This window comes from Phalangium opilio, unplaced genomic scaffold (genome assembly GCF_054372755.1).
Source record: "Phalangium opilio isolate 3A_F unplaced genomic scaffold, DU_Popi_V2 ptg000002l_1, whole genome shotgun sequence".
NCBI lineage: Eukaryota > Metazoa > Arthropoda > Arachnida > Opiliones > Phalangiidae > Phalangium > Phalangium opilio.
Genome location: NW_028324144.1, coordinates 7037031 through 7613746, shown reverse-complemented (window position 1 = coordinate 7613746; position 576716 = coordinate 7037031). Strand labels below are relative to the sequence as shown.

The 576716-nt window shown below is 36.7% G+C and overlaps 31 protein-coding genes, 9 long non-coding RNA genes, 36 other non-coding genes and 1 pseudogene across 102 annotated transcripts; 54 read left to right on the top strand and 23 right to left on the bottom strand.

Annotated features, from left to right (window-relative positions):
• Positions 1–5249: 5249 nt before the first annotated feature.
• LOC149718571 (uncharacterized) lies at positions 5250–6582 on the bottom strand. The gene is made up of 3 exons (XR_016370244.1): positions 6481–6582; positions 6195–6413; positions 5250–6123 (listed from the first exon to the last, which is right to left on the bottom strand). It is a non-coding gene; the product is annotated as an uncharacterized LOC149718571 (long non-coding RNA).
• A 13692-nt stretch (positions 6583–20274) lies between these two features.
• On the top strand, positions 20275–25266 carry LOC149718570 (uncharacterized). Its single transcript, XM_089860946.1, has 2 exons — positions 20275–20429; positions 24985–25266. Exons 1-2 carry the CDS (start codon positions 20319–20321, stop codon positions 25264–25266), a joined length of 393 nt encoding a protein of 130 aa, XP_089717072.1. The 5' UTR covers positions 20275–20318.
• A 3344-nt stretch (positions 25267–28610) lies between these two features.
• Positions 28611–29529, top strand: LOC149718569 (uncharacterized). Its single transcript, XR_016370007.1, has 2 exons — positions 28611–28751; positions 28810–29529. It is a non-coding gene; the product is annotated as an uncharacterized LOC149718569 (long non-coding RNA).
• A 15945-nt stretch (positions 29530–45474) lies between these two features.
• Positions 45475–48008, top strand: LOC149718568 (uncharacterized). Of its 2 annotated transcripts, XM_089849562.1 has the most exons (7): positions 45475–46002; positions 46079–46302; positions 46378–46508; positions 46572–47026; positions 47092–47335; positions 47394–47641; positions 47728–47867. In XM_089849562.1, exons 1-7 carry the CDS (start codon positions 45585–45587, stop codon positions 47736–47738), a joined length of 1731 nt encoding a protein of 576 aa, XP_089705688.1. In that variant the 5' UTR covers positions 45475–45584; the 3' UTR covers positions 47739–47867. The 2 variants fall into 2 exon arrangements, with proteins under 2 accessions (XP_089705688.1, XP_089705687.1); XM_089849561.1 differs by having other exon boundaries at positions 47394–48008.
• LOC149718567 (uncharacterized) lies at positions 47799–49787 on the bottom strand. Its single transcript, XM_089849941.1, has 3 exons — positions 49485–49787; positions 48878–49398; positions 47799–48815 (listed from the first exon to the last, which is right to left on the bottom strand). Exons 1-3 carry the CDS (start codon positions 49785–49787, stop codon positions 47999–48001), a joined length of 1641 nt encoding a protein of 546 aa, XP_089706067.1. The 3' UTR covers positions 47799–47998.
• A 167-nt stretch (positions 49788–49954) lies between these two features.
• On the top strand, positions 49955–52481 carry LOC149718566 (uncharacterized). Of its 2 annotated transcripts, XM_089849559.1 has the most exons (7): positions 49955–50475; positions 50552–50775; positions 50851–50981; positions 51045–51499; positions 51565–51808; positions 51867–52114; positions 52201–52340. In XM_089849559.1, exons 1-7 carry the CDS (start codon positions 50058–50060, stop codon positions 52209–52211), a joined length of 1731 nt encoding a protein of 576 aa, XP_089705685.1. In that variant the 5' UTR covers positions 49955–50057; the 3' UTR covers positions 52212–52340. The 2 variants fall into 2 exon arrangements, with proteins under 2 accessions (XP_089705685.1, XP_089705684.1); XM_089849558.1 differs by having other exon boundaries at positions 51867–52481.
• LOC149718565 (uncharacterized) lies at positions 52272–54260 on the bottom strand. The gene is made up of 3 exons (XM_089849737.1): positions 53958–54260; positions 53351–53871; positions 52272–53288 (listed from the first exon to the last, which is right to left on the bottom strand). Exons 1-3 carry the CDS (start codon positions 54258–54260, stop codon positions 52472–52474), a joined length of 1641 nt encoding a protein of 546 aa, XP_089705863.1. The 3' UTR covers positions 52272–52471.
• A 167-nt stretch (positions 54261–54427) lies between these two features.
• Positions 54428–56954, top strand: LOC149718564 (uncharacterized). 2 transcript variants are annotated; one of them, XM_089849665.1, is made up of 7 exons: positions 54428–54948; positions 55025–55248; positions 55324–55454; positions 55518–55972; positions 56038–56281; positions 56340–56587; positions 56674–56813. In XM_089849665.1, the coding sequence occupies exons 1-7, from the start codon at positions 54531–54533 to the stop codon at positions 56682–56684; spliced, it is 1731 nt and encodes a 576-aa protein (XP_089705791.1). In that variant the 5' UTR covers positions 54428–54530; the 3' UTR covers positions 56685–56813. The 2 variants fall into 2 exon arrangements, with proteins under 2 accessions (XP_089705791.1, XP_089705734.1); XM_089849608.1 differs by having other exon boundaries at positions 56340–56954.
• LOC149718563 (uncharacterized) lies at positions 56745–58733 on the bottom strand. The gene is made up of 3 exons (XM_089849840.1): positions 58431–58733; positions 57824–58344; positions 56745–57761 (listed from the first exon to the last, which is right to left on the bottom strand). Exons 1-3 carry the CDS (start codon positions 58731–58733, stop codon positions 56945–56947), a joined length of 1641 nt encoding a protein of 546 aa, XP_089705966.1. The 3' UTR covers positions 56745–56944.
• Positions 58734–61502: 2769 nt separating this feature from the next.
• LOC149718562 (uncharacterized) lies at positions 61503–64399 on the bottom strand. 2 transcript variants are annotated; one of them, XM_089849557.1, is made up of 3 exons: positions 63852–64399; positions 63575–63775; positions 61503–63517 (listed from the first exon to the last, which is right to left on the bottom strand). In XM_089849557.1, the coding sequence occupies exons 2-3, from the start codon at positions 63623–63625 to the stop codon at positions 61583–61585; spliced, it is 1986 nt and encodes a 661-aa protein (XP_089705683.1). In that variant the 5' UTR covers positions 63626–63775; positions 63852–64399; the 3' UTR covers positions 61503–61582. The 2 variants fall into 2 exon arrangements, with proteins under 2 accessions (XP_089705683.1, XP_089705682.1); XM_089849556.1 differs by having other exon boundaries at positions 61503–63775; positions 63852–63948; positions 64051–64398.
• A 1535-nt stretch (positions 64400–65934) lies between these two features.
• On the bottom strand, positions 65935–67663 carry LOC149718561 (uncharacterized). The gene is made up of 3 exons (XR_016371754.1): positions 67323–67663; positions 66585–67225; positions 65935–66522 (listed from the first exon to the last, which is right to left on the bottom strand). It is a non-coding gene; the product is annotated as an uncharacterized LOC149718561 (long non-coding RNA).
• Positions 67664–68166: 503 nt separating this feature from the next.
• On the top strand, positions 68167–75500 carry LOC149718560 (lymphoid-specific helicase-like). Its single transcript, XM_089849555.1, has 7 exons — positions 68167–69034; positions 69757–69882; positions 70531–70941; positions 72174–72393; positions 73533–73769; positions 73843–74002; positions 75060–75500. The coding sequence occupies exons 1-7, from the start codon at positions 68361–68363 to the stop codon at positions 75308–75310; spliced, it is 2079 nt and encodes a 692-aa protein (XP_089705681.1). The 5' UTR covers positions 68167–68360; the 3' UTR covers positions 75311–75500.
• Positions 75501–76569: 1069 nt separating this feature from the next.
• Positions 76570–87954, top strand: LOC149718559 (ipis-1-like). Of its 2 annotated transcripts, none has more exons than XM_089849554.1 (6): positions 76570–77134; positions 82768–82811; positions 82883–82979; positions 83064–83591; positions 85011–85300; positions 86317–87954. In XM_089849554.1, the coding sequence occupies exons 3-6, from the start codon at positions 82925–82927 to the stop codon at positions 86641–86643; spliced, it is 1200 nt and encodes a 399-aa protein (XP_089705680.1). In that variant the 5' UTR covers positions 76570–77134; positions 82768–82811; positions 82883–82924; the 3' UTR covers positions 86644–87954. The 2 variants fall into 2 exon arrangements, with proteins under 2 accessions (XP_089705680.1, XP_089705679.1); XM_089849553.1 differs by having other exon boundaries at positions 82879–82979.
• On the bottom strand, positions 87929–121427 carry LOC149718554 (methionine synthase-like). The gene is made up of 26 exons (XM_089849476.1): positions 121089–121427; positions 120821–121026; positions 120494–120746; positions 117502–117668; positions 116321–116415; positions 114898–115060; positions 114473–114620; positions 114287–114399; positions 113264–113404; positions 113006–113191; positions 112037–112216; positions 109926–110042; positions 109615–109848; positions 107935–108033; positions 107698–107865; positions 107213–107313; positions 107074–107141; positions 100736–100856; positions 96123–96204; positions 95843–96017; positions 95609–95764; positions 94383–94710; positions 94001–94067; positions 93695–93796; positions 91557–91760; positions 87929–90432 (listed from the first exon to the last, which is right to left on the bottom strand). The coding sequence occupies exons 1-26, from the start codon at positions 121096–121098 to the stop codon at positions 90343–90345; spliced, it is 3774 nt and encodes a 1257-aa protein (XP_089705602.1). The 5' UTR covers positions 121099–121427; the 3' UTR covers positions 87929–90342.
• Positions 91997–96041, top strand: LOC149718558 (uncharacterized). The gene is made up of 3 exons (XR_016371749.1): positions 91997–93637; positions 93713–95830; positions 95903–96041. It is a non-coding gene; the product is annotated as an uncharacterized LOC149718558 (long non-coding RNA).
• LOC149718557 (uncharacterized) lies at positions 98062–99622 on the bottom strand. Of its 3 annotated transcripts, none has more exons than XR_016371744.1 (5): positions 99373–99622; positions 99049–99245; positions 98929–98967; positions 98319–98410; positions 98062–98250 (listed from the first exon to the last, which is right to left on the bottom strand). It is a non-coding gene; the product is annotated as an uncharacterized LOC149718557 (long non-coding RNA). The 3 variants fall into 3 exon arrangements; XR_016371742.1 differs by having other exon boundaries at positions 99049–99298; positions 99373–99612; XR_016371746.1 differs by having other exon boundaries at positions 98319–98437; positions 99049–99298; positions 99373–99605.
• On the top strand, positions 100952–104543 carry LOC149718556 (uncharacterized). Of its 2 annotated transcripts, none has more exons than XM_089849530.1 (5): positions 100952–101209; positions 101286–101742; positions 101815–102101; positions 102174–102346; positions 102404–104543. In XM_089849530.1, the coding sequence occupies exons 2-5, from the start codon at positions 101310–101312 to the stop codon at positions 104328–104330; spliced, it is 2820 nt and encodes a 939-aa protein (XP_089705656.1). In that variant the 5' UTR covers positions 100952–101209; positions 101286–101309; the 3' UTR covers positions 104331–104543. The 2 variants fall into 2 exon arrangements, with proteins under 2 accessions (XP_089705656.1, XP_089705663.1); XM_089849537.1 differs by lacking the exon at positions 100952–101209 and having other exon boundaries at positions 101640–101742; positions 101815–101850; positions 101927–102101.
• On the bottom strand, positions 104352–106523 carry LOC149718555 (uncharacterized). Its single transcript, XM_089849547.1, has 3 exons — positions 106144–106523; positions 105177–106075; positions 104352–105109 (listed from the first exon to the last, which is right to left on the bottom strand). The coding sequence occupies exons 1-3, from the start codon at positions 106158–106160 to the stop codon at positions 104556–104558; spliced, it is 1470 nt and encodes a 489-aa protein (XP_089705673.1). The 5' UTR covers positions 106161–106523; the 3' UTR covers positions 104352–104555.
• A 9508-nt stretch (positions 121428–130935) lies between the features above and the next one.
• LOC149718551 (uncharacterized) lies at positions 130936–141318 on the bottom strand. The gene is made up of 9 exons (XM_089849340.1): positions 141282–141318; positions 141175–141214; positions 141012–141088; positions 139941–140016; positions 139703–139867; positions 132440–132608; positions 132051–132268; positions 131677–131984; positions 130936–131622 (listed from the first exon to the last, which is right to left on the bottom strand). Exons 2-9 carry the CDS (start codon positions 141184–141186, stop codon positions 131412–131414), a joined length of 1236 nt encoding a protein of 411 aa, XP_089705466.1. The 5' UTR covers positions 141187–141214; positions 141282–141318; the 3' UTR covers positions 130936–131411.
• On the bottom strand, positions 134098–134967 carry LOC149718553 (uncharacterized). The gene is made up of 3 exons (XR_016369855.1): positions 134525–134967; positions 134417–134456; positions 134098–134330 (listed from the first exon to the last, which is right to left on the bottom strand). It is a non-coding gene; the product is annotated as an uncharacterized LOC149718553 (long non-coding RNA).
• Positions 137044–139442, bottom strand: LOC149718552 (uncharacterized). The gene is made up of 2 exons (XM_089849348.1): positions 139098–139442; positions 137044–139031 (listed from the first exon to the last, which is right to left on the bottom strand). Exons 1-2 carry the CDS (start codon positions 139260–139262, stop codon positions 138792–138794), a joined length of 405 nt encoding a protein of 134 aa, XP_089705474.1. The 5' UTR covers positions 139263–139442; the 3' UTR covers positions 137044–138791.
• A 4292-nt stretch (positions 141319–145610) lies between the features above and the next one.
• Positions 145611–149403, bottom strand: LOC149718550 (uncharacterized). 2 transcript variants are annotated; one of them, XM_089849323.1, is made up of 6 exons: positions 148557–149403; positions 148320–148484; positions 148088–148256; positions 147723–147940; positions 147042–147349; positions 145611–146983 (listed from the first exon to the last, which is right to left on the bottom strand). In XM_089849323.1, exons 1-6 carry the CDS (start codon positions 148641–148643, stop codon positions 146773–146775), a joined length of 1158 nt encoding a protein of 385 aa, XP_089705449.1. In that variant the 5' UTR covers positions 148644–149403; the 3' UTR covers positions 145611–146772. The 2 variants fall into 2 exon arrangements, with proteins under 2 accessions (XP_089705449.1, XP_089705456.1); XM_089849330.1 differs by having other exon boundaries at positions 148320–148453; positions 148557–148644.
• Positions 149404–156630: 7227 nt separating this feature from the next.
• LOC149718549 (uncharacterized) lies at positions 156631–157798 on the top strand. Its single transcript, XM_089843931.1, has 2 exons — positions 156631–157069; positions 157138–157798. Exons 1-2 carry the CDS (start codon positions 157061–157063, stop codon positions 157501–157503), a joined length of 375 nt encoding a protein of 124 aa, XP_089700057.1. The 5' UTR covers positions 156631–157060; the 3' UTR covers positions 157504–157798.
• Positions 157799–158711: 913 nt separating this feature from the next.
• On the bottom strand, positions 158712–162587 carry LOC149718548 (uncharacterized). 7 transcript variants are annotated; one of them, XR_016371635.1, is made up of 9 exons: positions 161843–162587; positions 161164–161762; positions 159817–161087; positions 159672–159722; positions 159526–159595; positions 159403–159426; positions 159242–159331; positions 159078–159176; positions 158712–158966 (listed from the first exon to the last, which is right to left on the bottom strand). It is a non-coding gene; the product is annotated as an uncharacterized LOC149718548 (long non-coding RNA). The 7 variants fall into 7 exon arrangements; XR_016371633.1 differs by having other exon boundaries at positions 159078–159331; XR_016371627.1 differs by having other exon boundaries at positions 159242–159595.
• A 1440-nt stretch (positions 162588–164027) lies between these two features.
• LOC149718547 (uncharacterized) lies at positions 164028–164882 on the bottom strand. Its single transcript, XM_089849071.1, has 3 exons — positions 164718–164882; positions 164347–164654; positions 164028–164290 (listed from the first exon to the last, which is right to left on the bottom strand). The coding sequence occupies exons 1-3, from the start codon at positions 164880–164882 to the stop codon at positions 164080–164082; spliced, it is 684 nt and encodes a 227-aa protein (XP_089705197.1). The 3' UTR covers positions 164028–164079.
• A 678-nt stretch (positions 164883–165560) lies between these two features.
• On the bottom strand, positions 165561–168276 carry LOC149718546 (uncharacterized). Of its 6 annotated transcripts, none has more exons than XM_089849164.1 (8): positions 168135–168276; positions 167969–168033; positions 167208–167306; positions 167102–167141; positions 166939–167015; positions 166071–166146; positions 165836–166000; positions 165561–165773 (listed from the first exon to the last, which is right to left on the bottom strand). In XM_089849164.1, the coding sequence occupies exons 3-8, from the start codon at positions 167243–167245 to the stop codon at positions 165561–165563; spliced, it is 609 nt and encodes a 202-aa protein (XP_089705290.1). In that variant the 5' UTR covers positions 167246–167306; positions 167969–168033; positions 168135–168276. The 6 variants fall into 6 exon arrangements, with proteins under 6 accessions (XP_089705290.1, XP_089705327.1, XP_089705213.1 ...); XM_089849201.1 differs by having other exon boundaries at positions 167208–167275; XM_089849087.1 differs by having other exon boundaries at positions 167208–168033.
• A 267-nt stretch (positions 168277–168543) lies between these two features.
• On the top strand, positions 168544–170753 carry LOC149718545 (uncharacterized). Its single transcript, XM_089849068.1, has 3 exons — positions 168544–168961; positions 169030–169928; positions 169996–170753. The coding sequence occupies exons 1-3, from the start codon at positions 168945–168947 to the stop codon at positions 170547–170549; spliced, it is 1470 nt and encodes a 489-aa protein (XP_089705194.1). The 5' UTR covers positions 168544–168944; the 3' UTR covers positions 170550–170753.
• LOC149718544 (uncharacterized) lies at positions 170562–174148 on the bottom strand. 2 transcript variants are annotated; one of them, XM_089849061.1, is made up of 5 exons: positions 173896–174148; positions 173363–173819; positions 173004–173290; positions 172759–172931; positions 170562–172701 (listed from the first exon to the last, which is right to left on the bottom strand). In XM_089849061.1, the coding sequence occupies exons 2-5, from the start codon at positions 173793–173795 to the stop codon at positions 170775–170777; spliced, it is 2820 nt and encodes a 939-aa protein (XP_089705187.1). In that variant the 5' UTR covers positions 173796–173819; positions 173896–174148; the 3' UTR covers positions 170562–170774. The 2 variants fall into 2 exon arrangements, with proteins under 2 accessions (XP_089705187.1, XP_089705191.1); XM_089849065.1 differs by lacking the exon at positions 173896–174148 and having other exon boundaries at positions 173004–173178; positions 173255–173290; positions 173363–173465.
• Positions 174149–180005: 5857 nt separating this feature from the next.
• LOC149718543 (uncharacterized) lies at positions 180006–183660 on the bottom strand. The gene is made up of 9 exons (XM_089843593.1): positions 183487–183660; positions 183382–183421; positions 183219–183295; positions 182328–182403; positions 182094–182258; positions 181863–182031; positions 181480–181697; positions 181116–181417; positions 180006–181057 (listed from the first exon to the last, which is right to left on the bottom strand). The coding sequence occupies exons 1-9, from the start codon at positions 183522–183524 to the stop codon at positions 180847–180849; spliced, it is 1296 nt and encodes a 431-aa protein (XP_089699719.1). The 5' UTR covers positions 183525–183660; the 3' UTR covers positions 180006–180846.
• Positions 183661–187712: 4052 nt separating this feature from the next.
• On the bottom strand, positions 187713–193572 carry LOC149718542 (uncharacterized). 2 transcript variants are annotated; one of them, XM_089849053.1, is made up of 10 exons: positions 193040–193572; positions 192890–192976; positions 192787–192826; positions 192615–192691; positions 191841–191913; positions 191604–191768; positions 190017–190185; positions 189684–189901; positions 189309–189628; positions 187713–189251 (listed from the first exon to the last, which is right to left on the bottom strand). In XM_089849053.1, the coding sequence occupies exons 2-10, from the start codon at positions 192940–192942 to the stop codon at positions 189050–189052; spliced, it is 1317 nt and encodes a 438-aa protein (XP_089705179.1). In that variant the 5' UTR covers positions 192943–192976; positions 193040–193572; the 3' UTR covers positions 187713–189049. The 2 variants fall into 2 exon arrangements, with proteins under 2 accessions (XP_089705179.1, XP_089705183.1); XM_089849057.1 differs by having other exon boundaries at positions 192890–193572.
• Positions 193573–204267: 10695 nt separating this feature from the next.
• LOC149718541 (uncharacterized) lies at positions 204268–204616 on the top strand. Its single transcript, XR_016378999.1, has 2 exons — positions 204268–204348; positions 204406–204616. It is a non-coding gene; the product is annotated as an uncharacterized LOC149718541 (long non-coding RNA).
• A 4211-nt stretch (positions 204617–208827) lies between these two features.
• LOC149718540 (uncharacterized) lies at positions 208828–212430 on the bottom strand. Its single transcript, XR_016371452.1, has 3 exons — positions 211790–212430; positions 211600–211713; positions 208828–211485 (listed from the first exon to the last, which is right to left on the bottom strand). It is a non-coding gene; the product is annotated as an uncharacterized LOC149718540 (long non-coding RNA).
• A 6637-nt stretch (positions 212431–219067) lies between these two features.
• LOC149718539 (uncharacterized) lies at positions 219068–230116 on the bottom strand. The gene is made up of 7 exons (XM_089849024.1): positions 229523–230116; positions 227682–227923; positions 226738–226978; positions 226490–226654; positions 225218–225377; positions 219346–219506; positions 219068–219269 (listed from the first exon to the last, which is right to left on the bottom strand). Exons 1-7 carry the CDS (start codon positions 229746–229748, stop codon positions 219118–219120), a joined length of 1347 nt encoding a protein of 448 aa, XP_089705150.1. The 5' UTR covers positions 229749–230116; the 3' UTR covers positions 219068–219117.
• A 35-nt stretch (positions 230117–230151) lies between these two features.
• On the bottom strand, positions 230152–232574 carry LOC149718538 (small integral membrane protein 8). Its single transcript, XM_089849038.1, has 2 exons — positions 232368–232574; positions 230152–230349 (listed from the first exon to the last, which is right to left on the bottom strand). Exons 1-2 carry the CDS (start codon positions 232503–232505, stop codon positions 230191–230193), a joined length of 297 nt encoding a protein of 98 aa, XP_089705164.1. The 5' UTR covers positions 232506–232574; the 3' UTR covers positions 230152–230190.
• Positions 232575–234944: 2370 nt separating this feature from the next.
• LOC149718537 (uncharacterized) lies at positions 234945–238388 on the bottom strand. The gene is made up of 4 exons (XM_089849015.1): positions 236965–238388; positions 236262–236406; positions 235510–235739; positions 234945–235447 (listed from the first exon to the last, which is right to left on the bottom strand). Exons 1-4 carry the CDS (start codon positions 237897–237899, stop codon positions 234988–234990), a joined length of 1770 nt encoding a protein of 589 aa, XP_089705141.1. The 5' UTR covers positions 237900–238388; the 3' UTR covers positions 234945–234987.
• Positions 238389–239351: 963 nt separating this feature from the next.
• On the top strand, positions 239352–245079 carry Prosalpha7 (proteasome alpha7 subunit). Its single transcript, XM_089849022.1, has 8 exons — positions 239352–239538; positions 239741–239823; positions 239965–240088; positions 240163–240264; positions 241552–241695; positions 241772–241884; positions 244767–244834; positions 244906–245079. Exons 1-8 carry the CDS (start codon positions 239518–239520, stop codon positions 245007–245009), a joined length of 759 nt encoding a protein of 252 aa, XP_089705148.1. The 5' UTR covers positions 239352–239517; the 3' UTR covers positions 245010–245079.
• A 3152-nt stretch (positions 245080–248231) lies between these two features.
• Plc21C (Phospholipase C at 21C) lies at positions 248232–492267 on the top strand. Of its 4 annotated transcripts, none has more exons than XM_089848920.1 (29): positions 248236–249074; positions 398408–398485; positions 446679–446747; positions 455892–456163; positions 476628–476712; positions 476778–476878; positions 476945–477117; positions 477965–478111; positions 478349–478506; positions 479012–479091; positions 479170–479254; positions 479337–479421; positions 480079–480437; positions 480555–480651; positions 481069–481153; positions 481269–481341; positions 481415–481621; positions 481701–481865; positions 482273–482477; positions 482547–482683; positions 482745–482961; positions 483022–483090; positions 483242–483485; positions 483958–484120; positions 484175–484251; positions 484324–484477; positions 484817–484903; positions 485337–485579; positions 486547–492267. In XM_089848920.1, the coding sequence occupies exons 1-28, from the start codon at positions 248976–248978 to the stop codon at positions 485466–485468; spliced, it is 3903 nt and encodes a 1300-aa protein (XP_089705046.1). In that variant the 5' UTR covers positions 248236–248975; the 3' UTR covers positions 485469–485579; positions 486547–492267. The 4 variants fall into 4 exon arrangements, with proteins under 4 accessions (XP_089705120.1, XP_089705046.1, XP_089704889.1 ...); XM_089848763.1 differs by having other exon boundaries at positions 248244–249074; positions 480067–480437; XM_089848839.1 differs by having other exon boundaries at positions 248273–249074; positions 480067–480425.
• Positions 340110–340216, top strand: LOC149718535 (U6 spliceosomal RNA). The gene has a single exon (XR_016381416.1). It is a non-coding gene; the product is annotated as a U6 spliceosomal RNA (small nuclear RNA).
• LOC149718534 (U6 spliceosomal RNA) lies at positions 340464–340570 on the top strand. Its single transcript, XR_016381411.1, has one exon. It is a non-coding gene; the product is annotated as a U6 spliceosomal RNA (small nuclear RNA).
• On the top strand, positions 340798–340904 carry LOC149718533 (U6 spliceosomal RNA). The gene has a single exon (XR_016381402.1). It is a non-coding gene; the product is annotated as a U6 spliceosomal RNA (small nuclear RNA).
• Positions 341127–341233, top strand: LOC149718532 (U6 spliceosomal RNA). The gene has a single exon (XR_016381347.1). It is a non-coding gene; the product is annotated as a U6 spliceosomal RNA (small nuclear RNA).
• LOC149718531 (U5 spliceosomal RNA) lies at positions 343769–343886 on the top strand. Its single transcript, XR_016381371.1, has one exon. It is a non-coding gene; the product is annotated as a U5 spliceosomal RNA (small nuclear RNA).
• On the top strand, positions 392375–392476 carry LOC149718530 (U6 spliceosomal RNA). The gene has a single exon (XR_016381417.1). It is a non-coding gene; the product is annotated as a U6 spliceosomal RNA (small nuclear RNA).
• On the top strand, positions 392722–392828 carry LOC149718529 (U6 spliceosomal RNA). Its single transcript, XR_016381404.1, has one exon. It is a non-coding gene; the product is annotated as a U6 spliceosomal RNA (small nuclear RNA).
• LOC149718528 (U6 spliceosomal RNA) lies at positions 393068–393174 on the top strand. The gene has a single exon (XR_016381415.1). It is a non-coding gene; the product is annotated as a U6 spliceosomal RNA (small nuclear RNA).
• Positions 393416–393496, top strand: LOC149718527 (U6 spliceosomal RNA; annotated as a pseudogene).
• On the top strand, positions 406989–407107 carry LOC149718526 (U5 spliceosomal RNA). Its single transcript, XR_016381374.1, has one exon. It is a non-coding gene; the product is annotated as a U5 spliceosomal RNA (small nuclear RNA).
• Positions 412037–412143, top strand: LOC149718525 (U6 spliceosomal RNA). Its single transcript, XR_016381406.1, has one exon. It is a non-coding gene; the product is annotated as a U6 spliceosomal RNA (small nuclear RNA).
• On the top strand, positions 412365–412471 carry LOC149718524 (U6 spliceosomal RNA). Its single transcript, XR_016381391.1, has one exon. It is a non-coding gene; the product is annotated as a U6 spliceosomal RNA (small nuclear RNA).
• On the top strand, positions 423112–423231 carry LOC149718523 (U5 spliceosomal RNA). Its single transcript, XR_016381375.1, has one exon. It is a non-coding gene; the product is annotated as a U5 spliceosomal RNA (small nuclear RNA).
• Positions 424152–424265, top strand: LOC149718522 (U5 spliceosomal RNA). The gene has a single exon (XR_016381368.1). It is a non-coding gene; the product is annotated as a U5 spliceosomal RNA (small nuclear RNA).
• LOC149718521 (U6 spliceosomal RNA) lies at positions 426624–426730 on the top strand. The gene has a single exon (XR_016381413.1). It is a non-coding gene; the product is annotated as a U6 spliceosomal RNA (small nuclear RNA).
• On the top strand, positions 427561–427667 carry LOC149718520 (U6 spliceosomal RNA). The gene has a single exon (XR_016381401.1). It is a non-coding gene; the product is annotated as a U6 spliceosomal RNA (small nuclear RNA).
• TRNAM-CAU (transfer RNA methionine (anticodon CAU)) lies at positions 472511–472583 on the top strand. The gene has a single exon. It is a non-coding gene; the product is annotated as a tRNA-Met (tRNA).
• Positions 472771–472843, top strand: TRNAT-CGU (transfer RNA threonine (anticodon CGU)). Its single transcript has one exon. It is a non-coding gene; the product is annotated as a tRNA-Thr (tRNA).
• TRNAM-CAU (transfer RNA methionine (anticodon CAU)) lies at positions 472912–472984 on the top strand. Its single transcript has one exon. It is a non-coding gene; the product is annotated as a tRNA-Met (tRNA).
• On the top strand, positions 473052–473124 carry TRNAM-CAU (transfer RNA methionine (anticodon CAU)). Its single transcript has one exon. It is a non-coding gene; the product is annotated as a tRNA-Met (tRNA).
• Positions 473192–473264, top strand: TRNAM-CAU (transfer RNA methionine (anticodon CAU)). Its single transcript has one exon. It is a non-coding gene; the product is annotated as a tRNA-Met (tRNA).
• On the top strand, positions 473332–473404 carry TRNAM-CAU (transfer RNA methionine (anticodon CAU)). The gene has a single exon. It is a non-coding gene; the product is annotated as a tRNA-Met (tRNA).
• Positions 473472–473544, top strand: TRNAT-CGU (transfer RNA threonine (anticodon CGU)). Its single transcript has one exon. It is a non-coding gene; the product is annotated as a tRNA-Thr (tRNA).
• TRNAM-CAU (transfer RNA methionine (anticodon CAU)) lies at positions 473613–473685 on the top strand. The gene has a single exon. It is a non-coding gene; the product is annotated as a tRNA-Met (tRNA).
• TRNAM-CAU (transfer RNA methionine (anticodon CAU)) lies at positions 473753–473825 on the top strand. Its single transcript has one exon. It is a non-coding gene; the product is annotated as a tRNA-Met (tRNA).
• TRNAM-CAU (transfer RNA methionine (anticodon CAU)) lies at positions 473894–473966 on the top strand. Its single transcript has one exon. It is a non-coding gene; the product is annotated as a tRNA-Met (tRNA).
• TRNAM-CAU (transfer RNA methionine (anticodon CAU)) lies at positions 474174–474246 on the top strand. The gene has a single exon. It is a non-coding gene; the product is annotated as a tRNA-Met (tRNA).
• TRNAM-CAU (transfer RNA methionine (anticodon CAU)) lies at positions 474454–474526 on the top strand. The gene has a single exon. It is a non-coding gene; the product is annotated as a tRNA-Met (tRNA).
• On the top strand, positions 474594–474666 carry TRNAM-CAU (transfer RNA methionine (anticodon CAU)). The gene has a single exon. It is a non-coding gene; the product is annotated as a tRNA-Met (tRNA).
• On the top strand, positions 474867–474939 carry TRNAM-CAU (transfer RNA methionine (anticodon CAU)). Its single transcript has one exon. It is a non-coding gene; the product is annotated as a tRNA-Met (tRNA).
• TRNAM-CAU (transfer RNA methionine (anticodon CAU)) lies at positions 475008–475080 on the top strand. Its single transcript has one exon. It is a non-coding gene; the product is annotated as a tRNA-Met (tRNA).
• Positions 475288–475360, top strand: TRNAM-CAU (transfer RNA methionine (anticodon CAU)). Its single transcript has one exon. It is a non-coding gene; the product is annotated as a tRNA-Met (tRNA).
• TRNAM-CAU (transfer RNA methionine (anticodon CAU)) lies at positions 475532–475604 on the top strand. The gene has a single exon. It is a non-coding gene; the product is annotated as a tRNA-Met (tRNA).
• Positions 475672–475744, top strand: TRNAM-CAU (transfer RNA methionine (anticodon CAU)). Its single transcript has one exon. It is a non-coding gene; the product is annotated as a tRNA-Met (tRNA).
• TRNAM-CAU (transfer RNA methionine (anticodon CAU)) lies at positions 475952–476024 on the top strand. The gene has a single exon. It is a non-coding gene; the product is annotated as a tRNA-Met (tRNA).
• TRNAM-CAU (transfer RNA methionine (anticodon CAU)) lies at positions 476092–476164 on the top strand. Its single transcript has one exon. It is a non-coding gene; the product is annotated as a tRNA-Met (tRNA).
• TRNAM-CAU (transfer RNA methionine (anticodon CAU)) lies at positions 476232–476304 on the top strand. The gene has a single exon. It is a non-coding gene; the product is annotated as a tRNA-Met (tRNA).
• A 23055-nt stretch (positions 492268–515322) lies between the features above and the next one.
• Positions 515323–518407, top strand: LOC149718497 (uncharacterized). The gene is made up of 5 exons (XM_089842538.1): positions 515323–515672; positions 516630–516696; positions 516768–517462; positions 517956–518176; positions 518289–518407. The coding sequence occupies exons 1-3, from the start codon at positions 515599–515601 to the stop codon at positions 516975–516977; spliced, it is 351 nt and encodes a 116-aa protein (XP_089698664.1). The 5' UTR covers positions 515323–515598; the 3' UTR covers positions 516978–517462; positions 517956–518176; positions 518289–518407.
• An 18128-nt stretch (positions 518408–536535) lies between these two features.
• LOC149718496 (glutathione S-transferase-like) lies at positions 536536–539976 on the top strand. 2 transcript variants are annotated; one of them, XM_089842150.1, is made up of 3 exons: positions 536536–536596; positions 538162–538418; positions 538879–539976. In XM_089842150.1, the coding sequence occupies exons 2-3, from the start codon at positions 538186–538188 to the stop codon at positions 539333–539335; spliced, it is 690 nt and encodes a 229-aa protein (XP_089698276.1). In that variant the 5' UTR covers positions 536536–536596; positions 538162–538185; the 3' UTR covers positions 539336–539976. The 2 variants fall into 2 exon arrangements, with proteins under 2 accessions (XP_089698276.1, XP_089698482.1); XM_089842356.1 differs by lacking the exon at positions 536536–536596 and having other exon boundaries at positions 537997–538418.
• Positions 539977–544811: 4835 nt separating this feature from the next.
• Positions 544812–554977, top strand: LOC149718495 (uncharacterized). The gene is made up of 7 exons (XM_089860945.1): positions 544812–544944; positions 545577–545668; positions 545753–545789; positions 548078–548254; positions 549564–549693; positions 553359–553567; positions 554684–554977. The coding sequence occupies exons 1-7, from the start codon at positions 544903–544905 to the stop codon at positions 554975–554977; spliced, it is 981 nt and encodes a 326-aa protein (XP_089717071.1). The 5' UTR covers positions 544812–544902.
• Positions 554978–576716: the final 21739 nt, after the last annotated feature.

Sequence of the window (576716 nt, the reverse complement as noted above, 5' to 3'; positions counted from 1 at the left end):
ATAGTTTGGGACGAAAAACTAAATAAGGTAATTAACAGTAAAGCCTTGGGTATTTAAGAAGAGAACCCTGCCCTCTCTGTGAAGCCAGTTTAGTTGTAGAGTAATTAAACAACTGTAGTATACACGTACTGTATGTGGTAAATAGGTTCATCAGGTAGAGACAGCTCTAGTGAATAGTTGATTATATAAAATAAACCTTATGGTCTTGGCCATCTTGTTGGAATGTTCCTTCTTCTCACTGATTTACATTCATTATCTTTCTCAAATTTTAAAATGAGCGTGAACAATAAACCTAAGTAGCCAAGGCTTAACGGTAATAAGAAAGTGTTCATTTTAAGTATAGCCCACCCGATCACGCATATTGCTCGAGCAGCCAGTGTGATCGAGTGTGCTATGCTTTAATAAAATGGTCCGCTTTCATTCGCTCTTGCGAGATGATGTAGAAAATGATGTGGAGGGCAACATTTTCTCTATAAGCTCCTCCTCTTTTATAAAATCAACTATTATTTCCTTCTTCGTGATAGAAGGTTTATTCCTAGAAGCAAAAGTATATGGATATAATGACAAAAAGTACACTTCGTTGAAACTAATTGCTTGCGCCGTGTAATCCGAGAACCCTCCTTTATCCCAGAATAGCGTCGACCCCTCTACGTATGATTACTTTCCCGTGCGTGGCACTGGGAACAAGCCGTGAATAGGCTCATAAAGTGGCAGATGCTAGCTCTAGCACCAAAAATTAACGTTTGGATCGCCAGCATCATGTATTACTTTCTATAAACCTATGACGTCAAGCAGCTCTTCCCTGATTGGTTAATTCGTGTAGGGACATGAGAGAAGGGTAGTTTGCATCCCAGTTTACATGCAGGAGCGTAGGAACGTTTCGAATTTAGGGGGGTACAGTCTATATGTGGATTTGGGCGCCCCCCTCCCCCCAAGAAAAGAAAAATGTCGAAAAATACATTTAACAATTAAGGTACTTTAGTTACAGTGAAATGTGAAATGGTGAATATTATGATTTTCCAGAAACTGGTGGCGTGGCCGATAGTTGTTGGTTGTGGATAGTTTTCGGCACAAGAAATTTTTATCAATCCTCTCTGGATATGTTTAGATAATCACTAAATGATTTATTCTTATTGAGTAATTTTTTCCCGTATGTCAGGGCACCAACTCTTTTAGAGAATTTTTTAATACGAAAAATAGGATTCCCTTCTCAAAAATCGGATTTTATAGGACCGGATTCATAAAAATAAAGGATTATATAGGACTCTTAAATGATAAGACCCATAGTGCGGATAATTTTATTTAGTGAGAATGTAAGATTCCTTTAAGTGTGTTATATCACATCTTGATCTAATCAAATACTCAAGGGCTCACATAGAAGACGCATTCAGATTTGCTTTTAAAAGTGACTGATGATAAAAAAACAATAAGCAAAAAGAGACTTGAAAGGGACTGAAAATTACCAAATCAAGCTATTTAAAGGGTCAGGTAGGAAAAGATAATTTCCAGAGAAAACTAATTTTCAAAATTATTTTTATAATTAAAGATAATTTAAAAGTCTGTGCTCTAATTGAGCTTAATCTGTGAACTTAGACATTTTAGAAGAAAGGTGTTAGGCAAAGTTCAATTGGAACGCAGCTCAGAATGCAAAGTAATTGATATACTTTAAAAGTTATTAAAATTCAATTATGGAAACATTGAAGGGAAAAATCTCCTGAGCGAGCGACCAAATGAGATCTAGTTAATTCTACGTTTAAAACGTCATGCAACTGGGATTATAAATAATTACTTCGAAATCCCAAAAATATAGGACTTTAAAGGACGATTTGTGAAATTGTAGGATACTTTCTAAAATATAGGATTTTATTGGAATTATAGGATCTCTGGGTGCTGAAGCGTAAGTGGCAGGCACTACAAGAAGCAGACGATTAAGATGCAAAAGACTAGGTTTCGTCCTGCATACTTTCTTGCTGCCATTGCCTTTAAAGAAAGGTTTCTCCGTGCCCGCTTTATTTTCACAATAGATCATTTCGGTATTCATCTCTGCGCAGGCAGGAACGGTCTTCAGCGCCCCAAATTTGCGAAGCTGTCTTTGATAAGCTGAATAAGCTCTCTACCTTTTTATGCCTTACCGAAGACGGTCTTGGCTTCTACGACGGAAAACGGCGCGGCGCCTAATACCGAAATGGTCTATTCGCCTCTTTTTACTTCAGTATCATTTTGGCGCTCTTTGATTATAAATTTCGCGCCCTTTCTGATCCATTTAGGCGCCCTAGTAAAATTTTAGGGGGGTACAATGTACCCTTGTACCCCCCCGTTCCTACGCCACTGTTTACATGTCTTTTACAGCCAATGGCAGGGAATTGTTAATGAAGTGTACTTTCTGTTTCTATATCTATGTACTTTTGCTAGATGTAAGAATATATGGTGTAGCTCGCACAAACTCAACAAGATAGCGATTTTATACTTATAATCACTCCGAATTACACAAAATCTCTCAGACGTTTCACCAGTAGCTAATAAAATAATGTAATCCTAATTTGAACTTTCTAATTCTTAGAAATATGATATACGTTTTTGGAGCTTAGGTTTGACATTTGCCGTATTTCAATACTTTCAAAATACATTTAACGAAACATTCTCCAGCGAAATCAACTATTTTGAACAAAAAATCCTCAGCAAATTCTGCGAAAAAAATTTCGCCTCGTTCGATACACTGTTCAACGTTTTTACCAAAAGGGTAACTATTTAAGTACTGACCTAGAGCAACCCTTGTGCGAGTTAAAGGCACTCTAAAGAGGTCGGCGGACCGTTGAATTTCTTTTTTTAAAAAACTCACCCGACCCATCCTCCCCTCTCTTGTGATTGGTTGTGATCCGCCCCGCTTCGGCGTTTCCCCAGTTCTGACCCACGAGAGTCCGAGACCCCCGCTGCGTTTGCTAGAAGGAAAGACTTTCGTTTTGCTCACCCCCTTGTGACGTCAATAACGACGTTTTCAAAAAATATTTCCAACGGTCCGCCGACTTTAAATGGCAAAGAAAAAGCTCTTCACCAGTTCAATTTCCTAGGTTTTCGCCTTTCGTTCCTCCACAGAATATGCAAGAATGAAATGAGAAGCTAAAGTGATCACCCTTGCTTACCCCGTTGCCAGTTCAGCTTATTTATCTCATAATCTAAATTATTATACAGAGAATTCCACTTTTTCTTCTTTCGTTTCACCTTTTTTTCATTTGCCTTTCTCCTAACTTACCCAAAATATATCGCAATGCACCGCTTCTACGTGCGCGATAAAAACGTTTCATGAAACATTTGCCCAATTCCTCAGGCAGCAACAAAGTTGAATTTTAATTTTATAGCCGTTATTTTTGAAGTACTCCATCACTCGTTAGAGATGTAACACCAACCTTGATCCAACGTTTGATGCACGGTGACCCAACGCCATTAGTGATATTTCTTCTGTTGAGCCTTTAAATTTTAAAAGGGAAGAGAGAGGAGGAGCTACGGAGACGTGACGTCAATATTGATAGTCTAAATTGTATGGCTTGCGCTGACGACTTCCAATATGGTCGCCAAAACCGAGATAAAAGATAGGAGGGTGTGACGCCACGTGAACGTTCGTGGTAGCAGACTATACCTGTCATGGAATTAATGTTGGAGGATCCCGGCTAAGCTGATAACCCTTTGAAAGTAGACCTGAAAAGTTGCTATGGCTGTAGCACACCATCCGTTAGGTCAAGGATCTCCCACAAAATAAGTTCATACAAAAAATGCTACATCCAATATAGAAATTATTATTATCAGTGATAGATTTAATTTTAGAAGTAGGAATGGAGAACGGTTAGTATTTACTTCAGTCCGACTCATCGCCCAGAATAGAGCCCCTCCCGCCAACACGTAACGAAAAGTTCAAATTACTTTATTGGCTCACTTAAACTACGTTTTGATGACGTTGCTGACGGCGACGGCGAAAAATACGTAATTCCTTTTTACCTCTGTCGCTATGACCCGCCTCTTCTTTCATATCCCCTTCCCAGGGAAGGGGTCCGGGACTTTGACGCGCGCCCACATTACTCTGTTCTCCATTCCTACTTCTAATATTAAATCTATCCATGTTATTATACAAGAGGGCATTATGATCTTTAGAAGGGAAAGATTCCGCTTCTTTGAATTAAAATTCTTAGTTTTAAACTCGTCTTCAACGGAATTTTTTTTCAGCTTTGGTTCCTTATTGTTTGCACGTTCAACTTACTTCGATTTAAAACAATTCTCAAGTTGATAGTTCCAAAAAGAAGGTTCTGTAGATTCCAATTGTCCATCGTCGAATTATTTCCACTGCTCTATAAAGGTAAGACATTCAATTACTTTCCGTTACATTCTTGCAAGAAATTAATTGACGAATTATTTAATTTTCGAATATTTACTCGGATAATCAAAAAATTTAATAATTTGAAATTGTCAAAAATTTCTCCATTAGTTTAAAATATATGAAATAAAAACCTCACATCATAAAACTGATTTTGATGAAATCAGTATGTTCGAATATTTCTCTCATCATTTAATCGTTAGTTTCTTATCGAGTAAAGAATTTCAAACAGTTGAACAAAATTATTGTTCTTGAATAATTGAACACCACTAGCATGCAGCATATTTCGGAGATAGCTTAAAATTCTAATTGCTGTTAAGCCTCTGTTATTAAGTACCCTTTTACTAAACAATATTGATTTTATAGTTCAATTTGAAAAATGTTAATGCCAATGGTTTGATTTTTCACAGCCTTTCAAAGTAAACTGTCGTCTTATTTTTTAACGGGCGTGCATTTTGTGGGACTCTTTCTTTTATTGGAAATTTACAAAGCTTCGCTTTCCACAAAAATGACGATAAAAGTTGAATGCAATATTGACACTTTAAATGATTTGATGAAACAGCCAAAAGTACCAATTGCAATTCATCTGGAATCATGGGAAATAGGATATTTCTTGCAGGTTTGTAATCATTTATATAACCTAAATAGCGCTTCGACATATAACAAGTTGGTAAACCGAAATTTTAACTCTCCGAGTCGAGACGAAGACTATCTACCTACATATTAAACTGAATATTCAACTAATGCTACTTATTTATGAGTATAACTGCATGTATTAAGAGCTCTATTAACAACATATAAACTTTTGTTTGACCCATCCCCCTTTTATTCAGACATCACTGGAAAAACATTTTATTTTTCAGAATGAAGGACAATACGTTCTAAAAGAATACGAAAGGAGGCTTCTTTTATTGGGCATTGAAAAAAATAAAGGTGAAGAAGCGTTTTTGAAAGCCCCTCAAGCTGTTTACCTTGCCGGCTATGAGAAATTGGAATTCTTTTGCTCCACGAAGTATAAAGCAAATGACAGACTGTATTACGGAAAAGAAAATTTCCACACAAGTTTCGCTGCTCATCGTTTATCAATGGACGCCTTGCCAATCGTTAAGAAACTGTTAAATAGAAGGTTTGTTCTTAGATAAATTTACCGATGGATCTAGAGCTTCTAATGCAGAATTATAGTTTCAACCCCAAGGTTAATAGGTTATTTAAAGAAAATAAGGTATTGGCTTACAGTATCGCATGATATGCTTAGTTGTATATCATTCATCGCGCAAGGTGTGATTATGAAAGAAAAGCCTCTTTCTATGTCATAATGTTTTGTTTGTGTCTACCACGGACACTCGAAAACAGGTCTGGCTTGAAACTGCTTAACACAAGATCACTCCCAATTCGTTTTGGAAAGATAGAAATTAGAATTTTGCGGTGCCTTCTTTGGTTTATGTGACGATTCTCAATTTTTGCAAACCGTACCTCCGCTAGTGCCAGCTCGAACAGAGAAAGAGAATTCTAGAACCATACCTCGACAATTTGACTTCACACTAATTCCGACTACAGGATCTTATATGTATAAGTTTTGCACTATAGGGAGTAAAATAATCTTTCACGAACTAGAAGCTCTAGAAAATCTGTTGGCTCCAACGATTTCAGCTCAAAAGTTCAAGTTATTTTCATAAAAGCTATCTTTGCAATTTCATGGACGTTATTCATATAGAATTAAATTTTGCCTTTCCTTTAGTTGGCACCAAAATATTTCATGCCTAAAATAATAAGGCTAAGGCTTAAATTGATATTTCATTATATATATATATATATATATAATACACTATACTATTAATTTCCAGGATTCGGGCTTTTTGGGAAACTGGCCATCGTCTCCGGGTTTTAAAATTAATAAGCAGAAAAGGATGCTCGAGGTTCATGACAGACGAACAAGTATTGACATACGATGCCCTGACAGTATTTGACTTAAAAGTAGTCTTCTTGCTCTACGCTTTCTTCTGTGCCGGCGCTATTGCTTTCTTTTCCTTTTCAATGTTGAAATTTCTAACTAAGAAAAAGGTGAATTAAAATAGAAAATAAACATTTTATAATTTCTCATGTTGACATATATTTACAGAAAAGATCCTTCGTCCTTAGAGAAAAGTTATCGAGTAGACTGGGCCGTCGCTCCTACGAATCTCGTCTAGGTCACCGATTCAGATTTGTGAAACAGTAAAATTAAACAGATTTGTCCTTCTAATCCGATGTTTATAACCACACATCGACGCAGCCTAAAACCACAATGGAAGTACTAATAATCAATGACGTATGTTGTTAGAACGAAGGGAAGAGAAAATTGTAATACCCCTAGGATAATTGGAGACCACCTAGCACCCACTGCTATTTTAAAGAACCTTCAGAGTTGTTCAAATCAACTAATTCCAATAACCACATATAAAAATCTAAATCACATCTTAAACAACTCTTGCCAGTTATTGATTGTTAAAGACTTATTCACCTAGATGTTATTTTTCGTCTAAATCACCTCTATTTTGAAGGTAAACATCATTAAAGGCTCAGTAACACGAAAAAATTTTAATTAAAAACTAATTAAATCCTTTGTTACATCCGCAATTGATCTAAAATCTAAAAGAATTAAAGTGCTGTTATTAGACGCTATTTTTCTCATTACGCTACACTCTGAGAAATTACAGTAGCCAAAAAGTAAGAACACTGTAAAATTTACAGTCATACCATGAATTAATTCATTTAACATGAATATATATGTGCTTTGACTAGTTAAACTACATTATCATGGATGGGATTGGCTTAGTTTGAGTGACGTCAGACAATTTAGGGTGGTTTGTTTTTAAAGCTAAAGCTCTTGTCATGCGGAAGGCTAATTATGCTTGTAAATTGATCAACTACCGCATTAATTTACCTCCAACAGCAGAAAAAAACCAGCATCGTCAATTTTCACAATTTCAAATGTCAGTAGTTTACTTTTAACCGTTACATTAATTTTCTTAATGGCCAAGGCTTTGCATTTTATTAACAGTTTTCAGTTTCAGATTAGGAAAAACATGGCAGGCACTTACTATAATTTCCTTTAAAAGATCAATATCACTTTCGGACATCGTGTTGAGATATTTATTGACGTATCGACGATCATTTTTAATATTCAGTTGACTCAGTTTGGTAAACCTAACCGAAAATTGTATCACTCATACCATTTTGTTAAACTGGTCGTCTACTGTTCGAACTTCCAGGTGTCTCGATTTTGATTGGCTAACGCGATGACGTTAAACGCGTATGTAATAGAAAGGTCCCTCCCGTCCCTGAATAACATGATAGAAAGGCCAATGATACACATATATATTCACGTTAATAAATAAATTCATGGTCATACGAGTTTTGCTGTAAATATAATAGTCAATTTAATGGTTTCTTAGATTATGTTAACTTGCCATTATTATTATTAAATGACTGTTATAAAAACAGTGAAACTGCAGTTATATATTTTAACGGTAACAAATAATTGCATAAAACTGTAGAACGTGGAAAAAAGATTATCGCTGTTAAAATGAATTTGAAGTCGCATTATTTTCATTTGACGGCACAAACATTAAAAAAAGTACACCGTTGAAAAAAAGTATGCAGTTTAAAAAAATGTCAAATAGCGCTTTTCTCTACGATGATACAGATCAAAATCTAATGTATAGTAGATAAAAATTAATGTATAGAAACAGGAATACATAGATTTCTTCTTCCTGGAAATTTTAAGAGGCCATAGACCCCATAACAGAAGTCCATTAAATTAGCCAATTTAATAGACTTCTGCTTATACTAATTACTGATTGAATGTAAGAGGATGGGCTTAAAAATTTGTTTAAGAGCCCGCGCCTCCCTTCTTGCGTTTCATTGGCTGTTCACATGTATAAGAACAAAAAAAAATTAAGAAAACCACAGGAAAAAATGACACCTAATCAATCAAACAACAAAATAAATCCTCTCGCAACGACGCTAAATAATTCATAGACTTATACAAAAAACTTCTGCTGTCAATATATATTGTTACGCGGGTTTTTAAGAATTAGAGAGAAATTTGTAACCATTAACAGTGAGCACAAACATTTGTGCTCCCTGCCATTAAGAACACGATTTATTTTCTGACTATCTTTCTTAAAATCAAAAATACAAGTGAAGTTGTTTACAAAATTTCGTTACAGTTGGGTTATTTTTTTGGTCTGCTGTGGGGCCCAGGTTATTTTCCTATCCAGAGGGAAAGAGTTTAGGTGTCAATTAAAAGAAAGGGGGAGGGGATACCGACCCCTGTTAAAAAAGGAACACTTAGAAAGTGAGCGTAACAATATCTAGCCATTAAGGTTAGGCGCTCATAGGTCGCGGGAATCGCGGCGCAGGTCGCTAGCTATGTCAATATCACGTTTGTAAGTTCAAATACGTGATGCATGACGTCAGGGGTGACGATTTCTACACCTCCTCCCCTTTAATTGAAGCAGAAAGACCCAGAAAATGGCCTGTTAAAGATTCCAAGTATAAAAATCTATGTTAACTGGCAAGAACAGAAGAATGGCTTAGTCCAACGTCTTCGGAATAAGTATACTTATTCCGTAGGCAATGCACCATGGAAAACCTATCCGCCAAGAGATAGAAAAAGACCATAAGTCCTTGACTCAAAAAATGTATTTTTTTAGTTGAAAAACCTACCGCATCAAAATCGGCAGGAAAATAAGTAAATTCAACCATGAAATGTCCTAGAAAATCGGGAGAGAATAATAGTTTCCGGTATTTCGGTACGTTCGGCGAGACTTGAGACTGACATCTCTGCCCCTCCCCACTCCTTGCAATAGTACGCCTCCTCAGGCACGTGTCGCCACTGAAAAGGAGTGTATTTTTACCTCTCCGAGTGACGATGACGTCACGGAGAGGTATTATACTAGACATGTCTGTGTGTCTGACGAGGGGCTGCTATCTCTCTCTAGAAGATGTACACCTGATTTCAGATTCATGAATTCCTTCATTTTCAACCCTGTGAATTCATGATTCTCTACTGAATACAGAATTCTTAGAAAGAATTCAAAGAATTCAAGAAATTTTTCAATGTTTTAGATGACTTCACGCAAGTAAAAATGAATTCACATCCGAATTTATAGATTTTTTAGTGAATTCACGGAATTCGAGTATGAATTCGAAAATGTTTAAGTGAATTCAGGGAATTTACTGAATTCATCAATGCTTTAGATGAATTCACTAAATTAAAAAGAGATCTCACTGAATTCATCTTCGATTTCGTAAATTATGAAGCGAATTCACGGAATTCATCAGTGAATTTGTTGATTTTGAAGCGAATTCACGGAATTCATCAGTGAATTCAAATGTTTTAAGAGAATTTTCTGTAAATAATTTAGCGATGGACTAGTCACGTTACGAGTCCCTGTATACCAATTACGGGTAAAAGCTTTAGAAATGAAATGTGTGTACACGGCTGTACCTTTGACTGTACTAAAAGGATTACACGTAAAAGTGAAATCCCTGCCCTTTGCAGTTGCATGAGTTTATTATGTTAGGCAGCTAACATATTATTAACTCGTGGCAGTGGTTAATTAAATGATAAGACTTTACTAGTCATCGGTGTACGTGGACTAGTCCCTTGATAAGTTATTTAAGAATACTTTTACTGTAAGGTTTAATATCAAACACATATTTTTATGAGGAAGGGCTCCTGATAGAACTTGTTTGTGAGCTTTCTACATTGCGACCGTTTGAAAAATTTTAATCTGGAGTGGTAACCATGTTAACAGAAAGGATTATTTTTTTTTGTTTTTGCTACCTGTTTTATTTATATGCTTACCAATAAATGCTATATTTTTTAAGACCCTTGAACAATATATGTTATATTTATTAAGACCCTGGAACAAGGTCCTTTTCTAATATATTGATTTTATTACAGGTCAGGTTAGGTTAGCTTAGCTTCTGTTCGGTTCGGTTACAATAGAGACTTGCTAGTAAACTTGTAATTTGACCATCGCAGTGTCAATATTTATATTGTAAAGTGTATTGATAGACTTAAGCATTAGAATAAGGGTGTTTAAAAAAACCAAAAGACAAAATCTTTAAAACGGCATTAAAAATATATCGTTAAATAGCATAAAAATTTTAAGATCATAAAAACACCACATTTTGGCTATATTCTGTTCAACAGGATTCGGTTGTATGGGACATACGGTCCAATGGGATTCGGCCCAATGGGCCAGGAGCGGTGTTTCCACCAAGTAAACTTTATTGTGTTAAGGCAATTTTAGTTCAAATTGTATTTATCACATATTTCAAAAAAAAAACCGTAGAAAAATCATGATTAAGAAACAAACTGAAAAAAGTTGGATGAAAGTGTCATATGACCAATAAGACACACAGCAAGAAGGTATAGGCATAATACTAAATTGAAAGAAAGTGCTTTTAAAATTAGTTCTATCCCTTAATACTAACCTGTTTGGTAAATGAAGACCGAGAAAAATTAAAAGTCGCGCCCAACAAGTAAGAACAACATTTAACAAGACGACCTAAGGGCTCGTAATAGTAGCCACATCGTACCGTACTTACCAGGCGTACAGAAAATTTGAGTAAATAGCCCCTCGATGCCCTAACAAAAAATCATAACCCTTAATCTCTACTTCAATAAATTTGCTCATGTTACACTTGTAATATCTGGGGTCCCAAGCTAGTACCTTCTTTTAAAACTCTTCTCGATTTATAGAAAATACACGTAACTTCTAATAATAAACACCACCTTAAAACCGTTCTAAATATAACGTCGGTATATACTTCCTTTTGATTTTTAAATATTCCCCTCGATTTCTTAGAATTTTGAAATAGAGAAGCGGGATAAAAAGCGTGAAACCCTTATTGTCGACGGGTGACAGGAATTTTAAAGGGAGTATTAAACCTCCAATTTAAATTAAGGCAATACCATAATGCTCTCTCTCGCTTTAAATATATCGAGCAAACGTAAAACACAATTCTCAATGTTTAACTTTACTAGTACAAATAAATCTAATTCTTAAACTAGCTGTTATAATTCCCTACCTTTTAAAATACACTAACGAAAAATATCACCTCACCACAATTTTCTAACATTCACTCTCCCTTCAATGACGAACGAAAAATTTTATACTATCAAAGGCATTTACCGTGGGACACTACAACGCCTCCTACAATGCCGCCAGGGCAGGCCAAACTAAGAGCCTCATAGTAGATGTACATCATACGATGTGGCTAAGAAATCGCGAATGGCTGGGCATCACCCCAAGGGTTTTCGAGACATCTGCACGTTTACAAATATTAGAAAATTAGGTCTTCCAAAAGCAGGTTCGAGTATTTATCGAGCCTTGATCTGATACTCGAAACTTCTTCGAGTCTCAGAAAATACCTTATGGAGTACTCGAGTCTAATCGAGTACTCGCACAGCACTAAATAAAACACGCGGAAACACGCGTCTCGTTAAAATATCAGGTCATTTGGATCAATAGGACCAAGGATCTGACCAAAAATCTACCTCCTTTCTAGAAATTTGCTTTAATTTTCGGTTCCTTTGATTTTTTTCAAAAGTCGCGCTTATACTTGTAAATCGAATCTTTCAACGGGCTTCTATAGCGTGAGCAGCTTGCGTCGTCGAGTGCGTGGTCGAGTGAGCTATTGTCAAATCAAAAACACTGAACAATACTTTTAATGATTTGAACTGGGCCCAGTGGTATTTAAACTCTATCGTTCAAAAAAAAATATCTCATCGAAAAGATGAATACACGAAAAAAAATAATGAATACCAAAGAATTCATTGCGGAATCGAGTGAATTCGTGAGCATTATTAAAGAATTCGAGCTCATTTTTCTGAATTCAAATGAATTCATGCTAATTGTCGCGAATACAATTGAATTCCTTGACACTGTTGGGAATACGCTGGAATTCATAAGAATTCACAGAATTATTTCGGAGAATTCAGTAAATTTGCCAAAGATTTTTTTGAATTCATAAAGTTTGATCAGGAATTTCGCTTGAATTCATGAAATTTTTTGGGAATTCACTTGAATTCAAAGAGGAATTCTTGATTCGTTGGAATTCACTTGAATACATGGAATATTTCGTGGAATTCAGAAGTTTGTTTTTGGAATTCACATGGAATTCAGCCAGTGATGTACACCGAATTCACGAGTTAGAAGCCCCTCGGTGTCTGAATAGCGCTCGGAGTAGAAAAATCGTACCGCGTTCTGAGCGTTCGTAGTTTACAGAAAGAGATATGGGCGGGGCTTCGAAAATCGGCACGGTCGCTTCATTGTTAGTCTCAATGCTCGGTTTTCAGTTCGCTAGAACCATTTTCGCTGGAAGTCGGCCTTTAAACTTCTACACAACGATACCCTAGTCCGAACCTTTTAAAGTATGAAGCTACGATACGTGGAAGCCTAGTTAGGGTCGCTAGAAAATTTGAAACCTTAAATAAGCCTTCATTTCATGATTAAATAATAATGTCATTGCGTTTCCGCCTTTATCTATGCAATGCTTAATTATCCTCAAGTGCTATATAGCTGGCTCTTTCTCTCCTTAAATATTTATAAGTTAGTTGACGAAAACGGTCGATATAAACAGGAGTTCATAATAACCCCCCTTCGGGGGGAAGTATGAAACTGGCCATAGAGATAATGGTAAAAATCGCGAACAACAAGATTCTGTCGTTGCGCATAGAAAGGATTAGCCTGTTGATGGACATAGAACCTTACAGTATATCATAGTGGTATCTATGCTCCTTGGTTTTCGTTCCAAAACTTCCGTTGGCTGGGATTTCCGTCGAAAAGAAAAATGGCGATATGGTGGACGTAGAAACACGTTGCAATTCTTATATTAAAGATACTGCGAATAAATTTGCCCAAATCGTTTTAATTTAAGCTCGGAATTCTCACTCACACATATCACAACAAAACATTATTGACGATCGTTTAAATGTTTTGTAGAAAACTAGAAACCCCGACTAAAAACCAACTTCTTAGCCAAGGCTTAATTTACACCGTTCCGACAGAAGCAGACGTGAGCCATTTTCGCTCCCAAAATGACAAGATAAAAATAGTACTAAACCGGAAGTGTGACAGTTAATGCGCGTGGGCGCTTAAAAATGGGGTAACTATTTCTTTGGGAGTTAAGCGGTGTATGAATCCGCTGAGCTTTACGGCGAAACTTTGTTGTTACGGGCTTTTTAACCAGTTTCGTACTTCGGGAAGCAGACAGTGGTATTCTGGCTAGATTTCCCCTTTTAAGTTGATTGCTATATAGCCCACTTAAATTTTTCTTGTGAATAATATAAACCTTGAGTTCATTGATTGCTATATAGCCCATTCACATTCCCCTCTGAATAATATAGGCCTAAATCTTGAGTTCATTTATATATATTAATCCCGGGTCTACAAGGGACACTTAAAAGTACATGTTTTGACATATGATTCTTGAGATTGAACGGCAACAGAATGAAATTGCATCCTAAAAACCGTTATATATTATTTCGTTAAAATCGGCATCGTCAGGCACTTCTAGATTACAAAAACATACTGGTTTGTATTTCCTTTGCATAAGCGTTGGTTAGTTTAAAGGAAAAGGACTGTCAATATAACATTATAACTTAAAAAAATGGCCTTTTTCTAAATATAAAGGAAAGTTGTTAAAAAAAATAAATCATCTCTTATTACAAAATTAGCGTTTAATTAGTCTTAATATCAAGGACTACTGAGCCGCCATTGGTTTAGTGGCGTCTGCTAAACCGAACCTACCTTACCCTTACCTCTCTCAGCCTGTAAGAATTGCGTAACCAATAGCGTACGGGTAAGATTTTCGGTGTAGCAAACGCCACTAAAACTATGGCGGCCCAGTAGTCCTCGTTTTTAAGACTAATTAAATGCTAATTACTTTGAAATAAGAGTTAATTTATTTATCATATATATATAAGCATGAGCATCGGGAATACTTGAAAACATATAACATATCATAAGCATTAAGAAAAGTAATTTTTAAAGAGAACAATTTGTGTTTGGTAATTTTCATCGTTCATTTATCTTGTGATTACAGTAAATAGCATTTGGGCTCGTTTATGTATCCCTTGGTATCCAATATACAGTTTTTAATTAAACAATGCCTGCTTTTACTAAGCTTCGAAAGCCAGGTAAATTATTCCATTGCACGAAAGAGAAATTTTGTCCCGCTCGAGAAATCACCTGATATTCAGAAACAAACGCTGTTTGTAACGAAGAGAATTAATGGACTTGAAAAATGTAACGATTCTTGTGAATGCCTGGGAGGTAAAAACATTTTAATACTCTTGAAGTCGCACTATTGATATCCTAGTTGTTGTTAGTAAGACGTTACCACTCTGTAACACACTACAAATAGAACCAAAAATGTTTCCCAGAACCATTTTTAACTGCTCCTTTTAAAGCGAACGTATTTAGATTAGTCATTGCACGTATATCTAATCTCACACACAAAATAGTATATTGTTTCTTCAGAGTGAAAATTGTGTGATTTTTAAATACACCAAACATCTGAACTCTCATGTGAATAGCAAAAAACTGTAATTAAACACAATCCTTGGCGAAACAAGGACACTTATTCAACCCCCAAAGGGTCAGCAATTATAAATTATTATATGTATTGCAATTTGAAATTAAGTTTAATCGATATGACCCATTTGGTTTTAATTGCGTAGTTCAAACATTTGTTTGGATTGGAAAATTTACAACAGAAACGGGTATAAATGCGGCGTCACGCCCCCCCCCCCACATATAGATCATGTTTGCATAAGTACGGTTGTGGTTGGTAACATTTTGACCTTAAAACGATCTTACTCCCAATCTTGATGGACTCCATTAAGCTCACTTATTGCTATGATTTTAATTTTTAAAGGAGTCAGTTTCTTTATATAAATAATACCACAAAGATATTATTTAGACGTCGCAAACATTGTTATATATGCCATTTAATTTTTTTCTGTTTTACAGGGTCATTTAAAAAATGGCAAATTTGCTTACCCGACTTGGTCTACAGAATATACTTTACCATACGATTTTTTATTTTCCTACCCAAAAGACAAGTAAGTTAAACAAAGTTGAACAAAATGTCGTTGTCGTAATATTCCAATTCGCACTTTCAAAATATTGAAAATACCTACATTTAATATTATGAAATATGTTCGTCCTCAGAGTCAATGTTATAGTTTCGGACGAAAAACTAAATAAGGTAATTAACAGTATAGCCTTGGGTATTTAAGAAGAGAAACCTCTTTGTGAAGCAAGTTTAGTTGTAGAGTAATTAAATAACTATAATATACACGTACTGTACGTGGTAAATCGGTTCTTAAAGGGAATGAGAAGCTTCGTTTGAAAAACCTCTGATTTATATAGCAAACGATAGAATTAATTTATGTGAATTCAAAAATATCAAGCTTTTAATTCTCTGATTTCTGGTTATTTGCCAATATGCATTTGAAAATGCTTCAGATGATATTATTTGAAATGCACTTTTTTGAAAGGCTAAAACGTTTCCAGCAGGCTGACGTCACAGATATATTTTTTTCGCGTGAGATGGTGCCACTCTCTCCGCTATCAGATCCAGAGTTGCGATTGGCGAGAAGCTCGAGACGCGTATAGAATTCCCGCGCTTTTTTTGCTCACGTCATAGTGATGTCATCAAACGGGTGAACAAGCTCGACAAGACAAAATTATTGATATATCGAAACTGAGTTTTCATGATTTTTCAATGGATTTTAAAAATAGAAACTTTGGTTCAATTATATAAAAAACTTGATTTTTTGAAAGTAGAGACTTGAAAGTGTAACATAATACCACTTTCGTCGTAAAATATGATATGAAATTGTAAATTCGCATTCCCTTTAAGGTGGAGACAGCCAAAGAAGCTGTAGCGTTAGTGAATTATTTCCCTCCTCGTGTGGGGAGGTTTATTCCTAGAAGCAAAAGTATATAGGTATAATGACAAAAAGTACACTTCGTTGAAACTTGCTTGCGCCGTGTAATATTAGAAGCCACCCTTTATCCCAGAATAGCGTCGACCCTCTTTACGTACGATTACTATCCCGAGCGTGACACTGGGAACAAGCCGTGAATAGGCTCATAAAGTGGCAGATGCTAGCTCTAGTACCAAAAATTAACGTTTGGATCGCCAGCATCATGTACTACTTCCTGTAAACCTATGACGTCAAGCAGCTCTTCCCTGATAGAGTAATTTCGGTTGAGAGGGGGAGTGAACTGTGTATCCCCTACGTTAGGGACAACTTTGTACTAGAGAATACTATTTGCCCCCAGAAGGGAAGGGGAGGGGAGGGGGATATCACTAAGGTAAGAGATAGAGGGTTATGACGTTGCCGTATATGGGAAAGAAATTACTCTATTGGTTAATTCGTGTAGGGACATGAGAGAAGGGTAGTTTGCATCCCAGTTTACATGTCTTTTACAGCCAAAGACAGGGAATTGTTAATGAAGTGTACTTTCTGTTTCATTATCTATGTACTTTTGCTAGAGGCATAGAATATATGGTGTAGCTCGCACAGGCTCGACAAGGTAGCGATTTTATATTTACTTTCATTCCTAAATTTACACAAAATCTCTCAGGGGTTTCACCAGTAGCTAATAAAATAAAGTAATCCTAATTTGAACTTTCCAATTCTTAGAAATATGATATACGTTTTTGGAGCTTAGGTTTGACATTTGCCGTATTACAATACTTTCAAAATACATTTAACGAAACGTTTACCAGCGAAATCAACTATCTTGAACAAAAAATCCTCAGCAAATTCTGCGAAAAAGATTTCGCCTCGTTCGATACACTGTTCAACGTTTTTACCAAAAGGGTAACTATTAATTTAAGTATTGATCTAGAGCGACCCTTTGTGCAAGTTAAATGGCAAAGAATAGCTCTTCACATGTTCAATTTCTATAGGTTTTCGCATTTCGATGCTCCACAGAATATGCAAGAATGAAATGAGAAGCTGAAACTTGTTCTTCTATAAAGTGACCACCCTTGCTTATCCTGTTGCCAGTTCAGCTTCATTATTTCATAATCTCAATTACTATATAGACAATTCCACTTTTTCTTCTTTTGTTCCACCTTTTTCCATTGCCTTTCTCCTGACTTACCCAAAATATATCGCAGTGCACCACTTCTACTTGCCGAATTTCACGAAACATTTGCCCATTTTTTTAGCTGTTATTTTTGAAGTATTCTATCACCTTAATCCAAGGTTTGATGCACGTTGACACAACGCCATTAGTTAGTGATATTTCTAAAGTTGAGCCTTTTAATTTTAAAAGGGAATAGATCAGTGGTACTGAGAGGGGATGAGATACGGGGGACGTAACGTGACTAACGTCAATATTGGTAGTCTGAATTGTATGGCCTGAGCTGACGACTTCCAATATGGTCACCAAAACCGAGATAAAAGATAGGAGGGTGTGATGTCACGAGAACGTTCGTGGTAGCAGACTATACCTGTCATGGAATTAATGTTGGAGGGTCCCGGCTAAGCTGATAACCCTTAGAAAGCAGACCCGAAAAGTTGCTGAAGCACACCATCCGTTAGGTCAAGGATCTCCCACAAAATAAGTTCATACAAAAAATGCTACATCCAATATAGAAATTATTATTATCAGTGATAGATTTAATTTTAGAAGTAGGAATGGAGAACGGTTAGTATTTACTTCAGTCCGACTCATCGCCCAGAATAGAGCCCCTCCCGCCAACACGTAACGAAAAGTTCAAATTACTTTATTGGCTCACTTAAACTACGTTTTGATGACGTTGCTGACGGCGACGGCGAAAAATACGTAATTCCTTTTTACCTCTGTCGCTATGACCCGCCTCTTCTTTCATATCCCCTTCCCAGGGAAGGGGGTCCGGGACTTTGACGCGCGCCCACATTACTCTGTTCTTCATTCCTACTTCTAATATTAAATCTCTCCCTATTATTATACAAGTGGGCATTACGAGGGGTCGGACGTTTCTCAAAATCCCGTACAGTTAATTGGAAATCTATTAAAATCTCTCTCGAAAATCTCGAAATCCCGAAATCTTACCCTTAAAATCTCAAAATCCCGAAATCTCACGTCAAAATCTGAAAATCCCAAAATCTCACGTGAAAATCTGAAAATCCCAAAATCTCACGTGAAAATCTGAAAATCCCAAAATCCCTACCTCAAAATCTGAAAATCCCGAAATCCCTACCTTTAAATCTGAAAATCCCGAAATCTTCACCTAAAATCCCGAAATCTCACATTAAAATCTAGAAATCCCGAAATCTTAACGTAAAATCCCGAAATCTCACCCTAAAATATCAAAATCTAAAAGTCCCCCACGCTTACAATACACGTTTTGCATCTATTTAAGAGGGGAAGACACGAGGGTAAAACTCAGCCTTCCGTCTCGATTTTTGGTGCCTGCGCTATATAAGAGTACTGTATTACAAATTAGACTATTTTTGTCGATTTTTCTCCGGTATTCATTACGGTAAATTAAAGCAAATTTATAGTCTAAAACCTAAACCTATATTTCAAAATCTCGAAATATCTTATGAAGACCGGAAGTTAATAGACCAATACGATTACCTACAGTGAAACAAACTTCCAGGGGCACGCCTACATACTGGATAATTTCCCTGTCGCCACAAAACAACCTAAGCTCACTGCATCTGAGAGGCTAGCCAACTCGGTCATGTCTCTAGCGGTGTCTCCTGACATGATTGAAATTATCCACTATAGAGGCGTGCCCTGGAAGTTTGTTTCTCTTCATGTAATATTCGTATTGGTCTATAGTAAATATTGATATCCCCTGCAAATACCCAAAATTTCATCAAAAATCCGAAAATCTCCTCGAAATCTGAAAATTTCCTTCAAAATCTGAAAATCTTGTTCCAAATCCCGAAATCTCCTTCAAAATCTGAAAATCCTGAACAAAATCTTGAAACCTCCTTCAAAATCTGGAAATCGCGTTCAAAATCTGAAAATCTCATTGAAAACCCCGAAATCTTAAAATCTTGGAGTAGATTTCAAGATTTCTAAATCTCAGTCTGAATCTTAAAATCTGGGTAAAATCTTAAAATCTTGGTCCAAATCTCGAAATCTCAAAATCCCGTACACTAAAATGCCGAACGTCCGACCCCTCGGGGCATTATGATCTTTAGAGGGGAAAGATTCCGCTTCTTTGAATTAAAATTCTTAGTTTTAAACTCGTCTTGAACGGAATTTTTTTTCAGCTTTGGTTCCTTATTGTTTGCACGTTCAACTTACTTCGATTTAAAACAATTCTCAAGTTGATAATTCCAAAAAGAAGGTTCTGTAGATTCCAATTGTTCATCGTCGAATCATTTCCACTGCTCTATAAAGGTAAGACATTCAATTACTTTCCGTTACATTCATGCAAGAAATTAATTGACGAATTATTTAATTTTCGAATATTTACTCGGATAACCAAGAAATTTAAAAATTTGGAATTGTCAAAAATTTCTCCATTAGTTGAAAATATATGAAATAAAAAACTCACATCATAAAACTGATTTTGATGAAATCAGTATTAGAGTTCAAATATTTCTCTCATCATTTAATCGTTAGTTTCTGATCAAGTAAAGAATCTCGAACAGTGGAACAAAATTATTGTTCTTGAATAATTGAACACCACTAGCATGCAGCGTATTTCTTAGATAGCTTAAAATTCTAATTGCGGTTAAGCCTATTTTAGCAAGTACCCTTTTACTAAACAATATTGATTTTATAGTTTAATTTGAAAGATGTTAATGCCAAAGGTTTGATTTTTCACAGCCTTTCAAAGTAAACTGGCTTCTTATTTTTTAACGGGCGTGAATTTTGTGGGACTCTTCCTTTTATTGGAAATTTACAAAGCTTCGCTTTCCACAAAAATGACGATGAAAGTTCAATGCAATATTGACACTTTAAATGATATGATGAAACAGCCGAAAGTACCAATTGCAATGGATCTGAAATCATGGGAAATAGCATATTTCTTGCAGGTTTGTAATCATTTTTGCCTAGCTTTGCGCTGATGGTTTGTGTGTGTATGTATGTTTGTGGCCGGGGTACGCCATGAACAAGTGTGGCTAGAAACCGATTAAGATAAGATCCGCTACTACGTTGGAGCGCGTAATGTGAAAAAATTGCGAAAGGAAATACATTAGAACTATGCTTATGAGTTAAAGGCAATTTTCCGACTTTGGATGGACGTAAAACAATTTTGTCTAGACCATAGTTAAGAAAAGATCCTCTTCCGGATCTTCGAAGTATTGGGAAAGAAATAAGATCGGCATCGTCAAAGTATAGACCCAACCAACAAATAAACAAGTTGGCTTGGTCTCGTCACCACAACAATTTAACAAAGTTGACTGTAATACCATCTGTCGTTGAGCGACGAAAATAAATCTCTTATTGTTCTGATTGGAATAGAGTCTGACTCTTGGGGTAAAACAGGTTCTGCACATGGCAAAATCAAGCCAATCAGGTTATCCTTTTCTCGCCTCAAAAACCCGCGAACGAGATCTGAGCCCTTATAACAATTCAAAAGATTTGTTGGTTGGGTCTATTCACCTCGTTAGATTGCGGCAACCCAGGGTTCATTTGACGGACGGCCGTATCAAAACAGATTAAAATATTTTCTCTTCACTCCGGTTTTTGGGGTTAGCGAGGGAGGATAGAGAATACGGGCAACCCGAGAGCGCTCCGAGATCGCTCCATATTTTCGTGTTACGTCACCGCTCTAGCTCGGAGGACCGAATGTAGTTGCTCCCTATGAAAGACAAAAGTTTTTTCAGAGCGGTTTTGTGACGTCATCAGGCGCTTCATTTTGGTCGCTCCGTCTCTAGAGTCGGAGCGGTTGGGATCAATCCGGGAGCAAACCGGGAGGGAGCGACTGGGCCAATGTAAGACGCGCCTCCGTCTCGGAGCAGCTCGTTTTTTCCTATGAAAGACGATTCTTTTTCGGAGTGCTCCGGGAGCGCTCGGATCACCTCAAAGAAAAACGCTATTAGAATGAGAGATTCATTTTCATACGGAAAGGACACTATGTGTGAAGGCTGGGTTGCTGCTACTTATTTATAGTTGTCCTTGAAAACTTCTCCTGACCCTTCAATGTGTATATATATAGTTTTTGTAGGTTTTTATCTACGTTGTGAAAGAATTACAGGTTTTACGATTATGATCTGTGCGTGTGTATGTTTGAGGATTGTCTGCGGAGGCTGGATAGACGAGAAAGACCTTTCTAGCTAGGTGTGATAAGACCTTAAAGTACTACAACCGTTGGGCCATCTCGAATATTTTCTTAGCGAGTTAGAAAATATGATACCAGAAGCCCTTCCCACCCCAACCACACCTAGCTAATACGTAAATGTTTTGTACGTGACATGTTATAACTTATAGCGCTTCGACATATAACAAGTTGGTAAACCGAAAGTTACCTCTCCGAGTCTAGACGAGGACTATTTATTAAACTGAATATTCAACTACTGCTACTTATGTATGAGTAACTGCATGCATTAAAATTAAAATGATGAATGATTCAAGCGTTCTTAAGAGTTCTATTGACAACTCGATTGGCCTGTAATCACGATCCTTTTCTTTACAACAATATTCTTAGTTATCCAACATGATTGCAGAAAAATAGAACGGAAAATATTGCCCGATCAGACCTAAAACTAGGGCGATCTAATTTTGGTTACAACATTTTGTAAAAACCTACCTTGAAGTACTGAGATGTATCGATTTATACCCTGGCCATCTGCAACAAGGAAGTTTTGTTCCTACCCCCCCCCCTCAGTTTTCCAACTACTTCCGTTCCCTCTCTGTTCAAGACTGATTGACCAATCCAAACGTTACCACTTCTTCCATTCCTATTTGTAACTACAGAGGTGTAAAGGGGCGGTAGAAGAAAGCTTGGAGGTTACTTTCAAAAATACGTCTACGACTCCTGCTTTTGACATGACAACAGGGATTTTCAATTGACAAAAATAGGTTTCCATCACAAATGGCTGCCTCCAACGAGTCCACCCTGGAATCATTGAATGCAGCCATTTTTTTATGGAAATGGTGGACTCTAGGAGGATATAGGGGTGAGGGAGTTTTCGACTGCCCGTTTTCCCATTGAAACGCGCTTACAGATTATCGGCCGTGGTTTCCCGACGTTTTCACTCGTCTTGGAGATTCTTAGCCACGCAACTAGTTCCGCGCACATCGTCATCCGGCGTCGTCTGTTCGTTTGTTTTAATTTTTGGTAAACGCTTAATGCGTCAAGCTGCAATTTTTTAGTGCTTTAACGGAACATTTATCATTATTTTATTTTTTATTAATAGTAGATTATGGTTCTTACATAAAACGGAAGTAAAGGGAAAGGTTTTTACTCTTTCCATACACCTAAAACTCTACCAGACAAGTGTTTAAGATGGATCAACGCCTTTGGGGGAGTCGAGTTAACGCCCGATAAAATTAAAAAATATCACGCATGTGCAGTGAACACGTAATATAGGCGGCGTTGCTTCTAAGGCCTAAGCTAGCATGAAGAACCCGCTATTTTTTGAATTGGGATTTGCGTGGTCACGTGATGCGCGTAACCAGGGTCACTAGGTGCGCGTGCACGAATCTCCCATCGGAGAGACCGAAGTCTGAGCTCAAAGAACAGGCAGTCGAAGACTCCCTAATAGGTGATATCATAAGGACATTATCTCTCTCTAAGGGCCCAAGATTCTATGTTACGGTTGAAATGTATGTCCGATTTGGTCAGCCATCCGTCTCATCTCAAGTGGTATAATAATTGTATAGCCTAAACAGAGGCCGAGCGCATTCGCTGCAGAGTAACCCGGCATTGAACATTTTTCCCTCCTTCAAAGTTTTCTCACGACAGCTCTTCGTGATTTTTACTAAGCGCGAATTTACCTCTTGTGTCTGAGAGAGCTGGGGGGTTCTGGAAATTTTCTTACTTATTTTTCCCCTCAGGCCTTCCTCTCTCGCCTCCCCGCCTGTTTTAGTTTGATTCCCAACCGCTTGGGAGCGTTATCTCAGAGCTCGCGTCTAGACCTCGAACGGCTTAGGATATCGGTCGTGGCTGATTTTGAAAATTATTTTTCTCTCCCGCGAATTTCACGAAAAATTCGGAAGGAGCCTCTATACAAAATCTACGTCACATCTAGCAGAACTAGATGTTTTTGCTAATAGATGCGCTTGGGCCCTTAGAGAGATGATGTCCTTATGGTGATATCTTTTAATTTTTACGAACTGTAGTTATTTTAACTATCTCTCAAATTCATGATCTAAACCTATTTATTTAATTGCGAGGATTTCTTTTTATCGAGGATGCCCATTTCCGCACAATTTTCGAGATACACCAATTCCGCACACTTTTTATGGGCCATTTCCGCACAGTTTTTACGTTGAAATTTAGGGCATCATTTTTTTGCCATAACCCATTTCCGCACAGTTTTTACGTTGAAATTTAGGGCATCATTTTTTTGCCATAACCCATTTCCGCACTGTTTGCAAATAAAACATTTTTATTTTCCTGTTGATTAGGTTAGGTTCGGTTTCGTTGGGGTTAGGGTAGGTTTGGTTTGGTTAGGTTAGGTTAGGTTATGCTATAATAGAGGCATGCTTTTAACCTTCTGATTTGACCATTGCAATATCACTATCGATATAGTTTAGGGTTAGGTTCGGTTAGGTTAGATAGGCCTAAGGTTCGGTTAGGTATTGGTTTGGTTAGGTTAGGGTATGCTACAATAGAGGCATGCTATTAAACTTGTGATTCAACCATTGCAATATCGCTAACGATATAGAAATGTGTATTGATAGACGTAAGCATTAAACCAAGCGTGTTTCTGTTAAAAAAATATAAGTAAAAGGAGCATTTTTTAATTCCGTTTGTAAAATATGCATTAAAAATAAATCTATCGTTAAATAGGATCGAAAATTTTATATTCGTAAAACCTCACTTTTTGGCTTTTTTGTTCCGATGGGCCAGCAGCATAAGTTTAAGGTTTTTATAATGTAATCAACAAGAAAATAAATTTTTTTTGCAAACTGTGCGGAAATGGGTTATGAAAAATTGTGCGGAAACGGGCTATAGGTTTTTAAGTTTTGAAAAATGAAACTGTGCAGAAACGGGCGACCACCCTTTTTATTTACGAAATAAGTTTTAATAACTTTATGACAAATTTTTCATTGTTGCTAAGCCATTGTTGCTTGAAAATTAAAAGCGAGGTCAAAGCTACTTTGTTTTAAACGTTCCATTTTCAAGCAAATAATTGGCCTCGAAAATTACAATTTCTATAACTCCTCTTTATTACGTTTTACTGTAATTCGATTAATTATTTTATTTGGTTCTCTAAACGACATTATAGTGCAGTCACAACCGCCTAAAAAAAGAGAGTCAAAAGACTCAAAACAAACTACTTTCCCGACTGACTAAAACAGCCTGCTGTAGTACAGATCTTACTCTACGTGAAAAAATAAACTGTTCAACATTTAAAATTTTGTTTGACCCATCCCCTTTTTGTTCAGACATCACTGGAAAAACATTTTATTTTTCAGAATGAAGGACAATACGTTCGAAAAGAATACGAAAGGAGGCTCCTTTTATTGGGCATTGAAAAAAATAAAGGTGAAATAGCAGCGTTTATGAAAGCCCCTCAAGCTGTTTACCTTGCCGGCTATGAGAAATTGGAATTCTTTTGCTCCACGAAGTATAAAGCAAATCACAGGCTGTATTACGGAAATAAAAATTTCCACACAAGTTTCGCTGCTCATCGTTTATCAAAAGACGCCTTGCCAATCGTTAAGAAACTGTTAAATAGAAGGTTTGTTCTTAGATAAATTTACCGATAGATCTAGAGCTTCTAATGCAGAATTACAGTTTCGACCCCAAGGTTATTTAAGGAAAATAAGGTATTGGCTTACAGTATCCCATCGAAATCAGCTAAAGCATAAGATGCTTAGTTGCATATCATTTACTTCGCAAGGTGATTATGAAAAAAACCTATTTCTATGTCATAATGTTTTTTTTTGTGTCTACCGCGGATACTCGAAAACAAGTCTGGATTGAAACTGCTTAAGACAAGATTCACATATCACTCCCAATTCACTTTGGATAGATAAAAATTATAGAATTATTGCAGTGTCCTCTTTGAGTCTTTGGTTTGTGTGTCGATTCTCAATTTGCTAGTGCCCGCTCGATCAGAGAAAGAGAGTTCAAGAAGCATACCTCGACAACTTGACCTCACACTAATTCCAACTAAATTATTTTCAACTAAATGATGTTATATCAGGGTTGGCAAAAACCCGGAAAAAAACTAGTTTTAGCAGGGACACGTGGAAAAAACCGGCAAAAACTAAATTCATGGTTACAAACGGGTAAACTAGCGAGTTTTAAGCGGAACGGGACATTTGGGCGCCGACATTTAGGCGCCGGTCATTTGGGCACCGCCACTTAGGCGCCGGGACAGTTAGGCGCCGCGACATATAGGCTCCGCGAAAATTTGGCGCCGCGACATTTAGGCTCCGCGACAATTTGGCACCGAGACATTTAGGCTCCGCGACAATTTGGCACCGAGACATTTAGGCGCCGAGACAATTAGGCGCCGCGACATTGCCGTAAAATTTTCTCGAAAGATTTGAGATATTTAATAAAGGAACATGACAAGTACTTTAGGCTTATATTCTTTTTATTCAACTTACATCAGAGTTCAACCATGTTGTTGTTTATCTTCATTGACTTCCCAAAATAATATGCCTTTTCCAAATTATTGTTTATCTTCTTTATATGCCTTTTCCAAATTATTGTTTATCTTCTTTATATGCCTTTTCCAAATTATTGTTTATCTTCTTTATATGCCTTTTCCAAGATATTGTTGTTTATCATCCTTGACTTCCCAGAATAATATGCCTTTTCCAAAATATTGTTGTTTATCTTCATTGATTTCGCAAAATAATATGCCTTTTCCAAAATATTGTTGTTTATCTTCTTTGACTTCCCAGAATAATATGCCTTTTCCTAAATATTGTTGTTTATCTTCTTTGACTTCCCAAAATAGTTTGCCTTTTCCTAAATATTAATTGTTGTTTACCTTCATTGACTTCCCAAAATAATATGCCTTTTCCAAATTATTGTTTATCTTCTTTGACTTCCCAAAATAATATGCCTTTTCCAAAATATTGTTGTTTATCTTCATTGACTTCCCAAAATAATATGCCTTTTCCAAAATATTGTTGTTTATCTTCATTGACTTCCCAGAATAATATGCCTTTTCCAAGATATTGTTGTTTACCTTCATTGACTTCCCAAAATAATATGCCTTTTCCAAAATATTGTTGTTTATCTTCATTGACTTCCCAAAATAATATGCCTTTTCCAAATTATTGTTTATCTTCTTTGACTTCCCAGAATAATATGCCTTTTCCAAAATATTGTGGTTTATCTTCATTGATTTCGCAAAATAATATGCCTTTTTCAAAATATTGTTGTTTATCTTCATTGACTTCCCAAAATAATATGCCATTTCCAAAATATTGTTGTTTATCATCATTGACTTCCCAAAAAAATATGCCTTTTCCAAATTATTGTTTATCTTCTTTGACTTCCCAAAATAATATGCCTTTTCCAAGATATTGTTGTTCATCTTCATTGACTTCCCTAAATAATATGCCTTTTCCAAATTATTGTTTATCTTCTTTGACTTCCCAAAATAATATGCCTTTTCCAAATTATTGTTTATCTTCTCTGACTTCCCAGAATAATATGCCTTTTCCTAAATATTGTTGTTTATCTTCTTTGACTTCCCAAAATAGTTTGCCTTTTCCTAAATATTAATTGTTGTTTATCTTCTTTGACTTCCCAAAATAATATGCCTTTTCCAAATATTGTTGTTTATCTTCATTGACTTCCCAAAATAATATCCCTTTTCCAAATTATTGTTGTTTATGTTTTTTGATTTCCTAAAATAATAAATAGGTTAGGTTATGTTCGTTTTTTATTATTTTAGGATTGTTTTGTAAAAACAAGTAAGTTTCGTGTCCTTTAATGGAGATTGCGAACATAGTCATGCAGTGACGCACAGGGACAATACACGGGTTGCCAAATTGAGAGGTCATTACGGATTTTAGAAGAAATAATGGAAAAATTATTGGCAGGCAAATGTCTCGACGCCTAAATGTCGCGGAGTCTAAATGTCACGGTGCCTAAATGTCGCGGCGCCTAAATGTCGCGGCGCCTAAATATCACGGCGCCTAAATGTCGCGGCGCCTAAATGTCACGGCGCCTAATTGTCTTGGCGGCTAAATGGCGGCGCCTAAATAACCAGCGCCTAAGTGGCGGCGCCTAAATGTCACGGACCGAGTTTTAAGTGCATTTACGTGATGTTTGTTAATGTTATGTTAGAAAAATAACAATAGTGTTTTTAATTTTTAAATTTAAGATGGTTATTGCTGTATTAAATTTTTAGTATTCAAATTTGTCAGGTGTCTTTCTATGAGCATTTGTCAGCAGAACAAAAGTAGAAGTAGTTTCATTCTTTAACCTTTTACAAAGTTTCCCATTAATGAAAGACAGAGTAGAAAACATTCTTTCTGTCGAGCCTGAGCAATCTGGTTGGTTATATGTCCAATAAGAAGCGTGTGGAAAAAGACCTGAATTTTCTCACGCTATAGGGTAGTAACAATGGAACCCAATGCTAGTAAATTGAAGGCATAATGATAACTGATATTAATTTATTTATATTAATTTAGCTTCAAGTTTTTCAATAATTAATCTAATACTTTACATAAAAACCAGAAAAAAAAACCCTAAAAAGTGGAAAAAACCGCGGAAAAAATTGTTTTTGCCACCCCTGGCAAAAAATTTCCAACCCTGTGTTATATGTATAAGTTAAGCACGAGGAGAAAATGAGTAAAATAATTTTTCATGAGCTAATAAAACTGTAATTGGCTCTGCAGTTCATAAAAGCTCTCTTTGCAATTTCATGGAAGTTATACATATAGAATTAAATTTCATCTTTCCTTTAGTTGACACCAAAATATTGCATGATAAGGCTACGGCTCAAATTGATATTTCATTATATATAATAAACCATATACTCTTAATTTCCAGGATTCGGGCTTTTTGGGAAACAGGCCATCGTCTCCGGGTGTTAAAATTGATAAGCAGAAAAGGATGCTCGAGGTTCATGACAGACGAACAATTATTGACATACGAAGCCCTGACAGTTTTTGACTTAAAAGTAGTTTTCTTGCTCTACGCTTTCTTCTGTGCCGGCGCTATTGCTTTCTTTTCCTTTTCATTGATGAAATTTCTATCTAAGAAAAAGGTGAATAAAAATAGAAAATAAACATTTTATAATTTCTCATGTTGACATATATTTACAGAAAAGATCCTCCGTCCTTAGAGAAAAGTTAACGAGTAGACTGGGCCGTCGCTCCTACGAATCTCGTCTAGGTCACCGGTTCAAATTTGTGAAACAGTAAAATTAATCTAATCCGATATGCCGATATTTATAACCACACATCGACGCAGCCTAAAACCACAATGGACGTGCGTAATAAACATTGACGTATGTAGTTAGAACGAAGGGAGTGGAAAATTACATTACCCGTAGGCTATTGCTATTTTAAAGAGCCTTCAGAGTTGTGCAAATCAATTAATTTCAATCAGGGTCAAAACCACAGAAAAACCAGTCAAGTGAAATTAAATTAACTCAAGTCAAGAATGAGTTGAATCATGCACATCAACAAAAAAATATGCGACACAAGAAAATCAATCTAATAAATTGTTTATAATCAATGAATTTTTCCAATATGCCTATAATTTTCGATTCAGAAGTGCATGTTCCTACTCGTATTAGTGTAAAGACTTGCAATACAAAAATAAAAATTAAAAAAAAATGAGTGAATAGAAAAATATACGATGAAATGATCTTAAGTAACTTATAGTTTTCGTAGACAAAATTAACCTGTATTAGAACTAATTAAATATGAACCAAAGGTAGAAATCAAGAGCGTTAGTTTAATGACTTTTTATGTAATTCAACTCGATCTTAGTTCCATGCACTTAACGACAAAAAAGAAAATATGAAAGAGAACTTGAAATCAATTAAGAAATTATGAACGTAATAGCCTTTATTTAATTGGCTTTCATGTGAACGTAATCATTCCATTGGTAGTATTTTTCGAGGGTTGTCACAATTCCTCGAGGACATTTTATAACTCTATTTATTGAAAATTTTTTCATTTCGACTGCCGAGGTATATTTCGAGTAGTATGACAATTGCCGAGCAAATGAGACCGAATAACCAAAAATTTATGGCAAATTGAATATCGTCAAGGTCCAAGCTGCTCACTTGAGAGTCTTGAGTCTTATCCTTCCATTCGGGAGCCAATGTTTTACCAAGACAATTCGTCAAAATCAATTCCAACTGTTGATCATACACGAACTTCTGACCCAAAGCGGTCAAAGCTAATACTCTGAAAATATTTTCAAATCTTGGTGATTATGATAGGTCAGTTGTTTGCTGTTAAAGGGAATGCGAATTTAAAATTTCATATCATATTTTTACCACAAACGTGGTGTTATGTTACACTTTCAAGTCTCTACTTTCAAAATATCAAGTTTATAATACAATTAAACCAAAGTTTCTGTTTTTAAAATCCATTGAAAAATCACGAAAACTCAGTTTCGATATATCAATAATTTTGTCTTGTCGAGCTTGTTCGCAAGTTTGATGACGTCACTATGACGTCAGGAAAAAAGCGCATGAATCCTATACGGGTTACTCTCGAGCTGCTCGTCAGTCTAAACACTGGGTCTGATAGCGGAGAGAGTGGCACCATCTGACGTGAAAAATATCTGTGACGTCAGCCTACGGGAAACGTTTTAGCCTTTCATAAAAAGTGGATTTCAAATAATTTCAAATGAAGCATTTTCAAATGCATATTGCCAAATAACCAGAAATCTGAGCTTGATATTTTTGAATTCACAGAAATTAATTCTATCTTTTGTTATATAAATCAGAGTTTTTTCAAACAAAGCTTCTCATTACCTTTAAGAAAAAAGCCATGAGATATATTATATGTATAATATTATTAAAAATTAAAAATTTTAAAATAGAAAAGAATACAATTTTGATTTCAGTTAAAGCCAACTCATTTCACCAAAGCATGATATTATAATATATCTGAAGTTACTATGACCAATGCTTTTAACTGTGACATACGTTGGCAATGAAAATTTCCCTAAGCTTTTACTGAATATGTGGTGAAAATTGTTCCCCCTTCTTCAGCCGAGACGCGATTAGATTAGAGGGGAAGGGCACTTTTTTCATGGCAATGACGTCACCATAACTGTATCGGTTCAAAATTTTACTTAAAATTCTTTCACTACCTCTGCCTATATCTGTATTTAGGCAGAAGAATTTTTTGCCCCATTCTACTTGCTATCTCACTTCATTTCACGAGGCCCCTTTCAGCTTCTGGGTTTTGTTCGTTTCTGCGGACAGAACTCAAAAATTCCGCATTACGCGCTGCTGTCCTAGCCGCGTAATAATTTATCTCAAACGCCGAGCTGTGGGAGGGCTTCTGGTGTAAACTTTCTTGGGGTTATAAGATTTTGAACGAAGGGTCTAGCGATATTTCTATAAATATCCTAATGACACTTATAAAATTACATTATCATAATGTTATTTAGGCTCCCAAATTGCCGAATATGCCATGGCTACCGGGACTATGACAGTATGACTGCCGCTTTTAGAAGTAAATAAGCCAATACATTTTCTATTAAATGTATGCATTTGTGGTGACGAAGTACAGATCCGTCGACGGTTGAGGTGATTTTTCCGGCCATAAGCAAAACAAGCCTTTTAAGCGTGTGACCGTGTTGTCCCGGTAACCACCACACATAGGCTTGCCTCTGTGGTTGCCAGCGAATTATTTTGCGAAATAAATATTATTACTATCGAAGTGTAATATCACAAAATACAACCAAGAAGCGATATCTAGTTTACTAGGGAGAAGTTTAAGATGCCTAAGTATTCGCGCGCACCATAGTCCCAATCCCAACTTCAAAATATTGGGGGTTCGAAAAATAGGTAATTTTCGTCATTTGCGTCGCACTGACGTAAGTTTTCAAGAACCAATGAGATGCTGGTTGTAATTTGGAGGCAGGGATTAACTCCGGACCTACGTTTGATAAAGCTAGAAATTTGGCGACTTTATATCTACTTTCTAGATATCGCTTCTTGATACAACTGAAACGGTTCCAAATATATGTTTTCTAAAATGTGCCTAAACTTGGGAAATTTAGTCCAATCACGAATAGTTTATCGTCTCATTTGGCAGATCAGTTTAGAATCCAGTGAAAGAAGTACCTTCGATTAATTAATTCGAAGAGGTCTTTGTTCATATCTTTGTTTATTGCCAAGCAAACAATTTTCGGAAATATTTCCTTGGTGCTAAAATGAAGGTCGTACTCCTTTGAGATAAGCGTCTTTTCATCTTGACATATTCGAGCGAGTTTGTAATACAAATCGGTTTTGGTTGCCACTAAAATGGCCTTTTTCTTAAGAAAAAGATTCCTTATTTCTTGGGAACTGTCCAAAATGCTTTGTTCCGAAAATCCCATCGAAGTCAAGACTCGTTCCACAACTTTAATTCCAAAAGGGTCAAAACTAGACTTGTCCTTCAATATTCCCTGAAATAATAATTGCAAAATATCCATAATAGTCAATCATATAACCTGTCAGTCACGCGGTTACTGAAACAGATTAATGTAATAATACCGTTGGAGCATAGCTTCAGGCTCTGATACCATCCTCACTTACTTCATAGAGAAACTTTGCCGCTAATATTTTGGCTCAACCCACAAAATTTGTATAACACGACTTCTTGTGGTAAAAAACGGGATTGATATATCTATTTCCCCAGCGGTAGAAAACTAAAGTGGACAACAATGCGATAAAACTTCCGATTTAGTGTAACAAATTTGTAAACTGTAGATTCTAAGAACTTTTCCTCACTTAAAATTAAATCTAGCTCTCACTGGCTGTAATTTCTTTTGGGTAACAAATGTTTTCTTATTGCTTTAACGATGTGGTTTTTCTTGCTGTGTACCAAAATAATTATTTACCCTGCTTTCTACCGTATACATCTTTAAATCCCAAAATAAATGTTGACATGACAAATAATTGGCAAGTGAGGGGCTTGAAATTATAAACTTCAAAACCTACAAAGTGGTCGAGGACGGGTAGGGAATTCCTTACGTCCAACGTTCTGTTTACATTAACTCTTTTTTTTTCATTGTTTATAAATGCCTCTCATTAATAAAACAAAAAATTTATGGTATCTTTATGTTTTAGCCTAGATTTTTGAAAATCAAACGAACATATAAAATAATGAACCTTTCATATTTGAAGTTTGAACCACGAATACATCTACAATATTAAAAAAGAAAATACCATGTAAGTTTTCTGAAAGGAACCTACGCGTTAGGCTATAAACGAATTTTAGAACTATTCGACCAATAGGACCTTAGAGACGTATGAAGTCATCTTCGCAGAGAGACCTTGCGTCATTGAGTCCTTCGCCTGCATCGTCTTTAATATTCATTACATTTTTATCTTTCTAATAAAAAATTTCTAGCATAGGTTCTTTCCTTTAAAGGGGCTAACCGGACCTCTCCCGAGGCAGTCTGCCTTTAGGGACGGGGGAAAACACTCAGCTTTTTGGCTATAGGGAGTGGCGCCACTGTCGCGGCGGGGGGCTAGGCATTATGCTTCGCAACAGTTTGACCCCGCAAGCCTCCGGTGGCGCCCTTTAAGTTAATATTGCCAAGATTGTATTTAGGTTGAGGTTTTTACTTTAAAGCGGAAATATTCCGAAGAGTATTTGATAACGGTCACGGGACGTCTACTGTTCACAATGTCACCAAAAGACTCGGGAGGTGACTCCTTGCATAATGTCATGTTCACCTTCATTTCGCTCAAGTACCAGGAACTCAAGGGAATCAAAGCCACCAAGTAAACGCCCAGAAGTACACGACCACCGGATTTTCGTGGCAGTGCCAACAAAGCTACGTAAGTCATATTATCAACAAAAAATAATCAGATGTAAGTGGCACGTGGCTTTATATTAAAATAACGTATCTTCAGAACCAGTTAATTCAATTTAAATCGACAAAAAATATATATTAATAATTCACTGATCAGTAACCAAAATAAATATCAACTCGTTCCAACAGAAGTCATTGACTTCTGGTTCCAAAGATTTGTTTTACCACATAAAATCGTTACGTCTTTTTAATAAGCATAACAAAATGTTGCTGAAATGTTTTCCAATTTCCCGTGGTAAACATCCAGTGTTTCTATAGAACTTTCTAGAATATCGCTCGAAGCCTTGATTTTCTAAAGTTAGAATTACAGCCGTCACAGTGAGTGTAATGATTAGTGAAAAAGTAACCTATGAAAATCAAAATAATTATGTTCGGTTACATTAACTATCTTAAATCAAATCATAGCCCACTCGATCACGCACTCGACAACGCAAGCTGCTTGCACTTTACCAGCTTGCGTCGTGTTGGCGTGATCGAGTGCCCATCAGGATCAAACTGACCGAGATGGAAGCCCTAGGAAACGCGTTGAATGTGTTTCCATTGCAGGCAATTCCTTCAACATTCGATGCAATGGTGGTTTCAGTGAAAAAGATCGGGTTTGTAAAAGCCACATAATTAAATCGATCGGAATTGACATAACTTCCCATCAGTAATACGTCCACGGGATTATCCCTAAACTAACGCAATTGAAATGGAATATAACATTTCGTTTCGGAAATACGATATGAATTGTTTTAACTTAAAGGGAATGAGAAGCTTCGTATGAAAAACCTCTGATTGATATAACAAAAGATAGAATTAATTTCTGTGAATTCAAAAACATCAAGCTTTTAATTCTCCGATTTCTGGTTATTTGGCAATATGCATTTGAAAATGTTTCTTATGAAAATATTATTTTTTTTTTGAGGTTTCATTGCGAGTGGGTCAGTGGACCGCGGCAAGGATGTGATTATTCAGGTATCAGGATGTGTATAAGCAGGTGAAGGAAATGAGTTTCGTGCCAATTTCGAGGGCAATGTTAAGGTTAAGAGAGCTTGGCTTAAAAATAGTTCTAAAAAAAGAGTCATGTAAATAAACTTAACGAAGTGGCAATAGCTGTAGTGTATTTATACCGCAATATTTCAAGTAGTTTTATCTAAAACGCTTGAATTTTAGTGTAGTTTGAGACTGGGACTTAAAAGGCAGAGATTGTTGAAGGGGGATTTCAATAACCTCTGATGGGTCTTGGGACTCATATTGCTGTCATGTCTATTTTTAAGAAATTTTAACCCTGTTCTTATAATAATTCATGTTTCAAAATCATTGACACTTAAAATTTCATGGTTGCTCTGTGTCTGAAATCTCTTACACGCTTCTGAAGTAGTCCAAAGACACCAGGCCACAAGAGCGTGTCATTTGCATGACTAACCAACCCCGAAAAGTTCGGTTTACCATCATGTAAATCCCATTCGGTTCTGAAAGAATGTCACAGAATGGAGCCCTCTCGTTACTATCCTATTAGAATCATTATTATCACATAATATGTGTCGTTCAAATATCAGGTGTTCAAAAATCTTGTATTGTTATTCTAAAATACACGAAAATTGACGGTCCGAAACATTTAGACGGCGGGACATATATTCAGCGATAATTTCGCCACAATTTCTTGTAAAATTCCGTTCTTGCCTTTCAAGTAGGCAAGTAGTGAGCTAGTGCTGTATATTCCTCTTGAGCACGAAGACTCAAAAGCGATGATCAGTAAAGGAAACGCAACCTTACCTAATTTAACAAAACCTAACCTAAACTTACCTGATTTATTCTAAAAAAAATCTAACCTAACCTTACCTTAATTACCTGATTTACTCTAATAAAACCTTATCTTAGCTTACCTGATTTACACTAATAAAACCTTATCTTAGCTTACCTGATTTCCACTAATAAAACCTTATCTTAGCTTACCTGATTTACACTAATAAAACCTTATCTTAGCTTACCTGATTTACACTAATAAAACCTTATCTTAGCTTACCTGATTTACACTAATAAAACCTTATCTTAGCTTACCTGATTTACAATAATAAAACCTTATCTTAGCTTACCTGGTTTACACTAATAAAACCTAATCTTAGCTTACCTGATTTACACTAATAAAACCTAATCTCACCTTATGTGATTTACACTAATAAAACCTAATCTCACCTTATGTGATTTACACTAATAAAACCTAATCTCACCTTATGTGATTTACACTAATAAAACCTAATCTCACCTTATGTGATTTACACTAATAAAACCAAATCTCACCTTATGTGATTTACACTTATAAAACCAAATCTCACCTTATGTGATTTACACTAATAAAACCTAATCTCACCTTATGTGATTTACACTAATAAAACCTAATCTCACCTTATGTGATTTACACTAATAAAACCTAATCTCACCTTACCTGATTTACACTAATAAAACCTAATCTCACCTTACCTGATTTACCAAATAAAATCTAACCTAAAGTCCTCTTCAGACACAGTGTAAAATCTAACCTAAAGTCCTCTTCAGACACAGTGTAAAATCTGGTTTAAAGGGAGGGTGAAGAGGAAAATCAAGTGATTTTTTATCGATTCTTCTACTAATTATAAGATCATTCTGCATAGTGAAACATCCAGGAAATATCTCTGAATGATTTTAAAATTCAAATTAGGTTCAGATTTTAAGGATAATTTGAAATAAGGACCTCTGACCAATCGCGTAACGCCCTGCCTTCCTGTTAACAAAATTCTCGTGGCACGTTCCGTGTCGAATAAAATTTATCACGAGATTTGTTAAAATTCGCGCGCGATATGATAATGGAAGGCAGGACCTTACGCGATTGGTCGGAGGGGCTTATTTCAAACTATCCTTACAATCTAAACCTAATTTTAATTTTAAAATCATTCGGAAGTATTTCCTGAATGTTTCACTATGCACTGGTCTTATAATTAGTAGAAGAACCGATAAAAAAATCACTTGATTTTCTACTTCCTCCTCCCTTTAATACATCAAAGTTTGTTTCATAAACTGTGGTTAGTGTTTTACACGAAAAGATTCATTATAATTTCTTTTAATTTAATCCAAATCGTTTCAGGCTGGATATCGGTTGTTTAACCCCACAACCTAAATGGTTCCAACCTTACGCAATTTTGTAAATAATAAACTGTCGTTACTATCGACTCTTAAAGGTAATCCATATTTCTTAGCGTAAAACAGTTGACAATGTCGATTCTAGGCAATATGTAACAAAACCAGCGTCGGTACTACCGGCTCTTGATAGCGAAATAAATTTAGTAGATATAGCCAGTAATCAATAAAATTTACTTTCAGAATAACAAATACAAACCGACAGTTCTGTTCTAAATGGGATTATAAGACGTAGGTCAATCTATAAAAATTAAAAGGGAAATAAAACAAACGGCTTTTCTTCGCTATATCAGGGATAGATTGAATTTTAGAAGTATAGGAATGGAGAACAGAGTAATGTGGGCGCGCGTCAAAGTCCCGGACCCCCTTCCACGGGACGGAGGGGTATGAAAGAAGAGGCGCGTCATAGCGACAGAGGTATTATTATTATTGTTGCTGAGGAGGGTACGCGCCCTAGCACCGATGCCAAAGGCATATTGTGCATCCTCGTATTCAGGCCTTGAATAGGCCAGTAGCTACAGCGTAGCGAAGAATTCGCTCCACCGTAATAGAGGAGACCCTTGAGGGCTCCACAGTGTGTGAATCAAAATGTTCTAGTCTAAGCGAGGCGAAGCAGTCGCACTCGCAAAGTACGTGAGCGGATGTTTCATCCTTCTCCCGGCACGACCTGCAGAGAGGGTCGTCAGCAAAACCCATCAGATGGAGGTGTCTATTAAGCCGACAGTGTCCGGTCAGAAGACCGGTGGCCAGCCTAATATCCCACCTGCTGAGCGAAATTAGGTCTCTAGCGCGAGACCTGCAGGGACCATTGACTAACTGTTTTGTCTGTCTCTGGCCCTCCATGTTATGCCAGAGCTGGTTTTGTATGACAGTAAACCTGTCATGCAGACTCCGTTTGACGTGCCCGTAGGGGATGGGGATGGCCGGCTCCGGCCCCAAGAGCTTGGCCTCCGAGCCCCTTTTCGCAAAACTATCGGCTTGCTCATTGCCATAATACCCGCTATGCCCTGGCACCCAATACAACAGAACCCTGTTGCAGGACGCCTGCTGCGCACCAGTTGAGAGGTAATCTCACACTGGTTCAGCGCATTCAAGGCGGCCTGACTGTCAGAGTAAATTCTCACAGTCCGTCCGGTATACCCTTTGTTAATACAGTAATCTGCCCAATAACAGATCGCGGCAATTTCCGCCTGGAACACACTAGCAAAGGTGCCCAGGCATGCAGAAAAACCGACCCTTGTGGTTTGGCAGTAATAGCCGGCGCCAGCGCCGGAGTCAGTCAAACCAAATAGTTTCACCTCCAGTGCCAAGAGGCAGCAGGTTAGTCCACTCGGCCCGACTGGGAAAGTGGATGCTGAATGGCTTAGTGAAGTCAAAACTGGTAACGGTTTTGTCAGAGCACATCGTAAGCGACGGCTCGAGTGCGGCGTACTCCCGGAAGAGCTTCGTATGACTGTAATCCCAGAGTCTTGGGACCCAACAGCCATTAATGTGGAGCCTGTAGGCCCCCAAGATAGCCTCCTCCTCAATAAAAAGATGAAGAGGAAGCATGTCAAGGAGCACCTCCAGGGAAGCAGTTGGGGTTGATCTCATGGCCCCCGTAACACCGATGCAGGCAAGCCTTTGAAGCTTGCGCAGGGCAGCCTGCACCGTCTTAAGCCGGACCCTTGTCCACCAGACAAGTGCCCCGTAGGATAATATGGGTCTGATGATCCCAGTATAGCGACAGAGGTAAAATGGAATTACGTATTTTTCGCCGTCCCCGTCAGCAACGTCATCAAAGCGTAGTTTAAGTGACCCAATAAGATAATTTAAACTTTTCGTTACGTGTTGGAGGGAGAGGCTCTATACTGGGCTATATGCCGGACTGAAGTAAATGCTAACCGTTCTCCATCCCTGCTTCTAAAATTAAATCTATCCATATCTGTATCCTTTAATAGCATATTAATTTTAGACAGCCTTATTAAATATTAGAAATCGTTCATGTAAATGATACTACAAAGACGTTAAATATCTGTGGGTTACGTAAGGTTCAAATGAAATTGTGGAGAAATTATCGGCGCCCAAATGTCACAGGCACCTTTGACGAATAAATGTACCGGCATCTAAATAGCGGAGTCCAAATTTCTTGTCCCAAAAAAATGTATTACATTTGCCAAAAAATAAAACAACGAAATAATATTTCGAAAAAATTACGCTCGCAACAAGCATATTTGAACGATGATAAAATTGTTGTTGTATAAATAAACCTAAATCGATTTATTAGCAAAATATATAAAATTGTTGTTACCTTACCTAAGTTTTAATGAACGAGTTATGAAACTCCACAGTTCAGCGCCTGGCCCTATAACCTTGTCATTTTTAATATCTATAAAAGGCGGGAACTACGTAGCAGGAGCAAATTAATTTTCATCAGTCAAGGTATTTTATCGTTAAGAATAAAGCAACCTAACCTTAAAGGCAGCCACTCTCAGTGTGTGATTGAAGAACTGATATTCCATGACATGGGATTTATTCCAAAAACAAATGAACGTTTCAAACTGCGGGTATCGCGATTAGAATCTAGATCCAGAGATAGCTGCAATCCTAATTTAGCACAACGAGATTTGCGAGCTATTTTAGAACTAAAACCTTGGACTACTAAAATCTTTCACGTTAAGTACAATTATTTAAATCTAAGCCAAACCTTTTCGAATTTTACTGAAATTTATCGTGACTTACCATAAAGAAATGTGATCAATACTAAAACGGCTTTTCACTTACTATCAGTATGTTCTAAGTACAGCGCAAGTTTACGGTATTATTCTATCAAATTCTGTATTTTCCAGTGTCACACACTATCGCGCCTTCATTAATGACTATGATAGAAAATAATCGATTTCTAGCTGTTATATTTTATCAAGTAACGTACTGAAATGTGTACATAGCGTGACAACCCTACCTCTAGTTTCAAAATACAATAGTACAGAAAAAAACCTTCATAAGGCGTCACGAAAACAAGCAAACACGGTTAAAATTTAGGCTATGTTTATCTATATATAATTATGGGGCACGTTAATGTACAGTAAGTCAAGCCGTATGATTGAAAACGAAAATGTACAAGTCGCTGCAGTATATTTTCTGAAACAAGTCCGTTCTTTCTAATAATATTTGATATTTTCTTTATAAAGCGAACTACTAAATAGGACCTGGTGGGTTGTTCCAAAATCCATAGTCAATCAGTGTTCGTACAAAATCTTGGTTATGAAATACACCACTTTGACATTACCTAGGGCGCCACAGCGGGCTACTGAGAACTAGTACTTATTAAGATGGGCAGCGAAAAAAACCGCGTGGGGTTGCGCTTTTGCAAGTAGGGGTAACAAAGAGCAGTTTCCAGTCTTTCCCCTTGAGGCGCTTCGAGCGCGGGGCATCGGGCATGCGCACAACAGAATGTCGAAGTGGTGTATTCCCTGAATTTTAAAGGTTTTCCCTGGCAAAATTCGACAAATTTTCCTGACCATTTGCAATGACTTATGGCGAACATGTAAATTCTGAAACTAATTAGTAATTTTTATATAAAATTGTCGAAATTATAGGATAATACGCATGCCCGATAATAGTATACTAGTAAGTGAAAAAGTGACTAATTATTTTAAAACTAGTGAACCGAAAGTAACTAAAAATGAATAACTGAAGATACTTAAAAAGAGTATCTTACTATGTTGCTAACACTCTTTCAAAGAAAATCACTTCACCGATTTCCGTAATTTGGAGTTCTATTGGTAATTAAATACATTAGAAAAGTGTATTTCGTAATGAAACTCATCTATGGGTTGAGATAATTGAGGTCAAAGGGTCCCTCATACAATGCCTATGGCTAAATTCACTCGAATCACTTTTGCAAGATTTCTTATCAATATAAGCAAGCTATTTCGTTTGAATTTAATTTTATTTGAGCTACTTAAAAATATCGGGAGCGAGCGAAGCGGTTCCGCGAATTTGGGTCAAATCTCAGACAACACATTTTCTGGTCACCCTGATACTGTTATCCAGACTTGAAATTTCCTTCCAAAAAATATTTTTCCAGACGTTTTAGGTCCATTTCCAATGTCCCTTACTTTTTCAGGTCGTGTACGAACGATTTTTATCACGCACTCTTATAAGCTTTGCTTTAGAAGTGAGGAAAAGTAATTTTGCTTTGATCCATGCACTGGGTTTGTGCTTAGGCATGGCTTCGTGTCTCTTTACAGTATTATAACACTTCCGTGTATCATTAATATTGTTGTAAATTCTTAATACCGTTTTTCTGTTCCACAAAATCGATCTTCGTTTTCTTATTCTGGGTGTTGTAATGAACGCCGCAAAGATAAGGGAATTTTCTCTATAATCATATAAATATGAATTGTACGAGTTTTGCTTCGCAGTCCTTAAAAAACTGCATTTATACACAATCCTTGGCGAATCAAGGACATACTTTTTCATACCCACAATAGGCCAGAAATTAGAAATTAAATGAAGCATTACTTTCCTATGTATCTAGAGATTTTTAAACCAGCAGTAGGTTAATTAAAATATAAACACCAGTAGATATAAAATGCCGGTTTCGGGCCAATACGTAACGCTGGAACTATACTTTAACATGGGGGTTCTAGCACCCCTCACATCATACTATGACTAATATTAGACGTTACTACGACAAATATCAAAGATAATCTTGGTTCTTGACAGCAAAATATAAAATTTTTAAAATACAAACAATCACACTGTAAAAAGCACGTTCACAGGGTTTAAGCAATGAGCTTGAGCCAACAAAACAAGTTGATGAGACTCACTATAATAATATCAAGATGGTGGAGGTAATCAAATAAAAACATCAATTATGCGCGTTTAAGAGAATTTTTTATTTTTAACTTCACAGATGCACTTTTAAGAAATCTCAACTAATTTGTCTTGATATTTTCATTGCAGCTGAAAAGCGGAAAAAGACGTTAGGAGTTCTAAATTGCAAAATCTATGTTTGTTTAGTAAATATAAATCTTTTGTTCCTTTTGTCGATAATTGCTTACCAACATTTCCGAAATTATCCTAGGATTTCTTTCAAAAGACATTACCGAACAATGAAAGATGCGTGGAAAACGGGTCAATATGCAGCAAAAGTTTAATAGAGGTTTGTTATATTAAGTTATAGCAAAAGTAATATAAGAACCTCCCTACGGGAGGTTCTTATCTATATCTATATAAATCAAAGTCCTGACTGACTGACAGACTGACTGATAATCAACGCCCAGCCCAAACCGCTTGCCCTAGAAGGCTGAAAATTTGCAGGAACGTTACTCATAAGTAGTAGGCGCGTACTAAGAAAGGTTTTTCCAATCCGCCGCCATATTAAAAAATGGCGCCCAGAAATGTAAAAATTCATCTCTATGCAACAAAATCCGCGCTTTTCAGTCGATTTCAAAAAAAAATTTAGTACAGTGGTTTTCTTTAACCTATAGACGGGCTGAATGGTATTTTGGGTTCGATTTGTTGCCATATTTTTAAATAGCGGCCAAAACTTAAAAACCCTTTTTTATGGAATAATGTCCGCGTAAAAGTAATAAAAAATGTCCCGACGGGCCAGAGTTGGGCACTCCTTTTTAGATAGATTTTTTTTCTATCAAACTATCATAGATGGCGAAACTATCAATTCTTTTGGCTATATTTTAGAGTGGAACTCCTTCTTAGATAGATTTTTTTCCTCTCAAACTATCAAAGATGGCGGAACTATCAACTCTTCTGACTATATTTTAGACTGACATTGCTGGTTAGATCGATATTTTTCCTCTCAAACTATCATAGATAGCGAAACTATCAACTCTTCTGACTATATTTTAGACTGACACTGCTGGTTAGATAGATATTTTTCCTCTCAAAACTATCATATTTGGCGAAACTATCAATTCTTCTAGCTATATTTTAGACGGGCATTATTTGTTAGATAGATTTTTTCCCTCTCAACAAATCATAGATGGTGAAACTATCAAATCTTCCTTCAATATGTTAGATTGGCTCTCATTGTTAGATAGATTTTTTGCCTATCAAATCAAATTGAAATCTTTAGGGACGACTAAATTAATCGATTATTTAATTTTCGGACTTTAAATTTGATTGTTTTCGATCAAACTGATTTGGTCTCTACCTAATTTTACTCTGTTTAATCGATTCCTGATATTTCCTGATTTTGTAGAATTTCTAATATTTTCATATATTCATATAATTTCCATAATCTCATTTCTCAAGTTTGACTTTTAACTGTCTATAGTTCAAAAGCTACTTTTCATAATTTTTAAAATTATTCGCCCTTGATTTAATCTAAACCATCTACTATAAACGGTTAACTAATAATAATTAAAGGCAAAAATTGCAATTAAAAACTGTGGGTAATAAAAATCAGAAAATCTACACTTTAATTTATCTACTTCTACGTTTGGATGATTTCGTGGAATCGTTCTTCCTCCTCGAGTAGTCGTTCACATCAGTGACAGCACGGAGCTTCTATATACAAGAAGCTCCGTCTTCACAGTTTGAACTGTTGAACCATCGTTTATTTTATTTTTATTTATTTGTTTGTGAGAGTTATAACGACCACCAAGTACAGAATCTTCTTATAGAATAAACCTACACTTGCTAACGTTAAAATATATTAAAAACTTCGATATCATTCAAAAAACGACTTATCTTTCCAGAAATTTTCATAACTATCAAAATTGCCTATCAAAGATTAGCTCATAATTTTTTTAAAATCAAATCAGAAAACAGATGTCGCCAAATAAAATCACTCAAAAAATCAATATATTTCTCAAGGAATAATGCCTATCATTTTTTATGATTTCTAAAAGATGGGGTTAGTAGCCAGATCACGTTGAGAATCGATATTTTTCTCTAGAAGATTTCAACGAATCAATGAATCATATCAACTTCGAGTGCACTTTCTAAGCTATCAAACTCAATCGATCATTATAATTCAAATTTTTCTCGAAAATAACTATCAAAATTGATACTTTGATTGGGGCAGATTTAGTTTTCTATCGTATCAAGTGGTAAAACTATCAAATGATATGATAGTGCCCATCTATGCGACGGGCTGACGGGCAACACCGAGTGCCTTCGCTCCTTAGGTGCTACAAAAATATTAGTCAGCAATAATATCTACCATAAGTCTATTATGTAATACTTATGAATCTACCCATTCTTTATATCATTTTGATGGAAGTTCTTATTTCACGCGAGCGACGCCGCGGGTAACAGCTAGTATACTATAAAAAGCATTTTAAGTCAGAAGGACTTTCCATTCGGACTACGTGTAATAAACGGTGTTCAAGCTTCCGAACCTTATGTTTTCACGGCCCCTTGTAGCTTGTTCGTCCCAATCATACGTTCTAGCCACTTGTTTGACCTTTCCAAAGTCCGTTCGATTTCCGTTCTATGGAGGCGCTTGATAGCTATACTTGTTATCGCTGTCGTTTAAGCCATCTGATTGGTGATTCTCCATTTCTAACAATGTTTGTAGTCGCTTAAGGAGTCGTTCTCGTTCTCAGCGACTGTGATTCGTTCTTATTCTGCGACTTTTACTCGTTCTCGTTTTGTGATTCGTTGTCGTTCTGCAACTGTGATTCTTTCTCGTTCTGCGATTGTGATACGTTCTCGTTCTGCTCCGGTTTTGTCGAACAACCGAAACAAGGTTCACACACTGGTTTCGTTCTCACCCTCAAAGTTGACATGGGGGATTTGTAGGGGAAAAGTGATTTAACGGTCGGTTCCAGGTTTTCGGAAGAGGAAAAGCAGTTGTCTTTCTCTGTAAATGGCGGCCGATCACGTGATAATATTTTTCCCGCGGAAAACGCCGCCATATTCTTGATAAATAAGGTATCTTGTCCCCCTCACGGTGAAATCTTTTACAATTTACCATAAATAATCTAATTAAAATTATCTTTACAATGAATCTAATTTCGTTAAAGAGACAAAATTTTAAATCGTCAAAATTAGCATTTCGTTCGTCTCCTGTCAGCATGCAAAAGCTACGTTACATTGAGACCTAGGTTTACGCGTGCTGACAACCGAAACTGGAAAAGAGTATATAGAGAATAAGCTGCCGTTGGAGATAGGGAGTTGCCCATCCTATAGCGTGAAAACAAATTTCCTCCCGCGCATCCTTTACCTTATCCCAGGGCCGGAAATAAGCGCAGGACACTGGACATTGTCCAATAAAATTTTAAAATGTCCCATACATTTTATAAAAACGTCCTGCCTTATCCATGTCGAAACTCTCAAAATTATATCGAAACTCTAGAGTTCTATTCAAGGATCCTAGAATCGTTATTCACAGGAACCTTTTGGATTTTACGGTCTACTTTTTATTTCTGCCGAATTAAAACACTTTTTAACAGGTTTTATAATGCCGTATTTTCATACACCCTTTTGAAACGAGGTGCCCCACTTGTCCCCTCTCTATTTAGGAATCTCTTTCGTCTTACGTTCCAACAGTGGTTCCACTACCGGTCATTCCAATATTATCAAAAGCCGATTATGCTTCAGACATTATACGCTCTAAGTTTTCTATCATAAAGCTTCATAATTTACATTCAGGTTCGAACCGTTCAATGGAAGCGCCCCTTCGCGTGTGTGATAGGGTGAGTTGCTTGTAGCGCCATCTACATGTGGCGAGGTAAACTAAAATATTACTAACCCCTTAACTCTCGAGGTTAAGCAGCTTCGAACGCGGTCAGTACTTGGGAGGGAGACAACGCGCGTTCGAATACTCCTCTTGCGTTTATTTTTGGCGCATGCGCAGTCGTGTATTTGTATCATGCGCTCCCTTTCTTGCTCCATGTGCCATAGCGTTAAACCACGTTTGCGTTAAAAAGTCATGGATGTTGAAAAGGATTTGGTGAAGTTAAACATAAAGAAGTTAAGAGTTTTATGCACGAATTTGGGAATAAAATTCAAAAGCAAATGGAAAAAGGCGGAATACATCAACGAATTAAAGAAAAAAATAAGCGAAAATGGTGAAAACGCTCTCAGAGCTCAGCCTCTGGCACACGGTGTTGTAGATAAGCCTCGGTCATATAGTTTAGAACTTCCAGCACAAGTTCCAGATACAGATAGTGATGGAGCAATTTTGCAAAAAATGGATAGTACTTTCAATTATTTTCAAGAATTATGTTCCAAGTGCAATGATGCAGAATGCTTATGTAAAAGAAAAGCTTCGACACCCATATCAAAGCCAGAAAAAAAGAAGAAACCAGAACTCTGCTTAGGCACAGGGGTGCATTCATATTTTCAAGGTTTGTTAAATGTTCTAGTTTTGAAAAATGGGCATGTTTTATAGTTTCTGATTATGTTATTATTTTTAATGACTAGAAATTTGTGGTCAAGACGCTCCGCAACCTGACTCTATATCAAATTGGAATAAGGATCCTACTCCATCTACAATTCCAATGATTACAAGCGTAGAAGTTTACGATTATCTCATTCAAAGAAAGTCTGTGATAGACAATACCTCAAATAAGCATTTCAAAGGTTTTGAGAAAGCAGTCGCGCATCTTGAAGCCCAAGATATTGTTGGAGGGCTAGAAACTAGTCTTGTGAGTTTATTAATTTATTGTGTGGCCCAGTAATTTAATTCATGCTATTAATATCTTTCTTTTTTATTGTAAAAGGTTTATAGCCAATTCTTATATATAAAGTCCAGATGTTATCCATCTATGAAGGCCGAGAGCTACCGAGTTGTTGTGGTACTAGACAGCTTGGATCGAAATATTTGTGGAGGAGCTTGTGAATGCACAATCGGGTACGTTAATTGACTAAAAAGTACTTAACCCTCTTACCTTAATAACAATATTAACCTTTATAGAAAATCTGGGGCATGCAGTCATGTTGGAGCCTTGCTCTTATATGTGGAAAATTATACGAAGTTGAAAGGCGACGAATTTAAGGTGTCATGCACTTCACGACCTTGTGCTTGGAATGCTCCGAAAACTAGGAAAATGGTCTGCAAACCATTAACAGAAATAAGTTTCAACAGGCCCCGATTATATGTGGAAAAAAAGCAACAAACAGATACTATCATTTATTCTAAGTTTGACCCAAGGCACCCAGAGGATAGAGTTAGTGATCCAGAGCGTTTAAAACAAGCTATTTTAGACCTTTCGAAAATTCATCCGAAAACAGGAGCATTGCACTTTTGGGATTTAGAAAGCTCCATAGAAGAAACTCCTTCAAACATGAACTTAGAATTAGAAACTACAGTTCAACTAGACGAAGAATTAGAAATCCATCACGATCTACAACAGTTAATTTATACGCCAGGTAAGATAATATTGAACCGTTGAAACTTAAGTTCTCAAATCAAAATGAATCATCTTTTATTTAAGCTATGATATACCGTGATATGGAAGAAGATTTGCGTAATGATTTTGTTAGCCATCAAGTGGTTACTCAAGAAATAGTCGAGTTCATTGAAAATAAAACTAAAGAACAATCAACGAGCAATCTTTGGAAAGAACTAAGACGAGGAAGAATAACCAGTTCTCTATTTGGACGAATATTGAGTTGCCGAGAAAAAACGTTTCCCTCTTCTCTTGTAGATACAATTTTAAATCCTTCAAAACTAGATAGGTAAATATTTCACAATAATAGCTGGAAATGAAAATAATTAGTTTTTATTTTCATTTAGTTATGCCAGATTACCTCCTGCAATGGTACGCGGGCAAAAATTGGAACCCATCGCGAGAGAAGCTTATGAAAAAAAATTCAACGTTACTGTGGAAAAGAGTGGTTTGTCACTCATGTCAGAATACGCATTCATTGGGGCAAGTGGTGATGGCATAATCACAGACGCAACTGAAGATACAAAGGGAATATTGGAGATAAAATGTCCCTGCTCTATAAAGGGAACAGATATAACAAAAATGAAAATTTCTAGTATAGTGGATTCCTTTCCCTCATTCTGCCTTCAAAAGAAAAATGGAAAAATTACATTAAGTAGAAAATCTCCTTATTACGCGCAGGTCCAAGGTGAAATGGCAGTGAAGAAATTAAAATGGGCTGATTTTGTTGTTTATAACGAGTCATCAGAGGATGGTATTTTCAAAGAAAGAATTTTATTTGACCAACCGTTTTGGGAGAATGAGCTTTTACCAAAAATATTACGGTTTTTTACAAAATACATAACACCTTTTCTGATAAATGAATTAGATTGATAGGTTGTAAACATGTAACTCAAGGTCCTAAAAATTACTAAAATGAAAGTTCCTGAAATAAAAGTCATTTAAAAAAAAATTAAACTAAAGGTTCATAAATGTTTGTCAAATAACAACATACAGCAAATATATCACTGCTTAATTTAGCTAAAGTAATTGGCATATTACCATCAAAAATATGAAATTTTTTAGTTCTAGCTATAGCCCTTTCTACATGGATTCTGAGTTCAGCTATTCTCCTGGTTTCGATAATTTCTTTTTCTGTAAATTGTGGCCGATCTTTAAGGAATGGTGGCAAATTTAAACCACATTTCTTTTCTTTAAGCAAATCTTCAATTAAAAATCCTTTGTCTGCCATAACATTATCACCTTCATCCAACAATAATATGAGACCAGAATCTCTCGTTATTACTTTATCCGATACTCGGCCACCCCAACCATCAGATACGAATGATACCACACCGCCAGGGGTTATACCAACTAAAAATTTAAATGTATTGTGACTTTTATAATTAGAGAAGGTCATGTTTTGAGTTTCTAATGATTTTGGGCGTTCTATGAATATTTCTGTGCAATCTATTATAATTCGGGTTTGTGGATATTTTAAAAAACATTGCGGCATATATTTGTCGACCAAAGCTCTTGTAGGGAAGGGAAATAGTTCTTTTAGTTCCAACTTCATTAGCTTTATCCATGTACAAAATATTCGAGAATACGTTGTGCTGGAGATTTCAAACCGATCAGCAATGTCTTGGTGAAATAGTCCGACTTTAAGTCTCATCATAACTGCGAGAAACTCATCCTGCAGGGCAAGTTTACGAGTCCTCTTACTAGAAGTTTTGGTTTTTTCCTTCGCACCCCAATACGTCATTCTTTCAGCTTTTGGCTTTAGAAACCTTTGAAAAATAAGGAAATTGATTTATAAGCTCTTTTCAACGTCTTAATTTTAACAACTTACGTAAAAAGCCACATGAAAATGTTGAAACTTGGTAACCCAGTGTAAAATTTCGTCATTTCGTCATTGTCTCTAATTTTATCAACTCCCCAAGCCTTCTTCTGTAATTTCCGCATTAGTTCCTTATTTTCTTCCCGTAGAGTTCTGTTTTCAATTTCAAGATCAATGTAATCGGTCTGAGATCCTCTAGAATAATAAACTCTTTGTTGATGCGACACCGAAGCTGAATCTGTTTGAATGTCCTCTGTATCGTGAATGTCCATCTGTAAAGTTGCTGTACTAGAGATCTCCAATGTTTCTTCGAGACTTGTGACGGAGAATGGCGACACTATTTCATCCTGTATGTTCATGCCAGAATCCATATCTTCTATCGTGTCCTGTCTCACAAATTCTATTGAGTTATCAGTTACATGGATTGTTTCTTCCAAGCTTATATCTTTGCTACAATAATCGTGAAACTGCAGGGAGAGGTTCAGATTCTGTTGATGTACTAGTTTCTCTCTAAAACAGTTATAGTTTTCTTCCTAGAAAAATGAAACCCCTTATATTATTTCTGAACATGACCAAGGCTTAGGTGATTAAACATTTTAACGAAATTTTCGAAACTTACCCTTTTTTTACTTCTTTCCAGACACCGGATCGCCCTACGCTTAGCTTCATTAAGTTTTGCATTAGATATTATCCTATTTGAAGGTATATTGAGTGATGGAATCCAATCCGGATCACTTGGCTCCCAGCCTGGATAACCAGACACAAAATGACGACTACACACCCGCGAACTTGGCAACGGTTTCCAATCTTTTCGATTAATTATTCTTGCCCAAAGACGAGTTCTCTTTATAGGGATGCGATGGAATTTAATATTTCGGGTTCCGAATTTGCTCCTACAACCAACAAAACTACAGCAAACCATTTTAACTAAGTTTAAAATGAAGTACTTAAACGCATCCTAGCTCTCCATAGAAAATACTAGCAAAAATGCGCGCCGAAAACGGAGAATGATACAAACACGGTTTGGCGCATGCGCATATTTCCCCCCCTTTCCTCCCCGATTTTTAGCGCAAATGGTGTATCACTCCTCTTGCGTTTATTTTTGGCGCATGCGCAGTCGTGTATTTGTATCATGCGCTCCCTTTCTTGCTCCATGTGCCATAGCGTTAAACCACGTTTGCGTTAAAAAGTCATGGATGTTGAAAAGGATTTGGTGAAGTTAAACATAAAGAAGTTAAGAGTTTTATGCACGAATTTGGGAATAAAATTCAAAAGCAAATGGAAAAAGGCGGAATACATCAACGAATTAAAGAAAAAAATAAGCGAAAATGGTGAAAACGCTCTCAGAGCTCAGCCTCTGGCACACGGTGTTGTAGATAAGCCTCGGTCATATAGTTTAGAACTTCCAGCACAAGTTCCAGATACAGATAGTGATGGAGCAATTTTGCAAAAAATGGATAGTACTTTCAATTATTTTCAAGAATTATGTTCCAAGTGCAATGATGCAGAATGCTTATGTAAAAGAAAAGCTTCGACACCCATATCAAAGCCAGAAAAAAAGAAGAAACCAGAACTCTGCTTAGGCACAGGGGTGCATTCATATTTTCAAGGTTTGTTAAATGTTCTAGTTTTGAAAAATGGGCATGTTTTATAGTTTCTGATTATGTTATTATTTTTAATGACTAGAAATTTGTGGTCAAGACGCTCCGCAACCTGACTCTATATCAAATTGGAATAAGGATCCTACTCCATCTACAATTCCAATGATTACAAGCGTAGAAGTTTACGATTATCTCATTCAAAGAAAGTCTGTGATAGACAATACCTCAAATAAGCATTTCAAAGGTTTTGAGAAAGCAGTCGCGCATCTTGAAGCCCAAGATATTGTTGGAGGGCTAGAAACTAGTCTTGTGAGTTTATTAATTTATTGTGTGGCCCAGTAATTTAATTCATGCTATTAATATCTTTCTTTTTTATTGTAAAAGGTTTATAGCCAATTCTTATATATAAAGTCCAGATGTTATCCATCTATGAAGGCCGAGAGCTACCGAGTTGTTGTGGTACTAGACAGCTTGGATCGAAATATTTGTGGAGGAGCTTGTGAATGCACAATCGGGTACGTTAATTGACTAAAAAGTACTTAACCCTCTTACCTTAATAACAATATTAACCTTTATAGAAAATCTGGGGCATGCAGTCATGTTGGAGCCTTGCTCTTATATGTGGAAAATTATACGAAGTTGAAAGGCGACGAATTTAAGGTGTCATGCACTTCACGACCTTGTGCTTGGAATGCTCCGAAAACTAGGAAAATGGTCTGCAAACCATTAACAGAAATAAGTTTCAACAGGCCCCGATTATATGTGGAAAAAAAGCAACAAACAGATACTATCATTTATTCTAAGTTTGACCCAAGGCACCCAGAGGATAGAGTTAGTGATCCAGAGCGTTTAAAACAAGCTATTTTAGACCTTTCGAAAATTCATCCGAAAACAGGAGCATTGCACTTTTGGGATTTAGAAAGCTCCATAGAAGAAACTCCTTCAAACATGAACTTAGAATTAGAAACTACAGTTCAACTAGACGAAGAATTAGAAATCCATCACGATCTACAACAGTTAATTTATACGCCAGGTAAGATAATATTGAACCGTTGAAACTTAAGTTCTCAAATCAAAATGAATCATCTTTTATTTAAGCTATGATATACCGTGATATGGAAGAAGATTTGCGTAATGATTTTGTTAGCCATCAAGTGGTTACTCAAGAAATAGTCGAGTTCATTGAAAATAAAACTAAAGAACAATCAACGAGCAATCTTTGGAAAGAACTAAGACGAGGAAGAATAACCAGTTCTCTATTTGGACGAATATTGAGTTGCCGAGAAAAAACGTTTCCCTCTTCTCTTGTAGATACAATTTTAAATCCTTCAAAACTAGATAGGTAAATATTTCACAATAATAGCTGGAAATGAAAATAATTAGTTTTTATTTTCATTTAGTTATGCCAGATTACCTCCTGCAATGGTACGCGGGCAAAAATTGGAACCCATCGCGAGAGAAGCTTATGAAAAAAAATTCAACGTTACTGTGGAAAAGAGTGGTTTGTCACTCATGTCAGAATACGCATTCATTGGGGCAAGTGGTGATGGCATAATCACAGACGCAACTGAAGATACAAAGGGAATATTGGAGATAAAATGTCCCTGCTCTATAAAGGGAACAGATATAACAAAAATGAAAATTTCTAGTATAGTGGATTCCTTTCCCTCATTCTGCCTTCAAAAGAAAAATGGAAAAATTACATTAAGTAGAAAATCTCCTTATTACGCGCAGGTCCAAGGTGAAATGGCAGTGAAGAAATTAAAATGGGCTGATTTTGTTGTTTATAACGAGTCATCAGAGGATGGTATTTTCAAAGAAAGAATTTTATTTGACCAACCGTTTTGGGAGAATGAGCTTTTACCAAAAATATTACGGTTTTTTACAAAATACATAACACCTTTTCTGATAAATGAATTAGATTGATAGGTTGTAAACATGTAACTCAAGGTCCTAAAAATTACTAAAATGAAAGTTCCTGAAATAAAAGTCATTTAAAAAAAAATTAAACTAAAGGTTCATAAATGTTTGTCAAATAACAACATACAGCAAATATATCACTGCTTAATTTAGCTAAAGTAATTGGCATATTACCATCAAAAATATGAAATTTTTTAGTTCTAGCTATAGCCCTTTCTACATGGATTCTGAGTTCAGCTATTCTCCTGGTTTCGATAATTTCTTTTTCTGTAAATTGTGGCCGATCTTTAAGGAATGGTGGCAAATTTAAACCACATTTCTTTTCTTTAAGCAAATCTTCAATTAAAAATCCTTTGTCTGCCATAACATTATCACCTTCATCCAACAATAATATGAGACCAGAATCTCTCGTTATTACTTTATCCGATACTCGGCCACCCCAACCATCAGATACGAATGATACCACACCGCCAGGGGTTATACCAACTAAAAATTTAAATGTATTGTGACTTTTATAATTAGAGAAGGTCATGTTTTGAGTTTCTAATGATTTTGGGCGTTCTATGAATATTTCTGTGCAATCTATTATAATTCGGGTTTGTGGATATTTTAAAAAACATTGCGGCATATATTTGTCGACCAAAGCTCTTGTAGGGAAGGGAAATAGTTCTTTTAGTTCCAACTTCATTAGCTTTATCCATGTACAAAATATTCGAGAATACGTTGTGCTGGAGATTTCAAACCGATCAGCAATGTCTTGGTGAAATAGTCCGACTTTAAGTCTCATCATAACTGCGAGAAACTCATCCTGCAGGGCAAGTTTACGAGTCCTCTTACTAGAAGTTTTGGTTTTTTCCTTCGCACCCCAATACGTCATTCTTTCAGCTTTTGGCTTTAGAAACCTTTGAAAAATAAGGAAATTGATTTATAAGCTCTTTTCAACGTCTTAATTTTAACAACTTACGTAAAAAGCCACATGAAAATGTTGAAACTTGGTAACCCAGTGTAAAATTTCGTCATTTCGTCATTGTCTCTAATTTTATCAACTCCCCAAGCCTTCTTCTGTAATTTCCGCATTAGTTCCTTATTTTCTTCCCGTAGAGTTCTGTTTTCAATTTCAAGATCAATGTAATCGGTCTGAGATCCTCTAGAATAATAAACTCTTTGTTGATGCGACACCGAAGCTGAATCTGTTTGAATGTCCTCTGTATCGTGAATGTCCATCTGTAAAGTTGCTGTACTAGAGATCTCCAATGTTTCTTCGAGACTTGTGACGGAGAATGGCGACACTATTTCATCCTGTATGTTCATGCCAGAATCCATATCTTCTATCGTGTCCTGTCTCACAAATTCTATTGAGTTATCAGTTACATGGATTGTTTCTTCCAAGCTTATATCTTTGCTACAATAATCGTGAAACTGCAGGGAGAGGTTCAGATTCTGTTGATGTACTAGTTTCTCTCTAAAACAGTTATAGTTTTCTTCCTAGAAAAATGAAACCCCTTATATTATTTCTGAACATGACCAAGGCTTAGGTGATTAAACATTTTAACGAAATTTTCGAAACTTACCCTTTTTTTACTTCTTTCCAGACACCGGATCGCCCTACGCTTAGCTTCATTAAGTTTTGCATTAGATATTATCCTATTTGAAGGTATATTGAGTGATGGAATCCAATCCGGATCACTTGGCTCCCAGCCTGGATAACCAGACACAAAATGACGACTACACACCCGCGAACTTGGCAACGGTTTCCAATCTTTTCGATTAATTATTCTTGCCCAAAGACGAGTTCTCTTTATAGGGATGCGATGGAATTTAATATTTCGGGTTCCGAATTTGCTCCTACAACCAACAAAACTACAGCAAACCATTTTAACTAAGTTTAAAATGAAGTACTTAAACGCATCCTAGCTCTCCATAGAAAATACTAGCAAAAATGCGCGCCGAAAACGGAGAATGATACAAACACGGTTTGGCGCATGCGCATATTTCCCCCCCTTTCCTCCCCGATTTTTAGCGCAAATGGTGTATCACTCCTCTTGCGTTTATTTTTGGCGCATGCGCAGTCGTGTATTTGTATCATGCGCTCCCTTTCTTGCTCCATGTGCCATAGCGTTAAACCACGTTTGCGTTAAAAAGTCATGGATGTTGAAAAGGATTTGGTGAAGTTAAACATAAAGAAGTTAAGAGTTTTATGCACGAATTTGGGAATAAAATTCAAAAGCAAATGGAAAAAGGCGGAATACATCAACGAATTAAAGAAAAAAATAAGCGAAAATGGTGAAAACGCTCTCAGAGCTCAGCCTCTGGCACACGGTGTTGTAGATAAGCCTCGGTCATATAGTTTAGAACTTCCAGCACAAGTTCCAGATACAGATAGTGATGGAGCAATTTTGCAAAAAATGGATAGTACTTTCAATTATTTTCAAGAATTATGTTCCAAGTGCAATGATGCAGAATGCTTATGTAAAAGAAAAGCTTCGACACCCATATCAAAGCCAGAAAAAAAGAAGAAACCAGAACTCTGCTTAGGCACAGGGGTGCATTCATATTTTCAAGGTTTGTTAAATGTTCTAGTTTTGAAAAATGGGCATGTTTTATAGTTTCTGATTATGTTATTATTTTTAATGACTAGAAATTTGTGGTCAAGACGCTCCGCAACCTGACTCTATATCAAATTGGAATAAGGATCCTACTCCATCTACAATTCCAATGATTACAAGCGTAGAAGTTTACGATTATCTCATTCAAAGAAAGTCTGTGATAGACAATACCTCAAATAAGCATTTCAAAGGTTTTGAGAAAGCAGTCGCGCATCTTGAAGCCCAAGATATTGTTGGAGGGCTAGAAACTAGTCTTGTGAGTTTATTAATTTATTGTGTGGCCCAGTAATTTAATTCATGCTATTAATATCTTTCTTTTTTATTGTAAAAGGTTTATAGCCAATTCTTATATATAAAGTCCAGATGTTATCCATCTATGAAGGCCGAGAGCTACCGAGTTGTTGTGGTACTAGACAGCTTGGATCGAAATATTTGTGGAGGAGCTTGTGAATGCACAATCGGGTACGTTAATTGACTAAAAAGTACTTAACCCTCTTACCTTAATAACAATATTAACCTTTATAGAAAATCTGGGGCATGCAGTCATGTTGGAGCCTTGCTCTTATATGTGGAAAATTATACGAAGTTGAAAGGCGACGAATTTAAGGTGTCATGCACTTCACGACCTTGTGCTTGGAATGCTCCGAAAACTAGGAAAATGGTCTGCAAACCATTAACAGAAATAAGTTTCAACAGGCCCCGATTATATGTGGAAAAAAAGCAACAAACAGATACTATCATTTATTCTAAGTTTGACCCAAGGCACCCAGAGGATAGAGTTAGTGATCCAGAGCGTTTAAAACAAGCTATTTTAGACCTTTCGAAAATTCATCCGAAAACAGGAGCATTGCACTTTTGGGATTTAGAAAGCTCCATAGAAGAAACTCCTTCAAACATGAACTTAGAATTAGAAACTACAGTTCAACTAGACGAAGAATTAGAAATCCATCACGATCTACAACAGTTAATTTATACGCCAGGTAAGATAATATTGAACCGTTGAAACTTAAGTTCTCAAATCAAAATGAATCATCTTTTATTTAAGCTATGATATACCGTGATATGGAAGAAGATTTGCGTAATGATTTTGTTAGCCATCAAGTGGTTACTCAAGAAATAGTCGAGTTCATTGAAAATAAAACTAAAGAACAATCAACGAGCAATCTTTGGAAAGAACTAAGACGAGGAAGAATAACCAGTTCTCTATTTGGACGAATATTGAGTTGCCGAGAAAAAACGTTTCCCTCTTCTCTTGTAGATACAATTTTAAATCCTTCAAAACTAGATAGGTAAATATTTCACAATAATAGCTGGAAATGAAAATAATTAGTTTTTATTTTCATTTAGTTATGCCAGATTACCTCCTGCAATGGTACGCGGGCAAAAATTGGAACCCATCGCGAGAGAAGCTTATGAAAAAAAATTCAACGTTACTGTGGAAAAGAGTGGTTTGTCACTCATGTCAGAATACGCATTCATTGGGGCAAGTGGTGATGGCATAATCACAGACGCAACTGAAGATACAAAGGGAATATTGGAGATAAAATGTCCCTGCTCTATAAAGGGAACAGATATAACAAAAATGAAAATTTCTAGTATAGTGGATTCCTTTCCCTCATTCTGCCTTCAAAAGAAAAATGGAAAAATTACATTAAGTAGAAAATCTCCTTATTACGCGCAGGTCCAAGGTGAAATGGCAGTGAAGAAATTAAAATGGGCTGATTTTGTTGTTTATAACGAGTCATCAGAGGATGGTATTTTCAAAGAAAGAATTTTATTTGACCAACCGTTTTGGGAGAATGAGCTTTTACCAAAAATATTACGGTTTTTTACAAAATACATAACACCTTTTCTGATAAATGAATTAGATTGATAGGTTGTAAACATGTAACTCAAGGTCCTAAAAATTACTAAAATGAAAGTTCCTGAAATAAAAGTCATTTAAAAAAAAATTAAACTAAAGGTTCATAAATGTTTGTCAAATAACAACATACAGCAAATATATCACTGCTTAATTTAGCTAAAGTAATTGGCATATTACCATCAAAAATATGAAATTTTTTAGTTCTAGCTATAGCCCTTTCTACATGGATTCTGAGTTCAGCTATTCTCCTGGTTTCGATAATTTCTTTTTCTGTAAATTGTGGCCGATCTTTAAGGAATGGTGGCAAATTTAAACCACATTTCTTTTCTTTAAGCAAATCTTCAATTAAAAATCCTTTGTCTGCCATAACATTATCACCTTCATCCAACAATAATATGAGACCAGAATCTCTCGTTATTACTTTATCCGATACTCGGCCACCCCAACCATCAGATACGAATGATACCACACCGCCAGGGGTTATACCAACTAAAAATTTAAATGTATTGTGACTTTTATAATTAGAGAAGGTCATGTTTTGAGTTTCTAATGATTTTGGGCGTTCTATGAATATTTCTGTGCAATCTATTATAATTCGGGTTTGTGGATATTTTAAAAAACATTGCGGCATATATTTGTCGACCAAAGCTCTTGTAGGGAAGGGAAATAGTTCTTTTAGTTCCAACTTCATTAGCTTTATCCATGTACAAAATATTCGAGAATACGTTGTGCTGGAGATTTCAAACCGATCAGCAATGTCTTGGTGAAATAGTCCGACTTTAAGTCTCATCATAACTGCGAGAAACTCATCCTGCAGGGCAAGTTTACGAGTCCTCTTACTAGAAGTTTTGGTTTTTTCCTTCGCACCCCAATACGTCATTCTTTCAGCTTTTGGCTTTAGAAACCTTTGAAAAATAAGGAAATTGATTTATAAGCTCTTTTCAACGTCTTAATTTTAACAACTTACGTAAAAAGCCACATGAAAATGTTGAAACTTGGTAACCCAGTGTAAAATTTCGTCATTTCGTCATTGTCTCTAATTTTATCAACTCCCCAAGCCTTCTTCTGTAATTTCCGCATTAGTTCCTTATTTTCTTCCCGTAGAGTTCTGTTTTCAATTTCAAGATCAATGTAATCGGTCTGAGATCCTCTAGAATAATAAACTCTTTGTTGATGCGACACCGAAGCTGAATCTGTTTGAATGTCCTCTGTATCGTGAATGTCCATCTGTAAAGTTGCTGTACTAGAGATCTCCAATGTTTCTTCGAGACTTGTGACGGAGAATGGCGACACTATTTCATCCTGTATGTTCATGCCAGAATCCATATCTTCTATCGTGTCCTGTCTCACAAATTCTATTGAGTTATCAGTTACATGGATTGTTTCTTCCAAGCTTATATCTTTGCTACAATAATCGTGAAACTGCAGGGAGAGGTTCAGATTCTGTTGATGTACTAGTTTCTCTCTAAAACAGTTATAGTTTTCTTCCTAGAAAAATGAAACCCCTTATATTATTTCTGAACATGACCAAGGCTTAGGTGATTAAACATTTTAACGAAATTTTCGAAACTTACCCTTTTTTTACTTCTTTCCAGACACCGGATCGCCCTACGCTTAGCTTCATTAAGTTTTGCATTAGATATTATCCTATTTGAAGGTATATTGAGTGATGGAATCCAATCCGGATCACTTGGCTCCCAGCCTGGATAACCAGACACAAAATGACGACTACACACCCGCGAACTTGGCAACGGTTTCCAATCTTTTCGATTAATTATTCTTGCCCAAAGACGAGTTCTCTTTATAGGGATGCGATGGAATTTAATATTTCGGGTTCCGAATTTGCTCCTACAACCAACAAAACTACAGCAAACCATTTTAACTAAGTTTAAAATGAAGTACTTAAACGCATCCTAGCTCTCCATAGAAAATACTAGCAAAAATGCGCGCCGAAAACGGAGAATGATACAAACACGGTTTGGCGCATGCGCATATTTCCCCCCCTTTCCTCCCCGATTTTTAGCGCAAATGGTGTATCCCGACGGGGACGTTTTATATTTAATTAATTTTTATTAATTTCCGTATTCATTAATGGAAGGAAAAGTGTTTGTAGAATAAAGAGATGTTTATTAACAGAGAATTAAAACATTTGCAAGATGAAACATTACCGTATTTATTTTTTGTTCAAATTGAATAGCTCCTTCGCTCGCCGATAGGGGCGCCACGTATCAAAAACCCTATCACACACGCGAAGGGGTGGGATGGAAATTTTCGTAACAGAATGTCGCGAGACCCCCCTTGCAATAGTTTGTCTAGGTTGTTAATAGTGTTCTAATGTCTATGGAGCAGGCTGACTGGGCGTCTGGGACCCTAATATGATCCGGTGGATCTTAGGGAATTGGGAACAGGAAAATAAACTGTGGAGGAAAGCCAACCTGCATTCAGATGCCCCCAACTAACTAGCTACTTTCTATATTATTATTTTTTACCCTGTGCTCTTTTGGGAGCCGCTCTATTTCAAAAGGGTGTATATCTATATATATACGGCAACAATAAACCTGTAAACCTGTGGATCAGTGTGGGAAATGGGGTTTTTTTTAAACTGGACATTGAGCCAGCGACCCCTCTGGCCTGGAATAAATAATCCGGTCCATGACCACCAATCAGGGCACGTCGTCTTCTAAACTAAAGAAGCGGATAATTAAAATTTTCAGTTTGTCTGGATTCTGGGGGTACGTTCAGTAATGCAAATCTGAAGGAAATCGCTGTTTTCTTGATGTTTGGTTGATGGGCCTTTAGAGTAAAATATAACTGGATATGATCTGGCTTCGTTTTAGCATAAGTACAATAGCAATTATTTTATTTATTATTATAACGCGAGTGCAAAGTTTTAGTGTAAATGCAGACTTACTAGTTTACGTGAAACATAGAAGAAAATCAAAATGGTATTGAACTATTTTTCATAACGGGGCCCAAAGATGTTTTGATACGGTGCTTTTGAAAACACTCACATTGTAACTTTAAAATTTGTCGCTAAAAATTCATTATGTTAAGTTTATTTTTGTTGCACATAATTTTGAATTTGTTTTTATATTTTATTTCCGGTGAATTTATTTGACGAACTTGTATTATGATAACTGTGCGGCGCGCCATTGCGAAACAGTACAATTGTTCAATTGACAGCTGTTTTAGGTCAGATTGTCATCGAAATTGTTTCGGAACTTGATCCATTTTGGAAAATAAATCTAGACAAACAGAATATACGGGAGGAGTGGAAGGAAAGCCTCAACTTGTTGCCCCTTTTTCCTGGTACAGGGCGACTTCCGCTAAGCAAAATTAAACGGGCCGGAAGCTCTCATGTACCAATTTAGGAGCAACATCATTATTTGCGCTTGTGGAGCTTCCACTCCTCCCCTTTACTCTCTTTGATCTAGATAAGGGTTAAAAAGCTGCAAATTATGTTAGTTAATTTATGAACGTTTGGTGTACTATAAATATATTTATAAACTTTGGTTCGTGTAAATTTTATACAGGATTGGTAGATCCTTATTTGTCAGTAACTGTTGGCATATACAACACTATTTGTGTTCTTATGGCTTAGGTATTTTTTTTAACATAACGTCATGCCTTAAAAGAACGGGCTTTTTCTAAATATAAAAGAAAAGATATTAAAAAAATAAATGACCAAGTGGCGTCAGTTAAACCGAACCACTTAATCTTACGGAATTGGTTGAACTCTCAAGTAAATAAATGATCTCTTATTGCAGAAAAAATAGCATTTAATTAGTCTTAAAAACGAAGACTACTTCGCCATCCGTTTAGTGGCGTCTGCTAAACCGAACCACTTAATCTTACAGGCTGCGTTCAGTAACACTCATCAGGAAAAACATCGATGTTTGGGAAAATGAAATCGGTGTTCTTTTGACGTCATGATGACGTTGCAGTTGTTGAACGGCACAATTTTGTGTAATCGATGCTTTTCAAAATGGCGACGATATTATGATAACGTTACTGCAGAGGCTTAAATAATAAATCCAAAATATTTACAAAGATATTGTACTTCAATTTATCAATTAAATCAAAATTCTGTCAGAATCCATTTTTTACCGAAATAATATATTACTTTTTAGTATTATTATCGATAAGGATAATATTTGTCAATTCTACATTATTTTAATTGTCGCGGCGCAAAATGACGAAATTTACGTCATGAATCCGATGCTCATCAAAAAAACCTCCTCTCATAGCCGATTTTTCTGATGGGCATCCGATGAGAATCATGACGTCACGCCCAAAGACGCGAAAAACCGTTCAGTAAGACATCGATGTCATCTTTTAGTCATCGATGTTTTTGATGCCGGTTACTGAACGCAGCCACAAGATTGGTTGAATTCTCACAGGCGGAGAGACGTTAACCAATGGTGGCGCGATAGTCCTCGTTTTTAAGGATAATTAAATGCTAATTATTTTGAAATAAGATGTATAGGCTACTTTTAATATTTTTCCTTTCACATTTAGAAAAAGGCCATTCATTTAAGGGATAACGTTATGTTAGCTAACCCTTTCATTAAGTCTCGAATAAGTTCAAGATAGCATGAAACGTGGATGACATGAAACTTGTTAGCTGGCATCATCCGAGACTACAATTTTATATGTCATGAGAAGTATTTTTATTTGAGCCAATGCTTAGGCCTAGTATACAAAAACATTACTCCACAGCTTGTGTTTATAATGGTTCCTTTTTAACGACAAAGTCCTCAATCTGGATTCTCAATCGTGGATATGAAAAAACACCATATTCGGCAAGTTGCTTCGGAGATAACCTTTCCAATACGACATGGGAAGCTCGAAGTTTGAAGTTTTGGAGGGAACAAGTCCTACCTTTATGTTGACAGAAATCGAGTTCACTTGCAAACGCGGTTTTGCAAATGTAACACTCGTAAATGACAGGTTTCACATCAGTGCTTGAACAGTTTTCATATCTTCGCGAAGTTTCGAAGTATTTGTCATATAAATGATTAGATGTCTCGTGTGCACGACGGGATGTTTCGGAATTGAAATACAGACTACACTTAGAACACTTGAAAGATTTAGCACGGCAGTGTAACAATTTATGTTTTTTCAAATATGAGCCAGATTTGAAGGCCGAACCGCATTCCGTACATTTGAACGGTCTATCATCAGTATGCACCATTTTTAAATGTTTCTTTAACGTGTGAGGGCTTTTGAAGAATTTGCCACACTGTTCACAAGGAAAGGGCCTTTCGTTTTGGTGAACATAAATCTTGTGAAGATTTAAACTGCTTTTGTTTTTAAATTTAGCGTCACATAAGTCGCATGGCAATGATTTAGAAGTCATATGAACTCCTCTATTGTGTATGTTTAACAAATGTTTAGTTTGGTAAGAAAGCTCACAATTTTCGCATTTAAATGGTCGCTCGGAAGAATGAAGAGCCTTATGATATTGTAGGTGGTGCAATCTTTTAAAGGTTTTATCGCAATCAGAACATTTGTGTGATTTATAAGTAGAGTTACACAAATCATATTTGGACACGTGAGTAAGCTGATGTATTGTCAAACTATCTTTCCTTTTGAAGGCCATATGGCACACTTCACATTTAAATGGCCGCTCGGACGAGTGCGTGAGTTGATGACCTGTCAAATGTCTTTTCGATTTGAAGGTCATCTGACACACTTGACATTTAAATGGCCGCTCGGACGAGTGCGTGAGTTGATGACCTGTCAAATGTTTTTTCCATTTGAAGGTCATCTGACACACTTGACATTTAAATGGGCGTTCGGACGAGTGCGTGAGTTGATGAACTGTCAAATACTTTTTCCGTTTGAAGGTCATCTGACACACTTCACATTTAAATGGACGTTTGGCCGAATGTATGAGTTTATGCATTGTCAAGTCAATTTTGCCTTTGAAGGCCTTCTGACACAGTTCACATTGAAACGGACGATCAGATGAGTGTCTCACCTTATGCTTTGTTAAATATGAATTATGATGAAACGACAAGCCACAGACGTCACATTTAAAAGGCTTCTCAGCATTGTGTGTTTGTCTGTCATTCATTAAAAGGCCCACTTCACATTTAAATGGGCGTTTGAACGAGTGCGTGAGTTGATGAAGCTTCAAATTGTTTTTCGATTTGAAGGTCATCTGACACACTTGACATTTAAATGGCCGCTCGGACGAGTGCGTGAGCTGATGACCTGTCAAATGTTTTTTCGATTTGAAGGTCATCTGACACACTTGACATTTAAATGGGCGTTCGGACGAGTGCGTGAGTTGATGAACTGTCCAATGTGGTTTCAATTTGAAGGTCATCTGACACACTTCACATTTAAATGGACGTTTGGCCGAGTGTATGAGTTTATGCCTTGTCAAGTCAATTTTGACTTTGAAGGCCTTCTGACACAGTTCACATTGAAAAGGACGATCAGATGAGTGTCTCACCTTATGCTTTGTTAAATATGAATTATAATGAAACGACAAGCCACAGACGTCACATTTAAAAGGCTTCTCAGCATTGTGTGATTGTCTGTCATTCATTAAAGGGGATAACTTCCTTTGTTTCTGATTCTCCGTAATTTCTTCCGCTGGGGGATGAACCGAATCCGCTTCTTTAGAAGTGCTAGTCTCGTCATCATCGTTCTTAATGATGATTGGCCACTTCACTACAACGTTTGAAGGTGTTTCCAAATTACCCACCTCATCCGAGTCCGGCTTCTCAGTTTTTATGAATTTAATCGGTCGAAACATTCCAATAAATGATCGTAACTACTTTATGTTCTTATATTTTTATGAAACTGGCATCCAAGAAATTAGTCTCTGAGTTACAGCTTACAAGGTAAAGGTTTCAATAGACTTGAAGATCGGCCATACTGATATATTTCATCGTTGGTCTTGAGACTGAATTCATCCATGTAAGAAGTAGCTTGCTTTTTAAACACTATAGGACTTTTTGTCTGTAAAGAACTTTACTTACTGAACTTGTGCAATCGCACTAACTTTGATTTCATTCACGTTCGTTCAATGTGATATGGCAGTTATTTGTAAACGGACCGCGGGCGAAAACTAAATGGCTGTTTGATTAAAGTTAATTTGTGTACTTTAATAATTTGTCTTAACTTTATTAGTTACGTGCCCATATGGCTCAAAAATCTCACACTAAATTAACCATATACCAAGAAAAGGCGCCAATACGGGTACGGGCAACACTATTTTACCCGCTAAGGGGGCAAAGAAAAGTGCGGCGCAGCCAGGGTGGGAAATAAGGATTTCTTTAAGAGAGTGGAAATAGCGAGGGAAATAGTCTACGCGCTATTCTCACCCCCCGGGTGAAAATAGCCTATACGCTATTATCACCCCCCCCCGGGTGAAAATAGTCTGAGTACTATTCCTACCCTACCACGTGACCGCACTCCCGCGTGACGCCATCAGTCTGGGAAATAGCACACTTCCTCTGGTCCAAAACCTGTTTATTAATTGCTTGGACTATTTTTTTAATTCAAAAAGTGGGGCTTACTGTTTATATTAATTGCAAATCTATAAGAGAACAAAGCCTGGGACCAGTCCGGAGACCAGTTTATTATTTCGGACACTAGGGGGGTCACTGGTCCCAAGGACTAGTTTAAAAAATATCCTTATTTCCCAGACTGCACGCCATGCGGCCGAGAATATTTTGGTCATTCCTTGTTTGAGAGCAGTCTGGGAAATAAGGATAATTTTTAAACTAGTCCTCGGGACCAGTGTGGTAGTATATTTTTTAATAACATTAACTCAAGAACAACCCAAAAAGAGAAATAAATGGATTTTGTATTTTCTTATTTATCATATCTAATAAAATAAATATCCTAATACCCTTTCAATTATTAACCGAAGAAAATTGCACATTCCGATTAATCTAATTGATTTTGGTCGCTAAGCTGTGTATTAAACAACCCTGGGCCCCTGACCCAGAGATTTTCTGACCTATTTGTGTATCCCTCCCACTGGACCCTGGTATAGCTATGGAGATAACAATGAGCAAAGATATAGATGCTATGATGTTGATATACACTGGGTCATTACTCTATTGGCATCATAAAAAAAAGTGTTTTCAACCCTTTCTCCATGTTTCAACACTCTGCCAACAGAACAGTGAAACATCCCATAACATTATATGTGCATATAAGGATCTTTTTTGTATTCAAAAGTTCTCCCAACTTGAACAGTTTAAATGGTTTTAATTATGAAAGCAAGTTTTTACAGAAATGACATTAGTGTCCAAAATAATCCTAACGTGGTCTAAAGTTAAACTATGGTGTCCAAAAATAGCTTATGGTATAAGTTGTTTTAGGTTTTCTAGCGTTATTTAAATGTTTTGGAAACTTCTCGTAATAATTTCCAAATAGTGCGTAATCTTTAAATGTATGGCTAACTTTTTGAAAATACATAAAACAAGGGCATAGATATATTAAAAGGGTAGATACACAATTCAATGGGAGGTCGACGTGGAAGGGGCAACGAGCAGACAGCCGCTATTTTCTGGGGGTAGCCGTATAAAACGCCATCTATCGGGAACTTTCGAAACTAAATTAAAGGATGAGCTTAGAGTAGTGGCACTCTATGTTAACCCCCTATAGGGCGTAATAAGTCAAACCCTCGGAGATGCCATTACTCCATTTTATACGAGCTAAGAGCAGAAAAACGTATTTTATAAATTTTACACCTGTAAAATCGTTTAAAAAACACTTGGAACTTGTATTTCTACTTACTTTCGAGGAAATACCACCGTTTTCTGAAGGTAAGAGTCTTTTTTTATACATTTATTAGTAATAAAAACATTTAAGGCGAGCTAAGCCTTGGTCTTGTAAAACACGGCAGATTAGTGATTAGCGTTGTTTTCAGCGTTGAAAAACGGTATTTTATCATGTTAAAAAAACGTTAGCAACGTTTTAAGGTACTGATATTTAAATATCCGGACATTAAACTGTTACATATTCTTAAAATAAGAGTCGATAATGATGCCCACCATAACAAACTTTGTTAAGTGTGTGTCTCTATATTTAAAGGCATAAAACAAAATATAACATAAACGTTTTTATTTACTTATTTATGTAACAATCATGGCTTCAACTCATGTTTGCTGCGTTCAAACTGTAGGTGTAAAGAACGTTTTCTTTCTTACCACAACTTTCCGAAAGAGACTGCCACTAGAAAGAAGTGGATTAATTCTATAACAACAGCTGTAGGACCTCTGTCCACTGATATCTCCAGTTTACGGATTTGTTCAAAACATTTTACAAATTCAGATTTCTTTCCCACCACTGGAAAGAGACTACGTAGAGCGCTCAAACCGTACGGTTCGCGATTCCATCCTAATTTGGAGATCAAATTAATGTAACCGATGAAATTATCCCTAAACTGACTCTCCGTAATTTGACTCTCGAGCAACAATCTGAAGCATTAGAAGAAATGGGAGCGTTGTCCTTTGATCATGGATTGAAGCATGAACCCGCTGCTTTTTCAAATATTCAGGCAACACATCAATACCCAGTATCACACCTCTGTGGGTTTGATTGTTAATCCACAATTTTGATTCCTTGGGGCAAGCCCCGATTGCCTTATACTGGTTGAGGACCAGCTGTACTTAGTGGAGATCAAATGCCCTTACACTATTTTCAAGAATAAAGAAACTATCAGAGGAAAAGCAGCTTCGGGTAACTTCTACCTTTACATTGACGAAGTGGGGTGGCGTAGCGGTTAGCGCTTTCGCCTCGCAGCAAGAGGATCCTAGGTTCGATCCCGGACTGTGGCACCGGGTGAAAATCTGGGAACGAATCCTTCTGCGTAGAGTTTGCAAGTTCTCTCCCCGCTTGTTAAAAGGAGTTTTCCTCCGCGGTCTAACCCGGTTTCTCCTTTCCATCAAAACTTGCAGAGGTTAACGGTAATAGTTAGTATAGGGCGCTGTAGGTTAGCTATGGCACAGGGGCTAGCCACCACCCCTCTATGCATTGTAAAGGGACCCACCTGTAAACAAGCCACAGGCTTAGTGTGGATATCCCTTCATAGACAAAAGCTTAGATTATTATTATTATTATTATAAGAAACGGATGAACTGGAACGTCTATCATCAGATTCAGGGTCAGCTTTTCGTGTGTAACGTACCCGTATGCTTTTGGGCAGTATTTGTGCCACCCGATAACATCGAAATCTTGATGATAGTGAAAGACAACCAATTCATCAATGATACCTTGCTTCCAAAATTATCCTCTAAATATTTCATTAGTCTCCTAGGCCTACCTCATTTTGCCATAGAAATGTTCGAAAAGCCTAAAAAATAAATTTTCCAAGTCACAAAAGTACAGCCTCTTTTCTCTATATGCAAATCAAATCTACATTATGGCCATGACCAAGGCTTAGCTCGCCTTAAATGTTTTTATTACTAATAAATGTATAAAAAAAAGACTCTTACCTTCAGAAAACGGTGGTATTTCCTCGAAAGTAAGTAGAAATACAAGTTCCAAGTGTTTTTTAAACGATTTTACAGGTGTAAAATTTATAAAATACGTTTTTCTGCTCTTAGCTCGTATAAAATGGAGTAATGGCATCTCCGAGGGTTTGACTTATTATGCCCTATAGGGGGTTAACATAGAGTGCCACTACTCTAAGCTCATCCCTTAATTTAGTTTCGAAAGTTCCCGATAGATGGCGTTTTATACGGCTACCCCCAGAAAATAGCGGCTGTCTGCTCGTTGCCCCTTCCACGTTTTTTTGGTTAAGCCTAAGCCAGCGAAGTGGATCTAGACCCTTTATAGTTTTACTATATCTATGAACAAGGGTCAGTCTTAGACTTAGTCACATGGTAGGGTGGAAATAAAAATCTTAGTCACGTGGTAGGGTGGATATAGCCTCTACGCTATTTTCACCTAGGGTAGGAATAGGCTTCCGCCTATTTCTACCCGGGGGGGGGGGTGACACTCTTTTTTTAAACTGGACATTGGGCTAGCGACCCCTCTGGCCTGGAATAAATAAACTGGTCCATGACTACTGACCAGGGCGCGTCGTCTGCTAAATTGAAAAAGTGGATAATTACAAATTTACAATATATTAGCTAATGTCTGGACTCTGGAAACCCTTGAATTTTCTTAGTGGTCCTGTGGACCACTGACTCCCCTCCGATTTAATTTTTAAACTGGTCATTTTCCCTGTGCCACCGCCTTGTTTTCCCAAATGCCAATGGGTGTTTTCTAGCAGACGACGCATAGTGAGAAAAGTGCGGCGCAGGCCGCGCAGCAGGCTACAAAGCGGGAATTCGGCATTTTGGCGGGAATTTCTCGGGGAGCCACGCTTGGTTAGTGGTTACGCGTTACATGTGCTTACTGCTTCACGGGAAGAGAACTAGAGAAGCCGAATGCCCTAATCGGCTTATTTTCCGTTTTAAAAATTACCCGATTAACGTAAACTGAGAGAATAATATTCTATATTATTTTATGCCCTCTTTGAAAGAGAAATGGAAGAACCACAAAAAGAGAATCAGTATACTTATTTGCAAACTCTATTGAGTAGATGTCAAATATACCACAAAATTTTACGTAAAAAAATTGAGCTGCAAAAAAAGGAGAAGGAGGAGATGCGAGCGAAACGTCGCGAAGTTGAAATGAATCAATCGGAGGAATTCGGCAATGCCAGTATAATATCTCCATTGAACCCATCACCAAACGTACAATCCAACTTAGGGAAACAACCAGAAAGTTTTAAGGGTCAAATGAGAGAGTATCAAATTGAAGGATACGAGTGGCTTCTGACGTTATATGATAACGGAATGAACGGTATCCTCGCTGATGAAATGGGTTTGGGAAAAACCATCCAAACAATTGCCTTAATTCTGCGTTTAGTGGAAAGAAATAAGAATAATGGACCCTTTTTGATCGTTGGTCCATTATCGACACTTAGCAACTGGTTGTGCGAATTTAAAAGGTTCGCTCCTAACATTAGAACCACTTTGTTTCATGGGAGTAAAACGGATAGAAAATTAAAGATGAAACAAATTTGGAAGAGTCACGTTGTTATAACAAATTATGACTTGGTTATAAATGATAAAAAATTTCTGAATCGCATTCCATGGACTTATATAATCGTGGATGAAGGACAATGTTTGAAAAATCCAAACTGCGTATTCATCAAGTAATATTATTAAAATATTACCCAATTCTTGTCCCTTTAAAGGGGCTAACCGGCGCTGTTGGGGTGAAGTCCGCCAGGGTTCGTACACGACCTGTAAATCCTGGAAAACCTGGAAAAGTCAGGGAAATTGAAAATGGGCCTAAAATGTCAGGGAAAAGTCAGGGAAATTGAAAATGGACCTAAAAAGTCAGGGAAAAATATATTGGAGGGAAATTTAAAGCCTGGATAGCAGTACAAGGGTGACCTGAAAATGTGTTGTCTGAGATTTGACCAGAGCCCCAAATTCGCGGAGCTCGCTTCGCTCGCTCCAGTTATTACTTTGATAGAGTTACATTTAAACACAATCATTGGCTTATTTTTATAACAAAACTCGTGCAAAAATGATTCAAGTGAATTTAGATTGGTTTTCATATGTGTTCGCCATGTACGTTATTGCAAATGGTCAGGGAAATTTGTGGAATTTTGTCAGGGAAAACCTGGAAAAGTCAGGGAATTTAATTTCGAAAATTTTGTACGAATCCTGCCGCCGTTAGTTCAGGGGGAAAACACCCAGCTCTTTGGCCATAAGGAATGGCGCCACCGTCGCGGTGGGCGGGTAAGCAATATGCTAACCAACAGTTTGACCCCCCCCCCTTCACCCCAACATCTCCGGCCAGCCCCTTTAATGATTCATCTCGTCAAATTTGAGGTTTTAACTGACCGTTGTTGTTTAAAATTTTTAGAGCACTTGAAACGTACAAATCTGAAAATAGGCTACTTCTGACTGGAACGCCTCTTCAGAACAATCTCGTCGAGTTGTGGTCTCTCCTGCATTTCCTGATGTCATATCTCTTTGATGATCTCGATGTGTAAGCTCTAAGAAATTGGTGGGGAATTTTGACAGCCAATCTTTAAAAAGAACGGGCAAACTTTCGAGAGGTCTTCGTTAAAGGGAATGAGAAGTTTCGTTTGAAAAACCTAGCTCTGATTAATATATCGAAAGATAGAATTAATTTCTGCGAATTCCAAAATATCAAGCTTTTAATTCTCCGATTTCTAATTATTATTTGGCAATATGCATTCGAAAATGCTTCATATGAAATTAAGTGAAATCCACTTTTTATGAAAGGCTAAAACGTTTCCCCGTAGGCTGACGTCACAGATATATTTTTTCACGTCAGATGGCGCCACTCTCTCCGCTATCAGACCCAGAGTTTAGACTTACGAGAAGCTCGAGCCGCGTATAGGATTCCCGAACCTTTTTTTCCCCTTGACGTCATAGTGATGTCATCAAACGGGCGAACAAGCTCGACAAGACAAAATTATCGATATATCGAAACTGAGTTTGTCGTGATTTTTCAATGGATTTTAAAAATAGAAACTTTGGTTCAATTATATTAAAAACTTGATATTTTGAAAGTAGAGACTTGAAAGTGTAACATAATACCACTTTCGTGGTAAAAAAATATGATATGAAATTGTAAATTCGCATTCCCTTTAACATTTCTTTGAAATAGGTTTGAATCTCTGTTCGACGTATCCGCCATGGAGGAAGATGGAGCGAATGCCGAGATACTTGCTCAAGAACGTGAAAAGCACGTCATCTCAACTCTGCACCAGATACTTACCCCATTTTTACTCCGTCGTACCAAAGCCGACGTAAATATAAATTTACCTCCCAAAAAAGAACTTATCGTTTACGCTCGAATGAGCCCTTTGGAAAAAAAGTATTACCAAGCTACTCTCGACAACAACATTAAAAAAGTGTTAGGAGTCGATAACGAGACTCAAGTCAACCCTGAGGAATTTAATGGACGTAAAAGAAAAAGATCCTGCCAACGAGAGGTTAACTATAAAAAATTCTGCACCGTTGACGACTCTGATGAAGAGGAGAAATTTGAAAGGGTCTTTTTGGAAAACGTTGAAAAGTACGGTTTCTTAAAGCGCAGCGCGGATCACGTGGTTACCCTATAAGCTGGCTTTGCTAACGAACTCCCGTTTTTTTCTTGGCGAAGGCAGGAGGCATTTGTGTGGGCGGGATTTATAAGTGTACTTTTTAAACCCCGCCCACTAGCCTTCGCCAAGCCAAAACTCGAGTTGGTAAAGAATATATGTATTAAACCTAGAGTAACAATTCAAATCGGCTTACCGCGAAACACATTGTTTTTATCAAGCACGTTTATCAAAACATGACAGCGCCATCTGTGAGCCTCTAGCGGAACCAATTACAACTTTTACTTATTACTTATTTGCAATTAGAAACACAGTTATGATTTTTATTTCATCTATTTATTAGATTAAAAAGGATTAGAGTTTTTATTATTTAACTCGCGTATTTTATTTAACACGTTTAAAAAACTATCTCGACAGCTTGTTACACAGATTATAGCAGCAGACGGTAATAATAAAGTTCTTCAAGTGATTAATAGGTGGCGCCACCCGTATTTGATTAAGATTCATGCTCGACAAAAAGTGTATCGCGAAACGTCGATCTCGAGATCCCAAGTTGTGACTCTAGGTTTAATACATATATTTTATCTCATTGCCAGTGACTAACTTTAGTTTTGCAGTCCATCTTCCTATTTAGTCTGTACTAACTACTAAGCCTTTGACAGAGCCTCACCAGGCCTCCCTTGCTTTACCTCGAATCTATGACCTACGTCACTTCATGACAAACTCCAGTTTGTAACCAGTGACCAAAGAGAATATAGGGGAGGAATTGAAGCTCCCCCGCTCCACAAGGCTAAATTACATTGTTGCCCCTAAATTATACTAGTGGTATGAGGGAGTTTCCGGCTCAGTCGCGCCACCTACGATACCGTTAAATGTCTCAAACGGAAATGCCTCGGTACTGCGCATTGAAGATCCGCGGTAGAAAAGAGCAACAAGATTTTCCCCTCTTTCCACTCCTCCCCTATATTCTCTTTGCAGTGACGAACTTTAGTTTTGCACAGTCCATTTTCCTATTTAGTCTGTACTAAGCCTTTGACAGAGCCTCACCAGGCCTCCCTCGCTTTACCTCGAATCTATGACCTACCTCCCTCACTTCATGACGGGCTCCAGTTTCTAAGTTACCAGTGACAAACTTATGGGGGGGGGGGGACATATCATTTGAACTTATGATAACCTTACTAATAGCATTTCATCCATTGCAACATAGAAATGAGGAGAAGCAACTGAAAAGGGTGACTAGTCAAATCAATCTAAAGTTAGGCAGCGTCATGATGCAATTAAAAAAGATAGTGACTCATCCATATCTACTCGAATACCCCTTAACTGAAGATGAGCAATACCTTGTTGATGAAAATATTGTAAACCATAGTGGCAAATTAAGGGTTGTTGATTGCCTTCTTAAAGAATTGAAGAAGAGAGGCCACAAAGTAAGTTCGAGTCCAGTGGTGTCACGTGCGAGTCCCGCTTTTTCGAATTCGAACTGAGTCCGAGTATCAAAACTAATTTCATATTGAGTATCGAGCCGAGTGTCAAGTATTTCGATTAGGTCAAATTTTGTTTGTATTTTCGAGTAATTAACGAGTCGAGTATTAATTGAGTAAATTTCAAGAAAATAACGAAGCTATTCAATTATCTAATATCTAAGTAGTTCAAAAGATTGTTAGTGATCAATTAAACATTGAACAGGTTTTTTCCAAAATAAATGCTAATGAGCTGTTCGTCTGCTAAAGTTATAAGCCTTGGATTTGAGTATTTAAGAAGTTAAAAAGTTACTCGAATATTTCACAATACGATGTTAACGAATATCGTGTCGAGTACTTGGCTTGATACTCGAACTTAACGAGTACTTGGCTTGATACTCGAACGTAACGAATACTCGCATCGATACTCGAACGTATTGAGTACTCTCCTCGATACTCGAACTTAACGAGTACTCGCCTCGATACTCGAACTTAACAACGAGTACTCGCATCGATACTAGAACTTAAAGAGTACTCGCATCGATACTCGAACTTAAAGAGTACTCGCATCGATACTCGAACTTAAAGAGTACTCGCCTCGATACTCGAACGTAACGAGTACTCGCCTCGATACTCGAACGTAACGAGTACTCGCCTCGATACTCGAATTTAACGAGTACTCGCCTCGATACTCGAACGTAACGAGTACTCGCCTCGATACTCGAACTTAACGAGTATTCGCCTCGATACTCGAACGTAACGAGTACTCGCCTCGATACTCGAATTTAACGAGTACTCGCCTCGATACTCGAACGTAACGAGTACTCGCCTCGATACTCGAACTTAACGAGTATTCGCCTCGATACTCGAACTTAACGAGTACTCGCCTCGATACTCGAACTTAACCGAGTACTCGCCTCGATACTCGAACTTAACCGAGTACTCGCCTCGATACTCGAACTTAACGAGCATTCGCCTCGGTTCTCGAACTTAACGAGTATTCGCCTCGATACTCGAACTTACCGAGTACTCGCACACCACTGTTAGAGTCCAAATTTTGTTGTTGGATAACTTGATCAACTTTACAAGTATTATTTAACATCCAGGTTTTGATATTTTCTCAAATGACTATGCTTCTTGACATTTTGCACGACTATTGCGTTATGCGTGGATACAAATTTTGCCGCTTGGATGGCAGAATGTCTTTAGAGGATCGCGCTGAGAACATCAGTGATTTTAACAATGACCCTGACAAGTTCGTGTTCCTGATAAGTACGCGTGCTGGTGGATTGGGTATTAATTTGGCCAGTGCTGATACGGTCATTATTTTTGATTCGGACTGGGTAAGTGTATTTATTCAATTGACTAGCCTGCCATAATTTAATACTCATTTCATTCAATTATTGTCCTGAAAAGAATCCTCAATGCGATTTGCAAGCCCAAGATCGTTGTCACCGTTTTGGGCAAACTAAACCAGTGATAGTTTATCGTATCGTGACTAGTAACTCGATAGACGAGAAGGTTGTGATTCGTGCTAATGCCAAACGAAAGCTCGAGAAAATGATTATGATGAAAGGTAAAGTTTCATCATGGATGAAGGATGCGCGTGAGGAAATTTGTTTTCACTCTACAGGATAGGCAACTCCCTATCTCGGACGACAGCTTATTCTGTATATACTCTGTTACAACATCGGTTGTCAGCACGCGTAAAGCTAGGTCTCTATGGAACGTAGCTTTGTACGTGCTGTCAAGAGACCCAAAACTTCAGGATCTTCAGGATTTAAAATATCCGCGAGTTTTGTTAGCTCGAGTGCACGGACCTCTGGGCCTTAGTTTCAAATACGTGTAGTAGGCTGTAGGCAATTTCACACCGTATTTGAAACTAAGGACTAGAGGTCCGTGCACTCGAGCTAAAAAAAACTCGCGGATATTTTAAATCCGGAAGATCCTGAAGTTTTTAGTCTCTTGACAGCACGTACAAAGCTACGTTACATAGAGAATGAGCTTTACGCGTGCTGACAACCGATATTGTAACAGAGTATATACAGAATAAGCTGTCGTTCGAGATAGGGTTTTGCATATCCTGTAGCGTGAAAACAAATTTCACGCTCACGCGCATTCTTTATCCATGGTATAATATTCGCGAATACTTTGAATATCAAGGCCTACTATTCGCCAAATGATGTTGTCAGTCAAAAAATCTAAATTTGAGCTGGAAAGTAGAACTTTATCTGACCCTAAATTTGACCAATAGCCATGTGCCAATCTGAGTGACATCATTAATAGAGAATTGGAGGCGAATTAGAATTCACTATTCTTGAGTTGGGCCTTGGCCCTTTGCGGAATCTGTTGTCGAATATTTATCAAATAGTCGATATTCGTTCGAATAGTAAAAATGGGTTCAAACGAATACCGAGACGGTTATTCGTCTCGATATTCGATCGAATTATTCGTTATAGACGAGTATCCGCCCAGCCGTTTACTTTGCAAAATACTTCGTACTCCTGCACGTATGAGACGACATTTCTAGTTAAAAAGGCAACTCAGCAACTGTGTACTTGCTCCGAGACTTGCTCTCTACAACTCGCGTGTCCAGTTCAATTAAACATTTAGTATTCGTATTGGTTTTGTAGGACGTTTCAGTGGCAAAGAAATTTCTAAACCAAAAGAGGGCAAAGATCTCATAGTTGAGCGTTTAGAAGAACTACTTAAGTCTATGGATAAGCAAGAGTCAGTATTGCCACAAGAAGGGCTAATCTTTACGGAAGAACAATTGGAAATGTTGATGGACAGATCTTTTGTTGAACTTCCTGACCAGAACCAAGACCCTTGTTTTAAAGTTATAAATACGGAGAACGCAACCGTTGAGGATACAACGGAGTAGTTTTTAATTTCATTCCACCTTTGGTTTCAAGTTACTATTTTTCTGTCGCGAATATTATTGTTTTTGACTTTTTCTAAACCAAAGAAATTTTTTACGCGCATTTGTGTACCTGAAGTTTCCGTTCTCAAAGCGTAAATTTTTAAACATGTATTAAACCTTTTGAAGTGATAAATAAAGGGTTATTTCAATATATCAGTACATTATATTCCAATGTATGTACAATGGCAGGGCTGCCATGATATTTTCAAATTCATATTGCTAACTGACTTTACACGGATGTCCCTGGCTTTTTTAGAGAAGCCAAAGGAAAGAAATTATCCCGGTAATATAGACCTATCTCAGAAGCCTTAGTGTGACGTCACCCATAGATAACCAAAGCGGTACCAAATATGACCGCCCACTGTCAAAGCTAAGCCCTTGACGTTTTACCTTGGCACTGACGTCAAAAATGAGATAACTCTATTAAACACCTTGACATTTCTGGCTTATTGCAGGTTTTTGAAAGTTTTTTTTAGCATAATAGATACAATGTAACACAACTTTAACTAAACTTTCGGACGATTGGGATCATTAAAACAGACGCCAATTAACCTACCACCTCCTATAGAACCTTACGTTAATTTTCACCTTTGAATTTCCCGCCGATAATCCTACTCGATCCGCCCACTCGATCACGCACTCCATGACGCAAGATAGTAGATACTCGCGCTATAGCAATACTGATTTTCAGGATTTAAATTTCGAGATTTTAGACACTGAACTTGAGAATTTCTTTCGTCTTTTGTCAGCACGCACAAAGCTACGTTTCATAGAGACCTAGCTTTGCGCGTGATGCAACGATATATGAAACATCACTGGATCGAGTTGGCTGTGGTCAAACTGAGCCCATTGCTCAGTTTATAAGTTGAACGGTTCAACACTGTCTAGTTGGCCGTGGCAAAAGAAACCCTGGAGACTGAGAAATAAGGATTTTTTTAAACTGGACATGTGTCCTGTAGAGCCCAAGTTCGTCAATTAAAAACTGGACATTCACTTGGAACGTTTTCAATTAACTAAGTGGCCACAAGGCCAGTAGACCGCGAATATTTAATTTTTAAACTGACCCAGCTAAGTTTTATAGGCCATTGCCTTATTTCTCAGCCTGAACTGTATCCAGACATAGCTCACTCGATCACGCGCATCAAGACGCAAGCAGGCTTGGAAATAAGGTTAATTTCTGAACTAGTCCTCCGGACCAGTGACCCCTGATGTCTTAAATATGAAACTGGTCCCGGGACCTGTGACCCTTCCCCTATTTATTTTTCTACTGGTCCCAGGACTTGTGGTCGTTCTCTCTTCTAAAAAAATCTCTCTCGGCTTAGGGTTGTATACTCATGGAGTCGAAATTTATGTTAAAATGAAAATAATTAAAGAGGTACCCATATCAATTTTTAATAAAAGTAGGAATTAATAAACTAGTCATTGGGACCAGTGACCCTCATGTTTTGAATAAAAAAAGTGGTCCAAGCTATTAATAAACTGGTTTTTGACCTGTAAACTTGTCTTATTTCTTAGCCTGGACGCAAGTGTGGATCGAGTCTAGAAGTATAAAATTTACGTTCAAAAGAAGTGTTCCACTTATTTACACTTATTAACACAGTTTCCACAAGGCTTTAATAGGAATTAGGGCGGCACCTTTCTACTATCATCGTCTTCAGATACTTTATTTTATATCGTTTTTATTTGTTTTGTTTTGACACTTAACGCTCCGTGGTTGTAAGGTTCCGCGGTAGCGGCGGTGAACGTCAGTCGTCAGTTCCCATGACTTTTTTTTTGTAACATCACGGGCAAGACTAAAGTACAGAAAAAATCGAATGTGCCTAAGGTTGCCTAAGGTCGGAAATCACTAAAATCCCAGTCGGGCGAAACGGCGGTAGAGGAAACTTCATCCTAAACGTTATTTTTCACCAAGGGGACCGATGGGGAGTAAAATACATTTAATTATAATTAAAAATGATTAACATTTTACGAATTTAAGCTTTTCTATCATTCAAAACATCTAATTCTTTAAAAAATAACGATTTACTTTGACGGCGTTAGGACCACTTAACTCCGCCCACAATTCTGTACTTTAGTCAGCTTAGGCCCCTTTATGTTTCTTAATTATCCCGGCCTAATTCATTTAATTATTTCAATTAAAACCAATGTTATGAATTAAAAAACACCCCCTTTCACCCACTGTAACTTTACACTTTATTTCCTTAAGTAATCCTTATTAAAACCACCCCAAATCACCCTTAGGCACCCGCTGAGTATGATATACTTTGTCAACCAATAATGAAACCGGATATTTCTGGCGGGTGATTCGAAAAATTCTGTACTTTAGTCTGTCGATCAATTTCGAGTTTATTTCCGAAAGTCGAGCAAATTAAATAAAACAATCGATTTAGAACGACTAATTATCATGGAAAAAGGCTTATTCAACATCTTTTATGATTATTCCATGCTAATTTAAAATTTTCGCCCCCTTAGGCACCCTAAAAAAGGCCATCTTTACACTTTAAACGCTTAAATTTTAATTATCAAGGTCTTCTTACACAATATAGCTTACAAATATAATTATAATTAAACAAATTAATGTGGTAAACCTTCATTTCTACCCTTTGGAAACCTCAAAACAACGAAATCCAAATATTCATCTTTAATTGATACGATAAAGGCTCGAAAGATGCCGGTAGTGCATGCGAGAAAGATATCTTCAACTTAACTCCTCCCACAATTCTGTACTTTAGTCAGCTTAGGCCCCTTTATGTTTCTTAATTAATTCGGGCTAATTCATTTAATTACTTCAATATAAACGAGTGGTATAAATTAAAAAACACCCCTTTTCATCCCCTTCAAATTTCCACTTAATTTTCTCAACTAATTCTTATTAATACGACCCCAAACTACTCTTAGGCACCCGCTGAGTATGATATATTTTGTCAACCAATAATCAAACCGGATATATCTGGCGGGTGATTCGAAAAATTCTGTACTTTAGTCAGTCGATCAATTTCGAGTTTTTTCGCGGAAATCGAGCAAATTAATCAAAACAATCGATTTAGAACGACTAATTATCATGGAAAAAGGCTTATTCAACATCTTTTATAATTATTCCATCCAAATTTAAAATTTTCGCCCCCTTAGGCACCCTAAAAAAGACCATTTTTACAATTTAAACGCTTAAATTTTAATTATGAAAGTCTTCTAACACAATAATAATTACAAATATAATTGTAATTAAACTAATTAATGTGGTAAACCTTCATTTGAACCCTTTGGAAACCTCAAAACAACGAAATCCAAATATGATATATATTCATCTTTAATTGATACCATAAAGGCTCGAAAGATGCCGGTAGTGCATGCGAGAAATATATCTTCAACTTAACTCCGCCCACAATTCTGTACTTTAGTCAGCTTAGGCCACTTTACGTTTCTTAATTATCCCGGCCTAATTCGTTTCATTATTTGAATATAAAGAAGTAGTAATAATTAAACAAAACACCTTCTTTCACCCCCTGTAATTTACCACTTTATTCTCTCAAGTAATCCTGATTAAATCTATCCCAAACCACCCTTAGGCACCCGCTGAGTAGGATATATTTTGTCAACCAATAATGAAACCGGATATTTCTGGCGGGTGATTCGAAAAATTCTGTACTTTAGTCTGTCGAGAAAATTCGAGTTTTTTCGCGGAAATCGAGCAAATTAATTAAAACAAACGATTTAGAAAAACTAATTAACATGGAAAAGGCATATTCAACATCTTTTATAAATATTTAACGCCAATTTAAAATTTTCGCCCCCTTAGGCACCCTAAAAAAGGCCATTATTACAATTTAAACGCTTAACTTTTAATTATCAAGGTCTCGATGTGGCTGCTATTACTAGCCCTTGGGTCGTCTTCTTTTATTTAGGTCCGACTCACTGTCACCAACATCGTGCACCTTTCTTCTCATTTCTTCAAGTCCGACTCACCTTCGCCATAGACCAATTATCTTTACCCTTTGTCCCTTTAACTTTTATGTATTACTACTGTATTGGCAACCATGCAAAGGGTTTTAACATAGGAGTGTTATATTTAAAAAAATAGAAATTAAGGTAGGACTAAGATGTGCGTCATGCTATTGTTAGGTTTGGTAAAAGGGTTTATAAATAAGAGGAGGTCCCGTACTGAGAATTCCCTGGCCAAAGAACATCCAGCCGGAGGCCCCAAGAAGTCCGTCGCCGTCTTAAGCCGACGCAGAACCACTCTGATTGTAGAGATTTTATTATTTATTTTACAGATGCAACTATTTGGTTTATATTTTTCTACTTCCAACTAGCTATATAGTTTATTTTTAATTTTGTCGCTACAGTTTTTGTTTTAAATAATTTTGTAGTTCATTCTTTTTCAATTATTTTATGTTCATAGATTGACTAGTTCGCTCTTCGCTATGATAAAGTAAAACCACTGCGTGACACACGCCGATGCCCAAACATATTAACTTGCCATGTCAGTCATTATTGGGAAAGAGATAAGTTCGTGCATTAAAGTCCACTAGAATAGTAAAATCTATAGCTCTTGCACAACCTTATGGATGGTCTTTCTCATATTTTCTCAGAAATTGTATGTTGCTAATTGCTTCCTAAGAGTTTAATTGGGTTTCGGTTTCAAGTATCCATCAAAATAATGCAACTTTTGATATAGATATTAAGCTAAATTATTTATACCTATATATTTTTTATCTTAGTGAAGAGGGATGTAACCGTTATATCGTCTCACAGTCCCTTTTTCGTTTTTGTCAATGCCCCTTTAGTTTTTTTATACCCGTTTGAAAGGTTATTGATTTGCTAAAAGTGACAGTGGATGATTCAGATTTCACCCCAACTCAACTTCTACTTTTGATTTTATAGTTTAAAGCCCTTGTTTTTATATTTTGTTTTCCTGACCTTTACTCATTATATCCCCTGTGCTGCAGTAAGTTGTTACAAGGGGTGAAAGAGGGGTGTTCTTTTAATTTATACCACTTGTTTATATTGGAATAATGAAACAAATTAGGCCGGGATAATTAAGAAACGTAAAGTGGCCTAAGCTGACTAAAGTACAGAATTGTGGGCGGAGTTAAGTTCACTCCCGACACGTGTAGAGCCTTTTTCGTAACGCCATTAATTAAGGGGATGAAAATAATTAACTAGTTTTAATGAAGATTGGTATCGTGATTGATATGATATTTGAAGACTAGCTTATTGTATTTTTTAAAGCGATAAAAAAGTCGAATATTTTTCATATTTGGTTTCGGTTGTTTTGAGGTTACCAAAGGGTAGAAATGAAAGTTTACCTCATTAATTAGTTTAATTACAATTATATTTGTAATCTATATTGTGTTAAATTTAAGCGTTTAAATTGTAATAATGGCCTTTTTTAGGGTGCCTAAGGGGGCGAAAATTTTAAATTGGCGTTAAATATTTATAAAAGATGTTGAATATGCCTTTTCCATGTTAATTAGTTTTTCTAAATCGTTTGTTTTAATTAATTTGCTCGATTTCCGCGAAAAAACTCGAATTTTCTCGACAGACTAAAGTACAGAATTTTTCGAATCACCCGCCAGAAATATCCGGTTTCATTATTGGTTGACAAAATATATCCTACTCAGCGGGTGCCTAAGGGTGGTTTGGGATAGATTTAATCAGGATTACTTGAGAGAATAAAGTGGTAAATTACAGGGGGTGAAAGAAGGTGTTTTGTTTAATTATTACTACTTCTTTATATTCAAATAATGAAACGAATTAGGCCGGGATAATTAAGAAACGTAAAGTGGCCTAAGCTGACTAAAGTACAGAATTGTGGGCGGAGTTAAGTTGAAGATATATTTCTCGCATGCACTACCGGCATCTTTCGAGCCTTTATGGTATCAATTAAAGATGAATATATATCATATTTGGATTTCGTTGTTTTGAGGTTTCCAAAGGGTTCAAATGAAGGTTTACCACATTAATTAGTTTAATTACAATTATATTTGTAATTATTATTGTGTTAGAAGACTTTCATAATTAAAATTTAAGCGTTTAAATTGTAAAAATGGTCTTTTTTAGGGTGCCTAAGGGGGCGAAAATTTTAAATTTGGATGGAATAATTATAAAAGATGTTGAATAAGCCTTTTTCCATGATAATTAGTCGTTCTAAATCGATTGTTTTGATTAATTTGCTCGATTTCCGCGAAAAAACTCGAAATTGATCGACTGACTAAAGTACAGAATTTTTCGAATCACCCGCCAGATATATCCGGTTTGATTATTGGTTGACAAAATATATCATACTCAGCGGGTGCCTAAGAGTAGTTTGGGGTCGTATTAATAAGAATTAGTTGAGAAAATTAAGTGGAAATTTGAAGGGGATGAAAAGGGGTGTTTTTTAATTTATACCACTCGTTTATATTGAAGTAATTAAATGAATTAGCCCGAATTAATTAAGAAACATAAAGGGGCCTAAGCTGACTAAAGTACAGAATTGTGGGAGGAGTTAAGTTGAAGATATCTTTCTCGCATGCACTACCGGCATCTTTCGAGCCTTTATCGTATCAATTAAAGATGAATATTTGGATTTCGTTGTTTTGAGGTTTCCAAAGGGTAGAAATGAAGGTTTACCACATTAATTTGTTTAATTATAATTATATTTGTAAGCTATATTGTGTAAGAAGACCTTGATAATTAAAATTTAAGCGTTTAAAGTGTAAAGATGGCCTTTTTTAGGGTGCCTAAGGGGGCGAAAATTTTAAATTAGCATGGAATAATCATAAAAGATGTTGAATAAGCCTTTTTCCATGATAATTAGTCGTTCTAAATCGATTGTTTTATTTAATTTGCTCGACTTTCGGAAATAAACTCGAAATTGATCGACAGACTAAAGTACAGAATTTTTCGAATCACCCGCCAGAAATATCCGGTTTCATTATTGGTTGACAAAGTATATCATACTCAGCGGGTGCCTAAGGGTGATTTGGGGTGGTTTTAATAAGGATTACTTAAGGAAATAAAGTGTAAAGTTACAGTGGGTGAAAGGGGGTGTTTTTTAATTCATAACATTGGTTTTAATTGAAATAATTAAATGAATTAGGCCGGGATAATTAAGAAACATAAAGGGGCCTAAGCTGACTAAAGTACAGAATTGTGGGCGGAGTTAAGTGGTCCTAACGCCGTCAAAGTAAATCGTTATTTTTTAAAGAATTAGATGTTTTGAATGATAGAAAAGCTTAAATTCGTAAAATGTTAATCATTTTTAATTATAATTAAATGTATTTTACTCCCCATCGGTCCCCTTGGTGAAAAATAACGTTTAGGATGAAGTTTCCTCTACCGCCGTTTCGCCCGACTGGGATTTTAGTGATTTCCGACCTTAGGCAACCTTAGGCACATTCGATTTTTTCTGTACTTTAGTCTTGCCCTAACATCACATACACGTGAATGACAGATTGGTGCAGATTAACAAAAGTACAAGGTAATTATTAATTCCTTTATCTAAAGAACCATAAATCAACGCGATTGCATTTGCAATTTCTGTAAAGATAGGATGAGTTGTTATCAAAGCAACGCCCAAAATTAAATTAAGCCATGAAACTCTTTTCACGCTTTGGCCGTGTAGGGTGCATTTCACCACCATCCTCTGGTGAGTTTTTCATACATAGACACGCGATTAATAAATGAACTAAAAACACTTAACGACTGTTGCCTTTAATTAATTCATTAACAGAATACATTACAGTTAAAGGGGAAGAAATGGAAAAACTAATACCAGCAACGATAAACTTTAGCTTCTCGTTAATGAAAGAAATAGGGAGTTCGAGCAACGAAAATATTTTCATCTCACCCTTTAGCATTACAACGGCCTTAGCGATGACGGCGGTAGGTGCGAATGGAGCCTCGAAAACTCAAATGCTCAGTACCCTGAACATGGCTGACGTCACTGACGAGGAACTACAACAGTTTTTCCATTCGCTCATTAAAGAATCGTCGTTGAGCAATTCTGCTTGCTCTTTGAAAGTAGCGAATGGCATGTTTGTCGAGAACAACTTTGAGATATTGGATAAATACCGACAAATTTTAAAAGAATGCTTCGAAGCTCAAGAAAAAAATGTCAGATTTTCGGATGATGAAACTAGGAAGGATATAAATAAATGGGTCGAGGAAATAACCCAGAACAAAATAAAAGATTTGCTACCGAGCGGAAGTATCGACGATTTGACAAGATTGGTACTTGTTAATGCCGTGTACTTCAAAGGTATGTATGTCTTTGTGGTACGAAGATGGTCGCGAAATCTAGAATTTTACCATTTTTTAATTATCACTGGACTAATGAGTGAAATCAGGGAAATAAATAGTTGACAAAAACCTCAGGGAAATTTCCAATTTTTAGTAAAATTCTGGGAAATTTCCAATTTTTAGTAAAATTCTGGGAAATTTCCAATTTTTAGTAAAATTCAGGGAAATTTCCAATTTTTAGTAAAATTCTGGGAAATTTCCAATTTTTAGTAAAATTCTGGGAAATTTCCAATTTTTAGTAAAATTCAGGGAAATTTAGAATTTTTAGTAAAATTCAGGGAAATTTCCAATTTTTAGTAAAATTCTGGGAAATTTCCAATTTTTAGTAAAATTCAGGGAAATTTAGAATTTTTAGTAAAATTCAGGGAAATTTCCAATTTTTAGTAAAATTCTGGGAAATTTCCAATTTTTAGTAAAATTCTGGGAAATTTCCAATTTTAAGTAAAATTCTGGGAAATTTAGAATTTTTAGTAAAATTCTGGGAAATTTAGAATTTTTAGTAAAATTCTGGGAAATTTGTGTCAAACATGAACCGAGTAATTAAGAAAAATGTTCGTAAACATCCCCTCCATAGGATTAACATTACACCATACTTTGGAGGCTCGTAACTCTGGTTCTACTAGAGATAAGAGGATGTCCTTTGATTATGTAATAGTCTTATTTGCCTCCCCCCCTCCTTCGTTTGGGGAAAAACCTGGAAAATTCAGGGAATTATATGTGGAAAAACCTGGAAATAAAAAGTTGTATGAACCCTGTCCTAGTTTGATAACAAAGTTGTTTTATTGGCATGAGTGGAATTACGGGAGCGACTAAGCTTTTTACATGTAGTGCTTTCATTAAATCGCGTGTTGACGCGTGAGGTTCACATTAACCCTTTAAAAACAAATATCGCTGTAGTTAACTTTGAATTAGCGATGTTCTACCCATAGTAAAGGGTTGTAGTTAACTTATCCGCTAAGCTTTGATCCTAGTTTTAGCGTTTATCAATATAAATTGATAAAAAAAAATAGTTGTCACACCATTACATTCTCCCTTTAAAATGCTGAAAATTGCGTTGATGACGTAATTTCGTTACTGCCATCTGTTAGATGGCGCTGTCACCGTCCTGAAAATAATACCCCTATTTTAACAATACATAGTTTACAGGCGTGGAGGATTCCTACCACTAACGCAAGGAGACCAAGCAACTAAGAGTGTAAAATCGTCTGCTATTTTACACTCTAAGTTGCCAGGTCTCCTTGCGCAAATGGTATGAATCCTCCACGCCTGTAAACTATGTATATGTGGGTTTGATTTCGATCTTCGTACCAACAAAATTAAAAATTAATTTAAACAGCATAAATTAAAGTACAGTTAATTTATTCAAAACAAATTATAGGTTTATGGAGTCAACCTTTTGACCCAATTCGTACTTTTAAATCACCTTTCCACCTGACCTCGAATGAAACGACAGAGGTTGATATGATGCACGTCACTTCCGAGTTCAATTACATAAACTGCCCCGACATGCATTGCTCTTGCGTTGAGTTGCCTTATGTTGGAGATAACCTCTCGATGGTAGTTATTCTACCTGACGAAGTTGACGGCTTGAAGGAGCTGGAAGCTAAAATGAACTGTGATATCCTACAGAAGTTATTGAGCTCGATGTACAAGCGTTCCGATGTTCAAGTAAGCGCCAAAATAAGGGTTCTCGACTTTTCCATGACATTTTACTGTCATGGCCACAGTGGCTTGTAAGAAACCCGGAAAGATTTAAAGGGACTGTAAAAAAGGCATCGGTGGGTGGGTAAAAATTATTTGAAATACGTCAGAGTCACGTGGCCGAGGAGAGGCGTGGTTCAAAGGAGCTTAGTTCGTTTTGTTTCAAAAACAAGCACTTCGGGGAATTGACGCTGCAATCTCGCGAAAAACAAGGACTAGGTGTCTAGTCCCACTCTAGGTGGAGTCTTTGTATGTTGTTGTCACGTGGTGGCAGTGACTTATATCAAATAATTTTTACCCGCTCGCCGATAGCTTCTTCACAGTCCCTTTAAAGCATAGCGCGGGTCCAGTGGATCCCCTACAAGGTGACTTTCCTCCTGAACTCAGTTTTGGCTTGGTGAAAGCAGGAGGCATTTGTGGGCGGGATTTATACCTGCACTTGTAAATCCCGGAGTTCAGGAGGAAAGTAAACTTGTAGGGGATTCACTGGTCCCACGCTATGCTTTAAGGGGTGGATGGGCCAGCAGTAGAGAGGCAACTGAGGCATTATAACGAATACTGCTGAAACTAGAATCTATTGTTTATTGCGCTAACTTTGGTTCAGGAGGTACAGCAGATTTTCCCACCCGATACCCGAAACATATTTTTAGGACCCGAACGGGTACCAGAGTCCCAATTTTAAGCCTTTGCCAATACCCACCAACGCCGAGTCTGACAAAGTCCCCATGGGTCCAGTTCATGACGTTACCGCGCATGTTTCAATACTTCCGCCTTTCATAATTAAATAATTTAATTAGTAACAAGTTATTGATTAATATTGTTTAATGAATTACACTATGGGATAATGGCTCGGCTTTGAAATCTACCTTTTAATTGGACTGTAAGGAAAAACTAAGACCCGAATTGGACCCGAAAGCTAATTTTGGGGATTTTGCAGGACCCGCACAGCCCGCTAATAACTGTACATGACATACCATTTTTAGGTCTACTTACCCAAGTTTAAGATTGAATCGTCACTAACCCTGGAAAAAATCCTATCTAAAATGGGTATGACGGATATATTTGGAGAGAACGCGGATTTATCTGGAATAGCGGGAACTAAAGACTTGCGCGTTTCGAGTATCGTTCACAAATCATTTGTAGAAGTCAATGAGGAGGGGACTGAGGCGGCGGCGGCTACGGCAGTCATGGTTCGTTTCTTATGCGCCGTCATTCCCACTGAATTTGTCGTCAATCATCCATTCATGGTCCTAATTCGAAATCGGAAATCCGGAAATATTTTATTCATGGGAAATATTCATAAACTTTGAATTTAAATTTTTTCCGCGTTTAATTTCCTTCTCTTCCAAAACTATTAGTCAAGTCTATTACATTTCTAAAACTAGAACTAGAGGTGTGCGAACACAACACTTTTTGGGTATCGAACCGGTTACCGAATATCAAAAAGTTTCCCTTATCAAATGCCGAATTGATTGCCGAATAGATAAGCCTTGGTAAATTTTTTACTACCCGATTATTCGCGAATAGTTATGCCTGGTATTCGCGAATAGTTATGCCTAGTATTCGCGAATAGTTATGCCTAGTATTCGCGAATAGTTATGCCTAGTATTCGCGAATAGTTATGCCTAGTATTCGCGAATAGTTATGCCTAGTATTCGCGAATAGTTATGCCTAGTATTCGCGAATAGTTATGCCTAGTATTCGCGAATAGTTATGCCTAGTATTCGCGAATAGTTATGCCTAGTATTCGCGAATTAGTTATGCCTAGTATTCGCGAATAGTTATGCCTAGTATTCGCGAATTAGTTATGCCTAGTATTCGCGAATAATTAACCCTAGTATTCGCGAATTAGTTATGCCTAGTATTCGCGAATAATTAACCCTAGTATTCGCGAATAATTAACCCTGGTATTCGCGAAAAATTAAGCCTGGTATTCGCGAAAAATTAAGCCTGGTATTCGCGAATAATTAACCCTAATATTCGCGAATAGTTAACGCTAATTTTCCCGAATAATTGACTCTAATATTCGCGAATAGTTGACTTTAATATTCGCGAATAGTTGACTCTAATATTCGCGAATAATTAACCCTAATATTCGCGAATAGTTAACCCTATTGTTAGTAGTTAATACCAAGCACGGAGAAAATATCATTTAGAAGCTTATAAATAAAATTGGGAGGAGCTGCAGTGCCAAGGCCCAAAATTTATGGTAGTCGAACTTTAACCGAATAGTCATTCGATATTCATATCGAATAGTGAAAATGGGGTTATCTGATTATTCGATTGAAACGGTTAACCGCACACCTCTAACTAGAACCCTTGGAAAAGTTAACTATATCTAATAGGCACAATTTTTAAATGTGATTTTTTTTTTGTTTCCAGTATAGTACAATGTACTTAATTTGATAAAAATAATATTGATTTATATAATAACCTTCATTTAAATGAGAAAAAAAAAGAACCGATATATTTTCTATGTCAAATTGTAGTCGCTGAATTGGTGCTGTTTCTGTTATCTATATATATTTGTAACGCTCTATATATTATGCAGAATTATGATGAAATAGTCTGCTTATACTATTAAATTTTAAATCGTTTTAATTAAAAAATCGTATATTTTTTATTTTTATTTTATTTATAAACAAATACTGTGAATTCACCGGTTGGTTTAAAAAAAGTAAGATCAAAAGGAAATGGGTAAATTTTTAAGGGTCATAGGGGTTAGGGTGCAAAAAAAAAACAAAAAAAAACGCCGAGGGTTGAAATTATTTAAGGCACACAAACATCAACATTGGTAAATTAAATTTTAACAGAGAGAATTTATAATAGGGAGTGGAAACTGAGGAATATTATGTAGCTCAACTCAAAAATCACGTGATTAACGAAACTGGCCAGGTCTATTTCCGGTATAATTTTTTGTGGCCCCTACCTCTAGGGTGGTTCTAGAATGTTCCGGTATAATTTTTTGTGGCCCCTCCCTCTAGGGTGGTTCTAGAATGTTCCGGTATAATTTTTTGTGGCCCCTCCCTCTAGGGTGGGTCTAGAATGTTCTGGTGTAATTTTTTGTGGCCCCTACCTCTAGGGTGGTTCTAGAATGTTCCGGTATAATTTTTTGTTGCCCCTCCCTCTAGGGTGGTTCTAGAATGTTCCGGTATAATTTTTGTGGCCCCTCCCTCTAGGGTGGGTCTAGAATGTGCCGGTATAAATTTTTTGTAGCCCCTCCCTCTAGGGTGGGTCTAGAATGTTCCGGTATAATTTTTTGTAGCCCCTCCCTCTAGGGTGGGTCTAGAATGTTGCGGTATAATTTTTTTGTAGCCCCTCCCTCTAGGGGGGTCTAGAATGTTCCGGTATAATTTTTTGTAGCCCCTCCCTCTAGGGTGGGTCTAGAATGTTCTGGTATAATTTTTTGTAGCCCCTCCCTCTAGGGTGGGTCTAGAATGTTCTGGTATAATTTTTTGTAGCCCCTCCCTCTAGGGTGGGTCTAGAATGTTCCGGTATAATTTTTTGTGGCCCCTCCCTCTAGGGTGGGTCTAGAATGTTCCGGTATAATTTTTTGTAGCCCCTCCCTCTAGGGTGGGTCTAGAATGTTCTGGTATAATTTTTTGTAGCCCCTCCCTCTAGGGTGGGTCTAGAATGTTCTGGTATAATTTTTTGTAGCCCCTCCCTCTAGGGTGGGTCTAGAATGTTCCGGTATAATTTTTTGTGGTCCCTCCCTCTAGGGTGGTTCTAGAATGTTCCGGTATAATTTTTTGTGGCCCCTCCCTCTAGGGTGGCTCTAGAATGTTCCGGTATAATTTTTTGTGGCCCCTCCCTCTAGGGTGGTTCTAGAATGTTCCGGTATAATTTTTTGTGGCCCCTCCCTCTAGGGTGGGTCTAGAATGTTCTGGTATAATTTTTTGTGGCCCCTACCTCTAGGGTGGTTCTAGAATGTTCCGGTATAATTTTTTGTTGCCCCTCCCTCTAGGGTGGTTCTAGAATGTTCCGGTATAATTTTTTGTGGCCCCTCCCTCTAGGGTGGGTCTAGAATGTGCCGGTATAAATTTTTTGTAGCCCCTCCCTCTAGGGTGGGTCTAGAATGTTCCGGTATAATTTTTTGTAGCCCCTCCCTCTAGGGTGGGTCTAGAATGTTGCGGTATAATTTTTTTGTAGCCCCTCCCTCTAGGGGGGTCTAGAATGTTCCGGTATAATTTTTTGTAGCCCCTCCCTCTAGGGTGGGTCTAGAATGTTCTGGTATAATTTTTTGTAGCCCCTCCCTCTAGGGTGGGTCTAGAATGTTCTGGTATAATTTTTTGTAGCCCCTCCCTCTAGGGTGGGTCTAGAATGTTCCGGTATAATTTTTTGTGGCCCCTCCCTCTAGGGTGGGTCTAGAATGTTCCGGTATAATTTTTTGTGGCCCCTCCCTCTAGGGTGGTTCTAGAATGTTGCGGGAGGGTCTCTAGAGGAGATGGGCACTACCTTTTTAGGGAAAGGGAAACGTCTGACTTAAAATACCTCCAAATGACGCCAGTCTCACTCGAAATCGCGAACCCTTATTGGGTAATTGTACAACCAACAGGGATTGAGGGCAAACTTTAAAATTAAAGGAGTGTCATGCGACCGGAAATTTACCTGGCCGTTTTAGCATCGCAGCCTACTTGTTTGAGCTACATTGTAGGGCTTCTACTCCCTATTATAAATTCTCTTTGATTTTAAGCGATTCGTAGAAAGATGGCGCCATTGCCGTATCTCAACTGTTCTTACATGTTCTGTTTATTTTACTTTAAAACGAAATAGAAATAGAAGGCACTGACGTGACATTATCAAAATATTAAAACCTCAAATTTGATATTTTTAGCGGAACATTCCTGCCTGACAACCTGATATTGTTATGGCTGACTTAATTAGTCCAGTTTCTTTTAATTTACATCCTAAATTAAAAGGAGGTAGCTACTAATTGTTGTAGTAAATGTTGAGGCTAAAATAAACCTCAAATTTGAGGCTATTATTTCAGTTTTACGCATATTCAATACTCAGTCATCAGGATCATACGCTAAAATGGATGATAACCATTCTTCGCATTTCTCCGTTGACATATTTTTCCTTTTAGCATAATCTGTGATCTATTAAAAAAATAATTAGAATCAATGAAGTTTATTTTACCACAAATGATGTGAACTTATTACAGGGTTGCCACGGGTCAGGGAAAACCTGGAAAAGTCAGGGAATTTGAAAATACGCTGAAAAGGTCAGGTAATTTTAAAAATTTCAGCAAAGTCAGGGAATTTGATTTTAGTGGGTTAAATTTCTGGGGATAATTCTTTATTGAAAGAGTAATGAAAGTTTCTCCTCATGTTCTCTTAACACAGAGTGAACTCTAGAGCAATCCTAAAAAATGTCTAGAATTGTTTTTATAAAGTAAATGCTCTCTAAAAAAATCTCTCAGACTGTTATTTATAGTTAAAATGTTTCTTAATCATTCTTGTGCAACAATTACATTGGAAAACTTAATGTAGATCGAGTTTTTTTTTATTATACGCAGTTAAAACGTGCTGTAAACATTTACACTTTCGCCCTAAAAAGTTCAGGGAAAATCTCAGAAAACGTTCAGGGAAAATCTCAGAAAAAGGTCAGGGAAAATCTCAGAAAAAGGTCAGGGAAAATCTCAGAAAAAGGTCAGGGAAAATCTCAGAAAAAGTTCAGGGAAAATCTCAGAAAAAGGTCAGGGAAAATCTCAGAGAAAGGTCAGGGAAAATCTCAGAAAAAGGTCAGGGAAAATCCCGGAAAAAGGTCAGGGAAAATCCCGGAAAAAGGTCAGGGAAAATCCCGGAAAAAGGTCAGGGAAAATCCCGGAAAAAGGTCAGGGAAAATCCCGGAAAAAGGTCAGGGAAAATCTCGGAAAAAGGTCAGGGAAAATCTCGGAAAAAGGTCAGGGAAAATCTCGGAAAAAGGTCAGGGAAAATCTCGGAAAAAGGTCAGGGAAAATCCCGGAAAAAGGTCAGGGAAAATCTCGGAAAAAGGTCAGGGAAAATCCCGGAAAAAGGTCAGGGAAAATCTCAGAGAAAAGGTCGGGGAAAATCTCGGAAAGAGGTCAGGGAAAATCTCAGAAAAAGGTCAGGGAAAACCTCAGAAAAAGGTCAGGGAAAACCTCAGAAAAATGTCTGGGAAAACCTCAGAAAAAGGTCAGGGAAAACCTGTAAAAGTCAGCTGAAAATTCCGTGGCAACCCTGGGGTCTTATATTCCAACCTGATCTTTTCCCACTTTTCTCAAAGCGAAATAATTGCTTTTTGGGTGTGCGAAATACAGGCCACATACTGACGCGGCCGGCCACATAGCGAGTGAATCTGTTAGCTTAATGCCAGTATTAGCCTCTACATCCATTAGTGTCCACATGGTCTCTTTCTCCGTATGGTCTGGTTGACTAGGATAGCCAGGTGCTGGTCTTATACCCTGAATTGTTTTTTTTTTGTTATGTTTAAGATTTAATTGAATTAATTTTCGAAGAACAAGGCAACCTTGAACGCAACAGACTATAAATGAACTTGGCTTCGTAAAAGGACAATTAAGCATTTTATGTTCAAGGTTGCCAGGTAACATAACATTATATCTTAAAAGAACTGCCTTTTTTCTAAATATAGAGCTATTTCAATAGGGGAAAAATTTCGTCTGCTACGAAAATTGGGCCTGCCTTTGAGTGTAGGGCGGCCGTTTTATGAGGGTTTTCTCTATGGGCAAATAGCATTGGTGACGTAGCCATTACCCCCTCTGAAATAGCTCTATAAAAGTAAAAATATTCAATAAAATAAATTAAAATCTATTATTACAAAATAATTAGCATTTTATTAGCCTAAAAAACGTGGACTACTGCGCCGCCATTGGTCAGCTAAATCGAACCTCCTATCATTACAGGATTGGTTGAATTCTCACAATGGCAGAGAGAGAGGTAAGGGTTAAGAGCAGTCTTGGAAATAAGGATTTTTTTGAAACTAGTCCTCGGGACCAGTGACCCCCAGCGTCTACAATATTAAACTGGTCCTTGGGACCAGTGACCCCATCCCTAATTTATTTTTTACTAATCCTATTGAAAAATTAAGAGAGTATTTCGTTGACGCACAGCCCATTCAATCGGGCTATAGATGCAAAAATTATGTCAAAAATCAGAGTTAACTCCGTCATTGGGGGGAACACCGTTTTTTGGTCCTAATTTTGAAAATACTGGTTGAAATCTCTTGAAATTTTAATGAGATTTGCAAAATAATGTTTGGTATTTTTGTGCAAAGTTGTAACAACATTAAAACGAAAATGAACCATAATTTAATGGCTTAGTCTCAAACAGTTTAAATTTGTTTCCTTCAGCTTCACTGGTTCGAGTCTCTTGAAATTTTAGTGAAAGGCATATTTAAAGGTTTTAAATTATTGTGGAAAGTTTCAAACTTTTAAAACGAATAGTCCTTTTCCTAAAATTTCCCTAAGGTTGTAGGATTATGCACAAGCACAATTTTAATGAATTTTTTGGAAGTGAATTGTTTCTTTGAAAACTTTGAAACTTTGCATCATAATTTAAAACCGTTCAATGTGCCTCTCACTAAAATTTCAAGAGATTCGAACAAGTGAAACGGAAAAACTTATTAAACCGTTCCAAGACCAAGCCCTTTAAGTAGGGCTAATTTTCGTTCTAATATTTATACAAAAAAACTATAGAAGGGAAACTTTTTAAAATTTCCAAATCATAGCAAACTTTGTTTTGCACATCACTTTAAACTTTCAAGAGGTTTGCACCAGTAGTTTCAAAATTAGGGCAAAATAACTGTGTTCCTCCCATAGCCGGTCATGTTGAAAGCTGGCTCCTTGGATTTTTCGAGCGAAAAAGCTCATAATTACCAACACGCGCTTTTACATAGGAAAAACATTGTGTGAAGCCAAAGCGTGATCGAGTGGGCTGTGGTTGTAGCAAGGAAGGCAACATAAGCAAGAATGAGAAAATGTCAAGGCTAGGAGACTATATCCATGGAGTAGAAATTTATAATGACTAGAATTTTTAAACTGGTCCCTCCTGAATTTTCATAAAAATTCTCAATTAATAAACTGGTCCCAAGGACCAGTAACCCCCGGATTTTGAATAAAAAAACTGGTCCGAGCAATTAATAAACTGGTTTTTGACCTGTGCTATTTCCAAGACTGGTTAAGAGATTCGATTTATCAGACCAACGGTGGCGCAGTAGTCCTCGTTTTTAAGAGTAATTAAATGCTAATTATTTTATAATAAGAGATCATTTAATTTTAACACCTTTCCTTTAATATTTAGAAAAAAAGTCCTTTATTTTAAGGTATAATGTTATGTTAGGTGAACTTTTCCTTTAAAATAAAAAAACTAATTTGATTGCCTTGTATTTAATCTTTAGAACATCAGCTGTATCCAAAATTTCATCAGAATCGTAACCCCAAAATTCTTTCCGAACTCTTAAATGCAATTCTTCCGCAAAAGCCTTATTAGGAGAGTTAAAATGAAAAATATTTAGTTTTATCCCATATTTATAGATAACTGCCTGTAATGTACAGATCGTTTTTTAAACTGATTTCTACAGTGCATTGACGGGGCTTATAAGCGGCCAAGGCTTAATCTTTAAGGGTCGCCAAAGAAGATACTCTTTGCTTAAATGAATTCCAAGAAATGAAAATAATTATCATACTTCTGCTAGTCTATCAGCGAGGGATTTGGCCAAAATAACATTGTAATCATCTACATTTTCTTCATATCTAAAAAGAAATTAATTTGACTAAATTAGTTTGCACCATCATTCTTTTAATAATCACAAGGGCTGTGCGAGTACAAGAAAATTGCGAGAACTCGCCAGCACTCCGCCAAGGATAATAACAGTTCTCAGATAGTTAATGTTTTCCCTAGGCGATAGTAATTTTGGAATAATTTTTTAGCTCGACTCGTTAATAGGTTAGAACTCGGCGAGTACTGGGAAATTGGACTCGAGGTCTTTGAGAACACAGTTTTCCAGTACTCCCACTTGGACTCGCAACCTGAAAATTATTACCCGCACACCTCTAATAATCAATCACCTTTTGCATAATTCATCACATCCAAATCCAGCCGATACAGCGAACATGCCTATATAGTCGTCAATACCAGTCTCAACAGGGGCTACAAAGTCGGAAAGGCACAAATAAGGCTCGTCAACTTCGAAATCTTTGACCATCTGTTGTCTTAACCCGTATAACACGTGAAAATCCCTTTTGGGCTTGGTATCATTGTGAAATATTTTAATGTCGTCCCCTTCACTGTTGGCTGGAAAAAAGCCAATCACACCTCTTGCGCGAAAAAGTTTCTCATCGACTATTTTTTTAAGCATATTTTGCGCTTCGTTGTGTAACTTCTTGGCTGTGGCTCCTAATAATGAGAAGAATAAGAAAAACACAATTGATCTGTTAACAATCAAGAAAATAATATAACAAACAGTGGTGTGCGAGTCCCGTTTTTTTCGTTTTTGAGCCGAGTCCGAGTATCGGAATTAATTTCATATCGAGTATCAAGCCGAGTCAGGGTTCATACAACTTTTGGAAAACAAATTTCCCTGAGATTTCCAGGTTTTTCCCCACATACTTCCCTGAATTTTCCAGAGTTACGAGCCTCCAAAGTATAGTGTAATGCTATTCCTATGGAGGGGGGTTGTTTGTTTACTTTTTCCTTAATTACTAGGCTCCTGTTTGCCGTAGCCCATGGTTGGATGGGGGACAAATTTGACTATAACATACTCAAAGGACATCCCCGTATCTCTAATATAACCAGAGTTATGAGCCTCCAAAGTATAGTGTAATGTTAATCCTATGGAGAGTATGTTCACGAACATTTTGCTTAATTACTCGGCCCTTGTTTGACGCAAATTTCCCTGATTTCCCTGAATTTTACTAAAAATTCGAAATTTCCCTGAATCTTCCATGAGGTTTTTGTCAACTATTTATTTCCCTGATTTTTCCAGATTTTCCCGGTTTGTATGAACCCTGCGAGTATCAAAAATTCTTTCGAGTATCGAGTATTTAGATAGGTTCGTGAGTGGACAAACGAAATATGAAAGCTAGGATCACGTATTTTCACCACCCAATCTGAATCTAGTGTCTCTTTATCATGGTAGCGATTAAAATCCATTACAAAGCATTAACCAACGAGTTCCCTCTAAATCATTCCAATCCCATGATGCCCATATACATGCTAAAGCTAGAAGTTGAACTAGCTTTCGTTTTGGTTTCTAAGCAATTTAGCCAAAAAAAAAATTATTGTAGTTTCTTACCAACTGTCGCGTCTTGAAAAACTTTTGGAAAGCCACGATTTGGATATTTTCCTCGAAGTTGCCAAACATCAAAGAAAGGTTTCCAATCAATGAATGGAATGATACGGTTCAAATCGTAATCTTCAAAAACTTTGACTCCCAAAAATGAGGGACGAACTGTGAATATAAAAATACTGAGCTGCTGGCTATTCAATAATTAAACGGAAAATTCATTATGTTATGGTATGTGCCAACCTGGTTTGCAATCCCCAGTAAAATCTAACTGAGCTCTTTTCTTGCGCGCATCTTTAATAGGGAGTAGTAGGCATTCTTTTAAAGATTCAAGATGGTCCTCCCTGATTTCTTCGTATTCTTCTTGAATGTCTTCGATAAATTCATCTCTGTTATCTTGGTTCAGTAAGGACGAACACTATAAGAGTGAATAAATAAACACGCAGTAAAGTCACATTATTATAAACACTTCCCAAATTCGCAGGTAACAGCTAGTTATTAATAATTAATGGTAAATATTTACCACAACAACGCTTTTTGATGCATCTAACACATGAACAGTTGGAAAGCTGTACCGTGGGGCAATCTTAACCGCTGTATGAGTTCTATAGAACAAATTTGGACAATACATATGGAGTTAAGCGTAATTGAAATCAACGTGTTTGTTCTGGCAAACCATGGATTAAGAATGCGCGCGAGGAAATTTGTTTTCACGCTATAGGATATAGGCAACTCCCTATCTCGAACGACAGCTTAGTCTGTATATACTCTGTTACAACATCGGTTGTCGGCACGCGTAAAGCTAGGTCTCTATGTAACCTAGCTTTGTACGTGCTGTCTAGAGACCAAAAACTTCAGGATCTTCAGGATTTAAAATATCCGCGAGTTTTTTAGCTCGAGTGCACGGACCTCTCGGCCTTAGTTTCAAATACGCGTGAAATTACCTACAGCCTACTACTACACGTATTTGAAACTAAGGCCTAGGGGTCCGTGCATTCGAGCTAAAAAAAACATGGAGACCTAGCTTTCCCTAGTGGAAAAAATGATTGGAAACCAATTGGGAAAACGCAGTTCAGAAACCAATTGGGAACCAATAGGAAACCAATAGTGTTTTCGTCACATTTCCGATAGGATATACCAATTACTGACCGATAAGATTGACCAATTACCGACCGATAAGATTGACCAATTACCGACCGATAAGATTGACCAATTACCGACCGATAAGATTGACCAATTACCGACCGATAAGATCGACCAATTACCGACCGATAAGATTTACCAATTACCGACCCATTAGAATGACCAATTACCGACCCATAAGACTGACCAATTACCGACCCATAAGACTGACCAATTACCGACCCATTAGAATGACCAATTACCGACCCATTAGAATGACCAATTACCGACCCATAAGACTGACCAATTACCGACCCATAAGACTGACCAATTACCGACCCATAAGACTGACCAATTACCGACCCATAAGACTGACCAATTACCGACCCATAAGACTGACCAATTACCGACCCATAGGCTCACACAGAACATATGAAAATTAATTAATAATATGGCGAACAAACTAATTACTAGGCATGTGCGAGTACTCGAAAAGGTTCGAGTACTCGATCGAGCTTCGAGCCGAGTACTCGGCTCGAAGCTCGATAAGCGATTTTTGAAAAGCTCGATACGTTTTCGAGCCTTGACCCAAAGCTCGATTAAAGCTCGATAGCCAAAATTGAGTTCCCAACCATCTCTCAAAAACCCTGGATGCGCGAAATACTACTTTTTCGATCTGCGCAGGGGTTTATGTAAGCTTAATTCTTATTGGCTTTTGAAATGGTGTGACACAGAACCAGGTCCGATAAATAAGACGACTTTTGATTGGCTCTTATAGTTTGAGTTTGAGTTATTCGTAGCATGAACCATCAATATAGAAAGTTCATGCTCTGTTCGTAGCATGCATGATAAACATGATGCCAGACAAAGAAATTATTTCATCATCCTACGTTAGCCGCGTTGTTGGAGGAAATTGGCGCCATTTTTCCCGCCGAAAACAAGTATCAAATAATCAAACAGTCTTTAGTTTTTTAAAAACTTAAGGCTGTTTGATACTTGTTTTTATTTACTTTCGTGATACTGTCTTAGCAAACTTAGCTTAAGGTTAATGCCAATTAGTTCCTTCTGAAACAAGCTAGAATAATCAAAAGTCGTCTTATCTAAAAAGAAGAACATTCTTAAGGCTCGAAATCCGATTTTTCACTAACTTGAAAGCTCGATAAGGCTCGAAACCCAATTTTTGACTAAACCTTAAAGCTCGAGAGCTCGATAAGAAAATCAAAGCTCGGCTCGAAGCTCGATAAGAAAAATTTTCAAGGCTCAAGCTCGGCTCGAAACTGAAAATTCAGGGCTCGCACACCCCTACTAATTACCACAGGCTCCACAATACTAATAAAACCTTCACAATTGAAATATTTTATTTTAAAAAGGAATTTTTTTTTTTTTTTGGTTTTTTCAATTTGGCGCGGCAATAATTTTTTTTCGCAAATCGGAAATTTTTTGGGTCAGGGCGTGGTTCACTGCCTTAGCCGCCATCTCCTGGGCAGACTGATCTTTCCCCTTTTTCTTGGCGTAGTAGCGAACACTACCTGCAATAATAACAGTTACTATTGTATGATTGATACAAATTTTTAAGCTTTCATTTTTTTAAACTTACTCTTAATAGCCGAAACCTTTTGTGGAGTAAGAGATGGCCTCGCTTCTAACGCCTTAGTTGCCTCGCTTCTAACGCCTTAGTTTTTTTTGAACCTATTTGACGATGTTCCTGTCAAGCTTCTATAATGAAACTCCCCGTTAGATTTATTTGGAACACTTAGGATTGTGCAAAAGAGTTCAATTCATTTACACCTTATAACACTTTGTACATTCTGACATTTCAATATGAATTTGTGAGAAACTGAGAATGACACAAAAGCCTCCCAAAAAAAGCACACACACACCCACACCCACACTTGAAACATTAACATTAAAAATATGGCACAAGCAAAATGGTTTCAATCCACTTTTTTAATCTACAGAGTTTTTGAAAAACTATATGTTAAAGGGAGGGTAAGCGCGTTATGTAGGGGTGGAGCCTTTAATAAGCTTCTCTCTTGCATTTTGATGGAAGATAAAATTCAGAGAGAAGCTTACTATTTTTGACTTGTATATGGATTTAAAAAACAAGTAATTTGATCTAAACAGATCCATGATAATTATGATGTGGAACTCATAATTTTTCCAAAGACCTATTCGCTTTTAAGAATTTAAGAGAAAAAATATCATACTTTTACTGCGCATCTCCTCGTCATCACTAGACATATCATCTGGTAACAATTTAAGAGTTAATTTATTAGAAATTGAGACTATATAGGGAAGTCTACTCTTGTGTGTTAGAAGAAACTTACCGTAATTTACTCTCACTAACCCACCATCTCTCATCATCCCTTGGGGCTCATGATCTCTTATGCCTTTGACTATCTCTTGAGGTTCATTATCACTAATCATCGTTTTACGTTCATCACTAATCATCGTCAATATAACTTATCAAAAATGTCTCGTTCATTTATAATGAATACGTTTCTAAAGGATATCCACCACTTTTCTAAAGGTAAAAACTACTTTTATGTCGTTTTAGAGATTCTACAAATTCAAACTCTGAAAACAAGGGCCAAGGCTTAGCGAGTAGCAGTACTTTAGAAGCTTCAAAAACGTGATAAAGTTGTTCTTACCATTAGAAAATTGCTGAATATCCTTTAGAAACCTATTTGGAGCAAGATTTAATCGGATTTCATGAATTAGTTCCAATAATAACGCTGAAATTGAGTCGAGTTGAGTTTATCGAGCGTTGTAGCGGGCTAAACCTTGACCAGAGAAACGAGCATGGCCATGGAGGAAGGATACGAGCTATGGGCTCTATAGGAGAGCCTGGAGGGGCCAACTAATAGGCGCGCGAGAAGCCAAAAAGGGTCACGGTGGCGCCGCCAGACGGCGAGTAAAGTAACTAAAGTTTTAATAAAAATTCAAAACCATGTCAAGAACAACAAATCGAAACATGTGGTTAATAATTGATTGCATCGCTCCTAACTCCAAAAATAATAAAGGAAATGCTAGAGATTTGTCTTTTTTCCGATTTCCCAAAAATACCTGTTTTTTCACACGTTATAGAGCCATAATTTGTTTGAACTTTAGTTACTTTACTCGCCGTCTGGCGGCGCCACCGTGACCCTTTTTGGCTTCTCGCGCGCCTACTAGTTGGCCTCTCCTATAGAGTCCAATAGAGTTCCCTGTTGGAAACCAATTGGAAATGAAAAGAGTTCCCTGTTGGAAACCAATTGGAAATGAAAAGGACTTTAATTTGAAAACATGACCAATACATGTCCAATAGAGTTCCCTATTGGAAACCTATTGGGAATTAAAAGGAACTTAATTTGAAAACATGACCAATACATGTCCAATAGAGTTCCCTATTGGAAACCTATTGGGAATTAAAAGGAACTTAATTTGAAAACATGACCAATACATGTCCAATAGAGTTCCCTATTGGAAACCTATTGGGAATTAAAAGGAACTTAATTTGAAAACATGCCCAATACATGTCCAATAGAGTTCCCTATTGGAAACCTATTGGGAATTAAAAGGAACTTAATTTGAAAACATGACCAATACATGTCCAATAGAGTTCCCTATTGGAAACCTATTGGGAATTAAAAGGACCTTAATTTGCAAAAATGACCAATACATGTCCAATAGAGTTCCCTATTGGAAACCTATTGGATATGTAATGGTCTTGAAATGGCAAGAAACCCCAATTCATTCCCAATAGAATTTCCAATCGGATGGTTATCGGAATGAAATGGACTTCTATTGGCAGATCATTTCCTATAGGTCGCCAATAGAAATCTTCAAACACCAATAGGATCGAATTTGTCACCGATTGGTTTCCAATCATTTTTTCCACTAGGGTTACGCGTGCTGACAACCGATGTTGTAACAGAGTATATACAGAATAAGCTGTCGTTCGAGGTAGGGAGTTGCCGATCCTGTAGAGTGAAAACAAATTTCCTCATGAGCATTCTTTATTCATGAGCATACTTTGAGGTCGTAGCTCCTCCAATAAGGAGAGGAATTTTTAACTTTAATCTTTCCATTTCTTTGGCAACAAATACCATTTCGCTTAAAGATGGCGTGATCAAGCCTGATAATCCAATGATATCTAGAGGGAAGAGAAAGGGTAGTTTTATCGTAACCTTGTAATACCAAAAGTCTGATAAGACTTCATACAAAAAGTACTTAACTGATTCTCGGTTCTAGCTTTGGCAATAGAAAACATGTAATTTACACTGCAGACGACGGTAGTCTACACTAACCAATGAGAATGACATACCTAAATTCAAAACTAGCCAATAGCTAGGCGAATTATCCGGAAGTTCTGAAAGTAGTACGAAGTGAAATCTTAAATGAGAAAAAAAGGTTTAAACTCGGGTCGTCTTAGTTTTTTCAAGTTTCAACGACGTTTTAAATCTAGAATTGTTTCTAAGTGTTTCCCTAAACATTTCTTAGCATCAGGTAAGTAAATAATTGCAATTTAAAAGTTTTTATATAAAAAACCCAAGTTAAGATAAACTTTCTGCTCTTTATAAAGCTTATAAACTTCTAAGCCTTGGCTATGCCGCCTAGAAGAAAACCATCATTAACTCCACTTATTCAACCCAAAAATCAGTCAACGCAGTGCGATTTTTATCTGAAAGAAACTTCTTCAAAAGCGGTTCAGATTAACCCCCTTTTGCGGAGTGCAGAATCCCAAACAAAACAACAAAGATTTAAAAATACCTGGACACAAACAACTGAAAACAGGAATGTAACAGAAACGCAGATAGCAGGCTCACAAACCGATTATGTTTACACCAGTAATAGAACAACACAGTGCGACTTTCACTTGAAAATAACACGTTCCATAGAGACGCAAACCAACCCTTTGAAAAGAAAATCTACACATTCAGGTGATCAAGTTACGAAACGATTGAAGTTATGCCAAGATGATTCAATTACTACTTCTGCATTAGACCTCATTTACGATTACATCTCAAACTTAGAACTCGGTAAGTATAATAATAGAATAAAAAAAATGAATAATATGAGGAGTGTATATTAACGATTTTTTTTCATTTAAGCCTGTATTGTTTTCCAATGTATGAAAAGTGTTGATGGTACATTGCGTCATTTGGAAGTCACCAGATCTGACAATTTAGTAATTCTTGGAAACTACTATGATACCCCTATCAGAATGTTTTTTACAATGGATGGACGCTTGACTATTCTAAAACCATTCAAAAAAGCAGAGCAGAAAGAAGTATTTAGATCTACTGAGGAGCAAGGGTTAATAATCAGTTATAATGTAATTGATGAAGCATTAAAAGATCTAGTTGAAAATCTTGTATTTTGCCCAGGGATTCCCAAGGTTTGTGTAATTTTCTAAGCTGAATAACAGGTACGGAACTAATAAATTATTTGTTTTGTTTCTCTTTAATAGGAAGATTGTGAAAATATCAAAACCAGAAAACTCGAGGAAATTAAATATCCTTTTAGGAGACATCAGTCTGTTGATTGTCCAGTTTTTTATACCGCACCAAAAAATTTACCAAAGGAGCAGTTAAAAGCTCAAAGTTATCAGCATCAGTGTGGAAAATGTCGTTACCTTAATAGGTAAATTTCACCATTATTTTTTAGCAAATATTGGAAAGTTAATTTTTTTTCTTGTAGATATATTTTGGGGCAAAAGAAAAAAAGAACTGAAGTCACACCACGAACCCATCTTAAAAGGCAGAGTGTGCTTTCAAGGTGCAGAATTAGTGTTTTAACACCGAGGTCCCGAAAAAAACGGTTCATAGAAAATCGGACTTTACGATTCAGAGTTAATAAAAGAGTTAAGGAATTAGAACAAAAGTTGGAGGAAAGCAGTTTAGAGCTCAATATGGATCAACACAGAAAAATGCAGGAAGTAATCGCCAGTATCAATACTAATGGAAGTGCAGAACTTGAAAAGATTTTCCAAGAAGCAAGTGAAAAAAACCATACTCTAGGGATTGCCTTGAAAAAAAGCTGGAATCTGGATACTGAAAGGAATGGTTTCATTGATGATCAGATGAGATGTGAAAAAGGGAGTAAAGGAAACAGGTGGAGTCCGTTAACATACCGTATTGCTTTAAGCGTGTTTTCGCGGTCTCCGGCTGCTTATGAAGCATTAGCTTCCTTCGACATCTTTAAGTTGCCCAGTGTTTATTCTCTAAGGAACAAAATGAAAAATATTCCATCGAAGCAAGGTATTGACTTAATTTTTCTACATGGAGAAGCAAAGAGATTCAATGAATTCGTTGAGAAGTATCCAGGAAAGAATAAACCCCCTAAAGAAGGAGTGCTAATTTTTGATGAGGTCAAAATTATTGGGAAGTTAATGTGGAACTCGAGCAACAACGAGTTCATTGGCTGTTGTATTGATCCAGCAGAATACCCTTCAATGGACGATTTATTTAAAGAAAATACCGTTTCTGAAACCTTAGAAGCAGAATATGTTTTACAATTCTTATGGAGATGCGTTTCCAGCAGCTTTGATATAATTGGTCCTTATTTTATGTTGCCAAAAGCTGCTTCGAATTCTTTCTTAATCAACACCATATACGATGTCATCTGGGCATTTCAATGTGTTGGTTTGGAAACATCTGCGCTGGTTTGTGATGGTGGCACTTCCAATATTGCAGCGTTAAGACACACGATAGGAATTGAGAAACCCTTTACTTACTCTGAAAATCAGAATGGAACCTTCAATTTTCGGTTCAAGCCTTCCTTTAAACACCCATTTCTCAAGGGAAGACGAATATTTTGGATTGTTTGCCCAACACACCAATTAAAAAACATGATTAATGCGTTAAACCACTCCAAGGATAACGATTCTAAAGAATTTACGATATTAGGAGATATAGTGTTCGGTTGGTCACAAATCGTTGATTTGTATGAAAGGGAAGTTGACAGACGTGATAACAATGAGTTGGTACAAGTGAAAGGTTTAATTTTGGCGTTCATCGAAAGAGATCCTTGGGTAAAATTGAATGTTACTCCAGCTAAAATTATGCAAACTCAGAAGGTTTTGGGTGAATTATTTAATTACGCAAATCCCATGGCAGAAGATCCACCTGAGGATAAAGATAAAGTTATGGCATGCCACGATTACTTATTTGCGTGCCATAAAATATTTGAGAAGGGGTTATTATCGCACGAGAAAGTAGAGTCATTAACGTCTGCACCTGTAAAATCAATGCTGCAAGGACTGGAATTTTTTGAGTCTTGGGCAACGGAACGAATTTTGTGTGAAGAAGATCTAAAAGAAAAAACTGGCCAGAAATTTCTAGCATGGCAAACATGGGAGCTCTTAAGAATTTCTATATTTGGCTTCTGTGACTTTGCTGAAGATTTCACCTCACGTAACCCTACCAAGTATATTTACCCAGTACGCATAAATGGTTCTGCAGTGGAAACAATTTTCAGCCAACAAAAATATGTAACAGCAGGTAAACTCACAAGTTTAAACTACCGTACTTCTAGACGGGCATTACTAATTAAAGGATGCACGAAAACAACACAAAACGCAGAAGCTGAATATCGTAAAGTTGGAGTTGATCTTTCAAGCAAATAATCAATTTTATTCAACCAAATGTAAATTATGCAATTTCACTAAGCCAAAATTTAATTTCAATGTTTATTTTAACATTTAATAATATCACAAAGCTTTGTTTTCATAAAAAAATCATATCGAGGATATCAATGAATCCTAAATTTATTTCTAAATTAATATTTTTTGTAATTTTTTTAATGGTGGATCAATTAAAAATCATTTCATGAAGTCTTATCCTGCAATATCTCATTGGTAAATGAATTCATCCATCAGTAACTTTCGTCGCAGGACCCTTCCGCTTCTAGACTGTTTTGGACTTGAGAATGTAGTAGAAGTCGCCTCTTTTTTAATTTTGTGAGATTTCTTTGGCAATACTGATTTTGGAGGCTCATTAGGAACAGATTTACTTTCTATCACAAGATCATTAGGAACTCGTTTGCGAATTTTCTTTACCACTTCTGACTTTGAGGCTTTACACTGCTTTAGCAATACTGATTTTTGTGTTCTGCGAGTGCCCTTTTCCCCTGTCTTTGGCTTTTTAACTGTATTTCTGTATAAGTAGCACCTGAGATTCTGACCACCAATTCCTCTTTTTCCTTTTCTGTCATTTCGTGACTGAATCTTTGCACGTACTAAATCACCAAGCTTAGCGTGACCCATCTTTCTCTGATATACCTTCCTGAAATGTTCGAGTTCGTCATACGAAAAATCCCTATTCACTATTTCCGTTATTTTGGATAAAGCGTTGTGGAACATTTCTTTGAAACCTTCATTGTTCATTAATGTGGCCATAGTCTCTTCTAAAGAAAAAATGTGACGATTGATTAGGATAATGATTTAAAAAATAATTGCTAAAATAATTCTTACTTAGTACTTCTCCTGGTTTAATCTTATCCCATTTTATCCATTCATCCACAACTAGATCATGAACTTTCTCAATGTATGGATTAAGGGACACATGGGGTATTAATAATCCGCCTTGGTTGATTTGTATTAAAGCTGGAGGTATGTCTTTTGACGATTGATCCATGTTGCGCAGTGACAGGCTGATTTGGTATAATTTGTGTGCAATGTCTCTTTGCTTTTGAGTCAGGGGCTTCTTCCCTTGCCTAATTTTTGAATAGACTTGCATCCTTTTTTTGTTTACGCGCCACATCTCCCCAAGGCAGCCACCACCTAGTCTTTGCAACGAATAAATCCTGTCAGAATTCCTGTTGCGTACGATTTTCTTCTTCTTAGGGGAAACAATAACTTGCGTAGAGCTGGCTTTACTTTGACTAGCAGTTGAGCTGGCTTTACTTTGACTAGCAGTTGAGCTGGCTTTACTTTGACTAGCAGTTGAGCTGGCTTGACTTTGACTAGCAGTTGAGCTGGCTTTACTTTGACTAGTAGTTGAGCTGGATCTCAGTTGGTTAGCATGCTTTTCCAGTATTTTTTTTGCAATCCAATAAATTATTAAAGAAAATTCAATTTCATCACAGTTTAGCTTCATTAAGAAATTATCGGGCTGGTTCATTGAATATGAAGGCAGCCATGAATTCCAAGCGCAAAGGAAACTGGAATTCGGTGTGCGGCACATCTCGAAATTATCTTTGAGTTCAAAGAACTTATCAACTAAGATTATAATTATTTCGTCCAATTTCCCACTGCCTTCTAGGTCTTCTAATATTTTAGTTTTTGAATGGCAAACTTTGAAAAAGTCATCTTCAAAATTGAGAATGTCTTTGATTTTAAAGTCCTTCAGTAAATCAAGTTTCATCTTTAACCTAATTCAATAGTTCAAACTTATTACATTTAATTTAAAATTAGTTTTAAAGGAACTAGGTTTACTTACAAAGTTTCGGGAGCCATGACTCCAAAATAATACAGCAGACGAACTTAGTGAACCAATCAAGAGCGATTCACGTGGTTAAATTTAACCAATAATGGTTTAATAATTCATATTTTTAATTTATTGTTGACTTAAAATCTTTCTATCGGAAAAATTACTTCAAATTTCATTTCTTAGTTGTTACCATCACTCTACGCTTGGTAACAGTTGTGTTATATGTAAAAACCGGGGGAACTATGTTTTGTAGCGCGTAGCGACTATTTTCCTTCTATGTTTGGTGAAGCGGCGCCAACGTCACTCGATTTTAGAGGCCGCGTTGCAGAGATATCTGCCCACGCGGACAAAGGGGTAAGCACTGAAAATAACACGTTTCGCACCCCCGCGCCAGTTAAGTACTTTTTGTATGAAGTCTTATCAGACTTTTGGTAATACTCTCTTTACAAGTATGGGTTGAATGGATATTTGCTACAGGCACGGGGTGCTCGATCTTGGTCGAGTATTCCGCGTAGAACAGCGCCATCTGGTTACATATAGTCTACTATGATATAAATCTCTACCCTTAAAGGAGATTTCGGATTCTTTGATGCCCCTAAGATGCAGGCTAATCTTCTACACCACCAAGACAGGAACCATGAACTCATCCGCAAGGGCGGATCTAAAACTAGCCTTGCCAATCATTAGCAGGCCTGTCAACTCCACCCCTCAACAATGAGAACATCTAGTTAGGTTGCTTTAAACTAAACCACAGCCGATAGACTCGCTTTAACCTGACTCAAAAATGAAAAATCACAGTGGGACATGGCCCTATTCTCTTATGATTTCGAGGAGGAAGCTTCAAATGAAGATGCACAATGGTGATATTATAATGGAAGACATATACTTATAGGGTTAACGTTTTAGACAAAGTAGAATAAAATTAAAATTGTTAATCACCAGCGTTATTATTGAGAGCACATTTTAGTATTTCATCACAAGGTTTCATAACTCCTAAGTCAATTACGCTAAAATTTCAAAAGTACATTAATGACACGGAAATTAACAACTGTAATACAAAATTATGTAAAATAAATACCGATAATTATTACAACCCAAAACGACTCCGACAATGTTCTTTCCAATATCATGCACATCACCTTTAACCGTTGCCAGAACTACCGTGCCTGCAAATCTATCCTACAAATACGCTTGAAAATTAGTTACTACATTAAAAACAAGGTCAATAAAAAGTATTAAAGCAAAGCGCGAGTCCAGTGGACTTTGGTTAAAGTAAGAGGCATTTGTGGGTGGGATTTATACATGCACTTATAAATCCCGCCCACAAGCCTTTACCAATCCGGAGTTCATTAGGAAAGCTAACTTGCAGGGGATTTCCCCCCAAAAATACTTCCAAACAGGATCGAGTTCGTAAGGGAAGTCAAATTGAAGATGAACCACGTGATCCGCGCTTTGCTTTTTAGACTTATTGGGGGTTGTCATCAGCAATGAAAATGACCCACAGTCTTTAAGGATGTTTTTCCAAAACTAGCGCAATCTGAAAGTCTAGCAAATTATAGTTACATTTTCATCATAATTCTCATCAGGACAAAGTCGCTGATTTTCCTGTCTCTCTTTCTCCATAAAGGGAACCAGATAAGCCACGGCTTTCTTCATAACACGAGCTGATTTTATAACTTGCGGGAGAAACATTTTCCCGGCACCAAAAAGGTCACCCACCCTATTCATACCCTATTAAATAGAACAGTTTTACAAAGTATTAACAAACATAAATTTTAAATTACTAAGAAAAACAGAAACCTTCATCAGAGGTCCTTCAATTATATTAAGAGGTCTAGGATAAAGATTAGTCTTCTGTCTTGCTTCTTCTACGTCCTCTACAACAAAGGCATCAATTCCCTTATAGAAAAAAAAAGAAAGAACGAAATTAAGGAAGTAAATTAAATATAAGTGATGGTCGATATCATTCGTAAAATCACAAATTTCTTTATCATAATAAGTTTTCTCTTTTTTTTTAGTTTATATATGAAACTCAATGAGGGAACTTTCATTAATGCAAAGCGCGGGTCCAGTGGGTCCCCTAAAGTTGACTTTCCTTACGAACTCCAGTTTTGGCTTGGCGAAGGCAGGAGGCATTTGTGATCGGGATTTATACGTGCACTTATAAATCCCGCCCACTAGCCTTCGCCAAGCTAAACCCGTAGTTCAGGAGGAAAGTCAACTTGTAGGGGATCCACTGGACCCGCGCTTTCCTTACTCATTTGAGAACGTTATTTTACCGAAAGCGACATCAACCGATTCTAATACCCTATTCGACATCAACCGATTCTAACACCCTATACGACATCAACCTAATCTAATTTCTTACATCCACCCAAAGCGGCATCAACCGATCACCAATACCGATATCATGAACTCTTGCTAATGCTAATCGATTTTTTATCAATACAACCAATTTTTAAGCAGCACAAATATTGACCGCTGTTACCGAACCAAAACCAGAACAGAACAGAACCAACCAATTTTTTAACCGATACCAGAATAATACCAACCAATATCAACTAGCTTTCCAGTACCGAACTGTTTATGGTGGTATAATGGCACCAAGGCCTAATACAATGAAATAAGTATATATTATAAAATACCTTAAAAGCGCCCTCTATGGAACATTTTAAGCATATCAGAAAAATTCAGTAAATTAGGCTCAAAACCAACATAACTTCCAAAATTGTGATAACGGCAACCATGCAATAGAGTAATTTATTTCCCATATACGGCAACGTCATAACCCTCTATCTCTTACCTTAGTGATATCCCCCCTCCCCTTCCCTTCCGGGGGCAAATAGTATTCTCTAGTACAAAGTTGCCCCTAACGTAGGGGATACACAGTTCACTCCCCCTCTCAACCGAAATTACTCTATACCAATTGGTTGGTGCTCATCACTATTAAAAATTCTCCAGGGTTGCCACTGAATTTTCAGAACCAAATTCCCTGACTTTTCCAGGTTTTCTCTGACCTTTTTCTGAGATTTTCCCTGACCTTTTTTAGGGCGAAAGTGTAAATGTTTACAGCACGTTTTAAGTGCGTATAATTAAATAAACTCTCACATTAAGAATTCCAATGTATTTGTTGCACCAAAATGAATAAGAAACATTTTAACTATAAATAACAGTCTGAGAGATTTTTTTTAGAGCGCATTTACTTTACAAAAACAATTCTAGACATTTTAAGGATTGCTCTAGAGTTTTCTGTGTTAAGAGAGGATGATGAGAAACTTTCATTACTCTTTCAATAAAGACTTATCCCCAGAAATTTTACCCACTAAAATCAAATTCCCTGACTTTTCTTGAAACTTTTAAAATTCCCTGACTTTTCCCTAACCTTTTCGGTCCATTTTTAAATTCCCTGACTTTTTCAGGTTTTCCCTGACCCGTGGCAACCCTGTTCTCTATACCTATTCCCTGAAAAATAATAATTACTTTGACTAAGGCGTGTTCTAGTCTCCATTCAACCGGTTGGCACCGCCAATCATCCTCCGATGACTGTACATTTTTCTTCTTTGTATTATTTCTCTGAGAATATTCCAAAAGTTTCTCCGTTCCTTGCGCATCCTTATTCCATAACAAATTTTCACACATTTCCAGTAAATCTTTTTCAATATCATCGTAAACTGGTAAACAACCAGCGTTTACAATACCCATATCCATTCCAGCCTGTTACGTAAATATTTACAATATTGCCACTTGCACATTTTGGAAAGTAATAGAAAATACAAAAATTATGAAATCACTTTAATCGCGTGATAGAGAAAGACGCTATGCATCGCTTCTCTAATATGGTCATTGCCACGAAACGAAAATGATAAATTAGAGACGCCACCACTAATTCGAACACCAGGAAGAAGTTCCTAAGAATGGAAACAAAAGTTATGACTTATGTGTGATCACTACAGATTTTGAAAGAGGCAGCAAATTTATTTGGAAGGTATGAACCAATACTAAAAATTGATTTATGTAAGAAGAACGTTTAACCAAAAGTAGATGAGAGGAAAAGTATGAAAATGGCCAAAAGTCGCGAGTCATCAGAGTTTCGCCGTAGTTGACCGTTTTATTGGCGTAGCTATACTGCGCTTGTTCACTCCCTTAAAATAGGTCTTGTGTTAATTCGCGGTTACGCGGTTACTGTCGTCTGCTATTGTGTATGCTAGAACTTCCTCGATTTGTGTTTGTAGTCAGGACAGAGTAGCTGGTAATGTTTTAAAAGGTATTTGAAGGAATAATATGGATTTAAGTAAGGTTATCGAAGCAATAAAAGAGCACATAAAACTAGATACGTTTAAAACAAATCTCGGTAATTTAGCTATAGCGCGGGGAGCTTGCGTCGTGATGCGCGTGATCGAGTGGGCTATGGTTAAACCAAGGAGCATAATAGTCTGAACTACTTTCAGTCGCGAGTTTGCAAGTCCATAAGTCACTAGTAAACTAAATAGTTATTGGCGAAACTTCGATGTCCGCGTTTTTTAACACAGGCTTTATGGCCATTGTCATACTTTCCCTCTCATCCACATTTGGTTTAACTTAGCAAATTCCCTATCCATCCTCGACTACTTTGTATATTTCAGTGGGAGTGGCTTATAATTTCAAAAGTTGCGCTCGCCATCTGTCGGCCTTACTCTCTTATATTCTGGGCTTTAAATATAGATACTGCATAAGGAAAGTAAATAATTATAATAAGTTATAATCGTACTAAAATAATAATTTTAGTACAAAGAAAGAAAAACCAGATGCTTAAATTTAAAGAAACATCAATTATACTGTATATATTCTTAACTTTAAAGCTTAATTCCACTAAATCGGGAGTTGCCCAATTTGCTTTTTTACCACTGGCGCAATTTCTAAAAAAAATATATAAAATTATTTAACCTCGAAAATGGAGATAAGAATGACATTTTCGACCACTAGAAGTCGCTATATACGAAATTTGTGGGTGGAGTCAAAATATAAGCAGACGAAGTTTCTCAATGAAGTATGCGAGGCAGTGAGGATGATACCAGATAGGCTAAAGCTATGATCCGACGTTCTTAGTACATAAATCCGTTTTTGCCAATACCCATTTTATAGTGTAAAATGAACTCAACGAGGTTACCGATATTATCAGAAGCGCATGACATACGAAGTGATTTTCTAGACTCTTTGGTAGACCCGTCTTATACGGAAAGATTTTTATTTGAGTCGGCACTAGCCACCTATGGGGGGATACTGACAAAAACTGCATCGATTTATTAGGGTTGCCGTCTGGCGAGAATAAGGGGAACTATTTCTAAGCGGTGACATATGCGTAAAAAATGTATAAGCCAATCACCTAAGCTGAACCCCACCCGCTTGGATTTCTCGGCGCGAGAGGAAAAATAAAGTTGGAAAGGGGGCTGACATTTCCCCCCCTTGATGGTAAAAGCTTTCCGTATAAGACGGCCGCTATGTTATGCATAATAGAAAATCACTTCGTATGTCATGCGCTTCTGATATTATCCCAATTCAAACCAATATCGATCCACTACTTCTCCAGTAGCAAATTGTTTATGGCTGGTTAAATAATGGCCAATCATAATGTAGTAAATAGTCGGGGAAATTCTGTAACTTTTTAGCAAGTTATAGCACAAGTTCATAAGATATGTTCTCCATAAGTTTCATGTGTTGACTAGCGAGACTGACACAAACCCTTTAAGGGACAATGATCACTAGCGATAACCCGTTAAAAAAGTTACAGAATTGGCCCCATTAGCTAATTTAATAGCGCCATCTATAGATTTTTATTGGCAAAATAGCAATATTAGTTAGAGATATTGATCCCAGATCGATTTGTGCCCATCACTATATAAATTGCTTGGAAAATGTACTTTACTTTTATTCTTCGAGTAGCATTGATGTAATCAATTCCGTAAGTGTTATGTTCTTCCATCCCAGTGGCAATTGTTAGTATATTTGGATCAAAAATTATATCACAGGGATTGAAACCAATCTTCTCCGTTAGTAACTTATAAGATCGCTGGCATATTTCGACTTTGCGATCTTCATCAGCAGCCTATAGAAACAACAGTTAGTAAAAAGTACTAAAAACAGTAAATAAGAAACAGAATTTTTTCTCGTATCAGGGTTCGAATTAAAAAACCCAGCCCACCATAAAAAACCCACCCGCGGGTTTTATTGGGTTATACCCACCAAAAAAACCCACTTAATAAATCCCGTCACTAAGATCTTCAATTTCCATGAATTTGAATGCGAGCATAATTTATTTAAGTCCTTTTTACTCGTGAATGACAATTTCTACCATGCACACAACTGCTAAATATAAAAAACCCAATAAAACCAAGACAAACACCAATAAAACCCGGAAAACCCAATAAAACCCGGAAAAAACCCAACAAAACCCGGAAAAAATACCCAATGAAACCCGGAAAAAACGCCAATAAAACCCGGAAAAAAACCCAATAAAACCAAGACAAACACCAATAAAACCCGGAAAACCCAATAAAACCCGGAAAAATACCCAATAAAACCCGGAAAAAACGCCAATAAAACCCGGAAAAAAAACCAATAAAACGCAGAAAAACTGGGAAAAAAACAATAAAACCCGGAGAAACCCCATGAACGCAGAAAAACCCGGAAAAACCCCAATATAACGCAGAAAAGCCCAATAAACTCCGGAAGAAAACCAATAAAACCCGGAAAAAACCCCAATATAACACAGAAAAACCCAATAAAATCCAGAAAAACCCCAATATAACCCGGAAAAACTCCAATAAAACGCAAAAAAAAACCACTGGGCTGGTTTTTTAATAAGACCCCTGCTTTTTAACACTGTGTCATGTACTTGTCCAATTTCGTCAAATGCCATGACAACAACGGCTCCTCCATATTGTTTAATCACGCTTGCTTTGGCCAAAAAATCTTCCTCTCCTTCCTTCAAGCTGATTGAATTAACAACGCATTTTCCCTGGCAACATTTGAGACCAGCCTCGATAACGGCAAAATTAGACGAATCTAAACAAAATGGAACCTAATACAAACAACCAGGTTTCAGCCAGAAAACTTTGATCATGCAGTAATTAGAGATACACGAGTAAATTACTTTACAAATATCAGGTTCTGTCCCGATTAAGTTTAAAAACTTGGCCATAGCCATTTTGCCATCCAACATTCCCTCATCCATGTTAATATCAAGAATTTGGGCTCCCATTTCAACTTGATCTTTGGCAACGCTTGCTGCGTCCTATGGGAAAATCCTGGGTCAGTTTTCTATTGAATACAACATTATTTCATCAAAACAAATCTGGGCTCATGTCTTATTTAATCTATATCTATAAAAGTCAAAGTCCTGACTGACTGACTGACTGACTGATAATCAACGCCCAGCCCAAACCGCTCTCCCTAGAAGGCTGAAAATTTGCAAGAACGTTACTCATAAGTAGTAGGCGCGTACTAACAAAGATTTTTCCAATCCACCGCCATCTTAATAAATGGCGCCCAGAAATGTAAAAAAATATTCTCTATGCAACAAAGTTCGCGCGTTTCAACCGATTTCGCAAATATTTAGTACACTGGGTTTCCTTTAACCTATAGATGGGCCTTATGGTCTTTTGGGTTCGATTTGTTGCCATCTTTTTAAATGGCGGCCAAAAACTTAAAAACCCTTCTTTATGGAATAATGTCCCCGTGAAAAGTAATAAAAAATGCATCCCAACGGGCTGACGGGCAACGCCGAGTGCCTTTGCTCCTAGGGTGCTACAAAAATATTAGTCCTCAGTAAAATCTACCCACTCTTTATATCATTTTGATGGAAGTTCTTATTACACGCGAGCGACGCCGCGGGTAACAGCTAGTCAATATAATAAATAGTTAGGTGAAATTTTATAAAACAGCGCTCCCTTGTGTTTGTGTTTGTCCTTGAGCTCTAATTAAATATTAATTATCTTCTGTTCCCTAAAACCTACGTCATCAATGACGATTTCCAGGTTTATGGCGAGTTCAACTGAAAAATAGGACTGAAGTAACGGCAATTCCGTCTATCTCAGCGTGTAATTTTTCAGTTGAACTTTATTCCGCCATGATTTTAGGGCCAGTGAGAATTAAGTTTAAGTCCAAAGTTAAATACCTGATATTGGCCATCCCGAATTAACCTTGCAAATCTTCGCGAACCAGCAACGTTACATCTTTCTCCAATATTAATAAAAAGCGCATCTTTTCGAACAACCATTGGCTCCAGTCCTAAATAAACGAAGAAAAATTAAAACGATTAAATTTATAATTGGACGCAATAAATCCACATTAAAACCCCTACCACTTAATAATAAAGCATCTTTAAATATATTTTCAGGTGGTATTCTTGGGCGACAATCTTTGACTGCTTTAGAAATAGCTCGAATATGATCAGGAGTCGTTCCACAACAACCACCAACAATATTGACCAATCCATCAAGAGCAAATGTCTTATTTATTTATTAATTTCATTATTAGCAAAAGTTAATGACTTTAAGCTTAAAGCAAGTGTAGGCTACGGTTTAGTTTCAAAAAATGCCACTAGATGCTCCCATAATCAAGGGGTTGTAGCTTAGTTAAGGGCAGTTTTAGCTCCACCTCATTGACGGGTTCTGATTGGCTCATGCCTTTGGCAAGGTAAATTTACGTGTAGAAGATCAGTCAGAATGTTAGGGGTACCACAGGAGCCCGGCATTTGCTTTAATTCAGTTAATAAAATCGATTTACTCGAATATTTTTCGCCATATCTTCAGGTGTTTCATCATACTCTCCAAAGGTATTTGGTAAGCCAGCATTCGGATAGCATAAAACAAAGGCTTCAGTGTTTTTGCTAATTATTTCAATAAACGGCCTCATTTCATTGGCTCCTAAGGCGCAATTCAATCCTACGCTGATTTTTAAAACGTTCACAGTTATATTAGACTTTACACAGTAATTGAAAGAGAAGATGACTAGTACTCGTTATAACGCTCGAGAGTACTGGGGCCGAAACGCTCGAGAGTACTGGGGCCGAAACGCTCGAGAGTACTGGGGCCGAAACGCTCGAGAGTACTGGGGCCGAAACGCCCGAGAGTACTGGGGCCGAAACGCCCGAGAGTACTGGGGCCGAAACGCCCGAGAGTACTGGAGCCGAAACGCCCGAGAGTACTGGAGCCGAAACGCTCGAGAGTACTAGGCCGAAACGCTCGAGAGTACTGGGGCCGAAACACTCGAGAGTACTGGGGCCGAAACGCCCGAGAGTACTGGAGCCGAAACGCCCGAGAGTACTGGAGCCGAAACGCCCGAGAGTACTGGAGCCGAAACGCTCGAGAGTACTAGGCCGAAACGCTCGAGAGTACTGGGGCCGAAACACTCGAGAGTACTGGGGCCGAAACACTCGAGAGTACTGGGAGTACTGGGACCGAAACGCTCGAGAGTACTGGGGCCGAAACGCTCGAGACTACTGGGGCCGAAACGCTCGAGAGTACTGGGGCCGAAACGCCCGAGAGTACTGGAGCCGAAACGCCCGAGAGTACTGGAGCTGAAACGCCCGAGAGTACTGGAGCCGAAACGCCCGAGAGTACTGGAGCCGAAACGCCCGAGAGTACTGAGGCCGAAACGCTCGAGAGTACTGAGGCCGAAACGCTCGAGAGTATTAGGCCGACACGCTCGCGAGTACTGGGGCCGAAACACTCGAGAGTACTGAGGCCGCCACGCTCGAGAGTACTGAGGCCGCCACGCTCGAGAGTACTAGGCCGACACGCTCGAGAGTGTACCCGGCCGAAACGCTCGAGAGTTCTACGCCGAAACGCTCGAGAGTACCAGGCCGAAACGCTCGAGAGTACTAGGCCGAAACGCTCGAGAGTACTGGGGCCGAAAATGCTCGAGTGTACTTGGCCGAAAATGCTCGAGTGTACAGGGCCGAAAATGCTCGAGTGTACAGGGCCGAAAAGCTCGCGAGTACTGGGCCGAAAATGCTCGAGTGTACTGGGCCGAAAAGCTCGCGAGTACTGGGCCGACACGCTCGAGAGCACTAGGTCGAAACGCTCGAGAGTACTGGGCCGAAAAAACCCACTAATTAAACAGCAAGTCTCATTTAAAATACATTTTTTTAATCAATATAATGAGGTAGGGGGTATTATTTTCTCGTGTAATTACATATTATGCTTACCATAGTGGATTACCATGAGATATGCTAATTAGAAATGCTTCTGATGTTTGGCCTGATAAAGTACGCCCACTTTTGTCCACAATAGTCCCAGAAAACTGCGTAAAATATTCAAAACTTGTACGGTCGAGCTTTCATCTCCTCTCTACTATCAAGACTTGTGCATCGTATTTGATATATATATATATATATATATATATATATATATATATATATATATATATATATATATATATATATATATATATATATATATATATATATATATATATATATATATATGACATTGTAAGGGTTGGGTTTCATTTGACCATAAAAGGCCTTGAGGGCAGACCAAAGGCATCGGCGCAAAGTTGAAAAAACGCCAATGTCGGGCAGAATGCTAGCTGCTTTCACTCACAACCGAAAAATTAAAATTCGCTCGTAAAAATAAAGAAGTACCTCCCTCTATTGTCGTGAGGGAATATTACAATTTTAGGCCTAAAGTTGTAACTTTTTTTACGCCACTTCATCATTTTGTGTACACAATATTCAATACCGGTTAAAAACACCTATTATAAGGGATTGCGAAATTGTATTAAACGCGCGACACACCCTGGATCAGGTGACTGATGTCATCGAACAGTCATTGGTTAGTTGTGCTCTACCAAAAAAATTAAGAACTCAAATTCGCTCTACAAGACCGAAATTTCGCCGTCAAGACATCAGACGCCCTAAATTCGCTACTGTTTTCCGCTAGAGGCGGCACTTCCGTTCCTCAAAATGTATCCCGCAAAAAATTTATCCTTTACTAAGCCTTGGCGGAATTTTACTACAATGATAAAGACCCAAAATTCAATTTAGATTGAATACAGACTTGGCAATTCGGGCTTAACTCCGCCTCCAACGCCATTTTGGTATGTTTTTTTTTTATAGAATGAAAGCTATATAAGCCCTTCCTCCTGGTATGTTTTTTAGCACTAGTGGAAAGTAGCGTGACGTTGCATGACGTAGTAATACCAAGTCCCTATTGGTTTTCCAAAAACTAAAAACAGCGCCATCTAGGTAGAAGGTTGGTGGTATTCCTAAACCATTTAAATGGACCATTACAAATATCACCATTAACAAGCCTTGATAGTATAGAGAAGGCTAAGGCCAAATCCACATAATAAGTACAGTCATAGTACAGTTAATATACTACTAACAAAAATTGGCACAGGTTCGTAACTGGTACGAAAGAGTTTCTGTACTGCATATAGAGCGGCCTTGGAATTTGCAGTGTCAAATATAGTTTCTATTAGAATAATATCGACTCCTCCATCTAATAGACCTTTAGCCTGTTCTTCATAAGCGGCTGCTAATTCGTCAAAACCTTCAAAATCACCCAAACAAAATTAACTTTACCTAAAACAAAATATAAAATTTTTAAATTGAAATTAATTAAATGAAATGGTTAAGACAATATTAATATTTTAAAAGATTTAGATTAAATCAAAACACGGGTCCAGTGAATCTCCTACAAGTTTTCTTTCTCCTGAACTAATGGTTTAGGCTGGCGAAGGCTAGTGGGCGCGGTTTATGAGTACACTTATAAATCCCGCCAACAAATGCCTCCTGCCTTCGCCAAGCCCAAAATGGAGTTCGTAAGGAAAGTCACCTTGTATGAGAATCCACCTGACTCGCGCTTTGCTTTAAAGGGGCTCACCGGCGCTGTTGGGGGGGGGGGAGACCGCCCTTAGTTCAGGTGGAAAACACCCAGCTCTTTGGCCATAAGGAATGGCGCCACCGTCGCGGGCGGGTAACCAATATGTTAACCAACAGTTTGACCATGGATTAACTAACGCTAGGGATTGTTCACTAACCGTGTTTCCCATGTAATGCTATCGCCAACTACATGTTCCGAACTATTCCTTGATTCCCCTCTTCATTCCCCCAATTTATTGGACCAAAACGGATGTAGATATAGCGCCATCTCTCGGCAAAATAAATAGTTTTTGCCCAATTTAGGCAGGATTTCCATTTTGACGTCATAGATCACGTGATATTTGGTCCAATTTTCTTATAACTTCCTGTTAGGGATAGTAGCTGCTGCTAGGGGGCGTTTGGAACATGCATGCTTTATCTTTTGGGGGGAACGAACTATCCCTAGCGTTAGTTAATCCATGGTTTGACCCCGCCCCCTTTCACCCCAACACCTCCGGCCCCTTTAACTTAATGCAAGTCTCGGTTGCTGTTTAGTTTAAACAAATGCCACTAGATGCAGCCATAGTAGAGGGGTGCAGTTGACTGGCCCGTTAAGTTAAGCAAAGCCTAGTTTAAGCTCCGCCCTCATGGACGAGTTCTGATTAGTTTCTGCCTTAGGCAAAGTAAAATAGGGACTTGGCAGTACTACGTCATGCAACGTCACTCTACCTTCCACTAGTGCTAAAAAAAATATACCAGGAGGAGGGGCTTATATAGCTTTCATTTTGTTAAAAAAAATACCATAATGGCGCTGGGGGTGGAGTTAAGCCCGAATTGCCAAGTCCCTATTGGTGTATAAAAGATTTGCCAGCATGTTAGGGGCGCCTCAGCTGAGCCGACATTTCCTTTAACCTGACCCATGGATTAACTAACGCTAGGGATAGTTCGTTCCCCCCAAAAGATAAAGCATGCATGTTCCAAACGCCCCCTAGCAGCAGCTACTATCCCTAACAGGAAGTTGTAAGAAAATTGGACCAAATATCACGTGTTCTATGACGTCAAAATTGAAATCCTGCCTAAATTGGTGGGCAAAAATGATTTATTTTGCCCAGAGATGGCGCTATATCTACATCCGTTTTGGTCCAATAAATTGGGGGAATGAAGAGGGGAATCAAAGAATAATTCGGAACATGAAGTTGGCGATAGAAATACATTGCTTGGAAACCCAGTTAGTGAACAATCCCTAGCGTTAGTTAATCCATGGATAGTTCATTGCCAACAAAAGATAAAGCATGCATGTTCCAAACGCCCCCTAGCAGCAGCTACTATCCCTAACAGGAAGTTATAACAAAATTGGACCAAATATCACGTGTTCTATGACGTCAAAATTGAAATCCGGTTGCCTAAATTGGGCAAAAATGATTTATTTTGCCCAGAGATGGCTCTATATTTGCATCCGTTTTGTTCCAATAAATTGGAAGAATAATTCGGAACATGTAATTGGCGATAGCATTACATGGGAAACCCGGTTAGTGAATAATCCCTAGCGTTAGTTAATCCATGCCTGACCTGAATCTAAAGTAAACCTAACCCAACTTAACTGGACCAGGTTTGGAAATCTAGTTACCCTGACATTTCAAGGTACTTTTTCCCTATATATTCAGAGTTACAAGACTATCTAGTGGCAGCAGGAGTCGTTTTTTGGAGTAACGAGTAGTTATTTTTTGTTAGAAACAAATTTCCCTGAATTTTACTAAAAAGTTTTTAATTTCTCGGAGGTCTCCCTGAATTCTTAGTCAAATATTTATTTCCCTGACTTTTCCAGATTCTCCTTAGGACCTAACCCATAAACAAATAGGTCCTCGTGTTGTCATTTCATTGGTTTGTGGTAGTTGAAATAAAACATCAAAAATTAGCGTTACGCTTAACCCGTGAACTGTTGAAACTTTGGTTAAAATTTTGGATAAAATCAATGGAAAAAGTTTGGAACAATATGTAAAGAGTTTGGAAAAATATGTAAAGAGTTTGGAAAAATATGTAAAAAGTTTGGAAAAATATGTAAAAAGTTTGGAAAAATATGTAAAAAGTTTGGAAAAATATGTAAAAAGTTTGGAAAAATATGTAAAAAGCTTGGAAAAATATGTAAAAAGCTTGGAAAAATATGTAAAAAGCTTGGAAAAATATGTAAAAAGCTTGGAAAAATATGTAAAAAGTTTGGAAAAATATGTAAAAAGTTTGGAAAAATATGTAAAAAGTTTGGGAAAATATGTAAAAAGTTTGGAAAAATATGTAAAAAGTTTGGAAAAATATGTAAAACGTTTGGAAAAATATGTAAAAAGTTTGGAAAAATATTAAATTTTGATAACCATTTTGAAAATTAAATTATTATTATAGACTAATGGCACCCCATGTTATTTCCCCATAGAGCTTAATACAGTCGAAGGCAGAGGGCTGCCATTACTCTATTGTCCAGCCATTTCCAAAAATTTCACTTTAAATGAATTAACCCTTTACTTATGTTTCTGAACTCTGGCTTTTCAACAGAAGGCGATATAGAAAGAGTTTTATTTGTGGGTCCCAAAGCTCCAGCAACAAATCTCGGTATTCCTGTGGCATTTTCAATTTCTTCGCAAGCGGATCGAGCAATTAGCGCTGATGACTTATTTAGCTCATAAACAAAATCTTGAGCGCAATAATCAGCTTGAGCTATTGAAGTAGCGCTAAAGGTGTTGGTTTCAATAATATCGGCACCGGCTTCTAAATAAGACTTAAGTTGCGTCGTAAAAAATTTAAATTAGTTCACGTATGTCTCAATCTCAAAATACGTTAACACCTAGTTACTTTATGTATTTTAAATATTATATCAGGTTGCGTAATAGACAAAATATCGTTGTTTCCTTTCAAAGACGATGTATGGTTTATAAGTTTATTGCCACGGTAGCCAGATTCGTCTAAGTTTTCCCGTTGAATCATAGTTCCCATGGCCCCATCTATAACCACAATTTTTTGCCGTAAAGCTTGTAAAAGCTTGGCTTCTCGACATTTTTCTGTATTATTATACAAAACTTAAAAATTTAAATATGTTAATTAATGTAGATAAGATACTTACTGCTTTCCATGTCGAATTAATATATTCAGTATCGATTATAAACCGTCTGACAGATTGACACAGAAACCTTGAAATTTCAGGTTCAAGAAACTAAACAACTTTACTTTTTTCTCTGTCTGTGGCCTCATTCAAGGAAAACAATATTTAAAAACGGGTTTAAAGGAGTTGCCTGTTGTGGCATATAATTTAAATAAATTTAATATCATTAAATATGTACTCTGCTCCCAGTTAATTTCAAAATATTTTGAATAGTAATCACCACGTGCTTTACACGTGCTGCAACGTCGCAAAACTACCCACAATTTATTAGATAAAGGACGTGTCTGCTCTGAATTCTGTTTAGATGCATCAGAGAGAATTTAGAAGGGGAGTGGAAGGCCCCCCCTTTGACGTGTTGCCAATGTTTGAAAGTGGATTTTCCCACTTCCATTTGAAAAATTTCCCACATTTCCCACACCCCCTTTTTAGCCCCGCCCCCAGCTAAAATATGGTGGAAAACTTACAGTCATATTTACTCTGTACTATTTTTTCCTACTAGGTTTAATATGGAATATCACTGCGCATGGCTTTGACAATATGTACAAATGCGCCAAAAGGCTATAAAGCTTTAAAATTCTCAAAATATGCTACTTTTTTCCAGCGCCAAATTTAAAATCACCGAATTTATTTCAAAATGTTGCTTGCAATTATTTAACCGAGCAAAATTTTCGAAAATTCAATCATTTTAACTGCATAGTCTGCACTATAAACACTTAAACACGAAAATTCCCACATTTGACCGATTTTGGAAAAAAATTAGCTTTTTCCCACAGAGCCTAAAACCTTACCAAAATTTCCCATGATGTGGGAAATTTCCCACACATTGGCAACACTGTTTGACTCTATTAAACGTGATGACGCCCAAACAAGATGTCGCGTTGAGCTTTTTGGGGTAGGCGAGTTTCCGGTCACATGTTCTAAAATGTCTCTGTTACAAACGCATCATACCGGAAATCGACCTGCCTAGATAACGTTTAGCAGACGACGTTGCGCTACATTCCAAACCACCCCTTCCACTCCCCTTCTAAATTCTCTCTGGATGCATAGAGTCTTAGACCTTTTATTGGATAAAGCATGCGCGTAGGGAAATTTGTATTCACGCTACAGGATAGACAACTCCCTATTTCCGACGGCAGTTTATAATTATTATTCTATATATAGGCTGTTCCAGCCTCGCTGTCAGCACGCTCAAACCTAGATCCCGTCAGGGATTTTCTATTTATACTCAATCCGAAATCATAATGTTAAACTCTATGGAGCTTATCATTACGAGGTGGATAAATTTTTGCGAGTTAGACCCAAGGTTTCGCGACCAAGGGGGTACACTTTTTTCACAACCTAACAGTACAGCACTAGCAAAGGCTGAAAAGGTGTAGTATCTCATTTCGCGTAGTGTAAAGTTAAATTGACCTTTTTGTATAGGTTTTAAAAAAAATCTTTTTAAACCACGCGCTAGCATCTAGGAGGATGGAACTCGTGCGACATTTCATTAAAGTTTCAATTCAATACCCATTTTTGTTGTAAAATTTCTAATCATAACAAATGTTTCAACTACGCAATTAAAACCCAATTTCTCATATCGATTAAACTTAATTTCAAATTGCAATGCATATAATAATTTCTAATTTCTGGCCCTTTGTGGGTTTGAAAAAGTGTCGCCAAGGATTGTGTATAAATGCAGTTTTTAAGGACTGCGAAGCAAAACTCGTTTTTGTATAATGTAGCTTTGTGCGTGCTGACACCAGGCAAAGCAATATTGATTTTCAGCATCTAAAATCTCGAGATTATAAATCCGGAAACTCAGTATTGCTTTCGTCTGTTGTCAACACGCACAAAGCTACGTTATATAGATAATAAGGTTTTCACGCTGACAACCAAACTGGAACAGGATATCGAATAAGCTACCGTCGGATATAGAGAGTTGCCTATCCTATAGCACGAAAACAAATCTCCTCACGGTCACGGGCATCCTTTGTCCATGCATAGATCATAGCCCACTTGATGACGCGCTCACGGACGCAAGCTGCTCGCTCTATAGAAGCCCGTTCAATCGGCCAAAAAAAATTAAACACAACTTTAGGATTAACCCAAAATTAAAGGGATATACTCTCAGCTGCAAATTTCAGAGTCGTGTTCCGATCCTTGCTGTTCCATTTAATAGTATTATTCCATTTGAGCGCAGCAGAGTTCTCAAGAATCTCGCGGCGTTTTCCGCGAGAAAAATATGATCACCTGATCGGTCGCCATTTATGGATAGGGATTTTGCTTTGACATAGCTAACTCGATCACGTCCGTTTACAATCCGACCTCCATCAACTTGAAGCTTGGTCAAAGCGCAAATATATTTAGGCCTAAATCAGGGTAAATAAACATGTTACAGTAAATTTTTGTTATATTATTGGATTTTTATTGAAAGTTTTGCTTGTAGTACATATTTACAGCAGCGGAATCGAGCAATTTTAGTGCACAATAAATTTTGTTATAATTTGGGTTTTGTCACCGTTTTCTAAACTTTCAATTCCACCGAAACAAAACACCTTGGGCCGTTTACGAAAAGTGTGGACGTCTTCAACTCAACACATAATAATTTAACAGTTTATATTTTTACTTTGAGTTACATAACCTAACCTAGCTTATTCTCGCCCTGACGAAGAAAACCTAACCCAGGAGTCAAATCTATATCTATATAAATCAAAGTCCTGACTGACTGACTGACTGACAGACTGACTGATAATCAACACCCAGCCCAAACCGCTTGCCCTAGAAGGCTGAAAATTTGCAGGAACGTTACTCATAAGTAGTAGGCGCGTACTAAGAAAGATTTTTCCAATCCGCCGCCATCTTAAAAATGGCGCCCAGAAATGTAAAAAACATTCTCTATGCAATTAAGTACGCGCGTTTCAACCGATTTCACAAATATTTAGTACACTGGTTGTTTTGTTTCTATGTTACCTCAAGTGTGCTTAACGTAGTTTATGCTTAGTTTAATTATTTACTAAACATTACCCGATAGAAGACATTGTGAGATAAGTGAAAACTGAGAGACTTTATTAGGTTCTTTACTCTTAACGTCCAAACCCTCTCTGCCTGTTGCTTTAGCCAGAGAGTAGTCTTACAAAAAATATCGATTGACCAGTATCTGACAGAGAAATATTACAGCGACATCTAGGTCGTTATTCTTACATCTTTTCCCTCAGATATGTTCTTTATACTTTAGAAAGGTTTGAAACTAGAAATTATATGGACATTGCAATACAGTGTAAATTGTTTCTTAAAGATTAAAGCATAGTTTTTTTTCTTGTTTGTTTAACTATCTATTATTAGAAATTTGTACTTTAATATTTATTTGAGCTGTATCACGTTTTATTAGAAATTTGTACTTGAATGTTTATTTGAGCTGAGTTACTTATTATTAGGAATTTTTAGTTAATACTAGACGTGTAACTATCACGTGTGGAATGTTAGATTATCACTAAAGATTTAGCCTCTTTACTGGCTTGACTTGTCTTGTCGACCGTCGAGCTGCAACTGGAGTCTCGATCTGTGTCGGTGAGACGTGTTTATCGGAACTTGTTCGTGCGTCGTTTTCCAGTGGTGGTGTATAAATTTCAGTTGTGCTACTTGCTGGAGACGTGGCGTTAGGAACAAGTCTTGTTGGACTTTGGGGGTTAGGTGTAGCTGACATCCTGACTGGCGACGTTGGTAGCGCAGTGAAATTGAACCGTATTGGTGTGTCAGTACCCTGTATGAACGAGTCTTTCTCCAGCACCTGGCGGAGCTGTCGTCGATTACGTCGTAACGTTGTCCCGTCTTCGGTTTCTACTATGTACGATCGCGGTGCGGTTTCGTTTACGATTAAGGCTTTGCGATCCCAAACGCCTAGTTGGTTTTGTATGCGAACTTGCATCCCTTTTTTGAGATGTGGGAGTTCGTTGCCAGTTAACTTGGGTTGCTGTTTGACGAGGACGCCATCGCTGGTGTTGGTTTTGTCAACAACGGGCCTGTACTCAGGCAGACGTGTGCGAAGGGGTCTACCCATTAATAGCTCTGCCGGCGATCGGCCATGGGCTTGTGGAGTGTTGCGGTAACTTAAGAGACCCAACTCATAGTCTTGCTTAGAATCCACAGCTTTCTTGAGCAAACGTTTGGCAATTTGTACACCCTTTTCCGCCAGCCCATTTGATTGTGGGTATTTGGGACTAGAGGTGGTGTGCGTGAACCCATACTCTTGAGAAAATAACTGGAACTCTTGTGAGCCAAACGGAACGTTATCCGAAAGAACCTCCCGTGGGATGCCGTGCCGTCCAAAATGCTTCTTTAGGCAATGGATTACGGTTGGGGCTCCAAGTGACTTAATTTCATCTACTTCCAGGTAATTGGAATAGGCATCAATCACTACGAGATAGTCCTTATCTTGATAATGAAATATATCAGGGCCCACGCGTTCCCACGGGTCCATTGGCAGCGGGCGCATGATTAACGGCTCTTGGGGCTGGGTATACTGATACTTGTTGCATGTTGAGCAACTCTTGCAAGTACGCTCAATATCAGCGTTGATATTCGGCCAATACAATGCCTGTCTGGCGCGGCGTCTGCATTTTTCAATTCCCAGATGGCCATCATGGATTATGTCCAGCATGCGTTCCCGGAGCGACGTCGGTATAACCATGCGGGTTCCTTTTAGGACTAACCCATCTGCTTCGGTTAACTCTGAGTGCACTGTGGCATATGGGGACGTCACCCGGTCCGTGGGTTTCCAGCCTGTTCTGATATGGTCTTTAACCCTCGTTAAAACGGGATCCTTGCTAGTCTCTTCCTTGATGAGCTCTAACATAGCGTCACTAACTGGCAGGGACCTGAGTACGGAATTGACGTGTACCTCTAGCTCGTCAGATGTTTCCTTACATAGCGTAGCGTCGCCGTGAGTTAATGGCAAGCTCGATCTGGATAGAGCATCGGCTACAACTAGGTCCTTCCCAGGCTTATACTCCATTGTATAATGATACTTGGCCAGTTTGAGGAAAAGGCGTTGCAGGCGGGGTGGCACGTCAGCCAAAACCCTCTTTACCATCGCTAACAACGGCTTATGGTCGGTTTCCAAACGAAATGTTCTGCCGTACACATAAGTGTGAAACCTTTGGCATCCAAAAACGAGACCGAGGCACTCTTTCTCTATTTGTGCATACCTCGTCTCGGCATCTGTCAACGCTCGTGAGGCATACGCTACAGGCTTCCAGCCGCTATCTTCGGTCTGCTGCAATAAGACAGAACCAAGTCCACTGTTCGACGCATCCGTTGATATTTTGACAGGTAATGATGGATCGTAGAACTGTAGGATAGGACTACTTGTGAGCGCATCCTTTATGTATTGCCACTCTTCGTCATGCTGCGGTAGCCTTTGTGGGTCTGTTTCCGACTTGAGTAGCGAGCGAAGAAACGTTGTGTGTGAGGACAGCTGTGGTATATATTTACCGACATAGTTTACAAGGCCCAAAGCTCGTTGGACTTCGGCCTTCGTGCTTGGAGTTGGCATTTTTAATACGGCTTCGACCTTGCTAGGATCAGGTCGCATCCCAGCCTGTGAAATGATTTCACCCATGTACCGTAACTCTGTCGTACGGAATACGCACTTTGCGGGATTTAGAGTAGCATTAGCCTTTGCGAGGCGTTTCAGGGCCTCTCGCAACTGTTGATCGTGATCGTCCCGAGTTTTACCCCATACTAGAACGTCATCATGGATGGGCCTTGCTTGCTTGACTCCATCAAAGATTTGACTGAACACCTTGTAGAATATTTCAGGTGCCGATGAGATTCCAAAAGGCAAACGTGTGAAACAGTAGCGCCCATTCGGTGTGTTGAACGTCGTCAGTAACTGACTGTTTTCATCTAGCGGGATCTGATAAAACCCAGAGGCAGCGTCCAACTTCGAAAAATATTTGGCGCCTGCTAACTCCGCTTCGATTTCCTCTTTAGTAGGAATCTGATAATGTTCCCTACGTATGTTCTGGTTTAAAGGCTGCGGGTCCAGACACAGCCGAAGTTTAGGAACGTCGTTAGTGCTACTCTTTGTATGTCCATCACTGGAGTCCGCCACAACCTTTTTCTCGATTATAACAAGGGGACTCACCCAGCTGGTTGGTTCATCTACTTTGCGTATGATCCCTTGGGCCTCTAATCTGTTAAGTTCTTGTATAAGGCCTTCTTTTAGTGCAAAGGGAACTCGACGGGGGGGAACAACGACGGGTACTGCGTCTTTCGCAAGCTGGATAGTACAAGACGTTTTTAGGCAGCCAATCCCCGTAAAAACTGTAGGAAATTCTTTTATGATGGTTTCCCGAAAGTTATCTTGTACTTCGTACGCAGGGAGTTCAGCAGTGTGTACTCGTTTAATAAAACCCAAATCTTCGCAGGACTTGAGGCCTAAAATTGGTACTAGGTTCGCCGAGACTAAGACGAAACTGGCGGGGTACCTGCGGCCTTTAAAGTTAACTTCTGCATCAAACGAGCCAAAAGACTGTATGTTCGACCCACCGTACGCAGTCAGGTTAGTCTTACTGCTACGTATTGCCGGCCTTGGTTCTAAACAGTTGAAGATGTCAAGTGGGAACAGGTTAGTTTGAGCACCTGTGTCCAGTTTGAATTGAACCGTCTTGTTGTTCAACGTGAGGGGTTCAACCCAATCGTTGGAAGATGCATTTGAGGTAGCGGTGTTTTGTTCGGCGACCGCCGCTCCTATGAAGAAATCTTCATCTTCCTCCGCTTGTACATCATGTATTTGGCCAGACGCTGAACTTTTGCAAGCCTTTGCATAATGGTTCCTCCCATGGCAGCGTAAACACTCCTGATTATACGCAGGACATTTTCGCCTCTCGTGGGTACCCAGACAACGGAAACAGTTTTTAATCATCCCTTTACTTTGAGGTTGTCCTCCTGTACTCGTTGTAGTCGGTCTCCCTTGGGCTTGGTGTTGTGTATTCTTTGCTGCTTGCTGCTTTTTGCGGCCCCGTTTCTTATCGTAATTGGCGTGTATCGCATGTACGTCTTGATTTGCTGCTGATAACCCGTTATCGTCGAAAGATTTCAACTGTGTATTGAGGGTTTCCGCGGCTTGACATATCGCCATAGCTTTAGCAAACGTGAGATCCGTTTCTGCCAATAACTGCTTACGTACCCGAGTGTCTTTTATACCCGCAAGAATTTGGTCGCGTACAATCGAGTCTTCTTTAGTTTCGAAGTTACACGACTGGGCTAAAAGTCGCAATGCTACCACATATTGTTCTATCGGTTCGCCATCCTTCTGTAGGCGACAACGGAAAACATAACGATCATGTGCTTCGTTACCTTTAGGGGTACAATAATCGTCGAATTTTTGAATCACATTAGCATACGTGCGATCCGTAGCTGCTGCGAACGTGAAAGAGTTATATATATCTATGGCTTCCTGACCCGCAATAGTTAAAAACAGCGAGAGTTTCTGCTTATCAGTTCGTGCAGTCGTAGATTCAGTAGCCATTTCATATAATTCGAACCTCTGTTTGAAAACCCGCCATGCCTGCTGGGCATTTCCAGTTCGAATTTTAAGCTCCGGTGGTGATTTTACGTGATCCGTCATTTTTTATAGATCTGGGCGGGCAAGGCTTAAGGACACAATGAGGTGTGCAAGGCCTATCGCTCAACTTTCCCTCTCTTCAAACAGCGAAGAACGCGTGAAAAACGTAAAAACGGGCTGAATGGTATTTCGGGTTCGATTTTTCACCATCTTTTAAAATGGCGCCCAGAAATGTAAGAAAATATTCTCTATGCAACAAAGTCCGCGCGTTTCAACCGATTTCACAAATATTTAGTACAATGGTTTCCTTTAACCTATAGACGGGCTTAAAGGTCTTTTGGGTTCGATTTGTTGCCATCTTTTTAAATGGCGGCCAAAAACTTAAAAACCCTTCTTTATGGAATAATGTCCGCGTGAAAAGTAATAAAAAATATCCCGACGGGCTGACGGACTGTGCCGAGTGCCTTCGCTCCTAGGGTGCTACAAAAATATTAGTCATCAGTAAAATCTACACATTCTTTATATCATTTTAGGTGGAAGTTCTTATAACACGCGTGCGACGCCGCGGGTAACGGCTAGTTTATTATAATCAACAAAATAATCTAACTTAATTTCGTGTCCATAACACCCAGTGGGCTATATTTCAATGCATAGAGAAGTGGTGGCTAGCCCCTATGCCACAGCTAACTGACAGCGCCCTATACTAACTATTACCATTAACCTCAGCAAATTTTGATGGAAAGGAAAAACCGGGTAACACCGCGGAGGAAAACTCCTTAAACAAGTGGGGAGAGAACTTGCAAACTCTACACAGACGGGGTTGGTTCCCGGCGGGACCCTCTTGCTGCGAGACGAAAGTGCTAATCACTTCACCACCCCAATATTTAGGAAAAGGCGTCATATACTAGGGAAGTAACTAAATGTAAGCAACAATATTTTGGAACAGGCATCAAATTATTTTGTAAGTATAACTAATCTAATTGAACCGTACGGAAAAGCTACTGTCGGAGATAGGGAGTTGCCTATCCTATTCCTATAGTGTGAAAACAAATTTCCCCGAGGGCATCCTTTATCCATCATAGCCCACTTGATGACGCGCTCACGGACGCAAGCTGCTCGCCCTGTAGATTAACACGAATTTCAGCACATGAGAAAAGAATGAAATTATAATATTCTGAAGCTAAATGCCAGTAATAAATGTCAATGACGCTACCTATGCGAAATTCCAAAACTAAAACTGCTTTGTAATTGTGAATTACTTATAATTACTTATAACAAAAGTGGATGAGAGGAAAAGTATGAAAATGGCCAAAAGTCGCGAGTCATCAGAGTTTCGCCGTAGTTGACCGTTTTATTGGCGTAGCTATACTGGGCCTGTTCACTCCCTTAAAATAGGTCTCGTGTTAATTCGCGGTTACGCGGTTACCGTCGTCTGCTATTGTGTATGCTAGAACTTCCTCGATTTGTGTTTGTAGTCAGGACAGAGTAGCTGGTAATGTTTTAAAAGGTATTTGAAGGGAATAATATGGATTTAAGTAAGGTTATCGAAGCAATAGAAGAGCACATAAAACTAGATACGTTTAAAACAAATCTCGGTAATTTAGCTATGGCGCGAGCAGCTTGCGTCGTGATGCGCGTGATCGAGTGGGCTATGGTTAAACCAAGGAGCATATTAGTCTGAACTACTTTCAGTCGCGAGTTTGCAAGTCCATCAGTCACTAGTAGTCTAAATAGTTATTGGCGAAACTTTGATGTCCACGTTTTTTAACACAGGCTCTATGGCCATTGTCATACTTTCTAAGTGAATAAACTTGATATAGGACAGCGTTCATATTATTTTAAATTTCTAATCAAAATCTTTACTTTATTAACCAATTAATGCCCGTCAGCCCGTCGGCACATTTTTTATTACTTTTCATTCGGACATTATTCCATAAAGAAGGGTTTTTAAATTTCTGGCCGCCATTTAAAAAGATGGCAACAAATCGGACCCAAAAGACCATTCAGCCCGTCTATAGGTTAAAGGAAACCAGTGTACTATATATTTGTGAAATCGGTTGAAACGCGCGGACTTTGTTGCATTGAGAAGATTTTTTACATTTCTGGGCGCCATTTATTAAGATGGCGGCGGATTTGAAAAATCTTTCTTAGAACGCGCCTACTACTTAACGTTCCTGCAAATTTTCAGCTTTCTAGGGCTAGTTGTTTGGGCTGGGCGTTGATTATCAGTCAGTCAGGACTTTGACTTATATAGATATAGATAAAATAAGTCGGCCAACTGTTAGGCGGGTAGGACATTTCCTAATATGTACCAGTAGTTGGAACGTCGTGCAGATTTTCAACCGACTAGTCGGCCCAACCATCAAAAGGAGAGTCGACCAAATTGTCGGTTTGTTGGACTCTTCATTGATTTTTAAAGGGATAGTGATTTCGACTATTATTTGGAATTGTGAAAAATTAAGCTGAGTTACATTTTGCTATTTGAAAGTAGATATATACATATCACTCTCAATTTAAATAAGGGATTATGATATGAAAATCCGACTAGCCTTTCAAAATTAAACAATTCACAAATGAAATTTGTGGATTTTCAGAAAATGGTATTTTGGTGAAAAAACTAAGGTTAGTATTTTTATCATATAATTGAAGTTTTAAAATCATGTCTTTAAAACTGAAATGTTTAATACTTTTCGAGGAATTCGATTTCATGTCGTAACCTATTTCATTTTCATCGTTTAAACATATTGGTTGAAGATTATTTCGGTTATAACAACGGGCACTGTTGCGGACAACAGTGTGAGTAATAAAAAGAATGGGACTTTGACGCTACTCAGGTCCAAGGCCTCCGCGCCTTTTAACGGTCTCTTCCAAGTGACCCGTTCAATGAAGTAATGGAATCCAAAGTCCTGATATTTGAAAACTTGCATTTCGAAGAACGGTGACACGCTGCAATAGAACCTTCGTTAAGACTGTTAACCATAAGATAAAATTCATTCTGACCTCAGTTGGATGTTTTTTTGGATTTGCTCACTTTCTCTCATCCAAGAGGTGTTGAAAATGAAGTGCAAGTATTCAAAACTAACACTGTCTCGCGAAAAGTGAAGGCCTCCTTTGTTCAGAAAGAATTTTTCTAAATTAGAAGAGCTCATCATAAACAGCATGTTCTCCTGCATGATGATGGCTTTCTTTCCAGAAAAAACAGGAATGTAGGAATCAATCTTTGCAGAATTCGAACTGTAATCCACCCAAAACATTTTTTTCCGATCAAGTTTGTCTAGCCATTCCTTAACGGCTGGGTCAAATTTTGACTATAGATACGCGACAGTTACGTCAGAAAAATAGAGAACCAGATTCGAAAAACAGTAGCCATTTACCAATTTTTTCAGATATGTGTCTCCTGAACCATTCTCGAGCATGATTGGTAGAATTCCCGATTTGATCAAGTCCGACAGGGAGTCGATGCGATTGTAACTTTCAGTCGTAAACTCCGTGCGCATGAAACAGCCCAAGAAAAAGAGAATGAAAGTCGCTCCGATCATCCACGACGCAGTGAGGATGCGACAAGTAATGTATGGGAAAACGAAGGGAATCGCTACGGAAGATAATTATACAATTATACAGTTAGCTTGAATGTCTGGTTAAAGCGACAGCCATCTTTCGAAATGAAGGGAACACAATCCCGTGCAAATTGAATCCCTCGCACGAAACGGGCTCAAGCTTATGTGAATTCTTTTCAAATATTAGGGAGCATTTAATTGCTCACGTTCGGCGCACAAGAGGGACGCGTTATCCCAGACATTTTCCAGCGTTTCTCGGGCCAATTTCTTGAGGGCTTTTCTTACGGGCAACGATTTGTATTTGTTGGTAACAATGGAGTGAATAACTAGCAAAAGCGACAAAAAGGCCAAGGTTGACACCATTAAAATCTCCACCTAATAAAACCAAGAGTATGTAGTTAAATGACCAGGGTGTATCTTGCTAATAAGCATTGTTTACTTCGGTGTCCATATTTAAGAAGGACCAGGAAGTGGATGTGACTGTCAGTTGGGGATGGGACACGATAATTGTTTTGAGAGTTTGAGAGGGCGGTGAAGGAGTGAAATGGTCCAGTCGACCTTCGAAAAATGAGCCTAGCATGTCATAAAAGATAATATGCGCTTTCTAAATCCAATGTAAAGGTTAATAAATTTTACACAGAACTTCGGAACTGAATAAAATTTTTAAATCACTTACGCGAAAGAAATAAGGGGAAGTGTGAAAGTGACGATGAAAGTCAGCGCCATTAACTTTATGCTCCCTTATATTCACCCTAAAAGTCATAATAAAAAGTATTTGTATTTCATAAAGATAGTGTCATAATTTTGAAGTCCTTATAGGTAAGCTGATATTCGTTTCTGAGAATTTGTTCACGTTCGAAAGAACAGCGGAGCATAAGGAAAACAATATTTAGTGTGAACAGGAAAAAAACAAGATGGGGTACCAAAATAAACCTCTCCGAGTCGAGAAGCAATTAAGGGATTTTTTCTTAAATAATTTAATAAATATAATTGATATTAATTAATATAATTGTCATTAATTCACCTTAATTCTAGTTAAATCGTTTTAAAAACTTTTATTCCTAATATCATTTTAAACATAACTATTGTGACGTCATAGTCACTCGGAGAGGTGAAAAGGTTTTTTAGAGGGATCCGACATTCCAAAAAAAGCGTACGGGATTTCGTGATTTCTTTTTGAATTTCGCGATTTCACCAAAGATTTCGGGATTTCTTCTTTGATTAGGCGATTTCGTGATTTCGCCAAAAATTTCTTCTTTGATTACGTGATTTCGCCCAAAGATTTCGTCACTTCTTCTGGATTTTGTGATTTGTCCAAAGATTTAGAAATTTCCTCTTATTTATTAATTTCGTGATTTCTTCAGAGATTTTGTGTGACAGTTTGAAAGATTTCGCGAAAAGCGTACGGGATTTCGTGTAAATGTCTGAAACCTCGGATTTTATTTCACTTGGAATCTTTATCAGGCCATTTTCTGGGCCTTTCTGCTCGAATTAAAGAGAAGGAGGTTTCGAAACCGTCACGCGTGGCAATAAGCAGCATAATGTATTTGAATTTGGAAACCACGTGACACTGACGTAGCTAGCGACCAGTCGACTGTTGTCTATAGCCAATGAGACGCTAGGAAAGAGTACCGGCGCATTAACCAAGTTTTAAGCTCTTCTATCTATGGCCTTTTAAAGATTCCAAGTAGAATTAATCGATGTATTTTTGGTGTGGAGGTGTGGGAATAGTTGTTTTTGACTCAGGTTCGAATACAATTTGAAAATTAGATGCCCATTTATAAAAGATAATTCAACTACTCATCTCCGTAAATGATTAACTGTGACTGAGTGGTTTAAAATGAAAACTATTTACTAATTCATTTTGATTAATATTTATTTGCTTTGATAGGAAGGTCGAGTCTTTAATTTTTCGCACACCCATTTGGTTGAGCGAGTCAACGAGGATAATTGCGCCAAGACAATTCTTTCTCGCTCGTTTCAATTAATAGTTGATTCGAATTCAATTAATGAAATTTACTTCAATTTGAAGATTCGTTCCAAATATTCCACCATGAACATGAACTGTTCTTTATACGTGTTCGAATTATAATATTCCTTAGAAGAAATGAAAGTGTAATTGTGGCCGAGAAAAGCGATTCAATTGTCGTTTCAACAACACCATCTGCCGTTGATAAACTCACCTTTATTGTCATAAAGTTTACGGTAGTTCCGTTGGCGTACCTACAAATAATTTACTAATTTTAGATTTGAAATCCACAAATATTACGATTTGAAAATGCAAGTTCCACCTGTTTCTGAAATATCGGTCATTTCCATTCAGTGCCATTTCGGTATACACTTAAATTCTAGCGAATACAATTCGAAAAAACAAAGGCTGTAAAGAGAGCTGAAATTCTTTTCCGCTGCTCATAAATAACAGCGGAAAACGAGATTAGCTTTTAGATTAGGCCAAAAACCCAACCTCATACTTGGAGTCTATCAAATCTATAAGCGATAATTATATATCAGAATTAAACTGTATTCGGCTAAAACTATGACTAAAATTGAAAAATCAAGTATTTCTTGAGTCGTATAGCGCACAATTACCCCTTTTAGATATTGAGTACAGCGTCTCGATGCACCACCTAAGCTACGATTTCTGTCAACCGCAATCTCCGTTTTCTTAAACTGCGCATGATTTTCAAGGCATAATAGGGAAAAATTAGCGAAAATATCGATTCTAGACGCGATTTAGAAGTAAATTTATAGTTCCATGATTACTTTTTTAGCGACACTTTCAACCCAGAGAACCTGATACATATTTTTGTTACCAAACATTAGAAAAGTTGCCCACGCAACGACTTTCCAACGACTATAGTACATATTGAGTCATGTCGATAGCCGGTGCCGAGTCAAAATGCCCTACCCAGCCGACTTCTTTATCTTGATCCAAACAAATCATTGTCCTTCTCTTGACTGTCACGCTGGTCGATGCGAATTGTATTACTTAAATATACCCGATTGACTCAAAGTTAATTTAGAATGACGGGACGCAATAATGGATTCTTATTTGAATTATTAAATAAATGCTTTTGTAACTTTACATCGAATATAAAATACGGCGTATATACAAAAAGTTTACTCATTTTTATTCTAAAATGATAATTAAAACTAATAAACTAATAAACTAATTTATTTCTAAGCAAATATACTTAATGTAGGACAGCCCTGATTTTATTGAAGGAAACCGTGCTTGCAAACCTATGAATCAAGTCCGGACCAATTGATTTTATAAAGCCATTTAAATAGCAGGATTTTAAAAGCATAATTGGAACAATTAGTGAAGAAAAATCAATTCTAGTCGGGATTTAGAAATTGATTTACTGTTCCGCGATTACATTTCTAGCGACGCTTTCAACCTGGAGAATCTGATAAAAATTTTTGTTACCCAACATTGGGAGAGTTGGCCGCGCAGATGTTAACATTAAATAGACAAAACCGGTTTCTTACAGTAACGCCAGCAGCTCTGGATGGATGGCAGTTACCCCACTTTCCAGTGACTGGTACTTATTTGGTCATTGTTGAATGTTAATAGCGATTAACCGATGTCGAAACCGATAAGTTTTACTAGAACCGATACCTATTTTAACCAATTATTTAAATTCGACGACATAACCAACTCTTTTACTAAATGAAACCGATTATCAATCTATTTTTACCTATAAATCGGTTGATAATTGGTAAATTAACCTTGAACCCCTTAATCGTTAAAAAACCGTAATTAAACCTCGAACCGATATATCGTTTAAAGAACCGTACGGTCACCGATACCGATATCATATCGGTTAGTGCCCATCACTAAATATTACAAAAGAAAAATTACATAATTCCTGCGTAAAGTCAGCGCAAAATAAAAAGCCTCGTTTTTGAGCGTCTGTCAAATCTAAGCGATAATAGTTTAATAATACGCACTCACCTTCGAAAGGTTCGAATCGGGAATTATCAGTGGACGACGCCGATCAGTAAACCGTTTCTAGGGTATGAAGCAAGTTGTTTTAAATTCGTGTTGTTTTTCATGTAACGCCTAAAACCCTGAAAGTCTGTTCTATATTGTTTCTATTGATTTGAGGATAATAACTGTATACAATCGCAACAGGCAACATTAGAAGGAATCGAGGTTCACATTGAACGCTACAGGTTTTCTACGATAATTCACACCCTATCTGAGGTTGGATTATATCATTATTTTAAAATTGGAAAACTTGGCAAATTTCCATTTTTAACACATTACTGGGAAGTGAAATATTCAGATTGCCTTATTAGTATATAAATTGGGAAGAACCAAATATTACATCTCCGAGTCAAGCGTGACATTATCTCCCCATTTATATTCTCTTAATATTCAAAGTTTTATTGCTATTTAATGACACGCTACTGCCGTTTAAATTGTAAATAAGAACTATATTCAAGAATAATAAAAAGGTCTATTAACTTGCACATGCAGTTATCAATACTTAATAATAATTATAAAAAAACCAGATTTGCTTTATTTAGTTAATTAAGAAAAACCTCTCAACTCGGCGAGATTTATTTTGGTTTTCCCAACTTGCATGAGTAATGATATGGTATTTTTGGAATGATGGATATTCGTTGGAACCGCGGGAAACTAAGTGATATTTAAAAAGTTGATTATAATAATTTAATTGTGAGAATTTAAATTTATGTTTATCAAGAAAAACAGTAGGCTTAAAAGATTTGAATGTGAAAATTCTATTTCTGTATTTGAAATATTTATCATTTAAAAAAAAATCCATTTCGTTCAGCGCCATTTTGGGGGTGCACTTTAATCATAACGTAAGAAAAAATACATCAATTCTTTAAAACGTGAAGTCACTCAAATTTTTAAGCGATAGAAATTTAATAAAATTATTTGACAAATTACTATTCCTACTCTCCTTCGTATATAGTTAATATTTGGGATTTGAAAATACAAATTTTATAAGGTATTTGAAATACCCATCGTTTTAAAGAAATTCTAACTTTGACGTGAAGTCCCTTCAATTTTTAAGCGATAATAATTTGATAGAATATTAAGACAATTTACTACTCTACTTTGAATATCGTTTTGACATAAGGTATGTCAAGTCTCGTACCGAACAGAGTTGTTTAATGAGTCTAAAATATCATTTTAACTGCTATTGTTGTTAAAGGAATAGCGACGTGGTTTAAAAATTACCTCAAATCTAAAGAAAACCTTACTTTTTGAGAGTTTAAACTCTTCTGATTCCAAAAATATGCTTGATCAATATTTAAATATGAGGGAAAACACAGAAAAAACATTTCGAAAACTTGAAATTTGGGGGGCAAAATCAAAAAAGCGGAGAAGATTTTTGGCGGGTTTTTCTCCTTGATACGTCACTCACGCTATCTCGCGGAAATGCCAAGCGCGAGCGCCCGAGTCTACTAATGCCGCGCTAATATGAATAAAATAGGATAACGCGGGGCGGAGACATTAACAGGCGTCACGTGAACGACATCTAGAGAGAAAATTTCTCCTTATTAGGTCATCAAACGAAACAAAATTATTACTAAGCCTTTTCCAAACACAATACTTTGATTGTAATTTTATAAATTGCTACGAAACCAAATAAAAAAGTAAACATATCTTAATAAACTAAATTTTTCAAGGATTTTGTTTTCCGATTTTAAGTTTGAGGATGACGAAAATTATGTCGCTAACACAGCTCTGCATGTTAGAAGTTTAGAACTGTCCGCTTAAGTTCTCTCAAGGTGGAACCTTGCTATGAATATAGCGCTATTTGTTAATAAATCAACCACTCTTAAAGGTGTCATGCGACACCCTGAAAGATGTTATGCGATACTCTGAAAGGTGTAATGTGACACTCTTCAATGTGTTATGCGACACTCTGCAATAAGTTATGTCGCACCCATTAAGGAATTGCGCAACACTCATATGAGATTAAAAATTAACTTTTAGTTCGATATAAGAGTTAAAAGGTGTTAAACTACACCATTATATTCTTATCTTTGACACCAATTGCTCAAATAAGTGTTATTAAACCCTTTCAGGGGTGTAAATGAACACCTGTAATGGTGTCAAATTTGAATCCATATAAACGTCTTTTAAAGGTGTTAAAGCACACCCCATTTTCTTAGCTTGTAAAGTCGGCTAATGAAAGTTTTGCTTGCATAAAATGACCTATTTCATTTTTATCGTTTAAGCATATTGGTTGAAGATTATTTCGGTTATAACAACGGGCTCTGTTGCGGACAACAGTGTGAGTAATAAAAAGAATGGGACTTTGACGCTACTCAGGTCCAAGGCCTCCGCGCCTTTTAACGGTCTCTTCCAAGTGACCCGTTCAATGGAGTAATGGAATTGAAAGTCATGATATTTGAAAATTTGCATTTCGAATAATGGTGACACGCTGCAAAAAACCTTCGTCAAGACTGTGAAACATTTTACATAAAATTCATTATGACCTCAGTTGGATGTTTCTTTGGATTTGCTGACTTTCTCTCATCCAAGAGGTGTTGAAAATGAAGTGTAAGTAATCAAAAGTAACACTGTCTCGCGAAAATTGAAGGCCTCCTTTTTTCCGAAAGAACTTTTCTAAATTGGAAGTTCTCATCATACGAGGCAGATGGGATTCCTGCAGGATCATGGCTTTCTTTCCAGAAAAAAACCGGAATGTAGGAATCAATCTCCACCAAATCCCAATAGTAATCGAGAAAAAACATTTTTTTCCGATCGAGGTTGTCTAGCCATTCCTTAACAACTTCATCATATTTTGACTATAGATACGCGACAGTTTCGTCAGAAAAATAGAGAACCAGATTCGAAAAAGAGTAGCCATTTACCAAATGTTCCAGATATGCGACATCTGTAGTACCCTTGGTCATGAATGGTTGAATTCCCGATTTAATCAAGTCCGAGAGGGAGTCGATGCGGTTGTAACTTTCAGTCGTGAACTCCGTCCGCATGAAACAACCCAAGAAAAAGAGAATGAAAGTCGCTCCGATCATCCACGACGCAGCGAGGATACGACAAGTAATGTATGGGAAAACGAAGGGAATCGCTACGGAAGATAATTATACGGTTAGCTTGAATGTCTGGTTTAAGCCCCAGCCATCTTTCGAAATGAAGGGAGCACAGTCCCTCGTACGAAACGGGCTCAAATTTAAGTTTAGGTGAATTGTTTTCAAACATTATAGTTAGCATTCAACTGCTTACGTTCGGCGCACAAGAGGGACGCGTTATCCCAGACATTTTCCAGCGTTTCTAGGGCCAATTTTTTGACGGCTTTTCTGGTGGGCAACGATTTGTATTTGTTGGTAACTATGGAGTGAATAACGAGTAAAAGCGACAAAATAACCAAGGTTGACACCATTAAAATCTCCACCAAATAAATCCAAGAATATAGTAAAATGACTTGGTTCGAATCTTGCTATTAAGCATTGTTTACTTCAGTGTCCATATTCAAGAAGGACCAGGAAGTGGATGTGACTGTCAGTTGGGGATGGGACACGATAATTGATTTGAGAGTTCGACAGGGCGGTGACGGAGTGAAATGGTCCAGTCGACCTTCGAAAATTGAGCTTAGCATGTGTTCAAAAATAACATGGGCTTTCTAAATCCAATGAAAAGGTTAATAAATTTTACAAAGAACTTCGGAAATGAATAAAATTTTTAAAATCACTTACGCGAAAGAAATAAGGAAAAGTGTAAAAGTGATCACGAAAGTCGCTGAAAGAAACTTTATGGTCCCTAAAATTCACCCTAAAGATCACAGTGAAAAATATTTGTATCATAATTTTGAAGTCCATATAGGTTAGCTGATGTTCGTTTCTGAGAATTTGTTTACATTCGAAACAACAGCGGAGCATATAAGGAAAACAATATTTAGTGTGAACAGGAAAAAAAACAAGTTGGGAAACCAAAATAAACCTCTCCAAGTCGAGACGCAATTAAGAGGTTTTATAAATAATTAAATAAATATAACTTATTTTAATAATTGTCATTAATTTACCTTAATTCTCGTTGAATCGTTTTAAAAACTTATAGTCACTCGGAGAGGTAAAAAGGTTTTTTATTTGAGGCATCCGACATTCCCAAAAAAGCGTACGGGATTTCGTGATTTCTTCTTGGATTTCGCGATTTCACCATGGGCCAAGAATAGTAAGAGGACTAGGCAGTCGCAAACGATTTCGTCTTTCTAGAAAACAGCCTTCCCGTATCAGCGGGGGTTAAAATTGGGGTCAAGCATTTCCGGCTACTGCCAGCTTTGCACGATCTCGGTTGGCCGTATTTCGGAGTATTGCCCTTTAAATATGGCGGTTTTCCTAATTTATCTTGTTTAAACCCATGAATAGTTAAACGGTACGGCAAAGGATAATGTTAAGTATTTTAATTTTTCAAGATGATTAAAAATAAGCTCTGCGCTTTACCTAACAGTAATATTGATAGTCACTACTTTCATAAACCGTACATGAAAGGTGTTGAGTTTATAGCGTTTCCTAAACTAAAATCCAAGCCTAATTTGCTATGCAAACAATGGCCTTTTATTCCGTTGGACTCCTTTTCGCGACCCTGCTTACTATTCTTGGCCCATGATTTCACCAAAGATTAATATTTATTTGCTTTGATAGGAAGGAGTCTTAAATTTTTCGCACACCACTTTGGTTGAGCGAGTCAGCGAGGATAATTGCGCCAAGGCAATTCTTTCTAGCTCGTTCCAATTAATAGTTGATTGGAATTCAATTAATGAAATTTACTTCAAGTTGAAGAATCGTTCCAAATATTCCACCACGAACATGATCTCTTCTTCATGCGTTTTCGTTAACCAATATTCCTGAGAAGAAATGAAAGTGTAATTGTCGCCGAGAAAAGCGATTTAATTGTCGCTTCAACAAAACCATCTGCCATTGATAAACTCACATCTATTGTCATAAAGTTTACGGAAGTTCCGTTGGCGTACCTACAATAATTTACTAATTTTAGTTTTGAAATCCTCTAATATTACGATTTGAAAGTGCAAGTTCCACCTGTTTCTGAAATGTTGGTCATTTCCATTCTGTACCATTTTGGTATACACTTAAATCTAATACAATTAGAAAAAAACAGAGGCTGTAAAGAGAGCTGAATTTTTTTCCACTGCTCATAAATAACAGAGGAAAACGAGAGTAGCTTTTGGATTACGCCAAAAACCCTACCTCGTACTTGGAGTCTATCAAATCTATAAGCGATAACAGGAATGCATGGAGTTTGTTGGAATGGCTAAGGTCAAATCCAAATAGGCGTGAAATGATCTTGGAAACAACTGGCGTGGCTTAATTTACGCTAGTGACGTCATAGCCTGACTTAAAAATCGTACTTACCACTTAAATTATTTTCATTCATTCATTGACTGCCAAAAAAAACTTGTTTGCTATGATTCTCCACCCTCTACCCTAGGTCCTTTGCCTAGGCTGAGAGAATCGAATATGAACGCGAACGGCGGCGAATCAGCGTATTTAACTTTCAAAAATCTAAAAGGTCACTTCTGTCATGCCTTTTTACGAGTCATGACACTTTTCGCCTTCGGTAGACAGCAGACGTAGGGGGAGGAGCTACACTTCTAAAAAAAAACAAAGGACTCGCCTTATGTTTCCACCATCAAGGGTAGCCATTCCAGCCCCTCCATACATTCCTGGCGATAATTATATATCAGAATTAAACTGTATTCGGCTAAGGCTATATGATTAAAATAGAAAAATAAAGTATTTCTTGAGTCGTATAGCGCGCAATTACCCCTTACAGATATTGAGTACAAGCGTCTCGATTTACCAATTAAACTGCGATTTCTGTTAACCGCACTCTCCGCTTTCTTAAACTGCGCAGTATTTTCAAAGCATAATAGAGAACAATTAGTGCAAAAAATCAATTCAAGATGCAATTAAGAAATTAATTTACTGTTCTATGATTACATTTCTAGCGACCCTTTCAACCCGGAGAGTCTCATAAATATTTTTGTTACCCAACATTGGATGAGTTGCGCATATGTTAACATTATAGACAAAACCGGTTTCTTACATCACAGGGTCGTCGGGCCGACTAGTCGAATGGCACCCCACTTTCCAACGACTGGTGCATATTGGGTCATTGTTGAATGTTACTAAAGATTAACCGATGCCGAAACCGATAAGTTTTACTGGAATTGATACCTATTTTAACCTTTTTTAAATTCAGCGATATAACCGACTATTTTTCTAAATGAAACCGATTATCGATTGATTTTTACCGATAAATCGGTTGATAATTAATTAATTAACCTCGAAACTCTTAATCGTTAAAAATCGGTTAGTGCCTATCACTAAATATTACAAAAGCAAAATTACATAATTCCTGCGCAAAGTCAGCGCAAAATAAAAAGCCTCGTTTTTGAGCGTCGGTCAAATCTATAAGCGATAATAATTCAACATTGCGCACTCACCTTCGAAAGGTTTGGATCGGAAATACTCTGCAGAGACCACGCCGAGCTTGGGTAACCGTTTCTGTAGTCTGAAGCAACCCGTTGTAAATTCGTGTTGTTTTCATGTAACGCCTAAAACCCAGATAGTGTGTTCTATATTGTTTCTATTGATTTGAGGATAATAACTGTTAACAACCGCAACAGGCAACATTAGAAGGAATCGAGGTTTACATTGAACACTACAGGTTTTCTACGAGAATTTACACCCCATCCTAGGTTGGATTATATCATTATTTTAAAATTGGAAAACTTGGAAAATTTCCATTTTAACACATTACTGGGAAGTGAAATATTCAGATAGCCTTATTGGTATATGGTAATATAATATTACGTCTCCGAGTCAAGCGTGACATTATCTCCCCATTTATATTCTCTTAATATTCAAAGTTTTATTGCTATTTAATGTCACGCTACTGCCGTTTAAATTGTAAATAAGAACTATAATCAGGAATAATAAAAAGGTCTATTAACTTGCACATGCAGTTATCAATACTTAATAATAATTATACAATAATGAAATTTGCTTTATTTAATTATTTAAGAAAAACCTCTCAACTCGGAGAGGTTTATATTGGTTTCCCAACTTGCATGAATAATGATATGGTATTTTTGGAATGCTGGATATTCGTTGGAACCGCGGGAAACTAGGTGATATTTAAAAAAAGTTGATTATAATAATTTAATTGTGAGAATTTAAATTTATGTTTATCAAGAAAAACATGAATGTCTGTAGATTTGTAAAGCGCGCACACCGGATTACCATAATGGCGCTGCCTTTCCAATCTTAACTTGACTATACGCCCAGTGGGAGTTTTGAAAAACAGTAGGCTTAAAAGATCTGAGTATGCAAATTCCATATCTGTATTTGAAATATTGTTCATTTTAAAAAAAAATCCATTTCGTTCAACGCCATTTTGAGGGTGCATTTTAATCATAACGTGAGAAAAAATACATCAATTTTTTAAAACGTGAAGTCTCTCAAATTTTTAAGCGATAGTAATTTAATAAAATTATATGACAAATTACTATTTCTTTTCTCCTTTGAGTATCGTTAATATTTAGGATTTGAAAAGGCAAATTCTAATTATATTTGAATTGAAATACCCATCATTTAAAAAAATTTAACTTTGAAGGGAAGTCTCTCAAATTTTTAAGCTATAATAATTGACAGAAACTTAAGACAACTCACTACTCTCCTTTGAGTATCGTTTTAGCATAAAGTCTGTCAAGTCTCGTACCGAACAGAGTTGGGTAATGGTGTCAAAAATATCGTTAACTGCTACCACACACTCCCGCTAATGTTTCTGTTGCCAGGGTAACTGAAATGAAAATTATGAATAATGCATTTTTCTAATCAATATTTTAGTTAAAAATAAAGACCAGACTAGAGGAGTTTCATATGGAAATATTTAGCATGAAAGAGAAGACGTTTTATGCTTGAACTTTTACTCTTTCTAAGGCTGAATTCTGCCACAAACAGGCTCGCGTTACATACCATTTAAATGCCAATACGTTTGGTCTGTTTTCTAACTAAGTATATTCAACTGGAGACAATTATTTATGATATGGCTTTAATTACCAAGCGGTTTCAAGCGTTTCTTACAAAACTTTTAGAAAGAAATTCGATATCACCAATCCGGAACTTTCTTCACTCGCGTGTTCGTATTAAATGTTTTAGCAAAAGGCACCCGGTGTTGAGTATTTAAAGATACTTTTACTTTAAATGAGCGTTTTTATTACATTTTCTGAGGGTAAATTCAAAGCAAAACAACAAAACAGCCCAAATAGTCTACCGTTATTTCTAAACAATGGTGTTCCAAAAAGAGTGGTGGGATAGAAGTGCGGGGGTTCTACGGGTGATTTTGAGTCAAATGTGTAATTTCTATGACGTTTTGCCTGAGGATCACCATTTACAAGTTATAGCATTTTCCACTAGGGTGATCCGAACGCTCCTGGACCACTCCGAAAGAAAAAAAATCGTCCTTCATAGGGGAAAAAACGAGCGGCTTCCATAGTCCCAGCCGCTCCCCCCGGTTTGCACCCGGATTGATCTAAGACTCTCCCCCCCCCCGGTTTGCGCGCGTATTGATCAAAGACTCTCCCTCCCGGTTTGCACCCGGATTTATCCAAGACTCTCCCTCCCGGTTTGCACCCGGATTTATCCAAGACTCTCCCTCCCGGTTTGCACCCGGATTGATCCAAGACTCCACCCCCGGTTTGCACCCGGATTGATCCAAGACTCCCCCCCCCCGGTTTGCACCCGGATTGATCCAAGACTCTTCCCCCCGGATTGATCCAAGACTCTTCCCCCCGGATTGATCCAAGACTCTCCTCTCGGATTGATCCAAGACTCCCACCCCCGGTTTGTACCCGTATTGATCCAAGACGCTCCGACGCGAGAGACGGATTGACAAAAATCTGATGAGCTTAAAAAACCAGCTCTGAAAAACTGTCGCCTTTCATTATAGCATCTCTTCCGAGCAAGAACGATGACGCAACATGAAAGTACGGAGTGATCTCGGGCGACCCTAATGGAATACGCTATTGGGATTGAGTGTTCTACGGATGACTGCTTAAATTAAATTCGAATACAATCGAGTTTTCCACTGTTCGCAGACTCATTTTGTCAAAAGAGCGCGCGAGGATTAACGCGATTCTTTCGAAATGCGAAATTTACTTCTTGTTCAAGGATCTTTTTAAATATTCATCCATGCTTTTGCGATGGGTCTCTTCGCTGTTAATATCCCTCGATCCTAACAAGAAATAAAGGTGCATTTTCATCAAGAAAATCAATTTTAATTCCGGGACACTGATTAAGTTTCGCTTCAATATCGAATGTTTATAAACTCACTACCTACCTATACCTGGTTGAAAATAAATAAGATTTCAGATCTTGGTTGGAAAAGAAAAGGTATTCAGATAATGGTTGAAAATAAAAAAGATTTCAGATCTTGTTTTAAAAAATGTATTTCAGAACTTGTTTTAAAAAAAGTATTTCAGATCTTGTTTTTAAAAAAGTATTTCAGATCTTGTTTTAAAAAAAGTATTTCAGATCTTGTTTTAAAAAAAGTATTTCAGGTCTTGTTTTAAAAAAAGTATTTCAGATCTTGTTTTAAAAAAAGTATTTCAGATCTTGTTTAAAAAAAAGTATTTCAGATATTGTTTTAAAAAGAGTATTTCTGATATTGGTTGAAATTATAAGGGATTACAGATCTTGGTTTAAAAAAAGTATTTCAGATCTTGTTTTAAAAAATATTTCAGATCTTGTTTTAAAATAAGTATTTCAGATATTGGTTGAAATTATAAAGGATTACAGATCTTGTTTTAAAAAAAGGATTTCAGATCATGGTTGAAAATAAAAATGTCATATAGCAAAAAAGAGTCTGCCCTACTTTCCAACGACTGGTACAAATTTGGTCTAGTGGCTAGCCTATGCGACGTCGTAATGTCCTATCCGCCAAACAGTCTGCCGACAACTTTTCGTTGAACGAAAACACACCTTTGTCCTTCACTTAACTGTCATGCTGGCCAATGGAAATTGTATTAGTTAACCGATTCCATATGCAAGCAAAAGGTGTTATTGGCCGAAGGTTAACCTTGTGGTCTACGTTCAAATGCCATTATAAAATCAATTGGGCCGTCTTTGATTCACAGATTTGCCTACTAAGTTTTTTCCAAAATACTGCGCCCCGACTTATTTAACAGCTTGCGGCCAACTCTTTTACTACCTTTATAATAGCATGCGATATACCTTTTGTAATAAGAATATTATTTCTTGTTTTAGCCTATCGCTCTGCTGAAGGTAAACAACGCACTCACTATACAATGCTGCTCGAATCCCAATCGCTCAACAATAATTTCTCATTGATTTTATAATCCTGACTGACACGAAGTTTATTTGCAATCATGGGCACGCATTAAATGAATCGGACGGCCAATCGTCGGCAGACCTAAGATACTAAAGTCGGCTAATGAAACAATTTGCTTGCATAAAATAACCTATAGGCCTATTTCATTTTCATTGTTTAAGCATATTGGTTGAAGATTATTTCGGTTATAACAACGGGAACTGTAGCGGACAACAGTGTGAGCAATAAAAAGAATGGGACGCTGACGGTACTTAGGTCCAAGGCCTCCACGCTTTTTAATGGTCTCTTCCAAGTGATTCGTTCAAGAGAGTAAAGCAATTGAAAGTCCTGATATTTGAAAACTTGCATTTCGAATAACGGTGACACGCTACAATAGAACCTTCGTTAAGGCTATGTTAATTATTTAAGATAAAATTCATTCCGACCTCAGTTGGATGTTTTTTTGGATTTGCTGACTTTCTCTCATCCAAGAGGTGTTGAAAATGAAGTGTGTGTATTCACAAGAAACACTGTCTTGCGAAAAGTGAAGGCCTCCTTTGTTCAGAAAGAACTCTTTTAAATTGGGAGAGTTTATCACATCATGCAGTAAGGGCTCCTGCATAATGATGGCTTTCTTTCCAGAAAAAACAGGAATGTAGGAATCAATATTCTTTCCTTCCGAAGTCACGATCCAAAACATGTTCTTCCGATCGAGATTGTCTAGCCATTCCTTAACGACTGGGTCATGTTTTAACTATAAATACGCAACAGTTACGTTAGACAGGGATAGATTTAATTTTTAAGAAGGAATGGAGAACGGTTAATATTTACTTCAGTCCGACTCATAGCCTAGTAAAGAGTACCTCCCTCCAACACGTAACGAAAAGTTTAAATTATCTTATTGGTTCACATAAACTACGTTTTGATGACGTTGCTGACGGGGACGGTGAAAAATACGTAATTATTTTTTAACTTTGTCGCTATGACCTGCCTCTTCTTTCATACCCCCCCCCCTTCCCCAGGTTAGGCGCGCCCAGATTACTCTGTTCTCCATTCCTACTTAAAAAAACAAATCTATCCCTGGTTATGAAAAATTGAGAACCAGATTCGAAAAAGGCTATAGCTACCAAATTTTCAACATATCCGACTTCTGTAGTACCCTGGATCATGATTGGTTGAATTCCCGATTTGATCAATTCCGAGAGGGAGTCGATGCGATTGTAACTTTCAGTCGTGAACTCCGTGCGCATGAAACAACCCAAGAAAAAGAGAATGAAAGTCGCTCCGATCATCCACGACGCAGTGAGGATACGACAAGTAATGTACGGGAAAACGAAGGGAATCTCTACAGAAGTTAATTATACAGTTAGCTTGAATGTCTGGTTAAAGCCCCAGCCATCTTTTGAAATGAAGGGAGCACAATCCCTCGTACGAAACGGGCTCAAGTTTAGGTGAATTGTTTTCAAACATTAGTTAGCATTCAACTGCTTACGTTCGGAGCACAAGAGGGACGCGTTATCCCAGACATTTTCCAGCGTTTCTCGGGCCAATTTTTTGACGGCTTTTCTGGTGCCCAACGATTTGTATTTGTTGGTAACTATGGAGTGAATAACGAGCAAAAGCGACAAAATAACCAAGCTTGACACCATTAAAATCTGCACCTAATAAAACCAAGAGTATTGTTAAATGACCTGGTTAGAATCTTGCTATTAAGCATTGTTTACTTCAGTGTCCATATTCAAGAAGGACCAGGAAGTGGATGTGACTGTCAGTTGGGGATGGGACACGATAACCGTTTTGAACGTTCGAAAGGGCAGTGACGGAGTGAAACGGTCCATTCGACCTTCGAAGAATGAGCCTAGCATGTCATAAAAGATAACATGCGCTTTCTAAATTCAATGTAAAGGTTTATCATTTCTACAAAGAACTTTGGAACTGAATATAATTTTTATATAACTTACGCGAAAGAAATAAGTGGAAGTGTCCAAGTTATTGTGAAAGTCAAGGACATTAACTTTATGCTCCCTTATATTCACCCTAAAAGTCATAAGATAGTAACATAATTTTTCAGTCCTTAAGCTAGCTGATATTCCTGAGAATTTGTTCACATTCAAAAGAACAGCCGCGCTTAAGGACGTCAATATTTACTGTGGACAGAAAAAAGTTTATTTTTTCGAGGGATCCGACATTCCCCAAAAAAGATATGGGATTTCGTGATTTCTTCTTCGATTTCGTGATATCCCCGAAAATGTTTTGTTTGGTTACGCGATTTCGCCAAAGATTTAGTGATTTATTCTTGATTTCGCGATTTCTCAAAAATATTTCAGAATTTTCTCTTTAATTTCTTAATTACGTGATTTCCTCAGAGATTTCGTGCTTTGTGTGAAACATTTCGCGAGAATCGCACGGAATTTCGTGTAAATGTCTGAACCCAGGATGTTTTTTTCTACTTGGAATCTTTATCAGGCAATTTTCTGGTCCTTGTTTGAATTAAAGGGATGGAGGTTGAAACCGTCACACGTGACATTACGCATAATGTATTTGAATTTGGAAACCACGTGACATTGACGTAGCAGTGAGTCAGTGACTCCTACGACCTAAGATGGCCGAACCACAATGTAAGCAAGTTCCGTTCCCTTTGCGTGTTCTAAAGAAGCAGACCAAGGGCCGACTATTTTGTATAGCCAATGAAACGCGAGGAAGGAAGAGCGGGCGGTTTAATAAAGTTTTTAGCCTTTCCTTCAATCAGACATTAATATGGGGTGTATGGCCTTTTATAGATTCCAAGTTGAATCGATCGGTGAATTCCTGGTGTGGAGGTGTGCGAATAGCGGTTTTTGACTCGGATTCGAATACCATTTAAAAATCAGAAGCCCATTTATAAAAGAATCATTTACAAAGGATAATTCAATTATATCTCCGTGAATGATTAATTGTTAGTGGCACGATTTATTATTAATATATATATATTATTATTATTAATATATATTGGTATATATTCGGTGTGATCTGTATGATTAAAATGCAAAGTAATCACTAATTCATTTTGATTAATACTTTCGCACACCCATTTGTTTGAACGAGCCAGCGAGGGTAATTGTGCCAAGACAATTTTTTCTAGCTCGTTCCAATTAATAGTTGATTGGAATTCAATTAATGAAATTTACTTCAAGTTGAAGATTCGTTCCAAATATTCCACAATGAACATCATCTGTTCAGTTAATTTTTTGTAAAACCAGTAGTCCTGACATTTAAAAGTGAAAGTGTAATTGTGACGAAGAAAAGCGATTCAATTGTGGCTAGAACAGTACCAGCTAATTTTGATAATCTCACCTTTATTGTCATAAAGTTTACGGAAGTTCCATTGGCGTACCTACAATAATTTACTAATTTTAGATTTGAAATCCACTAATATTACGATTTGAAAGTTCCACCTGTTTCTGAAATATCGGTCATTTCCATTCAGCGCCATTTTGGTATACACTATGAAAAATTAGATTTTCGTGCTCATTAAATGTCCTTAACCCAATACAAACTCTGATTCTTCCGCCTATACAACTAGTTTAACCTAGCATAAGCCTGTCTTTCAGGAGAATAACCTAGCATAAGACTATATTTTTGCAGCATTTACCAAAGAATAAACCTAGCAAAAGCCTATCTTTCAAGATCTAATACAGCATGAGCCCACCAGGATCTACCTTAGAATAACCTAGCATAAGCGTATCTTTCAGGATCAACCATAGAATAACCTTGCATAAGTCTCTATTTTTGCAGCATTTACCAAAGAATAAACCTAGCAAAAGCCTATCTTTCAAGATCTAATACAGCATAACCCTACCAGGATCTACCATAGAATAACCTAGCATAAGCGTATCTTTCAGGATCAACCATAGAATAACCTTGCATAAGTCTATATTTTTGCAGCATTTACCAAAGAATACACCTAGCAAAAGCCTATCTTTCAAGATGTAATACAGCATAAGCCTACCAGGATCTACCATAGGATAACCTAGCATAAGCATATCTTTCAGGATCTACCATAGAATAACCTAGCATAAGCATATCTTTCAGGATCTACCATAGAATAACCTAGCATAAGCATATCTTTCAGGATCTACCATAGAATAAGCCTAAAATACCATAAGCCTATCTTTTTCAGCATTTACAAAAGAATAAACCTAGCATAAGCCTATCTTTCAAGATCGATCATAGAATAACCTAGCATAAGTCTACCAGGTTCTACCATTGAATAACCTAGCGCAAGCCTATCTTTGTCAGGCTCTACTATTGCATAAGCGTAAGATTTAGACACGTGTAGTCATCCTTCTGCCACCAGGTGGCGCAACAACCGACAACATGCATCACCAAGGACGCATGTTCCCGCCAAGAAATCCACCACCAGGTGGCTCAACAATTCAAATTTCCCGCCAACACCATCACGTGACGTCATCAATCCCCCCATCCCCCAACCCCAGAGATGTCGGTATAACACCAAAAATTTTACCCCCCCCCCTTTGAAAGGGGGGAAGGAAGAGGGTAAAATAATTTTGTTACCCAACATTTGAAGAGTTTCCCTCGCAAATGTTAACATTAGAAAAACAGGGTTTTTTCATAGTACCATTTACACTTTCTAAGAATGACTATTATAGTTAGCCCGTATTGCGTACCATTTAACACGGTTTCTTATCACACAAGTCCACGGTGACAAACTTACTTTCATGCCTTAATAACTGGATTGAATCTCTCGATAACGGCAAACGTGTCGATATAATTTACCTAGACGTCTCAAAGGCATTCGATACAGTTCCTCATAATCGCCTTTTGGCCAAACTAAAAATGTATGGGATTAATAATAACCTATTGGTCTGGCTATCGGCCTTTCTCTCGGATCGTATTCAGCGGGTACGTGTCGAACATACTTTAAGTGACCCCCTACCAGTTCGAAGTGGAGTTCCCCAGGGCAGTGTCCTTGGCCCTTTACTATTTTTAGTTTATATCAACGACATCCCTCAGGCCTTAAAATCACATTGCAGTCTCTACGCAGATGACCTAAAGTTGTATCGATCTATTTCCTCTTTTAACGATGTGCAACACTTACAATCAGACTTACTTAACCTTGACTTGTGGTCGCGCCTTAATGGTCTCAAATTCAATGAACTTAAAACTGTTCTACTTAGTGTCACTAATGGTCCGGTAAGAATGAGTGACCCATCCCCCTACTTCCTCTCAGGCGTTAACATTAAACGGGTAGTGGAGCATCGCGACCTCGGGGTAATTATCACGCCCAACCTAAATTTCCATAACCACGTTACCTCATTATGCAAACGAGCCAACTCCTTAATTGCGGTGATCCGTGCTAAACTTCCGGGGTTAAACTTGAGCAGCTACACCTTCCTATACAACACTTTCATCCGCCCCATACTGGAGTCCGCCTCATGTATATGGAACCCGTACCTCATCCAAGATATCACTCTCCTTGACAATGTTCAAGCGAGAGCGTCCAAACTCCCGTTTCAACTTCGCGATTTACAACGGTCTGACCGCCTATCGGCTTTAAAGTGGCCCAATTTACAAACTCGCAGATTATACCTCGACCTTGTGGTCTTATACAAAATATTGCAACAACCAGACCAATCTTATTTCGCCTCAATGAAATCAACCATCACGCGTGGGAATACCCTGAAACTGCATCTCCCACACTCAAAACGTAACTCTGTCAAATTCTCATTCTTTCGTCGTGTCATCACTCCCTGGAACAAGCTGCCCCAAGAGATCGCTTCCGCTCCATCGCTGGCGATCTTTAAACGGAAGCTCCGACTCCACCTGATCTAACTACAAAAAACTGGCTATATGGCACCAAGCCCTAGCCTTGTCCCGGACCCAGAGCAAAAAAAAAAAAAAAAAAAAAACATCATAACGCTCGGTCAATAATAGTTACAATTCCAAATACTGAGGGAAAATAAGTCGGAAGATATAGGAGAGGTAGAGATGTGAAATTATCCTAATTTTTAAAAAATGGTAATTTACCGGGTAAATTACCAAAAACTTACCGGTAAATTACCGATTAAAATTTTGGAATAACAAAAATTACCGTAATTCATGGTATTTTATACGTTCACAGGCTTAATATCGCGGTAATTTACGTAACTTACCGGTAAATTACCATTTTAAAATTCCGGTAAGATATAAATCGGTAAGTTACCGACTCATATCTCTAAGGAGAGGAAATTTTGGTTTTTATAACTTGTTTTTCAATTATTTCGAAATTTTACCTATAACGTAAGATATAACAAAGAGCAAAAACGGATTTATGTATGTATAGTAGTACATAAATCCTTTTTTGCAAAGAGACATTATGTCCCCTCAAACCCAAAAATTAAAGAAAAATAATAATAATAATAATCTAGGCTTTGTCTCTATGAAGGGATTTCCACACAAGCCTGTGGTTTGTTTACAGGTGGGTCCCTTTACATTGCATAGAGTGGTGGTGGCTAGCCCCTATGCCACAGCTAACCTACAGCGCCCTATACTAACTATTACCGTTAACCTCTGCAAGTTTGGGTGGAAAGGAGAAACCGGGTTAGACCGCGGAGGAAAACTCCTTTTAACAAGCTGGGAGAGAACTTGCAAACTCTACGCAGAAGGATATGTTCCCAGATTTTCACCAGGTGTCACAGTCCGGGATCGAACCCGGGATCCTCTTGCTGCGAGGCGAAAGCGCTGACCGCTACGCCACCCCAAAGAAAAATCGCGCTGTATAAGTTGATATTCATATATGCTATAGCTATTAGTTAAGTGACGATTGATTGCACCGGAATTATACTTAACCGATGTCGATACGGATAAGTTTCACTGGAATCGACACCTATTTTTATCGATTATTTAAATTAGACGAGATAACCGACTGTTTTACTAAATGAAACCAATTATCGATCGTATTTTACATAATAAACCGAATTTTACCAATAAATCGGTTGATAATAGGCAAATTAACCTAGAACCAATTAATCCGTAAAAATTGATAATTAAACCTCGAACAGATATATCGTTTAAAGTACCATACAGTCACAGACACCGAAATCATATCGCTTTGTGCCCATCATTAAATATTAGTATTACCAAATAAAAATTACAGAATTTATGCGTAAAGTCAGCGCAAAATAAAAAGCTAGTTTCTTGAGCGTCTCTCAAATCTATAAGCGATAGTAATTCAACAATACGCACTCACCTTTCAAAGGTTCGAATCGGGTATTTTCAAAAAACCACGCCGACTTTTGGAAATGAGTTACTAAACCCAACTGAACTGCTACAATTGTGAACAACTCCCGTTACGAGCAGTAAACCGTTTCTGGGGCATGAAGCAAGTTGTTTTAAATTCGTGTAGTTTTCATGTAACGCCTAAAACCCAGATAGTGTGTTCTATATTGTTTCTATTGATTAGAGGATAATAACTGAAAACAACGGCAGCATGCAACAGTAGAAGGAATCGAAGTTCAAGTTGAACGCTGCAGGTGTTTCTACGAGCATTTAAACCCCATCCGAGGTTGGATTATATCATTATTTTAAAATTGGAAAACTTGACAAATTTCCATTTTTAACGCATTACTGGGAAGTGAAATATTCAGATAGCCTTATTAGTATACAAATTGCAAACACCAAAATATAACATCTCCGAGTCAAGTGTGATATTATCTCCCCATTTATATTCTCTTAATATTCAAAGTTTTATTGCTATTTAATGATAGCTACTGCCGTTTAAATTATAAATAAGAACTATATTCAGGAATAATAAATAAATTGAGAAGACCAAAACATAACATCTCCGACAAAAGGCGATATTATCTCCCCATTTATATTCCCTTAATATATAATATAAAAGTTTTACTGCTAATGATATGTTACTGCCATTTAAATTATAAATAAGAACTACAGTATAATCACGGGTTATAAAATGGTCTACTAACTTACACACCGATATCATTACTTATTAATAACTATACTAAAACGAGTTTTGCTTCACGAACCACAATCCTTAAAAAACTTTACTTATACACAATCCTTGGCCTGGCAAGAACTCTTTTTCTAACCCACAAAGTCCAGAAATTAGAAATTAATTTAGGTATTGCAATTTAAAATTTAGTTTAACAAAAAATTAAAATAAAGTAGGAAATGGATAAATAGCGCCGGAAATTCTACAGAAACTGATATTTACCAGAAGATTCTAATAATTTAATTGTGATAATTTAAATTTATGTTTATCAAGAAAAACAGTACAGGCCTTAAAGATTTGAATATGCAAATTCTATACCTGTATTTGAAATACCGATTATTTCAAAGAAATTCCATTTCGTTCAGTGCCATTTTGGGGGTCAATTTTAACCATAACGAGAAAGAAAAAAAATACAACAATCTTTAAAACGTGATGTCTCTTAAATTTTTATGCGACAATAATTTAACAGAAACCAAAGAGAATGGAAAGAGGAGTGGAAGGAATGCCTCAACTTGTTGCCCCTTTTTCTGGGCAACTTCCGCTAAGCAAAATTAAACGGGCCGGAAGCTCTCATGTACCAATTTAGGAGCAACATCATTATTTGCGCTTGTAGAGCGGGGGACCTGCCACTCCTTGGGGTTTATAGTCTCTATGCAGAAACTTTACTACTCTACTTTGAGTATCGTTTTGACATAAGGTATGTCAAGTCTCGCACCGAACAGAGTTGGGTAATTTGTCTGAAATATCATTTTAACTGCTATTGTTGTTAACCACACAATCACGCTAATGTTTCAGTTGCCAGGGTAACTGGAATGAAATTGATGAATAATGAATTTATCTAATCAATATTTTAGTTAAAAATAAAGAACAGACTAAAGGAGTTGGATATGGAGATATTTAGCACATTTACGATTGAATTTTTACTCTTTCTAAGACTGAATTCTGCTACAAACAGACTCGCGTTACATACCACCGTAAGTTCGTAATATATATTACATAAGTTTGTCACTGGTCACTGAGAGCCTGTCATGATGTGCCGCTGTCAAAGTCTTAGTACAGGCTAAGTAAGAAGATGTACTGCAAAACTGAGTGTAGTCAACTCATGCGTCAGTAAGTCTCTAGCATTACGAAGTATAGGAAGTGTCATACTTATGGAACATATCTTATAAACTTTTGATTCCATTTAAAAGCCAATACGTTTGGTTGGTTTTCTAACAAAATTAATTCAACTCAAGGCAATTATTTTATTTATACAGATAATGGCTTTAATTAATAAGCTGTTCACTTTGAGAAGAAAATTCGATATCACCAATCCGGAACTTTCACCGCTCGCGTGTTTGTGTTTAAATGTTTCAGCAAAAGGCACCCGGAGTTGAATATTTAAAGTTAATGTTTCTTTTAATGAGCGTTTCGATTACATTTCGTGGCGCCAACATTTCTGAGGGTTAATTCAAAGCATAACAATAGTAGTTAAACCCTGTAATTTAAGAGAAAAGTAAACAACCACGCCCCCAAAGTAAACAAGTGTCGTGTTAGCGAGCCCACCTCCCCGGGGTAGGTATTTCTTTCTCGACTATAAAACCTTCACTCTTTCACCATTTTGACTCAGTATTCTTCAAATCTCTTAATTATCCTTCTGCGTAGAGTTTGCAAGTTCTCTCCCCGCTTGTTAAAGGAGTTTTCCTCCGCGGTCTAACCCTGTTTCTCCTTTCCATCAAAACTTGCAGAGGCTAACGGTAATAGTTAGTATAGGGCGCTGTAGGTTAGCTGTGGCATAGGGACTAGCCACCACCCCTCTATGCATTGTAAAGAGACCCACCTGTAAATAAGCCCCAGGCTTAGTGTGGAAATCCCTTCGTAGACAAATCTTAGATTATTACTATTATTATTATTTAACCATGGCACCGTCTATCGATGATGATGCTAATTGGTTTACTTACAAGTTAGAAATACCACCAGGTGATTATGAGTGCAAAAGAACGAAAAAAGGTCATACGGTTAAATATTCTTTACATAAAAAACTCTAATTGATATCCTTCGCGAGAAAATAAAACCCAAATATAGAGATTCATTGCAAATGAAGGTGGATCGCCATCCGAATGTCGTTGGTCGAAAATCGGAAGAAAGGTTTCTTTATACACCCGGATGTGCAAGTAAGAATCCCGGAAGGACCTCTCTCTCTCTAGTGCTAGAGTTTCGAGAGAAAAATTTCGTCTCGGGTCGGTACGTTTCCCGTTTCCCCTTATCACGTCACGCCAAAACCTTATCCATATATACAAGGATAATTATATCGAAATAAGGTCCAGAAAAAAGGATTTCAAAGGCGTAAATCTACAAAGAACGGAAGTGTAGACGATGAAGTTGACCGTCCGATTAATGCACCCAAAACTGTCGATGACGAACTCAAAGCGATTGATATTAATGTAATACCAATTAGAAATAGATGTCTTAGAGAAAAAGATGTAGCTCTTAACGATGCAAAAGGTGAGGAAGATCTATCTGATGATCATCCCTCTAATGATCAACCAGCTAAAGAGGGTGATATGTTTAAGGATGAATTACTTGACGATCAGCCTATGATGGATTCCAGTGACGACGATTTGCCTAATGATCAATCCATCAAGCCAAAGATTAATCAATTGACGCATATCATACCCGCGGGTGTTTATCACGATATCGAAGATATTTTAAGAGCTATGAAAAAAACGATTCCCGATGCTTATTGTGAAAAATTACGATTTTTTGTTAATGAAGACCAAACCGTTACTATCTGGTGCGACAAAGGGTATAGCCTGGCTTTTCCCACTGGTTTTCCGGGTCTTGGTTTAATGTTAGGCTTCGCGAAGAGTCAACTCGGGGTTCAGCTCAATACCAGCTTTTATACACCATTTTTTCATGCTCCATTTTCGGTATTATGAAATTTGATTTCATAAAATGGTTACCATAAATTTAAGAACAGAGATTAGGCAATAGAGAGAATTACCGTCATAATTACTTGAAATACCATGTCAAGGTAAATTGCGGAATATATGTCAAGGAGAAAATTCTTGCATAAATTTATGCCATGATGAAATACCATGTCAAAGAAGTACAAAAAAAATTTCAAGAAAAAATGAATGCGTAATTCTATACCATGATAAATTTTCGTGTCTAAAATTGAGTAATTATGTTGAAAAATTAAACACGAGATGTGAAAATCATTTTAAAATTATTAAGCAAGAAATGCTAAGATTTTTAAGATAATATACAGATGAATATAAATTGAAAAACGCTACACCCATTTGAGAAGAGTATATAAACGGAGGAGGAAAAATGGAAAAGTTCATCAAATTTTGAATCCCGATCAAGAAATATCTGGTAAGTTAATGCTTTGTATATCGAGTATTTCTAAGTTAGCTAGTTTTAAACAGTTTAATGGCTTTCCAAGGGCGTATTTTTCAATCAAATTTAATTAAAGTTAGCGTTGGTTTGAGAGGAGAAGATATTGTTCTTTATGCCAAGGTAAAAGAATCTGGCGCTATTTTTGTTATTCCATTGAATGTATGGACAATTTTGATGAGAAACGAAACCCTCATTCTCGCTCTTTATAACGAAAGTAAGGAATATTCGGTTATTTTTTTGCCAACTCATCCAGAATACTTTGAAAAAATGCTTGTAGATTTTAAATTGAAAATAGAAAAAGTTGGAGTTCATCTTAGACATGAAGTTCTTCCTATGTCTCAGAAACACGGTCTTTGGAACCATGTAAAAGACTTCTTCATTGATAGAAAATGTATGGAAGATTTGTTTGGTTTTTGAGAATTAATTAACAATCACATCACGCTGCTTGAATCTCAAAGAGATGAGATAAAAAAGCGTACGAGATAGTTTATAAGAAATTATCAAACTTCAAAGATGGTGTAAACTTTTTAGAAATTAAGTCCCTCTCCCATGCAAAACCAGCTATGAGAGAAATTTTAGAAATATTTATCAATATCAGGGAGAATGACAATCTAGTTAACGCTCTTTCGCGTCTCAATCTCGTCTTCGATGTTAGAGATGTTCTAGGTTTTATTTTAACTCAGATTGAATATTTGCATTCAAAATGTAACTGTTCAATATATTTTTAAATGATAAATAACAAAAATTTGTATTAAATATTTATTTTATTTAAAAGTATATTTTTAATTAACTTGTTCTATATAGTACACCGTGCTTGATTTTGTAAATTACACGACTGTATTTTATACATAAGTTGTTGAAACAAAATAAAGCCGTCTTTCGTCTACAAACTGCTACCCTGATGCGGTTCACGTCGCTACAATAGATGCACATCATATAGCCGCCCATTCTGGGCACTCTGCAATGCCCAATTTGGGCGACTTGGCTCCTGTTGTAGACACTGCAAAAGATAAAAAACTTATAAATTTTGAATCCAATGAAATCTATTTAACCACTGAACTAACACGAGAGTTTAAATTAAAGTGTTCGGAAAGTTAAAAATAGACTGTACTCAGGTTTTATAGGTGTTTGCGCTCCTGTATCAGCTCTCTCAGCTCTCTGAAGGTCCCTTAACTCTTCCGGCCCATTGAACTCCTCAAATTCGTCCTCGCTAAATTATCATTAGTATCGCAATCAGTTATAGATTTAATTGTAGAGATAAAACAAACAATATACAATAGGGGGGACGCCGGAGATAAATTCTCCACAAACTCTCGAAGAATTTCGTCCCCTCGCAAAATGGAATGTACAATCTGCGTTCTCCGCCTAATGTAGAAAAAACGGTGTTTATCATCTTATAGCTGTATTATTTTAAAACTTAAAATTTCTTTACTCACAAAGAGATTGATTGGGTGGAAGAGCTAATAGTGAAATAAATATATAATAATTAAATATAGGGATATTTCTTAAAATAATTAGTCATAGATAATAATACACAATAGACTAGAAGTTTGGTTTACCATATACGTTGAGTTTCAATGTCTCCAAACAGGAATTTCAACGCGCCACGGAACTTTTATGGCGAAAGCTCTGTAAAAGAGACGAGATTTAAAAAAGTTGTTCAAGTAGTTTATAATATAATTCTCAATTTATCAACATTACTTACTCTACCGCGCTGGAGAATGAATTCGAAAGCCACAGTGAGTGTTTTTGCATTCTGTAAACCAAACTTCATAATTAATTTAACGTTCGTCTAAGCGTTTTTTGGAACACAATAGACTAGATTAATACAATTAAGAAGTTTGGTTTACCATATACGTAGAGTTTCAGTGTCTTCAAACAGGAATTTCAACGTGGATTATTCCAAAAATGACTGAAGAAATCTCGAAAATGCTGAACAACAGTAGCGTTTCTTCTCGATGATATGTTTGCGAATAGAGATCTGTAAACCCACAGTCCTGGATATTTTTTTTTCTCCGAACATTTTACTCAAATGTACTGACAGAAATATATTACCTTACACGAAGTTCACTTCAATAATGGTTATTACCGTGGACATCATCTATGAAGAGAAAACCCGAAAAAAAAACTTTGCAAGAGTGAAGAGGCGTGAATTTTTTCCCCCTCCCGACGCGCGCTAGTCGCGAAGAGAAAATGTTTTCCTCTCTCGAGAGAGAACTGTGATAAATGGCCACTGCCAAGATAATCTGACGTTTCCTAGAAACGGCGGGATTCAACTGTATTTCGCGCAAGTGAGAAGCCGCTGCATAAGGTACAACCATGATACGATTGTAAGAAAAGCACATTTTTCTCACTACCGTTTCTAGCCTGTAAAAATACTTCATAGATGATGGCCGGCGCGAGGTAGGGAGAAGTGAACTTCGTCATAAGGACATTATCTCTCTCTCTAAGGGCCCAAGATTCTATGTTACGGTTGAAATGTATGTATGCCCGATTTGGTCAGCCATCCGTCTCATCTCAAGTGGTATAATAATTGTATAGCCTAAACAGAGGCCGAGCGCATTCGCTGCAGAGTAACCCGGCATTGACATTTTTCCCTCCTTCAAAGATTTCTCACGACAGCTCTTCGTGATTTTTACTAAGCGCGAATTTACCTCTTGTGTCTGAGAGAGCGGGGGGGGGGTTCTGGAAATTCTCTTACTTATTTTTTCCCCTCAGTCCTTCCTCTCTCGCGGCCCTCGCATACCCGCCTGTTTTAGTTTGATTCCCAACCGCTTGGGAGCGTTATCTCAGAGCTCGCCTCTAGACCACGACCTGCTTAGGATATCGGTCGTAGCTGATTTTGAAAATTATTTTTCTCTCCCGCGAATTTGACGAAAAATTCGGAAGGAGCCCCTATACAAAATCTACGGCACATCTAGCAGAACTAGATGTTTTTGCTAATAGATGCGCTTGGGCCCTTAGAGAGAGAGAGATAATCTCCTTATGACTTCGAGTAAAGTAATATATTTCTGGTACTGATTAAAATAATGCATTCAAGACTGTGGGCTAACCGATCCGGGTACGAGTCACCAAGAAGTCACTGTAGTTTTCTCCAAACTTTGATATGAATGTGGATTTCCTGTAAACCCATATTAATTCTTCTCCGAACATTTTACTCAAATGTAGTGATTAAAATATTATATAGTGGGGCTTACCAAGAAAAACAGCACCAAGAAAGACTGCCAAAACGCTTTTACTCGCGCTTATTATTACCGCATTGAGGTAGAAAATCATTGCGTTGATCCTGGGGAAACTCTCAGTGAGGAATGAGCAAAGAGAATATACCAAGAGGAGCAGAAAATCTAGCCTTTCACAAGGCTTTTGAAAATCCCGGCCACGGTTTTGGAGCAACTAGATCCGGTTTTTGTTAATTGGCCAAGCAGCGACGCCTTTTATTGGTTAGATTAGGTCGACTGCCTATTTTTGGTGGTGGCAAAAGGTTGATCTCTGGGTTGAACGTTGACGTACAAAAGGTAATTTTTAAGTAGACGACATGGTCACGTGAACAACCGGAACTAGTTTCTCCAAATTCAGAGCCGGTCCCTATTTACAAAGTTTCTGCTCCTCTTGGTATATTCTCTTTGGGAATGAGTGACTTAACTATGATTTCTTGGGGTATTTATACTAAATCTCTCCAACGTAAAATATACTGTTATTTACCTTTTTTAATCCGATTCTGGAGATATGCGAGGTTAAAGTTTAGCATTTTCCCCTTGTTTTTTTATTTGGAACAGGGTGTTGATTTAAATAACGCCTAACCACATAAATTAAAAACGCTTAGACGAACGTTAAATTAATTAAGAAGTTTGGTTTACAGAATGCAAAAACACTCACCGTGTTCAATCTCCAGCGCGGTAGAGCAAGTAATGTTATTGAGAATTATATTATAAACTAGTTGAACAACTTTTTTTCCCTCTCTACAGCGCGCTCGCCCTACACCTCCGTGGCGCGCTAAACTGGTTTGGATTCTCTCCGAAGTTGACCGAGAGAGTGCGTGGGAGGAAATTTTGAACGGTTTAAAAGAAAATTCTTGAAACCATGTATAAATTATCAAAAAAAAATGTTTTAATTTTACAAAATTACTTATTTGATTTCGGTACAGAGTAAAAATTCATACGGGTGACATATTTATAATACTCGAGACTTAAACAAAATAACGATTCGGCTAACCAATACGGTAACAAAGTTACTTTCTCGTAGATGATGTGACAAATAAATAATAATGGCGAGAAAAATATGAGTAGAAAATATATATCGTTTGTTAGCAAGGCTATTACGAATGATATAGGGATAGTAATAGGCATTAACAATACCAAAAACACCGCGATAGGATACTTTGATGGTGTGTTTAAAAGCATAATTACTATAATACCTACGGATATTAATACATGCTCAAAACAAAAATCAATTGGAGCATCTGGTGAACCTTTCATCTTGTCCTGTTTTATCGATGAAATGAGGCTTTTCACCAAAATCCGTCACTTATAGTCAGGAAAATATCTACCCCGGGGAGGTGGGCTCGCTAACACGACACTTGTTTACTTTGGGGGCGTGGTTGTTTACTTTACTCTTAAATTACAGGGTTCAGCCCAAATAGTCTACCGTTATTTCAAACACTCCAAAAAGAGTGGTAGGACAGAAGTGCTGGGGGTTTTATGGGTGATTTTGAGTCAAGTACATTTCTATTACAGTTTTCATTGAGGATCACCGTTTACAATTTATAGCGTTTTCCACTGGGGGGGGGGCGAGCACTCCCGGACAAACTCCGAAAACAAAATCGTCTTTCAATGGAACAAGCTGCCCCAGCAGAAAGGACACTCCTGCGGGATATGTAAGATAATAAAGAAAGTGAAACAATAGGGGCTAAAAAAGCGAGCATGAGATAAAAATTTCCCTACTACACGCCATACCTCGAGTTAATAATATTAATAATTATAATATTATAATATTATAATTATTATAATTATTATTATTATAATATTAATTTAACAGTAGAACTCGCAGCAGACAGCTTAAGTCTTAAGAAGGAAAGTTATTCTCTAGCAGCAAATAACTGTTTACTTTAAAAAATCGAAATCGGAATAACGGGGATGAAAAGTCCCGAACACACGGTATTCCCGTCGCCATGCATTGCCTAAGCTATGCTAGAGAGACCTTGAAAAGTCGGAGCAATACTCGTGCGAGGGGGGATTCTCCCCAGCACGAGTAAAAACCGAGCTACTCCGAGTCCCAGTCGCTCCCTCCCGTTTTGCAACAACTAGATCCGGCCCTCCGAGATGGAGCGATGACGCAAAATAAAATTGTGGCGCATTCTCGGAGCGCTCTCGGGCGACAGTGGAAAACGCTTTTGGGATTGGAATGTTTAACCTATGGCCATGACCCCTTAAATTACAATCAAGTTTTCCACTTTTTGCAGACTCATTTTGTTAAAAGAGCGCCGATCAGATTGTTATCGACCCGACAGTTTTTCGCTACTGGATTCTTCGTCGTGTTTTGAGTCGAATATCCGACTATGGGTGGTTTGATGACGTTTACCGACAGTAAATCGATTCGGACAGGTAACCGCCTGTACCGAGTCCGACAATAAAACGACTACAAAACGGATATGAAATGCTACTGGCGAATGGATAATATTTGTACTCCACTTTTGCTCTCAATTTTAGTTCTAGGAAGAACTTGTGCTCTTCATTGATTTTTAAAGGGATATCAATTTTTATGTTTTGAGTTTTAAATACTTGGAATTGTGAAAAATTAAGTAGATATATACTACATTTCACTGTTAATTTAAATTAGGGATTATGAAAATAAAAATCGACCAACCTTTTAAAATTAAACAAATCACAAATGAAATTTGAAGAAAATAGTAATTTGATGTAAAAAATACTTATCTAGTTTTTTCATCAAAATACCATTTTCTGAAAATCTACAAATTTCATTTGCAAATTGTTTCATTTTAAAAGGTTGGTCATTTTTCAAATATTTGAGGTTTTAAAATCATGTCTTTTAAACTGATAATATAATATTTTTCGAGGATTTCGATTTCATGTCGTAACCCATTTTATTTTAATCGTTTAAGCATATTGGTTGAAGATTATTTCGGTTATAACAACGGGCACTGTCGCGGACAACAGCGTGAGTAATAAAAAGAATGGAACGCTGACGCTACTCAGGTCCAAGGCCTCCGCGCCTTTTAACGGTCTCTTCCAAGTGACCCGTTCAATGGAGTAATGGAATCGAAGGTCTTGATATTTGAAAACTTGCATTTCGAATAACGGTGACACGCTGCAATAGAGCCTTCGTCAAGACTGTTAATCATTTAAGATAAAATGCATTCTGACCTCAGTTGAATGTTTTTTTGAATTTGTTGATTTTCTCTCATCCAAGAAGTGTTGAAAATAAGGTGCAAGTATTCAAAAGTAACACTGTCTTGCGAAAAGTGAAAGCCTCCTTTATCCAGAAAGAACTTTTCTAATTTGGGAGAGTTCATCATATCAGGCAGCATCATCTCCTGCAGGATCATGGCTTTCTTTCCAGAAAAAACCGGAATGTAGGAATCAATATTCATATAATCCGAATGTCCGTTAAAAAACATTTTCTTCCGATCAATATTGTCTAGCCATTCCTTAACGACTGGGTCGTTTTTTGACTATAGATACGCAACAATTATACGTCAGAAAAATAGAGAACCAGATTTGAAAAGGCTACCTACCAAATTTTCCAGATATGCGTCATCTGTACTACCCTTGATCATGAATGGTTTAATTCCCGATTTGATCAAGTCCGAAAGGGAGTCGATGAGATTGTAACTTTCCGTCGTGAACTCCGTGCACATGAAACAACCCAAGAAAAAGAGTATGAATGTCGCTCCGATCATCCACGACGCAGTGAGGATAAGACAAGTAATGTATGGGGAAACGAAGGGAATCGCTACGGAAGATAATTATATAAATATACAGTTAACTTGAATGTCTGGTCAAAGCGCCCCCTCCCTCTCCGTCCTGTGGTCACCCTGGTAGAGCAGAGAAAAAGGGCTTGTTGCGACGAAGGGGGCATAGCCTGAGTTCGGTGTGCCGGTTCGGGAGTTCCTTGGGTTCACCCTTGGTTCAGACCGTTCCTTGCCCCGTTCAGCGAACGTTATGCTCTGCCGCATCGCCCCCGCCCGGGTGTTGTCTTGGCTCATCCCCTGCTCTTGGCAACCCTCTGGGGGTCGCCGTATGGCACTGCTGTGCTCTGCTGGAATTCCCCCGTCTCCTCGAGCCTTCTGCTGCCTTAGTCCTTCCCTGTCACCGACCACCTCCTGGCTGGGCTCGCCGCTAACGGTGTCCCGCTTCTGTCACCTGCTGAAGGGGCGTTTGTCGGGCCCGCTGGTCAATCCCGTGTGCCTTGACGGCGGTTCCACAGGTTCAATTACGAATGTAATGAGCGACAATTGGGGGGGGCTGATAAGGTACCCAGCTCTATAGATGCAGCGCCTTGTCAAGTCCTCTGACATGGATAAAGCGCCGGCCATCTTTCAAAATGAAGGGAACACAATCCCTCGTACGAAACGGGCTCACGCTAATGTGTATTGTTTTAAAATTTTGGGAGCTGCACTTAATTCCTTACGTTCGGCGCACAAGAGGGATGTGTAATCCCAGACATTTTCCAGCGTTTCTCGGGCCAATTTCTTAACAGCCTTCTTAATGGGTAATTTGTTGGTTACTATGGAATGAATAACGAGCAAAAGTGACAAAAGAACCAAGGTTGACACTATTATTATTTCCACCTAATAAAACCAAGAATATAGTCAAATGACATTGGCGTATCTTGCTTATAAGCATTGTTTACTTCGTTGTCCATATTTAGGAAGGACCAGGACGCGGATGTGACTGTCAGTTGGGGATGGGACACGATAACTGTTTTGAGAGTTCGACAGGGCAGTGACGGAGTGATATAGTCCAGTCGACCTTCGAAAAATGATCCTACCATGTCATAAAAGATAATATGCGCTTTCTAAATCCAATGTAAAGGTTAATCTTTTTTATAATCAAGTTCGAAACTAAAAAAAATTCAAATCACTTACGCGAAAGAAAAAAGGGACATTGTAAAAGTGTCTGAAAAAGTCGCTGTTTCTAACTTTATGCTCCATTAAATTCACCCTAAAAGTCACAGTGAAAAAATATTTGTAATCAATAAGATTGTATCATAATTTTGAAGTCCTTAAGCTAGCTGATATTCGTTTCTGAGGATTTGTTCACATTCAAAATAACAGCCACGCTTAAGGAAATCAATATTCTGTGTGGACAGGAATAAATAATTGTTTTTCTTTTTCTGGGCCGTTCTGCTTGAATTAACGGGAAGGAGTTTTAGAAACCTTCCTATCCCCACCAGTTGCGGATAGGACACGATAATTTGTTTTGAGCGTTCGACATAGAGACCACGATTTATGAGCACCGAGCCAGAATGTAAACAAGTTCTCTTTGCGTGTTCTGAACGAGTAGACCTAGGGTCGTCTGATGTGTATAGGCAACATGTTTATAGCCAATGAGATGCAAGGAAAGAGGATCGGCGCATTAACACAGTTTTAAGGTATATCTATGGCCTTTTAAAGATTGCAGAAGAAATCGATGTATTCTTGGTGTGGAGGTGTGCCAATAGTTGTGTTAGACTCAGGCTCGTATGCCTTTTAAATATCAGATTCCCATTTATAAAAGAGAATAATTTATAAATGGTAATTCAATTACAATAATCTCCGAAAATGATTTATTGTGAGTGAGTGGATTAAAATTGGAAATAATTACTTATTAATTTTGATTAATATTTATTTGATTTGATAGGAGTCTTTAATTTTTCGCACACCCCTTTGTTTGCTCGAGTATAATTGCGCCAAGACAATTCTTTCTCGCTCGTTCCAATTAATAGTTGATTCGAATTCAAATAATGAAATTTACTTCAAGTTGAAGATTCGTTCTAAATATTCCACGATGAACATGATCTGTTCTACATGTCTTTTCGAAGACCAATATTCCTGACCAGAAATGAAAGTGTAATTGTCAATGAGAAAAACAACTTAATTCTCGCTTCAACAAAGCCACTGACTCATGATAAACTCACATCTATAGTCATAACGTTTACGGAAGTTCCATTGGCGTACCTACAATAGTTTACTAATTTAGAATAAACAACCACTAAATCAAAATTTGAAAATGCAATTTTCCACCTGTTTTTGAAATATCGGTCATTTTCATTCATTGCCATTATTGGATCCTAGAGAGTACAATTCGAAACCTTCAAGGGCAGTAAAGAGTTGCTTCCATTGCTCATAAATAACAGAGGAAAACGATACTAGTTAATAATAATGTCAGAAGCTTATAACATCCACCGAAGTTCAAATTAGAAGCTTCTCCCAGTTCGGGGTTTACGATAAATATATCTGTCGCTGCGATCGCAAAAAGCGCTTACAGGGAATTTTCGATTCTTTAAAAATTAATATAATTAGTTCCACTGGCTAAAAGGAGCGTCATCATTTTTGCGAGAGTGACTCAGTGAGAAAGCTAAGGGGGCGGGGAAATATCATTCTGGTAGAAGAAAATAGACACAGGCACAGGCCCGTAGCCACCGGGGGGGGCACCAGGGGGCGATGACCCCTCAAAAAATATATCCTACCCCCTCAAAAAAGATTTCGGTTTGCCCCTAAATGCCCCCTCAAAGCGCCTCAAAGTTTTCCAATGCCCCCTTATCAAATAAACTTTGCCCCTGTAATGAATATTTTCATTTTGGTATAATAAAACTATTTAGAATGTATATTAACATATTTTAGACTTGATTGTCTTTACCAGTGTATAGACAAAATCATAAATAGGAAATTTACAGAAACAGATATTTACCAGGTGATTATAATAATTTAATTGTGATAATTTAAATTTTGGTTTAACAAGAAAAACATTAAGCCTAAAAGATTTGAATATGTAAATTCTCTACCTGTATTTGATATACCGATCATTTCAAAGAAATTCCATTTCGTTCAGTACCATTTTGGCTGTCCGCTTTAATCATAACGTAAAGAGAAAAAACTTCAATTTTTAAAACGTGAAGTCTCTTAAATTTTTATGCGACAATAATTTAACAGAAACTTAAGACAATTTACCACTCTACTTTGAGTATCGTTTTGACATAAAGTATGTCAAGTCTCGTTTCTCGTACCGAACCGAGTGGGTAATGAGTCAAAAATATCATTTTAACTGCTATTGTTGTTAACCACACAATCCCGCTAATGTTTCAGTTGCCAGGGTAACTGGAATGAAATCAATGATAATGAAATTATCTAATCAATATTTTAGTCAAAAATAAAGACCAGACTAGAGGAGTGGTATATGGAAATATTTAACATGGAAGAGAAGTTTCACCCTTGAATTTTAACTCTTTTTAATACTGAATTCTGCTACAAACAGACACGCTTGACAAACCACCTTAAGATCATAAGTTCTGTTCCATAAGTTTGTCACTGGTTACTGAGAGCCTGTCATGAAGTGACGTAGGTGAAACGTCATAGCAAAAGTCTGATAAGACTTCATACAAAAAGTACTTAACTGGCGCGGGGGTGCGAAACGTGTTATTTTCAGTGCTTACCCCTTTGTCCGCGTGGGCAGATATCTCTGCAACGCGGCCTCTAAAATCGAGTGACGTTGGCGCCGCTTCACCAAACATAGAAGGAAAATAGTCGCTACGCGCTACAAAACATAGTTCCCCCGGTTTTTACATATAACACAACTGTTACCAAGCGTAGAGTGATGGTAACAACTAAGAAATGAAATTTGAAGTAATTTTTCCGATAGAAAGATTTTAAGTCAACAATAAATTAAAAATATGAATTATTAAACCATTATTGGTTAAATTTAACCACGTGAATCGCTCTTGATTGGTTCACTAAGTTCGTCTGCTGTATTATTTTGGAGTCATGGCTCCCGAAACTTTGTAAGTAAACCTAGTTCCTTTAAAACTAATTTTAAATTAAATGTAATAAGTTTGAACTATTGAATTAGGTTAAAGATGAAACTTGATTTACTGAAGGACTTTAAAATCAAAGACATTCTCAATTTTGAAGATGACTTTTTCAAAGTTTGCCATTCAAAAACTAAAATATTAGAAGACCTAGAAGGCAGTGGGAAATTGGACGAAATAATTATAATCTTAGTTGATAAGTTCTTTGAACTCAAAGATAATTTCGAGATGTGCCGCACACCGAATTCCAGTTTCCTTTGCGCTTGGAATTCATGGCTGCCTTCATATTCAATGAACCAGCCCGATAATTTCTTAATGAAGCTAAACTGTGATGAAATTGAATTTTCTTTAATAATTTATTGGATTGCAAAAAAAATACTGGAAAAGCATGCTAACCAACTGAGATCCAGCTCAACTACTAGTCAAAGTAAAGCCAGCTCAACTGCTAGTCAAAGTCAAGCCAGCTCAACTGCTAGTCAAAGTAAAGCCAGCTCAACTGCTAGTCAAAGTAAAGCCAGCTCAACTGCTAGTCAAAGTAAAGCCAGCTCTACGCAAGTTATTGTTTCCCCTAAGAAGAAGAAAATCGTACGCAACAGGAATTCTGACAGGATTTATTCGTTGCAAAGACTAGGTGGTGGCTGCCTTGGGGAGATGTGGCGCGTAAACAAAAAAAGGATGCAAGTCTATTCAAAAATTAGGCAAGGGAAGAAGCCCCTGACTCAAAAGCAAAGAGACATTGCACACAAATTATACCAAATCAGCCTGTCACTGCGCAACATGGATCAATCGTCAAAAGACATACCTCCAGCTTTAATACAAATCAACCAAGGCGGATTATTAATACCCCATGTGTCCCTTAATCCATACATTGAGAAAGTTCATGATCTAGTTGTGGATGAATGGATAAAATGGGATAAGATTAAACCAGGAGAAGTACTAAGTAAGAATTATTTTAGCAATTATTTTTTAAATCATTATCCTAATCAATCGTCACATTTTTTCTTTAGAAGAGACTATGGCCACATTAATGAACAATGAAGGTTTCAAAGAAATGTTCCACAACGCTTTATCCAAAATAACGGAAATAGTGAATAGGGATTTTTCGTATGACGAACTCGAACATTTCAGGAAGGTATATCAGAGAAAGATGGGTCACGCTAAGCTTGGTGATTTAGTACGTGCAAAGATTCAGTCACGAAATGACAGAAAAGGAAAAAGAGGAATTGGTGGTCAGAATCTCAGGTGCTACTTATACAGAAATACAGTTAAAAAGCCAAAGACAGGGGAAAAGGGCACTCGCAGAACACAAAAATCAGTATTGCTAAAGCAGTGTAAAGCCTCAAAGTCAGAAGTGGTAAAGAAAATTCGCAAACGAGTTCCTAATGATCTTGTGATAGAAAGTAAATCTGTTCCTAATGAGCCTCCAAAATCAGTATTGCCAAAGAAATCTCACAAAATTAAAAAAGAGGCGACTTCTACTACATTCTCAAGTCCAAAACAGTCTAGAAGCGGAAGGGTCCTGCGACGAAAGTTACTGATGGATGAATTCATTTACCAATGAGATATTGCAGGATAAGACTTCATGAAATGATTTTTAATTGATCCACCATTAAAAAAATTACAAAAAATATTAATTTAGAAATAAATTTAGGATTCATTGATATCCTCGATATGATTTTTTTATGAAAACAAAGCTTTGTGATATTATTAAATGTTAAAATAAACATTGAAATTAAATTTTGGCTTAGTGAAATTGCATAATTTACATTTGGTTGAATAAAATTGATTATTTGCTTGAAAGATCAACTCCAACTTTACGATATTCAGCTTCTGCGTTTTGTGTTGTTTTCGTGCATCCTTTAATTAGTAATGCCCGTCTAGAAGTACGGTAGTTTAAACTTGTGAGTTTACCTGCTGTTACATATTTTTGTTGGCTGAAAATTGTTTCCACTGCAGAACCATTTATGCGTACTGGGTAAATATACTTGGTAGGGTTACGTGAGGTGAAATCTTCAGCAAAGTCACAGAAGCCAAATATAGAAATTCTTAAGAGCTCCCATGTTTGCCATGCTAGAAATTTCTGGCCAGTTTTTTCTTTTAGATCTTCTTCACACAAAATTCGTTCCGTTGCCCAAGACTCAAAAAATTCCAGTCCTTGCAGCATTGATTTTACAGGTGCAGACGTTAATGACTCTACTTTCTCGTGCGATAATAACCCCTTCTCAAATATTTTATGGCACGCAAATAAGTAATCGTGGCATGCCATAACTTTATCTTTATCCTCAGGTGGATCTTCTGCCATGGGATTTGCGTAATTAAATAATTCACCCAAAACCTTCTGAGTTTGCATAATTTTAGCTGGAGTAACATTCAATTTTACCCAAGGATCTCTTTCGATGAACGCCAAAATTAAACCTTTCACTTGTACCAACTCATTGTTATCACGTCTGTCAACTTCCCTTTCATACAAATCAACGATTTGTGACCAACCGAACACTATATCTCCTAATATCGTAAATTCTTTAGAATCGTTATCCTTGGAGTGGTTTAACGCATTAATCATGTTTTTTAATTGGTGTGTTGGGCAAACAATCCAAAATATTCGTCTTCCCTTGAGAAATGGGTGTTTAAAGGAAGGCTTGAACCGAAAATTGAAGGTTCCATTCTGATTTTCAGAGTAAGTAAAGGGTTTCTCAATTCCTATCGTGTGTCTTAACGCTGCAATATTGGAAGTGCCACCATCACAAACCAGCGCAGATGTTTCCAAACCAACACATTGAAATGCCCAGATGACATCGTATATGGTGTTGATTAAGAAAGAATTCGAAGCAGCTTTTGGCAACATAAAATAAGGACCAATTATATCAAAGCTGCTGGAAACGCATCTCCATAAGAATTGTAAAACATATTCTGCTTCTAAGGTTTCAGAAACGGTATTTTCTTTAAATAAATCGTCCATTGAAGGGTATTCTGCTGGATCAATACAACAGCCAATGAACTCGTTGTTGCTCGAGTTCCACATTAACTTCCCAATAATTTTGACCTCATCAAAAATTAGCACTCCTTCTTTAGGGGGTTTATTCTTTCCTGGATACTTCTCAACGAATTCATTGAATCTCTTTGCTTCTCCATGTAGAAAAATTAAGTCAATACCTTGCTTCGATGGAATATTTTTCATTTTGTTCCTTAGAGAATAAACACTGGGCAACTTAAAGATGTCGAAGGAAGCTAATGCTTCATAAGCAGCCGGAGACCGCGAAAACACGCTTAAAGCAATACGGTATGTTAACGGACTCCACCTGTTTCCTTTACTCCCTTTTTCACATCTCATCTGATCATCAATGAAACCATTCCTTTCAGTATCCAGATTCCAGCTTTTTTTCAAGGCAATCCCTAGAGTATGGTTTTTTTCACTTGCTTCTTGGAAAATCTTTTCAAGTTCTGCACTTCCATTAGTATTGATACTGGCGATTACTTCCTGCATTTTTCTGTGTTGATCCATATTGAGCTCTAAACTGCTTTCCTCCAACTTTTGTTCTAATTCCTTAACTCTTTTATTAACTCTGAATCGTAAAGTCCGATTTTCTATGAACCGTTTTTTTCGGGACCTCGGTGTTAAAACACTAATTCTGCACCTTGAAAGCACACTCTGCCTTTTAAGATGGGTTCGTGGTGTGACTTCAGTTCTTTTTTTCTTTTGCCCCAAAATATATCTACAAGAAAAAAAATTAACTTTCCAATATTTGCTAAAAAATAATGGTGAAATTTACCTATTAAGGTAACGACATTTTCCACACTGATGCTGATAACTTTGAGCTTTTAACTGCTCCTTTGGTAAATTTTTTGGTGCGGTATAAAAAACTGGACAATCAACAGACTGATGTCTCCTAAAAGGATATTTAATTTCCTCGAGTTTTCTGGTTTTGATATTTTCACAATCTTCCTATTAAAGAGAAACAAAACAAATAATTTATTAGTTCCGTACCTGTTATTCAGCTTAGAAAATTACACAAACCTTGGGAATCCCTGGGCAAAATACAAGATTTTCAACTAGATCTTTTAATGCTTCATCAATTACATTATAACTGATTATTAACCCTTGCTCCTCAGTAGATCTAAATACTTCTTTCTGCTCTGCTTTTTTGAATGGTTTTAGAATAGTCAAGCGTCCATCCATTGTAAAAAACATTCTGATAGGGGTATCATAGTAGTTTCCAAGAATTACTAAATTGTCAGATCTGGTGACTTCCAAATGACGCAATGTACCATCAACACTTTTCATACATTGGAAAACAATACAGGCTTAAATGAAAAAAAATCGTTAATATACACTCCTCATATTATTCATTTTTTTTATTCTATTATTATACTTACCGAGTTCTAAGTTTGAGATGTAATCGTAAATGAGGTCTAATGCAGAAGTAGTAATTGAATCATCTTGGCATAACTTCAATCGTTTCGTAACTTGATCACCTGAATGTGTAGATTTTCTTTTCAAAGGGTTGGTTTGCGTCTCTATGGAACGTGTTATTTTCAAGTGAAAGTCGCACTGTGTTGTTCTATTACTGGTGTAAACATAATCGGTTTGTGAGCCTGCTATCTGCGTTTCTGTTACATTCCTGTTTTCAGTTGTTTGTGTCCAGGTATTTTTAAATCTTTGTTGTTTTGTTTGGGATTCTGCACTCCGCAAAAGGGGGTTAATCTGAACCGCTTTTGAAGAAGTTTCTTTCAGATAAAAATCGCACTGCGTTGACTGATTTTTGGGTTGAATAAGTGGAGTTAATGATGGTTTTCTTCTAGGCGGCATAGCCAAGGCTTAGAAGTTTATAAGCTTTATAAAGAGCAGAAAGTTTATCTTAACTTGGGTTTTTTATATAAAAACTTTTAAATTGCAATTATTTACTTACCTGATGCTAAGAAATGTTTAGGGAAACACTTAGAAACAATTCTAGATTTAAAACGTCGTTGAAACTTGAAAAAACTAAGACGACCCGAGTTTAAACCTTTTTTTCTCATTTAAGATTTCACTTCGTACTACTTTCAGAACTTCCGGATAATTCGCCTAGCTATTGGCTAGTTTTGAATTTAGGTATGTCATTCTCATTGGTTAGTGTAGACTACCGTCGTCTGCAGTGTAAATTACATGTTTTCTATTGCCAAAGCTAGAACCGAGAATCAGTTAAGTACTTTTTGTATGAAGTCTTATCAGACTTTTGGTCATAGATTCTCAAAACCGAAGCCTGGTGGGGCGGTTTCAAAGACTTAGTACAGACTTAATAAGAAGATGAACTGCAAAAACTGAGTGTGGGCAACTCTCCCAATGACCCTTAAATAACAATGTTTTCCACTTTTCGCAGACTCATTTTGTTAATAGAGTGTAGTTCAATCAGTTTTTTGCTACTGGGAGTTCTACGTCGTGTTTTGAGTCGAATATCCGACTTTGGGTGGTTCGATGACGTTCACCGACAATAAATAAATTCGGAAAGCTAACCGCCTGTACCGACAACAAACCGACTACAAAGCGGATAGGAAATGCTACTGGGGAATTGATAAAATTTGCACTCCACTTTTGCTCTCAATTTTAGTTCTAGGAAGAACTTGTGCTCTTCATTAATTTTTAAAGGGATAGCAAGTTTTAGGTTTCGAGTTTTAAATACTTGGAATTTTGAAAAATTAAGCTGAGTTACATTTTGTTATTTGAAAATAGATATATACATATCACTGTTAATTTAATTTAGGGATCATGAAACGAAAACTAGACCAACCTTAAAGTAAAACAATTCACAAATGAAATTTTCAGAATATAGTATTTTGGTGAAAAATATACTTATATTATACCATTTTCTGAAAATCCACAAATTTCATTTCTGAATTGTTTAATTTTAAAGGATTGCTATTATTTCAAATAATTCATGTTTTAAAATCATGTCTTAAAACTGAAAATTTAAAATTTTTCGAGGATTTCGATTTCATGTCTAAGCCTAATTCATTTTCCGTCATTTTCATCGTTTAAGCATATTGGTTGCAGATTATTTCGGTTATAACAACGGGCACTGTAGCGGACAACAGCGTGAGTAATAAAAAGAACGGGACGCTGACGCTACTCAGGTCCAAGGCCTCCGCGCCTTTTAACGGTCTCTTCCAAGTGACCCGTTCAATGGAGTAATGGAATCGGAGGTCTTGATATTTGAAAACTTGCATTTCGAATAACGGTGACACGCTGCAATAGAACCTTCGTCAAGACTGTTAATCATTTAAGATAAAATGCATTCTGACCTCAGTTGGATGTTTTTTAGGATTTGCTGACTTTCTCTCATCCAAGAGGTGTTGAAAATGAGGTGCAAGTATTCGTAAAAAACACTGTCTCGCGAAAAGTGAAGGCCTCCTTTGTTCAGAAAGAACTCTTTTAAATTGTAAGAGTTCATAATATCATGCAGAAAGGTCTCCTGCAGAATGATGGCTTTCTTTCCAGAAAAAACCGAAATGTAGGAATAAATATTCATATATTCCGAGTGTCCGATCCAAAACACATTCTTCTGATAGACTTTGTCCAGCCAGTCCTTAACAACTGGGTCATGTTTTGACTAGAGATACGCAACAGTTACGTCAGAGAAAAATAGAGAACCAGATTCGAAAAAGGCTATAACTACCAAATTTTCCACATATCCGACATCTGAAGTATCCTTCATCATGATTGGTTGAATTCCCGATTTGATCAAGTCCGAGAGGGAGTCGATGCGATTGAAACTTTCCGTCGTGAACTCCGTGCGCATGAAACAACCCAAGAAAAAGAGAATGAAAGTCGCTACGATCATCCACGACGCAGTGAGGATGCGACAAGTAATGCGTATGGAGGGAATCGCTACGGAAGATAATTATATACAATTATACAGATAGAATGCCTGGTTAAAGCGTCAGCCATCTTTCGAAATGAAGGGAACACAATCCCATGCGAATTGAATCCCTCGTACGATATGGGCTTACGCTTAGAAGAATTATTTTCAGATATTAGGAAACACTTAATTGCTTACGTTCGGCGCACAAGAGGGATGCGTTATCCCACACATTTTCCAGCGTTTCTCGGGCCAATTTCTTGACCGCCTTCTTGGTGGGCAACAATTTGTATCTGTTAGTTACTATGGAGTGAATAACGAGCAAAAGCGACAAAAAGGCCAAGGTTGACACCATTAAAATCTCCACCTAATAAAACCAAGAGTATATAGTTAAATGACCAGGGCGTATCTTGCTAATAAGCATTGTTTACTTCGGTGTCCATATTTAAGAAGGACCAGGAAGTGGATGTGACTGTCAGTTGGGGATGGGACACGATAATGGTTTTGAGCATTCGAAAGGGCGGTGACGGAGTGAAATGGTCCAGTCGACCTTCGAAAAATGGGAGTAGCATGTCGTAAAAGATAACATGCGCTTCCTAAATCAATAAAACAGTTATTTTTTTTATATTCCAATCTACTTAGGAACTAAAAAAAAATTTAAAATCACTTACGCGGAAAAAATCAGGAAAGTAGTAAAAGTGTTCGGAAAAGTCTCTGAATGTCACTTTATGCTCCCTTAAATTCACCCTAAAAGTCATAGTGAAAAATATTTAAGAGCAATTTGGTTTTATCATAATTTTGCTAGCTGATATTCGTTTCTGAGACTTGGTTCACATTCAAAAGAACAGCCACACTTAAGGAAATCAATATTCAGTGTGAACTTGGAATCTTTATCAGCCCATAGGGACTTGGCAATTCGGGCTTAACTCCGCCCCCAGCGCCATTATGGTATGTTTTTTTAACAGAATGAAAGCTACATAAGCCCCTCCTCCTGGTATGTTTTTTAGCACTAGTGGAAGGTAGCCTGACGTTGCATGACGTAGGACTGCCAAGTCCCTATTGTCTGGGTCGTTCTACTTGAATTAATGGGATGGAGTTTTAGAAACCGTCACGCGTGACACCATGCATAAAGTGTTTTAATATGGAAACCGTGTGACATTGATGTAGCTAGCAACCTGCGCAGTGACTCCCACCATTGTTTTTTATAGCCAATGAAACGCGAGGAAAGAGTACCGGCGCATTAACAAAGTTTTAAGTCCTTCTATCTATGGCTTTTTAAAGATTCCAAGTAGATGAAATCTATGCAGTGCTGGTACGGAGGGGTGCGAATAGTTGATTTTGACTCAGGTTCGAATACCTTTTGAAAATTAGATGCCAATTTATAAAAGAAAATCATTTATAAATGATAATTCAATTACTCATCTCCGAAAATTATTAAATGAAGTGAGTGGATTAAAATGGGAACTAATTACAAATTAATTTTGAATAATATTTATTTGCTTTGATAGGAAGGAGTCCTCCATTTTTCGCACACCCCCTTTGCTGATCGAGTCAGAGACAATTCTTTCACTCTCGTCCCAATTAATAGTTGACTCGAATTCAAATAATGAAATTTACTTCAAGTTGAAGATTCGTTCTAAATATTCCACGATGAACATGATCTGTTCTTCATGCCTTTTCGAAGACCAATGTTCCTGACAAGAAATGAAGTGTAATTGTCCATGAGTAAAACTATTGAATTCTCGTTTCAACAAAGCCACCGACTGATGTAAAACTCACAACTAAAGTCATAACATTTACGGAAGTTCCATTGGCGTACCTACAATAATTTACTAATTTAGAATATACAACCACTAAATCAAGATTTGAAAATGCAATTTTCCACCTGTTTTTGAAATATCGATCATTTTGATTCATTGCCATTATTGGATCCTAGCGAGTACAATTCGAAACCTTCAAAGGCAGTAAAGAGTTGCAGATATATTTTCCATTGCTCATAAATAACAGAGGAAAACGATACTAGTATCAGAAGCTTATAAGATCCACCGAAGTTCAAATTAGAAGCCTCGATCCCAGCTCGGGGTATACGATAAATACTGTATATGTGTGGCTGCGATCGCAAAAAGTGCTTACAGGGAATTTTCGATTCTTTAAAAATTAATATAATAAGTTCCACTGGCTAAAGGAGCGTCGTCATTTTTGTGAGAGAGCTCCGGAGAGAGCTAAGGGGGCTGGGAAATATCATTGTGGTAGCAAAAAAAAAAAAAAAAAAAGGTACAGGCAGAGGCTAGTGAAAGTTTTTAAATTCGAATTTTGATGGGATATAGCAGAAGTTAATGACTTCTTATCCTGGGAAGTATTGGACACTAAGGCTTTATATAGTATCCATCCCTGCTAGTCAAAATTGCCTATGGCAATCGTAAAAGAGGGTCGAAAGTTTCCTCCCCACTAGGAAAACTATCTAATCTACTGAAAAAAATCCCACGCCGAGAGGCTGTGGCACTCAAACTGTGGGGCGTGTTCAAAACTTCTTCAGCGCCAATCGTTGAAAAGTTGTCTGGCTAGAACTCTATGAAAATCCATTACAATCCGTGGGCCTAAGACCCCACACTAGTTTGACCGGAATTACTAGCAAACTCTATTAACAGCTGTTCTTGTCACCGTTTCTGGTTCGTTACCTCAAACCACAGGACACACCTTAAAGTTTCGTTACTTTCCCGCTGCTGGCGCGCAAATCAGCCTGCCAGCTCAATATTAGAGAAGCGCCGTAGGTGGCGCAGTGATCGGACCTAATAAGAAGTTGGCTAACAGAGATGGTTCCGGATATGGTTGGAGTCCAATACTTCCCAGGATAGGAAGTCATAAACTTCTGGATATAGTTAAGGTGACGTAAAAAACCCTTTAAAATGAGCCCCTCCCTTCAATATGCCGACTTTAAATGGGGAAACAATTTTCACTCTAATTTGTACTAAAAAAAGTTAGCTTTCTAAATTTTTTTATAGCCAACGTCGGTCATAGTATAAAGCATTGATCTTAGTAACTCCCATAAAATAAACTCCTGGTAGTGTTTACTGTCAAATCTATAAGCGATAATAATTTAAGAAAACGTACTCGCCTTTGAAAGGTTCGAATCGGGAATTTTCCGAAGACCACGCCGAATTTGGGTAATGCGTTATTATTATTAACCCTACTTTGACTGCCACAATTATGAACACCTCCCGTGCCGAGCAGTAAACCGTTTCTGAGATACGAAGCAAGGTATTTTAAATTAGTGTTGTTTTCGTGTAACGTCTAAAACCCAGAAAGTGTGTTCTATATTGTTTCTATTGATTAGAGGATAATAACTGTAAACAACCGCAACATGCAACATTAGAAGGAATCGATGATCATATTGAACGCAACAGGTTTTCTACGCGAATTTACACCCCATCCTAGGTTGGATTATACCATTATTTTGAAATTGGAAAACTTGGCAAATTTCCATTTTTAACACATTACTGGGAAGTGAAATATTCAGATAGCCTTATTAGTATACAAATTGGGAAGACCAAAATATTACATCTCCGAGTCAAGTGTGATATTATCTCCCCATTTATATTCTCTTAATATTCAAAGTTTTATTGCTATTTAATGATATGCTACTTCCGTTTAAATTTTAAACGATAATTATTTTCGGGATATAAAAAGGTCTATTATTTTACACACCGTTATCAATACTTATTAACAATCATGCAAAAACGAGTTTTGCTTCACAATCCTTAAAAAAACTTCATAAATACACAATCCCTGGCCTAACAAGGACTATTTTTCAAACCCACAATGGCCCAGAAATTAGAAATGAATTTAGGTATTGCAATTTAAAATTTAGTTTAATAAAAAATTAAAATAAAGTAGGAAATAGATAAATAGCGCCGGAAATTTTACAGAAGCTGATATTTACCAGAAGATTATAATAATTTAATTGTGATAATTTAAATTTATGTTTATCAAGAAAAACAGTATAGGCCTTAAAGATTTGAATATGCAAATTCTGTACCTGTATTTTAAATATCGATCATTTCAAAGAAATTCCATTTCGTTCAGCGCCATTTTGAGGGTCGACTTTAACTATAACGTGATAGGAAAAAATACAACAATCTTTTAAGCGACAATAATTCAACAGAAACTTGAGACAATTTACTACTCTACTTCTACTTTGAGTATCGTTTTGACATAAAGTATGTCAAGTCTCGTTTCTCGTACCGAACAGAGTGAGTAATGAGTCTGAAATATCATTTTAACTGCTATTGTTGTTAACCACACAATCACGCTAATGTTTCAGTTGCCAGGGTAACTGAAATGAAATTGATGAATAATGGATTAAACTAATCAATATTTTAGTTAAAAATAAAGACCTGACTAAAGGAGTTGGATATGGAGATATTTAGCACGTTTTATGATTGCATTTTTACTCTTTCTAAGACTCTATTCTGCTAAAAACAGGCTCGCGTTGCATACCACCATAAGTTCATAAGATATGTTCCATGAACTGACGTAGGTGAAACGTCATAGATTCTCTATAGTACAGACTTAATAAGAAGATGAACTGCAAATCTAAGTGTAGTCAACTCTCGCGCCAGTGTCTAGCATTACGAAGTATAATAAGTGTCATACTTATGGAACATATCTTATAAACTTATGATTACATTAAAATTACAATACGTTTGGTCAGTTTTATAACGATGGTAATTCAACTTAATTGAGGCAATTATTTTATTTATACAGATAATGGCTTTAATTAATAAGCGGTTTCAAGCGTAAAGCGTTTCTCACAAAACTTTGAGAAGAAAATTCGATATCACCAATCTGGAACTTTCACCGCTTGCGTGTTTGTGTTTAAATGGTTTAGCAAAAGGCACCCGGTGTTGAATATTTAAAGATAACTTTTCCTTTTAATGAGCGTTTCGATTTATTTTCTGGCGCCAAGATTTATGAGGGTAGCTTCAAAGCATAATTCCTTGTCGTAACCCACTTCATTTTCATCGTTTAAGCATATTGGTTCAAGATTATCTCGGTTATAACAACGGGCACTGTCGCGGACAACAGGGTGAGTAATAAAAAGAATGGGACGCTGACGCTACTCAGGTCCAAGGCCTCCACGCTTTTTAACGGTCTCTTCCAAGTGACTCGTTCAATGGAGTAAAGCAATTGAAAGTCTTGATATTTGAAAACTTGCATTTCGAATAATGGTGACACGCTGCAATAGAACCTTCGTCAAGACTGTGTTAATCATTTAAGGTAACATTTATACTGACCTCAGTTGGATGTTTTTCTGGATTTGCTGATTTTCTCTCATCCAAGAGGTGTTGAAAATGAGGTGCAAGTATTCATAAGTAACACTGTCTCGCGAAAAGTGAAAGCCTCCTTTGTCCAGAAAGAACTTTTCTAATTTGGGAGAGTTCATGATACCAGGCAGCATGGTCTCCTGCAGGATCATGGCTTTCTTTCCAGAAAAAACAGGAATGTAGGAATCAATCTCCTCATATTCCGAGACCCAAAACATTTTCTTCCGATCCTGATTGTCTAGCCATTCCTTAACGACTGGGTCATGTTTTGACTATAGACACGCGACAGTTACGTCAGGAAAATAGAGAACCAGATTCGAAAAAAGCTAGCTACCAAATTTTCCAGATATGTGACATCTGAAGTGCCCTCGGTCATTATTGGTTGAATTCCCGATTTGATCAAGTCCGAGAGGGAGTCGATGCGATTGTAACTCTCCGTCGTGAACTCCGTGCGCATGAAGCAACCCAAGAAAAAGAGAATGAAAGTGGCTCCGATCATCCACGACGCAGCGAGGATATGACAAGTAATGTATGGGAATACGGAGGGTATGGCTATGGAAGATAATTAAACAATTATACTGATAGCATGAATGTCTGGATAAAGCGTCAGCTATCTTTAGAAATGAAAGGAACACAGTCCCTTGCAAATTGAATCCCTCGTACGAAATGGGCTCACATGAATTCTTTTCAAACATTAGGGAGCATTTAATTGCTTACGTTCGGCGCACAAGAGGGACGCGTTATGCCAGACATTTTCCAGCGTTTCTCGGGCCAATTTTTTGACGGCTTTTCTGGTGGGCAACGATTTGTATTTGTTGGTAACTATGGAATGTATAACAAGCAAAAACGACACAAGAACCAAGGTTGACACCATTAAAATCTCCACCTAATAGAACCAAGAATATAGTCAAATGACTTGGTCGTATCTTGCTTATAAGCATTGTTTACTTCGGTGTCCATATTTAAGAAGGACCAGGACGTGGATGTGATTGTCAGTTGAGGATGGGACACGATAATTGTTTTGAGAGTTCCACAGGGCGGTGACGGAGTGAAATGGTCCAGTCGACCTTCAAAAAATGAGCCTATCATGTCATAAAAGATAACATGCGCTCTCTAAATCCAAGGAAAGGTTATTTTATTTCTTTTTACTTCGGAACTAAATAAAATTTCAATATCACTTACGCGAAAGAAACGTGGGAAATAGTATAAGTATCTCAAAAGGTATATGTATCTAACTTTATGCTCCCTTAAATTCACCCTAAAAGTCATAGTTGAAAAATATTTGTTGGCAATAAGATTTTATCATAATTTTGAAGTCCTTAAGCTAGCTTATATTTGTTTCTGAGACTTTGTTCACATTCAAAAGAATAGCCACACTTAAGGAAATCAATATTCAGTGTGGACAGGAATAAATAATTTTTTTTCTACTTGGAATCTTTATCAGGCCATTTTTTTTGGCCGTTCTGCTTGAATTAAAGGGAAGGAGGTTTATAAACCGTCACACATGACACCATGCATAATGTGTTTTAATATGGAAACCGCGTGACATTGACGTAGCAAGCGACCACGATTTATGAGCGCCGAACCGGAATGTAAACAAGTTCTCTTTGCGTGTTCTGAACGAGCAGACCTAGGGTCGTCTGTTGTGTATAGCCAATGAGACGCGAGTGAGGAGGAGCGGCGCATTAACAAAGTTTTAAGCCCTTCTATCTATGGCCTTTTAAGATTCCAAGTAGAAGAAATCTATGCGGTCTTGGTATGGAGGGGTGCGAATAGTTTTTTTTTGACTCAGGTTCGAATAACATTTGAATATCAATTGTCCATTTAAAAAAGAAAATCATTTATAAAAGAAAATGCAATTACTCATCTACGATAATAATTTATTGTGGATTAAAATGAGAACTAATTTACTAATTAATTTTGATTAATATTTATTTGCTTTGTTAGGAAGGGGTCTTCCATTTTTCGCACACCCCTTTGTTTGATCGAGTCAGAGAGGATAATTGCGCCAAGACAATTCTTTCTCGCTCGTTCCAATTAATAGTCGATTCGAATTCAATTAATGAAATTTACTTCAAGTTGAAGATTCGTTCTAAATATTCCACCACGAACATGATCTGTTCATTATGCTTTTTCGAATGCAAATGTTCCTGATAAGAAATACAAGTGTAATTGTCAATGAGAAAAACAATTGAATTCTCGCTTCAACAAAGCCACCAACTGATGATAAACTCACAACTAAAGTCATAACGTTTACGGAAGTTCCATTGGCGTACCTACAATAATTTACTAATTTAGAATCGACAACCACTAAATCAAGATTTGAAAATGCAATTTCTACCTGTTTTTGAGATATCGGTCATTTTGATTCATTGCCATTATTGGATCCTAGCGAGTACAATTCGAAACCTTCAAAGGCAGTAAAGAGTTGCTGATATATTTTCCATTGCTCATAAACAACAGCGGAAAACGATACTAGTTAATAGTGTCAGAAGCTTACAAGACCCATCGAAGTTCAAACTTGAAGCCTCTCCCAGCTCGGGGTTTACGATAAATATCTGTCGCTGCGATCACAATGCGCTTACAGGGAATTTTCGATTCTTCAAAAATGTAGTTAATAAGTTCCACTATCTAAATGGAGCGTCATCATTTTAGTGAGAGCCAGTGAGGGAGCTAAGGGGGCGGGGATATATCAGTTTGGTAATCAAAATAGATACAGGCAGAGGCTAGAGAATGTTTTACGCACATCGTATGATGTACATCTACGATGAGGCTCTCAGTTTGACCTGCCCTGCTGTAGTCCCCTTTGTGTCAGACTACTGCCTTTTGCAGTATAAAATTTTTCGTTCGTCATTGAAGGGAGAGTGAATGGGAGAGAATTGTGGTGAGGTGATATTTTCCTTTCGTGTATTTTAGAAGGATGGGAATTTTAATAGTAAGTTCAAGAATTAGATTTAATTGTACTAGCAAGGTTAAGCATTTTGAGTTGTGTTTGCTCGATATATTTAAAGCGAGAGAAGGGATTATGATATTGCCTTAATTTAAATTGGAGGTTTAATACTCACTTTAAAATTCCTTTCACTCGTCGACAATAAGGGTTTTACGCTTTCAATCCCGCTCCCCTATTTCAAAATTGAAAGAAATCGAGGGGAATTTTCAAAAACCAAAAGCAAGCATAAACCGACGTTATAATTAGAGTGGTCTTAAGGTGGGGTTTATTATTACCAGTTACGTGTATTTCGCTACAAATCGAGAATAATTTTAAGAGAAAGTACTAGCTTGTGGCCCCGGATATTACAATTTTAAAGTAAGTAAAGAAAGAATTAAGGGTTATAATTTTTTGTTATGGCATCGAGGGGCTATTCACTCTGATTTTCCGTACTTCTTTTAATGGGTATTTACGGGTTATTCGTTTCACCAATGTTAAACTATGCGCATCGTGGGGCTACTCACTCACGTTTTCCGTTCGTGTCACACTATTATAATTATAACAGAAGTAAAAAGTAATAAGTTTAAAACAGTAGCGCATCGAGGGGCTATTCACTCAAATGTTCTGTATGCCTGCTAAGTACGGTACGATGTGGCTACTATTACGAGCCCAGCCCTTGGGTCGTCTTGTTTACCCAACATTTTAAGAGTTTCGCTCGCAAATGTTAACATTAGAAAAACAGGTGGCTTGTAGAAACATTTACGTTTTCTAAGAATGACTGTTATAGTTAGCCTCGTATTGCGTACCATTTAAACATCATTATACGTTCGGTCAATAATAGTTCCATATACTCATGGAAAAATAAATCGGAAGATAGTCTTTCTCTTGACTAGGAGAGGAAATTTTGGTTTTCCTAAACTTCTTTTTCATTTATTTCAAAATTTTATCTTTAACGTTAGATATAACAATAAGAAATAATGTCCCCTCAAAACCAAACTTAAAAATTCGGGCTAAAGGGAAATTGGATAAGTGACGATTAATTGTACTTGAATGATACCAGTGATTAACCTATGTCGATACCGATAATTGTTACTGGAATCGACACCTATTTTTATCGATTATTTAAATTCGACGAGATAACCGACTGTTTTACTAAATTAAACCAATTATTGACCGTATTTTACATAATAAATCGAATTTTAGCCTTAAATCGGTTGATAATCGGTAAATTAACCTAGAACCGCTTAATCCGTCGATAATATACCTCGAACCAATATATCGTTTAAATCACCAAACATTCACAGACAAAGAAATCATATTGCTTTGTGCCCATCATTAAATATTGCCAAATAAAAATTACAGAATTTAGGCGTAAAGTCAGCGCAAAATAAAAAGCCCGTTTCTTCAGCGTCTGTCAAATCTATAAGCGATAACATTATAACAACAAGTACTCGCCTTTGAAAGGTTCTAATCGGGAATTCTCAGAATACCACGCCGAGTTTGGGTAATGCTTTATTAAACCCACCACTTTGACTGCCACAATTGTGAACCACTCCCGGGCCGAGCAGGAAACCGTTTCTGGGGCATGAAGCAAGTTGTTTTAAATTCGCATTGTTTTCATGTAACGCCTAAAACCCAGAAAGTGTGTTCTATATTGTTTCTATTGATTTGAGGATAATAACTGTATACAACAGCAACAGTCAACATTAGAAGGAATCGAGGTTCACATTGACGCACAGGTTTTCTACGAGAATTTACACCCCATCCTAGGTTGGATTATATCATTATTTTAAAATTGGAAAACTTGGCAAATTTCCATTTTTAACACATTACTGGGAAGTGAAATATTCAGATAACCTTATTAGTATACAAATTGGGAGGAACAAAATATTACATCTCCGACACAAGTTTGATATTATCTCCCCATTTATATTCCCTTAATATTCAAAGCTTTATTGCTATTTAATGACACGCTACTGCCGTTTAAATTGTAAATAAGAACTATATTCAGGAATTATAAAAAGGTCTATTAACTTACACGCCGTTATCAATACTTTTTAATAATCAAACTAAAACGAGTTTTGCCTCACAGTCATTAAAAAACTTCATTTATACTCAATCCTTGACCAAACAAGGACACTTTCTCAAACCCACAAAGGGCCAGAAATTAAAAATCAATATAGGTAAGTAAATGATAAGTGCAGAAAATTAATTGACTGAAGTGACAGATATTAAAATTTTCAGTTTAAAAGACATGATTCGGTTACAATTTATTCTATGTTCAGAATTCTAAAGATTTTGGTTATACTTTTATATTGTATAATTAAATGTGTGCAATTAACTATACATTTTAATTTCATTATACATTTTTAAATCAATTATGTGACGCCTTTCAAGTTTCTAGTAAGGGTAATCAATTGCAATATTAGAACTAGTTCTTTCCCTTGTTAATCGTTATGCTTTAAATTTTACATGGGGTAAAAAACTAGACGAGAAAACTTGGAAAAATCTTTACGCTTGACTTGGTACCAAAGTAAATTCGTGCCATATCATTAATTTTTTATGTGACAACTCGCACGCAGAGTATATTCAATATAGTTCCTGATGATTTGCAATATTAGAACCTGTTAGAACCACTTCATTACTTTGTTAAACATAAGGCAGCGGAAGATATATAAGTACGAGCTGTTTGGATTTGAGAAAATACTGGGTCTAGTTATATAAATACACTAGCTGTTACCCGCGGCATCGCTTGAGTGTAGTAAGAACTTCCATCAAGTATGGATACATTTTATGTGGGGTGGCGTTGCGGTTAGCGCTTTCGCCTCGCAGCAAGAGGATCCCGGGTTCGATCCCGGACTGTGGCACCGGGTGAAAATCTGGGAACAAATCCTTCTGCGTAGAGTTTGCAAGTTCTCTCCCCACTTGTTAAAAGGAGTTTTTCTCCGCGGTCTAACCCGGTTTCTCCTTTCCATCAAAACTTGCTAAGGTTAACGGTAATAGTTAGTATAGGGCGCTGTAGGTTAGCTGTGGCATAGGGGCTAGCCACCACCCCTCTATGCATTGTAAAGGGGCCCACCTGTAAATAAGTCGCGAGTTGACTTAGTGTGGACATCCCTTCCTAGACCAAGCTTAGATTATTATTATTATTATTATTATTATTATTATTATTATTATTATTACTGATTCGACTAATATTTTTGTAGCATCCTAGGAGCGAAGGCACTCGGCGTCGCCCATCAGCTCGTCGGGACATTTTTTATTACTTTACACGCAGACATTCTATAAAGAAAGGTTTTTAAATATCTGGCCGCCATTTAAAATGATGGCAACAAATCGATCCCGAAAGACCATTCAGCTCGTCTATAGGTTAAAGGAATCCAGTGTACTAAATATTTGTGAAATCGGTTGAAACTCACGGACTTTCTTACAAAGATGATTTGTTACATTTCAGGGCGCCATTTATGAAGATGGCGGCGGATTGGAAAAATCTTTCTTAGTACGCGCCTACTACTTACGAGTAACGTTCCTCCAAATTTTCAGCCTTCTGGGGCCAGCGGTTTGGGCTGGGCGATGATTATCAGTCAGTCAGTCAGGACTTTGATTTATATAGATATAGATTTTACATTCTGGTATAATTTAATCTTTGTGCTTTCATGGAATAATTTAATATTTTCACTCTTTTCAAAAAGATTTTATGAATAACTTATTTAAGACTCCTAAGCATACCTATAATAATTGATTAATTTCTGAAATCAATAAGCACGTTTTATATTTGAAAATGTTGTCGCTATCAATGAATATGTTTAGCTTTTCACCTCTCCGGGTGACGATGACGTCACAGAGAGGTGTTACACCTGACATCTATCATGTCCGTCTGTGTGTGTCTAGTCGTGACCCTGTTCGCATTTTGAAAATCGGAGCAAAGTTGTTCACAAGTTCCGCACCTAGTTTTCATATATCTTACAGCTTCTAATTGTTGGTTCATACTCCCTGCTATTTTTGCCTTATGTTAGTATGTAGATAATTCTTACAAAACCTAATTTTTTTCTTTTTTTCACAATATATAACGAAAATATTGGAAATGTTTTTCAGAATCTCGATGCATTTAGTAGTGTTATTGCTATAAAGCTCTGTTTCATTTCGATATTCCAAGAAAATCTTTTGATATTTGTATTTGAAATGGTTGTTTACATGTTAGTTGAACTATACTAAATTTACATATAGGGTAAACGCTGATTTGTATATTGCTAGTTAGAAAGACATGTTACGCTAAATGCTGTTTATATCATTGATAATTTTTCTGCCCGTAATAAACCAAAAAGTAAATACTTAAAAACAGAGATGTGATGTAGAAAAATTTATCTTGTCCTCTCCGAAGAGACATTGAAGTATCATAGTGAGCCGAAAGTTAAATACACGATACAATGAATAGTTTTAAAATCTTAAGTAGAACCGAGTGTAATTGCGGCAACTAGATCGCGGTCTCTCAAGGTCCGATCGTAATTGGGTTACAACTTCGGAAGTTCGGAGCTTCCATTCTTTCAAAAATAACAGTCGTGCTGGAAAACTAAGAATATCTCTGAAGTGCAACGAGAAGACACGGCCACTAACCTAATTGTGAAAAGAACTTTGAATTTTTAATTAATTTTAACTTCTGCAGTTACTTATCATTAATGACCAGTAATTAAATGCCTAGTTTGTAGGTAGTCCTCCACTCGCCTTGGTAAGGTGGTTTTTTTTTTTGGTTTCCCAACTGCTTAAATAATACCGATTGCACTCTTATATCCAGGGCAAATTTTGATCACAATTTGATCTTAAGTGCTTATTTAAACCGAGAAGATTTGAAGTGCAGTACTTGTATTCATGCAGTGATTTTAAAACGTATTATCGTGTTGATTGAAAAATTAAAATTGAGAACTCGATTTCGAGTCACATGTAGTGAGACGTATTAAACTTTTTGCGTTTAAGCTAATTAGTTGAAAAAAATTTCGGCCATGACAACGGCTACTGTTCCCGACAACAGAATTAACAGCGAGTAGAAAGGAATGATGACGCTACTGAGGTCCAAATCAACTGTGCTTTTCAGCGGAATCTTCCACGTGATCTGTTCAGCGAAGTGATTGAACTTTGAATCCAGAAATTTTGTAACTTGCATTTCGAACGCCGGTTCCATGCTGTAATAAAACTGTATTCAAGCCCGTTAATCATTTTATCATATATGTAAAGCCAACCTCAGTTTGGTGTTCTCCAGCAGTTGCGTACAGCCTCTTATCCAAGAGGCGTTGTAAATGAAGTGTAAGTAGTCCAAGTCAACTTCGTGTTGCGAAAAGTAAAATCCTCCGCTGCTCGTGATGAATTCTTTGTTCTCGAAATCGGCACTCAAGAACTCTCCCATGAAAACAGCCAAAAGAACGTCCGATATTATCAGAGCTTTTTCTCCGGACAAAACTGGAAGGTATCCATCGAGCATAAGATATTCAGGTAAACTGCTGAAAATGCTCTCCTTGTCGAGTGCGTCTAGCCATTTCTGAACAACTGGATCCTGGGCTGCCTATAAATACGCACCAATGACATCAGGAGTAAAGCCAGCATTGATGGCTATTTACCAAAACTTCAAGATAAGTGTAAGTTCCGGTTCCTTCGATCATGATGGGTGGAATTCCAGATTTAATCAAATCCGAGAGGGTGTCGATGCAATTGTAGTTTTCAATCGTGAATTCCGTACATAAGTAACATCCCAAGAAAAACAGGATGAAAGTCACACCGATAAGCCACGACGAAGCCAGTAGACGACAAGTTATATGCGGCAAAATGGCAGGAATCGCTACAGAACAGTATTACCCCACTGTAAGTTTATTATCTAAGGTAACCATGGCTTGTGCTATGACTGGCATATGTGATGAATTTTTTTAAAAAATTGCGATCACTTAAAGCCTTACGTTCGGCACACAAGAGTGACGCGTTATTCCACATATTTTCCATCGTTTCGCCGGCGAATTTCTTGACAACCTCCTTTGTTGATAACGTTTTGTATTTTTTCATTATGATTGAATGAATGACGAGTAAAAGTGACAGAAGAAGTATTGTTAACACCACTAAGTTCACCACCTAAGTGAATCAAGAATGTAACTTAATTAGATTTGGTATTGACAGGAATTATATATAGTTTACACGCAAGGAGGATTCATACCATTTGCAAAAGGAGACCAGCAACTTTGAGCGTAAAATAGCAGACGACTTTAAGCTAGATTCCCACTCGACCGAAAAAACCCGGCGGAAATCACGCAGCCGACGGTAGAAATTTTAACTTACGCCGGCGTCCAGCGGTAGACCGTTCACACTACAGCTGAATTTTTAGTTTGGCGGTAGATATTTTTGGGTCACGTGGCAGATTTGAGTGGTTTCCACAACATCTCTTTCGCACTCTGAATTTTTATCTTTGTCCCCTTGTCGCTTCGATCGTACAAGAAGGGATATTTTCTAGCCTCCTCACTAAATTCTTTCCTATTAACATCTAATCTCCTTTAACTTCCATTAGTTTCATTTTTCTTTCTTGGTGGCATGTTTAAGCTAAGCCTTGGTCAACCACAAAAAATGGCGGCTATAAAATCTATCTCGCGTATGCGTGCGCACTTGAAATTTATGACGTAGTCAGTGAGATAATTTCATTGGCTGAGACACCGGCGTAACGCCGAACACGACCGAAAAAATAGAACCGCGATTCTGTCCGACGAAACCGAAGTTCCGTCGGGGTCGACGCCAAATTTTTTACGTCGAGCCCTAAACGCCGAGTTTCCGTCGTGTTTTCTGCCGAGTGGGAATCCAGCTTAACGCTCTAAGTCGCTTGGTCTCCTTGTGTTAATGGAAGGAACCTCCATGCCTGTAAACTGTGTATTCAAGGCATCTATATCTTCCTGTCTCCACTTTGCAACGATGAAACTAAAAGACGTTTGCTGGTACTCTTTTAAAGGGTCTGTAAAGTTGTCGGTGTTGAGTTTTTATTTTGAAAAAGTCATTATTGACGTCACAACCCCCAGGGGTAAGCAAAACGAAAGTCTTTCCTTCTTTTGGAGAAAATAGTGATATGGCATTTTCCTATTGTTGTGTTACTGAGCCTTATCCGGCAGGTAATACAATTGGGCCAATCACAGCGCCTTTGCTATTGGTAGGATCGCTGATTCCAGCAAAATCGCAGCTGGGTCTCGGACTCTCAGGAGTGGGGACTGGGGAAACACCGGAGCGGGGCGGCTCACAACCAATCACAGGAGAGATTAACCTGATGCGAGGAACCGCTTTACAACCACGAACTAATTCCTCTTTGACGCGATTACATCAGCTGCTAACGTCAATGCTTGTGGAGGGAGGGTGCCTTGTTCTAAACAAAATTCAACGGTCCGCCGACCCATTTACAGTCCCTTTAACCTCCCTAGCATGGGTCATACTGATGTCAGTAAATAGATATGATAAAAGCTCTTCCCACATCTCAAAGTATCATCGAGGCACCATTGTAAAAAAGTGTAATTTACATTCGTTTCCATATTTAAGAAGCTCAAGGAAGTTGATACGAGTCTCTTCGGGGCGGCTGTCACGATAATCGTCCGGGACATTTGAAAAAGCGGAGACGGACTGTAATATTCCTGTTGACCGTAGAAAAATGAGCGTGTCTTGGGTATCGCAATTGTGTGAACTTTCTAATACCATATACAGAACAAATTTAATTTAATAACATCTTTGAAATATAAGACATAAAATCATGTACTAACTTTGAAAAAATCTGGTTCACTATATATTTTGTTGACGTCATCATATTCAATTTTATGCTCTTCGTAAATTGATCTAAAATTAGAATAATATACAGGGTGTTTCTGATAAATCTCTTATGAATTAAAGGGTTTGTTCCTTGGATTAAACCGAGTCGAAACTGTCAAAGAACATGGGATCTACGATAATTAGTTACGGATATATGGAATCCCAAACATTTAGGGGCCTTTAACAGGGAAATAGTCACACATAATCAATTAAAGACAATTTCAATAGCCTTCAATCTAAGTACGTTATTGAACCTTTATACTGTATAGCTAGAGTGTCCTATTAAATGGGTAGAAGTGTGGGTATCTTGGTAAAGTAAGGCTAATTCAAAGTGCCACTTCTATCTATTTAATAGCACGTCGAGGGGCTATTCACTAATGATAATTTTCGTTCATTGGTAATTTTCATTGGTTCATTTAAATTGGGGATATTAAGAGGGACCTGGGATTAAGGGTTCCATCTCGGTTACGGGTAATCATCGAAGGGTTTCCCACTAAAAACTCAATTACGATTTCAATGGGATAGGATTATGGGTTACATAAGGGTTACGGGCAATTATCCTAACAAGTAAATGGTTCTCGATAGCTGGAGCCTTACAAACGGGGCCATGTTATACGAACTTACAATACTTTATTTATTTTAATTTGGGCCAACGAGCGAGTACTAGTGCGATACCACATTTTTTATACCGCTCGGCCCAATCAAATTTTGAGAATATGAAATATTACTTCATGTTCATCAATCGTTTAAAAAATTCCTCCATGATCTTGTACCGCTTCACCATGGTTGGCATTTCCCATGATGCCTGTCAAGAAAGTAAAGAGAAATTCGGATAAAGAAAAACTAAGTTAGAGGCATTGAAGTCAAATCAGCAACGCTACCGAATGTTGCTAAACTCACCGCCATTGTTGTAACGTTTATCGGAGTCTCTTGGGCGTATCTACAATAATTGAGGCTTTCTCAAATAAAAATCACAATTTCAAATTTAAAATGGGAATTCCACCTGTATTTTATATATCGATCATTTCCCAGAAATTCCATTTCTGTCAGCGCCATTCTCAAATTTCAACTAATTATCTTGCTCAATTATCTTAAATGGAACAAAAAATATTCATTCTACAAGGAAAGAAAAAGGTTTTCCCGACTCTATTACAGTTATTTAACTTGATTCTGTTGCATGAGGTTTTGTTTGGTTCTGTTATGTCATACTAGGTTCTTTTCTGTTTATATCTGCTTTGTTTGTTTCTGTTTATATATGTTAGGTTTGTTTTGATAGATGAGGTTAGGTTTGGTCTTTCACCCAATATTTTTGGTTTTTGAAGAAATTTGTATTTTACTTTATAATAAATTTATTTTCACCCTAGTTGTTTCACTGTCACAAAATTGTTGCGCACCCAATAAAGAAAGGAATGTGTATTCTAAATGTGAATCTATTTAACCTTAAACAGAAACATAGCCCTTATATACACGCAGCATAACCTATACTATCTCATGAATCATAAATCCAATGGAGACCCTTGATGATCGAAATATATTCTTGAGTATTACTATTTTCGGTAAAATGTTGAACATTAAGGTTTCGAGACCACAAAAGAAAACGAGATTGCGTTCTCACAGTAAGCTATTAATATTTTCTAACATAAGGGAAATCGCTAACAGTTTTTGAAAGTAAAGTTACTATAAATAGCTAAATTTTTCCGAGCTACTTCAGTTAATGATAATCGAAATAGGCTGAGAATTTTTTTTAAGTTTTTAAATTTTAGTCGCGCGTAGTTTACGAGACTCAATAAGGCTTGTCCAAACAAAATACCGAATTTAGCGCGTGCTAAAACCAATCCTAAAAGGGATAATGTAATGACTCAACAATTTCTTTATTAATAATGAAGTTGATAAAAAATGTCAAAACAGTTATCAAAACTTAGAAAAATTAACTGTTAAAACGTCAAAACTATACCGGAAAGTAGAATAAAATAAAAAAAATGTACTCGCCTTCGGCCGGATATTTGTAGGCTCATGCGCTATGTAATATCATACAGTTCGATGTCACCACCAACTTATCTGTAAGACTGCAATTGATGTTCAGTTGTTAATGACTCACTCCCGCGTGCTATAATGCCGCTGCGGAAAAAAGAACAAAATTGGAAATCAGGAACGTAACAAGTTGAGAAAACCAACATATTACCTCTCCGAATCAACTGGAATACAATCACCCCATTTATTTTCCCTAAAAAGCATATTTTTTATTTAAGGATAAGCTACTGCCGTTAAAATTATAATTATGAATAATGCACGCGATGTGAAAGGGTTCATTCACGGTTGTCATTTACACAACATTATCAACAAATTTTCTAACTTTCTCTTTCACTTCGCTCTTCTGTCTCAATCTCTTCGTTCCTACCTCGTGACCGTCAGCTTGGGCCCTCGGCAGTGTGTTTTATCACACCTTCTCGGTGAAGAGACCTGGTCAACCACATCGGTTGCGCCATCGGGGCAACAAAACTTTCTGTTATGATTGAGAGCCAGTGAAAGCCGTTCAAGGTGTCCTTCCGAACCAAGGACCGGTGCAGAACAGTTCCAGTGGCTCTTCTTCGGCGGCTCAGAGCCTACAACAGCAGGTTTTTAACCGACTGTTGGAGGTGCCTGAAGTCGTATGATGAAATGAGCGCAAGACCCTGAATCTTCCTCATTGATGGCCATGTAGGATAGACAAAGACAAAATCCAATATATGGTGGTGCGGTTTCTATGCGCAATGGACGACAGACTAGGCAGATGAAACAACAGTGGGCAGTAAAACTGTGGATTGGACTCAAGTAGAATGGCTAACGTAGTGAAATAAGATTTTCAAAACTTCTGTGAACTGTGATAGCACCTCCCTGGGTGTGAGAACGGACAGACTGACAGATATGTCGGGAACAGAACCTCTCCATGACATAAGTCACTTGGAGAGGTAAAAAACCAGAGTCATGGCAATAATTAAGTGTTCGACGCCTTGCCCCAGAAAGTCTCATCAATATTAATTCGAACCGCGAAAGAAATTTGTCAGACACGCGATCGCCTTATTGTTAAACTTGATTGCAATCCAGTTTACATGAATCTTTCGTTCGTACATACCTTGCATAAAGAGTGGAAAATTAACGCGTGATTCCGATACTGGTAAAACACAGATTGTAACTAAGTTCGAGGAAAACCCCAAGAGAAAGTCAGGACTGAGGCCGCGTCTGTAATCTGAACTCGAAATAAGAAACTCCAACAATCAATCCAGGAGTATGGGTTTATTGATACATATACCAGTTCAGTTTTCAGTGGTGTTCAATTAATCACCAGTTCGCTACAGTAGCAACTTAACTATCGTAAGAAAGGGTGGTTCCAAGAAGACTTGTTTATCAATAAATAGCACAAGTGGCATATTCAGGTAAATAAATGGGTAGTAGTCCTCCTCTCGCCTCGTGCACCGACTAGACTTAGAGGCGTTCAGTCATAATCCCACGGATGGTAGCTTCGCACCACTGATCGCTTGACCAAGCACATGTACCAAGTGTTCGAAGAGAGACTACGCCAAGCTTGGGTAACCGTTTCTGGAGTATGAAGCAACCCGTTGTAAATTCGTGTGGTCTGTTCTATATTGTTTCTATTGATTTGAGGATATTAACTGTAAATAACTGCAACAGACGACATAGAAGGAATCGAGGTTTACATTGAACGCAACAGGTTTTCTACGAGAATTTACAACCCATCAGAGGTTGGATTATACCATTATTTTCAAATTGGAAAACCTGACCAATTTCCATTTTTAACACATTGTACTGGGAAGTGAAATATTCAGATAGCCTTATTAAAGTTATTAGTATACAAATTGCGAAGACCAAAATATTACATCTCCGAGTCAAGTGTGATATTATCTCCCCATTTATATGCCCTTAATATTCAAAGTTTTATTGCTATTTAATAACATGCTGTGCTACTGCCGTTTAAATAAAAACAAAGATTTATATTCAGGACTTATAAAAAGGTCTATTAACTTACACACCGTTATCAATACTTATTAGCAATTACGCAAAAAGTCCTTAAAAAACTTGATTTATACACAATCCTCGGCCTAACAAGGACTCTTTTTCAAACCCACAAAGGGCCAGAAATTAGAAATTAATATAGGTAAGTAAATGATAAGTGCATAAAATTAATTGACTGAAGTACAGATATTCAAATTCTCAGTTTTAAAGACATGATTCGGAATTTATTCGGTTACGATTTGTTATACGTTTTGAATTCTAAAGATTATGGTTATAATTTTATATTTTATACTAGCTGTGTCGCTCGCGTGTAACTTCGATCAAAATGATGTAGGAATGGGTAGATTTTACTGATGACTAATATTTTTGTAGCACCCTAGGAGCGATGGCACTTGACGTTGCCCGTACAAGAAGTACAACTTAAGGAAAAGGTACATGAAAAGGTTGTAAATTGTATAATCAACTGAATGAACAGTTAGCGTTGCATGAGCAGGCTTTAGTTTTTTGTGTTTTGAATTTGATAGATCACACTTTTTTTAGCTTTGGTAAAGTAGGTTTGAACACGCAATTGGAAGGCCAACTTGTGCCAAGAGAAATACCATTTCTATTCCTAAATACAGTATATACTGTTAATAGTTAATCTAGCCTGGGAAACGCTGGTAACATGTTATCCAATTGGGTCAAGTGATTATCGATTCCAAAAACCACCTGTATCATTTCACGCAATTAACAGAAAGTGAGAGCCGAGCGCAAGCGTAAAAAATATTTATATGGTTTTTACTGTTATACGCCAACAGCGGCCAACTCATTTTACAATGCCGTAATACGCAGCTGCTTGAGATGGGATCCGCCTAGCAACATGCATGCTAAATCATTTCAATTTCATTTGAAATTTGTGGTTTTTTTCTGGAGATATGTCTTAGATTGACTGTGACGAGTGAGCACTATTGATTCAGAAACAAACATAAACAAAACGGACGTCGAACTAGATAAATTGAAGTAAGTTTTAAGCATTTTAACTAGACATTTTAATTAATGCTTTGCATAAATTTTCATTGATTCAATTGAGTTTGTTCAAACTGCTATTTTATGATTTTTACCTATACGAGATTTTTTCCTTTTGTCTGCACCTTATGCTTAACTTTCGGGCTGTATTTACGACTAAATGAATAGGCGAAAATCAAATAAAGAGCGTAGATTGCGCGTTTTTCTAAACTATGATCTTTATTACATTAGTTACTTATAGTGTTTATTCTTAGGCACGTTACAAAGATATGGAAATTAATAAATACTATTGCTTTCGTGTTTCTCATACCCTTTCACTATTGGGTGGTGGGGGTCAAGTTGTGAATGAGAATGCCATGAATTTTGTCTAAGGGAGTGATATCAGTGCTATTAGAAGTAAGATAAGGGACAAGAAGTATCGAGGTAACCAAATTCTTCACTTCGCGAAAGTGAATATTCTTAATAACAAACCGACGGTTGGCCCTCTGGTAGCGGTTTCTGAATTCTCCCTCCAAAACGTGAGACGCTCTCGGCTTTAGACGGCCGAACTAGATTCAAGCACCCGCGTCCGTGTTCCGCGACTTTTGGTTGAGGGAAAGGGGGTAGGAAATGCTTTTAGAGCTCAACCAATTTTTCCTCTAGTGTAGGCGCGATGGAAGCGGCATAAAGTCCTCAAATTTGCTCACTAGTGCCAGGATCTACTACCAATGTACAGAGCTCTTTACTTCTAGACCCTTATTTTACTTCTGGTGCTTTGTTGAACAGTCAAGAATGGTCTAAATAAACAGCACTAACTACAGAATTTAATTTAACTAATACTGAAACAATGGAACTATTAATCAAAAGAGAAGTTCATCACATTAGGATGAAACTCCAAAAATTACACACTTTAGCCATTAGGATTAAATAAGTTCATTAAAATATTTACGAATAAGTGTGGGTTATTTTTATATTAGAAATAAAATAGTTCGATACTAAATGTAATAATTAAAGTCATTACACTGTATCTTTAGAGTTTAAACGTTAATACGACCTGAAGCGCAGAGTTCACAAAGACGGCAGGTGCCAGTGGAAGGTTCGTCGTTTATCGCTAGTCACCGTTTCGCCGATTAAAGGTTATAACGCGCAAAATAAAATTAAGTCCACAACAACAGCAAATCTTTACAGCATTTGAAGATTTCAGATTACACAAGCTTTAATTTGCGTAGACCCCAAAATGGCACTGAACCAATTTGAATTTTTTAGAAATGATGGATATTTTAAATACAAGTAAAATATGCATTTACAAATCGCAAATATTATCGTCGATTTGTGAATTTCTCTTTATACATTTTTTTTAATATAGATACTCCCAAGAGACTCCAATAAACGCGACGACAGTTGCAGTGAGTTTATCGACATTTAGTCTCGTGTCTTTGCAGGGTTTATTTTGTATCGATGCGGAATTAAACTTGTAATACTTTTTGTTAGAATGCGTGGGATATGGAGAACCATGCCACACGATACAGTATGTTAGAGGACTACTTTAAACGATCTCTTAATATGAAGTATGTTTCATACTAAATAAAAGTAGATTCGAGTAATTGGGCCGAGCGAGAAAGAATTGTGTTAAATCACTAATTCTGTCAAATACGAGAATTTGAAGATTATACCCATATTTTTTCTCGATAAATTTGAAAAGCATAAAACTAGCAATTGGGGCAATGAATTAGGGATCTTCTATTGACGCACTGCAAAAAAACCATGTTAATATATTAAAAGGGCTGTTCGGAATGGGACAAACGACGATCTTCCTCATAGGGTTTAGCAAAGCGGTGCATGGATTAACCAACGCTAAGGATTGTTCACTAACCGGGTCTCCCATGTAATGCTATCACCAACGCCAACTATATGTTCCGAATTATTCCTTGATTTTCTTCTTCATTCCCCCAAATTATTGGACCAAAAAGGATGTAGATATAGTGCCATATAGGCAAAATAAATAGTTCTTGCGGATTTTAAAGATGATGGCTCCCAATTTAGGCAGGATTTTAATTTTTACGTCATTTGACACGTGATATTTGAAGTCTAATTGTATATTTTTTGTCGGTGATTTAAGAGTATTTTTCGAAGAGCATAAACTTACCTTTTTTGATATGCCTAAATTATATACTGAACCTCATTTTTTCAACGTAAGTGAAAGAGAAATCAGACAAAAATAAGACTATTGAAGTGAAAATACTTAATAACTCTTGCTCTGGTTTTAGAATGCTCATATCATCTTAATAACCGTGGCAAGCTCATTTTTCGATGGCCGCCAGAAATATTTCAGTCCAACTCCGGTCTTCGAAACGGACAGAACGATTATTGTGTCTGGTGACCCAAAGAGAGTCTTATCAACTTCCTTATCTTTCTTAAATATGGACACGGAAGTAAAATTCGGACAATCTTAATCCACTATACCAAAAGTGGATGAGAGGAAAAGTATGAAAATGGCCAAAAGTCGCGAGTCATCAGAGTTTCGCCGTAGTTGACCGTTTTATTGGCGTAGCTATACTGGGCCTGTTCACTCCCTTAAAATAGGTCTTGTGTAAGTTGTGTTAATTCGCGCTTACGCGGTTACCGTCGTCTGCTATTGTGTATGCTAGAACTTCCTCGATTTGTGTTTGTAGTCAGGACAGAGTAGCTGGTAATGTTTTAAAAGGTATTTCAAGGTATAATATGGATTTAAGTAAGGTTATCGAAGCAATTGAAGAGCACATAAAACTAGATACGTTTAAAACAAATCTCGGTAATTTAGCTATAGCGCGAGCAGCTTGCGTCGTGATGCGCGTGATCAAGTGGGCTATGGTTAAACCAAGGAGCATAAATGTCTGAACTACTTTCAGTCGCGAGTTTGCAAGTCCATCAGTCACTAGTAGACTAAATAGTTATTGGCGAAACTTTGATGTCCGCGTTTTTTAACACAGGCTCTATGGCCATTGTCATACTTTCCCTCTCATCCACATTTGACTATACCCAATTCATTGATTTATAGTGCACTCTTCTCTCAACTATAGGTGGTGATTTTAATCGGGTTAACCGTGGTCCTATTGTCATTTTTGATCGTCATTCACTCTATCGTAACCAACAAATACAAATCTCTGCCCACCAAGAAAGTTGTCAAGAAAATTACCCAAGATACCTTGGAAAATGTCTGGGAGAACGCGTCGCTCTTGTGCGCCGAACGTAAGCAATCAATTGATTGCTACTATGGGAAATAATTCACCCTATAACGCAAGCCAGTTTCGTATGAGGGCTAAATTCAATTACCAGAAATTGTCTTCCCTCAATTACGAAAGATGGCTAACGCGAAAATTAATAACTTTGTCCTGTAGCGATTCCCTCCGTTTTGCCCCACATTACTTGTCGCCTGGTCGCTTCGTCGTGGCTAATTGGAGTGACGTTCATTCTGTTTTTCTTGGGTTGCTACTTGCGGACGCAGTTCACGACGGAAAGCTACAATCGCATCCACTCTCTTTCGGACTTGATCAAATCGGGAATTCCGCCTATAATGTTCGAAGAAACCGGAACTCTCGAAAAACTGAAATCATTGGTAAGTACGCGTTTCTATGTTAAATCCTCTATTCTCATGATGTTATTGGTGTTTATCTATAGGCAGCTCAGGACCTAGTTGTTAAGGAATGGCTAGACGCACTCGATATGGAGAATATTTACAGTAATCCAGCGGATTATCTATTTCGTGAAGGATACATGCCAATTCTATCAGGAGAAAAGGTTCTAATCACTTCGAACACTTATCTGACTTGGATAATGGGTGAATTCCTTACATCTGATTCCGAAAGTAAATCATTCATCGTGAACAACGGAGGCCTTCACTTTTCGCACGGCGAAGTTAACTGCGAGAACTTACACTTCGCGTTTAACACCTCTTGGATGAGAAGTAGCCCGATAGTGCAGGAAAATGCCCAATTAATGTCGGTATGAATTTTATCGTACACGACAATAGGGATTGACGATTTTTCTATTGCAGCATGGCACCATTAATTGAAACGCAAGTATTTATGCATCCTGATTTTAAGATTAATCACCACATGGAACAGGTCAAGTGGAAGAGACCAATGAAAAGTATTTCTGCCTTGGACCTGAGTAGCGTCTGCGTTCCTTTCTACTTTCATCTTATGTTGTTGTCAGCAACAGTAGCCGTCATCATCACCGAAATAATCTTCAACAAATTAGCTTAAAATTTAATGTTACTACAGAAAATCTAATTCCTGGAAAAAAGTAGAAATTTTATCACAGAACTGTACAAAAAGTAAACCGCTGCAGGAAGTTAAGTCGCTTATTTTCGTTATTATTTAGGATATTACTGTATGTACTTACTCATAGTGATTCAATTACCATTCGAATCTAGACTAAATTGCCTTGAATAAATTATTACTGGTAAATGCATCGAGTTATGCATGTTATAACTAAAAAAAAGAAAGTTTGAATTTCTTGGAAATTAAAGATACAAATAAAATTTGAATTTTCAAATCTAAAATGTGATCCATTGATTTTAAAAATGAGTTTAATTAATGTATAATAAATGAAAATATTTACACGAGTAAAATTTTCAGATCTTAAAGGCCGACTTCCACGAAAAGGGTTCTAGTGAACTGAAAGCCGAGCATCGAGACTAACAATGGAGCGACCGTGCCGATTTTCGAATCCCCGCTGGGGCAAAAGTTGGAAGGGTTCCAGCGAACTGAAAGCCGTGCAATGTGGTTCCGACGAACTGAAGATACACAATAGAGAATTTCCTTCAGAGGAAAGCAAAAATTCTGGAGGGAAAAAATTTAAAAGGGTTTCTTTTGCTCATCTTCAGTTCGCTAAAACAGAGAGAATATACCAAGAGGAGCGGAAGCTCTAGCATTTTTTGGTAGCCCTGAGTTTTAGGGTTCTAGTTCCGGTGAGTCACGTGATCGCGAAATTCGCGTCGTCTATTCCGTAGTCTGCTAAAGTAGGGTTAGCTTCCTTAGATCAGACAACGATGTCGTTAACACTATGGGATGGTTTAAAAAATGTTGAAATAAATTGCCTAAATAACAAAGGTATCTTCTTGAAAGAGAGTGTGCTGATACTTACATAAAAGACAGATTAGGGATTGAATTGTTCTTTGATGAACAACTACCATCCTTTAAATTACTTGAAAGCACCTCAGAATCAAGCTACATAAACACTAAGACTCGGCTCTAAAATTTTGTCGATATGCAGACGACATATTCTAAGTTTCTAACCAATGAGAGGTGTAGCGAATAAGCCAATCACGAGAAACCGGATGTAGTTCCCTAAAACTCAAAGCCACCAATTTTAAAAGCCTTGGCAAAGGCTAAAGCTTCCGCTCCTCTTGGTATATTCTCTTTGGCTAAAACCACGTGTAGCACGGCTTTCAGTTAGCTAGAACCCTTCCAACTTTTGCCCCAGCGGGATTTCGAAAATCGCCATGATTCCTCCATTGTTTGACTCGATGCTTGGTTTTCAGTTCGCTAGAACCCTTTTCGCTGGGAATCGGCCTTTTAATTAATTAAGTAAAGTTCAAAGATTAAATTATGCCAAAGGCAAATAGAACCTCTTTAATTGTTTGGTTTTTATGTAAAAAAGAAACTACCTCTACGATTATTCAAAAAAAAAGGCAGCCAATCGTAAGGTTACTTTGAAATTAGAAAGTAGTTGTAGACTTTTGGTGGAAGCATAACCGACTTGTATTAATCAAGGCCTATAGATGATCTTCGGTTTTTTTCTGATATTGGCAATGGCCGTCGTGATCTGCCGCCACTAGATGTCGTCCTTAGGGGGAAAATTTTGTGGCGGGAACTTCAAAACGAATGAAAATGCCAATAGGAGAAAGCTTACTTTTTGTTTTGAGGTTGGGGTTTTTCTTTTGAATAAAGTAATTCAGTTTTTTTAGAAGTAATACATTTACTTGATAACAATATATTTGTCTTTATCTCATTTAAAGTGCGTTTAGTAAAGTATGTTTTCTACTTTTCTATCACAGTACAATGTAACATTTTCAAAATAAGTGTTTTGATTAGTACCTAACATATGAATTTTTTTGAATCTCATTACAACGTTGCATATTTTCTGGGGATCATTAGGGGTTTGACAAGCTTATCTAACATAATATCACATAAATTAATATATACATACCACAGTAGGATTGAAAAAATTTTGTAACGTATTGCGTTATTGCATACTTTAAAATACCTAAAGTATTTTGGCGAGGTAGAAACGTTAAGGGTTCTTTAACAAAATCAGATACGAATCCTACGATGATTTATAATTTTTAATTTAAAGGGTATGGGAATTTACAATTCCATATCATATTTAACCACGAAAGTGGTGTTATGTTACACTTTCAAGTCTCTACTTTCAAAATATCAAGTTTTTAATATAATTAAACCATAGTTTCTATTTTTAAAATCCACTGAAAAATCACGAAAACTCAGTTTCATTATTTATCAACAATGTTGTCTTGTCGAGCTTGTTCGTCTGTTTTATGACATCACTATGACGTGAGGAAAAAAAGCGCGGGAATCCTATACGCGCGAGCAGAAATATATTACCTTACACGAAGTTCACTTCAATAATGGTTAGTACCGTGGACATCATCTATGAAGAGAAAACCCGAAAAAACAACTTTGCAAGAGTGAAGAGGCGTGAATTTTTTCCCCCTCCCGACGCGCGCTAGTCGCGAAGAGAAACATTTTTCCTCTCGAGAGAGAACTGTGATAAATGACCACTGCCAAGATAATCTGACGTTTCCTAGAAACGGCGGGATTCAACTGTATTTCGCGCAAGTGAGAAGCCGCTGCATAAGATACAACCATGATACGACTATAAGAAAAGCACATTTTTCTCACTACGCGACGCTAGTGTTTTTATTTTCACCTCTCTGCCTCGCTCTTCGGGAGGAACGGTACCGTTTCTAGCCTGTAAAAATACTTCATAGATGATGGCCGGCGCGAGGTAGGGAGAAGTGAACTTCGTGTAAAGTAATATATTTCTGGCGCGAGGTATACGCGTCTCGAGCTTTGTCCATGCTTCTCCCCTGTCTAAACTCGCGTAAGTGACGTCAAAAACAGGAAAACGTTTTAGCCTTTCTTAAAAAGTGGATTTCAAATAATTTCATATGAATCATTTTCAAATGCATATTGCCAAATAACCAGAAATCGGAGAATTAAAAGCTTGATATTTTTGAATTCACAGTAATTAATTCTATCTTTTGTTATATAAATCAGAGGTTTTTCAAACGAAGCTTCTCATACCGTTTAATATAGTTTTGATTTGTAATTATAATTTTTTATTTGAGGTTCATGTAACTCTCCGTGACGTCATCGATCTTGCCTTTGACTACTTACACCTCGTTTTCAACACCTCTTGGATCAGAAGCAATCCGATAATTCACGAGCTCGTCCAACTGAAGTGGGTAAGAATTTAATCGTTAAATGATTAATGGGCTTGACGAATGTTCTATTGCAGCATGGAACCATTATTCGAAACGCAAGTGTCGAAGCATCTGGATTCAGAGAAGTATCACTTATTGGAAGAGATCACTTGGAAGAGACCCATGAAAAGCGCGACTGATTTGGACCTCAGTAGCCTCTTCGTTCCCTTCTACTTGCTTTTCATGATGATGCCTCTAGCAGCAACCTTGGTTATTGCCGAAATAATCTTCAACCAATTTACGTGAACGCTGAAAACTTAATAAATCAGCTTACCAAATCGAATTTCTAGAAAAGACGGAAAGTTTCTTTAAACTTCAATCAAGCACACCAACGAAATCTCACTTCAAATATACTCTTTAACTTATAGGTGGTAATTCACTTACGATATCATTAAGATTTAAAAATCAACACTCGACTTAATTTTTATATAGTCATGGTTATTCAGTCCAGAGAAATCTTTTTGTTTCAATAGTTTTTTGTCTTTAAGTCAATATTGTATGACAATACTAAAGTCGTTTTTCTCCGGTTGAAACTTTAAAATGGCCTATCTAGAAATTGAATTTCTTGTAAATGGTGGATAAAAATTAAAATTGCTTTTTGAAATCCAAAATGTCTCACTGATTTTAAAAATTGGTCAATTCTCAGGCATACACCAAGGATATTCGAAACTAAAATATAATTTAAAAATAAACTTCATTCCACACGAGGGAAGTAAACTTTGGTTTCTGATATTGAACTTTAAGAGTGGTTGGGGCTAAAACTAGAAGCGTTAAATAAAATATGACCTACATAATAAACTAACTCCATATCGAGAGTTCTTGCCTTAAGTTGAGCTAACTCTTTTGAATAATCGACCACCTTTTGGGTCTTTAAAATATTTATATTCCTAGCCAACTTGTAATAGAATCCAATCTTAGGAAGGATAAAAATTCCCGTACAAAACCCATTTTTAACATTGTTAAACATTTCCATTTGCACCTTTTCTAAGCTTGGTTTTATTAAATTACCAGGACTACTGATCCGGTTCTCTGGGTTTAAGGCTCCTAAAAACGTAATCATAGAGTTCTATTAACTTCTAAACTGCGTCAAGCTTCATGATTTCTCCAAATTATTCTCCGTTTTGTTTTGAACCCTAGTGCATGGTAGCGAGTGGTTAAGAGCTAGAGCAGTTCAATCGCTGTCACTGACGCAATTCCCAAACCCCGCGTAGTAATCCCTTGGAACGAGTCTAGAAATACCTGATGCCTATAAATTGAACTAAAATGCAAGTAAAAAATGTCATTTCTATTATGCTCAATTATTATCGTTTATAGATTTGAAAGGCAAGAAGTATACGTGATTTCTTACTTTTGTCTGCACCTTATGCTAAACTTTCGGGCTGTATTTACGACTAAATTAACAGGCATAAATCAAATACAGAGCATCGTTTGCGCGTTTTTCTAAAATATTCTAGGAGAGCGGTAGCTCTCTTAGATAAGACTTCATACTGACTTTAATGTATAAGGATGGTTTTTTGATTGGATATAACTTTTTTTGTTTTGTATTAACTGTTTTGAAAAAATTCCACAGAACTACAATTCGGACCCTCAATATGTGGTTAAAATTTCAAAAAGATTCATTTAATAGTTTATTTTATAAAAAATAAAGTTGCTAAGGGTGGTTTTCATTTCCATAAAACTTTTACGATATTTTGATGAAAAACATAAAATTTTCCCATAGAAATAACATGGGAAAAAATTTTACAAATAACCATTTTGTGGCAGCCGTAATGCAATAACTATTCGGTTGTTTGACTTGAAAACGGTTTTAAACGAAAGCCTGGTATTTAGATTTTGTGCTTTCCAATTTTCATTAATTAGATTTAAGTTAAAGTGTGTTTAATTTCACATTTTCAAAACCATTCCATTCTGCGATATTTAAGCATGGATAAGAGTCAGTTTATGATGTTAGCACGGTTAAGGCTATTTGGTCCAATTTTTCGTAGTGGTAAAAAACAAGAGAACCTAAGCTTGTGTTAGCTAACAAGTTAAGTTGGAAAAGGACCCCACACATATATATTAAGTTACCAACTGCCTTAGAGACAGTAACAACAAAGGTGATTTAACAAGATTACCTACGACTGGTAATTAAGCTAGATTACCTACGACTGGAAATTAAGCTAGATTATCGACGACAGGTAATTAAGCTAGATTACCTACGACTGGTAATTATGCTAGATCAGCGACGACTGGTAATTAAGCTAGATTAGCGACGACTCGTAATTAAGCTAGATTAGCGACGACTGGTAATTTAGCTAGATTACCGACGACTGGTAATTAAGCTAGATTACCGACGACTGGTAATTTAGCTAGATTACCGACGACTGGTAATTAAGCTAGATTACCGACGACTGGTAATTAAGCTAGATTACCGACGACTGGTAATTAAGCTAGATTACCTACGACTGGTAATTAGGCTAGATTGGCGACGACTGGTAATTAAGCTAGATTACCGACGACTGGTAATTAAGCTAGATTACCGACGACTGGTAATTAAGCTAGGTTAGCGACGACGGGTAATTTAGCTAGATTACCGACGACTGGTAATTAAGCTAGATTACCGACGACTGGTAATTTAGCTAGATTACCGACGACTGGTAATTAAGCTAGATTAGCGACGACTGGTAATTAAGCTAGATTACCGACGACTGGTAATTTAGCTAGATTACCGACGACTGGTAATTTAGCTAGATTACCGACGACTGGTAATTTAGCTAGATTACCGACGACTGGTAATTAAGCTAGATTAGCGACGACTGGTAATTAAGCTAGATTACCGACGACTGGTAATTTAGCTAGATTACCGACGACTGGTAATTTAGCTAGATTACCGACGACTGGTAATTAAGCTAGATTACCGACGACTGGTAATTAAGCTAGATTACCGACGACTGGTAATTAAGCTAGATTACCGACGACTGGTAATTAAGCTAGATTACCGACGACTGGTAATTTAGCTAGATTACCGACGACTGGTAATTTAGCTAGATTACCGACGACTGGTAATTAAGCTAGATTACCGACGACTGGTAATTAAGCTAGATTACCGACGACTGGTAATTAAGCTAGATTACCGACGACTGGTAATTAAGCTAGATTACCGACGACTGGTAATTAAGCTAGATTACCGACGGCTGGTAATTAAGCTAGATTACCGACGACTGGTAATTAAGCTAGATTACCGACGACTGGTAATTAAGCCAGATTACCGACGACTGGTAATTGAACTTGATAAGTATATGACATGTGTTGGCGCTCAGGTATACGGAATCTTTTTGTGGTATAACTATGTACAGCTTCCTCTGTATTTGCATGTGAAAATGACGGGAAAGCAATTTGAGTTTGACCGGACGTTCATTGTCAAGTCAAGCAGTCAGGAATGACAGTTTTATAATAGATGGTTGGTTAGTTCAAACGAGTTAACTAATATATGCACAATGCCCTAATACTTTTACTCTCCTAAGGTTTCTGAACAATTTGAATTAATATTAAGACTGAAGTGACAGATATTAATAAAAACTGTCATTGTAGACAAAGACGGGAAAGTGTAAAAGATAAGTGTAGAAAATGAATTGCCTGAAGTAACAGATATTAAAATTTTCACTTTTGAAGACATGATCATAAAACATCGATTATTTGAAAAAATTCTTATCTTAGTTTTTTCACTAAATTTTCATTAAACTCAAAATATTTTTCTACATTATTTACACAAGTATTTTTCTCTATATAGTAGTCCAGAAAAAATGGTATCTTCAAGTTTTTTGAGGGATACTGGCATGATACTAGGTTTTAGTTCAAATACTCCAATTTTTATATTTTATAATTGGAAATATTGCCAAGCAAAAAATTACAAAGGCCGTTTGACTGTGATGTAGTTATTAATGTTCAAAAGATATTTTGGGAGCTATACATCACGTTAATTTTGATATTTTTAAAACTTTCAAATTAACGACTACGATTTTTCAAGATTTCACACAGTTTTTTGTTCAACCATTTTCTGACTATTTAATTCTCCTTATGGGACCGAATACTCAAAACTAATTGTAAATTTTTGAAATAAAATAAAATGTTCACGCGTACTACTTTTAAAATGAACCTCATGTTTCATGACAAAATATTTTGACTAATTTTGGTAAAAAAAACTAAGATAAGAATTTTTTCAAATAATCGATGTTTTATGATCATGTCTTCAAAAGTGAAAATTTTAATATCTGTTACTTCAGGCAATTCATTTTCTACACTTATCTTTTACACTTTCCCGTCTTTGTCTACAATGACAGTTTTTATTAATGATATTTAGTGTTTATTCTTAGGCACGTTACAAAGATATGGAAATGAATCAATACTATTGGCTCCGGGTTTCTCCTACCCTTTCACTATTGGGCGGTGGGGGTGAAGGTTGTGAATGAGCATAATAATGCCATGAATGTTGTCTAAGGGTGTCAAGAATGGTCCAAAAAAAACTACTAACTATATAATTTAATTTACCAATACTGAAACAATGGAAACATTAATCAAAAGAGAAGTTCATCACATTAGGATGAAACTCCAAAAATTACACACGTTAACCATTAGGATTAAATAAGTTCATTAAAATATTTACAAATATGTGTGGCTTATGTTTCTATTTGAAATAAAATAGTTTGATACTAAATGTAATAATTAAAGTCATTACCCTGTATCTTTAGAGTTTAAACGTTAATACGACCTGAAGCGCAATGTTCACAAAGACGGCAGGTCTTTCGCCAATTAAAGGTTAACATGCACAAGATTAAACTAAGTCCACAACAACAGCAAAGCTTTACAGCATTTGAAAATTTCCGATTACACACGCTATAATTTGTGTTGACCCCAAAATGGCGCTGAACCAATTTGAATTTTTTGGAAATGATCGATATTTTAAATACAAGTAAAATTTGCATTTACAAATCGCAAATGTTATCGTCGATTTGTAAATTTATTTTTATACATTTTTTAATATAGATACTCCCAAGAGACTCCATTAAACGCGACGACAGTTGCAGTGAGTTTATCAACATTTAGTCGCGTGTCTTTGCAGAGTTTATTTTGCATCGATGGTAATTAAACTTGTAATACTTTTTGTTAGAATGCGTGGGAGATGGAGAACCATGCGTCACGGTACGATATCATAGAGGACTACTTTAAACGATCTCTTAATATGAAGTATGTTTCATAGTAAATAAATGTAGATTCGAGTAATTGGGCTGAGCAAGATAGAATTGTGTTAAATCACTAATTCTGCCAAATGGGTGTGCGAATACGAGAATTTGAATATTATACCCATATTTTTTCTCGATAAATTTGAAAAGCATAAAACTAGCAATTGTAACAAAGAATTAGGGATCTTCTATTGACGCACTGCAAAAAACCATATTAATATATTACAAGATGGCGCAATTAGGGCTGGGCATTAATAGTAGCCACATCGTTATCTATTTAATTAGCACATAAATAAAGAGAAAAAAATCAAACAGCCTAAAAAATCAGAAGTGTCCAACCCGACAGATAAAAATTCAAAATTATCCGACCCCACAGATAGAGAGGTACCCTCCTCCCATCCCCAACACTTAAGAGCTAAACTGAACGATGAAAACTCGTACGTTCTATCGAGTCTCTATGGTTCAGTGATAGCGTGTCTTACTGCTTCGCCTGCGACCCGGGTGCGATGTGAAAAAAATTTTAATTAAAATTAAATCTCTAACTGAGCTCAGTTGCCCCTATTGGTGGGTTGAAGTACTATCGAGTTCCTTTTAAGCTAAAATCTAACGATAACGAAAGCGACAACCCAGGCCACTACTACTACTACTACTGCTCGGGTCAAATTAAGAGCCTATCGTATACTACGATGTGGCTAAAAAGGGCTGTTCGGACCGTGGGGCAAACGACGATCTTCCTCGTAGGGTTTAGCATAGCGGGTGGTTAAAAAAGGAGGAGGGGGGTAGGACAGTCCCTTTAAGTTTCCCAAAGTATACTGCTCTCCGTATACAGGAACGAAAATCAGGAAACTTATGTATATTTTTCCTCGTTGATTCTAGAGTATATTACGAAGAGCATAAAATTTCTATTTATGATATGCCTAAATTATATACTGAGCCTCATGTTTTCAACGTAAGTAGAAGAGAAATCAGACCAAAATAAGACTTTACCGAAGTGAAAATGCTTACCAATTCTTGCTCGGGTTTTAGAAAGCTCATATTATCCTAATAGCCGTGGCAAGCTCATTTTTCTATGGCCGCGAGAGATATTTCAGTCCAACTCAGGTGTTCCAAACGGACAAAACGATTATTGTGTCTGGTGGCCCAAAGAGAGTCTTATCGACTTCTTTGTCTTTCTTAAATATGGACACCGAAGTAAAATTCGCATAATCACACCTGAGAGAATTTATAATAGGGAGTGGAAGCTCTTGCCCTTGACAGTGCTAAATACAATGTAGCTCAAACAAGTAGGCTGCGACGCTAAAACTGGCCAGGTAAATTTCCGGTCACATGACACTCCTTTAATTTTAAAGTTTGCCCTCAATCACTATTGGTTGTACAATTACCCAATAAGGGTTCGCGATTTCGAGTGCGACTGGCGCCATTTGGAGTTATTTTAAGTCGGACGTTTCCCTTTCCCTTAAAAGGTAGTGTCCATCTCCTCTAGAGGCCCTCCCGCAACATTCTAGAACCACCCTAGAGGTAGGGGCCACAAAAATTATACCGGAAATAGACCTGGCCAGTTTTGTTGACCACGTGATTTTTGAGCTACATAATATTCCTCAGTTTCCACTCCCTATTATAAATTCTCTCTGATCACACCCCACTCACTATATCCAATTCATTAAGTTGCATTCTTCGTTCAACTAGGTAGTGATTTTAATCGGGTTAACCGTGGTCCTTTTGTCATTTTTGCTCGTAATTCACTCCATAGTAACCAACAAATACAAATCTCTGCCCACTAAGAAAGTTGTCAAGAAAATTACCCAAGAAACATTGGAAAATGTCTGGGAGAACGCGTCGCTCTTGTGCGCCGAACGTAAGCAATCAATTGATTGCTATTATTGGAAATAATTCACCCTATAGAGCAAGCCAGTTTCATATCAGGGCTTAATTCAATTACCAGAAATTGTCTTCCCTCAATAGGGAGAGGGCAAACCCATTCTTGCCACGTCATAGGCTTATATCTCTTACCTCGATTCCATCCTCCTAACGGAGGAATTTCAGTATCGTGCCTACAAACGCTCCCCTAAGTAGAGGTTAAAATGACGTCGGATGTTCTTTCCCTCCCTGACAAACTCCCTCTCCCTATTACGAAAGATGGCAAACGCAAAAATTAATAATAATGTCCTGTAGCGATTCCCTCCGTTTTGTCCCACATTACTTGTCGCCTGGTTGCTTCGTCGTGGCTAATCGGAGTGACGTTCATACTGTTTTTCTTGGGATGCTACTTGCGGACGGAGTTCACGACGGAAAGCTACAATCGCATCCACACTCTTTCGGACTTGATCAAATCGGGAATTCCGCCTATAATGTTCGAAGAAACCGGAACTCTCGACAAACTGAAATTATTGGCAAGTATAGGCGTTTCTATGTTAAGTCATCTATTGTTAAGTAGGAGTTTCTATGTTTAGTCCTCTATTGGTAAGTAGGAGTTTCTATGTTAAGTCCTCTATTGGTAGTAGGTTTTTCTAAGTTAAGTCCTCTATTGGTAAGTAGGCGTTTCTATGTTAAGTCCTCTATTGTTAAGTAGGTGGTTCTATGTTAAGTCCTCTATTGGTAAGTAGGTGTTTCTATGTTAAGTCCTCTATTGGTAAGTAGGCGTTTCTATGTTAAGTCCCCTATTGGTAAGTAGGTGTTTCTACGTTAAGTCCTCTATTCCTCTGACGTTATTGGTGTCTATCTATAGGCAGCCAAGGACCCAGTTGTTAAGGAATGGCTAGACGCACTCGATATGGAGAATATTTTCGGTAATCCAGGGGATTATATATTTAATGATGGATACATTCCGATTCTATCTGGAGAAAAGGTTCTAATCACATCTGACGCTTATCTGACTTGGATAATGGGTGAATACCTTACATCTGATTCCGAAAGTAAACCATTCCTCGTGAACAACGGAGGCCTTCACTTTTCGCACAGCGAAATTAACATCGAGAACTTGCACTTCATATTTAACACCTCTTGGATGAGAAGTAGCCCGCTAGTGGAGGAAAACGCCCAACTACTGTCGGTATGAATTTTATCGTGCACGAGACTTGGACTTGACGAATTTTCCATTGCAGCATGGCACCATTAATGGAAACGCAAGTTTTTGAGCATCCTGATTATAAGGTTCATCACCACATGGAACAGGTCAAGTGGAAGAGACCGATGAAAAGTATTTCTGCCTTGGACCTGAGAAGCCTCTCCACTCCTTTTTACTTTCATCTTATGTTATTGTCAGCAACAGTAGCCACCGTCATAACCGAAATAATCTTCAACTAATTAGCTTGAAATTTAATGTCACTACAGAAAAAATAATTCCAGGAAAAGAAATTTAATTTTTATCACAGAATTGTACACCAAGTAAACCGCTACAGGAAGAAAAGTCGCTTTAATTCTCCCGTTATCATGTAGGAGATTATTATGTACTTGCTCATAGCATTCGAATCTAAAGTCGGGTAGTGAATTCCATAGTTCGCTCCTCTACACGGATCACTTGACGAATATTTAACATTTTCCTATCCTGATAAGTTACAAGTTGAATTCGCTTGTCCTACGAAAAACTCGTGCTAGATTGTGCGTCACCCTCCTCAAAAAATTCGTTTATGGAATCCCTCATTCCATAAAGTTGCATGTATTCGTCCACATTTAATATAATACCCGGAGAACCATCGGTCATTCCTAGTCTAATATTACAGTCCTCTGTTACACTGACTGATTTAGTTGAAGAAATCTCGAAAACGTTGGAGTTATCCCTAAATATTCACATAAAACGGAATTAAGATTCGAACGAAGATTTAAAAATAACGCTAAAAAGTATTCTCACATTTCTATGAGAGCTTGAAGATTCGGAAAATGCTATATCCTCAAATCTACCACGTCTTTTATACGCTGGAAACACATCGTCGAAAGTCAATATGGCACCTAACATGTATTTACCAAACACGTGGCGGGGGTTTGCCAAGGTTCTCACAACCACATTGTCGAAAGTCACTATGACACCTAGTGTTAAGACTAACATGTATTTCCAAAACACGAAGCGGGGGTTTCCATATTTACAAAATTCAAGCCATTTACGTGGGCATTTAAGATAACGTTTCCATCGTCATATTTAAGAAATTCAAGCCAATTTACTTAGACACTTAATGTTTCACGGTGATATATAAGAAATTTTAAAGACATTATAATTAAAGTTAATAATTTTCTTTGACAGATATCCACATTATCATACGTTACATCGTTATGAACTAATTTGAGTATGAATTATTGTATGTATTAATTATGAATACACTTTGAATCCCAACATGTACTTACTTTAAACCTGTCCCCAAAATCACAGTATATAATAAAGTTGAATTTAGTATGAAAATAACAAGATAACATCCCTATCAGTGGATCTCTTAACAATGTGACCTTAGATTGAAAAATAAGATTAGACACGCCAACGGTAATTCAGTGGCGTCATCGTGAAATTACCCACCATCATGAGTTTGCACGCCAATTTCCGCCAGAACACGCCATTTTCCGCCGGAACACGCCACTGTTCCAGTATCGGCACTTTGTATCTGCTATATATGGCGCCACTTTTAGCTACAGTACATGCCTGGTCTTCCGTCTATTCCTCACAACAACTAAATTACAGTTAGAGTATACGCGGCGAGAAACGTCAAGACCCCCAAGGGCGGGGCTTAAATATCAAATGCGTTTCTTTCTTATCACTTACTAGCTGTTACCCGCGGCGTCGCTCGCGTGTAATAAGAACTTCCATCAAAATGGTTTAAACAATGGGTAGATTTTACTGATGAGTAAGTAATATTTTTGTAGCACCCTAGGAGCGAAGACACTCGTAGTTGCCCGTCAGTCCGTCGGGACATTTTTTATTATTTTTCACGCGGACATTATTCCATAAAGAAGGGTTTTTAAGTTTTTGCCCGCCATTTAAAAAGATGGCAACAAATTGAACCCGAAAAACCATTCAGCCCGTCTATAGGTTAAAGGAAACCAGTGTACTAAATATTTGTGAAATCGGTTGAAACGCGCGGATTCTAGTTGCATAGAGAAGAATTTTTAACATTTCTGGGCACCATTTTTTTAAGATGGCGGCGGATTGGAAAAATCTTTCTTAGTACGCGCCTACTACCTACGCCTACTACGTTCCTGCAAATTTTCAGCCTTCTAGGGCAAGTGGTTTGGGCTGGGCGTTGATTATCGTCAGTCAGGACTTCGATTTATTGGGTATCGGCCACCTCAGAAAATAGCCATCTTATTGACTACACTTGGACAAACAGGCGGAGAATTGACAAGTCGATTGAATTTTCTTAAATCAGTTTTGATTACTGATCATGACTATCGACGATACTCAAGCTGGCAAGAACAAGTTCCTGAAGAAACTACGGAAACAACCACAATGGTACCAAGAATAGATCCTGGCGTCTATTGGCAAAACTATGATAACTATTTAACGATAGCCGGAGCCATACGATGAAATGTAAACCAGGTAAGTTAAATCCACCAGGTTGACAGACGCAATTTTTTTTATTTGTTCACTTTTAAACTTGAATCGAAAAAATTAATTTGGGTTATGAATTTTGATTATTATTTAGAATGAATACTGAATTTCAAGATAATTAAGAATGAATACTGAATTTTGAGATTTCTACGTTACAAATTTGTCGGCACCAATTTAGTCAAAATAAAAATATTGTTTGCGCATGTAATTTGCTCTACCTACTTAAAGATTATTGAGTAAATACAGAAGTGAGATGACACTTGAAGTACTGAGCTAGCCAAATTCTTCACTTGGCATTAGTGAATATTCTTGATAACACACCAACGGTTTTCCCTCTGGTAGCGGTTTCAGAATTTCCCCTCAAAAACGTGAGACGCTCGCGGTGGTAGACGGCCGAACTAGATTCAAGGAGCCGCGTCCGTGTTCCGCGGCTTTAGGTTGAGGGGAAGGGGGTAAGAAATATTTTTGGAACTCGACCAATTTTTCTCTCTCTAGCGTAGGCGCGATGGAAGCGGCATAAAATCCTCAAATTTGTTCACTAATGCCAGGATCTATTACCAATGCTAGAGCCCTTCACTTCTAGTCTCATCTCACTTCTGGTAAATATAAAGTACTTATCGTGCGTCAGGGACTCAGGGTGCCTATTATTTATCAAAAGACAGTGACTAGTCTTGACTCATTAATTGGAAGTTTTCATGTGTAATAGAATGTTTGCATATATAATCAGTGTATAAATATAAAACACATCTGTAACATTATTCAGATATCTAAGCAGATAAAAGCTTAGAAATCGTTCACATATCAGTAGGTGAAATTAATAATATCAAATAACTGAAAGTAAATACGACGTCCAATGAAATGTTGACGATTTTACGTGAAATATATCGCTATCAGATGTCATAAAAGATGAAATCGTTTATAATTTTAAGCATTATTGGCAGTTAATGGTTTTAAAGCTAAGGTTATTTTAAGTTCTGTAACTCTTAGTGTTGACGGAAAAAATCACGTATTTAAAGATGAATAGTTATACAATGCTTTGATAATATTAAATCTTTAAATTTTAGGATAAAATTCAATGTCTAAAGTTAAGTTTACTCGATTGTTATCTTTTTTTTTCTTTTTTTGAATGATCTTCGTTTTTAGAAAGTAAGTTTTCGCTTAAAATTAACAGCAGACTTTTGGGCGTTAAAACAAAAGTGAATAGGCTACTACGTACAGAAAGTGAAGAACTTCCGCGTTGTTATGAAACGTGTTATTTCTCTCGCTCTCTTAAACGTCCCCGCCTTAGCGGAAAACCACAGTAACGCGGTGGCGAATCACTTGTACCTTTGTATCCCTACCTCTTGAAGTTATAGTTCCTTGTACACGTGACTATTAGACCGAGTGGGGAAAGGTATAGCCCCTCCCATTGACATGCGCGGTAACCACTGGATGTTTTACTTCCAACAGCAACACGTAGATGGCGGGAAAAATCTATCCTATGGCGCGAAATTGAAATTGCTTCATTTTAGAACATTGGTCTTGCTACAGATAATGTTAGTTCGAATCTTAATAAAAAGATGAATATTCGTGGTATTATATAGATTTTAAAATATATTTCTCGCCATGTTTTAAACAACATACACATGGTTTATTACAAAACAATATAAGTTAATATTTTTAAGTACATGAGTTTTTATTATTATTGTATAATTATGGGAATAAGTTGTCTTTAGGATTTTAATTTATTATTTCTTAAATAAATATGAGTTGTAAATGTCCAATCCCGAGTTTCAGAAGCACAGAAATGGACGTATATTTCCCAAATAATCCCAACGTTAGGAAACAATGTTTAAATTTATCGGTGGACCAAGCAATGATGCCTTAAAAGGATAATACCGGCACTTCCGTCTTTTGCAAGATAATGTCTTGTTCTATCAAAGAAAGACTAATAGTTTACTAATAGCCACTTCGTTTGCATTATCATTTTTCTCTGAATTGCTTTGGTAGAAATAATAAAGAGACTCCCACATGCAGTTCCTTCAATTGAGCCCCAAAACCAACTGATGCATTCACAGTATCTATGTCTGAGATGAATAAAAGAATGAACAGAGGAAATGCACAACAAGTTTGGATTTAATAACATCTCTTGCTCTTTTGCAATCAGGATTGCTTTTGTTATTTATTGAGGTTAATTCCATGATGAGGAGAGACGTTTTTGTAAAGTGCTACGCTTGAAGTTTTTTTTTTTTTTGCTCCTTTATTTATGACGAGCTAGGGCCTAAGTTAATTGAATTGGCCAAAAAAGTAAGTAATCGCAATTATGAAATAGACTTTGCTTGGGCAAAATTAATGCAAAGTTAAGACCATAACAAAACAAGTCATTATCGTCATTATTTACATTTGTGGGAGCTAAATTGACTCCAAGAACCGCTCTTTACAAAGACTACTCTCCTCATCCTGCAATTAACTGCAAACGTTCACAAAAAAATGATCCTTCAAACAAATTAGCTATTAGAAAACTGTTAGTCTTTTATTGAAAAAAAAAGACATTAAATTGCAAAAACGCAAGGGCAGGTATTTTCCAAGCAATTCATCATCGCTCGGTCTACCAATAATTTAAACCATTTTTCATAACGTCAGGATTAATAATAATAAATGTAAATCCTTTATTGTTTAGTAATAAATAATGTGTACGTGGTAGGAAATATACATATAACACAAATATTCACCTTTTCATTATGATTTGAACTAACGTTACCTATAGCAACACCAATGATCTATAACTAAGCATTTTAAATTTCGCGCCAAAAAGTAGATTTTTTCGCCATCTACGGGTTGCTGTTGGAAGTAAAACATCTAGTGGTTATCGCGCATGTCAATGGGCGGGGCTTTACATTTCCTCACTCGAACTACTTTCGGTGATGTAATTGCGTTGAAGCACGATTGGCTGCTCTAAACGGAGGGAAGTTCGAATACAACCAATCTGGTTTGACTTCATCTTTTACGCGTCGTCTGCTCAAGAGTTTTCTTTAAAACCACAGGAAAAGGCGCTACAGAATTCGATTTCTACACTTTCTGTACGTAGTAGCCTATTCACTTTTGGTTAAAATCGATGGCATATCGACATCAAATGCGCAATTCGCTAGATTTTCCAGCTTTAATGACTGCGGGACAAATGGACAATTTTAGGGATGAGCCAGTACCGATACCATATATATATATTTCCTAGTATATTTGATACATATGTAAATGGCACTGTCCTGCTAAAAAATATCGCTATCGGTTGAAGTATCGGATTTTGGATCATAGTGAGTAAATATCGGTATCGGTTCCTGTTTGCACCGGTATCGATCGCTATCGGGTTAATCCGGGTATCGGCCATCTCAAGACAATTTAGTCTAGATTACAAAGCTGTTTGTGTTCACTTCCGAGTGCAAACGTATTCAGATCACAAGTGCGTAACTACTATGATATATGTTAAACTAGAAGATTTTGGAGTTTACGTAACGTGCAGTAATTTTTAAGATCAGATAAAATTAGTGTATCTTTGAGAAATTTCTTGTTATTTCGTGACGTATTGAATTTCACGAGTTTATGTTTATTGTTTGAAGATTATTTCGGTTATGAGGACAGCTACTGTTCCTAATAGAGAGTTTAAGCATCCCCTAAACGCGTACGTGTAGCTACCTTCCACAGTGCGTTAGACCAATGCATTGTCAAAGGTGGCTACACGTACGCGTATAGGGGATGCTTAAACTCTCTAATAACAACATGAGAAGAAAGTAGAAAGGAACGCTGACGCTACTCAGATCCAAATCAGTCACGCTTTTCAATGGTTTCTTCCACTTGAGCTGTTCAATCGCGTATTGGTTGTGAAAATCCAGATAATTGAAAACTTGCGTTTCGAAAAGGAAATAAGAACTCCATTTCATCTTCCCATAAAGTGTAATAATAATATTCAACAAACAACTTTCAATAATTTTATTTTCAGTTTAACAAAATTTTGTAACAAAAAACTATTTTGGAACAGGCAGGGGTACTCCCAAGTCATTACAAACTCTTTCAATCGACAGTAACAGCTGAATCATATCATCGGGATATAAATGTCCAATGTTTCCTATTCGAAATGTGTCAGTTTCGGTTACCTTGCCAGGGTATATAACTTGATCTAGAAGAAAAAGCATTTTGTTAGCAAAGTAGGCCTAATATTCAATTGTCCGTCTCAATCGTGGATGTACACGTACTTAAATCGCTTAGCCTTTGATAGAATTTTTCAAAATCAAAATTTGGGTGACTTGGGTATAGATACGACGTGATTATGTAACCATCACTGTTATCAGGTATAAGACGTTGGAAGCCGAATTTCTTCATTCCCTCGCGAACTGTTTCACAGTTGGCCAAGTACCTGCAGGCGAGAATAAAGTCTGTTTACAAATGATGGTTCTTCCTAATGTGTTTTCTTATTTTTTGAAGGCTATCTGTTTATAAGATATCAAAGAACTATGTATTTTTGAACAGTATGGACACAGATTGCTTGTATCAAAAAATTTATAAGGGTTAAAATTTAGAATACCATTTTACCATATTTGATCATGTTTAACACCTGCTAGAGTCAAATGGCGCTAGTTACGTTAACAAACAAAGCCGGGCAAAATTTTATGAATATAAATCGACAACCATATTAACGACTAACGAGGTACACCAAACCGTTTCAAAAAGAAAGGTACAATTTTGCAAGGATATTATTTTTAAATATTGAGTACTTCTACTAGTGTATCATAATGTAAGAAATTGATGCTTTCATTTAATGTAGGCGTCTGTTTGTACTATCAGCCATTTATATCTTAGTGTTACAGTTTAGAACTGAACCGAACTAGGTTAGAACACGTGACCACATTAAGTGGAAGCCGACGATCTTGTTAAGACGAGAGAGCACTTTTACAATGTAACTAGACTAGAGAAGTTAGATAACAATAAAGAACCAAGTTGATATTTTAATCTAAATAAAGTATTTTAAACTAAATAAGGATGTGCTTTATAACATGGTGATAGAGGTTCTACGGACTTTCACGCGTTTGTTTGTCAATTGCCTTTCTCTCCCGGCCTCCGTATAGGCCTAACTTTGCAATGACGACTTTCAAAGGCCCGGCTCAATTTGTTCCTGGCCCTGATCCAGCCTCGGCCTGGCGAGAATATAAAGAGTGCTTCGAGATTTATGCGGTCGCCTCCAACCTCGACGCTGAACCAGTAGCGCGACAACGTGCCATTTTCTTGCACATACTGGGCACCTCCGGGCGTCGCATCTACAATACACTCACTATACCAGAAATAGATGATGCACGTACCCTATCAGTGATCTTCGCCGCCTTCGATAGGTATTATGAACCTTATAAAAACGTCACGTATCTCCGCTACGTGTTTATATGCACAAAACAGGCCGACAACCAAACTTTTGATGAATTTCTCATCGATCTCAAAACCAAGGCCCAGAACTGTGCCTTAGGGGCCCTTCTTGATGATCTCATCACACTCATGATAGTCATGGGAATTAAACAAGAACTCACAAGAAAACGCCTTCTGTCTATTCCTCGTCTAACACTTCAAGAAGCCATACAGATCTGTCAAGCTGATGAAATTTCGGGGGTATATGCCGGTGCTATGGCTCCCTCTCAATCTCAACCCCCAAATACACTCGACGCTCTACAACGTTGCGGCAGCTCACAAAGGTTCCGTCCTTTTACTCGCTCTCAATACAGACAGCCGCCATCGTCAGCTCATTCTAACCGTTTTACCCCTCGCAACGTACAACATAATCAGCGTGCAGGACATTCTTCACGACCACATCACTATTCACCGTTACCACAGAACTCTTCATACTCAAATCGGTGTTCTCGATGCGGCATGCAACACCCGTCACGTCCTTGCCCTGCACAAACCTCGTCGTGTCTGAAATGTGGCGTCCGAGGTCACTGGGCCACCCGATGTCGCTCGTCGCATGCACTGAACACAGAAGAACCACACATACCAAACCAAGAATATGAACCTAATGACGATTCTCAACTCCATGATCCCTACTCGAACTATGAGACTCAACCTTCCAATGGTGACTATGGGGACCCATTCACGTGTTATGATCCCACACCACACGATGAAATTCTACAGTACAGCACCTACTGCCTGACAACCCATCCTAACAATTCTGAAGAACTACCAAAGCAATCACCGCTCACCATAGAAGCATTATCGCAACAACCCGATCAGATCTATGATGAAATATACTTATTCGATGCTCCAACAATTTTTAAAGTGGATACTGGCTCTCAAGTAAACATAATTACCGAACAGATGTACAAGGCCCTTCCACAACAACCACCTATACAACCGCCATTATACACAATCACAGCTTATTCAGGTCACTCAGTCCCTATCATGGGCGTTACGAATATACCATGCGCTTCAACCAACGCGATGTCTATATTCCCATTCTACATTACGAAGGAAAATCGCACCCCTATATTAGGAGCGCAAGCAGCAACTCAACTGGGACTAATCATTCACCAATATCAACCACTTAGCCCGGTCTTGCCGAGATGGCAAGCACTAAATGAACAACAGATAATGGGAATACAATCGACATCGATACTGCCACATTCAACACAAGTACAAGCATCTGCTAGCCCTGCAATAGAAGAAGTTTTAAAACAATACCATGAATGTTTTGATCAAATTGGCTTGCTTCCAGGCGAATACTCTATTCAACTCAAGCCGAATACCACACCATCAATCTCTGCTGCCCACCAGATACCGATAGCATACCAAGCAGCTGTCCAAAAAGAACTACAGCGGATGCAAGAACAGGGTATTATTGTACCTGTTGTCGAGCCAACTGAATGGGTTCACCCTATGGTTGTGGTGCCAAAACCCACTCAAGATCCTGCTGAAATTCGTGTACGCATCTGCCTTGATCCTCGAAAACTAAACAACTCGATTAAACGACAGCCATACCCCTTACCAACCAACCAAGAAATATTTTCAAAATTAAGAGGATCACGCATTTTCACGGTTCTGGATGCAATGAGCGCTTTTTGGCAAATAAAACTCACAGAAACTAGCTCCAAATTATGTACTTTTGCAACACCTTATGGAAGATTTCGTTTCACCAGGCTCCCTTATGGTATTGTGACTGGAACAGAAATCTGTCAACATGCCATGCGTTCTTTATACCCAGTATCAGATTTCCCTGACGTTCACATCTCCACTGATGATTTTCTGATCGCTAGCACTAATGAGAAGCAACATACAGCAAGACTCATAACAATTCTGGATCGTGCTTTAACTTACGGCCTAAAATTCAATTCCACAAAAATGCAACTAGCCGTACCTGCAATAAAATATTTGGGCCATCACATCAATGCTTCTGGCATCACACCTGACCCCGCCAAAGTGGCAGCTATCAGTTTGCTTCCTTCACCAACAGACAAACCAGCCCTCCAAAGCTTTCTGGGGATGATAAACTATATAGCCAAATTTATACCAGATGCCAACCGCCATACAGCTCCTCTACGCAACCTTCTGAAGAAAGATGCACTATTTCAATGGGAACCTGATCACCAGCACCATTACGATCAACTGAAGAAATTCGCCTCCACAGCCCCAGTTTTGGCTTTTTTCAATCCGAAAGCCAAAATAGTCTTATCAGTGGATGCCAGTCAAATCGGGGTAGGAGCGGTTTTAATGCAAGAAGGCCACCCAGTTGAATATGCATCAACAAGTTTTAATTCAACACAATCACGCTACGCTCAAATTGAAAAAGAGCTCCTGGCTATTGTCTTCGCTTGTGAGCATTTTCATTATTTCATCGCTGGTACCGCCATCACCGTACATACAGATCACAACCCACTCATTGGAATTTCAAAGAAACCATTGCATCTGATATCACCAAGGCTGCAGAGACTCCTAATGAGATTATTCCGATACCAAGTCACACTGATATATGTACCTGGCAAGCAACTTCATATAGCTGACATGCTATCCCGAACTCCTCAAAAACATGTACTCATTAACACGGATAACTTGGAAGGACCACATACAGCGATTCACGCTATCACAGCACTATCCACAAGCAATCACGAAAAATACAAAAAGGCTACCGCTGAAGATCCTATATTAACCAAGATTCAAGAGATGTCAAAAACGGGATGGCCTCGCACCAATAAAGCACTAAGTTCGGAACTCAAACCGTACTGGCCTCACCAAGATGAATTACATACTGTTCGAGATCTGCTTTATCGGGGAACCACATTGGTCATACCAACAGCAATGAGGACACAAACTATGAAGGACATACATGGGACGCATCAAGGTATAAATTCATGCCTCGCAAAAGCCAAAATCAATGTATTCTGGCCAACGATTACTCAAGATTTAACTGAATTCATTCGCGCATGCCCAATTTGTAATAATCAAAAAATTCCACTGACTCCACATCCCTTACCGAATCTCCCATGGGAAGTAGTAGGCGTTGACCTATTTAAATTAGGATCACAAAATTATATTCTTCTAGTGGACTATTTTTCTAAATATATTGAAGCTCAAGAAATGGGATCCACAAATGCAAACTCAGTAATTAAATTCCTAACTTGTCAGTTTTCACGTCATGGCGCCCCGCAACGCCTCATATCCGATAATGGACCTCCATTTGCTTCTCGGGAATTTGCTCAAGCCATGGAACAATGGTCGGTAGAACACATCACATCCTCACCATATTACCCGCAATCTAACGGTATGGTTGAAAGATCCATTCAAACCATAAAAAATTCGTTGGTAAAAGCACAACAGGATGGAAGAGATTTGCAACAAGTTCTATTAAACTATCGCACTACGCCGAAACTGGACCTGCCTTCCCCAGCGGAATTATGCATGGGACGTAGAATTCGAACACCATTAACAACAACAACCGAAACTCTACAACCAAAATATAATCTGCAACAAGCCAGGAATACATTAAAGCTTCATCAAAAAGAAATGACTAACCAATACAACTCACGTTCAACAAAAAATCTACCAGTTTTACAACAAGGACAAGAAGTGCTATACTTTGCGAGCCACAGAAACTGGCTACCAGCAGTAATCAAGAAAATTGGTCCCGAACCTAACTCATATACGATAATAACTCCACAAGGACAGATTTATCGCAGAACAAGAATTCATTTACGCCCCAGAACCAATATAGCTTCAAGGAGCGCTGGAAGACTTCAAAATACTCATAAATGGACACATACTCGCATAGTAACACCCACGAACGAAACAAAGTCACCAATGGCAACAACAAAATTAAATATAAACAGAACACAAATTCCAATTAACAAGGAAAAGGAACCGGAACAGAGGGAAATTACTAACCGCTACCAAAATCAGGAGCAAATGCAAGAGGATCCGGACGTTTTACAACAGAAACAAAAGGAACCAACACTGAGACAAGGACATCGTGCACTACAAATACATGATAGACCACAACAACAACAAAGCACCACATCAGTGAAACACCCAAATGTAACGCTGGTACATATACCTTCATCACTACCTGGTAATTTGCCATGTCCTAAACCTAAAGATAAAAACATGGTATCTTCACCTATACAAGCAACATCAAGAGAAGGAGCAACGGACATACTTAGGTCTCTGATCATACATAAAGGACCTCCGCAAAGATCGGCATTTACAAGTTCTAATATCTCAACGCAGTCATTCCCAGCAACAAGAAGTGGTAGACCAAGTATCCCGCCCAAACGTTATCAATAAGACTTTACAAAAAAAAAAAAAAAAAAAAAAAAATGTTAATATTAAAATTATAAATTTAGAAATGTTTAAAATTTATAAAGAAAGAAAGATGTTACAGTTTAGAACTGAACCGAACTAGGTTAGAACACGTGACCACATTAAGTGGAAGCCGACGATCTTGTTAAGACGAGAGAGCACTTTTACAATGTAACTAGACTAGAGAAGTTAGATAACAATAAAGAACCAAGTTGATATTTTAATCTAAATAAAGTATTTTAAACTAAATAAGGATGTGCTTTATAACACTTAGGAGTAAAAAAATACTTAAAACCTTACCTGCTAGCTCGACCTTCAACCCCTCCTTCCTTTCTTAGCTCTCTGAGTGCTTGGCAAAAGGCCAATATGGCATGTGTCGGTGGAGTAAAGCGGAACTGACCATTCTTCTCTATGGCTTCGTACTGGTCTACTATGTCCAAACTATGACTTGGACAGTTACCTGTCAAGCATTTATTAATTTATTTATTTCTTACAAGTATAGTGTTTGAATTTGATCGAACGCAGTTCGAAATGATCGGATCCTTTTTCACCGTATGCCTGCTAATAACATTTCATCATTTGTACTATCTTCAAATCATCGAAACAGCTTTTACTAATAACACAAGTTCATAAGATATGTTCCTTAAAGGGGCTGGCCGGAGCTGTTGGGGTGAAGGGGGGGGTCCAACTGTTAGTTAGCATATTGCTTACCCTCCCATCGCGACGGTGGCGCCATTCCTTATGGCCAAAGAGCTGGGTGTTTTCCACCTAAACTAAGGGCGGACTTCACCCCAACAGCGCCGGTTAGCCCCTTTAAGTTTTGTCACTGGTTACTGAGAGCTTGTCATGAAGTGACGTAGGTCAAACGTCATATATTCTAGTAAAGTGACCCTGTCAAAGGCTTAGTACATACTGAATAGGAAGATGGACAGAAAAACCGAGTGTATTCAATTCTCGCGTCGTTCTCGAACTAGCTCTTAGTAAGTCTCTAGCATTACAAAGTATAGGTATTGTCAAGAAGCGATATCTAGTTTTCTAGGGAGAAGGTATAAAATCGCTACATTTCTAGCTTTATCTCCAGTACAAACGTAGGTCCGGAGTTAATCCCCGCCTCTAAATTATAACCAGCATCTCATTGGTTCTTGAAAACTCACGTCAGCACTCAGCGCGACGAGAATGACTAAAATTACGTATTTTCTGACTGAGGAGAGTCGAATTAGCCCGGCCTCCTTTTACGTCCCCCCTTATAATTTGAAAGGGGGACTAGGACTATGGTGCGTGAATACTTAGGCATCTTATACCTTCTCCCTAGTAAACTAGATATCGCTTCCTGGTATTGTCATACTTTATGGAACATATCTTATAAACTTATGCTTTTACTAGTAATAATGCTCGACAAATAAAACTTATTTAGCGGCTATATTGTCTTTGCTTGTAAGCAGCGCTTGAAATAATAACTTTGTTACTTCAATGGGATTAAACCTTTTACTTCTGGCTAAAAAAACTAACTTCTATCAACTAATGCGCTATTTTTCGGTCATTGCATGAACTGAAAGATTAAATCATTCCAACCTTTGGCAGCCAGTAATTTTTTAGTTTTGGCGATGATTACAGCGAATCCTGGAACTCCCTCTAAACATTTATTGGCGGAAGTGATAAGGAAATCTATTTTGGCTGTGTCAAAATTTATTGGAATCGCGCCGAAGCTGCTCATAGCATCCACAATGTATGACGCCTCTGAAGTAAATCAAAATATTCTGATGTTAAGTAGAGTGAAAAGCCTTTAATTGGGTTGAACTCTGACAATTGACGATACTAACTTGGACAATAATTTTTAACAAGGTGTCCTACAGAGTATATGTCGTTCAAAATTCCTGTACTGGTTTCGCAATGCACAATAGCGACCGCCGTGTAATCGTTATTGTCTTTCAAGTGCTTTTCAACTACTTCTGGACTAACTCTATCCGTTTCTGCAAAGGCTAAATGATGAACCGGAATTTGGGCTTTTTCACATATTAGATTCATCCTCTTGCCATAGCTGCCGTTCGATAATACTAACAACTGTATCAAAAAGCAACACATTTAGTTGAAGTCCATTAATTTCTTTGGATTTTTTATGGTGTACAGGTGACACAGAAGAACAAAAAGTATTTAATGGCAACTCCGTTCAACATAAATTTTGCTAGGCGTTTAAAGATTTACAAATCTTGGTAATAATAATAATAGTCATACCAATAGGCAAATTCAAAATTGTCACTCTTCAAAACTTTTCAGTGATACTAGGCCTTTACTAACTCTAAAAGTTAAAAAACGTTCAAATTCTGACGCTTCATACTTCTAATAAAACTGTATAAAAAGTAAATTTTGGCAAAACAATATTATTAACAAAATTCTAGTGGTACCTAGGTGGTATCCTCCGTGTCGAATGAAATTTATCGCGAGATTTGATGAAATTTGCGCCCGATGTGACAATTGTGGGTTGTGGCGCGAGACATGTAGGTGCCACGAGAATTTTGTTAACAAAAAGCCAGGGAGTTACGCGATTGGTCGGAGGTACTTATTAAAAATTATCACTGAAATCTCAAACGAATTTGATTTTAAAATCATTCGGAGGTATTTTCTGAATGTTTCACTATGCAGATTGTTCTTATAATTAGTAGAAGAATCGATAAAAAATCATTTGATTTTCCTTTTCACCCTATCCTTTTAAGGTTAGTTCTTATTGGATTCCGGTTGAAAAAAAATAATAATAATTCCCACATACTTTTCCCTTCTTTTTGGAAACGACAGTCTGTATAACTGATTCGATACCGTATGTCCCACTGCCTTGCAATAAAATACTGGTGTAGACGTTAGCTGGAACGTCAGCGATGTCCAAGAGTTCGTGTCGAACTAATTTAATTGTTTCCATGAATTCGACATCTCTGGAACCCAGATCTCTGAGCATAGCTTCCTTTGTTGTCAAACTGACACCCAAAGGTCCCGGAGTGAATAATTTCTTGTCAGCTATTGAGGACAGAAAAATTAATAAAAAAAATATATCATTAACTAGATTCCTATCAAATTGCAGGTATATTTAGGAATGGACTTTTCTCACTCTACGAAGGATAAGCAAAGAAGTACTTTTTCTTAACAGCTTATATGTTCCCAATGGGTCAAAGGGACAAACATCGTTGCTTATATGTTCCCATTCCAATGGGTCAAAGGGATAAACATCTTTGCTTAAACGTTCCCAACTGGTCAAAGGGACAAACATCTTTGCTTATACGTTCCCAACGGGTCAAAGCGACAAACGATGGTCTTTACTTATATGTTCCCGATGGAATTAAGATTATATTATAAAGATTGAGTGGTTAAGTAAAATGAGCACTAAACCCAAGTATTTTGTAAAATATTAAGCAAAATTTATGATTTAGAAGAACAAAATAATTTTAAATTGAAGAAATGTACCTTTATAAAGCGATTCGATAATATTTGTTTTTATTTTTCAGACATATGCACATCACGTAAGACTGTTTCCGGTCATTTTATATTTTCTTTATTTATTCCATAAATATTTATACGTACCGTTTGTTTTGCCACAACAATGTTTTTATTGAAAAAACTAGATCAATTTATAACATTTGTAGGATATGGACATATGCACATGTCTACTATTAAGAGGTACAGTGCTCATTTGGCTAGAACCCTTTTCGCTGGAAGTCGGCCATTAACTGTTTATACTATCAGTGTAGATATAGATATATTACCTCCTTCCCAACTTAAAACAGTGCATTGAAATGCCCTGTGACCTCAAGTGATATACCAGAAATAATATAAAACCTCATAAACGTTCCCCCCGAATGCCTTGATTTAAACAACGGTGTGAAATTTAGAATAACCTTACCATTCTAGAATCATTATCACCCCTGACAGTGAATATCAATTCTGAAACATGAAATTTATGCCACACAAACGTTGGAGATACTTAAGAAAATGCCTAGTATGAGTACTGGTACTATTTCGATGCATGCGTAGGACTTAGTATTTTTAACGTTTTCATATAAGATTTTGTGAACAATCGAATTTTTTCGATTCAACAGTGAAACTTCACATACAATTTTATAAAATAGCGTGAAATTATAGAGAGAGGGAATTGCCACGATGGAAATTATAGAGAGAGGGAATTGCCACGATGGAAATTATAGAGACAGGGAATTGCCACGATGGAAATTATAGAGACAGGGAATTGCCACGATGGAAATTTTAGAGACAGGGAATTGCCACGATGGAAATTATAGAGACAGGGAATTGCCACGATGGAAATATAGAGACAGGGAATTGCCACGATGAAACTTATAGAAGTGAAAGTAGCTTGTATCATATATTTCATGACACATACTATAGCCTATACACTTAAATCTCCCGTCCCGTATCAAAGCTTCATTCTTACACAGTAGATAAGGATTCTCTGTATCCCTTCTATTTTTCCTGATCTTAATAAAAATAATCTAAATGTAGCACGTAACATTCAGTCAGATAAATACATTTTTATTCCATAGATCCATTCCACACAAAATTTATTTTAATTTAAATTAGTAATAAATTGTAGATCTAATTAATTACCTCTTAAATTTGACGACGTTGACAACTTCGGACTTTGAATAACTCTCTGCGAACTTGGCGTGTACGAATCAAAACTGTAGTGTCGTTTCACATCAGTAGTCCTTATTGGATTTGAGACATTCATTGAAGACATGACATTGGAATTTGTTTCGACTACAACGCCGATGCAGGAAGTGTCCTGAACAATTCTTAAAATTTGACCTAAAGTTTTGCCTTTTTTGAACATTTTTCCAAACTTTTAAGTGTCCTCAAAAAATTATTACAAACTCCTTTTAATTGCGGGGGAGTACGTTCAAACACCCGCGCTTCGTAAAACTTAATCTATAATCCGAGGTTATAATACGAGATATTGCCTTTTATATTTAGTTCTAAAATGCTAGAATAACTTTTTTTTTGTTTCAAATTGACAGATAAAAGACGAACATTCTTTCTAATGGCTTTTCATACGATAGTTTATATCTAAGTTTTTTTCCGTATAATCTATCTCTGTAATGTAAAAAGCGCACAACGATAATAATCAGTTTTGAATATAAGAAGAGCATTCGTCAAACACGTGAAAATATTTTTCCAGTCTTAACTAAGGGAACGGAACACACTTGAAATTTTATCAGTCTAAAAATTTAAACGACTTTCTCTCGATCAAACTATATATTTTATTAAACTTTAATTTATTCCCATTTGGATGACTTTTTCTTGATATATTGACTTCCGTCTTCAGCTAAGGCTATGTACGTGTTTTCTTCGCTGGTTACTCTATAACGCATGTATCCGATGTATAAACCGCAAAGGGTAATAGCCGTTAAACCGGCTATCATTACAAATTTATTCTGTAAAAAAGTATTTAAATTTGTGGTGGGTAAGAATTTTTTATCAGCGGATGAACAGGTTATGCAAATGAAGGACTTTTGGACTTTTAAAGATACCTCTCAAAATTATTTGATAGTTAGACTAAAAACAAAGCTTTTTCAACAAAAAGCAGTTGGCACTCATGCAAAAGGCCTAGGTGGAGGCGTATTATTAGCGTCGAATCAGAATAGGATCGTAAATTTATCTTGCACCGATTGGATTTAAATTGAAAATTTTTGCAAACGAATAGATGAATACCGATAAGAATACCATCGACGGCACCAACCCGCTTCGGTTGTCAGCACGCGCAAAGCTATGTCTCTATGTAACGTCGCTTTGTGCGTGTGACAAGAGACGATCTAAAGTCTAGACGTTTAAATCCTGAAAACGAGTATTTCGTTCGTCTCTTGTCAGCAAGCACAAAGCTACGTTACGTTACATAGAGACCTAGCTTTGAAACAGAGTATATACAGAATAAGCTGCCGTCGGAGATAGGGAGTTGCCTATCCTGTAGCGTGAAAACAAATTTCCTCACGCGTATTCTTCATCCAAGACCAAACCTTACGGAACAAGCATGGATAAAGAATGCGCGTGAGGAAATTTGTTTTCACTCTATAGGATAGGCAACTCCCTATCTCCGACGGCAGCTTATTCTGTATATACTCGGTTACAGCATCGGTTGTCAGCACGCGCAAAGCTAGGTCTCTACGTAACCTAGCTTTGTACGTGCTGTCAAGAGACGAAAAACTTCAGAACCTTTAGGATTTAAAATATCCGCGAGTTTTTTAGCTCGAGTGCACGGACCTCTAGACCTTAGTTTCAAATACGTGTAGTAGGCTGTAGGCAATTTCACACGTATATGAAACTAAGGTCTAGAGGTCCGTGCACTCGAGCTAAAAAACTCCCGGATATTTTAAATCCTAAAGGTCCTGAAGTTTTTCGTCTCTTGACAGCACGTACAAAGCTAGGTTACGTAGGACCTAGCTTTGCGGGTGCTGCCAACCGATGTTGAAACAGAGTATATACAGAATAAGCTGTCGTCCCAGATAGGGAGTTGCCTATCCTGTAGAGTGAAAACAAATTTCCTCACGCGCATTCTTTAACCATGGAACATGTATCCCGAAAATCTTAACTGTCAACCGTGTTCCACTTCGATTAATTTCGACGCTATATATTTCGACATAAATGGGACCCTAATTTCCCACTATTCCATCAGAAGCGAATTTTCGACTTAAAGAACGTTTGAAACATTTTCGTATCGACCTTATCCACATCTATTATTTCCAATCTATTTCTTTTAACACTAATCAAATTCTAATTCGGCACTAAATTACCAATCCTTTAGAAGCGATTTTTACTACTTATTCCCGTGAAAAAACAGTCACGTCTAACCTTGAAGGGACAAACGGGGAGTTCAGAAAACGTATTTAAAAAAATATTCTTAGTCAGAAATTATTTTGAAATCTCAAAAGAAAATAATAACTACAAACTCAAGTTATTATTAGTGCCATTATTTTGAAAAACGGTACTACAGTAAACATTACTGGATTATTGACTGCAGAGATAGGGATTTTTGGGGATTTCATATAAAATTTTGGAACACTTCTGGCGGACGAATATTTTTTAACAATATTTTTTAACTCCCCGCCGTCTAATTAGTCAGGTAATTCGGAAGCAATTGCACCCACCCATAAAATATGGTACGTTTCTCAAAGATTGAGAATAAGAGGCCAGTTTTCAAAGGGGTCAAGTTTTGTTTTCCATCCAAACTGACCATGTGCAAGTTTTAAGTTTTTCAAAACAACCGCTTATATGTGAGACGAGTGCGGGTGTACCGAACCAATCACGAGTCGATCACATGTTACCGCTCGCCGTGCCTCGAGCGTGAAGCGTAATAGCGTATGCCCCGATTGCTCCGCTCGTAGGAGAGAATGATTCCTCGATTTGCTGCGGCGTACATGCGAAAAACCGCTACAAAAATAAAAGGAAAAATTCTTACCGGCTTGACGAATAATTCAAAATTTGTTATGCGGAATAAAGCAGTTGAATCTAAACTGCGTATTCCTTGACCCGCGGAACTAAGCTTAGAGCTAGGTTTTGTTTTGTCGGCGGCTGGATTTCCACCACTTTCAGCCATTTTAATAAAAAAAATTACTTTACTCGATTCTAACACGAGATGGCTGCAGTGCGACTGCGACAACACTTCTCTTCAACCCCTCCACCTTCGACCGAACCAAAACTATAACTATAATCGACTCATCGAGGGCCTTTTACTAAGGGATAAGAAAGACTGGTTCATAAGCTAGGAATTCAAATTGTGTTTTCGAAAATAATGTCAACCCTAGTTAGTGTGGATGGTTATGTAAGAAATGTAAATACTAGGGGCCTACCTTTAATTAATATTTTATAGTATTTATACATATTCCTGCTGTGTGGCGCTGCTGTAATTTATACACATAGACGGAGTAAATGTGTTGGAGGCTTGGAGCCGGAGTATTGTGATACCATGGATAAAGAATGCACGTGAGGAAATTTGTTTTCACTCTACAGGATAGGCAACTCCCTATCTCGGACGACAGCTTATTCCGTTTATACACTTTTACATCATCGGCTGTCAGCACGCGCAAAGCTATGTACGTGCTGTCAAGAGACGAAAAACTTCAGGATCTTCAGGATTTAAAATATCCGCGAGTTTTTAAGCTCGAGTGCACGGATCTCTAGGCTTTAGTTTCAAATACGTGTAGTAGGATGTTGGCAATTTCACACGTATTTGAAACTAAGGCCTAGAGGTCCGTGCACTCGAGCTAAAAGACTGGCGGATAGTTTAAATCCTGAAGTTTTTCGTCCCTTGAAAGCATAGAGACCTAGATTTTGCGAGTGCTGACAGCCGAGCCCGGCCCGGGATTTAGCATTTTGACAAAGTCCAAAACCCTGCCTGGGTCGGAATATAGTTGGTTTCCGGTCCGACCCGGCCCGGCCCGTTACATGCATTAACCAAGCCCGGCCCGACACACTGCAACGTAGTGCAGTTGTAGTTTTCATATTTTTTTACATAACATCAATGAATTGAAGTCATATTTGCTTTAGCGTCGTGTATTATTCTTTTCTTTTAATAATTGTTCGTCAGAACGTCACATTTGTTCTTAGAAGCTTATACTCATTTAAATTACCTTTCATTTGAATTTTGGATTAAAGGAGAATCAAGTTCGGCCCGGCCCCTTTATTTCCAAAATTTGAAAAGCCCGACCCGGCCCGATAAAGTTTTCAAACGTGGAAAGCCCGGCCCGTGCAGGACTCTGTGTCTCATCCCTGCTTTTGGGCTCCCATCCCAACCTCAGTCAGTCAGGGCATAGCCTACTGGATCACGCGATTGTGTGGGACCGTGGGAGCAGGCTGCTCAGTGCTTGCTCTTGGAAGTTGAGCGTTTTATAGACTATTCCATTATTGGCATGGGTGAAGAGAACTTTACAGGGCGTAGGGTAGGGGTGCGTTTTTTTTTTTTTGTTAAATAATCTAGATAGGAAATTATTTAGGAGATTTAAAAAGACGTGTTATCTGAGGTGAACAATGTCCACGCTTTTCAACCAATTTCGCTAATATTATGTACATGGGTTCACAATATTAAATATGGAGGCTTTGTGGGTTTAAAGCAAATGTTGGCTCTGGTTGCGCCCCTATCATGCTGGCTAATCTTCCACATGCCAATTTTACAATGGCAGGAACCAATCAGAACACGTTCACTAGGGCGGTGCTATAACTACCCTTTTCCAAATCTTAGGGGGCACTCAACTCCACCCATCTAGTGGCATTTGTTTAAACTAAACCACAGCTTGCCACAATGTTTTAAAATAGCGGCCCGAAAAGTAACAAAGATATCCTGACAGGCACCACTGCTGGGATTTTGCAGAGGTGTCTTGAATATTTAAATTTTTTGAAATGCCACAGATAGCCCCCAAAATATGCTAATAGGAGACTCCAGAATCAAACTCCCCTTCTTAAAGATAAAAGCGCGTACAATGAATTAGAGAGCATATTTTGGATTATCTCTTGGAAAATGGAAGTCGTCCAGTTTTGACACGCTTGTCTATGGGATTAACCCAAATTTTTTTGGGCCAATTAATAATAAGATACAGAGTGTCATCCTTCTTCATTTATCCCCTTCGGGGGTCATTTAGCCTTGGGAGGAAATATTTAGGCGGGAGCCTCGGGAGAAAAATATTTAGGCGGGAGCCTTGGGAGAAAAGATTTAGGCGGGAGCCTCGGGAGAAAAAGATTTAGGCGGCGGGAGCTTTGGAAGGAAAGATTTAGGCGGCGGGAGCCTTGGAAGGAAAGATTTAGGCGACGGGAGCCTTGGGAGAAAAAGAGGCGGGAGCCTTGGGAGGAAAAGATTTAGGCGGCGGGAGCCTTGGGAGAAAAAGATTTAGGCGGCGGGAGCCTTGGGAGGGAAAGATTGAGGCTTCTGTGGGAGCCTTGGGAGGAAAGATTTAGGCTTCTGAGGGAGCCTTGGGAGGAAAGGTGTTTTTTTTTTCACTGCTTTAAAACTCTAAATTTTAGTTAGAAGGGTTTTAAATTATCGTGTGCAAAGTTTCAAACTTTTATTTCAATTTAATATATTATCTTTAAAAATATCTATAATCTTCATATTCATAATGAACAAAAGAAGGATGGGCGTTTGGAGCCTGGAAAGTTGCCGGATTAACGATAACTTCTCTGGTTTCCACCGTACTGACTGTTGTTACTGTTTGCGGCTTCTTTTTGGGCCGCCTATTTTGAGGTTTGGGTAGGATTCCCTTGTGCGTGTTCAAATGAACTCTGTACGCCGTTTCTGATCTATATTGTTTACCGCATTCCCGGCACTTGAAATGTGGCTCTTCCGAATGAGTTCTCGTGTGTCTGTTAAGCAGCTCGACGGTGAAAAAGCTTTTGCCGCAAACTGTGCATAATTCGTCTCTTTCGCCGTGCTTTTTCTTTTTGTGCTTGTAAACCAGGGAAATGTGAACAAACCTAGCGTCACAGACATCGCAGGAGTACTTCTTTTCACCATTGTGGAACGCCATGTGTGACGTTAGCCCGTATTTCCTAAAACAGACAATATGTAGATGAATAATGTCTGGGATGGGAATCTCCTGATAAATTCCAACCGTTTAAAGGCTTTCCCGCATATGTCGCAGACAAATGATTTTTCATCAATGTGTACATCAGCGTGAAGTTTTAGCGATAATTTGGAACTGTAGATATTTCCGCAAATGTCACACTTGAATATTTCTGTCTTAGGCTCATGCTGATTTTTCGTGTGAATTTTAAGGTTGCTCAAAGTCATGAACTTTTTCCCGCACTCCAAGCAATCGACTTTGCCTTCAGTATGGACAACCTGAGAGAAAATTGACGTTTAACGTTGCTATTCTCGTCTGTAGTTTAATTTAAACCAATGGGGAATTGACTGGCCTGCTAAACCATGGATTAACTAACGCTAGGGATAGTTCGTTCCCCCCAAAAGATAAGGCGTGCATGTTCCAAACGCCCCCTAGCAGCAGCTACTATCCCTAACAGGAAGTTATAAGAAAATTGGACCAAATATCACGTGGCCTATGACGTCAAAATTGAAATACTGCCTAAATTGGGCAAAAACGATTTATTTTGCCGAGAGATGGCGCTATATCTACATCCGTTTTGGTTCAATAAATTGGGGGAATGAAGAGGGGAATCAAGAATAAAATCGGAACATGTAGTTGGCGATAGCATTACACGGGAAACCCAGTTAGTGAACAATCCCTAACGTTAGTTAATCCATGGCTAAACTTAGCTAGGACTACTTTTAGGACGAGTTCTGATTGGTTTCTACCGTTGGCAAGGTAAAATTGGTGTACAACATTAGCCAGCGTGTTACGCATACCATATGAGAACGAAGTCTGGCTGCTTGAGTATATTCTCGATTGCAAATTTCGCACTTGTATTTCATCCCCATGTGACGAGTCTCCACGTGAAGTTTTAGAACTCCCGGACGGGAGTAGGAATTATCGCATAATGTGCATTTATATCTGTTTGGAAATAATTCTAGTTAAAGGGAGGGTGAAGTGGAAAATCAAGTGATTTTTTATCGATTCTTCAACTAATTATAAGACCAGTCTGCATAGTGAAACATTCAGGAAATACAGATTCCGAATGATTTTAAAATTCAAATTAGGTTCAGATTTTAAGGATAGTTTTAAACAAGGACTTCCGACCAATCGCGTAACGCCCTGCCTATTTGTTAACAAAATTCTCGTGGCACGTTCCGTGTTGAATGAAATTTATCACGAGATTTGATAAAATTCGCGCGCGACGTGACAATCGTGGCGCGAGACATGGAGCATGCCACGAGAATTTTGTTAACAAAAAGGTAGAGCGTTACGCGATTGGTCGGCAGTCCTTGTTTAAAATGATCCTTAAAATCTGAACCTAATTTGAATTTTAAAATCATTCGGAGTTGGTATTTCCTGAATGTTTCACTATGCAGACTGGTCTTAAAATTGGTAGAAGAATCGATAAAAAATCACTTGATTTTCTACTTCACCCTCCCTTTAACTACATTGAAACTACTGGTTATTTCTGAGTACTTTTTTTCTGCCATGGTCTTTGGTGAAGCGATTTGAAGTTCCATATTTGAACTCTTTGAAGATTCCAGATTAACTTGAAATTCATTTGAAGATTCTAGATTAACTTGAAATTCATTTGAAGATTCTAGATTAACTTCAAATTCATAGTCAGAAGCCTCGTCGTCTTGTTTGTTGCTGCTGTCACTGTCATCACTTGCCCTGTCTTTTTCGTCATCTTCAGTGTCGCCATCTTTTTCATCTTCCGTATCAATATCGTCATCGGAAGATTCGCAACTACTTTCTTTTCCTTGCGCGTTCCATTGCACGATTTTGCTTAAATTCACTGGAATTTTTGCAACGGTAGTATCACTCGAGTGTTCTTCGCGTTTTTCCTGAACCTTTTTCGCTACTCTAGTTTTCGAGGTTTCCGCTTTAGACTTACTCTTACTACTTTTTCCCGGTTTTAAATATTTACCAGAGATATTTCTCGTAGGAATTTTAGCTACAGTTTGTGTCCCCTTGTCGTTAGAATCAGACTTTGTCTTTCTTAGTAACGGTTCAAGTATCTGTACAGTTCGGTCACCGGTGTCAGGATCGAGTTCTTTTGAAACATCCAACGCCGTGTTGGTTTCAAAACAAACTTTGCAGTGCATTTCGTGTACGATTAAGAGGTGTTGAATAAAGAATTCGTTTATTTTTTGGCCCCATTCGTTATCAAGGGATTCAGAAGTTAATGAGTTGGTTAAAATAAGCGATTCTAGGGGTAATATTTCCTCCATACAATTATTATTTGCATTGATATTTGGTCTTTTAATAGGGGGTTTATGGAAAGCTTTTACGTTCATCCAATTTGTTTTTCCATTTTGCCAACGTTCTACTGTTTGTTCATCAGAGTATTTGAGGAATTTATCCATTTTTATAAGATCCAACAACTCCATGATCGTGTTGGCAGCCATTTTAACCTAAGAACGATACCAGTGGTAGTACAGTACACACTACGAGATGTCCCGTTCGCTTCTCACAAAATCATCCACAAAATCTTTGAAGAAATTACGACATTACAAAATCAAAGAGGAATTTTCGAAATATTTGGCGAAATCAACAAAATCAAGAAGAAATCACAAAATCTTCGGCGAAATCGCTAAATCAAAGAAGAAATCTTTGGCGAAAACGCAAAATCAAAGAAGAAATCTTTGGCGAAAACGCAAAATCAAGAAGAAATCACAAAATATTCGGCAAAATCGCTAAATCAAAGAAGAAATCTTTGGCGAAAACGCAAAATCAAAGAATAAATCACGAAATATTTTTCGAAATCGCGAAATCAAAGAAGAAATCACGAAATCTTTGACAAAATCACGAAAAGGTTTTTTGGGAATGTCAGACTCCTGTCACCCCTCGACCATAGCCCACTCGATCAGGCGCAACACGACTATTTTGACGGAAACTTACTAGATAATAAAAACTGGCCAATATAGCCGTGAGCTAAGAAGGTCGCTATTTTGGCTTGATTCGTCCCACGAGAGAAACCCGGCTAATATAGTCTCGGCCGCGCGGCGATGGCAATTTTGGGCTAAAAATTTTAGAGGCCGTATAAATCGGCCTAAATAAGGGGCAGCTAATTTCGCCTAAGTGTAACCATATGTTTATAAGACTAAACTGTGATAATTTTACTATAAGGCGGTCTCCATAAGTCACTAACTGACTTTATGTACCAAGGCAAAGCAATAAATAAAATAAATAAATAAACCATCAAGTTGCAAAACCTGGACGAAATAGTGTGGCCCGCGCGGCAAAGACTATACAGTGCTGACAGAAGCGCCGGTGTGACGTCACCCTTGCTGTTTTCCCATAAAGAAAAAACGGTAACTGTCATGGCCGCCCATTGCTAAAGGCAGACTCGTGACGTTTAACCTTGGATCTGACGTCACAACTGACAGCACTCTACTGTGGCCGGATAATTACCATACAGTAAAAAACAGGCCTAAATAGCTCATGAGCTAGGTGGCTGCTTTTTTGGCCAGGTTTGTCCCACGCCGGAATAACCGGCCGAAATAGCTCCCCTCTACTCGTAGACTATTTTGGCCGGTTTTTCCGGCTAAAATAGTGATCGGAGTAATGGAAGCTATTTTAACCGGTAAAACCGGCCAATTACCATACAGTGAAAAACCGGCCTAAATAGCCCTGGGGGCGCTATATTAGCCGGATTTGACCCACGCCGGAATAACCGGCCAAAATAGCACCCCTCTACTGGTAGACTATTTTGGCCAGTTTTTCTAGCTAAAATAGTGATCCAGGTAATGGAAGCTATTTTAACCGGTAAAACCGGCCAAAATAGTCTTGGGCTAATTTGGCAGAAAAAGTCCAATATAGACACGTCGTTATTTAGGCCGGTTGAAGGTTAACAATCTGGCATCCCTGTCTGCATCAGAGAGAACGGCCGGGGAGCGTGAAACAGCAAAATAGAGTTGCGTAGTTTGAGTTTTCGGAAGTTAATTTGAAGGTTTAAAATAAACAAATTAGAGAAATAATAATTTATTTTGAAGGAAGAAAAAGAAAATAGAAATTTAGTGAAACATGAGTTCAATTGGAACAGGGGTATGTCAATAATTTAAAACTTAATTATCTCCCATTCTTGCGATGTCATAATAAGCCTTGGCCATTGAAACCTATAGAGTAATGGCACCTCCCTGCCTTTGGCTACGTTATGTTCTATGAGAAATTAACATGTAGTGCCACTACTCTATTGATTTGATGGACTGAGTCTGACAATGTTAACTTTTTTGTAATTTCTCGCTAGTATGACTTGTCGGCTTCCCAATTTTCTCCCGATGGAAGGGTATTTCAAGTTGAATACGCGCAGAAAGCTGTAGAAAACAGCGGGTTAGTCTGAAGATTCCCTTTTAAAACATATTTATAGGGTAATGGCAGCCCTCTGCCTTCGACTGTATTAAGCTCTATGGGGAAATAAAATGGGGTGCCATTAGTCTATAGTTAATGTTCAGCCAACATTATTTCATTTAGCACCGCTGTTGCTATAAGAGCAAAGGATGGTGTAGTTTTTGCTGTAGAAAAAATCGTCACCTCAAAATTGTACGAATCTGGAGTTAACAAACGATTATTCACCATTGACAGACACGTTGGAGCTGTAAGTTTGTTTTTGCGTGTCTTCTCCTGTTGAAGATATTTTAAATTTAATTTAAAAACAAAACTGCATGTCAGGCTGTAGCTGGTCTCATCGCTGATGCCAGACAAGTTGTTGAAACTGCTCGAACTGAGGCGTCAAATTACAGATCAGATTATGGTGCACCCATTCCGCTGAAAGTAAGAAATTACATTAAAGGGAGAGTGAAAAGGCCTGAAAAACATATTTTAATGTAGTTTAATAAGTTGAATAATTATTAATGGAAACATTTATAGAACTTACCAAATTCTTTTTGTTAATTTTATTTATGTACTCAAAAGTCTCAAAGCTGACACAAATTGTTTTATATTTTAATGTCTAAAACCTATAATTTATTAGCAAACATGACACCATATGAACTATCACTCTTTTTATTTCTGAATGATGCTCTTGCTGTAATTGGATTGCACTAATTGAAGTTAAAATACACGCTTTATCAAAAATTACAGTGTTCATACAAAAGTTGATGAAATATCAGGGAAATCTGGGAAATTTCGAATTTTTAGTAAAATTTAGGGAAAAATGTGAGGTTTTAGTAAGTTTGCTCTGATGGGGTTGCTTAAACTATAAAAAAACCACTCCCTTTGTTATTACTCCATATATGGGGGAAAAGCCTGGAAAACTTAAAATTGGGTTTCCAAAACAGGGTTCATAACATACAAACGTGGAAAAATCAGGGAAATAAATAGTTGACAAAAACCTCAAGGAAATTTAGAATTTTTAGTAAAATTCTGGGAAATTTGCGTCAAACAGGGGCCGAGTAATTAAGCAAAATGTTCATAAACATAGGATTAACATTACACTATACTTTGGAGGCTCATAACTCTGGTTGTACTAGAAATGAGGGGATGTCCTTTGAGTATGTTATAGTCCTATTTGCCCCCCATCCAACCATACTAAAAACTTGGGATTTCGTCAAACAGGGGCCGAGTAATTAAGCAAAATGTTCGTGAACATTCCCTCCATAGGATTAACATTACACTATACTTTGGAGGCTCATAACTCTGCTTATATTAAAGATACAGGGATGTCCTTTGAGTATGTAATAGTCCTATTTGCTCCCCCCCCCTCCTTCGTGAACATTTGCTCCATAGGATACTCCATATACGGGGAAAACCGGGAAAATTCAGGGAAGTATTTGGGGAAAAACCTGGAAATATCAGGGAAATTTGTTTTCCAAAAGTTGTTTGAACCCTGCAAAAGCACCGAGCCATGAACCCTGAATTAGTGTTAGACTTTAAATGTCAAATTTTGAAACTCTAAATTTATTCAAAATTAAAGGAAAGCATTTGGTAAAATTTTACTATTATTTTTTAGTGATGGGCCCAAAAGTGTTTAAACTGAAATCTATTGTTTAGGCCATTTCATTTTCCCTTTAATTTAAACAAAACCAAAAAAATGAAATTACATTTGAGAATATTTTTTAGTTCTTGAAAGACCGAGTGGCGATGTACATGCACGCTTACACATTGTACAGTTCTTTAAGACCTTACGGTTGCGCTCTTTTAGTCGGCTCTTACGAACACGACACACCTCAACTATTTTGTTTAGATCCATCTGGAATTGCTTGGGTAATTATTATAAATTAAAGATCGATGTTTACGGATTTGATTGGGAAAATTGTATAAAAAATATTTCCATCTTTAGGGTTATCATAGTTGCGCTATCGGCAAAGCCAAGCAAGCTGCAAAAACGGAGCTTGAGAAGCTCAAGTCCAAGGACATGACTTGCAAAGAATTAATTAAGGAGGCCGCCAAGATGTAAAATTAAATTAATTAATTTTTTTAATTTTACTGCAGCAAAACGCCTTATTCAAGAATCGAGAATTGTCAATGATTATTTTTAGGGAAAGACGGGTTAAACCATAACCATGGATGAAGAATGCGCGTGAGGAAATTTGTTTTCACGCTACAGGATAGGCAACTCCCTATCTCGAACGACAGCTTATTCTGTATATACTCGGTTACAGCATCGGTTGTCAGCACGCGCAAAGCTAAGTCTCTTTGTAACCTAGCTTTGCGCGTGCTGTCAAGAGACGAAAGCAATACTGATCTTCAGTGTTTAAAATCTGTAGATTTAAATCCTGAAAGTTAGTATTGCTTGGTCTGACAACCGAAATTGGAATAGAAATAGAAGAATAATAATAATAATAAGGTGTCGTCCGAGATAGGGAGTTGCCTATCCTATAGCGTGAAAACAAATTTAAAGCTCACGCGCATCCTTCATCCATGACACTTGCATAAACAAATTTATTCATTAATTTATCATACTGAACATTTTTAATCAAAACATTCTTGCTTTCAACGTATAATTATGGGAAAATTGGTAAGGGAAAATTACTAGACCAATAGGGATAAGGGAAAGCTGGAAATTATGATTTTGGAGTGAAAAATGTTTTCCAAACCAAGTATTAAAGGGAGGGTGAAGTAGAAAATCAAGTGATTTTTTATCGATTCTTCTACTAATTATAAGACCAGTCTGCATAGTGAAACATCCAGGAATTACTTCCGAATGATTTTAAAATTCAAATTAGGTTCAGATTTTGAGGATAATTTGAAACTAGCACCTCCGACCAATCACGTAACGCCCTGCCTTTTTGTTAACAAAATTCTCGTGGCACGCGCCATGCCTAAAGAAATTTATCACGAGATTTGATAAAATTCGCGCACTACGTGATAATCATGGCGCGAGACATGGAACGTGCCACGAGAATTTTGTTAACAAAAAGGCAGGGCGTTACGTGATTGGTCGGAGGTGCTAGTTTCAAATTATCCTTAAAATCTGAACCTAATTTGAATTTTAAAATCATTCGGAAGTATTTCCTGGATGTTTCACTATGCAGGCTGGTCTTATAATTAGTAGAAGAATCGATAAAAAATCACTTGATTTTCTACTTCACCCTCCCTTTAATGGAAAAGTTCAGGCAACATAACATTATGCCTTGAAAGAATGGCTTTTTTTCCAAAAATAGAAGGGAAAATATAAAAAAAAAAAATAATAAATGTACCCTTTATAACAAAATAATTAGCATTTAATTAGTCTTAAAAACGCTTGACTACTGTGTTGCCATGTTTATAAGCATCTACTAGCCAGAACTCACACTGGATTAGTTCAACCAATCCTGTAGGGGTAAGAGACTGTGGCTTGCAGAGGTCTCAAAACAAGGCAAGGCAGTAGTCAGCGCTTTTAAGACTTATTAAATGCTAATTATTTTGTAATAAGAGATCATTTTTATGTTTTCCCTTTTATATTTAGATAAAGGCCATTCTTTTAATGTATAATATCAGAAGTAAATGAACCGAAGTTACCGGAGTCCTATTGTTTATTCATTAAGCACAAGTTCCTCACAAACCCCCATAATTCAACCCCGACGATAGTCTGGCTCCTCTACTCTTTCGAGTCACAACAATTTTGAAAACGCCACCAAGCGGCCAATGTTCGAGTAACCGGATTTTCCGGGAATTAGTTAGAGTTTTTAAAAATGGCGACTTCTTCGGAAGAGGATATATTTCCCTCGGAAGATTCTTTTGGGGAGAGGTTTACACTCTTTGAAAAACTTTTCGAGTAGGATAAGAAGACTTTTAACATACTTTGGTCCAATGTCTGACTTTAGAATTTCAATAAATCTTTCCCGACTTAATTGAAGTCACAAATGGTCGATTAATATTTGAAAGGTATTTCAAAAGATCATCCCTAATGTTTTCATCCATTATCGAACGTAAGCCTAGGGCCTAGGCTCCTAAGATAGAAGCAGACGCCTATTTCTGAAACAACGACTATTTATTCATATTAACGATATTGCGCGGATTTGTAACTAAGCTGTAACTATGGTCTTTGGTGCCAGCGTTAAATTTCGAGACGATTCAGGTAGAGGTACAGCTACCTTGATTTTTACTACCCCCACGTTATGGAAACCGCATTATACAAATTTTGCCCTCTCCGGTAACTTCGGTTCATTTACTTCTGATAATATGTAGAACCATGATCTTTTCCTTCAAATACCTATTTTAGAATGATTTAAGGGCTAAGACAGTGCGTTGCCAGATGAAAATTACCAAATTATCTTACCAAAGCCAAAAAAATTATCGATTTTCAACCAAAATTATCGTACGCTCTGAGCGCCTCCAAAATAGCGGTAAAACCTATGCGAGTGTTCTGATTCACCTTGAATTTATACTAAAATCAGTACAAGGGTCATAAGGAGATAGGGTAATAAAGTCTCCAACCATTTCTGACATCCTGCCTTTGGTCTAAAGTGTATTATTACTATGGGATGAACATGATTCGCTGCCTCCCATTTCGCCTTTTTCTACCCCTAACGAGACTTTTCTGCCCAGATTAGTTCAATTTCCCGCTGAATTCGAAATTATCGTACAATTATCGTACGCCTAAGCCGAATTATCGAATTTAGCGTACTATATAGTACAGCCTCAAAATTATCGTACGCTTCGAAAAAACTCTTAAAATTATCGCATTGTACTATAATTATCGTACGTCTGGCAACGCTGGGCTAAGTAACAAAAAACAGACAATATTCTTGAGATCTTGCTTGAACCCTTGGCCATTTCCAAGGAAAAGTTGCTTTTTAATGATAGACCAAGATTATTGACGTTCTTAATGAAAAGATGAAATTTTCTTTTAGAATTTACGTAGTACACGATGAAGTTAAAGACAAAAACTTCGAACTGGAACTTAGTTGGGTTGGTGAAGGTAATACTATTCGGATTAATTGAAACTCTTGTTATTTGGCTTAAATTTCATTTACTAACGACTCTTTATAGTAACCGGTGGCGTTCACCAAGTGGTTCCCGAATCGGTGTTTGCCGATGCTGAAAAATATGCTAAGGCCGCTTTAGAAGAAGAAGAATCTGATGAAGAAATGTGATCAATTTCATTTCCATGTTTGTTTAATTGGCCTTTTTTTCTTTTCTATAATAAAATAATTATAAAAACCAGTTGTACAATTATTATATTTCATAATAATGTCATAAGAAATATTAAACTTGAAGTTTTTGTGTAATAACTAGCTACTGTTTTGAAAGGAAATTGTAAGTCAGCAATCTTTTTGGTAAGTGTTATTGTACCACAGCATAAGTTTATAAGATATGTTCCATAAGTATAACACAGACAGTTTGCGGGCCCCCATTAAAGGGGCTGCGAAGAGGCTATTGGCGGGCGGGTAAAACTTATTTTAAATACGTCACAGGCACCACGTGACAAGATACAAAGACTCCACATAGTGTGGGACTGGAGGTTTTTCGCGAAATTGCAGCGCCAATTCCCTGTAATGCTTGTTTTCGAAATAAAACGAACTAGGCTTCTTTGAACCACGCCTCTTCTCGGTCAGGTGACTAACGTATTTAAAATAATTTTTACCCACACGCAGGTTGCATTCTTTACAGTCCCTTTTAGACAGCCCTACAGGTGACCCGGGCCCCCTAGAAGGTAGGTACAGGCCCCGGGAAAACTGGCCGAATTGCCCCCCCCCTCTCTCGACCCCTGGACACTTACTATACTTCGTAATGCTAGAGACTTACAGAGAGCTAGTTCGAGAATTGACTACACTTGTTTAGCAGTCCATCTTCCTATTTAGTCTGTACTAAGCCTTTGACAGCGCCTGACCCAAAGAAGGGGAGTAGAAGGCTTGGCTGGAGTGTTCTCGCTTTGAAGGTTTTCCTCTCAAGCTTCCGATGTGCGCGCGCATCTTTCTCTGCTCTCTTATTGGTTGAAATACGATGAACCGGATATTATGAGGAAAATATTACAAATAAATAAAAAAGGAAAGCAAGAACACTCAAAAAATGCCTTGACAAAGCTGCTAGCTTCATCTCCCCCTCTTTATACCCTCTTTGATCCCACATAGCTTTGGATGTTGGGAGGAGGACGCGAAATCTGAGAGGAACGGCTCGGGTTGGGTGGGACGCCACAAATGGGGGAGGAATAATCGGACACATTGGTAATAGAGCTATCTCAGTTGTGACGGGCTTATCTTTGGGAGTTGGCAGCCATGTTTGGCATCGCTTTGGTTCTATGGGAAAATAGCATGGGTGACGTCAGTGCCTAGGTAAAACGTCACGGCTTAGCTTTGGCAGCTGGCAGCCATGTTTGGTACTGCTTTGGTTCTATGGGGAAATAGTATGGGTGACGTCACACTAAGACTTCTGAGATAGCTCTATTGGCCAAGAAGATCTACAGGCGAACCCAATGCGCTTTGTCTTGCCACTTATTGGGAATCTGCCGCTTTATAAACACCAACAAGGAGGATACTAGGATAGCAGAAGTACGATAGTTCTGCCACCTGGTTCATTTACGTAATACTACTAGTTGGGGGGTGGGAATCATGGTCATTGCCTATTTGCCTTAAAGGGGCTGGCCGGAGCTGTTGGGGTGAAGGGGGGGGGGTCAAACTGTTGGTTAGCATATTGCTTACCCGCCCACCGCGACGGTGGCGCCATTCCTTATGGCCAAAGAGCTGGGTGTTTCCCCCTGAACTAAGGGCGGACTTCACCCCAACAGCGCCGGTTAGCCCCTTTAAAGCGAAAATCATGCAGACGGTAAAATACTAGTTTTACTGTTTTCCGAAGATGATCCAGGGGTCACTAGTGTAAGCAAGGCTAGGCTTATCATTCACTTTTTTAAGACGGCCCTCACTGCTATCCTCCTTGACACCGTTATAAAAATTCAAAAGATTTGTTGGTTGGGACAAATCTTTTAAATTTTTATAACGGCACAGATCTCGTTCTCAGGTTTTGAAACGAGAAAGGGATAACCTGATTGGCTTGATTTTGCCTTGCGCAGAACCTGTTTTACCCCAAGAGTCACACTGTAATCCAATCAGAAAAATTAGATTTATTTTCGTCACTCAACGACAGATGGTACTACAGTCAACTTTGTTAGTCACGTGATCCTATCCCTTAGATGGAGACGAGACCAAGCCAACTTGTTTATTTGTTGGTTGGGCCTATTTGGCAATTTCCAAAAAATCTCGTCAAACGTACATAATAGCTAAGTTTCAAATTATATTAAGAATAAAGTTTCTTAAAATGATTTAAACAGAATTAAGTCGATGATAATATTTAATATCAATTATTTTTATTAAAATATTTTAGAAAAAGCTGAAAAACATCGGTAACCGAAACTTCTCTAGTCAAAGTTTATATAGTACGAATAATGAAGATTGCGTATGAAGTAGAGACACTATACCTTAAGTGATAATTATTCACTTATGACTATATACATTTCAGAGTTAATATAGAACTAGTATTTAACACAATTTAGAGTAAATAGCCAATGAAGTTTGTCCCGCAGAGACGGTTGGGGGGATAATATTCTACTTGACTCGGAGATGTAATATTTTGGTTTTCCCAATTAACTTGTTTAGAGTTATATTAGGACTAGTAGCACTTTATATTACATAATCGCAATTTTCCTTGTTTTACAATAAGATTTCTCGAAGCTTGGAATGCGTTCAGTAACCCTCTGAAAAGAAAACGTTTCTCTTGTTCCATTTTTAAAAGCAGACCATCACTACGTCAGGAGTTGATGAACGCATTTTTTTGTTGCATTGTACTGTTTGTACAAAACCGTTGCAGTCCCACTCATAGACAACCGAAATTAGTCAAATTACAGTGCTCCCATTGGCTATTTCCAAGATCCCCCTCCACCCGTCTAAAGTTTCGTTAAGAAATTAATTACTGTTAGTAGTGATATAATTCATCTGCTCCTGGTGATATGTTGTTTTTAAAGAACCTTTTACGAATTTAATTTTTTTAAAACCCCAAAAAACCAAAGATTAGATTGGAGGCGCTAACCCTTCAATTTTGGCGGTGACTCATCCAGAAGTACTTGCATGTAATTATCTTAAAAATAAGACCTGATGGATGAACGCAAAACGACCCCCATTGAACGAAAGTTGAAACATGGCCTAACAACCATCTTAACCTGACTAAACCCAACCTAACCTAACCTCACCTGAGGTAAAACGACGGGGGTCTGTCTGTGGTCATACCCCCGCGGCACACCGCCTAGGGGTCGGTGATTGCGCAACAAATTCACCTTGCATTTAATAATTTCGTCCCATTTAAAAAACCCAGTCTTTACACGCATTCTCTATCACTCATTTTAGCTCCCACCGTTGTACCTGAGTAACGGAGGGACGGAAGGAGGGGGAACTAAAGAGTCTAAGAGCTTGGAGCAACGGCAATGGCAGCATCGAGAGAGGAAAAGATTTTGATTGCCCCCCTCCCACTTCCTGAATGATTCGGTCTTGAGAGATTCACCGTCCGACTCCGTACCGTAATTTGGCGCGCGCGCGTGGCAGCCCGTCTGGTAGCGCTGCATTCCTAACCCAAGTTACCCAACTCGCCCTATTCCTTCACATCGAGGAATCGAGGGTTCGCCAGCCAGCGTATTGTTGGTAATCGAACGAGCGGGCTTCGGCTGCATAGTTGCCGCGGCGCAAAAGCAGCTTCCAACCTAGGCCAGGCACCAAGCCCTCGGACCCGGTTATCTACCGAAGTTTTCCCCCAGTCGCTAGAACCAAAAAAGTTTATTCGGATCACCGTTCCCGCGTATCCCCTTACGATGATGGAGAAGTTTAGCGGCGGCTGCGCTAGTTGTTTATCGTCCAGACACCGGCAGAGATAGAAGAAATACCAAAGTATTAAGCCTAATCGTTTGTTAAAACGCGAAAATTAAGGTGACTTCCGGAAAAATATATCGTGACTGAAGCCTCTTCGTTAGTCTACGAGATACTGTTTAGGTTACTTTGATACCATCTTTCAGCAGTCAGCACCCCGTCTTCTTCGCCCCTGTAAGAATTTTACGGCGGTAAGCCGCGTTTCGATGGAATATGGCTGGTGCTAAATCAGGAGTACACGTTGTTCAACTGAAACCTTTGACGGTCGTCAAGAGTCTTCAAGACGGCAACAAATTTGTCAAATGGGATGACGTGAGTACATCTTTGTCAATACAATTACCGTTTTTCGTATAATCGGGGCGCTCGAGTTATTGTCTAAATAATCTCGATTTTAGGGTCGTTTTTATTAAGCTTTTAATGGGCTAAAGATCGGGAGAATTACTATTCGACGAACGTTAAACGTGTTTTCGGTTTTTTGAGGTTTGCGGCTTTTAACTTAGGGAGCGAAGCGTAGGGCCGCCGCGTAGCAGGGGCTCTTTTGGCGGTGCGAGGCGAGTCTCCGTCTAGTTTCGACCTTGGATCTTGCCCCCTACCCATCAACTTCCCCATACCCTAGTTGCCTTGCCTCGCATCGCCTTTCCGTACTACTATCAAAAGCGACCTAGGTTTTTTTATCTTTGTCAAATCACTCGAAATGTTTTGGGGGGAGGGGAATTGAGATTGTTGTTGAAGATTACAACTTAAAGTAGGCCTAACCCTTGGTGCTTCATTTCCTTTTATTTACTACTACAATACCGTGATGTAAGGCAGTGATAATGTTTCCTCGTAATATTACGTATTTACGCAACTCACACGTTTTTTTGGCGGTTTATTAACGGTTGACTAGGCATAACACCAGAGCAATTGAATGATGTAGCTAAGAGAAAAACTTCATTCGTAGTCTACAGTCAGGGTTATTATTGTTGTTACTTTCGTGAAGGTTAAAGGTCGCACTTTAAAGGGCTTTTTACGGAAATCCCCTTTTTTAAAATGAAGGATTTGGTTAAATCCAATACTTTGTAGTTTTTGTATATTTTTATATATAAGTCCTAGGTTCTTTAGTTCAAAACAGGTTTGATTTAACACGTCAGGAAATTTGTAAACGAGGGCTGAATGTCCGTGAAATTTCTAAAATTGGACCAGTTTATCTGGCGAAAGTTGAAGATTTTCAGAAATTGACCAATATATCTGGCGAAAGTCAAGGAATTTTGAAATTGGACTATAAGGTCTGGAGAAAATCAAGGAATTTTAAAATTTGACTATAAGGTCTGGAGAAAGTCAAGGAATTTTAAAACTTGACCTTAAGGTCCGGGAAAAAAGTCAAGGAATTTTAAAATTGGACCATGAGGTCTGGAGAAAGTCAAGGAATTTTAAAATTGGACCATAAGGTCTGGAGAAAGTCAAGGAATTTTAAAATTGGGCCATAAGGTCTGGAGAAAGTCAAGGAATTTTAAAATTGGGCCATAAGGTCTGGAGAAAGTCAAGGAATTTTTTAAAATTGGGCCATAAGGTCTGGAGAAAGTCAAGGAATTTTAAAATTGGGCCATAAGGTCTGGAGAAAGTCAAGGAATTTTTTAAAATTGGGCCATAAGGTCTGGAGAAAGTCAAGGAATTTTAAAATTGGGCCATAAGGTCTGGAGAAAGTCAAGGAATTTTAAAATTGGGCCATAAGGTCTGGAGAAAGTCAATGAATTTTAAAAATTTACTGTAAGGTCTGGGGAAAGTCAAGTAATTTTAAAATTTGACCATAAGGTCTGGAGAAAGTCAAGGGATTTTAGAATTTGACCATAAGGTTCGGGAAAAAGTCAAGGGATTTTAGAATTTGACCATAAGGTTCGGGAAAAAGTCAAGGAATTTTAAAATTTGACCGTAAGGTCCGGGAAAAAGTCAAGCAATTTTAAAATTTGACCGTAAGGTCCGGGAAGAAGTCAAGGAATTTTAAAATTTGACCGTAAGGTCCGGGAAAAAGTCAAGCAATTTTAAAATTTGACCGTAAGGTCCGGGAAGAAGTCAAGCAATTTTAAAATTTGACCGTAAGGTCCGGGAAAAAGTCAAGCAATTTTAAAATTTGACCGTAAGGTCCGGGAAGAAGTCAAGCAATTTTAAAATTTGACCGTAAGGTCCGGGAAGAAGTCAAGCAATTTTAAAATTTGACCGTAAGGTCCGGGAAAAAGTCAAGCAATTTTAAAATTTGACCGTAAGGTCCGGGAAAAAGTCAAGCAATTTTAAAATTTGACCGTAAGGTCCGGGAAAAAGTCAAGGAATTTGAAAATTGGACCATTATAGATATGGAGAAAGTCAAGGAATTTGAAAATTGGACCATTATAGATATGGAGAAAGTCAAGGAATTTGAAAATTGGACCATTATAGATATGGAGAAAGTCACGGAATTTGAAAATCGGATCATTATAGACATGGAGAAAGCCAAGGAATCTGAAAATTGGACCGTTAGATGTGTGGAAAGTCCAGCACTTGAAAAATTAAACCCTAACATATGGGTACAAAAACATGGAATTAAATTTGAGGAAAGTCAGTGAATTTTAAAATTGGCCGAAAGATATGCGAAACGTCATTGCATTAGAAAATTTGCCTACAACGTCTTTAGTCAAGGAATTTAAGAGTTGCATTGAAAATTGGCCGAAAAGTGATATAAAATTCAAAACTGACCCAAAAGTCTTTGAATTTGAAAATTGGCTCTAAGGCCCTAAAAGGTCTGTGAAAATTGAAAATAATTTATTATTGAAAATTTGCCTCGAAAGGTCAGGCAATTTTAGCCCAAAATTTCGAAATTCGAGAAAAAGTCCACAAACTTTCGAGATGTTTAAAATTGACCCGATAGGTCAGAGAAAAGAATTTGGAAAAAAAAAAAGCTTGAAAATTGGCTTTAAAAATCTGTAAGGGAAAAACTAGGGAAATTTGAAAATATTGAACCCTGAAAAAAACCCAGGGTTTTTTGTCAAAAACTCTGGGAATGTAACCTTAGTGAAAGCAAAACAATCGTGACTTGAAATTAAAAAAGAAAAAAAAGTTTAAAAATCAGGAATCTCAATTTTTATGAACATCATTCGTTTGATTAACCAGATTTAATTGAAATTGCCACCTTTAATTGTTAAATTTAATTTTAAACATCATTAACCAGTATATACCACTTAGAAGTATCCGAAATAGATATTACAGACATGTAACGATATCAATCTCTAGCAATTGAGTTTTGGCTTATGGAGTAAAACAGAAAATAATATGCAGGTGTGAAACTTTGACCTAGATTTGTTTTTGAACAACCCCTAGCACTTCCGGTCTCCCATATTCTTCATGCATAGCGTTAAATCGAATGACAATTTTTTGGCGCGTCATTCTTTGATATGTGGTAACCATAATAATTACCGTGAAATTTCAATGATCATCTCGCATTTACTGCGTAAATACTGTCACTTCTTTGAAGCCCTCTTTGTTTTTTATCATGTCCTCGATCCCTCCTACCTTATCCTAAATATAAAGGTCAGGTAAGAAGAATATGAATTTCAGCTCAGCTACACTCCATTGAATTTGTGTGGATTTGAATGAAGTTAGCTTTTATTTAATTTTCAATATCTTTCAGAATAGGGGTTGTTTATGGAATTTAGTTGCTTTACAGCGCCTCCAAAAGTCGAATATTTCCTATAAATTCCTATGTTTTTACAGGATACCCTATAAAATGGTATATTTTTGCAAGTATAGGTCTTTTTAAGTGCTTTATTTTTGAAAAATTGTCGTTAAAATGCATAATTTTTTGAAAAATTGTCGTTAAAATGCATAATTTTTTGAAAAATTGTCGTTAAAATGCATAATTTTTTGAAAAATTGTCGTTAAAATGCATAATTTTTTGAAAAATTGTCGTTAAAATGCATAATTTTTTGAAAAATTGTCGTTAAAATGCATAATTTTTTGAAAAATTGTCGTTAAAATGCATAATTTTTTGAAAAATTGTCGTTAAAATGCATAATTTTTTGAAAAATTGTCGTTAAAATGCGTAATTTTTTGAAAAATTGTCGTTAAAATGCGTAATTTTTTGAAAAATTGTCGTTAAAATGCGTAATTTTTTGAAAAATTGTCGTTAAAATGCATAATTTTTTGAAAAATTGTCGTTAAAATGCATAATTTTTTTAAAAATTGTCGTTAAAATGCATAATTTTTTAAAAAATTCTCGTTAAAATGCATAATTTTTTGAAAAGTTGTCGTTAAAATGCATAATTTTTTGAAAAATTGTCGTCAAAATGCATAATTTTTTAAAAAATTAAAATTGTAAAATTCGTAATATAGCCAAAAATTAATTAGCAACTGTTCGATAAAACTTGTTTTAATTAAGTTTTTAATTAATTTCTTGGGAGCTAATTGTTAATTATAAAAGACTTTCCCATTGGAAGATTTCCAAAATTTTTCAATATTCAAATAAAAATCTAACTTATCAAGCTCGGTTTTACTTTTTTTTAAGTGTTTAGAACTATGACAAAATAATGTTAGTCGAAATTAAACACTTTAAAGATCCCTAAGCAAAGTTCTTCCAAGAACTGCAACTGAGACCTAAAGTCAAGCAAGTGCAAATAATTTCGAAAAATAATTTGGGAAAATATAATTTTGGTGAAAAAGACGAAGATAACCAATTTATTTTAAAATAATTGATGTTTTATAAACATTAAAACATGTCTTTAAAACTGAAAATTTGACCGACAGTTTTTATTAATTATAGCATATACTGAAGCGCGAAAATATATATTATTAACTATTCAGAGATATTTTTACCTAACCTAACCCAACCTATGAGATAACCTCACGTAATGCAAACAACTTTATCAATTGTCAACTTCGTGTCAAACGATTTTTAATATTAAATCCCCCTCTCCTTACCTTAACTGTACGTGACCTTTGATCTTTAATAACTTACTAATCTGCAAGCCTTCTTACGGGCATCATTACTATGTCTATCAATGAACCCTTCCACGGGACTAGAAACCTGCAAAGCGTTTCCCGTCTATTTAAGCTATAATGTTGCTGGTATAGAACGTTCTTAACAGGCTTGATGGCTACGCAATACTCCGTTCCATTTATTCCATAAATTGCTTTCCCCCACTCTATTCGGGAAAGTAGGGCTTTCATACAACCGGGCTGCCAGGCCTTTAGTGCGGTTTCTGATAGGAAACCGATCCCCATGATTATAAGCACTGAGCACATTTAGTCTTAGAGCTCGGCATAATGCCGACGGCATTATCTATCCATTATCCATGTTATTTTATCTTTATCCATACTCGAAAATTATCCACAGATCTTACATGTTAAATCCACAACGTTGTTTATAAATAATCGGTTATCCACCAATTTGTGGATAATGGATAGAAAATGCCGAGCTCTGTTTAGTCTTGGCTTTTAAAGTTGCGAAACAGCAAGCTGAAACTTCACTTAAGCGATTAACCCTTGGCTAAATTTTTCCAAACAAAACCGTCTGCTACTGCCGATAGCCGAAACGCGGTGCACTTTACAAGGCTGCCGGACTAACAAAATGTAAAATCCACAAAATAGCGGAAGTTTGACTAGTCCATTTATATATTTTTATTTGGTCTTTGTTGACTATTACGGTTTTCCTACCCCCATTAATGGAACGGTGTATTGCGGGTTTTCATTTATTGTGAATCAATCGCCTTATATACCCTAAATTTCCAAAAATTGTAAAAGAGGCATACGTTTGAATTCAAACGTCAACAATAACTATGTTTAAAATTATTTTAGGAATAAAGTTTCTTAAAACGATTTAACTAGAATTAAGGTAAATTAATGACGATTAAAATAATTAAAATCAATTATATTTACTTAATTATTTAAGAAAAACCTCTTAATTGCATCTCGACTCGGAGAGGTTTATTTTGGTTTCCCAACTTGTTCAACTATTATAGGTTCAAAGCCGTCATATCCTTACCTTTGTTTAAGAAGCTTGGGTTAAAGAGCCTGTTACTTAACGAAATTGCGCCATCTCCTAAATATATCTTTTATAAACGAGTATGAACCAAAAATATAATTTTTAATAAGGCAATAGACCCTCATGCGCCTGATTTTTTTCTTTCAAAGAGACATGAGCTCAAAATAGTGCATAATTTTCTAATCCCTCCACCCCTGCACTATCCCCCATCTTGAAGAAACTACGGGTGTAGATTTCACAGACAGATAAAACGTAAAGTAAAGCCAAGGCCTAATATTTTCCTTACAGCAATGATAGACTTCAAAAGCTGCTCACCGCGCCATTTTTCAAACCGACTCAAGTTCTGAAATACGAACCTGACGGCGATTGGGTGGAATCATAAGCCTATTATGTACTATCAATGAAAGTGATAGTTTATTGGTTAAAGTTCATGCAGATGGCGTTGTAATCGCTAGGTTTATAAAACCTAGCACTCGAGTCGGTTTCTTTCACTTGACACTACGCGGCGTGAATCGGAGAGAAAAGGTCTAGAACTTGAAATATTCGCATTTGTTTATGTTGAGGATTATATGATTAAAAAATTATAGCAAATTTTTAGGTTAAATGGAAACATCGAAAAAATCGGTTGACTAGTATAATTATTCCATATTTTGCAAGCAAATCGTAAAACTTTGACATATTTTACGGTTGAATCCTAAATTTTTCACATATTTTGCAAGCAAATCGTAAAATCTTTTGCTGTTAAATTGTAGCATTATATTGAGGAAGTTATATGGCAATTTCCAATTAATCGATTAAGTTATATGGCAATTTCCAATTAATTGATTAAGTTATATGGCAATTTCCAATTAATTGATTAAGTTATAGGGCAATTTCCAATTAATCGATTAAGTTATATGGCAATTTCCAATTAATTGATTAAGTTATAGGGCAATTTCCAATTAATCGATCAAGTTATATGGCAATTTCCAATTAATCGATTAAGTTATATGGCAATTTCCAATTAATTGATTAAGTTATATGGCAATTTCCAATTAATTGATTAAGTTATAGGGCAATTTCCAATTAATCGATTAAGTTATATGGCAATTTCCAATTAATTGATTAAGTTATAGGGCAATTTCCAATTAATCGATCAAGTTATATGGCAATTTCCAATTAATCGATTAAGTTATATGGCAATTTCCAATTAATTGATTAAGTTATATGGCAATTTCCAATTAATTGATTAAGTTATAGGGTATTTTCCAATTAATCGTTAAAATTATAGGGCATTTTCCAATTAATCGATAAAATTATAGGGCATTTTCCAGTTAATTGTTAAAATTATAGGGCATTTTCCAGTTAATTGTTAAAATTATAGGGCATTTTCCAATTAATCGATAAAATTATAGGGCATTTTCCAATTAATCGATAAAATTATAGGGCATTTTTCAATTAATCGATAAAATTATAGGGCATTTTTCAATTAATCGATAAAATTATAGGGCATTTTTCAATTAATCGATAAAATTATAGGGCATTTTCCAATTAATCGATAAAATTATAGGGCATTTTCCAATTGCTCGAAAATTGTAGGACATTTTCCAATTGCTCGAAAATTGTAGGACATTTTCCAATTGCTCGAAAATTGTAGGACATTTTCCAATTGCTCGAAAATTGTCGGACATTTTCCAACTGATCGAAAATTGTAAGACATTTTCCAATTGATCCCTCCCTACATATCTTTAAAGTATCCAAGTAACAACTAAATATTGGTGGTCGAAGCTTCCAAAAACTGTGTCTTTTCTCACTTATGGAGTCGAAATACTTGGCTTATGGTGACAGTAAGATCAGCAGAGTGGCATGTAATGTTTGAACAAGGCAGAAGGGCAGAGGGATGGGGTGGGGGGTTTGAGTGATGGAAATCAATATATTATTACTGGTTTCCGTTACGCTCTTCACTATATTTGTTTACGTATTTTACTATTTTTTTTCATTGGTAAATTTAAGCCTTGTCATTTTAAAATTCCTGGAATCCAAAGCACACTGAAGATAGTGGATTTTTCACAGATACTAGGAGATGGGACACTTTCATGTATTTAAATTATTTTTCTTAGTTTTGGATAATCACAATGTTATTGCGTAGACTTGTTTGAAATTTAAAGGCCGACTTCCATCGAAAAGAGTTCTAGCGAACTGAAAACCGAGCATGAAGACTAGCAATGGAGCGACCGTGCCGAGTTTCGAATCCCCGCTGTGCTGAAAGTTGGAAGGGTTCTAGCTCACTGAAAGCCGTGCTATGTATTTCTAGGGAACTGAAGATACACAATAGAGAATTTCCTTCAGGGGAAAGCAAAAATTCGAGAGGAAAAGAACTTGAAAAGCTTTCTATTGTACATCTTCAGTTCGCTAGAACCACCACATTGCATGGCTTTCCATGCTTTTGCCCCAGCGGGGATTCGAAAATCGGCACGGTCGCTCCATTGTTAGTCTCGATGCTCGGTTTTCAGTTTGATAGAACCCTTTTCGTTGGAAGTCGGCCTTGAAGCCAAGCTATTACGTAGTAATGACGCATATTAAGGGGAAGGAAAATTATTAACGCGCGTTTCGAATATCCGAATCGATTTTTGAGTGAACCTGATTTTAAAATATCTAAGTATGAGTAGTATGTTCCATAAGATTGTAACTGGTTACTGAGAGCTTGTCATGAAGTGACGTAGGTGAAACGTCATAAATTCTCGTAAAGAGACTCCTGGTGAGTGAGGCGCTGTCAAAGGCTTAGTACAGACTAAATAGGAAGATGGACTGAAAAATTAACCGAGTGGAGTCAATTCTCGCTTGGTGTTCTCGAACAAGCTCTCAGTAGTCTTAAGTATTACGAAGCATAGGTTACAGTATCGTACTTATGGAACATGGCTTATAAACTTATGGTGAAATGTTAACCGATTTTATCGAAGCTTGAGCATTTTAAAGAGAAAATTACGCCCTACCTCGTTAAATTGGATTTGAAAAATGCATATTAAATGAGACTTGCCCTTTAAAGTAATAAGGAACGTCAACGTTCCAAGTTAAATAATTGACAAGGTGCATATAACAAATTTAAAGGATATAAATGACGTCAGCAAGGTCATAGGACATTTTTAGTATTTTAGTAAAAATCATGGAAATAAGAGTAATTTGTCTGTATTTAGTTGCTTTAAATAAATACAGCATGATTGTTATTACTTCATCGGACCATAATGGACCATTGATAGATTTAATTTTGGAAGTTGGAATGGAGAACGGTTAGTATTTACTTCAGTCCGATCATAGCCCAGTATAGAGCCCCTCCCTCCGACACGTAACGAAAGGCTCACTTAAAGTACGTACGTTTTGATGACGTTGCTGACGGGGACGGCGAAAAATACGTAATTTCTTTTTACCTCTGTCGCTATGACCCGCCTCTTCTTTCATACCCCCTCCGTCCCGTGGAAGGGGGTCTGGGACTTTGACGTGCGCCCAGATTTCTCTGTTCATTTCCATTCCTACTTCTGAAATTAAATCTATCCCTGATCGGACTGAGATAGAGGAGCTTGAGGCGGTTTTGCCGCTCAAAGGTTTTGACCCGTGTATTCACATGTTCTCAAGTCTTATATGGGTTCTAAATATTGTGTATATGTATATATGGGTAGGGCTATGACCCACATAACTGCACCTAATACGCTTTATTGGGAAACTAAACAATTTTATCAAGAAGTGATATCTAGTTTATTAGGGAGAAGGTAAAAGTTCGCCACATTTCCAGCTTTATCTCCAGTCCAAACGTATAGTAGGTCCGGGGTTAATCCCCGCCTCTAAATTACAACCAGCATCTCATTGGTTCTTGAAAACTCACGTCAGAGCGACGCGAATGACGAAAATTACGTATTTAATTCCGACTGAGGAGAGGCGAAATAGCCCGGCCTCCTTTTACGTCCCCTTTGTATTTTGAAAGGGGGACTGGGACTATGGCGCGCGAATATTTAGGCATCTTATACCTTCTCCCTAATAAACTAGATATCACTTCTTGATTTTATTAAATGATTGATATGGCTGGTAGGTTGTTTTGTCTCGGCTGTTGTTGCCCCGCAGTGAATTTTTATCTCGTAACGTTTGCAGGCGGCTAGCTAGCTAGCGCTTTTTCTCTTATTATTTTTTTAATTAATTAGAGTTTCCCGTCTATGATAATCAGGAACTTAGCTCCGCAACACGCAACCACGGTAGCGGCGTCGTAGTGTTTTTATTTCATTTTTACAGGAATCGTTTTTAGCCATTTATCATTACCGGCGATCTTTTCAAAATGTATGCATACATCAACACAAAATCCTTGGCCGTACCGATTTGTAAACAAGATGGGGATTTATTGACTCTATAATGAAAGCACATCGTTTTCAGCGAAAATTATTTTGAGTTGATAGACTTTCTTGGAAAATAATTTTTAGTTGATAGACTTTCAGAGAAAATTATTTCGAGTTGATAGACTTTCAGAGAAAATTATTTCGAGTTGATAGACTTTCAGAGAAAATTATTTCGAGTTGATAGACTTTCCGAGAAAATTATTTCGAGTTGATAGACTTTCCGAGAAAATTATTTCGAGTTGATAGACTTTCCGAGAAAATTATTTCGAGTTGATAGACTCCGAGAAAATTATTTTGAGTTGATAGACTTTCGTGGAAAATTATTTTGAGTTGATAGACTTTCGTGAAAAATTATTTTGAGTTGATAGACTTTCAGGGAAAATTATTTTGAGTTGATAGACTTTCAGGGAAAATTATTTTGAGTTGATAGACTTTCAGGGAAAATTATTTTACTGAATTTTAAATTACTTCTGGTGAATTCCAATATTAATTTGCTTGATCTAGTAAAAGCTCCTAGAGATTTATTTCTATTGTGATAACCTTTAACTTCTAAATTGACTTTGGGTTTTTCTAGACAATTAAGGGAAACTTGAACGTATCAAAAGCAAATATAAATATCTGAAAGTGAGACAGTAAGAATAACATTTTAAGTTAGGGAGATCGCACTTAGATGAAACATAAAAGGGTAAAACGTTATCATGTATAGTAGCAAAATTTCTCTTCTTTCGAAAATGTTCTGGATTTCAATGGAAATTCGACTAAAAATTGCGATAATTTAGAATGTTCTTCAATAGGGATCCACCAAGTTTTGAAAAGAGTTTCTGTAATTGAATTCATAGCGCGCGAAGAGTTGTGACACAACTTTAAGTTGATAATAAATGATGTATATATCACATATTTCCATGGAATTGTTTTTTTGAGTACAGAAATTTATTTGGAATAATTTCAATATTTGCCATTACCCTATAGATCGAAAATACTTGGTAAAACTGCGAGTTTATGGCTTTTGTTATTGTTAATGAAGATCAATAGAGACTGTGAGCTGGTTATTTGTAGACCAATAATGACTCAAAACTACCATGTGGCATATCCACGTCTGTTTTGTGTATGAACCCTATTTTAGATTTTTTGACTAGAAATTGACAAGTTGGGAAACCAAAATAAACCTCTCCGAGTCGAGACGCAATTATGTGGTTTTTCTTAAGTAATTAGATAAATATAAATGATATTAATTATTTTATTCGTCATTAATTTACCTTAATTCTAGTTAAATCGTTTTAAGAAACTTTATTCCTAGAATCATTTTAAACATAGCTATTGTTGACGTTTGAATTCAAGCGTATGCCTCTTTAATAATTTTTGGTATAGAAGGCGATTGATTCTCAATAAATGATAAGAAAACCCGTAATTGTGTGAACCTTTGGTGCAAGTCCAGCCATTGGGAGGCTAGACGTTTCTCGTAACCCTTAGCAGAGATCGCTGCATATTTCTTAATCCTAACGATGGTAGTAGAAGCCAAAAATTGCTTTCTGCGAACACGCTTTCTCTGATTTGTCAACTGCAAACGCGGTCACAGACAGACGCACACAGACACGTCCAGTGTAATACCTCTCCGTGACTTCATCGTCACTCAGAGAGGTAAAAGTTGCTTTCTGCGAATACCTTGGTCCCGATTTGCCAACTACGAACGTAGTGACAGACACACACACACAGATAAGACTCCAGTCTAATACCTCTCCGTGACGTCATCGTCATTCGGAGAGGTTGAAAGGTGGTCTCATGACGTGATACGTTTGGGAAATACTGTTCTAAGTTAGTTTTCAATATGCCCTTAAAATTCCTGTTAGCCAATTATAATGTATTCAGTGTGCCTTTGAAAAGCAAAACAGGGTCAATGTTATTTTATTTTCTATTTATTTTTGGTCAGAAAACTTGAATACATTTTCTACCTGCATGTATAAGGTCATTCTGGTGGGTAGCTTAATGATTGTATTGAGAGTTTCTTGGCGCCAAAACGTGTTTTTTCTTTTGGATCTAATGTTTTACGGGGAATTTTTCAAGATTTTATACTTTGGATTCCTGGATAATTGCGTAAGCAATAAATACGAACGAGTAATTACAATCTGGAAAAGAAAAGAATGTGGGAGAAATACTATTGGGTGAATAGGAAAATCTATTCTTCTATAAATTGTAAAGATCTGTAGTGTTTTCATGAGGAAAAAAACACGGCGCAAAATACAGGGTGTTTGTGGTAAGTGTGACATAAATTAAGGGGGATGTTCTTTGGTCGATTTTGAGTCGAAAATGTTCTATCTCCATTTTGCCACATGGACACGGTTTTTGAGTTATGACTTGAGTGTTTTCGGGATGACCCCTTAATTAAATTAGCACTGTCTTTCAGTTTCTTAATTAAATTTTAGGGGCCGTCCGTAAAATACTCAAATCTTAATTTGAAAACAGTGGTCCGGATGTCAAAATGTCATAGAACATTTTCGACTCAAAATCGTCCAAAAAACATTCCCCTTTATTTATGGCAGACTTATCAGAAACACTACATGTATATAGAGCTATTTCAGAAGCAATAGTGTGACTTTACCTATGCTAAGTGCTCATGGAACCAAAGCAGTACCAAACATGGCCAAAGCTAAGGCACTGACGTCACAAGTGAGATAGCTCAAGTTGCTGAATTCCAATTTTTTTTAATTTCACTGATGTTTCATGGACAAGTTTTCGATTGAAGTACTAATAGGGAGTGGACACGGGGGTTAAAATATCCACCATTAAACGTCATGCCTCTGCTTAGCCAATCAGATACATTCCCCCCACAAGCCCTCAACTCTATAAAGGTTTGCCGCCATTTTGGTGGAAAGGGGAGGAGCTATATTAAACTACACCCATCTGGCCCCACTCTATTATAAGCGAGCGAATTACGTTACGGGTAACGGCTTGCTTGTCATAACCCAATCAGATTTTTAGATCAAAATTATTAAAAATAATAAATAATTAAACGCCAGTCTTTAACCCTTTAAGTCTCTTTAAGTGTTCGGTTTGAACAATAAAAACAGGAAATGTGTGAATGAATTGCGAGTGAGTGCATCACCACCACCACATTAGTACGGATTCGTTTAAGAGATTTAAAAACGCAAAAGCGCATTACGAGGTTATGATTTTATTCCCCCGTGGAAGTCTTACAAGAACCTTTTGTGTTGGTGCATATGCCTCCCTACCGTCAATTGATATAGAGCCAAAAAATCAGATTAAAAATAATATCTGTATACACGTGGCCAGCACACTGCGCCTGTTTTTAAGGCAGCCTTCACTATATTATCTCACGAACAATTACATTGGCTAAATCGTGCTTTTAATTCATTTTCGAAACACATCTGATCTAGTTCTCGTGGGATAATTGAAATTAAGAAACTTGATATTTTGAAATAGGTTGTTTATATACGCAACCATACTTTTACCTTACATTCCACAAGAGTGAAATTCCCACACTTGTTTTTAATTACCGTGGTAAAATACCGTTATTGTAAATTACCAAACAAATTGTAATTTTTGGCGCTGAGAGTTAAAACCTTTTTGAATAAACCAGAAGTAAATATAGATGGATGTACATATCAAGGGGGTTTCGCGAGGCGTCGAGTTATGGTTTTTACCGCTCCGAGTGACGATGACGCCACGGAGAGGTATTATACTGGACGTGCCTGTGTGTCTGTCACCTCGTTTGCAGTTGGCAAATCGGAGTAAACGTATTTGCAGAAACCTTAGCTGCTTTTGCTCCATTATCATCGTTAGGGTTAAAATTTACGCAGCGATCGGCTAGGGTTACGAGAAATGTCTAGCCTCCCAATGGCAGGACTTCCACCAAAGGTTCACGCAATTGCGGGTTTTCTTATCATTAATTGTGAATCAATCACATTATATACCCTAAATTTCCAAAAATTGTTAAACAGGCATACGCTAGAATTCAAACGTCAACAATAGCTATATTTAAAATACTTTTAGGAATAAAGTTCCCTAAAACGATTTAAATAGAATTAATTTAAATTAATGCCGATTAAAAAATAAAAAAAATTAATATCAATGATATTTATTGTATTATTTAAGAAAAACCTCTTAATTGTGTCTCGACTCGGAGAGGTTTATTTTGGTTTCCCAACTTGTTTTATTTATCCTATTATTTGAATAGGCATTTTAACAATTACGGTAATGGTAATTTAACATCTATAGTTTTTATTAATGATTAAAATGCCATAAGAAATAGAGTACAATTACAAATATAGAGAAGTGAATATCTTAACTATTACGTTGACTTACATTCTAAGTCAATAAAACTTTATGGAAGATAAGTGCGTTAAAAACAGAGCGGTTTAATTTTGATTCCCCATCCACGTTGGAAGCAGATGGCAGATTCTATTCTTAGTCAAATGCCAATTTTGCTTCATGCTCGTTATAGTTCCACCTCGTGTGTCTTGAAAGAATCATTTGGACTATTTTTATTTTAATAAGAACTTAGCATTGTGTATCCCTCCACCTTAACTTGGATAGTAGTATCATTTCCGATGACAATCTAGAGAGGGGAGAAAATTGACAGGAAGGATCCTGTGTATAATTTTGGCCAAAGTGAAAAAACAGGTTTCTATATAAACACTGTACGTAGATAATCAACGAAGTTCATCTAGATTAGAGAAGTAGGCCTATAAATATAAATTTTGATTTGGCACGGAGGAGACGAAGTTTTAACATAATTAATTTACTATTTTTTTTTTGCTAGGTGTGGTTATGTAACCATACCTAGCTATGCGATGGTGTTTTGTGCGTGTGTGTGTTTGCTTGTTTGTGTTGTGGCTCAGGGTACACGAAAAATAAGCGTGGATAGAATCAGATTAAGGCAAGATCCGCTATAACCTTTGAAGAAAGTACATTATGTTTTTATATTGTTTTGGTAAAACGTTCTCCGGTTTAGCCCGAGGGGGTAGACGCTTTGGATCTCTGTGTACACCTGAGTTCAAAAGAGTTCAGCTTTGACAGTGTATTGAGTTCAAAGCCTTTGGAACTCATAGTTCAGCTTTGACAGTGTATTGAGTTCAAAGCCTTTGGAACTCATAGTTCAGCTTTGACAGTACATTGAGTTCAAGACATATTGTACACCTGTCACCTGAGTTCTCAAGTTTCTACCCCTTCGGTTTAGCCTTAGTGTCAAAACGTTTGAATTTGATTTTGTTTTACAGAAGTTTGTCAGCCAATTAAAACCCAAATCGTCTTAAACTTTAAAAACATTGTTTCGGTTACAGTGGTGTTGGACAGAGATGTAAAACACTTGGAATAGGATACTTAGGTACAATTGTCGAATTTGGGCTATCGATTCTAAATAAACTGCAATGAAAAGCAAGTGGTCCTAGAATTAGTATGAGTTCGAAAACCAAACCATATTAAAAAATTTCGAGGTGTTGTTAAGAAAGGTTTTCGTTTAAGCCTAATGAAATCCCATTCAGACTTGCGGTAAAATCTTATGTTCCCATCGGTCGGCTCGTTAATTTCGATTCTGTCTCGTCGGTACGTTCATTTCTCTGTTTGGACGTAAGAGCAGACGACTTAAAACGAATCACGTATACGGTGATTATTCAACTAAGACTTTTGAATTTTTGAATGCCAAAATAACCGAATCGAGAATAACAAATGCCGTCAAGAATCCTAAAACGTTTCATACATCGTTTGCTATTTATTGCATAGCACACTCGATCATGCTTCAGTAAGGCATGATCTTTTGAGCTATGGCTGAAGAAAAGGCGCTAGCGAGGTGGTGCCATCTCGACACAGTACGACGAAATTGAAAACTTCAAACTAAAGTCGTTGATACGTGTGAATTAAAGAGTCTGTAACAGGGTTGGCACGCTGGTAACCAGTCCGGTTTTATCCACCTGGATTAAACCGGTTTAAACCACGTTGAAAAATCCAGTGGATTTTTCAAAAAATATGATAATAGAGTACAGTGCAGGCACCATAAAGTGAGATGGAAGGAAAAGTTTGACACACATGTCTTTACCTCTTTACTTCATCGAAATGGTCGATTCCCATATATTGTGGGTTAGTTTGACGCGCCCTCCTCCCACTGCCCCACCCAAAAATCATGAGACTGAGTTGAACTTTTCGCAACGCTAAATTGTTGGGTCGGACCGCGCATTTAGAAAAATCTTTATCAGACCCTGCCCTATTGAAGATCACAAAAAAGCATACCAGGGCCCGACCCTGCCCTATTGAAGATAATAAAAATGTCTACCCGGGCCCGACTCTGCCCTATTGAAGATAATAAAAATGTCTACCCGGGCCCGTTTCTGCCCTATTGAAGATAATAAAAATGTCTACCCGGGCCCGACCCTGCCCTATTGAAGATATAAAAATGTCTACCCGGGTTGATGGTATGATAACCCTATCCGACCCGACCAGCAAAACGTTTTAAGTAATTTTCTAACCCAACCCGACCTAGGATATGGGTCGGGTAGCATTGAAAAATCCCGATTAAATTAGGGGCCCTACTCATCTCTAAGGGAAATGATTCTCAATCAGACGGCCCAGCAGCACAAAATGTAAAAAGAAGTGCTAAAATTAAGCACTACAGAGTAGTTTAAAAAAGCCGGATAAATCCAATAAAATCCGGTTTAAACCAGCAAAAAACCATACCAGTGGCTTTTTCAAGAAAAATCCGGATTTTTGCCAACCCTGGTCTGTAAACAAGACATCGGAGGGTGGGTAAAATTATTTGAAATACGTCATTGGCACGTGGCTGATTAAAGGCGTGGTTCAGAGAAGCCTAGTTCGTTTTATTTCGAAAACTACCACATCAGGGAGTTGGAGCTGCAATCTCGCAAAAAACAAGGACTAGTTGTCCAGTTCCACTCCATCTGGAGTCTTTGGCACTTGGCATCACATGGTGCTTGTGACTATTTAATATAATTATAACCCACCCGCCTATGCCCACTTTACAGTCCCTTTAAGCGAGAAAAACGATTCACAGACGTGAACGTAAGATTTTAGCCTAGTTTGAACTTGCCTTGATATTAACTCTTTACACGATGTTTAACATGTTAGTAAAAATGTTGCAATTCTCTTGAGTAGTAGCGTAGTGCGAACTCCACTGCTTGCTGATTGTATTGAAGCGTATGAAGAACGCCATGGGTTTTGCAAGCAATCGAAATTAATGATTCAAAAGTGACTGATGGGCCTTCCCATCGCGGATTGCTATTATAAGTAACGTAATAAAAACAAGTATGTCTTTTAACTAAAACCGTAGTAAAATGTAATGTTGATCAAGTATCTTGAGATGTTAGTTTACCTTAAAAATAAGAAATATGGCATACTTATGAATTTTATGTTATTTACGGTATTTTCCATAATCCTTTCAATGAAATTGATCTGAGAATCTGGGGATATTCGATATTCTCATTTTTGAAAAATTCCCAACTCCGGCTGTTGCGATAATTGTAAATTTTGCACTTTCCCTCTAGAGTATTTATTTATACATGAACATTTTTTCTTTTTGAAGAAAAGGCGCTGGCGCTTTCGTAATGACTCAATTTTATCTCCCCGAACTTCTCCTTTGCTCTCTAAACAGGCTGACTCTCTCGAGGCGTTATCTAGTTACATTCAAAATCTAAAGAGCTGTTTATGTAATGTGACTGCTATCCCCTAACCCTTACCCTAAGCCTCACCCTTACAATAAATACGAAACTTAAAACTCAACGATGCACCAGAGATAGAAAACAAGATGGCCCAAGACATTTGAGGGCTTTCCGCTAGCGTGATACAGTCTAGTTTACACCTAAAACGCCACATAATGTAGTATTAACTGGGGCTCCACGATAAGACGTAGCCCCCACTGTGTTTAGCTTTAGTTCTTGTGTAAGAGTTAGGGTTAGGCTATGCTTAGACTTAGGTTTAGGTTAGGGTTAGGCTATGCTTAGGCTTAGACTTAGGTTTAGGTTAGGGTTAGGCTATGCTTAGACTTAGGTTTAGGTTAGGGTTAGGCTATGCCTTGACTTAGGTTTAGGTTAGGGTTAGGCTATGCTTAGACTTAGGTTAGGGTTAGCTTTAGGTTTGGGTTAGGTTAGGGTTAGGTTTAGGTTAGGGTTAGACTATGCTTAGACTTAGGTTAGGGTTAGGTTTAGGTTAGGGTTAGGCTATGCTTAGACTTAGGTTAGGGTTAGGTTTAGGTTAGGGTTAGGCTATGCTTAGACTTAGGTTAGGGTTAGGTTTAGGTTTGGGTTAGGTTAGGGTTAGGTTTAGGTTAGGGTTAGACTATGCTTAGACTTAGGTTAGGGTTAGGTTTAGGTTAGGGTTAGGCTATGCTTAGACTTAGGTTAGGGTTAGGTTTAGGTTAGGGTTAGGCTATGCTTAGACTTAGGTTAGGGTTAGGTTTAGGTTAGGGTTAGGCTATGCTTAGACTTAGGTTAGGGTTAGGTTTAGGTTAGGGTTAGGCTATGCTTAGACTTAGGTTAGGGTTAGGTTTAGGTTAGGGTTAGGCTATGCTTAGACTTAGGTTAGGGTTAGGCTATGCTTAGACTTAGGTTAGGGTTAGGCTATGCTTAGACTTAGGTTAGGGTTAGGCTATGCTTAGACTTAGGTTAGGGTTAGGTTTAGGTTAGGGTTAGGCTATGCTTAGACTTGGGTTAGGGTTAGGCTGTGCTTAGAGTTAGGTTTGGGTTATGGTTAAGCTTAGCTTAGGTTTGGGTTAGGTATAGGTGAAGCTTAGCTTAGGTTTGGGTTAGGTATAGGTTAAGCTTAGCTTAGGTTTGGGCTAGGTATATGTTAGGTTTGGTTAGGTATAGGGTTAGGTTTGGGTTAGGTATAGGGTTAGGGTTAGGTTTAGGTAAAGTTTAGGCTAATATATTTTCAATGATAGTCAGATTGTCATCTTCTATACGGGAACACGTAATTTTTGTGTGGGCACATCTTATGACGAAGCGTGGTAGATTATTATAAAGAACTTGATAGTGTGCTTGCAGCTTGAAATATGTAAGAATGGCCAGAAATAACCTAGAAAAGTCCGGGATTTCGGAAATCCCGAAATTTTATTCACAAAATAAACCGCTCCATGCCCTTCAGTATTGAATCATACTCCTAGTTGATTTACCATTCATAGAACCTAATATGAATCTGCTTTCCATCCGAGGCTACGTATAGCTCAAGTTTTCTGTGCTTATCAGTTTAAAATAAAGCGGTTTAGCTTCGAAGGTTTCTGCGATAAACTCCTTTTGAGTTATCAAAGCTCGCGTTCTTTCTATTATCAAAGTGGCGCCTAAGATAGTTTACCAAGAGGAACGGATGATTAAGCCTTAGCCAAGACTTTTATGAAAGGTGCCTTCGTTCCTTTTTTAATTTTAAGGAAAATAAATACAGGGAGAAATGGGGTAAGATGGAGTGGAAGATGATGGGCGACCTGAGGCAATGAAACTCCCAGTGTACCCGCCGGTAGGTCATTGTTAAGTGCTGCCGCGTAGCGCCATTGTATTTGTATGAGAACAAGCTTCCATTTTTAAGACCCAGGGGCGTCCTTTATGATTACGTATTGTACGATGCTACCTAAACGCTGAGGATACTGGGGTTTTCACTTCATCCCTCTCTCCTTCAAGAATAAGTCCTGTTTCTGGTTGGCTCATTCTCTAATTGGTTGGAATATGTCGTCTGCTTATAGACTGAAATTATTTTAGTACCGAGTCTTAGCGTTAACAAAACGAATGTTTTTGATAAAAGCTAGATGATAAATAATGAACATAACAAGATAACAAGGAAAATATTTATTTTAAATTTGATATAATTCTTATATTGAAACTCCAAAAAAAGTGATAATAATATAAGCTTGCAAAAATTTGATTGAATATTTAGAGTTGCAAGATTTTAAGAGTTAAATTCTTAAGCCCGACTGCTTCTAAACAGACGACACGAATCACGGGATCAAGTTAGTCGCCGTAAGAAGAAACCTAAAATTTAGCTTCACTAAATAATGCTTTATCTTATCTACTCCTCTTGATGTTTGCTCTTTGGTGGCGTTGCAGTTTGTACAAAATCACTTATCTATATGATGGAACAGCTGGGTTCTAATAGAGATGAGAAATTACCATAAATTTTAAAAAGTGTAAATACTAGCAGACGAATATTATTGGCAAGCTTATAACGACCAACTGCAAAATGTAGGAGCTCGTGGAAACCATGACTAAATCAAGTTTCTGATCCTTATTTGCATAGTATATAGTGGCTGCTTTTCACCTTCAAACTAGATATTATCAGAATGGTACATTTCTCTCTCATAAATTATAAAACTCGACAGCATTTTGCAAATATACTCGAAAAAGCTTCAACTTCAAACCAAATTTAGACGCATTCCGGAGAGTCAGTTCTAGAATTGCAGTGTAAATTCGCTTTCTTGAGCTGCAGAAAGTGCATCTTTATAGCAGCGCCATTTCAGTATGGCAGCCAAATGAATTGCAGCTTATAATTTTATGCAATTGGAGTCGACAAAGTTTGAGGGAATAAGGGACTCGTCGTTGGTCTTACCCTGTAGGTGCTGATGTCCCCGTTTTCTCCTAGGTGGTGGGTGACTTACACCAAATCAGATCAGTCCACCGTTACCACCTCAATTTCTTCTGTAATTAATCGTATCCTTGCCAAGGACACTTCTAGGAAACAATTTGAATTGAGACCCCAATGAAAATGGAACTAAGATGGTTACTTATACGTTCTCAGGCGTTAAACGGGTTCTGTATCTTTTATATACGATAATGGCAAATAAATTAATTAAATTTCAACCTTACTCTAAATTGGTAGTAACATCCAATCGTAGAAATTGTTGAAAATGGTAACTTTTTCGGCCAGTGATTTTTGCTGAAGACAAAAACCCGACCTTTTAAGGTTAAGTAGATTTTCACCTATACCTTCATTCGTTGGCAAAAAAAACCCATAGTGCTTTTTAGACGAACGAAAACTCTTATCCCAACCAAAGACAGTTTATTTTCACCAGGACATATGGCCTTTAGAAGAGAAGTAGTTGATAAACCCTTTAGGGTTCTAGTTCCGGTGAATTATGTCGGATCGTCAGCTTAGTAGTCTGCTTAAACAGGCTTATGTATTTGCCCCTTGCATCTTTAAATTAAATTTTCAATCATATTTTCGACAGCTTATTATATCTTATGATCACTTTATTGAGTTCAACTGTAAAGAATCTAAGTAAATATAAATTAAAACATTTCAATTTTATTGTGTTATTTTCATCATTTGTTTTATGACTTTTCGCAAAATCATATTTATTTTGGTAACGCTAAGATTCGGCTCCGAAATGATTTCAGTCTTTAAGTAGACGACGTATTCCAACTAATAAGAGGTGTTACAAATAAACCGGATGTAGTTACCTATAATTCGAAGACACCTATTTTAAAAAGCTTTGGAAAAGGCTTCATTTTCAGCTGCTAGTATGCACTAAAACATCCACAACAAACTGAGTTATGAAGATATTGCAGCTAGCTAGAAAGAGCCGAGTATAAGCAGATGTCCGTATATTGAACTTTTTGTCTATGTCCCAAGCAAACTTTACCTACTTTTTCTACTTCCGCGGAATGAAAAAAAAAAAAAAAACGGTCGACGGAACAGGAAGGGATAAAAAATAGTTCCGATTCAGCAGAAAAACTTCTTTTTTTGGTCTAGAATAAACTGAATGGATGTTAATAGGTCGATTTTGCCTATCCAAGGCATTTGGTCCCCGCTACGATTACCTATTAAGATATGCTTGGAGACTTTTATATTAATGACCACTGGACTCTTAGTTAATACCGTGGCCATGATGACCAAGCTCATTTTCTGAATTAATAACTTCTTCGTGCTGTCAAATGCATATAGATATATCAGAACGTGATAGGGACTATTGGGTTGGATGAAAGCCTTCCATGGTACCCAGGATGATGTAATACTCCAATTTTAAAGGTTGTGAGAGGCTTCGTTTGTAAAACCTCTGATTTATATCACAAAAGATAGAATTAATTTCTGTGAATTTAAAAATATCAAGCTTTTAATTCTCAGATTTCTGGTTATTTGGCAATATGCATTTGAAAATGATTCATATGAAATTATTTGAAATCCACTTTTTCGTTAAAACGTTTCCAGTACGCTGACGTCACAGATATATTTTTTCACGTGAGATGGTGCCACTCTCTCTGCTATCAGACTCAGAGTTTAGACTGGCGAGAAGCTCGAGACGCGTATAGGATTCCCGCGCTTTTTTTCCTCACGTCATAGTGATGTCATCAAACGGGCGAACAAGCTCGACAAGACAAAATTATTGATATATCGAAATTGAGTTTTCGTGATTTTTCAATGGATTTTAAAAATAGAAACTTTGGTTCAATTGTATTATAAACTTGATATTTTGAAAGTAGAGACTTGAAAGTGTAACATAACACCACTTTCGTGGTAAAATATGACATGAAATTGTAAATTCGGATACCCTTTAACTTAAAAACAGCGGCCCGGACGGCAAAATGTCATTGAACATTTTCAACTCAAAATCGAACAAAGAATATAACCCTTAATCGAGGGGTTAGTCACTAGAATAATCAGGCCTACAAAACCGCAGAAATCGATTACTGGATTTCTAGGATTCTTAGAAAATCATTAGTAATTACATTCATTTTTGTGGGTAATCAACGGTAATCAGAAATCTCCGATAATCACTGGAAATCACGTGAAATCTTGAGACAATCGCGAATTATCACAGGATTTACTAGTAATCTTTGGTAATCACCTCGGAATTTCACACATTTCGTGACATAATTACACATAATCAATCGAGGAATTCGAAAATCCCAAAATAAAAATCGTAATCAGTTGAAATAGAAATAATCACTGCATTCATCAGAATTCATTCAGAAATCAAAAGTAATCTGCGGAAATAACGGGAAATCAGTGTAAAGATTATGGAAATCACCGAAAATAATCGTAATCATGGAAATCGAAGAATTCATTCTGTAATTAACGGACATTAAAATTCAGAAATTTGGTGCACAAAATTTTGGCGAATGACTAGCCCCTTGAAAATAAATGTTTATCAATTTGATATCTTTAAATCATTGTTGATTTAATTAAGATTAGATGATTCTGTAGGCCTATATATATTTTTCCAAATAAACAATTCTTCCTTACGTTTGAGATTTATGATTTACTCGTCCCAGCTATTTTGTAAAGTGGAAAGTGGACTTTCTCTAAAGTAGTCTTATTCATTTAAAGGTTCTTTTTTTTGGGATTTTTATTTTTGTGAATGAAAAATGCTTTAGTCCATTATGTTTTTATATGTCGAGCTCTGTCTATTATTAATTTATTACGTAGTCGAGATAATAATACTTGCTTCGGTATTTCCGTCGTTGTAAGCCCACCTACATCATTGTAAGCTTATTCTCAAAATGAGCTTCATTCCTTCTTATTTTTATAAATAGAGCTGTCGACGCTGGTATTTTTGGAAAATTTTGCTCGTTTATTTATATACTCTCCTTTGGAGTTGCTTTTTGAATTCCTAGCTACTTCCTTTTCATATCAGCGACTAATTTGCGATATTTGTCATTGCGTACGTCGCTCCTCGGGTTTATGATTTGTGCATAGCAGTTCAAATTATTTTTTAGACGAATGTAAATATTTGTGAAAGTTTAGTATAACCAGAAGGGGATAATAGAAGAAGGATGACACTCAGTATCCTCTTAATACTTCAGTTATGTAACGTCATTCTTCCCAAGCTCACCCTTTTTGTTTGCTCTCATGCTCAACAATCTTCAGATGGGCATCGCACCGCAAGGTGAATTCTATAACTATTTGGTATTTACTAAATCCCTAGCAATCAATTAATCCACAAACCATGATTGTCTTGACGTGGGACAAAAATCCACAAGCGCATGCGCCTTGGCAAATAGTTTAGCACTAATAGAGTAAATATGAGGGAACTATTTATCGTGTATGTGAATCGGTTTAGTAACGTTTCTCCAAATGTAAAATGATGTTGGGAAGAATGACCTGATACTTACCCCGCTTTGTGGTATGTACAGTACACTTCTCTCGAAGAGAAGTAATATATACTTCTGGTTATAACGCTGTTTTTCACTTTGCTATCTTGGTACATCATCAGAGAAACCTAACCCAAAGTTTTTGAAGTTGCGACATATGTTTTGCTCGATTATAAATAAGTGTGTTTCTGATAAGTTTGCCATAAATTTAAGGGTGTGTTTTCTGGGTCAAACTGAGTGGAAAGGGTCAAAGAAAATGGGGTGTGCAACATTTTGTAACGGAGACATGGGTTCCCAAAGTTTGACTCCTAATCATGCACGCTAATAGTACACTTCTGCTAGATGAAGGTTCAATAACGTCTTTATATCTAAGGCTATTGAAATTGTTTAATACTGATATGCGTGACTGTTTCCTTGTTTTAGGGGCCAATCAATGTTGTTGACCCCATGTTTTTTTACATTTTTCACTCATTTACACCCAATGAGCACACTTTTAATTTATAGTAGACTTGTGTATATGACACATCTTTCCACGGACTATTTTGAAGAATTTCATAATTTGAATTTGTGGTCCCATATACGATCAAAATTTTGGGTGAAAATATAATTTTATTGCCAGCGTTAGACAAAGTCAGTAGACTCGACTCCTAGCGACAGTAAGATTGTTTGTTGGCCAATAATGATTTTATTGTTAACTAGCAGCTAAGTGATCAGATGTTGCCAGTTAGCCCGTTGGGTAATTTTTTTTTCATATAAGGGCCGCCATTTTAGAACATGGCGGCAATTTGAACCCCAAAAGCCATAAAGACAGTCTGTATGGTATAGGGAACCAGAATACTAAGTATTAGCGAAATCGTTTGAAATTCACGAAGGTTTCCTTACATTTCTGGTAGCCATTTTTTAAGATGGCGGCATATTGGAAAAAATCTCTCTAGATGCTAAATTTTAGCCCTCTACGTAAAGCGGTGTGGGCTAGACGACTACCGTTGATGATAAGTCCACCAGAACCTTTACTTGTATACCTGTAATTGCTCCTTATTAAATTTAATTAGATTATAATACTGGCGAAATTAACTTTAAACATCTTACTTATTTCTAATTGTACACCCAGTTACTTAATGTCTGCAATTTAATATAACGATTTCTTACTTCGGCCGTACCAGCACGATTTCCAGCCCAAATAAGTGTTTTCCTTACTTAAATTGTAATTTAGAACAACGTACGTCGGTAACCTTGGTAATCAAATAATTCTGGGAAGCCTCTAGCGAGTCTTTTAAATCTAGTTTCATCGTTCGGTCCTTCATCTTCCTCGAGCTCTTCTTAAATCTATATTTGTCCTTTTGGGACGGACTTAGATGGGAGCTGTACGAAGAAGCAAATGACTAAAATAGGATGGGCGGATTGGAAGGGGCTAGGGGAAAGACCCCGTGCTACAAACGCAAACAGCAAAGACGAAATTAGAATGTCCGCTACACCGCAATGCGCCGCAGTCTAGCGTTAGCAAATGAGAGATCATTTTCTAGGAAAGAGCTTTCACCCTTTTATCAAGTAGAAATGCAATCTTAAAAGTTTACCTTAAAGTAAAGGACTTAGAGCTAATCTAGAGGATGTTTTAGAATTTAGTAAGTAGAATTTAAATGGTGATATAAAATTGGAATATGTACTGTATTAAATACTAGCTGAGCTACTGAGCGTTGTCAAGGTATTTACCCCACCGAGTGACGGTGACGTCACGGAGAGGTATTACACTGGACGTGTCTGTGTCCGAGTGTGTGTCTGTGTCTGTCACCGCGTTCGCAGTTGGCAAATCGGAGCAAACGTGTTCGCAGGAAGCAATTTTTGGCTTGTACTCCAATTTCATCCTTAGAATTAAGAAGTACGCGGCGATCGGATAGGGTACGAGTCCAAAGCTAGACCTCCTTGTGTAAATGGTATGAATCCTCCTAGTCTGAAAACTATGCATTGTAAATGCTGTTTTCAAAGAAGAAATAAAACTTATTCTTTAAATACTTATAATGTTTTGGCATTCATGAATTTTGGAAAATGTTTTTCTTTTATAACTTCACAAGAAAAAAATCTGGGTCGAAGTTTATACCAAATTTCAAAAAAAAAAATATATTTTGTGGGAATTTAACTATTCATTCAGCTTAACCAGGGGAAACTCACGTTCAGGAGAAAAACGTGTATCCAGGGAAGGTGCTAAAAATAGTTTGAAAGCCATTACAGGCGCAACTTTGTGGAAAAGGTTTTCCAAGAAACAGAATGAAATATACATAAAATCTTGGTGACTCTTTGCGGGAAGTAGATCATTTCGATGAAACCAAGAAGCGATATCTAGTTTACTAGGGAGAAGTTATTAGATACCTAAGTATTCGCGCGCCATAGTCCCAGTGCCTTTCAAAATACAAGGAGACCGGGCTATTTTGCCTCTCCTCAGTCGGAAAATACGTAATTTTCGTCATTCGCGTCGCGCTGACGTGAGTTTTCAAGAACCAATGAGATACTGGTTGTAATTTAGAGGCGGGGATTTTGCATCGATATTTTGTATCATATTTGTGGATTTCTCCAAAAAACAATTAATAAATAAATAATTAAAAATAGTGCCATGAGGACTCAATTTTTGGTAAAGTTCAAAGTTGACTCAAATATTAATGTCCTTTCCGATAATCTAATAATTTGAAATAAATTTTAGCTTTAAGGTCACGAGAAACTTCTCGAAGCAACGATAATTTACAGTCGCATGACCTTTAACTAGAAATGTTTTAACCTGAAATTATGACTAAAAATATCAGTCTTAATCTGTCTGTTAGTAACGCCCTAACAGCGTTTACGTTGTAAGCCATAATCATCAACTTTTGATATGCAGGAATTTACCGGGATTCGAACCCGAGGTTTTTTCATCGCTACAGCTGATCACATATCATCTTGCAGTTAAATGTTATATGTATACGTCATAGATTGTAAAATCAAGGATGATTAAGTATGGAGTTGAAATAGGGCTTCATAAAACCTACGAGATAGAGAAAGGATAATAAAGATTAGCGTGGCAATTATACTGTGAGGTTAAAATATCTATATATAAGTGGAAGTTGTGACTAACTTATTCAATTCCTAGCCGAAACTGCTTGATCTGTAGTAGGTTGAAAATTTGAAGAGACGTTACTCTTAATTAGTAGGCACGCACTGAGAAATAATTTTTCCAATCCGCCTCCATCTTGAATAATGGCGGCCAAAATTGTAAAGAAAAGTTGTCTTGGAATTACGACCGTCCGTTTGAACCGGTTTTTATTAATATTAAGTATTATCATAAGTTAATTATACCTCTAAGTACACAAATCGCTTCCACTTCTATGGCAATAGTGTTTGTCTGGCTCCCTTTAATGAAACCCTATACTCTCTCCGTATCATTTATCACCTCAACTTCAATACAAAATTGTACTGCCTAGCCTAGCGTTTCTTTTATCCCTTTTAGAATGTTTCAGGACTGAAACCGCCTCTATCTCACGAGAGAGAGAGGGATTTGGGGTTGCTCAAGTAAAATTCGTTCCCCCCAGTGCCTGCCTATACGAAACGTAAAACTCTCCTTTATTCCACTGGATGATTTTATTTTTCGTCTCGACCGCTTGGTGGCTGCACCGCGACAGAAATTTTAAAATTTTCTCTCTTCGGATCTTAGCGCTATACGAGTTCTGACGTCACAGTAGCCTGCCAAAGATGCCCAGTCGTTCCCCGAATTTGTGTACTTAGAGGTATAATTAACTTATGGTATTATTGTTCGCTAAATCAAATAGACAGGGTTTATGGTATTTCAGGTTAAATTTTGCAGCCATCTTTTAAAATGGCGGCATGAATAGTAATAAAATGTCCATACGGGTAACGCCGAGTCCCTTTGCTGCTAGCACAGATGTATGAAAACAAAGATCCTCAATATTGTTCTAAATTTCGGAATTTGTCTCATTGTTTGCGATGGAAATTTTAAAAAATAAGTTTCAGAGAGGAATTGTTTGAAAGATAGAAACTTAAAACGCTTGATTATTTTCGTAGTTGTGATCCTTTGTCCCCTTGAGAAAGATTCGAAGCTATTCTTATAATATCGGGTTTATTTGCTTTGCTTTTACGTGAAAGTGTAGGCCTATGCCCGCGGTGAAGTGATATAAGGCATTCTAGCAGGTTCCATTTTTGGGGATTTAGAATCTTATTTCGCTTCGTTATATTTCCTGGGGCTCTTTTTGCTCGCCGACTTATCACCAGTTTTCGAGAAAACGCGTAGACAAACCAATAACAAAGACATCGAGTGCATGCTCTTTGGAAATGGGCACAACCAGTAGGCCGAGGGTTAGTCACTTGGATAATCTATATCTATATAAATCAAAGTCCTGACTGACAGACTGACTGATAATCAACGCCCAGCCCAAACCTCTTTCCCTAGAAGGCTGAAAATTTGCTGGAACGTTACTCATAAGTAGTAAGCGCGTACTAAGAAAGATTTTTCCAATCCACCGCCATCTTAATAAATGGCGACCAGAAATGTAAAAAAACTTCTCTATGCAACAAAGTCCGCGCGTTTCAACCGATTTCACAAATATTTAGTACACTGGATTCCTTTAACGTATAGACGGGCTGTAAGGTCTTTTGGGTTCGATTTGTTGCCATCTTTTTAACTGGCGGCCAAAAACTTAAAAACCCTTCTTTATGGAATAATGTCCGCATGGAAAGTAATAAAAAATGTCCCGACGGGCTGACTGACAACGCCGAGTGCCTTCGCTCCTAGGGTGCTACAAAAATATTAGTCATCAGTAAAATCTACCCATTATTTTTATCGTTTTGATAGAAGTTCTTATTACACGCGAGCGACGCCGCGGGTAACAGCTAGTAAGGTGTACAAAACCGCAGAAATCGATTACTTGATTTCTAGAATTCTTAGAAAATCATCAGTAATCTTAGTCATTTTTGTGGGTAATCAAAGGTAATCAGAAATCTCCGATGATCATTGGAAATCACGTGAAATCTTGAGAAAATCGATATTAATCACATGATTTACTAGTAATCTTTTGTAATCATCTCGGTAATCACACTTTTCGTGAAATAATCACACATAATCAATCGAGGAATTCGAAAACGAAAAATAAAAATCGTAATCAGTTGAAATGGAAATAATCACTGCATTCATCGTTATTCACGACGAATCCAGTGGTAATCACGGTATTCACAAAAAAATCACCAAAATTAATTGGAATTCAAACAGAAATCGCAAGCAATCTGCAGCAGTAACGGGAAATCAGTGTAAAGATTATGGAAATCACCGAAAATAATCGTAATCAAGGAATTCATTCAGTAATCAAAGGAATTCACATAAAAATTCAGAAATCAGTAATCAGGTGTACCAAAATTTTCGTAGTCGGCCTTAAAGGCCGACTTCCATCGAAAAGAGTTATAGCATAAGGAAATTATACTCTCTCTCTAAGGGCCCAAGATTCTATGTTACGGATGAAATGTATGTATGTCCGATTTGGTTAGCCATCCGTCTCATCTCAAGTGGTATAATAATTGTATAGCCTAAACAGAGGCCGAGCGCATTCGTTGCAGAGTAACCCGGCATTGAACATTTTTCCCTCCTTCAAAGATTTCTCACGACAGCTCTTCGTGATTTTTACTAAGCGCGAATTTACCTCTTGTGTCTGAGAGAACTGGGGGGTTCTGGAAATTCTCTTACTTATTTTTTCCCCTCAGTCCTTCCTCTCGCGTCTCGCCACTCGCCTCCCCGCCTGTTTTAGTTTGATTCCCAACCGCTTGGGAGCGTTATCTCAGAGCTCGCCTCTAGACCACGACCGGCTTAGGATATCGGTCGTGGCTGATTTTGAAAATTATTTTTCTCTCCCGCGAATTTCACGAAAAATTCGGAAGGAGCCCCTATACAAAATCTACGTCACATCTAGCAGAACTAGATGTTTTTAATAATAGATGCGCTTGGGCCCTTAGAGAGAGAGTATAATTTCCTTATGGTTATAGCGAACTAAAAATCGAGCATCGAGACTAACAATGGGGCGACCGTGCCGATTTTCGAATCCCCGCTGGGGCAAAAGTTGGAAGGGTTCTAGCTAACTGAAAGCCGTGTAATGTGGTTCTAGCGAACTGAAGATGAACAATAGAATTTATTTCGTCCCGAATTTTTGCTTTCCCCAGAAGGAAATTCTCTATTGTGTATCTTCAGTTCGCTAGAACCACATTGCACGGTTTTCAGTATAGCTAGAACCCTTCCATCTTTTGACCCAGCGGGGATTTGAAAATCGGCACGGTCGCTCCGTTGTTAGTCTCGATGCTCGGTTTTCAGTTCCCTATAACCCTTTTCGATGGAAGTCGGCCTTTAAAGCGAGTCTCGGATAGCTTTGCCATAAGGCATCGTTGTCCGATTTGTTAGTGTTTCTGTGCGGCGAAAATATCCGTAGGAGCAAGTTAGAAAAACTAAATAATAATTTTAATCTTCCGGCGCATTAAGCATGCGAGAAAGCGTGTTTCCCTCCTTGGCGCTTTCTCTCTCTCTCTCATCTCGCGGTTTTCTCTCCGGAATTAAACTTATCACGCCGCTCCTAGCTACAAAAGCTCCAGATGAAATATTTGCTTATATCAGAGGGGATTTTAGACGAAATGGAACTTTTCCAGCACATACTGCAGTGTAAATATTTTAACTTTTAGACCGTTTAATATATACTTATACAGTCTGGGCTGTATTAACAAGATGGTCCAAGAGCTGCTCCAGAATATTAAACGCGTAGTTCCGTGACGACGTCACTTTCGGGTAAAAACTATTTTAATTGAAATTCATTTTTCGGTTCAGTTTTTTAATGTTACTATAAGCTCCGAAGAAGTGTTTAGAGACCCTTAAAACTAGGTAGTTTTTAGGGTCATGGAGGTACGGGCCTCCAAACATTGATTATCCGGTGTCCCCCAAAACAAGGAAATTGGAGTAACAAGGAAATGTGGAGTAAGAAATATCAGAGTGCCCGTCTTGTTTAGACAATTTCAATAGCCTCCAATCTAAGAACTTTAATGATTCTAGCATAAATGTATAAGCGTGCCTGAGATTGTAATGTAAAAGTAGTTCAAAGTGTAATCGAACGCAGGTGGGAAGCAATTTTATCGACACCTACTGAAGATTTCGTTACCCCTTCCCAACGGACATCCGCATAAACATGCATTTAAATATAATACTTAAGTTGTTATTGATAGTGTTAGTAACATAGCAACACGAGTTATAACCCATAGCTATTTGGCTTACGTAATTTATAGTTATTTGGCCTACGTAATTTATAGTTATTTGGCCTACGTAATTTATAGTTATTTGGCATACGTAATTTATAGTTATTTGGCCTACGTAATTTATAGTTATTTGGCCTACGTAATTTATAGTTATTTGGCCTACGTAATTTATAGTTATTTGGCCTACGTAATTTATAGTTATTTGGCCTACGTAATTTATAGTTATTTGGCCTACGTAATTTATAGTTATTTGGCCTACGTAATTTATAGTTATTTGGCCTACGTAGTTTATAGTTATTTGGCCATCGTAATTTATAGTTATTTGGCCATCGTCATTTATAGTTATTTGGCCGTCGTCATTTATAGTTATTTGGCCATCGTAATTTATAGTTATTTGGCCACCGTAATTTATAGTTATTTGGCCATCGTAATTTATAGTTATTTGGCCTTCGTAATTTATAGTTATTTGGCCTTCGTAATTTATAGTTATTTGGCCTTCGTAGTTTATAGTTATTTGGCCTTCGTAATTTATAGTTATTTGGCCTTCGTATTTTATAGTTATTTGGCCTTCGTAGTTTATAGTTATTTGGCCTTCGTAATTTATAGTTATTTGGCCTTCGTAATTTATAGTTATTTGGCCTTCGTAATTTATAGTTACTTGGCCTTCGTAATTTATAGTTACTTGGCCTTCGTAATTTATAGTTACTTGGCCTTCGTAATTTATAGTTACTTGGCCTTCGTAATTTATAGCTATTTGGACTACGCAATTTATAGCTATTTGTCCTACGTAATTTATAGTTATTTGTCCTACGTAATTTATAGTTATTTGTCCTACGTAATTTATAGTTATTTGTCCTACGTAATTTATAGTTATTTGTCCTACGTAATTTATAGTTATTTGTCCAACGTAATTTATAGTTATTTGTCCAACGTAATTTATAGTTATTTGGCCTACGTAATTTATAGTTATTTGGCCTACGTAATTTATAGTTATTTGGCCTACGTAATTTATAGTTATTTGGCCTACGTAATTTATAGTTATTTGGCCTACGTAATTTATAGTTATTTGGCCTACGTAATTTATAGTTATTTGGCCTACGTAATTTATAGTTATTTGGCCTACGTAACCTATAGTTATTTGGCCTACGTAACCTATAGTTATTTGGCCTACGTAACCTATAGTTTATTTGTATTACGTAACCTACAGTTTATTTGTCCTACGTAACCTACAGTTTATTTGTCCTACGTAACCTACAGTTATTTGTCCTGAAAAATTCTAAAAAACAAGAGAGAAAACATCGCATTTTATATTTCTGATAAGGATTTTAGTTTCTGGCTAGGCTTCCTGAAAATTCTTTGTCGCGAAGCTGGCAAGAAAGCAAGCGTGTCGAATATGGTATATTATATTTTTTCAAAATTAACGCGTAATTAAGGGCGTTAATTAACTGCTAACTCGTACATCGAAAATACAGAGCGCGATATTCTAAATGTAAATAGGAAACGGGTCTCTCTTTAGTATCACAGATGTTCCTTGTTTCAGGGTCACCATAGTACGTCGTCACGCGATGTTTGTCTGCAAAGAAAAAGTCTGAACCAAAATAGGATGTTTCGATTTAGATATTTCCAGGGTCGTTTACAAACATGCAAAACATTGAATTCTTCGAAATATCAGGGCAATTTGGATGTTAAGGAGGAAAGCAAGGATATTGGGATATTAAGGAGGAAAGCAAGGATATTGGGATATAAAGGAGAAAAGTAAGGGATTTTGGGATATAAAAGGGAAAATCAGGAAATTTTGGGTTATCAGGCAAAATTGAAATTATTTCGAAACATCGAAAAAATTTAATTATTTCAAAACATCGAAAAAATTTAATTATTTCAAAACATCGAAAAAATTTAATTATTTCAAAACATCGAAAAAATTTAATTATTTCAAAACATCGAAAAAATTTAATTATTTCAAAACATCGAAAAAATATTAATTATTTTAAAATATAAGGAAAATAATAATTCAAAATATGGGGAAAAAATTATTTCGAAATATAGGGAAAATATTAATTATTTCAAAATTTAGGGAAAATAATAATTTCAAAAAATGGGGGAAATATTTATTATTTCAAAACATAGGGAAAATATTAATTATTTCAAAATTTAGGGAATATAATAATTTCAAAATATGGGGAAAATAATAATTATTTCAAAATATAGGGAAAATATTAATTATTTCAAAATTTAGGGAAAATAATAATTTCAAAATATGGGGAAAATAATAATTATTTCAAAATATAGGGAAAATAATAATTTCAAAATATGGGGAAAATAATAATAATTTCAAAATATGGGGAAAATAATAATTATTTCAAAATATAGGGAAAATATTAATTATTTCAAAATAGGGAAAATAATATTTATTTCAAAACATAGGGGAAATATTTATTATTTCAAAACATAGGAAAAATACTAATTATTTCCAAATATAGGGAAAATAATGATTATTTCAAAATATAGAGAAATAATACTTCGAAGCATGGAGAAAATAATAATTAATAAAAACATAATGAAAACTATTATTAGCAAATTCCTAGCCAGGGGCAAAATGAACTTTTAAAGGACATATATCAGAATTTGTAAGGAGAACAAGAAAATATTTTTGTTGCGCAGAAAAATGCGCGTGTATTTTGTCGCCAATAGTCGGCTAAAGGCGGCGGTTTGTATTTCGCGGCCTTATTTAGCGCAAGCGTAGAGGACCGTCAGTGATTGGTTACTATTTCGCGTTTTAAAATAACGGCGGAAGGATAGAACTTTTGAATTCAGTTAATTTCCACGAAAAATCGCAAAAAAAAGCAAACTCCGCGGAAAGACTTTTCCGACGCGTTTTTTGCCCAATGAAAACACGCCTTTATGAAGCTCAATTTTTACATTTTCGTGCACTTAAAACTATCAAAACGTTGTGGTATTTGAAATGAAACGCTACTATGCTTTTAAATTAATTGAAAGTTTTTGGGTGTTGGTTTTGAAAAAGTCCATCAGTGCAGATGCCGTGGCGAAATAGAAACCCTTTGTGCGGTGCCCGCAGCCGCTATTCAATATCTCTCTATTAATACGGTATACTGACTAATATAGAAATGTTTATGGGCCTCTTCCGTTGACGTCATGATGGTGCCCAAGGCTTAATTACTTCTCCACGAGTGAACTTGAAAAGTTTTATATAAGGTCCGAGATGCGCGCTAGTCAATTACGTGACCGGGATAACTTAAGCCCGCCCCGTTTTCCCATAGTGCCTTTAGATGTAAAGGTTTGGCCCGGGTAGAAAGTTTGGGCCCAAACTTTTCAGAGATGGTATTATTAATAAAGTTTCCATTCCATTTCGAATGCGTATAGTTACGTAGCCTTTCAGTATGTGAGGGTTCTTTCGTATTTATTCGCGCATCTGGGTTCGCTCTACACTCCCTAAGCCTTTGCTTATAGAGCTGAAGGCTATGGACGGTGCCTTATGGGAATTGGTCCTACTCGAGTCTCTCTCTTTCCTCTCTCAAGCAAAAGCTAGACCGAGGCCCTAAATCCTTCCATATAGCGTTGTCATGACAACCATTTTTCAACTTTTCCGGCCAAGGCTTACTCAACTCATCCCAGTCATTCTTCGCCTCCAGGGAGATTTTTCCTAGATAGTTTTCTTTTCCTTAAAATATTTTCTCCGTGCCGATCATGTGATACCTCGTGCATGCTAATGTCAGTGATTCAGTTATATCAGAAGTACATTGAAAACACAAGGTGTGACTAACAGATATTTTAGCTTCATAACCCATTTTGGAGCTCGAGTCGTTTTGAATTCATTTAAGCCAATCAGACTCTTCATTGATGAGGTAATCGTTTCAGTAAAATAGGCCTTCGCCTTAGTTTGAACCCTTGTTAGACGCTGCGTTTTTATGTTTTTTTGGCTTAATTCAATTCCGTAATGCATCTATCTACATTTTTGAAAGGGACATGACGAACCGAGCTAATTATACTAAGGGGTCCGTCAAAGATTTAACATCTGGCAGACTGACTACTCGGTTCCGTCCGTCACTGGTATTCCATACATATACCGCCCAGGCCCAAAGAGCAGACGACAGTCACTCTTACTTTTATCAATTAGTAAAGTCAGTCCTCGGCCAACCTCAAGAATAAGAATTCTTAAGTTGACAGTAACATTTGATACTCAGTGGAGCCCATAAAAATGTCTTATTGCAGGGTACCTTTAATATAACGTCTGAGCAGTTTTTAAATCATCTCGAATCTTAGTGTTGAATTGAATAGGCTATGATTTGAGTTTTTGCCTAAGTATTCGCGCGCCATAGTCCCAGTCCCCCTTTCAAAATACAAGCGGGGACGTAAAAGGAGGCCGGGCTATTTCACCTCTCCTCGGTCGGAAAATACGTAATTTTCGTCATTCGCGTCGCGCTGACGTGAGTTTTCAAGAACCAATGAGATACTGGTTGTAATTTAGAGGCGGGGATTAACTCCGGACCTACTATACGTTTGGACTGGAGATAAAGCTGGAAATGTGGCGAATTTATACCTTGTCTCTGAGATACTAGATATCGCTTCTTTGTAATACCATACGTAAATCATACTGCTCCCAGATGAATCTCTCATGCTCCCTGTCAGTGAGTTGAAGAAGTTTTCTTTGCCGCTGTACTCGCTAAGAATAAGTAGATTACTAGCTCTGTGCTCAAAGATTGGGAAGCACTAACACTATATCTTCTTTTCAGGAAGTTTACGTTTCGTATCCCTCCGCCACAGTTTGCTGAGGAAAGTAGTTTGCCGTTGTCTAATTCTTATAGCGTCGGCTAAAAGCTTTTCGTTTTTCAGTGGACTTTTCTTTAAATAAACAATGGGGAATACGGGATTTCACATTATGGGTAAAGGGGCCGCGCAACTCGCGTAATGCTAAGATGTAAGGAACTATTTTACCGTGCGCTTATTGCTTATTCAGCGGCTATGCTAAAATTTCTACGAGTGCTGGATGAAGGATTATTTTATTTATATTTTTTTTTTGCTCTATGCCGCTGTTGGGTTTGAGTGTCCAAGTGAGATAGGGTACTTACATATTTCAATATATTAAAATTTTAGAGGAAGAAAAAACATGATAGCTTAAAGGGAATAAGAAGCTTCGTTTCTAATTTGTAAAACCTCTGAAGTATATAACAAAAGATAGAATTAATTTCTGTGAATTTAAAAATATCAAGCTTTTAATTCTCCGATTTCTGGTTATTTGGCAATATGCATTTGAAAATGCTTCATATGAAATTATTTGAAATCCACTTTTTATGAAAGGCTAAAACGTTTCCCGTAAGCTGACGTCACAGACATATTTTTCACGTGAGATGGTGCCACTCTCTCCGCTATCAGACCCAGAGTTTAGACTGCCGAGAAGCTCGAGACGTTTATAGGATTCCCGTGCTTTTTTTCCTGACGTTATAGTGATGTCATCAAACGGGCGAACAAGCTCGACAAGACAAAATTATTGATATATCGAAACTGAGTTTTCGTGATTGTTCAATGAATTTTAAAAATAGAAACTTTCGTTCAATTATATTAAAAAGTTGATATTTTGAAAGTAGAGACTTGAAAGTGTAACAGAATACTACTTTCGTGGTAAAATATGATATCAAATTCGCATTCCTTTTTTTTTAAGTGCACTAAAGGGAGTATCGCTTCCCCATCTTATTAGTATTTATTTAAAGGGAATATGACCTCTAGTGAAAAGTCACTAAGCTACTATTTAATGGCCCTAAAGAAAGGAAGTTCCCCAGCGTTTAGTCAAATTAAAAAAGAAATATAAATTGAACAACATTCTTGGTATTTTTTTAAACAGATTATAATTCTTGTTCCAGGGTTTTCTGAGGTGAGAGTTCAGTACTGAACCAAAAAAAATGTAGAGGATACAGGTTGTTTATGATAAGTCTCACATAAATCATATAGTGTGTTCTTTGGGTCAAATTGAATGTCGAAGAACATGGGGTTTGCAAAATTTAGATACATTGATTTTGCCCCTAAAAGGCTAAAACAATGAAAAGCAGACAACTAAGTCTCAGATGTAAGATTAATAATAACACTACTATGTTTTTTTATACTGTCTCCTGTATCAGTTTTGTTCTTGTGAAATTAGTCAAAATGACTCCAGTATGTGTTTAATGACATTTTCATCTCATGCCTTAATCACTTCTTCGATGAACTCTGGATCTTATGGGAATTAAATGTTTTTGCAAAGAACTAGGCCTATCGACATTTTATTAAACTTGTTACGACGACAAATTAGACACATACATTTTCAATTACATTTTGGTGCTAAATGACGGTTGTTAGTGAAAAATTGGTTACACCTTTCTTTATTGGCATAATTTCCATATAGGCGTGTTTAAGAAAACGTATTTATATAACTGAATAGAATCACCCACCTTTTTTGCATGTAAAACGTCATTGACGTTAATAGTTTTCTTTTTTTCAACAATGTATTCTATTTTTACCATCATCATTATATTATTACCAAGATATTGCTGTCCAAACGACACTCGGGCGTGTCTTATACGCTTGTATTCTCACGGACAGTGCCATTATATTCTACTTATCGACAAAAACGAAAAACACCGGCCAGCCTTTCTTCTCTTCGATTTTTTCCGAACAAATCGGTAAAAAGTTCTTTCCCCTCTTATTTGGAAACGTCCATAACTCGAAGAAAATCGTTCCTTTGCTCCATGATCGACGAGTTTGTTGCTTGTTTAAATGCACAGGGGGGTACTGAATCGTATCTACTGATGCGGCTTGGAAGTATCATGGTAGGACCAGTGAAAACGTATGAGGAGTGTCAAAGAGGGAAGGTAACTATAACGGAACAGCTCGATCTCTCTATCACGCGCACCTACCTCTGCGCACAACCGAGGAGCCAGACGTCACGTGATCCGTTAAGAAGGAAAATTCGATAGGGTAGTACCAAACGACGTTTAGAGGCTCACACCAGAGATCAGCGTGGTTAATTGTAGTCACTGCTGTAGCTTGGGCTTTGTTTTCCTCTCTGTTGCGTCGATTGCGCATGTGCAGAACTTTGATACCGAGCCACAGCTTGGTACCGTTTTTTGACGGAGAATTTGATCTCTCCGAGGCTCCTGGTTATACGTGCTCACTTGTAGGACTATCAAGGGGGTACAGAGGCAATGTTATGGGTATAGACCTAGAGATTCCTCTCCAGCAAACTCTTCTCCAAGGTTGTTGCATATGCGTCTTGCCATGAGTTAATAATATGTTAGCTCCCTATAAGTTACTCAGGCAATTCATTTTTATACTCCAGCGTTTTCTCCCGCGCCACCGGCTTCCCAATTATATGCGACGCTCTGCGGCCGTCACGTGAACGACAATCTTATTTACTCTTCTTTCCGGTTTTTCGCCGGAAGCGCGTGTAGTGGAAGCTAGCCAATGATATCGGAGCTATTTAAGCAGCCGAATATTTCGCTCAGTAGCCTCGGTTAAGAAAACAGTTAAGAGATCAGTGGATTGGATTTAGCTCAGTTGTATAATTTTCTGGTTTCAAGTCACAATAACAACTCTTATCTTTAGCATTCTTTATCAATATCGGCAAATTTCATTGAGTTCCTGCATTTTTTGTCTCAGTACTGACACAAACGCCATGATTTAATGTTAAATTGTTAAAACATAAACATTCACGACAAAAACACTCCCTTGGTGAAAAAGCAGCCGACGACTCGAGGTCGAGGAGCCGTACGAGCGGGATTTTTTTTTTTCGACAAGAGAGAGCGCAACATTCGGATTTTTTCCCGCGCGGGCGAAATGAGAAGAAATCGCTGGATACATTACGCCTATGGAGCCTGAGTAACTTATAGGGAGCTAACATATTATTCACTCATGGTCTTGCATTATTCCCATTTTATCCAAATAGGCCAAGAAAATTTAAAAACATAACAAGCGCGTTTCGGCATCCATAAGTATGGCTGCGTTCAACAACTCACAGCGGACGCAGTACTCGGAGCAACGGATTCCGGTTTTTTGTTGAATGCTTTTTGAATATCTTCCGGTTTTGACGTCACGTTGCAAATAGAACCGTCAACGAAGTAAACGGCCGAAGGAGCAGGTTATTTTGTTGCTCATTCGTTTCATTTGTAATGACTAATAATTTGTGTTTGGCGAATAATTCAGGAAATTTCCAAAAATTTTCAAAATTATGAGGAATTTAATTATCGCTACTAAGAATAGTCTAATTTGTTTCAAAAGAGTTTGTAGTGGTTAAGCCTTGGTATTTCGCGAGGTGTTTGAATATGCTGCAGCAGGCCATCAAAAAATAAATAAATAAGTCGGAGAAGCTTGTTTACGGCCAGTTCGGATCAAGTGACGTCTAGCTATACTCGGCTGTGCGCCGACGTAGGTGCGCGTGAGAGAGATATCGGACTGCGCCGTTATAGTTACCTTCACTCTTTATGACTCTCCTTATACATGCTCACTTGTTTTTCTTGCTGTGTACTGAAATATTTTACGTTGTATCCATCTTTAAAGCCCAAAATATAAGATCAGGTGACCTATTGATGGCAAGAGCGAGTTATGAAATTCAGCCACTCCCTTCAAAACCTTCAAAGTGGTCGAGGATGGATATGGTATTCGCTACATCCAACGTTCTTCTTACATTAATCCGGTTTTTAAAAAAGGTTTTTAATTATGAAAATAATAGTTATTATGGAAAAATGTGCAATCAATTTTGCTTAAAGGTATGAACTTCTAACCATGTCTCTGAAAATTATATCCGAGGCTCTGTCTTTTTCTTTTTGTGTCCCCTGCTGCACTGAACATTTCGTCACAGCCCACTTTTCCCCTCCCAGAATCCCCTTCGATATTATCGGTAGAATATTAGATGTAACCCCTAGCCCAGTACGAATAATAAATTTATCGTGTTCGTTCGCCTCTGGAAAGACATTAACCTAATGTTCATTTCACTGTGAGTGCAACGCTTGCAAAGCTACAATACCGCAACTTTCTTTACTTATTTAGTTATACATTCAACTATAACTAAATTGCTCCTTTTTCACTGAACATATTGTTCGCGGCTCGGAGCCGGTCGCGTGCCCGGACTACTGAAGCGCGTCGTGGACATTATTTTTTTTTGTTTCATATTTGTCAATATTTTAGGGCTAGTGTATGGTAACTCGTACCTCAGTTTGTTACTCCTTGGGATGTTTTGCCTCTGAATCCTTTTTATTTATGTTGGGTCTTTTTTTCACCGATGGGTAAGGGTGGAACAGATGTTTCTGTTGGTCATTTTGGATCTCACTGACCAGTGACCACTACTTTGTAGAGCCTGTAATGGAAGGGGGGAGGAGGGTAATGTTTGCTTGTATTTTCCTATGACCTTTCTTAGGTTTATTCTTGGCTACGTTTTTCAAAGAGTTTTTTTTTACGTTTCTGTCGGACTAAACTTGGCCTTGTTGAGCTCAAAATTAACCTTTTTCTTTTCTTTGTTGTGGATAATGTAATAGTTGCTTTAGCATTGGAATTTTATGTCTGTGTGTTCCACATTTGGTATAGTGGGTCAAGGAAAGATAAATTATACTGCTATCAAAAGCAAAGAGAAATAATAGAAAGTGATGCAAGTATGAGGTACAAATGAAAAGATGTTTAAAGAGCCCCTCATAGTGTACTGGGGAAAACTCGCGTATGAATACTAGTGCGAGTGCACAGGCAAACCGAATTACAGCTGAACTATTTTCGTTGAAGAGAGGAGAAGTAGTTTGTCGAAAGTAGAGCCAGAGCTGGTCAACCAAAAAACTGGGAGATAAAGCGAAATTTCGCGTCTTAAATTGACCAGTCCATTAATGGGTCTGTAAAGGAGTCGGCGGACCGTTGGATTTTTTTATTGTTGTTGAAAAAGTCGTTATTGACGAAACAATCCCTCCCCCCCCCCCGGGGCAAGCAAAACTAAAGTTCTTTCCTTCTGCAAACGCAGCGGGGATCTCGAACTCTCGGGGTAAGGACTGGGGAAACGCCGAAGCGGGGCGCCCTAAACCAATCATAGGAGAGATCTGACATCAATAATTGGAGGGGTCACGTGACGTTTTCGAGAAATAAAATTCAACGGCCCGCCCACAGCTTTACAGTCCCTTTAATGCCATTGCCATAAGAGAAGCAAATACCACAGGGATGGGGCACCGATCGGAGGACCTTTCTCTGGTGCCAAGAAGCACCGCTAAAGGCAGTACGAGTTGGCCAGCCTCCAACGTGCTCTGTCTGGTGTTGCCTTTTGGCGCTAGGGATTAGCCTGCGATGTCGACCCCTAAGCATTGGTTTCTAATTGCCATTAATTAAAGTGGTCGTAGTCTCTTCCGTTAAACTATGTTGCTAACATTCCATTCTCAATTTACATATTAACAGAAGTTTATGACTTCTTATCCTGGGAAGTATTGGACTCTAACCATATCCGGAACCATCTCTGTTAGCCAACTTCTTATTAGGTCCGATCACCGCGCCACCTACGGCACTTCTCTCATTTTGAGTTGGCAGGCTGATTTGCGCGCCAGCAGCGGGCAAGAAACGAAACTTTAAGGTGTGTCCTGTGGTTTGAGGTAACGAATCAGAAACGGTGACAAGAACAGCTGTTTTAATAGACTGCTAGAAATTCCGGTCAAACTAGTATGGGGTCCTAGGCCCACGGATTGTAATTGATTTTCATAGAGTTCTAGCCAGACGGCTTTTCAACGATTGGCGCTGAAGAAGTTTTGAACACGCCCCACAGTTTGAGTGCCACAGCCTCGCGGCGTGGGATTTTTTTTCAGTAGACTAGATCGTTTTCCTAGTGGGGAGGAAATTTTCGACCCTCTTTAACGATTGCCATAGGCAATTTTGACTTGCAGGGATGGATACTATATAATGCCTTAGTGTCCAATACTTCCCAGGAAAAGAAGTCATCAACTTCTGATATTAATGGACCGGGACCCTTTTCAAAACGGGATGTCGAACTGTCGTCTGCTTGAGATAGAGTTATGTGGAACCAAAGACGTTATAGATGGAGCTTTTAGGTTACCAGTCCACCAAATCCTTTGTTTTGAAAACGAAGCCATATCTAAAATCTTTGGATCATATACCGTCGCCGGATGTTCTGTTTTAAGAAACCAAGGTGGTCAAACACAAGACTCTATTTAGCGAGAGATCCGCGGCTCACAAATAGACTATAGTATGATTGAAAAACATATATGGCTTCTCAAGATTTCGGACTAGATCAATTGAGCTATAGATTCCTTTTGAAAAACAAATAATATTAAACGGACTTTCTTTATTTTGTGGCTTGTATTGTGTATTACAAGATGGAAAATACGAGGCCTAGGAGCTTTACGATGACGCTATGATAATTAAAGATGTGGGAGGAGCTTGTAAGTTATCTATTTATTGACGTCACCATGACGCAAGGGTTGAGGGTTTACTGAAGTGCCCGCCCACTTCTGTATGTTTCATATATACCCAGTTGGAGACTGGGAGATAAGATTCCTTGTGTCGCTTTTATTTTTCGTAATTGCAAATATTTAGTATTACCAGAAGTATATAATACGTGTCTTCGAGAGAAGTGTACCACAAAGCGGGGTAATTGTAGCATGACTCTTCCCAACATCTGATTATTTGCAGCAAGGTTACTAAACCGATTCACATACGCGATAAATAGTTCCCTGATTATTACTCTATTAGCGCTTAACTATTGCCAAGGCTCACTTGTTGATTTTTGTCCCACGTCAAGACGAGGTTTGTAGGTTGATTGCTGAGAATTTAGTACCAAACAGTTATAGAATTCACCCCATAAGAGCAAACAAAAAGATCCATGAACCTAGGAGGAATCATGTTACATAACTAAAGTGTTAAGAGGATACAGAGTGCCACCCTTCTTCTATTATCCCCTTCTGGTCTTGATATGCTTTTAATCTTAATTTACATAACTCAAATTCGCAAAAGTTGTCTAGTCCTTACAAATTGCTTTAATAACGTAAGATATTAATTACATGTAACAAATTGCTTTAATAACATGGCTATAAGCTATTAAAGCCATGTAAGCATGTTTATGAATAAGAGATAGCACGCTATGAAGGCGTGTTCTTCATCTTGCCCTTACGTTAAGTCTATTATTATCTTATTCATTACTTTCGTTTGCTTTAAACGAGTGGTTCACTGCGTTAAAGTCTTCCCCTTATTGCTCTAGAAAGTCATTTGAAAAGGGTGGAATAGTACCTTCGTGTGGACTCATTTACATTGTCTCATAATTATTGCTTGTATAAATACTCTTTCTTATGACCCAATGTCACGCGATCTATCACGTTCTGCAGCCTATAGTTTTGCTTATAATATCGACCATTGTATGTACTTAACGTAATCTTTTTATTTAGATTACTCTCTTATATTCTGCAGTAAAGCTAATAAATCGTGTTAAATTTATATTTAATATGTATTTTATTACTGCGTTAACGAAACTGTCGTTAATGATCATTTTTAGCCACATCGTATGATGTATATCTACGATGAGGCTATTAGTTTGACCTGCCCTGTCGTCGTAGTAGTAGTAGTGCTCCAGTACCGCCTTTGACAGTATGAAATTTTTCGTTCGAAATTTCAAAATATCGAGAGAAAATTCATTCCTTCTGGTTTTGTTGACGTCTGAATGTTAAAAGTCTTTCAAAGTTGCAATGTCGTCGTAGTAGTAGTTGTAGTTGTAGTAGTAGTACTACAGTACCGCCTTTGACAGTATGAAATTATTCTTTCGTCATTTTTAAATATCTAGAGCATAATTAATTCATTCTGATTTTGTTGACGTCTGAATGTTAAGAGTCTTTCATAGTTGCAATGTCGTCGTAGTAGTAGTAGTGTTACAGTACCGCCTTTGACAGTATGAAAATATTCGTTAGTCATTCAAAATATCGGGAGAAAATTCATTCAATCTGGTTTGGTTGACGTCTGAAGGCGAAGAAAGACTTTTAGAGTTTTTAGGTGTATAAGGTATTAAAGGAGAAAATGAAAATGCTTTTAAAGTAATAAAATTCATCCTTTTGTTTATACTTGTAAATGGGCTAGTACCTATTGTCGTAAAACTATACCAATTTGAAATAGCGCAGGTTACAAACCTTATGGCACAGCTTAGCATTTTATGGTGAGTTCCGTATCTACGCAAAGTTCACTAGGTCAAAAAAGGAGGGTCACGTTCAGCAACACGGTAATAACGAGAGTATAATCCATTAAGCTTAAATCCTTGGTAAGGATGTTGTTGTATATTAACCTTATAATTTATTAGCCCTTATTTTAGTCACCCGAGTTAAGGAAGCCACGAAGGTTTTCTCATTTTGAGCGTGTATGCGGCGGCTAATGAAATAGAAATACAACTACATTGTCTGAGATAACGGAAAGCGCGACTGACATCTTGATTAGATGCCCTATAGTCTAACGCCACCACCACCACCACGTATATCCATCCATTATTCAAGATAATAGCTTTAGCGAATCAAAGGCAAGAACTATGCGCGCGTATACTGGCTTTGTTGCGCTATATTAATTTAATCCGAAGGTGCATGCCATGACATTAATCGGCTTGCTCTTTACAATTTTATAAAGAGATACTTCTCCGTAAACCGGAATGTAATTTTCAACGTGTTTTGGCTCAAAAATGTACTTAACATCTTAAAATTTCTTTCTCGTTATGAAAGACTAACGCGCCATCTATCACAGAAGTTTTCCGTACATTTTAAGAAAGTTACTGGATTATACTTTCAACGCGTATGGGGGGTAAAAATTTACTTTCCCCTTCCAAATTTCCTTCCTCCTGGATGAAAAGGCTTAGACTCCATCTACCGGATAAGTTTTTGTTACATAGACTCATCTACTAAATCCTAATTTTGAAATGGTATTAAGAAACCTATAAATGTAATTTGTGTACTGTTCTTTTTAAAGACTACTGAAAAGGTGCAGTTATACCGAGCTCAGAGCTTTACCATTTTAACGCCACTTGTTCCAGGCATTGATGGAGTTATGTACACGGTGAACGCATGTGAAACCTTATATTTAACATTTAGGTATGGTATACCATTGAAACAGAACGTTTAGTACATCGCATCCTCCAATTATTCAAGGAAACTACAGTCAAAGAGCGCTAAATTGCTCAAATATTGCCACCAAATCGTGTTGAAGGACAAGCTTTTTGTTGCACATAAGCTCATTAAGCAAAGATTATACTTCTAAACTAACACCATTCCAAATTATAGCTTTCAAAGCTCTGAAATTTTCCAGAAATTACCTGATGTGAAATCATTTTTATGTTTAAAGCACATGTTCAATATAAGTCGGTGCCAATAGCATTAGTTTTAAGTAGTCTATCGTTTGATTCATTCTTGACTGTTGTGCAAATTCGCTGACGGCACACTTGTGTTCACCCTATTCCAATAACACTGCAAAAAGAAACCTAAACCAAGGAGTCTTCGCCGTCCTTGGAACGCCAGGTAACCTGACCATATAAAACCCTCTAAAGAAAATCTATTTCGTATTTCCATTTGGCATTCTTTGATCCGCTTCTGATGCACTTTACTCGGCGGTAAAGTCAGCTTTTATCATCCCCATATCAAAAAGTCCTTTTTACGATAAAATGTATTGTTTTTCTACATAATTCTTCGTCTTATAAGGAGGCTCACGGTGAATAAATTAATAGATAGGCTAAGTTACTTTCCATAAAACATACAGACAAAGACGATTTTGATTTTACCCCTTAAGGCTGGTTTTCACGCGACGGAAATTGAGACTAAAACCGAAGCGGGAATATTTTTGCCTGTATCTTTGGTGCTACCAGGGAAGAGGTCTAATTTTCAACAACCAACCAAAAATATTCGTAGTGATTAGTAGGCATAAAATGTATGACGTGGTGAATGATTTTACGTCTAGACCTAAGTAGTATAATGTATTTATTACTTTTTTCAAAGTCTAGTTCAGACGAGACGATACTGATTTGTAGGTTAAATATTTCTAGTGTAAATAATATTAGCAGACGATTTAATAACCGGGGTTTAATATTGACCAGGATAAGCCTCTTTCAGTTTCGTAAAAATCCCTTGCCGTGGCTTTTAGCGGCGAAAGAGCGATATTTATCCCCTCAATAGACCATTTCGATGCAACTAAGAGGGGTAAAACTTTGCCTTCCATGTCGCTTTTCGGCGCCTGCGCTGTAGTCATTTTGTAACATGAGAGTGGGCAGAGACGGATGACAATGTATCAACCCCTTTTTACATCCTGATACTGAAGGTGTTGCCTACCCCTTTTCTTTAAGTCGAAAAAGTCTTCGATCACGTGAAAACCACGCTTTTTGAGAGCATGCGCAACGCCTTATTTCGGTGATAAACGTCACAGTGAAAAGGAGAAAGGGGTGGAAATTTTCACACACGGTTTCGGGGCTTGAGAGAAACTTCTTAACGTCTCTAATCGTAAATTAGGTATTAAAATACGCGAGAGAAGGCGGATTTAAAAGGGTTTAAGTTTTCTGGTCGACAGAAGCCCTTTTATTATGTAAAAGCAAAAGCTTTATCCCAAAAATGGCCGAGCTATATATATGGTAGCGACGTTGAGTAGTTGAAGGATTTGCTTGGACTCCTAGACTCGGCGCATTATAATAATGGACAAGATGGAAGTGGTTTAGCTACTAAAATTCTCACACTTTTCTCCAAAGGGTTAAGGATAAAAGCCATCACTACATCCGTCTGGGCTCTGTTCAGATTCAAAGTCCTTTACAATGACTATGATAAGTGAATATTTGAATAGTGCGTCTTAAACAGGCTTATTTTAACCGAAATTCGTAAAATCATCTTAAGAAGTAAGTTATTGTAATGCCCTAGTTGCCTCTTGCCAAAGTATGTTCCCATCCTTGCTACTCGAATATGCAGTACATTCAACCAACTTGAAATTGTCTAATAGACTAATACAATAAGCTTCATCGATTTAACGACGAGGGAAAGACACTGGGGCAAAACTCAGCCTTCCGTCTCGCTTTTCGACGCCTGTGCTCTTGGCTTTTTTGGTCCAAACAGTGTGCAGAAACGGCTATGGGTCAAGCAACCCCCTTGTACGCATCGATAGTTCGATACTGAGGGTTACCTACCCCCTTTTTTACATCGAAGAGGCTTATTGGAGGAGAAAGATTTGTGGTTTTTGTGGAAAAACATACTATTTATAAAATTCACTTTCTCTTTACGTATTCCATTCTCTGAAACTGTTTAGTGTTCCATTTGAAGATCTAGATCAGCTCTACCTCGGATTTTCTTTGGCTAGTGATCTGCGAAACTGATCTGTACAAAAAGACAGATCAGAACGGATATGCACAGGATATATCTGTAGAGATATTTTGGCTGGGAACCGCGTCAAAGTCCCGTACCCCCTCCACGGGACGGGGCCGGGGGGTATCAAAATAGAGGCGGATCATAGCAACAGAGGTAAAAAGGAATTACGTATTTTTCGCCGTCCCCGTCAGCAACGTCATTAAAACATAGTTTAAGTGAGCCAATAAGAGAATTTAAAATTTTCGTTACGTGTTGGAGGGAAGGACTCTATACTGGGCTATGAGTCGGACTGAAGTAAATACTAACCGTTCCCCATTCCTGCCTCTGAAATTGCATCTATCCCTGATACAACCTACTCTTAATTAATAGTATACTTCTTCAAGGAATTTTATGAATTTCGATCTTTAATGCGAACAGAGACATTCTGTTTTAAAACTTTACTATTTTATGCGTTTAATTTCATACAAATGGGAGGGGGGGGGAGTTGATATAATTAATTTAGGTCTTTGTTTCGAACTTTGTTTACGGGGGAGATAATATTAACTGCGGTTTTATTTTTAGCAAAGTAATTTACTTTGAAACTAATGAATGGAACGGAAGACGGTTTCGTTAATAATGCATCTTTCCCACCCAGCTACTAAAACAGTTCTATAAGTGCATTTCCCAAGTTTTAAACTGTCTTTTCTCTTGAGAACCCTTTAAGAGACAGAAGTGTTTTATTTTCAGTACCAAAATGTTTTGCAATGCCTACGATATTTATATTCTTATTGTATTGTTTTTGGTTCCATTTATTTCTCCCGCTTTGGCCCCCAGAGGCCGTCTTTTAATTGTTTCTGTTATTATTATTATTTTTTTTTTTAATTTGAATAATGTTTGCGATACGACAGATGCATATACTTCAGGTTAAGGATAATAGCTTAAGTTCATAAGATATGTTTCATAAGTTTCTCACTGGTTACTAACTGGAGCTTGTCATGAAGTGACGTAGGTCATAGATTCTCGTAAAACGATGCCTGTTCAGGCGTTGTCAAAGGCTAAATAGGAAGACGGACTGCAAAATTATCCGAGTGTAGGATATGGATAATATGGAACATCTCTTATAAACTTATGGTAATAGTTAGTATAGGGCGTGGCATAGGGGTTAGCCACCACCAGTCTAAAGGTGTCCAACCTGTAACAAAATGTCTTCATACGGGTATCCCTTCGTGGATAAAGCTTTGATGATTATTATTATTAATTTCTTAGTTTTTCCTACTTAACTGATTAATACGTGATTCCTTTACCTTAATTTATGTAATTTTGGTAATATTGAGATTTTAGTAAATTTCCGATAGTTTTTGGGCGTGAAACCGAATTTTTAAAATATGAGTGACGTAGAAAAGCGCTCCTAATATGGCCAGCAACGTGCAATAATAATAAAAAAAGAAGCATAACGTGGCCATTGGGTTTTGATAATTTTAGGTAAATTGGAAAGTGGAAATGTGGAAGTTGATCCTAATAAATTAAAATTGCTTTCGAAAAGTGGAAAATATTTCAAAAATTAAGGCACATAATCCCTGCCATTTGGAGCTAGAATTGTAAAATTTCTCTATTTAAAATTTTGAAAATTTACTTTTGCTTACTTACCGTTGATTCTTCATGTTTAAAGTTAGTCTACTTATTTAAATTTATTAAAATGAATTATTATAATTATTAACGCTGAAAATGTTTAGTTTTGGGAATAGCTCCTTCACTTCCATATTTACCTCGAAACTTTTAACTGAATCCTTGAACTTACGCAATATTTTCATCCAATATCAAAACAGCCTTTGCTTTTCCATAAATTTGAAATGAAATATTTACTTTTTTTAAATATTTTTCGTCCTATATATGTTTTTAAATGAAATAGCAAAAGAAAATTTTCAAGTCGCAAATGGTTGTACAAATTATTTTGTTTGTTGTATCTCTTTCATATTTGAACTAATGCTTAAGCTTTTCTGAAAGTTTCAAAGAAAATGTCTATTTTTGGATGTTTTTCCGTCAAATTGATGAGAGTACGTAGGTGTGTATGTTTAATGGCTCGGTTTCGAGCGTCAGCCAAACAAACTCCCACGGTTTCTTCTAATAAGTCCGTATTTATTTATTATTGCCTTTGACCTTCCTACGCTCCTACGTGGCGACTTCTCCCTGGACACCAGAGTGCCGCCGTTGGAACATTTCTAAAGGCACGCTTTTTTTTTATCCTGATCAGCAGATCTTCATTAGTCTTTCTAATTTGAAAAAAAAATGTTCTTTTCTTGATAACCCTGAACCATCATGTTATCAGTTATCATAGAGGACTTACGCAAAGGAGAGGAAAGTCACTAGGCCCATATCTCTCCTTTCAACGGTCGTGAACTATGCATGCGTACATCAAACATGGATAAAGGATGCGCGTGGGAATTTTTTTTTTCACTCTTAGAGGACCTATCTCTGACGGCAGCTTATCTATATCTATATAAATCAAAGTCCTGACTGACTCTGACTGATAATCAACGTCCAGCCCAAACCGTTTGCCCTAGAAGGCTGAAAATTTGCAGGAACGTTACTCATAAGTAGCAGGCACGTACTAAGAAAGATTTTTCCAATCCGCCGCCATCTTAATAAATGGCGCCCAGAAATGTAAAAAATCTTCTCTATGCAACCAAGTCCGCGCGTTTCAACCGATTTTACAAATATAAAGTACACAGGTTTCCTTTAACCTCTAGACGGGCTGAATGGTCTTTCGGGTTCGATATTTTGCCATCTTTTTAAATGGCAACCAGAAATTGAAAAACCCTTCTTTACGCAATAATGTCCGCATGAAAAGTAATAAGAAATGTCCCGACGGGCTGACGGGCAACGCCAAGTGCCTTCGCTCCTAGGGTGCTACAAAATGTTACTCATCAGTAAATTCTACCCATTCTTTAAATATTTTGTAGAAGTTCTTATTACACGCGAGCGACGCCGCCGGTAACAGCTAGATCGATATATACTCTGTCCCAGCTTCGGTTGTCAGCATGCGCAGTGCGAGGTCTCTATGTTCGAGCGGTTTAGCGGTAACCTATAACGTAGCTTTGTGCGTGCTGACAAGAGACTATAAAGGGTGAATTTTTATCTTGGATAGGGATAGCAACTCCATCTTTTAAAAAATAAATGGCGGTTTTAGAACTATTTTTTTACCATAAGGTTGTAGAATTTTAGAGGGTACTACCCCAACTATTACTTCAAAAAACCCACGATCGAGAACTCGCGTTTTTTTTTCTCTTTGGTATCTTCAGTATAAACTGGAAAAAAGTAATTCCAAATAGGAACTCTAGTTATAATTACGAGTACAGGTATAATGGGTCACTCGCCAAAAGAAGGTAATAAAAATAAAAGTTTGATAACCAGTAGTCAGGAGCGGAGTGCTTCCGACGGAGTAAATACGCAACTCATACACCTAGCGGGAATTCTTCCATTCAGAACCATGAAGGTTCTCTACCGTGCTCTTCCTAGCTACTCCTGTGTAGATGTGAAAATGTCGAGGGTATCGACACTCGGGTGAAACTGGAGTCAAACGTATGGCTAACACATGAAATGTTTATGTTTTAGTCAGGTTTATTTCATTTTCACAATTATTTGCAACTATAGTAAGTCTATGTTTTGATATTGTCATTCCTCATGACTGTCCTTCACTGTTCTTGCATTTCAGTTTGCAATTGCACAAATATCCATGGCTTCATGTACAAAGCCTTACTTCTACCATACGTTTATAAGATATGTTCCAAAAGTATGACATTACCTCTACTTCCAAATGCAAGAGACTTACAGCTCGAGCTAGTTCGAGAACGACAAGCGAGAATTGACTATACTCGGTTAGTATTGCAGTCCATCTTCCTATTTAGTCTGTGCCTCACCAGGCGCAGCTTTACGAGAATCTATGGTGTTTCACCTACGTCATTTCATGACAAGCTCTCAGTAACCAGTGAACTTATGCTTCTTTTAAAGGCTTAATTCATAATCCTCCATGTGCGCTTTACAACATGTATATATTTAAACCATAGCGATATCTAGTTGGCTATATTTAAACAATACAGTTGCTAAGCAATACCTTGACGCATTGGGCTAGCGACAGTCTTCTGCGCGGCAGGTTTCGGTTATGATTCTAGGCGAACCAGAAGGCAATGTGTCCTCTGATTGATTTTAGAGACCTGGTTCTCACGTTCATTCCAAAAACAACCAAAGTTAACGTGCTGAGCTTAATAGGAAAATTGAAGCTAGAGAGTACCCCCTCGGAAACAGCGTACGTACGTATTTGAAGAGTGGGGGAGTGAATCTTGGCTTTTGCCATCTGTAGAAGGGTCGATCCTTTGGGCAGGCGTTAGAATCTTATCTATATATATATTCGTCCCTAGCAGCAACCCTTTTTAATTGGCATTTCGTTCTCAAGAGCTCTTACGCCCCATTTTCTCCTTTTTATTAGTGGTTGAGAATGGGAGCTCCTCGCAGTTAGCAAGGTGTAAGGGAATGGACGTAGGACTCGACTTCTCTTTGCGCTAAAAACTCGGGCCCCTTGTACGGAAGCCTCGCTGCAAAATTGTGAGAATTCAATGGCAGTGTTTTCATCGTTTTCTACATCTATACATAAAAGCAGAACTAAGATGAGACTAGAAGTAAAGAACTCTAGCATTGGTAATAGATCCTGGCACTAGTGAACAAATTTGAGGATTATTTGCTGCTTCCATCGCGCCTACACTACAGAGAAAACCATTGGTCGAGTTCCAAAAACATTTCCTACCCCCTTCCCCTCAACCTAAAGCCGCGGAACACGGACGCGGGTGCTTGAATCTAGTTCGTCCGTCTACCGCCATGAGCGTCTCACGTTTTGGAGGGAAAATTCCAAAACCGCTACCAGAGGGCCAACCGTTGGTGTGTTATCAAGAATTGTGTGTGTGAAGAATTGTGTTAGCTCAGTACTTCTAGTCTCATCTTACTTCTGATAAAAGTGAAAATCATGACTGAGTAAGAACAAGTTTTTATAAACATTTTGTTCATGACTTCAAATTATGTTATTTTGTTAATTTAAGCTTTTGAAAAATAGTGGTTTGCTCATTTCATTCTCCCTTACAAGTATGACTTACATAATAGTCGTAAACAGAAGCGTGTTATTTGATTTTGCGCGTTTGATTAAACTGTATGGTTCAAATTTACAAAGACAAAGCATTTTCTATTTGAAATATACACTGTTTTCACCTTCTTTTTTTGAAAAAAAAGGACAGTATTCTTTTCTGGTACTTTTTTGAATGTTGATAGAACAGTGTGAAACACTTTTACAGGTGTCATAATTCCACATGGTTCCTAGCTATTCCAGATGAAAAGACATGGTATTTTCTGAAAATTTGAAGGACTTTACATCCCAGATATAAGCAGCCCCATGGCAGGTTTCAAATCCCAGATATAAGCAGGCCCCATCGGCAGGTTTCAAATCCCAGCCGTTAGATAGAATCTCTTTGCAGCACGGAACTCACTAAAAGTATTAACAGAAGTTGATGACTTCTTTTCCTGGGAAGTATTGGACACTAAGGCATTATATAGTATCCATCCCTGCAAGTCAAAATTGCCTATGGCAATCGTTAAAGAGGGTCGAAAATTTCCTCCCCACTAGGAAAACGATCTAGTCTACTGAAAAAAAATCCCACGCCGCGAGGCTGTGGCACTCAAACTGTGGGGCGTGTTCAAAACTTCTTCAGCGCCAATCGTTGAAAAGCCGTCTGGCTAGAACTCTATGAAAATCAATTACAATCCGTGGGCCTAGGACCCCATACTAGTTTGACCGGAATTTCTAGCAGTCTATTAAAACAGCTGTTCTTGTCACCGTTTCTGATTCGTTACCTCAAACCACAGGACACACCTTAAAGTTTCGTTTCTTGCCCGCTGCTGGCGCGCAAATCAGCCTGCCAACTCAAAATGAGAGAAGTGCCGTAGGTGGCGCGGTGATCGGACCTAATAAGAAGTTGGCTAACAGAGATGGTTCCGGATATGGTTAGAGTCCAATACTTCCCAGGATAAGAAGTCATAAACTTCTGGTATTAATGAAGTATAAAGTTTTTATTCGTAATTACAAGCAATGGTATAAGAAAGTGGACGCGTAAGTTTATAGTACTTTGTTGTGATGACGTGGCATTACATTCTCCTTGGTCATTTCGGACACTCAATTGCAACTTCAGTTCCTCTATTTTTTCTCGCAGTTGCTTAATCTCATCATTTTTCTGTGCAATAAGCGACTGGAATTCGGCTTCAGCTTCGTCTTTATTCTTAGAACGATCTATTTTTGCTTTGTTCCCCGATAACATATTTTTAATTCCTTCGTTTTCTATCGCGTTTAAATCGGGTTGGTCAATCGCGCCAATACCGGCACTATTATCGGGTAAGAATCGAACAACTTCCAAATGTCCATCGCGTATAGCCTCCGATATGGGCGTTCGGCCTAATTTATCCGCGTGTCTAACTTCCTCTCCATTTTCTACTAAGAATTTGAAGACATCTAAACGCCCGTTTTCGGAAGCCTCTAACAAAGGCGTTCTTCCAGAATTGTCCGCTGTTTCAACTTTAGCTCCATTTTCTACTAAGAATTTAACCACATCTGAATTTCCAAGTCTGGAAGCCGCTAATAACGGTGTTTCTCCCAGTTTGTCCGCCACTTCAATTCTGGCTCCCTTTTCTACTAGGAATTTCACCACATCTAAATTTCCCTTTTTACAAGCCTCGAAAAACGGTGTTTGTCCATATTTGTCAGTCTTTTCAACTTCAGCTCCCTTTTCCACTAAGAATTTCACGGTATCTAAATCTCCACTTCTGCAAGCCCAAAAAAACGGTGTTTGTCCAAATGTGTCAGCCGTTTCAACTTTAGCTCCCTTTTCTACTAAGAATTTGACGACATCTAAATTTCCACTAACGCAAGCAGAAAAAAACGGTGTTTGTCTAAATATGTTAGCCGTTTCAACTTTAGCTCCCTTTTCCACTAAGAATTTAACCACATCTAAATTTCCACCAACGCAAGCGAAAAAAAACGGTGTTTGTCTAAATTTGTCAGCCATTTCAACTTTAGCTTCCTTTTCTACTAAGAATTTAACGACATCTAAATTTCCTCTTACGCAAGCCTATAAAAACGGTGTTTGTCCAATTTTGTTCGCCATTTCAAATTTAGATCTCTTTTCTTCTAAGAATTTAACCACATCTAAATGTCCAAATCTGGAAGCCTCCAATAACGGTGTTTCTCCGTGGTGGTTCGCTGTTTCAATTTTAGCTCCCTTTTCTACTAAGAATTTAACCACATCTAAACGTCCTAATCTGGAAGCCGCTAGTAACGGTGTTTCTCCCAGTTTGTCCGCCACTTCAATTCTGGCTCCCTTTTCTATTAAGAATTTAACCACATCTAAATTTCCCTTTTTGCAAGCCACTAAAAACGCTGTTTTTCCGTCATTGTCCACTCTTCCAATTTCAGCTCCGTTTTCTACTAGGAATTTGACGACATCTAAATTTCCTTTTCTGCAAGCTTCGAAAAACGGTGTTTCTCCAAACATGTCAGTCGTTTCAACTTTAGCTCCCTTTTCCACAAAGAATTTAACGACATCTAAATTTCCAGTTCTGCAAGCCCAAAAAAACGGTGTTTTTCCAAATTTGTTAGCCGTTTCCACTTTAGCTCCCTTTTCTACTAATAATTTGATGACATCTAAATTTCCACCAAAGCAAGCGAAAAAAAGCGGTCTTTTTCCTAGGTGTTCAGTCGTTTCAACTTTAGCTCCCTTTTCTAATAAGAATTTAACGACATCTAAATTTCCAGTCCCGCAAGTCAAAAATAACGGTGTTATTCCAAATCCGTCCCTCGTGTCAATTTTAGCTCCCTTTTCTACTAAAAGCTTAACGATCTCTAAATGTTCATTACTGGAAGCCGCTAATAACGGTGTTTCTCCCCGTTTGTCCGCCACTTCAATTCTGGCTCCCTTTTCTACTAAGATTTTCACCACATCTAAATGTCCATTTATTGTAGCCGCTAATAACGGTGTTCTTCCGTTATTGTCCGCTCTTTCAATTTCAGCTCCGTTTTCTACTAGGAATTTCACGACGTCGAAATGTCCGCCTTCTGAAGCCGTGAATAACGGCGTTTGTCCATCATTGTCGGCTGCTTCAACATTCGCTCCTTTTTCCAGCAACAATTTGACCATGTCTAAATAGCCTTTTCGCGAACTCAGGAATAGAGGAGTGCGTCCATCTTTGTCGCTCTTGTTGACGTCTTCCACATTGGACAATAAGATATTTATCGAATCTTGGAAGCCATTAGAGAAAGTGTCGTTTATAATTGACAACGATACTATTAACCACAAAGCCTTCATTGCGTCTAAAGGCAACCTTTCTTTGCAAAGTGGCGCACTTCGGATGTCGATGCCTGCGTTAGAATTGTAAAACCACGCGTTATTTAATGATTCCCATTATGCTAGTAAGGTTAAAAATTCACTTGATTCCATCAGAGGAAGGAACTTTGCCGTTCTAAAGTTAAGCTAACAAATTTTCGTAACCTAATTAAAGAGTGTTATCTTACAGCCAATAAAGAATCGAAAAGGTGTTTTTCTACTTTGCTACAATAGAAAACCTTGGCGTATGAATACCCGTTGTTAAATCTGGTAAGAAAGAAAGAATTTTGGACCAACATGTTTAGGCAAAAGTTTAAATTTGTATTTTCTTTTAATTTTCTGATCTCACTCGACAATTTTGGGTGTACCTCGTATCAGCAGTTCCCGGTAGAGCAGTTCTTGAAAAAGCAGCCGCGATTCCAAAAAAACAGCGGCGTTGTTCAAAACTGCTGTTTTAGAAATAGCGGCTGCTATTTTGGGAAATAGCATGCAGTGTTTATCTTGTAACTCCAAGTATCTTAAGGATTGACTCGTTAAAAACGATATTTGACAACAATGAAATAACGGTAAAAGATTATCTTGTAGCAATCGCGTATAATATATGTTACCTCAGATGTAACCCATAGGATTGTAAAAGAATGGAAGAAAACGCAGCAAAAATAAACAAAGATATAGCATAAAGTTTAGCGTAAAATCTTGAGTAGATTTGGATAAGACTCAAGTCCTTGTTGTATTAGCATATAAGTGTATTGATCTAAAGTCTCACCAATAAGAACCATCCGTTAAGAAACAAAAATACGGAATCGAATTTAAACCTAACCTAACCTAACCTAAACTAACCAAACCTAGCTTAACGTGGCCTAATACTATTGGGGCTCAAACAATTAACTTTACGCTGATCAGACCTAACGTGACCTCACGTAACCTAACCTAGCCTAATACTATTGGGGTTCAAATAATTAACCAAATCTAACCTGGCCTAACACTATTGGGGTTCAAATAATTAACCAAATCTAACCTGGCCTAATACTATTGGGGTTCAAAAAATTAACTTTACGCTGACCAGACCTAACGTAACAAAACCTGACCTAATGCTATTGGGGTTCAAATAATTAACCAAACCTAACCTATTATTATCCATATCTGACCTAGTTCTATTTGAGTTCATATAACCCAGCCTACACAATAATAAACAACTATAGTTTTTCGCATCCCTGCTTTTCTGCTCTTGAGAGAACTACTGTTTCGGTAACTGCACGGGTAAACTGCCATTTCGGAAAACCGCTATATTTAGGGAACTGCATGCTGTTATGAGAACCGCGGTTTTTGGAATCCGCTCATACGGGAACCGCTCATGTGAGGGCTTCCCACAATTTTTGACGTTTTGCCGAATCGAATCCAGACAAAGCATATGCACCAAAGTAATTGTTAACCGGTTAACTTTAGAACTATTGTGATGTCAGTGATTACAGGGGACTCTTCGTGACCAACGCGTCGTTTTTGGGGGAATAGAGGGGAACCGCTGTACGCAACTTCATTAAGCAACTGATTTAAAGACAGCTAATGTTAATGTTCCGACTTGATAAAAACACTAGCATTTACCAGAGACTTCGATCGCATGGAATAAGTATTATTTTTAACATTTCATCTGATATTTTAATTCTTACCTTTATCTCAAAACTACGAAATTATTCCCAGCTGCTTGACACACGACTTGTCTCTATAATTCCAGCGGTGTTTGTGCCAAATTTCTTCGCGATTAACTATATATATATATATGTTTATGTCAGATAAAGGGTAAAACTAGGCCTGTGCGAGTCCAGTTTTTTGGGCTTCGAGTCGAGTCTCGAGTCCTGAAAAAGCTCTTATAAAATCTCGAGTCGAGTCTTTTAACTGGTATCGAGTCCTCGAGTCCTAAAGTCAGCTTCAAAACTACGTCTCAAGCCCAGTGTCGAGTCCTGATAAATTATATCAAGTCCCAGTCGAGTCCTAATAAATTATTTCATGTCAAAATCAAGGAGAAATATTTTCATATCTTTTATTTTTTACTCTTCATTTGTTCAAATATCACAGCTTGGATATAAAAAGTAGGCCTAACAAACGTCAATAAACATAATTTTAGCTTTTGGGTTTAGTTTGTTCTAGCTGATGTTAAACTTTTGTCCAATCACCTGTCTTCTCTAAAATCTAAATCAGTAAAATCCCACTAGATGCCGCGCTTTACCTGAAATTCCTGTTCACCGTGTTCAGGGGAAATACATGGATAAAGGATAAGCGTGAGGAAATTTGTTTTCACGCTAGAGGGTAGGCAACTCCCTATCTCCGAAGGCAGCTTATTCGATATATACTTTGTTGCAGCTTCGGTTGTCAGCACGGGAAAGCTAGGCCATTATGTAATGTAGATTTGTGCGCGCTGACAAGAGACGAAAGAAGAATAAATTCTTTATCCATGGTAAATATTTTTGGACTTGATATGGTGTTAAACCTCGGTTCGAGTCCTCCTCGAGTCCAGTAGTGAGAATTTTTGAGGACTCGAAATTATTCTCAAGTCCTAAAATTTTGATTTTCAAGTCTCGAGTCGAGTACTCGAGTCGAGACTCGATCGAGTACTCGCCTTTGATCGAGTACTCGCACAGGCCTAGGTAAAACGACACCGAGACGATCAACGTGGCAATCATAGCTTAATTTTAAAGGAAAAACGCGTCCCTGCATTTGAAAGAGTGTATCAAACAACGAATAGTTTAAATTGGCGCTATGTATTCGTCTACAATATTAAAAATTAACGTTTGTGCGTTTCTTTGATTTTCCCTTACGAGTTTCTATACAATTCTTTCGATTGTTACGAAACTTTGGTGAGTTGTTGAGCGCAAGTCCGTCAAGTTTTTGCAAGTCCTTTGGTTCACTTACTAGCTTGGGACGGTGGCGAACCCCTAGCCATTAAGCCTCTAAAGACCGTACTATTCCAGATGCGTATTACATTTTACCTTTATGAATAACCCTTAATAAAGCATCGTTTAATTGAAATTGAAAGTTATTAAAATTCTATCCATAGAAAAATCAACATCATGCGAATATTTGATAAGGCGTTGATCCAAAGACTATTTGATGTTTAGTGTCTATACATAGATAGGAAACTTCCCGGTTTCTACTCCCTTAAAAATTTCGGGAATCGCTGGCTGGGTAGCTTAGCTAGACTACAATAATAAAGACGATACCAACAATCAGGAGAAAATAGCTCAGCAACAATTAAATGAATTCGAGGTTGTTACGTAAAATTATATGGGATGAAGTAAATATTACAACCAGCTGTCTTGTTCGTGGTCAGCTTGTACCACGTGACAGGTCCCCGGCTTAGCTTCATCACACTGAAGCCTAACGCGCGTACGCTCTTGTTGGTATCCACTTTAATATTGTTAGTGAATATTCATTACTTATTGTAGTCTTTCATTTTGAGAAAACAAAAAATTAAACGATGAATTTTTCCTTTAATTGATAAGATACGAAGAATTACTAAATACCAGGAAATTTTTATTATATCGAAAGAGTTGCGTATATCATTAAATATTTCCAAGGATTGAAACGTGAAACGTTTACAAGGGAATATGACCGCTGTCTCAATCGAACTGAAAAGGGAGTATGACCTATGCAACTTTGCACGAATTCATTATGAAACCAGGGATATTAGATGATTTAAGAGGGACTCGAAGGAGGCGCAGCATTTTTGGGACGTCCTTAACGTGATTAGCGAATATTCCCCATATAACCCTAACCCCTATCGGCAATCTGCAGAGTCAGGAATAAGAGAGAGAAGAAAAAAACTTAACCCTGCATTGAACTTGAAAGAAAAGATATTTTGTTCACACGCTGTTATGGATATCACAAACATGTGGATTGAAAAATATTCATCCACAAGCAGCGCAGAACCTGTAAACATGGTAATTCGCAATAGGGAATTTCGATGGAACTAAGAGGGTAAGACACGGGGACGGGGGTAAAACCTTCACTTTTACCTCGCTTTTTGGCGCAAGCGCTGTAGTCTTTTTGTATCATGAGATTGCGCAGACGGAAATGTATCAACCTCTTGTATGTCCTGACTTTTTGGTACTAAATCCCCAGCAATCAACCCTCAAACCTCGTCTTGACGTGGGACAAAATTCCACAAGCGCACCTTGGCAAATAGTTAAGCGTTAATAGAGTAATGATGGGGGAATTATTTATCGCCTATGTGATTCGGTTCAGTAACCTTGCTCCAAATGTAAAATGATGTTGGGAAGAATCATTTCGTGTTTTTTTTCCCCCATTGGCTGTGGGGTAAGACCTTTCTTTATTGGATATAAAATGTCGTCTGCTTTAATGTATATTCGCTATGCTTGGAATACTGCTTTAATAATTCGTCAATTTTTACTTAAAAAAAGAGAAATAATTCTATATCTAGGTTAAAAAGTTTGACTCGGAGAGGTAAGATTTTGGTTTTTACAACTTGTTATCAGATGAACTTGGGCGCGTTCATTTAGAAAGATCGGGTAGAACGCGCTTTTGCTCCTTGCGCCCAGCTACATGTCACAGACTTGGAGATTTTATTACCTCTCCGAGTGATGTAGTCGCGGAGAGGTATTACACTGGACGTATGGGTGTGTGTGTGTCTGTCTGTGTGGGTGTGGGTGTCTCTGTGTGTGTGCCTGTCACACCCCACGTGACCGCGTTCGCAGTTTGCGTATCGGAGCAAACGTGTTCCCAATTTCCGGACTGCATTGACAGTTCACGGAAAATTGGAAAATTGTGTTTGTCTCCTCTGGCTGTTCTACTTGAGTTCCCACACCACCAGTTTTGGTTTTCGTCCACTCGACATGGACACTAGTCTGTACTTGCTGGCTTCCAAGCACCACCATCTTCTGTTCTTCGTCAATTTCACCTTGACACCAGCTTCTATGCACCACCATCTTCAGGTTTTTGTCCATTCCACATGGACGCCAGTCAGTACATTCTGGCTTCTTTTCCTTCGTCATCGTTTGGTTTCAAGATATACGCGGCGATCGGCTAGGGTTACGACTAGGAGGATATAGGGGTGAGGGAGTCTTCGACTGCCCGTTTTCCCATTGTAACGCGCTTACAGATTATCGGCCATGGTTTCCCCCCTTTTTCACTCGTTCTGGGAGATTCCTAAGACCATTAAACACAGATGGACTGGAATGGAGATAGGGCGTGTGGTTCCTAGTGGTAAGCGTCTCTCTAGCGCCACGCCGTGACCAATATTGAAACTATATCCAATCAAGCAAACAGGCGCGTGAAATAGCAGACGACATTAGGCCCGTTAAAGCTCGAAAGTCTATGTTAGGTTAGAACGTAACCTAAGTTAGAGAAAGTATTTAGTTGAATGTAAGTTACTTTCAATTATATTTCTTATTTAAATAGGTGTAAGAATTACTATACAAGCCTTAACCCATAGTTCACTTTTAGAAAGTTGATATTTGGGGTTTGGTATTTTGCAGAAAGTAATGCCTTTCATATGGGATTTATCAGAATAACGTTGATCATTTTTAGAAACTCCGAAAGCGCACTTTTTGCTTGGCATCTTAAATACCCAAACTAACCCATTAAATTACTTATATGAAAAAGAACATAAAAGGCCAAAAAGCGGAGATGAAAAACCTAACCGTACCTAGACCGTACAATCATAAAAATTCTACAGAGCAGACGACATAATAAAGGTCACAAGCCTTGAAAAGTTACGGGAGTCTCCCGCTAGGGGCGACAATACACGCTGAAGTTTGAAGATAGGGGTTTTAGCTTATCATTCTAGTCCATCTGTGTTTAATGGTCTTAGGAGATTCTTAGCCGCGCAACTAGTTCCGCGCACATCGTCATGGGGCGTCATCTGTTCGTTTGATTTAATTTTTGGTAAACGCTTAGGTCTAATGCAATTTTTTAGTGCTTTAACGGAACATTTATCATTATTTTATTTTTTAATAATATTAAATTATGGTTCTTAGATAAAACTGAAGTCTACTCATTCACTAGACCAAAAACTCTACTAGATAAGTGTTTAAGATGGATTAAAGCCTGTGGGAGGGTCGAATTAACGCCCGATAAAATTAAAAAATATCTCTACATGTGCAGTGAACACGTAATATAGGCGGCGTTGCTTCAAAGGCCTGAGCTAGCATGAAAAACCCGCTATTTTTACCTCTCCGTGTGACGTAGTCCAGGAGAGGTTCTGTAACGGCCGTGTCTGTCTGTCTGTCTGTCCGTTGTTACACCCACGTGACCGCGTTCGCAGTTTGCGTATCGGAGCAAACGTGTTCGCCATTTCACGGTCACGGAAATGGCTCCTCTACTTGAGTTCTCACTCCACCATCTTCTGGTCTTTGTCCATCCCACACGGACACCAGTCTGTTCTTACTGGCTTCTAATCACCACCATTTTCTGTTCTTTGTCAATCCCACATTGACACCAGTCTGCACTTACACTGGCTTCTAACACCACCATCCACTTGTCTTCCGTCTATTCCACATAGACACCAATCTGTATCATTGGCTTCTACTCCATTATCATCGTTTGGTTTTAGGATATACGCGGCGATCAGCTAGGGTTACGAGAAACGTCTAGCCTCCCTAAGGTGGGATCGCCACCAAAGGTTTTCGCAATTGCGCTTTTTCCTTACTATTATAATGGAAACGAATCGTATATATACCCCAAAATTTGAAGAAAGCGGGCAAGAGGGGTACCCTTCACTTTAAACGTCAATATTAGCAAAGTTTGAGATGATAATAGGTATAACTTTACTTTAAACGATTTAACTATTATTAATGTTAATTATTGAAGATTAAAATAATTAAAAATAATTATATTTATTTAAATATTAAAGATAAACCTCTCGTGCAAAGAGAGAGATTATCATCGCCTCCTATATTTACCAAGGCCCGTGCATGCGATATATTTCCTTCATTGCCTCCTATATCTATCAAGGCCCGTGCATTGTGATATATTTCATTCATTGCCTCCTATATCTATCAAGGCCCGTGCATTGCGATATACCTTTCAAAACAACAACCAAAATGGGAAGCTCCTCTCAGAAACATAATCATTTATTTTCTCTGTATATGAAATGAAAATATGGATAATATTGCGCTCCTTCTTTAATGGTATGAATCCTTGCCTGTCTATTAATATTTTACGTAGGAGTAATACGTTTTCAGCGAAGTCTAGAGAGGATAAACACAAGTGAGATTGTTTCGGAAAAAAATACTGCTTCCACTAATGGGTTTATACTCCTTGTTACTGTTGTATAGAGTAATCATGATAAAAGCTTAAAAAATTACGAGAGGACAGACCTTTTTTATTCTCTTGTTTTATTCTTAATAAGAATATAAAACATTTATTTTGTATCAAAAAATATTTTTTGGTGCTGAGATTGCTTTAGAAAAATCCAAACGGTTAGGCATTGGTAAAAAAGACATGTGCAAGCTATTTGCAGAGATGATAATTGTTTTACATGTTTTAAATAAGACTGAAGCTTCCAGTATTGTGTTTATGCTCCTTGTTTGTTTCACTGAAAACCATCTAGGTGTAGATAACAGCCAGACCAATAATTTCAAAAATATATATTTTAAACCTAATCAGATACGCCCACCTAGTTGAAAATAGACCTATTAAATTTGCGGGAGCCATTCTTGAGAATTTTTCTTTGCTTGTAGGTTGTTAATTTATCTACCAGAAAATATTTGTGTTTGGAAGTTGGATATTAAGTCAAATTAAGTGGTTGTAAAGAGTCAGCAGGTTTTTACCGCTTCTTTTTGTGAATATTTGATTTTTGTATGTAAAATGGAGGAAGATAATGTTGAGAGTAAGGAAGAAATGCGGAAGCGCAAAGCGCGGGAAAGGATGAGGGCAAAAAGGTCGACGTTTTCATTGGATACTTAAGTTTATATAATCATCTCGACACGGAGAGGTAATATTTTGGTTTTCCCAACTTGTTTCAATTATATTTGCGTGGTCACTTGATGCGCGTAACTAGGTGCGCGTGCACGAATCTTATATCGGAGATGCCGTAACCTGCGCTCTAAGAACGGGCAGTCGAAGACTCCCTCACCCCTATATCCTCCTAGGTTACGAGAAACGTCTAGCCTCCCAATGGCAGGGCTTCCACCATCGGTTCACGCGAATGCGTTTTTTATCTATTATTGCAATGGAAACAAATCGTATATATACCCCAAAATTTGAAAAACGCGGGCAAGAGGGGTACCCTTCACTCTAAACGTCAATATTAGCAAAGTTTCGAAAGATAATAGGAACAACTTTATTTTAAACGATTTAACTATTTTTAAAGTTATTTACTGGCGATTAAAATAATTAAAAATAATTATATTTATTTAAATATTAAAGATAAACCTTTCAAGTACCGAAGTGGATAAATCATTGCCTCCTATATCTATCAAGGCCCGTGCATTGCGTTATATTTCCTACATTGCCTCCTATATCTATTTAGGCCCGTGCATTGCGTTATATTTCCTACATTGCCTCCTGTATCTATCAAGGCCCATGTATTGTGATATATTTCCTTCATTTCCTCCTATATACAACAAGGCCCGTGCGTTGCGATATATTTTTGAAAACAACAACCAAAATGGGAAGCTGCTCTCAGAACCATAATAATTTATTTTCTCTGTTATATGAAATGAAAATATGGATAATGGAAATTCGATTTGAATGGCTCTTTCTGATGTATCATTCTCTCAGCACTGTTCATAATGGACAGGAACGTAGAGATTCGAGACACTATGAATTACGATAGTGTTTCAAATCCTCTGTAATGAGGGCTTAACGGCTTGGAGTGAGTCGAAAGATAAATACACATCCTATTTTTTAGTTGTACCATGCGTACCACGGTGTTGCCAGGCGTTTATTGAAGGATGCTTGGGTACTTGGTACAGACTGTTGCGTCTACCAAGTTTCCTAGCATCCAAGAATAAATAGGATTCATTGAAGCCAGTGTTAAGGGCATGTCATCGGTCAAGTCGTTAAATATATCCACGCAGTTAAATAGCTGATGGCATTATTTTATCCACTTTCTCATTGCGTTTCGAGAGGAAGTTCAACTTTGGCATGGACGACAGATGGCGCTCTTAACCTTCTACCCCCAAAAATCGCTGTTGTCTGCTCGTTTTCCCCTTCCGCGTTTTTTCGTTATAAAATTATGATTTAACGAACTGTTAAGATAAAATTTCAAATTTCCTAAGACAGATAAGCTTCTACTCCTTTCATCTTACTCCCAGTTAGATTTAACCTTGTTAAAACATAATCAGATGAATTTGAGTTACAATGTCGTAAAATCCTGTGCATACAGTTACCTAGGAGTGATAGAGACATTTTTACCGATGTCTAGAGATGATAATGTTAAGCGAAATTGTTTAACGTTTGAATAAAAATACCGCTTCCAGTAGTGGGTTTATAGTACCCCTTGTTTGTGTAAGATTAGTGTAGCTGTAGAGCGTAATCATGATAAACGCTTAAATATATATATTTTCAATAAAAACACCGCTTCCACTAGTGGATTTATACTCCTTGTGTTAAGCCTTGGTACCTTGCACGCTTTTATTGGGCTAGCGTCATTTTTAAAACACCTTTGACCGGAGAAAAGCGTTCAGCAAAGCTATGACGACAGAGCTCACCGATAAACGTTTTCCAAAATCTTTTTTGAAGAGCTCTGCTGAAGGCAGCCGCCGCAGCCCAGATCAGTGAAAGGTCTGATCGTAAACGGATTGTAGCTTCGTGTTTTCACGATTTTATGGTGCGCATTTACTTTCAGTGCGTGTAGCCACAAATAAGCTTTGGTGTTATGTAACGTTAACAGTCATGTTGACAAATTAAGAAAATCGTTGAGGTGAAACGAGAGGATAGTGTTTACACGGCAACCCTGTTGTGAATCTGGCTTTGAACATAGAGGGTATACAGTTGAGGAGTAGAAAATTGGGTCTTTACAAACACGTAAAGGTAATATCCCTCCAAAGTTTTATCTCTTCATTTCCGGTTTTTCCCCCATCGGATGATTTTAATGTGTACAAGTATATCCTTATTGGATGTAAAATGTCGTCTGATTTATAGTATATTCGCTATGCTTTGTATACCTCTTTAATATTTCATAAATTTAACTTCAGTATTTGTTCATTAAAAAAAGAAACATTTCCATATCTGGGTAAATAAGTTTGTAAGTAGTCCTCCTCTTGACTCGGAGAGGTAATATTTTGGTTTTCCCAACTTGTTTAAATGTGAAACACTTTTACCAGTGTAGTAATTCCACATGGTTCCTGTTCCAGATGAAAAGACATGGTATTTTCTGAAAATTTAAAGGACTTTACTTGTAAAGCATTGTATGAATAACAATAGACCGTTTTCAAACGTTGGGGGTAAAATAGTCTCCTGGGTTTGTTGCAGTAGCGTCGCTAGGGTTTGAAATTGGGGGGGGGGGGGGCTAAATCTGGGCAAACTATTTGAAAGTTATTTTAGGAACTTGATATAAAAAACTGCATAATGGATTTATTATAAAATGTGTAGACTTTTAAAACTATCCGTAAATTTGTGTCAACGTGAAGTTATTCGTATTTTAAAGAAATACAGCCTTTTATTGATAAAGACCAAGAAGTTATATCTAGTATCTCAGAGAGAAGGTATAGATTCGCCATATTTCCAGCTTTATCTCCAGTCCAAACGTAGGTCCGGGGTTAATCCCCGCCGCTTCTAAATTACAACCAGCATCTCTCTGGTTCTTGAAAACTCACGTCAGCGCGACGCGAATGACGAAAATTACGTATTTTCCGACTGAGGAGAGGCGAAATAGCCCGGCCTCCTTTTACGTCCCCCCTTGTATTTTGAAAGGGGGACTGGGACTTTGGCGCGCGAATACTTAGTCATCTTATACCTTCTCTCTGAGATACTGATATAACTTCTTGTAAAGACTACGGAACCGATTATGAAGGATTTTCACTCGTCTAAGGTTTATTTTTAGTTTTGGTTAGCTATTAGTCACTACTATTGGGACTCCCTTCGAAGAAACATGAAACATTTTACTTGTCTCCACCTGTTTTTTCTTCAAAAGTTTACTGTTTGATATTTAAAATTTTTTATATATTGCTACAGAATTTTAGGTTGCTAACAGCAATTTTCTGGTAGGGTTTACGGATTATTTTGGGGAGGGGGGGCTAAGTTTAGAATTTGGGGAGGGGCTATAGCCCCCAAAAAAGGCCTAGCGACGCCACTGTCTTGTTGTCTTTAGACGGAACCACCACCCGGTAAGGAGAAACAAAGCCGTTAGACAGAATCTCCTTGCAGCACGGAACTGATTAAAAGTATTACTATAATTAAGTATAAAGTTTTTATTCGTAATTACAAGCAATGGTATAAGACAGTGGACGCGTAAGTTTATAGTACTTTGTTATTGTTAAACCAAAAGTAAATTGAAACCATAAAAATAAAAACAAAATAGAAAACTATAAGAATTCACACATTCATAAAAGCAGAAGTAAGATGAGACTAGAAGAAAAGAGCTCTAGCATAGGTAGTAGATCCTGGCACTAGAGAGAAAAAAATTGGTCGAGTTCCAAAAAATTTCCTATCCCCTTCCCCTCAACCTAAAGCCGCGGAACACGGACGCGGGTGCTTCAATCTAGTTCGGCCGTCTACCGCCACGAGCGTCTCACGTTTTGGAGGGAAAAATCAGAAACCGCTACCAGAGCGTCAACCGTTGGTGCGTTATCAAGAATATTCACTTTCGCCAAGTGAAGAATTTGGTTAGCTCAGAACTTCTAGTCTCATCTCACTTCTGATAATAGTATTAAATGATACAGTGTTGTGGATCATACAAGTAATTATATCTAAAAGCTAATTATTTTCGACAAGTGATGACGCGGTATTACATATTGCTTGGTCAGTTCGGACACTCAATTGCAACTTCAGTTCCTCTATTTTTTCTCGCATTTGCCTAATCTCATCATTTTTCTGCGCAATAAGCGACTGGACTTTGGCTTCCGCTTCGTCCTTATTCTTCAAACAAGCTATTTTTCCTTTGTGCTCCGATAACATATTTTTAATTTCTTCGTTTGCTATCGCGTTTAAATCAAGTTGATCAATCGCGCCAATATCGGCACTATTATCGAGTAAGAATCGTACAACTTCCAAATGGCCAACGCGTATAGCCACCGATAAGGGCGTCCGGCCTAATTTATCCGCGTGTCTAACTTGCGCTCCATTTTCTACTAAGAATTTGACGACAACTAAACGCCCGTTAGCGGAAGCCTCTAACAAAGGCGTTCTTCCAGAATTGTCCGCTGTTTCAAATTTAGCTCCATTTTCTACTAAGAATTTAACCACATCTAAATGTCCTAATCTGGAAGCCACTAGTAAGGGTGTTTCTCCCCTTTTGTCCGCCACTTCAATTCTGGCTCCCTTTTCTACTAGGAATTTGAGGACATCTAAATTTCCCTTTTTGCAAGCCTCGAAAAACGGTGTTTGTCCAAATGCGTCAGTCGTTTCAACTTTAGCTCCCTTTTCCACTAAGAATTTAACGACATCGAAATCTCCACTTCTGCAAGCCCAAAACAACGGTGTTTGTCCAATTTTGTTAACCGTTTCAACTTTAGCTCCCTTTTCTACTAAGAATTTGACCACATCTAAATTTCCACTACCGCAAGCAGAATAAAACGGTGTTTGTCTAAATATGTCAGCCGTTTCAACTTTAGCTCCCTTTTCCACTAAGAATTTAACCACATCTAAATTTCCACTAACGCAAGCGAAAAAAAACGGTGTTTGTCTAAATCTGTCAGCCATTTCAACTTTAGCTTCCTTTTCTACTAAGAATTTAACGACATCTAAATTTCCTCTTACGCAAGCCTCTAAAAACGGTGTTTGTACAAATGTGTCAGCCGTTTCAATTTTAGATCCCTTTTCTGCTAAGAATTTCACCACATCTAAATTTCCAAATCTGGAAGCCTCCAATAACGGTGTTTCTCCGTGTTGGTTCGCTGTTTCAATTTTAGCTCCCTTTTCTACTAAAAATTTAACCACATCTAAATGTCCAAATTTGGAAGCCGCTAATAACGGTGTTTCTCCCCGTTTGTCCGCCACTTCAATTCTGGCTCCTTTTTCTACTAAGAATTTCACCACATCTAAATGTCCTAATCTGGAAGCCACTAAAAACGCTGTTTTTCCGTCATCGTCCTCTCTTCCAATTTCAGCTCCGTTTTCTACTAGGAATTTGACGACATCTAAATTACCTTTTTTGCAAGCCTCGTAAAACGGTGTTTTTCCAAATGCGTCAGTCGTTTCAACTTTAGCTCCCTTTTCCACTAAGAATTTAACGACATCTAAATTACCTTTTTTGCAAGCCTCGTAAAACGGTGTTTTTCCAAATGTGTTAGCCGTTTCAACTTTAGCTCCCTTTTCTACTAATAATTTGATGACATCTAAATTTCCACTTTTGCAAGCAAAAAAAGCGGTGTTTTTCCTACGTTGTCAGTCATTTCAACTTTAGCTCCCTTTTCTAATAAGAATTTAACGGCATCTAAATTTCCAGTCCCGCAAGTCCAAAATAACGGTGTTATTCCAAGTCTGTCCGTCGTGTCAATTTTAGCTCCCTTTTCTACTAAAAGCTTAACGATCTCTAAATAATCATTTCTGGAAGCCGCTGATAACGGTGTTTGTCCCAATTTGTCCGCCACATCAATTCTGGCTCCCTTTTCTACTAAGAATTTCACCACATCTAAATGTCCAAATATTGAAGCCGCTAATAACGGTGCTATTCCGTTATTGTCCGCTCTTTCAATTTCAGCTCCGTTTTCTACTAGGAATTTCACGACGTCGAAATGTCCGCCTTCTGAAGCCGCGAGTAACGGCGTTTGTCCATCTTTGTCGGCTGCTTCAACATTCGCTCCTTTTTCCAGCAACAATTTGACCATGTCTAAATACCCTTTTCGCGAACTCAGGAATAGAGGAGTGCGTCCATCTTTGTCGCTCATGTTGACGTCTTCCACATTGGACAATAAGATATTTATCGAATCTTGGAAGCCATTAGAGAAAGTGTCGTTTATAATTGACAACGATACTATTAACCACAAAGCCTTCATTGCGTCTAAAGGCAACCTTTCTTTGCAAAGTGGCGCACTTCGGATGTCGATGCCTGCGTTAGAATTGTAAAACCACGCGTTATTTAATGATTCCCATTATGCTAGTAAGGTTAAAAATTCACTTGATTCCATCAGAGGAAGGAACTTTGCCGTTCTAAAGTTAAGCTAACAAATTTTCGTAACCTAATTAAAGAGTGTTATCTTACAGCCAATAAAGAATCGAAAAGGTGTTTTTCTACTTTGCTACAATAGAAAACCTTGGCGTATGAATACCCGTTGTTAAATCTGGTAAGAAAGAAAGAATTTTGGACCAACATGTTTAGGCAAAAGTTTAAATTTGTATTTTCTTTGAATTGTCTGATCTCACTCGACAATTTTGGGTGTACCTCGTATCAGCAGTTCCCAGAAGAGCAGTTCTTGAAATAGCAGCCTCGATTCCAAAAAAACAGTGGCGTTGTTCAAAACTGCTGTTTTAGAAATAGCGGCTGCTATTTTGGGAAATAGCAGTGTTTATCTTGTAACTCCAAGTATCTTAAGGATTGACTCGTTAAAAACGAGATTTGACAACAATATTATTGGGGTTCAAATAATTAACCACATTAACTTAACTTAACGTGGCCTAATACTATTGGGGCTCAAACAGTTAACTTTACGTTGATCTGACCTAACGTGACCTCACGTAACCTAACCTGGCCTATAACACTATTGGGGTTCAAAAAATTAACTTTACGCTGACCAGACCTATAACGTAACAAAACCTGACCTAATGCTATTGGGGTTCAAATAATTAACCAAACCTAACCTATTATTATCCATATCTGACCTAGTTCTATTTGAGTTCATATAACCCAGCCTACACCATAATAAACAACTATCGTTTTTCGCATCCCTGTTTTTCTGCTCTTGAGAGAACTGCTGTTTCGGTAACTGCACGGGTAAACTGCCATTTCGGGAAACCGCTATTTAGGGAACTGCTGTTATGAGAACCGCGGTTTTGGAATCCGCTCATACGAGAACCGCTCATGTGAGGGATTCCCACAATTTTTCACTTTTTGCCGAATCGAATCCTGGACAAAGCACCAATGTAATTGTTAACGTGGCATGAAATCAACCGGTTAACTTAGAACTATTGTGATGTCAGTGATTACAGGGGACTCTTCGTGACCAACGCGTCGTTTTCGGGGGAATAGAGGGGAACCGCCGTAAGCAACTTCATTAGCAACTGATTTAAAGACATCGAATGTTAATGTTCCGACTTGATAAAAACACTAGCATTTACCAGAGACTTCGATCGCGTGGAATAAGTATTATTTTTAACATTTCATCTGATATTTTAATTCTTACCTTTATCTCAAAACTTCGAAATGATTCCCAGCTGCTTGACACACGACTTGTCTCTATAACTCCAGCGGTGTTTGTGCCAAATTTCTTCGCGATTAACTATATATATATATATGTTTATGTCAGATGAAGGGTAAAACGACACCGAGACGATCAACGTGGCAATCATAGCTTAATTTTAAAGGAAAAAGGCGTCCCTTCATTTGAAAGAGTGTATCAAACAACGAATAGTTTAAATTGGCGCTATGTATTCGTCTACAATATTAACAAGACGACCCAAGGGCTCGTAATAGTAGCCACATCGTACGAGTGAATAGCCCCTCTATACCTACCCTAATGAATGGATAACCCCTCTATACCTTACCCTAATGAGTGAATAACGCTATCTTTTACAATGCTTAAATGATTTACCGTGCAAAAATCGTTCAATTAATCTCGAACCGATTAATCGTTAAAGTAACCTCGAACCGATTAATCGTTAAAATAACCTCGAACCCATTAATCGGTAAAAATCGTTACATTAAGCTCGAACCGATTAATCGTTAAAATAACCTCGAACCCATTAATCGGTAAAAATCGTTACATTAAGCTCGAACCGATTAATCGTTAAAGTAACCTCGAACCGATTAATCGTTAAAATAACCTCGAACCCATTAATCGGTAAAAATTGTTACATTAAGCTCGAACCGATTAATCGGTTAAAGTGTCATATCGGTCAACGATACCGATATCATATCGGTTTGCTCCCATCACTAGTTATTAAAGGTATAGAGATCTCCTTTCTCTCTCTCTCTCTCTCTCTCTCTCTCTCTCTCTCTCTCTCTCTCTCTCTCTTCTCGGGATTAAACTTTTCTATTATTAGGTTAGCGGCATCTTGTTGTTAAATGACTGAGATGTCAAACAATGACTGAGAAGGACAGGCGTGTTTTAACGGTGTGCGTTAAGAAATACGCTCGGCTGTATTTAGCCACTAAATTTAGTCGGTCGCGCCACCATGGGACAGTTTAGGAATCTTTATCACAGTCAAGAGAAGGTTTTTTATTTTTTAATAATTTTTTCTTGACTCGTACATTCCCTTATCATCCGAGGCATTATTTTCCTTTGGAATTTTGAATCGAGCCAGCAATAGTGCAGTTTCAAGGGGTTGGCCACTTTCAACGTAATGGTTCACGCTGAATCGTAACAAAATGTATTAAAAAGTTTTTCATAGTTGGAGATGTCCATAGTGTATGCGTAATTTTTTGACTCCATCTAGAGCTGTCTTTTGGCGTTTCTATTTTTACTCTGTAATGACGGTATGCCATTACAGTTGTAGGATTTTAAAGATAAAACTTTGAAGAAAAATGAAACTCTGAATAATTTTTTCTTGCGAAAAGTTTACATACTGTTTCCTAAGAGATGCTAATACTTAGGAAAAGATTTTTAAATTATTTCTCAAGAGATGCTAAATTTTACTGATGATTTTCAAGTTATTTTTAACGATATTCAAGTTATTTTTGACGATTTTCAAATTATTTTAAACAATTTTCATATTATTTTAAGCGATTTTTGACTTATTTTAAACGATTTTCAACTTATTTCAAACGATATTCAAATTATTTTAAACAATTTTAATTTTATTTTAAGCAATTTTTGACTTATTTTAAGAGATTTTAAACTTATTTTGAACGATTTTCAAATTAATTTTAACGATTTTCAAATTACTTTTAAACAATTTTCAAATTATTTTTAAACAATTTTCAAATTATTTTTAAACAATTTTCAAATTATTTTTAAACAATTTTCAAATTATTTTTAAACAATTTTCAAATTATTTTCAACTATTTTCAAATGATTTTATTCGATTTTCAAATTAATGTAAACGATTTTCAAATTATTTTAAACGATTTTGAAATAATTTTTTATTGTTATCGAAATATTTACAAAATCATTGAAACACGTCAAAAATTTCCCTGATCCAGTGAAACGTAAGACGTTGATATAAAAATATTCTATCGATGAAATAGAAAACGTTTAAAACTTTGCGATCTGAAAATTTCTCGAAATATTTTGAAATACCAAAAACGTACTCAAAACCATTTTTCAGTTAGTGTCCAACCTTTCGCGAAAGAACGCCGTCCGTGTCTCTGTAGGCTGAGAAGTGTCTGGAGATGTGTGTGTGTGTGTGTGTGAAATTCCTTTCATAAAGACTTCTTCGTTTTTTCCTTGATTCGGCTGTGCTTGGGTGCATAGCGAGTTTGGCCCATACTTCTCTACAAATGGACGCGATTTGATTGAACGAAGAACGTACGCTTTTTCCCTCCCCCAGTTTCTCCGATCCCACGCTTTCCCATTTCGTGATAAGATTTCACCAACTCTTTTCCTTCATCGTCTTTTACTCTTAAGTTTGCTTTATATCTCCCATATTTTGACAATCACCACGAGGTAATGAAATTCGAAATTCTCTGTTAGTTTAGGATATCAGAAACTATACAGGGTGTTAACTGTTTTCAAGTTAAGATTGGAGTATTTTACGGACAACCCCTTAAATTTAATTAAGAAACTGAAAGACAATTTGTAACGCTTTTTCTACTACCAAAGGCCTATGGCTGCCAAGCGTTAGCATTCCTACTACTACTAATTAAAGTTTAAGGTCTAGGGTATTAAAATGACTAAACTTCATATTTGCCATACTTTGAATCTTATTTATTAAAACAGTTATATTGGTAATTATTAATTAAACTGAAGGTTTAAACATTAAGGCGTTCTATTAGCCGATACTATTAATTATCATGGCATTATATCTGCCCTTAAAACTAACAATCAAATAGTAGTTATCCCCGACAGTAACGATTCTAATTAATAATCCCCCAAAATAGTTGGTAAAGATAAAAATATTGACTATCATGCAGCATGCATATTTCGACCGATGCCAGGTCTCCTAATTCTATACTACGAGGTTTTTGCCTCTACTAATCATTTCTACGGTTATCCTACTAATTGATAATACGTTTAAATTGCGAAATCACTAGATTGTACTCATCACTTAAGTCTTCAGGCGGCGAGCGGCGATAGTTGACGAAAGTCTATATTAGAGCCCAAGTTGTATAAATTGGCTTGCGTGGGGCAACGGTTTAGCTGGAACCATTGATGGGCTATTCCGGCGGCTATGTTCTACTCTCTTGGAAAGTGGCGGCCAGCGCTAAGTCTTTTCAATTAAGTCGGTCCATAGGCTCGGTTCGGGTGGAAGGCATGTAAGGCATCCTCTGGTATGGCTCAGTCGACTTGAGTATTGTCCAGAGTCCCGTTCTCCATCAGGTGAAGTTAAAAAGGTCGAGTTCGAATGATTCGAATAACAAGACTGTCGTTGCTCCCAGTATTAATAATAATAATAATAATAATAATTCTTTAATGTACACAGCAACAATACAAGAGTACCTACAAGGTTGTGCACAGTATAAAATTAAATTAAGTTAAAACCAGAAAAAGAAACAAAACTTTCCAATATGGAATTCGTCCGTAGGGGATACAATAAATTATATATGTTAAAATTAAGTATACGTTAAGATAACTCTAAAAAACTAAAATTATCTTAAGATATTACGTTCTAGTACCATCGATTTTAGTTTTCTTTAAGTTGAGAACACCATTAAACAAGTCTATAGAGTTACCAAAGTCGTTGTAATTAGTCATCATCCTATTTAGTGGGTTGACTTTCAAGTTCTTGTAAAATAGTAAACGACTTCTAGTGTTACAGTTCGATACATTAAAGCTTATCTGATCCAAAATATCCGTACAGGTAACTTTATAATTTATGATTTTAGACAAAAATATTATGTCAAGTTTTAATAAAACCAACTGTAGTCTTTCTAGTTGTAATGACAGTAGCACTTCGTCGTAATGGTAAGTTTTCAGATTCGTGAAATACGTCTTATAGTAAAAGATAAATTTTCTTTGTACCGACTCCAATTTTTCTAGATTGGTTTTACAAGTCTGGCTATAGCTTAAGGAACCGAATGTTAAAATAGGACGAACAATAGTTTTGAATAGTAGTAAAAAACAGGAGTGTGAGCGGATCTGTCGTGATATGCTCAAGGCCCCTCCTAGCGTTCTGCGTGCCCGTGTAGAGGTATAGTCCACGTGATCCGTGAATAAGAGTTTGTGGTCAAAGATTACCCCCAGGTCGGAAATACTCGTTTCGCGATCAAGTAGTTTATCATTGAGCTTATAGTCAAACAAAATGGGACTGTACTTTCGTGTGTAGGTGATTATTTTGGTTTTGGTTTCGTTTATTGGAATGTTATTGGAATTACACCATCTTTGAATATTTAGTAGGTCATTCTGGAGAGTTTCGCAATTTTTGATATCTGATATTGATAATGCGCACTTTATGTCGTCGGCGAATTGATATAGTTTAGAGTTAGATATGTAGCTTGGAATATCAGCGATGTATATGTTAAACAATAGCGGACCCAGTGCGGAGCCCTGAGGTACTCCACAGGTAACATCGAAAAAGATGTCAGAAAAATGGTTGTTGCATTTTATGAAGTTTTTGCGGCCTTTCAAGTAGCTTTGAATCCATAGTAGTAAAGGGCCAGATAAACCCATAGCGGATAATTTCTTAAGTGTTAGTTGGTGTGACACTCTATCAAAGGCTTTAGAGAGGTCTAAGTAGACCACATCAACCTGCCCAGAATTTTTTGTCAAAGGTTCTACGAAGCTAAGGAATGATAAATGATTGGTGTCCACTGAGCGTCCCTTTACGAACCCGTGTTGAGTTGCAGGGAGATTTGGGGTGAACCATTTATAGAGGTACCCATGAATTATGTAGTCGAATACCAGTGCCAAGGAGCTAAGAATAGATACTGGACGGTAATTGCTGGCATCCCCTCTATATCCCTTTTTGAAAATGGGTGAGACTAGGGCTACTTTCCAAATTTCAGGAAAAGAACCATGATCGAGTGATAAGTTGAATAGGTGCACTAGAGGAGCACATAGAATCTCTCTACAACCTTTTACAACAAAATTGGGAATGCCATCGTAACCTGTCGTTGTTTTAGGTTTCAGTTTGTCTATAGCAGCCCGAACATCCAAGTCACATATTTTTAAACGTGATAGTAAGATGGCGTTGTCATTTTCCTTAATGACGATATCCGGATCGGTATTATCTTCAGAAATCGATGAGAAGCAATTGGCGAATTCCCTTGCTATCTCGGTTTGATCGGTGAGTATTTGACCATTTTTCTCTAAAATGATATCTTCTCTCGGTGTATTTCGTCTGGATTGCACGTAGGACCAGAATCTCTTCGGATCATTTTTGAGCGAATTATTTATTACACGACCGTATTCAAATCTGTCTCTAGCAAGGATCTTTTTTACTTTTGCGCGATAATGTTTGTAATTATCTAAAGCTTCAGTCGATGGTTTCCTCTTAAATTTACGGTGGTAATATGACTTACGTCGTAAAGCCAAACGAAGCTCAGGAGAGAACCATTCTGGGTGTTTCAATTTACTCTTAGCATTTGCCTCCTTTTTTCGCGGTATTGTTGCTTGAATTGCTATATTTATGTAGTTAGTTAAAATTTCAACCGCCTTGTTGACATTGCTCGATTCGTAAAATCGGGGCCAATCACTGTCTCTGATCAATGTATAGAGCTTATGATAGTCGCCCCTTCTGTAGTCAGGATAATTGTTAGTTGTAACTGGTCTACTGTAATTCAGGGATGGAGTGTAGTAACGTATTGTTAAGGGTGGGTGATATGAGTCAATCTGTGTTAACGGATAATCGTTTAAAGAGGTTACGTAACAATACTGATTATTGCTGAAACATAGGTCGAGAACCTTCCCTTGGTGGTTTTGAACTGGATTTAATTGGGTCAAATTACATGATGCTGCCATATCAATAAAGCCATCTGCCTTAAGTTTTATATCGTGCCTACAAAGAGATGTTGTACCCCTATCCCAGTCAACTGCAGGCAAGTTGAAGTCACCCAAATAGAGTATTTGCCCATCAAAATTCATAAGATTATGTTTTATATGTGATGCCACTTCTGAATATTTAAGAACCGGGTTATCTGGGGCCATATATACATTGCCTAACATAAGCTTGTGACCTTGTGAGAGTCTAATTTCTACCCAGACTGATTCGAAGTTCTTTTCTATGTCCGGGCGTCTTATAAAATGAAGTTCCTTCGATATAGCGATTAATACACCACCCCCACGTGAATTTGTTCTCCTGTCAGATCGAAGCACAACGTAATTGTCTGGAAAGTAGTCCCTTGAATGGTGTGAAGAGGTGAGCCAAGTTTCAGTTAGACAGATTATAGTATGGTCTTGGAGGGTACAATTTGAATAAAACTCGGTAGATTTAGTTCTTAAACCCCTAACGTTTTGATAGTAAATATTTAGGTGGTTAGACGTCATCAATGTGCAAAATGTCTTCGTTCGAGATAATTGGCTCTTGATCCTTATCCTTAAAGACGTATATCTGTTCGGGGTATAAGTGACCCCTGAAATTGGCCATGAAGCAGCCTTCAGGAAAATTTATCGGGTCATTTAATAGGTCGAATTCGTTGTCTTCTGAGGTTACGTAGAATGAGGCATATGAAGGGTGTTTTGAGTTAATTCGTGTACATATCACTGTTTTGAATTCCGTACCATCCAAAATACATTCTTGAAGGTCATTATTTGTGGTATTAGGAGGGAGCCGCGATATAAAGATTGCTCTTTTATGGATAATTTTAGGCTTAGGTGGCAGGGCTCTTAGTTTTTCGGACAATTTGCCGCCTACTTTGATAGTTTTATGTTGTTCATGATTAGGATTGGTTGTTTTTTTAGCGTTTAAGTTTCTATTCCGGTCGGATGTCTTCGAGTGTTTTGAATTCCCCTGTATTGGACCCTTGGGGATGCGTTCGCTGGTGTTGATTATAGGTTTTTGAGCTCCCATGAAGCTACCTTGGGGAAAGCTGGTGGGGGGTAATCTTTGATAGAAGTCTATAGCGCGCGGGGCGCTGGCCATATCAGTTCTTAATTTATCCTTATCAGCTTTGAGTTGACCAATTTCATTTTGTAACACTGTTACTTTGTCCATTAATAATTCAAGTATTGAGTAAATACCTTCCAGAATATTAGATTTATTCCTGGTTAAGCTGCTTGTTTGATGAAATTCATTAAGTATGTCTAGAAACTCGTCCGCGGTTATACTTCTTGGCAAAGTAGAGTCGTTATTTGTGTGATCCTTAGAAGTTACTTTTTTACAGGACACACAGGTGAAATTACAAATGTTTTTATTAATCTTTCCCCAGTAAGAGTCTGCAAAATCACTAGTGATTTTGAGACATTTCGCATGAAATTGGATCTGGCAGCTATTACATTGAACGAAGTGTTGTCTTGGTCCAATTGCCTCTTTGCAATTATCGCAGGAACCGCGCGTAGCCATTGCAATCACTTTCACATATAATTGTACTTACATACGGTTTTGCTGATGAAGGTCAAATTGAATACAAAAATAAAAATAAATAAAATAACTAACTAAACAAGTAGGCAATAAAGTCGGTGTTCGACGAGGCTTAAGTAAGAAAAAAAAAATCGCGGGGAGCGAAAAACTGTGCGACCGATCGCGGCGATTTACACAACTAAAGTATTGCTGACTTATATAGGCGCGGGAGAGTTCAAGTGACGTGTCGTGATTCTTGTTTTGTAAACCAATCACCGACCGTCCATCGATGGTTTTTGTAATTTCTCTCTCCGTTAGATGGTTTGAATTTGGCGCGAACGAACGCGTACAGTACCGTGGGGTTTACCACGGGTTTTTAGGTTGACCCTACCTAGCGAACTATATCTATGGCATCGGTCACTGGCATCGGTAATTTTGTAAAGGCATGCACACAAATATATATATCTTTAGAAACTGGGCTCTATAGCCAGTTGTAAGTTTGTTACGGTTACGCCCAGAAGGGGCTTAACGTTTAGATTGAACTTTTACAAAGTAAACACTTGATTGTCAAGTGGTGCCCAGAAGGGGCTTAAGACTTCAAGGTATGGCTTTTTTGTGAATGGAAATAAAATAGGATGATGAACTTTGAACTACGGGCAAATACGTTTGGCAACTCTTTAGAATAGTGGTGGTAGTTTTAAAGGATAACAAGATAGGTTCACGACCGCCTTATCAATAGTCTATTATCCCTAAAAGTAGGCCTACAAGCTACTGGAAATATTGAGAAGCGTGGTTTAACTATTATATACTTATAAACTATCATATACTTATGAATGTAGGGGACCTAATAAAAATATCCGCTACAAATTATTGCTAATTTAATTCAGGGGTCATCTTTAAAACACTTAAGTTACAACTAGGAAACAGTGGCCCGGACGGCAAAATGACATAGAACATTTTCGACTCAAAATCGCCCAAAGAACACCCCCCATTAGTTATGTCAGACTTATCAAAAACCTACTGTATTTTTCAATCTATATCTATGTAAATCAAAGTCTTGACTGACAGACTGACTGATAATCAACGCCCAGCCCAAACCGCTTGCCCTAGAAGGCTGAAAATTTGCTGGAACGTTACTCATAAGTAGTAAGTGCGTACTAAGAAAGATTTTTCCAATCCGCCGCCATCTTAATAAATGGCGCCCAGAAATGTAAAAAAACCTTCTCTAGGCAACAAAGGCCGCGCGTTTCAAACGATTTCACAAATATTTAGTACACGGGTTTCCTTTTACCTATAGACGGGCTGAATGGTTTTTTGGGTTCGATTTGTTGCCATCTTTTTAAATGGCGGCCAAAAACTTAAAAACACTTTTTTATGGAATAATGTTCGCGTGAAAAATAATAAAAAATGTCCCGACGGGCTGACGGGCAACGCCGAGTGCCTTCTCTCCTAGGGTACTACAAAAATATTAGACATCAGTAAAATCTACCCATTCTTTATAACATTTTGATGGAAGTTCTTATTACACGCGAGCGACGCCGCGGGTAACAGTTAGTTTTATCATAAACCTATTACACTCTTCCTAGGTATTGGTCGAATGCATATTTGACCTTGTAGCAAAGAGGTATTCTCTACACCAGGGCTCACACCAGGTCACTAAAAGTCCCTTTTCCCCCCGCTAGGTAAATTTGGTCCTTAAGTCATCCGATTTTCAAGTTAAGCTAGCCGCTATTTTGAATTCCATACTCCTTGATGATTTACTCTTGGGTATATTGAAGAGTAAGTCGACCTCGACTGGATATTTGGAGGATTATTTCTAAGGACTTCTCGCTTGAAATTAATTCATCAAATCTAATTGCATAATATGCTGTTTGCATTTCTAAGTTATTTTGATCAAATAGTTAAATCCGCTTTTCAGCGGAATAATCAATACGATTTAAATTCCTTGCATAAACCTTTAACAATATATAGTAGGCACAGTAAAATTAGCATTATGGAAGCGTGGTCCAGCGTGGGTTTTGTCATCGCTTTACAAAGAGCCCTGTAGAAAGTGGGCGGGAAGAGGAGGTTGAGAATAGTCCACCGTCCAACCCTTTAGATAAATCGTCAAAATTATTTCGCACAAAAGGTAATCTCTTTAGTCTTTGTATACCTCAATGGCAACAGCTATACGCTCACGGATTAACCAAGGGCTCCGTCGCTTCTTCGTGTACTGGTAGTAATGATTCAAAATTTGGCAGCGCTGTAAAAATTCAGTGAAGTCTTACAAATCAGAGTCAAAATATTTCAACTCCTTTCATAATTTTTAATGATTTATTTCCAATCCTGGCAATCTTTTTTGATTAATCTTTCATATCTTTGTAGCAATCTTTCAAATCTTTGTAGTAATCTTTCATATCTTCGTAGTAATCTTTCAAATCTTTGTAGTAATCTTTCAAATCTTTGTAGTAATCTTTCAAATCTTCGTAGTAATCTTTCAAATCTTCGTAGTAATCTTTCAAATCTTTGTAGTAATCTTTCAAATCTTCGTAGTAATCTTTCAAATCTTTGTAGTAATCTTTCAAATCTTTGTAGTAATCTTTCAAATCTTTGTAGTAATCTTTCAAATCTTCGTAGTAATCTTTCAAATCTTCGCAGTAATCTTTCAAATCCTTGTAGTAATCTTTGAAATCTTCGTAGTAATCTTTCAAATCTTCGTAGTAATCTTTCAAATCTTCGCAGTAACCTTTCAAATCTTTGTAGTAATCTCTCAAATCTTTTTAGAAATTTTTGTAGCAATATATCAAATCTTTGTAGCAAAACTAGTTTACGAATTGAATGTGGATATTCTTCGAGTGTCTGACCCCTTGGACTCATTCCCCTTTCGGCTCCCTTCCCCCTTTTGTCTGTCCAACCGGAAGCCTACGTGATGAAGGCCTGCTATATAGGAGGCTTAATCGACCAGACTTGAAATTTGGAATTAATTTAGGTCTTTCTCAGAGCTCATCAATATTGCATTAGATATTCGAAAAGTTTAGCCGATTAGCCTGACTTTGGAATTGGACGCTTTTAATCCAAAGACGAATGTGTCCTTTTCATTAAAAATTTAACAAAATGAGAAGCCCGATTTTCACGGTTTAATCGGATTAAACAAATGTTTTGCGAATCCCAAAAAAAGGTTTTTAATACATTATATATCTTATTTTTCGAAAACAATGCTCGTAAACTTATTAAAATCGATAACTAAAGGATAATGGCTACAAAAGGGGAGCTAAAATTCTAATGCGATTGAATTAAAAACGCTGTTTAACCTTTTCTAATTTATGTCTGTGTCGCCTTGATAATCGCTTTTATTCTTCGGATTTTCTTTGATAATCGCTTGTTTTCGTCAAGTTTAGCTTAATTTTTGAAAAACATTTTCCTGAATAGTGGCCTTATTTTATTGTGGTTTTCCTTGGAATGTTTCCTAATTTTTTTTTTAGATGTTTTAACTAGGAAAGTGCAAGATTTATAGCGGTTTTACATGAAAATTCCTTGATTTTTTTACATGTTTTACGTGGGAAAGTGCTCGATTTTAGGTGGTTTTACATGAAACATAACTTGATTTTTAGTGGTTTTACATGAAACACAACTTGATTTTTAGTGGTTTTACATGAAACATAACTTGATTTTTAGTGGTTTTACATGAAACAACTTCATTTTTAGTGATTTTACATGAAACATCAATTGATTTATAATGGTTTTACATGAAATATTACTTGATTTTTAGTGATTTTACATGAAACATAAATTGATTTACAATGGTTTTACATGAAAGATAAATTGATTTATAATGGTTTTACATGAAAGATAAATTGATTTATAATGGTTTTACATGAAAGATAACTTGATTTTTAGTGGTTATACATGAAACATTACTTGATTTTTAGTGGTTTTACATGAAAAATCAATTGGGTGGCCGTTTTCAGTGGATAATCGCTTCATTTTGTCCTGTTTTTCTCTGAATAATCGTTTGTTTTTCTCGATATTTTCAATGAAAAATATCTTCATTCTGTGGCGGTTTACCCTGATCGTTGATACAATAGCTCTATTAAATTTGATAATATACTAAGCCAAGGGTAGCCAACCTTTTCTTCTAAAGGGCCAACCAAATTCGAAAATTTGAACTATGACGCGGGCTGCAAGTTTCAAATTAAAAATTAATATCACAGAAATGTGGAACATAACCACTCTTTTATTTAAAGCTCATTACACATAGCGGGAGAAAAAAACTTCCCACATTATTGAAACTTAAAAAGGGAAAAATCAAGGATATAAAGTGGAAATATGTAACCAAATCCAGAGAATGTAGCGGCTGTTCACGTTGGGGAAACGGAATAGGTTTTTATATGGAAAAGGCGGACCGCAAAACAATTAATGATAGATTAGGTTTGCGGGCCGCTTGTTGGCTACCCGTGTTTTAAGCATTGCCAACTTTCAATGCTATCTTGTTTTTCCATCATTTTCTCATTTCAAAACATTCATAAAAAAACGTTATCAAATGATTGAAAACCGATTAATGCAAATTTAATTTGAGGGTAGGCAAGTGGCGATGGACGAATGCCATATTTCTCTTCTTCAGATTCTCTCTCGAATAAAAGGCAAGGGATTATTCCACCATAATTTCTTTCGGGTCTTTCTGAAGAACTAGAAGAAAAATTTTTAAAAACTTTCAAAAAATAAAATCGCTGACAAATGGCGCCTAGATTTTAAATTCGCGTAGCACGTACAACCTCTTTTTAACTCCTTTTACTTCAAGAACTTTTTTACGGCGCTCACAACTAACGATAGATTAATTCGAAGTTGTCATTTACAGATATCGAACGTTATTAAGCTTTAGGGCTATTTATTCCCCCTTATTTTTACTGTGTTTTTACGGGTGTTTTTGAAAGTGTTGCAAGTTTAAATAATTTAAAATTCGATTGGAAATTTGGAATGAATTTTGACAATTTATCTTATTTTACTGAATTTCAAAGTTGTAAAAAAATTCGTTTCTTAAACATTAACATGCAGATGTTTAATTTTTGTTAGTCCAAGGACTATTTTGTGTTTAGTGTCAACATAAATTTATAAGATATAATATTCCATAAGTATGACACTACCTATACTTCGTAATGCTAGAGACTTACAGCTCGAGCTAGTTCGAGAACGACAAGCGAGAATTGACTACACTCGGTGGTTTATTTTGCAGTCCATCTTCCTATTTAGTCTGTACTAAGCCTTTGACAGCGCCCAGACAAACTATTTTGACTTGGGCCTTTTTATGGTTTCATAATCTGATTCAAACAAATTATCCAATTTCAAAACTAGTCCCATAACGTCGATTTTAATCTATTTCTTATACAACTCGACAATTTAACTTCCCTGCTCGTCGATAACGAAATCTTTCAACGCGAATATTTTTCGTCATAATAAGAATCTATATTAAACGGTAAAGGCGAAAATAGTACGTTTTAAATTCGCATTAAATAACACTATCCCCGCTTTTCGTTTTGGTAGAATCTGTAGGTGAGAAATGAAATATAGGCGAGGGGCCAGGAGGATGGATTTTTTTTTCTGTAAGAAAGTTTTTCTCTAGATCTCTCTGCGGAATAAATTTTAAATGCTCCTTTGATAGAATGGGGGTGGTAATTTCCTTTGGAACCGACAGAGTGAGAGAGAGATAGCGCCTTTAAAAAGGGATTTAGGGGTTCCAGCAAAAACCGGATGTGACGTCAAACGTGATGTATTTTCTTAATCGGCCAATCAATATAGAAAAAGACGTCGTTGCCGGCATCCGAGACCCTTTTGACGGAAGTTCTTCATTTATTAAGGTCGTGCATTTACAGGCCCCAGCCTGAAGTTGCCCCTAGCTAGCCTAAGTTTATAATAATAAGTCTCTCTCTCTCTCTACAAAACACTTCCGTTGTACCTTCTAAACGGAAAGTCTATATTTTACCACAATTAGGCCAGCGTGGGAAATAAGGCGCTGGCATAGGGCAAATGACCAGTTTAATAATTGCCTCCTGGGTCCAATATAAAAATTAAATCAGAGGGGGGTCAGTGGTCCGCGGGACCACTAAGAAACTTCAAGGATAATCAGAGTCCAGACATTAACTCAAATATTTAAATTACCCACTTCTTTAGTTTAGCAGACAACGTGCCCTGGTCAATGGTCATGGACCAGTTTATTTATTCCAGGCCAGGGGGGGGGGTCGCTGGCCTAATGTGCAGTTTAAAGAAATCCTTAGTTCCCACCCTGCAACTAGGTAGGAGAGATGTAGTCTGCTAATGGAATAAATGAAGCGGACTACATCAGTGGTGAATAAGAGTAGTTCCGGTCCTGAGGATCATTGCGCATGAGCCTCGTGATGTTTTGATCTATCGCTATATAAAGCACGATTTCTTGAATTTAATGGTCTGGACCTTACCTGCTAATGCTACTGAATTGAATTTCAGATTTGATAAATAGCTAAATTAGTAATACCTGCGTATTTTCAAGGCAACTCCCTCTATCCTCCATGCTTTTGGTAAGGATGATATCGTATGAGATTGAGTGTTCAAGCAATAACGCAGAAGTTCTTACACTTTTAAGGAATAACGCTGACCCATATTAATAAGCTCCATCTTCTGGCGCAAATACCAGTTGCTTTTTCAACTGAAAGCTAAATATTTTGTAAATACGTAATCTCAAATGCATACAGAGAGAAATTGAAAATGTATGGACTACCCAACGTTACAAGAGATAATTCATCTCCAGGGTCAATTAACCTCCATTTTTTATCCAAGACCTTCCGCCACCTCGGGGAGTGCGAGATTTTTTAGCCAATAATTTAGCATAGCTCATTTCTCCTGCTGGGCGTTTACCATTGCGCAGTTTTCACTTGAACCATGTATTGTGTTAGAGAATAGACTTACGGTTATTAGTTTATGGCTCTGATATTTACTCCTTTCTGTTTCGCTTGTCACTAAAAATTTTGTCATTTTCTTTGCTGCGCCAGAAGCACGTAACCCTGTTTCAGGACAAGCCTGTATATAGCATCAGTAATACGTGCGATGTGTGATGAAATTTTCCAATTATACTTTGGTTGTTTGCTAGTGTAGTGGATGTAACATCGTATATTAAATTTCCGGGTTGTTTGCGATTATGCCTAGGACCTTTCCATGAAATCTATTTTGGTGTACCCTGGGTATCTATTTCGAGCATTTTCCATAAAAAACAGGTTTAGATTTGAATATCTTAAGTTTACTTCTCCGAGCGACGATGACGTCATGGAGAGATATTACACTGAACGTGTCGGGTTGCGTGTGTGTCTGTCACCGCGTTCGCAGTTGGAAAATCGGAGTAATTTTTGGCTTCTACTCCCATCGTTAGGATTAAGAAATACGCAGCGATTGGCTAGGGTTACAAGAAACGTCTAGCCTCCCAATGGCAGAACTTCCACTAAAGGTTTATCCAATTGCAGGTTTTCTACCCTAAATTTCCAAAATTTGTTAAAGAGGCATACGCTTGAATTCAAACGTCAACAATAGCTATGTCTAAAATGATTTAAGGAATAAAGTTTCTTAAAATAATTTAACTAGAATTAAGGTAAATTACTGACGATTAAAATAATTAATATCAATTATATTTATTTAATTGTTTAAGAAAAACCACTTAATTGCGTCTCGACTCGGAGAGGTTTATTTTGGTTTCCCAACTTTTTTTACTATAATATATTTTACATATGCCACCGATAAATCGTATTATGAAACCGAATTGAAGCAATTCTTGGAGTTTTAAGTGTCAACGAGCAAGAAGTGATATCTAGTTTATTAGGGAGAAGGTATAAGTTGGCTAAGTATTCTCGCGCCACAGTCCCAGTCTCCCTTTCAAAATACAAGGGGGGACGTAAAAGGAGGCCGGGCTATTTTGCTTCTCCTCAGTCGTAAAATACATAATTTTATTCATTCGCGTCGCGCTGACGTGAGTTATGAGATGCTGGTTGTAATTTAGAGGCGGGGATTAACTCCGTACCTACGTTTGGACTGTGGCGAATTTATACCTTCACCCTAATAAACTAGATATCATTTCTTGCAACGAGTTTCAGCTTTTCGGTTTCAATTTTTTTTTTGTTAAAAGCTTGGAAGAAGTTGATTGAAAACTGACCTCTAGGCAGTTAATTCTTGGCCAAAACTGTATTTCTTGTATCCCCTCTCCACAATTTGCCATCCAAAACTCCGTTCTTATAAGCTACGCTTGGTGTTTTATAATCAGAAGTAGCTAAAAACTATATTTTTGTAACAATGTAGTATAGTGGTATAACTTTTGTTTTACACATGTCTGTGTATTTCGATGGCTCTCTCCATAATTGATAATACCCCAAATCCCCACGGAGGTTGATATGTACTTTCTAATAAATTGCTTCGACGGTTTCTCAAATAATACTTTTACACGTCGATGACCTCGCCAGTTCATTTTATTTTTTTTTTTTTTTAATTTCGCTAAAGTGATGATCCACTTCCTATCCTAAGGTTCATGAAATACGTACATTGTAAAGCTAAGCTCTAATATACGACACTCGCATCAATATTGTCTTATTAATTAAGTTGTTATAAAGAATGGGGTTTTAAATTTAGTCAGTTGCGGCTGTCACTTGATACTTGATCGGCTTATACCATATTTTTATCGATCTTCTTTTTCTTGGCATAGTTATTATTAATTCATAATTTATTAAGTGTAATATAGCAAACGTCAGTAGCGTCGCTAGGGTGTGAAATTTGGGGGATTAATCTGGGCAAACTATTTAAAAGTTATTATAAGAAATTAATTACTAAATTTTGCATAATTGGTTCATTTGAATATGTGTAGATCTTTATAACTATGCGAAAATTTGTGTCAAAGTGAAAATACTCTTATTTAAAAGTCAAACTTTATTCATAAAGAGTATAGAACCGAATTTATTGACTATGAGACAATTCTGGATGAAGTAATTTCACTTGTTTGAAGCTTAGTTTTGGTTTTGCTTTGCTGTTAGTCAACACTACTGAGACTCCCTTTGAAAGAATGGGAAATATTTTACATATCTCCATCTGTTGAATGGCCTCTATTTATTTGTTTTTCCTTCATTTCTTTGTTTTTCTTTTCTTCAAAATTGTGCTGATTGATATTGAAATTCATCTCTACGAAGATGAAACTTATCCATTCTATCAATATAAGTTTTTATATATTGCTACAGAATTTTAGGGGGCCACGAGCAAATATTTGGTAGGGTTTACTGATTTCGTCGAGGATTTCGTTTTAATTCTTTTGAACATTAGATTAAGCGTTGAAGGCTTTTAAGCATGTATTAGAAATATTGATCATTAAATTAGAAAACCAGGATAACTGTAGTATATGATATAGTCTTGTGTAATTATGTTGAATGTAAGTTTAAAATATGCATGTACTAAAGCAAACAGCCGTCATGTGAAGGCCGAACTAACTAACAATATAAATACTGTAAATTAATTTTAATTAGGCGCAACATGTGCTTTAATCATCCGAGTACCTCATCTACCATGAGATATTAAGGGGCAATTTAGCAACACTACTTTGTAAGTGGGGTGGCGTAGCGGTTAGCGCTTTCGCCTCGCAGCAAGAGGATCCCGGGTTCGATCCCGGACTGTGGCACCGGGTGAAAAATCTGGGAAGATATCCTTCTGCGTAGAGTTTGCAAGTTCTCTCCCCGCTTGTTAAAGGAGTTTTCCTCCGTGGTCTAACCCGGTTTCTCCTTTCCATCAAAATTTGTAGAGGTTAACGGTAATAGTTAGTGTAGGGCGCTGTCGGTTAGTTGTGGCATAGGGGCTAGCCACCACCCCTCTATGCATTGTAAAGGCGTTAGATAAGTGGCAATAAGTCGCAAGATGACTTGGCCCAATTAGCTTGCTAGCTTTAACTTTATGTTACTTATTGATACGTCAAGAGTTTTCCTCTTTTTTATCAATGCGCTTGCGCAAAACTGCAGTATATCTCTTGTCATTATTTGTCACTTTTAATAATCAAGGAACCGGTACGACACAACACAACGGTAATTGCAAAGTCCGAGGGGTCCAAAACTTGCTGGAATAAGGATTTTAAAGATTGTTCGCAAATTTAACGATGCTCTGTTTTCAATTTTCTATATTCTAAATATATTGATAAAATTTAATCTTGGAACAGAAATATGGCTCGAGAGTTAATGCCCTTCCCCTCTGTAAAACAACATCCTTTCAAGTCCAGGGTTCTGATTTCAGAAATGTCGGATTTTCTTGTCCAATTTCATAATGGGTGTGCTTCTGCGCTCCATAGGTCATTTCAGCGGAAGATATTAGCAAACTTTTACTTGCCTTTAAAAGGAAAGTGTTTGAGATATTTTAAGACTTGGATGGTATGACGTTCTCCTGGAATTCAAATGGTCCTCAAGGAAGTTCGATGACAGCGTTGTTAGCTCTTTCCTCCACAAATCTATTTCTCAAAGTAAAAGGTGAAAAGAAATCTATATATATCGAGGTTGACATCCTATTTAGAGAGCTTTTCCTTTCGTATTCGAGTTGTCGTATTTTTGGAATTTTACTTTTGTGTCTTTCCAATAATAACTTTGTTTGTCACAACGAATAAAGAGATCGAGTCATATTTTTCAAAAATATGACGCCAGGAAGGTTCATAACAATGGAATTTTTCCAAAACTTATGCGCGTATTAATTTGTTCGGAAACAGGAGTGAATGACATGGAGTTTAAACCATGAAGGAGAAAGGGATGGAGTGGCAATCCCCATACCTATAACGTTGCCTCTGTACCCCATCACCTACGGCCCCGAAGTCCTCCCAGCATCCTCAGCGTTTACGTAGGGTCGTACAGTACGAAATCGTAAAGGACGCACACCCCCTCTGTCTTAAAAATATAATCTAGTTCTCATACAAATATAATGGCGCTACGCGGCAGCACTTAACAATCGCCTACCGAAGGGTAGGGTCGTGCGCAAGGTACTCTGGAAGAGTTTCAGTGCCTCAGGTCGCCCATCATCATTTCCACTCCATCTTACCTCTTTTCTCTCCTGTTTAAACTGTTTGGTGTCTGTGATAATTAAAACACTCTTTGCCTCTCATTTTTGCTCTGCCAAGGTCTTCCGCTATATATTTCATAAAGTTTGTTTGCATCAATTTAAACGTTTGATCCAACCTTGGGTCCTAGGACTCCTAGGGCCCAAATTTGCTGGTCAACCGTCCGTGCAGTGACCCCCTTAGTTTTTAAAAAAATTATGTGACAATTTAAAATTCTATTGGAAACTGTCCAGTGTCCTGTGCTTATTTCCGGCCCTGTCCAAAGCCGTTTTAAGTTGGTTCACGAAGCAACTTCAAGAAACCGCGTTTGTAATTAGCTTCTCGGGTTCACACTTAATTAACTGTGGAAGCGTTTTGAATCGCTTCGAACTGGTTTCCCATGATGTGACACTTTCCACTCAGTATGACCCAAAAACACACCCTTTTATTTATGACAGACTTACCAGAAGAAGCACCCTGTATATAAGTCCATACTTTTATAGTTACTTTGTTGCTGTTTAAAGTGTCTCGGTCGGTGATTGCGTTTCATTTTGTTTTGCTCATTAAATAGCGATAAGGAAAGGATTGGGCGCCGCCCTTCCATCCCACTTTGTCCTCTTGAAAAGAAAAAAAATAGAGTTCGCTTTCTTTTTACTATACATATAGTTTTCTTTTGGCTATAATGGCTTTTTATTGCTCTCCTTAATTGGGCCAGACTTGATTTATTTCCAGGACTAAAGAGAATTTAACCTTCCAATGGCGATAAAATGGGAACTGACGGGATTACTTCGGATTTGCTGTACTTCTTATTTTATTTTGTTGTTGTTGTTACAGCGTCGCTACATGGAACTATTTATTCTATTGGGGATGAAATGTTTTTACTCTCTTTGGAAATTGATTGGGTTTGCTTTGTAATCAGCTTAATTAATTATCCCATTAATATTTAATTTTCTGTGCAGTTTCGTGTACTATGTGTGTAGAAATATTTGGGATGTAGGTATATTTTCATCTGATCTCACGTTGTCATAGCAACTTAGTGGAGTGTCAACCTAGGCCCGGAATTGTATTTTTGTAGGATATATGGACAGAGATTGCTTATTACGGCACTACATATGCTAAAATTGGAACGATGCAGAGAAGATTAGCATGGCCCCTGCGCAAGGATGACACGCAAAATCGTGAAGCGTTCCAATATATATTTTGTTTCATTATGAACATACAATATTGAGTTCATTATAAACTAAAGTTATCTTATCTAACTACCGCTCACCTGGAATATTTTTCGGCTAGGTCGTAGTTTTCATTACTTTTTACACGAATATAAACAAAATTATAAGAAATTATGTTCCATTCTCTTAATTATCAGTGTTTTTCTGAAATATACGCCCATTTTACTATTTTTCGAAAAGTGGGGTATAAATAGACGTGGATAGCGGTTAAATAATGTAGTAGCTTCGCCACTACAAATACTAAAATTGGAACGATACAGAGAAGATTAGCATGGCCCCTGCGCAAGGATGACACGCAAAATCGTGAAGCGTTCCAAATTTTTAATTCTTTTTTTTTTTCATCATTTAAAATATTAAGTTGATTATAAACTGAAATTCTAATATTTTTCGGAAAAGTAGTAGTTTACATTAGTTAATACACGAACAGAAACATAACTACAGGAAATTATAAGGCATTCTCTTAATAATCAGTGTTTTTCTGAAATATACGCCTACTTAATTCTTTTTCGAAAAGTGGGGTATATATAGACGTGTAAAGCGAATTGGTAATGTAGTAGCTTCGGCACTACATATACTAAAATTGGAACGATACAGAGAAGATTAGCATGGCCCCTGCGCAAGGATGACACGCAAAATCGTGAAGCGTTCCAAATTTTTAATTCCTTTTTCATTATTCTAAATATTAAGTTGATTATAAACTCAAATTCTAATATTTTTCGGCTAAGTAGTAGTTTACGTTAGTTAATACACGAACAGAAACATAACTACAGGAAATTATAAGGCATTCTCTTAATAATCAGTGTTTTTCTGAAATATACGCCCACTTTACTCCTTTTTCAAAAATGGGGTATATATAGAAGTTGGAAAGGCTTAGATATTGTAGTTGCTTCGGCACTACATATAATAAAATTGGAACGATACAGAGAAGATTAGCATGGCCCCTGCGCAAGGATGACACGCAAAATCGTGAAGCGTTCCAAATTTTTAAGATTAATTTTTAACTCTTCCCGCGTTTAGAACTTTAGAATTCAATGTATTGATGGTCAAGTAGGTGTTAAGCTAAACTGTTGGGAGGTTCTTAAATAGTTTACAGGCTAGGGGTCCGGAGACCCAACCTTGAGGAACTAAACCATGCTACTTCAAGTGTTACTAATATTGATTTCAACCAGGACAGTTTGGTTTAATTCTGTAATGATTTTAACGAATTGTGACTGTACATAAAGAACAAATAGAGAACTTTCTGAATTATGAAGGATTGGACGAAAGGCATTTTCTCTGTTATTATTGTTATAGTAGAAATGGTAAAATATACTTTCGGCTATTTCCCTATGGCGCCAATTTTCGATTTTATTTTTACTTAAGAGTGACAGTAAAAAATACTTTGTCTTCTGTCAAAAATAGGATAAAACGTTCTTGAGGGAGGCGCGTTTGTACACTTCGTTATCGGAAAATTGGGCCAATAAGAAGAAAAAATATTTTTATTTCACTGGTTCTCTAGGCTCGTAGTATTGGTATACCGTTCACGTAGCTCTCTCGTTAGAGTAACAACGTTAAAGACTAAAGTTTTCACACCAGAGGGCGAAAAGGTCTAGGTCCTGGCAGAAATAAGCCCCGCTGTTAAGGACAGAACCTAATAAAATTTTCTCTTGAAGTGTGTTACAAAGAAGGAGGCAGCGGCTGGGGCTTTACAGTTGCGCGCCCTCTAGTGGCGGAAAAAAACATTAGTTCAATACAAGAAGGCCCGGCTTTATTCACTATTATTTAATAGTATTGGTCCATTTGAGCGCCGCATAGTTCTCAAGAATCTCGCGGCGTTTTCCGCGGGAAAAATAAAATCACGTGATCGGCCGCCATTTACGGAGAGAGGGATTTTTTTCGCATAGCTAACTTGATCACGTCCGTGAGCGGGTGGGCCCTGGGCCGTGGTTTTGGTAACTGATTATCGTCTGCTTCATAATTGAGTGAACTGCTGGGCACAATTATAAAATGGCAGCTTCCTAGCCTTATTCTTTAATTTTTTACATATTTTGTTCCACGTTTAGAAATTGAGGTTTCCAATTTATTTAAATAGTATTGAAATAAGGCCAATTAAAGTTTCCGTGAACAAAAATTAACCTTTAGGGATGTTCTGTGTCCAAATACGGAATGAATAGCAGCCGACGACAATCAGTCCAAAAAAATACTAGGGAAATGTGTCTGGCAGCATTGCACCTCCGAAAATGGCGCTAGGTTTCGCCGCCGAAAATGAGCGACCGCCGTATCGGCGGCGTTACTTCAATATGGACCAGGACTTGGTCCATTTGAGCGCCGCATAGTTCTCAAGAATCTCGCGGCGTTTTCCGCGGGAAAAATAAAATCACGTGATCGGCCGCCATTTACGGAGAGAGGGATTTTTTTCGCATAGCTAACTTGATCACGTCCGTGAGCGGGTGGGCCCTGGGCCGTGGTTTTGGTAACTGATTATCGTCTGCTTCATAATTGAGTGAACTGCTGGGCACAATTATAAAATGGCAGCTTCCTAGCCTTATTCTTTAATTTTTTACATATTTTGTTCCACGTTTAGAAATTGAGGTTTCCAATTTATTTAAATAGTATTGAAATAAGGCCAATTAAAGTTTCCGTGAACAAAAATTAACCTTTAGGGATGTTCTGTGTCCAAATACGGAATGAATAGCAGCCGACGACAATCAGTCCAAAAAAATACTAGGGAAATGTGTCTGGCAGCATTGCACCTCCGAAAATGGCGCTAGGTTTCGCCGCCGAAAATGAGCGACCGCCGTATCGGCGGCGTTACTTCAATATGGACCAGGACTATTTAGAATATCAACATAATAAAATTATAACAATTAAATAAAATTGCTTCAATATAATGAAATATTTTCACTATAACCAAATGTTTTAATAAAATAATATTATTAGCGATAAATATTAAACCAGCAACAAAATCACATTCCCAGCAATAACTTTCATTTTAAAATTGGTGATTTTCCATTTCCCAATACTGTCACCAGAATCTACTGCAACATTTCCCCAAAAATGTTTGCTAACGTTGGAACTAGAATATCCGACAAGGACGAGTCTGATCCAAAATCCAAGCATTGCAAACTATAGAAAAGCGAGAGTGAAAATTGAAAAGCTGCTTGAAAGTTTCAAAACTACACAGTTTTTAAAAGTTACGGTAATTTCACATCTCTAATCTTAGACATTGAACTAAAACAGTACGAAATTTATTTATTTATTTATTTATTTCTGAATTTCATCTGTTTAACTCTAATATTACAAAGCCAAATTGATCATAACTCCGAAAATTATTGCGTTAGTTCGAATATTTTTTAACTATTTTAAGGATACAAGCATTTGACCGTATATCGAATAACATATAATCGAAAATATTTATACACCAATGTAGGAATTTACATTTTAACAGTGGATACTCCTACTTTTGGCAGGGGAAAATGTGATATATTATAGTATCAGAGTGTTAGAGTTGGGTATCTCTGAATTTCGATTCAGGTAAATGAGTGCTCGTTTCTTCGCACTGCGTATTAATCTTTCGCTTTTTACTAAAGATTACCGTGTGAAGGAACGTTAAGAGCCGCTAATGGAATTTTTGAATGTCCTTGGCATTAAAGCCAAGGACGCCTTTAAATAATAAAATTAATTACACATTATTCATATATCTATATGTGAGAGAAGCATCAGTTTGCGTGAGAAATTAGCTTTCATAGGATGTTGAAGGAGTTACTTTCAGAAGAAGTCTGTCTGTACATAACGGTACTTCTGTAAGAGGTAAGATGGTCGGAGTGCAAATGATTATGGGCGATACACTCCCAGTGTACCTTGCGCGCGGCACGCTCCTACCTTAAGGTAGGCGATTGTTCAGTGCTGCCGCGTAGCGCCATTGTATTTGTATGAGAACTAGTTTCTATATTAAAAACACAGGGGGCGTCCTATACATTTCCGTACTTAAACGCTGAGGATGCCGGGAGGACTTCGCTGCCATAGATAGGTGGGGGAACAGAGACAACGTTATAGGTATTGGTATTACCATTCCATCCTTCTCTCCTTCAATGGAAAACGTAAGGGCGGCTTTGCATATGTCGAACCTCAGGTTTAGTCCGCTTCATATTAGCAGGTTAGTTCGCCATTTTTGTGGTGTTGGAGGGCGAATGATAAACTGAAAACGACGTTGTAGCTCAATTAACGCGATTTATAAACAAGTTTAGTATTTGCAGTATTGGGTTATTCAAAACAGTCACAGGTTTTTTTTGTGTGTGAGAACTAGGTTATAGACTGGGGCGGCTGAATCATACGCCCTACCAAAACGTTTCGTTGTCGTAAATGGGGGTAGAGAAGCAACGTTATGGGGGATAGATTGCCTCTCCATCTAACACTCTCCTCTAAGCTCTTAGGGACATAATAGATGGTTTTTCAAATATGAAAAGAGTGAACTACTTCCCATGAAAACGATATTAACTTCTAGAATAGCGAGCGAGTACATGGATAGAAATTGGAAGCTAACCATGGAGGTAACGAAGTTGTTTTACGAGTATGGGGGATTCGAATGGGATGGTGATAAGGATAAGGCCTATCGTGTGGATCATTTATCGATTATTCCTAAGTATCAAGGGAACGGGGGAAAGGGGATCTTTCTTATTAGAGACAGACTAAACAGACACCACCAACATCCTTCACAAACACCCTTTCTCTATATAGTTCTCTCTCGTGTCGTATATATGTTTATAGACAGAAACAAGGTCAACGTTCCCCTAATGGGACCAGAAATACGATATTTAATAGTGACTTACTATATAAGATTAAGACTAAGACGCTTCCAAGCTAAATTACTTACTTATTAGTTTGAAGAGCGATTATTTCGATTGTGCAGTCAAATTCAATGTGAAATAATATAAAATGATGGAAAACATGTTGCTTCTCAAATTCAACCCTTTGCACAAATTCATTTCTAGTAGACTCGCTATTGAAAGGGATAAAGTAGCTCAGGGATAGATTTAATTTTAGAAGCAGGAATGGAGAACGGTTAGTTTTACTCCAATCCGACTCATAGCCCAGTATAGAGCCCCTCCCTCTAACACGTGACGAAAAATTTAAATTATATTATTGCCTCACTTAAACTACGTTTTGATGACGTTGATGACGGGGACGGCGAAAAAAAAGACGTAATTCCTTTTTACCTCTGTCGCTATGACCCTGCCTCTTAATTCTTTCATACCCCTCCGGGACTTTGACGCGCCCAAATTACTCTGTTCTTCATTCCTTCTTCTAAAATTATATCTATCCCTGGTTCCAATAATAATTTTATTATAACATTCACTTCATTAGAAAAATATGTTAATTCACAAAACTAAATTAAAATTTCGATGTAAATTTGATATGAGATGGGTATAGTGTGCTAAAAAAATCAAGGGACATATTTCAATTTCTTAATAATTAATGCTCCCAAACATTTTTAAAATTGCAAAAGTATGGATTTTCTTCCATGTTTTTTTTCTGGGATTTCTTTTTAATATTTCAAATTTTCGATTTTATCTTGACTTAAATAAACAAATTCACTAGTATGGAATATTCTTTTTAGACAATTATAAGATCGTATCTGTCATAGACTACGAAACTTTGATGTTAAAATTTCCCCATTTTTAGTTTTCCCTGACCATTTTAGGAGGTCAAAAGCTATTTATATACGTTAACATTATATTTTTAATAATGCTATTTTTCGTAAATCAATTCTTCAGGAAATTCTGTTTTTAAACGTATCTATTGCCAAGTGCAGCGCTAGTGTAACAATTTACTTTGTGAATTTCGAAAACCCAAAATATTTCCTCCCTGATTTCAACATCTCCTAGTGACGATGACGTTAGCATGGCTTCCACCAAAGTTCACGCTATTGCGGATTCATTATTTCTGAATCAATCGCCTTACATACCCTAAAGTTCCAAAAATTATTAAAGAGGCATACGCTTGAATTCAAACGTCAACAATAGCTATGTTTAAAACGATTTAACTGGAATTAAGGTAAACTAATGACGATTAAAATAATTAATATCAATTATATTTATTTAATTATTTAAGAAAAATCTCTTAATTGCGTCTCGACTCAGAGACGTTTATTTTGGTTTCCCAACTTGTTTTTTGACCTATATGGCAACCTTGTAGACAAAAATAGGCCACCTCAAGACCAGGTATCGTTAACACGTTTTTAACGCCGTTTGTTGCTGTATATATATTCTATAATTGGGTGATAGATAATTACAGTAGGAAAATTCTGAATTCCTTCCTTCCTTCCGTGGAATATCGAGGTTCTAGTAATAACGGACCCCGGTAGCTTGGCGGAGGAGATATTTTGTCCGCACCTCTGGTATATTTAGGTTGTCGTTCGTGGTGCGTCTTGTTGACTCCCCGACTTTAGCAAAGGCTTAAAGTTTGGGGGATCTGGGCAATAAATCTCGATGTTGGCTATCGCGTAAAACTAGAAGGCGATGGAAATAGGTAGGAAGCGCTAGAGCATCGCTGGAGATGGAGAGGTGAGCCATCCCGAGGAATACCGGAGCAACGACGGTGAGTGAGCCCTGTGCCGACGTTGAAGCGACCTCCCGCGGTCTTGACCCGAAACAATTCGATCCATTGTCTCGCGCGGGCGCTGAGAGAAAGTCTATATATTGAATCCACGCTACACGTAGAAGCATTTGACTTAAATGGTTTGGGAACTTCCCTTTTAAAGATGATGAAAACCTTCCTCACAATTCCATAAAGGTTGTCTCATTCATCTCCTCAGCTTTTTTGAGAAATAAATATTCCTCTTTTGATTATTATGATGTAGGTAGTTTTCTGTTCTTCATCACGCATTAACTAATCACGTGACATTACGTGTATACGCCCTGTATTGTTGAAGTGGCCGGAAATCAAAATTGAAGCCAAGGCTTAATGTATTCATAAAGTACAGACAATTATTAAATGAAGCGAAATTTCAATTCTCATGCAATATTTTAATATCTTCTGGGGTTTTTCTACTTGTGTTAAGATAATAGCTTGATTTGATCAGGTAGGAGTAGAAAAGGAGATTAATTGTACAACCTTGAATCTTATCTCTCTGAACTGTAGAAAGGAGATCGCTTATCACGTTAAAAAACAACTTTCTGACTTTTCTACAAATAAGTGTGGATTGTTGGTCAGGAAAGTTACGACGGTCGAGGAAAACCAAGAAATAGACCACTTCGATGCTTTCCATCTCACTTTTTGGCGCCTGCGCAGTAGTCTTTTTGTATCATGATAGTGCGCAGAGACGGCAATGTATCAACCCCATTGTACGTCCCGGTATTAAGGCTTGCCCACCTCCTTTTATACGTCGAAAAGGTCTATTCGAGGAATTCCTGTTGGCTCGCTAGTTTCTTGCTTAAATTAAGATAATAAAGTTCATGGTATTAGTCAACTGTCCGACGTCTCTACAAAAGAGCGGGGAATTTGTTCCGTGAACTGAGTAAAGTTACTTTAGACGTTCAGGGAAAACCTTCTAACCCATGAAAATCTATTCCGGAGCCTTGAAAGCTCATGACATAAACCATTGTTTTCTTACATCAAAGTACCATGATCTTTCCATCCTTTTTTGAAAAATTTCTTCAACCTTCTTTTGGGTATTTGTTTTAGTTTTGTGTCGTTTTACAATCGAAAGCGGTATATATATATACCTACATTGATACAGTCAAACCCCCCAGATTCTATTCCGAGGACCTTTATAAATGATCCGGCCTGTTGTCTCCTTCTCTTGTAAGCGTAGCAATCCTCCTCTTTATCGGCTCTTTTTTATTTTCTTTGTTTCTAGGCCTGCAGAATAGCTTTTGTCCACCTCAGGCTAAATTTACTCGGTCTGGGTATACGGAGGTCGCGGAAAACGCTTTTATATAGTTTTGCCGCGATTGATTCATTGTAGACCGAGTGCGAGCTACAGGGTTATTTTTAGATTCTAGTCCTCGATCTATAATGTCATAAGTTACATTCGCGAACCAACCAGATGTCATTCTCAAAAATTAGTTCACAAGCTAGGATCCATATTACCAGAAGGGGATAATAGAAGGATGCCACTCTGTATCATCTTAATACATTAGTTATGTAACGTCATTCTTCCCAAGCTCGCCCTTTTTGTTTGCTCTCCCGCTCATCAAACTACAGATGGGCATCGCACCGTAAGGTGAATTCTATAACTGTTTGGTACTAAGTCCTCAACAATCAACTCCCTAACCTCGTCTTGGGGTGAGACAAAAATCTATAAGTGCGTCTTGCCAAATAGTTTAACGCAAATAGACTAATGATGAGGGAACTATTTATCGCGTATGTGATTCGGTTTAGTGACCTTGCTCAAAATGTTCCGATGTTGGGAAGAATGAAATTACACTTACCCCGCTTTGTGGTACACTTCTCTCGAAGAGATGTATTATATACTTCTGATATTACTTACTTTTTATTGACGACGAAATATTACAGGGTGTTTTAAGGCTGTACTATAAGGGGCGAGATAATGTATAGTTTTGATTTTAAAATAAACTTTAAGTTTACTATATATAAACAGAGATTGATGTAATTTGAGAAGCAGGAACGGAGAACAGAGTAATCTGGGCGCGCGTCGAAGTCCCGGACCCCCTTCTCTGAAAGAAGAGGCGGGTCATAGCCACAGAGGTAAAAAGGAACTACGTATTTTTCACCGTCCCCGACATCTGCAACGTCATCAAAACGTAGTTTAAGTGAGCCAATGAGATAATTTAAACTTTTTGTTGCGTGTTCGAGGGAGGGCTCTATACTGGGCTATGAGTCGAACTGAAGTAAATACTAACCGTTCAGGAAATGGCATCTTAAGGATTGCAAGTTGAAGAAAACTATGTATTCCTGCTGTAATAAATGAAATTCTATTCCTCTAAAATAAATGGATTTTATTCCTCTAAAATAAATGGATTTTATTCCTCTAAAATAAATGGATTTTATTCCTCTAAAATAAATGGATTTTATTCCTCTAAAATAAATGGATTTTATTCCTCTAAAATAAATGGATTTTATTCCTCTAAAATAAATTAATTTTATTATTCTAAAATAAATAAAGTTATATACTAGTTTTTAAGCCTGTCGTTTACAGGAAAGGGAGGTAGGGTTCACCTAAACTATAAGGGAAAGGCCAAAGTAAAGACTAGGCCAGAATAAAGACGTTAGAAATCTTTTTTGGATTTTCACGTATTTAGGGATAAAAACTTTAGGGAGAACGCTCTTAGGAATTTTCACAGCATTTACGGGATCTCAGGAAATCCCTTGCCAAATTTCAACCTTCTACCTAACCCAGAAGTAGGTTAAAAAGTACCCTTTGCAGGAAAAACAGACTGTCATTCGCCTCAGGGATTGCATGCATCTGGATAATAAAAATATGTAAAGTTTTGTTATTATAAGACTGCTCTGCTTTCCACTCAAAACTGATTTGCTTTCCCGAGAGGGCGCTCAGTATACCCATCAGAGGGGCGGGTTCAATTCGGTCATTGAGTTTTACACGCACGAATAGTCTAAATGACGAATATTATTCTTAATATAGCTTGAATAAACCCAACAGTTATGTACAATGTACATTAAATCGGACATCAATCTTGAAAGGGCACCGCCCATCTGTCAATATATCACCAGAAAAGGAAACTTTAGAAACCCCACCCCAATTTCGAAAACACAACTTGAAATTATCCCCTAAGCTTCAATTCCCAACAGTTATGGTCTGGATAGAAAAATGGCAATCTTCAAAAATTATAACCCCCTTTGGCCCAAATTTCCTACAATTTTTCACGTCTATATAGCTAACTCATCACGTACTGTTAACCACACACCTTTAATAATCGTGCAGGAAGTCGGTTTGATAACTTCATCAAAAAGAAAGGGCTGCGAAGAATTTATTTTATTTCACCAAAAGATATTGTTAGCTGGTTGATAGTTAAGATTTGTAACGTATAGATGAACGCCTTTAGTACGTTTGCTTCAGTGCTACGCTAAGAAATGGTTGAGCAGATATATTTTTCACGTGAGATGGTGCCACTCTCTCTACTATCAGACCCAGAGTTTAGACTGGCGAGAAGCTCGAGACGCGTATAGGATTCCCGCGCTTTTTTTCCTCACGTCATAGTGATGTCATCAAACGGGCGAACAAGCTCAACAAGACAAAATTATTGATATATCGAAACTGAGTTTTCGTGATTTTTGAATGGATTTTAAAAATAGAAGCGGTTCAATTATATTAAAAACTTGATATTTTGAAAGTAGAGTCTTGAAAGTGTGACATAATACCACTTTCGTCGCAAAATATGAAATTGTAAATTCGCACACCCTTTTAGAAATTGGTCCTTTTACCAAAGTTTCCAACTCTTACTCTTGCAATTATCGATTTAATAAGCTCGTTGCTTGATATTCATGTGAAAATGTATAGTGATTCAAGTTTTAAGAGTAAGGTGGAAACGGGGGAGGGAGGGAGGTTGAGAGAGTTTTGACCAATACGTCAAAAGCATGGATGCTCGTGCCGTTTGACGCGTGGAATGGCTGCTCTTACGCGTGTTATTTTGGGCGTATCCGAAACCATTTCGGCGTTCGAAGATGAATGACTTTTAAGGCTCACCTTTCGCCTTAATGATACGAGGCCTAATTCGAAGAGCGCCGTTTCGAACCACCTCCCCCCTTCCCTCCCCTCCCCCTCGCCGTCACCCGTCAACCTCCTCAAACTCATAAATTTTCAAAGAACAAAAAAATTGGGGCGAAAGAAATAATAAAGAAAAAAAAAGACTTAAAAGAATTTCTGCTTGATCTTCCGTAATCAGACGCGCTTTTTCAATCTATAGAGCCTAAACTTTTTCTTACCTGATCGATTCAGGTTTTTTTAGTTTCGACTTTTTTAACTGTTGACTAAAACTGATAGAATTGCTGCCAACGTGGGAGTTGAAGGCAACCTTATTTTAGGTTCATCAGGGATAGATTTAATTTTAGAAGTAGGAATGGATAACGGTTAGTATTTACTTCAGTCCGACTCATAGCCCAGTATAGAGCCCCTCCTTCCAACACGTAACGAAAAGTTTAAATTATCTTATTGTCTCACTTAAACTACGTTTTGATGACGTTGCTGACGATAACGGCGAAAAATACGTATTCCTTTTTACCTCTGTCACTATGACCCGCCTCTTCTTTCATACCCCCCGTCCTGGGTAAGGGGGTCCAGATTACCCTGTTCTCCATTCCTGCTTCTAAAATTATATCTATCCCTGGTTCTTAAATCACTAGATTAATTTTACATTAAACCCATAATTAAAATTTCAAAGATTTTTATCCGAAATCTATAACAAAATGTAATAAAGAAATACACCCAAAAATCTGTTTGGAAATTTAATAAATACACCATTCAAAATAAGAATCAAACTTTGATCTTCAATTGTGATCGTTTTTGATCAAAACAAAGTTTTATTTTATGATCATGTTTGTACCCATAATTTTTGCATGGGTGATCTCCGTGTGTGACATATTGCGTATTTCTTTCGTAAAGGGCGTACCAAACCTAGATGGCGCTGTACCCAGCACCTTACGAAGGTGAATCGCTCTTTAATAACACAGAACGGTAGTTGCACTAGGTCTTCGTAAAACTTTATATTGTAGATAGCTCCATCTTGTTTCCTTCCATTGTTTTAAACTCGATTCAGCCTCATCCGGCATCATCTGTTTATTTCTTGCCACCTCGCTTACGTATGTACAGTTGGGACACGCATCCCTACAGTTGCTACGATAGAAAATATGATTGTATGCCCAGGAACAGAAACTCTCTTCTTGCCTACAGTATGCAATTTTTAATTAACGTAATCTGTTATTCGCCTACATCTGTCACAAACAGTAATGGCAAAATACTGTAAGACTCGTTTTTTGTATGGTCTTAGATGAACGACAAACTTGTTAAAACACAAGATATATTTCATAAGTATGAAATACCTATACTTTGTAATGTTAGAAACTTACAGCTCGAGCTAGTTCGAGAACGACAAGCGAAAATCAACTACACTCGGTTAATTTTGCAGTTCATTTTCCTATTTACACTGTACTAAGCCTTTGACATCGCCTCATCAGACGTCGCTTTGCGAATATCTATGATGTTTCACCTTTGTCTTTTCATGACAAATTGACTACACTCGATTTTCCAGTCCATTTTTCTATTTAGTCTATACTAAACCTTTGACAGCGCCTAACCAGGCGTCGCTTTACGAGAATCTATAACCTACCTAGCTCACTCACTTCATGACAAGCTCCAGTTTGTAACCAGTGACAAACTTATGGAAAATACCTTACATCATAGATGGCGCTAAGTTACGGACATAAGACTCTTGTTTGTAGTCTTCGATTTACGGAAAACATAACAAACCTGATTGTAGATGGCGCTTTATTCCGTATTTAGAAAAGACCCAGTTTCAAGCCAAGATCTGGACAACTGTTGCCCATTCTCCCGTTCCTTTTAATTTAATTTCTACGTTGCCACCAGTAGCCCTCGCGCACTCGCCTTCAATTTTAAATTTATGGCCTGTTCAATTTTATTTTTACCCGGAAAAGAAGTAAGAAAACTCTTTCCCAGTCTTTTTTTTTTGCGGGACCATGGCAACCAGCATCAGCTGCTCTCGATTCCAACAGAGATGGGAAGAGGGGCAGGAAACAGAGAGAATTTATATTAGGGAGTGGAAACTGAGAAATATTATGTAGCTCAAAAATCACGTGATCAACAAAACTGGCCAGATCTATTTCCGGTATAATTTTTTGTGGCCCCTCCCTCTAGGGTGGTTCTAGAATGTTGCGGGAGGGTCTCTAGAGGAGGTGGACACTACCTTTTTAGGGAAAGGAAAACGTTCGACTTAAAATAACTCCAAATGGCGCCAGTCTCACTCGAAATAGCGAACCCTTATTGGGTAATTGTACAACCAATTGTGATTGAGGGCAGACTTTAAAATTAAAGGAGTGTCATGTGACCCGAAATTTATGTAGCCAGTTTTAGCGTCGCAGCCTACTTGTTTGAGCTACATTGTATTTAGCACTGTCAAGGGCAAGAGCTTCAACTCCCTATTATAAATTCTCTCTGCAGGAAAGAAGCGAGAGGGAGAGGGCATGCACAACACTCCTGGTTTTCGATTTTTACGCAACAGACGGTTTATTTCTGCTGGGCTTAATACATTGTTTCCTTGTTTAACATTCTCTTACATGTATTCTCTTAAATTATATCCTATATATATTGGAGGGCTGAGGGAGAAAGGACTACCCATATCGCGTGGTTTCAATGTTTTTTGCGGTTTATTTATGTTTAAAGATATATTTTAGATATTCCATTCTTTTCTTTTCCGCCTCAATTCTTGGAATGAAATATGTCGTGTATGTGTTTTGATTTTTATCCTTTGATTTGAATACTTGGATAGGTTTTTAAGATAAGCCAGGGATAGATGTAATTTTAGAAGCAGGAATGGAGAACGGTTAGTATTTACTTTAGTATAGAGCCCCTGCCTTTAACACGTAACGAAAATTTTAAATTATCTTATTGACTCACTTAAACTACGTTTTGATGACGTTGCTAACGGGGGCGGTGAAAAATACGTAATTCCTTTTTACCTCTGTCGCTATGACCCGCCTCTTCTTTCATACCCCCCGCCCCGGGGAAGGGGGTCCTGGACTTTGACGCGCGCCCAGATTACTCTGTTCTCCATTCCTGCTTCTAAAATTACGTCTATCCCTGGAGAAGCAGATAATAGAAATAGATAGTGATCAAAAACTATTTTATTTGATCGAATTATGTTTAATTTTAAAGTGTGTTCTTCCTTACGATTACGACGAACTAGAGATGTGAGTCGGTCCATAATCTTATCGGTAGTTTACCAAGTACCACCGTAAATTACCTATTTATATCATACCGTAATTTTACAATAATAATTTACCGTTCTAAATTACCAAAACAGTTTCTAAATTTTGGATCTCAAGAGTCAAAGCCTTTTTGAGTAAAACAAAGTGTATTAGACTGACAGGGACCATAAAAATTTGCCTATTTTACTTCAGAGTGCTGTTTTTCCTCAATTGCCCATTAGTTCGCGCTGTTTAAAGTACCTGAAATTAATGTGCTTAAAATTCAACGTGATTGAATGGAATATATATACACGTGAAAAAAATAATAAATAAACTACCTACAGAACGCAAATTTTATTTTTCTCAAATATTTACGGTAATTATCCATCTCTAGTCACCGAACTATACACGCTAATCACGTGACATTATTATATGACTTGTTAAAGCGTGCGGAAATTCAATATTCAGAAAGAAAGGTATTAACGAATATTAATGTATTCACCAAGCACACGTACGGTCTTACGAATTATTAAAACTGGCGGAATTTCAATATTCAAGAGAAATGGTGAACGAATTTTTCAAATTCATATACGCTAGTGCCCATTTCAACCAGCTTTTAAGCCTCGTTTTCAAAGCAGCGGGTCGTTCGTAATTCTTACTGGGTTACATTTTTGTCTGAACTGTCGAAATGTAAGGTTCAATCTAATCGAACTCAATGTGACACGAATTAATCACTACGAAATAAATTGAACGGGCTAAGACTAGCGTCACTTATCGGTAAATAAGATATTAATTTTAATTGTCGTGACTTTACGATTGTTTTTTTAGTTTTTCGAGTGTTTTTTTTGTGTGTGGGTTGAATTGATTTTCGATTAATGGCCAGCGGGAAGATATTAAGCCTAATGCAACCACAGTTGTACAGTCTTGCAGTCGCCATCCACCACGTAACCTCCAGCATTGACTTAAAGGTCATTAAAGGAAGGACAAACAATTTTTAGTGGTCTTAAAATATAAAACAATAATCATTAGGCCTAGGGGTTTTATTATTTATTTTTTTAACATCAGCATTTCATTTTTATGAGCAACTATTTAAAAACGCAATTATGTAATTGAAGAATCATAGAGTAGCGTAATACCACAGCAATCATGGACGAAGTAATACTGAAGGACCGATGGCAGCCCATAGAGTCCCGTACTAAACCTTAAAGGCCGACTTCCAGCGAAAAGTGTTCTAGCGAACTGAAAGCCGCGCATCGAGACTAACAATGAAGCGACCGTGCCGATTTTCGAATCCCCGCTGGGTCAAAAGTTGGAAGGGTTCAAGGTAACTGAAAGCCGTGCAATGTGGTTCTAGCGAACCGAAGATGAACTAATGAAATCCTTTTAAATTTATTTCCTCTCGAATTTTTGTTTTCCCCTGAAGGAAATTCTCTATTGTGTATCTTTAGTTCGCTAGAACCACATTTGCACGGCTTTCAGTTAGCTAGAATCCTTCCATCTTTTACCCGGGGGGGGGGGTTTGAAAATCGGCTCGGTCGCTCCATTCTTAGTCTCGATGCTCGGTTTTCAGTTCGCTAGAACTCTTTTCGATAGAAGTCGGCCTTTAAAGCGACTAAAAAACCAATGTGAATCTTATTTCCCCCTTTTCAGCCCCAAAATGGAGGGGGTTATGAAAAATACTGAGTCAAATCCCGGAAAAAGCTAGCGCCATCTAGACAAGACGTTAGCTGCTTCCCTCTATAGAACGTTGATTCTCCCACATGCTCCCTATTATCCGGTTTGCTACTATCCGCCGCTAGAAGGCGAATTAACAAGTATTTTTCAACTTTCTCCCTCTGCCATCCGTCCTTCAGTATTGCTTTGTCCATGCCACAATCGGCTTAATGTATAACGATAAATGTTACGAGTGTGCAAATATTGGTTTTTGACTTTCTTCCTATAACCCGATTCGACTAATTCACATTAACCACCATCTGTTTATGTTTAAGTGTACGAAATATCCAAAAAAATACATTTCCAATTCTAAGAGAACATTTCTGTTTTTAATGTTAAGGTAAAACGTACTTGAAGATTTGTTTTCACCTTAAAAATCAGTTGTTATTCACGTAAATGCTGTATTGAATTGAATGACTCGCAGTGTCCTCGTAAAAAAATACCCCCGTGTGTAAACTTATCCCCGCGTTTTAGTGCGCAGCGGGTGAAACATTTCTACAGGCGCCCTTAGAAAATGCATAGACCTTGTGACTCCTAATACACGCTTCCCCTCAAGTAAAGCCTCGGAATACCAATTTGAATTTTCAGTCTGCTGGGGCTGTTAGTTTGAATATAACCCTATAATACGCTCCATAAGTATGGGTCTACCGAATAAACCTGCAGCATGGATATGTATAAAAACTACAAATTATGAATTCCCATCTCGTACCTTCCACAAGGCATCTCGTTGTTGAGGTGAAAAAATGAAATAAAGAAAAAAGTAATGCATTGTGTGAGTGAGACGAAAAATCGTATATTTTCTGTGTGCGCATGGGCAAAATTTCAAACTCAGCACTCAGGATTCTCCGGAGGGCTTTAGTTTCTTTACCCCACGTGACCTAACTACTTCCAACTCACTTTAGAAATATCTCACATCCATTGGTCCACCTTTGTGGCCGGCCGCTTATGGGCCAAGTTAGGATTAAATAATTTAGAAGTATTTATACATATTCACGCCTATACAGCATCGGCATCGAGAAAACTCCAGCGAAAATGCTGCGTCATCATTGTTTAAACGTTTCTTCTCCAAACTGAAACATATTATGATTTCTTTCGTTGGATTACGAGTACAGCGGTGTAGATTTTAGTATAGGTGATGGTTTCAGTTTGCAAAAAATCAGCCACCAGGAGACACCTTTCTTCTTATAAAGAATTCGTGCTCGTTGAACATATGGTTTCCAACCATACTAATGCAAAGTATTATAGGTTTGTGGTTTGGAACGAAGCATCTGTTGTAGTGGTGGTAAACGCAGCTTTAGCTTTCGTTATTTTGACTTTGAGTGACGGCGGCAACTCCCGAATTTTCCAGGTCCATAGAAATTCTTAGGGCAATACTTCATCAGAAGTAAATCAATAAAAGTAAAAGCTGAAGTTTTTATCCAAGGTTTAATCAATTAAAGGATTTTTTTTACCATAAGCAAATTGAAATATAATAGTTTTCTAAAAAAGTCAACTAAGGTTAAAAAATTCTCTAAAAGTTGATTAACTAAAGTAAAAAATCTCTTAAAGCTAGTTAACTAAAGTAAAAATCTCTAAAAGTTAATTAATGTGAATGTGGTTTTCACTTTTCAGGAAAAGTAAATCAATTAAGGTAAAAATAGTTTTCAGTAAAAGTTTATTTATTTAAAGTATAAATTGTTTCGGCGAAAGCTAATCAAGTAAAGTAAAAATGTTTTCAGCAAAAGTTAACCAGTTAAAGTAAACAAAGTTTTACCAGCAGTAAATCAATTAAAATTAATTTGAATTATAGTCTTTCCTCAATAGTAAATCAGATGAATTGTTTTCAATCTGTTGTGACAATATAGCTATTGTTTTCAACAAACCATTGGTCCATCGCTAAAACTATTAAATCATAGAAGCTACACAGATAATTCTGGTGGTGTGGCATTGGTTCTTGAGCTTTCATCATATTATTTTACTGACATCAGCATAACTCGAGCGTCGTGGGCCTGCTAGAACACCCGCCCAAATAGCGAAGCCTCTAACTTACACATTGGAGACGGAGGAGATAGAAATTTCCTCTGTTACTTCAGTTTTTTCTTTGTTAAAGCTTGTATAACTCTTTGAACTATAACAATTGAACCCATCCCTTAAATTTTTCAATATATTAGAACACAAATTTTTTTTTAAAAAACATTATCCAATTTTTAAAATTGATTTACTAAAAATAGTATTGGCATTTAATCAATATCCCAATTTCTGAGCGGGAGACGTCGACATAAATCTAAATTGTCATAAAAATGGAGTGTAAATATCTGGGAACGATTTCTTTAATAGATTTTTGGCAGGACCAAGCAATTCCCTCCTCCCACGACGAAATTGCGGGACCCTATTTTCCCCGAGTCCGAAGCAATCTCTTAAACTCCCCTCCCACTTCTTTCCAAGCGGTCCAACCTATCCGTTTATGTTATAACGGGGAAAGGCCGAACTGGGCAATATCAGTGGCCAAGGAATTTCGAAGTTATCATTTGCGATATTTGACCCAACAAAATAAAGTTTATTAATTTGTAAGTTTTATTTTTGAAAACAATTAATTTATTTTATAACTACTGATTTGGCTCATCGAGTACTCGCGTAGTACTAGTTCTTAGATTGAAGACTACTGAATTCTGATATGTCTTAAGGCCTTAATTTTCTCAGTCTATGCAACTTTTGACTCAACTAGATGGGTCAAAAAGTTGACTCAGAAAAAATTTTAATTGGTCAGAGATAAATTTTTAGATTGGTGATTCAACTAGTCCAACTTCTGTTCACACGACCCAACTCAAATTGACTCATCTAAACGAGTCATAAAATTGGATCGTATGAAAAGGCCTTTACTCAACATTTGTTGGGAACCCATAATTCCATAACTGAAGGTGGTAGACCCTGCTTGTTCTTTGACCCTTTACACTCAGTTTGACCCTAAGAACACACCCTTAAAGCAAAGGACGGCTCCGTTGATGTTTCTTAAAGAGGGCTTTACTACTACACAGTGGCCAAACTTGGTAAAGGCTAGTTAAGCCAAAGGCAGGAACCAATGGGATCTAGTGCATTAGGTCTGATTTGTTCCTGCCTTTGGCAAGGTAAGATTCGTGTAAAGATTAGCCATCTAAGGGAGAGGATCACGTGGCTAACAAAGTTGACTGTAGTACCATCTGTCGTAGAGCGACGAAAATAAGTCTCTTATTTTTCTGATTGGTTTAGAGTCTGACTCTTGGGATGAAACAGGTTCTGCGCATGGCAAAATCGAGCCAATCAGGTTATCCCTTTCTCGCCTCAAAACCCGAGAACGAAATCTAAGCCGTTATAAAAATTCAAAAGATTTGTTGGTTGGGTCTATTCTAGGGGTGATAATGGAGCCCCCTGTTGCTTTAATGTATGGCAACCGTATCAGAACACCCTATGTTCTCATAACTTTTGTTTTCTTTACTTCTACAATTCATGCCATATATTTTTATATACCATATATATATAGATATATAAAGTTGTTTTTGAAGAAAGAAAAGTGGGTCCGCTAGCTGGCGATAAAATGCGTTTTGGGTCGAGCGTCATCTCTCGCCCAAATGGAGTGGATTCCAGCCCGCGTAGGAGAAATGGGAATGATGCGATCGCGTAATGCCCCTCTTATAAATTGCCCCACCATATTTCGCGACTGAAAAGGGAATGCATCAAGCGGCCTAATGACGGATAGCGTCTCCTTGCTTCTCAGCTTTTCGAGGGGGTATAACCGTCTTATCTTAAGGTTATAATATGATCCGCAAGTTGGACACTGCATGCTATAGAGAGCAAAGAGAAGTTAAGCCTTATTTGGAAACCCTGAGTATTATTGGTTTCTAGTTCCAGTTAGTCACGTGGTGGTGTGGTATGCATCGTCTGTTTAGTAGTCTGCTTAAAGCAAGCTTATGAATTTACCTATTTGCACCAAAGAGGGGGAGTTGAAGCTAGCAGCTTTTTCACCGTATTTCAACCAATAAGATAGCAGAGAAAGGTGCGCGCGCACACCGGAAACTTAGAGGAAAACTTTATAAGCGAGAAAATTCCAGCCAAGCCTTCAACTCCCCCTCTTTATACCCTCTTTGATTGCACCTTTAAATTAAATCTTCAATTATATTTAAATATGAGACTAAGATCATTTAGATTAAACTGTTTCCTTGTTAATGTCATTATTTATTTTCTCATTTTTTTTTTCTCAAAAACGTATTTGTTCGGCTTAGTTTTTAAGCAGACGACAGATTCTAACCAATGAGAGGAAAGCCAATCACCTAAAACCGGTTGTAGTTCCCTAAAACTCGAAGGCACCTTCTGCTCCTTTTGGCATTTTCTCTTTGCTGAGAGCTAGTCGTGCAGTGACGTAACCGATATGTCATAGATTATCATAAATCGACGCCGGATGGAGCGCTTCCACTGGGCTTACTGCTTAGTGCATGCCGAATTAATAAGGAAGGGCCTGCAAAACTTCGTGCAGTCAATTCTCGTGTCCTAATCGAATTAGTTTGCTCTCAGATTGGAAGTGTCGTCCTTATAGAATGTATTTCGTAAGTTTATGATCATTACTGAACCACTTACGTCATTGCTTTTGATGACGTCCCAAAGCTATGTTGTATCTAGGAGGACCTTTCATCCTCCTCGGTTGTATTGTGTTCGTGGGGTGGTTCCTTACAAAGCGTCGGCAAGAGAGTAGAGGTTGAGATAAGACTGTCTTCTAATATGTACAAGATGTGTGTACCCTCAATTTTCCGAACTTTAATCGCGCATCCAAGATTTTTGAAATTTTGACGTAAACATAAGGTAGTATCAAGAAGCTAAGTATGCTTCCGAGACTTGACTTTGATTTCTTTTTCTCGAAAAGTTACTCGTTCGGTTTTGAAACGCATACATTATACACAGTGAGTTAGCCCGTCATTTGACGTATCTTTGCTTTTATTCTTGTATGTTATACGTAAAGAGAGCAATGTACGGATAGTAGCAACAGCCAAAGTGCTAGCGCATGACATGCTATTGGGAACGAGAGCCATTTTGTAAGTTAATCAGCAGCTTTTGGATTATCACTTAAGAGAATTCGTAATTTTAATACCCACCCACAATGCGTTAAATCAAGAAGTGATATCTAGTTTATTAGGGAGAAGGTAAAAGATGCCTAAGTATTCGCGCGCCATAGTCCCAGTCCCCCTTTCAAAAGGGGGACGTACACAGGCGTGCGCAGGGTTTTCAGTAAGGTCGGGCCGCCTAGTTAATTTTGCGCCACTACCCCCTAACAAAAATGTTCTTAAGAATTCCAAAGGCCATTCTTTGGAACCCTATGGAGCCCTTGGGATCATTTCCTAAAGGAACAATTCCCAAAGACTTTCTTTGGAATTTCCTAAAGAAGTCTTGAGACAAATGTCCAAAGAATGTCTTGAGATTATTTTCCAAAGAAATTCTTTTGGAATTCTAGAGATAAATTTCCAAAGAAGGTATAAGGTTTATTTTCCAAAGAAACTCATTAGGAATTCTAAAGATTAATTTCCAAAGAAGGTATAACGAATATTTTCCAAAGAAATTCTTTAGGAATTCTAGAGGTAAATTTCCAAAGAATGTATAAGGTTTATTTTCCAAAGAAACTCTTTAGGAATTCTAGAGATTAATTTCCAAAGAAGGTTTAACGAATATTTTCCAAAGAAACTCTTTAGGAATTCTAGAGGTAAATTTCCAAAGAAGGTTTAACGAATATTTTCCAAAGAAATTCTTTAGGAATTCTAGAGGTAAATTTCCAAAGAATGTATAAGGTTTATTTTCCAAAGAAACTCTTTAGGAATTCTAGAGATTAATTTCCAAAGAAGGTTTAACGAATATTTTCCAAAGAAATTCCTTCACAGGCGTGCGCACGGGTCGGGCAGGGTGGGCCCTGGCCCGACATGAAATGTTTCAAGGGGGCGCAAAAGCCGGAAAAATAAGGACGCAAAATTTGGGTATTAGTTCTGCAGACTGCAGGAACATCAGCGAAACGCCGAAAGGGAACGGAAATGTGAATAACAGAGCCACTATGAGAAATGCGATGGTCAGACGGGGGACGGGAAAATTTTGTGTTCTCTCGTATAGTCTCGGGTGTTAACCCTTACAAAAATCTTCTTTAGAACTCTTTAGAAAATTCCTTGGGAAATTTCTTTAGAAATCCTTAAGGAGTTCTTAGGGAAATTGGGGAATATTGGTTTCTTTTTCTTTGGAAAATGCTTTGGAAATAACTTTGGAATTTTCTTGGGAAATAACTTTGGAATTTTCTTGGGAAATATCTTTGGAATTATCTTTGGAATTTTCTTGGGAATTATCTTTGGAATTTCCTTGGGAAATAACTTTGGAATTTCCTTGGGAAATAACGTTTGAATTTTCTTGGGAAATATCTTTGTAATTTTCTCGGGAAATATAGGGAAGATTATGGGGTAAATTAATCTAGCCCTCTAGAAACGAGGATAGTTCTCACATGCAGAACCATATCCCAATGCAGGGAGTGCAGTTCTAATATGCTGAACAACACTTCTTATAGCACGGGCAGTTCCCGCATGCAGTGCGAAACTGCTTATAAAGTCAGACATATAATCGACTTAAAAACATCCGTAAACGGCAGAAAGTTTTAATCTTGTGCAATTGTATGGGTTACTAAGGGGGTTTTGGAGGCTTCAATGGCCAAGCAGTAGATACATATGTAGTTGTTAAGTTTAATAATGTATTTTCACTGAGAGTTTTTTGAGTACCAGAAACGCGTTTAACCTAATTTTATCTACAATATTTTTTAAAAAATATTTATTTGGGACTCTAATTACGCTCGAAATAAAGATAAAACATGTCACAAAAGAATTAATTTAAGGTTAATTTTACTTTTCAAAAGCGAAAGTTTCGACTGCCAGCTTATACTCCCTGCATGTAAATCTAAACAACACGATTTTAATTACGTGTATTTTACTTTTAATTTAATTTATCCTTTGCATAAACACCTCACGAATTATTAAAGGAAAAAAAAACGAAAATAGGTAAATATGATAAACCATTTCAGCAATTGCTGAGCCTTAGCTACGGGACAAGCCTTTGTGAAACGTTTTTAATTATTTAGCTATCAAGTCAATGCCTATGCAGGAAAACTTAAGCAAAACAATTTTGGGTAAAATATTTTGAGATAATTATATGTAAAGCATAATTGCTAATATATCTGCTGGTCCTTTGAAATTCATCTCTAGAATTCTAAACGAATTTCATTGGAAAATTAACCCCTGACCTTCTTTGGAAATTTATCTCAAGATTTCCTTAAGAATTTCGTTGGAAAATATTCCATAGACGTTTTTTGGAAATTTATCTCAATAATTCCTATCGAATTTCTTTGGGAAATTAACCCTAGACTTTCTTTGGAAATTTATCTCAAGAATTCTTTAAGAATTTCGTTGAAAAATATTCCACATACGTTCTTTGGAAATTGATCTCAAGTATTCTTGAAGAATTTCGTTGGCAAATATTCCCTAGATGTTCTTTGGAGATTGATCTCAAGAGTTTCTAAAGAATTTCTTTGGAAAACAAACCCAAGACCTTCTTTGGAAATTAATCTCTAGAATTCCTAAAGAGTTTCTTTGGAAAATAAACCTTATACATTCTTTGAAAATTTACCTCTAGAATTCCTAAGGAATTTCTTTGGAAAATATTCGTTAAACCTTCTTTGGAAATTAATCTCTAGAATTCCTAAAGAGTTTCTTTGGAAAATAAACCTTATACATTCTTTGGAAATTTACCTCTAGAATTCCTAAAGAATTTCTTTGGAAAATATTCGTTAAACCTTCTTTGGAAATTTACCTCTAGAATTCCTAAAGAGTTTCTTTGGAAAATATTCGTTAAACCTTCTTTGGAAATTAATCTCTAGAATTCCTAAAGAGTTTCTTTGGAAAATAAACCTTATACATTCTTTGGAAATTTACCTCTAGAATTCCTAAAGAATTTCTTTGGAAAATATTCGTTATACCTTCTTTGGAAATTAATCTTTAGAATTCCTAATGAGTTTCTTTGGAAAATAAACCTTATACCTTCTTTGGAAATTTATCTCTAGAATTCCAAAAGAATTTCTTTGGAAAATAATCTCAAGACATTCTTTGGACATTTGTCTCAAGACTTCTTTAGGAAATTCCAAAGAAAGTCTTTGGGAATTGTTCCTTTAGGAAATGATCCCAAGGGCTCCATAGGGTTCCAAAGAATGGCCTTTGGAATTCTTAAGAACATTTTTGTTAGGGGGTAGTGGCGCAAAATTAACTAGGCGGCCCGACCTTACTGAAAACCCTGCGCACGCCTGTGAATTCCTTAGGAATTCTAGAGGTAAATTTTCAAAGAATGTATAAGGTTTATTTTCCAAAGAAACTCTTTAGGAATTCTAGAGATTAATTTCCAAAGAAGGTCTTGGGTTTGTTTTCCAAAGAAATTCTTTAGAAACTCTTGAGATCAATCTCCAAAGAACATCTAGGGAATATTTGCCAACGAAATTCTTCAAGAATACTTGAGATCAATTTCCAAAGAACGTATGTGGAATATTTTTCAACGAAATTCTTAAAGAATTCTTGAGATAAATTTCCAAAGAAAGTCTAGGGTTAATTTCCCAAAGAAATTCGATAGGAATTATTGAGATAAATTTCCAAAAAACGTCTATGGAATATTTTCCAACGAAATTCTTAAGGAAATCTTGAGATAAATTTCCAAAGAAGGTCAGGGGTTAATTTTCCAATGAAATTCGTTTAGAATTCTAGAGATGAATTTCAAAGGACCAGCAGATATATTAGCAATTATGCTTTACATATAATTATCTCAAAATATTTTACCCAAAATTGTTTTGCTTAAGTTTTCCTGCATAGGCATTGACTTGATAGCTAAATAATTAAAAACGTTTCACAAAGGCTTGTCCCGTAGCTAAGGCTCAGCAATTGCTGAAATGGTTTATCATATTTACCTATTTTCGTTTTTTTTTCCTTTAATAATTCGTGAGGTGTTTATGCAAAGGATAAATTAAATTAAAAGTAAAATACACGTAATTAAAATCGTGTTGTTTAGATTTACATGCAGGGAGTATAAGCTGGCAGTCGAAACTTTCGCTTTTGAAAAGTAAAATTAACCTTAAATTAATTCTTTTGTGACATGTTTTATCTTTATTTCGAGCGTAATTAGAGTCCCAAATAAATATTTTTTAAAAAATATTGTAGATAAAATTAGGTTAAACGCGTTTCTGGTACTCAAAAAACTCTCAGTGAAAATACATTATTAAACTTAACAACTACATATGTATCTACTGCTTGGCCATTGAAGCCTCCAAAACCCCCTTAGTAACCCATACAATTGCACAAGATTAAAACTTTCTGCCGTTTACGGATGTTTTTAAGTCGATTATATGTCTGACTTTATAAGCAGTTTCGCACTGCATGCGGGAACTGCCCGTGCTATAAGAAGTGTTGTTCAGCATATTAGAACTGCACTCCCTGCATTGGGATATGGTTCTGCATGTGAGAACTATCCTCGTTTCTAGAGGGCTAGATTAATTTACCCCATAATCTTCCCTATATTTCCCGAGAAAATTACAAAGATATTTCCCAAGAAAATTCAAACGTTATTTCCCAAGGAAATTCCAAAGTTATTTCCCAAGGAAATTCCAAAGATAATTCCCAAGAAAATTCCAAAGATAATTCCAAAGATATTTCCCAAGAAAATTCCAAAGTTATTTCCCAAGAAAATTCCAAAGTTATTTCCAAAGCATTTTCCAAAGAAAAAGAAACCAATATTCCCCAATTTCCCTAAGAACTCCTTAAGGATTTCTAAAGAAATTTCCCAAGGAATTTTCTAAAGAGTTCTAAAGAAGATTTTTGTAAGGGTTAACACCCGAGACTATACGAGAGAACACAAAATTTTCCCGTCCCCCGTCTGACCATCGCATTTCTCATAGTGGCTCTGTTATTCACATTTCCGTTCCCTTTCGGCGTTTCGCTGATGTTCCTGCAGTCTGCAGAACTAATACCCAAATTTTGCGTCCTTATTTTTCCGGCTTTTGCGCCCCCTTGAAACATTTCATGTCGGGCCAGGGCCCACCCTGCCCGACCCGTGCGCACGCCTGTGGGGACGTAAAAGGAGGACGGGCTATTTCGCCTCTCCCCAGTCGGAAAATACGTAATTTTCGTCATTCGCGTCGCGCTGACGTGAGAACCAATGAGATGCTGGTTGTAATTTAGAGGCGGGGATTAACTCCGGACCTACGTTTGGACTGGAGATAAAGCTAGAAATGTGGCGAATTTAAACCTTCTCCCTAATAAACTAGATATCACTTCTTGGTTAAATCATTTGAAGCTAAGATCTATGGCAAGACGAGCATTCGGCTTTCCTTAGTGCAACTTATAAATTCGTCTTTAAATAATATTAGTATCCGTGTAAAAGACGAAAACGAGGCGACTAGAGATCACAATGAATTATCCTATACCAAAAGAATTGATACCGATCGTGACTTTCGAAGAAAACATATCGCTCTGATACAATAAGAACCGATAGAAATGAAAAGAAAGCGGGGAAACATAAGACAAAAACCCTGAAGATGAAAGGAAACTTCTCAATTTCGGCAATTAATTTCCTACCGATTTCCAAAATGAGAAGGCAGTCTGCAGTCTTCAGATTTGGGTATAAGTTGAGAAGGGTTTGTTCTTGCCAAGGCTTAAAAGATGAAACGAGGCGCGGTTCTTTGTTTATCGGTGTAAGAGGAGCGCCACGAATCTCTCCCCAATCTATATTCCATATACGGAAAAGCCAAATTTTTCATCTTTTCATTTTCCTTTCGACCTATATACGGCGCTGGAAAACTTTCTTCCGACGTAGAAAGAAGAAGGCTCTGATCACGTCATGCGATGCAACCTTTGCTTTAACCATTTTCTTCGGTTTTCCCAACAAAAGTAAAAGTTTTGTAAAAATATTGTAAGTGCTATTATTAGCAGCAATATTTTCTGGGAATATAAATAAATAATGTTCTACACAAGCACGGGTAAAAAGAGATTTGTTACGAGCACGCATCCTTTATAAAAGGTTGAAGGCGTCTCCTGGTGGTGAATTTTTCGTGCATGCAGAGGCGGTAACTATGATCTCTATTTCTACACATAACCTACTCAATTACAACGGTTTTGTTGAGGAAACATTTTTAAAACGAAAATGGCGCAGCAGTATCTTCAATTTTGATAACACTGATACCATAAGTTATTATCTACCATTAAGTTTCTACATTTGAATGGAATCACTAGAGGACTAGTTTGTCTCTATGCAGCCTATAGTCCATTTCACTCCAGCCTGGTATTAATTTATACCAGATATCACCGCCGTAATAAGCTAATCTCTTTAGTGTACTCTTAGTATTAAATCCGAGATTGTTGGTGAGGATTTCGTTCAGTAATTTTCTCCCCCAAAATCGTGTATACAACAGTCTGATCGCGTAAAAAAACCATGGTAAAAACTGTTCGTCTTTTGCTCTGTTTTTCTTTCGAAACTAAAAAGCATCAGTAGTAGCGTAAGGTACCGCGAGATTCATGTAAAAATCACAGGTCAATGCTAGTGGAAGAAAAACCCACGATAAAAATGAGACCCCAGTATAAAAATTTTATCCAAGAGAGTCAAGCCCCATATATTCTTCTCTTATCCACAAGCGGCGTTACATGAGGTATAAAAATCTCTCTGCATTTTTGGTGCCCGATTTCTCTCAGGCACTGACGTCAAGAAAGGGGCAGGAGACGTTTCACCAAATACCTACAGATGGATACTTAAAGGGGATGATTCGCTTATGCCTTTACTTATAGGCTAAGATATAATTTATGAATTTTAAATTTAGGACAGATTTAGGCTCCATCAGTTCTTTTTGCTTAAGAGAAATCTATTTCAATTTACCGGTGCCAAACATTACTTTAGTGTGAACATATACCAAATTTTATTTACTTGATTCCACCGGAAGTTTACAGACATAGTGTCACTCATTACAGTCATAAGTATAAAACTAAGACACGGAATTGTTTCTTTGGAAACGTATTTTCTTCCTTCCTTTGAACTTGGCGAAACGTCAGTGTTGTCTACTGGAAAAGATTGTGTTTGCTTTTGGCGTGTGGCGTTGTTTCTTTTAAAGCTCGGCTACTTTCTCCGGACGTGGCTATTGCCATTGCCATAGTCTGGGTGTCTGGCACGCCACCCAAAGTGTCATTCCACCAAAGAAAAGCACTTTCTCTTTTTACAGCCCTTTTTTTCTGGTGAAAGACTGGCCGATATGTCTACGCTTTTGTCCAAGGCTTGTGTTTTTTGACACGTTCCGCGAGGGGTACAACATTCCCCAAAAAGTGTGAGGTTTAGTGACATGTATCTTGATATTTTCAAAATCTTCGTAAATATTTCGTAATTTTCTTGGAGATTTTGCCAAAGTCTTCGTAATGTGTGCGATAGTTCATCCTTGTTTTCAGACTTCATCTCAAAAATTTCTTGATTTTAGAAGATTTTTCGTGGTTTTGTCTGAACATTTGCGATTTTGGCAGATTTTTCTGGTTTTGTCTAAACATTAGCGATTTTCGCAGATTTTTCGTAGTTTTGCCTAAACATTCGTGATTTTCGCAGATTTTTCGTAGTTTTGTCAAAACATTCGCGATTTTCGCAGAATTTTCATGGTTTTGTCTAAACATTTGCGATTTCGTATTTCTTCTGAAAGGATTCGAGATTTCAGACATTTGTCAAAGATTTCACGATTTCATCAGAGATTTTGTGAAAGATTTTGCGATTTTATCAGAAATTTGTCAAGGATTTCGCGATTTCATCATAGATTTTGTCAAATAATTCGAAATACTCCTAAAGTTTTCGTCGTCATTATCACCTCTATCGCAAATATTTCTCAATCTTCGCGGACATTTCGTGATTTGTTCTAAAGATTCGCGATTTTGTAATTCTTCTTAAAGATTTTCTGAGAACTATTACGATATTTCTTTAAAATGTCGAACCTCTCGGCGCTCGGTCGCTAAGTCTTCTCTTTAGGTCTTTCTGCTTTAGGTTTTCGGGGTTTTGACGGTTTTATGGACACGAATTGAAACACCAATGGCTTTTTAGCCACCGAAGACGGTACCATAGAGTCTGAGGAAAATAAAGATCTCTCTTCTTAGATGTTTTTATCGCCACATCCCGAGATCAATTTTGAATAAGTAAGGTCTATTTACTGACACAGTTCGATGAATTCTAGGTTAGGCAAGCTGTTCGGTTATACCGGAGCCTCCGAAATGAACTAGGCCCATGCGTGTGGCGAAGCGAGAATATTTTTTTAACTAATTTAGTTCGCCGTGTTTTCCCGCTTGGGGGCGCTGACACGACCGTAAAATAAACAAAGTTCAACCCCGTGACCCTGTCGACTGCTTAAGTATTTGGGTCAAGGTCGCGGATTGTAAGTATACGGTTTTATTACTCTTACTGAATTATTTTAATTGAAATAATTTAAAATCTAATTTTTTTTAAAGAATCATGGTTTCATACAATCTATTCTAACCAAATGATTCAATAAAAAGTGAAGAGACCCAAAAACATTTACGTTAATTTTAGGATGAAACTTTTCTCTATCATAAAATTGAGTGACCCCTAAAATATCAACGATAATTTACGGAAGACAACTGTCACAACGGTAATGTGAGCGCCATCTCGTACACATATATGGTGAAAATATTTTCCTTAACAAACTGGATATTTCCCCACATAAATTTTGACATGCATGGGCCTAGTTCATTTCGGAGGCTCCGGTTATACTCTTTCAAGGTTCTAAAAGAGAGGTTGAAACGTAAACCAACTTCTGTTTACAAATGCTGCCAATTGATTTTTTTTAAGTTCTGAAACGATTGCAAAGACTTGTTTTAAGGCCTATCAATAAGATAACCAAGCACATGTAATCTTAAGGGTATTTTCACATGAGATGAGAGTAGTCTAGGGTATTTGCCCATGAGATAAAGCTATAGTCTTAAGGATGTTTTCTCGTGAGATGAGAGTATAGTCTAGGGTATTTTCACGTGAGATGAGAGTTTTCTTGGGTATTTACTCATGAGATAAAGCTATCTTAAGGGTATTTTCACATGAGATAAGACTAGTGTTAAGGGTATTTTCACTAGGTGACTAGTCTTTAAGGGTATTTTCACATGAGATAAGACTAGTCTTAAGGGTATTTTCACATGGGATAAGAGACTAGTCTACTCTTAAGGGTATTTTCTCATGAGATAAGATTAGTCTTTAAGGGTATTTTCACATCGAATAAGACTAGTCTTAAGGGTATTTTCACATGAGATAAGAATAGTCTTACGGGTATTTTCACATGAGATAAGAATAGTCTTAAGGGTATTTTCACATGAGATAAGACTAGTCTTAAGGGTATTTTCACATGGGATAAGAGACTAGTCTACTTTTAAGGGTATTTTCTGATGAGATAAGATTAGTCTTTAAGGGTATTTTCTCATGGATTAAGACTAGTCTTAAGGGTATTTTCACATGAGATAAGAATAGTCTTAAGGGTATTTACACATGAGATAAAGCTAGTATTAAGGGTATTTACACATGAGATAAAGCTAGTAATAAGGGTATTTACACATGAGATAAAGCTAGTATTGAGGGAATTTTCACATGAGATAAAGCTAGTATTGAGGGAATTTTCACATGAGGTAAGATTAGTCTTAAGGGCAAATTTCACTTCCCCTCTTGGGCGACGGGCACTACTAAAAATGTGAACCGAGGCTGATGAAAATTTCGCTTATAATGAAGAAGGTTTCAAAACTAGTTGATTAAACCAGTTCTGAAACGCTTCCAATGAAAGTGTGAACATAGCTAAACAGTTCTCTGCGTTTGGCTCAATTGCTTGATATTCATGGCGGTTTCTTTAGTTGTAAAAATGTCACACTCCCTTTAAAGTTGTAAGAAAGTATCCATTTATATACTGACGACATTGAATGATACGGACAGTATTCTTTAGGGAAGCGTAAGTTTTTTAGGACCGCACTCGGTGAAACATTTAGAATCAATTTCTTTGATGTCAAGCTAAAAGTCCTTCCTTCGGTGCCTAGTTTTTATGTATTTTTCACGGAATGACTGTTTTTACGAAACTTTTTATGTTTCTTTAGATTATTGAGTTATTTCTCCGGTTGTCTTATCGCTATAGCCCATACACTTTAGTTCTATTACAAATTGGACCATAGTTTAATTCAATAAGTATATGGAAGTATCCGTTTGGGAAAGATATGTCATCGTTCGCATTTCTTGAAATAATTTAAAAAGGACAACTAACTTCTGAGTGCCGTACTCCCAAAGGTTTTGGAAAACTCGGAAAAATTTATAGCATAATTTAAAAGAGATAATTTTTGTTTTCGATATAGAAATCGATCGAAAATCAGGAAATCAAATTAAAGTTAATTTTGTTCAATTCTCGTGTCGTCATTTATGCTCAGTATGAAAAATAGCTTTTGTTAACATAACATTATACCTTAAAAGAATGGCCTTTTTCTAAATCAGGGATAGATTTAAGTTTAGAAGAATGAATGGAGAACTGTTAAGCCGCGTTTACACGAGACACTTTGGAACCGTTTTCAACCGTTTTGGAAAGGCCTAACACTTTTTAAAAAATAATATTTGCATTTTCTCGTGAAAGATCTCTGGTTTTATCAGCTTAATATTCTTTTTTTTTTTACATTCCAAAACTGTTTAAAACGGTTTCAAAGTGTCTCGTGTAAACGCGGCTTTAGTAATTACTTCAGTCCGACTCATAGCCCAATATAGAGCCCCTCCCTCCAACACGTAACGAAAAGTTTAAATTATCTTATTGGCTCACATAAACTACGTTTTGATGACGTTGCTGACGGGGACGGTGAAAAATACGTTATACCTCTGACCCGCCTCTTCTTTTACACCCCTACGTCCCGAAAAAGGGGGTCCGGGACATTGACGCGCGCCCAGATCATTCTGTTCTTCATTCCTTCTTCTAAAATTAAATATATCCCTGTCTAAATATAAGGAAAAATATATTTAAAAAATTATCTCATATAAAAAAAATTTAGCAATTTATTAGCCTTAAAAACGAGGACTACTAGACCTACCTTCTACAAAAAAAAGCGTTGCAACTGCGTGTCAACGTATATGGCAGGGAAAATCTACCAAGTATAATTATGCACCATATATTAGTTTTGCGTAAAATCGTATTAATATATTACTTATACATATACATTGGTGTTCCTTCCGGCCACATTTCAGGAAAATCTGGATTTTGGAATAAGCGGCCGCATATTAAGTCTGGCGTAATATTGCACAGATTTTGGGAATGAGTATTTTCATTCTTTCTGCTCTCTCAAGTAGATAATTCAGCCTTCGCTTCGAAACACGGTAACTCCAACGCTCCATTGCCAAAAAACTACTGCGTATTTGCATTAGGATCTTGAGCTTTGCGGCTACGTCCGACCAAAGAGAATATACCGAGAGAAGGTGAAGATTAAGCCTTTGCCAATATTTTTAAAAAAAGGGGGTCGACTAATCTGCAGGTACTCTGAATGTCTGAAATGCAGTCCACAGTAGGAAACCTACTATTTGTAGTGTGCAGGTTCGGTTCACATTTACAAATCTTAGAAAGCAATTCTAAAATTCATTGCCAAATATGCAGTTCTACGAAATACAGTCCAACAATATTAGAGTTTCAACTCTGAAATCGATTGACTAAAATGCAGTACTCTGAAATGCAGTTCTCAAAAATTATAAATTCAACTCTGAAATCGATTGACTAAAATGCAGTACTCTGAAATGTAGTCCTAAAAAATTATAATTTCTACTCTGAAATATTTTGACTAAAATGCAGTTCTCTGAAAAGCAGTCCACGAAAATACTAAATTTCAACTCTGAAATCGGTTGACTAAAATGCAGTACTCTGAAATGCAGTCCTAAAAAATTATAATTTCTACTCTGAAATCCTTTGACTAAAATGCAGTTCTCTGAAAAGCAGTCCACGAAAATAATAAATTTCAACTCTGAAATCGGTTGACTAAAATGCAGTACTCTGAAATGCAGTCCTAAAAAATTATAATTTCTACTCTGAAATCTTTTGACTAAAATGCAGTTCTCTGAAAAGCAGTCCACGAAAATAATAAATTTCAACTCTGAAATCGGTTGACTAAAATGCAGTACTCTGAAATGCAGTCCTAAAAAATTATAATTTCTACTCTGAAATCTTTTGACTAAAATGCAGTTCTCTGAAAAGCAGTCCACGAAAATAATAAATTTCAACTCTGAAATCGGTTGACTAAAGTGCAGTACTCTGAAATGCAGTCCTAAAAAATTATAATTTCTACTCTGAAATCTTTTGACTAAAATGCAGTTCTCTGAAAAGCAGTCCACGAAAATAATAAATTTCAACTCTGAAATCGGTTGACTAAAGTGCAGTACTCTGAAATGCAGTCCTAAAAAATTATAATTTCTACTCTGAAATCTTTTGACTAAAATGCAGTTCTCTGAAAAGCAGTCCACGAAAATAATAAATTTCAACTCTGAAATCGGTTGACTAAAATGCAGTACTCTGAAATGCAGTCCTAAAAAATTATAATTTCTACTCTGAAATATTTTGACTAAAATGCAGTACTCTGAAATGCAGTTCTCAAAAATTATAAATTTAACTCTGAAATCGATTGACTAAAATGCAGTACTCTGAAATGTAGTCCTAAAAAATTATAATTTCTACTCTGAAATATTTTGACTAAAATGCAGTTCTCTGAAAAGCAGTCCACGAAAATACTAAATTTCAACTCTGAAATCGGTTGACTAAAATGCAGTACTCTGAAATGCAGTCCTAAAAAATTATAATTTCTACTCTGAAATATTTTGACTAAAATGCAGTTCTCTGAAAAGCAGTCCACGAAAATAATAAATTTCAACTCTGAAATCGGTTGACTAAAATCAGTACTCTGAAATGCAGTCCTAAAAAATTATAATTTCTACTCTGAAATCTTTTGACTAAAATGCAGTTCTCTGAAAAGCAGTCCACGAAAATAATAAATTTCAACTCTGAAATCGGTTGACTAAAGTGCAGTACTCTGAAATGCAGTCCTAAAAAATTATAATTTCTACTCTGAAATCTTTTGACTAAAATGCAGTTCTCTGAAAAGCAGTCCACGAAAATAATAAATTTCAACTCTGAAATCGGTTGACTAAAATGCAGTACTCTGAAATGCAGTCCTAAAAAATTATAATTTCTACTCTGAAATATTTTGACTAAAATGCAGTACTCTGAAATGCAGTTCTCAAAAATTATAAATTTAACTCTGAAATCGATTGACTAAAATGCAGTACTCTGAAATGTAGTCCTAAAAAATTATAATTTCTACTCTGAAATATTTTGACTAAAATGCAGTTCTCTGAAAAGCAGTCCACGAAAATACTAAATTTCAACTCTGAAATCGGTTGACTAAAATGCAGTACTCTGAAATGCAGTCCTAAAAAATTATAATTTCTACTCTGAAATATTTTGACTAAAATGCAGTTCTCTGAAAAGCAGTCCACGAAAATAATAAATTTCAACTCTGAAATCGGTTGACTAAAATCAGTACTCTGAAATGCAGTCCTAAAAAATTATAATTTCTACTCTGAAATCTTTTGACTAAAATGCAGTTCTCTGAAAAGCAGTCCACGAAAATAATAAATTTCAACTCTGAAATCGGTTGACTAAAGTGCAGTACTCTGAAATGCAGTCCTAAAAAATTATAATTTCTACTCTGAAATCTTTTGACTAAAATGCAGTTCTCTGAAAAGCAGTCCACGAAAATACTAAATTTCAACTCTGAAATCGGTTGACTAAAATGCAGTACTCTGAAATGCAGTCCTAAAAAATTATAATTTCTACTCTGAAATCTTTTGACTAAAATGCAGTTCTCTGAAAAGCAGTCCACGAAAATAATAAATTTCAACTCTGAAATCGGTTGACTAAAATGCAGTACTCTGAAATGCAGTCCTAAAAAATTATAATTTCTACTCTGAAATCTTTTGACTAAAATGCAGTTCTCTGAAAAGCAGTCCACGAAAATAATAAATTTCAACTCTGAAATCGGTTGACTAAAATGCAGTACTCTGAAATGCAGTCCTAAAAAATTATAATTTCTACTCTGAAATCTTTTGACTAAAATGCAGTTCTCTGAAAAGCAGTCCACGAAAATAATAAATTTCAACTCTGAAATCGGTTGACTAAAATGCAGTACTCTATAATGCAGTCCTCCAAGATGTTAGAATGAGCTTTCCTTCCTCACACACATAGATACAGTACGTTTTGTTTAATCAGGGATAGATTTAATTTTAGAAGTAGTAATGGAGAACGGTTAATATTTACTTCAGTCCGACTCATAGCCCAGTATAGAGCCTCCTTCCTTCAACACGTGACGAAAAGTTTAAATTATCTTATTGGCTCACTTAAACTACGTTCTGATTACTTCAGTCCGACTCATAGCCCAGTATAGAGCCTCCTTCCTTCAACACGTAACGAAAAGTTTAAATTATCTTATTGGCTCACTTAAACTACGTTCTGATGACGTTGCTGACAGGGACGGTGAAAAATACCTAATTCCTTTTTACCTCTTTACCTAAACCCGCCCCTTCTTTCAGCTTTGGTCCCATTGAACCGCATTCCCATTCGACAGAAGGGGCTTTTTTTGGGGTCCCATTCGACCGAACGTAGCCAAAGGTGCGATTTTATTATAGTCCCATTGGACCGAAATTCTATTGAACTGGAAGAAGACATACTGTGTGGTTTTGCATTAAATATATTTTTAATTTCACAACTTACTATTGTTAAAATAAATGTGAGTTAAAAATGTATTACTGCACTCATTTTAACTACGTTTTAATTACGGCGAACCTCACCTACCCTAGCCTAACCTAACCTAACCTAACCAAACGTAACCTAACCTAACCTAACCTCACCCAACCTTGTTTGGAGGTAAAAAGATTATTTTTATGAGTATTAAAAGCCCGCCTCTTACCACGAACAATTTATTAGCAATAATAGAAATATTTTGGAAAAGATGTCAGATAATTAATTGGAGAATATTTTGGAAAAGGTGGCAGCTAATTAATAGCAGAATATTTTGGAAAAGGTGGCAGCTAATTAATAGGAAAATCTTTTGGAAAAGGTGGCAGCTAATTAATAGGAGAATATTTTAGAAAAGGTGGTAGCTAATTAAAAGGAGAATATTTTGGAAAAGGTTGCAGCTAATTAATAGGAGAATGTTTTGGAAAAGGTTGCAGCTAATTAATAGGAGAAGGTTTTGGAAAAGGTGGCAGCTAATTAATAGGAGAATATTTTGGAAAAGGTGGTAGCTAATTAAAAGGAGCATATTTTGGAAAAGGTGTCAACGAATTATTGGAACCAAATCAAACCAAACCTAAACTAACCTAAGCTAACCTAACCTAACCTGACCTAACCTAACCCACCCGAAACCAAAATATTAAAATTTTAATTTAAAATTTAAAGACATTGATGGAACTACCATTGAGACTGTACATCATTTAAGCACAATTTGTTTATTAATTCTATATATCTCTTGCCTTGAAAGGAATGAAAGTGAGCGTTTTAATTAGTATCACGAAACATTTAGTTTTAATATTGTTAACATACCTTTCGGAGATTCAAACCAACAACCTATCGCTTCGCAGTCCAACATCGTATCCACTACACCACCGAATCGCTGACGGCTACAGTGTTTCAAGTTATATTCATGTATTTTTTAGGGGCATATTCGGACGATTGGGATTTCGGTCCATCGGGAATATAGCCATTGGGCTGGAAATCTAAAAACATTGCGGGATATTCGGTCGAATGGGATTTCGGTCCATTGGGAATTCGGTTGAAAGGAACGATACCTTCTTGCTTACCCCTCCGTCCCGTGGAAGGGGGTCCGGAACTTTGACGCGCGCCCACAGTTCTCAGTTCACCATTCCTACTTCTAAAATTTTATCTATCCCTGGTTAAATTAAACTCTGTGAGTGATAGAATGAATAAAATTTAAAAGAAATAGCTTACTACTCCTATAGATCACTCGTTATATAAAATGGATTATTTATAGGCCTGATTAAAAAGTAGAGTAAGTTCAGCTAGCTAATTGGACCGAGTCATCTTGCGACTTATTGCCACTTCTGTAACGCCTTTACAATGCATAGAGGGGTGGTGGCTAGCCCCTATGCCACAGCTAACCGACAGCGCCCTATACTAACTATTACCGTTAACCTCTGCATGTTTTGATGGAAAGGAGAAACCGGGTTAGACCGCGGAGGAAAACTCCTTTAACAAGCGGGGAGAGAACTTGTAAACTCTACGCAGAAGGATTTCTTCCCAGATTTTTCACCCGAATTTAATGATATGTTTTTAGTTTTCGAAACATTTGTGAAAAAGGTTTACAATATGAACTCCTATACAGAGTAACCAAGAACATATAGCCATTTTAAATGACTCATTTGTAAAAGAAGTTTCAGTTATAAAATTGTACAAGAATATTTTTTAACTTCTTTTAACCTTTTTAGTTCTTTAATTTTTTATTTTTCAAATTTTTTTCTTAACATTATTTTTAAACATTGTTTTCAATTTTCTTTTTAACAACATATTTTTCGCACACTTCTGTACAGCTTTTTTAGGTTTTTAGTATTTATATTTTAAGCGTTGTAATAACTGCCAAAAATGTCGGAATTGTTGAAAATGATGATAATAATTATTAAGGCCATTTAAGATAGATGAACCAACTACCGCATTTGCATGAAGAAAAATGATGCAGAAGGTCAAGTGCAACTTCAAGTTGAGAACGGTTATCCATCCGTCTGTTGAGGACGGGATAACAGATTTAACTTTCTGCATCATTTTTTCGTCGTACATATTTAAAAAAATGTTCCTTTTGGATAAAGGATTGGAACTATTATATTAAATATGCTTCGCTAATAAACTTTAATAATGATTATTGTTATATTCAAAAAATGACGTCTTGAAAAAAAGACTAATAAAAATATAATAAAATTAAAAAAGCCCCGCAGAAGTGTTCGAAAGGTATTCTGTTATAAACATTTTAAAAATAAATAATAATAATCTGAAAAATTTTGAAATAGTTAAATAAAAGTAAAAAGTATAAAAAATGGTACAAAAATAATTTTGTAAATAATTTTCAAAAATGTTTCGAAGACTAAAAAAAGATTTCAGAGTTGAAATTAGTAATTTTAGAGGACTGCATTTCAGAGTACTGCGTTTTAGTCAATCGATTTCAGAGTTGAAATTATAATTTTTGTTGGACTGCATTTCAGAGTACTGCATTTTAGTCAATCGATTTCAGAGTTGAAATTAATAATTTTCGAGGACTGCGTTTCAGAGTACTGCGTTTTAGTCAACCGATTTCAGAGTTGAAATTATAATTTTTGTTGGACTGCATTTCAGAGTACTGCATTTTAGTCAATCGATTTCAGAGTTGAAATTATAATTTTTGAGGACTGCATTTCAGAGTACTGCGTTTTAGTCAATCGATTTCAGAGTTGAAATTATAATTTTTGTTGGACTGCATTTCAGAGTACTGCATTTTAGTCAATCGATTTCAGAGTTGAAATTAATAATTTTCGAGGACTGCGTTTCAGAGTACTGCGTTTTAGTCAACCGATTTCAGAGTTGAAATTATAATTTTTGTTGGACTGCATTTCAGAGTACTGCATTTTAGTCAACCGATTTCAGAGTTGAAATTATAATTTTTGAGGACCGCATTTCAGAGTACTGCGATTTAGTCAAAAGATTTCAGAGATGAAATTATAATTTTTGTTGGACTGCATTTCAGAGTACTGCATTTTTTTCAAAAGGTTTCAGAGTTGAAATTATAATTTTTGAGGACTGCATTTCAGAGTACTGCGTTTTAGTCAATCGATTTCAGAGTTGAAATTATAATTTTTGTTGGACTGCATTTCAGAGTACTGCATTTTAGTCAATCGATTTCAGAGTTGAAATTATAATTTTTGAGGACTGCATTTCAGAGTACTGCGTTTTAGTCAATCGATTCCAGAGTTGAAATTATAATTTTTGTTGGACTGCATTTCAGAGTACTGCGTTTAGTCAAAAGATTTCAGAGTTGAAATTAATAATTTTCGAGGACTGCATTTCAGAGTACTGCGTTTTAGTCAACCGATTTCAGAGTTGAAATTATAATTTTTGAGGACTGCATTTCAGAGTACTGCGTTTTAGTCAATCGATTTTAGAGTTGAAATTATAATTTTTGTTGGACTGCATTTCAGACCACTGCATTTTAGTCAAAATATTTCAGAGTTGAAATTGATAATTTTCGAGGACTGCATTTCAGAGTACTGCGTTTTAGTCAATCGATTTCAGAGTTGAAATTATAATTTTTGTTGGACTGCATTTCAGAGTACTGCGTTTTAGTCAAACGATTTCAGAGTTGAAATTATAATTTTTGAGGACTGCATTTCAGAGTACTGCGTTTTAGTCAATCGATTTCAGAGTTGAAATTATAATTTTTGTTGGACTGCATTTCAGACCACCGCATTTTAGTCAAAAGATTTCAGAGTTGAAATTAATAGTTTTCGAGGACTGCATTTCAGAGTACTGCATTTTAGTCAACCGATTTCAGAGTTGAAATTATAATTTTTGAGGACTGCATTTCAGAGTACTGCGTTTTAGTCAATCGATTTCAGAGTTGAAATTATAATTTTTGTTGGACTGCATTTCAGACCACTGCATTTTAGTCAAAATATTTCAGAGTTGAAATTGATAATTTTCGAGGACTGCATTTCAGAGTACTGCGTTTTAGTCAATCGATTTCAGAGTTGAAATTATAATTTTTGTTGGACTGCATTTCAGAGTACTGCGTTTTAGTCAAAAGATTTCAGAGTTGAAATTAATAGTTTACGTGGACTGCATTTCAGAGTACTGCGTTTTAGTCAAAAGATTTCAGAGTTGAAATTAATAATTTTCGAGGACTGTATTTTAGAGTACTGCATTTTAGTCAACCGATTTCAGAGTTGAAATTATAATTTTTGAGGACTGCATTTCAGAGTACTGCGTTTTAGTCAATCGATTTCAGAGTTGAAATTATAATTTTTGTTGGACTGCATTTCAGAGTACTGCGTTTTAGTCAAACGATTTCAGAGTTGAAATTATAATTTTTGAGGACTGCATTTCAGAGTACTGCGTTTTAGTCAATCGATTTCAGAGTTGAAATTATAATTTTTGTTGGACTGCATTTCAGACCACTGCATTTTAGTCAAAATATTTCAGAGTTGAAATTGATAATTTTCGAGGACTGCATTTCAGAGTACTGCGTTTTAGTCAATCGATTTCAGAGTTGAAATTATAATTTTTGTTGGACTGCATTTCAGAGTACTGCGTTTTAGTCAAACGATTTCAGAGTTGAAATTATAATTTTTGAGGACTGCATTTCAGAGTACTGCGTTTTAGTCAATCGATTTCAGAGTTGAAATTATAATTTTTGTTGGACTGCATTTCAGACCACCGCATTTTAGTCAAAAGATTTCAGAGTTGAAATTAATAGTTTTCGAGGACTGCATTTCAGAGTACTGCATTTTAGTCAACCGATTTCAGAGTTGAAATTATAATTTTTGAGGACTGCATTTCAGAGTACTGCGTTTTAGTCAATCGATTTCAGAGTTGAAATTATAATTTTTGTTGGACTGCATTTCAGACCACTGCATTTTAGTCAAAATATTTCAGAGTTGAAATTGATAATTTTCGAGGACTGCATTTCAGAGTACTGCGTTTTAGTCAATCGATTTCAGAGTTGAAATTATAATTTTTGTTGGACTGCATTTCAGAGTACTGCGTTTTAGTCAAAAGATTTCAGAGTTGAAATTAATAGTTTACGTGGACTGCATTTCAGAGTACTGCGTTTTAGTCAAAAGATTTCAGAGTTGAAATTAATAATTTTCGAGGACTGTATTTTAGAGTACTGCATTTTAGTCAACCGATTTCAGAGTTGAAATTATAATTTTTGAGGACTGCATTTCAGAGTACTGCGTTTTAGTCAATCGATTTCAGAGTTGAAATTATAATTTTTGTTGGACTGCATTTCAGAGTACTGCGTTTTAGTCAAACGATTTCAGAGTTGAAATTATAATTTTTGAGGACTGCATTTCAGAGTACTGCGTTTTAGTCAATCGATTTCAGAGTTGAAATTATAATTTTTGTTGGACTGCATTTCAGACCACTGCATTTTAGTCAAAATATTTCAGAGTTGAAATTGATAATTTTCGAGGACTGCATTTCAGAGTACTGCGTTTTAGTCAATCGATTTCAGAGTTGAAATTATAATTTTTGTTGGACTGCATTTCAGAGTACTGCGTTTTAGTCAAACGATTTCAGAGTTGAAATTATAATTTTTGAGGACTGCATTTCAGAGTACTGCGTTTTAGTCAATCGATTTCAGAGTTGAAATTATAATTTTTGTTGGACTGCATTTCAGACCACCGCATTTTAGTCAAAAGATTTCAGAGTTGAAATTAATAGTTTTCGAGGACTGCATTTCAGAGTACTGCATTTTAGTCAACCGATTTCAGAGTTGAAATTATAATTTTTGAGGACTGCATTTCAGAGTACTGCGTTTTAGTCAATCGATTTCAGAGTTGAAATTATAATTTTTGTTGGACTGCATTTCAGAGTACTGCGTTTTAGTCAAAAGATTTCAGAGTTGAAATTAATAGTTTACGTGGACTGCATTTCAGAGTACTGCGTTTTAGTCAAAAGATTTCAGAGTTGAAATTAATAATTTTCGAGGACTGTATTTTAGAGTACTGCATTTTAGTCAACCGATTTCAGAGTTGAAATTATAATTTTTGAGGACTGCATTTCAGAGTACTGCGTTTTAGTCAATCGATTTCAGAGTTGAAATTATAATTTTTGTTGGACTGCATTTCAGAGTACTGCGTTTTAGTCAAACGATTTCAGAGTTGAAATTATAATTTTTGAGGACTGCATTTCAGAGTACTGCGTTTTAGTCAATCGATTTCAGAGTTGAAATTATAATTTTTGTTGGACTGCATTTCAGACCACTGCATTTTAGTCAAAATATTTCAGAGTTGAAATTGATAATTTTCGAGGACTGCATTTCAGAGTACTGCGTTTTAGTCAATCGATTTCAGAGTTGAAATTATAATTTTTGTTGGACTGCATTTCAGAGTACTGCGTTTTAGTCAAAAGATTTCAGAGTTGAAATTAATAATTTTCGAGGACTGTATTTCAGAGTACTGCATTTTAGTCAACCGATTTCAGAGTTAAAATTATAATTTTTGAGGACTGCATTTCAGAGTACTGCGTTTTAGTCAATAGAGTTCAGAGTTGAAATTATAATTTTTGAGTACTGCATTTCAGAGTACTGCGTTTTAGTCAATCGATTTCAGAGTTGAAATTTATTATTTTCGTGGACTGCTTTTCAGAGTACTGCATTTTAGTCAATTGGTTTCAGAGTTGAAAATAATAGATTTCGAGCACTGCACTTCAGAGTACTGCGTTTTAGTCAAAAGATTTCAGAGTTGAAACTCTAAATTTGTTGGACTGTATATTAGGCAATGAATTTTAGAATTGCTTTCCTATATTGAAAATGTGAACCGACCTGCATACTACAAATAGTAGGTTTCCTACCGTGGACTGCATTTCAGACATTCAGAGGACCTGCAGATTAGTCGACCCCTAAAAAAAGTCGCCTTCGTGTTTTGGGGAGCTACATTCGGTTGCTGGTGGTTGGCTTGTTCGCTATATACACTTTTCATTGGTAGGGATATGTCGTCTGCTTAAAGACTGAAATAATTGTGGCCGGTTTTAGTGTTTGAAAAACTAATATATTTTGAGAAAAGTCAGAAATAATAATGAAAATAAGCAACAAGGAAATGTTTTAAATTAAATTTACTTTTGATTCTTACAAGCTTACAAAAGTAAGATTGAATACTTAATTTAAAGATTCATGGTGTAAATACATAAGCCCGCTTAAGCAGACGACGCGACTGCCCCAGAACTCCGGAACTAGAACGCTAAATCTTAAAAGTTTCTGAATAATACATAATCTTCTACTCCTCTTGGTATATCCTCTTTGCTTTAGCGTACTGAAAAAATAATAAAGGTAAAGCCGAGGGCTGACCCCTGGGATTGGAATAATACCTCTCATTGGCTTTTGTTTTACGTTCTTTGGAGGAATTCTTGCTGGGGGCTGCATTGGGGTAGACACAGAGTGTGTTCGAAGCTGATACGGGGACACGTTCCCATGGTGAGCGAATATACAATATAGAATAGAGGACTGGACTGACTACCGGATTCATAAATTTTCATTTGCTTCTGACTATTAAGCCTTGTTTGAGCTAGTTTCCTGTTGGACTCTCTACGGATTTAGCCTAACCCCGGGGATTTTTTTCATACGTGATATAATATAAGAAAGAATTCGCCTTATAACGAAGTTATGCCACTGTGGTTTATAATCCCTGATGGTTAGCCAGACACGTGACTTACGCGTTGTTATACGAAAAGTTATTTTCCTGCTGATTATTTTAGCAAGGTTTTATAGGAATTATTTCTTTTGATTACGATTCAGCTGCCCGCAAATAGGGCTAAATCTTTCAAGGAATTGAATTGAATTCACAGTAAAAATACGGTAGCTATAAATCGGTAATTTAGAGGATTTTAACCGAACAAAATGTGGTCATTCATCGACATCGTGCCATGCTACAATGATTGCATATAGACACGTGTCTATTTAAGAATTCATGTGCATGAGAACAAAATTAATAGAGTTTAAGCTGAAATATCACTCGCTTCGACAAAAACAGTGACGTGTTCTTCAATTTTGTGTATAGACAATAAAACCAAATTTTCACTCATAAATACTAGCGAAAGTATGCATGGAAAACCAGTGAGCATGTATAAGGAGGTTTGGAGAGACGAAATTCTCCGTTAGCCCCCCCCCACTTCAAAATCGGCACCGAGCAGGGCCGGATTAAAGGGGGGAGGGCGTTGGGGCGCTGGCCACCGGGCGCAAGGCTTGTTGGGGGCGCGTTGAGTTAAACTATTCCCCCTTAGCAACATTTGCTGTTCCTTTTTTCCGACTTTATTTCGGACCCCCGAGTGCATATTATCTCGGAACCCGCGGGTGCAAAATTGCTCAATCCGGCCCTGGTACTGAGCTGCAGCACACCAGAGAAAAAACAAATCAGAGAAGTTTGTTTACGGCCAGTACGGATCATGTGACGTCTGGTTTTTCCGCTGTGCGCCGGGTATAGGTGCGCGAGAGAGAGAGATCGGGTTGTGCCGTTATAGTTACCTTCCCCCTTTGACTCTCCTTATACGTGCTCTTTAGAAAAAAGAATGACATTTTTCATGTTACCACTACGTAATCTTTGATCAACAAATATAACGAATGGATCCTCGATGAAAAGAATAAGAATAACGCCCTTGATTGGTCGACCAAAGACACTATAAAGAGAAATTCAAAATTTGCATTGTAAACATGATATTGGGCACTACGAATGGCTTTCATCTGTGTACCAAACCTTTTCACTTTCGGTTGTACTTTCATTTTCCTTTCTTAATACATTTGTTATTACTTTGTGGAGTAATGTCGCGTGAATTTCCAGCGGATTTCAAAAATCTTTCGATAATGAAGGCATTATCGTCAGGCGACTTAACGTTCCTCGAACACTAAGCCTCTGAATAGATGTTGCAATAAATATGTTGTAATGATACCTTCCTTTTGCTATGTACTTCTTGATTTTCGGTAGGCTCAAGACCTTTATCAGTTGGATAGAAAATGACCCTACTTAACGTTAAATCTAGAGTCATCTACAAAATGACGGTTTGAAAAGCAATGGCAATATTGTGACACTTAGAAATGTGTATATGCACTGCAGGGGTTGGGGTAGAAACGTCTGGAAAATTATATCGGATGCAGAGATTTATTTTCGCAACTATTACCGACCTCAAAAATAACCTTGAGAGAAAATTGAAATCTGACAATAATGAGTATCATTTTGGACTGATGTAATCCCTTTTCCCACTGCAGGTGTTGATCCGGCTGGCCTGAATACCGTTTTAATGATTGTTATTAAACCAGAATCGGGAACATATACAAAAAGAGCAAAGGCTTAAACGGATACTTGAATGTTTACCCCTAAGTAATATTTTTACTGCCTAGACTGTATAGAAAATTTACTTTGTGGAGAATTCCAGTATCACTTCAAATGAAGATAGGAGGATAAGCCAAGGATGAAGAATACTTCGTTTTTCCGCTTCACTAATGCAGTATTCATCTCTTGAAGGCTAAACAAGAAAAATTACTGTTACATAATATTAATAGCTACGTGTGTTAGCCTAATTCTAATTAACATTGCCTAGTAATGTTAAACTTCATTGGGATTTTGATGAAATTTCTCGTGTTTCAAAATTGGCGTTAGTATCGAAGTACAGTGGGTTCTAAGGGAGGGAATCATGGTTTTAGATAGTTATGCCTAATTTGACAAAGGTTCGGTTTAGGCTTAGGAACGGCTTTTCCATTTACTGCTCTCTGCCCTTGAAACTTTCTAAGAAGCTTTTGATTACAATTGCGGTAAGCTTTCGAAACGCATGTTTTTAAGACTTGTGACTGTAAAACGCAATTAGAATTGTTTTAATCTGAAGGATTTCGACATCGTCACCAAGACAAAAGTTAAAACTCGAGAAAATAAATCCCAGAGATCGCCAAAGTACCTTTTGTTTCTTTGTTTAATTCTCATTTGTTTCGCACGAGATAGACCATGCACGATTCACATGTTTTTTGTGGTGCTTCAATTCCTTACTTCGTTTTTAAGATCTTTTTGTAATACCCACAATTCACTTCGTGGAGTGGTGCTGACTAGCAGAAACGACCGCATTTATTTTAAAGAGTCTTCAAACCATTACTTGAAGTAATCTTTCGATGTCATTCACTCAAATGACCCTATATGTCCTTGGTTTCTAAAACTTCTCTATACATGATGGATTCCCGAACTATTATGGTTTACATTAAGTACTTCCCATTTGTAAATCCCTAATTATTTGGGAATCCCATAAGCTATGCTGAGGACGGTCAATAGCTTCAAGAATCTATGATGGTGCTCCATAGCTCACCCAACTGTACAGAGGTTATAGAGATCAAAGGGAATGCACTAAAGAGGAACAGAAGGTTAAGCCATTGCGAAGGCTTTTGGAAAAGGTGCTTTCCAGTTTTAGTAAGCTATATCCGGTTTCTGGTGGTTGGCTTATTCTCTACACTGCTCATAGACTATTTCGATGTATAACAGGGAAAGACACGGGGGTAAAACTCTGCCCTCCATCTTGCTTTTTGGTACCTGCGCTGCATAGTCTTTTTGTGTCGTGAGAGTGCGCAGAGACTACAATGAATCAACCCATTGTATGTCCTTATACTGAGGGTTGCCTACCCTCTTTTGTACGTAGAAAAGGTCTATTGGTTGGAAAATGTTATCTACTTAAAGACTGTAATAATTTTTGAGCCGAACATAGGTGTAACCAAAACAAACGTTTTTGAAAAAAATATAGATAAATAAGTAATGATAATTACAAGATAACAAGGAAACTTTTGAATTTATATGCATTCTTATTCTTATATTTAAATTCCATCCCGTGACCATAGTAACTTGCGAAAAATATTAAATATTTAGAGGTAAATACGTAGGCCTTGTGTATAAGCAGAACATTAAACAGACTACGCGACAGGCTCAACGGGATAGAAGAACCATGGTTACTAAATAATGCCTAAGCTTCTACTTCTCTCTGCATAGGGATTAATTCTGTTTTCGATGAAGATTCTATCATCAGTTCATTTACAGTGGGAGATCGAGGGATACCAACCATTAGATGACAGAAACTATTGAACCTTGGCTCTGCACATTAGCTGAATGTCACGGTCCGAACACTACGAAAACCATAATCTCTTTTCAATTACATATTTACGTCGAAACATCGATCGCGAATGAAAGTGAAGTGTACGGTTCGGTTGGTCTTGCATCGTGAGCCACGCTTTTCATTTCGATATGTTGAATCCCTTATTTATATTTAAACTGATATTTGGAGATCGAGGCTTACAAAACCAGGCATACTGTGATGGATTTAAACGCGGCGCTATTTATGAGCGTTCTTTACTTGGGGCCCCGAGTATAACCACACACCCTCGGGTTTGAAAGCGAAGGTTTGATGACCTCGAAACGATTTTCTGTGGCCGTTTTAAACGAGGACGCGGTAAATCCACTCAGTAGGAATCTGTAGTTGAAAACGATCTGGCAAATGCCGATAAATGCCCCAGTTTCCATTTAAGGAATCTTTCCAACGAGAGGATCGAGTTGTAATCCTTCACTATGGTTTTTCGGGATTTAACTTTCTCAGTTTATAGTATTCTTTGGATTTGGATTTATTGCACCTAAAAAGTTTACCTCTTATTACTATCTCCATAAGTTTATAAGGTATGTTCCATAAGTAATGCTAGAGACAAACAGAAAGCATGGATTAACTAACAGGTTTTCCCATGTAATGCTATCGCCAACTTCATGTTCCGAAATATTCCTTGATTCCCCAATTTATTGGATCAAAACGGATGTAGATATAGCGCCATCTCTAGGCAAAAATAGTTTTTTTGCGGATTTAAAGATGGCGACGCCCAATTTAGGCAGGATTTCAATTTTGACGTCATAGAACACGTGATATTTGGTCTAATTTTCTTATAACTTCCTGTTAGGGATAGTAGCTGCTGCTAGGGGGCGTTTGGAACATGCATGATTTATCTTTTGGGGGAATGAACTATCCCTAGTGTTTGTTAATCCATACTGAAAGCTTGTTCGAGAACGGCGCGAGAATTTACCACACTCGGTTTTGCAGTCCACTGTCCATCTTCCAATTAAGTTTGCACTAAGCCTTTGACAGCACCTCACCAGGCGTTGCTTTACAAGAATCTACGACGTTTCACCTACGTCACTTCATGACAAGCTCTCAGTAACAAGTGAAAAACTTATAGGAAATATCTTATGAACTTATGCTATCTCCAATGGAATCGTAATTTTACTTCTGAATAAAATTGTTGTAATGTTATCGCCTCCGTTCTAGGTTATGCCTTAAAATCCGTTTTAGCGCCATGGGCTACAGGTCCAAAGGTTGACCTTTTGAAATATTTAAAAATTGAAAAAGTTAACAGTAGAGGGCGCATGTAAATGGTATTCTACCCGCGTCCATGCGCACTCACACTGCGTGAAACGACCTTTTTAATTCGCCACGTTCTTATGGTATTCTGAATACGTTTTTGCTAATTTGAAAAACACGGCAATACAAAATGAATGTACACAATAATGTCGTATTCCGTCCACTTTACCTTTAATTGAAGCTTGGACAAAAAGGTGGAGTTGTGGATCGACTATTGAAAACATTCTTAAACACGTGTGCTACCTATCTTGTCTTCTCTCCAGTTCATTATTCCACAAGCGAAGTACGGGGACACTATAAATGGAATTGCAGCATTCCACTTAGAAATGAGTTTTACGAACTTGAGGCAATTGCAAAACAATTTTGCTTTTCTGAAGTTTACGTGTACATAATAATAATAATCCCTTTCTTCTCCGTATCTTTAAATAGCTCTTTTAATTTGAAATGAAATTCCACGTTCCCCTGGAAATGGCCGTACCTTTAAAAGTTCATAACTTATCGAGCCTCTATACCAGTTTTATTAAGTTTTAAGCCTGAGTATAATAGCGCAATTTAGTCTCGTCCAGTCTCTAGACTGCAGGGAGAATGAGAAAATCTCATTTTTGATAATTAGAAAATTATCTGTTGGTTCTTTAAACGCAGCTGCTCCTTTTCACTGTACGCTTAATTAAACTTCAGAAATATTTCTCCTTAAACGGCTTTTACCGCTAAGCCAGACACTTTTTGTAACTTTATATTACAATTAACTAATTTAAGAATAGGAAATTAGAGCGCTTTGGAAATTATTCAAAAACACCGGCACAAGCAAAGGAAGTTTTGGATGTAGTACATCAAGGTCACGTGAAATTTCGCAGTATTGTTTAAAGCTATAGGCGCGCCAAGGAATATTATGAGTTACGCTTCTCTAAGCTTACTATGTTTGGGTTGGAAAAATATTTCAGCACTGTTCATCCTCATCAAAAGTGCAAAGCCCGTGATTGAATTGCATTAGCTACTAGCAACAAAGGCATCCGGCGCAGCCCATCAGCCTGTAGGGACATTTTTATTGTATTTTTCGGACCGCCATTTATAAAGATGGCGGCAAAACTGAAATCCCAACTCTCTGATACACTTTGTTATTTACCAATCTGATGGCAATCCGCTAAACCAATCAAATTGCGAAGTATCGTGGAACAAGGATAGATATAATTTTAGAAGTATACGAATGGAGAACAGAGTAATCTAAGCGCGCGTCAAAGTCCCGGATCCCCTTCCACGGGACGGGGGGGGGGGGTATGAAAAAAGACGCTGGTCATAGCAACAGAGGTAAAAAGGAATTACGTATTTTTCGCAGTCCCCGTCAGCATCGTCATCAAAACGTAGTTGAAGGAAGCCAATAAGATAACTTAAAATTTTCGTTACGTGTTGGATGGAGGGGCACTATACTGGACTAAAGCAAGTAGTCCACTTAGCCTTGCGTAACCGTATCGTTACCGTTTTAAGTTCGTAAATCATCCGAAATAGGGCGCCCATTACTTAAGTCCGAAAGCGTCGTTTAAGAAACGCTATCAGATGGCGTTCTGTACGTATTTGGATAAGTGACGTTACGTTAACGGTACGGTTTCACAAGGCTTAGTGGACTACTTGCTTTAGAGTGGGACTGAAGTAAATGCTAACCGTTCTCAATTCCTACTTCTAAAATTAAATCTATCCCTGGTGGAACAAATAAAAAGTAGATAAAAACTTTCGATTATTTACATTGAAAATAATAATATTCCTTCGTTCTCTAAAAACATCTTCCGTTTGGCAATTACAGTCTGTTAAGTTCTAACAAATAAAATAAATCTCGATTTACTAATACCTTTAAAAGGTCTAAGCTTTTCAAAAATTGCCTGAACTCATTTTAAATCAATTAGCTGCTGCAGCTTATACCCAAAAGAAAATTCAGATGGAAAATGATTCTTTTAAATTTGAATATAATCCACCCCAATTAAAACTTCTTATCCCTTAAAACAGACATTTTTAAAACAAAACCTTTATTTATATCGTTTGTCTGTACAAAAGGTATTTTAATTTCTGCCGAGAACCTTGATGAAGTTATAGGTAGACCCTGTAGAGGGAGTTTATTAGTAAGGAGAGGGACGGATTTTATAGACCATTTCGGAAATTCCATACAGAGAAACCAGCCAACAAAACTCGGGCTTCGTCTGGTGTTACTTCTTAGTAGAATGGCGAATTCGCTCCTATGTGTTGGTTTCTCTGTATGTAATTTCCAAAGTGGTTTATAGGTTAGAAAATGTCGCGAATTTAAAGTTGCCTACATTAGACATAAAAGAACTGAAATCAATTCGACCTATTTCACTTGATGTATTTTTTGCGAGTTTTCACTTAATTTCCTACCAGTGGTTTCATTGACCATAGTTTCAGCCAACCAAAGAAGGGAACGCTGGTTGCAGTCTGAGCAAGTTTATAAACAGTGAATGAAAAGCCCACTGTTTGATACGTGAAAACGTTGACTCATTTACCAGAGAGTAGCAGTAAGCGGTCGACGGGACAATACTGTTTCTAGAGAAGGTATCGACGTAAAGTTTGCCTTTCACCAACATACCCCTTGTAGAGTCTCCCAGGTGCAGTGCGAAGCGGAAAAAGTTACTGTCCTGGTGTCTCAAAGGATTGCAAACAAATTATATATCCTTAAATATTCTCAAGTTCTTATGAAATCTAACATTGAATATTCATACTCTTCAGTTTCCTCTGTTTCGTCATGTGAACCTGTACAAAACTATGGTATTTGTAACTCTATCCCTCGCAACTTACAGACAATGGTCTTGGGCCTAAACTACTGTCTGCGAGTAAAACATACTAACCATAAGTATGAGTTTGAAGGTTATTGATTTGGAAAAGCCTCGGTAGTACTACGGAGGCTTTTCCAAATCTATACCAATAGTTGTAGAAAATAAAGCCAACTGAAATGTCAGGTAGCGTAGCTATTTGAGGAGGACCATTACCATAAATAACTATTGTTTTAGATAATTACCCAGTGAAATTATTATAAAAATATACTTATTCCTGCTATGCTACTCACGGAACCAGTGATAGGTCCTTCGAAAGTTTGGGAAAAAAGGTATAAAAAAAAATATGGAAAGAACGGTCGCAGCTGTTGTCATTCATCACAGCTAGAGGGAGCGACAGGCGCTTTAATTGGACTCGAGTCGCCATAGTTCTTTTGTGTCCCGTGCACCAAAGTGTCTATTCTTTTCTTTCTGTGGTCACGGACCTTTTAGCTCAAGAAGGACTGGATAGTTTTGAAAGCCAACGGTACATTAGTTTAAGGTAGTAAAAAGCTAGATTTTAGGGATAAATGTTTTAAACCGGGTTCCACTCGCGTTTGCAAATCATGGATTTGTATAAATACTAACTTATGATGGATTTCCATCTCTTACGTTGCGCAAAGCATTTTGCTTAGGTGCCTGTTCAATAGAGAAAAAAATATGACTTGTAACCCTCCAGCCTTGTGAGTGAGGGGGAAATTCGCATATGTTGTCTTTGTAACGTATATTTTGGGTCTACTTTTTGACCAAGCTGAAATTCTATAGGCGTAATTCATTAGTATTAATTCATATCCATGGTAAAATCCTCTCTGCCATGAAAGAAAACAGTATGTGTATCCAGTTGCGTCGCTTCTATTCTCGTTATGAGTGTAAGGTCCATGCTATGGTCCACCGAGTTATTTCTCCTTGGTTTTGATAAGAAATGAACTTCTTCGTGGGCTACTCTTTTGGCTGCAAGCTCCAAAGCTATTTGGGGAATCGAAATTATTAGCTGTTGCGCTTTCTTACCGTTTGAGGTCGCGCCAGGTTGGTTTTTCTCAATGATTTCCAAGGTATGTTTGCGGCGTACTGAGGCGCTCCACAGACGTAATTTCTTTTGTGGGCTTTCCGTGATTCTGGCGGAACTAAATCTTCACCTTTCGATTTTGGGACTATACAGCGTACGTCTGGGATGAGTGATTCAATCGAGTAAAAAGGAGTGCAGGGAGAGGTGCGGGATGATGATTGAAAACTTCCCAGGTGGTTTAGACCGGGCCGTTTATTTGCTTGATGAAAAATGTAATTCTCTAACGTTTTTATTTTAAGTTAAACCAACAAAAAGCGGCGCCATTAGGCATGCACTTCAGAAATTGTAAATGATCGGAAATATTGCTCAATTTCCTTAATAATATAATAATTGATTTTCTGGCATGTAAGGCCATTTTATAACTTTGAAAGAAAGGGGGTATATATAAACTTAAAAAAAACTAACAACTTTTGTCGTTGCTAATATTACTAGAATTTATACGCTACAGAGAAGATTATCATGGCCCCTGAGCAAGGATGACACGCAATATCGTGAAGAGTTCCAGTTTGTTTGTTTTTTGAAACATCATATTTTATCCAATATTAGAAATAGATTTGTATTATGGATTATTACAGCTCAGACTGGTTTTATTTTCGGCAATATCGTAGTTTTTATTAGTTGTTTTACGTTACCAATCAAAATTACGAAAAATTTTGATTAGTTTCCTTAATATTTATTGATTTTCTGCCACATAAGTCCAATTTAATACTATACTAAAAATGGGGTATATATAGACGTGGAAAACGTTAGAAGATTGTAGTAGCTTCGGCACTACATATACTAAAATTGGAACGATACAGAGAAGATTAGCATGGCCCCTGCGCAAGGATGACACGCAAAATCGTGAAGCGTTCTAAATTTTTAAGATAATTTTTTTTTGTTTGCAATATTAATAATAGATTTGTATTGTGGATTATTACAGCCCAGACTAGTTTATTTTCGACAAATTTGTAGTTGTTATTAGTTGCTTTACTTTACGAATCAAAATTATGGAAAATTTCAATTAGTTTCCTTAATAGTTATTGATTTTCTGGCACATAAGGCCATTTTAATACTTTGTTAAAAATGGTTTATATATAGACGTGGAAAACCTTTATAGCTTGTAATAGCTTCGGCACTACATATACTAAAATTGGAACAATACAGAGAAGATTAGCATGGCCCCTGCGCAAGGATGACACGCAAAATCGTGAAGCGTTCCAAATTTTTTAGTTTTTTCTTTCTTTATTTACAATATTAAAAATAAATTTGTATTGTGGATTATTACAGCTCAGACTGGTTTTACTTTCGACAAATTTGTAGTTGTTATTAGTTGTTTTACGTTACGAATAAAAAATATGGAAAATTTCGATTAGTTTCCTTGATATTTATTGATTTTCTGGCACATAAGGCTATTATAATACTTCGCTAAAAATGGGGTATACACAGACGTGGAAAACAGTTTCGCATTGTAGTAGCTTCGGCACTACATATACTAAAATTGGAACGATACAAGGATGACACGCAAAATCGTGAAGCGTTCCAATTTTTTTTTTTAAATAATTTTCCGAAATCTGAAATTAGACTTTTTCACTGAAATAATGTTATTATAATTCACTGTAATATTATAGACTATTTCAGAGATGTATTATGAACGCCTTCACTCTGTTATTTTTCTAGGAATGAGCGTCTCTAAGTACATTTGTAGAGAGACTAGAACTGTTTCTGGAGTATATAGCTAGACAACTGCGGAGAGCGATGTGGGAAAAAATAACAAAAGCCAACAATCGCATATGAGGAAGGGTTTAAACTACTTCCTTTATTTCTTTTCCTCTCAACTGTTATCTAGGAAGAACTGGGTTTATGGACTGCTGGCAATTCCTTCGTAAGTGGGTGCGATGCGCAGGCCACAGCCAGGCACGGCGGACTTAAGCTGAGCTGTGTAAGCAAACAGACGGGAACTTCGCGGGCGTCGCCAAACAAAAACAAACTGTTAGTTTCTATTTAAGTTTTAGGGTTAGGAGCGACCTTCCACAAATCTTTCTTTCGGATACCAGACCTATAAGAGTCTCCGTCTCTCTCAGTCTTCAGTTTCGAACTCGTTCATCCATAATAATTCTCCTATGTTCAGATAAAACCCCCCTTTCTCCGATCTTTTACTTTTTCTCTTAAAATGAACCAAAAATTATGGTTTCGAAATATTTTAGCTGGCCGGCTGGCTGTCGTAAAGAAAACGCGTGCAAATCTAAAATGATTCACTTGAATGTCTCATGACTGTAAACGTGGAACGACTGGGCGGGTAGATTCGACGAAAATGCCGATACACATTCCAAAAGGACTGATAATGCTATGAAATTCACGCATGCCCAGTAGACCTCGATAGCCCCTACATAATACCAGGGATCCGTGTAATTTTAGAAGCAGGAATGGAGAACGGTTAGCCTTTACTTCACTCCGACTCATTGCCCAGTATAGAGCCCCTCCCTTCAACACGTAACGAAAAGTTAAAATTATCTTATTGGATCTCTTAAACTACCATTTGATGACGTTGCTGACGGTAACGGCGAAAAATGCGCAGTTCCATTTTACCTCTGTCGCTAAGACCCGCCTCTTCTTTCAAGGTGGTCGTGGACCCAGATTACTCTGTTCACCATTCCTGCTTCTAAAATTACATGGATCCCTGATAATACATTGTACATTCTTTAAGTAAAGGATGCGCGCTTTCATCGTAGCAAAAATTCTTTCATGTTTATGGAGAGTATTAAAAGGTTATGATTTCGCTAGGGCACAAATGGCAAAAGTTTATTAAGCCTTGAGTATCTTGTTTTTCTCTGGTCCATTCACTGTTTACTCCTTAAATCTATCTTTTCTTCTTTTTCTTGGATCTTTCCTCTGGCAATTTTTTATTCTCTGTCAAGGTTCAGATCTGTTTCTCATTCGTCAAAGTTGATTTCCTTCGACCCAAAACTCCGATAATTCATTCGCTAGCTATATTGTCCAGAAAGAAATATGTAGTTTGTCCTTCTACGAGGTTAAGCCTTTCCGAACTGAAAACGCGCTACGCCCCTAGTTCTGGAGCTTGCTGTATCCACGCAAGCTGTAGTCACCAGCCTAAGTTTTTAAATGGCGTCTTGAGACAAACTGTCTTAAGGCTACACTGAGAAGTCCATAACTTTAACTTGAGTTTAGATCTGTCAACATGAAAATTAGACAAGTCATTGGGATTTGAAAACCTCACATATAAAGAAAAGTTATTTGCTAGATCATTAAATTTTATATCGAAGCCGTTTTTAGTAAGGAATTAAAAAAAAGTCCCATGTTTCGGAAATGTGTTTTAAATTTCGCGGTTCGAAAAAGGTTTTTGGCGACCTTGCCTTGTTGTTAATGTTACACTCGGTGGAGCAAAGTCAGCAAACGGCTTTCGCGAACCACAGATCTTTTCAATGCGAACGCTACACAGTTATGACGTCACCAACAAGTTGAACGGCTAGTGTGTGTCTATTCAAAGAGGATATAAAGAAGGGGAGTTGAAGCTATCAGCTTTTGGCAAGGCATTTTGAGAGTTGTAACTTATCTTTTATATTTGTTTGTTATATTTTTGTTCTAATATCCGGTTCACCGTATTTCAACCAATAAGAGGGCAGAGATAGATGCGCGCGCACACCGGAAGCTTAGAGGAAAACTTTCAAAGCTTTCACTATCCACTCTTTACACCATCTTTGGTCTACTTTATTCTACGTTCGTTTAGGATTTTCGATTTTTTAATAACAAGACAATGTAATTTGGGTTCAATTTACTCATTTTGATATATTCAAAAATATGAAAAATCTTGTAAATTAAACGCTACTATCCCTTTAAGGGAAGTCGGCGAAGCAAAAGCGACCGCTTGCATGATAACGTAACGGTAACGAGGATGTTTTCCGGAGAATAGAAGCGCGTTTCCGACCACTTAACGAAAAATCGATTTTCTTTTTAGACAATAGATTGAAATGCAAAGGACCTTCCATTCTTCAAACTGAAAAAAAACAGAATTTAAAAATATTTAAAGCAATGGTTCAGTCCTACGTTGTCTAGTGTCTAGCTAGCGGAAGGTCACGGAGTGTGTTTGTAGAGGACCTTTATGTTCCACAAAATGGCGGGCGACAAGAGATATGGATTGATGGGCTAAACCATTACTGAAGTTTAAATATAACGTTGGTTTTAAATGAGTTGCTAATATCAAAGAAAATATCGGAAGCCTTTTTTTAATTTTAAAATGTAGGCATTTTTTAATTTTTGAGGAACAAGAATTGTTGAAAACCTAGCCAAATTTCAAATTAATCATTCTAAATTAACAATTTAACTAATACAAATTTTAATTTAGTTCAAAGTAGTTTCCGTAAATCTTTATGTAAAGAAAAAAAATACAGCTATTTTTTTTTTAAAAAAATTGAAACATTCACTTCATCACGGGGAAAATATTACCATATCTAGTCCCGGTACGGTTGGAGAGTCCATGCATTTCCTATTATCTCAACGGAAAGGCAGAGGAGACGACCTTTTATCTTTCCATATCCCCAAGGGACTTAAAAAGGAGAATGTTTTTTAATTTATCAGTACGCATTATGACCTTGTATAGTGATCAAATTACGTTGAAGATATTAAATAACTGCCTATCAAGCGTATACGTTCAGGCTACTGGCTGAAGACATCAATGTTTGCTTAAGCTTCCATCAAAGATGCTCTTCTCAAAATTCCAATCTTTTCTTTTTCAAGATAAACTTCCGCAAACAGCTATAAGATGATGATAATGGTGCCATTGTTTGCTTTTATACGCTCCTCGTTTCAAGCAAAGTACAGCTCTTTAGTTATTTAAATTTTCATTTGCAGCAAGATCGTATTAAATATGCACGTTCAATTATTCTCTTTGAATCCGAAGTAAGCTTGTTTTAAGGCTATTTATGTATGAAAAACAAGTTTATGAGGACATATATGCCCAACCTCTAACAACACTAGGAGGTTTGGCGAGGATTGTTGGGATGTTATTCGATTTGAAAACAACAGCAAAAATAATTTTGCAATACCAGAGATAGATATAATTTTAGAAGTAGGAATGGAGAACAGATTCCCCGTCAGCAACGTCATCAAAACGTAGTTTAAGTAAGCCAATAAGATAATTTAAACTTTTCGTTACGTGTTTGAGGGAGGGGCTCTTTACTGGGCTATGAGTCGGACTGAAGTAAATACTAACCGTTCTCCATTCCTACCTCTAAAATTAAATCTATCCCTGGCAATACTAAGTGTGGTTTATAATGTGTTAAGGGTCTATAACACCCTCAAAATAATTTTCCAATACATCTTGTCGTCCCAAATGTGCTAGGGTTGTACAACACCCAACAACACGTTAAGGCTGGCTCGCACGTATCAGTGCCACATTAGCTTGGGAAATGCCGGCCCTATTCATTACTCACGAGATAACAGTGACCACGACAGTATAAGGTGCCATTTCTAGTTTAGCTTACGTATTTTTGTCTTTCGTAAAAAAATCAACAAAAACATACGAAATGCAAATAAACCCTTGCAGTAACAAATTTCATTTGCTCTAAAGCTAAATCCATCAATTTACGGGTCTATTGAAGGGATTTCAGATTTGGTTTCTATGGGATTTCGAAAGCAACCTTACCGCGACTAATCGCCTCCAAGTTAAGGGTGGTTTTCATTTAGTATCACTGAGTTGTAATAATGTATTTTCAACTGAAATTGCATGCATTGGAGAAGCTATTAATTCCTGAATTTAGTATCGACAATCGCCTCGCAAAGCGATTTGAAGAGCGGGATTTTTACCCGTTTCTTTCTTTGCCTATACGAGTTGAAAGTTCAAGGAGACTCTTTTCATAACCAGTTACATGTTTTTCGTGTACCCGCTCTCACATGGGCGCATTACTCCGTTTGGTTATAACATAACCATGTGGAGTGATAACTAGGTTTGAGTTTGAAGCTTCGAATTTGTCATTATCGAGGAAACTCACTATTTTGCCGCGCATACCTCCGTGTTGTTCGTATTCATGATTTACTCTTGATAGTATTGAATATCTATAAATCCATAAATTGATTTGCAAATTGCGTTTATACATCAGTATCGCTTGAAATATTTGATAGCTAGTTGTAATTACACGTGAAGTACCGTCAAACTAAACATTGAACGTGCGTGTTTTTAAAACTTTTGATTCTTACATGACAGCTATAGTGTATTGAACTTTTGAACTAAATAGACAAATTAAACGACCATGGGTTACAAATAAATCTTGAACACGCAACGCAACCTTTTTTATTTATTTATTTATTTATTTTACTATCGTTCTCGTCCTTTATGGGTTTGTTTTAAGTCTCATAAAAAAAATTAGGATTTTGCTAACAGATAAAATGGAAAGCTATATTCGTTTATGTTAACTAAAATCTATTTTCTGTTTCTTTTGTCTCATAGGACGCAACGATCGGAACACCTGTGACGTTGCGAGTGGACAAAAAAGGATTCTTTCTTTATTGGACGGACCAGAATAATGTAAGTCCTCAATATTTTTTATATAAAATGTGTCGTGTCTTAAAACAGAAGTGAAAACGTAACACTTCATTTCATCAACTGACAATTTCGTAAAAATAGACAACGCGGTAACATACGATGCTAGATAATGTAGATATAGAGGGTGATTTTAAAAATCTCTAGTTCATTATACACAGGGTATTTTTTGATAAGTCTGCCCAAAGTTAAGGGGGATGTTCTTTGGTCGATTTTAGTCGAAAATGTAATTTCTATGACATTTTTCCGCATGGGTCACTGTTTTCGAGTTAAGATTTGAGTGTTATAGGGATGATCCCTTAATTAAACTAGAGATCATTGTCTTTCAGTTTCTTAATTATTCAAAAGGGGTTATCCGTAAAATACTCTTCACTTAACTTGAAAACAGTGGCCCGTATGGCAAAATATCATTGAGCATTTTCGACTCAAAATAACCCAAAGAACACCCCCATTAATTTGTGGCAAACGTATCAGAAACAAGCTGTTTATTTATGTTGGAAAAAAAAACTTAACAAAACAGTAAAATGTTACGCCGTGACAAAATCCTTGCCCATCTTCGTAATGGAAATTTCATGACTTCTGATAGTCCGTATAAGACGTGAGTGTTCCTTGCTGATTCTACTGGATTTTCTCGAGGTTTGCGCTGCGTTGTTTTTTTCTGCATTGTTGGACGGTTCCTGGTCTGCTGGTTTGGCATGTTTATCATGTTCGGTATTTTTGGCCACAATTTATGATGTGTTAAACGATTCTTGGTCAGTTTGGGCTGAGTTGTTTGGTTCTGCAACATTTGACAGTTCATGGCCCAATCTTTTGTGGTCTGCAGGTTCTAAGTTTCTCTATGCTCTATTAATAATAAATGCTCTAAATAATTAAATTTTCCTTGAAATAGAGTGGGTTAGGCACCACCTTCTACACTCGATTAATTTATTATTCGGAAGAAAACTTTTCCTATATACTTTGTAACCTTTTCTTGCTCGGGGGGGGGGGGGCATTACCGAAACCTTTTCAAGAATCAAGAGCAGTTTGCAAGACTACTATAAAAAGGGTAGCTTTTCGAGGCAATTGCACAGCCTGGGATATTAGATGTTTTAAGAGGGATGAGTAGCGCGACACTTTTCATGTACACTCTTACACGCCTGCGGCAGAGGTTATTATAACGAGGGCCTAAACACGTCCAGTTTTGTTTTTCCCCTTCAAGGACAAATTTTTCCGGGAAAAGGCTAGGGGCTGCTAAACCACCGTGTTACCTCTGGAGTGTGACGAACGTTAATTTTTCCTGCTTCCATAAACTGAGTGTATTGTTAAACCATGAACACTCAGCATGATATTTATAATTTCACCTTGAAAGGAACCAAAAACTGAAACGTCCGATCGAATCTACTGCGCATGACACGCCCTTAACCTTTCAACGTTTTCTTCTCCTTTCTCATCCCTCTTAAAGTCAAGAATCCCTGATTGCAACTGTAATAGGAGGAACGCCGTACCATCATCGTCTTACCTAGACAAAGAACATATCTTAGAACCGTAGCACTAAAATATGTGGTTATAACGCATAAAAAATAGATGTTAATTTTGTTTCTGCTTAATACTTTGTCAAATGTCTCCCTTTGTGATCAGAAAACACGATACACTTTGAGTTTCAATTGTTGGTGATTTAGGGTTAGCGTACTACTTTATCCAGTACAAATATTGCTTTAAGCAAGAACGTTCAACCAACTTGATTGGATAGTTCTCAACAGAAGAGAAGGCTTTCGTCTCTTACGCTTACGGAAAATCTACAACTTTGGTGTTGTTAACTGCTCTTTAAATCTTGGTCGATAATTTTGCAGGGTCGCTTAAATTTGCTTACTGGTTTAACGAGCCTTTCTTTTTAATTTCTTACTCGCCGCTAGACGTTTTTTAAAGACAGCCTGGCAGCATTAGCAGCTGGTGGCTATACCTCTTACTACCATCTACGTCATTAGTTTCTGTAAAATGGCGCGTAATGTTCTTAAGAGAGCTACTTTTTTCCCGCAACTAAAAGGAATTTTTAATTTATTCCAACGACGTCACGTCAGTTCTTATATAAAAAGTAGAATTTTGAAACTTATAAAATATTGACGGCTATTGGCTAATTAGAGTGTACGTAATTTTGGAACGTCAACGTCAATGTCTTAAACTTTCTAATGGCATGATAGGTCAAAGTTCATGTTAGTCGTAATCCCATTTAAGATGAAGAGCCCGTTTTCTTCCATGATCTACAACTCCGAGTCAGAGTTGAGTGTATATAATGTTGAACTAGTTTATGAAGTAATTCATTAACGACAGTCAAAGAAAACGCTAATTAAAATAAAGAAGCGTGGAAATTATTCCATGGATACGTTCTCAGTAAATAAAATGAAATATAAATTAATAATTCAATTAATAAATTAGTCATAAGGTAAATAACTAAATAAGAACACCAGAGCAAAGCAAAACTAATAGAACGGCAGTCAAAGGAACACTAATATTATCAGTCGGAAACGAGTTACAGGAATTACCAGGAGGATAACAAGTTGGGAAACCAAAATTAATCTCTCCTAGTCGAGACGCAATTAAGAGGTTTTTACCTCTCCGAGTGACGATGACGTCACGGAGAGGTATTACACCGGCCGTATCTGTCTGTCTGTCTGTGTGTCTGTCTGTGTGTCTGTCTGTCTGTCAGACCCCACGTGACTGCGTTCGCAGTTTACAAATCGGAGCAAACAAATACCCGATTTCCGGAACGCGTTCGCGGTTCACGGAAATTTGGCCATTCATCTACCAACACCAGTCTTTACTAACTGGCTTCTAAGCACCACAATCTGCTAGTCTTTGTCCATCCCACATGGACACTAGCCTGTACTTGCTGGCTCGGAAGCACCACCATCTTCTGTTCTTCGTCAATCCCACATTGACACCAGCCTGTACTTGCTGGCTCGTAAGCACCACCATCTTCTGTTCTTCTTCAATCCCACATTGACACCAGCTTCTATGCACCACCATCTTCAGGTCTTTGTCCATTGCGGCTTCTTCTCCATCGTTATCGTTCGGTTTTAAGATATACGCGGCGATCGGCTAGGGTTACGAGAAACGTCTAGCCTCCCAATGGTAGGGCTTCCACCAAAGGTTCACGCGAATGCGTTTTTATCTATTATTATAATGGAAACGAATTGTATATATACCCCAAAATTTGAAGAAAGCGGGCAAGAGGGGTACCCTTCACTTTAAACGTCAATATTAGCAAAGTTTCGAAAGATAATAGGAACAACTTTATTTTAAACGATTTAACTATTTTTAAAGTTATTTACTGGCGATTAAAATAATTAATATCATTTATATTTAATTAATTATTTAAGATAAACTTATTTCTATGTAATGACACAAGTGAGAGTTTATATAGAACGAGTAATGAAAATTGCATCCGAATCGAAACACTACACGCATATCAAAGTTAATATAAAGCGAGTAGGATGATAAGATCTCTTACAAAACGATAACATTTCCTTTTTGCAGAATATTAAATGGAAATATTTTAAATATTTTTCGGCATTACTATTCTTTAAGTAGTTGTGTAGCTATAAAGCTCTGTTTCATCTTAATATTCCAAGAACATCTTTTGATATTAACATTTCAAATTTGGTGTTTACTTTTTAATTCAGCTTTACTACATTTATATATAGTGTAAACGCATTTTTTATATTCATTAGATAATATGGATGTTATTTCTTCATCTATCCACAAACGATTGGGTCTGTGAAATAAGATATCCTAGATTTAAACTAGAAATGACCTTGTTTCGCCTCCTCTTATAGGAGGTGTTAACGGTTCAGAGTGAGCCGAAAGTTAAATACACCCTTCAGTGATACATTTTAGGTCCTCATTAGATTTATTGAGGATACAAAGGAAATTGTTAAACGCTTAAGCCTTTGCTAAAGAGCTTGGCAATGTTTCGCCAATTTGAACTATGTATTTTCGGTTTTTCTCATTGGCTGGTGGACCTGTGTTTAGAAAATAAATTCGTCTCGGCTCGGAGAGGTTCATTTTGGTTTCCCAACTTGTTTTGTATAATTTGATAAATATAATTGATATTAATTATTTTAATCGTCATTAATTTACCTTAACTCTCGTTAAATCATTTTAAGAAACTTTATTCCTAAAATAATTTTAAACATAGCAATTGTTGACGTTTGAATTCAAGGGTATGCCTCTTTAACTATTTTTGGAAGTTTACGGTATATAAAGCGATTGATTCACAAGGAATAATGAGAAAGCCCGCTATTGTGTGATATTTTGGTGGAAGCCCTGCCATTGGGAGGCTAGATGTTTCTCGTCACCCTGTCCAATCGCCGCGTACTTCTTAATCCTATAATGATGGGAGTAGAAGCCGAGTATTGGTTTCTGCGTGCAAGTTTGCTCCCATTTGCCAACTGAGAGCACAGTGACAAACAAACAGAAACGTGCCGTGTAGTACCTCTCCGTGACGACATCGTCATTCGGAGAGGTAAAAACAATCTGCTAGGTTTGTTCACCATAATAGCGCTAAAACGTATGCTATATGTTAATAGCATGAAGAAAAATTATCTTATAATTTGAAAGAAGGAATAGGTATTTTGAGGTATGCGAAAAATCGGCGAAATTTTGCGAATAAAAGTAGTATCTTATATGTTAATCCAGGCCAAATTTCATCCATATCTGTTCAGCCGTTAAAGCTGGATCGAGTAACAAACTCACAAACTTTCAAATTTATTGTACAAGTAGGTTTTATATAATACAATAACTTTAAGGACACAGCAAAAAAAGTGAAACATTCTTCAGGGATTTTTTTTTGTCCTGCCATCAAAAAGAGATTTGAAATTGAATTTCCATTGTTTAGCATTCCGGTAAGCCCTTTTCTATTAGTTCTTCTTTTGGGGCTTTTTGTTCTCGTGATTCCATTTCCTTTGTCCTTGTACAAGTTACTATATATGGTTCTCTAGTTCCACTTTCGGGATAAAGTGACCTTGAGTGGCCCGAATTTATCCGGTAAAGGGGACTTCTTTACAAGACGTCTTGCGGCGAATTTTTTATCCATAATATCTGAATGAAAGAAAATCGCCTTTTTCCTTTAACTCGAATGAAATAGACCAAGAAGATCAAATTTACATATATCGTAGAATCAAGGAAATAAAGCGTTTATTTCAGTAGGTTTAATCAAGAAGTGATATCTGGTTTATTAGGGAGAAGGTATAAATTCGCCACATTTCCAGCTTTATCTCCAGTCCAAACGTTGGTCCAGAGTTAATCCCCACCTCTAAATTACAACCAGCATCTCATTGGTTCTTGAAAACGCACATCAGAGCGACGCGAATGACAAAAATTACGTATTTTCCGACTGAGGAGAGGCGAAATAGCCCGACCTCCCTTTACGGCCCCCCTTGTATTTTGAAAGGGGGACTGGGATTATGGCGCGCGAATACTTAGGCATATTACACTTTCTCCCTAATAAACTAGATATCACTTCTTGGTTTAATATTATCACTAATATTAATGTAAGTCGGTAATTTATCGTTCGTAAATTAAGAGTATTTAACAAATACCATCGTTAATTACGGGAATTTAACAAATATCATCATATATTACTGATTTAAGCAATTTTAGAATTACCAAACATTTTTAAAATTTTGCCTGTCAGAGCCAAAACCTTTGGTAGTAAAACTAAGTGTACACACTGAGAAACTAATGTCAAAGAAACAATAGTTTTCACCATGTTTTTGATTGTTTAATGCTGTTATCTAGAAAAACCTCTACCAAGCCTTAGTACATACAGGTAGTCGCTGTTTTTTGAAATTACATTACCTTAATTTTAAATATACAGCAAAACATTGTTTTTTTATGTTAACGACTGTGGAAAAAACAGCTAGTTTTTATTTCTCAAACGGAAGTGCAGGATATGTTATTATTAATAGAACGTTGCTGTTTTCCGGGAAAAAAGTATGCTGCCGTGAAGAATACAGTAGTGTAAAATAAAAAACACAGATAGTTACACTATTAAGTATAAATTTAACGTATAATCCACCGTAAATTGAAGTTTTGCATACTTTAATTTGAACATTAAGTACTTTACTTTAAACGTTGAAGCACTTTATTTTAAACCTTGAAGCACTTTATTTTAAACCTTGAAGCACTTTATTTTAAACCTTGAAGCGCTTTAATTTAAACCTTGAAGCAATATAACCTAATCTTACCTAACCATGCTAAGCCTTTTGGAAAAGGTCCGCGTTTATTATGAAAGGACCCATATGAAAATAAAAATATTTTGGAAAGTCAGTGAATTGCTAATTTTAAAACCAATTTTTTATCTTTGCAATTTCTCTTCTTCATTATAATTTCAACCTTTTGTTTCTAAAATTGACCGAAAATGTACAAAACGTGTTTGGCGACACTCTGAAACGTGTTAGGCGACATTCTTAAAAGCGTTATGCGACACTCTTGGAGTGGCGTCGCTAGGCCTTTTTTGGGGACTATAGCGCCCCCAAATTTCAATGTTAGCCCCCTCAAAATAATCAGTACACTAACTTCTAAATCGTCGAATTTAGTTCCAGTTAGAGAAATTTCCGCTTCAAAAACGTCGTTAGTGTCAAACTGTTCCCAGTTCTCGCACTTCCATGGATTTTCTTTTTTTAAAATATGGTAGAATAGATTAGGTCAAACGCGTTTTTGGTGCTCGAAAAACTCTTCGTGAAAAGAGATTATTAAATTTAACGAATACGTCTGTATCTAGTGCTGAGATATTACGGCCTCCAAAACCAATTTAATACCCGATGCTTTTATACTAATTTATAACTTTCTGCCTTTTATAGAAGTTAATAAGTCGGTGAAAATGACAAACTTACCGTGCAGTTTGATGCTGGATTTTAAGTCGATCAAGTGGCCAACTTTTAGTGTAGTGTCACATTGATGCGAGAACTACCCTTGCTTGTTAGAACTGTCCTCTTAAGTTCTCTCAAGGTTGAACCTTGCTAAGCATATAGCGCTATTTTGTGATAAATCAACAACTCAGGAAGGTGTCATGCGACACTCAGAAAGCGTTATTTAAACTCGGAAAGGTGTTTTTCTGCACCCTTTAAAGAATTGCACAACACTCATATGGGAGTAAAAATTAACTTTTAAACTGAACCTCTGTTGCACCATTTTACTCTTATCTTTGACACTAATTGCTCAAATAAGTGTTATTAAACCCTTTCTGCGGTGTAAATGCACACCTGTTATGGTGTCAAATTTGGACCCATTTAAACTACACTTAAAGGTGTTAAAGCACACCGCATTTTCTTAGAGTGCATTACAGCAACCAGTATAAATCTACCCTAATGGACAGTCTGTCAGCTGGTCGTCTTATATAAATGACAAGTTGCATCTTAACCAACATAACTTAATGTTTTTAATAAAGGTTTCAGTGCTTTTAGTTTAACAGCAAAGAGCGTCTTTATCAAAATAAGCTCCGGGATTTAAAACTGTTCTAAGAGCTGTTATTTTTACAGCAACCCTATTTTTCTAGTGTACCATAAGCGGTTTGAAACAGCATGGTGTGTTTTTATTTTCACAGCAAACCACGTTTTAATTCACAGTGCTTAGTGAGTTTAAACCCACATATTTTGCTGTTATTTTTACAGCAGCAGACATTTTATGTAACTGTGATTTATTGGTAGTAAAAGAGCATATAGTGCTGGTTTTTTCATTGACCCCTACAATATAATCAACGGTTAAGACTGTCTTTGAAACAACCTCTGAAGCGGTTATTTTAAAAGCTACGAACGCCCCTGAATACACGAACAGTTAATTCTTAAAACTGTTAGTTCCACTGTTTAGAACAACAGTATTGTCAACGGTATTAAAAACAGGGAGGATGCGCAACTAAATTAACATCATCTTGATGGCATACGCTATTGCCATTACCATAGTGTTTATTTTACAGCATTTTTATTCTGTGTGTACTAGCCTGTCAGAGACTATAATAGGTCCAGTTTTTCATCTGTTTCGCGCTGACTGAAACTGCTAAGCTATGAAGAACGTGCTCACAATTCATCGTAGCCAATAAATACATAACCGCATAAATTACCAACATAACGGTAATTTTATTTTTCTCGGGATTTGAATTGGTAATTTTAAAAATTACGGTAATTTCATCTCTTATCTTAGGCATTGAACTAAAAACAGTACAAAAATGTTTAAGATTTATTTCTGAGTTTCATCGGTTTAACTCTAACATCGCAAAGCCAAATTGTTCATAACTTCTGAAATTCTTGTGATAGTTCAAATAGTTTTTGACTATTTTACGAAAACAAGCATTTGACCGTTTATCGAATAACGCATAATTGAAAATATTTATACACCGATATAGGAATTCACATTTAAACAGTGGGTACTCCTACTTTTGGCCGGGGAAAATATGATAGATTAGGGTATCAGGGTACTAATGTCGGTTATCTCTGAATTTCGATTCAGAAAAATTAATGCTCGTTTCTTCCCATTGCGTATTAATCTTTCGCTTTTTACTAACGATTACCGTGGGAAGGAGCGTTAAGAGCACCTCATGAAATTTTTGAATGTCCTTGGCATTGAAGCCAAGGATGCCTTTTAAATACAAAATGAAATACAGAACAAATATGAGTTTTAAGCAAGGAAGCTTGTGGTATTTTGGAGGAGGATGTAATTTGAGGTGGCTATACGTACACATAACGTATCTTCTTTACTCCCATCTGGGAGGAAGGAGGTAAAATGGAAATGGTGATGGGCGACCTGCGGCAATGATAGCCTCACAGTGTACGTTGCACACTGTTAAATGCATCCGCGTAACGCCATTGTATTTGTATGAGAACTTGCTTATATTTTTTTGACACAGGGGGCATCCTTCACGTTTTCGTACTGTACGACCCTACTTAAACGCTGAGGATGCTGGGAGGACTTCGTTGCCATAGATGGGGGTATTACCACTCCATCCCTCTCTCCTTCAAGCTGCATTCATTCTCAGCGTTTCTGTAGTTCAGTACGATTCAGCTTGGACTAATTCTTGAAATATTTATTTAATCTACTTCTGACAATAAAAGATTTAATGCGACAAAGCTCGAGGTCTTTTGGGTATACCTACAATCGATAATTTCCTTTTTGGGGCCAAAAGTGGCCTTCAAAATAAAATAAAAACTTTTTTCTCCTTTTCCATCCGTTTTCTGGTAAAAGGTTTTTCCTTGCCGATAGAAAACTATAATGAAAGCGGATAGGAGCAGAGTTGAAAGCGAGTTAAAATATCTTTTAGAACGCCGAGAATGAAAAACTCCATTTTCCGTAGAGCCACGCTTGTCAGCGGCTAGAAGACCTAAAGAACGTCGTAAAAAAGCTCACGGTACAGGTACTTTAAACTAATCGCCCCTGGGATCTTTTCATCTTTTGCATATTTTATTTGAATCCAAAGCGCGACCTTTTGGCCCAGAGAGAATTAACAAAAGGAGTTGAAAGTTGGAGGGAAGATGCAGACCGCGTGCGTGACCAGAAATATCACAGCTTGTAGTGTTCTGGTACGTCGTCTCTGTGGGTTCAAAGAGGGAGCTCTTTGGATTCTAGCAGACTATATCCATGGTTTCAGTTGCTGTCTGAAAGTAACCAATAGGATTCAAGGAGTAAATTATATTTTGTTCAGAATTTTCACGTGACCTTAAGCTAACCTTGGCAGATATAGACCACTTCAACTTGGAAATGAGGGTAGGCATCCCTCAGTATTGAGACGTATTAAGGAGGTAGATCTGTCTCCATGCAATTGGATTCGAGAAGTAAATTTGAGTTTGTTTAGATTTGTCACGTGACCTTAAGCTAACCTTGGCAGATATAGACCATTTAGGCTTAGAAATGAGGGTAGGCAACTCTCAATATTGGGACGTGGTGCTATGATAAAAAAGACTGCACAGCAGGTGCCAAAAAGCGAGATGGAATTCAGAGTTGTACCCTGTGTCTTTCCCTCTTAGTTGCATAGAAATGGTATATTCCACACGCCTCTCGATCGTTTCAGGATGTTTCGTGATTTGCAGCGCGAATTACAATAGCTTGCGCTCCATTTCTTCATTCTCTCTGGTATGCCTCTCCGCGAAAAAGGTGACATACATATCGAACTTTCAAAGAAGGGTTAGTGTAAAAGTTCTTCGAAACCAGAGAATAGTCATATGAAGATACGGAATCTGATATATTTTCCTAAAACCATCCCACAAGTCTGACTTAACTTTATAACTAAAGGAGTCTCTTTCGTAGCATAAGTTTGGTGTATCTTATGTTTATTGAAAAATGTAACTACTAAATGGCATATGAAAGGTTCTGCGCAAGCAATAAGCACAATTTTCAATGATAAATTTGGTTCAGGTTGCGCTAATTGACTAATGACTCAATAGACCTCAACTCAATAAAAGTATACAGGTAACAAAACATTATGCTTTAAAAAAACGGCATCTTTCTAAATATAAAAGGAAGAGTATTAAAAAAATAAATGAGATCTTATTAAAAATTAATTAACATTTAATTATACCAAGAAGTGATATCTAGTTTATTAGGGAGAAGGCATAAGATGCCTAAGTATTCGCGCGCCATAATCCCAGTCCCCCTTTCAAAATACAAGGGGGGACGTAAAAGGAGGCCACCGGGCTATTTCGCCTCTCCTCAGTCGGAAAATAGGTAATTTTCGTCATTCGCGTCGCGCTGACGTAAGTTTTCAAGAACCAATGAGATGCTGGTTGTAATTTAGAGGCGGAGATTAACTCCGGACCTACTATACGTTTGGACTGTAGATAAAGCTGGAAATGTGGTGAACTTATACCTTCTCCCTAGTAAACTAGATATCACTTCTTGATTATACTTAAAAACGAGGACTACTGTGCCACCATTGGTTTAGTAGCGTCTGCTAGCCCAAACCTCTTATCCCCCTACGGGATTGGTTTAACTCTTACAGACTGAGAGAGATAAGGGTAAGAGGTTCGATTTAGCAGACGCCACTAAACCAATGGCGGTTGGCGCAATGGTCCACCTTTTTAAGACTAATTAAATGCTAATTATTTTGTAATAGGAGATAATTTTTTTTTTTAATATTTTTCCTTTTATATTTAGAAAAAGGCAGTTATTTTATGGCATAATGTTGCATTACCTGATCTTTTCCCAGAACGTTTTTACACTATTTCATCATTGTAAAGCGAAGAAAATGAATTTATTTGAACACTCAAGTAGTTATTAAAGTTCAATCGTTTCTTTTAGTCGAATAAAGTCATTGCCTAGCTCTTGTATAAATAAAATCAAAAGCGTTCTGGCACCTTGTATCTCTGCATGAAGGCACAAAACAAAACTTTATTTTCAAATGTATTATTATGGGCATCAGACAATATAGGGGGGATTACTTTGGGAAGATTGGCTCTCTCCAGGAAGAAAGAATCTACTTTATTATTCCGAGACACTCTAAGCTCGATTTGACGAATACCTTTAAATCCCCTCTACTCAATGTCTGAAATCCCGCGAAAATCCCTTCGCCTACGCGAGATGTCATAACATCTTGCGAAAAGAAAAGACGTTCGTAACAACGCTCGACTGCGCCATAGAAAATTTTCTGGACAGAAGATTTCCTCCTAGTCAGATATTATACAATCCAAGGGTGAAAGAAGGGACGCGCCAAACAAAAGAAGAAAAACGCTCGCATTCGAATGACACGTTTTCTCTTTCGACGAAACAAAAAAAAATCGAATATTTATAAATATAGCACTCTTATTTAGCATGAATGTATTCTGTTCCATCAGAATCATGATCTTTAAAGGGTTCGGACTCTAGTAGATTTTATTTTTGATTTAGAATCATAAAATAGGCTGAAGCAATGCATTTGTTCTATTTTATCCGCAAACTATCGTCTCATAGCCAATGTTTCAGAAAACCAATTGAATGTTTTCTGATTCTTTCTGATGTTACTTGGGTTACTGTCGTGATGGCACACTCTGTTATATCTTACCTCGATCAGGGATAGATGTAATTTTAGAAGCAGGGATGGAGAACGGTTAGTATTTACTTCAGTCCGACTCATAGCCCAGTATAGAGTCCCTCCCTCCAACACGTAACGAAAATTTTAAATTATCATATTGGTTCACTTAAACAACGTTTTGATGACGTTGCTGCTGGGGAAGGCGAAAATTACTTTACTACTTTTTACCTCTGTCGCTATGACCCGCCTATTCTTTGATATCCCCCCGTCCCGGGGAAGGGCGTCCGAGACTTTGACGCGCGCTCAGATTACTCTGTTCTCCATTTCTGCTTCTAAATTTACATCTATCCCTGCCTCGATTCTTGTGACCATATTGGAAGTCGTCAGCTTTAGTAATAGACAATTCCAATAATTGCAGCAGAGAAGCAACACCACTGGGAGGCTATTTCTCTCACTCCAAGAAGCACCGCAAGGGGCAATGCGAGTTGAACCTAAGTCAAACGAGCAGACTCACCCTAAATACCATATTTAATTCATCGTAAACGTGCCTAAACATGGTTGCCAAAAAGAGCGTAAGATTGAGCAGAACCTCGTATAGAATTTTTGCAATAGAATATTGGAAGGCACGTAATCTCCGGCCCCGTGCTCGTGAGATAATTGAATTTGTTCATGATATTCCTATTAATATTAATATCGATACACTGATACTAAACCCCCAATTTGTTACCACCCACGTTTCGATCTGGGTAAAAACTATTCTATTGTCGTGTTTGAACGAACAGAATGAAATCCAGATTTTGTTAATACAGTTATGGGTGTCGAAAAATCATTACTTCTACTTTTTCCAATTGAATTTTTGTCTCCTTCATGGTTCGTAATATTTTTAGAGTCAAACAAATCCATTTTCGTCTTTCATAAGGCTTGGTTGAGCTTGAAATTCGGACACCAGGTTAATTTTAGCTGGACGCGAGAATCGCAAGAATTTTTCTAGTTTGACTATAGGTAGTAAACCGGAACAATTTTAAAATCAAAGTGTGGTCCCATCTCCAGCTGTAGTGCGCAAATTCCTAAGTCAGTAGGACATTCTTTCCAAATATATATCGCTGGACGAGATAGGACGATAAGTGTATCCTTCCCTCATTCTTAATTGCCTTATGTTAAATGATCCGTGCTAATTACAAATGGGACCATTATGTGACCGGCATTTGGTTGGAGATCAATATCCATAGTTTCCATATGCCAGGTAGAACTTCAAACTGAAACATTATATACTACTATTGGGAGTGACTGCTAGATTTATCAAATTTAAAATGAAGTAAATATATAGTGAAGCTTTTGTAAATTTTTAGGATTCATTTTTTAAAATAATAAACCGAATAATAAACACAAAGTGTTATGTTTTTCGGCTAAGTAGAGGTTTATGTCAGTTGTTATACATTAAAAAATAATGCTAAATGGAATGTTGATTAATTTCTATATTATTTATTATTTTTCTGCCGTATACTCCTATTTAAGCTTTTTTCTAAAAATGGGGTATATATAGGAACGGGGAGAAATATAGTGACGTAGTTGCCTCGGCACTACATATACTAAAATTGGAACGATACAGAGAAGATTAGCATGGCCCCTGCGCAAGGATGACACGCAAAATCGTGAAGCGTTCCATATTTTTTTTTCTTTCTTTATTTTCAATATTACGTTGATTATAAACTAAAATTCTAATATTGTTTCGGCCAATTAGTAGTTTACATTAGTTAATACACGAACAGAAACATAACTACAGGAAATTATAACGGCGTTCTCTTAATAATCAGTGCTTTTCTGAAATATACGCCTACTTTATTATTTTTCGAAAAATGGGGTATATATAGACTTGGGAAGCGGATGGATGTTGTAGTTGCTTCGGCACTACATATATTAAAATTGGAACGATACAGAGAAGATTAGCATGGCCCCTGCGCAAGGATGACACGCAAAATCGTGAAGCGTTCCAAATTTTTTACATATTGCAAAATTTTTATAATAATAACACACATTTCTTTGATAATTGTGTTTAGTCTGGATATAAACGAAAATGAACGTCTAATTTACTATAATCTCGTTCATCTTGTTTAATTTTGTCGGCATACACTCTTTCCATCATCTAATATCGTACGGCCTATCGAAAATGTACATATAATAAAAGGGTGTACGCTTTCATAGCGGGTTTCGATTATACTACGTTTCCTACACAACACCTTCTTTAACTAACAGCCTTAACGCATCAAATTCTTGTTTCAATGTTTGTTTAACCTCTCACTTAGCCACGTTCACACTTACATGGGAAACCGGTTGGAAGCGATTCAAAATACTTCCAAAGTTAAGTGTGAACAAAACTGATACTCGAGAAGCTAATTACAATTAATTTACAAACGCGGTTTCTTGGAGTTGCTTTGCGAAAAAACTTAAAGCGGCTTCGGTCTTTGAAGCTAGTTTCTTGTTTTCAGGGGTATTTCACATGGGATGAGCCCAGTAATAAGTGTACTACTTTACTTTCACCGGCCTTAGCAGACGTCACTAACAGGAGCGTCTTATGGTGTGAAGTTCCAGTCTGGGAAATAAGGATATTTTTTAAACTAGTCCTTGGGACTAGTGACACCCCTAGTGTCTGAAATAATAAACTGGTCTCCCGAGGGGTCCCAGCCTTTGTTCTCCAATAGATTTGAAATTAATTAACTGGTCCCGAGGACCAGTAACCCCCACTTTTTGAATTAAAAACTTGTCCAATTAATAAACTGGTTTTGGATCAGAGGAAGTGTGGCCGGGAACCGAGGCTGTTGAAATCGCTTTGAACTAGCAATAAAGAGTGTTTTAAAACTAGTTGGGAAAAAGAGTTGTCAGCCGACTCTTGTGCGAGTGTGAACATAGCTCTAGATAGGGAGCCTAAATTATTTCCGCCTTCGGTTAGAGGGGGCAGTTTCCAGCCGATTGGCCAGGTATCGTGCAATATATTTAGCGCTGGAAGTAAAATGGGCCTGAAAATATATAGGGCCAAAGGGCTCGGTTCCCTTAGACCCTGAACCGCGCATGAATCTTTATGGTCTTCATCCGTTTTATGATTCATTGGCGTGAGGGAAGGTCGTTTAGAAGCAGGCGCGAATTACTCATTTACATCTGGGCGTTAACTGTTCTCCAGGCTATTATGATAGGTATTTCACTTTTATTTTTGCTGTACCCTTCTCTTTCACTCTATTATTATCCCCTGTTTCTTAGAAATTGCGACAATTTGTCGGCATGTGTGTGTACAGTTACGACTAAAGTTTACCGCTTTTACGATGCTGGTACGTTGCCGACTTTTAGCTGTTCTTATTTTACGACCTATGCTTGCTACACGCAAACGTTGATCGTACATATAATGTAACTTAAGATAGGTGTGGATCTTTGAATTTCTTTAAATTCTGGAACACACGCACGAATAAATATGTTTCTAACGCGTTTAATTCTTGTTCGGATTTTATATAGTGTCCGTTAAAAGATTGGTCGCATAAATTCAAGGACGAATGGAAATAGTGAAAAACTTGAAAGTTCTTCAATCATAGGTGCATAGAGGGTGTTTTTGATAAGTCTGCCAAATATTATAGGGTGTGTTCTTTAGATCAGACTGTGTGAAAAGTGTCACAGAAATTGGGTTCTAAAGAATTTAGTTTCGGAGGTACGGGTCCCTAAACTTTGTCCCATAAAATAAGGAAATTAGCACAGATGTGGAGTAAGACATATAAGCACATCCATCTTGTTTAGACAATTTCAATAGCCTCCAATCTCAGAATGTTAATTAGCCTTTATCTAGCTAGCAGAAGTGAACTTTTAATGGTTGATTGGATATTCGTGAATATAATGTATTGTATAATCCAAATCTATACTGAGTGATAAAGGCTATAGTTTGATTTGATAAAAACAAGTTTTTAATTCGAAAAATTAATATATGCAAATCAAGTCGAAAGAAAACGCGTTGCACTTTGTTAGAGTTAGCTCACCAAATGGTTAAAATAATGACGTGAATATAATGTACTACAAATTATAAGTCATCTGTACAATCAAACAATTTCTTCAACCATTTTGATGGAAGTTTTAATTATACGCGAGCGACATCTCGTGTAACAGTTATATACATAGCTGGTGTTTTATATTTTGAAATATCTGTAGAATGAATACACAACATTGTCTTCAAATATCTAAACCACCCTGCATACGCATGGCGTTGTTACGTTGTTGTATATAAAACCTCCAAGGTCTACGTCATTGATACAAAACACGAGGAGAGTTCAAGATGTCAAAGTAAAAGCCTCGTCAGCATAATTAATTTCGGGCCCACCCCAAAAGCAAAGCAAAACGAGTTGAGTCTCGGTCTCGTCGTCCTTGAATCGTCAAACCATATTTCTGTCTTGTACATGGTTTAAAGGGAAACCCAAATTCGCCTTGAACTTTACTAGCAACATTTCTTCTTTCTTGAGCCTCGGTCTGTGTACGGTGCTGGTGGTGGTATATGTTGTATAAGAATCTAATTTAAGTCTGCAGACATTCCTGGCGGCGCGGCGTTATCGAAGAATGCGGACAAAGAGAGACCAGAGGTCAAGGCGCTATCTCTTCCCATAATGCTTTTTAGGAAGAACCATCGAGGAAACCTGCAGTGTAGCGGAATGTTCTTTAAACGAAACAGAATCACTGCGCAAAAATCATAAAAGTACTGGGCTGAATCGTTAAGATCTAGCAATTCTCGGCTCAGCTGGTTAAACAAACTGGTATATGCTTGATATTGGAACTGACAGATCTGAAATTCCACGTTATAATTAAGCGTACGCATAAAACTCAGGAAAATAATATCACAAATTCATACAGTAATATCTTTATCTGCCCCGCCCCTTTAATATCTTTATCTGCCCCGCCCCTTTAATATCTTTATCTGCCCCGCCCCTTTAATTGCTCCAGACAACCACTTATTTTGGTGTTTCTAAAAATAGGAGAATTAACATTCCCGGCTTGACAAGGTCTAAATAGTGCTTTCAAATTTCGAGTAACCTTAATATACTAGATGCAGGGATAGATTTAATTTTAGAAGTAGGAATGGAGAACAAAGCAATCTGGGCGCGCGTCAAAATCCCGGACCCCCTTCCCCGGGACGTGGCGGGGGGTATGAAAGAAGAGGCGGATCATAGCGACAGGGGTAAAAAGAAATTACGTATTTTAAGTGAGCCAATAAGATAATTTAAACTTTTCGCTACGTGTTGGAGGGAGGGGCTCTATACTGAGCTATGAGTCGGACTGAAGTAAATACTAACCGTTCTCCATTCCTACTTCCAAAATTGAACCAATCCCTGCTAGACGCTAAACTCTCTTTGCTCGTGCGGTATTTTAGTAGCGTCGAAGCCCAGTTATATTTTGATCCCTACTTCCCTGTGAACGACCATGAAATTAAAGTAATTTGTGCGTCTGATCAGTCGCCGTTGACAGAAAAATTGATTTAGCCTTTTTTCGATCCTCTCGCGGATCTGTTCATCTTCACATATTTTCTCCATCTACGATAAACATTGTGCTGGCTTTTGTTCCTTCTTTTGACAGATTCGGCTGATAGATGGAGCGTAATACAAATGCCTCTTCCGTTAAAAGCAATCGAAGTGTTCTTTTTTCTCCTATAAAGATAACTCCACTCTATACCATACACTCCAAAGTAATATTCTCCAGTATAATACTTACAATAAATAGTTCACTTTTATTTTTTTATTGCGCATCTCGAAGGATTTAATCAGACGTATCTCACGTTACCTGAACTAATCACTATATTGATATTACCACTTACCAGTAGTATTAGTATGGTCGTAATATGCTTTTGTATTTGTGAAGTGTAAAAAACCCTGCTGTAAATGTTCAACCTTCGTTTAATCAAATATTTTTTATAATATGTTGAAACATAAAAATTTATATCAACGAACCGTTAATGAAGTAATAATATTTTAATTGGGAAATTCTTCTTTATAACGGCTTCGGGGATGAAAATGGTGCCCCAGTTTTTTCTTCCATTAAGCAAAGCTAATCGATGCCCTTTGAGGTTTTGTTTTTTCACCGTAGCCATACCGTTTCTGGCCGGATAACAACAGGAGGTCGTTAATTTGGCAATCGCAATCTTATTGATCCATTCATCCTTTCTCACTTTCCCCTCGATACCAAAGGAAGCTTCGATTCCGGGGCAAAAAGAAATTACCCTTAGACAAAAAAGGTTGAGTAAGAACATTTCGTCGCATGTTTACTCAGTTTTTAAAAACTTACATTTTTACCTCTCCGAGTGACGTATGTCACGGAGAGGTTCTAATTTCGACGTGTCTGTGTGTCTGTCTGTCTGTTGTTACACCCACGTGACCGCGTTCGCAGTTTGCAAATCGTAGCAAACGTGTTCACAATTTCCGGAAATTGTATTACATTTACTGGCTATTACTCCATTGCCTGTCTAACATCACCAGCCTCTGGTCTTTGTCCATACCACATGGACACCAGTTTGTACACACTGGCTTCTAATCACAATCGTCTGCTGCTCTTTGTCCATCCCACATGGTCACCAGTCTGTACACACTGGCTTCTAATCACCACCCTCTTGTGATCTTTGTACATCCCACATTTACACCAGTCTGTACACACTGGCTTCTAATCGCCACCATCTTCTGGTCTATGTCCATCCCACATGGACACCAGTCTGTACACCTGGCTTCTAATGAGATCCCCACCATCTTCTAGTCTTTGTCCATCCCACATGGACATCACCATCTTCTGGTCATTGTTTTTGTCCATCCCATATGGACACCAGTCTGCACACCTGGCTTCTACTCCATCATCAACGTTAAGGTTAAGACATACGCGGCGTTCGGCCAGGGTTACGAGAAACGTCCGGCCTCCCTAAGGTGGGGCTTCCACAAAAGGTTCACGTAATTGCGCTGTTGTTATATATAGCTGCGATTCGACACCCTTATATACTACCTATTTTAGTAAGGCGAAGCAACCGGCGTATGCTTCATTTCAAACGCCAATATTAGTCAAGTATCTCAAGAATGTTTAATTGTTCTTTTTTAAAACGATGTAACGTTCAATATGGCGAATAACTAACGAAGAAAATATTAAATATTAATTATATTTATTTTAATATTTAAGATAATCTTGTTTCTCAATTCAAAATTAATACGGAAAGAGTTAAAAAGCAGTCTATGTTATTGTCTGTGTGTCCGTCCGTTATTACACTAGTGCCGCAGTGCGCTGCGTTAGAAGTTCGTTTTGTTTTGATGTGTAAAGAAATCCTACAGAACCATAATATTCCCTTTATCCTTAATATAAAGTGAATATGATGAAATATTTTTCGTAATTATGATGCATTTGGTGCTTTTGTAGCTTTGAAGCTCTGTTTCATTATGATATTTCAAAGATTTTTTTTTAATATTATTATTTGAAATGGCTGTTTATATATTACTTAAGCTATACTACATCTGTATATAGAATAATCGTTGGTTTAATAATTTCATGTAGAAAGCTAAGATCTAGACTCCGGCGGGTATATCTAGTATTACTTGCAATAAGCTTAGTGAAATATAGAGTAAAAAAAATTGAGGCCTGAGGTGAAGTAAACTTTGGGTTTTGATTTTCGTGTCTGATTCTGAAATGAAGAGACATCAACGGTTCAGAGTGAGCTGAAAGTTAAATACACTCTTAAATAATCAGGTTAAGATTTTATAATAGAAGAAAAGATCATGGTGGCAATTAGATTAGAAGGGCTAAGCTACAGAGTTTTTATTCTCTTTATGGTGCGCATTGACTATCAGTGCGTCTAGCTACAATTTAGCTTTGGTATTATTTAACGTTAACACTCATGTTGGCAAACTAAGAATATTGTTGAGGTGAGACGAGACTATAGTGTTTACACTGCTAACCAGTTGTGAATGTAGCTATCAGAATATAGGGTAAACAGCTGAAGCGTAGACTTCATTTCCTGTTCTTTTTGCCATTAACTGATTTCCATGTGTCCAAGATTTATCCTTATTGGATGTAAAATGTCGTCTGCTTTACGGTATATTCGCTATGCTTGGAATACTGCTTCAATATTTCGTAAATTTTTACTTCAAAAAAGAGAAATAATTCCATATCTAGGTAAATAACTTTGTAGTAGTAGACCTCTTGACTCGGAGAGGTAATATTTTGGTTTTCCCAACTTGTTAAAAAATGTAGTCTCTCAAAATGTCGTGATCCACAATATGGTTCGAGCGTTACATTCACATGTGTTTTTTTTCGAGATAAAATATATTTGTACCAGACAGAAAAGAGCAAAATTTTCCAAATTAGAAAAATGCTCCTTTCTCCACTAATTTTACATGAGGATGCTTGAAAGTAACGTTATCGTTCGCCATCTGTCGCGTATAGTCTAGCTAGGAGCTTATTCGAACACATGAAGATCATGAAAATTTATCATGAAAACTTTCCCCCAACCTGCTAGGTCAATCTGCACATGGGTACTCTTGAAATCTTCAAGGCGATAAACGCCCGATTCCAATATACATGTTCATCGTTATCACGTTTGAAATCGAGCACAAACCGTTGGGCCATGCAATTGCTTGTCTATAGACTTTATTGATGAATCAACCCGATTATACTAGCGTATCTGTTGCTGTTACTGACTCAAATTTCAAGAACCGCTGCTGCATTTGGTTTTTGATGCAAATTAAGTTTAATCTCCGTGTGGTTATGCAATAAACAAACTTGGTTATGTGGTTACGTTCTGTGGATGGGTTGGTAGGTATGTTTGTGGTTTGTGTGTATGTTAAGCTCGGATACACTAAAGACAAGTCTGGGAAGTAAGTGGTTGTGATAAGATCCTCAATCAGCTTCCAACTCGTATTTACTTCCCTTTGCGTCTGTCGATACTAAATTCAGAACTAGTTCAGTGGGCTGTTGTTTCTCAAGTTCATGTGACACACTAAATAAAATTATAATATGTGTTAGCCACTGCATATCCTTAGAGCGTTGTATAATCTTAGCATATTGGAAACCGCACGGAGTATTGCAAAATGCTGTTTGCTCTTGTTGATTGTACCCCTCGACTTGACAAACAGAAATGACCATTGTTGTCTGGAATATGGGCGCTCATGTAAGGCAAGCACCTGGACGACGAATTTGAGGAAACAAGAGACTCGTTGACGAACCATGCCCGCAGGTGGTGAACTACCTTATACTACTCCATCAGTCGACACTAGTACAATACGGAAATACTTCCATGCATGATAAATCGCATCCAACCGAGACCTCAAGCCTAACCACTGCAGCATGTGCTGTCACTGAAAATGGCCATTTATAAAGCCTTGTGGCACATGTATTACTGAGGGAATCCAGAATGAATTAATCTAGCTCGGCGTACGACATCCCACATTATTCGCGTGTGTTGTGTCCTTATGGATTATAAGTGGTCTAACAATCAAGAATTAATGCCGACTCTCGAATAGGAAGGAAAAGCCGAGGACCGGATCTGAATGGGATCAGAGGGAGAACGGGAAGAATCAATTATAAATTTTAATTACTGTGCGGCTAAACTTTTCTTGGAAATTGAATGAAATGGCTTCATTTGCCCAATTAATTCCTTTTATAACTTAAATTAACCAAATAGTGTACTACCTATAGTTCTGTTGATTAGATTAAGGTAATTCTTTTATCTGTTGAAATTTGTTTCAAATTGAAATCACTAAACGTTCCACAGAGAGTCGGCAGATGGCCTTTTTGCATCACTTTGACCAATTTCTATATTCTTTTATTTCTCTAATTGCTCATAATTTTAATCCTTAATAATTGAAGGTTTTCCAATAACGTTCTTAGAAGCTTGATTGATTAAGTGATCACATTTATATCAAATTCCTATAAAATTAAAAGTAAAATCGAGGACTAGTCGCTCTGCGTTATTTTTGTACAAGCGGCATCTTTGACTATACTGAAGTTATTACATCTAATCTTTGAAACCCGTACTCTTTGCAACTACACTTAAACCAAAACCGCAATCATTGCACAACAGCGAATATTGATTTTGATAGCCTCTTAATTGTGATTCGGCCATAATAACTTGAAAATATTTCTCCCGCCAGCGTTAGGCACTACTACCAGCCATGGAAATAAGGTTTTTTTTTCAACTAGTCTTCGGGACCAGTGACCCCGACCTCAACAATATTCAAACTGGTCCCTGAGACCAGTTACCCCTGTGCGATTTATTTTACTACTGGTCACACTTTAAAATTATTTATAAATATAAAATTACATGGTCCCAAATCATTTTTAATAATTTTATTTAGCCATCTTTGACTACATTATCGTACGAAAACCAAAAGATTATCGATTTTCAACCAAAATTATCGTACGCTCCAGCGGTGTTCTGATTGACCTTTACTAAAATCGGTACAACCAGAAGAATATATTTTCTTCTGGTACAACTTAATAATATTTACAAGGGTCCTGAAGGAGATGGACAAATAACGTCTCCAAACGTTTCTTTCATCCTGCCTTTGGACTTAAAACATGAATAATTTCATCCTATTTCACCTTTTTCTTCCTCTAGCGAGCCTTTTGTGCCCAGATTAGTTAGATTTCCCTCTAAACTATCGTACAATTATCGAACGCCGAAGCCGAATTATCGAATTTTAGCCTACTAGTACAGCGTCATAACTCCTATGGAGGATTAATACCATTTACACCAGGAAGCCGGGCTATCTGGAGGACAAAAACCCGTCTGCTTTTGTCCTCCAGATAGCCCGGCCTCCTGGTGTAAATGGTATGAATCCTCCATGAGTGAAAACTATCTATTACGAAATAAGATTAAGACTCCTTGCAATGAGAAAGGAGTCGAAATTTGACGAAAACTTTTAATTAATAAACTGGTCCCCTTTTTATATTTATCAAAGTTTAGAATTAATAAACAAGTCCCTAGGAATCGTGACCCTCGGTTTTTGAATAAAAAAACTAGTCTGAGTAATTAATAAAGTGGTTTTGGACCTGTAAACCTGTGTTATTTCCATGGCTGACTACTACCATAAGTAACATAATAATAATAAGTATGTAATTTCCCATTGCCATAAAGCTAAGTCTATCATTTAAGGTTTTTCCCTGTGAGCTTATAAGCAATATGAAACCATTTTACTCCTAAATCACCAGGGGAGGCTTTGACAAATATCACGTTGGTTGAGGGAAACGGTGTGCCACGTCCATTTAATCGAGTGACATACTTACTGTTGTTACGTTACATTTATTACAACTACGTAAACTTGTATTTCGAAGAACTTCCAAGAATTGAAGATTCTCGAACTTGATGATATTAAATTTCTCTTCCTCTGACCCAAGGTAGTGATTTTCCTTGACCCCATTTAAGAATGTGCAGTTCGTAAAGATAAAGATTCCGTATGTTAGAATTCCCTGCCAGTATAAAATGAAGAAGATTCGCTCATTGTGTTTTGATCTTTTTGAAATGACAGGGCTAGTGGTTAGACGTCACGAAATTCCGTGGTTTCTTCAGTGTTTATTCTTCGCCCGATAAAAGGAAAGAATTTTTTTATACAACCCGAGTGTGTTATTTCACACAGTCTCGTTTTAAAGAAGAGAGTTATCCGTTGCCACAGCACCCTAACGTCATCTGCCTTTCATAAATTTAAGCTTTCATAAAATTTCTTTTTGAAATACGGCATAAAAGAGGCATTGAGAGTTTTCCGTTCGATACATTTTTACTGTGTCTAAAGGCCTAACCTAACCTCTCCCTTCAATAATCCACCTATTTGGTGTTGCAAGTTGCGCCACCCGTGGCTGCTTTGAGAATTACGTGGGGAAACCACTCTCTCGGCAAGAATGGAAAGCTCTTCCGCTATATGAAATAAATTATTTTACGAGCTTAGGTATAACTTTACAAAGGTTTTGTTTTCCTACTTTCGGTAAGTTGTGATTGACCATTTGAAGGGGAAGTATATTGGTCTAATTTTTCTTATGCTCGCGTAGTTAGGTGAAATAGCCTCATCTCTTTACCATCTGGTTTGTATCGGAAATCTTGAGGCAAACTAACACCGCTCGATGTCTTTGAATGTAGTTTTTCCATTTCTCTCAGGCGGAAGTGTTTTAGTTAACTTTTCAAAATGTGGTGTTTCCTGAAATTGTACGAGGCTTCTTTTTACCATTTCGCTCTTTCAAATCAAACGGCGTACAGGGAATCTGCGAGTGATTACCCTCTCGCGAAATAGTTTGTCACAGTTGAAACATTAAGCGTAAAAAGTGGACAAGTAATGTACATAATCTTAGGATTTACACTAAAAACAGTGAAAATATTTTAAGATTTATTTGTGAATTTCTATGTTCATCAGTTTAACTCTAATATTGCAAAGCCAAATTGTTCATAACTTCTAAAGGTCTTGTGACAGAGAATGATTTTTGACTATGTTACGTGTACAAGCAGTTAACCCCTTCTCGAGTAAAGCATAATTAAAAATATTTATTCTCCAATTAAGTAATTCTCATTTACTGATCGGATACTCCTACTTTTGGCAGGGGAAAATTTGATATATTACGGTATCAGGGTTTTGATGCAAGTTATCACTGAATTTCGGTTCAGAAGAATACATGTTCGTTTCTTCCTAACTCGTAATAATCTTTCGCTTTTTACTAAAGATTACCGTGTGAAGGGACGTTAAGAGCAACTTAAGAAAATTTTTCAATGCCCTTGCCATTGAGGCAAGGGATTTCTTTAAATTACAAAATCAAATACACAGTAAACTTACACACTTGTACTACAATTAGAAATAATCGAAGTAAAAGCAACGTTCGGAATCGGACCATATTCTATAAAATCCACAGTTTGAAACGCAGCGCCCCTTGCACTGCAGCACTCAAGGCGGTACGAGGTTGAGGTCTGATATAAACGGTAAGCGTTCAGAAAAGTTTGTCGATTAAATAGTTCTTGACTGTGTTGACTGTTTTCAAGGTTTAAGTTGGCCACAAATTCTGACCAATCACCAATAACAAAAACACTTTTGAGCCTCATGGGAAAATGTGTACTCCATTTAAAAGTATCTTGAGGCGAATATTTTCTTGTTTATCCCATAACATAATGGATTTTTTAGGGAATCCGTACGATCCTGTCAAATTCTAGTCCTTACTTTTAAATGATAAAGTTCTGAAATTATACTACTACTATTACCACTTCTCTCTTTTAAAGGTCATTTGCTAGTGATTGATTACCTCAACCCTTTCGCGAAATGGTTTGATGGTGTCTTGGTCAAAAATGTGGCAGGCATAAGTAGTGTAATCTTACTGAACGAGTTATGTGTACATTATCTTAGGCAATGCACTGAAGACGAAACAAAAATACTTTAGATTCATTTTATATTTTCAAATTTCATCGGTTTCATTCCAATATTGGAAAGCCAAATTGTTGTTAACTTCTAAAGGCCTTGTGATAGTTCGAATGTTTTTTGACCATGTTGCGTATACAAACAGTTGACCGTTTATCGAGTAACTCATAACTGAAAATATTTATACACAATTTAAGTAATTCACTTTTACCGACTGGATACTCCTACATTTAGCAGGGGAAAATATTGTAGATTATGGTATCAGGGTGCAATTTCGGGTTATCTCTGAATTCCGGTTCAGATGCAATCGTGCTTGTTTCTTCCCATTTCGTAATAATCTTTCGCTTTTTACTAAAGATTACCGTGGGAAGGAACCTTTAAGCAACTAAAGACTATTTTTTGAATTCCCTTGCCAGTGAAGCGAGGGACACCTTTCAAATTTCAAAATCAAATACACAATATACCTACTAGTACTACAGTTAGAAAATTTAGAATTTAGAAACTGTGATAATACTATGACCTTAAAAAGTCTTAGATTAAGCTTTTCACTTCACAATATGCGATGGTCTTTCGTTTTTAACTAAAAATTACCGTGTTAAGGAACTTTTAAGTGTAACAATATTATATTTTTGAATGCCCTTGCCTTTAAAGCAAGGAATCTCTTTAAATTGTAAAATTTGATAAGCAATATACTTTGTGTCTATTTAAAAGCGCATTAAATTTTTTTAAGGGGACCCTAATGAACGCGTCAAGTTCTAGTCCCTACAGAGATGAAAAGACATTAATCTCAGTCTATTAATAAGCAAACCTGTAGTCCGCCTTACTGAGGCGACCTAAATTTGCCTCGACCCGTATGTAATATCGTAAAAGGCGTAACTAACTTTATACACCCTACATGAAAGCAGACGGAGCTCTTTGCTCGAATCCTTCAGTCGAGCAAGAGTATATATATATCCTTACCGTTACCAAGGCGCGCGGTTTGCGTCTCGATCGAGATCTGGCGTCTTGCTTTCTATGGAATCATTGTCTTCTTATCTAAAAGAGAATCAAATTCTATGGGCTTTTCTCCGCCGCTCATACACTTCCACTCCTGGTATTCTTGACAAAGAGCTATTCGTCGCTCTCATTTGATCCGAGCAAAGTGGTTTAGTTTTATCAAAGGTAACCTTACAGCCATTAGTAACTCTCTTTTCGTAGTTTCATGTGGCGTTGTCAAAATGGGTCTGATTAATTTTTTTGTTGTGAAACAGCAAAAAGGGCGTTCGTGCTATTGCTTATGTCCGGCTATGATACCTCTCAATCGCAACAAGTCCATGCTAAACATAGCCACGATACTTGATATTGGCCTTAGGGTAATCATGGCCGTCTTCGTTGGGTCTGGGTTTCCCCCTCATACTTTTTCCGTCCCACTCCGCTGTTCCTAAATAGTTCTCGCATAGCTTGGACTTCCTTTCAGACTAGAGTATCTATCGTTTCGGTCGCGTAGGCAGGTTCATAGGTCTCGTACAGCTTGGACTACAAGAGTATTGTTTTTTAAGCCCTCTTGCAGACTACGTCGCGTCGGCACGTTCATTTCTCTGTTCAGAGAGCAGACGACTTTAAACTTGTCGCATATATAGTGATTTTTAACTAAGACTTTTGAATTCTAAAATAGTCGAATCTAAAATGACAAATACTGCCAAGAATCCTTAAACTTTTCATAGGTCGTCGGCTAAAGCATAGCTCACTGGATCATGGCATCATCGAGTGAGCTATAGCTAAAGAAAAGGGTGAGGTGGTGCCATCTCGACACTGCAGGACAAAAATTATAGTTTTCAAACTGAACTTGCGAATCTTTAACGTAGTTGTTGACACGTGTGAATAGATGCTGAACGTCTGCTGTGTTTTCCAAATATTATCTAAAACTTTACGTTTGCGGTTTTTAAAACCCATCACTCAGTATACTTTTACATCATACTTATAGTTTTTACGTTTCTTATGGTTCACAGACAATTTCATTATGTGCGCGGGCTTGCCTTCTAGTTGTCTTTGAAGTTCCTAGTAAATTCGTTAAAGTTTTGTTATCCATAGAATTCGTTATCACTGATTTAACAGAGTGCATCTCATGGTTGCCAGAAATTCTGCTTTCAAGTTCGAGCTAATAGGGTTATTGCCAAAGAAGTTAAATGGAACAGAAGCCCATAAAATAACAGAATAGAACTCAAGTCGTTTATCAATATGGTGCGGGTTACTTCAGTCCTAACTTCACTGGCTCAGATGTGGTTGTCAAAGTGAAAGCCACTTTCATGATAAAATGTACATCATTGTTAGATTAAATCGAATTTAAAGCCGTTTCCTCTTAGGTTCAGAGGCCATCCTTTTTTCTCATATGCTTAATTTTTGCCATATAGAATATGCACAAATTAAGTAATTCTTTTCTGGACCTTTTTCAGCTATGGATAAGGAACCCAAAGTCATAACGATTGTTGAAGGAATTTTATAAGCATAGATGTGAAAAAAATCCAAAAATTTTAAGCGCAATCAATGAATATGGCAACATCATAAAGGGTCCCAATCTTTTTTATCATAGGGTCATTAATAATTAGTTCCAATTTAAACTCAAATTGTAGTACTTTTCGACTAAGGAGTAGTTTACCTTACTTGTTACGCGAACAGCAACAAACCTATAGGGCATTATGATCCATTCTCTTAATAATTAGTGTTTTTCTGAAAAATACGTCTATTTTATTATTTTTCGAAAATTGGGGGTATATAGAAAAGTTGAGAAGGTGTAGGTTTTGTAGTTGCTTCGGCACCACATATACTAAAATTGGAACGATACAGAGAAGATTAGCATGGCCCCTGCGCAAGGATGACACGCAAAATCGTGAAGCGTTCCATATTTTTTATTTGATTTTTTTATATACAAGTTAATACACCGTTCCATTAATGGGGGTAGGAAAACCGTAATAGTCAACAAAGACCAAATAAAAATATATAAATGGACTAGTCAAACTTCCGCTATTTTGTGGATTTTACATTTTGTTAGTCCGGCAGCCTTGTAAAGTGCACCGCGTTTCGGCTATCGGCAGTAGCAGACGGTTTTGTTTGGAAAAATTTAGCCAAGGGTTAATCGCTTAAGTGAAGTTTCAGCTTGCTGTTTCGCAACTTTAAAAGCCAAGACTAAACAGAGCTCGGCATTTTCTATCCATTATCCACAAATTGGTGGATAACCGATTATTTATAAACAACGTTGTGGATTTAACATGTAAGATCTGTGGATAATTTTCGAGTATGGATAAAGATAAAATAACATGGATCATGGATAGATAATGCCGTCGGCATTATGCCGAGCTCTAAGACTAAATGTGCTCAGTGCTTATAATCATGGGGATCGGTTTCCTATCAGAAACCGCACTAAAGGCCTGGCAGCCCGGTTGTATGAAAGCCCTACTTTCCCGAATAGAGTGGGGGAAAGCAATTTATGGAATAAATGGAACGGAGTATTGAATATTGTTTTATTGTGCATATAGATTTGTATTGTGGATTATTACAGCTCAGACTAGTTTTATTTTCGACAACATTGTAGCTTTCATTAGTTGTTTTACGTTACGAATCATAATTTTAGAGAATGTTGATTAGTTTTCTTAATATTTATTCATTTTGAGGCATATAAGGCCAATGTAATACTTTGCGAAAAATGGGGTATATATAGACGTGGAAAACATTAAAAGATTGTAGTAGCTTCGGCACTACATATACTAAAATTGGAACGATACAGAGAAGATTAGCATGGCCCCTGCGCAAGGATGACACGCAAAATCGTGAAGCGTTCCAAATTTTTTTATGTTAATTTTCATTAAATAATAAATAGATTGTAACTGAAGTTATGATCAAGTTTCTCCGTTCTGAGTCACAAAAAGAACGATAGACTGCCCCTTTCTCAGTTTTTACCATATTTTTTGATCCGATATTGAAAACGTTTTTCGAATACACGTGGAATTCTTTCAAGTTGGCTTTTGTCCGATCACCTAAATTTTTTAATCATATGCCCAAATGAAGGGGAGTGGTCATTTTTACATACCTTGAATTACGTATGAAATAGACCTAATGAGTGACCAAATTTGAATTTTTAACGAGTTGTGGCTTACGTTGTTATAAGGTTTATTTTCCATTCCTGACAGCAATCTCCTAACTTTGCTATCGGTACATTTTTATAAGAAGTTCTGAAACCATTACTTCAACTAATCCTGACTGCATAGAAGCCTCCAATATGCGTAAAACTCTCTCAAGAACATTCTTATACGCTTATGTAGTGAAAAAAAAAACTACTACTGATATCTCATAAAAAGAAAAGAAGGCAGAACAGTGTATTGGTATATGAGGGGGGAATGCCGCCACACTCTGTCGTTTCATCCCATAATAGCTCCGTAATGAGGCTTATGGCAGCGTTCTAATTACGATGTTTGTTGTGGGTGGAGTCGTTCACTCCCTTGGGTACAGCAGTATAGCCGTAGATACACGCGGCTATAGGGGATCTTTTACCCATTCATTTCCGGAGCGAGGTAAAACCGGAAGTAGTCTCGTTTGATTTCCTTCTTTTTTTACTTTTATCCGCACGCTTCCTTTATTCTTCCTTTCTAAATAGGAACAATTAACTCTTGGTGAATTGAACACTCTCCCCTTATATTAGCCCCATAGGAGTTTTTAACCTCTTCTTAGTGAAAAAAAATCCCATCGAATTACAACAGTATACCTTCCTGTATTGTATTGTCAGTTGTTTCTACTAGCCCAAAGATATGAAATAATGTCCAACTTGACCGTTATAAAATTAAATACCTTTCACATATATTACGGTGACTTTGTGTGCCGCGGATGTCCCACGGTTTGACATTTCCGCGGGAAATACGTGATAACGGAATAGCTCGCCATTTAGGGAAAGATTATTATTATCGTCTGCTGCTAAGTTGGAACTTACTAAGCTGGCTCGAACTTTGTTGGTTGTTATCCATTTTAATTAACCTGATTATTATAAATACAATATTATTAACGTTTCAGCGCAATTATAAGTTATACCAAAAGTAAGATGAGACTAGAAGTAAAGGGCTCTAGCATTGGTAGTAGATCCTGGCGCTAGTGAACAAATTTGAGGTTTTTATGCCGCTTGCATTGCGCCTACACTACAGAGAAAAAAAATTGGTCGAGTTACAAAACATTTCCTACCCCCTTCCCCTCAACCTAAAGCGGCGGAACCCAGACGCGGGTGCTTGAATCTAGTTCGGCCGTCTACCGCCACCAGCGTCTCACGTTTTGGAGGGAAAATTCAGAAACTGCTACCAGAGGCCAGAGGGCCAACAGTTTGTGTGTTATCAAGAATATTCATTTTCACCAAGTGAAGAATTTGGTTAGCTCGAGTCAGTACTTCTAGTCTCATCTTACTTCTTGTTATAGGGAAGATAAGCGTCTTTAAAGGATATCTTATTTTAAAAGTAACCAACCATGTTTTACAAGCTAAATGGTATCAAACATATATTTATGTTTCTTATTATAATTTTACAGTAAATGTTATTTTTTGAAACTTTGATTTTATCTACTTTTAACAGAGTGCAAACTGTTTGTTTAATTGTTACTCATTTTACAAGTTGTATATCTTTGAAATTAGTCCTTTGTTTCCACCGGCTCTAATTAAAATCGTTTCTTTCTAAAGAGTATCTATCAGTATCGAAGCTAATTTATATTCCAAGTGCCCATTCTTCTTAAAGTAAACTTTCATCAGGGTGACATTATAACTGTGTCGTTTTCTTAAATATGTCCAATAATATTATTTAAAATGCAATTGTTATTTCTCAAAACAAAGGACCTATTAATACAGCAAAGCCTTTATTTATTTATTTTTTCGGGATAAATATGTTCTTAAACAAAATTTAATGACCAACTGGCAATGACGTCAACGTTTCGGAGTTTTCTGATTCATTTTCACGCTCTTTGTACAAATTAAGCATCAATTTTAATTGATATTCATTTGAAATGATTTTATTTTTTGCGACCATTACGGTTCTTGAAATCTCGCTACTTTATAGAAGCGAAAATACTCCCTAATGACGTCATCAGGAGAACTATTTCACTTCATCCTCAAATGCTCCAAACTCGACAATATTAAAATGTTATAGCATGCTACCATTCATTCAATAAAAGCACAAGTTCATATGATATGTTCAATAAGTTTGTTAATGGTTACTGAGAGCCTGTCATGAAGTGACATAGATGAAGCGTCATAGATTCTGGAAAAGCGACGCCTGGTGAGGTACTGTCAAACAAACAAAGTATAGCTAGTCTCTTACTTATGAAACATATCTTATAAACTTATGATTGATGTAAACCCATAAAAATCTTTCAGTAAATGAAATTTTGTTTGCAATATTGGTATTTGTATTTGCGCGTAACCTGTAAATGTTTTTCAATTTAAAACAGAATAACGAGAAAAGTAATAAGCCTTTTAGAAATACGTCATAGCTTCATTCTTCGCTTTAAAGTTTAATATTTCTTCTAACGCGTACATAAAGCTATTCGCGATTTTGAGTAAATAAGATTTGTTTGGCAGTGTTTGGAGCCTCCCGTCTCAGAGAGTTTCGGTCAACAAGAATTGTAAATTAACTTTCCGAAATTTGAATATTAAAAACATGTATGGCTCTCTACAGAGGAGTTGGACATTGACTAACGTACCTCGAATCGAATCAAATGATTTCCTGATTCACAAAATAATTTTATGATTCCAAGCGATCTTGCAAATTATTCTTAAAAATGATGTTTTAAATCATTTTATTTTTATTTCAAAATGCCTGATTTCAAAAAAATTTCGAGAGTTTCTATTAAATCTTGAAAATTTCGAGAGTTGCTCTTAAATCTAAATAATCTTGAAAGTTTCCATTGAATCTTAAAAATTTTGGGTTTATATTAAATCCTAAAAATTTCGAGATTTTCCATTAAATCTTGAAAATTGCGAAATTATCTGTAAAATCTTAACAACTTCGATATTTTCGATTAAATCCTAAAAATTTCGGGAGTTTTTATTAAATCCTAGAAATTTCGAGATTTTCTATTAAATTCTAAACATTTCGAGATTTTCTATTAAATCTTAACAATTTCGAGATTTTCTATTAAATCTTAAAAATCTCGAGAGTCTCTTTTAAATCTTAAAAAATTTCGAGAATATCTATTGAATCTTAAAAATTTCGAGAATATCTATTAAATCTTAAAAAATTTCGAAAATACCTATTAAATCTTAAACATTTCGAGAATATCTTTTAAATCTTAAAAAAATCGAGAATATCTATTAAGTCTTAAAAAATTTTCAGAATATCTATTATATCTTAAAAAATTTCGAGAATATCTATTAAATCTTAAAATTTTTAGTATTTTCAAATGAAATCGATGTTTAAAATTTTGTCAATATTTCCTCACTATTTACAAAAATGAATTTAAAAATTATTAAAAATTATTTCCAAAGTTTAATCGAATTGTTACGCAAATGCTACCCAAAGAAGCTTAAATCAGTTCTATCCTTCGTGACTTTGTAGAAATTGCTGTGATTAGTCGCTTTTACTAAATAACAGTGATTCCCTGTGATTTGAGGAATTTGAATTAGCTAAATGCGTACGTGTCCAACCCTTTTCGAAGCAGATGCAATTTGGACGCGCGTGGATGGAATTCCAAAACTTAAGTTTACTGAAGGTATTGAAACACCATATTTTAGCTCCCTCCCTTTTAAATTAGTTGGTTTCTAAAGTAAAGCTAATCAACGTCGAGCTGCGACCAGTTATTATTAGTTCGAGTTGGCTGCTGGTTATGTTAGACGAAGTCTCCTTTTAGGATTTGCGATGGACTGCACTCGTCTAAGAGAAAATCTAAGAATGTACTTACTTAACACTGTCTTCCCCAACTCAAGGCCTTGCAAACTAACACGAAAATAAATAAATTGATTTCCTCCAAAGAGGGGTAATTGTAGAAGTTGAATTGGTTGAAGTGTTCTTGCTGTGAAAGTTTTCCTCTAAGCTTCCGGTGTGACGTGACGTGTGACCATCTCCAACAACCTTGACGTGTGATCGCATGCTCTATTATGGGTTGAAATACGGTTCAACTGGATATTAGGAGGAAAATATAACCGATAAATAATAAATAAGAGCAAATACTCCCAAAATACCTTGCCAAAGCTGTTACCCTCTTTGTTTCCTGATATCAAAAATCTTGTACGGTTTGCAGAGAAGGGCCACTATTGTTGAAAACCATCACGTGATCGTGAAACGATGTTGACAAATAAACTGCCAAACCGCGTAAAACGTCACAATTTTCAAAAAAAAACATTAATAATGGTGTCTCATATCTTTCCATTTTTAATTTGGTTTTAAGTTTATAATAAACTAAAATTAATTCAAAAACACAAAGTACTAGCAAAATTTAAGACCCTCATCATGGCCATTAATTTGAAATTAACACGTTAAAGTAGTGGTCCTTGCCTTTAAAATGCAGGAAATTAAAATAATTACGGTAAGTTCTGAATATGTGGGTTTAAATCCGCTTCCATGTTGGCAAATGGCGACCAAAATAATTGTGAAATAATTTATACTAGTTTATTATTGAATACAAGCTAAGTTACATAGTGTTCCCTATGTGTTTTAATGGAATATGAGGTTATTATAAAATTAGATTGCTACCAAACTACTTCTAAAACCTGATATCAATCATGAAGTTTGGTCAAATTCAGTAATGCATTGTGTTCCTGCATAAATAAAAAACAAAGAAACAAACAAACAACTCGCAAACCACTTTCTCAAATTTATGTAATATAGACGCAATTTTGTGTACTAGCTCAACTTTTATTATATCAGCTGTCAGTGTAGAAAATATCTGTTCCAAACGTTACACTCCGAAACCAGGTATCACCCTGAACCGCTTCCGTGTCAAGGCCTGTAATGAGCCAAAGATGGCAGTGTAGCGCCAATCTTGGTCTCCTAAGATCGTAAAGTTAGCCTGGAGACGTCGAACCTTCTGTTACTATAGTTATAAAGTGGAGGATAAATAGGCTTTGGTCCATAGTGCGACTTCAAAGGCTTTTGCGAAGAGAAAATCTAATCAAGATGATACAAGGCTTTGTCCGCTAGTAATACAATTAAGTAAGGGAAGGATTGGATTTACAGAAATACATTAAACCATAAGAAAATAATATGTAGCTCCCTATAAGTATTAAACTCTCCATTTAAGCCATGTAAACAGAATTTTCTTACATTGAAATTTGCAGAAAGTTTCTAACGTGATCTATTAAGAATTTCAGGCAATAAAAAACAAAATATTGGTTTTGAAAATTTTACAATTTCATATATTGTTAAAGGTCTTGCAGTTATTATTATGATAATTATAAGTGATAAAGTGTTTGTCAAAATATTATAATGAATTGATAGAGGGCGCGAAAAACCAGCAACCGAAAAGCCCAAAATCATAATCCGTACGACAGAGGCTAGCCGCTACACTAATTCGATGTCTCTAGAGGCGCAGCCATATTTCCCTGATGGCCCGATTCCCATCGTGCTTTTCGAGGACCCCCTTTTATTCATAGTGTCAAAACCTCTCCCACGGGGTGTAAAAGCGTAAGAGCGGCAAATTTGGAAGCGAAATGCTGTATGAAAATGTACTACGTTTCATACTTATATAGAGCTATATATTATTTTCTTATGATTTAATCCGAGAGAAATTCATTTGGCATGCGAAATTGAAATAATTTATAAATAGTTCTTTAAACTATACATATTTGGCGCTGCTAACTAATTGGTTTATTTTACTTTGAAGCCTAAATGTTTCTTGCCACCGACGCGAGTCACGCGAACTTAAATTATGGTTTGAAGTCGGGGCCATATTTATTCGCCCTTATAGTATCCTTGTAAAGATCTGTTTGTTAATACCCCCGGCGTATTTTCGCGACAACTCCTTCGCTCCTAGCTCCATGCCCTTATTGATAGATAATTTTCTGTCTGTATTAATCTGGAATGAACATAGATATGCCTTGAAACATTGATATTGTTAAAAGAGGGTATAGACTCAGGCTCTATCAGCGTTAATTATGGTGACAGAAACAATAAAGATTTTCTCGGCCTGCACCCGAAGTATTAATCCTCACCGAAATTAGAAAGGTCCGGGGTGATCGGGGATCGGCTTTGGGGCGCCGCGTTGATTTCTATCAAGGTCTCATCCGGATTCCAATCTGTGATAAAATGAAGCCGCCCGAAATTGAATTATTCAACAAAACGGGAGGATTTTTCATTCGCCCAACCAATACGAATGAAAAGAAACCATGGCAAAGTCTGAATAGATGCCCCTTATCTGAAGTAATAATATTAAATGGCAAATAAATTTTAAACACGTCATTAAGCATGTCTTTTATTTAATGCGTTTAAATAAAGGAACAATTCTTAAATTTTTTAAAAAATCTACCTTCTAGAACGTTAGATATACCAAAAAGAAATTTGGTCAACTGAAAACCAACCTTTAAAATTTTGCTCTACCAGAAGTTGGTTTTAGTTGCATGTGACGTAGAACGTGACAAGTTGGGAATCCAAAATAAACCTCTCCGAGTCGAGATGCAATTAAGAAGTTTTACTTAAATAATTAAATATATATAAGTGATATTAATTATTTTAATCGTCAGTAATTTACCATAATTCTAGTTAAATCGTTTTATGAAACTTTATTCCTTAAATAATTTTAAACATAGCTATTGTTGACGTTTGAATTCAAGCGTATGCCTCTTTAACAATTATTGGAAATTTAGGGTAAAAGTATACAAGAAATAAGGCTTGGGCTTAAGCCTAATCTTATACACAGTGTTATTGCTAAGCCTAGTTTGAAACTTTAAATTGAAGAGCGACTCGTGAGAGCCAACATCTTACGTAATTATGACGCAGAAGGGAAAGAAAATAAATCCCTCGCATTTCGAATATCAAACTTAATTAACAATCGCCTACCGAAGGGCAAAGCGTGCGAAAGGTACACTGAAATAGTTTCATTGCCGCAGGTCTTGTCTTAACGGTAGATGGCAAATCTATGACGATGTTTTACTATAATCATATTTATTTCTTACTATGCGTCAAATTATAATATTAATGGAAAGCAGTGTTTTCCAAATGCTCTGTCGTTACATTTTTAGACCAACGATTATATTTAGGATAAAAAAAATTGTAAATAGAGTTCTCAGACAAAATTGACGTAATAAATTGCCGAAATACGTTTACGTCACGAGATAAAGTCATTTTTGGCCTATAAATAACCCAACTACTCGAGTCTAGTCTAGTGACCTACACAGGCTAAAAGTCGTATTTCTGATTATTATTTTTTTCGTAGACAAATATAGGAGTTTTCTCTGAAATCCCTCCCCCATCGCATACCAAGATGTGTCATGTATTATTACATATTATAAGCAACTCCAAAAAACTCTGGGAAACACTGCCTTAACTGATTACAAATATAATTATGATAAAAAATATTTTACGTCGAGTAATGAGCTTCAGGCCTTAAAGATAAAGAGCTATCTTTGGCCACGAGGTCTCTCTTAAAAAAAAAGAGTCCCAACGAAAATAAATGACGCTCCAGGATGTGAAGAAAAACCCAAAAAGAGGAAGAATAGAAAAAAGAAAATCTACAATCAATTTCTTCTTGGCCAGTTTTCTTAACAATCCCTTCAGCTGTTTAGAAAAGATGGGAAACCGGGGGGAGGGGGGATGAAATGGAGAATGACGAGGAATAGTGACGTCATTGTTACGAAGATTTCTTCTCGACTGTCATTAAACTAGATTGAATATCGAATGAAATCGGCGTGGGTGATGTCCTCGTCTTTTTCTTTATAAATATTTGTCTTTTTTCCTGACTTGATATTTTTAGTTACGAATCATTACTTTATCACGATTTCAATATAGAAAGCAATGCCCGTATATAGGGTGTTTATGAATTAGGAAATTTTCCTAATTTAATTCGTTTTAAAGCTGAACACTGCAATACAATTCGTTTTATAGCTGAAAAGTGCAATAAAATAAAATTAGTTTCAAAACTGAACGCTGCAATAAAATAAAATTTGTTTTAGAACTGAAGGCTTCAATAATACAAAATTCGTTTTAAAGCTGAACACTGCAATAAAATAAAATTCGTTTTAAAGCTGAACACTGCAATAAAATAATATTCGCTTTAAAGCTGAAAACTGCAATAAAATAAAATTCGGTTTAAAACTCAACGCTGCAATAGAATAAAATTAGTTTCAAAACTGAACGCTGAAATAAAATAAAATTAGTTTCAAAACTGAACGCTGAAATAAAATAAAATTCGTTTTAAAACTGAACGCTGCAATGAAATAAAATTCGTTATGAAACTGAACACAGCAATAAAATAAAATTCGTTTTAAAGCTGAACGCTGCAATAAAATAGAATTCGTTTTAAAGCTGAACGCTGCAATAAAATAGAATTCGTTTTAAAGCTGAACGCTGCAATAAAATTATATTCGCTTTAAAGCTGAAAACTGCAATAAAATAAAATTCGTTTTAAAACTCAACGCTGCAATAGAATAAAATTAGTTTCAAAACTGAACGCTGAAATAAAATAAAATTCGTTTTAAAACTGAACGCTGCAATAAAATAAAATTCGTTATGAAACTGAACACAGCAATAAAATAGAATTCGTTTTAAAGCTGAACACTGCAATAAATAAAATTCGTTTTAAAGCTGAACACTGCAATATAATAAAATTAATTTTAAAGCTGAACACTGCATTAAAATGAAATTAGTTTCAAAACTAAACGCTGAATTAAAATAAAATTCGTTTTAGATCTGAACACTGCAATAAAGCGTTTTTAAGCTGAACGCTTCAATAAAATAGTTTAAAGTCTTCAAGGTCCATAAGGACCTGGGACCGTAAAAAGTAAACAGACCCTTATAAAAGTTTCAAAAATGTAAATATTTCACATCTCATGCTTGTACAAATACAGAAATAGAAGCCTTATAACGAAAATGACACGTATTATTTTGAGTACACTCGGTAACGATAGCAACTTAGTACTATTTCCATTTTAAGATTATAGTATCAAATAAATAGCATTTCCCACTGAGCCAGAACGATACCGAATAGAATATGTTTTCCGAAAAAAAAAAAAACCAAAATGGTTTCCACCACATCCTCATTTTTGGTGTATCGACTATTTTGAAGAAAGTCTGGGGTTTTTCCCGTTAACCTTCCTCAAAAGCATTTTCACATCTTTACTACGGAAAATTCGAAAGGGAAGTTATAGTGAACGAAGCTTCCGTTGAAATAGTGGACAGTGAAAGAGGGGAATGGAACGAGCCAGTGGTCATTGCTCGAGATAAGACGGACGGACATCGGCGGTCGCTCGTCAAACGAGAAACGACGACTCTGTCCACTGCGGCTTCCGTTTTTTTCCAAAAACGAGAAGGAGCTTAACGTGACCGATTGACCACCGACCTCCGACTTTTAAATCTTTTTTCATATTGCCAAGAGTTGATAAACGGTAGTACGGTTTTCTTAAACGTAGTTGATTTGCCAAATATAGCAATCATTTCTACAAGAAAAATCACTTTGAATCATCTCATAGTTTTTATTTCTTAGTGCATTTCACCGATGAACGTTGCTTGAAAACCATGAAAGAATTAAGAAATCACTAGTTTTTTTATAGCAGTTATAGTAAATGTTCGAGCAATAATAGATAAGGCCTGCGTATTGAATGAGAGCAACGTTTTTGTTCCTTTATTACCTTCTTTTAAGCCCAGACAGAAATTGATGATCCTTGAAAAAATGTGAATTACTAAAAACTCTAACACAAAATATCCGATTTTATACGATTCTCTTAATATTTTAAATATAATCGCTTTTTTTCTTGATTTTGGTTAGTTTCAGACTTAATTTTACCAGGGATGGATTTAATTTTAGAAGTAGGAATGGAGTCCGACTCATAGTCCAGTATAGAGCCCCTCCCTCCAACACGTAACGAAAATTTTAAATTATCCTATTGGCTCAGTTCAATTACGTTTTGATGACGTTGCTGACGGTGATGGCTATGACCCGCCTCTTCTTCCATACCCCCGTCCCGTGGAAGGGGGTGCGGGACTTTGACGTGTGCCCACATTACTCTGTTCTCCATTCCTACTTCTAAAATTAAATCTATCCCCGATTTTACCCATACAAATTACAAAACACATTTATAGACCAATCCATTTTTGACATGAGTGATGAGAACTTTGCCGGGCATAGGGGTGCGTCAAGAAGAACCGCTTGAGGCAGTGCGAGTTGGCTAGCCTCCCGTGAGTAGTGAGTTCTAGCTCCATTTGGCGAGTTGAAAGAGACCCCTCCGCCCCTGCACTTTGGTTTCTCTACAAGTAATTATATGAATAGTCTATTCAAGAATTTTAAAACGTTCAGCAATCAGCAATTGAAAAATTATCATCCATCCAAATTTTTGGTTGCATTTGTACTCAAAAACTGCCAGCTAGCTAAGAGCATCGAATAATATTTTAACCACCAACTCGATTGACGCAACAACATTGCAAGAATGTAGAGAGGCGAATTTATTCCCTAAAATTCTTGAACTTTGCACTTTTCTATTGTGAAAAATCTGTCATCACTCCATCTATTATTGCTCTAAAATCCGTCCACTTTAACGGTGGTCAGTTAGAAACTCGGAAGTACGAAATCTTTAAAGCGGCTTCAAAACTTTTAATAACTTTTTCCGGATCCTTGCCTTTCCCGACAAGCACTCTCTGCGGGGATGAACACCAACTTATATATTTTTCATCCCTGGACTTGGATAAAAATAAAAACTTACCGTCTCTTATGGCTGTAAATAATTCATACGCTTTACACTTTATGTTTGGGATTCGGGGGATGGCATTGTACAGGGTGTTCCTGAAGGGTCCACCACGGTAGAACCGAAGTACAGTCAGGGTTCGAATTAAAAACTCAGCCAAAAAAAAACCCCACAGGTTTTATTGGGTTTTACTCACAATAAAAAAACTCACTCAATGAAACCCATGACTAAAATCTCCAATTTTCATGAATTTGAATGCTAGGATAATTAAAGTTATTTTAGGATATTTGTTAGATATTTCTTGATTCAACTTCATAAGTACAATTTAATAATATTTATTATTTTTTATGAAACATTTTAGGACTTTTTTATTGTGCAGTTACTTTTGAATGACAATTTCTGCCATGCACGCTACTGCTAAAGATACCCCCCCCCCCCAAAAAAAACAATAAAACCCGGGTTATTTTAACCTTGAGTACAGTGGGTTCTCTTTGGGAGATTGGTCGAAAATGTACTAAAAATTTTGCCACCGTAAACAAGATCGGAGACTTGGAGTGTTTTACAGATGACCCCTTGTAACGATGGAATGACGTAGACCAGAAACTGAGAATTCCCCGGTTTTTAAATTGTAAGACCGAAACATCTTGCATGTTTTCGTTGAAGAGAGAAAGAAAACTTTATACGGAAAGTTTCAAAAAACCACAAAAAACCGTCCTCCTGAGTATTAGCGAAAGCTCTGGGCTAGGTCCCCATGAGTGACAGATTTGGCTTGGCTCTGATGGAGTCTATGGGCGCTTGTTATTTTTCGATTCAAGTAAAATGTACTTCGACTTCTAAACTTATATATCCAACCGGCTCATTATTTCTTTACGGATATATAAGATTATTTTAATTAGCAAGTTAACTCTAATTCCCCGCCACACCCTTAAATTTAAGTAAAAAAAAAACTTATAGACAAGGCTGATTTTATTTTAAACATGAGTCATTCAAAACCTATACAATTTAATTTAATTAGGATAGTCTTTCAATTTATAATTTAAATTTAAGGGGTAATTAGTAAAATATTCCGATCGTAACTGGTTTACGATAGACTAGACGTCAAAATGTCACAGAACATGTTTTTCGACTTAAAAATGCCCAAATAACGCACTGTACTTAACACCCTGTTTATTATTTTTCCGCTATACTGTCTTCGAAAAACTTTGGAGAAATAAGTTTCGTTACATTGATTAAAATGTCTGAAAAGAGAGACGTCGTCAATCAATATAGAGGACGTGCCAGTCTATATATTTATTTCAGACCAATCACGAGAACGATCACCTTTCCCCTTCTAGAAAAATAAATCTATATCTTACATAACATTTGTAAGTTTGTGCCTAAGATGCCTATTTATTCTTTATTATCCTTGCTTTTAAATTTTATGGCTTCCTGTTCGGAACTTTCGTTAACTTGTTAATATGAAATATGATTGGTGCTTAAGTGAATATTTATGTTTTGCAAGTTAAACACTATCAGACGGAATAAGCTGGGTAGCTGGCATAACGAAATTTTGCTTCTGCTCATTCCCCAGGAGTCTAAGTCCCACACTATTCTTAATTATCCTTGCTTCTAAATTTTCTGATGCCATTTCCACTTTTAGTCATCCTTGATTTGACCGTATTTTGTTTTGAAATAATATCCAATTTTCAAAATTATTAAATTCGAACTGAAACAGAACTTAAAGGGAATGCGAATTTTCAGTTTCATATCATATTTTACCACGAAAGTGGTATTATGTTACACTTTCTAGTCGCTACTCTCAAAATATGAGGTTTTAATATAATTGAAGTGAAGTTTCTATTTTTAAAATCCATTGAAAAGTCACGAAAACTCAGTTTCGATAAATCAACAATTTTGTCTTGTCGAGCTTGTTCGCCCGATTGATGACATCACTATGACGTGAGGGAAAAAAGCGGGAATCCTATACGCGTCTCGAGCTTCTCGCCAGTCTAAACTCTGGGTCTGATAGCGGAGAGAGTGGCACCATCTCACGTGAAAAATATATCTGTGACGTCAGCCTACGGGAAGCGTTTTAGCCTTTCATAATAAAGAATTTCAAATAATTTCATATGAAGCATTTTCAAATGCATATTGCCAAATAACCAGAAATCGGAGAATTAAAAGCTTGATATTTTTGAATTCACAGAAATTAATTCTATCTTTTGTTAAATAAATCATAGGTTTTTCAAACGAAGCTTCTCACTCCCTTTAAGAGAGTTCTGGATTGTTCGTCGTTGCTGGTGAGAGAAAACGACCACATTTTCATGGCCCTCTTTGTTATAAATTCACGTGTAAAGAAAGTAAGAAACTGTAGAAATGGGATTTAGATAGGAAGCCATCTTCATTGACAAGGAAGTGAGCTCGAACGCGGCATAGGAAGTTGGACAGGAAGTAAGCTTCATCTGGAAAGTAGCGAGTCAGTACTCGAATCAAATAAGTAAAATCCATTTCCATTGGGCTCTTTGTATATAAACATAAGTTCATAAGATATATCCTATAAGTCTGCACTTCCTATGTACTTGGGAGGGCCGACTGCCTTAATCTGGGAAGAACGATGACTATTTAATCGATTTTAAAGAAAGACTCGGCTGTGGTTTAGTTTAAACAATTGATACTAGATGCTCCCATAATCGAGTGGTGGAGTTGACTGGCCCTCTAACCTTAACAAAGGCTAGTTTTAGCTCCACCGTCATGGACGAATTCTGATTGGTTCCTTCCTTTGGCAATGTAAAATTTATGTGTAGAAGATCAGTCAGAATGTTTGGGTTATCCCATCAGGAGCCAACATTTGCTTTAAGCCTTTGGCAGCGGCTATGCCGTTTTACCTGCCTTATGCTTCACAAGCGCTCAGTATAACCAGTGTCAAACGTATGCGACATTTCTTTTAAACTTATGATATAATAGAATGTATATCAGTGTTAAAAAATCCCAAGCTGGTGCCCTTATCGACTAGAATAAACGACATCGTATTATGGGGAATGGTATATGTATTTTGAATTTCATTGTTGTTATTTGGCTTTTGGACTTCCTGCTATTTTCTTCTCTTCCAGTTTCCATGGCAACTGCGTTTTTTTATCCTTCAATAGATGCTTCAATTTACCCCGTGCTTTGTGTGGTTGTATCTTCTTTCACATTCTCGTGGATCCACTTCCAACTCTCGATCCATGTTGGATACCGAGCTTCTCCTATAGATAATGACAACCGCTTGTCCCTTTCGTCAAAAGCACTTGATGATATCCAACTTTTTATAAATCCTATAAAATAAGGGTGTATGGTCCGAGACCGAGTTATATTTTATCGATTCCTTATTTCTTTTTTCAAAATAGGCCTAATACTTTAGTGAACAAGATGCCCGAGGCAATTTAAAGCTACCATTGGAACAAATACAGGTCTAAACTCTCAAATATAGACTGGAATACGCTCATTTCTAGAAGGTTCTGATGTTAGATGGGTAACGCGCTAAGTTGCTGAGTTTCCGGCTCCGGCTTTTATATTTCTTCACTGAAATGATGTTTCTTTTATGTAATTGCTTGCGGTTAGAAGCATTAAATTTGGAAAAAGTTGTCTAAGAAAAGAGCGGATGAACATGCGCATAGTAGGAAGACAACTAACTCCTGGTAGTCATCTTATCCTTGAACACCAAAATGCGGCAGTTGAAACATTTCTACAGGGGCCTGTACCAAAAACGTTGATTCTTTAACCCCTGTAAGATAACTTTTCCTACAGACTTTCATCATTCTACCTACAAAAACATTAGCATGTAAAAATATTCCAAGCTTTGCTTTGAAACTGCTACATCGTAGAGATACTGCAACGTGGCATAATGCAAATATTTTAATACTCTGTTAATAAACTCCTCTGCATCATACAAACACTTTCCCTTCTATTAAATAATAAAAATGTTTTTAAACTTCTCCAGCGGTATTTGAACCCGAGTGGTCCCCCTCCTATGTACTGACCGCATTGGACTCTGTTTAACTTCCTGTTTTAGCATGGGGTTATTAATATTTTGGTTTAAGGCACCACCTTCAAAGCTGAAATTGAAATATTCCTCGTGTATCTCAACGGTCCGACCGACGTGAAATTATTCTATCAATTATTAAAGAGCGAAATTTCAAAATTCCAAAACTAAGGCTTATCAAAAATTAATTCTCATCCCTTGAAATATAATATTTTATTTTTTACCGAAAAAAATGACATCAACATCATTAATAAAACTTACCGTTAATTTTATATAATTTAAAATTTATCAAAAGTTGACTTAGTCTAAGGCTTAACGAAAAATAGTATATATGAGATTTCCCATGGTTAGTATATTATATTACTGCTACTGATTTTATAGAAACAAAGTGCATTAAGTTTAAATAGTGTGCATTAAGTTTAAATGTTGTGCATTAAGTTTAAATATTACGCATTAAGTTTAAATATTACGCATTAAGTTTAAATATTACGCATTAAGTTTAAATATTATGCATTAAGTTTAAATATTATGCATTAAGTATGAATATTGTGCATTAAGTTTAAATATTATGCATTAAGTTTAAATATTATGCATTAAGTTTAAATATTGTGCATTAAGTATGAATATTGTGCATTAAGTTTAAATATTACGCATTAAGTATAAATATTGTGCATTAAGTATAAATGTTGTGCATTAAGTTTAAATATTATGCATTAATTTTAAATATTATGCATTAAGTTTAAATGTTGTGCATTAAGTTTAAATATTATGCATTAAGTTTAAATATTACGCATTAAGTTCAAATATTATGAATTAAGTTTAAATATTATGCATTAAGGTCAAATATTATGCATTAAGTATGAATATTGTGCATTAAGTTCAAATATTATGCATTAAGTTTAAATATTTTGCATTAAGATTAAATATTACGCATTAAGATTAAACATCTATTTGCGATAAATATTTAGACGTCAGCGTTCCTTTGAATTTCTTAAATAGCTTGTCAGAGTTATTGGGCAACCCACTGTGTAGTTAACGTAAATTGCCTCAAAAAAGCAACCTAAAAATTTAGATTACAATGTTATTCTAATTTTAAAATGAATCTTAAGTGTAGTGTAGCGTCTTTCTCTGAATTTTTTTTTCATATAAACTAGAGTGAAACTTATATTAATATAAGTTTGAAAGTGTGAAAAACTTGGAGTGGAGAAAGGAAGGAAAAGCTTTAATAGAATTACCAAGTGGTCTTTTTCAAAAATAAGACAGTTTTTTCTTGGAAATAGAACGACTCTGAAACGGTCGTTTTATGGTAATTCGAATATAGCATTTTTTCCCCTTTTCTACATTTCTTATATTTCGCTTTGCTCCGCTGGTGATAAGATATTTTAGGAAAAGAGCCGCCAACCAAACGGGCCATCAGTTACGAAATACAGCTTGAAATATTTTTTAGGTTTTTTGGAAATATTTAGGAACATTAATTTTAAAACAAACCCAGTCTGGGAATGAGTGGGATTTTAATTAAATAAAGAGTTTTAACTTGATTTATGGCTTTAAGCGAATGAAGTGTAAAAGAAATATATTTTGGACTATTACTAAAGCTTTTAAGAAAGATTTTTATATTATTTTCTTTTGCATTGAGAAATGACTTCAATTTAAATAAATATTGTTATTTACCGTCTTAAATTGTTTGTTCTTTTAATAATATTTATGAGGCAGATAAAGGTCAAGAAGGTTAAACCGATAATGAAAGCAAGCGTTTTGTTGAGGTGAATTTTACGAGAAAGACTTCCCATTGTGTTTTCTTTCTTGTTTATCAAATATCATTCTGATTACGAATAAAATGAATCTAGGCCTAGTACTAATGTTTCTTCCATGATAATTGTGCGTATTAGGATATTTTTTTCTCAAATAATTTTAGGGTGCACTCTAAGAAATGGAAGTGTTAAAAACGTGTTAAAACGGTGTAAACACCGTAAAAACACCCAAAAGAGAGTTTTATTACCTTGAGTTTTTAGGGGCCAATTTAAAGTGTAAATTCGGTGTAAAATAACACTATTAAAACACCGTTCGAAATTAAACATGAAAAATTATAATACTGCGGGTTTCTTAAATAAGGACTTTCACTTTCATTAATATTTTAATATTAAAGTCAATACAAATAGTAAAAAATTATTGAAAAACGTAATTGTTAAACCTTTTTTAAAGATGATATCCATGAAAGAAAACAGTTTTATCCTTCATATAAAATTAACAAAGAAATTGGTAATCTGGCGGTGTTGTACATCCATAAAACTATGCTAAACGTGTTGGGCGACACTCTTACAGGTGTTAAGCAATACTCTTAAAAAACGAGACTAGGCTTCATACTGGCCTCACAGTAGGGCCAGCTTGAGAAGCCAAAGTGGGGCACTTGCTTTTGTGACATGTTTTATCATTATTTTGAGAAATATTAGAGTACTAAATGGATTTGTTTTTTGTAAAATCTTTAGTGCAAATTAGATTAAACGCGTTTCTGGTGCTCGAAAAACTCTTAGTGAAAAGAGATTATTAAATTTAACAAGAACGTCTATATCTACTGCTTGAATATTATAGCCTCCAAAACTAATTTAATACTCTACGCATTTGTACGAATTAAAAACTTTCTGCCTATTTCAGAAGTGTATAAACCCTTAAAAATGACTTTATATGCAACAACCCTCGCCTAAAGAGGTATAGTTCTGCATGTGAGAACTTTCCTCCCTATAGGTGATGAAGTTCTCTCAAGATGGAACCCTGCTATGAATATAGCATTGATTGCTAATAATACTGCGGAATGGCGGATAATCAAAATTTAATTAAACAGGAAAACCATACTCGATATTTGAGTTATGCCTCATGAGTGGTCAAAATGTTGCTACTATAGTGTTTTTTATGTCATCGGTTTTGCTTTAAGTCTAGGAAAAGTACTAGAATTTCTACTACTATCCTACCAAAAATCTCCCACTCTTAAAGGTGTTACGCGACACTCTTAAAGGTGTGAAGCGACAGTCTGAAAGGTGCTATGCCGCACCCTTTAAGGAGTTGCACAACACTAATATGAGAGTAAAAATTCACTTTCAGTGCGATATAAGTGTTAAAAAGGTGTTAAACTGCACCTCTGTTGCACAATTTTATACTTATCTTTGCCACCAATTGCTCAAATAAGTGTTATTAAACCCTTTCAGGGGTGTAAATGAACACCTGTAACGGTGTCAAATTTGGACCCATATAAACTACTTTTAAAGGTGTTAAAGCACACCCCATTTTTTGAGTGTAAGTGTGATTAAATCCCTTCAGGGGAGTAAATGTACACCTGTAACGGTGTCAAATTTGGACCCATATAAAGTACTTAAAAAGGTGTTAAATCACACTCCAATTTCTTAGAGTGTGAATTAAATGATTATTATAAATAAGGTCCAGTCGAGTATTTTTTAAAGGAATAGCGACGTGGTTTAAAAATTATGTCAAATCTAAAGAAAATCTTACTTTTTTGAGAGTTTAAACTCTTCTGATTCCTAAAATATGCTTGATAAATATTCAAATACGAGGGAAAACACAGAAAAAACACTTCGAAAACTTGAAATTTGGGGGTCAAAAGCAAATTTGCGAAGATTTTTGGCGGAGAACCTTGATACGTCACTCACTGCATCTCGCGGAAAGGCCAAGCGCGAGCGCCCAAGACTCCCGACTCTTCTAATGCCGCGCGAATCTGCTTAACGCGGCGACACTAACAGCCGTAACGTGAGCGTCATCTAGAGAGAAAATTTCTCCTTACTACGACATCAAACGAAAAAAAAATTTAACTAGGCCTTTTCCAAACACAATACTTTGATTGCAATTTTATAATTTTTTACGAAACCAAATAAAAAAGTAAACATATCATAATAAACTAGATTTTTCAAGGATGCTTTTGGCATTTTAAGTTTGTGGATGACGAAAATTATGTCTCTAACACTTTAATCTTATTTTTCTTTCAATATTTTCTTTTCCAGGAAACAGAGGTTTTGGAAATATCGAGCATACGAGATGCCAGAACGGGAAAAGGAGCACGGACGCCTAAAGTGAGTAAATTCTTTTCATTATTAATTATTACGCAAGCAATAAAACATGTTTGTTTTTTGGACTGCAATGTGTTGGTTACGTAAATAATATCTCACGCGAATTTGAAATTTGCGAAAAATAACTACGCAAAGCTACCAAATGCTGGAGCAAAGTACCCATTTATAATATACTGTATTTTTACCTTGGTAATTTACTGGGTACGTTATCAATCACTCGCTAAGCTAACCTGCTTTGTGCGGCTGTTTTAAAGGTACTATGAAAAAGCTATCGGCGGGCGGATAAAAATTATTTGAAGTACGTCACACGCACCACGTGACAACAAGATACAAAGACTCCACATGAAGTGGGACTGGACACCTAGTCCTTGTTTTTCGCGAGATTGCAGCGCCAATTCCCCGAAGTGCTTGTTTTCAAAATAAAACGAACTAATTAAGCTCCTTTGAACCACGCCTCTCCTCGATCACGTGACGTATTTAAAATAATTTTTACCCACCCGCCGATGCCCTCTTTACAGTCCCTTTAAACCACTGGAAACCAATAAGAATTTGCTATCTAGGTATTACTAAACATGCAAACAAATGAAGAATAAAACTTACTGTTCATATCTCTACATGGTCCGTAAATTTGACCATCATGGCAACTGTTTTTCCAAAGTGAATAATAGGGTGAAATAATTAATAGATAAAGCTGACGGCATTTCGCATTTCTCATTGTCGCTGTCTGTTCTTTGGGCTTCGTAAGTCACTGCGTTATTAAAAAAATATCAAAAGTGACATTGGCCTCGAAACAGCTGACAAAGAGCGAGTTCAAATTAAGGCAATTAAGAAAAAAATCGTCAGCCCTTTGTCGTGGACTCATTTTTTTCAATCTACGCCAGTTTAAATTAATAAGTATGCCACTTAAAGGGATAGTAGAGCATAAATCAACGGTTGAATTTAAATCGTAACATAGATGTAAGCGAGTTATGTCCTGTGTATTAAGAAAGAACATTTGAACATCTTTGAGGGACGTGACTAAAATTTACCGTTGACGTGCAGCGTACGCCTATTGTTTCGCCATACACAAATCGGTTGTATATGAAGGTACGTTGTAGCTAAGGTTAAGAACAGTGAACCTTTGTTGGAAGCTCTACCATTCGGAGGCTAGACGTTTCTCGTAACCCTAGCCGATCGCCGCGTAACCCTAAGCAAAAGTTACAGAACTGTGTCAAAGACAAGGGGATGGTTGTGTTAGAATCCAATAAGTGCAGATTGGTGTCTATGTATGATAGACAAAGACCAGAAGACGGTGGTGTCATAAGTGCAGATTAGTCTCTATGTAGGATGGACAAAGACGAGGAGATGGTGTTGTTAACCGGAATGTATGTTAAGCGGACATATAATTAAGAAGTACTTTAAAATGGAGTGTATCTTCGCCGGCCCGAACAGAAATCCCAATTGCCTTACACCAATAATTCGCTTTGTCCTTTATGATTTCATTTGTAGATGCTATGATATTCCACACGAAAGATTTGATCAAAATATTCCTGGAATGTAATTTCATTTAAATTGTACACTTGTTAAAGCATGATAAACATAATTTTAGAATTTTTTTCTTATAATTTTCAATTTTCATGGCAAATATTTTTCCAAAAATTCGTAATCTATAGAGGCTTAAAAAATATTTCGCCCACAACCGCATAGCTTATCTCTGTATCGTAAAAAAATACGAAAATGTAAAATCATTTAAAAACGCTACAAACGAGTTAAGGAGCGCATTGTCTTGTCAGAATCTGTTCGAATCAAACGTACACCGAAGAAGTCATTAGCTCAAGTAATCTGTGAAGATTTACAATGTGATTTGTGAAGTGATGGTGAGAATTTATTTTATAAACATGTTAATTAGCGCCCATGAAATAATAAGATTGACAAATATTGAAAAAGTTCGCGTTTATAGTTTATTTCGAACCTTGATGGATTTTCTTAAGAGACCGTCGCCGCCGTTACTTGATTAAGAACATAATTAAAATCAATAATTAATTGTGAGCCCAGTCAAACGATATCGACCAAGTACGACCGAATCATCCAAACTACGGGCCACAGATTTGGACGCTGCTAAAGAAAGGAAACCAACCCAAGTTTGAAAAGATGGACAGTTGTGTTATGTTTTATTTTATATATAATTTTATTTATTTTATTATTTTGATTATTATTTTTAATTTAATCCGAACATGACGCACTAACCAGGGCGAGAAACATTTAGGATTATTTTATAATTTTATTAATTTAACTGTTTTAATTACTAATATTATTATTGTTTTTAATTTAATCCGACTATGACGCACTAACCAGGGCGAGTAACTTTAAGGGTTATTTTATGGATTATTTTATTTGATTATTTTTTATTAGATTAATGTGTTTTTACCATTATTTTCCTTTATTATTTATGTTTTAATTGTTTTATTTATCTTTAATTTAAATTAAATCCCATTATATTTTATTTCAAACCTAATTATCGCCTTTTAATTTTTTTTATTGCTTTCGCCTCTTAGCAAGAGAATTGGGGTTCGATCCCGGCAAGTGGTACCTTGTGAAAAACCTGGGAATAAACCCAACCCTTCCCCGTGTTAAGTTTGCAAGTTCTCTTTCCAATTTTTTAATGAGTTTTCCTTCGTGATCTAACCCTGTTTCTCCTTCATACCAAAACTTAGCAGTAATAGCTTGTAAAGGAAGCTGTCGGTTAGCTTTAGCATAGGGTCAATCCCACACCCCTGAATGCAGTGTAAACGTGAGCCACCTGTTATTAAGCCGCAGGCTTAGCTTAGTGCGGTAAAGTGTAGATTATCATTATTATTGTGTAGATGAATTTGCCTGATATTTAAAAAAGACCCCATGTTAATTCTATAGAAAATTTCCAGTTTATGCCAGATAGTTTTATTATATTTTTTTTACCGCGGATTAACGGTAGATGAAAGAATGTTTTCAAGTAAAATTTACGATTAGTTACCCATTAGTTTACGTTGTAAAATTCTATTTTCCAAATTGCCGTTAACTGTGAATACGGTTTCGGAAATTGAGAACATGTTTGAATGAGAGAATTTACCAAGAGGAGCTGAAAGTTTAGCCTTTGCCAAGGCTTTTGAAAAGCCCGGCCACTTTTTTGGAGTAACTAACTAGATACGGTTTTTGTTTATTGGCTGAGCAGCGGAATCTTTTACTGTTTAAATTTAGTTGACTGCTTATTTTTGGTGGTGGCAAAGGGTTGATTTCTGGGTTGACCGTGAACGTACAAAAGGTAATTTTTAAGTAGACGACACGGTCACGTGAACAAAAGGAACTAGTCTCTTCAAATTCTAAGCCGCTCCCTACTTGCAAAGTTTCCGCTCCTTTTGGTATATTCTTTTTGTTTGTTTCGAGTGTTTTATCAGACACACACACAGATAAGTCCAGGACAGTACCTCTCCGTGACATACGTCACTCGGAGAGGAAATTATTTCTTTAGTTAGCACGTACTATTTAGGAGTGACATTCTAGGAATATTATTTTTAGCTTCCATGGGAAAGCAATTTGGTCAAGGCTTGATGAATCAGTCAGGTAGCCAGAACTTTCATCATTGTTGTATTTTTTTTCTTTCTTTCACTTTTTAATTTTCTGTTGACCAGCCTGGAAATGGACACGTTCCAAACCTTAATTTCCTTCCTTTGGTCATTTTCTAATATAACAAAAAATACTTTTGAAGTGACAGGCGTCGGGTTTCATAGCACAATGAATGTCAAAGTGCCAAAATTCTGAGGCAATTTAATTTAAAAACTCTTCAATTGCAATTAAAATATCGGCGAAAGGACGGTGACGTCGAATGTATGATGGTGTCAAGGGCTCTTTGTTGTTCCTCGGACATTCTTTTGTTATATCTTTTTTTTCTTTTAAATTTTAACCTGCTTGGAAATGAGTTCCGAAATGCTTTTCACACCTTGAAAATATACTCAGGATTCCATTTTTAAACCTGATAAGTAAGCGAAGCGTCCGTTAAGACAGTGAGCGTATTATGAACTTTTGTTTCCACGTCAAATTTTTAAATATGAAAATCTATTATTAGATTTTTTTATATAACACCTTACGCTTGGTGAATCAAGTGTAAAATTGAGTGACTGTGTTATTATACTTTATTACATTAATAATGTGACACCTAGTAGCTTCAATTTGCCCTTAAGTGGTAAAATGTCAAACAGGAAAAGGGATTTATTTTTTGCAACAAGATTAGGTTAGCCCAGAAAGTCTTAGATTTTAGTTAATATATTAATGTAGCAGACAAGGCAACCGGCTTTGCCCGGCAGGGTATTTATGTTACCTATCGGAATCTCATTTTAATTGTGGCGGTATTTTCAACCTCAAAAGACATAAAGGTCGTCTATAGGATGAAGCAAAACAGTATAGTCAGAAGCCGATTAGGCTTTACACATGAAGTACGTAACATGTGCCTGGGGGAGCTACACGATTAAAACTATTCACAATACAAAAGATTATTTGGGAGTAAGGCGTTAAAATGTTATAAATCTAGGTAGCTTTTGCTTGGACTATTTAAGACGCCGTGCATCTGTTTTTTAACGAGGTATTTTTCTGTTCTCGCCGTTACGGCAAGCCCGGCCGCCGGCGGCTCGAGATGCGCCGCTCGGCCTCAGCCGCTGATATCTAGCCAAGGCTTAGTGTAGTTTTAGTGTCTAATTTTATTCGCAGAGCTATATTTATGTTGAAATTTAAAGAAAATCTTATAATATTTAGTTGAAGACTTAGTAAATGTCTCGAAAAATTTCGCAACTTGAGCTTTAAAACGTTGAATATTTTATAACGCCTACGGAACGATACCGCAAATTCGCCTTCCGGGCTTCCCGGTTATGTCGACGGCGAGGTCGAGTCGAGGTCCCTCCCATGCAAGAAAATAGTAATAGCCGTCGCCGATTGGTCTGGCATTAAAGAGGTTATCTACGGTTAGGGGCTTATGATTGGTTAAAAGCTTTTTTTTTCGTCTGCTTAGTTTTTACTTCGGGAATGTCATGAAATCCATGGCCAAAGTTATGGAAAAGTGGGACTTACGTTGGTTGAAACACATGGAAATTATTCTGTAAAAAGATTTGTTACATTTCTGGCCGCCATTTTTCAAGATGGCCGAGGACTGAACAAATTTTTCTTATTGCTTACCGACTACTTCTGAGTACCGTTCATGCAAAACTTCAGCCTTCTATGTGAAGTGACATTTATTATTATCAAAAGTGAAAAGCTATTTACTTATATATACAGAATGTTTCTGATGAGTTTGGCATAAATTATGGGTCGAAAATGTTGTGTGACATTATGCCTGTGGGACACTCTTTTTCGAGTTATGACTCGAGTGTTTTATGGATGACCCCTTAAATTTAATTAAGAAACTGAATGAATGATTTCTAATTTAATTAACAATCAAATCATAACTCGATAACAGTGGCCGGACGTCAAAATGTCGCAGAACATTATCGACTGACCATAGCCCATAGGCAATCCCCCTTAATTTATGGCAGACTTATCAGAAACACCCTTAACAATGGTTTAAGTAGGCTCCAGCTGGAATTCGCAGTGTTTTTGCCAATTTTCATACAGTTTAGGTGTGAATTGTGTAATAAATGTGGTAAGGAAATCGCGTATTTTTCGTAATCTGTGAAGAATATACAAGTATACGAATTTTCCGAATTATTCTCAACACCATCGTTCTCTGCTCGTTTTTCGACGATAAAACGAGGTTTGTTAATTAGCAGTCCCCTACAGCGACGGAGAGATTAGACGCGTAGTAGCGGGACTAGCTATCAAAGACAGATGGCGTCAGGTGACGTTGACGTCTCCGCGACCACCATCCTGGCTTGGTTTCTCGCCAAGAAAGGGGTGAAATACCCTTAATTCAATTGAATATAATCATTAATTCTTTATTCCTTTTCGATTGCAACCTTCGTTAAGTCCCGTCGCTCTTGATTCAGTATTCAATAATGGGAACTTACAGAGCTACTCATTTCATCCCAGAGTGTTGAATTTGTTTTAAAGTTCAAAGGATTAACGTGGCGGTTCTTAGTCGTGTTTAATTGCGACTACCATAGTTGTTTTGATAGCTTTAAATCTTATAAAAGTATGAAAATGAAGCGTAATAATTTTTAACTCTCCGGGTGACGATAACGTCACGAAGAGGTATTACACTGGACGTGACTTAGTGAGTGTCCGTCACCGCGTTCGCAGTTTCTAAATATCCAAAAATTATTATAGAGGCATACGCTTGAATTCAAAAGTCAACAATATCTATGTTTAAAATGATTCTAGAAATGAAGTTTCATAAAACTATTTAACTAGAATTAAGGTAAATTAATGACGATTAAAATAATTAATATCAATTATATGTATTTAATTATTTAAGAAAAACCTCGTAATTGTGTCTACACTCGGAGAGGTTTACGTTCGTTTCCCAACTTGTTTTATTTTAAAATCGAAAAGCTGTTGTACTTAATGATGACGTCATAATATCACTGATAACTAAATTACTTGTGAAGTTTATCAACGTATCTTCTCGCTTTTTTTGATACTGCTATTTTGGACAAACTATGTTTAGTGCAGTTAATTTAGTAGCGAAGGTCTTCTAAGGAAATTGATTATAATTTGCAGAAAACAAATGTTCCAAGAAACCCTAATCTAATAATCTATATGTTTGCTTTTCTTTGCCTAGGCTTACGACGCTTCAAAACTAGAAATTTTTATTTATCGACGATCAGAGTTTCTTATGATTAAATGTGTTTTTTGAGAAAACAGTCGCATCATATGCAGATTTCAGCAACCAGTTACATCTTATCAAAAATTCAACGCATATCTTGGATATTTAATTTCATTCGTAGTAAAAATTTCTAAGGCATTAATATTTCAATATTCACTGTAATTTTGATATATTTAAATTTTGTGGTTATTGGCGCCACATCGTGTTAATTCCAATTCTTAAAATATGAGTTCCTAAACGAATACGTTATAATGCAAACTTTCTTTTATTTAGACTTTCCAAGAAACATATCTTTTGGCCACGCCTTATATCCTTGTGGTTTCCTTCATATTCATTACGCATGCCCTCTCAAACCATTTCTTCTTCTTAATATTTATGACAGGGATGTTATATATTCAAAGGAGAATTTGAAAAACTTCATGGGAATGGGAAACTGTAATGTTATTCTTAAAAAGGAGAGTGAAATTGCCGTAAAACGTTTTTAATAGATTTATAACGTAATTTATAATTATGAACAAAATGTATCAAGCCGAACAATATTATATTTTCCAAAATATGTTTTACTGAAATAAAAAACAAGAAGAATCGCGTGAATTTTTTTTCATGTGTGTATAATCCAGGAGATGATGTCTGGCAACTTAGAAACTTTGGGAAAAGTAATATTTATCAATTAAAAATGGTTGACTGGTCATTTTATTATCCATTTAATACGTCTGCAGATCTTGGCGTCCATCCGACCCAGTTCTTGCTTTTCCTTTTCTATAGGTTTATCGACGTTAATTACATAGGGAAGGAGTCCTTATGTTTTCTTTGATTTGATTGAATTATCCTTCGCTTGATTCTCAATATACGTAGCTCGGCAGCGATCTACAGGCTCGAAGGCCTCGCCCCCTCAATTCCTCGCCTAATAGATTAAGTATAATTCCCATGCTTAAACCTCGTTCCCTCGCTTCCCTCATTTAGAGAGATTATGAGGGGAAAGGAGCCTTCAATTGAGCGAAATCGATCAAGGATAGTTAATGAGTCTCCGATTTGTCCTTGACCTTAGAAGGTCAAACGTAATATAAGAGGTCCGATCGAGAATGGTTAAACGAACATTGAGGAAAGAAAGCAGTGAGCACGTGTAAGAAGGAGAGTCGAAGAGGGAAAGGGGAAGGTAGTTTAACCGCAACGTCCGATCTCTCTCTCTCACGCGCATCTACCCCAGTCTTGGAGCCAGACGTCACATGATCCATATTGGCCTTGACAAACCTCTGATTTTCTTGTCTTTGCTGAGCCTATTGCGCATGTGCGGAATTCTGACACCGAGCCACAGCTCGGTACCGGTTTTAAAGGGGGGAGGGTGGCTGAGGGAGATTTTGGTCTCTCCAAGCCTCCTTCTTATACGTGCTCGTGATTAAAATAGCGCGTAGCAAGTGTTCCAGACGAAGAGTTAATCTTTAGGACTCGAAGAACTGTTCAGCGAGCGCCCATTTAGCGTAACTTGACACGGTACAAAACATACCGTTGAATACATAATTGTAAAAATACGTCTAACCCTGTTGGTGACACGTTACAAAATAGTCTGCTAGCTTTTGTTCCCATGTATGGTATTTGAAATTTCATTGAGTTAGCTTTGATCCAAATTCGCCGAGGATAGTCCTTGTGGAATCCAGTGATCAATTTGACTAATAAAAGCTTCGACAGTTTTTTGGTTTACCGCAGTTATAAGTTTGGGTCCGCTGTTGAGGCTTCTAGTATTAGCAGAAGTCCATTAAATTAGCCAATTTTTTTAGCTAATTTAATGGACTTCTGGTATTGGAGTTATATTGTGCTAAATTCGTTTTAACGTTAAATGAAATTGCCAGACAAGTTTTTTAATCACTTTAGATTGTTAAAAAACATGAAAATCGTTATCCAATTTCAACAAATATTTTCCTTTAGATTTATATAAATTTTCGAAGTTTTCAATTTTCCAACGTTCATTTTTGATTACGTATGTGAAAATACCGCATATTAAAAAAGATGGTAATAATTATTTTTTTAAAAAATTAAAAACCTGCAAAACATAAATAAATATAGCTTGATATGAAATGAACGGACCGCCAACATAAAAAATTACTCAATAAACCCAAAAATTATGTAAAGTAAAATTGCTCGTAAGATCTTTTCGCTGTTTAAATGTAATTTACGGTTACTTAATACGGTAATTTATAAAGGTAAAAATACGGTATTTGAAAATTGATAATTAATCGCAATTTTTTGTAAATTTGTGGTATGTGGCCGACCGACCTGAATCTCTATTTTTGATAACCAAAGTGCATAATTTTATCCTATCATTTTCCGAATAAGTTACATGATGAGCAAGAAAGCATTGAAATTTTGGTTTTTTTTTATTTCTTTAGGAGGGTAAATTGCGTGATTCGGTGACGATGGGTCCGTCGGACATTCCACTGGAAGACAAGACAGTGACGGTTGTGTACGGTTCGGACCTGGTCAATATCAATTTCATCCATTTTTGTTGCAATAACCGCGAGGTGGCTCAAGAATGGACGGACGAGCTCCTGAAGATGGCCTACAATTTGTTAGCCCTCAACGGCGCCTCCACCAACTTCCTAGAAAAGGCCTACACCAGACTTTGCCTCTCCGCCGAAAGGGATAAAATTCCCGTCAAAAAGTAAGACATTTTATATTTTATTTTTATATTTAATTGAAACAGTGATGCTTATTGAGATTGAACTGGAAATATGAAATAAAAAGCCCTAGCTGACAGCGTGATATCCCACTTGTAACAGCAGGGAGGAGAGACTTGAGAGGAAGTAATAATGTGAATAGGTGGATTGGTTCACTTCGTGGCTAAACTCGTCTCTCCTTGGCGCTGGCTCAGTCACTCGCCACGGTGTACGCGCGCATGCGTCAAATTTAAAAACCGGCTTTGAACTGGAAGTGGGAGCTGGCGGCAGTGAAGTAACAGACACCACTCGCGCGTGCGCTAACTCGAATCGGGAGGGAGAAAGATAAAATCGCCTACCCTCCCTTTTTTCCCTTCCATTTATATTGCTGCTTCATTAACATTAGATTAACTATCCCTCTCAAGTCACTCCGTCATAAAAACAGACAAATGAACGTTGTTCTATGTCCATATTCTTACCATAACAGACGAAGTTTTCAATCTCTATACAATTTTAATAGCATCGTAGCCATGCACGTGTTGCGATTTAAAACTTCTCTCATTAGCACATTAGTAGTACGCGCGTCGGAATTGCCTAGTGCAATTAAAGTTACACGAGTCATTTGTACGTAAGTTGAGCTTCTCAGATGAATACACCGTTCCATTAATGGGGGTAGGAAAACCGTAATAGTCAACAAAGTCCAAATAAAAATATATAAATGGACTAGTCAAACTTCCGCTATTTTGTGGATTTTACATTTTGTTAGTCCGGCAGCCTTGTAAAGTGCACCGCGTTTCGGCTATCGGCAGTAGCAGACGGTTTTGTTTGGAAAAATTTAGCCAAGGGTTAATCGCTTAAGTGAAGTTTCAGCTTGCTGTTTCGCAACTTTAAAAGCCAAGACTAAACAGAGCTCGGCATTTTCTATCCATTATCCACAAATTGGTGGATAACAGATTATTTATAAACAACGTTGTGGATTTAACATGTAAGATCTGTGGATAATTTTCGAGTATGGATAAAGATAAAATAACATGGATAATGGATAGATAATGCCGTCGGCATTATGCCGAGCTCTAAGACTAAATGCGCTCAGTGCTTATAATCATGGGGATCGGTTTCCTATCAGAAACCGCACTAAAGGCCTGGCAGCCCGGTTGTATGAAAGCCCTACTTTCCCGAATAGAGTGGGGGAAAGCAATTTATGGAATAAATGGAACGGAGTATTGGGATTAACGTACTTTGAGATAGTTTCATGGTTTAGCTAACCATGTCGAATTTTCACGCGCTGCATTATTCTCAACGGGATTGGGCGTAGTTTCCAACCCGCTAAATTTTAATGGCACCAAAACGCGATGCAAACCATTCAAGTACCGGGAATTTACATTAAGATATAAGCCTAATTATTTTCATCGCTATTCTTATTTATTTCATTTAAGTAAAAACCTCTTTTAATCCATTCTTGAATCCAAATGCAATTGAAAAGTTTTTCCCCGTTTTTTCTAATACCTCCCTGGTAAGTTGCTTGAAGCTTCGAGGGCCCTGCGCATTGGGTGCCATCAATTGTTGTATACCAGGAGTTAGACGCTGGTTGGGTGACTGTATCTATCTTTTCCCCTTGACCCGAGAACCAAATCAATAATTTTCTCAGTGCGGAAACCTGTGGCCCAAAGTTTTCTTTTTCTATACTCACCAGCTTTACCTCCTTTATCCCGAGTCGATCGCTTGGCCCCTGGAATTTCTATTTTCTGCTCGAAAATTTCGTTCCAAGCTCGAGCCCTTGATATAATATTTTTCAGCATAAGTTTCTAGCGGTACGCAAAGGCGGTAACCATCGATTATCAGTGGAACTGAAATTTTACAGCCACTAAGCTTTGGACGTGGTATATTTTGAAAAATGACATCTATTGTAAAAGGCGCTTGATATAAGAACCTAAGACAAAGTGAAATTCTTTTTTCGATAAATCCTTTTTGGACCGAAAGATTTAAGAGACTTTTATACCTTGCTTATTGAAGGTGGGACCCGGTTTTTTCAACGGAATTTGGTAAAGGATTATAGCGCGCTCAACTTTAAAATGTCCAATTCGATTTTTAAAAAACGGTTATCATGACGCGTTCTCTCTTTTTTCTGCTTTTCATTGTTAATGCCATTTTCCTTTGACTGCTAGCAATCTGCCACCATGGAGTCGTATTGTAGGAGACCTGTAGGTGCTATCATAAGTTCATAAGATATGTTCCATAAGCTTGTCACTGGTTACTGAGAGCTTATCGTGAAGTGACGTGGGTGAAACGTCTTGCTACTCAAAAAGCGACGACTGGTGAGGCACCGTTAAAGACTTAGTATAGACTGAATAGGAAGGTGGACTGCAATTTAACCGAGTGTTGTCAATTCTTGCGTCGTTCTCGATCTAGCTCTCAGTAAGCCTCTAGCATTTCCAAGTAGGTAGTGTCATACTTGTCGTGCTATGAAATAAAGATTTAAGGAACGTCACATGCCTTAAAATTTCTACACGCTAATGGGAACAGCATTGTGCGATTTTGATTTTCGGTAGCTTCATTGTAAGTTGGCGAATTCAATGATTTTACCTTTTTTCTATAATTTTCAAGTATGCGATTTTAATTTTGATTGAAAAAAATCTGGTCTGTTTTTTGACCTTGATTTTGTATTTCAATATCATGATTTCAAGTAATTAGTAAAGAAAATAGGTTAAGGTTATCGAAATTATGGACAAAATGATGGTCCTCTTTTTTATGTCCACCGGGTGAAGCAAAATGAAACACAGGGCACATAAGCCGCGTTTACACGAGACACTTTGAAACCGTTTTAAACCGTTTTGGAATGTACAAAAAATAATATTAAGCTGATAAAACCAGAGATCTTTCACGAGAAAATGCAAATATTATTTTTTTAAAAGTGTTAGGCCTTTCCAAAACGGTTGAAAACGGTTCCAAAGTGTCTCGTGTAAACGCGGCTATAATGGCAGCGTAACAGACCATTGATACGGTTTATTGAGCTCCTGTTTTTAAACCCCGTTTTAATTCCATTTCCTCATTTTAAAACCGCAGTAGTTTAGCTAAACTTTTAGTTCGTTAAGACTTTGAGTTTGAGAAGTTGCTGCGGTAGAGGACAGACTGAAATAACCATTAAGGATCGAGTGCTTTGTGAAAGGTTTTTCGCTAAATCGATAGCGGAGAATTTCTCCGAAGCTGCTTAGCCATCTGACCACCAAACAGAGAACGGAAGAAAGTTGCAAGTGGGAAGAGAAGAAGAATGTCGTAGAAGAAGAAATTAGACCGGATGGGAATAGAAGCTAATAACGTGTCACTGAAAAGTATGTTACTGAAAAAGGTACAATTAAATTAAGATTCAAAAATCAGAAATCCAAATAACTACAATTCAGTCGCCACCCAGACGGAGATATTCGTGCATATTTGAAGGAGTGGGTTCCATAAAATGTTAAGGTCTAGTGATAAATTCAAAGACAAATCAACCGAGAGCAGAGTATGATTTAAATCGATGTACAGTACAATCCGTTTTGTAGTGGTGGGGCCTGTATCAAACTTATCTTCCATGAAATAGAGAGTTAATGGGCGTGTGTGAATTACGTTGCATTAACAGTGCTTGGGATTAACCTATCCGCCGAGTCGTTCCTCGCTTACAGTAACGTGACATTGTCCAATCGCTACTCCAGGAAACAGTACTTCTTGACACGAACTAATAGGGAAAAATTTTCTTGGTTTCAGCAGAGACAGTTCAAATAAGAAAAATTGTAATTACGAATTCGGTGACAAACTTTACTAAGTTATTCTTTCTAAAAAAATCGCATTCGCTATATGTTTGGTCACGGATACCTTGGATAGAACCCTTAATTCGTTATTGATTTACACTTGAAAAAGGATCACGTTTGAAAAATAGCCTTCACTGTTCACAAAGCTGATCTTTGGTCATTTTTATTTGTCAAAGTGGCCATTGGTTATATTGGGATCAGGTATAATAAATCAGATGGCCAAGAAAGAGAGAATTTACTTTTTATTAGAAAATTACTTCGAAGATGTATATTATTGGCTTCTATAGGTCAAGGTGCAAGAACGTGTGGGTGAACTTGAATGGTAATTCAACAAACTGCACCGATTCATCGAAAGTGCAGCGGGAGAGCTGAGAGGTCTACGAAAGTAGCTAAATGTTAACTAGGATTGATTATTCTTTTTCTTTTTTGACCCCTAGTTTTATTGCTGGCATCTCTGATTACTTCATTAATAATGGATCTAAGACGCCGCTAACCCATTAAGGATTGTATTTTAGTGGAACTCCATAGCATAGAGAATAAAAACGAACGATGGTCCATGGAATAAAACTTTTCTTCTGTACTCGTTAGAAAGCCATTGCGGTTTTTCCCTTATCTAGGCCATTAATATACCGTTTGCACAATTGGATACGCGCTACTGATTCGTTCAGAATTTATGAACCACTCCGCTATGTCACAATTTGGTCCGTATCTATATTCTCTAAACCTTTATAGATCACGCTGGTTAATTATGCTGATCTGAATTGAACTATAGATTATTTGCAGACGAACGGGGTATGCTAAACGGACTATTGACAATTATCTATAATATCTTTCGAAACCCTTTAGGCCTTAGACTGGATTCTTTGAAGTAACAGAAAGAAAGCTCTTATTCAAAATATCCCTAACAGAAAGCCGCACCCTCGAAAAAAAGCTGGATTCTAAGCAAGTCTGAAAACCAAGTAAAGGCATTTGATTAGAAGCTATTCAAATCATGGCATTTGTTTTTACGTAACGGATAAACAGAATTAGCAGTCCTTGTTAATCCGATCTCATTGTCTAATTAACCGGTGTGCTTCTTGACGGCATCTAAAACCATTATAAATTTCTAAACCTAAAAAGCTTCCAAAGTTTTAGTATCAAGAAGGTAATAGCATGATCCTCATTTGTGAAATTGCGAAATCGGAAACCAAATACTCTTCCCAACTTTTCAATGCGTGCCCAGATGGCGCTGCAGAGAGAAGTGACGATATTTACCTTTTTAATGAAAGAGATATGAGCGTTAGGATCACATTACTTAAAAGAACACAATTTACTTAGGATATCATCTATAGGTAAAAAAAAATTATTCTTTTCACTCCGTCACTCATCTCAACGTTCAGATTAGATTGCTTAGGGACAGGGCCGGAAATAAGCGCAGGACACTGGACATTGTCCAATAAAATTTGAAAATGTCCCATAATATTTTTAAGAACTATTGGGGGTCACTGGACGGTTGACCAGTAAATTTTCCAAAGTTTTGAAAGTTTGACTATGAAGACGCGACAAAATTTTTACGCAGTTCAGTGTGCAATGTCCTATAAATTTTCCAGTCAAACAGGGGGTCACTGGACACATTTTCTTATTTCCGGCCCTGCTTAGGGGGTTTGAACATATTTTCGTATTTAATAACAAATCCTTTTTCATCGAATGGAATTAATCGGCTTTAAACTGACCGTTAAATTAACTTATGTTCGTGGGCGTTGTCTTCGGACTATCAGAGTGAAGAAAACAAAATTGGGAAGAAGGCTAGCTTCGTAACCGTATTTATCCAACGATATAAACTTAATAAAAAGGATTTATCCAGGAGATCCGAGCATGGAATTGGTGAAGGATTTGGGCAGCCTTTGGGGATGCGTGGGAAAGAGGATGGCCAGCCATGGACGTCTCAGGAACCAGATAAGCGAAGCGACGATTCGAAAGCGAAAAAGAGAAGAAAAAAGAAAAGAAAAATAGAAGAAGAGTTTTATCGACCACTCAACGCTCTCATCTTATACCCATCATCCTCTAGTCTTCTTAGCTAGCTAGCCCTCTGTGCTTCTCAGAAGAAAAAAAAACTGATGTCAGCTTCCATTTCCGCACCACCGTTTTTTACCAGTGTCCAATTCTGACGAGGCGAGTCAGAGCTTGCTGGGTTAGGGACCTAACTCAACGTATACCATGAACCTTACCCGAAGTACAAGGCTAGACGTTTAAGTTTATGACCTCATTTCGAGTCAGTTGGAAGTTATTTATTTAAAAAAGCAAGAATGGAAACAATTTACCATTTCTTCAGTACGACTTATTACCCAATGATGAGCTCCATTCCTCAGCGCCTAACGAAATTCGTAAAATGTCTCTGACACTGAGGGCGAAAAATGCTTATATACTGTTTACCTCGGTTACTTTGCGGTTCAAAAATCGCCCATAACACTCAAGAAATGGATAAAACTCGAGTCTCGAGAAAACCTGTATTGGTCTGAATTTAAAATTTTTTCAGTCGACAACTCTGGTTTTCGAAGTTAGTATATACTTGGATCTTTTAACCAGATCGACAGCACTTCTAGGTACGATTTTGTTAACTCGTAAATTTTTTGGGACATTTCTAACGATATCTTCGTAGTTTATTTTCTATTTAAAAACCATGAAATATTATCTATAATGTCAAAGTTAGATGTTTATTAGTATGAAAGTGAAATCATTTGAACATGTAAAACTGAAGTTTTGTGGTCAGGGAAACTTTGGAAAAATTCAGAACTGTCGTGGTAAATTTCGAAAACTTTTATTTAGGAAAAACTGAAAATCAGATGGTAATATTGTGTATTTGATTTAACTTTCTTGCAGTAATACACAACGCCATACTTATGTTATGTTAACTTATTTTGATAGTCAAGACCTATCCATATGACCACGCGGCTGCCATTTTTTCCTACAATATTTCAAACATGATTCAACACCACGTTATTTTCTTCAAGAAATGGACTTCTCGCTATATCAAGTGTCTTTTCGCCCACTTTGTGTCTCGCGTTGTCTTTCTTGGTATAGTAGGACGTCGCCCGTGGCCAACTGGTCAAAACATATCGACGCCCATGCTCCTGTTTTCATTAGATCATTCAGGCCCTTCCGTCGTATTTATAACATACTCGTACATCCAAAGACTGCAAAGAGAACCCGGTATTATTTTGTTTTCTTTTATACCACTTTGCAGAAAGGTTAGATTGGTGGAGGAAAGTGATTGACGTATTAATTGTTATCGTTAGTTTTTGTTGGTAAGGTGGGATAAAATACCTGAGTAGTGCTTTGACGATCATTGGTGCTAGATTGCGTAAATGTGCAAGACTAAAATGAAAGAAGAAGTGTTATATTCCACTATTAAAATCCTAATGATTATATTTTTTTATCATATAGGTTGATCACAAAATTTTGTGTCCATTTCATGAGAGAAAGAAATCATGCTACAGCTTTACTTGACTTGTTACTTGTTTATATAGAGGGCGGTACTTTATAGTATGGGAATGGCAATATACAGGGTGTTTCTAAAAGGGTGGTGTTATGACCGATTTATAGTGGGTTCTACACCCGATTTTAATTTGAAAAGGGAGAACACCCGATTTTAATTTGAAAAGGGTCTAACAATTTGTCCTAAGGGCCACTGTTTGCAAGTTATAATTCGATTATTTTACGGATGATCCCTTAAATTCAAGTACAAAAGTGAAAGTTCATGAAGCTGAATCTTTACGTAAAACATTTAGAAAATTTGAAAATTTCACATTTTTCTATTAATTGACTCCGGGTTCGATTAGAAACATAATAGCAGTGAGCACGTAAATAAAGGAGAAGAGATTCAAAGAGAGAACGGGAAGGAAGGTAACTATAACGGCACAGCCTGATCCCTCTCTCACGCGCGCCTACCTCGGCGCACAGCCATGGATGAAACCAGGATAGCCGACTCTAGCTTTGGCCTATAGTAACCGATTTTCGAAAAGCGACCGTGGCATTAACGTTGGGGAAACTAGTCCCTTGCCCCCCCGTGCATCTAATTATGTTCCATAGGAAAACTAGAGGCCGCTAGAAGCACTAGCTTCTGCAACGCCTCTACCGGACGTTTACGGAAACTACCGGAGTTGACTCTCCTGGTTTGCTCCATGGCACAGCCGAGGAACCAGACGTCACGTGATCCGTTAAGAAGGAAATTCAAAAGCGTAAATACTAAATGACAGTTAAAGGCTCACACCATAGATCAGCGTGGTTAACTGGCCTCCTCTCTGCCGATTGCGCATGTGCAGAACTCTGATACCGAGCCACAGCTTGGTACAGGTATTAAAACGGACGCTGACGGAGAATTTGGTCTCTCCGAACATCCTTTTTATACGTGCTTACTGATATTATTAAAATCGAATTCGAAGCAATTTATAGTCTAGTTTCTGAATTTCACCCTCGCTGTCGTAGGAGTTGATGGTTTTTCTACTCTGAAAGCTCTACTTTGCACGATTTATCATAAGGAATTGAATGGCGTGCTTCGCAGAAATGCCCAAGATAGTGCACTCGACTAAAAATAGATCCACCAACATTTGTACTAACTCTACCTAGATCTATATAACCACGGTATATAGCGAAGCTCAACGGGTACTTTGGATATTTTGATATTATATCAAATTTATTCAAATTCTGTCTGTGGCCTAGCGGAAGTTTTACGCCTTAGAAATTTGCATCTCTGAAATATGAAAATCTCTTCCGGTGAACTCCTCCGCCTGCTGCGATGGCTGGCTCTTTTGGCGGGAATTGATTTCCACTTTTAAAACTAGGGATCTCGCTCAGTCTCGGAAAAGTGAGATAGATTCGGCTACCGTTACATCAGGAGGTGTCGCCATCGGTGTAGTCTAGGACTAACATAAGACACGGATTTGAAAATCAAAATAAACGCAGATAACTGAGTAACCTTCTAACTAGTGCGTTACACATCCTTTTAGCCAAAGTAAAGTGTATTTTAAACTAAAAACTGGTTGATTTAAATCGATAAACTAATAAGAGTAATCAAGACTCTGCAACAAGTTTTGAAAGTCTTCTCAATTTGTTCAAGCTACCCGTTGTGGAGAATAACGGCAGTTTTAGAGAAATGCTAAGAAACTTATCACCTCATGTAAATGGCGCAAGCACAGCACTGTACCCAGCAAGCAACCTGGTGGCGTAGTGGATTTAGGGTCAACTTGTTGCTTACCATAATCATACAGAGTATGAACAAGTTTAAGAGTAGTAGAGAGATATGGCAAATTTCTACCTCTTTACATGTTTTAGTTCTTTTGGCTTGGTTATTTGGTGGGTACTGGAATATCTAAATTTCATTACAAAGTACGTTTTTTATGTGTCCATATTTCTTCTATGTGACTGATATTGTGGAGCTCTCACGTATATTTAATAATAGTAAACCTTAGTTAAGAGACACTTTACCTTCTTACGTTCCTATCTACCTTTCGGCGAAAAATTGTAATAATTTTATTTGCCCCCTCATTTGACTCTTAAGCCCGTAAAAACTAATACTGTAACATAAAACTGCCTTCACATTTGCTAATATTTATTATTATGCTGAGATTCACTTCTGAATTTTGGGCCATCCATGTCTTAATAATCCTATGTTTGTGAGCATAGTAAAGTATAAGTTGTCGCCTCGGTAACGGGACTCCATAACGACGTCTCATGTGATCGTCTTTCCTTTTCCGTTGATGCGTACCGTGATAAAGTATGATGCTTGCACCCAGTTGATGTTTATCAGCGCGCTTTTCAAACTGTTTTCTGTTAATTTCGTTCAAAAATAAGACATTGTATCGCGGGGAATAATTAATGACCTCGAATGGGGTGTTAGCCTTTGTCAAAACCGCTCTTACGTTTAACCAGTGTTATAGATCAGTGTTTCGCAAAGTTTTCGAAATCTCGACGCATCTTTTGCCCAATTATAAACATATGACACTTCTTTCCAAGTCAAGTTTATTTTTCTTGTTGGGTTTCCGAGAGTTTTATCTTTATTTAGCTTTGAAATATACGATCAATATTTTTTTGTTTTATTTTTATAGCTTGTGTAAAACAATGTCACTGCACTAGACGTGACTCCCAGAGTCTGTGATACTATTTGAACCCCATCAATAGACTTTAATCAAAAATGAATTTATATATTTTTACATATATATATGGGTAGATTTTACTGATGACTAATATTTTTGTAGCACCCTAGGAGCGAGGCTCTCGGAGTTGCCCGTCAGCCCGTCGAGACATATTTTATTACTTTTCACGCGGACATTATTCCATAAAGAAGGGTTTTTAAATTTCTGGCCGCCATTTAAAAAGATGGCAACAAATCAAACCCAAAAGACTATTCAGCCCGTCTATAGGTTAAAGGAAACCCGTGTACTAAATATTTGTGAAATCGGTTGAAAAGCGCGGACTTTGTTGCATAGAGAAGATCTTTTACATTTCTAAGCGCCATTTATTTAGATGGCGGCGGATTGGAAAAATCTTTCTTAGTATGCGCCTACTACTTATGAATAACGTTCCTGCAAATTTTCAGCCTTGTAGAGTAAGCGGTTTGGGCTGGGCGTTGATTATTATTCAGTCAGTCTGTCTGTCAGTCAATCAGGACTTTGATTTATATAGATATAGATATTTAGAAATATATTACGTTTAATTTGTTTATGAATTCTCTGATTGATTTTTTTCACTCGAAATTAAAAAAAAAACTACGAGAGTCTGCTACATCCACCCACAAATCTTTCCATCATTTGAACTTTCGAGTTACACGTTCTACGGTAAAATAGGCATTCATAACTTCTACTATCTTTAAATACGCTTATTGTCAAATGCGATTGCATTTTACATCGTTTCTCATGTTAAATGTAAGCGAGAAGTGCGCTTCCATCATGGTTAGCCACGAAATGGCCATTTTCTATGATTCTTCCGATTCGTTTCGAACAAAATGAAGAGATCCGTCCATCCTCTTATCGGCTATCTGACGAAGCTTCCAGAATTACAATTGTTTCAGTTTTTTCTATCTTCGTGCCGAGGGGTTAGTCACTCACCGTAATGGGTGTACAGGTTGTATAGCTTTGACGGTACTAAATGGATTGCGTGTAATCTTTGAAACCCCTGTACCACTGTTTCGCAAAAGCTGGATCGTATCATAGACAACATTTTCATAATTTATTACCGAAAAAAAATGTGTAAGCCATCATGGATATGCAAAAATACTAACTTATTATGGATTCCCAACTAGGCCAAAAACCTGGCCACCAAATATGTGTTATATCCTCAGTTGTGAGACGACTCTAAATTGAGCCGGAACTCGGAAGTAGCTTGGTCATGTGAGGAGAAGAAATATAGCTCTCCAGAGAGTAAGAAGTGGTAGGTTTGAAATTTTGCCCATGCGCAGAGAAAATATATTAATTTCCCTTCACACTCACAAGGATAAGGGGTTTGCAAGTCATATTTTTCCGTGCTGAACGCAAAATTTATGCCAAGAGATAGTAACGGAGTGATTATTGACCTACAAAGAATCTCATGGTTTCTATGACTTTAGTTTAACACTAGGCTATAAAATCATATTTTCAGTAAACATTTTAGTGGCATAGGGGAAAGGCATTTTAAAATTGTTGAAATTAAAGAAACAGGGAAGATGCGTCATATATTTGTAGTCGCCAAAAGAAGTGTCACAACATTTTAAAACACGGGAGTTTGACAGGGCAAATATGATGGGTATGTCGGGAAAGGAATGTGAGAGTGATTAGCCCCTCGGTACGTGCTTCTTATACCAGAAGAGTTTCTGCTCTTTCTGTCACTGGTACTCCTTTCCTTCTGCTCATTTTATTTTTGGTGGCCAGGGAATTGCCAGTATAACCATTAAAGGGTGTAGGTAGGGTATACGGGGTTACGAAGAAAGAGAGAAAAGAAAAAATATCCGATCCTAAAAGGTCAATAATATTAGTCGTGTCGACGTTCGAATCGTCGCTCCCAACGTCAATTCGATTACTTTTCTTTCGTTTCTTCTATCCTTTCTTTTCTTTTATTTGATGGCTGACTGATTTCTAGCAGCCAGATCCACAAGAAGAACCTTACATAACCCCTCTCAATTTTTACGTTATTCCAAAGAGAATATTTTTGATCTACTTTTATTGGAGGTGAAATGAGAATTGTTCTATAGTAGTCAAATGCACGGTTAAATGAACAAGGTCTCGTTTATTTTGGAAAGTAGCGAATTGAAAAGCCAATTGAATTTTGTAACATCGTCTGCTACTTAATTACGTTTTTGTATGTCCTGTGAAGCTAAACTGTTATACGTTAATAACTGAGGGGTCATTTACTTCTGAGAATGTAGTCGTTGTAATTTGCCATGAATTTGAAAAATATAGCGTAGTTTGTGCGCATGAATTAGTTTAGTTTGTTCGTTTAGTCAAAATTTTTCAAAGAAGTACAATGTGAATTTGTTTACATGAGGTGAAATTCATAAACGTCGGACGCAACGCAGTTTAGTACAGGCGGAAGCAGTGCGTTGCGCACAAAACGCCTGCCATTGCCTGTACTAAATTCCATTGCGTCGACGTTTATGAGATCCATATTAGCAGAAGTGAGATGAGACCAGAAGTACTGAGCCAACCAAATTCTTCACTCGGCGAAAGTGAATATTCTTGATAACACAAGAACGGTTGGCCCTCTAGTAGCGGTTTCTGAATTTTCCCTCCTAAACGTGAGACGCTCGCGGTGGTAGACGGCGGAACTAGATTCAAGTACAGGCGTCCGTGTTCCTCGGCTTTAGGTTGAGGGGAAGGGGGTAGGAAATGTTTTTGGAACTCGACCAATTTTTTTCTCTGTAGTGTAGGCGCAATGGAAGCGGCATAAAATCCTCAAATTTGTTCACTAGTGCCAGGATCTACTATCAATGCTAGAGCCCTTCACTTCTAGTCTCATCTCACTTCTGATATTAGTCCTAATTTGCCTTGAAGAGACGAATACAGAATTTTTCCGCTTCGCTTCGCTAACAAAGAAGTTGCTCAATTCCGCGAGAACGATATTTCGAAGGTTTGATAGTTTTTAACAAACGACTTATGAAAGATTGCGATTTCCCATCGTGACTTTTTAACTGGAAGAATAAGTGCATACAAAAAACTAATGTGAAGAAGTCTTCTAATCAAAGTCTAATTTGTCTGTGTATTTAAACAGATTATGAATCTGATCTTGACATAAGTAGCGGGCTGTTTGAAAAACAAACAAATGTATACTTTCACAGAAATTGGAAAACAGACTAATCAAATCTTCTTTATAAATTATATTATTTGGAAATCGTAATTTATATCAATTAAAGTTTATATTCAAATTCGGACCGTTTAAATGCTTTTACTTTTCAATTTTCTGATAATTTTACTTTTTACTGAAGAAATCATCCTTGGGCGGCGACTGGGATTAGACCTCCATATCAATGAAATGGTAGACTGCATATTTGTGGTGATTCCATCTTGGACGCCTTGACCCAGTTTCTATTCAAGAAATTGACTCTGATTGTCGCCCTTGTGACTTGTCGTTTCACAAAATGTTTTTCTATCCGACGCTCCTTTCTTTCCGCTTCGATAATCTGGAAGATGCCCGTCGCATTTATCCCTTCACCGTTTTCTTATCTACGAGCCCCGATCCCCCAAAAATGGATCCGCGCTCGACCTCCTCTACCCCAAACCTTAACCGTCATCGTCATGATTCTTTAGCCTCACAATCAAGAGTAAATCTACCAGGAGTATGAAGCTCAGTATTATATTAGATCAGGGATAGATGTAATTTTAGAAGCAGGAATGGAGAACAGAGTAATCAAAGTCCCTGGACCCCTTCTCTGGGAAGGGGGGGGGTATGAAAGAAGAGGTGGGTCATAGCGACAGAGGTAAAAAGGAATAACGTAATTTCGCCGTCCCTGTCAGCAACGTCATCAAAACGTAGTTTAAGTCAGCCAATAAGATAATTTAAAATTTTCGTTACGTGTTGAAGGGAGGAACTCTATACTGGGCTATGAGTCAGACTGAAGTAAATACTAACCGTTACTTTGAAATATTGGAAAATTAGACACAACACCCTTAGTTGTATGTGACTTTCTTTAATTCTTATATCGTTCCACTTCCGAGGCCGTAAATAGCAACAGGGCGACGTCATAACGGTGTCGCTTTGCTGTAGATGCAGCAAAATATGAATACAACCTCAAATTTAAAGCTATGTGATGCTTAAGAAATATGTCAAAGCCTTTCTCTATTATTTTATACTAAAAATGAATTAACCGGATTCTACATTTTGTATTGCATTTACAAATACATATAACGATGCTTCAAATTTGATATATATTTAACCTTATTTAGAAATTTTCACATAGTAGCAAACTATTTTCTGCTCCATTTTTGAAGCTGCAAAAGGCGGTGACGTCTTTTCCCTCCATGGATAGAGATCGCCCACCCTCTTTCACATCAAAATAGTGAAGTCAGCGTAAAGGATTAAAATGTGGCATTAAGATTGAAACTCTTGATTTTTTTTTTCCCCAAAAGAGAGAAAAAACTCGGCTTATTATTGCTGCTTCAAAGGCATAAATATGAAAATCTGACACAGAAATCAAAGTTTTATCCTTTGAAAGAAGAAACGGAGAATGGATTTAAAAATATTCCATAGCTATTTCCACATTTCTTTACGCGATCCCGGCGGTTTTTAATAAAAACAAAAAAGGAAAATAGTGGTCGAAGCGAAAGAGTTGAGGTTTTTTTCACCGATAACAAAGTATATTTCGAGTTTCTCATACATATTTTCTTCAATTTCTAGGGAAATGTTTAATAGCCTGTGAAGATACTCGATCGGAGTTTTGATAGTTGTAAGAATTTATTCGTTGTTATGAAAAACTAGCAGCAGAGACACCCGGCGTTGGGATACGTTTATTACTTTTCGTCAAGCCATTTTAAAACATGGTGCTAAATCGAACCTAAAAAGCCATAAAGTTTAAAGTAAATATATGTGAATTCGATCGAAACGCGCGTACGTTATTCAATGTGGAAGAGTTTTTACATTTATGGCCGCCATTTTTCAAGATGGTCGCGGAATTGAAATTTTTCCTTCGTGCTTCCCTAATACTTACGAGTACCATCTTTGCAAATTTATAGCCTTTTTTATGTAAATCGTCTGGGTGTTGATTATAAGTCAGTGAGGACTTTTACATACGTATATAGCATAGGTTTGTATGCTCCATGATTATGACACTAGCTATGGCTAGTTACACTAGAGACTTACAGCTCGAGCTAGTTCAAGAACGACAATCGAGAATTGACTACTTTCGGTTAATTTTGCAGCACATCCATCTTAATATTTAGTCTGTATCAAGCCTTTGACTACGCCTCATCAGGCGTCGCTTTACGAAAACCTATGACGTTTTTCGCTGACGTCACTTTATGGCAAGCTCCAGTTTGTAACCAGTGACAAAATTATGGAACAATTTTAATAAACTTACGAATCTACTTTAAGAGGAGGATGTGCTTTCGTGATTAAAATATGAACATGAGTGAATCATATACTAGCTCCCTAGGGAGCTAGTATATGATTAACTCATGATATGAACGATAAAACCATTAAAACGTCGTAATATAAGGGTAACCTGTAAATCTTAGCAGGACCACTTTAACTACACTTCCTCTTTAGTTAAAGTTGAGTTCTACTATCGTGTGTTCTCGATCGCGAAATGAACGTCCGTACCGCATATCATTTATCACGAGGCTAATAAATAGAACTGACGGTGGTACATAATAATAATAAAATGTAATATAAAGGCAAAGCTAGAGACATAATTAACTCTGTCAAATGTGACAAATTACCTTACATCAAATTGTAACGAATTGTACATTTTTCATAAAATATAGCTTGGGAGCAGCCCACTTCCGATATCCACTATTATAAAAGACTAGAAATTATACATGTTCTGATGAATGGTGTTCTTTACAAAAATAAATGATCGGGAAAAGTAGAATGAAGCCTGACTTTTATAGCACTATTACATGTTTCTTTCTTTTTAAACCATACGCTTTTGCAAGTAGTCTCGGTAGTATCTTCAAGTTAATGGAATCACAGGCTCACATATAAAGAAGATAAAAAATGGGTTTAAAGTTGGCTTAATACACAAAAGTTACTGAAAAAATGTAAAAGAGGTTGACAGACCATCCATGCTAAATTCTAATTGCCCAAACTTTTAACTCACACTTTTGTTTGACAAACAACGGAGCCTTTCCAGATAGGACATTTATCATTAAAAAAAATCTATATGCAATATATAAAAAAGTCTGACTGTAAACAATATTCAGGAGTGTATGAGAGATTCTACAGTTCTGATATAGCGTCTTACCAGAAGTCTTACAAATATTCTGGTATTAGAATTACATCTAGTTAGGCAGTAGTCCTTAAATTTACAGGGTGTAATACTTGTTCGACAAATAGGGGCATGATTTTGGCGCTGATCTTCGTTAATAGAATACTTGATTGATAAATAGTTGCAATGATCTGGCAACAGCCTTGGTAGTGCAGTAGGTAGCGCGTCAGTCTCATAATCTGAAGGTCGTGAGTTCGATACTCACTCGGGGCATGATTTTGGCGCTGATTTTCGCTAGTAGAATACTTGATTGACAAATAGGTCAAATAGTCTGATAACAGCCTCGATAGCGCAGTAGGTAGCGCGTCAGTCTCATAATCCTCACTCGGGGCATGATTTTGACGCTTATTTTCGTTAACAGATTACTTCATTGATAAATAGGTGAAATGATCTGATAACAGCCTCGATAGCGCAGTAGGTAGCGCGTCAGTCTCGTAATCTGAAGGTCGTGAGTTCGATCCTCACTCGGGGCAAAATTTTGGCGCTGATTTTCGTTAAAACGAATACTTGATTGATAAATAGGTGAAGCGAACTTACAACAGCCTCGATAGCGCAGTAGGTAGCGCGTCAGTCTCATAATCTGAAGGTCGTGAGTTCGATCCTCACTCGGGGCATGATTTTGACGCTTATTTTCGTTAGTAGAATACTTGATTTATAAATAGGTGAAATGATCTGATAACAGCCTCGATAGCGCAGTAGGTAGCGCGTCAGTCTCATAATCTGAAGGTCGTGAGTTCGATCCTCACTCGGGGCATGAATTTTTCGCTTATTTTCGTTAGTAGAATACTTGATTGATAAATAGGTGAAATGATCTGATAACAGCCTTGATAGCGCAGTAGGTAGCGCGTCAGTCTCATAATCTGAAGGTCGTGAGTTCGATCCTCACTCGGGGCATGATTTTGGCGCTTATTTTCGTTAACAGATTACTTCATTGATAAATAGGTGAAATGATCTGATAACAACCTCGATAGCGCAGTAGGTAGCGCGTCAGTCTCATAATCTGAAGGTCGTGAGTTCGATCCTCACTCGGGGCATGAATTTTTCGCTTATTTTCGTTAATTGAATACTTGATTGATAAATAGGTGAAATGATCTGATAACAGCCTCGATAGCGCAGTAGGTAGCGCGTCAGTCTCGTAATCTGAAGGTCGTGAGTTCGATCCTCACTCGGGGCAAAATTTTGGCGCTGATTTTCGTTAAAACGAATACTTGATTGATAAATAGGTGAAGCGAACTTACAACAGCCTCGATAGCGCAGTAGGTAGCGCGTCAGTCTCATAATCTGAAGGTCGTGAGTTCGATCCTCACTCGGGGCATAATTTTGGCGCTGATTTTCGTTAGTAGAATACTTGATTTATAAATAGGTGAAATGATCTGATAACAGCCTCGATAGCGCAGTAGGTAGCGCGTCAGTCTCATAATCTGAAGGTCGTGAGTTCGATCGTCACTCGGGGCATAATTTTGGCGCTGATTTTCGTTAAAAAGAATACTTGATTGATAAATAGGTGAAATGATCTTACAACAGCCTCGATAGCGCAGTAGGTAGCGCGTCAGTCTCATAATCTGAAGGTCGTGAGTTCGATCCTCACTCGGGGCATGAATTTTTCGCTTTTTTTCGTTAATAGAATACTTGATTGATAAATAGGTGAAATGGTCTGATAACAGCCTCGATAGCGCAGTAGGTTGCTCGACAGTCTCATAATCTGAAGGTCGTGAGTCCGATCCTCACTCGGGGCATGATTTTGGCGCTGACTTTCGTTACCAGAATATTTGATTGATAAATAGGTGAGATGTTTTGATAACAGCCTCGATAGCGCAGTAGGTAGCGCGTCAGTCGCATAAGCTGAAGGTCGTGAGTTCGATCCTCACTCGGGGCATGATTTTGGCGCTGATTTTCGTTAGTAGAATACTTGATTGATAAATAGGTGAAATGAGCTGATAACAGCCTCGATAGCGCAGTAGGTAGCGCGTCGGTCTCATAATCTGAAGGTCGTGAGTTCGATCCTCACTCGGAGGATGATTATGACGCTTATTTTCGTTAACAGATTACTTCATTGATAAATAGGTGAAATGATCTTACAACAGCCTCGATAGCGCAGTAGGTAGCGCGTCAGTCTCATAATCTGAAGGTCGTGAGTTCGATCCTCACTCGGGGCATGAATTTTTCGCTTTTTTTCGTTAATAGAATACTTGATTGATAAATAGGTGAAATGATATGACAACAGCCTCGATAGCGCAGTAGGTAGCGCGTCAGTCTCATAATCTGAAGGTCGTGAGTTCGATTCTCACTCGGGGCATGATTTTGACGCTTATTTTCGTTAACAGATTACTTGATTGATAAATAGGTGAAATGATCTGATAACAGCCTCGATAGCGCAGTAGGTAGCGCGTCAGTCTCATAATCGTGAGTTCGATCCTCACTCGGGGCATAATTTTGGCGCTGATTTTCGTTAAAACGAATACTTGATTGATAAATAGGTGAAATGATCTTACAACAGCCTCGATAGCGCAGTAGGTAGCACGTCAGTCTCATAATCTGAAGGTCGTGAGTTCGATCCTCACTCGGGGCATAATTTTGGCGCTGATTTTCGTTAAAAAGAATACTTGATTGATAAATAGGTGAAATGATCTTACAACAGCCTCGATAGCGCAGTAGGTAGCGCGTCAGTCTCATGATCTGAAGGTCGTGAGTTCGATCCTCACTCGGGGCATGAATTTTTCGCTTTTTTTCGTTAATAGAATACTTGATTGATAAATAGGTGAAATGGTCTGATAACAGCCTCGATAGCGCAGTAGGTTGCTCGTCAGTCTCATAATCTGAAGGTCGTGAGTCCGATCCTCACTCGGGGCATGATTTTGGCGCTGACTTTCGTTACCAGAATATTTGATTGATAAATAGGTGAAATGTTTTGATGACAGCCTCGATAGCGCAGTAGGTAGCGCGTCAGTCTCATAATCTGAAGGTCGTGAGTTCGCTCCTCACTCGGGGCATAATTTTGGCGCTGATTTTCGTTAAAAAGAATACTTGATTGATAAATAGGTGAAATGATCTTCCAACAGCCTGAAGGTCGTGAGTTCGATCCTCACTCGGGGCATGACTTTGGCGCTGATTTTCTTTAACAGAATACTTGATTGATAAATAGGTGAAATGATCTGATAGTAGCCTCGATAGCGCAGTAGGCAGCGCGTCAGTCTCATAATCTGAAGGTCGTGAGTTCGATCCTCACTCGGGGCATGAATTTTTCGCTTATTTTCGTTAATAGAATACTTGATTGATAAATAGGTGAAATAATCTGATAACAGCCTCGATAGCGCAGTAGGTAGCGCGTCAGTCTCATAATCTGAAGGTCGTGAGTTCGATCCTCACTCGGGGCATGATTTTGGCGCTGATTTTCGTTAACAGAATGCTTGATTGATAAATAGGTGAAATGATCTGATAATAGCCTCGATAGCGCAGTAGGCAGGTCGTCAGTCTCATAATCTGAAGGTCGTGAGTTCGATCCTCACTCGGGGCATGAATTTTTCGCTTATTTTCGTTAATAGAATACTTGATTGATAAATAGGTGAAATAATCTGATAACAGCCTCGATAGCGCAGTAGGTAGCGCGTCAGTCTCATAATCTGAAGGTCGTGAGTTCGATCCTCACTCGGGGCATGATTTTGGCGCTGATTTTCGTTAACAGAATGCTTGATTGATAAATAGGTGAAATGATCTGATAATAGCCTCGATAGCGCAGTAGGCAGCGCGTCAGTCTCATAATCTGAAGGTCGTGAGTTCGATCCTCACTCGGGGCATGAATTTTTCGCTTATTTTCGTTAATAGAATACTTGATTGATAAATAGGTGAAATAATCTGATAATAGCCTCGATAGCGCAGTAGGTAGCGCGTCAGTCTCATAATCTGAAGGTCGTGAGTTCGATCCTCACTTGGGGCATGATTTTGGCGCTGATTTTCGTTAATAGAATACTTGATTGAGAATGAGGTGACATGTTCTAATAACAGCGTCAATAGCGCAGTAGGTAACGCGTCAGTATTATAATCTGAAGGTCGTGAATTCAATTATCACTCGGTCCAACCATTGTTGCTATTTCTGTAACTGCTGTTACATGATACACACGAATCCAGTTCAATCTAGTAGAGAGAGTTTAGCGTCATGTAACCGACACGTATTTAGCCTTTCTATGCATTTTAGTTATATTAAGAAACACTTGACTTTTGTACGTGACCCCTGCTGACTATTTGCTCTCCTAATTTTAGCATATTTAAAACATTCGCTCAGCACAAGGACGACAAGAAACGAGTAGAAAAGGCCTTGGAAATGTGCGGTTTACCGTGTGGAAAGGTACGATTTCGGTCTTTAATATGATTCAAAAAACGTTTTCTTAAACTAGTTATATTTTTCTTTAGGGTGATACGATAAGTCCGGAGAAGTTCGATTTTTCCATGTTTTTTACTTTCTACCAAAATTTAACGTGTAGAACTGAGGTGGAAAAAATTTACGAATCCATGTTAGTTTCGCAGTTTGTTTTGATCGAATATTATGCAATTTATAATAATTTGCGTTTTTTCTTCAGATGTGGTAGCGGGGGTAAAAAGAAAGGAATGACAACAGATCAACTGGTGGATTTCTTGAACAATACTCAAAGAGATCCTAGGTTAAACGAAATCCTCTACCCTTACGCCAACCACGAACGGGCCAAAGATATTATTAAGCAATACGAACCTAATAAAAGTTACCAGCAAAAAGGTAAATACTTTTAACTGAAGGGTGTTTCACATCAGCCAAATTTTAAATTCAACTACTTGGACAAACTTGATTTATCCCAACAAATTGGGCCAACTAAAATTATCCCAACACATTTTACGACTAGATTTACCCAAAGACATTTTTCAACTTCAATTATCCCATCTTTATAAAAATTTGTTGAGTTGGTTAAATTAATGTCATCCATGATAAATTGGGATGCTAAACGAATTTGTCGTCCAAATTCAATAAATTGACGAATCAGAGCAACGTATTGCAGAGAATGGAAATGCTTACGATAGGCATTTTTTGTTGACGAAGTATTGAGATTATTTGATGTAACATCATTGGTTTTTTTAAGATTGACTCAAAATAGGTTCTAGTTATAATGTTTTTAAACGGTGGTTGAAAAAAAACGATTCAACTGCTACAGGAACAACCTCCGAATGATTAGTTTGATGTTTCACAGATAATTTGAAATTTGTACCTCCGACTTATCGCGTAACACCCGGCCTTTGATATCAGAAGAGTTTAAATTTATAACATTTTAATGAATTGGGGGCTTTTATAATCGAAACGGAACCACTCCAAAAATGCGTTCAACAACTTATGACGTAGCGTTGCCAAAATAAACGCATCGGATAAAAACCGGATTTTTTCCTTTTAAGGGTTGTTGAACGCAGCCATTATTAGTTGCCATTACGAAAGACGTCACCAAACAGATGCGCATAAAAAAAAACGGCTCTAATGCGCGCAGTGCTGCGTACAATAGCAGTTACTGATCGAAGCCGTTGTTTGAAGGTCAAAACGAAATAATGGCCATTAACCAGTTTAAAATTTATTTATAAAGATACTATGTCAGTGGATGGGTTTCTTCGGTATTTAATGAGCGATGACAACACGATAGTGGCCCCGGAAAAGTTTGACCAAAATCTGGACATGGACCAGCCACTAAGCCATTATTTCATCAATTCATCACATAACACGTACCTTACGGGTAAGATGGTTTTATGAAGTTTAGCTTTATAATTTTATATTTAAAGCTTTAACTCACAGCTTGTTCTTTTAGTGCTATTTAACTAGCAATATTCGTAGTTGAGGTTTTTTTACATTGTCTGCATTTCGTTCCAATGCTTGTTTAAACAAATAATGCTTACAAATTTTGCAGGAGTACTCTTCATCGTAAAACCTTTTTAATATATACATACGTAACAATTGTTCCACTTTTCTTAAGGCCATCAGCTGACCGGTCGATCTTCCGTTGAAATTTACCGGCAATGTTTGTTAACGGGTTGTCGCTGTGTGGAGCTCGATTGTTGGAACGGCAAAAACTCCGACGAAGAGCCAATCATCACCCACGGATACACCGTCGTTACGGAAATTTTACTTAAGGTATAACAGTATAAAAATATTGGCAATGCGCCAGACTTCCATCCAACGTTGTTTTGTTGAAACAAAATTCTTGTGTATTACCAAGTCCTTATACAGAACCGTTTTTCATATTCGCGGAAGTGCTATTAAGGTTTTGTTAAAAAATGGAACTCGTTTTTCATAGTCACGGAAGTGCCATTAAGGTTTTGTTAAAAAATGGAACTCGTTTAATATATTTGTTCCATCGGCAATTACTATTCTTGATTAAGGAAGTGTTTTTGTAGTTATAATATTGTGGACAATCCAATGAGAATTAACGTTGATGTTATATAAGAAAACAATTCAAGTTTCTAAGCGATAACATTCCCTCGCTAGTATGATTATTTCATCCTCCACGGTTCTGAGTTTCCCTCTTCCAAGCGGTTTTTGATACACCTCTTTCAATTTAGTGACAAACTAACGATCTCATATATATCCACTTTCCATATTGTGTTAATTCTTAATGATACACTTTGATGTTTTTTAGGAAGTTTTAGAAGCAATAGCGGATTGCGCGTTCAAAACTTCTCCCTACCCCGTCATTTTATCATTTGAAAATCACTGCTCGTAAGAGACCGACAACTTTTGAAATACATTATAGTTTCCCTGGTTTTTGTATCTTTCATTATGATTTTTCTTTATTAGGCCTAAACAACAAGCCAAAATGGCAATGTATTGTCGGAAAATCTTTGGTGATATGCTTTTAACTGAACCCCTTACGTCGCATCCAGTAAGTTAGCGATATAAAACTCCGATAACTTCGACGTTATTCTCCATTACCTTCATCGTTTAACTGAAGTTTTTGTTCACAGTTAAAACCAAATCAACCTCTTCCATCTCCGCAATTACTATTAAAGAAAATCATCATCAAAAATAAAAAGAAGCATTTTCCTAGAAGTAATTTTGAATTCGTTTATTAGAACATATTGAAAATATCATAACACGTGGTGCGTAAGTCTGAAAAAAGGGTAAAACGAACCATGAATTAAATATTTTCCACGTAATGCTAGCGTTCTACTTCACTTGCAGGGTAAGAATTATTTTACCTGCCGGTGGGTAAGCTAGAACTTTTACTTCAGCGATAGCGGGTTTTACCAGCACTATCGAAAACGTTTAATAATAGAAACCTGTTCAATCTTGGCAACTCTCTGCTATAGGCGTTGTGTATTTTACTTGTACCTGCATAGGCCTAATGATGTCGTAATCACTCGAAATCTTTTTTATTTGATGAAATAATTAGAAAATCTCTTAAACAAGTAGAAATTTTCTTGGACAATTAACGATTAAGGCAAAATTCAAAGATCATAAAATCAAGTTCTGACCATTGATTTGTGAAATTATAGTCGCGTGAATATTCCTCAAACTTAAGCTTCATCGCGACAAAATTCTAATTCAAGTTTAGTCAGTTTTCTTTTCATGTTCGTTCGATAATTATTAATTCATTCAGCTTGTACTCTGCTATTGGCTTTTCAGACTTACGCAATTCTTGTTATGATAAATTCGAGGTTTCGAAAACGCCCTTGCAAACCATTATATTAACAGCCCAAAAATCAGGCGGCGGTGATACGAGTATAGACGAAGACGACGACAGTTCCGCTTGTTTACCTTTGACCCCTGAACGTAGCAAATCAGATCTCCCATCAGTAGCTTCCGCCGCCATATCCGCGGCTGCCATTGCTTCGGCGGGCGGAGAAGACGATCCTGCCGACGTCGAGCCTGGCGGGGAGGTCGGGGTTCAAGACGAGGGAGGTGGAGGGGAACCGCCACCTGACCCGATTGACCTTCCGAATGGGAGGGCAATCGGTGTAGCCGAAGCCCCTGATCTCGGGGATGATTCTGAAACTGAATCAGCCAGTGACGAGGAGAAGGTAGTAGAAGCTGCTGTTGAAGACCAAAATGAGGTATTGGTATATGTACGGGGTATTTCTAGGGTGTCTTTAGGTATCGTGCGAGGGTCGTGTGCCCTCGTCTTTTCCATTTTAAGAAGACTTAAATCTCCCGACGGATTTGGGTTCTTTGCACTCTTATAGGGAACAGCCGCTAAAGAATCGGAAGCTGGAGCTGAAATGTCTGCCTTAGTTAATTACATTCAACCCGTTAGATTTCACTCATTCGAACACGCTGAAAGTAAGTACACGTTTTTCACTTCTTTTAAAATGGTACTAATTTAAGCGCTCGACTATAGTATTAGCAAAATAGTTTTATTGTCTAGATTTTGACATAATTTATTTCGCAAAATCAATGCACGAAAACTATTAAACCTTTGGTTTTCGCGACAGAATACGGTACATGGCATATTGCGCCATTACGAAAGGAGTGAGCTACGTTTTTAAATGTATTTAAAATGTATTTAAAATTATTGTTGAAGCGAAAAAAAATCGACAAACATTTATATCCTACCATCTTGTATAATTCGCATGGATTTCTTGAACAACCAAATGGCACGGTATAGACATATTCGGCATAGTTAAACGCAAAATAAAACATGTGACGGAGTTCCCTTTTCTGTGAACTTGAATAACGCAAGATTATCCAAACTTTTAGAAAGAAACCGAGGCTACGAAATATCCAGTTTTGTAGAGACGCAGGCCACTAGTCTTCTCAAAGAATATCCAGTTGAATTTGTCAAGTATCCTTATGAAAAATAAATAATAATAATAAATGAATAAATATAAAAAGAAATACAAATCTGTTTCGCCCTCGAAAGCAGTGGTTGTCGATTCTTTAATTCCAATTTACCCCAGTTACAATAAAAGACAACTGAGTAGGATATACCCCAAAGGAATGCGAACCGATTCCAGTAATTACATGCCACAGGTTAGTTCCAAATATTTATTAACAAAGACAACTTATTCCAAAGATGATAAATTTTCATATTTAAATCTTTCAGGTGTTTTGGAACGCCGGGTGCCAGATGGTGGCGTTAAACTTTCAGACTTTAGATTTAGGTATGCAATTAAATTTAGGAATATTCGAATACAACTGCCGCACGGGATACTTACTCAAACCGGACTTTATGAGGCGGAATGATCGTAAATTTGATCTCTTCACCGAATCCACCGTAGACGGTATTATAGCTGGCACAGTTTCAGTCAAAGTACGTTTTTACACTTGAAATCTAAATTATTGAAGACAGTGTTTATATAATCACCTTTATTTTACTGTGTATATTTTAGATATTATCTGGTCAGTTTTTGTCAGACAAACGAGTTGGAACGTACGTGGAAGTGGACATGTACGGTTTACCAGCTGACACTGTGAAACGGAGGTTTAAAACAAAGACTCTTCCTGCCAACGGGATCAATCCCATTTATGACGAAGAACCATTTGTATTCAAAAAGGTAAAAAATCAATAATAATTTTTAAGGAAAACTTAGAAACAAGTAAGACGTCTTTGTCAACAGTAAAGATATAATTTTTCATCCAAACTAAATTCCCCAAAAATATTAAGTCTCATTTTGTTTGTGCGACTAATTCCGAAATTCATCGGTTTGTGTTGCGAAGATAAAATATACCAACAAATATAGAGAATTTATGCGCAATGAAATAAAATTCCCTCGAAATACTAAGTTCATCTTTAAATTGTCTACAAAATTTGTTCGAAACTTATGAATACCTGCCTGTTCGTATGGATTACGCTGCAGCGATTTAATGTTTATAATCAATCCCATATTTCATCAAACTCTGAGAAACTCAAATTACTTACTCTAAATCTTGTGATTCTATGTTTCATTTTGTATTTGCAAAGGTTGTACTTCCTGAACTAGCGTGCTTGAGGATATCCGTTTACGAAGAAAACGGCAAATTCATTGGCCATCGCGTTCTTCCAGTGGTCGGCCTCCGACCAGGATATCGTCATATTCAATTACGGAACGAAGCCGGCCAGCCTCTCACTTTGGCTTCCTTATTTGTGCTCATAACAGTCAAAGACTACATTCCAGATGGACTTTCCGGTAAAGTTTTCATAGTGAATAAACACCGAGTTAAGTTATCTAATTTCTAAAACAAGCGTTTAAATACAGAATTGGCCGACGCGTTAGCGAATCCTATCGCATATCAATCGGTGGTAGAAAAACACGCTCATCAGCTAGCGTTGATGACGGACGACGAAGATTTGGAGGAGAAAACTAACGAGAATCGTGTAAAAAGGCAGTCTCAGGTAAGCAGTAATTTTTGCGTGATAATCAACTGGTTGTTTTAATGTTACCCTTATTAACCAGCCTGGAGAAGGAAGGAAATCGGAAGATCGAGGAACACACGTAAACATTTCTCGAGATTCCAATACTGGGGACACTACGAAAATGTCCTCCTCAATGGGAGGAGGAGGCACTTCAAAACCCAGCTCTAGCAATGTCAACGGAAGCGTGCACAGAACGTCCACGGCCGGTAGCACGTCTCCCTTACCCAACACGCTCAACAGACAAGATACTCTTAGCAGTAAGAAACCAAGAGAAATTTCGGTTTGTTATAAGCAATAGCTAACAAAATTTTTAACAGAGGGACACAATACTTCCATAAAAAGTATTCCCGATGATAATTCGCAAGAGAGACAGCCTTCGCTATTAGGTTCGTAAATATTTACGGGGTATTTCTGTTGAGTTTTTAGAGCAGTTACAATGTTATGAACATCGATTTCGAAACGATTCAATTTGTAAAATATAAATGGGTTGAATATTGATAAGAAAAATCTCAGACAGAGATATTTATGGGTTTATAGAAGCTGCAGATATCAAGGCTGAATCGTTGGAGAAAATTCGGGAGCACAAAATCGTACTCAAGGTTTTGGCCAAACAGGAGAAAGATTTGCAATTGCTGCAGAAGAAGCACGAAAAGGTGCGGGAAAAGGAGAAAGAACTGCAGCAACAACGAGAAGAGAAATTGCTCAAGGCCAGGGAAAGTAAACAGATGCAATTGGTGAAGACCACGAGTAAATTGGCCAAAAAATTACCAGCCGCTGAAGTGTAAGTTTCAATGATAGTTGCTTCCATTTATTCAAAAATTCCATATGTTGGGCTTGAGAGTTGAATCAAAAAATCATTTAAGTACGATTGTGTAGTTTGGCTGATACCAAGTGCCGAAATTAATTTCGATGATCTTGATCTTTATGACTTTTCTTAAGGACGGGTTAATTATTTAGTAAATGTGGACAATGTACTGATTTTTTCGGTTCTATTTCAAATTGAAATGTCAGAGAGTAGTTTAAGTTAAACTTTACGACTTTTGGTCGCAAATGTTAGATTAGATCGTCATGCACGAGTTATACAATGACTTATGATACACTGTGCTCGTTTTCTGGGCTTGAGTGTCCTCAAATTGAAGGTTGGACGAATGTTATCAGACAAATTACACAGCTGTTCAGAAAGTGTTTATGATCAACCATAGCACAGCAAAATAAATACCCGATAAATCAACCGTAACTAAATTCTTTTTCAGACAATTGTTAAAAAGAAGGAGCGAGGTCGATATCCAGCTAATGAGTGCCGAGCATCAAGCGAAATTGCAAGAACTGAACCAGAGTCATTCGCAAAACCTCTGCACACTTTCGCAAGAACAATATCGCGCTGCAATGGAATTGCGGCAAAAGTATCAAGAACCCGTAAGTAATCAAGACAGCTGACTTTGAATGGAGACTCACGTTGTTCTTTTATAGCTTTACAACGCAATTGAAAAAGCAATGCAATTATCTCAAACGGCGCAAATTGAATGTCTTAAAAATTTGGCAACGAGGTAATTAAAGATTGCAATGAATTTTGTGAAAATGAGTTGTCTTCTCTAACGGTGACTGATACTCGTGTTTAGAGAAGCGTCCGAGCTTATGAAAAGGCTTGAAGCGCAGACGAAAGAAGATATGCGAAATTTAAGTAAAAAGCATAAAGATAAGAGTGAAATGGACCGGGTTAAACGTGAACTTAATCAGAAACTAATTGATCAAGCTGTAGCTGAGAGACAAAAAGTAAGTCATATTTGCTTTTATAACGCGGTGAATTCACCATCCTTTAATATTTATAACGCTGTTCATTAATTTTATCTCGGAAGATTTGAATTAGGAATTGAAATTAATCTGTTTAAATCTAGTGATACTTCGTATTAAAATTATGGTCAACGACTTTAGGTGCAAGTTAAAATTTGGTGCAGAGTTAAATTCCACTAAGAAGCTTAATTACTTTTTAAAAATATGTAAAAGAATATTTCAAAGTGCCAAATTTTGGTTTGCATCTATATTTCGATACAAATAATAGATGTTGGTAATAATAGTAAAAACGAGAATTAATATAGGGTCTAAATTTTATAGATAAATACGTTGTTGGATAAAAAGATAGTGGAGCTGGAGAAACAACACGCGGAAGTTCGGAAACGATTTGATGAAGAGAGGCAAGAAGTGAGTGATGTATTTTTATGAAAGGATAAGGTCACACTATTATTTCAATCGAAAGAGCAATTAAATCAATTACTGGCATAAGTAATGTGAAGCAGACTGTGGAAAATCCTTTAAGTTGTATTACAATTGTTAGGCTTAACAATTAATGAGTCTGACGCATTAACTGGGAACGAGCAATTAACTTACTGAAACCTACGCGTTAGGCAGCGAAAAGTCGTCCATTGGTTTTTTTCCAGAATGATTCGAATTTTAAATTCTAATTCAATTATATGTTCATTCGAATTAAAGAAAATTGATAGCGTGACCCTACCCTCTAAATTTGCTTGTTTTCATCTCCTCCTCGCTTACTCACGCTTATTGTGCATCATTTTTGTCTCTTTTCCCCATTCTTTGTTGGATCCCTGTTGCGAACCTTAACGAAACGACCATAAAGGCTAATAAAAAGATCATCGATGAATATGATGAACTATGCCAAGAAGCGAAAGATCAGTACGAATCTCAGTGTAATCCCAACCCCATCACTTCCAGCTGCGAACCTAATATCCCCGAGAGTACGGAACTTTAACAACAACTCCCCCTCGTCTATTTTCTCTCGTAAAAAATATCCATCTCACTTTCATGGGTTTTTCATATGCGCCAAAATATTTTGCAGCATCTGCTGGAGCTCTTAAATCAGGTAACGAAATATACTGATACTTTTTTCGTCCATATTTTATAGCACGGTATTTGTAACAATCCTTACGAAAATGGAGAATTGAGAAAAACTGGATCAGAAGAAACCCTTTCTTTTGATCAAAAAAGTCATGATTGAAGATCGCATTTGGCTGACCTTTTTTAATTACGAACAATTTTCTTGATCCGGCCTTGATTAATAGTAATATCTAAGTAAGATCTAGTGACCAATCAGATTATTTTCGTAATGGATTAGCTTAGCACTATATTACTAACTTTTCAATTAGTAAAAATTCAGATTATTAACTAGGGCAGTAGGGCTATGCAAATAGTTATTTTCTTTAGTGTAACGAAAAGATACACTCGAATTTGTCGTTGTGAATTCATTTCTTTCAAGTTTTTTGCAAAACCCCATTTCTGAACGCGTAGCAAGTAGACAATAACCAATTTTAACAATTGTTATTGCCAATTACGCCTATAAAATCTGTACATTTTCATAGTTGAGGCTTTATTATCCGTTATAGTTTCCGCTTTGGTAATGTTATTATCGTTATTTTCATGTTCAGGCTCCCTAGATTAGCCAACTTTCTTTGATGCGATATTTTTCAGCAATTTGTATTAATACGCCCCAGCTGTTCCCATTACATCAAGCGAGCTAGAAAATAGCATCAAAAGCAAATGGAGCTAAAAGAAAGTGAAGTACTGGGGAGGATGAAAGCCTTCATAGTGCCCAGTATGACATTTACAACTGAATATCTCGCTTTCTCTCTAATATTTTGTTGTTTCTATTTGCATTTGATAACATTTACTAATAGACTTACTTGCAATTATTTCGGTAATATGAGTTGTTGTGACAGAAATAACATTAACAGAGTAATATACGGATGATAAAGCTAGGCAAAATTATTCCCCATGAACTCTAATGTATTTTTCATTCTATTTTAAACCAACGAATGTGGTATGCAATCTAGAGAGCTAAAAAAAGCAACTTTGAAAATACAGTATTTCCATATGTATGCGGCACTTCGAGGCTGCATCAGTTTTTTGCGTAATCAAACAGAATAAACGTATAATAACAAAAGAAACAACGATAAACATATATGGAAGCAACAAAACGTATAGTAAATTTTGTTCAACGCAACAAGTGTAACAATAAAACAAGAACTTTTTAAAAATAAATAAAAAATGGTGCTGCGAGTCCGAAACTTGGGTGCCACAGGCTACGAAATGAAACAGAAAACGAAAGAACACAAACTTCAAACACAAGATATCGGTATAATCTATTGCCGAAAATGCCACGTTTTTTTAATTCAACAGAGGCATTAGGGATAAATGCTGGACAAAAGCGCGTTCCTCATTTGTTTCGTTTCGAAAAACTTGATTGTTGAACCAAATTCAAAAAAATCCATTTGAAGTTTTTCATTCCAGAAACTTAAGTTCATCGTAATCTACCTTTCTCTGACCCCTAATTTTAATTTAGTCGCGATATTAATCATATTAAAGAATGGCAAAACTACATAATTTTTATACTTTTAAATGCGTTGGACGAAAATGTTACACGCTTCTAGTTGCGATAGTTATGCAAGTTATTGATACAATCCTGGCAATGCCGATCAAAGTACTCGTTAGTGTTGCTATTTTATTGATGTCCGTTAATTCCTACATCTACTCTTATTCGTAGACTGATGTCTTGTCTGTTTTCCTTAAAAGTAGGTAATCGGTTAAGTTACTCAATTTTACCAAACTGCATTCGCCAAGTTGAAGAATATTTGGTTCATGACATGTAGGCCTAGTATTTATAATACCCACAAATGTTACACCGTCATATTATAAAAACTGAAATAGGTAAAATTACAAATTTCTGTTAATTTCAAGGATTTCTTTTCTTGCTTATAAATTATTACAATCCTTCCTAAACAAATATAGCATTACAGCAAAGTGAAGTGTAACATTTATTGTTATTATTTTACGTACGATATTATTAAATAACTTATTACGACCTTAAGTACGCAGAAATCAGCGTAAGGAGAGGGGCTAATCACTCTTGTATTCCCAGTACAGCGATTACGCGTAATCCATTCAGCAGTGTCAAGAGCAGGACTTCTAAAGCTTATGCGTAATCACTTTAACGCAGTGAAAGCAAAGCGGTTATGGAGTGATTCGTCCCTTGGTGCAAAGAAATAAATTTGGCATCGCAGTGATTTTTAAAACAACTTGGGTACTCCTTTTAAGCAAACTATAGAAACTTTTCACTTTGGGTCTGCATTGTCAGGATGAAGCAATCTATATTTTTCTTTAGGCAAAACTAAAAACCGAACCGAATGATTGTGTCTCAAATTGTGCAAAATCGAGGATATTTAGATTTAGCCACGTGACGTAAAAACAGCCATAAATGGTTTCTACGCAAAACAAAAGTCTCAAATGATTATAAGAAATAGAGATATAAACTATTTGCCCCGCTTGTCTCCCCCGTTTTTAATAAAGCGAATAGATATTAGAAGAAAACTTTCCCGGCCCATTAAAATATGCGAAGAAAGAAACGTCTTTGCTTCCTTTTCACGATGTTGCTCACTTACGTGTTAGTATTTTTAGTTTGTAAGAAAAGAAAAAATGAAATTATTGAATGTACATTGTCATACTGTATAGGCTATTGTAAATTTTTTCAATGTTTTTAGGGAAAGGGTAGGGCAAAATTAATGGGACAAATATATTTAAATTTAAGAAAATACTAACGACAAAACCAAACAAACAAACATGATTACGTGAATCGTTGTAATTTTTGACGTTGGTGCCAAGTGAAAATTTTCATATTTTATTTTCACTAATATATTGAGAAATGAGTCACACGAGCCATTCATTGTTCGTAGATTTAAAGTGAACTTGTTTTTTATATTATGTTGTGAATTTACACTGGATTACTGGGACTGAATTATAAGATAGCCGAGTTTTGATTTCTTACAATTGTTAATTTTTTTTTGCCTATCCGCGATCCATTTTCATGGTACATTCCCAAAATAATTAATTTTAAGTTAGATTAGATTTTAGGTTTATGGATAGTTAAAATTGCATTGGTTTATGAAAATGAATGAAACATATTGGGTTTGCGAGTTATAATTACAATGGTGAACCGCTTGTCTTCCAACGTTAAAACACCTATATTTATTTAATTTTTTTTTATTATTATTATTATTTAGTTTTTTTTTTATTTCTATCTTAATCCGAAAGTTATTAAGTTTGTAAGATAAATCTGGGTATTTTAGTCTAAATTATAAAAGATTTTCGTTACAAATTATATTGGGATTTAAAAATTGTAAACTAATGGAATGTTGACGATCATATTTTGATTGAGGAAAAAATAATAATGAGAAGAAAAGGCGGGCCTGGTTCGTTCTACAAGGTTTTAGAATGATTACCAGTATTGAAGTCCTAAAGCCTCCTAACTGTGGTTAGATAAACGGTCTTCTTTCCTACTCATTATTATGTCTTCCATGATGGTATATTTGAGAGTTCCTTGAAGTTATGGTTAAACATTGGATGATTTTGCTTAACAGATTGGGTTCAAAGTGCTTTTTGTTTAGTTGAAGTTTTTTTAAATTAATTAATATGACACCGTTTCCTCACTTCAAGGAACCCTGGAAACGCGATCATTTTCAATCCAAGAAATGAACATGATTTTAAATAACGAGTTTTAATTTTTAACTGAATAATTTATGAGCCATATTTTTGCTATCAAAAATATCTAAATGGTTTTCTTATAAAATATTTTTTAATTGATTTATATTTGGTTAATTTTGAAATGGCATCTAAACACAAAGAAGGTATTTAAAAACTATGGTTAAAACGTGATTATTAGGTTTACGTAAAAACATACATCGTTGTGATAACTATAAAAAATTTAATACAAGTTTAAAAAACACGGATATATTAAAAACTAAGTGGTTTATATATATTTAATATATATAAAAATTAGAAGTTTTTTACTTTTTAAAGCCACGCTGAAAAAAATAAATAAACTTCATTGAGAAAAACGCTATTTGCTCATGTATAAAGGTTGTTTCATTACATAGAACGAGAAAAAATATGATTTAAAAATACTCTTGTATAAAAATTAAGCAGTTTTTGGTCAAAAACTCAAAATTAAGAGTATTACATTTTAAGAACAATTTTGGTAACCACAGTTTTTCTTAGATGGTAAATTAGACTTTCAAACTGAGACCAAAGGTATGGAATTAAATGGGAAAATTTTTTTCGTTTAGCTGACCAAACCTGTATCAATGTTTTTATCGAATGTCAATCCTTCGAATTCACGACATATGTGTTATATATTGGCACTGTTTGTTTAGCTCTCTTATATTTGTTTTGTACAGCGACAGGGTTCTTATTCTTTGAGGTGCGCTATGTTGTGTTGTCAGTCTCAAGACACGTGATCAGATGCTCTCTGATTGGCTATAGTTCGAAATTGCTATCAAGCACTGTACATGTCTGGCAATCATTGTTATTGATGCTCAAAATTGTTGAAGTTGATGGTATCGAAAAAGCCTTGAATTTCGCCACAAAATGATACGCGATTGGTCAGCTTAACACAGCGTGTTTACACGAGAATTAGTGAAAGTGGCCTTCCTCCGAAGGCTGAGAGTTACAACTTGTAGATCATTCGTTTGGATTTGGTAGACGATTTTGATCTCATTTTAAAACTCTAATTGCAATCTTTATGAATCTGTAGTTACCTCGAAAATGTGTTCTTAAATACGATATCCAAATTGGCTAATCTACAGGGTCTTTCATTTTGCTTGGCCCGGGGGTTAAAACAAAACCCACGTTGTGTTAATTTGAGGAAGGGATAAGAAGATTGGGTCCGTATTTTGTACAAGCAAAATAATTTTCAGTCACTTGAAATATGAAGTTGAAACATAAATATTAGGAACTCTGCAAGAAGATTTTAAGATCAATGCCATTGAAGGAATTGTTGAAGGACAGATATTGAAAATTCCGCCATTATCAAACCGAACTCTAAGTTATATAATGAGATTTAACAGCTTTCATTATTTTATCATCTAATGTGGCTTTTGATTTCACTCTGAGCCGAGCAAAATTATAGATTATTAAAGGGGAAATTAGTGGAGTTCTGGAAGTACAAAATTTTAAGTTGATTCGGTTACTACGCAAATATTTTATTGAAATTTCGCTTAGTATAGATGTATCACACATTTTTTGATGTTTAAAGAAAAAATTATAGTTGTCTATGGATGGAAAAACCACCTTAACACCGTTCTTAAATAAGACATTGTAAAACCAACCCACCTAATTCGTGTTAATTAGTTTTAAAATTAAATAACGTGAAATAAATAAATAATTTAGAAAATCGTAACGCATTAACGAGAGAGCACGAATCTAGTTAATTATAAAGAATTACCGTAACAGCAAATTTAGTAAATATCGTATCTATAAACTGTAAACTAGATATGTGCTTAGTTGTATACGAAGAAACATTTTCAAAACAAACAACCCCCAAAAAAAGACTTCCGACGTTTAGGTAATTCAATTTTAAGAAGTATTATAATTTATATTGTTAAAAACTTTAAAAACATTCCCCTCCATAATTATTTCCAAAAGACTGTCTTCTTTTGTAAATAAAATAGCTTCGTTTGTAAAACGATAATTTCTAAGAGCAGTAGAATATTTTGCCCAAATTGTTGATACCCTAAAGAATACGCACGCTTATGAACGTCATTCAATGTGTCCTTAACGCGAAATGTATATAACCAATATAAATACCATATCTTTAATTTTGATCAGCCTGGAGATTAAATAGAAACACCTTGCGTAAGGTAGATGGAATTTTACGGATAACTATCACCGAAATTTGGCTTAAAATCAACAACAGCATTGTTGAACATTTACGCAGTGGCTTCGAATCGGGATGCAAATAGGGTTGGCAGGAAACCGCCAGACTGCTTTTAAACCGCGGAGAGAAACATAAAACCGGTTTGTTAAAAAAGAAATCCAATTTCAATTGTCAGCAACGTATTTATTTTAGCGTAAAAGATGTTATGCACCCAATTGTTGCTTTTATTTTTATAAATAGCGTATTTTGCCAACCCTGCTTGCATAGTTCTTGGCATACAAGACACTGTGCTCGTAAAGGTTCTTGACAAAGTGCTTTGCCGCAAATTAACAGAATTTTGCAGTTACCGTAATTTTCAATCTATCTCCGAATTTCACTTTCTCAACAGAAGTTGTTAATTTAGTTTATTTAATCTCCTTGATGAGAAAAATTAAGGACCATGTATTACAGCTCGATAGTTATTAGTAAAAGATGACCTAAATACGAAACATACCTAAAGATAATCCTAAGAATCCCCCTAAGCAAAAATATTAAAAGAAAAGACATTTTTACCAAATTTTTTAGATAATGTATTCTTAGTAAAACTAAAACTGGTACGGTATATTACGTGAAACAAAATATAGTATTTGTTTTTTCGTTTGAAACTATGCACACAATGTCGAAAGAGAAAGAGAGAAAGAGAATATAAAGTTAAGCCATTTGCATTGTAGGCCTTTGTCTAAAATGGCGTATAATGTGACATAATAATAATAGTAGTACGAAGAAAAGATTTCAACAAAAATTAAACGAAATATGTGTTGTATATAATTATAAATAAACATGTCAAAAATGTCCTAAGTTAATTAAACGAATCCATAAATTATTCAATTAATTAGTCTTGAAGTTCTTTCCAATTTAGATTTCTTGGACACTGCCCAGCAAAGAATTTACAAGAATCCTAATTTCCATTGGACAGAAATCCCATTCAAGCGAAATGCGTGTTTTCGAAACTAGAAGAATAGCGGATTTCGAATTAATTGGATTTTGTTATAATTCCATTAAACCCAATACAGAATGTTGGATTTTGTAATAATCCCATACATCCGAATGCAGAATGTTGGATTTTGTAATAATCCCGGCCCATCTCGTTTCAAACTCTATGTTGTAAAATATATTGGCTCAATGTGAATATGAAGACTATGCTTATTCCGCACAAGTAAATGATGAATATTCCAACCAGGTCCATCAATTTGATTTGCTTAACTTCTCCTGATTCTAATTGCTGGATGCAGAGGAAATATTCTTCGCAGCTTTTCTGTATATAGTGATTGATAAGACCATTCTCAACATAATGAAGTAACCTGTAATAATAATTTTTTTTATAAATTTTTGAAGAGTGTCTCTCCAAGTTATGGCTGCGTGTTAAATAGACAATCTACCATCAAAACGTTGGGTTAAAATTTAAACCTATTTTGTCAGTTGGAAACGTCCCCCATCCGAACACTCCGACTGTTTTCTATCTTTTGCACGCTACGCCATCTGTCGAAACTAAACCGATACTTCACTACGTCATATAAAGGTTAATTTTTACTTGAGACTTTGCTTAAACAATGGATCATTCTATACTATCTATGCAAAATACAATTGCACCGATTTTAGGGCTACAAGGTATTTTGTCTTTGAGAAAAACAACTAGCTTTCAAATTTTTGTGTCTATATATTTCTCTAAGAAATAGAATATCAGTTCAATTTCATTGGGATAAAATAAGGTGTATAAAATCTATTGAACTTTCGAAAGGAAAGAACAAAGAGTCTTGGGAAGTAAGAAATTTAAATAAACTGGACCTGTGGCACGGTTGTTGAGGTACCTTTTAACCAGTAAAATCGTCCCATTTGGGGGCAAAACATAGGCCAATCTGTAAACTCCTTTCACCGGAGGGTAGACCGCTCTTTATACCTGCTCTTTCTTTCGACAACAAGAAAGAAAGTTGACTGGAAACTGTAGGAGACTATAAGTGTGTGTGTGGCAATCAGCTATCAAATTTGAAAAATTTTAAACGTTCAACTGTTTGATTTTTTACCATGAATAAGGTACACATGTTAAACTGTTAAACGAATCATTTAAGGTACAGACGAGATCAGAAGTTTCGGTGCACTTTTTAATAGGCAACTTTAGGTTTCTATAGCACATAGAAAGACGATTGAAGGATTGTTTGAAAGGATATAGTCTCTTCAATACGATTCAAGTCTGTTGGATGTTCTTGTTACTTTATACACAACGTTATGATACAAAAACAGTCACATTTGCTTCTTATTCAAGAGATTCTATGCTTTCCAAAAAGCCTTTCTATGAGCTATATAAACCAAATAGTGCCCATTTTGATCGGGACTGTCTACTTACAAAATGTTGATGTTTTCCTTTGTTTTCTTCGACATATATTTACTAACAGCCAACGCCATACGGCTTCCATATTCAGGTAGTGGGGTTAAATGAAATCCGCACGGTAGATTAGATTTGTATCTTTTAGTAAGTTCAGCTTTGGTGGCCGTGTAGTCTGCCACAAAAAAGTATTCCTTTTGCAATAAAATTTTCATAAAAAATTCGTCGGAATTAGTGTACAAGTCCGCCGTTAGCATACATTCCTTTGGGATGGACTGACAACGCTCCCATATTAGCTTAGCCGCAGGGGCGATGCTGTACTAAGTAGAAATACAAAAAAAAATAATTCAAGGTTTTGTCTGCAAGTATTTAAAATCATGGTTTCTAATTATCAGGCTAGCAGAACACAAAAACAACTTACCTCAAGCAAGTTGTTAGTGCTGTCACCCATTATTAATTGCGGTATAGAATTAGGAAACTTGACAAAGTCTTCGAAGGATTTCATGAAATCTTCTGGTTTCGAGACGATCAAAAACATTAGCAATACAGCTGATAGTGCCAAGCACATTATACGAGAAGCAAACTTCCAAAATGTTAGAAGGATGCTTTGGCTCAAAGTTCCTTGAGACTCTGACTCGGTATTATCTAAAAAATATTCACACGTATAAGTTTTGTCAATATATTTTTTTGGTTTGATAATTTAATTCATTAAAAATGTCATAAACAAAATCCTTCGTTTCCATAATTAGCAAACCCATAACGTTAGATTAATTGAAAAATAATTTTTGATTTTGGCAACGAATTGAATAATGCGTATTGGAATCCCAATGATAACGAGAAACAACGTTATGACTCACAGGTATTGGCTAAAGGCGCTAAAAACGACATAAACGCTTCTTTCGCAATTCTTGACAAGCTCGGTCTTCTAGTTGAAATGAATGCCATCGAGATGTAAGTAATTATAGAAAGCAGTAATAACATTAGTAGTACAAGCCAGACCTGCGAAATGGATAAATTTGATTACCATTGAATTACCGTTTTCATAATAAAATATCATTTTCTTGAGTGTTATCAGTAAGTAAGATCAGAAGTAGGATGAGACTAGAAGTAAAGAGCTCTAGCATTGGTAATAGATCAACCTAAAGCCGAGGAACACGGACGCGGGTGCTTGATTCTAGTTCGGCCGTCTACCACCGCGAGCGTCTCACGTTTTGGAGGGAAAATTCAGAAACCGCTACCAGAGGGCAAACAGTTGGTGTGTTATCAAGAATATTCACTTTCGCCAAGTGAAGAATTTGGTTAGCTCAGTACTTCTAGTCTCATCTCCCTTCTGGTAAGATAGATTATATAGCGAGGGAAACGTGACCTTACAATAGATGGTCGACCAGCGATGTAAATGAAAATATTCTCATGAAAGATAACACTTGTATAAACTATGTCAAAAATATCTTTTCTAAAACTATGTCCAAAAGACCTTTTCTAAAACCATATCAAAAAGACCTTTTCTAAAACCATATCAAAAAGACCTTTTCTAAAACTATCTCAAAAAGACCATTTCTAAAACTATATCAAACAGACCTTTTCTAAAACCTAGTCAACCGCCTTTGTAACGACTCTTAGTTTTGGTAAGTGTAGCTTTATAACGGTATATCGCATGTAACTCAATTTTCTACGTTTACATGAAATCGGTGGAATGTTTTGATTACAGAACGATTATATACAGGGTGTTTCGGAGAAGTCTGGCACAAATTAACAGGCGTGTTCATCGGGTCAAAAGAAGTCAAAAATGTTCTATGAACTTTTGGGTGAAAGCCCCCCGTTTCAGAGTTATGTACTCTCCAAAGTTGGCCTTAAAACAATGGAATTTTGCCGATATGTGGAACTGGTATTATGCCTTTGGACAAATTGTTTTCTAATTTACCATAAGCTTATGTACGAAGAAATTAACAGCTAGTGAAGTGGTTTAAAGGGCCGCTAACATTATTCGTTCTCGTATTAATAACGTTTTTACAAAAATATTAATCCCAAACAAATTTATTGCACCTTAAACGCCAGTTACTTGTTTAATTAGACTTTTTGTTTTATGTTCCTTCGGTTACAAAACATCAGCATTTACAAAAATTGTTCAAAATGAGTGACCAGAGCTGTGCTAATTAGCTGACAACTAATTGAATTAGAATTAGCAATTTGGGAAATATTTTTGAACTAATTAATTAGAAAATTAGCAATTAGGGAAATATTTATGAACTAATTAAATACCAATTAGCAATTAGACATAGAAACTAATTCAATTCAATTAGAAATTAGACATTTATTTATCAAACTAATTAATTAGAATAACTATTTTCTAATTAAGGTAAAAAAGAGACCATAAGTAAACGTAAAAGTTTAAAGTGCCCATGGATTTAGTACTTTGGTAATGCAAAGTTTAATCTTTCAATGCCATTGAAAAACGGGTACGGAAGCCAAGAATTATTCTCGAAAAATGAGACAAGCCTCGAGCCTTCCGTCATGTTAAAATTTGTCTCATTTCTTCATTTTCTTGCCACAGTTCCTATAATGGACTCCTGAGTAGTAAATACATGCGCACTGCTTTTAATTCGAGTAGGTAAAGCAGTCGAAATTTCGAAATGCGGCAGTTGCGAACTACGAAATATTCTATTAGTACTAGTATTCTCTCATATTTGAGGAGCTGAAAAATTTAGAGTAGCACTAAGGCTTCCTCATTGATATAAGAAGGCTTTTTCTTATTCAAATAGATGAATCATGAGTTATTTCCTCGATTTTCTTACAACAAATTGGCGTAAAAGATTAATTGAAAATCCAATTGGCTAATTAGTTAATCCTAAATCTAATTAAATTTTAATTAGATAATTACCTTTCCGAATCATACTAATTAATTAGAATTACTTCTCAATTAGCACTAAGGTAATTAAAATTCAATTACCATTTTCAATTAGTAAATGTTGCTAATTAATTAGAAATTAAATTAGCTAACTAATTAATTAGCACAGCTCTGAAAATGACCTCCTTCAACGTTTAAGCAAACTTGCGCGCGTCTTTTAAACGACTCGCGAACACGTTCGAAGATTCCTGGCGTGTTGCGGATGTTATCACACCCATCAATTATTCTTGGTCTTAAGTCCTGGACATCTCGAACTTCACTACGGTACACCAAGTCTTTCAAATGGCCCCACAGGAAAAAATCACATGGGTTGAGATCCGGCGATCTTGCTGGCCAATCAATAGCTCCGCCTCGACCTATCCACCTCAAAGGGAATTCGACATCAAGATGCTGTCTTACTCGAAGGCTAAAGTGTGGCGGTGCCCCATCGTGCATGAACCACATTCTTTGTCGGAGGTCCAACGGTACGTCTTCGAGAAGGTCTGGTAAATTGTCCTGCAAAAATCTCAAGTATGCCTCCCCATTTAACCTTGGTTGCATAAAAAAGGGTCCAATTAACCAATCGCCTACAATTCCGCACCACACGTTCAAACTAAACTGCACCTGATGTGCCCTTACGCGTGTCGCGTGTGGGTTTCTTTGGCTCCACTCGTGCTGGTTGTGCAAATTAATTACACCGCCACGCGAAAAATTGGCTTCGTCAGAGACCAGCAAAATACGTGGAAAGTCCAAGTCTATTACTTGTGCCAAAAACCACTGGCAGAAAGCTACTCTTCTTGGACAGTCACCTTCGTTTAAAGCTTGCACTTTTTGTAAATGGTATGGGTGGAACTGGTGTCCACGAAGGATTTTCCAAACGAGTACATGATTTACACCTAATTGGCGGCCAATGATCCTGGTGCTGGTTGTAGGATCTTCCTCAAAAATAGTTAGTACATTGTCTTCAATGTCCTCGGGTACAATCTGCGGGCGAACTTCAGGGCCTGACGGTTGTAGCTTACCGGTTTCTCTCAAACGTCTGTCAACAGCACTAAACGTTTGCCGATTCGGAACTTGTCGTTCTGGAAAGTGCTCCTGGTACAAGCGCCGAGCTTCAACCCCATTGCCTTGAGCCAATCCGTACATCAGATGCATATCTGAATACTCTGCATTCGTGAAGTAGACCATTATTTGTTTTAGAGAAGCTACCAAATTCGCATTTAAAAAGTAAAGCACATTAAATTCGATTTTCCTTTACTCAAGCTTAAGTAGTTGTGATTCTTAAAAAAACATTCCGATTGTTTTATCCAACGCAGCGTAATTTGTTTTTTAATTTCACTACTTAAGCTTGAGTAAAGGTCAATCGAATTTAATGTGCTTTACTTTTTAAATGCGAATTTGGTAGCTTCTCTAAAACAAATAATGGTCTACTTCACGAATGCAGAGTATTCAGATATGCATCTGATGTACGGATTGGCTCAAGGCAATGGGGTTGAAGCTCGGCGCTTGTACCAGGAGCACTTTCCTGAACGACAAGTCCCGAATCGGCAAACGTTTAGTGCTGTTGATAGACGTTTGAGAGAAACCGGTAAGCTACAACCGTCAGGCCCTGAAGTTCGCCCGCAGATTGTACCCGAGGACATTGAAGACAATGTACTAACTATTTTTGAGGAAGATCCTACAACCAGCACCAGGATCATTGGCCGCCAATTAGGTGTAAATCATGTACTCGTTTGGAAAATCCTTCGTGGACACCAGTTCCACCCATACCATTTACAAAAAGTACAAGCTTTAAACGAAGGTGACTGTCCAAGAAGAGTAGCTTTCTGCCAGTGGTTTTTGGCACAAGTAATAGACTTGGACTTTCCACGTATTTTGCTGGTCTCTGACGAAGCCAATTTTTCGCGTGGCGGTGTAATTAATTTGCACAACCAGCACGAGTGGAGCCAAAGAAACCCACACGCGACACGCGTAAGGGCACATCAGGTGCAGTTTAGTTTGAACGTGTGGTGCGGAATTGTAGGCGATTGGTTAATTGGACCCTTTTTTATGCAACCAAGGTTAAATGGGGAGGCATACTTGAGATTTTTGCAGGACAATTTACCAGACCTTCTCGAAGACGTACCGTTGGACCTCCGACAAAGAATGTGGTTCATGCACGATGGGGCACCGCCACACTTTAGCCTTCGAGTAAGACAGCATCTTGATGTCGAATTCCCTTTGAGGTGGATAGGTCGAGGCGGAGCTATTGATTGGCCAGCAAGATCGCCGGATCTCAACCCATGTGATTTTTTCCTGTGGGGCCATTTGAAAGACTTGGTGTACCGTAGTGAAGTTCGAGATGTCCAGGACTTAAGACAAAGAATATATGATGGGTGTGATAACATCCGCAACACGCCAGGAATCTTCGAACGTGTTCGCGAGTCGTTTAAAAGACGCGCGCAAGTTTGCTTAAACGTTGAAGGAGGTCATTTTGAACAATTTTTGTAAATGCTGATGTTTTGTAACCGAAGGAACATAAAACAAAAAGTCTAATTAAACAAGTAACTGGCGTTTAAGGTGCAATAAATTTGTTTGGGATTATTATTTTTGTAAAAACGTTATTAATACGAGAACGAATAATGTTAGCGGCCCTTTAAACCACTTCACTAGCTGTTAATTTCTTCGTACATAAGCTTATGGTAAATTAGAAAACAATTTGTCCAAAGGCATAATACCAGTTCCACATATCGGCAAAATTCCATTGTTTTAAGGCCAACTTTGGAGAGTACATAACTCTGAAACGGGGGGCTTTCACCCAAAAGTTCATAGAACATTTTTGACTTCTTTTGACCCGAAGAACACGCCTGTTAATTTGTGCCAGACTTCTCCGAAACACCCTGTATAATTTAGAATTTTTCTCGTTTCGGGTACGTACTGTGATGAAAAAATTCGACGTAAAGTTTAATAAAGTTGATTATTTAATTTTAGGGACTAGTAACAAAGTAAAAATTTATTTTTATTAATGAGGTTATATGAAGTATAAAAACTTTTATAACTAGATTTTTAATAGAAAACTACTTTTGGATTTCTATAATTAAACAGCGTGCTTAATGAACAACGACATTGAACTCATTAAATTATGAATATTGAAGCGCTTTTATCCTTACCGTTAGATGAAATGCATGTAGAAAAGGAAATAATGGCTTATATTCACTTTGCCTTCCAACAAGAATACCTATACTATCGGTGAATATTTGATTCGTGAAATCGGTCGCATGGTGTCTCGGGTAATCAATGACGAACGGGCCAACTGCTAAATCTACTTCCTAAGTATTTGTTTAATACATTTTCAAAATTATAATTTAGTAAGGTTTTTCCAGAGGTTTAAAAGAAACAGCTCGTAAAATAAAACTTTTCTTACATTTCTGTGAACCATTCCTATCATTCCACTATACGAACCATCAGGTAACCTTTCACCCCACATATCATCTGGCGGAAGACTAAATATAAATCTGAAACAAATTTTCATAGCAGGAATTAAAGTGAATTGGAGAATGATCAACCCGTTTTGTTGGACTGGAATGTAGAAATAGTAAGGGCCAAGAAGCCTTAAACGATTCCTGGCAAGAAAAGCACATTATCTGGTTCAATTTACTCTTCCATTTTCTTTAATGTGCCAGCCAATCAGTAGCTTAGTAATTTATCATAAATGATTGGGCCCAGTACTCATGGTTCTTTCAAGATGGACACTCTTTTGTGCTACCATTATTTTATAAGTTATGTTCCATAAGTATAAACTTTCGTGTAGAACTGACTACAATCAGTTTTACAGTCCATCTTACAATTTAGTCTGTTCTAAGCCTTTGACAATGCCTCACCACACGTCGCTTTACGAAAATCTATGACGTTTCACCTACGTCACTTCATGACAAGCTATCAGTAACCAGTGACAAACTCATGGTGCTGCTAATTTTTGCCGAGGAAGTGACGTGGTAATAATATTGAAACAAAAATGAGTGGTTTTTAAATCCGTTGAAAAATTAAATAAGTTCGTTTAAATTTCCCAGTCGTCAGTCGAACGCGATTTTGCACGCGTGAGGTTTTGCCCAAAAATTGAAGCTATGCCAATAATACTAAGCTTAGCGTGTATTTTGAAATGTTTGCCCGTAACTTATTCTAACTGGTTAATGACGCATGATAAGAAATTCTTTGTCTATTTCCCACGTGGGGTGGCCTAACCTTTTTGGATTTAATTTTAGAGAGTCGTGGGGGTTTCCCCCAGATCACTCGGTAATTTTCTACTGCTAATACTACTGATGTTGTTACATTTCGAAAAGCGTGGCAAATAACGATCAGGTTTTTGCCATGATATTTAAGCGAGTATGGAGTAACTGCAACAACATGTCGCGAGTCAAGGACCATCCCATGAAAAACGCGGACTTGTTTAGACAATTTTCGTTGAAAAAATTGAGGATATCCTCGTCAGCCTTCGAACACCAAAGGGAAGGCTTTCGCGTAGTTACTCATATTATTTAATACCAGACGGAGCATAGACTGAAGGGGGACAGTCCTCTATAGAAATAATTCAATAATATGCACTTCAAGTCTAATAAACTTCTAGGCTAGTAGTACTTTTTAAGTAAACTAAAATACACTCACTGTAAATCTAGTTTCCTTGCGAAATATTGCAACAGTCTCGCCATTGGTCCCTGTAAATCGTAAATAGTTCCTACTTTATCTTTTTTTAATGTAATCCAAGGATACCACTGTAAAAAGTAGTAGAATTATATTGTTGATCTGCATAAAATTGTGTAATTATAGAATTAAAACTTGACGTAACCTCGTTTATTCCGGCTTTCAGTGAACGTTTCTCTATTGTTGAATTCATTTTTTAGAAATAGATGTCAGATAGGTGGGAATATCGAAAATATTTGTGAGGGCACGGGACTTCTTTTACTTTACTTTGACGTGAAATAAAACCATTATCGGGACTATACACTCTGCGGGAAACAGGTATGTTTTATCATAAGTGTTACGCCGTGTTTACTGCAACGCTTTCCAAACTGACTTGTTTATTGTATTGATTTTTCTAAGTGGTTTAGGCACCAAGAAAATAAAGTTTTACCAGAAGTGAGATGAGACTAGAAGTGAAGGGCTCTAGCATTGGTAGTAGATCCTGGCACTAGTGAACAAATTTGAGGATTTTATGCCGCTTCCATCGCGCTTACACTAGAGAGAAAAAAATTGGTCGAGTTCCAAAAACATTTCCTACCCCCTTCCCCTCAACCTAAAGCGGCCGAACACGGACGCGGCTTCTTGAATCTAGTTCGGCCGTCTACCACCGCGAGCGTCTCACGTTTTGGAGGGAAAACTCAGAAACCACTACTATAGGGCCAACCGCTCTTGTGTTATCAAGAATATTCACCTCCGCCGAGTGAAGAATTTGGTTAGCTCAGTACTTCTGGTCTCATCTCACTTCTGGTTTTACTCTCAATACTGTTGAAAATAGTTTGTGCGCTTATGTCAACAACGGTTTTTGGTATTTGAAAAAGTTTAGTCAAATCGGAATTTTGACGGTAAAGTCACGTATAGGCACGTATAGGCACTAACAAACACCAAATTCTTTAAATATTTTGCTTGAGTATAGCTTTTTGTGAAATTTTATCTGCAAGCAAACATTTTTCAAACAAAAGGTAAAATTTGTTCGTGTGAGTTTTTAAAAATATTTCACTCTTTTAGGTACGATGAATATCATGAAAACAGAAAACGGAAAAACAAGAACACGGACTATGGAAAACGCGCAGCGTCATTTATGTTTTGATAATAAATCGATTTCAGTTCGGTTTCCGGGTCATTTGCATTTGCACTAAAGCCTAAAGTATAAAAATGCATTCCTTAGCTAAGTGCAAACATATACAGGGTGTTTCTGATAAGTCTGCCATAAATCAAGGGGCGTGTTCTTTGGGTCAAACTGAGTGGAAAGTGTCAAAGAACATGGGGTGTACAAGAATTTGCAACGAAGATATGGCCCCCCAAACATTGGCCCCTAAAACAAGAAAATATTTGAAAATGAAGACTAAAACAAATTCAGCCTTATCAACTTGTTTAGAAATATGAGACAATTTCAATAGTTTCCCTCTAACATCGTTATTGAACTTTCACCTGGCAGAAGTGTATTAAATGAGTAGAAGTATGCCTACTCTAGTAAAGTAAATTCAAAGTATCATGGTACCTTTCGGTTGGTATTACCTTTATTCTTAACAAGTTAACATGGACGTTACAGGTATTGTTCAAAATGTCCACCAACGGCGTTAAGACAAACATGAACCCGTCTTTCGAAAGATTCTTGGACATGTTGGAAGATTCCTGGCATGTTCCTGATTGTTTGACAACCTTCAATAATTCGTCTTCGCAAGTCTTCCTCATCACGGACTTCATTCTTGTACACGATGTCTTTGAGATGACCCCAAAGATAGAAATCGCACGGATTTAAATCCGGAGATCTGGCTGGCCACGCAACTGGTCCTCCATGCCCAATCCACCTCAAATTAAACGTAGCATTAAGATGTTCTCTAACTGCACGGCTGAAATGTGGGGGTGCCCCGTCGTGCATAAACCACATGTCACGAAGTAATGCTAACGGTATGTCCTCGAGTAGTTCAGGTAAAGTGTCTCTTAAGAACGTGAGATATGCTTCACCATTTAGTCTGGGTGGAAGAAAATGCGGACCTAGTAAATGATTACCGACAATGCCGCACCATACGTTTAAAGAAAATTGCTGTTGGTGACTTCTAACACTAGTTGCGTGTGGGTTTAATTGGCGCCATTCGTGGTGGTTGTGATAGTTCAGAATTCCATCCCGGGAAAAATGTGCCTCGTCGGTTACTAAAAGGACCCGTGGAAATTGATTGTCCTCTACTCTGGCCAAAAACCACTCGCAAAAGTCGATGCGTCTTGGATAATCTGCCGGGTTAAGAGCTTGCACCTTTTGAATATGATACGGGTGAAACTGATGTCCGCGGAGAATTCGCCAGACCAAAACGTGATTAACATGTAATTGTCGTCCAACTTGTCTGGTACTTGTCGAGGGGTCCTCATCGAACATGGCAAGGACGTCTTCCTCGATTTCCTCCATGTCTTCTGGAATGTCTCGCTCTCGAACGTTGTTGGGTTGTACTTGTCCGATGTCCCTCAAGCGCCTGTCAACAGCCTCGAACGTACGACGATTTGGTATGCGTCGTTGCGGAAATTGTTCCTGGTATCGCCGCTGTGCTTCCACTGAATTGCCCTGCGCCAGTCCATACATGAGATGCATGTCTGCATATTCTGCATTGGTATACGCCATACTGTACTACCACACGTTCGTTCGAAGTGATACTGTGACGTTATCAACAACATCGCGTTACTTTATAGCAAACCACCGTTTAGTTTTTACGTTTGCGTCATGACTGTCAGCATTGTTTTTTATTCACGGACTTCATTCTTGTACACGATGTCAAAAAAATCTTTGAGATGACCCCAAAGACTTTTTAGCAAACCACCGTTTATTGTTTACGTTTGTGAATAAAAAACAATGCTGACAGTCATGACGCAAACGTAAAAACTAAACGGTGGTTTGCTATAAAGTAACGCGATGTTGTTGATAACGTCACAGTATCACTTCGAACGAACGTGTGGTAGTACAGTATGGCGTATACAAATGCAGAATATGCAGACATGCATCTCATGTATGGACTGGCGCAGGGCAATTCAGTGGAAGCACAGCGGCGATACCAGGAACAATTTCCGCAACGACGCATACCAAATCGTCGTACGTTCGAGGCTGTTGACAGGCGCTTGAGGGACATCGGACAAGTACAACCCAACAACGTTCGAGAGCGAGACATTCCAGAAGACATGGAGGAAATCGAGGAAGACGTTCTTGCCATGTTCGATGAGGACCCCTCGACAAGTACCAGACAAGTTGGACGACAATTACATGTTAATCACGTTTTGGTCTGGCGAATTCTCCGCGGACATCAGTTTCACCCGTATCATATTCAAAAGGTGCAAGCTCTTAACCCGGCAGATTATCCAAGACGCATCGACTTTTGCGAGTGGTTTTTGGCCAGAGTAGAGGACAATCAATTTCCACGGGTCCTTTTAGTAACCGACGAGGCACATTTTTCCCGGGATGGAATTCTGAACTATCACAACCACCACGAATGGCGCCAATTAAACCCACACGCAACTAGTGTTAGAAGTCACCAACAGCAATTTTCTTTAAACGTATGGTGCGGCATTGTCGGTAATCATTTACTAGGTCCGCATTTTCTTCCACCCAGACTAAATGGTGAAGCATATCTCACGTTCTTAAGAGACACTTTACCTGAACTACTCGAGGACATACCGTTAGCATTACTTCGTGACATGTGGTTTATGCACGACGGGGCACCCCCACATTTCAGCCGTGCAGTTAGAGAACATCTTAATGCTACGTTTAATTTGAGGTGGATTGGGCGTGGAGGACCAGTTGCGTGGCCAGCCAGATCTCCGGATTTAAATCCGTGCGATTTCTATCTTTGGGGTCATCTCAAAGACATCGTGTACAAGAATGAAGTCCGTGATGAGGAAGACTTGCGAAGACGAATTATTGAAGGTTGTCAAACAATCAGGAACATGCCAGGAATCTTCCAACATGTCCAAGAATCTTTCGAAAGACGGGTTCATGTTTGTCTTAACGCCGTTGGTGGACATTTTGAACAATACCTGTAACGTCCATGTTAACTTGTTAAGAATAAAAGTAATACCAACCGAAAGGTACCATGATACTTTGAATTTACTTTACTAGAGTAGGCATACTTCTACTCATTTAATACACTTCTGCCAGGTGAAAGTTCAATAACGATGTTAGAGGGAAACTATTGAAATTGTCTCATTATTTCTAAACAAGTTGATAAGGCTGAATTTGTTTTAGTCTACATTTTCGAATATTTTCTTGTTTTAGGGGCCAATGTTTGGGGGGGCCATATCTTCGTTGCAAATTCTTGTACACCCCATGTTCTTTGACACATTCCACTCAGTTTGACCCAAAGAACACGCCCCTTGATTTATGGCAGACTTATCAGAAACACCCTGTATATCCATTAACAAGCATAGAAATTCTGAGTGAGGTCATATAAAACGCTCTTATCCCATTGGACAGAATCCCATAGGGTAGAAATCCTATCGACCCAATTAAAAAACAAATCTGTCAAAATGATCACCTATTGATCAGAAGTTCAAAAGTAGCACTTTCCCAATGAGTAGAAATGAAATTCTTATAAAGTAGAATAGAGCTGCGGAAGAATTTCTTTTATCATAGAAAATATTTTTATGGGATTGTTAAGACAATAGACAGTATCGTTATAACAATTATAAAAAACTGTCATTGTAGACAAAGACGGGAAAGTGTAAAAGATAAGTGTAGAAAATGAATTGCCTGAAGTAACAGATATTAAAATTTTCACTTTTGAAGACATGATCATAAAACATCGATTATTTGAAAAAATTCTTATCTTAGTTTTTTTCAACAAATTTTCATTAAACTCAAAATATTTTTCTACATTATTTGCACAAGTATTTTGCTCTACATAGTAGTTCCAGAAAAAATGGTATCTTTTTTGAAGGGATACTGTCTTGATACTAGGTTTTACTTTTGACTAACATTAAGGTTCAAATACTCCAATACAAAAATTGGAAATATTACCAAGCAGAAAATTACAAAGGCTTTTTGACTGTGATGTAGTTATTAATGTTCAAAAGATATTTTGGGAGCTATACATCACGTTAATTTGATCGTAGGCTAGAAAGTTATGTCCTTGGTGTTAGATTATTCACCTTGTGGAATGACCAATCTGATTTCACGAGTACTAGATGCTCGTCTTATCCGTTCCACCCTGTAATATACTCAAATATAATGTTTTGCAGAGAAACTATCTTGGTAAAACATTGTATCATTTCATATTATCAAGTTGGCTTGGTGATTATAGTGTGTATCGAGCCCGAAACCACCACCTGTCTAATTTCAGGAATAATATTTCAGTCACGCCAACAATGTGAAAGCAACATTCGAAGTAGAAAAGCTCGGATAATGCCTATAGTTTTTTTATTCGACCTGACCTATATATTTTTCACTTAGTTACTCGAATTACGCAAGGAAATAACGAAATAGTGCAGCGAAAAATACAACGTTAAACGTAGCATCGAGATTCAGGTAAGTCTGGCGGAAGAAATTCGCACTTTTTCCCAAACGCCTAAAGTGTAAAATGTGTCGATAAATGCTGCGGAAAATGTTCTCTCAAGATTTTGTTCAAGTTAAATAAGTCTTCATTATTTTAATTTAGATAAAAGAATATTTCTGAGCATTTTGATTAAATGGATTTTTCTACAGTATCAATCCTCAATCGAACACTTCTTTCCGCAATATGCAAGGTAAGCTCGTGTTTAAAACATTCTGAAAAAAATACTGCGAAACAGTTTGGCCTAACTAATATGGGTGGGTAGAACCATTTCAACCACGTCAAAGAACTTTTCGGACCCTTTAACAGCCCTATGGAAATTAACGCGGTACATTGATTCCGTAATAACACGAATGTAAGAAATGCAGTTTTATAAACAGTGGCTGCCATGGATTTCATACGAGAAGAATGAAAAGGGAGAAATTTCGGCATTACAAGGAGCAATGGTCAAACTTTTGGATCACTTTAAGGAAACATTAAAAATCAAGTAAGCATTGACCTTACTATACTCAATTAGAACCCTTAAGGCAGTCGGAAGTGTGGTGCACTCATGTATGACAAGCTTCTACGCGATGAAAATTGAGGGGATTCGGCACATGTGGCGATCTAACCCTATATTTGCTATACCGACCCGTGTCCGCCGGAAGTCACTGACCTCATCGCACCTTCCCTCGTCCCACCATAAACCTCATTCCTTCCATGAATAATCATGTCTTGAAACTTTACTAACCGCATCCTTATCCTTGCCGAAGACCTTTATAGGAACCCTATTTTTTGCATTTAGAGCCTTAATATAAAAACTTAAGAGCAATTTTTGACGAACCAAACGAGGAGTTAACAAAAATATTTCTGAGTATAATACAGCCAACATTTAACGGCTGTTTTAAGGGTGTACCAAACCATGCTGACAGTGGTGGCGCACCAAAACATACTACCCGAGTACTCTAATCATCACTTAATTTTTTTCATAAAACAGATTTGATTATGCTGAGTGTTCTGACGGCTTGTGGGGTCAACAGTTTTCAAATGGTTCGTTTAATGGTATGATCGGAATGGTACACAGAAATGTAAGAGTCCAGTGTCAAAGTGTCCAAGACAGACCTTTTCATTAAAAAAAATTATGCAGTGAAACAGATTTTGATACCAACTTTTTTACTTAACTGAGTTTTCTGAATCATGAATTATTTTAAGGAAAACAACTACCACTTTTGCAACCTAATTTTAAATCAAAGACTATGATATGAGGGTCTAAAATAAATTTGCGATTACTGTGTGTTTCTGAATTAGTTTTAGTTAAATATATTTAAAAAATATTAAAAATGGAAAGATACGAGGCACCATAGCGATTTTGTTTTAAACTTTGACGTTTCATGCGATTTATTTGCCAACGCCGTTTTTCGGTCATGTGATGACGCTATTGCTGTGAGATTGGTCTTTTTAGAAAGGAAACAAAAACGCACACCCCACAGTGCAATGCTTGAGTAGAGTTTTGAAGCAGCATAGCCGCATCGATCTGTGATTTTAAAAATGAGCAAATATACGAGCCAAAATAACCAAATTAATAGAAATCGAGGTAGGAGAATGCAGGGATATTCATTTAAACCAGACATAGGAGCTAGAAAGATCACGGAAACCGTTAGCAAGATTTAACTGCCGAGGCTTAGTCGCTGGCTCTGATGCTGGTGATGCTTCTATTTTCGTATTTTTTACGTCTTGTACTACTTCTTCAAAAAGATTTTAGTAATGGTGGTTCTTTTCTTCAAGATTTGTGTGCTTTTTCGATATTGTAAATATTGAATATCATAACTGTTAATTTTTTGCAAAGGTCTGTCACGATCAAAAGTCGTTTAATCGCAGAAGAATTTAATAGAATTAAACCTAATAAAAGTTTATAATGCAGGAAGTTCATGTTGCTGTTGGTCCGTTTGCTATAGATTATTTAAGAAATACCGTCGTAGATTTCACGAGTCCTATATATATGAATCGATTATCAATTCTCGTGGGGAAACAAAATCCAAGGAACCCACTTTTTCCATTTTTAGCTGTATTTACTGGACAGGTAAGTGGAACTTTCAAACCTACCTACTGATGCCCGGAAACATTTGAAAATGACCAACTGACCATGTACGCGTCTTTCTGTTGTTAGCCACGTCTCAGGTTGCGAACGGGGAGTGATTTTCGAGCCTCAGAGTGATGTAGCTTTTGCTAGGTTTTTCTAAATTAATTTTTTTTCCACTAAATTTCTATGATCTATCAAATAGAAGGGCGAAAAAAGCGCATTTTAATTGTAATATACACGTCCAATTCTCAAATTGTTATTGAAATTGAAAATTTTAGATACAATATTTTGGAAAGGCGGCAAATTATTTTGGGCAATTAACTAATTGTAAGCGACAATATTTTGAAAAAGGCGTAAAATATGTTTTTTTAAATAAAAATTTCGCATTGAGACTAACTTAGGCCTAACCAAAGCTAATTAATCAGTGTGATTATTAGAAAAAATATTGAATTGTACAACCAATAGTGATTGCAAAGGGCATGTGTTATAATCATGTCTTCAAAAGTGAAAATTTGAATATCTGTTATTTCAGTCAATTAATTTTGTATACTTATTTTTTTCGAGTCTTTGTCTACAAAGACAGTTTTTATTAATTCATATATATTGAAGTGGCACTCTTCCAATGAATAGAAATTAAACTCCCATTGCACACTATGGAGAAGGGAAATTCAAGATTCGATAGGCGCTTCTATTAATATTTTAATAGTGTTTGGTTTCTGATTAGTTAAAAATTGTCAGTTTTATAATATCTCATCAAGAAGCTATATCTAGTATCTCAGAGAGAAGGTATAAATTCGCCAGATTTCCAGCTTTATCTCTAGTCCAAACGTAGGTCCGGAGTTAATCCCCGTCTCTAAATTACAACCAGCATCTCATTGGTTCTTGAAAACTCACGTCAGCGCGACGACGCGAGTGACGAAAATTACAGTCATATTTTCCGACTGAGGAGAGGCGAAATAGCCCGGCGCCTCCTTTTACCTCTGTCGCTATGACCTGCCTCTTCTTTCATACCCCCGTCCCGTGGAAGGGGGTCAGGGGCTTTGACGAGCGCCCAGATTACTCTGTTCACCATCCCTACTTCTAAAATTAAATCTATACCTCCATAGACTAATTCTTTATATCACACATTAGCGTTTCAAGTATGTGATGAATCAAACGCACGCTGAATTTGAATGTTTATAAATGGTTGATAAATGGAGAGTTTCTTTATATGGGTCATCGAATCAGTTTTGTGAATCACTCAATTAATATTGCGATTAATCCTTCTAATGCGGTGATAGAAACTGATCAGGAATAGACTGAAAACCTCGACAATAACTAAAATCCCGCCTGTAGCAGGAAAAAAATTAATAATCTTTCAAAATAAATACGGAAATTATTAAAGTCAGCCATAAAGAAAGTGAAATTATAGAAATGCATTAACTAAAATAACACTCGAATCTGCTGAAAGCCAGTAAACCAATTTTAACAAAATGTGATTGTAAAATCAGTTGAAACCATGCATCTAAAAATAATTACCAAATGGTGAATGTATATTATGTCTTGATCAGCTTTTTCGAATATACCCGAAACATCACTGCGTACGTCACGTGGTATAGTCGCGCCATCGTGATTCGCGAGAACGAGGCTACATGATAATATATCAGGTACATTTTCTCTAGAGACACCTCCCCCTTTATACAAACGCATATGTTATATGAAATCAATCGGATTAGTAAGAGGGACTAATATATTTTTTTAAAAAAACCTAGGACTATTTCGAAATACACGAGTTCTAGTTCCTGAGTCGACCGTGCACGCATAATAAAGAAACACTTTTGAAGTTCAAGGTCGGAATTTGACAGCAAATTTTACCATCATACACAAACCAAAGTTACATTTAAATTTAACAGAAAAGAAAACTCCCTTTTGATAACGTAATATCATATATTGTACCGCTAGCGTAAAAGAAATTTTAGTTTTTAACGTTAGTTCTCATAAGAACATGGTTTGATCCCATCTTTGTTGGTGCCCATATTGCCGATTTATGGACAAATTGAACCAATCTCTGCAAGTCCACTAAGAAAGATGTATATCGTGTCAAAACCTTTGTCTGATCTATCCTCTTCTCTTTTCTATATTGTTAAAACAGTATTTACCTAAATCGCTGTGCAGATTATATTAGGTTTTGAAACTAATCAAAATATTAGTATTTAGTCGGCTTTCTGATGAAGAATTTTTTCATCAAGCTGAAGCAGAGGACAAGGTATCATTTTTGTAATCAAATGTAGGATTGCAAATTTTGAAATTCCTACTATAAGCTAAGACCATCAACAACCCCCGGGACTCGCAACGCAATAAGATCCTCGTATTGAAATTTCCGCCTCTAGGGGTTACGACAGTTTTCGCGACGAGAGTGCCACCAAGCGGCAGCGGCAACGGATAGAAACTTATAAGGTGTACAGAACTTCCGGTTTCGAATATCGCTTAAAAAAAGAAATAAGATCGTCTTCTTCTAAATTCGGAGGCCGAGGCCGCAACGGTTTAATGTACAATTATAATAAAATAGCAAAATAATATATCGCTAAATTAGCTTGATATCTGCAATATGGTAGTTAAAAAAATATGTACACGTAACACGTTAACATTTTCCTTCTCATCTTCTCCGTCGCGATTCGCCATTTTTAAATAGCAAAGAGAGGAACCTGTAAACCGGAAATTCGGTACCCCCTAAAAATTTCCTCAATATACCGCAAGGGTCGCTAGGATCGCGCGTAACAGAAAACCACGAAAAGTAGAAAGCTTGCGTTGCGAGTCCCGGGGGTTGTTAATGATCTTAGCTATAAGGAAGTCTGAAATTAACAAATATACATATAAAGAAGGAGTAAATCCTAAGACTTTAGATAGTCCCCTTTTCTAAGAGATAAGTTTAGCTTAATAATATAGCAAATAAATTTGAGAAAATTACGAAGTATCACCAAGAATTTATTTACTATAAGAATGCCTAAGTCACTAGATTTTACGCTTCTACTCTTACGCCGGTGTTAGCGGACAAGTAAGCCCCACCCCTTTCTTGTCCGTCATTGCTCTGCGCTTTCCTATTTGATCCCGTGGGTATAGGTCATACAGACGCGGTTGACGTATTCCGAATAGAGAAAAAAAAATCTCGAAGAAAGTAAACAAAAAATGGAGGCTGCCAGCGGTGCTGAAACGGTTAGGGAATGGTTTTTAATGGCCATTAACAAGTTAGTTAAAGGTTTTGAACCTAACTTAATGGATTTAGAATACGTGTCTCTACGTGAAAATCGTTCTTTCTATAATTGTTTCTAAATCGAATCAAGTGTACTATACTTATGATTTCGTGAGTTCCAAAAACCAAACCAAGGCTTAACGGAAAGGTAAAAGAGATAGATCATAGATGATGGAAAACATAGAGTAAGATAAAATATTAAGTCCCGCCTCCGTTTCCAGCCTCCCCCCCACCCATGAGGGGGCATTGTCGACTATCACGCGCGCACCGTACGCCTTTTTTAGGCCTTCTTATAGTAAATTCCTTCTTGGTATCACGGTATTTTATTTTTAAAGGTATATTTTACTTTCAGGTAAATTTAGGTTACTTCCAACCTTCAATCAATAAAAAGCCTGTGTATAATGTATGGCGCAAATAAAGCTTGACTGCGAGAATAACATAATTTTTTACGTAAACTATTTCCTATTCACCGAACAAGTAATTCCACTTTAACTGAAAGAAATTTTACACGAAGTTACATATATCCTTTCGAATTCCGAAACACAAATATTAGGGAGAAAACAACATTTCGTTTAGATGAATCAAAAATTTGCGGCATGACCTATTAAATCTTAAGACTACACAAGGCTGCACAAATAATGCAGCCACCATCAAATACTGTATAACCACAAGTGTTTATTTTGTGAAAAGAACCGCTGTAATTACAAATTTAAGCTTCAAAATTAATTTTAAATGAATAAATTTCCGCCCTTGTTATCATGTGCGGCTTCCCTTCAAACAATAAGACAAGAAATGTTTATCTTAGGCGACGATCGAGTCATGTAACAGCGTCAGCTTCAAGACCACTTGATATTTTATTTGCAATTTTAATTTCGATTCAGTTCTACTTATCATTAAGACATATACTTTTGGAATGTAAATTCAAAGATGATTTAAGCTGTTAGAGGGGAGCGTTTTCAGTATTTACCGTTAATACACAGATTTAAATCTCTTCCTGCGCAGACCTACTCTTTCATCAAAACCGTGTTTTTCATTATTCGCCTTTATCGATATTTCTAATAAAAAGGATGATATTGATCTTAATCGATAGTGGTCGCTTTTGAGAAGTTTTTTAAATTCTTTCTAGAATAGGTTATTTGAATTGAAATTCTCTTTCGCTTTCCTTTAGCAAACTTGTGTAACCGTCTAACATATCGATTTTTATCGATTCCCCTGTTTCAAGGCAAGAAATGCAATGCGCTGAGATTTTGCGAATGAAATGAATTCTTATTTGCAACTGAATGACCTTTGTCAAAAAATTCCCTTTCTTCAGTGTGGAAATTTAGTTTCGTTCGATAAACTTAATGAAATTGCATTTTATTTGAACAGACAGTAAGATCAAATCTTTTAAATCAAAATTGTTGCGTTTTATATGTAAGGTATAAACAAGTATGAGTTTTCAAACAATCTTGATGAAAATAAGTAATGACGGGATTTAAGGCCGTTATCCTGATTTAGTAACACGGTTGATTAGTTTTACTAATTAAGAAGATATGGTGAAAGTTTTCATATTCACAACATTATATTATCTTATTTTCCTTAAAGAGTTTCTTTCACCATAATTCAGCGGACTTAATTAAACTTCGAGATGGAAAGGTAAGCATTTTTTTATTTAAATGTTAAATGTCTAATATTGGTGGAGCACCTCCACCAATGAAGTATTGCTGTTAGTATCAGTAATTTCTCACAAATTTATAGTTATTTATAACTGATTATAGCTGTCTTAGTTTAAATAATACAATTATTAAGAGTTCTTAAATTTTAGTTTTTAAATAAAATTTTAAGTGCTCTCAATTTGTGCAGTATTTTTTTAAAAGTATAGTTATTTCAGTAACTCATTAATACTATTAACAGAAATTAGACGCAAAACTGTTCCTTGCACACTGGCTGTGAAATCGTCACAGTGGGCCAATACTTTTCGTAGCGTTAGAATATAGATGTAGAAAAATACTTTAATAGTTTAAACATTGAGTAGTACATATCTGTAAATTAAAATTAAAGTATTTCGTGAGTTTTGATAATGTTATAATGCGTAGTATAATAACTTTATTCTTCAAAACATAATTCGATATAATAATTAGTTCACTTAAGATTGTTTAATTATCGTTACAGCAATGATCCGTGTAATCGTACCGAACTGAAAATTGGCTTTATGATGGTAAGTGTTAAGACTTTTTGTAGCTATTTCATTGCTGTCTATCAAAAACTATTTCTGACGTTACATCCATTCAAAAATTCACCTCTTTCTTTAAGCTCGGCTGAGACATTTGCAAGTTTTTCAGCTCAGTTTTTAGTTCTACTGAATTTCCCTTTTCAGTGACACATTTAGAATTCTATTTCATCTCATTTCGAAAAAAGCTCCCTTTCTGGTTAGTTTCTATACAGCGTAGGACAAAACATACCATTTTATCTGGCCAACTTCTTTATATATCTTTTTCCGAACGACGGAGAATAGCACATTTGTATCTCTTTTCCGGCACATATTTTCCATCCCTCTCTATTTCATCATTCGTGCCTCATGTGGTTAAAACTCACATATGCCCAAATCACTTCCAACATGCTTTTCAACTAGTTCCAGCGTGGCAGAAGTGTAATTACCAGACCACTCAAAGAGATATTAAAATTTTTTAACCCACACGGTAACTGTAGATTTCTTCGCTGAGAAAGCAATTAGATAGCTGGGTGGACTACTGAGACCCTACCACCAATAATTATTGCCCAGTTAAATTTTTTCACATCGACAATTAGAATTAGTGCATTAAGTTCTCGTGGTCTTTACGTGGAAAAGGTAGAAATCGAAATGGCAATTTCCTTAGATAACAAGAATTAAGAAAGCTGGGGCAAAATAGGCCAAGTCCAGTAGTTTTTTAGTTGTTGCTACGATTTTACGCATTTTCTTAATGCTTTTTAACGATTTATCAAATTCATAGTGTATTTTTCCTTGAATTTAATATAGATAAGGGCGACTCCCACTTTTATCCATTCTCGCCAGTTTACAATTTGTCTATAAAAAATGAAATTAAAAAATTACCTTAAAATTTAGGAATTATTTCAACTTAATCACTATAAGCCAATATTCTATGACGGATAATTTACATTATTAAATAGGTTTTTTGCAGGAATGGTTTTTTAAATTAGTAAAAGTAGTCTTTTCAACGTATTAAATTCAACAATAACAAACCAACGTGGGTCAAGTCAAAAACTATTGACCTTATTGCATGATTGTAGAATGGTATAAATAAGTTTCTTCGACATTCCTTCCCTCACATTAGTGAAGCTATCAAATTTTAAATTTCCAATTAAAAACACTTCACACCAAAACCGATTTTGAACAATCTTCGAAATATTTGATAAATCATTGCAGGAAATGGAATCTATGGATTCTCAAATACTCACTTTCAAGGATGTTCAAAAATACGCCGAAAATGCTCTGAACCTTAGGTAAGAACATCCATTTGAATGTCAAGATTAAACAAAATCAGGGATAGATTTAATTATAGAAGTAGGAATGGAGAATGGTTAGCATTTAGTAGTCCGACTCATAGCCCTGTATAGAGCCCCTCCCTCCAACACGTAACGAATAGTTTAAATTATCTTATTGGCTCACTTAAACTACGTTTTGATGACGTTGCTGACGAGGACGGCGAAAAATACGTAATTCCATTTTACCTCTGTCGCTATGATCCGCCATTTCTTTCCGGGACTTTGACGCGTACCCAGGTTACTCTTTTCTCCATTACCAGTTCTAAAATTAAATCTATCCCTGAAAAAATCTCAAAACAATCGTGGAATACGCTATCGGCACAAACCATAGTCAAATATCCTCATGACTTCCCCCGTGGAAGAGTTTCTAGAAAAAGAAGTCCATTGAAAATTGTTTAATCATATATTACACAGAGAGCTTTGTGTGGCAATTAAGGTTTATAAGGTGGCCTAGGACCCATATTTTGCTATTTGCAAAAACTTAAAAAAAAAACAAACATTAACTGATGTTTAACACAATAAAATAAGTACTGCTACTTCATAGAGTTATATTTTATTGTAGAAATTATTTCCTTTTTTAAACTCAAAACTGTAAAAGCTTCATTTTAAGGCAGCATAGAAGTAAACTCTCAAGTCAATGAAGACGCAGTACCTATTTTTTTTATGAAAAGTCATTTAATATTTCACCAAATCACCAGTTTTAAAATAAAATCCTTATTTTACTTATCCGCACAATTTTACTACCAGGAAATTATTGATAATAATTCTAAATATTAATAAATAATTAAGGTTCGGCTTAGACTATTTATCTATCTTTTAGTAAGGCTAGTACCGTTTTTTTAAGTTAGGCTTTCTGACTCAACGTAGTAAATCACTGTTCCATTAAAGACATGTCACGAATATTTCACTTTATAGTGTTGTTAAGGAAGATTATACTATTGAAGAAGTTCTGGCTCTAAAATTTGACGCAGAATTGCCCAGAGTATGTCCCAAAATATTTTACATTGAACCCTACATTTTATGATTTGACAATTAGTTTACCTTCATACTCAGGATACTGATGTGCTTTTGTATCCGATGATGATGGCGATTTGTGAAAAACGGGTAAAAAATGGGATTATCGCTCACTCCTTTCCACTAATATTTGAACCAGTTATCATGATATCTGGAACTCCTGAGGCTAAATCGGTCTCTTCGGGGCAGCTTTTTGAAACAGATCAATACGTATGTAATAAAACACTAAATTATATACGATATTTTTAGCGGTAGTCGTCGTTTAAAGATTTTTAAGTGAAGTTCGCTAAAATCTAAGATTAATTAAATATCTTGTTCGGTCTGAACTACGAATATGAGGTTTAAAGAATTTTTGCAATGTCTGGTGTTACGTTCAATTATTGGTTGGACCCAGGGTTTATGTTCTTTTTGGACTTTCCGGAGGGATGGAATGTCTCAGGTCACACGAAAACTACTCAACCATCCAACAGCAGTAGGATTGATAGGCCACCTTACGATGCGGCCAAAATCTGATTATATTGCAATTAATTTTTTGTATAGTGCTGCTTCTCATACGTTCTTAAAACATTTCTTGCAGGTTATTAGTTTCTTCGTAATTTCTCTGCTTGCAACATCGATTATTTCGACAGTGGGAATTCTAATGAATAGAAGACATTCATCTATTGGCTGGATTGAGATTGTGAAGCAATTTTTCTTATCATTGTGGGACGACTTCTTTCTGTTTTTCCTGGAACGTAAGTATAATGTCGTGTGAAACGTTCAGTGAAAACAGTATTATCCCAGAAAATTAAATGATTAAGTTGTGAGGCAAGGACTCTGCTTTGTATATTTATTATGCAAGACTTTTGTTAGGCTCTATTTTTACGCCCAAAATAAGCTGAAAATGTTTCAGTATCAGTTGGACAAGTCTGCATGAACAAATTTTTAGCATCCTTGTATGTTGAAGAGCATGAAACAAACTACTTTTTGATAGAAGGTACTGCAGTAAATTTGAAGAGCTTATGAAAACAAGCAGAGCTTAGGTGTATGATAATGCAATGTTAAGTATTAGTAAGTGTTGTGTCATTGAATTTTGAGTACGAACTGTCATGCAGAAAGTAAAGCTAGAAGGCAGAATGAAAGACAATGAGGGTAAATTTGTCGTTGATTTTTCACTGCCTTCCAGATCTTAGTCTATTTCACAGTGTATGAGCTATACATTTTATTTGATTAAACTTTATACAACAGCGCTGCCGCTGCATTTGGTTGTGAAAAACGTCAGGGTCATAAGTCTATTTTGGTTGTTCGCCGTTAACATCATAAATTTGCAACTGGGACCTGTCATGAACTCCAAATTCTGCAACGTTATTTACCAAAAATTCGTTTATATTGAAGATCTGCTGCAGGGGGGACCGTACGTGGTGAGATTTTTGAAGAACAGCGTTGAGGACAGGCTGATTGGTATTAAGGTAACTATTATTGTCATTTATAAACCAGATAATCATGTTATCAAAATGTATTCTAAATTTTATAATAGTAAGGCTTATCGTTTTCTAAAAATAAGATAACTCTGCTTTAAAGGCTGAACACAGCGAAATCTTTCGAAAAGTGTACAACGATATGACAAAGAAATACTACGACAATCCCTCAGAGCTCACAGATATCAAGTTCACGACAAACAAAGAAATATTGTTCATGAACGAGTTCTGTATCATGATGTTACTGGGCATGCTAGTACCAGATAAAGAGGAATACATGGCTATCCCGAAACTGCAGTTCTCTAAACCCGTTTCTGAAGACTTCTTAGTTTGGATGTATTCGTACAACTTCTCAGTTTGTCCTCGATTAACCGAAACTTTTAACCGTCTGTGAGTTCTAACTATCGATTTCTTAAGCTATTTTATAAGCTGACCGTGATAGTTCTAAATGATACGGAATGAACTTAGACCAATTGGTCGAATCAAAATTTTTACGATCAGTTTATGACACATTAAACAAATTTAATATAGTAGTTACGTGACAAGTTTAAAAAAATTAAACAGTTTAAAACGTTTCTTTCAGGGTTTTGGCCAATTTCGAAACGCAATACCTGAAGCCTTATAAGCGCCTCGAAGAGAACATCGTGAGTGCTATACTATGGCGTCCACCTCCAACGGAAGAAAAACCTATCCAATTTCGGGACATTGCTGGCATGACGTGGATTCTAGTCTTCGGAAACATTGCAGCAATCATGGCTTACCTCTTAGAAGTTGCATTGTATTTTGTCAGCAATGACAAACCGTCATTGTACTGATGTGTTGAAATGATATTTTTTATGAGAAGGAAGGTAAAAGAAGGGGAATGCGATGCTCTTCTCTGGTCGTTAGAAATCACAAGGATAGCAACACCACTCGGAGAAGTAGGCGTGTTGACAAGATCTCAGGACTTTTGAAAGTTATAAGATCTGTCACACGCATTTCAAACCTTGTAAAGATAAGCAATAGAGATGTGAATATAGTATATAGCCTATAGCCTGCAATATTTATCACCATCACTAAATTGGGACAGCCAACTGGAAACCCCTTCAAATACTATCTTCCTTCTCGCAGATATCATCATTGACAAAGTCGTCGGCATTTATTCTTAAAAATTATTCAAGTTTTCTTTGTTAAATAACTAACGGACATGTAAGATCCACTGGATCAGAAATTGCTCCAAACACTACTCTTATGTAATTTATATGAAACTGAATCAGTTTTCGGATCATAATTATGGCCGAAGTTTAGATATTTAGATTACTCAGTTATACTTTGATGAATATTTTATTTGACCAAAACTGATCAGAAGAAATTGGATCGAGAACAAGTTATAAAAGTTATTTAATTGTGATCGAAATTTTTGATCAAATCATTTGGCAACCTATACGATATTGCATGCCTTGTCTTAAATAGAAGAGACAATTTTGAATTCTGAACTCTCCACTCTTTGTAGCTTTGTAAAAAAAACTGCTCTCTGAAAACATCTTTTTTGAGAATCGCTGGTCGCTAGATGTATATTATCAGTAAGAAATAAAAAAAAATAGATCTATTTCCAAGCTGATAATTGTTTCTATAACAATAACAACAACTTTATACTTTTTGGTGCATAATTAAATGTTAAACATGTAATGTATTATTAATTTATCTTTAATTAATTTGAATAGATGCTAGTTTTTCTATTACGTAAACAAATTAAATTGTGAATGGAAAAGGAAAGCAAATTTACTCTTTAGCTATTTTTACAAACATCTAACACAGACCCACCAGCCTTTTTCAACACAGCAAATAAGTGTATAAATGTTTACTATTATAAAATATTCATTGTGTCAGAATAGATGAAATAGTTAGAACAATATTTTTCTTTAAATATGACTCTAGAGTAATGTTAAAGATAAACTAGAAAATCACCTAAAATATATGGAAAAAATAAATTTATTTTGAAAATCAGCTGTTATAGCTGATAAAATAAACAAATTTTGAAAATAAACTATTATATCTGATAAAACAAATTTTGAAAATAAACTATTATATCTGATAAAATAAAGAAATTTTGAAAATCACCTGTATTCAGGAGTCCAACTCACCCGGAGTACAAAGTGTTTCCCCTCGGTTTTCCGATACCTTTTTGAAGACAAGTAATTCAGCCCGACGGTTTGATAGGACAATACTATCTGAATTCACCCCGTTCGTGGGAAAACAACCCTCTCAAAATTATTTAAACGGGGGGAAAATATTTTCCCACAACTAGTCCAAAAACGGGGGGGAGGAGATTTGAAACAAAATTTCCACACTGAAGACGGCCATCTCAGTTCTTCCTAAGACCATCAAACACAAATGGACTGTAATGACAAGCTAAAATCCCCGATCCTCTAATGGCATCGCCAGTCGTCGGCCCTAGCAGGAGAGTCCCGAAACGTTTCGACTCATGGATAATCTTAAGGCTCTGGTTTGAGTCTAAAAAATTTCCATATTGGTCGCGACGTGGCGCTAGAGAGGTGCTGCCCTAAGAGAACGACGTGCCGTATTTCCATTCTAGTCCATCTGTGTTTAATGGCCTTAGGTTCTTAGAGGGGGGTTATGGACTTCTGCTATAATGTATGACAAAATAAATTTTTATCACCTCTAGCACTGATACTACTGTTAATAGGAAAACCAAGTATTAATGTATTTCAAGAAATAAAGCTTTAAAATGAAAATGTTGATTCCATTCTTATAAATCATGTTGAAAATGTAAAGGAATATAGTTAAGTTGACAATACTCGAATCCTCCTTACAACTATTTGTGTTTTTTTCTTAATTCGTGGCCGACCACGTGTCCCCAAGCTAGATTGCGTAAGTACAAAGACGCCTCTAAGACAAAGAGTGGACCATAAGTTCTATGCCACGTACAACGTATAAAGCAAGTAGTCGAGTTAGCCTTGCAAAACCGTATCGTTACCGTTTTAAGTTCGTAAATCATCCGAAAGAGGGCGCCCATTACCTACGTCCGAAAGCATCGTTTAAGAAACGTTATCAGATGGCGTTCTGTACGTATTTGGATACGTGACGTTAGGTTAACGATTCGGTTTCACAAAGCTTAGTGGACTACTTGCTTAAGCCTTATCTTACACACACACTATCCTTTTTCAAATGAATCACCTCTGTTAGGGTTGTCTAAATAGGCACACTCCCCAAATCTATATTGTAACTATGCATTATAAAATACAATACATACAGAAAGTATACTTAATTTCGTTAACGTATTTTACTTTCTTAGATAAAAACGAATTGTTATCCGAAAAATGTATGCCATATGACATAAAGTAGAAAAAGTGTAACTTGCAAAGACATGTATAATTACTCGTTCGTAATGATCCGGTACTTTACTAATTAACTTTGTCATTGTATTTGACAACACGAAACTTATCTTTTCAAGGACTGTTCTCGCAAATCTATAATCCGGCAAGAAACCATGGTCTTGCAAAAACATATACATACTTGCAAGGACATGTATAATTACTCGTTCGTAATGATCCGGTATAAAATATACTTTACTAATTAACACTGTCATTGTATTTGACAACACGAAACTTATCTTTGCAAGGACTGTCCTCGCAAATCTATAATCAGACCATTATTCCGGCAAGATACCTGGTCTTGCAAAAACATATACCCTAGAAAAAAAATAACTGTTAATTACCCAGAAAAAGGATTGATATCTGAAATGCATACCGAAAGTTTGAAAAAGTATAGCTTTCAAAACCATGTCAATCTTATGATCTATATAACTAACAATAATTCGTACAACCAGTGTCTTTCGTTATGACCCAGCTGTAATATATAATTTACTATGCCAATAGTCATTATGAGTGTATTTAAAGGAATAGCGTCGTGGTTTAAAAATTACCTCAAATCTAAAGAAAACCTTACTTTTTTGAGAGTTTAAACTCAACTGATTCAAAAAATATGATTGATCAATATTTAAATATGAGGGAAAACACAAAAGAAACACTTCGAAAACTTGAAATTTGGGGGGCAAAAGGAAATTTGCGGAGATTTTTGGCGGGTTTTTCTCCTTGATACGTCACTCACGGCATCTTGCGGAAAAGCCAAGCGCGAGGGCCCGAGACTCCCGAGTCTACTAATGCCGCGCGCGCGAATCTAAATAAAATAGGCTTAACGCCGGGTGTGTGGCGCCTCCTGTAAGCCAAGCTTCTGGGCGGCAAAGTTTGAGGGAATACGACACATGTCGGCGATCCTACCCTATAGGTGCCGACTGTCCCGTGTCCGCCGGAGATGACTTACCCCAATTCCACCTTCCGTCACCTCCCAAGTAAACCTCATTTCCTTCCCTGTTTACACACATCCGACCTAGCGGCCCCCGTCGGTGTTGGGTCGCGTAGGGTCTCACGCTCACTTTTTCCTGGTGCTCAAGGCCTCACGGCTAAGCACTAGTGTACGTTGGTGGTAAAAAAAATATAGGCTTAACGCGGTGCCACTAACAGGCGTCACGTGAGCGACATCTAGAGAGGAAATTTCTCTTTACTACGTTATCAAACAGAACAAAATTTTAACTAGGCTTTTTCCAAACACGATACTTTGATTGCAATTTTATAAATTGCTACAAAACCAAATAAAGAAGTAAACATATAATAAAAAACTAGATTTTTCAAAGATTTTTTTCGCATTTTAAGTTTGTGGATGACGAAAATTATGTCACTAACACTTTAAGTATAAAAAGGAACCAAACTTTGAAAGAATGGGCTTTCCACACTAATCTATATTAAGACCATTATTCCAGCAAAAAAAAATATATACCCGAGGAAAAATGTAACTCTGCATTATACGGAAAATACAACACATAAGCTCGCATACTTAAATTCCGTTACGTCTGTAACTTTCCCAGAAAAAAGTATTATTATCTGAAATTTATATCTCAGCCCATATTACATAAAGTTGATAAAGTATAACTTGCAAAAACTTGTCCATTTATTGCCGTGAAATATTTTAATAAACTTAACACGTAATTATATAGTTTATGTATAACTTCTTGCCATTGTAGTGTTTATAAAATTCACACATAATTATATAGTTTATATATTATGTATATAGGCTGATTGCATTATACGTAAATTATATCGACATAAATTTTAAAGAACATTTTCCACAAATCTCGAAATAGCTTGTTGAGGTTATAGCACTATATAAACTTCGAAATGGAAAGGTAAGAATTTTTTAATATAAATGCTTATTAGTGGTGGATCAACAATGAAGCATTGCTGGTAGAACGGATAAGGAAAATAAAATACTTAGTTATTTAAAACCGATTATAGCAGCTGTCTTAGTTTAAATACAATTATTAAGAGTGATTAAATGTTCTTTTATAATCAAATTTCAAATGCGCTCAATTTACATTGTCCTGTATTGACTGCTTATTTTCTGAGAAGAAGTTTTGTAATATTAAAGTGTCATAATATAGCTATTAACAGAAATAAGACACAAAACTGCTCCTTGCACGCTTGCTATGTAAAGCTTCACAGCGGGTTAGGCCTAATACTTTTCGTAGCGTTAGAATATACGTGTATAAAAATATTTCGTAGCGGGTTAATACTTTTTGTAGCGTTATAATATAAGTGTACAAAAATATTTCTGTGGTTTTTGTAAAATTCAGTATTATCTGTAAATTAAAATTACATACTTATTTAGTTTTGATATTGTTATAAAGTAGAGTAATTATAAAGAGTAGTAATTCTATTCGGAAAAAAACATAATTCGATTTAATAATTAATTCAATCAAGATTGTTTAATTACCGTTATAGCATTGATCTGTGTAATCGTACTGGACTGAAAATCGGCTTTATGATGGTAAGTGTATGAGTTAATGTAGCTATTTCATCGCTATCCACCAAAAGTCCAGTGGTTTTCTAGTTGTTGCTTATAGTGCACAAGCTTCGACTTTAGGCATTTTTAAAGGGTTTTTTTACAATTTGTCAATGAAAATTAGTGAAATTAAAAAAATATCTTTAAAATTTATTAATTGTTTAAACTAGATAAAAATATTTTATGTACGATAATTTACATTATTAAATAGGAATTAAAAATTAGGTAAAATCTCTTTTTTGTTTTGCGTATAAAATCCTGCAATAGCTGCCATCGACGTAGGCAAGTCAAAACTTAGTAGCCAATTTCCCTTGCATAATTGTTTAATTGTTTAATATAATTTTGTTCAGCATTCCTTCAATGACATGAATGAGGCTTTCAAATTTTAAAATACCAGTTAGAAACACTTCACACCAAATCGGTTTTGAATAATCTGAGAAAATTTTAATACATTGTTGTAGGAAATGGAATCTATGGATTCTCAAACGCTTACTTTAAAGGATGTTCAAAACTACGTTGAAAATGCTCTCAACCTTAGGTAAGAATATCCATTTCAGGGGCCAGATTTAAAATCTCAAGATAATTGTAGAATACGCTATAGGCACAAACCTTAGTCAAATACCCTCATGACATCCCACCCTAGAGGAGTTTCTAGAAAACTTCGTACCTCAATTTGTCACAATAACGTAAGCTCTAAAATACGGGAAAAGTTATTTTTTAATTTAATTTGACAAACACATCTATATTTAAGATTAAATTAAAACTCGGCTAAAGATTCTTAGGTGCGAAGCGCGTGGGGTCGTGGACTCCCGATTAGGACTGTTCACGAGCTCGAGCCAGCTCGGGCTCGTGACGAGCGAGCCGAGTTCGAGCCGAGCCGAGCCGCCACTTTTGCGGCTCGATTATTTAACGAGCGAGCTTTTTTATGGTCGAGCCGAGCCGAGCCGATAGGCATCGAGCCGAGCCGACTCGCGAGCCGGCTCGCGAGCTTAGTCACTGATATAGTGCTTTCCTTTTAGTCTTTATTCTCTCCACCAATAGCGTTCCGTTGTATCTTTACATGAAATAAAGCGTGGGAAAAATCTCTCGTCTCTAACCTTGAGCATATTTTAAAGAGCGGGGTTTACTGAACCACTACATTCCTAAACATGGGATGGCATTTATAGTCATTCTCAAGTTTGACGTTAGTAGTAGCAATTTTTTTTAATCATGTATATGTTAATCGAGCCAGCTCGGCTCGGCTCGATCATTTTCGAGCCGAGCCGAGCTAGAGCCGAGCCAAGACCCAGCTCGGCTCGAGTCGAGCCGAGCCGCCGTTTTTTTGACTCGAGCCGAGCCGAGCTTTTAAAAAGCTCGCTCAGCTCGGCTCGTGAACAGTCCTACTCCCGATTAAGGTTACGTCTGATACTATTTACCGTCTTAAACCTTTTCTCGTTTATAGCGTGTACTTTCTTGTTTCAGGGTAAATATAAGTTAAATAAATATCAAACGTGTCTAAAAAAGTTCAGTTTGCGTATAGTTCCACGAATCGCAAGTCCATGAAGTAGCAAAACTTATTTTATTTTATGAAATGTAATTTAATATTAAACCATGGATCGAAACTAAAATAATAATAAAAAAAATCGACATTTTATTAACACTCATATCTTTACTACCCGGAAATAGTTCTTAATAATTCTATTAATTAATATCTATCTATTTGTAACGCTGTTACTGTTTTGCTGTAAGTCAGGCTTGCAAAGTCGGACTATCATCGTTTAAATATTAAGTGCGTTACATTTGGCATGATTAAATTTCGCAATCAGGACTACCGCGCGTCCAAATTCACTGCAAGAGCGAAAGCCTTCCAAATGTAGTTAAGCTTTTGTTAAGATATATCACGATCTCCAGATATAAATTGATAACAGATTTATATTATAAAAAATCTTCTTGCATTTAACTAATCAGAACCCTGACTGTAATATCATATAATTTTATGACCTTTGAGGAAGAAGTCAAAACTTGATTTGTAAATAATCTAATAATTGTTCGTTCGATAACAATGCTTAATATTTTCACGTTCACATTTTCTAACTTGACGTTGTCCATCAGTGTTCCATTAAAGATGTGTCACGAATATTTCATTTTACAGTGTTGTTATCGAAGATTTTACGATTGAAGAAGTTCTGGATTTGAAATTTGACGCAGAATTGCCAAGAGTATGTCCCAAAACGTTTTACACTGAACCCTACTTTTTAAGATTTGACAATCAGTTTACCTTCATACTCAGGATACTGATGTGCTACTGTATCCGATGATGATGGCGATTTGTGAAAATCGGGTAAAAAATGGAATTATCGCTCATTCCTTTCCATTAATATTTGAACCAGTTATCATGATATCTGGAACTCCTGAGGCTAAATCAGTCTCTTCGGGGCAGCTTTTTGAAACAGATCAATACGTATGTACCATAACAATAAATCAGATACGATATTTTTTAGCGGGAGTTTAATTTAACTTATCGACGTTATAAATTTTTCAAGTGAAGTTCGCTGGTGATCTAAGATTAATTAAAGATCTATGTTGGTGTGATATATCTTCTAGTGCTGTTTTTCATATATTCTTAAAATATTTCTTGCAGTTTATTAGTTTTTTCGTAATTTCTCTGCTTGCAACGTCGATTATTTCTACAGTGGGAATTCTAATGAATAGAAAACCTTCGTATATTAACTGGAATGAGATTGTGAAGCAATTTTTCGTATCATTGTGGTATGACTTCTTTCTCTTTTTTCTGGAACGTATGTATAATGTCGTGTGAAAACCGTATTTTTAACTTGCTTAGACTTTCCATATCAAAGAAGCTGATTATCTCAGAAATTTAAATGATTAAGATGCGAGGCGAAATATACTACTTTCAATATTAATTATGCAAGCCTTTTGTTATACGCCCCTTCTTTTTTCCCTTAAAAAGATTAAAATGTTTGAATAACAATTAGACACTACATGAACTCGACGTATATTTAGTTTCCTAATATAATGTTGAGCATTATTGAAATTACTACTTGACCGAAAGAAGGTACCATGCTAAAATAGCAAAGCTTAGGTGTATGAACATGCAATGTTTAGTATTAGTAGTGTTGATCTAGTGCCCCGAAATCGAGTTCGTGAACTGGCATGCAGAAAATAAAGCCAGAAGGCAGAATAAAAGACGATAAGGGACACGTGACACGTCGTTGAGTTTTCACTGTGTTTCAGATCTTAGTCTGTTTCACAGTGTGAAACTTTATTTAATTAAATTTTACACAACAGCGTTGCCGCTACATTTGGTTATGAAAAACGTCAGGGTCATAAGTCTATTTTGGTTGATCGCCGTTAACATCATAAATTTGCAACTGGGACCTGTTATGAAGTCCAAATTTTGCAACGTTGTTTACGAGAAGTTCGATTACATTGAAGATCTGCTGCAAGGGGGACCGTACGTGATACGGTTTTTGAGAAACAGCGTTGAAGATAGGCTGATTGGTATTAAGGTAATTATTATTGTCATTTATAAACCCAATGATTATGTTATAAAATATATATTTAGAAACTGTAAGGGAATATTTTTATGAAATAATATAGGCATACTTATTTTTATGGTATGGTAGTAAAGCTTAAAGTTTTCTAAAAATATGATAATTCTGATTTAAAGGCTGAAAACAGCGAAATCTTCCGAAAAGTGTACAACGACATGGAAAAGAAATATTACGAAATTCCCTCAGAGCTCACAGATATCCAGTTCGCCACAAACAAAGACATATTGTTCATGAACGAGTTCTGTATCATGATGTTACTGGGCATGCTAGTGCCAAGTAAAGAAGAATACATGGCTATCCCAAAACTGCAGTTCTCTAAACCCGTTTCTGAAGACTTTTTGGTTTGGATGTATTCGTACAACTTCTCAGTTTGTCCTCGATTAACCGAAACTTTTAACCGTCTGTAAGTTATAACTATCGATTTCTTAAGCTATTTTATAAGCTGACCGTGATAGTTCTAAATACTATGGAATGGACTTGGACCAATTGGTGGAATTTTAAATTTTACCATCAGTTTAAGACACATTAAACAAATTTAATATAGTAATTACGTGACAAGTTTTAAAACAAATTACAGAGTTGAAAACATTTCTTTCAGTGTTTTGGCCAATTTTGAAACGCAATACCTGAAGCCCCATAAGCGCCTCGAAGAGAACATCGTGAGTGCTATACTTTGGAGTCCACCTCCAACGGATGAAAAACCTATCCAATTTCGGGACATTGCTGGCATGACATGGATTCTAGTCTTCGGAAACATTGCAGCAATCATAGCTTACCTCTTAGAAGTTGCGTTGTATTTTTTCAGCAATGACAAACCGTCATTATACTGATGTGTTGAAATGATATTTTTTATGAGAAGGAAGGTAAAAGGAGAGGAATGCGAAGCACTTCTCTAGTCGTTAGATATCACAAGGATAGCAACACTACTCGGAGAAGCAGGCGTGTTGACAAGATCTCAGAACTTTTGAAAGTTGTAAGATCTCTGTCGCACACCTTTGAAAGCTTAACTGTAGAGATGCGAAATTGGGACCTCCAACTGGAAACCCATTTCTAATCCTATTTTCCTTCTCACAGATATCGTCATTGACGAAGTCGTCAACTTTTATTCTTAAAAATTACTTAAATTTTTATGTTAAATAATTAGAGATAACTTAAGATCCATTGAATCGGAAATAGGTTCAAATATTACTTTAACCTATAAATTATGTGAAACTGTTAACAGTTTTGCGACCATAATTGTAGGCAATGTGTTGTAATTTAGAATTACTCAGGTATACCTTCCTGAACGTTTCATTTAATAATAATTGATCAGCTGAAAATGCATTTCTTAAATAGAAAAGACAATTTTGAATTCTGTACTCTCCACTCTTTTAAAAATAACTTCTCTCTCAATCATCTTAAAGGGTTAGACCATATATCAATGTTTTCTGCTTTATGCGAGTTTTTCTCTTGATCTAGTATTTTTAATTATATAAATGTTTTTGTATTTTGGTCCCGAACCAATGGGTTCTGAAAGATCAGGGAGATATTTTCTTCTAATGCTAAACTTTTAGGTGTATGTGTTAAATTTCAGTTATTGCATGATACACTATTTTGATTATCGTTTGTTACTATACTGTCAGCATAGCCGCCTATATTATAATATAGTCGGCTATGCTGTCAGTAAGAAATTAAAAGAATAGATCTGTTTTCAAGCTGATAAACATTTCTATAATAATAACAACTGTATACATTTTTTTGGTCCATAATTTAATGTTAAATATCTAATTTATCTTTAATTAATTTTAATATTTTTAAATTCCTTGATTAATTATTTTCTAGATTAAATCCATACAATCATCCGTGGGTATTAGTTTAAGTTATATTAATGATATATCCTAGTCTTATTTGGATGCCTTTTTAGGAGATTTTCATGATATCGTTGCACAACTATGAGTAGATGTTGTTTTTTCTGTTACGAAAAGCACATTAAATTGTAAATAGAAAAGGGTTGCAAATGTACTCTTTTGCAATTATTACAAACTTCTCCCACTTATCATGTTTTAACACATCAAATAGGTCTATAAATGATTAGGGGCTAGAAGTATAGAGGTAACCAAATTCTTTGCTTGGCGAGAGTGAATATTCTTGATAACACACCAACGGTTGGCCCTCTGGTAGCAGTTTCTAAATTTTCCCTCCAAAACGTGAGACGCTCGCGGCGGTAGACGGCTGAACTAGATTCAAGCAGCCGCGTCCGTGATCCGCGGCTTTGGGTTGAGGGGAAGGGGGTAGGAAATTTTTTTGGAGCTCGACAAATTTTTTTCTCTCTAGTGTAGGCGCTATGGAAGCTGTATAAAATCCTCAAATTTGTTCACTAGTGCCAGGATCTATTACTAATGCTACAGCACTTTATTTCTGGTCCTTTATATTACTTCTGGTATTATAAATATTCATTGTGTCAGATTAAACGAAATAGCTGGAATAATATTTTCCGTTAAATATGACTATAGAGGAAATTACCTCTAATATATGAAAAATATATTTGAAATTCACCTGTAATATGTAATAAAATAAAATCACTGACACATCTAATTAATTGCAAAACCATGTGTTTTTCTTGAATAACACTGCGAATTAATGTATTTTGAAAAAAAAAAATAAGTTTTAAAAGCGTAGAAGCGAGTTTTATAATGATGTAACAAATAAGATTGAAAATGTAACGAATATTTTTAAGTTGACAATACTTGAGAGCGAGTTTTACACCTCTAGTACATCTGTAATTTTTCCTTTAATATGACTAGAGAAAATCACCTCTAATATATGATAAAATAAATTTGAAAATAACCTCAAATGTATGACAAAATAAATGTGAAAATAACCTCTTATATATGATAAAATAAATTTGAAAATAACCTCTAATGTATGATAAAATAAATTTGAAAATAACCTCTAATACATGAAAAATAAATTTGAAAAGAACCTCTAATGTATGATAAAATAAATTTGAAAATAACCTCTAATGTATGATAAAATAAGTTTGAAAATAACCTCTAATATATGATAAAATAAATTTGAAAATAACCTCTAATGTATGATAAAATAAATTTGAAAATAACCTCTAATACATGAAAAAATAAATTTGAAAAGAACCTCCAATGTATGATAAAATAAATTTGAAAATAACCTCTAATGTATGATAAAATAAATTTGAAAATAACCTCTAATACATGAAAAAATAAATTTGAAAAGAACCTCCAATGTATGATAAAATAAATTCGAAAATAACCTCTAATGTATGATAAAATAAATTTGAAAATAACCTCTAATACATGAAAAAATAAATTTGAAAAGAACCTCCAATGTATGATAAAATAAATTTGAAAATAACCTCTAATACATGAAAAATAAATTTGAAAAGAACCTCTAATGTATGATAAAATAAATTTGAAAATAACCTCTAATGTATGATAAAATAAGTTTGAAAATAACCTCTAATATATGATAAAATAAATTTGAAAATAACCTCTAATGTATGATAAAATAAATTTGAAAATAACCTCTAATACATGAAAAAATAAATTTGAAAAGAACCTCCAATGTATGATAAAATAAATTTGAAAATAACCTCTAATGTATGATAAAATAAATTTGAAAATAACCTCTAATACATGAAAAAATAAATTTGAAAAGAACCTCCAATGTATGATAAAATAAATTTGAAAATAACCTCTAATGTATAATAAAATAAATTTGAAAATAACCTCTAATATATGATAAAATAAATTTGAAAATAACCTCTATGAAAAAATAAATTTGAAAAGAATCTCTAATACACGAAAAAATACATTTGAAAATCACCTCTATTAAATAATAAATTAAATTAACTTTTAATCACCTCTATCACTGACATCTATTTAATTGCAAAATCATGTTTTTCATGAATAACACTGCGAATCTGGGTGCACGGCAGTGCACCCGCCAAGTTGTCGTGCACTACCAGCAATCCTTTACCCGAAACATTTCAGCCTCATTTTGACCCCCTCGTAACTCGGTACTGGGGAATAGTACACCACTCATATTTACACCTCAAGGGCACAGTGTTAAGGCTCGTTTTCATAGAAGCTAGAAAATTCGAAAACGCTCACGCTTCACGAGCTTGAATACGCGCGGTAATGTATTTTTTTCGAACGTTTCCGCTTTCGCTCAAAATTTTCACGCAACTCGCGCCTATGAAAACGAGCCTTTAATCCTAGGAAGTCCTCCAACTTCCAGCTTTCTAACTCATCTGGTTTCTGTGATAATCCTATGTGAAAATGACACATTATGAGACTGACTGACTGACTGACTGACACATCATCAAAACCTCTAGGGCATTTCCGGTGGTGCTAGAATGATGAAATTTGGCATTCTTGTTCCACTAAGCATACAAGCAAAGGGAAAAGTCCCAAAAGCGGGAGTTTTCCCTTTAAGCCCCTGAAATGGGGGTTTAGAATTAGAGTCATCATCTATACCTGTAGGGCATTTCCGGTGGTGCTAGAATGATGAAATTTGGCATTCTTGTTCCACTAAGCATACAAGCAAAGGGAAAAGTCCCAAAAGCGGGAGTTTTCCCCTTTTAGCCCCTGAAATGGGGGTTTAGAATTAGAGTCATCATCTAAACCTCTAGGGCACTTCCGGTGTTGCGGGAATGATAAAATTTGGCATACAAGTAGGAATTAGCATACAAAGAAAGGAAAAAGTCCCAAAAGCGGGAATTTTCCCCTGTTAGCCCCTGAAATGGGGGTTTAATAATTTAGATCCCCTCGTAATAGGACATTATAATTTAATTTTTTCGTCTTTTAATATTAATATTTTTTACTAATATGATTCTTTCGTATTGTAAAATTAATGTTTTTTACTTAATGTTTAAGTAAATACATTTTTACTCATTTCCTTTTCATTTCGTCTGAAATGGTTCTATAATAGGTCATTATAATTTAATTTTTTCGTCTTTTAATATTAAAGTACAAATGTTTATTTCACTTCATAATCCTACTTCTATAATTCTACAAGAACATGCACGTACAAAAAGGAGTGAAATCCCAACAAAAACATCTCTGTAAAAATATGCCAAGTTGTTTGGCCATAAAAAGAAGTGAGATTGTTTGGCCGTAAAAAGAAGTGAGATCTAAAATACGGCCAAGTTATTATCTCCAGGTGAACCAACATTTTATTCGACTTAAAACTTCTCAAGAATGTTTTTCTGACTTGGCCATTAGCATTCCAAACTTGCATCCTTCTTCTTTGCGCCCGTGAAGGTGAAGAACGGAAGTTACAAGTTTAACCACAAAGGTTATTCAAGAATATTTAACCAATTTGATTTAATATTTTAATTTCGATCCATATCTGGAATTCAACGAATCTTTGAAATGCTAATGGCCAAGTCAGAAAAACATTCTTGAGAAGTTTTAAGTCGAATAAAATGTTGGTTCACCTGGAGATTATAACTTGGCCGTATTTTAGATCTCACTTCTTTTTACGGCCAAACAATCTCACTTCTTTTTATGGCCAAACAACTTGGCATATTTTTACAGAGATGTTTTTGTTGGGATTTGTGTATTTTGAAAAAAAAAAGTTTTAAAAGTGTAGATACGAATCTTATAAATCAGATTGAAAATGTGAGGAATGTTAAAGTTGACAGTACTCGAAGGCAAGTTTTACATCACTGGTACATCCACCATTTTTTTGAAAATAAACCTACGAAAGAATGAGTAGCTCACTAAAGGACGTGTTACAAATCGGGTGTCCCATCAATATGGTGCCTAAAAATGCATTCCTGAATATAGATTACTACTTAGAGAAACAGTTCATTACTTCAGTTTGGAAATATCATTTTCTAAAATAACTATTTTTAATGAAAATATTATCATATAATTGGAAGAACTAGGCATATTTGAATCCTCTACACAAAGTGTACCTTCAAAGATATTATTAACCTAGGAATGGGAAACCTGCAAAGTTAGGAGCTAAAAGAATAAATTGCTTAAAACGTTAGCTGAATCATTCATCTTTTATATTTTATTCAAATTAGATCCAATACAATTTATACTTTTGATAAAACTTAACTGGAGACGTTCATAACATATAAATTACTTACATAAAATTTATTAATTAACATAAATATTTTCTTAGAAATTACCCATAAATCAAACTTGAATGTCCATAAGTCTTTAAAATGTTTTGAATGATACCAAGTCAAAATTACCAATCAAGATGAGATTGATTTTGTAATTTAGTAGTACATTTCTTTAAATGCACTACTACATAGTCTCCAGAGCGTATTATACTGAGAAGCATATTTATATCTCACTAAAGTACGCCTATGTTACTAACTTAGCAAGACCTCAAATTCTTGTCTGCTTAAATAGTTAAATAAATGAGTCAATGGCAAATGTGATATTTTTCTGACGTAATCGTTACACGTTTGTTAATTTAGGGCGGATAACTAAATTATATTAAAATTTTGCAGTAGATGTACAACATTTGAAATAATAATAAAAAAATCTCAAATTTGTTGCGAAACTATTATCATGCAAACGGTATTTTAACGTCTTGAAGTAAAGGAGAAACTTATTCTATTGAACTGAATATGCTCATTTTTAATCAATAATATTTTTTTGAAAAAAATCTCTGGCTTTCTTCGTAAAATATTAATGAAGTTCAATCTATATCTATATAAATCAAAGTCCTGACTGACTGACTTATTATCAACGCCCAGCCCAAACCGCTTGCCCTAGGAGGCTGAAAATTTGCGGGAACGTTACTCAAAAGTAGTAGGCGCGTATCAAGAAAGATGTTTCGAATCCGCCGCCATCTTAACAAATGGCGCCCAAAAATGTAAAAAAATCTTCTCTAAGCAAGAAAGTCCGCGCGTTTCAACCGATTTCGCAAATATTTAGTACACTGGTTTCCTTTAACCTGTAAACGGGCTGAATGGTCTTTTGGGTTCAATTTGTTGCCATCTTTTTAAATGGCGGCCAGAAATTTAAAAACCCTTCTTTATGGAATAATGTCCGCATGAATAGTAATAAAAAATGTCCCGCCGGGCTGACGGGCAACGCCGAGTGCCTTCGCTCCTAGAGTGCTACAAAAATATTAGTCATCAGTAAAATCTACCCATTCTTTATATCATTTTGATGGTAGTTCTTATTACACGCGAGCGACGCCGCCGGTAACAGATAGTACATAATAAAGTTTCAGTAACTAAGCAATCTTAATGATTTAAGGGAGCGTGAAGGGACCAAACATATTAATAGACTATTACATTAATTCCAGAAGAGAAGCAAATACCAAAGAGGCGAAGGAGGTCACCATCTTGGCTTATTTCCTTCTCGTGTAGAGAACTCTAATGAATTCCGTGTGGTGTTGGTTATTGGCACCAGGAAAATAACCCAAGATGGCAACCTCCCGCCTATGATGTTGGTTTCTTTCTAAAATGATAAAAAAGGCTTAAGAACGTTCATACACCCTTCTCAAAAGTCGGAAGTAAAATAGAATATAAATTAAAATTAATATTGGTATTAAATCTTCCAAATTTTAAATTTTAAAAAGTCAATATAAATTTTATATCGTTTCTCGAATAAATAAAAGCAATTTTATGCTTAAGAAAACACTATACACAATGACAGAATATGGTTTATAAAGTTACGTTAACTGATTTTGACCAATCTTTTGTTGAAAAAAATATATACTTCACGCGTGCACGAACCAATGGGCGTTGTCAACATATGCAAAAAAAATCTTACGCGAAAATACATGAATTATAGATATTTAACGCAGAAGTGCGAAATGCAGTTGTTGTTAAAGTATCCCTTTACCATCCATTTACTATTTATAAGCTTAGCTGAAACAACAATGCCATGCTAGCGTTGAAATCACCAGTTTCCCGTTTTGACTCACATTTGTGTCATTTTAACTTCACTCCGTTTTAGAAGCTATGATATCGCTATCTTCAGAATAAGCTTAAACTTAATATAATTAAGTATATAGGAAAAGAACCGTGAACCCCGCCTCCCCAAGCAAAAAATCGAGCTCTGTATTTTAGAGGGGTAAATCACTGAGGAAAAAATATCCCATTCAAACCAAACCAAATAAAATTGTTCGAACAAAATCGAGTCAGCTGCTCTAACTTGGAACAGCTCAAATTTGGAACATCAAGCGGTTATTTCGACGGTTAGTTTCAACAGGGATAGATTTAATTTTAGAAGTAGGAATGAAGAACGGTTATTATTTTCTTCAGTCTGACTCATAGCCCAGTATAGAGCCCCTCCCTCCAACACGTAACGAAAAGTTAAAATTATCTTACTGGCTCACTTAAACAACGTTTTGATGACGTTGCTGACGGGGACGGCAAAAAATACGTACTTCCTTTTTACCTCTGTCGCTATGACCCGCCTCTTCTTTCATAGCCCTCCGTCCCGTGGAAGGGGGTCCGGGACTTTGACGCGCACCCAGATTACTCTGTTCTCCATTCCTACTTCTAAAATTAAATCTATCCCTGGTTTCAAAGAGTATTTAGTATTTACATGGACATGAAACTCTATTTCTACCTCCGTAAAATATCCATGCTATAGTTGTTTATTTCACCTATGACCTCAAATATCTCAGGCATGCATAGATGCAATATTTTTTAAAACAGTCACACCTGACCTGATCCCAACCTGGCTGAATTTTTTAAACAAAAACCGTAGTAGTTTTTCCCTTGATTATTCCGACCTTGATTGTTTAAAATACTTAGAAAAAAATAATAAATGCAAAGAAAAAAATAATAAATGCAAAGAAAAAAATAATAAATGCAAAGAAAAAATAATAAATGCAAAGAAAAAAATAATACATGCAAAGAAAAAAATAATAAATGCAAAGCGTTTATAGACGTTCGCTAACTCACTCTCTCAGACTCATTCTCGGCTTCGTCCGATAAGGAGAAGGGTTATCTTCGGTAAGTCTGTTGCTCAATTTAAATATTTTTAGTCACATTGTAGTATGCGATGAGGCTCTTAGTTCGACCCCGAGCCGTAGTAGTAGTAGTAGTGGCCGGGGTTGTCGCTTTCGTTATCGTCAGATTTTAGCTTAAAAAAAACTCTATTGTACCTCAACCCACCAGGGATATTTGATATATCGACACTCTATAGGGATCGGCCTCTTCGTATACCCGTAATGTTAAAAAAGGGGCAAGTTTTTGAGGCCGACGACAGCGCCATCTGCATTGCGGGAGAATCGTAACTATGTGATGATTCGTCTGCTAGTAGTACTGCACACCTGCGATGCATATAAAAGTTAAAAACGACGATGAAGAGAGTTATGTTAGTAATTAAAACATGAACGAAAACAACACGAAGCTTATTTAATTGTATGAAATTTCAAGTTATTTCAGTGAGTAGTAGTTAATTAATATTAAACTTAGTATAAATAGGTGAATGTTTTCTTTTTAGTGTTGAATTTTAAGATGTTTTCTGTTTAGTCGTTTTTCTACTTTTTGGTATTCATTGTACAAATTTTGATCTTCTAAAGCACTGTGAATTGAAAGATGAATGAAAAATTTATTGCTTAAAGTTATTAATTTACGAATAGTTTTCAGTTTAAAAGAGTGAAAACGCAATTTTGAGGTAACTCGTTGAAATTGCGCCAAAAAAGTTTAAAGCAATCTTTCACATTTCTCGCCTTTTTTTATTTCAACCAATCAGTAAATCATTTTCTTCCCGCCTTCGGATTTCGCGCGACTTCACGTCATGAATATAATTACGCTTTTCCCTGCCACCAGGCGTCCGATTTTTGCACCGGCTCGGTTTTTTACCCCACCTTTTGTCCCTATAGTGTCGATATATCAAACATCCCTGGGATAACTGAAGTCGGTTACAGATTTTATATTAATTAAGTGTGCTAATTAAATAGGTAACGATTTTCCCCGTTTCCTACCGCGCTCCTCATGTGTTTTATTCTCATTCGGTAGCTATCGCCATCTATGTTATGTTTGACTGGAACGTTTTGGCGGTTAATTCAAATATGGGTTTAGATAGAGCTAACATAGTGTTAAATGAGCGTTATGCGATTGATCATTTTAGGCGCATGGCTAAAGGTAATTCAAGGGAATAATCACTATAACTAAACTTTCTCTTTCAAACGTTTCTGGGCATAAGTCCTTGTTAGAAATTTATAAGATACGATAAGTGTGCATCGGCAAAAGTCTATGTTGTAAACTCATCGAGGGGATTATCACTAAAACTATCTGTTCTTCGATTCGCCGGAATATTATAATTGCAGCATAAGTAAATTTATACGGTTATAATTTTATCGCTGTTGAGAGTAGGGCATCGAGGGGCTATTAACTCTGATTTCATGCACGGTAAATCCTTTAAGCATTGTAAAAGATAGCGCTATTCACTCATTAGGGTAGGGTATAGAGGGGCTATTCACTCGTACGATGTGGCTACTATTTCGAGCCCTTGGGCCGTCTTGTTAATACTGGTTTTTCAACATTTCAAGTAGATTCCTTTGCAAATATAGTCGCTAAAAGTAAAATCATCGATCATGGCTCCAGTGGTTGGATATTGGAACATTCGTGGTTTGGCAGAACCCGTTCGAACTCTTCTCCATTACATCGGGGTCGACTTTGAGGATAAAAGATATGAATTTGGAGATTTGTCCGATTTCGACAACAATGAATGGATGCGGGATAGAGAAAAATTAGGGTTGGAATTCCCGAATATCCCCTACTACATCGATGGAGATATTAAAATATCTCAAACATTATCCATTATGAGGTAAACTTCAATAAATAAACATTTTGCCACCCGGGTCTCTGTTATCAAAGAGAATATACCAAGAGGAGCAGAAACTTTGTAAATAGGGACCGGCTCTGAATTTGGAGAAACTAGTTCCGGTTGTTCACGTGACCGTGTTGTCTGCTTAGCAATTACCTTTTGCACGTTAACGGCCAACCCAGAGATTCAACCCTTTGCCACCACCAAAAATAAGCAGCCGACATAATTTAACCAATGAAAGGCATCGCTTCTTAGCCAATCAACAAAAACCGGATCTAGTTACTCCAAAACCGTGGCCGGGCTATTCAAAAGCCTTGTGAAAGGCTAAACTTTCTGCCCCTCTTGGTATATTCTCTTTGCTGTTATCGAGTTATGTTTGGAGTATTTTGTGTTGTCTGCTATTTTTTGGACACCTTTCAGGATTATTTAAGCCTAATTTACAAAATTCAATGAACTACAGGTACTTGGCGAAGAAACACGGACTTCTGGCCACAAACGAATTGGACGAAATCAGAGTTAATACCTTGGAGCAAATAACGAGGGATATCATGAACGAACTTGTACGTGTCGCTTATTTCCAATATGATTCTGGTTCCGAAGAGGTCAAGAAAATGGGAGAGCAAAGGCAACTTGGGTGGGTCAAAAACGTCTCGGACCGTTTGAAGGACGATCAATGGCTGGTGGGAAACAAGCTGACCTACGTCGACTTTTTGATGGTGGAATGTCTGGACCAGTTGATTTACTTACATCCTAAAGTAGTGACTGATTACCCCAACATCGCCGCCTACATCAAGCGTCTCGAAGCTTTACCAGGAGTTCAGAAATACATGCAAGGAGGCAAATATAAGATATGGCCATTCTATAACCCTTTCGCTAAATGGGGTGGTAACGGAGATGCACCCAAACGAACCATTTAAAAAGTATTAACTATGGAATTAAATACACATGATTTATCTTCATGAAATAAATTTTGTAATTGAACAATAATGAATTATTATTCGTGCAAACGCGAACATTAAACGATAGTTCAGGGCTTGTCATATTTTCAAGTAACCAACATATATACTACAAAGAATGAAACTTCAAGTTATATCTATAAACAAGTTCAGTTGAACGCGATCAACACTACTTTATTTTATATAAATTTCAAAATAACGTATTTATACTCCTGTACTTTGGCTTGAGTGCTTGCACGAAACCAATTCTCAAATGCTCTGTACACGCAAATCTATAATTTGAATCATAAGCATATCAAACCACCCGTAAGCGTGAATCGGCGGGAAATGAGCCACAGGCATTGTCTAGGTAAAACTCGCGACACAAGTCTTCCTGGTGGCACAAAAGGGAAACTTTATTCAAATCGCGCAAGGGATGCTACCGGAAGCTTGGGAATAAATACAAGGATTAATATATATCTCAAACTTACCTATTATAAGCTCTACCTCTATTAATACTTGTAATCATAACAAACATTGTCGTCTGCTAGTGGGGCTAAAACGTGGATTTTGAAGTTCGCGTAATAAAGGCATGCGGCAACCTACACTTTTATCTTTTGTACTTATCCTATTCGTAAGAAACCAGTTGTACTGTGTACACTTAGTTATCACTAAGAGTTTTTCCCATTTTCTTTAAAAATTCGAGATAATTTGCTGTTCCTAATCTTAAACAAACAACTTAAGTCTTAAAAGCCCGTACTAAACCGATTACCGCTGCCATTTATTGCAGAAGCAGACGACTGCTTAGATTTCCGGGTTACAAGGTGGTAGGGAGAATCGGGCAGTGTTGCCAATGTGTGGGAAATTTCCCACATCGTGGGAAATTTTGGTAAGGTTTTAGGCTCTGTGGGAAAAAGGTAATTTTTTTCCAAAATTGGTTAAATGTGGGAATTTTCGAGTTTAAGTGTTAATAGTGCAGAATATGTAGTTAAAATTATTGAATTTTCGAAAAATTTGCTCGGTTAAATAGTTGCAAGCGATATTTCGAAATAAATTCGGTGACTTTAAATTTGGCGCTGGAAAAAAGTAGCATATTTTGAGAATTTTAAAGCTTTAAAGCGTTTTGGCGCATTTGTACATATTGTCAAAGCCATGCGCAGTGATATTCCATATTAAACCTAGTAGGAAAAAATAGTACAGATAAATATGACTGTAACGTTTCCACCATATTTTAGCTGGGGGCGGGGCTAAAAAGGGGGTGTGGGAAATGTGGGAAATTTTTCAAATGGAAGTGGGAAAATCCACTTTCAAACATTGGCAACACTGGAATCGGGAAGGAGAGAATTGCTTCGTTTTCCCTCTAGGTGGCGTAGAACCTCAAATTTCTCTCTGGCGCCCTTGTACAATGGTGATTACCCGTGGTCTTATTGTGAATTCACGCTTACGGGTGGTTTGATATGCTTATGTTTGAATATTATTGCAGCAAACACTGTCTTAGTCTTGCAAATTCATATACCCGAGGGAAAAACGTAACTCAGCATTATAATTAAGTGCATACATACTTTATTTCTTTTACGTCTGTTACTTTCCCATAAAGATGAAAATTTTTTACTTGTAATGCCATGTCTATTTATTGCCATGAAAATGTTTATAAACTAAACATCAAAGTATATAAATTCTGATCTATATAACCAAGAGAAAATATAAGAGAGTATAATACTTGGGTCAAAATTTAACTTTAGCCCTGCTTTCTACCTGATTTGAGGGTCGTCCAGTTTTTTACCCTCTAAAACTTGAAGTAGCCAATCAGGAGGTTAGAGGTCAGATATTGTGTTTTTGGTAAGTAGCGATGCTCATGTAATTCTGGGAGAGACAGCCTTACCTCGTCCGCCGTGTGCTTTGTGGGAACTATTTATCTCTCTCTAAAAGCTGTGATGAGGCGATCCTGCAAAGGGGGTTGCGACGCTAGAGCGGTAGAAATGTAACCCCTCAAACGAGGCGCAGTACGCCGAGGCTGAAGTATTATACTCTCTTCTATTTTCTCTTGTTATAACTAACACAAACCCAAAGTCGTAAAACCACCTTCGTTCGTAATGATCCAGCTGTAATATATACTTTGCTAGTAAGCATTCTGAGTGTGTTTTAGTATTGATCCCTTTGTACCACCCTTTTTATAAATCCAAGTCTCCTTTAATAATCGCAATTGCTGAAAACCCCGAGACGGAAGAGTTGCAGGCAGTCTTGGACATAGGCAGAAGCGCGCACTTTAGTTACAAAAATAAACTTCCGAGGGATTCGGGAATAAAATATCGCTCGGGATAAAATAGTTAAAAGTTTAGAAATTTATTGTCATGTCTTTCTACAACGAAGTCCAAAGAAAAAGTGTCTCTTTTTGTATCCCGGCCCTCTCAGCCAGCTCTCTTCTTTTCACCTGAGTCCCAAACCCAAGAGGGTTTTTCTTCTACGTCATCATTATAGGGCAAAGTGCTAAACATGTTTTTCAAATACATGAGAGCTGCCCGTGTACAGAGGAAAAATATTGGAAAAAGGAAACTTTAGTTAGTCATAGTGGATAATTTCTTTCAGTAAGCATACCATATTTAATTTACTTCACTCAAATATCTATGGTAAAAATTATTATTCCGATAAAATTGCGGATGAAAATAAGCCCAGGACAGTGTTAGATAAAAGTTTAACAATTTAGATATCCGTCTGCTGCTAACGAAAAAAAACGGCTTTTAATTCAAATATTTTATTTGAAATATTATGGAATCGCTTAAAATCGATACAACCAGAAACGCTCGTCTTTTATTCGTCGAGCCATCTCTAGCAATTAAGCTGATATTAGGCATGACTATCGGACCTTGGAGTAAACGTATGACGACTCGCATAGAGAGCTGAAGCTAAAAAACAAAGTTGATCAATGACTTCAAGCGGGTTTTTAAAACGGATCAATAAAACGAGGGGCTAGTCATTCGTCAAAATTTTGTACACCTGATTTCTGAATTTTTATGTGAATTCCTTTGATTACTGAACGAATTCCTTGATTTCTGTGATTACGATTATTTTAGGAGAATTCCATAATCTTTACACCGATTTCCCGTTATCGCCGCAGATTACTTGTGATTCCTGTTTGATTTCCAATTAATTCCGGTGATTTTTTCTCAGTGAATGCCGTGATCACCACTGGATTCTTCGTGAATGACGATAGAGTCAGTTTACATTAAAATCATACAGTGCAATATAATGGAATACAAAGTGCCATGCTTTTTTACTATACGCTACATATTGGGGTCATCAGTCGCCTCAATATTGTGATTTGAAATGAAATATATAAGGAAATAAACACAACAAAATGTTGCAATTATACACTCTAATATATTAGTAATCTTTAATAATAATCTAGGCTTTTGTAGAAACAACGCTCTCATAGAATACAAAAGACCGGCTTTTGAGTAGAACGGTCGATATAATGCCAACAAGGCATTATGATTAGCTTTCCCTCTTAAGTTGATTACGAAAAACAAATCTATGATATAAACCTCGAGTTTCATTAAACCATAAGAAATTAATATATAGCTCCCTATAAGTATGAAACTCTCTATTTTAAGTAATGTAAACAGCATTTTCTTGTATTGAAATTTATAAATGCTTCTATTAAGATTTTTGGCGTTGAAAAAGATGAAATATTTGATTAATAGTTTTCAAATTTTATATTGTAATTAAATCGTTAAGGGTCTAGAAGTTATTGTTGTGATAGTTAAAACTGATTAAGTGCTTGTCAAAATTATCTTAATAGTTTAATAGATGGCGCGAGATTTTGACGACCTAGGCGTAAGGAATGTCTTGTGTCCGCCATGGACTAAGCAATACTGAAGGACCGATGGCAGCCCATAGAGCCCCATACTAAACGACTAAACATCCAACGTTAAGCTTACTTCCCCCTTTTCAGCCCCAAAATGGACGGGGGGTTATAAAAAATACTGAGTCAAATCCCGGAAAAAGCAAGCGCCATCTAGACAAAGTAAGACGTTAGCTGCTTCCTGCGCCAGAACGTTGATTCCCCCCTATGCCCCACTATCCGGTTTGCTACTATCTGCCGCTAGAAGGCGAATTAACAAGTATTTTTCAACTTTCTCCCTCTGCCATCCGTCCTTCAGTATTGCTTTGTCCATGTGTCCGCTCGCTTGTGTCTCTACGGGCGCGGCCATATTTCCCCGGCCCATCGTGCTTTTCGCGGACACCTTAGGTGGCGGCGGCGGTTTCGCCCTCCTTTACTCGTAGTACCAAAACTTCTCCTACGGGGCGTAAGAGTGTAAGCGCGCCAAATTTGGAAGCAAATGCTGTAGTATGAAAATGTACTACATTTCATATTTATAGGGAGTTATATATTTTTTTCATACGATTAAACTAAAAATGGAATAGACGAAAATTTTTCCGGCCTCGCCAAGGGAAGCTTTACGATTCAAAGTGCCACTAATTATGGAATGTAAAGATTAAAAATATACAATGAATCATTATCGTATCTAATTGAGTGTCACCGTTATTGTTAATTGTTTCTTTTCTCGGATTTGCTGAACGTAAAGTGAGATTACGTGAAAAGCTTATTGTACAGTGTATATTGGTTTTAACCAGGGATTGATTTAATTTTAAAAGTAGGAATGGAGAACAGAGAGCGCGCGTCCAAGTCCCGGACCCCCTTCCACGGGACGGAGGGGTATGAAAGAAGAGGCGGGTCAAAGCGACAGAGGTAAAAAGGAATTACGTTTTTTTCGCCGTCCCCGTCAGCAACGTCATCAAAACGTAGTTTCAGTGAGCCAATAATATAATTTAAACTTTTCGTTACGTGTTGGAGGGAGGGGCTCTATACTGGGCTATGAGTCGGACTGAAGTAAATAGTAATAGTTCTCAATTCCTGCTTCTAAAATTCAATCTAACCCTGTTTTAACATATATAATGCAACCAATTTAAATAGCTCGTTTATGTATCCCTTGCAATCCTATATTCTTTTCCAATTACTTTCCTTATAAAACAATATTTTGTTTCGTAGTGCATCGAAAGCAGGCTAATTATTATAGTGTGCACTAAAGCATAACTTAGATCGAAACGTTTCATTACGGAAATATGCACCGCACTCGCTTCAGAGCCTTTTGAGAAGTTATTTGCGTTGCCTTTTATTCTAACACAGTCCTTTTATTTTGTATTGGAATATGAACTGAAATATTTGTGCTACTCAGACAGTGGTACGCTAAACAAAATTGTATACTTCTTAAAACTCTATAAGAATTAAAACAGTTATACCACAATGTAGTTTGTTAATTGTCGTGTATTAAAGGGAAAGTTTAACAGTTGGTAAAGTACACCATGGTTTAAACAATATTGATTTTGAGTACAAAGATATGCGGTTTTCAATTGGTGAAAACTGCTCGTGAACACCAATATATTTGCATTCTTTTTGTAGATATTTTATTCTTTGCAAAACGTTTCCCAAAGATGCGATTTTGGTCACTTTGACTACCGCTCTCAAATAATCTAATTTTAACAAGAGGATGGACTTAAATAATCTAACTATTCTGGTTAATGCAAATAAGGTAATTGTTAATAATTTTTTAATTTATAATTCAAATTGGTATGAATAGTTTTTCAATTTAATTACGGGTGCAGATACACTCGTATATTCATGTTATTATTCCAAAAATATCAGATCTTCTAAGCGTAAAATATAATACTTAAATAAAAAAAAAAGCGATAAACTTGAACTTGGCTCAACCAAATTTGAATTTCCCATCATATCACCAGTGAGCACAAATAAGTGTCACTGAAATCACGGATCTAGCCTCCTTATTTAAAAAAGAAATTACGATACAAGTCAGTAGTTCGGTATCATGCATGATGCCGCCATTGATACAATAAACTAAACTGCAATATCTTTACGTTATACAAAAACCACAATTTTAAATCGTTGAATGTTCAGTTTTAATGATTTGTAGAATTAGTGTATCTTTACTGAAGTAAATTATTTGTTTATAAGCGTGAAATAATTACAAAGCTAAAAATTAGACATCAAATAATTATAAAGGCGTAGATTAGACAATAAATAATTAATCAGACACAATATGTTATAAGAATCAGTATCTTTATAAAAATATTTTATAAATATAAAGGAGCGACGAATATGACCAACGTGTAGATACCAAATAATCATAACTTTACACTTTAATAGGTGGAACTTAAAAATGGCAAACTAGTCTATTTCATTTCACATGCAATGTATAAATTACTTTACGAATTTTTATTTTCGTATCCAAAAGACAAGTAAGCTAATCAAAATTGAACTAATTCTCGTTAGCATCATGTGAAGATACGTAGATTTAATGAGATGAAATATGTTATTTTCAGAGTCAAGGTTATAGTTTCGGACGACTCACTAAAAAAGGTAGATCAATTTTATTTTGCACTGATTTTAATTATTCGATAAAGCTTAAATACCGGTGAAAAAGTCATTTCTATTTGCAAATGCCTAAAAAACCAAAGACCAGGGTTATCTATATAATATTGTTTGAATTTGGTACTTTGGATCTATTTTTGAAAAAACATTTATTGATTCTTTCATCTAATTTAAGATCAAACTTAAATGAAATAACATTTGATTAAGTAAAACAGATCTCTGCGTGGTCTCACTTTTGGCAATATTAGTTGATCAAAAAGATTTCATACTTATTAGACATGATTTTCGTAAAATCTGAGCTTCAACTTTAAAGTGTTGATTCGGAAATCACAATCTGATATGACCTATCCGTTTACTCTATAGAAAAGTCCCGTGTGTAGGACTGTAAACCCAGCAATCGTTTAGCAAAATTAACTTCTATCGTATAACAAATCATATTGCTACCTTCAAACATATTTGTGTTCTGATTGACATATAACGTACTAAAGGTTCTTGTATTGATAAATTAATGAAACGGATTGACGAGAGTTAGACGTAATTGATGGTTTTGGAACTAACGTGATGTTAAAATTTTTGACTTTCAGAACCGATTTACAGTTTGTAAACGGTTTTGGATTCTACATGACAATATGCGAGCAATGATAGCTTTTTCGATCCATTTGGTGGTGACGTCAATATCGTGGTTATTTACTATTTCGGTTAATAATAACGCCCTAGTTACGTGAGCGTATAATAGACCTATATCATTGCAAGTGTTATTTCGTGAAACCAAATCAACTAGGGAGTCCTATCTCATGACTCTACCACTAATAGAAAAAACAAATAGTAACATCAAAGAAATGAAAATGAAATGAAATGAAATTGAAGTTTAATGTGCATAAAAAAGTTGCAGAACAACTCACGCGAATATACACAGAGTGCAGTAGGGCAAAATATACAAGAACAAATCATTCAGAATTATACAAAATTAAGCAGAATAATACAAAATTATATTGAATTATACGAATTAATACAAAAATATAGAAAAACCACGTAATTACATTGATTTAAGGAAAAATTGATTAAAGTAGTATTAAATTTAGTAATTCTTTTTTTTGTTGTTTTTTCTTTTATAGCTAATAGGTTTTAAACAATTAGTAACCATCTATAAGATGCTGTCTGATTAGTTTTTGTACATGAATTAAGCTGTCAGAAAAGAGATCAAAAATATTTACAAAGAAATTGCAAGTAAATTGCATTCTAATTGACAATTTATGATTGTAAAAAGTGCACTGATTACGAAAATGTATGGGGACCGGAAAGTTAAGACCATTTACTAGAGTCGAGAGTGGGATGATATTGTGAACTAATTTGCAAATAAAAGTAGTATGATTTATACTTTTACAGTCGTTAATTTTAAGGAGATCAAGGATAGTTAAAAAGAGTTCATAATTATACTGAGCCTTGGGTAAAAAGTGTCTAGGGCTAAATTCTATAAATTTTCGCAGTACACCTTCAATTTTGTTTAAGAGGTATTGGCTGCAGCCACCCCAGGCAACCCAACCAAACAGCAATTTAGAGTGAACAAGACTTAAATACAATATGCAAAAGTGACGATGAGATTTTAACTGGCGACTTATTTTAAGGGAAATCGCCAAGGAACGACGGAAAATGCTAACAGTCTTAGTGACGTGACTAGATTGAAGATATTTACAAGAACCAACTTAATAAATCGTTTACGAATCTTTAATGAGAGAGAGAGGCTAAAATAAATAAATAATCAATGTAATTCAACTCACTTTTATAAATTAGTCAAATTTTCTCCCCATATCGGTGACTGGAGACCTCTACTCACAAAAAAACAATATGGCGCGAATTTTACTAGGTTTGGTGAAAAACTTCCAACATCCGCCGCCACAGCGCTAGTGTCAGGCGTTGCTCTAAGCAAAAATAGCTCCCCATTCATTTGCCTGTCCATGGGTTAGGTGGTTTGAGAATAGATGCACAACAACGTGTTCTTTCAAAAATAATGCAAAATTTTATGATAAAATATTTTAGGCAAATGGAATTTTGTTGACAAAAACGATGATTAGTTTTTATTCTAGAATCATGTCTTTAAACTGAAAAATTTCAATATCTGGTTCTTCATTCCTTTCACCATAATCCCTTATCTTTTACTTTTTCTAGTCTTTGTCCACTAATTCAGGTTTTTAACATAGCTTTAGTGCTAGATATAAAAAAATTACGCTTTTTAAAATAAATTTTTTCTAATATAATTAATTGTTTTTTACTTTTAGAAATATGATATACATTCATTTGGCTTCGGTTTGACGTATTTCCTTTTTAATTATTATTTAAATGAGAATGAAACATTCACTAGCGAGACCAATCTGGTAGAACAAAAACTCCTTAGTAAATTCTGCGAGAAAAAATTTGAATCGTACGATACGTTCGTCAACGTTTTCACCATCACGGTAACGATTTATGTATTGAACTTCACCACCCCTTGTGTGAGTAAAAGGCAAAGATAATAAACCTGTGATTGGCCTAGAGTGCGTTCAATTCCCTGAGGAATTTTAATTATCGTTTGTAAGGTTATTTCCGAGGGGTCGGTCATTCATGAAATCCCGTACGCTACCCGTGAAATCCAATTTAAGAAATCCGAAATCAAGGCTGATTTCGAAATCAAATAAAAAGTCCGAAATCAGCAACGAAATCATAAAATCAGTATAAAGAAATCACAAAATCAGTAAAAAAATCACAAAATCAACAAAGAAATCACGAAATCAGAAGCGAAATCACAAAATCAGAAACAAAATCAGTAAAGAAATCGTGAAATCCATTGCAAAATTCACGAAATCCAAATTCAAAAGAAATCACGAAATCATGGGGAAATCTCAAAATCGGAGGAAATCACGCGAAAAACCTCAAAACTCAAATAAATCAAGGGAAATATCGTAAAATCCGTCGAAAACACGGTAAAAATAGAAAAATCCGACGAAATCACGGGAAAAATCTCAAAATTCGATAAAATCCATTGGATTTTATCGAATTCTGAAATCAAACAAAATCCGAAGAAATCAAACGAAATCCGAAGAAATCAAACGAAATCCAAAGAAATCAAATTGGATTTCGAAATCCCGTACACTTTTTCCAAAACGTCCGACCCCTCGGTTATTTCCCTCTAAGATCCCGCAGAAGTGGGATGAGACTAGAAGTGAAGGGTTGTAACATCGGCCATTGATTTCACTAGCGAAAAGAGTTCCAGAATTTTAATATCCCCCTCCTTTTGCTGAGCGCCTCAGGCTCCTTCATTTTCCTCTGGAAATGCCTTCTGTTTTTCGAATAAAATATTCAAACATAATCTTATCCCAGTTATAATATTTGGAAAATATACAGATAAGCCACAAGATAGCTATAGATAGCTATTCGTAACTTAGATTATTATGATTATTACATAAAATTTATTAAAACCGATGGAGGTAATGAGCCAACGAAAATTATTATTAGTGGTGCAATTAATCGTTCTGTGGAAGAATAGTTTGTTCTTAAGCGTCAAAGACTCTCAATACAATTGTAGTATTTGTAGCAAAAGAGCTTTCTTGCAATATAGCGTTATGGAATTTGGTTAAATTGTGTTGTGCTGGACTGATAATAGTTGTTACAATATAACTTGAATCGTTTTGGCAAACATTGTAACGGGAACCGCTGTTTTACTCACAAATCACATACTTGATCCGCAGATGCAATGAAGCTTCGGTTGAATTAAAACGTTTTTTTCAGGTTTGGTTCCTCATAGTTTGCAATTTCACAATTGTTAGCTTTAGAACCATCCTAAAGTTAATAATTCCAAAAAGAAGCCTCTGTAGATTCCAACAATTTATCCGTGAATCATTTCCAATATTATATAAAGGTAAGAAATTTAGTTACAACATCGTTAAAAGAAAATAATGGTCGAATTACTTTGCTTTGGTGTAGAAGCGTAGTAGCTAGAATAGGCGACCGAAATGAATCCTTAATTCGGTGGCTATTCTTTAAACTAAGCAACTCGAGGGGTCGGATGTTTGTCAAAATCCCGTACAGTTCGTTTGAAATCTATTTAAAATCTCTCTCGAAGATCTCGAAATCCCGAAATCTTACCCTTAAAATCTCGAAACCCCGAAATCTCATGTCAAAATCTAAAAATCCCAAAATTCCTACCATAAAATCTGAAAATCCCGAAATCTTAACGTAAAATCCCAAAATCTCACCCTAAAATATCAAAATCTGAAAATCCCCGTGCTTACGATATACGTTTTCCATCCATTTAAGAGGGGAAGACACGGGGGTAAAATTCTGCCTTCCATCTCGCTTTTTGGCGCCTGCGCTATATAAGAGTTCTGTATTACAAATTTGGCTATTTTTCTCGATTTTTCTAGAGTATTCATTACGGCAAATTAAGTCTGAAAACTAAACCTAATTTCAAAATCTCAAAATATCCTTTTAACACCGGAAGTTAATAGTAAATCTTGATATCCCCTGCAAATTCCCAAAATTTCATCAAAAATCAGAAAATCTCGAAGTCTGAAAATATCTTTCAAAATCTGAAAATCTCCTTGAAAATCCCAAAATCTTAAAATCTTGGACTAGATTTCAAGATTTCTAAAATCTCCTTGAAAATCCCAAAATCTTAAAATCTTGGACTAGATTTCAAGATTTCTAAAATCTCATTCAGAGTCTCAAAATCTCAAAATTTTTGTCAAAATCTTGAAATCTCAAAATCCCGTACGCTAAAATGCCGAACGTCCGACCCCTCGAAGCAACTATATCCAAAATGAGTACATGAGCATTTATAAAGGTTGTACATTCAAGTAGTCCTTAAATACAAAATTTTGCAAAACAAAAATAATAATATTCTAGCAATAGTTTTTACAAGCCGAGTGAGCCCTATTAGCCCAGTGAAGGCACGGAATTATTTGGTAATTTTTCCGAATAAGATGAAAAGGACAGATATAGGCCTAATACAAAAATGAGTTTTGCTGCCACTGCTTTCACACCCACAAAAGGCCAGCAAGTAGAAATTAGTCTAGGTATTGCAATTTGAAATTAAGTTTATAATCGATATGATAAATTTGATTTTAATTGCGTAGTTCAAACAATTATTATGTTTGGAAATTTAACAAAAAGCTGTTTCATTAGTTTTAACTTTTAACGCAGTAGTCGTCTGCTGGTCCTCTTGTGGATATCTTTTCGCGTTGTTCTTTTTCTTTATGAGACGCGGCCCACACAAGGCCATTGTTCTTTATCTTTATGAGACTAGGCCCGCACAAGGTTATTGTTCTTTACCCGTGCGTGTCGAATTTTGTGTGGGGAAATATCCAGTTTCATAGAGAAAATATTTTCACCCTATATGTGTACTAGATGGCGCTTTTATTACAGTTGCGACAGGGGTCTTCCATAAATTGTCGCTGATATTTTAGGGGCCATTCATAAACATTTTGTGATAGAGAAAGGTTCCGTCCTTTAATTAACTTAAATGTTTTAGGGGTTATTCTCTTTTTATTAAAGCCATTGATTAGGATGTATAGATGACAACAAAATTAATTAAGAAGAATTTTTATTACATCTTCATTAACATTCTACACAAAGGTTTGCCTTTAGTTTTTTTTAACCTTTTGTTTTTGATCGGTTACTTTGCCATGAAGGCCTTTAGAACTTTTCTAAAACGTTTACTTACTATCCGCGACCGTGACTTCACTGCTCCACGTCTAAGCCTTGATCTAATATTGTAGCGGGGTTGTGGGCTGTACTTTTTATTTTACGGTACTAAAAGCGCCACCAAGTGTGAGAACATGGCGAACTATATCGGTTAAATAAATATTCTCGCTTCGTGATAGGCACGGGCCTTGATAGATTTCGTAGGCTCCGGATGCAGCCCGCACAAGGTTATTGTTCTTTTTACCTCTCCGTGTGACGTAGTCCAGGAGAGGTTCTGTAACGGCCGTATCTGTCTGTGTGTCTGTCTGTGTGTGTGTCTGTCTGTCCGTTGTTACACCCACGTGACCGCGTTCGCAGTTTGCGTATCGGAGCAAACGTGTTGGCCATTTCCGAACTGCTTTCACAGTCACGGAAATGGCTCCTCTACTTGAGTTCTCACACCACCATCTTCTGGTCTTTGTCCATCCCACACGGACACCAGTCTGTTCTTACTGGCTTCTAATCACCACCATCTTCTGGTCTTTGTCCATCCCACACGGACACCAGTCTGTTCTTACTGGCTTCTAATCACCACCATCTTCTGTTCTTTGTCAATCCCACATTTACACCAGTCTGCACTTACACTGGCTTCTAACACCACCATCCACTGGTCTTCCGTCTATTCCACATAGACACCAATCTGTATCATTGGCTTCTACTCCATTATCATCGTTTGGTTTTAGGATATACGCGGCGATCAGCTAGGGTTACGAGAAACGTCTAGCCTCCCTAAGGTGGGATCGCCACCAAAGGTTTTCGCAATTGCGCTTTTTCCTTACTATTATAATGGAAACGAATCGTATATATACCCCAAATTTGAAAAAAGCGGGCAAGAGGGGTACCCTTCACTTTAAACGTCAATATTAGCAAAGTTTGAGAAGATAATAGGTATAACTTTATTTTAAACGATTTAACTATTATTAATGTTAATTATTGAAGATTAAAATAATTAAAAATAATTATATTTATTTAAATATTAAAGATAAACCTCTCGTGCAAAGAGAGAGATTATCATTGCCTCCTATATCTACCAAGGCCCGTGCATGCGATATATTTCCTTCATTGCCTCCTATATCTATCAAGGCCCGTGCATTGTGATATATTTCATTCATTGCCTCCTATATCTATCAAGGCCCGTGCATTGTGATATACTTCATTCATTGCCTCCTATATCTATCAAGGCCCGTGCATTGCGATATATTTTTCAAAACAACAACAAAAATGGGAAACCCCAACTCAGAAACATAACGTTTTCATTGGATACTTAAGTTTATATAATCTTCTTGACACGGAGAGGTAAATTTTGGTTTTCCCAACTTGTTACATCTCCGAGTGACGATGACGTCACCGAGAGGTATTACACTGGACGCATCAGTGTGTCTCTTTCACCGTGTTCGCAGTTGGGAAATCGAAGCAAACGTGTTCGCAGAAAGCAATTTTTGGCTTCTATTCCCATCGTTAGGATTAAGAACTTGGCGGCGATCAGCTAGGGTTACGAGAAACGTCTAGCCCCTACTCCCGAAAGTACGAGACTCCCTGAGTTTGCTAGAGCCGTCGATCATAGCAATAGCAAATGCGCTGTGATTGGCTAAATTGTATCACCTGCCAGAATAGGGTGAATAACACGAAAATAGGAAAATGACTAACCACTATTTTCCAGGAAGGAGCGACTTTCTTTTTCAAACCCGGAGGGGGGGGGTTGTAACATCAATAACGACTTTTTTAAAGTAATTCAACGTTCCGCCGACTTTGACTCTTTACAAACCCTTATCAGACCATCCATATCAAACTTCAATTTTATTTTATTTTATAAACGTTGCTAAAATTCGATTTTTTTTACAGAATTGGAAAATGAACTGTCTTTAAAATTGTTAACGGGCCTACAATTTCTGGGACTCTTTCTTATAGTAGAAATTTACAAAGCATCGCTTTCCACAGCGGCGACGGTTAACGTTTATTGCAATATTGACACTTTAAACGACTTATACAAATATCCGAATATACCAATTGCAACTCAACAAAATAGCTGGGAATTACAATTTTTCTATGAGGTCTGTAGTAATTTTTATCACCCATAAACATAAAAGTTCAGTAACAGCTGGTTAAATAAAAATCTCTTCATACTCTCGACTAGGAGTAAGAATCTAGCTTTGCATATTGGATAAACTACTGGCTATCTAATTTAGTCCTTGCTTTTTTAAATAACGTAGTCTGCTCTGCTTTCTGTGTGTTGCTGTCTTCTTGCAAATTGCAATCATGGTGACTAATAAAGTGAATAAAAAAGCTAAATGGATTAGGGGAAAACGTGTTGTCTATTATAAATATATTAAATACACAATAATTACAATAAAACTACAAAAACATAGGTTACTATGGTGCCATTTGACTTCTATCCCAGCAGCACTGCTAGCAGACGCTACCCCGCTTTGTCGCCAACTTAATGATAACGCGCATGCGCGACCGTTAAGCCGATCAAAAAAAAGTATTCATACTTTCCTCTCATTCAGAAGACGGGGGGCAAAGCAAGGAGAGAGAGATATATTTAACCAGCTATTCCAGTGGATTCAGCAATATAATCAAAAACGTTTAGATGGACGAACGTTTACAACATTTTCATTGAACTTAGTTCAGAAACTCATATAATTGTGAAAATTTTCATACAGTTTTAGGAAGAGGTAGATTTTAATTTTATACTATTTTGAGCAGTTCAGATGTGCTAATATTGGGCAATTTAGTTAATTCCGTGTGTGCGAGATTTTCATGTGACACAGAAATGGCGCGCTCCTATTCTCTTCAATTTTTGGGCCAATTAATTTTATATTAATCGTAATTAGGGAAAGTCTATTTTTAGTTATCGATATTGATATCTTCTAAACCGGACCTTTCTTTTAAGTTCTAAACTTCTAAGGTTAGGTAACCTGAACTTTTCCTTTAATTCACAATTTAGCTATTCACTACCGATAGTCTTCGCGATATCTACAAAATGCTTTAGAATCACTACTTTGTATTCTAACGAAAGTTTCTATCAACGAAATCAAAGTCGCCTAATATCTTCCTGACGTCAAACCTGTTTGAAAGAAAAATCTAAATCACTAATGTTTTTTAATTAATTTATTTGTCATTCTCAATATAATTCGTTTTCAGACTGTACCGATTTTTTTTTTCAGTTCGAGGGAAAACATATCAAAGAAGAATATGAACAGAGACGCATTTTATTGGGCATTGAAAAGAAAACCAGCGACGACGATGTGTTTAACAAAGCCTCTCGCGCCGTTTACATCGGCAGCTATGACCATTTGGAATATTTCTGTAGGTGGTCGTATAAAGCAAAAGTCAGGCTTTATTACGGAAGAAATAGTTTCAAAATAAATTACTCTGCTCATCGTTTATCAAAGGACACTTTGCCAATCATTAAGACACTAATAAATAGAAGGTTTGATATTATATTATACTGCAAATGATGGCCACCCCTGAGTTGGAGCTAGATTTAATGCTTGCAGAGAGAATTTATCATAGGGAGTGGAAACTGAGGAATATTATGTAGCTCAAAAATCACGTGAGCAACAAAACTGGCCAGGTCCATTTCCGGTATATTTTTTGTGGCCCCTCCCTCTAGGATGGGTCTATAATGTTGCGGGAGGGTCTAGGGGAGATGGACACTACCTCTTTCCGGAAAGGGAAACGTCTGACTTAAAATAACTCCAGCCATTGTCCAAGGCTTTGTGTAAGTAGTGTAGACTATAGAGATAGCCAGTTAGCCAAGATGGCCGCCACCACCAAGATAGCGGCTAATGGCATCGTTGCATGTAAAACACAGACTCCAACTTTGAAGGTGTACATACATTCAATGATTGTTATTGTGGCTAGTTCTGGAATCACTGGTCGAGCAACATTTGACACAACTGCAGTTTTGTTCTTGGCCCCATCTAAAACAGACTGCCAAGTCTTAAGAGCATCCAATTCAGGGGTGGTTTCCTTAATTGCTTTTGTAATTTCGATTCTAACGGGAGCAGAACCCGAAAAGCATTGTTTATGCAGTGGAATGACTCTCATCGCACCTTATTTTAACATAACAAACCCCATACTTTGACAAACAAAATTTTGTCTTCCTTAATAGATACCAAAATATTGCACGTCTAAAGCCATAATTCAAAAATTTATTTTTAATTCTTGGAAGCTGTTTTGTAATAGAATTTACTGAATTTTCAGAATTCGGGCTTTTTGGGAAACTGGCCACCGCATCTTGGTGTTAAAGTATAAAAGCCAGAAAGGATGCTCAAGGTTTATGACAGATGAACAAGTTTTGAAACAAGAAACCCTTACAATATTTGACTTAAAAGCGGTATTCATGATATACATTTATATCTGTTCAGGTGCTATCGTTATATTCTGTTGTTCGCTGATGAAAAATCTCACCAAGAAAAAGGTTAGTTGACAATAAAAACATTTAATATTTAATATTTAATAATTTCTCACTTTGACATATATTTTTAGAAGAGACGCATCTCCCAAAGACGAAAGATTATGAGCCGACGGGGCCGTCGCTCCTATAAATCTCGTCTAGGTCAAAGGGTCAGATTTGCTAATCAATCAAATAACATGGAGATTTATCCATATGATACAGTGTTAAAAGCTGACTAAACAAGAACTTTAAAAAACGAAACAAATATCGGCATTTAGTAAAAGCACATTTGCCTTCTTAACGTTAGATACAACAAAATGAAATTTCTCTCTTCAAAAAAAAAAAAAAAAATTCAAAATTTCTTTAAAAAAAACCAAGGGTTGCGACAACCAGGGGCAGAGTAATTAAACAAAACGTTCACAAACATACCCCTCTCCATAGCAGTAGCATTACACCCAATTTTCTAGTCTCATAACTCTGGTTCTACTAAAGATACGGGGATTCCCTTTGAGAATGTTATAGCCCTATTTGCCCCCATCCAACCATGCTAAAAATTTAGGGTTGCAACAAACAGGGGCCGAGTAATTAAGCAAAACGTTCACAAACATACCCCGTCCATAGCAATAGCATTACACCCAACTTTTGGAGGCTCATAACTCTGGTTCTATACTATAGTTAATGTCAGTCTCCTGAGACATTAAACGTAAAAAGAACACAATAACGACGGTTTAGGCTTAGTCATAATCATAGGCGTAATGTTCCTCCTAAGGCTAAACTTTAAATTGAAGCGCGTAATTCGCGAGAGCTCGCGCGATAGCCAACCTCATATTATGACGCACAAGGGGAAAGATTTTCGAATATCAGAATATGTCAATGGGTGAACCGGGTTTTAAAATTATTCGAAAATTTGTATCTTGGTCGTATGAAATGAAAATAGCTTAATTGTGCTCATGAAAAACTTCACATGTAGTTCACTTGAATATGCAAAGTCAATTGCAATTCAAAGTTACGCAATAATTATAGAAATATTTAGAAGTGGGGGTATGTTTCTATTTTACTGTTTATTAATAGCAAGTTGTTACATAGTTTCACGGTAAATATGTTATCGAATCTTTTTATTTGTGATTGAAAAAATATCAAAGTTATCTATTATATGTTTTTGAATGCGGTTAATTGGGTTTAGGTACTTGAAAGGTCACGTTACGACGTAGGGTATGCGGAATTAGGAACTTCAATTTCGCCAATAAAAGGCTTAATTTAATCTTCTTATTAACCGATTTTAACAAAACTTGATCTATTTAAAAGTACTCATTTAAAAACTTGAAAAGAATTAATCATACAAATATTCTAAAATCAAATTTCAAATACACTTTTGCTTTCAGAAGCGAGTGTCTCCTCTCAAACTAGTATTAAAAATGTATTAGTTTTCTAAATTGAATATTAAATTAAAAATAGGTAATAATATAATAAGTTGTTAGAAGTATAGTAAATGGAATACATAGAGTTAATAGTAATCATTGATCTCCCAAGTTATTTTCTATGCGGTTTTGTGGGCCGGGCTTGAGAACAATCATTCTCGTGTATTCGTTATGACATCTTTCTGACTGTGATTCCATTGGTTGGTAGCTCAAGCGCAAGGTTCAACGCTCAGCGCGATAAACTCTTCGTAAGGTTGAACTCGCCATACATAATTATATTAGCCTAGATGTGTTGAGAAAAGGGCCACACAATGATTCCTATTAGCTTTATGTGTCCGTGATAGTAGTAAATAACCCTTGGAAGCGTAAAGTAAACATATCTCAACCTCAAAATATACATTAACTCTACTAAATTCCTGTATTTATGAACTTGATCAAATTCCTGTATTTATGAACTTGATCAAATTCCTGTATTTATGAACTTTATCAAATTCCTGTATTTATGAACTTTATCAAATTCCTGTATTTATGAACTTTAAGAAATTCCTGTATTTATGCACTTTATCAAATTCCTGTATTTATGAACTTTAAGAAATTCCTGTATTTATGCACTTTATCAAATTCCGGTATTTATGCACTTTATCAAATTCCTGTATTTATGCACTTCTCAAATTCCTGTATTTATGCACTTTAAGAAATTCCTGTGTTTATGCACTTTATCAAATTCCTGTATTTATGCACTATATCAAATTCCTGTATTTATGCACTTTATCAAATTCCTGTATTTATGCACTATATCAAATTCCTGTATTTATGCACTATATCAAATTCCTGTATTTATGCACTTCTCAAATTCCTGTATTTATGCACTTCTCAAATTCCTGTATTTATGCACTTTAAGAAATTCCTGTGTTTATGCACTTTATCAAATTCCTGTATTTATGCACTTCTCAAATTCCTGTATTTATGCACTTTAAGAAATTCCTGTATTTATGCACTATATCAAATTCCTGTATTTATGCACTTCTCAAATTCCTGTATTTATGCACTTTAAGAAATTCCTGTGTTTATGCACTTTATCAAATTCCTGTATTTATGCACTATATCAAATTCCTGTATTTATGCACTTTATCAAATTCCTGTATTTATGCACTTTATCAAATTCCTGTATTTATGCACTTTATCAAATTCCTGTATTTATGCACTATATCAAATTCCTGTATTTATGCACTTCTCAAATTCCTGTATTTATGCACTTTTAGAAATTTATGTGTTTATGCACTTTATCAAATTCCTGTATTTATGCACTATATCAAATTCCTGTATTTATGCACTATATCAAATTCCTGTATTTATGCACTATATCAAATTCCTGTATTTATGCACTATATCAAATTCCTGTATTTATGCACTATATCAAATTCCTGTATTTATGCACTATATCAAATTCCTGCATTTGTGCACTTCTCAAATTCCTGTATTTATGCACTTTAAGAAATTCCTGTGTTTATGCACTTTATCAAATTCCTGTATTTATGCACTATATCAAATTCCTGTATTTATGCACTTTATCAAATTCCTGTATTTATGCACTATATCAAATTCCTGTATTTATGCACTATATCAAATTCCTGTATTTATGCACTATATCAAATTCCTGCATTTGTGCCCTTCTCAAATTCCTGTATTTATGCATTTTAAGAAATTCCTGTGTTTATGCACTTTATCAAATTCCTGTATTTATGCACTACATCAAATTCCTGTATTTATGCACTTCTCAAATTCCTGTATTTATGCACTTTAAAAAATTCCTGTGTTTATGCACTTTATCAAATTCCTGTATTTATGCACTATATCAAATTCCTGTATTTACGCACTTCTCAAATTCCTGTATTTATGCACTTCTCAAATTCCTGTATTTACGCACTTCTCAAATTCCTGTATTTATGCACTTTAAGAAATTCCTGTATTTATGCACTTTAAGAAATTCCTGTATTTATGCACTTCTCAAATTCCTGTATTTATGCACTATATAAAATGCTAAACATCGTAAATATGAATAAATCCACAAAAATATTGTAAATACCTTTTGAATCAATTATAAATAAAACAAATTACCACTAATTGATATTTCATTGAATGAAGTGATTTTATGTGGTACCGTTCTGCAAATCTATATTCTCCCTGCCTCAATTTTAAATGTATCCTTATGCTATAATTTACTTGACCATTTAGGCATTTAGATATTGTCTTTTGAAAATGCATCTCTACGATTTATTTCCAAATTGGAATAGTGCGCTCTACTAATCAATAATGTCAATATTAGATTTTCCTAAAGCCTTACAGTTGGGAGAACAAAGTTATAATCTTTGCCAAAATATGAAAGTTATTAAGTTTGTATTAAATTTTTATCAATCGAAGTGCGACTAATTTTTAATTTTCCCCATGACTCTATTAATTTAGGGAAACTAAAGCCCCCTAAAATATTCTTCTCGCTACTTATAAGCATTAGGTTATCCAAACGGTCATCAGCGAATTTTTAGCAAAAGTCAACTTGCTAATTTTCGTTTCGTTCATAGCTACAGGGTAACCTGCAGTTACTACAAATTGAGCCAGAGTAAAAACTAATTTGCGAATATGTTTCTGATATAATCACTGCGCAGTTCTCAAATAAAACTTCGATAAGTTTGAAGCGCAAATACGTTGGGATTTTTTTGTTCATCATACAGAGTTCGCCCAGGTGATGAATTTTCGATGCTCATTGTTTTTCTTGAAATTAATATTGCGACGACAAGAAGGGATTTAGTAGTGCCAAAAATTCTAGTTAGTTACCGAGAAAACATTGACTGCAAGAAGTGTTTGTGAAATTTAATTTCAATGTAGTTTTGTATGTTTGATAATTAATGAGAAATATTTTGGGTGAATTTTGACACACTTAACTTGGAAAATAAAATTTTTGAGTAATTTCAGTCAATTCGAATGACAAAAGTTGGTGCTCGATGTCTTAATCTTGATTGCACAGGACGAAACCTGCGTCTTCGCTGATACCACGAGTAGAAACTTAAACTGTAAGCCGGAAGTTGTAGAAATGAAAGGCCCAGCCAAATGCCCATGTAACCACCAATGAATGAAAATAGCTCCATACTCTGAAAACATAAAATATAAATGCAAAAGTTGTAAAAAAAACTCTAAACATGCACTTTAACTGTTCACTTTCCAAAGATATTCTTACCTGGTACTGAGGTGTTAAGCTAAGTACTTCAAGATTATGATCAATGAAGATAATACGTAAATGAGCTAAGTCACTACGAAATATTGCAAATTAGCATTAAATGATTTTCGAGGGGAGAAATCATGCAAGTTATATTTCTTACTCTTCGCTAGAAGTATTTTTCAATGTTAAGTACTGTAAATGTGAAAAATGTTAAAATATTTTAAATAGTTGTTTGTGTAATACCTCTCCGTGACGTCATCGTCACTCGTAGAGGTAAAAATGGAGAGTAAAGCGTAAATCAAAGTGCACCTCAATGTTTTCACGGGGGAAGAGTAGTAAAAATTCTATGGCCATTGTCTTAACAATGAAAACCCTGCATCACCCTGAGAGACTGTATGGACTTCGATGTTCTTGTTATTTATACTATTTGATTTATTCTTGACTTTAATGAAAACAGTTTCAAAATATGAAATACTTACTCGCCGTTGGTTTTCACTAATTTGCATTGGTTTTTTAACAAAAGACACATCGTAAGAAAAGGAGCTGGTTAAAGGTTTAAATTGAGGTTATAAACAAATTCCTTAAAAGCTAGATTCCCACTCGACCGCAAACACGACGAAAACCTTGCAAAAAGGGGATTCAACCGAAAAATAATTTACACAGAGCCCGATGGAATTTTCGATTGACTAGAGCTCGGCATTTTCGATCAATTATCCACAAATTGGTGGATAACCGATTATTTATAAACAAATTTGTGGATAATACGATTTAACCTGTAAGTTCTGTGGATAAGTTTCGAGTATGGATAAAGATAAAATAACGTGGATAATTGATAGATAATGCCGAGCTCTACGATTGACCAGGTGTAACTTGTGTTCTATTTTTTATGTCGTGTTTGGCATTACGCGCAGGTTCTCAGCTACTGAAATTAATCGAACTAAAGACGTAAAACCTTTCAGGAGCGGATGCGTATGCGGGTTCTATCGATAGCCGAAATTCATTTATTGTGCTTGATTTTGGCTGTTACAAGCTTTTCGGAAACAATGTCGTTACAGTTTGCACCCTCGAGAAACCACTCCTATCTGTCACGTGACCCAAAAATATCTACGGGCCACCGCCTGGGGTTGGCGTAAGGTCAAATTTCTACCGTCGGCTGCTTGATTGCTGTGGGTATTTTCCAGTCGAGTGGGAATAGAGTAAATCCACGAATATGGACAGGTCTTCTATTTATGATATTTAATGATGAACGGGGTTGAATTCATCCTTTTCATGACATTTCGATTTAAACTCTATACCTTTATCTTGAAAAAATATTTCCACACTATTATTGGGTAATTCCATATTCATGGATTTGATTTTTATATATGCATAAAGTGTTGGTAGAACTCGGGCAATTGCCAACTTTAAAGCGGCTTCGCACACTTGTGTTAATTTTTTTATCACTGTGGTAAAGTAGCACTTAACGTAAATTTCGTAAACCGATCCAATTTTTTAATAATTTCAATATCTTAGTGAGATTTGAAACCGTTTTAAATTAAATTGGTCTTGAGCATTAGGTTGTTTCTCTATATTTTCGGCGGAAGTCATTAAGAAAATGTATAGCTCAATTACCTGCATTCTTGTGGGCATAAGTTGTCTAAATTAATGCCTTTTCGTGCTTCAACTGTTTTATTATCACACAAATCTGGACCAAAATATTATTATCTATTTATCAATTTAAATAGCTTTTTGTACCGTAACAGAACGTAAAAACAATAACAGGAAGTGAGGTTGATAGGTAAAATGTTTTTTTTCTTTCTGCGGGGTGCTATGGCGTATGAATTCTAGACCGAGCAAATTACATTAACCAGTTCAGAGAGCTACGATTACCAAGACCCAAAAGTATCTTAACGCCTCAACATAAGAAATACTATCGTCGAAGAAAGGAAAAAGAACATGTAGAAAAGCAGAGCCCTGATTGGACGACTAGTAAAAGAGTGACACATTACATACTAGGAACAACGGAATTTGTTCATCCCTGCCATTGCCTTATTTCATGTTATTGCGGTTCGCCAAATGACATATATTAAAACATACCCAAGATGTTTTCAGGTATTTTACATTTTTTACGAGTCTCAGCGTCACTTAAAAATGCGGTCCTAGTTAACAAATAGCAGTTGCACACTTTCAAAGAGAGCTTGCTTGTTAATTCCATTTTGCACATCTAAATACAATTACGAACTGTATTATTTTTTTCGGAACCATTGTTTGCTAAGGCGATAGTCAAATATAAAGTAAGTAAAAAGGTTGTTCCGGTTTTCACTAAAATTTAAATGGAACCTTCTCTAGTTTACGTTATTTTTATGATCATGATAACATGTGTGATTAGTGAAGTTATCCAAAAAATCAATCATTTGTTATCAAAAAAATAATCATTCGTTATCTAAAAAATAATCATTCTTATCTAAAAAATAATCATTCTTATCTAAAAAATAATCATTCTTATCTAAAAATAATCATTCGTTATCTAAAAAATAATCATTCGTTATCTAAAAAATAATCATTCGTTATCTAAAAATAATCATTCCTTATTTGACGTTTTCTAATAATGCTACATTTTAAAACTTCATTTCTGAATAACCATATAAATGTCAGACGTACTTTTACTCAAAAAGGCACGGGGATAGTGTTCGGGTGAAGTACACTAGGCCTATAAGGTCGAGGCTTCAGTTTAAACGGTGCATATGTTTGAGGCTTTTAGAAGTGTATTTATTTTCACGTGCTTTCTTTATACAAGCCAGAAGAAAACCTTTTGCGCTTTTAATAATTTTTGTCGCGTATTTTTCTTCACACATGCCACTGTCAGAACTTTTCGGGGAACACTTTTGTGTGGTAGGAGAATTTTAGTCCTGGTCAAATTTCAACATTATACCTCATCCAGAAGTAAGATAAAATTGCTTGGAATTAAAAACAGACAGGGAATTTATATAGCTATGAGGTTTAGTTATGATCAAGTTATGATGAAAAAAATTCGTATTGGTCAGTGTTTATAGCATAAATAGAAAGTGTACGTGAATTGAATACATACATTACTTGAAGAGTAAAGTAAACTTTGGTTTTTAGTAACGATGTCTGCAGTTTCATAACGTGCACACCGTGATGAAAAAGGACTAGGAAGTAGATTCTTCTGAATCTAAAGAATCATCAGAAATTAGTGATGGGACTGATTTTAAAATGTTTCGCTCTTATGAAATACCTTTTTAAATTTCACATAATAATCATTCCCTGCTTCAATTTCAATGGCGTCAGCACCGAATATGGGCAGAGTGGTTGGATCATGCAGTTCAAGTTTGAGACTCTTGTGTTCCAGTGGCTCAAAATACTCCTTGCTTTCCACGTTGACAAAAAAAGAATATACATAATTATCTAAAAACCGAAATATTTTTAACTCAAGACGTAATTAGTATATCAGTGTAGAGTGATATGCATTTATAACGTTGATACCTAATATTCCAAATGTGTCATTCGAACTTAGTGTATAAATATTTCCATGTTCAACACTATAAAATCTTCTTGCAGTGCTGAAAAACATCATGACTTACTAAGATTATTACTATTAGATGTAGAAGGATTAAATTTAAAACTCGGCTGACGAAGGACCGCGGTCCGAAACCTCCGAAATAAATAATTTTTAATTGTAAATAAACGTTAATTTTTTTTTAAATTCCATGATTAGCAGTTCTCATTAAAATTAACAAAATTAGAAATAATAAAACACCATGGATCCTAAATTTAATATCTACGATGTTGAAGATACAGCTTCATACGACAGTTATTGGTTTTAATACGTGTATATTGTACGATTACATTCCCCAAGAGTCCAATTCCTACTATTTTCATAAATATTCATTATTCGTAATATATCATAGTTATATAATCTAGGAGGATTGTAAACCTTTGCCAATATAAACCTGTAGGCAAGTCGGCATCCGTGACCATGCAGCAAACATGACACCGTTGACACGTACAAACAAAGCGCGATAGGGAAATCTCTCGACAAAAGTGGGACCACCCAATCAGTCGTCACGCATATGTTTTTGCAGACTACAGGTTTTCAATTACAATGCTTTAGTGGTACAAAATTCTTAAACGATACCCACTGCAAGCTTTCGTTCATCCTTTTATGGTACCGTTTCCTCCGTTTTTCCCATTTAGTTTTATCGCTTTTCTTATGACCTTTCCAGAAATTCGTGTTTAACGGAATGAGAGTAACGGTTGCACTGTCATTTCCAATGTGGCTTCTGTTGTTTTCAGGATTATTTGTCCCCTTTTCTTGTTCGGAACCTCTCTTCTTGGCGCCATTATCTTCACGATCTTCTTTATTCTTTCCATCCCGTCGTCCATTAACTTCAGGCTGTTCTATCATGCCTTTCAGTTGGTGTCCACTGCTCATTAGGAATTTTCCGTCTAAATTAAGCATCATCTCATCTACAAGTCTCATAACCTTAATGATTTTTGTATGATAAGCAATATGAATAAATCATTTCATGGCAACATTCTTACTTTCTTGAGATTGACAAACCCTTTATTTTGAATTTCTTCATAAAACGATTTACAATCATACAGTTTGCACACTGCTGATTTTCTTAACCTAAATACACACGATCAAATATTCAAGATGTTTTGAAAACTATATCCCAAACAAACCGAGGTGCTTTTAGGACCAACTGAGCAAAAACCGCCTTCTGAAGCATTGCGATTATGAAATTATTTGATGGAAGATAAGCTTGATATAAATCCCGACCCTACATAATTTTTAGCAAGTGTTACCCTTTAAAAGTGACTAATTACAGAAAATATCCAAAGTGTTCATCAAGAGCTTTAATGCAAAGATTAATTGCACTACAAATTATTCCCTTGCATATTGAAACGGAGCATCGCAAAATGAAATGTAACTTGCTATTGTTCAGATTTTTAAATCTGGTGTTAAGTCTAATTGTATAAATACGCGTTAAGTCTAATTGTATAAATTAGCGTTAAGTCTAATTGTATAAATACGCGTTAAGTCTAATTGTATAAATACACCTTAAGTATAATTGTATAAATACGTGTTAAGTCTAATTGTATAAATACGCCTTAAGTCTAATTGTATAAATACGTATTAAGTCAAATTGTATAAATACGTGGTAAGTCTAATTGTATAAATACGCGTTAAGTCTAATTGTAAATTATATGAAAAAGGACTTGGTTTGCCCAAGCCTAAAAACAAAACGATAAGAGTTTTTTCCAGTTGACTGAAGCGCGGATATTTTATTTTTCTATATAATTTTACAGACAATCCGTATTTTACTACTCATAGGAATTTAATTCAATCTCCTGATTTTACTGGTAATGGATTTATTTCCTATAAATTAATTGAAATAAAAAATTACTTATCTCAGATTTTTCAACAACAATTCCATTTTCGTAAAATTTTATCATGAAAGTGAAATTGCAAATTAGCGTTGTCTACTGTAGAGTAATGAACAATTAGCGTCGTCTGCTGTAGAATAATCTTTTGAGGTACTTACATTTTTAATTAAATTAACATACTTAGACTTAATTAATTTTGATGAAACTTAAAAAAGGCACCCCTTGAATAGTTACTTGTTAATTTGAAAGTATTCCGAAACGTAACTTCGCTTTAGTTTTTAAATGATTCGATGTGCAGGAGCACCAAAAACCCCATGTTATTCCTATGGGAAAATCGGCGAAAATCTGTGAATTTTCATTTAACATTACGGGAGGGTGTGGGATCTTATCTAGAAGGGCCTACCGGCCCTCTAGAATATACGTGTTAAATCCAATTGTATAAATACGCGTTAAGTCTAATTGTATAAATACGTGTTAAGTTTAATTGTATAAATACGTGTTAAGTTTAATTGTATAAATACGTGTTAAGTAAATACGCGTTAAGTCTAATTGTATAAATACGTGTAAAGTAAATACGCGTTAAGTCTAATTGCATAAATACGTGTCAAGTAAATACGCGTTAAGTCTAATTGTATAAATACGTATTAAGTAAATACGCGTTAAGTCTAATTGTATAAATACGTGTTAAGTAAATACGCGTTAAGTCTAATTGTATAAATACGTGTTAAGTCTAATTGTATAAATACGTGTTAAGTCTAATTTTATACATGCCTTAAGTCTAATTTTATACATGTCTTAAGTCTAATTTTATACATGTCTTAAGTCTAATTGTACAAATATGTGTTAGGACAAATAATTCAAATATGTGTTAGGTCTAATTATTCCAATATGTGTTAGGCCTAATTATTCCAATATGTGTTAGGCCTAATTATTCCAATATGTGTTAGGCCTAATTATTCCAATATGTGTTAGGCCTAATTATTCCAATATGTGTTAGGCCTAATTATTCCAATGTGTGTTAGGCCGAATTTTTCATATCTATGTTTGGCCTATATAGCAGTCAACCTTATTAAGAGAAAAAAATACCTTCACTGGTTTTGTGGGTATGTCTCAAGTTTAATTAGAAGCTCGCGTATTCCAAAATAAGATGGTTCATCCATACTCTTACTCTCAATAAAATACATAACGTCAATTCGGTTCATTTGAAATTTCAAAGTGGCCAAGTATATACAGTTAAATGATAAAAACCTGAAATTCTATTGATAATGGTAGCTTTTTTCTATCAAAACAACAAATTTGTTTTCGTCACGGATTGAACTTTAGTTTCAACAAAAAATGTGTTTAATATTTCAAGCCAATCCTGTTTTTACGAGCTACAATCGTGCATGTAAATGAACCCTTAAGCTAGATTTCCACTCGACCGAAAACTAAAACACCACGGAAACCCAGAAAAAGGTTATTTGACCGAAAACTCTTTGCGCCGAGCCCGAGCTAATAACCCTGAAACGCGGCTCTTCAGAGCAATAGTTCATGGGATTTTTACTCAGTTTGAACCAGTGAACTCTCCCATTCATTTGTGATGAACTTCTCAAAAACAATGTGCAGTTTTAACATGAATCTATTAAATAATAGATTCTTGATTTTTAGTTATTTCCGGAGATAATATGTGATATTTAAAATAGGAGAAAAAATCTTGTCTTTTAAGACTTAAAATTGTCCATTTTATATTTCAGGAGTGTTCATATTATAAGTAAATTTTAACGATACGACCATTGCACTATACCTGTTATGGTTTGCGATACTTATAGCAGGTGCGCTCAGTTCCTCGTTGAAAGTAACTGAAAATTCCAATCTAGTTGGATATTGAAAGTAAACGTGCAAGAACTTTGAAACATGGAACGTGAAACCCAGGAAGCATCCGATACAAAAAATAATCCGTGCACATTTAAATAAAAATTCGAAGTTGTTTTCGGATAATTGACGTTCTTTATAACGAGCGGAAGCAATCCTTCGATTTTCCGATTTCAACCAAATTTTTTGGGGTCTTCTACGTAAATGCTCTTTTGATCGTAGCATGGTTTCTTATGAAGTCGACCTACAGTGAATTTGAAAACAAACCCTGAACTCAGGCACCGAGCTATGACAATTTGCGTGTCAGAAAGGTAATTTCGAAAGGCGAATGAAGAGATATCATGCATGAAATAAATAACAGTGGTCTGAAGGTATTAATTGTAGCTAGCCAGAAAATACGCGATGTATAGATTTTCTACCTTGAACAACAGTGTGTTTTCGGTGATATGAAATTCATGACCATTATCCTGGGAAGTATGAGACTCCACGGCTTTCCACAATACACATCAATAATAGTCAAAATGCCCCTTTACCTTAAATGTGAGCGAAATTTCTCTTTTTTAGCCAAATTGGGACAGCTACGATCTAGTTTGGTCGAGGGGAAGACACTTGAGAACTCAAGTGTACAATATGACTTGAACTTAATGAACTGTTAAAGCTGAACTCTGAGTTCCGAAGGTTTTGAACTCGATGCACTGTCAAAGCTGAACTCTTTTGAACTCAGGTGTACACAGAGATCTAGAGCGTCTACCCCCTCGAGTTTGGTCAGAAAGTGTAGCAACTAGTAAGATCTATTGCAATCTCATCTCTTTCCCATTCGTTAATTCAAATACGAAACCACGCCTAAAAGTTTTCTTCCTTCTTTGTGCCGGAGTGGATGCGGTTATCGAAATTAATAAACACTGTGGCGAACAGGGATGGTTTCGAATATGGTCTCAGTTTCATACTTCAGAGGATAAAAGTCTTTAACTTCTGGTATCATTACCATGTAGTCATTTGATTCCTATTATTCTTGCCTTTCTTGGTTCAGGTTTCAATAATAGCTCGTTGGAATAATATATGATGTTTTCCATGTTTCAACGAAATATTTTCGTGTAGTTTTGGATTGGCTGCGAATTTGACCTTAACCTCACAGTTTCCAGCTTGATAAAAATATCCCTATGAAATACTTTCTAATCCTTTTATGTCGACACTTTGTGGCATGGGTTATGAGAGTTATACATATATACACATATCTGGTATAACTCTCATATATACATATTATGTATGAGTCATTTAGGCCTATGAAAGGTGTGACAACTCATTTTAAGACTTTGCTCGAAAATTTTATCGACAAATTTGATGAGATTTGAGATATGTTCCATGAAAACTTACTAACTTACTGAGGTTAATGCGAGGGGTCGGACGTTAAGGAAAAAGTGTACGGGATTTCGAATCCAATTTGATTTCTTCGGATTTCATCGGATTTTGTTTGATTTCAGAATTCGATAAAATCTAATGGATTTCATTGAATTATGACATTTTTCCCGTGATTCCGTCGGATTTTGCTATTTTTACCGTGATTTCAACGGATTTTGCGATATTTCCCTTGATTTCGTTGGATTTTGAGGTTTTTCGCGTGATTTCCTCGGATTTTGAGATTTTTCCCCGTAATTTCGTCGGATTCTGTGATTTCTTTTGATTTCGGATCTCGTGAATTTTTTAATGGATTTCACGATTTCTTTACTGATTTTGCTTCTGATTTTGTGATTTCGCTTCTGATTTCGTGATTTCTATGTTGATTTCGTGATTTCTTGACTGATTTTGTGATTTCGTTGCTGATTTCGGATTTTTTATTTGATTTCGAAATCAGCCTTGATTTCGGATTTCTTAAATTGGATTTCACGGGTACCGTACGGGATTTCATGAATGACCGACCCCTCGGGTTAATGTTAAGAGTTAGTATAGGGAGCGGTGGTTTACCTGTGACATAAGGGCTATACATTGAAATATGGCCCTATTGGTGTAACCAGAAGTGAGATGAGACTAGAAGTGAAGGGCTCTAGCATTGGTTGTAGATCCTGGCACTAGTGAACAAATTTGAGGATTTTATGCCGCTTCCATCGCACCTACGCTAGAGAGAAAAAAATTGGTCGAGTTCCAAAAACATTTCCTACCCCCTTCCCCTCAACTTAAAGCCGCGGAACACGGTCGCTGGTGCTTGAATCTAGTTCGGCCGTCTACCACCGCGAGCGTCTCACGTTTTGGAGGGGAAATTCTGAAACCGCCACCAGAGTGCCAACCGTTGGTGTGTTATCAAGAATATTCACTTTCGCCGAGTGAAGAAATTGGTTAGCTCAGTACTTCTAGTCTCATCTCACTTCTGGTGTAATGAACACGCAGTGGTATCTAGATTTTTAAAGATTTTGATAAGATTTTTTTAATGATTAATGGATTTCATTTTAATGGTAATTGATATAACCTTATTTACCGGCGCCTCTGGCTGATGAAAATGTTTTATAGGGTGATCCCACGCAGCTGCTGTGGCATAAGAGCTATGCATTGAAATATGGTCCCATGGGTGTAATTAACACACAGTGAAGTCTAGATTTCTAAAGATTTTGATTAGATTTTTATAATGATTAATGAGCTACATTTTAATGTAATTGATATAACCTTTATTTGTAGGCGCCTCTGGCTGATGAAAATGTTCTTATAGGGCGATCCATCGCAGGTGCGAACACTCGTCGCTTCTAGATGAAATTTAGCGTACATTAATTTGCAACCATTAGTTTAGCTGTTTTTAGCCTAAATAGTTATTAGATCCTCAAAACTACATGGATTTGAAAATAAACTTCGTTTTTAGGTGTAAACCATGAATATATTTGTGAATATAAAGTAATTCACATCTTAAATCGCCTATAATTGTAGAAAACAAATTAAAATACTCACAGTATGTTTTCTCGCTTTCCGTAGGAGAAAACCAAATACAGGCAGACCTTTATAGCCTCATTTACCGTATAAAGAAGGCTTTAAATAATACAGAAAGCCACGAAATCAATGGACACCTTATTTTTATTATTTAATATATAAGGTAGCTGTGTACACCAGGTGTTATAATTCATACGCTAGTCGTAAAACAATGAAACAACTAGAAACCATGAGCACGCTACGTATTACACTATTTTTACGGTCTACAGATACCATACGCAAATCAATTATTAATTTGAGTGGCTCGCTGACTGATCGCTTTATCTCTGAACACCCTTGACCTACAACACTGAAACTTGTTTTTTTAAGAGTTACTTTTATGAATTAGAAGCTCGGTAAGAAATATTTTTAATCCTGCACGGCCAGATTAGATAACTTTCCTATATAGGTGTCGTAAATAATTTGATTATACCATAAATTTCCTAAATTTGTGAATATAGTTTTTAGTGCACCGAATATATTGATTTACTAAGAAATGTTTATAAATTGCAATATATAACCTGATTTTATTAAATAATATCTTACATTTCTTATCTATTCATAAGGATTTTTATATAGAAATGAAAAACCATAGATATATGACATATATTTAAATTTTTAGATATGAATGTAGCTCTTGTTATGTGAAGTGTATCGTTATTTTAATGTTTATAGTGCAATTTTGTTTAATTATCTATAATTTAAGTTTTGATTTAAGTAAATACTAATTCGTTGCGGTGCAATTATCTGGACGATGAATACTACGCTGATAAAACATTTGAGTTTCAAAGCAAAATTTCTTTATCTTATTCAAGAATATTTTTTTAATATAAGTTCTTTATATTTTTTTTAATTCAAAGGACTGCAATAAAGATGAAAATCATTGCTTTTTATCAAACTGCTATAGAGTAGTGTCGGTAGAGGGGGAATAGACTGTGTATCCCTCCCTCCAGGCGCGCTTTTGTAAGAGGGGATACTGCACGCGCCTGGTAGGGGGGATGACACTGATCTAAGAGATAGAAGGGTATGACGTTTGCATACGTAGAACTGACATTACTCTATATTATTAATTACATCATAAGCATATCAAACTACCCGTAAGCGTGAATCGGCGGGAAATTAGCCACAGGCATTGTCTAGGTAAAACTCGGGAGACAAGTCTTCCTGGTGGCACAAATGGGAAACTTTATTCAAATTGCGCAAGGGATGCTACCGGAAGCTTGGGAATAAATACAAGAATTAATATATATCTTATTCTTACCTATTATAAGCTCTACCTTTATTAATACTTGTAATCATAACAAACATTGTCGTCTGCTAGTGGGGCTAAAACGTGGATTTTGAAGTTCGCATAATAAAGGCATGCGGCAACCTACACTTTTATCTTTTGTACTTATCCTATTCATAAGAAACCAGTTGTGCTGTGTACACTTATCACTAAGAGTTTTTCCCATTTTCTTTAAAAATTCGAGATAATTTGCTGTTCCTAATGTTAAAAAAACAACTTAAGTCTTAAAAGCCCGTACTAATTACCGCTGCCATTTATTGCAGAAGCAGACGACTGCTTAGATTTCCGGGTTATAAGGTGGTAGGGAGAATCGGGCAGGAGAGAATTGCTTCGTTTTCTCTCTAGGTGGCGTAGAACCTCAAATTTCTCTCTGGCGCCCTTGTACAATGGTGATTACCCGTGGTCTTATTGTGAATTCACGCTTACGGGTGGTTTGATATGCTTATGATTACATGTTGGTCATATGAAAGGTAGCGTTCTTTCATTGGCTTTTTTTTTCCTTGATACGTCACTCACGGCATCTCGCGGAAAAAGCCAAGCGCGAGCGCCCGAGACTCTACTAATAATGCCGCGCGAATCTGAATGAATTAGACTTAACGCGGCGAGACTAACAGGCGTCAGGTGAGCGACATCTAGAGAGAAAATTTCTCCTGACTACGTCATCAAACGAAACAAAATTTTAACTAGACTTTTTCGAAACGCAATACTTTGATTGTAATTTTATAAATTGCTACGAAACCAAATAAAGAAGTAAACATATCATAATAAACTAGATTTTTCAAGGATGTTTTTCGCATTTTATGTTTGTGGATGACGAAAATTATGTCACTAACATTTTAACGAATAATTGTTGGGTGAATTTTTTAAACAATATATTTCTGTTGCTTGTTTCATATTCGATAAGTAAAAATGTCATGGAAATTCAAACTTGTAAAAAAATAATATTCAAAACATTTCAATAAATGCGAAAATCTGTAGTTGGTGCTCGATGTCTTAATTTTGATCGTACAGGACGGATCTTGCGCTTGCGTTTATACCACGAGTATAAACTCAAACTGTAAGCCGGAAGTTGAAGAAATGAAAGACCCAACCATATTCCCATGTAACCACCAATGAAAGAGAACATCTCCATGCTCTGAAATCATGAAATATAAATTGCAGTTCTTGTTTACAACTTTAATTTGATACAGGTACTTGAACTCTTGAAAATGTGCAAAATCCAAAGAATTACTTGCCTGATACTGAGGTGTTAAACTGTGTACATCAAGATTATAGTCAGTAAAGCTTATCCATATTTGAGCTAAATCACTAGGAAATATAAGAATAACAATATAGTTGGTAATTTTTTACAGAAGAATCATGCAAGTCACGTTTCTTACTCTTCATTAGTGGTATTTCTCAATTCCAAAATCTGTAAAACATTATATACTATTAATTTATTTTTATACTTGATCTTTCTTGCTACAGTGGTATACAATTGATTAAATCCATGAGATAAGAATACTTACACGACGAATGTCATCATTATTTTGCAAAGGTTTTTTAATTACAGACGCGTCGTACGAAAAGGAGCTGGAAAAAAGTTTTTATATATTGACAATTTCAACGGAACATATTTTAGAATGTGCGTCATTCATAAAGAAATTGGCTATTACAATCAATAGTTCATATTTGTAATGCTGGTTAAGAAACTGTAAATAGTATACAGTACAGAGCTTTAACTGGGGCACCTTATCTCAATATTTACTGTCATAACAAAATTTCAATGAATCTAAAATTGAAAGCCGTGGGGCGAAACTCTTCCTTCTACCTTGCTTTTTGGAGCATGTGCTGTAGGCGTTTTGTATCATGAGAGTGCGCAGAGACAGCAATGTATTCCCGATACTGGAAGTTTGCTACTTCCTTTTTTACATCGAAAGAATCTATTTCCAGGAAAGGTATGCATTGTTGTTCCTAGCCATAAACATACTAAGAGTTCTCGCGTCAAACATGCAAAATTGCAGATAAAGTAATTTCTCAGCTATTCATGATTAACGGAAATACTGGATGTCCACATTTATTCTCTAAAGGGATGATATTCATAGGATTTTTTCTAAAATATATTGCTATTTTTAACATTTCTAATACATAGAAGGCATAAAAATAGAAAGACTATTTGCTAATTTATGTAAGGTCTAATTTCTTTATGCACATGAAACATTCATGGTAATTAGATATGGAATTTTAATATAAATATCTCTGTTACCTGCATTCTACAGGACATAAGTCGTTTAGGTTTACGCCCTTCCGTGCTTCTTGGGTTTTATTATTACACAACTCTGCATGAAAATAACAGATATATAAATATATATTATCTATGGAAACTGCTTTTTCAAGGACATTTCTACAACAACAACAACAACAACAACAACAACAACACGTAAGACCGAAAAGCCGAATATTTTGGGACGACCTTCTTTAAATCATATACCGTGATATCAAAATGGTAAGTTACCAGTTAAATAACAGTACTCAGTCTTCATCAATGATTTATCAAAAATAAACCATAAACAAAGAGTGTTTGTATGGCCCTTGGAGGAGTGACTGGTAATAAGGGGGATGAAAATCGTTTCGTTAAAATGCTTTCATCCCTCTCGACTATTTACTGGAACGAAACCTAATCATGTTCTTGCTCGCTCTTGAATTGTGCCCTATCGTATCTATATTTTCTGTAAGATTTTAAGTGCTAGGTCTAGTGAGCGACGACATGATTAGTTTTTAGCGTAGCAATAACCTAAGCCTTGTTTTATTAAATTCATTAACCAGTGAGATATTGCATTGTGTAAACAGAACCTTTCACGCACTATTTGTTCCTAAGATGGTTAGAGCTTTAATACAAGGCCTATTTCGATGTATTTTTTTTAACAAGCTACTTTACTTCGATTGTCAGGGTCAGTCTAATACAATACACAAAATAGTCCATTGCGGATCATGCGCAAACGATGCAATTCCATGTTTCCGCGAGCGAGGAGGGAAATTAGTCTGCTTTCGTGCGAGGGCAATTTTTGGGAAAGGATTAACTCATTGAAAAGTTACGTTATTGGCTAGCCTCTATCGCCTTGTGACATTCAAATAGAGTAACATCTACGATCAAAGGCAACAAGGAATGGAATTTAGCAACTTCTTGGTTTTATTTATTTATGATTTTAGTCATAATTTTTGGGAAAACAATTATTACTGTACTTTAACTTTAGTTTATTTATTGTAGTTATTTATTTATTAGGAAACATATTTCGTAATTTGACATCTCTGATCAGAAGAGTTCGTTTATTTCATAAAGGAATAAATTATATCGAAAATGTAGCTTACCCAAATTGTTTTCAGGTACTTTACATTTTTCACGTGCTTCAGCTTCACTCAAAGATATGATTTTATTTAATAAATAGCATTTGCACAGCTTCAGAGACATTTTGTTTAGAATTTTCCTTTTGCACACCTAAATAAAAACACCAAATTCCTCAGGATGAATCATGTAGTCTAGAGGTTCATCGGGGTGGGTGTGTCCTAGAACAATATATTGCGTTTGTGGATCATGTTTTATTAAACTAGTGGTTAAGTTAGCCGGGTTTGTTAAAGGGAAGACTTTGCAACACTCGAGCTACGGCAGCTTTTCGAAGCCTCGGCTCGGCGGAAAGTTTTGGAGTGCGGGATTTGCAATGTAATTGTTTAGTAGCACAAATTTAAGGAAACACGTTAAGACAAGCGTTAAAAGCAATTTTCTCATGGTTATCCCCCTAAAAATTACAACAGAATGTTGTTGGAAATATAAAATGGTGTTCAAAGTAGAGATGGCCGATACCCGGCTTAACTCGATACCGATCGATACCGTACACTCCCAATAATGCTACAGAGCATAGTGTTTCCCAACTTCTTGAGAAAAATGGTTTATGATCGTATATACATACCAGGCTTGAAGATAAAAATGAACTTTGGTTTTTAGATATGTCTCCAGTTTCAGAGTCATAATCTCTACACCGTGATGAAAAAGGCTTTGGAAGCATCCTTTTCTGTGTCTTAACAACCATAATCATTAGTATTAGAAATGAGCAACTTCTGGTTTAGACTAATAAAATAACATCAAATTCCATAAGAAATGTTTCCAAAAAATTTCCTACACAGGTTCGTAATATAATTGCAATCAAAGTCAAGAAACGTTTTTCTTTATGAATTAAATCGAAAGAAGTCTAATTTGTACACCAGTGTCATAACATTCTTTATCGCGCTTTACCAAACGCTCCACTACTGCTAAAGAAGCCCTGTTAAAATTTGGTTTATCATGTTATGGCGCAGGATCTGAACTTAAGGTATAACAATAAAATAATTCCGAGTTCCTCCGATACAAATATCTGATGCATCCTAAATCATCTGAAATTGGGCTCTCTAAGGAAAACCACATTTATGAAGTTCTATTCATATTCTCATCTGTAGTAATGTTTTTATAACGATTTGTTGATATGCAAAACTTAACGGAAATATTTCATAATAAGACTACAACTTCCACTCCTCACTTCAAACTTCCTGATTGTTATCTCTCCGAGTGACGTGTCTGTCACTGAGTTCGCAGTTGGCAAATCAGAGCAGATGGTGGATTTAGAAGTCAATAAGTGTGGATTTGCGTCAATGTGGAAAGAAATGCCTTCAGATAATG

Excerpts from the sequence above, each read along its gene's own strand:
- LOC149718570 (XM_089860946.1), top strand. The coding sequence starts at position 20,319 with ATGACGATGAAAGTTCAATGCAATATTGACACTTTAAATGATATGATG. Across the intron at positions 20,430-24,984 it reads AAATAGCATATTTCTTGCAG|AATGAAGGACAATACGTTCG; the intron begins GTTTGTAATCAT and ends TTTATTTTTCAG.
- LOC149718568 (XM_089849561.1), top strand. The coding sequence starts at position 45,585 with ATGGATGTTGAAAAGGATTTGGTGAAGTTAAACATAAAGAAGTTAAGA. Across the intron at positions 46,303-46,377 it reads GAGGGCTAGAAACTAGTCTT|GTTTATAGCCAATTCTTATA; the intron begins GTGAGTTTATTA and ends TTATTGTAAAAG. Across the intron at positions 46,509-46,571 it reads GCTTGTGAATGCACAATCGG|AAAATCTGGGGCATGCAGTC; the intron begins GTACGTTAATTG and ends TAACCTTTATAG.
- LOC149718567 (XM_089849941.1), bottom strand. The coding sequence starts at position 49,787 with ATGGTTTGCTGTAGTTTTGTTGGTTGTAGGAGCAAATTCGGAACCCGA. Across the intron at positions 49,399-49,484 it reads TGGAAAGAAGTAAAAAAAGG|GAAGAAAACTATAACTGTTT; the intron begins GTAAGTTTCGAA and ends TCATTTTTCTAG. Across the intron at positions 48,816-48,877 it reads ATTTTCATGTGGCTTTTTAC|GTTTCTAAAGCCAAAAGCTG; the intron begins GTAAGTTGTTAA and ends TATTTTTCAAAG.
- LOC149718566 (XM_089849558.1), top strand. The coding sequence starts at position 50,058 with ATGGATGTTGAAAAGGATTTGGTGAAGTTAAACATAAAGAAGTTAAGA. Across the intron at positions 50,476-50,551 it reads GGTGCATTCATATTTTCAAG|AAATTTGTGGTCAAGACGCT; the intron begins GTTTGTTAAATG and ends TTTAATGACTAG. Across the intron at positions 50,776-50,850 it reads GAGGGCTAGAAACTAGTCTT|GTTTATAGCCAATTCTTATA; the intron begins GTGAGTTTATTA and ends TTATTGTAAAAG.
- LOC149718565 (XM_089849737.1), bottom strand. The coding sequence starts at position 54,260 with ATGGTTTGCTGTAGTTTTGTTGGTTGTAGGAGCAAATTCGGAACCCGA. Across the intron at positions 53,872-53,957 it reads TGGAAAGAAGTAAAAAAAGG|GAAGAAAACTATAACTGTTT; the intron begins GTAAGTTTCGAA and ends TCATTTTTCTAG. Across the intron at positions 53,289-53,350 it reads ATTTTCATGTGGCTTTTTAC|GTTTCTAAAGCCAAAAGCTG; the intron begins GTAAGTTGTTAA and ends TATTTTTCAAAG.
- LOC149718564 (XM_089849608.1), top strand. The coding sequence starts at position 54,531 with ATGGATGTTGAAAAGGATTTGGTGAAGTTAAACATAAAGAAGTTAAGA. Across the intron at positions 55,455-55,517 it reads GCTTGTGAATGCACAATCGG|AAAATCTGGGGCATGCAGTC; the intron begins GTACGTTAATTG and ends TAACCTTTATAG. Across the intron at positions 55,973-56,037 it reads ACAGTTAATTTATACGCCAG|CTATGATATACCGTGATATG; the intron begins GTAAGATAATAT and ends CTTTTATTTAAG.
- LOC149718563 (XM_089849840.1), bottom strand. The coding sequence starts at position 58,733 with ATGGTTTGCTGTAGTTTTGTTGGTTGTAGGAGCAAATTCGGAACCCGA. Across the intron at positions 58,345-58,430 it reads TGGAAAGAAGTAAAAAAAGG|GAAGAAAACTATAACTGTTT; the intron begins GTAAGTTTCGAA and ends TCATTTTTCTAG. Across the intron at positions 57,762-57,823 it reads ATTTTCATGTGGCTTTTTAC|GTTTCTAAAGCCAAAAGCTG; the intron begins GTAAGTTGTTAA and ends TATTTTTCAAAG.
- LOC149718562 (XM_089849556.1), bottom strand. The coding sequence starts at position 63,625 with ATGTTTCGACCGATTAAATTCATAAAAACTGAGAAGCCGGACTCGGAT.
- LOC149718560 (XM_089849555.1), top strand. The coding sequence starts at position 68,361 with ATGGAAGAACCACAAAAAGAGAATCAGTATACTTATTTGCAAACTCTA. Across the intron at positions 69,035-69,756 it reads CCAAACTGCGTATTCATCAA|AGCACTTGAAACGTACAAAT; the intron begins GTAATATTATTA and ends TAAAATTTTTAG. Across the intron at positions 74,003-75,059 it reads GAAAATGATTATGATGAAAG|GACGTTTCAGTGGCAAAGAA; the intron begins GTAAAGTTTCAT and ends TTGGTTTTGTAG.
- LOC149718559 (XM_089849554.1), top strand. The coding sequence starts at position 82,925 with ATGAAACTCTTTTCACGCTTTGGCCGTGTAGGGTGCATTTCACCACCA. Across the intron at positions 82,980-83,063 it reads CATTTCACCACCATCCTCTG|AATACATTACAGTTAAAGGG; the intron begins GTGAGTTTTTCA and ends ATTCATTAACAG. Across the intron at positions 83,592-85,010 it reads TAATGCCGTGTACTTCAAAG|GTTTATGGAGTCAACCTTTT; the intron begins GTATGTATGTCT and ends AACAAATTATAG.
- LOC149718556 (XM_089849530.1), top strand. The coding sequence starts at position 101,310 with ATGCCGCCTAGAAGAAAACCATCATTAACTCCACTTATTCAACCCAAA. Across the intron at positions 101,743-101,814 it reads CATCTCAAACTTAGAACTCG|CCTGTATTGTTTTCCAATGT; the intron begins GTAAGTATAATA and ends TTTTCATTTAAG. Across the intron at positions 102,102-102,173 it reads TTTGCCCAGGGATTCCCAAG|GAAGATTGTGAAAATATCAA; the intron begins GTTTGTGTAATT and ends TCTCTTTAATAG.
- LOC149718555 (XM_089849547.1), bottom strand. Across the intron at positions 105,110-105,176 it reads TAAACCAGGAGAAGTACTAA|AAGAGACTATGGCCACATTA; the intron begins GTAAGAATTATT and ends TTTTTTCTTTAG.
- LOC149718554 (XM_089849476.1), bottom strand. Across the intron at positions 114,621-114,897 it reads ATATGGCGAAAAATATTCGA|ACATTTGCTCTTGATGGATT; the intron begins GTAAATCGATTT and ends TAAATAAATAAG. Across the intron at positions 96,018-96,122 it reads CATCAAAAAGCGTTGTTGTG|TGTTCGTCCTTACTGAACCA; the intron begins GTAAATATTTAC and ends TCACTCTTATAG.
- LOC149718552 (XM_089849348.1), bottom strand. The coding sequence starts at position 139,262 with ATGATCGGAGCGACTTTCATTCTCTTTTTCTTGGGTTGTTTCATGCGG. Across the intron at positions 139,032-139,097 it reads TCGCATATCTGGAACATTTG|TCAAAATATGATGAAGTTGT; the intron begins GTAAATGGCTAC and ends GCGTATCTATAG.
- LOC149718551 (XM_089849340.1), bottom strand. Across the intron at positions 132,609-139,702 it reads TCTTGAATATGGACACTGAA|GTGGAGATTTTAATGGTGTC; the intron begins GTAAACAATGCT and ends TGGTTTTATTAG. Across the intron at positions 131,985-132,050 it reads ACACATATCTGAAAAAATTG|TCAAAATTTGACCCAGCCGT; the intron begins GTAAATGGCTAC and ends GCGTATCTATAG.
- LOC149718550 (XM_089849323.1), bottom strand. The coding sequence starts at position 148,643 with ATGACTTTTAGGGTGAATATAAGGGAGCATAAAGTTAATGTCCTTGAC. Across the intron at positions 148,257-148,319 it reads TCTTGAATATGGACACTGAA|GTGCAGATTTTAATGGTGTC; the intron begins GTAAACAATGCT and ends TGGTTTTATTAG. Across the intron at positions 146,984-147,041 it reads CAAAAAAACATCCAACTGAG|CGTGTCACCGTTATTCGAAA; the intron begins GTCGGAATGAAT and ends GTTCTATTGTAG.
- LOC149718547 (XM_089849071.1), bottom strand. The coding sequence starts at position 164,882 with ATGATCGGAGCGACATTCATACTCTTTTTCTTGGGTTGTTTCATGTGC. Across the intron at positions 164,655-164,717 it reads ACGCATATCTGGAAAATTTG|TCAAAAAACGACCCAGTCGT; the intron begins GTAGGTAGCCTT and ends GCGTATCTATAG. Across the intron at positions 164,291-164,346 it reads CAAAAAAACATTCAACTGAG|CGTGTCACCGTTATTCGAAA; the intron begins GTCAGAATGCAT and ends GCTCTATTGCAG.
- LOC149718546 (XM_089849087.1), bottom strand. The coding sequence starts at position 167,245 with ATGGCAATGAATGAAAATGACCGATATTTCAAAAACAG. Across the intron at positions 167,016-167,101 it reads TAAACGTTATGACTATAGAT|GAATATTGGTCTTCGAAAAG; the intron begins GTGAGTTTATCA and ends ATTTCTGGTCAG. Across the intron at positions 166,001-166,070 it reads ATGTCCCTTTTTTCTTTCGC|AAAGCGCATATTATCTTTTA; the intron begins GTAAGTGATTTG and ends CATTGGATTTAG.
- LOC149718545 (XM_089849068.1), top strand. Across the intron at positions 169,929-169,995 it reads TAAACCAGGAGAAGTACTAA|AAGAGACTATGGCCACATTA; the intron begins GTAAGAATTATT and ends TTTTTTCTTTAG.
- LOC149718544 (XM_089849061.1), bottom strand. The coding sequence starts at position 173,795 with ATGCCGCCTAGAAGAAAACCATCATTAACTCCACTTATTCAACCCAAA. Across the intron at positions 172,932-173,003 it reads TTTGCCCAGGGATTCCCAAG|GAAGATTGTGAAAATATCAA; the intron begins GTTTGTGTAATT and ends TCTCTTTAATAG. Across the intron at positions 172,702-172,758 it reads AAATGTCGTTACCTTAATAG|ATATATTTTGGGGCAAAAGA; the intron begins GTAAATTTCACC and ends TTTTTCTTGTAG.
- LOC149718543 (XM_089843593.1), bottom strand. The coding sequence starts at position 183,524 with ATGGCAATGAATCAAAATGACCGATATCTCAAAAACAG. Across the intron at positions 182,032-182,093 it reads TCTTAAATATGGACACCGAA|GTGGAGATTTTAATGGTGTC; the intron begins GTAAACAATGCT and ends TGGTTCTATTAG. Across the intron at positions 181,418-181,479 it reads TCACATATCTGGAAAATTTG|TCAAAACATGACCCAGTCGT; the intron begins GTAGCTAGCTTT and ends GCGTGTCTATAG.
- LOC149718542 (XM_089849057.1), bottom strand. The coding sequence starts at position 192,942 with ATGGCGCTGACAGAAATGGAATTTCTGGGAAATGATCGATATATAAAA. Across the intron at positions 190,186-191,603 it reads TCTTAAATATGGAAACGAAT|GTGGTGAACTTAGTGGTGTT; the intron begins GTAAATTACACT and ends TGATTCACTTAG. Across the intron at positions 189,629-189,683 it reads ACACTTATCTTGAAGTTTTG|GCAGCCCAGGATCCAGTTGT; the intron begins GTAAATAGCCAT and ends GCGTATTTATAG.
- LOC149718539 (XM_089849024.1), bottom strand. The coding sequence starts at position 229,748 with ATGTTCAAAAAAGGCAAAACTTTAGGTCAAATTTTAAGAATTGTTCAG. Across the intron at positions 227,924-229,522 it reads AACGTCGTCAAATTTAAGAG|CTGACAAGAAATTATTCACT; the intron begins GTAATTAATTAG and ends TGTCCTCAATAG. Across the intron at positions 226,655-226,737 it reads TGTTAAAAATTATTGTCCAA|AGGCGTCATACATTGTGGAT; the intron begins GTTAGTATCGTC and ends GATTTACTTCAG.
- LOC149718538 (XM_089849038.1), bottom strand. The coding sequence starts at position 232,505 with ATGGCTGAAAGTGGTGGAAATCCAGCCGCCGACAAAACAAAACCTAGC. Across the intron at positions 230,350-232,367 it reads TTGAATTATTCGTCAAGCCG|AATAAATTTGTAATGATAGC; the intron begins GTAAGAATTTTT and ends ACTTTTTTACAG.
- LOC149718537 (XM_089849015.1), bottom strand. The coding sequence starts at position 237,899 with ATGGCTGCCAACACGATCATGGAGTTGTTGGATCTTATAAAAATGGAT. Across the intron at positions 235,740-236,261 it reads CCAGACTTCGTTCTCATATG|GTTGTCCATACTGAAGGCAA; the intron begins GTATGCGTAACA and ends ATTTTCTCTCAG. Across the intron at positions 235,448-235,509 it reads TGCGGGAAAGCCTTTAAACG|GAAATACGGGCTAACGTCAC; the intron begins GTTGGAATTTAT and ends TGTCTGTTTTAG.
- Prosalpha7 (XM_089849022.1), top strand. The coding sequence starts at position 239,518 with ATGAGTTCAATTGGAACAGGG. Across the intron at positions 239,539-239,740 it reads TGAGTTCAATTGGAACAGGG|TATGACTTGTCGGCTTCCCA; the intron begins GTATGTCAATAA and ends ATTTCTCGCTAG. Across the intron at positions 239,824-239,964 it reads AAAGCTGTAGAAAACAGCGG|CACCGCTGTTGCTATAAGAG; the intron begins GTTAGTCTGAAG and ends TATTTCATTTAG.
- Plc21C (XM_089848763.1), top strand. The coding sequence starts at position 248,976 with ATGGCTGGTGCTAAATCAGGAGTACACGTTGTTCAACTGAAACCTTTG. Across the intron at positions 398,486-446,678 it reads ATTGGACGGACCAGAATAAT|GAAACAGAGGTTTTGGAAAT; the intron begins GTAAGTCCTCAA and ends TTTCTTTTCCAG. Across the intron at positions 476,713-476,777 it reads GCGGTTTACCGTGTGGAAAG|GGTGATACGATAAGTCCGGA; the intron begins GTACGATTTCGG and ends ATTTTTCTTTAG.
- LOC149718497 (XM_089842538.1), top strand. The coding sequence starts at position 515,599 with ATGGAATCTATGGATTCTCAAATACTCACTTTCAAGGATGTTCAAAAA. Across the intron at positions 515,673-516,629 it reads GAAAATGCTCTGAACCTTAG|TGTTGTTAAGGAAGATTATA; the intron begins GTAAGAACATCC and ends TTCACTTTATAG. Across the intron at positions 516,697-516,767 it reads TTGACGCAGAATTGCCCAGA|GATACTGATGTGCTTTTGTA; the intron begins GTATGTCCCAAA and ends CTTCATACTCAG.
- LOC149718496 (XM_089842150.1), top strand. The coding sequence starts at position 538,186 with ATGGCTCCAGTGGTTGGATATTGGAACATTCGTGGTTTGGCAGAACCC. Across the intron at positions 538,419-538,878 it reads CAAACATTATCCATTATGAG|GTACTTGGCGAAGAAACACG; the intron begins GTAAACTTCAAT and ends AATGAACTACAG.
- LOC149718495 (XM_089860945.1), top strand. The coding sequence starts at position 544,903 with ATGGACTTAAATAATCTAACTATTCTGGTTAATGCAAATAAG. Across the intron at positions 545,790-548,077 it reads CGGACGACTCACTAAAAAAG|AAATATGATATACATTCATT; the intron begins GTAGATCAATTT and ends TTTTACTTTTAG. Across the intron at positions 548,255-549,563 it reads TCAACGTTTTCACCATCACG|GTTTGGTTCCTCATAGTTTG; the intron begins GTAACGATTTAT and ends CGTTTTTTTCAG.